Source organism: Euwallacea fornicatus, chromosome 25 (genome assembly GCF_040115645.1).
Source record: "Euwallacea fornicatus isolate EFF26 chromosome 25, ASM4011564v1, whole genome shotgun sequence".
In the NCBI taxonomy this organism is placed as follows: domain Eukaryota; kingdom Metazoa; phylum Arthropoda; class Insecta; order Coleoptera; family Curculionidae; genus Euwallacea; species Euwallacea fornicatus.
In genome coordinates this window covers 4721-546307 of record NC_089565.1, presented here as the reverse complement: position 1 = coordinate 546307, position 541587 = coordinate 4721, and the positions used below count along the sequence as shown (strand labels likewise).

The 541587-nt window shown below is 34.8% G+C and overlaps 16 protein-coding genes and 3 long non-coding RNA genes across 40 annotated transcripts; 9 read left to right on the top strand and 10 right to left on the bottom strand.

The window, feature by feature from the left end:
- Window positions 1-23706: 23706 nt before the first annotated feature.
- On the bottom strand, window positions 23707-26699 carry LOC136346967 (uncharacterized). Its single transcript, XR_010733392.1, has 2 exons — window positions 26526-26699; window positions 23707-23865 (listed from the first exon to the last, which is right to left on the bottom strand). It is a non-coding gene; the product is annotated as an uncharacterized lncRNA (long non-coding RNA).
- A 24941-nt stretch (window positions 26700-51640) lies between these two features.
- On the bottom strand, window positions 51641-55666 carry LOC136346964 (succinate dehydrogenase cytochrome b560 subunit, mitochondrial-like). The gene is made up of 3 exons (XM_066296555.1): window positions 55507-55666; window positions 55219-55445; window positions 51641-52088 (listed from the first exon to the last, which is right to left on the bottom strand). The coding sequence occupies exons 1-3, from the start codon at window positions 55521-55523 to the stop codon at window positions 51799-51801; spliced, it is 534 nt and encodes a 177-aa protein (XP_066152652.1). The 5' UTR covers window positions 55524-55666; the 3' UTR covers window positions 51641-51798.
- Window positions 55667-55924: 258 nt separating this feature from the next.
- On the top strand, window positions 55925-71698 carry LBR (lamin B receptor). Its single transcript, XM_066296511.1, has 7 exons — window positions 55925-56059; window positions 60542-60863; window positions 61235-61377; window positions 61456-62241; window positions 63874-64072; window positions 64733-64942; window positions 69833-71698. Exons 2-7 carry the CDS (start codon window positions 60557-60559, stop codon window positions 70108-70110), a joined length of 1923 nt encoding a protein of 640 aa, XP_066152608.1. The 5' UTR covers window positions 55925-56059; window positions 60542-60556; the 3' UTR covers window positions 70111-71698.
- Window positions 71699-97264: 25566 nt separating this feature from the next.
- On the bottom strand, window positions 97265-132253 carry Ltn1 (E3 ubiquitin-protein ligase listerin). 2 transcript variants are annotated; one of them, XR_010733390.1, is made up of 19 exons: window positions 132026-132253; window positions 131098-131295; window positions 128547-128813; window positions 124213-124677; window positions 122875-123065; window positions 122078-122822; window positions 119458-119662; window positions 118883-119400; window positions 117945-118241; window positions 117096-117466; window positions 115410-115581; window positions 115181-115346; window positions 114779-115127; window positions 114153-114296; window positions 112946-113300; window positions 110294-110482; window positions 102255-102422; window positions 102077-102191; window positions 97265-101125 (listed from the first exon to the last, which is right to left on the bottom strand). XR_010733390.1 is itself a non-coding variant. In XM_066296502.1 (18 exons), the coding sequence occupies exons 1-18, from the start codon at window positions 132062-132064 to the stop codon at window positions 102132-102134; spliced, it is 4899 nt and encodes a 1632-aa protein (XP_066152599.1). In that variant the 5' UTR covers window positions 132065-132253; the 3' UTR covers window positions 97265-102131. The 2 variants fall into 2 exon arrangements, 1 of the variants encoding a protein (XP_066152599.1); XM_066296502.1 differs by having other exon boundaries at window positions 97265-102191.
- Window positions 132254-134010: 1757 nt separating this feature from the next.
- Window positions 134011-183141, top strand: Dora (Dorado). Of its 2 annotated transcripts, none has more exons than XM_066296499.1 (30): window positions 134011-134252; window positions 137888-138006; window positions 138067-138218; window positions 138280-138436; window positions 141512-141782; window positions 142327-142454; window positions 142554-142943; window positions 145642-145846; window positions 145905-146177; window positions 146395-146610; window positions 146673-146893; window positions 147206-147341; window positions 147917-148097; window positions 148971-149339; window positions 149501-149590; window positions 149654-149858; window positions 150344-150534; window positions 150597-150720; window positions 158705-158802; window positions 160110-160289; window positions 161303-161427; window positions 163118-163300; window positions 163360-163483; window positions 163541-163620; window positions 164272-164356; window positions 164946-165112; window positions 167653-168172; window positions 168225-168409; window positions 168463-168602; window positions 170473-183141. In XM_066296499.1, the coding sequence occupies exons 3-30, from the start codon at window positions 138107-138109 to the stop codon at window positions 170537-170539; spliced, it is 5223 nt and encodes a 1740-aa protein (XP_066152596.1). In that variant the 5' UTR covers window positions 134011-134252; window positions 137888-138006; window positions 138067-138106; the 3' UTR covers window positions 170540-183141. The 2 variants fall into 2 exon arrangements, with proteins under 2 accessions (XP_066152596.1, XP_066152595.1); XM_066296498.1 differs by having other exon boundaries at window positions 134012-134252; window positions 164272-164368.
- Window positions 183142-191897: 8756 nt separating this feature from the next.
- LOC136346957 (C-type mannose receptor 2-like) lies at window positions 191898-299304 on the top strand. Of its 2 annotated transcripts, XM_066296535.1 has the most exons (6): window positions 191898-192103; window positions 265051-265211; window positions 281919-282131; window positions 288040-288208; window positions 288266-288666; window positions 295034-299304. In XM_066296535.1, exons 2-6 carry the CDS (start codon window positions 265160-265162, stop codon window positions 295174-295176), a joined length of 978 nt encoding a protein of 325 aa, XP_066152632.1. In that variant the 5' UTR covers window positions 191898-192103; window positions 265051-265159; the 3' UTR covers window positions 295177-299304. The 2 variants fall into 2 exon arrangements, with proteins under 2 accessions (XP_066152632.1, XP_066152633.1); XM_066296536.1 differs by lacking the exon at window positions 265051-265211 and having other exon boundaries at window positions 191899-192103.
- On the bottom strand, window positions 219177-220508 carry LOC136346974 (uncharacterized). Its single transcript, XR_010733404.1, has 3 exons — window positions 220308-220508; window positions 219917-220048; window positions 219177-219862 (listed from the first exon to the last, which is right to left on the bottom strand). It is a non-coding gene; the product is annotated as an uncharacterized lncRNA (long non-coding RNA).
- LOC136346883 (paired box protein Pax-2a-like) lies at window positions 231012-231597 on the top strand. The gene is made up of 2 exons (XM_066296399.1): window positions 231012-231513; window positions 231587-231597. The coding sequence occupies exons 1-2, from the start codon at window positions 231012-231014 to the stop codon at window positions 231595-231597; spliced, it is 513 nt and encodes a 170-aa protein (XP_066152496.1).
- Window positions 237353-238784, top strand: LOC136346952 (histone-lysine N-methyltransferase SETMAR-like). Its single transcript, XM_066296531.1, has one exon. It carries the CDS (start codon window positions 237353-237355, stop codon window positions 238508-238510), a length of 1158 nt encoding a protein of 385 aa, XP_066152628.1. The 3' UTR covers window positions 238511-238784.
- Window positions 296088-297223, bottom strand: LOC136346882 (uncharacterized). The gene is made up of 3 exons (XM_066296397.1): window positions 296986-297223; window positions 296325-296916; window positions 296088-296115 (listed from the first exon to the last, which is right to left on the bottom strand). Exons 1-3 carry the CDS (start codon window positions 297221-297223, stop codon window positions 296088-296090), a joined length of 858 nt encoding a protein of 285 aa, XP_066152494.1.
- Window positions 299305-306180: 6876 nt separating the features above from the next.
- Window positions 306181-373129, bottom strand: LOC136346945 (acetylcholine receptor subunit alpha-like). 14 transcript variants are annotated; one of them, XM_066296514.1, is made up of 13 exons: window positions 372957-373129; window positions 341317-341385; window positions 336701-336840; window positions 332058-332102; window positions 320014-320123; window positions 312922-313102; window positions 312749-312864; window positions 312524-312692; window positions 312333-312469; window positions 312125-312271; window positions 306784-306930; window positions 306525-306732; window positions 306181-306418 (listed from the first exon to the last, which is right to left on the bottom strand). In XM_066296514.1, the coding sequence occupies exons 2-13, from the start codon at window positions 341360-341362 to the stop codon at window positions 306221-306223; spliced, it is 1644 nt and encodes a 547-aa protein (XP_066152611.1). In that variant the 5' UTR covers window positions 341363-341385; window positions 372957-373129; the 3' UTR covers window positions 306181-306220. The 14 variants fall into 14 exon arrangements, with proteins under 14 accessions (XP_066152611.1, XP_066152609.1, XP_066152610.1 ...); XM_066296512.1 differs by having other exon boundaries at window positions 341317-341411; window positions 372972-373129; XM_066296513.1 differs by having other exon boundaries at window positions 372972-373129.
- LOC136346975 (uncharacterized) lies at window positions 342322-343916 on the top strand. The gene is made up of 2 exons (XR_010733405.1): window positions 342322-342407; window positions 343467-343916. It is a non-coding gene; the product is annotated as an uncharacterized lncRNA (long non-coding RNA).
- An 18928-nt stretch (window positions 373130-392057) lies between the features above and the next one.
- Window positions 392058-400986, bottom strand: LOC136346962 (ras-like GTP-binding protein RhoL). Of its 2 annotated transcripts, XM_066296551.1 has the most exons (6): window positions 400855-400976; window positions 400728-400786; window positions 400461-400638; window positions 392608-392722; window positions 392397-392514; window positions 392058-392342 (listed from the first exon to the last, which is right to left on the bottom strand). In XM_066296551.1, the coding sequence occupies exons 3-6, from the start codon at window positions 400607-400609 to the stop codon at window positions 392134-392136; spliced, it is 591 nt and encodes a 196-aa protein (XP_066152648.1). In that variant the 5' UTR covers window positions 400610-400638; window positions 400728-400786; window positions 400855-400976; the 3' UTR covers window positions 392058-392133. The 2 variants fall into 2 exon arrangements, with proteins under 2 accessions (XP_066152648.1, XP_066152647.1); XM_066296550.1 differs by lacking the exon at window positions 400728-400786 and having other exon boundaries at window positions 400855-400986.
- Window positions 400987-438902: 37916 nt separating this feature from the next.
- CycK (cyclin K) lies at window positions 438903-442413 on the bottom strand. Its single transcript, XM_066296530.1, has 4 exons — window positions 442275-442413; window positions 440540-440799; window positions 440026-440370; window positions 438903-439472 (listed from the first exon to the last, which is right to left on the bottom strand). The coding sequence occupies exons 1-4, from the start codon at window positions 442369-442371 to the stop codon at window positions 438963-438965; spliced, it is 1212 nt and encodes a 403-aa protein (XP_066152627.1). The 5' UTR covers window positions 442372-442413; the 3' UTR covers window positions 438903-438962.
- On the top strand, window positions 442303-448017 carry LOC136346958 (non-structural maintenance of chromosomes element 4 homolog A-like). 5 transcript variants are annotated; one of them, XM_066296540.1, is made up of 6 exons: window positions 442303-442419; window positions 444079-444236; window positions 444317-444546; window positions 445411-445822; window positions 446478-446593; window positions 447884-448017. In XM_066296540.1, the coding sequence occupies exons 2-6, from the start codon at window positions 444131-444133 to the stop codon at window positions 447932-447934; spliced, it is 915 nt and encodes a 304-aa protein (XP_066152637.1). In that variant the 5' UTR covers window positions 442303-442419; window positions 444079-444130; the 3' UTR covers window positions 447935-448017. The 5 variants fall into 5 exon arrangements, with proteins under 5 accessions (XP_066152637.1, XP_066152639.1, XP_066152638.1 ...); XM_066296542.1 differs by lacking the exon at window positions 442303-442419 and adding an exon at window positions 443310-443494 and having other exon boundaries at window positions 444123-444236; XM_066296541.1 differs by lacking the exon at window positions 442303-442419 and adding an exon at window positions 443310-443494.
- Window positions 448018-449197: 1180 nt separating this feature from the next.
- LOC136346956 (dnaJ homolog subfamily C member 25 homolog) lies at window positions 449198-450526 on the bottom strand. Its single transcript, XM_066296534.1, has one exon. It carries the CDS (start codon window positions 450256-450258, stop codon window positions 449251-449253), a length of 1008 nt encoding a protein of 335 aa, XP_066152631.1. The 5' UTR covers window positions 450259-450526; the 3' UTR covers window positions 449198-449250.
- Window positions 450527-450839: 313 nt separating this feature from the next.
- On the top strand, window positions 450840-461881 carry eIF2Bbeta (eukaryotic translation initiation factor 2B subunit beta). The gene is made up of 8 exons (XM_066296533.1): window positions 450840-451089; window positions 454496-454582; window positions 455347-455476; window positions 456514-456653; window positions 456732-456888; window positions 460316-460510; window positions 460564-460760; window positions 461753-461881. Exons 1-8 carry the CDS (start codon window positions 451025-451027, stop codon window positions 461823-461825), a joined length of 1044 nt encoding a protein of 347 aa, XP_066152630.1. The 5' UTR covers window positions 450840-451024; the 3' UTR covers window positions 461826-461881.
- A 963-nt stretch (window positions 461882-462844) lies between these two features.
- mago (mago, exon junction complex subunit) lies at window positions 462845-463524 on the bottom strand. Its single transcript, XM_066296557.1, has one exon. It carries the CDS (start codon window positions 463397-463399, stop codon window positions 462959-462961), a length of 441 nt encoding a protein of 146 aa, XP_066152654.1. The 5' UTR covers window positions 463400-463524; the 3' UTR covers window positions 462845-462958.
- A 33736-nt stretch (window positions 463525-497260) lies between these two features.
- LOC136346880 (uncharacterized) lies at window positions 497261-502168 on the top strand. Its single transcript, XM_066296394.1, has 2 exons — window positions 497261-499164; window positions 499303-502168. The coding sequence occupies exons 1-2, from the start codon at window positions 497261-497263 to the stop codon at window positions 502166-502168; spliced, it is 4770 nt and encodes a 1589-aa protein (XP_066152491.1).
- The last annotated feature ends 39419 nt before the right edge of the window (window positions 502169-541587 follow it).

Sequence of the window (541587 nt, the reverse complement as noted above, 5' to 3'; positions counted from 1 at the left end):
TTAACACTTGCATTAGTTACTGATTACAGGGGATCTGTGGCCATGAAGTTACTACCTACAAATAACAATGAAAAACTCACTTGTGCGGTCCTTCAGAAGATCATTAACAAAGATAGAGAAGCTCAAGTAATACCCTGCTATTGTGTAGCCAATTTAAGTAAGATTTGTATGTAGCAGGTTGGTAACTCCCTCGATTATATAAAAGGTGTTCCGTCTGGTGGTCCTTTTTCGAACTATCAATTTTAGGTATGTCAGATTTACAAATTTTCATATCCATGGCAGATGTGAACTGTCAAAAGTATGCCATTTGTAGATATGGTTTCGCTTACAACACAACAACGCATTTTAGTTATCCAAATTTATTACGAAAATGGTCGTTCAAAAAAAAATACGTTTCGCAAATTACGTGAAAGTTTCGGTCGACATGTACGTCCAACTGAACGTGCTATTGGAAAAATTGTTGCTAATTTTGAAGAAACTGGTTCAGTGGAGGGTCGCAGAGCATACCAACATGCTCGTCCAGCTCGTAGTCGAGATGTTGTGGCCACAGTGAGTGAAAGTGTTCGTGATCAACCATCAACATCGATCCGACATCGCTCCCAAGAATTAGGCCTCAGGCCAACAACATTATGGGGAATTTTGCATGTTGATCTTCATTTGCATCCATACAAAATTCCATTAACGCAAGAATTAAAAGCAGCTGACCACTTACAGCGGTGCGTTTTTGTTAATTGGATGCTGGAAAGAATCGATGGATTTTCAGCAAAAATAATCTTTTCCGACGAAGCACATTTTTATCTTTCTGGCCACGTTAATAAACAAAACTGTAGGTTATGGGGAGCTGAAAATCCTCATGAATATCATCAACAGCCTATGCATGCCGAAAAAGTGACTGTGTGGTGTGGCCTATGGTCTGGCGAAGTTTTTTTTGAAGATCGTGAAGAAAAAGCCGTAACTGTCAACGGAGATTGTTATCGTGGCATGATATCGGAATTTTTATGGCCAGAAATTGATCGGATGGGTGCCACTGATCTTTGGTTTCAGCAGGACGGAGCAACAGCGCACACATCTCGCCAAACAATCCACTTATTGCATGAAAAATTTCCGGACCGCATAATTTCGCGAAATTCGGACGTCAATTGGCCCCCGAGATCGTGCGATTTGACTCCATTGGACTTCTTCCTATGGGGTTTTCTGAAAAGTAAAGTGTACGCCAATGCTCCCCAAACAATTCAAGATCTCAAGCGCAATATTCGAACCGCAAATTACGGCCATAGACCCGTTAATTCTGCAAAAAGTCATTGAAAATTTTGATTTTCGGATGATGTCCTGTAAACGGAGCCGTGGTGGCCATATGTGCGATGTCGTGTTCCATACATAAAATGACAAAGAACAACCTACAACTTTCAATAAAATGTTTTGATTTTTCCTCTTAAAAAATGCGTTTTCTTTTACAATTAAAAAAGGACCAACAGATGGAACACCCTTTATAAGTCATTTAAGTACTCTTCAATATACTTAGTTCCTGGTAAGACGAAATCATGATTACTGCCGCCAGTCTAAGTGATTGGAAATATGGGTAAACCACAGGTTGGGTTTAGAGTAATTTCACAGATTAAATCAATAGATAAAAATCAACAGATCTAGTGTCAAGAAATCATCTCTTCTGTATAAAGCGTACCAAAGGGCTGTGTTCACTGACTGGATATACAGTTTGAAGTAGGAGTTCATAAAATTTTCAGCCTGTCTAGGCCCCAGAAATGATAAGGATAGAAATCTGGAAGTATGGTTTTTCCTCTATTACTATGTTGATTGGCAAGTGGTTAGAGGATCTGTTGAAATAAATAATATTCCAAATGCTATTTCAATAGTCGTTCGCCTTCGTTTTTAGTTTATGAAGACAGCAAGCGATATACCGAGAGTCTATAATGTAAACAGTCAATTTATGCTTATATAAGACGATAATCGTCGTTTAAAAAAAGGGAGTAAGTTAGTCGCCCTCGTGCCTCTCGAGATTTCGGTCGTTGTCTCTTCCTTTACCATTCATTAATTACATCTTTTATTTGTTACTATTCAACTGCGTTTTATTAAAATCCACTGGCAAACCCAACAGGATCAACACTTTTTGGAAAATAGTGAAAAGGGAAACTATTACACATACAGCTTGGGAAGAATAGTTTGAAATATGAAAAATCGATATTTATCTCCGTTTCTAAACTCAATTCAGACTTTTGGGAAAATTGCTAAGTTCTTTGACAACAATGGCTGAAAGGCGAATCATAAAATCGAGTAGAGTTCTCCACTAGATTCAAGGACCCGGGCTGTATGGTTTATTGCCCACACTTAGAGAACCCAGAACCTTCCCAAATACTCGACTCCAATGGGTGATAAGTGAAAGCCAACATCTGGTGGTTGCAACCAATTAAAATAAAAGACCAAATGCCAGCAACTAAGGGTCTACAAGGGTAAGGACCATGAAGATGTAAAACTTGGGTTATCTGGGCAGTTCCCAAAAACCAACCAAACAGAGCAGTTCAAAAAGATAACCCACCATAAACACTTGCATACATTGACAAAAATCGAAAGTGGTCCTTCGAATACTTTACAACCCCAGGAACCAACCGCGGAAGCAGAACCCACTAATTGGCATCAATGTCCCATAGATTTACATAATCTACATATTGTGGCACTCCGCTTACCGATGCGTACTGCACCATCTACAAAAAATAATCATTATTTTGCTATTTATCATCTCTGAGCGAAGTACTATACGACTTACAGTGGTTGACAAAGGTACTGAGACAACAAACATTTTTTAAACTGTTTAAGCATTTTTCAGAGAGATGCAATGGCGCTTTTTAGTTCAAAGTTAGGTGGTAAAATGTGATGTCCCCTTAGACTACGCCTATGCATTACGCTGCCTTAGTAAATTGCCCTGGGAGGACCATATGTTGGGAACCCATTATTTTTCTATAAGGGATCCCTTACATAAAGAACCTTTCACTCCTTACCCCTTATCAAGTCAAAAGTCAAAGTACGTACAAATTTGGCTAAAAAATCAGTACAGCTGCAATTCCCCGTATATTTTCATTTTGCCATTCTTTTAAAACATTAAGGTTTAAAGATTTACCATATGGACTGCCCTGCTAATGGCCGAAACTCAGAGTACGCCTATGAATACCGACCCCTACATGCTGGTACTGAAAATTTCCCGAAGCTGGTAACAGGAGGTTGGAGTCAGTCAGATTATAGATACATAGAGCCCATGCGGCACTAAAAGTCTCTTCCAGCATTCTCTTTCGAACAACTACTTCATGTCAAAAATCATTCATTCTTTAAATTTGTTAACGATTAAGGTGTGTGTGTGTGTGTGTGTGTCAAAATCAGAGCAATGAAGATCTACTAAAAGTGTTTCCGAGTTTTGTTTCGCGAAGTTCCATTACAAAAGTGTTATCGGATGAAGCCAGGGAGGTAATCGCAAATGTTATTTTTTTATGCAAAAGGAAGCAGCAGAAAACAGTCCTTTTAAGGATTTTCAAAATGTTCAGGAACGTGCAGCCCTAGCGCCGGGAGAGAGCATGGCTTCTATAAGAGGAATTGCTAGGCAAATGAAAGATATAGAAGAAGGCGCTTCTAATAGGTGTACAAAGAGAAACTGCAAACTTTACTGGATGAAAATCCATGCCAAACTGAAAAACAGCTTGCAGAGCAGTTAGGAGTAACTCAACAAGCAGTTTCAGTTCGATTGCATGGAATGGGAAAAATTCAAAAAGCAGGAAAATGGGTTCCTCATGAGCTGACCGAAGACAATAAAAATCGAAGAGTTGACATCTGCATGAACTTGCTTTCTCGGTATAAAAGAAAGAATTTTCTGCATAATATTATTACGGGAGATGAAAAGTGGATTTTGCATGACAATCCTAAGCGCAGAAAAACATGGGTTGACCCAGGCCAGCCATCCACATCAGTTGGAAAACCAAACATTCATGCCCAGAAAATCTTACGGTGTGTCTGGTGGGATTTTAAAGGAATCATTTACTATGAGCTTCTGGAACCCGGTCAAACTGTTACAGCTAACCGTTATCAGGCCCAAATGATCAAATTAAGCGATGCTCTGGAGGAAAAAAGACCATTTACGGGTCAAGGAAGTCGGAAAGTGATATTGCTGCATGATAATGCTCGTCCGCATACAGCTAAACCGACCCAGGAACTCATCTTCTCGTTAGGCTGGGAAATGCTCCAGCATGCGCCGTATTCTCCAGACTTGGTTCCTTCCGACTTCCACTTGTTCAGATCCATGCAGTCTCATTTAGCTGACCAACGATTCTTTAACGTTGAAGATATTTGAAAATGGCTCGATAACTATTTTTCGTCGAAACCACTAAGCTTCTATCACGAGGGCATCCATCATCTACCCAGTAAATGGCAAAGACCATAGACAGTTATGGAAATTATTTTGATTACTAATATTTTCAATAACTATGTTTTTAATGAAGCTTAATTTCACCAAAAAATGCTCAGTTTCTTTTTGTACACCTATTACATCGTTTTCGACGCTTAACATGAAACGACTAAAAACAATCCCCTGAATCTAATTTAGACGATGGTGATACAACAGTACTTCCTTGTTATATAATACAATTTTATGTTACTGAAAAGCGAGTTCCAACTCTTCGCCGTACTCATAATAAATTTGTACAATTATATAGATTCTCGAGAAACATCAAGAAATGTTATACGGAATATAGGATTCCATTGGAGAACAACAAAAACGAATCGTAAAATTTTCATGGAAAAACCAGACATACGGGCACTTCGAATAAATTTTCTTAGAAATATCAAACGTTACCGAACAGAACATCGACCTATAATTTACATGGATGAAACATATATTCATTCCTTACACATTCATGAAAAAAGTTGGAGTGACAATTCCAATAAGTGTTCCTAAAAACCTATTTCAAAAGGTCGAAGGATGATAATTGCGCGCGCAGGTGGCGAAACGGGCTTTGTGAAGAACGCTTATTTAAAATTTAAATCTGATAACAAGTCAGGCGATTATCATGACGAAATTAATTATACCAATTACAAAAAATGGCTCCAAGAAAAACTAATTTAAATCTACCAAGAAATAGTGTCCTGGTTATTGACAATGCTCCTTATCACAACGTTCAAACTAATAAATGTCCCTCCACAACTTCGAGAAAAAATTTAATGGCGGAGTGGCTCAGAGAGAGAAATATGCCTTTTACACATGATATGATAAGGCAGAGCTCTACAGTTTAGTAAAATTGCATAAACTTCAATATAAAACGTACGAGATAGACCAATTAATGGCTCAGGCAGACCATTTCGTCTTACGACTTCCTCCCTATCATCCAGACTTAAATCCCATGGAGTTAGTTTGGGCGTCTTTGAAACAGTATGTGGCTGATAAAAATGTGACTTTTAACTTTAAAGATGGTGATAGATTATGCGACAAATTTTTTTCTTAATTTTTCGAAAAAGAGTGGAAAAAACGATATCAACACGCAAAGAACATTGAAATTTTTAATATGGAAAAAGATCCAAATGTAGATTTGGTGGTAGAGAATTTAATAATAAATTTAGGTAGTGATAGAAGCGATGAAATTGGCAACATAGACACTACTACTAGTGAAGAAAGCAATCCTGACACTGAAGATGACTTTTAGACAATTTTTTTTTCATAAATTTTAAAATTATTAATATGAACCCAATTTAACTGGACTATAAGATAAAAGTAGGTCAAAGAAAAACTTATTTGGAATTTACCACCCACTAATGTCCTGGGTCCGGACAATGCACCATAACGTTCAGATTCATAAATAACTCCTACGAAGAGAAATATGTCAAAAATCTCATCTATTTCAAAAATTATAATTAATATTAAACGTTCAGTACTTTTGGTAGCACTGTACTATAAGTTCTCTGTCTAGCCTTTATGCATCTCGTAAATTTCTCATATATCAAGCTATTCTTGCCAAACTGCACATAGTCATTTTACAGACATCCTATATAAAACAGGAAGGTGGTAATATAACAAAATTCTAAAATAACTTTAGTATTCATCGAATTAGATCTTCAGTAGTTTTAATAATTTTTTTTTTTGATTTTGCGAATCTTACTAATTCCTGGTTTTATTAAGACCTTCCAGAAATGCGAACTCTTAAAATTGAGCAAAGATTATGACATGTTTATGCCTTTTTTGCCACCACTCTATCTTTGTCCAATTTTAGCAATTCACATGTGAAATGTTGATACCAAACTACGAAAATTTCAGCTTTGAATTGCAACCATTTGGCTTCATATCAGATAGAAAAATTTATGAAATATTTGAGTTGAACCATATTTTTTACACATAAATATTTAACAGAAAAGCTTCGTGCTCTCAATTAATATTTACGTGGATTAACGCACGAGAGAAACAGGGATAAACGTAATGTGTTACGCACGAAATTACGCTGTAGAAGCAGGTCCGTGGATGAAGGCACTACTGGATTAGTCAGGTCTCAAGCTTATAAATTGCTCAAACATAAGGATAATATGCAATCAAATAATAAACTTATCTAAGACAATTCTGCTAATTAACGTTTCATTATTGGCACTTTTCTTTTCAGTTGAGTCAATTTCTGGCGCAGGGAAAACTATCATGGACATCACTTGTAGGGATTGAGTTTTCCAAAAAGTCTTCGTTTATTCACCAAGTCGCTACTACAAGTTTACAAATACCGGAAGTTCATATGACTCCACAACGTTCAAAATCTTTAAAAGGGTCCAAAAATAAAAAGGAGGTTGAATTTCAGGTACTTTTTCAATCAAATATCTACAACGACGAACTAATACGCCTCGATACCTCTACGGCAGAGTTTTGTTTATATACAGCTTACCTCTGAAATAGTGTTTGTTCAAAGTGAACATAGCAAAATTTAAACAATATACCGGTGTTTCCCGAAAATAATTCATACAAAACATGATTTTTAAATAAAAAATTTAATTTTTCATGACATTCATATTGTTAATTATTACAATATTAAAAATGTCTCATGGGAACGGTCACCCTCTTTGGTGATAAACTCTTGTATTTATTGCTTTAGGCAGGGGAGATTGTTTCTGTTTATGGCTAGGTCCTAAGTTATGTTCTTTTTAGCTTCATATACATACATAGACCTATTCTCTTCGTGTATAGTTGTTCATAAAGTGTCTAAGAAGTTCGGTAACCATCACTACCCTTTAGTTTCTCCCCCCTTCATTTAATTGCAACTCTTATACTTTTATAATCTTTTCGTGTGTTACTCTAATCACCATTTCCCTGCACAGTTAATCTCACAACACATAACCTGGTATTTTTTAAAGAGAAGTTGTGTCACTAGTTTTTAAATACGAATACGGATTCATCCATGTTATTGGTAATGGAAAATAGTGAATATCTATGCTGTTTATTGATCACCAACCAAATCTTGTCCCCCGTAATGTCCACATTAACGACAATATTTTCGTACTGCCGAATTTTTTGAAGAGACCATAGATAGCGCTACTAACCGTCAAAGAAAAGTGAAATTGAAGATCTCAGGTAAGGCAATCCTCAACTCAAAAACCAATTGAAAATCAAATTTTTCTGTCGAGTCCTGAATTTAACATTTGCATTAGTTACTGATTACAGGGGATCTGTGGCCATGAAGTTACTACCTACAAATAACAATGAAAAACTCACTCGTGCGGTTCTTCAGAAGACCATTAACAAAGATAGAGAAGCTGAAGTAATACCCTGCTATTGTGTGTAACTAACTTTGGCAAGATTTTGAATTGAGAAAGTTAGTACCTCGCTCTTATTATATCTAAATCGTTCTAGTACTTTTCAATACACGTAGTTCCTGGTACGATGAAAATGTACGTAAAATACTAGATACAAATATCCGTAATTGGCTCAAGAGAGCCGCAAGAATTATAAAAATCTATTTTTTGATGGTAAACTGGTCAATATTCTAGACTTTATTAATCAGATATATTTTGCATATAAAGGAGGAGTTTACTAGAAAACTCTTGATGGCGGAGCATTAAAGCTCAAAGAAGATACACTTTTACTATGGTAATTGCGTTATTGCTGTCACGCACATTAACGTAATTACATTATTGCTATGGTAACGCTTGTCCCAACTCACAGAAATTATTAGAAGATACTCGATTTGATAACAATACAAAAACAAAGTAACAAATTCTTAGTCCGATTGTTCATTAAAATTGCAGAAATGTGAATGCGTAAATCCAAAAAAAAAACAAACGAAGAATTCGATAACGTTTTCACTAGAGTTTTTTACAATAAAGTTGCAGAGTCACTTTTTCTTAAGCAGAAGTTCAGTGGTGGTCGGTCAGGACAACTATAGCGTAAAATTCCTTTCACAAAGTGTCCCAGGGACAAGTGTCCACCCTGGATATCTTTTCTGTTGCTTGCAAAAGAAAAAATCACGAAAACACGTCAACTTTGATAGAGAGGGGGACAGCTTTTGGTGGAAAAATTGTTTTCGAGGTGTCGCCACCGCTCTACCCCTAGAAACCGTCCCTTTGAAATTTTCAAACTCGAAGAGAAGTTGTGTCGGACCTCGTTTGAAAAGTAATTTTATTCTCTACATAATCAAGCTTTTATTTTTCATTTTTGCACATCAGCCTTGTAGAAATTGAACGAAAACCAAATAACCCGAATTTAACCATGAATGTCGGAATGGAAATAAGTGTACATGTAGACTTAAAATGTCTCGAGGTTCCAAAGGTACCAATAACAATTCCTATCGTTTCAATGAAAATTGATAAACCCTAATTTTTTTTGAGGAACAATTTATTGATATTTTCCTCTGCACTTACTGGTTTTGGTACTTCGTGGCAAGACATCACTTTGGAATTTGTTGAATTTTTAATTTGATTAAAATGGTTTGCGCATTATAAAATATAATCGAAATTATCGGTCTGTATTACAAAAACAATAATTCTGCAAGAGCGGTAGCTCGTGTCTTCAAATTTAAATCATCCTTACAAAAAGGGATGTGACCCTTACGTATTTCAGTTCCTTATGATATTCAGTGAGGTTAGTTCGGTTCAAAATAAAAACACAAAGTTGACCGCCCCATAGGAAGTGATAACGGCCAAATCGTGATTCGGGAACATGTTCAAATTAACAACAGAACGACTGTATGAACGATTGCTGAAAAATCCGGTGTTTCAAAAAATACTGTTCCCAGAATGTCTGAAAACAGTTCAGATTTTTCTGGGAATTCCGAATTTCTGCAATAAAGGATTTTAAGGGCTAATATCCTTGGAACCAGTATTCTCGCGGTATTATTAAGGCCTAAAATTCAAAGGGTAGTGGCGTACAGTTTACTACTAGATAATAAAAGTATCTGGAATTTCCCGAGACGTCTTAAACTCGTACGATATCGGACGCACATGGGCCATTGTCCAAGGTCCAACATCTGGGGTTGCAAAAACTACATATGGTAACCGTAATTCAGAGACCAACAAAGAACTGGTTTTCGATTCCCATGTAATCCAAATTTTTGGTCCCTAAAATAAATGGAAGAACATGAATAGGACTGACCGACGATGGAATTTTCCAACCACTTTGTTGGACCACGGTTCAACCCCCTCCTGCAGGGGTGACCGAGATCTGCCGACAAAGGAGAACGAGAAAAAGGAAGAAAGGTTCAGTCCCACCGGTGCTTTCTCAGAAGAATCATCTGCAACCAAACCGCGCATCGCTCAGGGCAGGGACAGTGTACCATCATCATAACAGTGCATATACAAGCAGGGTGTGGGTTCATGATTCAATGGATTTAATTAATACCTCTTGCAACCCTACAAAACTAGTTATTCTTGGAACCACCAATGACTAGTTATTCTTGGAACCACCAATGACTAGTTATTCTTGGAACTACCAATGACTAGTTATTCTTGGAACCACCAATGACTAGTTATTCTTGGAACTACCAATGACTAGTTATTCTTGGAACCACCAATGACTAGTTATTTTTAAACCATTAACTAAGTACCGTCTCCTACAACCTGTATTGCATGGAACTACTAGTGATATTAGTTACGCAATAAAGCATTAAAACAACCAAACACGAGTGCTTAAAACCAGTTTCTCTCGGTCTGAAAAAGAAAAAATTGAGAGTGGTCCTTCGGTTTAAACTAAAATTGAACCAGCTGCGGAAGCACATACCACTAACTTACAACAGTGTCCTGGAGAGATACAACAGCTTCTCAAATCATAATGGAATATCAAATGGTGAGACTTTGAGTAAAAAGATACAACAGTTGTTAATTAAAAAATTAATAATGAGTGACATCGCCTCGTATGGCAATGCAAGCACGTACTCTTCGCGGCATGCTTTGCATCAAATGATTAATATCCTCCTGGGGTATTTCATTCCATGCTACCTCAAGATGATGTCGTAAGGTCATCCACATTGTTTGAAGGCCTCGATAAATTTCGAATACGGCGACTCATCATGTCCCAAAGATGTTCAATGGACGTTAGATCCGGTGACCGTGCAGGCCAAGGCAGTATTTCCAATTGTGCTTCTTCTAGGTATTGTCGAGTAATATTCGCACTATGTGGTCTTGCATTATCCTGTTGGAAAATGCCATTTGGTAAAGTTTGCATGAAGGGTACTAATACTGGCCTCAGAACATTGTTAATGTAGCGACGTGCGTTTGGGGTGCTTGGAATGAACACAAGAGAAGATCTACGACCAACACATATCGCACCCCAGATCATAACACCAGGTGTTAAAGCTGTGTGGCGCCTTTCACAAAATTGCAAATTTCTTCTTTCACCTCAGTATTGTGTGACATTTCTACGACCATCATTGATCCATAAACAAAATCGAGACTCGTCACTGAAGACGATATTGTTCCACTCATCACTCCAATTAACTCGTTCTTGACACCAGGCCAATCTGAAAGCTTGGTGTTGGGCGGTTAGTGGTAGTCGTAGATTTGGGCGGTATGAATGCAGGCCAAAAGACGAAATTCTTCTGTAAACTGTTGCCATCGACACCCGACGATTTAGAGCTCCCATCCAATCTACTGCGACAGACGTTGTTTGAAATCGATCACCAATGGCCATCCGTCTAAGAAGTCGATCTTCACGTGCATTGCTGCTACGGGGAAGACGTCCTGCTGGACGATGTTGCTGAACCCTTTCTTCAGACCATGAAGACCATATTCTCGCAATCGTGGTGCGGTTCCGATTCATTCTTCGGGCAATCTCACGAAAAGGAAGTCCACCCTCCTTCATGCCGATAATTCGCCCTCTATCGAAATCCGAAACGTGGAAAAAATTTCGACGCTGTCTCACTGGGGGCATTTTGAGATGTCTTGTTCACAGTTCAACAACAAAATAAACTGACATTTTCATGTAAATATTATTTTATTTATTTACAACTGAATAAAAAATCTAAAAGGTCAATGACAAAAAAACCACTAGAATTCTGTCTTTTTTACTGAAAGTCTGATCATTTGATATTCCATTATGAAGCATTATTTTGCCAAAATTACAAGACTTAATTATAAGTATTACTGGGTGGTGCATTTCACGTGAAAGTGAGTGTATTTACGAAATTTGCAACAAAACATTTAAAACTCAGACGACAAATCAAAAGTGTTAAATGTTATTTTTTACAGCAACAATTGTGCGGGTCAAAACAAAAACCGATTTATCATGTGCTTACATATCTGTGCGGTTTTAGTTTTAAACTCTGTACAATTTACAACTCACAAGTTTTTGATATCTAACCACTCGCCAAATGAAGGCGATCATGTGCGTGCTGTTATAGAAAAAGCAGTTGCCAAAACCCGAAAATCCAGATCCATCTATGTGCCTGAACAGAATGCGCCAATAATCAGGCAGACGAAAAAGAAGGGAAACAATTTTTCTGCAAATGAAATGTGTCACAAAGATATCTTTGACCTCGAGGATCTTTCTTCTCAGCTTGGCATGAAAAATGTTGTCAAAAATTAAAATCGTAAAGCAGATGAAATTAGTGAATTAAAAATGTTTATGGTAAAGAAAGACCCATCCGGGACACTACTTTAGAACACCTCATACGAAGAAAAAAAACATTTACAAATCATCATTTTAAAGTGAAACGCCAAAAACCAGATTTTTCGTCCCTGAGGTTAAAAAATGTTTAGAAGGGAAAAGCACTTTTTACAGAAAATTAAAAACAATCATTATTAACCTGGAAAACGGCTAATTCTATTATATTACTTAGATTTCTGTAGAAGACTATAGATTTTGTACCTACAATTTTTCTGATCTCATCTCTAAATTTAAACATTTTTATTTGCTCAATTAAAATTAAAACAAATAAAAGTTTATTTTCGACCATAAATTATGAGATAATTTTATTTTATGTTAAAAGTTTTAATTAAAAACTTTGAAGAAATTTTAGGAAAAACTGATACAAATGCTAATTACAAGTAAAGAGATGGGGAAAGATGCTCTGTCTCTATTACATTTAAATTAAAAATATTTTGTAATGTAAGTGATATGATAGCTATTTCGAGGTTATAAAAGACTTTACTCCTTATTATTTATGATAACAAAATTATAATTAAAAATAAAACATTTCAATTTGAAAACCTTGCTCCTGCAAATTAATAATTTTTGACTGGTGACACTGTTCTTCCCAACCGACGATATGTATATAAAATTTATCAAGAGATCCTCGTAATTTTAAGACGTGAGGCTATGTAGAAAAATAACATACAGTGTGAACCATTTGTTTTAGGGTCATTCTGGAAAAAAAAATTATTGATTGCGAGATTTAGCCTGGATTTTTTTAAAATTATAGAGCTCTGTAAACTGCACATTTTTAGCAAAAATGGCCGGTTTGGTATAAAATTTAAGGCCTAATATGACAGTTGCTAGAAGCAACATTTTAATAAACATATTAATGATTTTTTGGAAAAACTCTGTGCACACCACTGGATTGACCACCTCTCAAAACGGGCATGTACAAAACTTTATCGAAAAATTTTAAGTAATAACGATTTTGTAGAAGAATTACTTTATCACGCTTTCCATAAATGATAAATAGATTTAAATCATCTTCGTATGATAAATTTAGTATTGCCATAATTAATAATTTAATTAAAAAACTGTAAAAAGTTGGTAAATGTTTCCATAGAAACTTTATCACCGATCTGGTATGAAATCTATTAAGGTATTATAGTAGGAAATAAGTTCTCTTAAAAAAAAATCGAAACGGTTGATTTTAGATATATGTAGGTATTAATACACAAAGTGATAGTTATTTAATAAGATGGCGTTAAGAAAAATGGAGGTTCCCATTTAAAAAACCCAAGTTTTTAATGATTTGTGATTCTCAACTTTAAGAATTATTTATGACCACCCTGTATGTCATTTCGCGAGTTTTACTGCATACGCGGCTAAAGTTGTGTTTTATTAACAACTCCTCAAAGAATTGCAGCGATATAACTTTCTCTTTTTTCATAATATCGCCTAATGAATCAATGACTGCAACTGTCACATTTTATCTTTACGTATAAATATCTCCAGGACGGATAAGAATAAGCGTAAAACGTTTCATATAAAAGGTGTTCAGAATTCACCGTAGAGTACAAAAACGCAATAAAATATAGGGCGTTCCATTTAAAATAAGCGAGACGATATCTACTTCCGGTATAACCGGAAGTGTCATCTTGAAAATATTTTTAGCGCATGTCCCCCAACGACTTAGATATATTCCCATATTTTCAAATTTTTCCAAATTATGATTTGCCCGTATTCAATCAAGGGACTTCCCAGAGGACCACCCTGTATATGGACCCTCGATTCTATTTTGAAGAGTCAAATATACTTGACGAAATACAAAAATCCGCTGCACGGTTAGAACAAGTTCTGTATTGTGTAAAATTTCTGGTTTTTTGTTTTTTTTTTTCAAAATCATCTGTGGTCTGCGTACAATTTGATCAAACAACAAGATCCTGAGAAAAATTTAAGTCCTCTCAAATTTCCTCTTCAACCAGTTATGCAGAAGGATTAGCAGATAAAAAATTAGAGCAAAACTTACGGTTAAAAAAATTCATAATTAAAAAAATAGCTACAAAAAAGCTTGCGTGAAAAGCTCACAAGATTTGCAGAGGAAAGTCAGATGAAAATGGATTGTAATATCCTTAATGATTACCGCCAAAAATACAGAAAAATCGACAGAGGTTTGTTGTGATTGTAAGAAGTGGTTTTGGCAGTCCCTGCAACACAAGTCACTGTAGAGAGGTCGCTCACAACCACTTTGACCAAATTAAGAACAAAATTGTTAAAAAAAAATTGGAACAATATATTAATAACAAAATTAAATTTTAACTTGTTAGATAATGTTGAACTAGAATAAACTCACATATTTCATATAAAATATTTGTTTTTTAAAAATCCGAATTTCATCCGTAAATCAAATCAAATTAAACCTTAAAAGCGCAGGCGACCACTAATTTTTGATGCACAAGCGCACTTGCTCAGGACTTGAGCTAATTTTTCCATGTGCGGGAGTGTGCGCACTTAACCTGCTGACGAGTAGTGATCAACGAACTCATGAGCGTGTGCGTTTCTCAATGAGCAAGTTAACACCGCACGCTGGTGAGTGACTTCCGAGCGTTCGTTTCCAACCCCTGTTTATATCCATACAATGTACGAAGAGTACAACACCTGCGGCGGGAAGATTAGGCTTACATAAGGAATTTTGTGGCTAAATCAATAATAATAATGTTGTTGTTTCAAGTATTCTTTTTACGGACGAAAGAACATTCACCCGTGACGACGTTAATAATACATGTAATTGTCATGTATGGTCAGACGAAAATCTCCACACAACAATCGAAAGTAATTTTCAATATGAGCTTTCAATAAAGTGTGGCGTGGTATGATTAAAAGTTATTTAATTAGCCCCTTTATTTTGGAGAATCGCCTCACAGGAGAAAACTACTTGAATTTAATTCAAAATTATTTATAGCGACTTCTAGATGTTCTTTTAAATATTCAAAGTCAAATGTACTATCAGTAAAATTGATCTTTTACGCATTCCTTTCGAAATGTTAAGCAACATTTAAACTAAACACCCCCAGGGCGTTAGATTGTTCGAGATGGTCCTATTACAAGTAGTTGGCCTCCAGGATTTCCAGATCTCACACCATTGGACTACTGTTTGAAAGGCCGGTTTAAAATGATATGCACGGAGTAAAAATGGATACTCGAGATACATTAAAAATGCTGCAGATGATATTAAAAAAGAGACATGAAACGATGAGGAACGCAATGAATGCTCTTCATAGCCGAAGAAAAAGTGTTTAAGTCAATGGCAGTATTTTTGAATGTTTATTTATACAATACTACGATAACCGAACTGTTAATTTATAAATTTTTTTATGAAATTAATGAATTTTTTGAATTTTATGTTTTAAATTTTATTTACGCTATAACTTACAAACAAGTAAGAATCTGTTAACAACCTTTAAGTTGTTTTACATTTACTTTTCATACCCAATGCACTCCTCATATTTGGCACGATCCTCCCAACTCACCCTGTATAGTAAGAATTACTATCTAACTCAAGCACTCAGTGGACACGGAAGGTTCCAGATCTACACTCATCATATACGAAAAAAATTGGTCCGAATTAGAGTCGAAGAGACCACAAAGCACTGTATTTTTCAATGCACGTTTTTGAATAATAAAGAGAAAAGTTAAACGATTGCATAACCAACCTGACTTCAACAACTCTTATAAACGGAATATTGGAAAGCAAAACGAAATGAGATCGTTACACTAATGCCTTTTCTGCTATGGCAAAAGACAAGGAACTAATGGAGCGTACCACTACTCAAGAAAGACAAAAAAACGAAAACGTAATAACCCAATAAAAAAAAAGGATATGCCACATTATACAGGGGAAATAAACGCTTGTCCCCTAAAAAGTGACAATAACGATTGGTTTTACAGAGTTATAAAGAACAGAATATTAACGCCTTGACACTGCCGATACGTTATTCTCCAAGGATAATTCCGAATCATTGAAGGTGGGTTCCTAGGTATCTGAGGTTTTTTAGTGGGTAGGCGCTTCGACGAAACCCACATTACTCAACAGTCAGAACAATATATCCAGCTGTGTTTTTGCAGATTTGCCTCTTGAAAAAAACAAGAAAGTACTTTTGAGGAAATTACGAGGATCTCAAAGAACCTTTGAGGATTACTAACATTAAACAGCCGATTCACCAGAAGGTTCGCCGCAAGGATGTTGAGAGATAATACGCTAACAAAATGATCTTTCCGTTCTTACCATTTTATTGTAAGTAGCAAAATTGACTGAAATGTAAAATTTAGCCAAGATCTTTGCAAGAAAATTTGGAAAATATTTGGAAACTTTTAAGATAGTTTAATACACTTTCCACCTCAAAAACCAATAATACTTGAAACGTGCTGCACTTGATTTCCCGCCCAAAGTAAAGGATTACTTATGAAACCAATCATGTCACTTTGCAATACAATTTCTGGTTATAGTTAACACCAGTTACAAAAGGAATTTAGATGAAAATATAAAACACCTTTACGTATATTGGTGTCAATTCATATTTTGATGGCACACCCATTAAGTTCGCTCTTCAAAATTTTGACCCTATAAAAAAGTCGTTAGATTCCTGAAAACTCAGTGTTACCGGGTATGTCAAAACACAGACTAGAAGAAAAAAACGAAATTTGACTATATATTTATATAGCTACCGATATTGAAAACGTGGAAAAAACATGTACAGTTACTCAGAAAATTGAGGGTACGCGATCATTCGCTAGAAAATTTTCTTATTCTCATTCTCATAATAAATATTTTCGCCAAATATTTTCAAGCAACTATTATTTCGTCCAAAACAACAATTTTTCAAATAAAGAAAAAAAATAAAAATAATAAATTGGAGTCAATAGGGCAAGATAGTTCAAACATGCTTGAATATTCTCACCCAAAATTGAGCGTACAGAACCAAACAACAACAAAAAATTTTAGAATGACAAAAAAACTGTTGAAAATGCTGGTGATAAACGATTTTGATTTATCAGTGCCCCATAGACGATTCAGTTTCGGCACACTTGTTAAAAGCCTAAAAAGGATTTTCAAGATGAAAACTCAGCGACGTGAAACTGGTGCAACCGGAAGGAAAATAATTGTGAAAATTTCTTCACAAGGAAAAAGTATGCGAGAAATCGGTACAATTGTAAGCAGAACGCATTCCACAATTCAGAAAATTATAAATAAATTGCTATACGAAGGAACACTCAAAAATAATATTGGAAGAGGAAGAAAGAGAATTCTTAGTGCTGAGGATGAACGTTTTATTGTCCGTCAAATTAAAGAGGATCCCAAACAGAGCGTTCCTAAATTGACTGCAGAGCTGAGCTCAAGGATTGGACAATCAGTATCCACAGAAACAGTTCGCAGGGTACTTAGGAAAAATAATTATAATGGACGAGTAGCTCGGAAGAAACCATACATAGATACATATCTAAAGTAAATAGAATTAAACGACTAAATTTTACTCGGGAATACATTAATAACACACTGGATTTTTGGAAACAAGTTATTTTCTCAGACGAAACCAAAATAAACCTTTTTAGATCGGATGGAAAACAAATTGTGTGGAGAAAACCGAATACAGAACTAAAAATGAAAAACACAGTTGCAAGTGTTAAGCACGGTGGATAATCTATGATGTTGTGGGGGTGTATCTCATCCAGCTTTACCGGAAAATTGCACTTCATGGACGGAATAATGGATAGACGTGTTTATATATTAGATGTATACCTATGACTCCGCGTTTTTATTTCTAGTTCTATTTTCTTTGAAAAAATATTTTTTTATTTAAGGAATTTTATTTCATTTTTTGCTCCATATTACCAGCTTTCTATTTATATATGATAGTTGCTATATGACCTTTTAAAACTTTTCAATTAAGGTTTAAATATGTCCAATTTTGTGCCGAATAAACATCATTTGCGGGAAGCTTTGCTCTTCCTTTTCCATCTTAAGAAAAACGCCACTGCCGCTCACCAAATGCTCGTTGAGGCTTATGGCAATGATGCTGCATCTATAAGAACTTACCAACAATGGTTTCAGCGCTTCAAATCAGGTGATTTCGACCTCAACGACAAGGAGCATGGTAAGCCATCGAAAAAATCTGAAGACAAAGAACTGCAGGCTTTATTGGACGAAGACGCCGCGCAAACGCAAGAACAGTTCGCATCTTCCCTTAACGTCACGTAGAAAACGCTTTCGGTTCCTCTTCACGCTATGGGAAAAATTCAAAAGGAAGGAAAATGGATGCCTTATGAATTGACGGAAAGGAACAAAGAGCAATGAAAAACGACGTGTGAGATCTTGCTTGAACGTTTTCAAAGAAAGTCTTTTCTACATCGTATCGTGATCGGAGATGAAAAATGGCTTTGCTTCGACAATCCAAAGAGGAAAAATCATGGGTGGGCCCGGGTGAGCCAACAACTTCGACCGCAAAGCCAAATATCCACGGGAAGAAGGTATTGCTCTGCATTTGGTGGGACCAGCGCAGCATACTGTATTACGAGCTTCTCCAACCTGGCGAAACAGTCACTGCCAATCATTACGTCCAACAACTAGTGCAGTTGCGTAATCAACTCGCAGTAAAGAGGCCAGAATGGGCGGATCGACACGACAAAGTCATACTGCTTCATGACAACGCAAGGCCTCATGTCGCTCAACCATTCAAGAACACCTTGAAGGATTTCAAATAGGAAGTCTTACCGCAGCCACCATACTCGCCAGATATCACCCCGTCGGATTATCACCTTTTCCGTTCAATGGCTCACGGTTTGGCAGAGCAGCGCTTCCAGAATCGCCAAGAAGTCCAAGAATGACTTGATGAATGGATCGCTTCAAAACCGACGAATTTTTTTTACGATGGAATCCATAAACTGCCTAATCTCTGGGAAAATGTTGTCATTAACGATGGAAATTATTTTTAATAAACATTGTTAATAAATTTATAGTTTCAAGCAGTTGAAAATCCGTAAAAAACGCGGAGTCATAGGTATACACCTAATAAATATGTATACCGAGAGAAAATTTGGGAGACTTAGTTGAAAAAATGAACGTGCCAAGGGATTATTATTTTCAACAAGATAATGACACGAAACATACGGCGTTAATAGTTCGCGAATAGGCTATTATACAGGGTGTTTCAGAAACTCGTTGCCAAACTTTAGGAGGTTACAAGGGGTGATAAGTTAAGTCAGTTTGCCTTATAAACATATATCTGGAAATGAGTCGTTAAGGGACTAGACAAAAAATTGTTAAAAACGTTAAAGAATGAATATGTTTTCGTATTTACGACTTTTTGCATTTTTGTCTTCTATGGTAATTATTGGAAAGGAAAAACAATAAAATATTACGAGAATCGTTCAATATTGCGGCCACCGACTTGCTTACATGCAGTCGTACGCCGAACCACTGGAAAAAAAACCATGTGGATCTCTCAGATGAAAGTGACTTGCAGCCATCACTATTCCAAGCAATTCTTCTTCTGTTACAAGTGTTTCATAAACTAGTGATTTGAGGTAACTCCAAAAAAAAAATCAAAAGGTATTAGATCTGACCTCCGGGCCGGCCAGTTAAGAGGTCGACTCCGTCTAATCTAACTCTCAGAAAATTGTAAGTTTAAGTGGTCCCACACGTTGCAATTAAAATTTGCCGGAGATCCGCCATGCTGTGACCACATTCTTTGGCGGATATTCAACGGAATGCTTTCGAGCAACTCACGAAGTACGGTCCAATAACTCTTATTGGCATAATTTCCTATTATGCCCACCCACATGTTGGTAGAAAACTGATGTTGGTTGGACTTCTTAAATGTTCTATGAGGATTTTGGTCGCTCTAAATATGACTATTACGGCTATTAAAGTAACCTTCTATAAACAAATCAATGCAATATGAAACTATAAGCATTGTTTAACATTTTAACAATTTTTTGTCTTGTATCTTTACGACTCATTTCTGGATATACATATATGCAAAATTACGTTATTATCCATATCTTAGACATACTAGGAAAAAGTTGAAACTTGGACATCGTACTAAAGTGGAGGTGATCTATTGATTAATAATATTTTCATGACAGTACCACTTCCGGTTATATCGAAAATGAATGTCAACTCGCTCATTTTAAATGGAATATCCTATATATTATAACCAATTTCGATTTTGTGGAACATCACGAATATTTTTCGTGCATAGTGTTCTATACCTAATTTCTACGGTTTTCGAGATATTTAGAATTTTCCAAAAAAATTTTGAGTTTCAGCCATGAATGTATTTTCTAATAATTCAAAAATGGCTAAGTATTTTGCAATTAAATTCTGCGCTATTGTACAAAATGCTTTACAATCGTTGAATCAATGAGTTAAATCAAGTTTTTTCATACAGGGTATTCAAAAAGAGAGTTCAAAATTATCATTCATGAATTGTAAAACTCACATTTTTTAAATAGGAACCCTCCTATTTTTTCAACAAATACATATTTAACACCAAAAATAAGTACTATTTTCAATTCAATTGTCTATATCTAAATCTAATCTTTTACATTTTATTTATTAAAAAAAAACACTTGCCAATGTTCAGTACTTAACAACTTATTTTTAAATAACGTCTAGAGTTACTAGGTGTAGACAGTGCAGAATTTAATTGCAAAATACTTAGCCATTTTTGAATTATTAGAAAATACATTCATGGCTGAAACTCAAAATTTTTTGGAAAATTCTAAATATCTCGGAAACCGTAGAAATTAGGTATAGAACACTATGCACGAAAAATATTCGTGATGTTCCACAAAATCGAAATTGGTTATAATATATAGGGTATTCCATTTAAAATGAGCGAGTTAACATTCATTTCCGATATAACCGGAAGTGGTATTTTCATGAAAATATTTTTAATCAATAGATCACCTCCACTTTAGTATGATGCCCAAGTTTTGACTTTCTCTTAGTCATAGTTTCCAAGATACGGATAGTGGCTCAATTCGTTTGACACCATGTAGTGGAAACTTTCATAATTCTATCTACGTGTTTCTGCGCCTAAAGAAGGCTCTAAAACAGTTTTTTGTGTTTGTCTAACTTTTAATATGAGGGCACACACCCTTTCTTCGGCAGTTACAGTGAGTCAAATTAATATTGGGACACCAATTTGTAAAATAAAAACGCTTCTGTAAATTGGATCAAACAATTTCATTGGGGCCCTTCTTTATGGATATTAGTAGAATATAGTTCTTCAAACATATTAGTTATAAAAAATGCATGGAACAAGAAATAAACTGCGATTGCGCAAATTAAAAAACAACATCTCGACTTTTACATGCAAAATTAATATTGGGACAGCACGCATATTGTCACGTAAACATACTAAAAAAGACAAACAGATACGAATATGGGTAATGTAAATAACAGTTTTCTCCTAAGTAGAAAAATATAATTTTATGAGTTTGAATGTTATTGCATATTATAAAATTTGAGCAATATGTCGCGAAGAGGTCAAAATACTTCTGATTCATAGCGTCAGTCAGTTATATACCATAATTCAAAAGGAAAATCGTGTCGTAAAACATCGAAGTTGTTTAATATCCCGAAAACCACTCTTTGGAACATTTTACAACGTTTTGAGAACGGAGATAGGATTGATTGAAAAAAGCAGAAAGGCCAACCCGAAAAGCTATCGGTGTATGAGAAGATATTCATTATCCGTGAGGTAGAAGAAAATCCCAAAATAAGCGCCCCTAAACTAGTGACTCTACTTCTGCACAGAACAGGAAATAGAGTCTCCGCTCACACTATTCGCAATTTAATAAAAAAACAGCAGATACCATTCTCGAACAGTTAGAAATAAACCCTTTACAAGTAAGGAGAATCAAAAAGTGTCTAGATTTCGCAGAAAAATATCTTATCAAGAAGTTGGTGGGAACACGTTATTTTTTCTGACGAGTCGAAATATAACGTTTTTGGGATCAACGGTAAAGGAAAAGTATGGAGAAAACCCAATACGGAGCTGTAACGTAAAAATATAAATACCACAATCAAACACAGAGGAAGGCATATTATGGTTTGGGGGTGTTTTTCGGCACAAGGCAAAGGTTCTTTAGTGTTCACAGAAGGGAACATGAATGCAGATCACTATATACAGATTTTACGAGAAAAATTTGGCATCCGCAACACACTCCAGTACTACCAAGATAATGACTCCAAGCATAAAGCTTGCAAAACGAAAGGACGATTATTATACAACTGTCCTAAGGTACTGAAAACTCCTCCCCCGACTGCAACGATATACAAAAATTTATGGGCGTACCTCGACCAACGAATACGTAAGCACTCAATATCTAGTAAATCTGAACTGAAACTACGTTTACAAGAAGAATGGCAAAAAATACCTGTAGAATATTCCCGAAAATTGAATTCGTCTATGCCTCGAAGACTGGCTGCCGCCATTACTGCCAAAGGACTTCATACTAAATATTAGCAATATTTCTTTTATGTCCTTTTTATGGAAGTGCTATCCCAATATTAATTTTGCCTTGAAAACTTGAGATATTTTTAAAATTTTGCTCAATCACAGTTTATCTCTTGTACCATACATTTTTTTATTACTAACATATTTGTAAAAGTATATTTCACTCATGTGTATGAAGAATAATGTAAATAAAGTTATTTGTCCCAATTTATAGAAGCATTTTCATTTTATCAACTGGTGTCCCAATATTAATTTGACTACCTGTAGCTAGCACCATCGGTCTCCAAAGGGAGTCAGCGTCTGCTTTGTCTCATCATTGAGTTTAACACGTATATTATTGTTGGATACTAATAAACCTTAGCTATAGTTAGAAACCTTGTTGGTTATTTTTTGCAGTAAACAATATCTCTAAGACTGTGAACCAAGTGCTGTACAAACGTGATTGTTCAGCCCACAGGTAGGTTGGCGACCATTTTGCAAATCCCAGAATTCCGGTAATGTATGCAAAATATAATTCTTTTGGTTTTTCTACAGGAATAACATCACTTGTGGTTCTACAAAAAGGACAACTACATTTTGACCTTCCTAGACGGGTTGTACACGCTTCTGGTCACTTCCCACCGGAAGTAGATTATCAGGCTTTTAGGAATTAATGTCCTTCGAAAAATAGTTAATAACTCGAATAATTTATGGAAATAGCGTTTAAGACATCCATAGTTTGAAATAAGTATAACCTGCTACTTCTTCATTTTCCTCAATTAGACTTCTCTTCACTAACTTCAGGGTTGACAGAAACATTTCTTCGTTCACTCCCAGTGTCAACTTCCGCAAAGCTACTCAGTTCACCTCGCATTCCATTGACACTTCTGGAATGACACAAATCTCGCATCGAATCCATTTAGCTGATATTTTCCTGTCTAATTCACTCCTAATCCATTAGGCTTGGTCTTATATGTAGTTAAGTACTCTTGGAACGATTGATTTGCTGATCATCAAGTCGGCACTTCCCAGTTAATATAAAATACACACTTTACTAAAACTTCTATAAAAATTTGTTTTCAATTCAAAACTCTAACCAACATTGATAATTAAAACAACCAACAAATATATTTTCTTTATTCGCAGTTTATCAAAACACAACCATTTTAAGGTTTTTTAAATTACAAAATCCTTAAAACTCTTGGAAAATCTATTGTCTGTCATATCCATTCCTATGCTAGCTGCACGCTCCTCGTTTGTGAATGACAGAAGGGATCGTCACTATAAATATAAAAAGAACTACATTAACGTGACAATAACAACTTTTATCACAACAAAACAAGTCCCGAAATAAGATCTCTTTCTGAATGTTGCTCTTTGATAATCAAAGTCGACACACAACTTTCAATGTATTTAATACGAAATTATTAGAGTGTTGTTGATTGGCTGCAAGCGAATTTACCTAGAAACGTTGAAATACAGCTCGTATATTCGTCAGATTCTTTGTTTCCATGGAAACGAATATCACAATTTAACAATAGACTGGTACAGTGAAGGTATAAAGTATGTAAGATTTACAATGTATAATTTCAGGTTTCAATTGAAAAATGAACACTTGAACAACTTTTTAGGACGATTCTTCTTACATAAAATTTAAACAAAGCAGATGTCTCGGAGCTGTCTGTTCAAATAATAGTAGCAGAACCGATTTTTGCCGCATCTGAACGCATCAACAATGTTGAAATTATCGCATAGAACATATAATTCCAAAATTCATGTCTCTATAGTTGTAATCAACCAATCAAAATTCTAAAAAAAATAGTTTTTTCAATAAAATATTAAAAAATTAACGAACATAACGTGAATTAAGTTACTTCTTTTACAATTAAGGTTTTTTCAAAAGAATTTAAATGCAACTTTATTGTTTTACAAGAAATATCATAAAACTGATCAGACTTGCATCATAACTGTTCAACAGAATATTATGAGAAAAATGATGATCTTAATCAGTCTAGGGGTGGTTTTATACAGTTATCATATCAATGGGTTTTTAATGAGGTCCAATTTAGAGTCTAGAATGTAATTAGATAAGCTAATGTGGGCTACATGACTCATGATCAAACCAACATAGCGCTAATTAACATCTGCTCATGCGCACGACTTCTAAAACACAGAACCATTAGCACTTCCGCGCCACAACACTTTTCTTTTCAAGACTGATCCCAACAAAAATTGAAACGTTTGATTGGTATGAGTAGGAATTGTTTATGCTGACTGATAGGAGAAGCAACATTGGAATTATACTAAACCAACCAAAAAGTGCAACTTTTACTGCCTAAACTGTAAAAAACCTTTTTTTTAATTTACCTGCTTAAGTAATTTACACATAAACTAAGACAAGAAAATACTAGACCTGTCACTGTCAATATCTCAATAGACAATGAAGCAATAAAGGATGCATATACTGTGAGTTCTGGTAACAGCAAAAATTTCTGTGTTATATGCCACGTGACGACATGTGAGTACTCGTTGCTAGTAATTAAAGGACGTATACCAAAACTTACTATGACGACTCCATTTTCCTTCCTCAAGCTTTCCTTATACCGTACGGTCTAAATTTACCCCCCCCCCCCCAAACTTTTTTAAGATTTTTTTCCGTTGAAAAGCAGTATTAAATAAGGCAAAAATACTGATTTTATAGCCACCGAAAACGTATAAAATACATTGGAAAAGGTTTCTTTCCACAACTTTTTATGTTTACAGATACATATTCTTTATATTGTCCTGAAAATGTGAGGAACCTCACTTAACCCCTCACTTGTTGCTCATAGTGCAATAATTGATGGGTTAAGTAAATAATAACATACTCTTAAGCATCATGATAACTTTGGTGAAAATTGATTAATTGTTCCATATTAAAACACCTCAAAAATAATTAAAGATCCCTTGAAGTACTTCAAAATATTTTCAAAAAAAACTCAAAAGAACTATAAAATGACTAAAAAACAGGTTTTCATTTGTTTTGTTGAAAAATGTTTTTGTCATAAATAAATTTAATATTGCATGAGTCAAAAAAGAGAAACAAATACTATTTAATTTAAATTAAATTAAAAAAAAAAAATTAAAATATACATGAATCCCATTTAAAAAAAACTTTACTTAAAAGCTTGAAAATTAATAACTTTTCAGAAAATCTAACTATGTAACTGGATTCTATAGCAAAACTTTCGTAAAAAAACCGCTTTTTGATTCTCATTAGATTAAATCATAGTTGAACTAGAAAGAAGCCCTGTAAATTCTCAATTTTCATGAACCCCCCATATTCATACTAGGAACAACTGGGAATAAACTGATCTTTTCTGGACGAAGGTCAAAAATCGAGGGTTTAACATCTATCTTGCTCTTTTTTTTATCTACTCCTTGCTCTCTGCCCAGCAAAGGTAATGAAAAATGGGTAACCTACACATTTTCGTCTTGTTTAGTCCTTTCCTTAGGCAAAAGACTCGTTAATTTATCGGTAAGTAGTTTCACGTATATCAGAAGTGTTTGAAGATCGATTGGAAACTGGATGTTTATCAACTTCTCCTTTGAGTATTTCTAGAAAAACTGGTATCTAAAAGTGCTATATCTGATTTTGTGCCCGAGTTTTTCTGACCAAAGGTTTTTTTCAGAAAAATCTCTCGTAAAACGTGGGTTAGCTGACTTACAAATGAACTGTATAGCGTGTTTCAAATTTTGGTTTTGAATTATATACCTGAGTGTCATGAGAGTGCTCACAGAACTGATGGAAGTAACCAAAGGAATTTTCAGAAATCGACAAAATTACTAGATATTATTGAAGAAAAGATCCTGAATATTGAGTAATACTGAAATATTGTATATGAAGTTAATTTTAATTTAATTTATTAGGGTAATATGTATATTAATTTAAGTTATCTCACCTTATACTACGGATAACCAACACGTGCCACCACATCTCATTTCAGATTAATTCCGGTTATGGTTTCTCGTTTTCTTCCGTTTCGAGTGGAGTTTCGATCTCGTCGCTTCGACGTCGAGTCTTTTATCGAATCGACTTCTTTGTCGTCACTCGATAGTGCGTGGCGATTCATTCTGACGCGTGTCGTCGTCGTTTTTTGCGGCGTTAGCAATATTCACACCATTTTGCATCGCGGTGACGCTGCATTATCAAATATTAGTAATATAGTTTTTTACTAATGTATAGTCTCATTTTTTTTCGGATAATGTTTTAGAAGAAATTAATATAATAATATAATAATAAGAGAAAAAAAAATAAAAGAGAGAAATCTAATCAAAATCAACTGAAACTTTTCGTCGCTCTTGTAGCAGATTTCTTGCACATCACATAAAATTATAAAAAAAACAAGAATGTACCTAGCTGAATGAGTTTCAGGATTCAGTATAAGCAACCCCTTTATTTATACAGACTGTTTCAAACCTTTGGGATCAAACTGCTAAGGATTGTTCAGTGCAATAATAGAAGACATTGGAGCATAGGAACTCATGTTCGGAAATGTCTTCCTAAAGCTCTACAATCTTATGATGCTTTAGGACACATACGTGTAAAAATGTGTTTTATCAAGTTTTAGCACATTTTATTTTGATTTGTTTGGGCAAAATAACATTATACAATAGTAATAGCTGAAAAAGTCATCCTTGAATTTTATTAGTTCGGACGAGATTTGATTGACAGAGGTAATACAGTTCCGTGGCCCCCTAGGTCACCAAATCTAACACCTCCAGACATGTTTTTGCGGAGTCATTTGAAGTCTCTGGTTTATGGAAAGCCACCGGAAATAGCAAAATCTGATTGCATGAATCACTGCTGTATTTGAAACCGTTCAAAACGATTATCCAATTTTTAGCCAAGTCCGTAAAAAACGTATTTATCGTATTAAACAGACACAAGTTCAAGTGCAACATTTTAAACAATTACTATAGTGTTATTTTGTATGAACAAATTAAAATAAAAAATACTAAAACTCGATAAAGGCATTTTGGCACATAATTGTCTTAACGCATCATAAAATTTTAGCGCTTCAAGGAGACATTTGCGGACACGGGTTTTTATACTCAAATGTCTTCTATTATTGTACTGAACAATTCCCAGAAGTTTGATTCCGTGGTTCTGAAACACCCTGTATACAGGGTGTTCTTAAATATAATGTATATGCGAAAAGGGGTAATTATTTAGTTTATTTCATGACGAAAACCTCATGTAAATATAGGGTCGCAAACGCTTTGTTACCGGTCTACGGGATATTCAAATTTCAAAAATTGTTCAGTTTTTTCTTAATAGCTCTCGCAGTTTTTGAAATATTTAGCTAAAATTTGGAATATAGTTTATGCCGTACTACTTCACTGGACATATTAAATAGTTTTAATAATTTACAGGGCGATATTTTTTTAGGGGTCATGCCCCCTTTTCTCCCCCTAAACATTATCGTAATGCGTCACTGCTAGAATCTCAGATATCAAATGAACTTATTATTTTGTTTAGAAACTTTTTGGTTTCTTGTGGGGTTTTTTTGTATTCATGTCGGTTATCAAGGAAAAAAATGAAACACGATTTTCTGCAATTAACTACATGAAATTTATTTTTTTTTAATAATTTTTTTTTTAATGTAGGAGACACTGACTCTATTTGGCTAATCTTTTGTAATTAATTATTAATCCTGGCAGTTCGCGTTTGAAATCTGAATTTTAATTTAAAAGTTTAAGTGGAAGTATCAACTAAAATTTTAAAACCGAGATAACCCTAAATAATATACTAAATAGTAATAATATAATAAAAACCTCAAAAAGGAAACTATATACAGTAACTGTTAAAAATGACCTCCTCCAACCTTTACACATGCGTGCGCTCTTTTTCTCACTGATGTTAGTACTTTTTCTAATACCCCCGTAGTATTTTTTTACGACTTCAAATGTGTCTAATATCCGATTTCGTAACTCATCAACGGTATTCGCTTATCTTATGTACACTAAAGATTTTAATTGCCTCCATAGGAAAAAATCTAGGCTATTTAAATCAGGGAACCTAGGAAGCCATAACTGAGATCCACCTTGTTCTATCCATTTGCTCTCATACATTTAATTCAAGTACCGCCGTGCCAAAAAAAATGTGCTAGGGCAGCATCCTGTATATACCACATTTCATTTTTCAGCAAAAGAGACAATTCTTTGAGTAACAAAGGCAACTCTTGTTGCAAAAATTGCCCATATGAGTTACCAGTAAGACAGTCAGGTAAGAAGGAAGAATTAATCAGACAATGCTCAATCATTCCACTTCATACATTTGATAAAAACTGCTCTTGAAAACTCATTTTTACAATTTGATGGGAATTTTCTTTCACCCATATGTGGTTGTTACGGCAATTTGGGTCCGTTTCTGGTGTCCAACCATGGAGATCTCAATTAATATATAAAAGACACGAAGTCTGTTAAATTTGGGTCGAAAGAACACCATTTAAAATTCAAGAATATATCCTTTTTGACATTTTAAAAATTTCGATGACTTTCGGAGGTATTCGAAACAACTTTAAATTTTGAAAAACACTTTGTCTATTTTCTCAGCTTATTTCGAGAGTTAATTTAAAATGATTGGCATTTCATCATTATAATTCTTCATCTTCCCTAACTTGTCGATATCATATTTGAAATCCGACGTCCCAACTTGTAACCATCATCATCAATTCTATATTTTTCGCATTTCGTATTTCTCAATTCCGATCTTTGTTCTGCTTAGCATGCTGTATCGCATTTTAAGGTTCAGTTTTGAAATATCAAAAATTCTATATTTGCAAAGAATACCTTGGAAAGAACAAAATACAAAACAAATAAATAAAATAAATTATAAGGGGTGTTCGAACAGTTTACCCTGCACCCATAGTCTTTTTCAGAATGAGCGCTGTTACAAGCAGAAATAAATCTGCATTCAAAAACAGGGAAATTCAAAAAAGCTCAAATAAAAAAAATAAAACTCAGGATAGTTCTCAAAAATCTAAACTTCGAATTTCAATTATGACATCGCCACGTTGGAAAACAGCAAAAGTTAGAATTATCAACTGTTAATAATCTTGAATTACCTCGTTAAATTACCTAAAAAAAAATAAAGATTTTTTCGAAAATTTGAGTTTCTTTGATATACCAATAATCATCGTAATTTTTCCAATTGTGAAATGGCATATTCTTGAAGCCCAAGTTGTGCCAGTTACTCTAATTTCACTGACCTCGCATTTTTTATGGTTACGGAGATCTGCATGGTTCATTTCTAGAACGAACGACCTGTATATGTTCGAGATACATACAAAACTGTTCGCGCCGATTAAAAAAAAAGAACTTTGCTGTGTATATTTTTTCAAACCCTATAATTTCCATTACATTTGAAGAGTAAATGCTTAATATCGAAGCGTGAACGTGAAAGTGTTCTTCGGAAGACATTTCCCTTATGTTGAATGTAGGGATCAAAACAAATTCACCGGTAACAAACACATTTGTCATTTTTCACAACATTTCATACTTATTATGAAGTGGCTATTATTCATTTTCCTTTTTAGTAACTTTAGAAGTACAGTAAAAATCGCTTATAACAAACTTCAAAGCACCGACGATTTTGTTCCTTATAACCTACATATTGTAGCTATAATGAACAATTCATGAACGAAACATCTTTATTTATTACAAAAATCACATTTAATAGATAACATAGGACTAGGGCCATTAATGGGGATATTATTCGCTCTCTGATGCCTCAACCACTTTAAAAGAGCTTCATCTAAATCGATATGGGCTGTATTACTAATTTTCTTTATTTTCTCAATTTTAATAGGTGTTTAGGTTAATAACGACGATTTTGGTGAGAGATTGTGTTACTGATTCATTTGTTAATATAAATTTGCGATGTCGATTGCTTCTTGAAAGGTAAACATACCGTATTCAAAACTGGCTCGCTATTAATTGCCATTGTGCAATATACATAGTTTTCACAATTTGAATGGCGACTTTTGTACCAGGAAAGACTTTTGCGAAGAAGTTTAATAACTTTTTTAATTTGAAAAAAAACGGCTGCCAAAATTTATCGATGGTTACCTGAAGCATATGGGAAACATGCTCCATACCAAAAAAGTTGTGAACGATGGTTTAACCGTTTTAAAAATATCGATTTTGATATAAAAGACAAGGAACGACCAGGAAATCTTAAGAAGTTGGAAGATGCAGACTTGTGAAAATCATTGAACGAAGTCTCCACCCAAACGTTGAAACAGTTGGGAGAAAACTTGAATGCGGCCCAATTCAACGTTTCCGACCGTATGTAATATGCATTTGGGAAAATTCAGAAATAAGGAAAATGGGTGCCATATAAATGAAAAAAACGAGACACTGAAAAACGAAAAATCATTTGTGAAGTTTTGCTTGCCAGGCAGAAACGAAAGAAGTTTTTACATCGAGTTGCACAGGTGGTGAGAAGTGAATTTATTTTGACAACCAACAACGCAAAAAATCATGGGTGGATCCAGGCCAACCATCACCATCACCACTAGTACGCAATATCCACGGAAAGATCTTACTGTGTGTTTGGTGGGATAATAGGGGAGTTGTGTTTTATAAATTGCTGAAATAATTACTGGCGATCGATAACGAAAACTGTTGGTAAAATTAACCCGGGCGTCGAAGGAAAAAGGACAAGAATACGTCCAAAGATACGATAGAGTTATTTCCCAACAGGAAAATGCTCAGCTTCACGTTGAATAATTGATAACAAAATATTTGGTAAACGTTAAATAGGACGTTCTACTCTACCCGCCAAACTCGCCAGATTTAGTCCCTTCAGACTATCATTTATTCCGATCCGTGCACACGCACTTTTAGAACAACACTTTCAATCTTACGAAGAAATACAAATTTGGCTTGATAATTGATTAGCGCCGAAAAATAAAAAATTCTTTTGGCACGGATCCACTCTTTGACGGCAAGATGGGAAAAAGCCATTGTTAACGATGGTCAATATTTCGATTATTAACATAATTGAATTTGTTATAGAAATAAACGTTTAAATTTTGTAAAATAATCGACATTATTAACCGAAACACCTATTATTAAACTGATCAATAATCTCTTCCCGGTTCTTCAAAATGCCCGCAATGGTTGAACGGCAAAGTTTTTAATTCACTTGCTAAATTCACACATTTTCACCCGCCTCAATGCGGCAAATAACGACGAATTTTTCCTCAACAGTGACGATTGATTCGGCATATTATAACAAGGAAGAAAGACAAGATACAGTTAACTTTACTAAGTGTCCTGCAACGGTAATTCCTACTTTGTTTAGATTTTTTTAATCATTAAAAACATTCGTTAAAGCCGACAAAATAAACCAATTCTCGACCTGTACAAAGCATAGTTCATTATAACAGGTAGCAAAGTACTCGCCGCCCCAAGAAATGTGTTCATTATAATCGATTTGTTCAATAGTCGATAGTTCGTAATATGTAGCTGATATCAACGTTAAATTGCCATAGCGTTTCAAGGGACCTGAGACTTTGTTCATTATAACCGGTGTCGCTATAAACGATTTCTACCGTATATTGAAAATTCCAAAAACTTAAATAATGATCTGATAAACTTAACAAATAAAAAATTCAATTTAAACTAAAATTGAAGCTACACGGTACCTACTCTAGATGAGCGATATAACGCGAACAAATCCTAATATGAAGCGCCAATGCTCATGGGCGACGCATCAGAATGAGTCCCAAGCGCTCTATCGACGCAATAGGTCTCAAGGTTAACGATCGATTTGGGTCGAATCGAAGTCGAATGGTCGAAAAGAAAAACGAATACTACTAAGATCAGGAAAAAATAAAACCTGATAACGGTAAAAAACAAAAAAAATGGGGCCGTACCATGCTGACCGGCGTGTAGCGGAAGTATTGATGTTGGTTTGCTATACATGTATGAATATGTGAGGCAAAGTACAATAAATTGATTTGTAAAATGAAGTTGAAATCATGATCAATTCATGATAGAGTCCGGATAAATTTCTTAACATAAGGAATAAACAACATTACATTTATACTTCAGTATAAGTTGCGTATTTGGGATTTTTTAAAGTTGAGCTAGTCTTTTCCCTAAAGTTCCTGAAGCTTGCCCCAGTAATATTAGTAATCTCATATTACTCAGCTATATGCTCTTTAGACGAGAGGTATCGGGCCACCTCAGAGTTCACTTATGATTGAACTAAACCAGGTACTACCAGGTGTCTTTTCCAAAAAAAAAAAAAATTGTGTCGTTTAGGGTCAATAAAGCTGAGAATAAAGTCGCATTTACAATGGTTATTTACAATTACTACTCACTGGACTGATTGAGTAAGTTGGTACTTATTAAATGTTAAGGAGTACCAAGGGGTGAATTGCTGATTTTTTTGGACGTCACAATATCTTGGAACTATGGTCAAATAACTTAAAATAGCTTGGAAGTATATCATAATTTAAAATAAATTAAATTCATCTAATGAACTGAACGCCACAAATTAAACTGCTCACAAGAATACTCTTAATGGCATATTTTCAGTCTTTTTCAGGAACTCACTTTCAGAAATTTCTTGGTTAATTTTTATGAACAAACAATATGAATTTTTCTAGAATTTTTGGGCTTTGGATTTCTATAGTTAGTTAATATATATTTGTAATTGATTATTTATTAGAAAAATCATATAATGTTAAATATAGGAGTAACTAATACTTTAAGATATGAGGATCAAAATAAATTAGTTTTCATTGGTTTTGTTATTTGCTAATGTACCAAAAACAGCCATTTTATATTAGAACTTCAGGTGTGCCAATACTTTTGTCCCTCACTGTACGTGCAGAAAAAAGTTTTACTTTTCACCTCACGAATTCTCGGTATAAAACCACTTTACCACACACCGGTAAAAAAAACTCAAAACCGCAATAAATCATTATGTTCACTGATTTATATAAAAAAACATTACTTAATTTATATCAACTTGAGTAGTTTAGTTTGTTTTAATTTACCATTTAGTCAAGTGATAATATGAAAAAGGTGCGGAGGTGTCTTTTGCCTTTTGCCCTTACTCGCGTGGATCTCTAGTTACTATGGTCAATAGCCACCACAGTTTAGGAATATTTTAAACAGAATTGTTAAATAATGAAACAAAGTTAAGACCAAAAAACAAGCGTCTAACACTTTATCTGGATATACCTAAAGAAAAAAAAAACAAATAATTGAGGTTAACGGTTTTATATTCATAAATTTTGACGATATTCATCAATTATTTCTGGAAAAATGGACTGAAGTATTGACAAAGCTATCATAATTTTATGGAAATTATAAAGCAGCATGATTTAGATTAAATTAGGTATTCGAAACTTTACACTTTAGCTAATATAATGAGAGTAAGGAAACATCCCGGTGATAATGATGGAAAGAGGTAATTCAAATTTCTCAAATGCCTTTATGTATTCCTCGTTTTTTTTTTAGAATCATCCTTAAATTTTATGTACAAATTTCTGTTGCTGGACAAATATTATAGACCAGTTATTAACACCCTGGCAATTCTAGCTGTTGGTTCATTATTACTACTACAAACTTGTTATTTTTTAACAAACTCAGAGAGTATCTCCGTCCTGAAATATTTTACCTCTTATACTGGATTGTTTTACGTAAGATTATTAGTACATGAAAAATACAGTTTACACGTATAAAATATAGTAAGTACATGATTTTACTACTTTTAAATTGTTACATCTTAGGCACTCACCACAAACATATTATATCCGATTATGGTAAGATTTTACATGCCGAGGGTCAAAGCTTTTTCTATGAAAAAGAGAAAATATGTTACAAAGTTCAAAACTACGTACCTGGATTTTATTCAATTACTTCTTATCACCTCTTCTTGTATAACCGCTTCCACCACTGTTTACATGTTGTCCCAGCTTGAAGACGAATCTAACCCAACATGGCTCGTTCTGAATTACTACGTTTCTTTAGGTGAAGAAAACTATGGACTTTTCATGAAATATACCTATGATATTCTTTTAGATGAAGATTTCTACGTGGCAATAAACTGGATCATCTTCATACTTTTCCTAACACTGTCCTACCCATCTTCGGCCATATGTTTCTACTTCATGTATTTAATATCTTACATGGATCTCCAACTTCTGCTCTTAACAGATGATGTCAATCGCCTCAAGAAAAGGAATATCACGAAGTCTGGGTTAACCACAAAGAGCCTGAAATCAATAGTGAGGAGGCATTTGCAAATTATTAAGTAAAATTTAAACTGTAAACTTTTTCGAAAACTTCCAATTGTTTTATAGGTATAACCAGAACGTATTGAAATCAAACGAAATTACCCATATGATGTGTGTGGTTAATGGAGTTATGGTCAATTGCTGGTCACTTTTTACATTGCTACAGGTTTAATATTATACATAATTATTATACAAAGTGGCCCAACGAAAAATTTATACCTCGATTTTCAGTATTTAAAATGAAAATGTATAGAAACACTCGAACCCGTCTATTCTTTATTTGAGGGGGTCAGTTTTTTATTGTATATTCAACTCTTCAATTTCAACCCTCGAACAGTCACTATCATTATCCCCGTTAATACCGCAAAGTGTTAAAATCTGTGGGGAAAAATATTAGCTCTATGGTTAATTTATCGCATTGAGAGCTGCAATCTTCAAAATGAAGGTAAAGAAACCTTTAAAAGTGAGGAATCACTGAATCGTCTTAACGGAGGTAAGTTTTTCCCTTCAAATTTGAAAGAATTTACGTTTCTTTACTTGTATTTTTTTTCCTTAAAAGTATGTGGGTAAATGAAAAAAAGTGTTCACAATAGTGTTCTGATAAATTTATTAAATGCTGGAGATAATTACCATTTACCTCCATACTACAAAATAAATTTTGTTAAAAGCATTGTCTGGCATTATTTAACATTTCGAGTGCCATTTGGTGGCATTTACGAATTAGACGATTAAATGTAAAACTCACCTACGTCGAAACAATTCAGTGATGCCCCACTTTTAAAGGTCCTCCTTCTCTTATTTTGAAGTCTGCAGTTCTTATTGTTAAAATTGATTACTGACCAAAAGCTTTTTCCCCACAGCCAATTGTCATATCAACGAGGATAACGACAGTAATTGCTAACTTGAAAGTTATGACCAGGGCACAAATACCTTTAATATGATATATCCCTCGATGTCCTTCCTCATTAAAAAAATTGATGGTGAGTGTCACCCCTGTTCACATATTGAAGTTGAAGAATTGTATATGCAAAAAAAAATTGTCTCATTCAAATAAAAAATTAACGGGTTCAAGCGTATTTACACATCTTCATTTTAAATCCTGATAATCGAGGTTTGAACTTTTCGTTGAGCACCCTGTACACAGGGTGTACCAGATCAAAGTGCAAATATTTTAACCATAGTTTCTACTAATGAAATTAACAAACACTTGTTCAAAAGTCTGCCGTTTAAGTTCAAGGGCTCTTTGAGTATGGGGCCCCATTTTGATAAAATAATTTATGTAGGAAAAGCCCTTCAAACGGATTGTTATGAAATTTGGTGTGCAAACGTTTTTCGATCGTAGCAATTCACAAATAAAATTATGCCAATATCAACTAATGCCATAACATAGATATAAGGGCCGGACTATGAATATAGGATATTTATTTAACCGTTAAATATTTCGTTCAAGTGATTACATTACTTGATTATACGTTTCATTTAAAAACTTTTTTGTCTTTTCGAGATTTTTCGCAGAATGCGTCGTGTTCTTATAGTAATTATTTTAAAGCAATATTTACTTATCTTCCTCGGATTAGACCGTGTTTGCCTAAAGTTATTTATTAAATTGTTTGAAACAAAATAACAAATAATGAAATTGTACGCTATAAAAATTGCTCAAAGTGACCACGAGTTCCTGGACTTCCTTTAAATGATAAGGATGATACTTTTCTTGACGTAACACTCTTTGAATACTACTTTTTGGGATCATTAAGTCATGCTCAGCATTTCTGAAACTACTAATTTTATTATCCTTAAAGTAATTGATTGTTTCTTGCTCATTATCTACCCCATAATGCTTATTATTACGATTTTCTCCTCGTTGAGGAGCGAAACTACCAAATTCGCTCATTCTAATATGAACGTTTGTAAACGTTCTTCTATTTGGAAGTCGTCGATTAGGAAATCGCTGATGGCAGAGAACTCTAGCTCTATGAGCATTTTGTCTGCATTCACCATAAATCAAATGAATATCAGCATAATCGGGATTGCTAAACGGGAGAGCCATCATAAGACAAATAAAAATTAATTTTTGTGTTATTTTATAATTAAATACGGCAATAATGGCATTAACAACGACTAATACCTACTGCTAGTTGAATACAATATGCCAGAAAATGACAATCAGAATGATTTTTTTAACAGGGAGAATGATGTGGCTATTCGAGCCATGGCCTATTTAATAACAACAAATTCTTGCAATAAAAACGCCTAAAATTTGGAATTGCCATTACGAGAAAACAATGCATTCTGAGAAAAATTTCCAAGAGGCAAACAAGTTTCTAAATGAAAGGTATAATCAAGTAATGTAATCACTTGATCGAAATATTTAACGTTGAATAAATACGGCCCCTTTACTCATAGTCCGGCCCTTATATCTATGTTATGGCATTGGTTGGCATTGGCATGGTTTTATTTGTGAATTGCTGCGATCGAAAAATGTTTGTACACCAAATTTCATAACAATCCATTGAAGGGCTCTTCCAACATAAATTATTTTATCCAAATATGGTCCCATATTCAAAAAGTCCTAGAACTTAAACGACAGAATTTTAGACAAAACGAAAAAATACGTGTTTGCTAATTTCATTAGTGGAAACCATGGTTAAAATATTTCCACCTCGATCTGATACACCTTGTATACAAAAGCTCTCTAGTGAAAGTCAGTTATACTTTTTTTCAGCAAGGTGTTGACAAAACAAATGGAGTGATGCTTATGGGTACTTTCTTCCTATATAGTTACTGTCTCAACTATGTGGCTCAAAATTATGTTAATGATGTATGTAGTACTAAATGTATAGTTTTAAGCGATAATAAGTAATTTCTAAATTTGAGACTTTGGATTTTGTCAACGCCGTCTATGGATTGAGATGGTATGAATGGGATAGAGAGTGCAAAAAATTTTATCTCATAATGGTGACCAATATATCAAAGGAATTTGAGGTGCCGATTGGCTTATTGGGCCATGTGGGTAACGACTTATTAAAAAAGGTAGTTGAAGTTAATAGGTTTTTTGCTTGATTGAAGCAATTCAATTTCACAATATTAATTTCAGGTTTTGCGCTTTACTTACACCATGAAATGTGTTCTGTGTTCTGTTAGAAAATGAAGCTTCGCTCACTACGTCTTTAGAAAAATGAAAACAAACTGTTTTAGAAAAGTTAGAGATGTCAGGATATTGTGGATAATGTTTGGATCCAGTTCTGGTTTTAGAACTGGAATTATTCTTTTTTGTAATTGTTATCAAAATATAAGTAAATCAATCGCACCTATAGCTATTGCTGCACGATGTGGTTGAGCATTATTCTCCAAAAATTGGAAGTTTTCTTCTATAGCAGCTTGAAACAGAGGCAGAATGTTGTTGACGATGTCCTCTTCATAAATTTGTGCATTCATTTTTCTTTCACTTACGTACAACTCACTTTTCTCACCGTGGCAAATTCCGTCCCAGGCCACTATTGTGCCTCCTTTAAAAGCATTTACTTCTTGTACAGTTCTTAAGTTTTTGCGAGCTACAGAGTTTATCAAGACACGAACAAGGCGACTATCAAAGTAACAAAGTGTTTATGATGAATTATAAATAAACTAGTAAGTGCCGAAACGGTTATCAGCAATTTCATCATTTCATGGGAAGCTATGCAGTTATCTGAACACACTTATTATAATTTGCAGGCCATCAGTTGGCTAAACACATATTATGAAGGTGATATCATTTCGTAAGTGTCTGTGAGTAGCTTTGCAGGAGTTGATACTTACAATTATAGTAAACGAAGAGATATGCAAATACTGAAGTTTGCGAAGAGAAGTCTAGATAAGAAAACTAAGTAGAAGGAAATTGTCATACATCGAAACCTGGATATCTTAAATTCCCAAATTTGCATTGTAGTGATTTCATTGATAAATGCTAAACATTTTTCATTAGTGATAGATATTAAATTTGCTATATAGCTCCTCCAAATCGATCAATTCAGTCACCATTAGATTTATTTACTATAGCAACGGAGCAAATAATGAAATTTAATGCATTTTTTTATTGTAACTTTATCCAGGTTACAGAAACTACTATTAAAATTTAACAGATTGTTTGAAGACACACGCAAGACTGATGTTATCCAATGACATCAATAAACAGGCAATAACTACAAAAAAAGTTCTTATACTTGGACTCACCCTTGTAAAACTAGAGCTATGAAATATGGGTCCTTGGGCTTCACTTAATCCTTGCAGTTAATTTCTGAAATCCCAATTCCCAATCCCCTATTTCTGATAATTAACATATCATTTAACCCCAACTTGTTTACAAAACTTATGCATATTGCTATGTAACTCCTTCGTCCATATGTCAGTGGTCAGCTAAGCTATTCCCAGATATTAAATCTTTATCAAATCGTTAGCAACGACTTCCCTGAGAAAGTGGTGCCTTACATCAATGTGTTTTGTCCTCTTCAGGAAAATAGGATACGCTGACAATTTTGGATAGCTGTGATTATCATTGTACAGTGTGATATTCTTATCATAATTCACTCGTTCCTTTATCACATTTTTTAAAGGTGTTGCTTCTTTGGAGCTTCACTTAGAGCCATACATTCAGCTACAGTGCTTGATAAAGCAATGGTCTTCTGCTTGTTACTTTCGCATAGTACTGTAGCTCCAGAGATATTAAAAACAAACCCTGCGAAAGATTTTCTATCTCGCTTATCGCTGACCCAGTACTCTTCCAAATCACAACCTTGGTTCCTAAACTTCAAAGAGTAATTCTTTGTGCCTTTTAAGTAGCATAGCACACTCTTAGCACATTTCTATTGATAATACAGGTTTATATGGTTTAGAACCAATAGTTGTTTCTAAAGTAATTTAGACGTTAAATCTGAATTTTCTAATTATTCTTTGAAATTGACTCGAATTTCAGAGGTTTTTAAGAAATTTATTTTTTACTATTTCTAACAAATGCATTCAATTAAAAATTGTAAATTAAAAAAAAAAAGGTAGTTGAACTGAGCTGCTTGTACTGTTTCGGATCTGTATCACGTATAAGAGTCTAGCAGCAGTCGCTCAGTATGCCTTCATTCCAAAATCCTTCGTATCTTCTTTCGATTTTTGCCATGCCATGCCGTAGTGTACTCGCTCTTCTTGCTCATAGTTTGTGACACTTAAGTTTTCAGAAAAGAATCCTGAGGGGAATGCACAAAATGAATTTCAGAAACATTCGAACTCCAATTCTATGGTAATTTTGCAACAAATCATCGACTATTTAGTTAAAAGCTGGGAATTTGTAGTTCCCAAGAAAATTCTTAACAATCCTTTGAAATTATGCCTATACTACTGTAGGTTTTTATTTCGTTAGTGTAGGGTACAATTTAAAGCTATGTTTATGAGGGTGGATGCGGCTTTTGTCTTCACTTTGACGTCGAATCGAACATCACTAGGAATCGGAGTTGGAATAAAATAGGAATTCCTCGTCTTCGGAAAAATTTGAAATATTAAACCCTAAGGGGCGTACCCTGGTTGGGGGTGCCATCGACACCACGTGTACTACCCGTCGCCTTGGATCGTTGTGCTGAAGCTAATAAGAAGTCCTTCAACGGCGGTAATTGTATCTACATCATCAGAGCCGACAAAGCTTATCATCAGTAATACCGATGCAGACAAAGTCTTCCGCGGGGAACTCCCATGCCGACAAAGCAACTCGGTGGGAATTCTCACGCACCAACTAAAGTCTACCATGGGCATGCCAAAGGGGTGCATCATCTCCTTAACAATAACTTAACCTTAACTCTATTTACAATCTACCATCTTTCCGATAGAGTCTCGACTTAATTAGAATATACAATGCAATACAAATAAAAACTATGTACAGGGTAGTTGATTTGACTACTAGATCCTACACTACTGCTTCATGGGTTGTTAAACAGTTTGTAAACTATTTATCCACTATTAATTTTTAAATATGAGATTTAATAAATATCACTTCTTTAACTTTTACGTATGACAATTTGGTAACCAACTCATTTAAACATTGAAAACCCGATCCTTCACAGTTGACTACTTTGACAAAATACTTGATTAGACCAAGTTTGATGAAGCAATTGACCATACGAAGGGACAGATGGTCCTGCAATGTTACATAGATCAACATGATTCACGTGCCAAACTAAAAACAAAGCGTGCTGAACAGAATCAATTAATTGATGTATCAAGTCATGCCAATTTGAAAACTAGAACTAATCACGATAAACAATTTGCATATTTGGATTCGGCACATTAAATAACAGCAAAAATTTTTCTTATCTGCTCAGGTCCAAAAGTTGACCGGAATTTGTCAACTTGTATAATCAGTGCGGCACTTATTGATCTGACTTAGAAAACTAGCAGAAAATACAATTTCGGGGAGTATCAATACGGCCAAATACATCAGATTACCAATCAGTCGTCGATATGGTTGATTGTTATCACACACCTCCAATAAATGGGCATTTTCATCAAAAGTGTCACTGCATTTTTGCATTCGCCCATTTAAAATTTTATCAATAATCGTTCAATGTATTGTTCTCAATCTATTCTGATTTCATTATTATCTCTACTTATTCTAACTCCCAATCAGTTCCTGGCTTCACCAACACCTTCAATTTTAAATTCGGCATTTAAATGAACTTTTTAACTATTGTTATTTCTAGAATGATAAAAAAAAATCATTTACATACAAGGTAACTATTGTGTATACCCCGTTAACTTTCTTTATACATGTAAGGTTCGTGGTTGGAAGGTGGAAAAAAACGATACAAGTTCTCGAAGCATTTCTTTATTCCCCGTAATCCAAAAACAGAATCCTCGATACAACCTGGTACCGACACCCAGAAGACATCCCCTCTTCGTGAGAGAACCGATAGGATATAAGGGCTGTCCACCCTTTTTCTCACGGGTATCAAACTCTTAAACTTTTTTCTTACATACGCTAAAGGAACTTATAAACAACCCTCTCGTCCCACGCTAATCTTGGAAAGAACTTAGCACCAAAAGCCTGTACCAATTTTAGATAATGCCGATTAATGATCTTAACATAAATAAGAAATGCGCGGGCGATTCATAACAGCCCTTTCACCATTTTCTCACACTTATCTTAGGAGGAATTTAGAGCCAAAACCCCGTGATATTTTCAAATAATTGATTAATAGTCCTAACATAGACAAGGAATGCTCACATGTATTTATATTGAATTTTCGACGGGACTTTATAAATTGGACGTTTAATCATGATCTCGTATTAAGCATGTTAGTATTAAACGAGTTCTATTGTATAATAAATAAGAAATTAAATAACAAAAATAATAAACAAAATTTCTTGTACATCTCGTCATGCTGTTTATTGGTAAAAGTAGTTAGAATAATTTCATTTAATGAAAAAGTTGATATTCTGTGAATATCAGGGTTTTGCCAGGGTAATTGTGTCAAAAGTGCAGAAACATACCGAAGATTTCCTATTTGTGTTAGTTCAATCGTCAAGTATTCGTTAAACTTGAACAATAAACTACAGAAATTGATTATCTTTATCCAAACAATGTAATAATGTAAGTCGCGTTGACGGGGTGAACGCACGTAATGAGAAACGCATTTTAGACTGTGTTGAAAATTACCCCAACCTAGTACCCTAAGTATATCCTAGCAATCTAATATACCACAGCCCAGATATTACAGGGAGATTACGAATCTCCACATTAATCATGAATATTCGGATCAAAATCCACATGTTACTATAAATCTAATATCAAGCATATGTACATATGTCAGGAAATTGTTTTTAAGGGTAATGAAAGAGGGTGGAATAAAGCACAAGTCTTAGCGATATTTCTTTACTTCCCTAAGATCGGGGGTCGAATGCCCCCCCACACAATGTATCCGAGTCACCCTGGGTGCGCCTGTTCTTTGTCACCAGAACCGGCACCCAAACCTCCACATTCTTTCCACACCCGCATCTCTGAATCACTCCCTTCACACTTCCATATGTTTTTGGCGAGATTGTAAACAGGCTCTATTCATCTTTTATCACCGATAATCTATTTAATTATTACAAGCTAAGTCCATTTCTAAAATGTGATAAGACACTAACAAGTGTTCGTAATATTGTCCTTATACCTAAGGCCAGGTTATAGCACTATCTTTATGAGACAACATGTATTTTCACACTCACATTAGGCGAATCAATAAACACCCTCGTATCACTTTCTTCATAAAAGCTCACATATATGTCGGATCATCATTAGGAAGATTTTCCATGATGATATAAAGTGTTTTGTTCACTTTTAATAGCAATAGAAAAAAAGCAAAACCAACGAATTCGCTACCACACGAGCGCTTCTCGTCCCTTCCAAACCTTATCTGCCTATCACTTTTCGTTCTCGACTTTTCCAGATCTCGCGAGTCCTTCAAATCCGAGGGATAAAGTACCTGCTAGTCTCTGTTTCCCACGAAAACTCGCACATTTTCGTCCTTGGTGGTAGCGACCTCGTTCGATAGTGCTTTTTCTTAAGATGGCCCTGTTGGTCTGCCCTTCGTCATATTATCAGCTCTTAATGTTACACTTTATAACTTAAGGACGAATTAATCTACGACATATACCAAAGTTCCGTTTCTTAATCGTTTATTTTTATTATTACTGTACGCAAAAGAAGATTGTAAGCATAAGTGTCCGAATATTTTAAGGAGTCACTGAATATCGTTTTTCGCCTTAGTTCAGCTTCTAGAATATTAGGAACCTATATTCCATTCGTTAGATCAAACGAGTCTATCGTATGATCTTATTTACCCTCTACAGTCTTGAATAATCGGATTCAAATCCACGTGCTACTATAAAAACAGTCATTTACCTAGCAACTACGAGAAGTGACACTTTACCAGACGCTGATAACAGTAGAATGAATAATGCTAAACCAAGATCGATCGGCAAGCAAGTGTGGTAAAAAAGCCTCCGTACGCGTTAGGAACGACATTTTTTTCTATGTGATCAATTACATATTATGCTGTCAGTACACTCTCGCCACAATGTCTCGGCGGGACCTCTCGGTAAACCTAAACCAGGCGAGAGTGTGCGAGTGGTTTACTCGAGCGTTTGCAGCACACTCTCGAGTTCGTCTACGCTCGGGTTCTTTGACTCGTGCCAAAAAAACCGACTTCCGATGGAGCGTTCACGAGGCGAGTCGAGCGCCTCTAATACATTCTCGCTCACGGTTTCGCTCGCATCACCTCGACGAGAGTGAACTGGCAACACTAGAGTGTGGTACATTATTTACGCACATACGTGCGGTAAGAAGTTTTACTTTTAAAGTATTAAATAATGAAGTAAAATTAAAATAAAAAAAACGTCTAACACTTTATCAGGATACACCTAAAGAAGAAAAAATAATTAATTGAGAATAGCGATTTTATATTCATACATTTTGACGATATTCATAAATTATTTCTGAAAAAATGGACTGGAATATTGAAAAACTATCACAATTTTATAGACATTATAAAGCAGAACGATTTAAATTAAATTAGGTATTAGAAACTTTACACTTCAGGTAATATAATGCTAGTAAAGAAACATCTCGCTGATGATGGAAAGAGGTAATTCAAATTTCTCAAATGTCTTTGTGAATTCCTCGTTTTTTTTTTAGAATTATCCTTAAGTTTTATGTACAAATTTCTGTTGCTGGATAAATACTACAGACCAGTTATTAGCATCTTGACCATTCTAGTCATTGGCCCGATACTACTACTGCAAACTTACTATTTCCTGACAAATTTAGGGGGTCTCTCCTTCAAATATTCTGCCTACTATACTGGATTGTTTTACGTAAGATTATTAGTACATGAAAAATACAGTGTGTATAAAGTATAGTAAGTACATGATTTTGCTACTTTAAAATTTTTACATCTTAGGCATTCACAACAAACATATTATATCCGATTATAATAAAATGTTACATGCCCTGGGTCAAATCTTTTTCTATGAAAAAGAGAAAATATGTTACAAAATTCAAAACTACGTACTTGGGTTTTATTCAATTACTTCTTATCAGTATTACATGTGTAACAGCATCCACCACTGTTTACACGTTGTCCCAGCTTGAAGACGAATCTAACCCAACATGGCTCGTTCTGAATTACTACGTTTCTTTAGGTGAAGAAAACTATGGGCTTTTCATGAGATATGCCCATGATATTCTTTTAGATGACCGTATCTACGTGGCAATAAACTGGATCATCTTCATACTTTTCCTAACACTGTCCTACCCATCTTCGGCCATATGTTTCCACTTCATTTACTCAATATCTCACATGGATCTCCAACTTCTGCTCTTAACAGATGATGTCAATCGCCTCAAGAAAAGGAATACCACGAAGTCTGGGTTAATCACAAAGAGCCTGAAATCAATAGTGAGGAGGCATTTGCAAATGATGAAGTAAAATTTGAACTGTTTGTAAAATTTTTCGAAAACTTCAAATTGTTCTCTAGATATAACCGAAGCATATTGAAAGCGAATGAAATTCTCAATATGATCTATGTGATCAATGGAGTTATAGTCAACTGCTGGTCACTTTTTACATTACTCAAGGTTTAATATTATATATTTTATACAGGGTGGCCCAACGAATATTTTATACCTCGCCTTGCAGTATCTAAAAGGCAAATGTGTAGAAACGCTCGGACCCGTCGATTTTTTATTCAAGTGGACCATTTTTTATTGTATTTTCAATCCTTTAACTTCAACCCCTGAGTAGGGGTGACAGTAACCCCTAAAGTATTTAATGGGAAGAGGAGTCAAGTGATACCTCGTATCATAAATAGTTATACTTTGATTATAAACTTCAAATATGAAATCACTATTATTATCCCCGTTAATATGGCAAAGTGTCAAAATCTGTGGGAAAAAAATATTAGCTCTATGGTTAATTTATCGCAGGGAGAGCTGTTATCTTCAAAATGAAGGTAAAGAAACCTTTAAAAGTGAGGAATTACTGAATTATTTTAACGGAGGTGAGTTTTTCTCTTCAAATTTGAAAGACTTTACGTTTCTTTACTTGTATTTTTTTTCTTAAAAGTATGTAGGTAAATGAAAAAGTGTTCACAATAGTTTTCTGATAAATTTATTAAATGCTGGAGATAATTACCATTTACCTCCATACTACAAAATAAATTTTGTTAAAAGCATTGTCTGGCATTATTTAACATTTCGAGTGCCATTTGGTGGCATTTACGAATTAGACGATTAAATGTAAAACTCACCTACGTCGAAACAATTCAGTGATGCCCCACTTTTAAAGGTCCTCCTTCTCTCATTTTGAAGTCTGCAGCTCTTATTGTTAAATTGATTACTGACCAAAAGCTTTTTCCCCACAGCCAATTGTCATATGAACGGGGATAACGGTAGGAACTTTAAATTTGGCAGTTATAGGCAGGACATAACTATCTTTCAAATGACTGATATCCCTGTACTGAGGTTAAAATTGAAGGGTTGAAAATACTATATAAAATTGTCCCATTCGAATCAAAAGTCGACGGGTTCGAACGTTTTTATACATTTTCGTTCCAAATCCTGAAAAACGAGTTGCGAAACTTTCGTTGGTCCACCCTGTATATTCAAAAGCTGTCTAGTAAAAATAAGTTATGATACTTTGTTTCAGCAAGGTGTCGACGAAATTAATGGAGCGATGCTTTTGGTCACTTTCTCGCTGTATAATTGCTGTCTCAACTATGTAATACAAAATTATGTTAATGATGTATGTAGTACTAAATGTATAGTTTTAAGCGATAATAAGTAATTTCTAAATTTGAGAGTTTGAATTTTATCAACGCCGTCTATGGATTGAGATGGTATGAATGGAATGGAAAGTGCCAGAAGTTTTATCTCATAATGGTGACCAATATATCAAAGGAATTTAAAGTGCCAGTTAGCTTACTGGGTTATGGGGGTAACGAACTACTAAAAAATGTAATTGAAGTTAATGGTTTCTCAGTTTAATTAAAACAATTCGATTTTAGATTTTTCGCCTTACCTACACAATAAAATGCGTCCTGTCTTCTGTAAAAAAGTGAAGCTTCACTTAGCACATCCTTACGAAGGTAGAAATAAACTGCTCCAGAAAAGTTAGGGGTATTAGAATATTGTGACTTGTACTTAGAGCCAGCAACAGGAATTATTTTCTTTGTAATCCTTGTCAAAATATAAGTGAATCGATCGCAAGTATAACGATTGCTGTACGAGCATTATCGTGCAAAAATTTTAATCGTAGTCTTTGTACTTGTTGGCGAAAGCAAGTTATTTTTGACGATTCGTTCCAGAAATGAACGGTTTTCTTCTAGGCATTCTGCCATTGTATCCAGTCGATCGCAATACTCTTCGCACATTTTCTGGATGTACATTCTTTCCAGTAATTGCTGACAGCTCATTGGCCAAAACAGGAGCACTTGTTTTCGGATTATTTTTGATTTTTTTAATAAGAGTCCGTTCTTCTCGTAAAGTTAGCACTTTTCTTAGGCCTGTTCTTGGTTTGTTAAACATATTTCCCGATTTTCTATATTTTTTAACAATGTGCTGCACAGCAGACCGGCTTTTACTAATAATTCTACCAATTTCTGAAAATGATTTTCTATCTCTATGAAGCTTAATTATTAAATTTCGAATTTCTTGCGAACACTTTTGTCCCTTTCGACCCATTTTTACTAAATACTCGAAGGTTTCGACTATAGAAATATTTGTCAAGAACAATATTAAAAAAAAAATTGTGCCTTTTCTATAAAAAAAAACTAAAAATGTAAAATGGAATGTGGTGTACGAATACTTTTGTGAGCTCTTTAAAACTGAATTTTTCTTACATTTTTTGAACTGCTTTCTTTGTTGATGTTTAAATTATTGCAGAGGTGTTTTACATTTGGATTGTTTTATATGTTGCATCGCTTATTTTTTTGATTACATTGGTATATCTCCATTATATCGGAAAATTAGTGGATGTGCGAATACTTTTGTGAGTGGTTGTATATCTTATAAGACGTATAAAAGGTGAGTGTAAGTTGCCAAAATGAAATTAGATTCTCGAAAAATTACGTTAAGTTTGATAAAAAAAAACTAATGTCCGCAAATTTGTAATTTTCGAGATACCTACAAGGTATTAAAGGTTTAATAAAAAATTCTTCTTATCCAATTGTACGATTTATATAAAATTTTATGAGTATTAACTATTACCAAAGACGCTTCATTTACAGAGTAAGTTTCATCTAAGATCCACCATTGACGTGCCCACCAATACTAATCTTGGTTTGAAAGAAAAGAATACACTGATTTATTAATCAAACTGGAGATGGTTGTACTTCCAATATGAATAATTGATGTTTAGATCAGCAATTGTAATCATAGAGGTTCGGTTCGCAACCGTAGTTGTTAGTTATATTTTTTTATATTTTTAACATACAATATAGAATTTTTCAAATATTTAAATTTTAATCCCGTAACAATGTACCCTTATATTACGCTTATGTACCTCAACATATTTTGGTAATATACCCGCCACGGCTAGATTTTAGTACCCACTCTCCTCAAACTGGAGTTGCCTTGTAAAATAAACCATTCACCTCTTTTCTTGGAAGGAACTATAGTTAATGTAAAACCACATTTCGTTTCATAGGATCAATCTGGCTGTTCATCTAATTGTTACGCTTTGCCATATTGAACGCAATGTCGCTCATATCTGGATGATATAGCGTTTCAAGTCACCTAATATAACACCCCTTGATTTTTGTTTGTGAGGTAACTTAAAATCAAAAATTTATCTAAATCGACCAGATTCTTTGGGGTAATTAAGAAGACTGATAGTGGAAAAGTATCGCCAATCACCCCTGAACTTCTTAGAAATGTTCGAAGAAATATGGAACAACTTGTAGGGAGGTGAGAAGACATAATTTTATACATTTAATTACTTAATTTTATTTAATTGTTTAAATGGGTACTTGAGACGTTATTTTTTTCAGAACTGGTGGTTAAAAATTAAAAAATTGGGTATTGCATTAAAAAGAATTTTATTACTTATAAAATGAGGGGCCACTCGACTCATGGTCCCATTTAAAATCCGCGTTATCATGTGTCTCTCTCGAAAACGTAATCGGCATGTCTTGGTATTTTACGATATTTTCACAATTATCAAAAATAGCCGTGATGGAAAGATTTCGTTGGAACACCCTATAAATAATAAATTAACCAATAATTACCTCTTAGCTCTGTAAGTTAGCTCTTAGTTTTAGTACTTGCGGACGTTGAGAAATTTGTGTACTTCCTCATCTTGTAAAGATTTTAGAAAATGCCATACAAGACAGGACTAACCGATTGACTTCTGGACTGATTCTACTGGACATAGAACGAGCATTCGACATGGTACAATGAGCTTATCTACAGTAGCGGACAAAAGGTTTAGAAACTTTTTTATTTTTTGCAGTTCATTCGAGTATATCTTTTCAGGAATCCCTCGTATGCATAAAATTTTTGTTTGTGACAAACAGAAATCTTCTATTTATTTGTTTTTTGTACATACATTCCTCAATTTGTTTAAATACAAAACGTTGTAAATAGAAATTTCTAAACTTTTGTCCGCCACTGTATATACTGAAGATTTTAGGTATATGGGCAGCATTAATTGGAAGATTTAGAAGTTGGCGTTTTCTTGAAAGTCTAGGGTAACTTGGTTGGAATTAGAAAGACCTGCTTTTTTAGGAAACAAATGGCAAGAAACATTTGACCTCTTCTTGGTCGTTTCCGTGTGGGGAAAGTAGCAGGGAGAGAAAAGTAAGAGTTGTGTCACTCCGAGATATTCCTGTTAAAGAACGGGACGAACTAGAAGAATGACTGAAGAGGCCACATCATCTTTAAACTAAGTGCAAAGATGAGGTTGCAAAAAGGGGGTGGGGCAGTCGATCAGCGATGCAAAAAAAAATTCTAGCTCTGATACGAGAGTAGAACTCAAAAGAAATAAGAAAGGTAAAATAAAACAAACGCTTTTTTTGTTGCCGAATTAAAATTCGTTAAAGGTACTAAGTAGTAAAAAAATTTTGAAACCAACACCGAAACCTTCATCGCCACCAACGTTTTGTCTCGCGGGACAACGAAAGCTATTACTGGAATCCCTAGGTTTTCAATGGGTAGGCCCAGTAAAAAAATCCTACAATATCTAGTCGACAAGACAACAGGCTGGGTATTTTTTGAAGATTTTTCTTGAGAAATAAACGTATATCGTCAGGAATGCGTGAACTTATATACAATTACTGCAGACATCGGACAGTCGTCGCCAAAGTGGGTGACGTCTATTTTGCTTCCAGAAGCCCAGAGGCTAGAATGCTAGAAGGAGCTATTCTATCATCACACTTGCACATGAATGCTATTTTTAGAACTGTTAGGACTACGCTTGCAGCTGACATTGGTGACACAGCCATTTTATCCAAACACCTGAATAAAGCGTTTGTTATCAGAAATCTATAACAAGTGTTAGACAACCTACAGGAGTGGCTGGTAACTTGGTGAATTATAGTATTATATACTATAATTCGCTATAAACCCGACTAATCACCAGGTAATCCTGCTAGAGAGACATTTCGATGACACACCAGATCCTTTAGAGACCCATAGCATTGAAGTGCCGTGGCACGGTCCAACCTCTGGGATTAAAACTGAATAAAGGACAGACCTGAGATCCCCATGTAAGAGCTACTGCTACTAAGGCCAGCAGGGCTACGGCTTCGCTATATTCCATGCCCAACAGAAGAAGCCACATGTCCGTCGATGGAGAACTGGCACTCAAAGTCTATTATGCGACCGATCCTCACGCACGGATCAGCTGCTCAAGGACATGTCTTGGAATTTCCTCGACGAACAGTATCGACTGAAAGCATTTAACTCCGACTGGTGATGAATGTTCCAATGTAAAGTAACAACGAGGAAATTCATTTCAATTTATATTGCCAGTCAATGCGCGACTTCATGAGAATCCAAGTAGACAAAATTTATAAAAGGACTGAAGCACTTCGAAATCAGTTACTCAAGGCACTGGTGAATTACACACAATGCAGTCCTAAATAACTGAAACTTGCAAGAGGTCACGGCATCAACTATCGAATTCATAGTCGCGAATGCACCTGAATGGTAATATCCTCCTAGAGAAATAAAAACATCGAAAGGAAACGGCGGAGGGGGCACTGTAGATGACTGCCGAAGAGAAATTAATGATTCCTAGGCACCGGGCCCAAAATCCTCAACACTCAGGGTTTGTTAATGGGGAGAAACTCCACATATCGGCTGGAAAGAAACTTTTCTACCCTTTATATTCGAAAATGGTATATTTTTATCCGTGGGTCTATTAGTATTTTTAAAATTGTTTTGTAGAGCACTATCGCTTTTTCAAATATCTCTATATGTTACATCCTGTATATAATAAAAGGATATCCCCAGAGTCATGCATGATGCTGTATTGCCAAAGGTAAATTTTCGTTACTAGTGGTTAAATAAAGATTTGATTTGATTCTGATTAGAACGTTTCTTCGCTCGAATTTGTTATTATCATAAAAGTAGGTAAAAAAATCAAATCAAAATTTAAGGCACTTCGTAGTTCTCGCAGTTTTAAAAATGACAATTTGGACACCCTGTGCATACAGTGAAAACTAGATCCTGTCTTATAACTAATTGATAAAAGTCAATATAAAAACCAATAATTTTATTTTAGTTCATCACAAAAAAATTTAATACATCTCTTCAACAAGATAACGTAAATAATTCTGAAGAGTGAATCATTGTAGCCATAAAGTACAACGAAAAATAATTTATGTACAAACATACCTCATAAAAATACTGGAAAATTTAAGACATTCCAGAAAGAATGGCGGCACTCACAATCGCAACTGCTAACACGGTCCATCCAGTAATGTAAACTTCTCTTATCGTCAGGAATCTTCCGGTGTCCCACAGTAAGTGCCTAATTCCGTTCCAAAAGTGGTATGTGAGGGGAAAAGCCAACAAAAACTTTAGTCCATAAATAGAACCAGCCCCAATTTCTGCTGATTTCAGTTTTTCAATATAAAATTCCAACGGGAACTCAAGATAAATAGCTGCGGCGCTTAAGGCAACTGTGTATGCAGTTAAAATTAATCCTATATAAAAAAAAACTATTTGTACAAAAACTAATGATAATATAATTAATAGGCATTTTACGGGGCCACCATTGACCTAAATCAGATTATAGGTATTCCTAATAATAAATGATACAGGGCGTCCTATTTAAAGTTGTGATTGAAGATTACTCAAAAACGGTACGTTGTATGAAGAATAGTTTCAAACTACAGTTGTCTGGTGAAGAGGGAGACATGTCATGGAGATAGTGACTTTTAGCCAAAACGGCATTTTAAGGTCATTTCAAGGGCAACTTTTTCCCAAATGGCAACCCCGTATTTCTGGTACCTATACTTGTAGACCATCAAAAAATGAATATTTTTTATTTGAACAATTTTTTTATTAGACGTTTTGCTGCAGTTATCTTTGAGTTTTTTCCAATTTTTAAGAAAAGTGTTGCTATAAATATTCTGCTTAACACGCATAATAATTCTTCTATCTATAAAAAGTTATTTTTATGGAAAAAATCTTAAATTTCTTCTTGTTACAGCCTACCTTGTTTATAATAAGGTCTACAGGAAATCGATCATCTTTTTTCCACAATGAATCTGATTTTTTGTGTGAAATGATACAAAAATTGTTCTTTTCATTACGAAATTCAATAATTGAAAGGGATCGCTACACTTTGGATAAAAAATTAGAAATGGTTTTTATTTATGAAGGGACTGAAAGAACGCTCCCCAAATGCAACACTTGAAGGCAATCAAATAGCAGCTTTTGCAGTAGTTGCCTTCGATCCTAATGCAAGTTATCGTTAAATTGCTGCTGACTCGAAAATATCAAAGACAAGTGATAAAAAAATTTTGAAGTTGAATAAATACCATCCTTACCACATTTCTTTACATCACGAATTTCATAGAACTGATTTTGAAAACCGAGTCAATTTCTTTAATTTGACAAGGCAGCAATTAAATCAAAATACAAATTTCTTCTCCAACGTTTTGTTTTCGGACGAATCCACATTCACAAACCATGGTTCAGTGAATCGCCATAATCTGCATTTTTGGCGTGCTGTAAACCCACATTGGCTTAGAGAAGTTGTAGATCAAAGACCATGCTCAGTGAATGTATTTTGCGGTATTATTGGGGAATACTTAATTAGATCTAGTTTCATTGAAGGAAACTTGAATGGAGAAATGTTAAGCAATTTGTTGCGTAATAAATTTTTTCAAATTGTTAGAAAACGTTCCACTTACTATTAGACAGGTGATGTGGTATCAACATGACGGCTGTCCAGGCCATTTTCGTAGAATGTCTCGTGAGGTTCTCAATGAAATGTATCTAGATCAATGGATTGGACAGGACGGTCCAGTGACTTGACTTCCTAGGTCGCCTGATCTTACTTCATCAGATTTTTTAAAAGACAAAGTTTATGCAGACGACATGAAAAGGAGAGTTGAAAATGCGTGCCAATTGATAAACAGAGAAATATTGCGCAAAGTAAACAATACTTTTCGAATAAGAGTTGAGACGTGTTTGGAGTAGAATGGACATTTTTTAAAACATTTGCTTCCATAAGTTTCTCAAATCAGGATTTCAAATAAATTTGCAAAATTAAAAAATATATATTTTTTATATGAAGAATGTGCATTGAGTAACTTTTCTAGAAAAAAAAATGTAATAATTTTTACTATCTCAAAAATTGGACAAAAATCAATGATAACTCTGCAACAAAACGTCTAATAAAAAAATTGTTTGAATAAAAGATATAGATTTTTTGAAGATCTACAAGGACCTGTAAAAAAAATATGGGGATGTCATTTAGAAAAATTTGCCGATGAAATGATATTTTAGCCAAAAGTCACTATCTTCATGACATATCCCTCTTTTTACCAGATAACTTATATTTGAACCTTTTTTTCGTACAACGTACCATTTTTAAATAATCTTCAATTACAGCTTTAAAGGAGACACCTTGTATAATATTATAGATTATAAAAAATCAGTTCTTTGTAAGCTGTCATTACTACCATACCAGACCCATACTGTTACACCTCATCATAGTACCAGAAATAAAAAGAATTTTTAAATAATACTAAGCTTAGTTATATAAACACCACATATGCCAACAAATTTTCAGTTGCGATTTTACTCAGTATATCTTTCAGGAGTCTTAATCGTACCTAAATCACAGTTATGACTAATGATTTTATAGAGAATTAAATCTTATTCTTCACATGCATATAAGATATTTCATTTGTTCACCCACTACACAATTTGCTCCAATTTTACTAGGTGGGAATTGCAAATAAGATATTGATTAAAATGTGATCCTCACACCATTATCTCCAAAAGGTCACTTGAACTTTTATTTCAATAAATCAAATTTTTAAATTTTAGCACTGGCTGTCAATAAACAGTACAAAATATTTGTTATAAAACTGGGAAAAATTGGAAAGTATATCATTCACTAAAGCAAATAAAATTTCATATTTTCTATAGTAAAAAGACATACTAGAACTTTTGACGATGACATTCCACAAATGGTATTTTTTAATTATCTTGGATGCTCTTCAAGTAGTGTAGAATTTAGGTGGGTTTGATTGAATGTGTGCAATTTGTTTGTTTGGAGCATTACTGGATATTTTGGTAACAAGAAGCACTTGTCTTGACATTTCTACATAAAATCATATAGGCTAAGAGACAGAGGATACACTATTTCTAAGAAAACGGCAAGTTTATAACCCAATGCATGCTGGCCTTTGGATTTGATTTTCTAAAATGCAGAGTTAACATCTCTCTGAAATGTTATTTTTGCATTACAATTTTATATAGGTTCTCAAATGTTTTGGTATTTAATTCATGTACCTTCTGAGATATTTAAAAAAAAAACATTAATGGTGCAGCATTTTTAAAAGGTTCTAGCTTACCTAAAATTTATTTTGAGACTCATGTTCATTGCAACTTTCATACTTATTTTAACCTACGAAATTGTCCCCTAAGATATATGTATGCTATTCTTAGATAACTTGTATAATAGCCCATTTTAAAGACTAAGAGATATTTTTATAGGTAGTCTTAAGTAAATTTAATAGGCACAGTAGATTTAGGCCAATGGAATGGAACCAATGAAGGCGTTATACCATTTCCCCATATTTTTGTACAACTAACCTGTAAATCTATGGGAAATAGACATCATTGCAGTTAATTGGGGTTTATAAATTGTGAGATGAGGCGACTGAGGTCTATTGAACCTAGCATTACGATCATCGTGGGATTCATTTAGCGGGGCCACAGCTGGTGTGCATTTTATGGTAACCGGTCTTACATAATTTAACACTCTATTGCTGTCTTGCAATAGGAGCCTGTGCCCCTGTCCCAGTCTATTTCCAGCTAGCCTGTAATAGGAGTTATATAACAATTTTTTTTAATTAAAGGTCCTTTGCAAATTTATAATACCTGAAAATTAAAGACATCTTAATAGTTACAATTCTCTACAATTAAAATTAAGCCAAAAAAATATAATATCGCTTAATATTCCAAAAAACCCGGAGCAAAATCAGAATTTAAGTAGATGGAGAGGACAGGCGACAGATGAGGTGATATGTGACAAGGAACAAGTTCGCAATCCAATATCAAACCAACATTTTTCTAAGTTTAACAACTTCAGTGATACCTCTTTGTCCTTATCTCGAACATAGGGATTGGCAAAGATGAAAAGATGCTCCAATTACCTCAACAGGAAATACGTTCGATTTGTTGTGTACTAGAAAAAATTTAATTGGTCAAAATTGAAACAAGCCTACACTTTCAGCCAATCAGGACATCATGACGCCACGCCAATTGACGCCTTTCATACGTCTAGCGTCGCTATAGCGTCTGTTTTGTATTTTGTTTGTTTATTTAAGTAAAACGAGGTAGCGTCGCTTCTTCGCGTTGATCTTTTTAAAGATAATTTTAGAGGATTCTTTAATTATTAGTGTTTTTGGTGGTGAATTTTGTACTTACTTAGGTAAGAGATTTTTTTTTAACTTTTTTCAAACGTTTCCATGAATAATTTCTCATTAACTTAATTCTTGTAATTATTTTAATTTACTTTGAAAACCCCTGCTGAACTCTTCTAAAAATTGTTACATATATAATTTTTGATAAGGATTTCCTATGATTTGTTTAATTACATATTTTCGGTCGTATTCCTACCTATTCATTATTTGTTAAAATGAGTTTTTAGGCAAATTGCCAACATGTTATTTAAGTTTTGGAATAAACAACATTCACATTTGTAGTATAAGAGGTCAATTTTATTTAATTACTTCTTATCTTATTTTTTATTACATAAATATTTATATTAGGTGCTACAAAATTTGTCAGCTGTGATATGAGCAATCTCCTGGATTTATGCAGGTTACAAATTAATCTTGTACTAAGTTCTATAAAAATTTTAGCCCTTCAGGCCCAACCCTAAGGAGATACTCTGAAAACGGCTCTAACATTCAAAATATTTTCTAAAATAGTAATTATTTAATTTGATAGATTTTAATATAGATTTATTAAAAAACCTCTCATATTAATTTGTTATATTTAACAGGATAACACCCTTCTTTTCGTCCTGTACAATGAAAAAATTACCTTGTTTTCATTCAAATAGACAGACCCTTGTTCTTAAGAACAAAAAATTATCATGGTTTTACATAGTAGATTTTTAAAATAGCTGCTTAAATACCCTAATTGGGGTAATTCCTGAAAAGATGGCCTCATGGAAGGTGCCATCTTTCCAAATTTAAGGTTGTCAGAAACTAATAGAAACATGGCAACCTTACATATGTAAATACAGGGTGACGTCTTTTTGATAGATTTATAGGGTGTACCCAAAGAGTAATAGATAAATGAAACCTGATTGTACATTCTTGGATTCCATTTCCAGGTGAAATAAAATGCAGCACTACCATAAATATGAGACAACTGCAAATAAATCAGTTTGGTATATGAACACGGGTTTCAAAAATTGTATCAATTGTACAGGGTAGGCAAATTTCGGTACTTATATAAAGAATCTTGGTAACTATAGAAGGTAGAAGAAAATGAAAAGTGTATGGTCAATATTTTTTGTGGTAGAGAAGTTTAGTAGAGTGATTATAAATTTTTGAACACTTGTTTTACTACCTTGTTAGAAAATTTTTTTAAGCAGAGTAAAATGATATTAAGGGCATTGTGATAATTCAATCAATTTTTAAACATAATATAAAGTTGTATTTTTAAAAACATAAATAGTAATTGATTTAAGCATGAATGGAAAGAGCATTCTTTCTTTTTAAAATAAACAATGATATGTTTAAATTACTTAATAAAAGTTTTTTACAACAGGTATAGAGATATACCTCTTTGTTTGATCATGAAACATTTGATATGTCAAGATCTTCATATATTGAAGATGGTTTGAAGATATTCAATATAGTAAGTTTTCAGTCTTTAATTGTTTTAAATACTTCATGATTAGCTAGGCTTTCTTCCAATCTCAAGAAACTGGCTTGTTTTCTTCGAGAATGCTGATAGAAATATTGTTAAGAGGCAATCTTGGAGTTATTACATTAAATAAAATATTTCAACGTAAATTATTTATTTAGTGTTTGGAAGATATGTAAGACTAAATAATAACACTAAATAATCAATATATATTTTTGGCGATTTTTTAATTAATTAAATAACAAAACGCGTTTTAAATACGTAAACCGCTATGTTATGGTATACTAAAAAATTTAGTCTTGTAGAAATAAGCAACTTTGGTCTGCACTAGTTCCAATGTGTCATATTTCATTTTGAAGTGAAAATAATCTTCCTAATGACGTCTAAACCAATAAAAATTAATAATTAAAAACGTATAACTTTATGTTATAAGTGAAAAACTGAGTGAATTATAAAAATTTCCTTAGCGTTGTGAAAATCTATTCAAAAAAATATTATAATAATGTTCTAATTATATTTATGTGAATAATATAACAATTAAATCACAAGAATTTATTGAAAATCATCCAAATTCAATTTTTTCTTCTAACTTGAAAATGAAAATTGAGAAATTTTTAATCTTTAAATTAAATACAGGGAGTGTCTAAATGGTCGGTACAAACTGAAACCTCAAAGTCGATGTACACTTCGACAAAAAATTAACGTACCACCGAAAAGTAATCAAAAGTTTCAAGTAATTTTTTTCCAAAATTACTTGTCCACTTTGGACAATTTTTTTTAATGATAGTTCGTCTTTTTAAGAATGTTGGTGATTCTTTTTATTAATACCGAGTGTAGCAATTATGGCGTGTTTCTTCTATAAAATTTGTAACATCCTATAGAGTTCAGTAGTTACATTATCAAGTTATAATTGAAATCACACTTCAGCGTTATCTTTTTTTAACATTTCTATTTTTGATTTACTCCATTAGCTTTTCTATTACACGAGAAATATCATTTTATAGCATAACATGATTTTATTGATTTTAATTAGTATTATAAATATAAAAGTAAATAGTAGGCCAACGAAAACCAAAAAAACGGTAGTCATTGTTAAATACAGATGCAATATTAGTCATGTTTTTTCTTGTACGTTTTTTTATGAATCAATATACAACGTGAAACACAAAATATTACTAACGAAAAATATACCCAAATGCTAATAATGTTTGAGAAAGCGTGGAGTTCCCAAAAAATTGGTGAAAGATTTAATGTAGATCACATACCTATTTTATGAACCATATAAAGATATATAAGAGACTGAAAGTTATACTCGTAGTTCGAGACAAGGAGGGAATCGAATAACAATTTCGATTCAAGATCGATTTTTAAGACTATCAGCATTAAGACAACGTTTATATAACAGTTGGAACCCTTCAAACTCAGCTTTGAGATGCTAATGGCTTACACATTTGTACAGAAAAAGTGTCAGAAATTAAGGAATTTGAAACATAGAATTGCAGCGTGAGGTCCAGTTTTAACTAGAGGTTCGTCTGAGAGCAAGGTTAAATTTTGCCAGAGAGTATTGTAATTGGTTAGAGGCTCAATGGCAGCAGGTATTATTTACGGGTAAATCCCGATTTTGTGTATACAACAATGACGGACATATTCATTTATGTCCACATCCTAACGAACGGTATACTCAATGTAATTTCTCACATACCACAGTATTTAGAAGAGGATGTCTGATGATCTGAGAAGGCATTTTTTTAACTTCTCGAAACGAATTTGTTATCATAAATGACTTACGGCTGAAAAGTACATAGTGCAGGTTTTAGACCAATAGGTACTGCCGTTTGCGTCATATATAAAGCAAGGATTTTTGTTGATGCAAGATAAGGCCAGGCCTCATGTAGTTACAAATGATATAAAAGAAGTCAGTATTGCTACCATGGCATGGCCAACTCGGAGTCGAAATTTAAATCCCATAGAGAATGTCTGGGATATTCTCGGGAGGAGATTACAAGAGGAACGTAACTTACATACTTTAGAAGACGTACGGCAAAGACTAATTCAAATATGGGAAGAACTGGACCAAAATGACATTAGGTCTCATATTTTACGTATGAGCTGTCGTTGTGAAGAAGTTATTTGAGCCAGAGTTAGAAATATTCATAACTAAGATTTTCGTTTAATTTGTTTCTTTGCACTTTGTTCTATTTCTTTTTGTTATTTTCAGTTATTAATTTTCAAATTTTCAATAAAATCATGTTATGCTATAAAATTGGGTTTCTTGTGTAATAGGAAAAATAATGGAGTAAATTTTACAAAAATGTTTAAAAAAAGGCAAGGCTAAAGTGTGATTTGAATTGTAACTGCTTAACTCTATACAGAGTTACAAATTTTATGGACAAAACATGCTATAATTGCTACACCCGGTATTGATAAAAAAAAATCGCTTTCTATGTGCATATAGTTAATACACCTACGTTTTAAAACAGGCAACTTGTCATTTTAAAAAAATCGTCCAAATTGGACAAGTAGTTCTGAAAAAAAATTACTTGCGATTTTTGGTTACTTTTTGGGGAAGTACATATATTATGATTTAATCCAATTTGCCTAATAAGTAACCTTAGAGAGACATATTGATAAGTTTTACCCAATTATGTGTTGTTAACGCATAAATCTATCTATCTCCCACAACAAATTTATTTTTGTAATCGTAATCTGTTTTGACTTTTATTGAATTTTGACTCCTTTCTTATTCTGTACAATGTAAAATACTTAGATTCATCATATTATTATTTGATGTCTCTATGTATAATTCCACAACTATCACAGCACTTTGAGGATTTATTGCACATTGATTGTCAGTAGTTTATTTTCTATCCGACACAGGCGTTCTTGCAATGATTTCTAATCCAATAATTTGAAACATTCATGGTTCGTGCATGCGTATTGGAAATAGTTTTGAAAAAAAATCTTTAAAATTTCTCGAATCATCAAACAGTTTAGATTTCAGTGCAAATCATCATTTAGTTTTGTGTTACAGGTACTTACCAAAATAATGGCACCACCTAAAAAAATGGCGACTCCAAAGTCGGCACCAGGAAAAGTTCCCCTAAAGAATGAACCCGAGATTATTTCCAAAGTATCACGAAGCCCTGGTAGATCCAAAAGTCCAGGTAGACCTAAAAGTACCAGCAAAACGCGAAGGGAACCCAAGTCTGAAAGGAGTGTCCGTATGAAAAAAAGGGAGCTCTCCAAATCTCCTGCTCGATCTGAAAAGAGAGCCGGACATTTGACACCCACTCGACGAAGTCCCATTAAAAAGTCATCGTCCCAGTCGTTTAAGGAGAAAGAAAAGTCTAAAGGTAAACGAAAAATTGAGTAATACATAACACTGCAAGAGTCCTTTTTCTCTTAAGTTTGTACTAAGTATAAAATTAACGCTGTCTCCAAATTTAACATTTTTATTTAACAGTTCAATTTCCCGATCACTTTGCTGCAAAAAAACTTTATTTTGTCGTACTCGAAATTGGTTACAGATTTCCATTTTAAAATAAATCAGATTCATAGAATCTTAGCAAAACTAGAACTCCATGAAATTGTAGTTATATTTTACATCACCTTCATATTCTGATCTAAAGAGACGAATCGCATTAAATCATTCAAGAATAAGGTCACACCTTATTTTTGTTTTAAAATAATTTAATATAACATAATTTGTATAATTTTCTTTCAGAGAGTTCTATCCCCATTCTAAACAAAAAGAAAAAATATTTTGAAGTCGATACAGATTCGGATTCTTCCGATGAAAAAGTCGAAAGAGAAGAAAAACCTAAAGCAGCGGTTAAGGGTAGAGCTAGAATTGATTTCGTAGAAAAGGTATGTAATAAAATCATAAAGCATATTATATATTTACAAAAAAACGGACTCGAAAGTTGTATTTCATATTATTTACAGGTTGAAATTGACAAGGAGCCAATTCAAATAGTAACTCCTCAATTGGTCAAGAGGGTCACACGTTTGCAACAAAAGGAAATCGAAAGGATTGTCCATTTGAAACATTTCGAACCTGTATATAATAAGCGTTCCGGATTTTCGGATGAAGATGAGTTCGTGAAGGAACCGCCAGAATCGGCAAAAACCAGCAAAAGTGTGTTTTCTAAATTCGCCGAAGGCGTTGGAATTGCTCTCATATTATTTCTCTTTCCTGCCCTTGGATTTTATTTGTACAGCACATGCGAACCAAATAATTGTTCATTCAAACTACTTCCTGCAAAACCGTATAAATTTTTGAGTACCTCCGTGTACTTTGATGTAAAGGCTGCACTAGCTTTCCTTTGTTACATATTGCTGTTGGCTATTTTGGACGTTTTACCGTTTAGCGGTTGGAAAGTAACAGCTTTGCCGGACAAACATGGAAAATTTGTCTATGTTATTAATGGCCTCTTCAGTGCAGTCGTAGTGTTTTCACTTAGTGCCGTGTTAGAGTATTTCGACATTCAAGTTTTTAGATTTGTCTTAGTGCATGAATTTCATCTCTTCATCTCTGCTTTCATAATTGGAGTTTCTATAAGCGTCTTTGTTTATATTCGAAGCTTTTACGCGCCCATCAGTGCGCTCAATCCTCAGATCATCGACAAGAATAAGATACGCAATTTCGTCATTGGAAGGGAGCTTCATCCCAGAATTTTCAACATAACTGATTTAAAAATGTTTGTCAACAAGTACGTGCTAATTTCTAAGGTGAGTTCAATTTCAGTGTTTTTGTCCAGGTGGTGTATTATTTGTATTATGTGTAGTTAATAGTTTGTTTCTTGCTTTGGAAAGAAAAATTAGCAAGGAGTTTTAGTAACATTTTAACGAGAGTTCCATTGAAAGTTGAAATCAATGTTAAAATCCTCTAATGGGCAACCAATATTTCTTATAGGCAGTGAATTACAAGTTCTTTGACAAAACTCAAAAGACAAACGTGATAAATTTAACATTTTTATGGCAAAAAGGGGTTACATTTAAGATGGATTTATGCTTATCTCATCTATAATTTATGACCATGCTGGAAACTTTAACTAAGTCTTAAAAATTCTATACGCTCCGCAAGTGTTCTATCTCTTCGAAAGAGTCAAAATAAAAAATTATAACTAAATTTAAAGAAAAATCTGTTTTTTTGCTGCTCAAAGCGCAAAAATCACGTAACAATGAAGCTCATGAAGATTAATGCGAATAAGCCTAGGACAATTATTAGAATCAGACAATTTAAACGCAAGAAATACAATAATGAACCATATTTTAATGTATTTTAATATTCTATACCTCATCTAAAATTTTCGTTTTAACCGGCGCACAAATAAAAAGGCCATAAAGGTGAACCATCTCTTAAAGGGACCCAGTACATCTATTTCATTTTCCTGTTATTCGATGAGGTTATTATGAAAATTTTAGTACAAGGAATGTGAAATTTATATTATTAAACATATATTTATACAGAGTGTTCAAGAAATCTATAATATCCTTTGGAGGGTGGATAGACCAACACAAAATAAGTCGATTTAACTAAACTTACCTTAGTTTAAAAGTTGATAATAATCGAGATACAGGGTGTGAAAGGAGAAAAAATTAGTCACATTTTCTGTAATACTTTTCCACGAAATTTTCTTAATATGATAAATTCAAATTTATCGATTATTTCGGTGTATCTTCTAGAAGAAGCCACAAGCGATTATTAGGATTCATTTAAATCGCCAAAACTTGTTTGTGTTATGGTGTATGTCATTTTCGGACTTGATAAATCTTTTCGCTCACCTTTTTTGCTTAAAAAAGGTATACCCTATTGAAGTCGCTAGAAAAAAAGGTTTCAGACAAAAAAAGCATCTAAAGCTTACGATTCATGTAAATTTATTGTTCATTAATTTTTAAATAATTATGAATACAAATGAAACATTTGTTACTTTGAAATGGACGGTATTTATTTAACACTAAATGAAAATAAAATATGCCTAAATTGCTTGTCATTCAGTGGGATGCAAGCGCCGATAATATAATAATGATGATAATAATAGTAATAATAATAATAAAATAATAATAATAATAATAATAATAGTCGATAAATTTGAATGTATTAGCTCGAGAAATTCCTAAATACAAAATTTCGTGAAATTAGTTCGAAATAATGGACATGTATTAAAGAAAATATGATTAATATTTTTCATCTTTGACACCCTCTATCTCGGTTATTATCAACATTTGAACTAAGGCAAGTTTAGTTAAATCAACTCATTTTGAATTGGCCTCTCCATTCTTCAAGGGATATCGTTGACTTGCAGGATATTCTGTATATTTGATTATACGCACATATTTTGAGCAGTTCATTTATTTCAGTTGATTCTCACTGCCGCTTACTTATATGAAATCTTTGAGGTGACTAAAAGTTCCGAGGCTTCTAATGAATCATTAATCGACCACTTACTTCGTATTCAGCCGACGTTAGTGGTTTATTCTTTCCTGCAAATCATACGTTTACTCGACAGATTATTCTATGAAAGAGCTTGGGTCACGTCAAAAACAATCCAACAGGAAGGTGCGTAAGACAATATTTTTTTTATATCATTTGTAGGAAGTTCTTTGAACTACATATGTGTCATTGTTGCTATCTTCGACTTTGTGTATAATTCATAATGTACAGTGCCAATAGCCCTATCCCCGTCACTAACATTAACTCGATTTAATATAAGATAGTTCTGGCTAACTAACATTTGTATGAGATGCACTTGAAAAAGAAAGGTGGCTCGCATTTTTCATTTTCCAACCATTTAGACGCGTTCGGATTATTTCATCCTAATGCGACACCCTGCACATTTAAAATCGAACCAGTTATATGTACATAGCGTTACAATTTTTCTAAACAATTGGGAATGTTGTGTTACTTCCTGTTCAGCTGGAAGTCCCTTTAAGCTTGTATTTTTTAACATTTTTTTCAAAAAATCGAAATATTTTTTTAATATTCAGGAGTTATTAGCAACTAAATTCCAGAAATTTAATTTTTTTATATATAAAAAATATTTTTATTGGAAACGGGATGTCTTATTGACCGATCGAAAATAAGCATTTATTCACATTTCGGCACTAAACGTTTTAAAATAATTTCAAAACATTAAAAAAAAGTGTTTTCTGGCTTCACTGTATGTGGTTTCATAACAAACTTTTAAACTAAATTATAATCATAAAACTTGTTTTGTAGGGCTTGGATACACCGTTACAGTCAACTGCTTCCTTTGTCCCTTCATTCAGTTGTTTGTAATGAAGTTCATCGTGAAGTACAACGTACAGTTTCCGTATTGGCAGCTAGCAGTGATTACTGTACTTTTCCTCATTGGACATTTTATAGCTCGCATAAGCAATAATATAAAGGATGGTTTTAGGAAAAACCCATATAACCCATCATTTTCTAGTAAGTACTGAAATTTCTTATTTTCTGTCATTTCACAAATGTCCAAATATATAAAGTGTTAATTAGAAATTTCCCCCCCCCCCCAATCTCGTATCCGGATATATATTTTTTTTTATCGCCGTTTTAGTTATCAAGGAGTGAACTAATTTGTACGTAGAATGATTGTCTTAACCCTCTACCGCACAAAGCCACCCTCTCAACTATCTTAAATGGTAAAGGGTGTTAAGTGATACATCATTTTAAAGGGCTTTTCATTCTCCACATTTTGGTATCTCATTTGTTATATTTGAATGTTACGTCATCAAATTAGGAGTCCTTCAAACTTGTCTCATGATTAATAAATTACTATAATAAATCAATTTACTAATCTATTGACGTATTGTTAGTTAAGACAAACATCAAAAGAAGAGATGCAGTAATAACTGAAGCAAATATTATTAATTTAATACATTTTTTCGATCATCGAAGACACATTTACAGTGATACAAAAAATTTGTACAATCTTCTAATATTATACAGGGTGTCCCAAAAATAAGTTCCGTAATTTGAATCAATAATAGATCTCGTATAAAGCAACATTTTTTTCAAGTACATTTTTTGCGTAAGAGGTATAGTTCTCCGGTTCAATTCATTAAAAGATTTATTACAATTCCGTTACCCGCCTATGGCATCTAAAATTGTTTATCCTCTTTCGAATCCTTCGCATAGATACCTACGATATTTTTTTCCTGCCTTCTGATGTGCATGTCTTTTTTTTTGCGAAAAAGTCATTAAAAGCATACAACTAAGTAGGAGGAGTTATTGAGGCTTTACGTTATTTAGTGTTAAAATAATTTAAATTTTTGACTTACCTACAAAAAAGGTTACACTAAGTGTTCAAACTGTCTTCCATTATTGTTGGAAATTATGAGTATATTTAGTGGAAATTGGGATTAACAAAAGAAGAATGCACTAACCGACCGACTTTACTTATAAACGGCAGAATCACTACTGCAGTATGAGCATCGTGAAAGATTACAAGAAATATTTCCCTTTTTATATACACCTGAATCAGCTTGGTGCGTACACAATGTGAGTCAACAATGCCGAAATTATTATTTATCTATTACTATTTAGATTCGAGTTTTGTATATTGATTTTTAATTTAACAAATCCAACAATTATTCTCAAATCATAATTGTATTCGGCGTTGAAAATTTTCTTTTACCCTCAGTAATGTTTCCCTTTCATTTCGAATCATTCTGGCGGTATTTTCAATGCGTCCTCGTAGTTCCTCAGTTGTATAAACTGGAGTAAAATACTCTATCTGTTTCATATGGCCCCATAAATAAAAATCGCAAGGATTTAACTTTGGAGATCGAACGGGCCATGCAACAGAACCATTTCAATCAATCCACCTACTGGGAAAGTGCTCATTTAACCATTCTCGTACAATTCTGGCGTTGTGGCAAAGAGCACCATGAAAATACTAAATGTTTTCACGAATTTCCAGCGAAACATCTTCCAATAAACGATTTAACTCATTACTTAAAAACTGTAAATAACTTCTACCATCTAATCGATCTGGTAAAAAGTAAAGGCCGTTGAGCCGACCGTTTATTATTCCAGCCCATGCATTTATTGAAAATCTCTTGAAAATTGCGAGGCCTTATACCATGGGGATTTTCATCTGTCAAAATGTGAGTGTTGTGTATATTAAATACTCCTTCCTTGGTGAATCCCGTTTCATCGGTGGCTAATACATAGCTAACAAAGTTGGATCCCTTCTTAGTTTTCTTAAAACCCAGTTGCAGAAATGCTGTCGATGATGATAACCCTGCGGTTGTAAACACTGAACTTTTGTATATGGTACAGGTATAATTGTTGTAGTTTTAAAGTCGTCCAAACTGAACTTTTTGACACATTGTCCTCTATTGCCTGTCTACGAGTGTTACTTCCAGGATTATTTCCAACACTTTCCAAAATTTCATTTTCAACATTTGCAAAACGATTAGGCCGTGTTCTGCCGCAGTTCTTGATTTGCACTTGCAAAAGTTCTACTATTTCGATGTCATTAAATAACACGAACTAACGTGCGCCTATTGGGTGTATCCCGATCCGGGAGACGATGTGTATAAATCCAACGAGGTCGATTAAAATTTCCACTTTCTTCCCCATAAGCTAACACAATATCAGTGTATTAATTATTTCACACGAAAATTTCTCAATACTTTCGAACGCGAACACAATAATAGAAACGACACGTATCAATCGTAAACAATAAAGCCTTGCGGTGCATCGAGCTTGACTCACGGTTAGTAAAAAAACTTTACGATAAGGAAACATCAATAAAATATTCAGTGTGTATTTGGATTTTTTTTAATTCATAAGCAGTGCCATGGTGTGGTTTTAATAGGTAAAAAAAACCGAAAATAAATGTAACAAAAAAAAACTTATTTGACAAAAGTTATTACTATTGATGAGTTCTGTTACCTGTTGAAATTATGGTACTTATTTCTGGGACACCTTGTATATAATTTAGTTTTACAGAGCGAGTAAACTAGCATTACGTCAAAAATTATGCAATAAATATATTTTTTTCAATCGTATGTGTCAAAAATATCAAACCCTAACGAATTTTATCACAATACAGTCTCCGTACGATTTTAAAACGAAAAATTATTAACTATAATAATTTAATAGAAATGAAACAACTACTATTTTGTCGGGTTTACTTTGACTCTGATGATCAATTGCAACCTACGAGGTATTCTATTTACTAGATTTTTAGTCACTGTTGGCGGTGTTTGATTCCACTCTTGTAGTAATATTCTTTTTTAGGCCCTCTTTATTATTATAGAGTACAATCTAATTCTATGCTCAAATTCTTCCTATAAATTTTCTATAAAACTTAAGTCCGATGATTAGGACAGGTGGGGAAATGTACTTTTAATATTGCTGTCACCGCCCTGTTAAAAACACAGTATATTTTGGGTCGTTGTCATGCGTAAAAGTAAACGATCTGTTGAGATCCAAATTTTCAGAACAACTCAGGAGATTTGGCTTTAAAATATTCCAATATACTTAAACTTCAATTATTGTATCGACAAATATCAAATTAGCCGACACACAGCCCCACACCGTAGCGCTCCCTTCTCTGTGTTTAATAGTTGTAGATAAATTTTTATTTTCAACTCTGAATTTGGTTTATTTATATCAAACCTTTTGTTTAATATTTAATCCGTGCGTATTGAACTTACTTTCGTCGCCAGGTATGACATGGTCCCAAAAGTTCTGAACTCAGACTTGATATTCCTGAACATAGTTCAACCTTTTGGCTTTATTAATTTTGGATATAAACAGCTTTTTGGGGATATTTAAAGCATTATAATTGTGTTTTCCTAAAACTGTTCGAACACATTTAGCACTGCATGTCAGATGTAAAAATTTGTTTAAATCTTTAGCAATTTGTGTTGCTGTAGTTTTGGAATTTTTTCTTATTTCTAGAAGAATGAACCGTTTATGTTGATTATTAATAATCTTTGGACGTCCAGTTTTTGCTGTTCTATTAATACTGTCTGTATCTACGCATCGAAGCATTTTTGGGATATAGTTTATATAACATAATTACCTTTATTTTAGCTGTAGAATACGCTCCCGAAGTTGTGTACCGTACTTAGGAAACACCCTGTATATTCCACATAATAAAACGCTGTGTGAGTTCAAGTAGCAAATTTGGAGAATCCTGCTAACCATTGCGAATTTTTGTTCTCTGCATATTTTTCAATAAATTCTGAAGAGGGTAAAGCACATTTTTCAGCTTAACGGCAACCAATGTTGTGGTCCAATCCTGTAGTAAAAGGTTGAAAACCAAAGAACATTTCAACAAGTGGTAAAACACTGAAACGCAAAACTTATTGGGGCGATTTTCGGTAATTTCATCCATAATCAATGTGCAGAGTAAGTGAACCTTTTCTCATCCGTTTCGACATTTGCTAAAATACTCGTTAAAGAGATGTTTGATTTCGGATTTCTTGATGGGACATTAATAAATTCTTACTTTTTGGCTTGCCAGGTTTTAATAACACTAGAGAAAACGGATTTAAAATCATTTTTCCCCTCTTTACACCAAAGGTAGATCAAATATCGAAAATATTTAAAATCCAACCAACGACGGCATTTTTAATAAATGGGGGCATAAGTAGACATGTTTGCCGAAACTGCACTTTGATGTTAAGTAATTAAATTGGTGGATGAGTACCCTGTAGACGATTTTGAGAGCTTATGACTGGCAGTAAAGGTGGCCGGAGGTAAAATGTTGTTATGGGCCATCTGTTGCACAGAAAGCGAGATAACTAATTTCATTAGATCATTGGACAACATTTTTAAAGCCTGCCATTGTACAATTGTATTATGAGTGAATGCGTGTTAGGAGCACCATTTCCACTTTATTAGATTTGGTTGGATTCTTTAGATAGATTTTATAACTGATCCGGATATTCTCATTCGAGTCTTATTGGTACCAGTAGTATTAACGGTGATAAGTGTGCCTATTGAAAACTAAATTTTCTTTTTAATGTAAAACAGAAACTAACAGGATTAAACTGAACCAACAATTTCGAAGATTATTAAAAAGTGCAATGGAAATGTGCTTTTAATTTTTACCTCTTGACACAACTCGGTAATAAAGTACTTTTTTCCAAATTGCAGAGAAACCAAAAATAATTTTGTAGATTTCTTTGCACCATAAGGCTACTCCTTAAGCTGCGTAACTTTTTTTCTATTTAACCAGGTCTATATCCATTGCTTGCAAAATCCCCATGCTGGACATTATTATCTTGGATGCTCTCTAAAGACCTATTTATCTAACTGTAAAAACCTGAATTAAATCAATTACACTTTCTTTTTCAGAACTCGAAACCATCCCCACCAATCAAGGCAAGAAGTTGCTAACATCAGGACTTTGGGGCTTTGTAAGACATCCGAACTACCTGGGCGATATTTTATGCGAGCTGGTTACAATTCCTTTTGTTTTATGCACCCCGGCAGTTATTTTACAATATATCAACATTTTATTCCTTATACATCGCGCTCATGAAGACAATGGATACTGCAAACAAAAATACGGAGTCTCATGGGACCGCTACTGTAATCGAGTACGGTATCTTCTGGTACCCAAAGTGTTTTAAACCTTTCCATCCACGCTCAATATGCACTCCCAAACTGTGACATATACTGCGACATTGTCGGGAAGTGTCAGGTGACTGTAATTTTTTAGTAGTATGTGACGTCAAACATTATTTGGAGGAAACTATTAGTGTTGCAATGTTTTAGAGTGTTGTTTTGCAATGTTTTAAAGTGGTTGACGATGATTTAAAAAATATCTGTGTACAAGCAAGGCATAAGTGACTAATGGAGAAGGTTATTCGATTGATACTCGATAAACTTTAGGAACAGGTTAGTTCAGTTTAGTTGTAATAGAGTAGGTAACATCAAAGAGACTTTATCTGGAAGTTTCTTTGACACAGAATATGCAGGAAATATTCTGGATTCTGATTTAATATATCCTTGGGAAAAAAGCCGGATGACAAAGTGACCTGTACGTTGTTGATTTCAAATCTAAATCTCAAATAGAGCGAAATGCTTTTCATTTTTCTTTAACTTATACAGGGTGTCCGGAAATAACGTTGAAATATTTTAGGAGGTGATCCTAGAAGTTAAAATAATAAAAAAAAGTTCTTATAAACATATCCCAAAAAATATTTCTTAAAGGAGCTAGAACCCTTAAAGGAGGACCTCTGAATATGTTTTTTTTCGCAATATTTTCAATTTTTTTAATTGTTTTAACCTCTGGAATAATGTCTTAAAATATTTCAATGTTATTTCCAGACACCCTGTATGTAGTTAGTAAAAAAGTCTGAGTACACAATGCTCTTAATTTATTTTACTACATTAAATAATAGATTAGGACCATAATTACCATAGGATTTTGCGGTTTTACAAAATTTTAACAAAAAGTACATAAGTACAGCTTTTTGTAAAAAAATATAAAAATTTATGATAAAAATTCGTAAACAATTCATTTTTATGAACCAAAAAAGTCTGTGTACACTTGATCTCTCAATAATTGCGATATTATTATTAATTACATTCATTAAATCAATGATCTGTTGGACCTCCCTTGTTTCTAATCACTTCTCGTAGGTGATTGATCGTCACTGAAACCAACTTTTCAGTGACATCAGGCTCAATATTTTGCAATTCATATTGGAATGCTTCTTTAAGTTGTGATTTATTTTTTATTGTCTTTTTCTTCAGTCTTCCCCTTAACTTACAAATGTTCAACAAAGTTAATGTCTAGTGATGTGGAATAGAGTTTTAAGTTGTCTACGCGTATTATGATGTAGCCACTCTTCGGCTTTGCGCCTTCAATGTTTAGACTCATTGTTGTATTGGAAGACAAATGACCCTCCAATACCAAAACTTTTAACACTTAATTTTAGATTTTCTTTTAATATGTCTATGCAAATACAGTATTGACCAAAATTATCGAAAAATTTTACATAGTAAAGTTCCTTTGCTAGAACTCCCACATACCAGGTGCGCGAGGTTTTTTTGATCAATGAAACATGGAAAATATTAAGAGAAACACAAAAAATGGTTTATTCAAAGTATTGTCCTTCTCTATCTACACATTTTTGCCATATCTCTGGCAATACATAAATACCTCAACGATAAAATGATGTGTCTTTAGACTGAAACCATTCGTCCAACCAATTTTGCACTTCCTCGAAATTGCCCAAGTGTAGCCTCCTTGCCCAGCCATGGGCTATCGATCGGAACAAGTGAATATCAGAAGGTGCCAGGTCTGACGAATATGGCGGCTGCGGTAGCAGATCCCATTTCAACGTTTTGATGGTGTCCTGGACGATAGAAGTGCAACGGCTTCGAGCGTTGTCGTACTACAATATCACTCGTTCGTGTCCCGTGTTCCATTCTGGCCGTTTCTCGAACAATATATGGGTTCTCAAAATATATCCATTTCTCGTCTCCAGTAACAATTTGGTGCAGGAAGCTTTCTTTTATGCCGTAAAAGCAAAATTTCGGGAGTGGTTCTCCGATTTTCCATCTATCTCTCAGTCAATTCATGCGGCACCCATTTTCCCTCTTTTTGAATTTTTCGCAGAGCATGCAAACATTTGGAAATACCTTGGCAGGTCATGTTTAATGCTTTCGCAAGTTAATCTTGTGTTTGCGTATCGTCTTCATCCAATAACGCTTACAGACCTGCGTCTTCAATTGATTTTGGTCTTCCGGAGCGTTTCTTGTCGTCGATGTCGAAATCGCCACTTCTGAAGCACTTAAACCAATCTTCACAAGTAGTTTTCGATGGTGCATGTTGATCGTAGGCCTCCTCAAGCAAATGACGTGCTTCAGCTGTATTTTTTTTTCAAATTAAAGCAAAGAAGCGAAGCCTCCCGCAAATGTAGTTTATTTGGCACACAACTCGACATTTTTGTTATTAGAAAAAATTACTTTGCGTTGCGATAAATGTTGGTATTCCAACTGATTGTTGATAACAACTGTCTTAAGCTATAAACAAAATACAATTTCTGATATACGAGCCCTAATAACTATATGTTTGGACAAATATATTCTTGATATTAAAATGCCTATAATTTCCGACAAAAACATTTATTTCGACTTACCTATCTACAGGGTGTCCTCGAATTACGTGGCCAAAATAATACCGCAGATTGTTTGAGTGAAAATAAGTCGATTTAACTAAACTTCCCTCAGTCCAAAAGTTGATAATTATGGAGCTACAGGGTGTTAAAGTTGAAAAAAAAATCACATTTTCTTTAATATCTTTCGATTTCTTTGAGTTAATTTCACGAAATTTCATATTTGAGGGTGTTTTAGGATACGAAATTCAAATTTATTAACGATTTAGTTGTTTCTTCTAGGGGGCGCCACAAGCGACCATTAGGACACATTTAAATCTCTGTAACTTTTTCGTGCCACGGTGTATATTATTTTGGTATTTAAAAACCTTTTTCCCTACCTTTTATACTTAGAAAAGGTATACTTTATTGACGTCGCTAGAAGCAACGGTTTTGGAGAAAAATGCATCTAAGCCTGATGATGCATGCAAATTACCTTAAAATTATTTTCCGTAAAAAAAAATTAAGTTTTTCAAAAATAATTATTAGTAAAGGTATAACAATAAGTTTTCAAAATCAGATATTATTAAATAGAAAACAAAAATAATAATTAACAAAGAAACAACAACAAGCGAGAATAACACTTACTAATTAATTAAATTAACTTATGTAAATTGTTGGTTTAATTTTTTTTCATTTAATCTGCTATCATAACAAATGTTCAAAGTGTTTACCATTTTCCTGTATGCATAAGTTCATCCTTTTTAAGAAATTACATTGTACTCTAAACAATATTTCAGGGGTATTCTTCAATAATTCCACTTCATGAATCATTCTTGCCTCCAATTCTTGTCGCGTATGAACTGGAGATGCATAAACTTTTGATTTCAAGGCACTCCATAAAAAAAATCACAGGGTGTCAAGTCTGGTGATTGAGCCGGCCAATTCACAGGTGCATCACCTCCTCTTCCAATCCAACGTTGTGGGTATTCCTCATTTAAATGTTGCCTTACATTTAAAGTAAAATGAGGAGGTGCGCCATCATGCATAAACCACAGATCACGACGAAGGAGTAAAGGCAAATCTTCTAATAAGATAGGTAGAGTTTGTACTAAAAAGTTCAAGTAGTTATCACCATTCAGCGTATCTGGCATTACAAAGGGACCAACAATAAAATGATCTACTATTCCAGCCCAGACATTTACTTTAAATCGATGCTGATAATGAGTCACTGTTGTCTCGTGAGGATTTTCATAAGCATAAACATGTTCATTATGCATATTAAAAATACCGTATCTAGTAAAAACAGCTTCATCTGCGAACAAAATTTTCTTACTAAAATTTGGATTTTCGATTCTTTCAATATTAACAAAAGTTTTCCGATTTGGAATTCTACGGAAAGGATATTTTTCCTTGTAAACTCGTACACTTTTTTGACTATTACAACGGCAAAGTCCATAAACTAACAGCATATCCACCATTTCAGAATAAGTGAATTTATTGGCCATACTTATGGATATTTACAGGAACAAGAAGCGAAACTGACAAGAAAAACTGACATTTGAGAAACAAATTCAAGTGTTAAAATGTCAATTAAAAACAGCCAACTGAGTTATTTACTTAAAAGCGCCAACGCAAATATGCAGCGCATTAGAATTATGCGTTTTTCTCCAAAACCGTTGCTTCTAGCGACGTCAATAAAGTATACCTTTTCTAAGTATAAAAGGTAGGGAAAAAGGTTTTTAAATACCAAAATAATATACACCGTGGCACGAAAAAGTTACAGAGATTTAAATGTGTCCTAATGGTCGCTTGTGGCGCCCCCTAGAAGAAACAACTAAATCGTTAATAAATTTGAATTTCGTATCCTAAAACACCCTCAAATATGAAATTTCGTGAAATTAACTCAAAGAAATCGAAAGATATTAAAGAAAATGTGATTTTTTTTTCAACTTTAACACCCTGTAGCTCCATAATTATCAACTTTTGGACTGAGGGAAGTTTAGTTAAATCGACTTATTTTCACTCAAACAATCTGCGGTATTATTTTGGCCACGTAATTCGAGGACACCCTGTATTTAAAGGTTTAACAAGAAACTATTGAAAATATTAACAATAGAAATGAACGTGAGCAAAAATGGTTGACAACTAAATGTTCAAATAACGGGAAAAATTATTTAATTAACAAGGTGTTACATCGCCTTTTGCCTTTATTACTGCCTTTATCCTAGCCGGCATAGAATTTACCAAGTTTTGGCATGTATCTACTGGAAAAAAGTCCCAAATTTCTGCGTTTTTTCTCTTTAAATCCTTTGCTGTTCGTTTAGAATGGTCCCTTAAAATTTGTTTCATTTTGTGCCACAAAAATTCTATGACATTCAGGTCAGGACTGCTTGACTGCCAAGATAATACATTAAAATTGTTGTTCCCGAACCAACTTTTCATCGATTTATCCAGATGGCACGACGCACTATCCTGGTGAAAGATAAACCCTCGATTCGGAAATTCGTATGCTATGGTAGGAAGGGGTTCATATTGAAGAATTTCCTGATATTTTATGGCATTGACGGTGCCATTTACTACTTGATACCTTCCCACGCCCTTTGCTGACATGCAACATGCAGCCCCATATCTTAACGCGCAGTGGAAATTTTACTATCCTTTTTATATTTGTCCTTGTGGGACGCTTCTTTTTTCGATCTAATGATCCTTTTCCGAAAATCACCAATACATACATCAAAACAGGACACATCGCTAAAAATGACTTTCGACCAGTCTTCTACAGTCCAATTGACTTTTGTTTTAACCCAAGTGAGTTGCTCTTTTTTGCTTTTCACTAAGCAATGGTTTCTCTTTTGCCTAAAATGCTCTAGCTTAATTTAACGATAATTTAAATTGTACCCTGTAAAAACCTAATCCAGATTTATGAATTCACTTCCTACAACATTCCCTAGATACATTCAAACCTGCTTTGGCGTTCTACAATGCTCTTACTGCTCTTCGACCATTTTTACAAGCTCTTACAAGCGTTCTTTGGTTAGCATTTATTACAATTCGTGGCCTTCCGGTACTTTAACCTTTAATTGTGATGCTACTGGTTTCTCGATAGTGCTTTGAAATATTACTATCAGTAGATTTTGATAAATCCAGTTCACTGGCAATTTGGATGACTCTTGTTCCCGTATAATATTTCTTTATTATAAGTTGTCTTAATTAGGCATTAATAGCTTTTCCGCGACCCATTTTTAGTGCAACAGACACTGGTAACTGACAATGACGTAAACGAAACATAGCAATTCTTCTTCCGATGAGTATTCAGTAAATAGTACATAAATAAACAAAATTCCGAACTTTTAATTGTCAACCATTTTTGCTCCCATTCAATTCTATTGTTAATATTTTCAATAGTTTTTTGATAAATCTTTATATACAGTGTGACCCAGATAAGAACGGGACACCCCTGTAAAATTTTTATTTGTGGTTCGATTATGATTATTTTTTTTATATGTTGTAAAGCATCAAAAACTAGTTTGTGAGAAGTTCGTGTTGTGCTCACTTAAAATCCAAGGCCCACTTTGCTTCTTTTTCATGCCGAAAATTCAAAAAAAGACATTAAAGATTTTTTTATTTTAAACTTAACTATAATAATATCTTTAAAATATTTCAAAATGGTTGTATCTCAAATTTCGTTGAAAAATATTGATTAATAAAAAAGTTATTGAATAATTAAATTTGATCCACTTTAGCGCAGGAAATCCCTGTAAAATATTCAATCATTTAATGTGGAAAAAATTATGACAAAAAGATATTTATTTGATTTTAAAAAACGTTTGCTTTGATTAAGCCACCGTTCAACTGGATACATTTCTCGTATCTTCTTCTAGTATTCCGCATTACTTTCCTAAGAGATAGGGGAGTTATGTCTTCACAGGCGCGTCTCACCCTTATGCACAGTTCTTCTCTATTTCCGAGGTGGTTTTCATATACTTTGTGCCCAAGAATACCCCACAAAAAAAAAACTAATGGGGTCAGATCGGGCGATCTGGGTGGCCATTGTATTAATGGACTATTCCGCCCAATCCATTGGTTAGGAAAGTTTGTATTCAACCATTCCCGAACAATTCTCGCGTTATGAATAGGACTTCCATCAAGTTGAAAATACATGTTATGTGCGTGTAATAGTGGAAGATCATCAATCGTATCGATTAATTAATTTTTTAATAGTTGTATAAAACTTGCAGAATTCATATTTCCTTCAAGAAAAAATAGACCGATAATTTTGTCGAGGATTATTCTGCACTAAACATTTACGTTTTTGGGAATATTGACTTTTACAATTAATAATCTAGCGTGGATTTTGGCGACACCAAAATCTACAATTCTGTGAGGAAACTATCCCGTTAGTAGTAAATGTAGCTTCGTCATTAACCCTAGAATACTAATGTGATTTTATCACACGTTAATACTAATGTGTCGTAAATTTTACGACTTTTCCTAGAAATACGAAAAACTCATAAAAAAAAATTTTTTTAAATTGAAACAAAAGTTAACCTATACTCTTTGGTCCCTAAGGAATATAATTTCATGTTTGGTGTTTAATCACTTTTAATCCTGTAAGCATTCCGTGCAAGATTTCCCGCGGTGTTCGCCGCACATAGCATGTTTGCAATGAGTGCAGTAAATGGTCGTCATTCGCCTTAACCTGCTGGGACAATAGTAACATAAGGTACGTTTGCCTTCTACTTGAGTGGCGTTGTCAAATCTTTTTTCGATTTTGAGGATTTCTTGAATAGTTTGTCGAAGTTTGCGGCGTAAAGTTGTACCACTTAGTCGATGTTCCATCCAAGGCCTGGCAAGCTGGTGAGCTAGGTGAATCATAAATTGATATCGACGAAGGGGTTTTTCACCATTTTTCAAATTGTTACAACAATATAATACATACGAATTGACACAGGTTGTGTTTACCATTCCGTAAAAAATGCGTAGTGGCCACCGTCTAGTTTTCCTGCTACAAGACATGTTTGAACACATTTGATCAAATGTGTCCACACCGGACTTTGTCTCATTATAATTCAAGATTATTATTGGTTTATTATTTATTTCCGAAATTTCTGCCCCTTCGTGCATAGTGGAAAGCAGTAATACTAGCTTATTTTTTTTAGGCATATACGACAATAAAGTTTTACTTTTGTCAAAACAAAACATTGAGGATTGAGGCTTTCTTTTTGCAAGTTCAAGCATTTCGGGTGGGATTATACTAATTTTTGTCTTTTCGTAAATATTTTACGCAAATACTAATCACTCGTAAATTTTACGACGCTCACACTATTAGACGCATGAAACAATTAGCCAGCAAGATACCGTTTCATCGACGTTTAGCTTCGCAATAATCAGGAAGGTACTGATAAGTAGGCGACACAGGATCAAACGGAACCTTACGAATTCGGACTAAGAAAACCGAGCGTCGTAAAATTTACGATACATTAGTATTCTAGGGTTAAAGAGAATACGTTTTAGGAAATTGGTATCATGATACTCCCCTTGCGTCCACAAACAAAATTCCAACCTTCTGTTCTGGTCTCCTTCTTCTAAAGTATGTAGAAATTTTAGTTTATACGGCTTAATTTTATTCTTTTTAAGGCATCTTCGAGTATTTTCCCTGGGTACATTTAAATGCAAACTTGCTGTTCTTAATGTAGCATATGGGTTGTCAGTAAAATAATTTAAAATTGCGATTTCTGTATCATTTTGATTTCTATTTCCCGGACGTTTGGCTTTTAGTAAATATCTGTCAACGGCTCCAGTTTCATTAAATGTACGATTTATTCGATTCACTGTACTTTTAGTAATAGGACGTCGATTAGGATATTTTATGTTGAATATTCTAGTTACTTCCCGCACACTTCGGTCATTACCACCAGAAAAACGCACTATTTCAATTTTTTCCCTTAAATTTAATTGATTATTCATATTTGAACTATTTCTTCAATCAAAAAGAGGAGAGATTTCTCAGTCAACTTGACCAAAAATCTTTATTAATAAAGATGTGGACGATTCAGTAAATTTAAAATTTGATTGTTCAATAACTTGTTTATAAATCAATATTTTTCAACGAAATTGGAGATACAACTATTTTGAAATATTCTAAAGATATTATTATAGTTAAGTTTAACTAAAAAAAATCTCTGATGTCTTTTCTTGAATTTTCGGCATGAAAAAGAAGCAAAGTGGCTCTTGAATTTTAAGTGAGCACAATAAGAACTTCTCACAAACTAGAGTTTTTGATGCTTTACAACATATAAAAAAATAATCAAAATTGGACCACAAATAAAAATTTTACAGGGATATCCCGCTCTTATCTGGGTCACACTGTATATAGGTAAATCTAAATAAATATTTTCCGAGTGTCCTTTATTAATTAAAACTTTTAAACTTGTTTTAGTCGGAAGCTTTTGGAACTTTAATATCAAGAATATGTTTGTCCGAACATATACAGTGGGTCACAAAAATATTCGGACACCTACTGAAATTCATTTATTATTGACTATACACTGATTATAGACAAACAAAAATATACAGAAAAATAAATTTATTACCAATGATGAAATTAAACCTTACAAACTAATATTTCTTAAATTCATAAACAATATTCGTTGTAGAATTGCCAAAATAATAACAAACCCGTTCAAATAACATTTTAAATCAACTCACAAAAATGTTCGGACACTGGATTCAGCAAAAAAAAACATCGTAATAGTTATAATTTTTATAATTATTAATATTTGTTATGGCCTCCTTTTTGCTTGCGAACACTATGTAATCTGCAGTGGCTCAAAGTGAAAATGATACACCTGCACGGAAATCGTTATCTATTAGCAAATTGTTATTTACTAAACAATAATCTAAAGTGTAAGAGTTTTAATACATTAAGCTACATCTGTTCTACAATATGCACAAGTAAAAACAAAAAAAATAATTCTTACATAGGAGAAAAAATAAATAAATTCCACTTACGTTCAAAACGCATTTCAAAATTAAAATGATACACGTCTTTTTTACCAGTTTTACTAATAAATTAATATCTGGTTGGTAGGCCTTTAGATAAGATTACTCATCGAAGACGATTGGGGATGGATTATACTAACTTTTTTGTGAAATTGGGGGAAATTTTCTCCCATTCTTCAAGAAGAGCGCGCTTTAATTGGCCTTTATTAGAAATTACATGTTTCCTAATTTCTACTTCCAATTTAGACCACAGATTTTCAATAGCATTAAGGTCGGGTGATTGTGGTGGTGTTTTTCTAACGTGTGGACAGTTATATAATAGCCACTCTTTCACAATTTGGACGCTGTGCTTCGGATCGTTATCCTGATAGAATTGTTGGAAATGCCTAATTTTTCTACGCTGCATTGCAAATTTTGCCGTAGTATTTGCATATACCCGTTCTTGTCCATAATGCCATCTATAAAATGCAGTTTGCCCGTTCCAGCACTGGACATACAGCCCCAAACCATCACACTTCCTCCGCCGTGTTTAACAGTGGCTCTTAAATTGGCCTTTTTTAGGGCTTCATTGGGCTTTCTCCATATACAGTGGGTCAAAAAAGTATTCGTACACCTCGCAAATTAGCACAATTATCAAGATATCTTTAATAGGTTTAAGAACAAACAAAATTAAATTGTAACATAACATAACACCTTTATTGTACAATTTCGGAAACTCAACATAAGTTTGTAATTCTACATAGTTTTAATAATAAATAATTAAAATCAAAATAAGCGCACCAAAAAGGTATTCGTACACTATTATTAACCTTATTAGATCCGTATTTACAAAGTCTTTTTTGAGCATTTTAATATTTCGTTGGAAAACCTTTTGATTTGATTACAGCTTGCAAACGGCGGGACATGGAGTTTATTAAGTTATCTGTAATATCTGGTGATATGTTCTGCCATTCTTCTTTAAGGATTGCTTCTAACTGATTTTTATTTTGTATCTCGTGTTTTCTAATTTGTTTATCCAGATGTTCTCATAAGTTCTCAATAGGATTGAGGTCTGGAGATTGTGGTGGCGTTTTTAATTGATGGGGGACACGATATAACAACCATTCTCTTATCAGTTTTGAGGAATGTTTAGGATCGTTGTCCTGTTGAAAGTAATAATCTCCAGCTAATCCCAATTTTGCAGCACTCTCTTCCAGATTCACCTCTAAAATGTCTCTATACATGAACCTATCCATTATTCCTTGGATAAAATGTAGGTTGCCCACCCCACTTGCAGCCATACAACCCCACAATAAAACACTTCCACCTCCATATTTAACTGTAGGGCGAAGATTGCGTGGATTCAATCTTTCCCCTGATTTTTTTCATACAAAAATTAGCTCCATCTGAACCAAAAAGGTTCAGGTTAGTTAAATTCACTCTCGTCTGAGAAAATTACTTTATGCCAAAAGTCTAATAGTTTGTTCACATGAGATTTTGCGAACTCTAATCTAAGTTTTCGGTTCTTACTTATCCATGGCTTCTTCGCAGGTCTTCTACCATAGAATCAATTTTTTCTCGGGTGAATTCTAATAGTCTCAGGATTAATCCGCTTTCTCGTAGCAGTTTCCAAATTGGTAGTTATTTTTGGAGCACTCATATTAGAATTCTTTTTAATTTGTCTCAGAATAAAATTCTCATTACGCTTTGTAATTTTGCAAGGACGTCCTGATCGTGCCCTATTTTGAATCGATTCTGTAGTTTTCTACTTTTTTAATATGTAAGCAACAGTACTTGGCGGTTTATCAATAATACTTACAATTTTTCTGACAAATTTTCCTTCATTGTAATGACGAACTATCAAGTTTTTGATGTCCATACTTAACTTGCTGCCCTTTCGACCCATCAGTGAATTTGAACGTTCACCTTACTCTCATAAATATTTACTAAGCCAAATTCACTCTCCTTTATACAAAGGACATAACACAAATGCGTATTTTGCTACAAAATATCAACAATCTGGTTGTGTACGAATACTTTTTTGGTGCGCTTATTTTGATTTTAATTATTTATTATTAAAATTATGTAGAATTACAAACTTATGTTGAGTTTCCGAAATTGTACAATAAAGGTGTTATGTTACAATTTAATTTTGTTTGTTCTCAAACCTATTAAAGATATCTTGATAATTGCGCTAATTTGAGAGGTGTATGAATACTTTTTTGACCTACTGCATATCCACGTCCATCCGACCCAAAGAGATTGAATTTACTTTCATCTGTGAACAAAGTTCGTTTCCAAAACTCTTCTTCCTTATCCAAATGCTCCTTGGCAAAGTTCACTCAAATCTTTTGGTTTTTAGGACTAATGAAAGGCTTTCTTCGGGCTACTCGACCATGAAATAGATTTTTTCTTAAAACTATTCGAATGGTTTCTGGATTTACTGATTTTTGTAAATGCTTTTCAACTTCAACGGCCAGTTTGGGGGCACTTATACAGGGATTTTTTTTCATATATCTTACCATCCACCGTTCATCAGCATCGGTGAAAATTTTTCTTGACGTTTTTCTGACTTTATTCTTGACGCTTCTCTCGCGTTTAAATCTTTCTATGATATGTTGAATTGTTGAGGCACTCTTTTGTAAAATTTCAGCAATTGCCCTAATGGACTTGCCTTTTTTATGGTGCATCATCACTAATTCGCGCTCTTTGACTGTTCTATGTCTATCCATGGTGTTTTTGAACTAAATTCTAACAAATATCTATATAATTCAATAAGGTTTGTTTACCCTTTGCAATTTTGATAATTTTTTTGCATACACAAATGTTCTTTAATCAAAATATTGACCTGTATCATTTTAATTTTGAGATTCGTTTTGAACGCAATGGAATTTATTTATTTTTTCTCCTATGTAAGGATTGTTTTTTTTTTATTTACTTGTGCATATTGTAGAACAGATGTAGCTTAATATATTAATACTATTGTATTTCAGATCATTGTTCAATGAAAGAAGTTTACTGATAACCAATCATTTTCTTGCAGCTGTATCATTTTTACTTTGAGCCACTGTATGTATACCTAAACGCCATAGACGTTGAAAGTGTATAGAACACAAATGCACTGTTAATGCCATCTCTTGGCAAAATTGACATTATTGACTGAAACACCTATTAATACAAATTTTTTAGGTCAAAAGATAATCTAACACTCAAGATAAATCGAAATGCCACTTCTTTCAGGAAGCAACAAGTTTGGTTTAAGAAGTGTCTACAATAGTGAACACAGACTTTTTTGCCCACGATCTATTGATTATTTACTTTAGCACAAAAATTAGGTCATAAAAACAATTCTGTTGGTAGATATTACTTTAAGTGTTCATTTTAATGAAATCTTAACAAATATTTTCAGTGTAGGCCACTCAATGCTCGATAAAACGATAAAGAAAGCCTTTGAAATAGATGTATTTAGACTTTCTTTACTACCTCTATACTATCGGAGAAAAGGAAAGCAACAATTTATAAAAAATATAAAACCCCGCATGTATCTCATTTCTTTCAAATATGAAAACAAGTAAATTTGCTATTTAATTTGGTATTCTAATTAAATTGGAAAAAAAACAGTTTTATCAGCATCTACATATAGTAATTTAGGTTTTTGAATAATTTCTGTACTGAAATGAAGCAAAACGATAGGCGATATAAGTAAAGCAATTTTTACGAAAATAATGTTTTATTTATTTTAATAATTGATGTGATATTCATTATTGGCTATAATTCTTTGAAGTCCACGCGGCATTGATGAAATTGAATTTTCGGTGGTAGTAATCGACATATTCGTTCATATTTCATTTATTTTATTTACCAAAAACCATTTCTTTTGGGGACCTTGTTTAGTCCAAATCCGACGTTTTACCTTTTCCCCTAGGTTGTAGATGGAATTAAGATCCGATATTTGAGCTGGCCACTGTAGAATCTGGACATTGTAGTCGTAAAGCCACTTCTGAACAAAGTAAGATGAATGTTTTGGATTATTGTCCTGTTGAAACCGCATGTTAGCTACAGTAGCCAGAGACAAACTTTCTGTCATTGATACGACATTCTGCTGGAAAATCTCTAAATATCTTTCACCAATAAATCCGTCCGTCAAAATTTACAAATACAGTGGGTCAAAAAAGTATTCGTACACAATCCTTTTCTGTAGTTTTAAATATAATTATTGTTTAATGTAAATTTCCTTATACATACTAATATAACACATAACAAACATTTTTAATTAGGTAACAAAGAAAAGTACTAACGCAACGAAGAATATTTAACAAATAGGCCGATTTTGTAGGCACAAAAAGTATTCGTACACCGTATCGCATGTCACATTTGAAAAGAGTGAAAAGACTAACACTTTCTATGCATTCACTATTGCCTGGAGTCTTCTGGGCATTGATTCAACTCATTTTCGGGTCACTTCAGGGCTAATTTGTTGCCAACATTCTTGTAGTTTCGTGATTAACTGTGGACGAGATCGAATTTCATCCCTCTTTAATTGTGATTCCAAATAAGCCCACAAATTTTCGATCGGGTTTACGTCCGGTGACTGGGGAGGAGGAGGAAATAACTGTCGTGCATTATACAACAACCATTCCTTGGTTACTCTGGTAGTGTGTTTGGGATCATTGTCTTGTTGAAGCAAATATGAATCCCGTATTCCCAATTTGGTTGCACTTCGGTTCAAATTGCCTCTCCACACACTTCGCAGCATTCATGATACCATCGATGATGACAAGTTCGCCAACTCCCGCAGCACTCATGCATCCCCACATTAGGACGCCGTCTCCTCTATGTTTGATAGTTGGAATAAGATTCTTCGGATCTAATTCTTTATTAGGTTTTCGCCATACAAAATTCCTTCCTTCTGATCCGAATATATTAAATTTGCTTTCGTCTGAGAATATTACGTTCTCCCAAAACGATAAAGGCTTATTTGCACGTGTCTTAGCAAAATCTAGACGTTTTTTTCTATTAATTTCACTTATGAACGGCTTTTTTCGAGCAGTTCTTCCTTCGAACTCAAATTCGTGAAGTCGATTTCTCACAGTTTGAGCACAGACAGTTTTGCCAAAATCTGTTTCAATGTGTTTTGCAATCTCCGGAGCACTGGTTTTAGGTTTTTTTTCACAAGTTTAAGGATACTGCGGGTTTCTCGTGCGGTTAGTTTCTTTGGACGACCACTACGCTTAATATTACCTGTCGAGTCCTTTTTGAATTTTGAAACAATGTACTGGACAGTTGTATGAGAGATTTTAAGTATCTGCCCAATGCGTCGATAACTTAAATTTTGCTTAAATAATGTTACAATTCGGTCTTTTTCAACATCAGTTAATTCTTTGGATTTTCGCTCCATTTTCCTGGACGTGCCGACTATTTCTGATAAAATTTCGAATAAAGTGATAAACATATTTGTGTTTGTATAAACCAACATCAACAACATGTACAAACATGTTTACATTCTTTAGGAAACAATATCTCAAAGAAAGAAAGTAGGTGTACGAATGCTTTTTTGTCCTTCTAAAATCATTTTTTATTTAGTAAACTGAAACCGAAGGAATGTGTTTAGTATTTTATAGTTTAGATTAAATTTTAATACCATATTATTTTTATTCTAATGAGCTTGGATTGTAATAAATCCAGCTACATAACAGAATTCATTAAAAATATTGGGTGTACGAATACTTTTTTGACCCACTGTATATCATATCTGTTAAGAATTTCAAGCCATAGGTTAAAGCCTTATTTGACTCGAAGTCTTAATTTTCTGTTCATTCGTGGATTTTCGTTAGTCCTATACATGTTGTTTTTCCTGTTCAATATTCGACAATCGAAGAATACAATTTCTATACGGTCTAAGGGCCAGAAATTATGAAAAGAGTTATTCAATAAAACTGAATATCATTCTAATTGGACAAATACCATCGAAAAAATAAGTTATTCTTAAAAATAATAATTTTTTTTTGAAATGTGGTAAAAGATCTATGTGTCAAAAATATTTTATTTTTCAACGATCCACGTTTTCCCTCGATTTTCTTGGGCCACGCCTTATAAATTGGTTTCAGGAATCAAATTTTCATAATAACCACGATGTGCTAAAGGAATTAAATCTAACATACATTTCAAATTATTTAATTTTTCTTGTGTGATACGATTTTTGCATTCCAACGAGATAGTCTCGAATTTGAAAGCGACAAACTATTTTTCTTTCTTCAAAACATTAAAGGTTTTCCACGAGGCTATATCACTGGAACTTTTGCGAATGGATACCGAGAAAAGGTTACCCTTTGAAATTCTCACCCAGTATGTTTGGGAAATATTTGCGTATGCATTGGCGAAATGGTGCCAGTCCTTACAGTCGTTTCTTTCCATATGTACAACAGTATATGGGCTTTTGTAGGAACTTTCTTTGATCATTTTTTCAACATTTTCTGGGATTTATATTTTATAGCTTTGTTAATATGTTCCGCTTCTCTATCTGGGCAAAACATCGATCAAATGGAAGATACAGTGGCACAAAAAAGTCTCCATACGGTTAGTTATCACACAAACTTGTGGAGTTTTAGAGGCAAGGTAAATAATTTATTATCAAAATATACAGTATCGGACAAAATTAGAGCAACTTTAGAAATTTAATTTTAAATTGACATTGTTTCTTTAAAAATAAGATTTGTTATTATCAGTAATATGTTTACAGCCTATTATAATTTACACCTGAGACTGAATGTTTAAAAAGCACATTTTAGAGGAGAAGGAAAAAGAAAACCTTTTACCACCACAATTGGAGCGAGAAAATTAAAACGACTTAAAAATTATTTGAATGAATATTATATTTAGAACAATTTTTTGTGTATTACCATTAATATTTAGTCCAATACCCCTTGTTTTGAAGAACTAGCTCACGCCTTTTTGGCATTGAAGAAATTAAATTTGAAATGATATCAGGATCAATAGACTTCCAGGCGTTGTCTATTTCTTCAAATAAATTATCCCGATTGGTAATATTTTTTCCTCGGATTTTGTTATCTATGATTTCCCGAAGGTTCTCAATGGGATTTAAATCCGGAGATTGGGCTGGCCATTTCATCGCCTCGACTTTCTTCTCCACGAACCAATTTTTTATTATTTTCGCAGTATGCTTAGGATCGTCGTCGTGCTGGTAGACAAACTTAAGGGGCATTTCCCATTCGACATATGGATACATAACATTCTCTAGTATATAATGATACCTAATTCTATCCATTTTGTCCTTAATCCTATAAAGTGGACCAGTTCCGTAAGCAGAGAAACGACTCCAAACCATAATATTTCCTCCTCCGTGTTTAATGGTAGTTTTTACGTACTTTGGATTAAGTCTTTGGCCATTTGGGCGACGTCCCCATTGAGCTCCATCACTTCCATAGATGCAAAACTTGGATTCATCGGAAAATAATACTTTCTTCCACCGTTGAGGAGTCCAATCTCGGTGGTAGGTGGCGAACAACATCCTGGCCTCTTTATTTTTTAGTGAAAGATGTGGTTTTTTGGCAGGTTTCCTTCCTTTTAAACCATGTTCTGTCAATCGACGTTGAACTGTTCTGGAAGAAACACCAACTTCTCCTGCTTGTGCAATAATCTGGCGAGCTGACACTTCAGGATTTTTTTTACTTAGCCTTATAAGACTCCTGTCTAACTTCTCTGTCGTTTTTCTTTACCGACCACCTCGTTTTAAATTCGTTACGTCACCACGGTCAGTGAATCTCCTGATAGTTTTTGATACAACATCTTTTTTTATGCCAAAAACTTCCGATATAAGTTTTTGCGATTTCCCACTCTTATCTGCACTAATAATTTTTTGTTTTAGATGAACTGAATAGTGAACACCACGAGGCATAATCGTAGATGTTCGTTGTTTAAAAGACCACAGGAAAGTCAGAAATACAAAATATTTAAACATTGGTTGCTCTTATTTTGTCGCAAACAATTTTAGATCAAAACTATTTTTTTATTTTTTCATTCCCAATAACAATTTAAACTATTTATAACAAATGTATTTTACACTAACTGCCTTAAGCTGAATATTTATGATAAAATATTTCATGATTTTTTAGAGAACTTAAATTTAAAAAAATATTTCTAAAGTTGCTCTAATTTTGTCCGATACTGTATAACAGTCTATGAAAAGGGACATTTCTCGGTCCATCAACAATGATAGTCAAGAAATTAGTCAAATAAATTCCAATTTTAGACGAACTTTTCTTAACATTGGACATATTTTTGTACAAAAAAGTCTCCGTACAATTTCATATGACTAAACTAATTTTAACTAAATTTAATTAAATTATTGGAACAATAAATGTTTACTATTTTGTCGGGTTTCCTTTAGACTTTAACACTGCGCATGTAATCGTAGATTCATAGAATTAACTGAGTTTGATGGTACACTAGGTTGTATTTTCGACCATTCTTTTAATAATGCTTCTTTTAAGTCATTTTTATGAGTAATTGTAGGTGAACTTATTTTTCGCTCTAAGTGGTCCCACAGATGCTCAATCAGATTTAGATCCGGCGATTGGGGTGGGTGATTTAGAGAGTACTCTTAACGTTATACAGGGTTATTCACGCTATACGACGCGGAATATTGTGGCCAAAATACGAGGCTTTCAAAAGGTTTCACTTTTGGGCTATATGGGGATCTATTATGGCTACTTTTTTAAATTATTTTCATATTATACAGGGTGTCCCAAAAGCCCTAAAAGTATTAAAGTTGTGTTTTTTTAAATGGAACCCTCTGTACATTATTGCATTTTTGGATTCTCCTATCAAAATAAGTGTCTGTTTTAATAAGGTTTACTATACCTAAAACTTAAGGTTTTTTAAATAAGTTTTGTAAGAGCGTAAAATTCTAAAAGAATATTGAGGATCTTGTCTGGATCTTGAAAAAAAACAATTGCAAAAATGATGCCTCCTTCCAGTGTCGCCATCTTTAATACCTTTGCTAAAATGTTCTAGGTATGGTTTAAATTTATTCTTCGTTAGAGTCCGATGAGTAAGTGATCTAGGTATACCTATGTTATGTTCAATTTGACGCAGTGAGATGCGGGGGTTTTTAACACTTCCAACAATATAATTTTCTAAATTTTTATTAATCCTACGTCTTTTGGTGTTCTTCTTAAACAATTCATACTCAAGTAGAGTCGCTTTAAGCCAATTAAATATTGCGCGCCCAGATTGACATCTCTCTTAATACCTCATAACATATATTTTAAGCTCTACCTGCATTTCTTTTACTTAAAATAAACCAGTGATTCATCTTCAGCTTTTCTCGATTTGAAAAACATTCCGTATTTTTTGTTTCTTAAAAAGTTTTACCCAGTTGAAAGTGTAAGACATTCAAATTCGAACAAAAAAAATTGATCTTAAATGCAAGAATAGTGAAGAATTGATGTATAATATAAAATCGAACCATTGGTTATATGACAGTTTTTATTGGAAACGAGTCATGTAATCGCCCTTTGAAATATTTTCCTCTCGTCGTAGAATATATTGTATACAGGGTGCCCCATTTAAAGCTATAATTGAAGATTATTTAAAAACGATACGTTGTATGAAAAAAAGTTTAAAATAAAAGTTATCCGGTAAAGAGGGGGATATGTCATAAATATAGTGACTTAATCAAAACGTCATTTTAAGGTCATTTCAAGGACAACTTTTTCCCAAATGGCAATCCCGTATTTTTGTTATATATCCTCGTAGACCATTAAAAAATCAATATCTTTTATTTGAACAATTTTTTTATTAGACATTTTGCTGCCTAGTTATCCTTGATTTTTGTCCAATTTTTGATATTGTTAAAATTTTTGCATTTTTTTTTCTAGAAAAGTTTTTGCAATGCGTATTCTGGTTAAAACTCATAACAATCTGTTGGGTATATGGGTTGTAGAAAAGAAAAGTTTTATATTTTATTATTATATTCGTATATTATATCTTAAGACCACTCGGAAAGCAAGCCTAGGCAAGACTGAAAAACATAATATCGTGTTTCTTGTTCCTGAGAGTAACCCTTATCACCTAATAGATATATATAACAAAAGGCACCCTAAAGCCATCAATACCATACTTAAGTTTCACACATGGTATGTGTTATTCTCCAGAAATGTATATGCAATAATGAAAGAAGAAACAACGATGTGCCATTAATAGTTTAGGGTCGAAACTCAGGGTTTGGGTGTCCATAATTCAACACAATCCTATCTAATAAAAAAAAATTATTTCTGTGAAAAAAAAATTAATTTAAAATCCTGATTTGAGAAACTTATGGAAGCAAATGTTAAAAAAAGTGTCCTTCCTACTCCAAACACGTCTTAACTCTTACTTGAAAAGTATTGTTTACTTTGCGCAATATTTCTCTGTTTATCAATTGGCACGCATTTTCAACTCTCCTTTTCATGTCGTCTGCATAAACTTTGTCTTTTAAAAAATCTGATGAAGTAAGATCAGGCGACCTAGGAAGTCAAGTCACTGGACCGTCCTGTCCAATCCATTGATCTAGATACATTTCATTGAGAACCTCACGAGACATTCTATGAAAATGGCCTGGACAGCCGTCATGTTGATACCACATCACCTGTCTAATAGTAAGTGGAACGTTTTCTAACAATTTGAAAAAATTTATTACGCAACAAATTGCTTAACATTTCTCCATTCAAGTTTCCTTCAATGAAACTAGATCTAATTAAGTATTCCCCAATAATACCGCAAAATACATTCACTGAGCATGGTCTTTGATCTACAACTTCTCTAAGCCAATGTGGGTTTACAGCACGCCAAAAATGCAGATTATGGCGATTCACTGAACCATGGTTTGTGAATGTGGATTCGTCCGAAAACAAAACGTTGGAGAAGAAATTTGTATTTTGATTTAATTGCTGCCTTGTCAAATTAAAGAAATTGACTCGGTTTTCAAAATCAGTTCTATGAAATTCGTGATGTAAAGAAATGTGGTAAGGATGGTATTTATTCAACTTCAAAATTTTTTTATCACTTGTCTTTGATATTTTCGAGTCAGCAGCAATTTAACGATAACTTGCATTAGGATCGAAGGCAACTACTGCAAAAGCTGCTATTTGATTGCCTTCAAGTGTTGCATTTGGGGAGCGTTCTTTCAGTCCCTTCATAAATAAAAACCATTTCTAATTTTTTATCCAAAGTGTAGCGATCCCTTTCAATTATTGAATTTCGTAATGAAAAGAACAATTTTTGTATCATTTCACACAAAAAATCAGATTCATTGTGGAAAAAAGATGATCGATTTCCTGTAGACCTTATTATAAACAAGGTAGGCTGTAACAAGAAGAAATTTAAGATTTTTTCCATAAAAATAACTTTTTATAGATAGAAGAATTATTATGCGTGTTAAGCAGAATATTTATAGCAAAACTTTTCTTAAAAATTGGAAAAAACTCAAAGATAACTGCAGCAAAACGTTTAATAAAAAAATTGTTCAAATAAAAAATATTCATTTTTTGATGGTCTACAAGTATAGGTACCAGAAATACGGGGTGGCCATTTGGGAAAAAGTTGCCCTTGAAATAACCTTAAAATGCCGTTTTGGCTAAAAGTCACTATCTCCATGACATGTCTCCCTCTTCACCAGACAACTGTAGTTTGAAACTATTCTTCATACAACGTACCGTTTTTGAGTAATTTTCAATCACGGTTTTAAATGGGACACCCTATATATACATAAAAGTATCTACAATATTTTCATCTTTTTCAAACTGCAATTCTACTAATGCAATAAATACAGCATGTTTAATTAAAAATTGGATGTACCTGCTTTTTTAAAATGTTGCTGGCTATTGTTTAACGTTTAAAATTCTAGAATTTTTAGATATACTAGAAGCAAAATATTCATTGACTGAAATATGGTGACCTAAACTAATCTAAACCTTTCGAAGCAACATACTGTTTTGGTAAACAGAAAAAACTATGCACGCTCTGTAGAAAATAATTAAAAATTTAAATAATATTAATCTAACAACAATTTCTATCTTTAACTGAATATTTTCTTTTTTTTTTCGTATATGACCCTTGGTATTGTAGTACACGCGTGTAAAAAGTTATCTTTGTCCATGTTATTGCATTCCGTATCGAATCAAACAATCCAGTAAAAACCGCCATAATGTCTAAAGCCACCACGTAGAGGACACTGAAATTCGTTTCTAGCATAAACGTAAATGTACAATGTAAAATTTGAGTTACGGATACACAAGTTAATTTTGCGTGTCAACAATTAATGGCTGAATTATTATACAATAAAGTAATTTCGATAAACGACAATTGTCCGTGCCACACCCAGCCTCAATTGTAATGTTGCTATGCAAATTATATGGAAAAGTTTGACGACGTACTAACAATTAGCCCCTAAAGTAGGCAAATTAATCATATCAATCTTAAGACTTCCGCATGTAGAGATTAAAATTTTGTATAACTTTGATTATGTTTTCGATGTAGTTCGAAATCTTTGTTTTTTTACTGTGTAATACACGTATTTAGAATTATGGTTATTTAGAAATAGTACATAGAGAGCTCAATTTATAATAACGCAAATATAGATGTAGCGACAAGCTTTTTTTGTTAATAAAATAATTTTGTCTGTAAATAGCGTCAAAACCAAATAATATATTTTTTTACTTTCGTATTGAAAAACTCAGATATTATATGCTATTTTTTATATTCTCGAAAGTCTTGCCACATTTGTAATTCACAGAATTCTTCCTCATGTTTATCTTAGACGCTAACTCTCGCATTTTAATAAGAGAGCGACAACAAACATTAATCTCGCTTTTATGTTGCTAAGTCTATAAAATTAAATTTTGTAAATAACTGGATTCTCCATTTTATACAAAAAAATAAAATAAAAACATACGTAAGCAGCCACTTTTAGGAATTTTGAATATGCGAAACTAGTGTAGGGTCACTTTGAGCTACGAGGACTTTGGTATGCAGTGGAGAACCTTATTCTAAATCTAGCATATTTAAAAATATCACCATGCACAGTTACTTACAAAATTGAGCGTACATATGGTAAAATGCTACAATTCTTGAAATAATCATCTGAGATCAACAAATTTAGGCGTTTTTATTGTCAACATTGATTTATATTTTATTTTAGATCATAAAAGTTAACAAAACATTTCAATATTTTTCAAAATAGAGAATTAATACACCAAATTCTAATTATAAATTCTTAAACTGTGACACAAAATTGAGCGTGCAGCATATTAATAAACACGCAATATAGTTGAAAATATACGTTAAGTTCAACTTTAATATTTCGTGGAGTTTCCCTGGGAGTCGATACTGACCTGAAGTCGTCGTGGCATTGATTGGATTCATTTCATTGTATAATTAGGTGCCATTTCCTCCCATGCAACAAGAATGATCTTTTTAAATTCCTTTTTATTTTTGTTTTTTTTTCGATAGGGTTTATGTCAGGATTCTGTGGGGGAATTTTCAGCACATTATACAGGGTGTCTCAGGAACATTTTATCAAACTTTAGGAGGTTATAAAGGGTGATAAGTTAAGTAATTTTGCATATTTATCCAGAAATGAGTCGTAAAGATACAAGACAAAAAATTGTTAAAATGTTAAACAATGCTCATAGTTTCATATTGCATTGATTTGTTTATAGAAGGTTACTTTAATAGCCGTAATAGTCATATTTAGAGCGACCAAAATCCTCATAGAACATTTAAGAAGTCCAACCAACATCAGTTTTCTACCAACATGTGGATGGGCATAATAGGAAATTATGCCAACAAGAGTTATTGGACCGTACTTCGTGAGTTGCTCGAAAGCGTTCCGTTAAATATGAAATCCTTAAGATTTAGGACAAGTAAACCTTAATGAAACTTACATTTATTTTTCTCAAAAAATCTAAAACGATATTAATATATGGGGTGTCCTATTTAAAAAAACATAACTTTGATATTTTTCATTTATTTAGAACACCCTGTATAAAACGAAAACAATTTTAGAATGTACCCATAATCGAGTTCTATATAACGCAAAAAAAGAAATTCGAAATATTAAATTGTTTAGCCGTAATCTTCCGAGACCGCACTAAATGACCACCCTGTATATTTCATTTATGATTTCATGAACAGGAGGTATGAAATTTTAAGTTAGTATTGTTGTCGAAAACTTTCTGACTTCTTTTTTGATCAAGTTCTCTATGTCTTGGGGGGATTTATGTAATTCCCCTGGACAATGTAGTAGTTAGTGGGTTCTGCTTCCGCGGCTGGTTTTAAACCTTTTGTTTCCGAAGGACCACTCTCGTTTTTGTCAGACCGAAAGAAACTGAGTTAAACTGAATTGCTTGATTGACTTTTTGAATTTATATATTAACAAAGTTCTTAGTTTAAAGGTGTTGACAAGTGATTGGTGTCTGATGATTTCAAGGGCAAATTTTGACCTTTTCCGAATTGTTAATCTCTGATGAGGTCTAGTGTGAACTGACTAAAAAGTGGGTGGAAGCCTCAACAGTCAGTTCCCACTACCCTTCCTTTGTCACACGGTAATGATCCTTTATTGAATTACTGGAATTGGACGTCCTCCGCGGTACCAGGGATTGGTCCTTTGGTTGCCTCTAGTCGGTTTTTTTTAAATCACCAGGGTTTACAACCTTTTCTACGACTATGGCTAATTGCAACCAACATCACAGATGTACTGCAGTGGGATTCTTGGTAAATCTTTACAGTGCAAATCCCTTTTCTATCGGCAATAAACTACTTGAAGGGACACCATTATGGGAAAGTTTCCAGGGTTATGATACCCTTTCGTTATAGTTTATTGCCGACATTTGGCATTCCCGAAAAAGTCTGATTGTTTTCAGACACTCTATAAAAGAGGAAATGTATTTTTCATTCCGTCGGGGTGTATTTGCATAATGAAACTGCTACCCTGAATTCGCACCTTTTTCAAATTTTATTAAATCTGGAATCATGCGTATCGTTTTCAAGACCGATCAGCAGTACCTTTACGAAGGGCAGATCGTACCGATATCACATTGTAAATGATTTACTCGAATGTTACCGAGTTCTAAAACAATAAACCGCACGCATTAAGTTATAGGACACTAACTGCATACTCTAAGTTACTTGTGGTTATAATGCATTTTCTTTGAATAAATAGGTTACGTGCTAGATCTCAGGGAATTCTTTTACCGATGTTTGCTTCGTATCGATGTAGTTTATTGTTAACAAATATATTTTTCTTTTTTTTAAAACACTTACTTGTTCACAAAAGAGCTTAACTAGCGCGGTGATAAACAAGATATTTGTAATGCGCGTTGCACTAACAATAATCGAAAAAATCGGTTTCTTTTGTTCTAAAGATTCTAAAGATTCGCGAGGTACCCCGTTAGTAGCCACCATTTCGTGGATGTAGTATTGGGTGGGTATTTAAGTGGATGTTGCTGAGGTGATTCTGGCTCACGCGTTTGGTGCTCGGGGGTGAGTTATGATTGTTGTTTCCTGTGGTTTACAGTTAAGTTTTGTCACCTCAGTGAGAACGACGTAATTAGAATTTTAATTGAAAGTCTAAGAATAATATCGCAACACGAACTCTTTCAAAAATGTTCAGTTTGTTTTTCAAGCATTAAATTTTTTTTGTGTTTCAGGTTTGAATTGAGTATGCCCCTGGTTCAAGTTGAAATTAATTCGAAACTATAGCTGTTTCAAAGATATTTTTTAATAGTTTCTGGACTTAATAACGAATTATTCTCGAAAATTAATATTGATTTTCTTCCGGAATGATGCAGTTTTTCTTTCACGAATTAAAACTGATTTTTTTATGCTTTAGGTTTCACGTGTTGTTTAGGCCAGAGGCTTTTAGTCACTGCCTAACAGAATCGACTGCCTCACCAGGCACCCGAAGAGGTATCTCCTATTTTGCTGGTGTGAGTTATTGATTCGAAGGACCAGACGCTGATGCGTCAATTGATTGTAAACGGGGTTCAAGGGTTCGGGGAAGACAAACTCCGTAGCACGAATTAAGTAATTTACTTTACACTACAGATATCACTCTAAGTTACACTACGATTTACAACTTTATATACACTTTTTATATATATATTTTACAGAGTCGTTATTGGGTTGCCTGAAATCTGAGAATGATACGTATAAAGGTTGAAGGGTGACTTGTAAAAGAGTTACAGAGTAGAGATTGAGCTAATGTTGTGAGAGAGGTTTGATAGGGTTCCGAGCTCAGGGATCGAGAAGTGTCCAAGAAACGGGAGAGAGGGAGAGTGAGAGAGAGTTTGCGAGTACTGTCTTGGAGAGAATGTTTTTTGGGACTCCTAGATTTTTTGCATCCCAGGGATGGTGGGGTTGGAGGGAGATCACCACGATAAGATCTTGACCAATCCCGACTGACACCGCCCCCTAGTTCTTGTGGAAAGTTTTTTTCCTAAGAGTCTCCACGGTCAAAGCCCAGATGTGGCTCTCTGGTTCCCTTGACAGATTTATCTGGTGCCCCCCATAAATCGGGACAGCGATAGTTCAAGGAACCAGTGCCATCACGGTGGCCGAGTTTAAGCACGTGAGGGTAAGTGCTGCATCGCGGGGTGCAATGCAGCAGATCTATTAGGGATTGTTCCAACGTCTTTAGGGCCTAATTGGTGCCCAGCGATAACGCTGATTTATGTTGGGGTTTTTCCCAACACGTGTGTACGAGTCTGTTTAAAGTTGAAATTAATTGAAATCTCAAACTGTTTTAGAAATTTTCAGAAATTTTTTCGGGAATTATTATTTATTTATTTTGTTTCAGATTTCAACTGTGTGGTAAGTCTAAAAGATATGTGTAACTCACATTAGAATTAGGATTTCTAGCATTAATACTTCCGCGGACGTTGCGCACCTGCCTTGCGTACCACAAATAAAAATAATCTAATTTTTTTACTGAATTGCGTGTGCCATTTTTAAAATTACTGCTACTAGCTACATACGAATTGTAGCAATAACTTTTAAATAATTTGAATATGTACCGATCAACATCGACCAGTATCACAGGTGGATAAATATTATTTTCCATGCAAGGTAATATAACAATTTATCGAAACGCAACAAAAATTAATATTCTACATAGATATTTCTTTTGAAGAACTGAGAAAATTTATAAAATTCATAAACATTTGCTCGAGTGATTAATGCATCTTCTGTTTCGACAGTCATCTCAACAAACAAGAAGTTAATATGTAAGTAAATTCGTTTATTGCAGCAGTCAAATGTAACAAATGAGGTATCAAAATGTTCACAAACATCATTTCGAAATGAAAAGTATTTTGGAATGATGTGTCACTTAACCTCGATTTACCATATAAAATATTTGAGAGACTGATTCTGCAAGGTAAAATGTTGAAAGAAACACAGTGAATTTTACATGAAATTTGTGTTCCCTTGATAAGAAAATCGAGGCAGTAAGGGCATGAAATTTTCAAATTGACGCTCTGTAAACAAAAGTAAATTATAATTATCCACCAATCTCATATAACTTGACTTATCACGATTTCTTCTATGGCCTACTTACGTACCGAGTTTCATCCGGGTCAGAATTTAAAAGGTTATTGAATTCGATCATCAATACTAGTAGAGATTAATTAAAAAACTATTACAAAATATATTATTTATTTAAACAAAAAAGTACAACAATAAACGTGAAATTTATAGTGTGGCTGCTGGCTAAAAGATATTTTTACGTAAAGTATTTCAGAAAAACTTCAAGCTAACACTAATTTATTATTTATAATATGTATAAAAAAATTGCAATGCATTTATTGCAGCGTACGCTACAACTTGCTTTACAAAACTGTTATATTCTTGACACCAAACAATCCAAAAAATGCCCAAAACAAAATAAAACATCCAGAGCGAAAACCAGAGAAGTTCGTTTTGAAATCGTTATATTGCCACAAGGACTTCAACATTTTGAATCCTATGCGAGCCGCTGCTAAAATTCTCATAAAATTTATATCAACCGTAATCAAAACGGCATGTGAAAGGAAAAAGATAATTTATTTACCTTGTACCTATAAATTTGAATTAAATTGTTAACCTATTACCCTGTTCTGATACTCATTTTGTTGCAAAATTTTTGATAAATACTCAATAATAAATACTTGCTTTTCCAGCAAATAGAATAAAGTAAAATACTGAATTTACAAACATGTTATTATTACCTCACCTTTGTTGCATGCAAAAATAGAAGAAATTTATTAAATGTACAGTATAAATTCGTATTTGCAAGTATAAACAAAAAATTAACAAGTTCGATTGTAAAAAAATTAAGTTAGAAATGATTATTTTTAAAACTAATAAATTGATAATCTAAATACTTCTTACTCTATAAACGCGTAATGGAATCCGCATAAAAATTTTATTATATAATATTAGATATATCATACTGCAAGAACTTCTACGAGCTATACCGGGTGATTTACATCACTGTTTAATTAGAAACTTTTGGACTCGTAGCTATTTATATTTTTTCATATTTTTTGGTTAAACTAATACAGATACACTCTATTTTTTAAAAATATTTTTAAAGTCACACTACTTCCGATTACATCTGAAGTCAATGTCAATTTTCTTATTTCAAATGGAACAATTGGTGTATTATTGCATTTTTGAAATCTAGGAATTAACCTGATTAAATTCTTATTAGATATCTCTATTCCTCAAATTAACCGTTTAGAAGATATTTTTATTCAAAAGAATTTTTTTTCTAAAGCACAATGTCTTCAAAATATGAAGCTGGACTTATGAAAATTTCTTGACATGTCAATCAGACATGGTAGATTAGTTAGAAGTTAACTAGAAAAGTTTCTATAAATATTATACAGGGTCCCCAAAAAATAATGTAAAATTTTCAAAATTACAAGCAAAAAAGCCCCTTATTTTGATAATAACACTCCGTATATTTTAACATGTCTAGAATCTAAATGTAATTCTGAATCGATTTTTATTAAGTGTCCCTATACCTAAAATTAACGCTTCTGCTATAATTTGCGATTTTTTAACATTAGACAATAATAATTCGAAATATCTTATTCGGCTTTCGAAAGAATATGGCGGCTTCTTGCTAAAACACATTAAATGTAATTATCAGTTTAATAAATTTGTTCAGCAGTTTAGAATCATTAAATTTAAAAATAATTACTCAATGAGTAATATTTTAAATTTATTCTTTATTTACGGAGAGTGTAACAAAGTTTTGGAGGAAATTTGCTGTGCGTATTTAACAAAAGACATCCGCATCTTCCGAAAATCACGAAGAACAAAGTTAGGAAATTGAAATTACATTTTTAAGACATGGAAAATTGCAACTAAAAATTCTTATTCTAGACCATTGGTTTAGGACATTTTAATGCAAATCCAAATTTTTCTCTTCAAACTGCTTCTAATGATTTAGGTTGGTACTCTTATTGATATTGATGATTGTAATTGTTTATCTCCAATTAACAATTTTTACAGATTTATCATATTCATCAATCTAGAGGATTCTAAAGATACATAAAATGCATCCTTATTCCTATAACATTTTACAGGCTTTTAGACATGAAGACAAAGTTAAAAGAATAGAATATGGTGAATTGGTGCTTGTTCATATTCAGGCAGGTCCCTCAATTTTATTAAATATAATATAGACAGATGAAGCAAAATTCACAAAAGGGGGGCTTATAAACAGAAGAAATCTTCATTATTGAATAAAAGAAAATCCTTGAATATTCAAAGAGGCCCGTCATCAAGATATTTTATTTATGACGAAATCTTAAACACTAAGATATTTAGATAACATTTAAACTTTTAACAACTTTTAAAAGGTATTGTCTCCAACTTTTTGGACACTTTATCTCTTAATATTCTGTAGACTATTTAATGCCAAATGGACAGTGCAATACCATTCTTTCCATGAAATTTATGAAGAGATGAATCAGACATTTGAAGACTGGTGAATCGGACAAAACGGACCATGGAAATAGCCGCCAAGATCACCCGACTTGACGCCCCTAAATTTCTTTTCATGGGGTCATGTAAAATCTGACGTTTATGAAGTTTCCATAGAAAGCAAAGCACATATTTGTGATTGAATTTGAGTAGTTTTTGAAGAATTTTACCCCGTTACAATTAATAAAGTGACTCAACATAAAATTAAAAAACTCATTTTTAAGTATTAAGAAGTTAATAGGGGTCACATAGAAAATTTGTATTAATTAAATTTTATTCCAATTTAAAATTTGACTCGAATTTCCTAAATTCGCGGTGTTTTTGTTACATTTTCCATGAATAAAGAATACATTTAAAATATGTATTACTATTATATAATAATTATTAAAGTTATTGATTTTAAACTGCTAAACAAATTTATTAAACTGACAATTACATTTAATGCGTTTTAGTAATAAACAGCCATATTCATTTCAAAGCAATCTGAGAAATTTCAAATTATTATTGTCTAATATCAAAAATCCAAAATTATAGCAAAAGCGTTAGTTTTATGTATAGTGACACTTAATAGAAATCGATTCAGAACTACATTTAGATCCTAAACATGTAAAAATATACGAAGAATGCCATTGATTTAAAATAAATTATTGTTTCGCTTTCAAAGTTCACTAAACTTGACATTATTTTTTGGAGATCCTGTATAAAATTTGTAAAAACTTTTCTAGTTAACCTAATTTACCATGTCAGGTTAACATGTCAATAAATTTTCATAACGCCAGCTTCAATAATAGCTGAGAATTTTACATTTTGAAGAAATGCCTTTTGGAATTATTTTTCTTTAAAATCAAAATATCTTCGAAACGATTATGTTTAGAATAGGAATATCTGATAAGAGTTTAGTCAGATTAATTCCTATGATCCAAATATGCAAAATTATACCAGTTGTTCCATTTGAAGTAAGGTAGTTGACCTTAACTTTCGGTATAATCGGAAATACTATGGCCTTCAAAATATTTAACAAAATAGAGTATCTATATTAGTTTAATCGCAAAATATAAAAAATTTAAAATGATTACAAGCCTAAAAGTTTCTAATGAAACAGTTACGTGAATCACTCTGTATAATAATTATGTACCAAAAAACAATGTCGCTTCTGTTTTCCTCCACCAATCCAAATCCTTCAAGAGTAAAAATCAGAATTTGAAACGGCCATAAAAAGTGAACTATCTCTTGATTATTGTAAAAGAGACAAAAGCAATCGTTTTTAATAACATATGAGAAACATAATTATTTTTGATTATAAAAAATCAAGAAATTGCAATTAATGTAGAGACACGATATTAAGGAGGGAAATACATATAGAAAAAAACTTTTTAAATCATTTTTTTCTTTCTGCGAAAACTGCGAAACTGTTTCGGTTCTTCTTCTGTATTATTTCTTGCTAAAAGTGCTATGGCATCAGATCAGCCGGAGCGTGGAAGTAGTGGAACCGTTTGAACCGGAAGAATACAACCATCCATCTCCTCTTCAGCAAGATATGTAAATTAACATTTTAACGATATATAAAGACTTGTCAAGAAAAGATTTGCTTGAAAGGTATTTAGAAAACTATTCGCAAAACGTCAATGAAAGTTTGAACCCTTAAATTTGGCGTTTCTTTCTTTAAAACTTTAAACGGGTTTTTCTCGAAATCCGAAATTTCGCGCGCGATACACGATAACTCGAAAAACTACTTGGCCAATTTCGTTCAAAATTTTGATAAAATTGTCTCATTGGTCTTCGCATGAACTTCTTGAATATTTCTTGTTTAAGGACTTAAAAAAATGATCAACAATAATTTCTTAAGAAAATATGACCTTTTTTTTAAACATTGCCTTTTTGGAATTTTCGGAATATTCAGAATTTTTAGGTTCATACAAAGTGTATTTCCATAAATTAATGATTTTTTTTTTTGGTATTTCTGCTACAGATGATTTTTGCCGACCTCCAGAGCGTACCGTAGATTTTTGAAACATATATTTTCAGTCGCCATTGTTTTATCATGAATGAGAACATATTAAAAAAAGTACTTTATAGTTATTTTAGCCAAACAATAACTACACAAAATTTCAAATCAGACGCAGTAATTTCCGAGAAAAAATTCTTAAAAACCGAATGTTCTATATGTATTTCCACTTTTAAAGATAAAAAATATATATAATAAGAAATTCTGTGAAACTTCAACTATCCTTGCCTCAAAAAAAGGTTTGGGATCTCTGGTCCCCATTTATTGATTCATAGAGCATAGCGTGCCCAGTTATATAGAAGGCGGTTATATTAGCTTTGTCGAAATACTTGCCATTTTCAAATCTTCCTTAATTCAATTATATGTTTAGAAAATATCTTAAAAGTTCACATTTCAAATTCTCCAGATAGACCTTTAATTCTTTAATTCATTAAATAATTTTGCAAAACAAAAATAAACACTCGAGCATACCATTTAACCAGCGGATATCAACCATAAGTTCCATTTAAACTTTGTGTGACAAAGTCTAGAACAAATTCCGACATATCGGACAACTGCTTTTATTGCTGGTGCTGAACCATTTGAACTGAAACAAATAAAAATATTGTTAATAATTTTCATCTAATATAGGTGTATCACTAAATCTTACCAAACATGGTGAGTGAAATTTCTTTTTACAAGTTCGGCAACTAACTTTGGGCAACTGATAGGACCCGGAATGTAACACTGCATAGCATATGCAACACTCCTCGATACCATCAAACTTTCTATCTAAATATGCATTCCAAAGAGAAAGTCCATCCCATAACTTCCCATTCTAAAATTTGAACAAAACCTAACTTTCATTTGTTTCATTTTAATTATTTTTCTTACATGTCTGTTAAGGGTGTTCCTTCGATAAATGAAACACGACAAAGACAATTTGTTTTATGTAAAAATGGACTGTATTGACTATGCACTTATCTTAAAAGAATGTAAGAATCTTGGTCTAAGTAACGAAGAATAGGGAGAATGCTTATTGGGCGGGTACACGATATGATGCGGATCACATCCCGTCACCGACGTAGCTTTCACCCGACGAGACCACAGGAAGAGCAGAAAAAAAAAAGAGGGCGAAAATTGCTCCGATTATCCCTTAAGTACTAACCCCGAAGAATTCCAACCAGGGGCGCACCACCACCAAGAACCATTATAAGCTATGGCTACAACGAATCCCATAACTCGTGGCCATCTGGGGAATATCTATACTAATCGCTTTTCTGGGAATATTGCGGGTCCAACAAATTGACCATCAAAGCAATAGTCCCTATAGAGAAAGATTCTTCGACTAGTAGCACATTCCCCAACCAAAGCGTATCCTTAGCTTTGGCCTGATGGGCCATGTGGTCTGGCACCCAGATGGTATTCTCCGAATAAGTATCGCAGTACATAGGCGTAACTTAAGGGAGTAAATGACAGTATACAATAAACCTAACATTAACAACAATAAAAAATAAATAGAAAACAAAAAACCAATAACTTAGAGTCCCTAACATGCCCCCGGCCTTGAAGCGCTTGCAGCGTCTTCAATGACAGTGTTCGTCGGCAGGGGACATATCTTGCTAAAAGAGCGCTTCAACAAACCACTAGAAGTTCTCAAAGTAGCCACACGATTCACTCCATCCTGGCCAGGGTGTACTGCAACTACTCGTCCCATGCGCCATTTGGAGGGAGGAAGGTTGTCCTCCTTGACAAGCACAAGTACCCCTTCCTGGACGTCCTGCTGACGTGCCTTCCACTTGACCCTCTGCTGCAGTTCGCTGACATATTCCTTGCTCCAACGCGTCCAAAAGTGCTGCTTGATTTGTTGGATCCTTTGGAATACCGACAACCGATTTGCAGGAATATGCTGTAGGTCTGGGTCGGGCAACTCCGTGAGACTTCTTCCGATCAGGAAGTGAGCGGGTGACAAGGGAGTTAAATCATTGGGATCTTGTGACAAGGGAGATAAAGGACGGGAATTAAGTATTGACTCAATTTGTGCTAGTAGCGTAATGAGATGTTCGAAGGTCAAGTTGGCATTTCCCGCTACTCGTTTTAGGTGGTGCTTTACCGACTTGACACCCGCCTCCCAAAGACCTCCAAAATGAGGCGATTGGGGGGGTATAAAGTGCCATTGCACCCCCTCCTGGGCATATGAATTGGCCAGTTTACTCGATTCTTTAATCAAGAAATGGCCGAGTTCTGCCAATTCTCGATTGGCGCCGACGAAATTCGTGCCGTTATCCGAGTAAACGTGGCTAGGTCGACCACGCCGAGCAACAAACCGACGAAAAGCAAGCAGGAACGACTCGCTGCTTAGATCGGACACCAATTCCAAGTGTAAAGCCTTCGTCGCAAAGCATATAAATACGCTTACATAGCACTTAGACAACCTTGCGCCGCGACCCCTTTTTTCCCGTATATTGAGTGGACCCATGTAGTCCACTCCCACAAATGCAAATACGCTCCCACCAGTTAAGCGACTTGGCGGGAGGTCACCCATAAGAGGCGCCAAATACTGAGGGTTGAATCGCGAGCAGGTAACGCAATTCCTTACAATGGCCCTAATCAAATTGCGCGCCGCGACAACCCAGTATTTTTCTCTTAGGGATGCGAGCAATAGCTGAGGGCCGGCATGCATCAATCTCCTATGCTCATGTTCGCACAACATCCGCGTCAAACGATGTTTTGGAGACAAAAGCATAGGATGTTTCTTATTGAATTGATAAGCCGAGTTTCGCAACCTTCCCCCTACCCTCATTATGCCCTCACCATCTAGAAAGGGACTCAAACTTAACAACTTATCCTTAGGGTGCAAGGCGACACCCCTGCTGAGGCAATCGAGCTCGACTGGAAAGCTACTTCTTTGCGCAGTCTTGACCAACATTTTGATTGCCTCATTTAATTCCGAACTAGATAATGGCGTGCTGACGATGACCCCTTTCGATAACCTTAATCGACAATTGCCAACGAATCGAAGGACGTATGCTACGATGCGACTCAATCGATTGAAGTCAGAGTAGCGCTCGAAGAAATAGTCCCCTATGGCGACAAAAACAACAACTCTCTTTGGAACGCGGACCTCGGGCACCTCCTTAGGTCCTTCAGACACACTAGGCCAATGACTTTCCCTGGACTGAAGAAAGGAAGGGCCATACCACCAAAGACTAGACTCCATGAGTTCACTGGGAAAGACCCCCCTCGATACCAAGTCGGCCGGGTTTTCCCTAGTGGGGACGTGACGCCACTCACAATCCATTGTAAGCGTTTGGATTTGTGCTATCCGCGCGCTTACGAAGACCTTTAGGTTGCTGGGAGACATTTTTAGCCAACTCAAGACGATGGTTGAGTCTGACCAGCACACCTGCCTAACAAATTGCAATCTAGAGGCCGCCCTTACCTTGCTTATAAGTTTGGCCATGACCAATGCACCGCATAGCTCCAAACGAGGGATAGTCAGGGATTTCAAAGGACTCACCCTGCTTTTGGCGCATAATAACCTCACGGTTATATCGCCGTTTCGATCGATCGATCTGACGTAGACGGCTCCACCATAAGCGTCCTCACTAGCGTCAGAAAAACCGTGCAACTCATGGCACAAAGCATCCACGCATGCAATGTGGCGATCAATGTGAGTTCCATTGAGATTCGGCAACTCACTTCGGAATTTTGTCCAGGCTGTATGCAAATGGGCAGGGACTGATTCATCCCACGACAACCCTTCTTGCCAAAGCCTTTGGATTAGGATTTTTGCGATGATTACAGCCGGACATAGAAGACCCAAGGGGTCGAAGACTTGCGATATACCTGACAAGATGGTGCGCTTTGTCACTTTCACGTTCGTGTCAAAGGCCTGAATTTTGTACGACAAAACGTCTGACGAACAATGCCAAGTTAAACCCAAAATCTTAGCCCTTTCGTCCCCGTGAAAATCTAGCACCTGAAAATCCTCGTTTCCTTGACTCACCGCACGCAATATAGCGGGTTCGTTGGAAAGCCATTTCCGCAATTTGAAACCACCCCCTGCCAATGCAGCGGAAACTCTATGACACATTCTAATTCCTTCCTCAACCGAATTTATTGAGTGAAGGAAGTCGTCAACATAGAATGACGATTTTATCACCGAGGCTACATCAAGTTCACTCTCCTGTGCTACTTGATGTAGACACCTTACGGCTAAAAAGCTGGCACTAGCTTGCCCGTATGTGACGGTGTTCAATTCAAAAACCTCGATAGGATCTGAGGGCGATTCCCTCCAAAATATCCGTTGCAAAGACCGTTGTTTAGGCTCCACAAATACTTGCCTATACATCTTGGCGATATCCGCCGAAACCACAAATCGGAACTCGCGAAAACGAATCAAAATATCAAATAAGTCCGATTGGATCACGGGACCGACCATTTGCAAATCGTTCAGGGATTTCCCTGTTGAAGATGGCATACTACAATCAAATACGACCCTCAATTTAGTGGTGCAACTTTCTGTTTTAATAACAGGGTGATGAGGCATATAGTAGGAGACGCGATCATCCTCATCAAGCACCCTAGTCATGTGCCCAAGACTCGAATATTCCCGCATGAAACTGCAATATTCTTCCCTCAAAGCTGAATCCCGGCTGAGCTTACGTTCTAGCGAAAGGAACCTATGGAGAGCTTTCGTCTTTGAATTCCCCAAGTCAGCGACGGGATGCTTTAAAGGGATGGCAACCATGAAACGGCCGTCGACCGAACGCCTATGCGTTCTTTGAAAATGCTCCTCACATTCGAGCTCCTCAGCCGACCAGGCCTTGGTCTCAGAGAAATTATCTTCGACCTCCCAAAATTTTTTCAAATCAAAGTCAATGTTTGAGCCACTTGGCCGCGAATTTGTACTCAAATTGCAAATGGAGTTGATGCTACCGGGATTCGCCATTGATCCGGAGACAATCCATCCGAATCTGGTTTTCTGCAAGATGGGATTGTGCGGTCCAAGACTAATTTGACCGACACACAACAACCCATAAAACAATTCGCTGCCAATCAGAAGATCTATAGGGCCAGGTTTGCTAAATTCCGGATCTGCCAACGTGATGTTGGATGGAATATTTAGCCGACTAATATTCACAGGAGCACCAGGAATGAAGCCGGTGATCCTGGGCAAAACTAAACACTTTAAGGAAGACTTATAGCCACTGTGTCGCGCACACACCTCGATGTGGCAACAGTGTTTCACCTCTGACGCCTTAGATCCCAATCCCCCGACTATTACTTCGAAATCGTCCAATTTTGTCTTCAGCCTCTTGCATAATGAAGAGGTAATGAAGTTTGACTGACTTCCCGAATCTAAAAGTGCGCGCACCTTTAAGCGCTTACCCTCGGCACTGACAACGTCAACTAGAACGGTGGATAGGAAGACATGATTATCCGAACTAAGTGAAGACAACGAAACCTGATGCTCCAAACTCTCCACTGGTTTGGGGGCATCGTCTTGCACCCTGACGGGTTCAAAGTGCAACAAGGTGTGGTGTTTAGCCGGGCACTTGCTGCAATTTCTCAAGCGACAATCCTTTACAGAGTGACCCGGCTTCAAGCAATTGAAACACACCTTGAGTTGCTTGACCTTGCCGAATCGTTCGTTGGGGGACATAGCCAAAAAACTTGGGCACTTAACTAATGAGTGTTTGGCTTTACACACTCCACAAGAAATATCGCTCCCAACGAAGGTTTTGGCGCTCGTCTTATTAGGTTTGAGTCCTACATTTCGTTCTGGTTTACTATTATTGCCCCTCTGACGATCGATAGCTTCGAGCATGTCCGCCCTGGCGCTCAAAAACTCTCTCAAAGAGTCCCATGAGGGGACATCTTTGTGGGTGCTCTTCGCCTCCTCCCATTGCCTTTCCGTCACGGGGTCCAGCTTTGTGCTTATGAGGTAGGCTACCAGAACACCCCAATTTTCGGGTTTTTGACCCAGAGCAGTCAGCGCAATTAAGCTCTTACTCACGCTGTCAATTAAACTCCTCAATTTAGGAGCCGATTCTCTATGCATCGATTCCACTTCAACTAGAGTTTTCAAATGGATGTGCACGAGCACCCGCTTATTATCATATCGCTCACTCAAGGTTGTCCAGGCGATATCATAGTTGCCCTCTGATAATTCAAGAGTTCCCAAAACCCGAGACGCTGCGTCACGCAGCGACGCCCGCAAGTAATGAAACTTTTGAATGCGACTCAGCCTATCGTTGTTATGTATTAGACTAAGGTATAGATCTCTGAACCCAAGCCAATCTTTGAAATCGCCAGAGAAAGTTGGCAATGAGATGACCGGCAATTTGATATTGTCTAAAGGGCTGGGAGATTCCGCCCCCTGCGAGGTGCCGCCTGCAGTGGACGCATCAACCCTATTGAATTTTTGCAGTAAACCCTTTCCTTTGGCCTTAAGTTCAAAGTATCTATTCTCAAAGTCGTCCCGCTCAGCTAATTCGTCGTCGTAATCGTCAGCATGCAGCTCCAACTCACTTTGGATAGTTCCAAACCTCTCGAAAGTACCTTCCAATTTGTCGAGTCTCTCAATTATCTGCCCTATTTTTTCGGCACCTAGACCGCTACTTACATCTAACCTTTCGAGAAATTTGCTGAACATAGTGAGTTGGGCTTTGCACGTTCTCCTAGCCACGTTTAACCCTTTTAGCTCCCCAGCAGATGCCATGATCACAAAATCTCGATACACGCGTCTACCAGGTACGATCTGCTCTAATGCAGGAGCTCACAACAACGGCACGCAATTTGTAGCCACGCCAAGCTTTGTAATATGCGGCTACAAGTCACCGTGTGCGCAAAGGTAAAGGTTAAGCAGTACGGCACACAATTTGTAACCACGCCAAGTCTATATAGAATATGCGGTTACAAAACGCCAACTTTACGATACGAATGATCTAATCACTAGCAAATAGCACAAACGAAAGCAATACGGTTCAAAGGCAATAGGACAAGGACTTACCCACTTCCCAAACAAAGCTCCCTGGCTTCCACGATGATCCGGAATCACCAATCTTTCTTCTTACTTAGCCCCAGACGAACAGCGATTTTGTTTGTTGTTCTGGCACGTGAAGCAACTTCTATCACGCCTACAGAGCAACTTCTCGGTTTTGCACGCGAACAACTTCTATCGCGACACAAACACCGACCGAATGATTTTCCACAAGCCCGAATCCGGCTCGAAGGACCAAAATGTTAAGGGTGTTCCTTCGATAAATGAAACACGACAAAGACAATTTGTTTTATGTAAAAATGGACTGTATTGACTATGCACTTATCTTAAAAGAATGTAAGAATCTTGGTCTAAGTAACGAAGAATAGGGAGAATGCTTATTGGGCGGGTACACGATATGATGCGGATCACATCCCGTCACCGACGTAGCTTTCACCCGACGAGACCACAGGAAGAGCAGAAAAAAAAAGAGGGCGAAAATTGCTCCGATTATCCCTTAAGTACTAACCCCGAAGAATTCCAACCAGGGGCGCACCACCACCAAGAACCATTATAAGCTATGGCTACAACGAATCCCATAACTCGTGGCCATCTGGGGAATATCTATACTAATCGCTTTTCTGGGAATATTGCGGGTCCAACAAATTGACCATCAAAGCAATAGTCCCTATAGAGAAAGATTCTTCGACTAGTAGCACATTCCCCAACCAAAGCGTATCCTTAGCTTTGGCCTGATGGGCCATGTGGTCTGGCACCCAGATGGTATTCTCCGAATAAGTATCGCAGTACATAGGCGTAACTTAAGGGAGTAAATGACAGTATACAATAAACCTAACATTAACAACAATAAAAAATAAATAGAAAACAAAAAACCAATAACTTAGAGTCCCTAACAATGTCTCAAGTACGAAAAAACAAAAATTGTCCGTAATTTTTACATGTAACGTCAACGTTTTATGCAATATATACAGTCAACGAACTACGGCTTATTATAGATACTGTAACTTTTAGAACAGCCCTAACCCGGCTTTATACAATAGGCAATGGATTTGGCTTTGACGCCAGCTCCGACCGTATTTGTAGCATAGCTTAACAGTCGAAATTATAATCTCGAAGTCGGATTTGGTGGTGTGATGTAGGCTATGTTTGATTATTTACCCATTATGCCTACAACTTTTCGGGATTAGCCGAAGGAGGATATCTTTCTATTTTTGTTTGTCGAGAATATTTTAAATTCCTTTTCGAAACGAAAATTGAATTTAGCTAGAAAAGTATATATTCATATTTGACATTTCTTCAAAAATCAAAACGCCATCCCGTGTCGTTAACGATTGATTCTATTGGACGACGATGCCATGCTACAGTTTTGCTACAAGTACCAACGTCGAAACAATACAGTTGGTTTATCTTCAACGACGGCTGTAATTAGTTAAAAATAGATATAGAATATGCTTCTCATATAATAAAAATATAAAATATGTAGAATCGCGAACCAAATCCAAAAATTTTATAATATCCTTGTTATCTTATTTGAAATAAGAAAGTGTTCATATTTGGAAAAAAAAAGAGTAACTGTTAAGTCAGCCCTTGATTTTCGACTTTTTTCTCCAAAATTAAATTTTATTAAATATTAAATTTTGTAGTGTTCTAAGAAAATAATCAGGTGTAATACAGAATATTTTTCTAAGTTTAAACCTTACCTGATGAAGAACGCATTTCTTGAATTGAAGCAACCATTGCTTTTGAGTAGACCCACTTAGTTGTCGATTACATGCAATTTCAGGACTCCCTAGCGGATAGTTTAATGGTAAACTTATCGCCAACTCCATTTGAATCTCGTCCACTGTATATATAGCTTGAATCTCCCTTACACTAGGCAATATTTTTACCTATAAATATAATACAATGTGAAATAAGAACCCTTCTAGACAAAAGCATAAAAATGTAATACAGCAGATTCTGGTTATAGAGAAACTCAATTTGACACAACGAAAAATTTTCAATAAGACCAATGTAAGTTTACACTGTTATAACGAACTTTTTAACAGCATTCGTAAAACAGTAGGCGCTGTATCGACATCTAGTGAAGAGAATTAGAACTTTATTTGTATTGTACTTGTCTTGTTCATTACAGATAGCCACAGGCACATTTCGGTAATTTCCCGACATATGCCTTATATCGCTTACCCCGCATTTAATCTTTCAGATCATATTTCTGATTATACGAGTTGAATTTCGTTAGTGCGGGAGTGTTGAAAATGGACAAACAAAAACGTAAAGCACATCTTTAAAAGAGAAATATAAAATAATACAAAAAAATTACAAATGGTGTCAAACAAAGTGATATTTGTGAAAATATGGAACTTTTAAAATAAACAGTTGGTTCTATTTGGAAACAACGTGATGTGATTACATTGTCCATCGCCAAAATGGATCCTAAGCTCCAGAAACTAAAAAAATATCGTCATGAGGAAGTGGATAAGGGTCTGCTATTGTGGTTTAATGAAAAAAGACATGAAAATGTGACTATAACAGGTCATGTTCTTCAGGAAAAAGCCAATAAAATGGAGCAGCAAATCGAAACTAGTAATTTTTCATGTTCCAAAAGTTGGATAGAACGATTTAAGAAACGTCATGGTGTTACCGTTGGTAAAATTGTTGGAGAATCTGCTGCAGTTAACATGAATGTAGTTAGTGAATGGTTAATTGATGTGCGGCCAAACATTCAACGAGGCTATGAATCAGATGATATATTTAATGCCGATGAAAGAGGCCTCTTTTTCAAATTAACTCCTGACAAAACCTTGAGGTTTGTGGGTGAATCATGGTCTGGTGGAAAATTATCGAAAGATCAAATTACCATTCTAGTAACCGCAAATATGTCTGGAACCGAAAAAAGGAAATTATTTATTATTGGTAAAACCGCTAGACTTAGATGTTTTAAAAACAAACAATTACCCATAAAATATAAGTTCAACGGTAAAGCCTCGATGACATAAGAAATTTTTGCTAATGAACTTCAAGAATGGGATAACGAACTAAACTGAAACAATAGAAAAATTGTGCTACTAGTTGGTAACTGCCCAGTTCACTCTAAGGTAGATCTCAGATTCCTAAAATTGGTTTTTATGCCGCCCAATACAAGTTCAAAACTTCAGCCAATGGACCAGGGGGTTATTCATTCATTGAAAAGTTATTATAGAAAAATTCTCTTGATGAAATTAATCGAAGCAATGGATGATGGTAGAAAGGTTTCAGTCAATCTAGATCTAGATCTTCTAGATGCTGTGAATTTTATTCATATAGCTTGGCAGCAAGTCACTGCTAAAACCACATCCAATTGTTTTAAGCATGGCGGATTTTGTAAAAATGAAAGTGAATTTGAAGCAGATGATCATCTTCCACTTTCGAAATGGTTAGAGAAGCACGCAGACGATCCCGATTATGTTCTCGATAGTGAAGTACAACACTCACTAGAAAGTGAAAAATTTGAAAATTTCAATTTTGAAGAATATATAAAAATTGATAATGGCATAGTAGCCAGAGAAATTTTGACTAATGAAAAAATTATGGAATTACTTTCTTCAGAGCAAATTCTAAGTGATGTAGAAGAAACTATTAACGATTCTGATGAAGATACTATCTATTCTATTCCTTCTCTTCGTGAAACGGTCCAAAAAATGTCAGAAATTAAGTTTTCTAGAATCTCAATTTATTCCATAAGAAATATGGAATAATTTTTGCAATGTTTAAAATTGTTTAACTAAAGATTAATGTTTATGAGTTAAGTTTATTTAAAGAATAAAAGATTCAAATTTGTAGCTTTTTTTTGTTAACCGGGTACAACGAACGCCAATAGTTGCATTTTTTTGGTTATAACCGAAATCTACTGTATTTGTTTTCGCTGATATTTCAAGATTACTTCTAAGCTCCAGCTATTTTTTTTTAGATTTAATACCAACTTTTCAAGTAGAGTGACAGAAATTGATGAGATTATTTTCTGCCGCAACAGCGACTAATATGGCTGATATTAGCTAAAAACTTATTTTGTCTTATAAAAAACGTTTTTTTAGGAAAAACCCATATTGTGTACCTATTAAGAAATATAATATACTCTCCGCCGACGATGCAAACTGAAAAAACAGCAGAAGCCAAAAATAAATTAATCGCACGGGGTGTGGTAATATACCATTTACCGTACTCAAATCAATGCGGTAAATACTAACATTCCAATTGTAGATACAATTACTTAATTATCAACGAATCTTAATGGGCGTTATAAAAATATCAACGGATATTGATCAATTATATAAAAATATTTTAAACTAAGGAAAATATTAAAATACACAAACCTTCAAATTTTTGAAACTACTTTGATGTTTTACCACATTGTTCAATTCCATTTTACATAAAATTGGCGAAACGTGCAACACTGTGATTTTTTCCACTATCTGCGATGTTCTGACGTCTAGAACTGTCCACCATTGTCTTATTAAAGCGGGGAATTGCTCGAGAGATGATTTAAACAGGTAGCAAGCGAAATGCTCGATGGTGACGCTTCCACAAAATCCACCGAAACCCACCATACTCAGTGGATTATCTAGAAAGTTGTTTGTATTTGTGTCGCTACTCTCTTCTTTTAGAAGAGACCCCACTGGTATCAGTTTGAAAAGATTTGCTAGAAGTTCGTGAAGAAGGGAACCACTTCTGAAATATATATATTCTTATTTGTTTACTTACCATATTTTTTTTTGCGTTAATATTTTATTAAAGTTTAAATGTGATCTGTCATTTTATTGCATTAACCAAGAAAATATTATTCAAAATTTGCTTTCTATTCAATATAAACACATACATATACAGTGTGGTAACCTTAACTAGAATAAATTCGATATCTACATGGCAAGTAGATGTAATGGCGATAGCTACATGACATACTTTAGAAAATGTGAGAGATAAGTTTTACTACCGTGTAGGGGTGCGCCAAGAAGTCAACAGTGAATATTTTGAGCAATGCTAAATTTAAGGAAATAATAATTTGTTTGTTTAAAATTTTGTTTATTTTTAGTATTATTTTGCTCTATGATGAAAAATAATGTTAAATAAAATCAGGCTGAAAAGATCTTTAAAATGACGTGTCACTTGAACCTCCTTTCTATTTAAACTTTTAAGAATAAGTATCACTAAAAAGTGTATTGGGTAAAATAAAAATCAACAAATTTAAGCAATTTTGCTAAAAATCAAATGCTTTGTAGATACCGAATTTATTCAAATTAAAGTTACCACACTGTATATGTATATAGGTTTTTTTTTGTCTCACGGGCTCAACAAAAAATCGGATAAATAATGAGAAAATAATAAATAAAATTAAAGGAGAAGTTATGAAGTTTATACAAATACAGGGAGTTCACTAAATTTAAGTACAAGCTCTTCGCGTAATACTGCAAGATTTAAAAAAATAATAATTTAATACGAATATGTTGCAGACTTTTTCTAAAGATGATCTTAGTGGACAATGTACATTTCAACTACATTTAGAAAAGATAAAAAAAAACTTACTTTAGCCAATCAGAGTACTGGAACCTTAATTCTGGTGATGCAATATCAAAAAAGTTTACCATAACATCCCATAGTAACAAATAGGCAAATGTATAGGTAAAAGAGTCATATGACGTTTCAACTGTACAGCTCTTTTCGCCAATTCTAAAAACGATTAATTTTTTAATAACAATTTTGATTATACTACAAATTTTTGTAGAATTATAGGGATCGTGGGAAAAATGAGGTATTTTTTGATATTCAAAAAAAGCGCTTTTAAAAGGTAATTATTTAAAAAACCTCAAGTAAGCATTGACATATCAGAGGTGGGTAAATTAATTTGTTAACTAATGTCAATATCAGATATTCAATGATAACAGCAAATAACTAATGACTCAACGCCCTTCGCTTATGGTTAACAAATTTATGCAAGTTTTTTTTCAATTATCATCTGTTGGAATCATGCAATAATTAATATTAACATTCATTTCTCGTCGCCTAGAAGATTTAGTATATAGAAAAAATTATTAATCAAGAACAATATAATTAATCTTATATTTTCAACCATTTCCCAGAACTTTGTATATCTAGAATCTTTAGTGCAGTTTTTTTATAGTTGGAGTTATGGAAAAGTCAGGAATACTTACCTAAAATCAATTAACATGCTGTTAACAATATCCTGAAGTTCGACAAGTTTTTCTTTAAACTGCTCAAATATCAAGCCTTTTTTATGCAGTGCACTGCTGTTAATGGCTTTTTCATCAATTTTTATTAAGCCAGGTACCAAGACTAGCAATAGTTTATAACCCCACATTTGTAAAACCGTCCTGGAGTTGGTTAACAGCAAATTTGAAGTTTTCAAAAACCCAGTCCATTTGGGTAAAATTTGATTTTCCTTGAAAATCAAGTCATGCTTTAGATAATCGGTTATCTCGCCGAAACTTTGCAAAAACGGAAGGTTCAATAGATTGTCTTGATTTGAATGGTTAAAATAATCTAGAAACCAAATCTTAATAAAAAGTGGGCACTTACGAAATACTAATACTTACCTGCGAAGAAGAGCCAAATCTGCGCTAATTGTGAGTGGACATTTTCAACAATAATATCTTCCCACTCTTCAACATAATTAGATTCTGACTTTTCCGATTTTAACTTCTTAATTTTTTCACAGGTTTTAATAAATAATTCACCTATTGCTACAACTAAACGTTGGTACTATAAAATAAATAAATCATGCCAGTAATTCTTTATTTTTGTCAACTACCCTCCAAAACTCACCTGATACTCATTTACCAAAGAACTGGCATATTTCAAGCAGTTGCTACTCCAGGCATCCATTGACAATACTATTAAATCCCAATATTTAGTGGTTAATTCGCAATTTTCCATTAGGTATGTACATTTCTCCACCACGTCGATGACTTGATTAGTTTCTTGCCATGAAAGTTTACTAAAACAGATAATATTTTTATACAGGATGTTCCAAAATGAATTCTTCATCTACCAAGGGAAGATTTAGGCTGCTATGACCAAAAAATTTTGGAATTTGCCTCCTTAGTCATTTGAAATTTCGAAATGAGGTTTACAAACATCCAAGTAAAAATAGATCATTAATTTAAATCAGGTCACTCTTGATGACGACAAAATACGGATGACCGTTCGCGTTTACGGATCTTAAATGATGAAATAAAACAATAAGCTATATAGAACACAATTTCATTCGCTTATCGCAGGCACGATTTGAACAAAACCGCGAACATCTGTCTTTTAAATTTAAATTTAATATTAATTTCATGGTTTGAGAAAATACATAAATTTTGAAGCTTAGCATGCTCATAATTTCTTAAAGGAACTTTTTTCAAAATTTTCGCATAAGAAAATTTCTATTGATTTTTGATCATAAGATTCTATATCAAATTGATTTGGCAGCACACTGTATAAAATAGACATATATTTGTAATAAAATTTATCATTATCAAAAAAGGACCGAAGTTTAAAAATCGCTAAGTCTTTTCAAATAGGCATAAATGATAAAAAGTTCTTTAATTATATAACATTCTTAATAACTCAAAACCTGCCAACCAATTGGAAATTTGATATATATTTTACTTCTTAGGACCTACATCTTTTGATATGCTAACTAATTACGACAACACGCAGGGTGTTATTTTTTTTTAGGGGTGTTCTAGGAACTATATTACTCGCTTTTGTATTCAGCATCAACTATTTTACAATTTTTTTTGCGTTACATATACGGTTTCTTCTAAACGTCGGAATTTCTTGTTCAATTTAGAAAAATTTTCGCTTCTTGCCTTGTTTCCGTATCAATAATCGTTTTCCGTGGCCAAAAAATGAGAAAAATTACCCTGCTTTTACCATAATTTATTATAAAAGGTAAGTCCTTTCATACTAGCAAGTCTATGGCATTTGATGGAGAGCCTTTTTCTTAGTAAAGTATGTCCTATAAGCCTATGAAAGAAAAGTTTTTAAATAGTGTGTCAAAATTTATTTCGTTTTTTTTTTAGATATTTTCCATAAAATTTCGATAGTTTGTGGAAACAAACACTAAAAGTTTGCGTTTGTCCAAATATGAAAAAATAAAGTATACGAAATTTTATTGATTAGGTTATCAGGCTTGAAAATCTATGGCATTACGCTTAATAGATATTTAGACTTCAGTTCTCCTTGCATATTATAAAAATTCTTAAAAAACATTTAAATATTTTTTACGGCCTTATTACTAATGATTTTGAAAATCTTGAGATTTTATTGTTTTCAACAAGAAAATTTTGTTTTTACGAAATCCCCTGATTTCATTTAATATAAATTTTTGAGACATTTTTAAAAGTAGACAAGAAAGCATTCACTTCTAAATATAACGCAGTATGCTTAATTTAGATACTAACATGACGTTCTAACATTTGGAAAGACAAAGGCTTCTCAAAAATAAAATAATAGGCTCACCTATTTTTATACAAGAACTGGTCCATATTACTTTGACGAAGTTTCTCAATGTGCTGAATGAATCGCCCGGGCACATTAATACTGGGGGTCTCGTCATTACCAAAAATCTGCCGTAGGTAAAACAATCCTTCCAAATTTGGGGATTCAGTCTCAGACAGAGATTTGAACTCCCTTATGCACTCATCACTTTTTTCGAAATTTACATAATAGGTGTGGGCTGATTTGCTCCAAAACCAGCCACTGGAAAGAGCTAAACTCTTTAAATGTTCTTTTATGTTCAATTGGTCACTGCACCCAAATACCTTAATAATATCCCTAATACAGGTTTCTGAATAATTATGGTAGTATGTAATTTCGCTATAGAACTTTATCTGCAATACAGAAAAATGAGTAAGAAAAAGCGTTAAATACGTAAATTAAATTATAAAATTTGAATTACTAAAAACTTAACTTGCATAAAAAGTTTAGGTTATATCATGCGCCACCCCCTTAACAGAAAACCAACTTTTTGTTTTTAGGGACTCTGCCTAATGTGGACTCACAATAAATGGATGTAATAAAGATACCAGTTTGGAAGATTTGAAACTCTGTGAAGTCGACAAAATTGTAAAATTTTATTATTAAGAGGGTGACAGATTAAGTTACATTTCCACTAACCTTATCAGTAATTCAATAACAACTATCCATAAAGATAATTTCTTAATCGTTTATAAGAAACTCGCTTCTATGATAATGTTATAAATAATCTCGGTTAAGGTGAATGTTAAATAAAGTTGAATTATATTTAACTTGAACCTCCCCAAAATCAGTAAGCAAATTAAGTAAAAATAGGATGTCAAATATACGTACACTATTAAAATGACTCAAAAACGAAGTATTGACTGTATAGGAATAAATCATTTTCACTAATACTTCTTCAGGTTTCTCCAACATTGTTATTATTCTAGGACTATCACAATTTTCATTTCTCAATATAGCTTTAGGAAATATATTATCTTCATTTTGATGGTCTAGCGAAATCGTCATAATTTCAAATACAATGAAACTGCATACGAAATAACTAAGAATTTCGTCATTATCCATGGATTCTTCAATATTAATTGTAAACAAGGGGCTCTGAATTGCCCCTTTGACGTATTCGGCCATCTAAAAATTAATAAAGCTAATTATTACCAAACGTTGTAATTATCTTATTTACAATATATCACAAGTTAATGAGCACATTGGAGTCTATAAACCAAAGATTGAAAGCAATATTGTACTATCAAGTTTTTCCATAAAGTTAAAGTAATCTAAATTCGAGTGAGAAAAACAAATAGCGTTATTTTACCAAAACTAGCACTGATTTTTGCCATAAAAAAACATAATTTAAGTTCACAACTTATATTTATCCAAACAATGAAATTAAATATGTCATAAGAAAACAATCTCTAGATATGCATAGTAAAGTCCAAGAAGCTTCAAAATAATATCAAGTTTATTATTTAAAGCACAGTTTAGTTTTTGTATCTTCCTAATTTTCCTATTCCAATTAAATCAAAATCCTCATGCACTTCAAGTTTAAAATTTTTTATATATTGCTTTTCCTGATATCATTTTCTGAGAAATTGGAAACAAATACAAAGACAAATATCTGGCTATATTTGTAATCATTGATGAAACTATTTGTTATAAGTTGTGTAAATTCAGAAAAAAATTTAAATTATCTAATGTTCCATCTTCTAGAATATTTAGTGACATATAATATTTAAATTTAACAATACAGCTAATTATTACTGGTTACTTACCTGACAAAGTTTAATGACCTTATCACAGGAAACATCCATCTTGTTATTTAAAAACTCCACAATCCAGGTAAGCAACCATGGACGTCCATCATACACCACCTCAATTATATTCCAAATTTGCTGTTTTAGTCTTTCAAAACGTGCTTTATTCCTGGTTGTTATAACCACTGTAAACTCTTCCTTCGTTAGCCCCAAAAACTTGTCAAGTAGAGATTTACTATCAGCGTCGTTCAAATTTCTTAGAAGAATTTTCAATGAATTTTTCCACGTAGAATTCACTTCTTCAAATAGGATTTCTGTTAATTGGCCGTCAAGTAATTGACAAGATAAGTTAAACAAAGTAAAAAGTAAAGTGTCTCCGTAAGCTAAAAGTCGACTCGGTGTATAAATCAGTTTGCACATGTCAACGGCGAGTTTGCAAGTGGAATTTAACACGCCTTTCTCCTGCTTCTCGAGTAAAATTATAGTGGCCATTTTATCAATTACCTTGTCAAGAAGTTCTCTTCCGATGAGGAGACCTAAAGAATAGCAAATGAACATGAAAAGGACCTTTAAAAAAATCCTTACGAACATACTCTCTCGAGAAGTTTCCTTTAGGGCAGCTTCTAAGATGCTACTTTGCTCCGAAGAACATTTTCCGGAAGAATAACTATCAACAATAGAAACAAAAAAATTTCCGATTGCGGGCCCCTTAAGCCAGTCTTGAACAATTCTGTTAGTAACATGGGGATCTGAGAGTGCCTTAGATACCGACCAAGCGATACATTCAGGATTATTAACCTAAATTGAAGAGCATCGTTTTGATTATTAATATTTAGCAATAAATTGGTGTCAAAATTAGTTCCACTTCAACTTTTATATAATTTCAATTAATAACGTACTGTTTTTTTCTACAAAACAGTGAAAGAGAAATACAAAAATTCAATTCGAATTATCTTGAGTTAATCAGTCTTAATTATATACACAAACCCTCACACATGTGAATTTCATGTTACAAATAAAATTTGTAGAAATTATATAAAAGAAAAGCGTAATTTTCAAGTGAAGCTTTTGGCGAATCCTAGGAATATACGGCAGGTCAACAAAATATTCATACATCCATTGGGATGATATATATCTCTCTGTCTTTCCAATAATTTTCAGAAATCAAAAACATACAAGGGGCAGTTATATAATAGTTATAATAAGGTACTCTCTACAATTAAATAGAAGTCAAGAAAATATATGTATTGCAAATATAAAATAAACAATACAAAATTTTCGCACTAAAAAAAACTAGTACGGCTTCAAAAAAATTGGCCCTTTTGATGATATTCATACATTTTTGATAAAATATTGAAACCGGACAAAAATTCGTCACCCGGATAATCCACTGTACAACTCTTCCAACGAAGCGCTATACGAAAAAACTAACATGACAAAAATTTCAGACAGACTTACAAATACAAAAAAAGTGGAAAGACAAAGAGAAAAACTGGGTCATCGTTGTTAGACTGTGCATTGACCGACAGACTAGAAACTCACGTTACCTCACACCGGACACAACTCTGATTGAACACTACCAAGACATAGACTAGATGTGAGATGTTTGATGTGCCTGATATGCTTACACTTTTGTTCAGTGCTGTGAAGGTTGGATGTTGGTTGGTCTACTGGGTGTGATTGGTACTGGTGGTTTTGGGGTGATTGTTGTGGATGATACTGTTTTTGAGACTACGATTACTATCATTATAACACTTGTAAACACCAACATGGGCAGAAAGGCCACGTTATCCGATAGCCTCTTCTTATTTAAGAAGGAATTATATTGTTTATTTATTTTTATCGAAACCGGTCAGTTTGGTTAAATATCTAAAAAAGTTTTAAAACCTTTTTGTGATTGTAAAATTCATAACGGATCGAAAAGGTAAAGAATTGAGCATATACATGAAGAAACTTATTGTACGCCATCATCAGCAGGATCAATCCATACGAAAAATAGCCAAAACTATGGACCAACCGATCAGTACTGTACAATATTCTATAAATAAATAGAAAAGTACAGGCTAAGTTCAAAACCAAACATGTTCAGGGCGCCTTCAAAAGTAACGAAGTGAAATGAAAATTTCATTATAAAACAAATTATGAAAAAGCCACATGTGAGTGTTCCTTTTTTGGCTGTCGAATCAGAATCTGCCACTAGACAACGCATTCATCCAGATACCATTAGGGTTTATGTGAGAATAAATCCTTTTCATGGCAAAAAAACCGGCAAAAAAAACATGGATTGATGAGAAGCATCGTAAACTAAGAATGGAGTTTGCAAGTACCCCGCTTAAACCGGCCGATAGAATTTTAGCATAAAGTTATATTTTCGAATCCGATGGAGCCAAATTTGTATGGAGGCGGAAACGTCTTAGTCTAGGATTGTATGGCCGCGAGTAGGGTGAGGAACCTTTATTTTATTGAAGGAAAGACGGATAGATTTATGTATAGGGACATATTAAGTGAAAATTTACACGCTAGCGCTGAAAACTTTGGAGTAACTGACAATTATTACTGTCAACGAGATAATGATCCGAAGCGCACTTCCAAGATAAAACGCGAATGGCTGTTGTATGTTTTCTACCAGCTTAAAACACCTTCACACAGTCACCGAAGAGAAATCCTATCGAATATTTATGGGATCGTCTCGATAGGCAAATTTGAAAAAGGCAAATTCAAAACAAAATTCAGCTTCAGGGCGCGCTAAAGGATGAAGGGCAAAATATTTTTTTAAATATCATTAATAACTTAGTCAACTCCATGCCTCAACGACTACAGGCGCAGTTATCGAAGCTAAGAAGTACCTGACGAAATATTAAAATGGTCATCTATCACAGTAATATTAAAAAAATAATAAAAATCAATTAGGTGTACAAATACTTTTGTAGTGCGGGAATTTTGAATTATTGTTTATTTTACATTTACAATAATTATTATTTACTTCTATTATTTGTAAAGAATACTTTATTATACCTATTATTATAATTGATCCTTGTATGTTTTTAATTTTTCAAAATTATTGGAAAAACAGAGAGAAATATAGCATCCCAATGGGTGTAGGAATACTTTTTTGACCTACTGTGCATACACAACAAAGTTGGACCTTTTCTGACATGCAATGTATAATTTTTTACTTTGATTAGTAATTAACATTATAGAAAAAAAACTCACCTTCAAAAGATCATCTAAAACCGATTGCTGATCAGTACCATCCAATTCTTCTAATAAAAGAAACACCAAATCCAACACATTCTTTCCAAACATGGCTTCACAAAAAAGCCATTTTTTGAACCACTTTTCATAAATATACATTAATTTTGGCTTTATTGTTTCGTTTGGCAGATGGTATAATAAGCTCTCAAATGACTCTTCTTTATCAAAACTTCTCAGTAACAAATATAGTGACTCAAATAAATCGCTAGAGTACGATTGCTCGATAAATTGAATGTGCTGTTTCCAAACCAACAAGGTAAAGTTGTGGATCACTTCTCCATAGAATTCGGGGTTTGTATGATTACTCGAAGACTGGCAACTCCTCAAATTTAATAACAAGTCCACTTCCTTCATGGATACTTGGTAGATATCAGAATAATTTGAGGGATTATTAAGTGCCTTGTCAAAAGTCTCCCCCAAACATTTAAGGAAATATTCGATTAGTAAGTGTGTTTCATTGATGTTATTTTTCAATAGACCCGCAAGCAAACTGGAAACTTGGATAAAAATAACTTTGCATGATGCGAAACTGGCTTCCTTAGTTATACACCATTCAAGTAAACTACAAAACTGCGTTATTAATGTGTTACACAGCTCTGAATTTGTTGCATTTCGCGTCAGCAGAAGCTGCAAACATTCTATGTACGCCTGTGAAATTGCATTGGATTCTTGGGTATTGCTAATAGTTTGTTTAAGCTTGAGTCTAAAAGAAAAATTAATTTGATAAGAATAAAACAAGGGAAATTACGTCTCACCCTGATCCCATATGATCAAAAAAATTTAGGTAGAATTGGTGCATCTTCCTTTCCTCAAAAGAAGGCAAATTAGCTATCAATGGAAGCAGATTTGGATAAATAATTGAAGCATTGCCACCGCCCGCTTGCTTAAGCGTATTTAATAATTTTGGCACAAATAATTGATCGATATTTATGAACACCCAATATTCCTAAAATATATTAAATATAAAAGTTATTTAGCAGTTAGGTTCCACTATGCCGGGTGACATAGGAGATATATGGCAGTCTCATATTTTTTTACCGTTTTTTTTATATATGGTATCAAAGAAGAGGCCGAAAACATAATAATTTGTTCTTGTTAAAATCCAGAAATGAGCCAAAAGACTTACTTCTAATGTCCCATTTTAACAATACTGACTTTCATTCTTATTGACACATTTATATGGTAGTTAGGTCGTGCTCTCTGTTAAAATATTTTTTAATTCTTAATAATCGAGCGTGCCAAACAATATAAATTCTTCAAGTAAATAGAATTAACAGTTTTCGAGGCAGCAAAAAAAATCCATAATAGGGTCTCAAACTTAAGTTAACAGCAGTTCTTTCAAAATCTTATCGAGATTAGAAAGGTTTTAAACTGTTAGATAGTTTAAATACCTTTTACAGTTTAAATAAATTATAAGATAGAAGCAGAGGTTGAACATAAATTTAAACATTCAGATTTTCAACCATTTTCGAAATGTCTATGGCCGGAGGTCCGTATACCTCCAAAAAGTTTCAAAAAAGGTACAAACTATTATATGGCTTCAGTGTTGCCTGATATAGTATTCTAAGCTTCAAAAGAGTGAATCTTGGCCATGGAAATGTGACATATTTCCCACTATAAGCTTAAATGAATGTTATTAAAACATGGTACTAGCCGGATATGTGAAATACTGTAGGATTGTTCAAGAGGTCTGATTTTTCTACGAATTTCGAAACTTTTCTGTGCATCGAGACTTCAACCTAATGATTACCGTTAGTAACATAATCAACTATTAAAAGATATTAAGCTGCTTTCAAAAACTAATAATATACAAAGTATTTGCTCTTCAAAAAAAGTACACTCGGCTTTATAGAAGATCCCTTTATAAAATATATATAATTTTTAATTTTAATTTACTAAATTTCTACAGCCTTTGCATTTAATTTTTTTTTCGAAAATTTGCTAAATACATATAAAAATGTGGGAAATATTATATCCGGCTATGCATACAGAATACGGTGATTTTTATTAAAGTGAACAGTATTATTTTAGCTATTCAATTTTCACGGCCAAATCGTTTTTTAGCTTTGGATTTGAAATAAAATTATACTTACAGGGTTTGACGAGACAAGAAGAAGGCATTCCCAAACATTGGGCAGAACCGTTATTTCTTGATCTCCCAAATTATTAAGTATAGTGGAGAATGTTTGGGTTTCTTTGCCGGTCAATAAATGACGGGCCCTTTGCAAAATTACTGACAGTACTTGGAACCAGGACGATCTAATCAAGGCAACTTTGTTAAGTGCTAGCTTCCAAAACTTTTTATTGGATACGATTTGGATGTTTAAATCTATTGATTCGGCAATATTTTCTTCTGGGACATCTTTTAAATACATTGCATACCCTTGCAGACACGATATCACGACTCTTTCATATCTAGCTTCGGCTTCTTGAAGTGACAATTGGCTAGATGAAACTGTTTGCGCAGATTGAACTACTAAGTTGTCATGTATGTAATTGATAATTTCTTGTTGGCAAAACGTGATTGCTTCTTTAAACTTCAATGGTGAAAATGAGTCCTGAAAATAAAAAATATACAAGGTGTGTACTAAATGATGGCATTAATTTTAACGTCCTTGTCACATTTTATGAAAAAAACCTTAACAAATGTATATCCTATCTTGCTTCGTTTTCGTGTTATAGAGCGTGAAAGTTCTTTTTTTCGGTATTTCATAAATATTTTCAGACGTAAGAGCAATATCTCGATGAAATTCAGTATTCAGGAGTTTTCCGAGACGAGAAATTTAAATATGACATAGATTTTACCGCAATACATAAAGGACATCACCTGCAATAATGTTATTGTGTTAAATTTGCCTTAACGCTTTTAGGACCCTTTATTTTGACTTCTAATAGATTACACCTTGAACTCATGTCTATTTTAAAGAAAAAAGGTATACTTGGTCGAAAACTTTCAGAGCAATGGTTTTCGAGATATCGACGATTAAAAATTTCTTTGCATATCATTTCATCAAAATATTAATTTATTAATAAACATGTAATAATAGCCTCTTACATATTGCGGAAAACCGACATTATATTCCATCACATTTGAATATCTCGGTTCAGAAACCCCCTGAAAACTGAATTTTATCGATATAGTACCATTGCGTTCGAAAATATTTATGAAAAACAAAAAAAAAAACAAATTTTGACATTCTATATCACAAAAACGAAGCAAGATAGGGCATACGTTTATTATGACTTTTTTTCATAAAATGTGACAAGGAATCACCCCTTGAAATTAATGTCATCATATAATATACATCCTATATATAGTATACAGGGTGTCCAAAATTCGACTCCCAACATAAAGACCTTGAAGATCACAATAATTAGAGAATCAGTTAACGAAAAGCAAAGTTGAGTTTTCCAATGGTGGTTTATATCCATTTTTATCAATTTTCAAGGAGGCTTAAACATTGGTTTATACAAGCATTCCATTTTTTTACGCTACACCTGTCCTCTGTACACTCCGGAGGAGTCCCCATTATTATCTAGAAACATTTTTGAATCTGGTACATACTATTTGTTGCAGATTTTGTGTGCGGCAGTTATTTATATTACATGGTCAATAATCAAAAAGTAACGTATGAAGATAAAATTTTATGTATCAATAATAAAATAAATTATTTTGAACTCAAATACATTGTTTAGGTATCGGCGTGTACAATTCAATACTTTTCATTATCAGTACTAAAATCCTTGCGTAAAATAATAGAAATTTTAAAAGTGTTGATGACGTTTCGGCAAATTTTCATGAGCGTTCAAGCAAAAAAGACTCAGAGGCACAAGTTTCTACTTATTGGAATCACCATGGTGTCTACAAATTAGCTGTAAGAAATATCACGATGCATACAGTTTGGTAACTTTAAACGGAATAAATTTAGTACCCACATAACGTTTGATTTTTAGCAAGATTGGTTAAACACGTCAATTTTCATTTTACCGATATACTTTTTGGTAATATTCTGATGCTACAAATGTCAACTCCTTAGTTAGGGTGACAGTTACCCTTAAAAGTTTAAATGGAAAGGAGATTCCAGTGATACATCATTTTAAAGATCTTTTCGATCTCAGTTTATCTGACATATTACTTTTCATCATAGAGCAAAATAACACTAAAAATAAATCGTTTTCATACTTTAATGTTATTTACTTGTAATTTTTTGACGAATTATGTATTTCTGAAATAATCTGAGTATTTCTTCAATGCAAAATTTACTTCTTTTCGTTCATTTAATACAGAAAAGGAGTACTTCATGTAAGTTTTAAAATTACAAATATTAACTTACTTAACTGAATTTCATAAAATCAAAATTTTAATAATGATTGGGTACGGGGACAAAGTCCGAACATAAAATAAGGTTGTTCAATTATTTCGACAGACGTATTCTGATTTTCCACCCATTAATCAAGACACTATAAGTAAAATTGAAAAAAAAATTTAGAGATCATAGTTATGTGAGAAATACCCGAAGAAACAAACTGCAAAAAATTGATATGTATACAAAAATTAACACACTCCTGGCATTAGAAGAAAACCCGATTATACCAACTCAGTAGATAGCTCGTGAAAATGTAATCATTAATATATTCGTTTTGAAAATATTGAAACATGCAAATGTTCGGCCTTATAAAATGCAAATACATCAAGAATTGGTTGATGACAAGATAGATCGACGAACTGAAGTTTGTGAAAGGATTGTGAGTGCTGTTCAACAATTCGAAATATCTATGAAACGAATTTTGTTAACTGATAAGGTAACTTTTACGTTAAATGGATATATCAATAAACAAAATTGTCGATATTGATCTGCAGTAAATCGTTATTGGATGAGAGGTCATACGCAGTACCCTGTGAAAATAAATGTTTGGACAAGTACCATAGGGAACTGAATATTAGAACCAATATATTTCGATAAAAATTTAAATAGCCAACGATATTTAGAAATCCTTGAAAACGAACTAGTTCGTACATTATTTACTTTGCTTTATAGTGAAGTAAATCCAGATATCCGGACGAACGGATTTGGTTACAACAAAATGGAGCACCACCATATTTTGCTCGGAATATTCTTTTATACCTAGATTGAACTTTTTCAAACCAATGGATAGAAAGAAGAGGTTGAATAAAATGGCTACCGAAATTTCTCGATCTCACTCCTCTTGATTTTTTTTCAGGGAGATACCTAAAATCAAAGGTTTACAATTCGAAACCACATGATATTGACAAACTCAAAGAACGTATAAGACAAGAAATTAGGCAAATCACTCTAAATACTTTAGAAAATTTGAAAGACAAGATTTATCACCGTGTAGGGGTGTGCCAATGAGCCAAGGTTGAACATTTTGAACAGTTAATAAGATAAAGGAAATAATAATTTAATCGTTTAAAATTTTATTTATATTTAGAATAATTTTGTTTTATGATTAAGAGTAATATGTAAGTTAAAGTCAAGTTAAAAATATCTTTAAAATGATGTTTCACTTGAACTTCCTTTCCATTTAAAATTTGAAGAGTAACTGTTACTCTAGCTAAGGAGTTGATATTTGTAGCGTCATAATACTACCAAAAAGTTTACTGGAGAAAATTAAAAATTTATGTCTTTAATCAATTTTGTTAAAAATCAAATGCCATTTAGATACCGAATTTATTCCAGTTAGTTACCACACGATATGTCCTATGTGGGCATATCTTATGGATATGTGGACTATGTTTCATGATGCCTCTGTACCTAAAGTAATAAACACTCTTGAAGTAGTTGGCCTACCTATTTTTCAACGACAAACTTTTAATATTACTTCCACTTCATTGTAATGACATTATTAATATATTTTTGACGGCTCCGGTCTATTCAGCTTTAATTGGTATTTAACTATAGGGTATTTTGACGTTTGTGCTTGATATTTTCGTAGCTTGTTTTACATTTTTAACATACAGTAATAACGTTAAAAATCCCATTTTATTTTTTATTTTTAAATTGAAATTTAGTTAAAGAAATAGCATATTTCAAAACCAAATGCTATTTGCGTAAGATTTTCAATTACCTGTACCTATATCTGTAATAATCAACTGCCATATATGTATGAAAAAGACACAAAATAAGTTTAGTCACAAATTTCCAATTAGTAATTTTATTACTTGCTTCGTATTTATTTTGCCGATTTGTGAACAAACGATAAAAATTCTGGATTTAAATGAAATAAGGTAATACTGCAATCAATATTAAATTCTAAATGTCGAGCTATGATTCATTTGGTCTTCCTGCCCTGACGAGTGTATTAAAGGCTGTTTGCCCGATGCCACAAGATTAAGTTGGAACAAGCACATAACGCTCCTATATGTAAGCAGTAATCAATAACTATACGAATATCCATAACTTACTTGGAATGCCTTAATGGCAGCAGTTGCGGCGGGAGGATAGTTGTCATACTGAGATGTGAACCATGGAGCCATTAATTGTTTCAAATACGGCGCAATTTCTCGTTTGACTTTTTGCACGATGACAGAATGCGCAATTTGTGTAGCTTCTCTTATTCTGTTATCAGGATGTATCACCAGTACACCATAAAACCTTGGCCAAATTGAAAGGAGAGATTTAATGGTGGAGAGCTCCGAATTTTCTAATAGTTCTGTAAATTCTTGCAAACCCTGAAAAAACAAATGAGCCTGTAGAAAAATAAATTGCTACACGTTGCCAAGACAATACCAATGAACATTTTTTCCTTTCATTTACTACTTTTTCTACACTAAAGGTTATAGATATTTCGACTAAATTTATTTGAAGAAAAAGCATTATAGAAAAAAAAGAGGAAAATAGCCGAGAAATGAACTGATGAATTTTGGTCCAGAAAAGATTTATGATTTTATTATTTACGTTTTTAGGTCAAGATTTACCGTTTTTAAATTGGACTAAGAGCATAATGAATCAGTTTATGGCAGCAAAACGGTCCCATAAGAACTGTTTATAATTAAATCGATAAAAAAATAGCTGTATAGACATTTGAGAAGTACAGAATGTTGTGTAACGATGGAGATTCTGCAGGACGAGGGAAGCAAGATCTCGCAATATTACTCGAACTATACAATATCACCTTTACTAATGAATTTGAAACATAATTTTTTTCTCATTTTTCGGTCATTGTACTAGTTAATCTTTTTGTTAACTTAGTTGCGAAATGAAGATACCTCCTGGGGTTAAGAAATCACTATGGTGTAGCGTCTTTTTGACGTGTCTATAGAGTATTATGAATCCATCCAGCTATAATTTGATAGTAAATTCTCAGGTTGAAATTTTACAAGAAATTTTTTGGTACCATTGTTTCATGGCTACGTCGATTCGTTGTTGACATAGTGGGAGATTTTGAACAAAACTATTACATTAACTATAAAATTAGACAATATATATTGCTAGTATACTATTGCTAGTTGCGTTCATACGTAAGAGCAAATTGTTTTATACTTTAAAGTCCGCCAAGTTCGTAGCCAGCTTAGAAGAAATTAAATTTTGTCGTAGATTAAATGAGATATTGTAACTAATAATTGAATGCAAAGATGGAAAAATAAAAAACTTAAAATCATTTTCCCAAACGACGTCCATCTGGCCATTCAATTTTTCTTCTTTACTCATGCTAAATTCGTCTAGGTCTTAGTTTTCAAAATACCCACACTTGCAGACCAAATTTGCACCATACGGTATAAAGCATTTATGGAAATATGTCTAATGAGAAACAAAATTGGTGGAAACCTTTCTTATAAATTTTTAAACTATACTACAACCTTAACACTGCAAATAATTAATAACAAGTATATAAAATTAAGAAATGAAATAACAAAACTAATACTAACTAAAAACGAATGAAAATTATAAAAGTGTAAAATAAAATTTACCACAAACGTTTTCATGATATTACATGTATTGAAACGAAAGCCGCGTATTGTTCAACAAGTGACGAAAATGCATTTTCCGTAACTGAGAAAATAGTTTACCAAACGAGAATACGCTGAGCTTTGTTATATTCCTAATTACAGAAAATGATCGTCGAGGAGTGGAACACTATATTTTTTTCTCGTCAACGCTTGATGCGAATGGTAATTAACTTATGGAACAATTTAATTATTATTAACACAGTGCACATTTTTGTTAGAAGCAGCTAATTCTATATAAAATCAAGAAAACAGTCAATAATTAACTTCCAACGATACTTCTATGAATGGAAGGCTATGTTCACGCTCAACCCTTTAACTTTTTTGTTTAGAGACAAAAATTAATGTTAGAATACTGGTTTTATACAAACAAAACTGGTGTTTTTGGTTAAAGTAAAATATGCTAAAAGCCGTCTTTCCTTACATTGTGGTAGAGAAAATACTTTTTAGTTTCGTTTTTTAATTCACTTCATATTTTTTCCTTGTTTTTTAATAAAGTTTGGGACTAATAGAAACCATAAGACCCCAACCATCTGTCTTTAAATCAAAACTAACAAAAAAATATAAACTCTCTTGGAACAAATATAAAAAATATTACTTTTCATATGACACAAATTATAATAGTTGTTATTTATTTATTTTCAATTCAAATGCTTGTAGATATCATGAAAAGATTTTGTAACATAAAAAACTTAGAAAAACGATTCTGGTTGATGATAAGTAATTTTTGGCTTGGAAATGAGCCTTGTTCATTTGTAACTAGAATGTCGTGTAATCATTAAAAAACCTCAATTACATAAACTCATTAAATATGATGTATAAGGGGTTAAATTGCTTAGAATAGGAGACATAATAATGCCATTAGTGGACATTGAAGAGTAACATTATTTTACTCCGAAATGTAATTTCAAATGTAATTTTGGAAGTAAAGATCATGCATCTTTGTGAAGAAAAATAAATCGATATTTAATACATTCATTTGCATTTATCGACTGTTAATATTGTTTACCTTTAACTTAGTTGTGGCATCCTTCTTAGAAACCTTTTTCAATACAAGCTGGAAGTTACTGTCAATTGTCTTATCAAGTTCATCTACTGGGATGAAAGCCAATGTGGATAATGGGCTCATTTTATTACCCCCAGAAAAGCCTGAAAACTGAGGCAGAGAAGAGTGAAGCATGGCTGCACTTCTCCCACTGTTTGATGGCTGAAATAATCAGAAAACTAATATTGAACTGAAGTATTCAATAAAAATAAATCTAGTCAAAAAAATTCATTAGTCATTTTCTTCTCATCTGACCATGAAGTTACAATATATTGCTCCCACACAATGTCACTGTGCTAAACCAATTTAAAAAATGCTTATTTTGACTTATACAGCTTATTAAAAAAGCAAAAAAAAAACTTCTAGTGCTATAATAATAAATGAAGTGTCAAGTGCATTGAAAATGTTATGTTAATTTTAAGGCAATATGCATGAATACAATTTGAGATAAACAAAGAATGAACGTGTATTGTATATGAATGCTTTGTTCCAATCCAGATTGTTTATTTTTTATCCAAATACGTGCATAGTAGTGTAAAATTATCTGGAATTTTCAATACCAAAGTTACATTTAGGAGGGCAGTTTAAGAGACAAATAAAAAAACCACACTGCTTATGTATGTGAAATTTGAATTGGTCCAATTCTACAGAATATTGCAATATCTAAAGTGGTAAAGAAATCTGTTAAAACTCTTGAGCAATACTTCTATTCACAATGTCTTGCTATAATTAACATTAATTACAGCCAAAATTGCAAACTGTAGACTCAAGACCAGGCTGAGCCTCAATCCATCGAATCCTGAACTCTTATAAATCTTTATAAAAGATATGGAAGATCTTGTATCGAATAATCTTTTGCAGTATTTTGGCACAAGTTGCAAAACACACTCACCCTGACATTATTCCTCGTTCTATTTTGCTTCCCTCCCATAACTAGCTTTGAATAATAATAAATATTTTGATATCAACAGTCTGGAACGATAAACTATTGCGATAAACCACAACCACCACAACTGACCACTACCAAGGACGTGGACGCACTACCTACTATTATATTAATTTTTTATTTTTAAATTTTAATTTTGACTTTAACTTCAACAAGCAACAATTCATCCATCCATCATGTGTTACTGTCAAGTACCGTGAACCGTGTTCGCTCAGAATACTGCTCAAAGAACGAAACACGTTATGGGGAACCAGTTACTTGCGGTACGTTATAAGAACAGTTTTTATTAACGAAACGGAACTGTTTCTTGACAATGCAAGGTGGGTGTTAACAGGATCTACTATGCAACCTGCATAAAATACATATAATACTGTTTCAGGTAAAAAGGGTGAGAAATTACATAGGACACCTAAGGGGAACATGTTTAAATACACTTCACTTGGATCACTGTGATCCATTGTTTAACTTTACAAAAAAATTTTCTACATATTTTAATGGTTCTAAACGTTTTTAGTAAATTTTATAATGTATTACCACATAAATTTACTAAAATATGTGAAGTCGTGCAGTATTTGGTGAATATTTTTGAGATTATAGTAATTCTATGACGACAATAATTGATCGACATTTTTTTTGGGATTGCACCACGCGTCATGATTAAATTTGAAGCGCCGCACGGACCGTCATCGCGATGTCATCGCTGTTGCCGTCGTTTGCACATCTCTGGTATTTATCGTCGAGTCAGGACTGCACAAAACGGCGGATTTCACTATTTGCGACAATGGGGAATTTGCGGAAAAAGCTAAAAAAACACGATTTTCTTGGTGATAAAAGGATAAATGCAAACCGGTAAATGCCAAATTTTTGAGCTGCATACCGTTATGACGTCCCCCACTGAGAGAGCATTTAGTGCTTTTATGAGTATTTTGATTTTTTTTGACATTTTTCCACAGCATTTTTTCATTTGTTTTTTGTAAAATTTGATATTGCTAACTGGATGACAATATTTGAGAATTTTGTATTATATAAATGGAACTTATTTTCTGTGTGGATCTACCTATCAACTCATTCTCTCGATCGCGAATATCCTCCAAGAAGTGACAAAGTCGATGCCGAATACCGCACTATCCTTAAAAAATTAAACAAATATGAAATTAAGAAATTGCCTATTCGTGGACCGAGTCTTCCCTGATAAATTACTATTTCAAATTAGCATCCATCAGGGCAGTAGTCTTGTGCTATTTCTTTTGGCAGTCTTTCTGAACGATCTCCCCACAATCACGATCTCTTCAAATTGTAAAAAAAATTACTATGTGAATAATGAGTTTGATGCATACTGGACGCGCAGATTTACCAGAGGAGTTAAGTTAGGACCATTTTAATCAATTGAAAAGATGGTTCTCACAAAATAAATAGGTTCTGAATGTATATAAGATTGAGTGCATTTACTTTAAAACTACTGCATCTCAACTGTCATTAGTAAAAAGTGTCAAAATCGAGGAATAAGATTTACCTATCAGGGACTCCATAAGCCTTGGAATTGCAGTAGGATGACACTTGTCATGCAGTTCACACATTCAGAATTGTTGTATGAGATTACTATCTGCATGTCATGTCCTGAGAGTGCTGGCTAAACACTGTGGTTCTGACACACTGAAAGTAGTTTACTGTGAGTATTATTTCTTGAAGAGTCATAATTAAATGGCGCTCTTTAACCAATTCTATATTAAAAGATTTGTATGATTTTCGTGCCATTGGAAACAGGTAATTATACGAGGATTCCTAACAATTTTATAACATGTAAATAGAATAATTTTTTTGTAGACTTTCTTATTAAATTGGTCCCTAAAATATGGATGCCCTCAAAGAAGTGACAACGTTTGAAACCGATACCATTTACGTGGCAACATTGCTTCCAGGTCAATTTTTTTTCTCTTGACAGCAGTTGGACTGTCGCCATGTTTGTTGTCTTTTAACGAAAGGACGGGTTGTTCTTTAAAAATAAACCCTTTTTGTACAAATTTTAAGTGAAAGTTGGCAAACTGTATTGTTCTTTGGGTTTAGTTAGTAATTGTCTTAACTATGTTTCGTGAAAGGGCTCGTTGGAGCCCGATTTAACTGTCCAAATTGACTTTGTGTTCCTGTTCCTTTGTCCTGATTGAGGGGTTGTTAGGTAGGTATTTATAATCCTTAAATTTATCATTTTCGTTTATGGCCTTCTTGTGAAAGGTTAATGCTTTCAATTAATCTTACTCGCATTACGGGATGATCAGAAAATTAAAAATAAGTAAAAAGGAATTCTCTTTGTAGACCTATTTTTATTTGACCAGCTTTACATTTAGGTACCTGGGTGCCTTGTTACATTGCTATTTAAGCTTTGGTTAAAACTTTTGCTCAAGTATATCTAAATTAGCAATTTGCCAAGGAAAAATAGTTGAATATTTTTTTGTGATAGGCAACAAGCTTGTCATAATTTGATGCCTATACATAATTAGTTTCTCTTCTACCCAAATTTCATTGATCTTGGATTTTTTGAATTTCAAATAAACTATTTTATGCAGGAGACAAAAAATAGGTTTTCTTCTATTCTTAATCAGTATTACTATCTTACATCACAAAAAAATTCTGAGAGCCATTGAGCATTGCTTCTAATAAAGCTTTAGCCCAATGTAACTTCAGCCTCTATTTCATCTATAAAATATTAATTAAAAGTCTACTCAATAGGGTATTCAATAGTTGCTGATATTTTGCTTACATTGAAACAAGGAAATCATAAAAAAAAAATCCATACATTTTTAGTTTAGTGATGAAAAGAAAGGCATGATTGGTGCTCTAGCAATAAGCATGTCCAAAGCTTTGTTATTTGTCAATGGTGAGGCAGATAAATAAATAGTTCACAGGTAATAATCTGAAATTAAAAATAATTGGACTACAAAATCCATTTTAATTGTTTTCAACCATAATCTGGACAGAGTAAGAGAAATATTTTATGTGCATATCAGAGGAACCTCCATTTCAATTGTAAATGTAAGTTTTTTAGGATTACAGTATGACCACCTTCTAAGTTTTGAATCATATATAGAGCATTTGCATAAAAAAGAAGTACCTAACCACCTTCTCTTGTCTCATTTGATAACTAACAAATGTAGGTTCTTTTAATATCTTGAAATTGTATTGCCAGAGTGCAGCCAGTATTGTTATTTATAAGTGACTTTCTGGAGCTTTTCTACCCTACCAACATGAGTATATCAAATTCATTATCCATCTAATCTCTGAAGGCAATTGAGATTTAACTAATTTTAAAATAGTTTTTTGGTGATCTTGTAAATGCAAAATAAGCTAACTTTTTCCTATTTATCTGATGAAATATCCTCATGCTGTTCATTCTATGTAAGACACCCTGTACTCCCATAGTATAAATTTTAAAAGTTGATTTATTACAAACAAAACCATTTAATATTAATTTGAGTGAAGTATGTTACTGTGTGGGAATAATGCTTTTGATTATGTACTGCTGAAATGTGATGGTATTGAGTGCCAAGCAAGAAAACATTTTGTGTGGCATCTTCAAATTTTGAAAATATGTCTTTATTTATCAAATTAATTTGAATGTATAGAAATGCATGTTTTGGAAAAATGCCATTTACATACCAAGTTTTTATATTACATATAATAAATGAATGGACATTTTGAACATTGGATGAAATTTATAGTTTAGCAACCTCATTCACAAACAGATTGTTGATATAGTATTGAAACTAAGGATTAACTGCAATGTGACACATTGTATCTCACTTGACATTAATTTGATTGAATAGATTATCAGAAATCACTTATTTGTCATGGCCAATGCTTATTTTCCAGACATTAGGTTCCCTTAGATATTAATGTTTTACAATGAACACCAGAATTATTTAATCAATATTAAAAAATGAAGAAAACAAATATTTAGATTTTAAATGAAGGTGATTCGGAATAATTATATCATACAGGGTTTTTCAATTTTATTTGTTGTCCCCACCCTACAGCTTTATTGGTAAGTCATAGAAAACTAAAAAAACATCACCAACCTTGCTCTTTTTTTAATAAAACATCTTCTATACTAATTCTAAAATAAAAAATTTCTTTTTCTAATTTCAAAGAAATGTAGTTTATTTGTTTGCTTGAGTCATCTTTGAAAGAGAGTCAATATAAAAGAAATTATTTTAAAGAAATTTAAATAAAATATATTTATATTTTAATTAACTTAAGTATAACATTGTTTTTTCTTGTACTTCTATTCCTAGAAACTGCTAAGTGATGGTTTATTTTGTAAGACTAGAAAAGAAACAGCTGGAGGAAATTTTGCTTGTAAAGTTTCTTCTTCATTTCACAATTTCTTGCTGAATTGATCAATCTGACTAGTGAAAATTAGACGCTTTACCTCAGTCTTCCTTTGAAACAAAAGCTAAGTTTTGAAGGGGGTCTAAATAAGGTTTAGTCCTATTTTTCCCTCCATTGTTTCAAAGTTCATAATTTACACATGAGAATGTACATCCTTCTTAACTGTTTTATTTGAAGACTTACAAAAATGTGTTGAATACAAAAATTTTTAAAAATGAATGAAAATATTACCTGTTAGGAATTGATGTAGTATATGCATTAATCCTGATAAATCTTTAGCCATTTTGTTTATCTTAATTAATATTTACCATTTATGTTACAAAAAGAGATAGTTAGAGACTGACGGCCCATTAAGTCACAAAAAGACTCTCATGTCATAAATAAAAAGAAATTGCTTTAGGTATTTGATGTGACTGCACTGTTTTATGTATAATCTTACAACTTAGTTTTGATGATCTTGCCTTATTTCCAATAGTGGTAAGATAGAGTGCCCCCTAATATTACACAATTTAATTATTATAATAACTAAATAAATACTGCATTGTTTCATATAAGATGAGTTATTTTAATAGCTAGGAAAGGGACCTCCAAAAATAAAAGAGTTACAAAGTCAGTTAAATAGGAAAGAAAGAATTAGAACCTATTTTGTTTATTTGAATTTAAGTTAAAATAATACATTTCCCATCTATAACAATTTTGACGTAACATAACTACAGTAAAGTCCCCCAGGTTCCTCTTAGATAATGGAAAATGCTAACGTTATTTACCTTTCTGTATTTTATTGTGAAAGTGCGCACGTGTAGATATTAAGTAACGGAACGATATTTTTCTGAAGATTTGCCTGAGTACTTTTGATTATAGTCATACAGTGCATTTGTTTAACATGAAACTAGTATTTAACATGTTAAAATTTTAATATTATGTTCAGTTTGATTCTATTAAGGCCAAATTGTAAAATTCTGTTTTCTTATAGCTTTGAGCTCATTTTTTGTTCGCTGATCTTGTTAGAGTTAACATTATGTTACCTATTTGACCCTTATAACTTGCATATATGAAAATCGGCACATGTAAAATTTGAAGTCTTAGCTTACTTATTTTATCACCACTTTTTTAATATGCCAATCAGTAGTACTTTGATACCTATGTTGTGTTTTTTTTATTTTAATCTAAATAACAAAAAATAAATTTATATGGTAGTTTTTTGGCACACCATATGCTTGGTGGTCAGATCTCGATGTAAGTAGTCAGCAATGTTAATTTTTCCATTTTTCTCTTCAGATCTCTAGATTGATCCCAAAAATTGACGTAACAAGCAGCAGCCAACTGTCAGTTTTAAATCTGATTTACTCTCTTCATTGATAATTTCCAACATTCTTTTATTAACTATTGAAAATAACCCATTCTCTATATTGTTCTTTTTTTCAGTCTAGGAAAAAATCATTCAGACTGGCGAGACGGGGTGCCCAAGGTGGCCCCCAGGCCCAACCGGACCTGGAGGATGATATAGAATGGGAAGAAAGAGGAGAGAATATTGTTGGAGACCGGTATGTGGAAATTTGTAAAAAGATGACAGATTTTTAGTTATAAGTAATGCGACATTACAGGCTCAGCTTTGATGATTCGGACCGTTTTGAAGAAGATTCAATGTGCAGTTGGAGCTCGGAGCCAGAAAGTGTGTGTAATAATTGGCGAGGATGGAAAAGGCCGTCAAATGGACAAAGTGGGTTTTATGGTAGTGGGAAAAAAAATTCGGAGGGTAAGTATTATTTTTGGTTGATATTTACGAGTTCAGTAATGTGACTTTTTGGGCATTCCAGAAGAACAACCGGTTCCTTCTCTAACTGAATTTGCTGCCAAATGTGTAGCATCTCATATACCATTTGAGCTAGTGGAACATGTTTATCCCCCAGTGCCTGAGCAACTTCAACTAAGAATAGCCTTTTGGAGTTTTCCTGACAATGAGGAAGATATAAGGTTAGTTTGGTAAACTGTGTTTATGCGCTCTTATAAATAGCGATGCCAAAAACCTTAACTAGAATGGAGACTCGAGTTGAGAATATGTTGTGGAACAGATCAATTCCGTTGTTAATAGCTTATCCTGCTTTCATTAGATATGTAAATTTTTGAATTACTTTTTTAATAATTTTTTTTGTTATTGCTTTTAAAAATATGTATGCTTTGTTTTAAATGGTTTAATTACCATAATATTTAAAACTTGCAGAGCTGGATAATTTCAAGTATTCCCCATTAAAATTATGATAGATTTTCAGTTTAAGATAACGCAAATTGGAATGTCAGAAATTACTTAATACACAAAGTTAATTATACAGTATTGGCCAAAATACTTGGTACTTTTTTCACCCTGCAAAAATAAAAAAACTTCGCATAAATCAAAATAAAAGTTATTGTACTTTTAATCTATATTAAACATACATTTCATTTATAACAAAAATAAAAACTCTTTACAAAAAAGGTCAATAATATTGTAAAAAATTCGAAAATACCTGGACAAAATGGTTGGAACTTAAAACATCTGGTAGGAAACCTGTGTCAAATTTGAAGTATTTGTAATTTTAGTATTTTGTGTGATGTTCTTTTACTCTTACTACTCCTGCCATTCTCCTAGGCATTGATTCGATTAGTTCTTCTATTAATCGACGGTCCACATTATGCCAAACTTGTAAGAACCTTTCAAAAAGTTCGTTTCCATTTCTAATGGCCTCTCCTGTTCTGAACCTACGATCTACGAGGTCCCATAAATTTTCTATCGGATTTAAATCCGGACTTTGGGCTGGCCACTTCATGGTAGTAACTTTTTCCCGCTCTAACCACTCTTACAAGTTTGGCAGAATGCTTAGGATCATTGTCCTGTTGAAAAATGAAATTAACTGGCATTGCTTCAAATGCATAGGGTCCCATTATATCCTGTAATATGTCATGATACATAAATCGATCCATTTTGCTACAAATGCGATGAATGGGGCCCATGCCATGCCAACAAAAACATCCCAAACTAGCACATTACCGCCACCATGCTTGACAGTAGACTTAATATATTTTTTATTGAGTCTCTGGCCCTTTGGACGTCTTACATGGACAATATCATCACTGGAAATCAGGTTTTATTTCGATTCATAATTGAAAAGAACTTTTTTCCAATCTTGTACTGCCCAGTGAATATGCTCGAGTGCAAATTGTAACCGTGCTTTGAAGTTCTTCGTCCGTAACAATTGTTTCTTAGCTGGACGATAGGATTTTAGGCCATTTTGTACTAACCTTCTTCTAATAGTTCTCGATGATATTACAGGATTTCCATCGGCCATAATTTTTTGCAAGATTTTTGAGGATGACTGGAACGAATCACTATTTGCAAAGTTCATAATTTTTTTATCCAGTCTTGCAGTTGTGTTTTTAGGTCTGCCTGAACTTTTCCCGGGATGACATCATCATTTACTTGAAATTGTTTGATAATTTGGGACACAGTATTTTTTCGGAGGTTTAATCTCGTGGAAATATCTTTTTGTTTAATACCTTGTTTATAAAAATCAATAATTATTTTTCTGAGATCAACCGAATAAGCTTTGCCTTTTGTCATTATAATTGATTCAGATATCAAACTGAACTGACCAAGAAAATAAATTAAATATGCAAAATATGCCCTTTAAATCCAATAAGAAAAAAGTTCCAACTATTTTGTCCAACATAATACGATTTTTTTTTCTATAAAAGAATGCAAGCTAGAAATGTTTACTATCATTTTGTTGTTGAACGATATTAAGGCATATTGGTCATGTTGAATTTGTTCACATTAGAACAGAGCTATTTTAGTAATAGAGAAATTTTGGAAGTTCCAAGTATTTTGGCCAATACTGTATATAAGATGATAAGAAAATGCAGATTTTTATACATTTCTCGGAGTTTTTGAAATTCAATTCTGATTAAGTAAAACAAAAATAATGATATTGCAAAAGTAGTAAACACGAATATGCAAAATTTCATATTTTAATTAGAAATTTTATTAACTTTAAAAATGGTTTTGAGTAAGGAAGTAATCACACAATTTTAACACAATTTAACTGACCTTGCATTTCTTACGGTTTTCGAAGTCTTAATGGACACCCTCAAATTTAGAATATCCTGTAGACCGATAAGGTATTATTTTCTTATGTGATTAAGGTAAATTGAGGCAAAATGCAAAAGTAGTGATACTTCATCTTCGTTTGTTTTCGATATAGTGAGATTTTTGAAGATTGTCCCTTTTCAATTCTGGTTTGCTTTTTGACTATTAATTAAATTAAAGAAAGATTGAAAATGATCTCTGATAATTTTTTGCCTATAGAGCCAATAGAATTAACGTTTTACGCTATCTTAGACTTGATAGCAGAAACTTGGCATCACGGCATGTTAAGTGAAAATTTTCATACATTTTTTTTTCAATAAATTTAAATACTTAATCTTCCAAGATCAAAAAGATATTTATTATTGAGCTCAGAAAAACCAAAATACGTTTTTTATTCATCTTTTATAATTGTGGTGAAAGCGCAAACAAATACAATTTTGAGGACTTTCAAAATAAGGTTTAAACTGTAATTGCGTACGTTACGGTAATACAACACCGTAAAGGAATTCTTAGCATATGGTACATAAAGTATTTCCAATAAATCCTACTATGCCGTACCGTATAGATTAAATTAGAACGAAATTTCCTAATTTTCATAGATTTGAACTTATGAAAAACTGATGAACTGGTGCAAAAAACTGTATAACTTTATAATAACATACGCATTTTTAAAATTCTGTTACCTAGTAACCTTTCACACATAAATATGGGTTATTAGAACGTTGTAATTGCACACTATTTTCAGTGAAGACTTAAGTTAGAAGTTAAGACTACTTGAAAATAACATTCATTTTTTAGTAAGAACTCGAACGAAAACCCTTGTTAACGTCTTGGTGACAAATCTGTCGCTGTTTTCAAAACCTAACAAAAAATAATTGTTTTTTTATCATTTATTTTATTTTTTCTAATAAAAATATTACCATTTTTAGACTTTATTCATGTTTGGCCAACGGTTCAGCAGAGGAATTCTTAAGAGGGGAAAACTTGCATAGAACCCACATGGTCAAAGATCCATTGCAAATAGGTTTTCATCTGTCTGCAAGTGTACAGCAGGCCAGATATAATAATACGACGGCTCCAACCCATAATGTTGCTGTTACATTTGATCGGCGAAAAATATCGTCATGCAATTGCACATGTCAGTCGCAAGCGTATTGGTGTTCTCATATTGTTGCTGTGTGTCTCACGCGAATCCATTGGGTAAGTTAAAGATTTTTTTATCAAGAGAATTCATCAAGTTTGTTATTAAATAATGTTATTTCAATGAATTTTATTGTAAACTTTAAAATTATTCCCTAATTTAAGATATTTTTTTCATATGAACTAGGTTATATTACTGATTTTGCAAGAAATGATCTTTGACATTTAATTTATTTTGTCTAATTGTCAAAATAATGAAAAACGACTAAATAAATAAACGAAAGCCGCTTAATGACATTACCGCGGTGGTGCAGAAATAACAGTAACTACTAAATGCAGGGGATTGTAAATTATCAGCAATTTTACAGAAACAGGATGCAATATCAATAAGTTTAAATGTCTGTTTATGCTTTTGATTTCTTTATACAATAGTAATATTAGAAGAAAATCATGTATGAAATTCATTAGGAAGTATTATTTGATGTAATACAAAAATCCTTCAAACTTTTTTTGATTGGATTTGATTAATCTTTTTGAATTCTCACTTTGTTGTATAGAAAGGTCTTATATAGAAAAAGATTTAGGAAGTATTTTCTTTTTCCAGCCACATTTGGTAACCTTGCGCGCACCAGTGTCCGAGTCTCTTTCAAGGTTACATCGTGAACAACTTCAAAAGTTTGCCCAATATTTAATTAGCGAACTACCTCAGCAGATTTTGCCGACCGCTCAACGGTACGTTAACGGAATATTATTTCGGTTTAATTGAAATATACAGGGCGTTAAAAAATTATTGTAAACTTCTATAGCATTAAAAATTTTCTTTGTTTCTAGATTGTTAGACGAATTACTCGGTTCTCAACCGTCAGCAATAAATTCAGTATGTGGGGCTCCGGACCCAACAGCTGGTGCATCAGCGATGGACCAGACTTCGTGGTATCTGGATGAGAAGACATTACACGACAACATAAAAAAAATTCTAATCAAATTTTGCGTACCTGCTCCAATGGTTTTTAGCGACGTAAATTATCTGAGCACGGTCGCTCCACCCGCGGCGGCCGAATGGACGTCACTGTTGCGCCCTCTCAGGGGCAGGGAACCCGAAGGAATGTGGAATCTACTTAGTATAGTTCGGGAAATGTTCAAGAGAAATGACAGAAACGCAGTTCCTCTTCTTGAGATTATTACTGAGGAATGCATGGCTTGCGAACAGATTCTGATTTGGTAAGTTTTCCTTGTGTAACTTTGTAAATTAGTCAAAGGTAACCTCTCCGATTCCACTTAAGAAAATCCAATAAACCAATTTTCAGATTTTGAGTTAAAAAATGTTATCAAAATTCGTTTGGTATGTGTCGCTTTTCCAGTTGTTTATTTCGAATGATAATATTATTCTCCTTTTTTTAACGGACCTTGTCGTTTTGTCGAGTTTGGAAAGTTTTTAGCACTTACAATGTGCTTTGATATTATTTGACAACTAAATTATAACTTTACAGAGTAAAAAAAACATTAAATTATTTCTTTGAAGCTAATATTTAATTTTATTGATACATGAAATGCAAGAACATGAATTAATAGTTTTGTTTGTTTGATTATTGTGAGAAAACTATAGTTGGCATATAGTGCTCAATAGTATTTTAATGGCGTGTAACAAAAGATGTCCTTTGGAAAAAGTGTTTTCCAATGTTTACTAACTCAAAAAGTGTACTGGTATAGTCCTTATTTATGGTTTCGCTAACGGTAATGCTTTTAAAGCTGTTAGAGAATATGAGTGTTTATTCCCAGAATGGTACATTCCGAATAACAAAACATTTGTTATATTTTCCTTGGCTCAATGGTAGTTGTTTGCGAATTTTATTGAATGCGAAATCTTGAGGAAAAGATTATCAGAAAAGGGAGGTTAATAGCAATTGCTTGTTTTTATTTTATTATTTAATGAAGGTTTTTAGTCTAACTGATTTTTTTATTTTTCAAGGGAATAGTTCTAAAAATGAAAATTGTTTTTCTATTATGTATAGAACATTACTTTTAGTTAAAATTAAAATTTAGAATGTTAAATAAGAACTCCCGTTCGTTGGTTGGTTGATGACGTTTCCCAGCAGTCCAAAAAGATAGATTATATGACATGTAACTTTTAAGATGGTAACATGCTCATCAGTCAAAGATTCACCATGCCAAAAAGTTTATTTTATGATATGATGTGATGTGATGTGATAAAATGAACCTTATGAAGGAATATACAGTAGTGGTCAAAATTATAGCAACTTTAAAATTTCAAATAATTTAGACTTAACGGCCTAAATTCAAAATTGATTTTGAAAATATGATTCTACAATGACTGTTGATGATAGAAGTATATAACAATTAAATAAAAATAAAAAAATTATTCATTTTGAACTGGACAAAAATATAGCAAGTTTTCCAAAATAATTATAAAAAGTAATAAAACTTCAACAAATTACAAAAGATTTGTTCAATAATTAATATTTTGTATTATACCTTTGCTGCTGAATAACTTCTGTACATCTTCATGGCATTGAATTTATTAAATTGTTAATGTAATTGTTATCAATACTCTTCCAGACTTCTTGAAGTGCCTGAAATAATTCTTGTAAATTGGAATATGTATTATTTCGAACTTTATTATCCACATATTCCCACAAATTTTCTATGGGATTGAGATCGGGAGATTGCGATGACCAAGCAAGAACTTCTATCCTTTCCTCTCTAAACCATTCTGAAACAAGTTTCGATTTATGTTTGGGGTCATTATCTTGTTGAAAAATGCTTCTTAGTGGCATGGTTTCTTCAAGATATGGTTGTAGATGATTCCTGAGGATATCTCGGTACATGGAACGATCCATACGACCTTCTATTTTGTGAAGCGGACCCATACCAAAACCAGAGAAACAACCCTAAACCATAATCGAACCTCCTCCATGTTTTACGGTTGGTAAAACAAACTTTTTTGCAACCTTACGCCTTTGGGTCGTCTAACGTATAATGGGCCATCACTTTTAAATAAGTTAAATTTGGATTCATCGCTGAAAACTACCAATTTTCACTGTTCAGATGTCCTGTGTTGGTAATTTTGCGCAAATTGAAGTCGGGCTTTCACGTTCTTCTTAGACAGCAATGGTTTTTTCGCTGGTCGCCTATCAAATAATCCTTTTTCCACTAATTTTCTTCTTATGGTCTTGGAATTGATATGAGCTAGACCCGTTTCCTCTAAATATGATTTTATATGAGTGGATGATAGAAATGGATTTTTTTGACACTTTCGAATTATCCATTTATCAGTTCTTTTTGTAGTTTTTCTTGTGGGTCCTGAATTTTTTACAGCTGCTTCACTTCCTGTTTGTCTGAATTTGTAAATAATTCGAGATACAATTGACTTATGCACATCCAAACTCTACAATTTCGCTTTGCCGTTCGCCACTTTTATACCGCTCAATGATAATTTTCCTGATCTCTAATGAGATTGTTTTACTTCGACCCATAATGAAAATTGTCGATTTAATTTAGAATATAAAACGTCTTTAAACACATAAGTCTGTAAATCAAGTGAAATTTTAAAATTCCAAGAGTTGCTATATTTTTGTTCGGTATTGAAAAAATATGTTTTGATAGTTTCTTATAGAAATTGTTGATATTTTATTTGGATGCATTTTAAACATCAACGGTTGTGGAAGATAAATAATATAAAAACGTATATTGGGTTTAGCCGAATAGTTACATTTTATTTTAAATTTTTAAAAGTTGCTATAATTATAACCACTACTGTACATCAAATCCGAAATAACTTTGTTTCGATTTGAAATTGCGATGAAAACTAGAATAGAAAATTTAGTAGTGTAAAATTAGTAATATGAGCTCATTTTAAACATGCAAACTTATTATTTATTATTTGCTTTGGTTTCTCTAGGTGGTTCAATACCAAAGTGGCTTTATTGAGTGGAAGCTCTGGACATGGCGGTACCGGAGGTGGTAAACATAATAACATCAACAGCAACACCCACGCATCGCAACATGCAGGGTCATCTTTGTGTGATGAAATTGTGGTTTTGTGGAGGCTAGCCGCTTTAAACCCTGGATTAGCTCCCGCAGAACGAGATATGTTGCATAACCAAGTAAATCGCTAATTTCCAATAATCATTCTATTTCTTATGCATTTTTATTTTCTTCTAGTTTACCACCTGGCATCTGAAGATATTAGAAAAAGTTTCCAAGTGTCGCAATTCGACGAATTCGTCGGCATCGAATTATTACAAGAATTCCAGCAGCTTAAAGATAGATTTGGAAATATTTACGGGATTTAAGCCGGCAATTGAGGCTTGTTATTTGGATTGGGACGATTACCCTATGCCAGGAATAACATATACGCCAGACATCAATCCTATGTATCACTGCCCGTTTACCTGTTTCAGACACGGACCTGATAGTGCGAGAGGAGAAAGTCAGGTATTATTCTGTTATTTCGTTCCTCACATTTTTAAGAAAAATTGTTTCCAACTATAATAGAACACAAATTTTTTGGAAATTAAGCGACAGTATGAAATCAAATTATATAGAATATGTAATGCTTGTTTAACTTTATATCTTGATATTTTTATTTGTGATACCACTGAATTAATTTGTATGATTGACTGTGAGGAATTAAAACTTTGCATTTTTTTAGGTCGCTCAAGTAAATTCTTCAAACGCCGTTTTAATGACCCTGTCGCATCACCACGCTCATCACAGGCATCATTACCATTCGTTTAGAAACCACAGATTCGGTTACGTCAATGTAATGTCTCTAAATCCGGTGGAATACCCTCCACATCCCCATATAAGTCAATTAAACGATCGAGATGGGAATAGATCGAGTGTGAGCAGTGAAGGATTTTGTGAGGTAAGGTTAAAAGTGAATGAAAAATCTATTTTTCTTACTTGAAAACATTGCTTTTTCTTCAGGTTGATGATGACATAAACATCCTTCGAGTGCAAACCTACAATGATTCGGATTTTCAAGAAGGAGGTGGCAGCGATTCTTCGAGCACCAGTGGCAGTAGTCGAGACAGTAACACGCCTGTGACAAGACCGGAGTGTACTTTGGATAATTCTGGTGTTACTTTGCTCATCAAGGACAATGATGATTTGAACGCGAGCACTTCTGGAGCAGCATCTGGAAAATGGTACGTACAGTATGGGCAAATTTTAATGTTTATATAGAAAGTAGGAAAAAACAAATTATCAAAAATTGACGTTTTTGGGTCTTTGATCGATTGGAGGGAGACGTAACGTTTATTTGTTCTTCTACTAACAAGAGTTAGGTTTTGGCTATTTTCGGTAAACCCTCTTTAGTTATTATCTCATTTAATAGTTTTGTTATTCAATCAGTTTTAAAGTTAAAAAATAAAGTTGTATTTTTTTAAATGGAAGTCGTAGAAAATTAAGACCTTACTAAAGCTCTTGAATTTATGTTTTGTTTTTCGTTTTAATTTAAGGGCTACATATGACATACCCCCGTCCACAGACACTGAAGAGGAGTCCAGAATTCAGTCAAAAGATGAATCAGGAAGCTCTTCTGAGTCTCCAAACTCTAGCGATGAATACAGCATGTATTTCTATAACACTAAAGAGGTAAGAACCATGCTCTTTGCAAGAAGTGTTCAAGACTGTGTAAATCTTAATATAAGATTGAATAAAGTTTGATACTGAATTTTAATGTTTGGTTATGGTTCTATCAGCAAATTAACACAATAAATGATTAAACTGGTACTATGTCTTGTCCCAAGGTTGAAATGTTCGCGGAAGTATTACTATATGGCATAGAATTTTGTGTAAAGGTAAATGACTTTTAAGTACAATTAATTATTGGAGGAACCTCAAAACAAATATTTTAGAAATTATCATACTAAAAAATTTGAATTTTCCGTTTCAAAATATATTTTTACTTATTCCTATTGTGTTTTGTACTTTTTTTTTGTTTAAATGAATTATTATTGATAACTTGTAGGTTTCATGATAAATTACTAGAGTAAAATTTATATTATTTACGACCTTTGAAAAGGTTGTTGGAAAGCAAAATATATGTGTTTCTTGGAAATTGTCCTTGATAACTCCAAGTCCGCACTATGCAAATGTTCAGGGTAAAACTATATTTGCCAATAGAAAAACGCTATTAGTTGGAGGGTGAAAATGTGTTTCTCTTATAGGATAATGGGTCATCGGATAAAACTGACCTGGGTACTAGTCATGCGGCAATTGATACATCATACAACAAAACCGACGACGTTTTCTCTGAAATCCGGAAATGTAATGATCCGTGGGACGTGCTTTTCGCTCGCGCTGAGGGTTTACACGCCCACGGCCACAGTAAAGAAGCATGCATATTGGGTAAGTTGGTTTTTTTTAGAAAATATTACAGTTTTTTTTATTTTACATAACAATTTCCAAATGTTTGTTTAATTAAAAAGCAGAATGACATGAAACATTAACAATAAACACTTAAAAAATATCATAAACGCAAATGTATTTGGCTCTCGTAAACAAAAAATCCATGTTATGTATGACTGGAACAGTCATTTTAAATGTAGGTCGATATTTTTTGTTAATAAACTTGCTGCGAAATAATAACAATCAAAACGAATCGAATTGATCTGATGTCAGTCAGTAGGTATGCAGAGTTTCCCACAAGTATTGAGTAGAAGCTATTAGACATTTCACTAAAATCAATATGCTGATGTTCAATTTCGAAATGTTTCCTTATTGATAATATCATTAATTTAGATTTTTTATTAATTTCTAGTTTTAATTTTCTTCTGTATATCTGGTTAACTTCGCAAGTGGAGTGCAAAATATTAAGGGACTGCACGTCTATATTAAGATGATATTAAGCTATTTTATTATATTTTCTACATTAAGAATTCCATTGTCTTATAGATAAAAATGTCAATTAAGTGAGAATTTTAGTTATTTCTGCAATAAATAATAATTTACGAGATATTTAACTTTGAAATAATGGACCTTTTCCACTTTTTCTCATATTTTAGTCGTGTTAAAACTATTAATTAATCTGAAAATAGCAAGAAATTATGCATAAAATTCCGGACTTATTTGCACCTACGAATTTAATTTGTTAATACTAATCGAGGAAAAAATGGTCACATAGTAGGAACAAAAAAAATAATTATTTACTGCTTTGCAATTGAATAAAATTACGGGAAATATAGAAATTATATAGCAAGTACAAGACAATATAAACTTCAGGTGTTAAGCTGGCGGAAGAACTATTGGCAAATCCACCTAATCTAATGATAGAAGTGCCTCAAATTCCGAAAAAGAAAGGCAAGAAACCTCTCTTAAATCCCGCCACCCATCAGCTGAGCGTTTTAGCTTCAGCTACACTTTCCAAAGGAGCTTTTCTCTGTTCGGTATTGTCTGAGAATCCTGAACATTTTCATTTGGCCTTCCGAGTGGGAATGTTTGGTTTGGAGATGGCCAGACCGCCTGCCAGCACAAAGCCGTTGGAAGTGAAGCTGGCTAATCAAGAAACAGACTTGGTGAATTTGTTAAAACGGCTGCCTTTAGGACATAAGGAGCTTCAAATTTTGAGAAAGCGAGCTGAACACATTAAGGGTAAGTTAGATACTAATTTTAATTTATAGATCGTTTAGTATATCTACATTTACATAGATTAAATGCCAACATTTAAAACGAAGCGAAGGGGGGTGCCTTTTAATATTATTTGTTTTGGAAAATACTATATCTAAATGCAACGTTTTCCCTTTTATTTTTAGAAGGTACCTTAAAATCCAGAGGCGAAGCGATGTTGCCGACTATGTTGGCAAGTTTTATTTTTGATGCTTTAGTTATACCGTCCGTTGTAGGTATGTCACTAGATCAAATGATACAAATGATAGAGATAACTAAACCCGTATGTTAATTCCTAGGACGGGACCGATCGAAAATAATCACTTTGCGGCTGCCAACTGACGAGATATTGGCATTTGAAGCAGCGGTAGTAGCACTGGGACTTAAGGCCAACGTTTCGGAAGCTGATCATCCTTTGTTATGCGAAGGAACAAGGCGGCAAAGGGGCGAATTAGCTATAGCCCTATTAACCTTTTATAAAGACGACTGCTACAAGATTTGTAGGTAAGACTAATATTAAAAAGGCCGCCTTGAATCAATTATAAGGACTTATAAGACCACGAACGTATTTTCATCATCCCAGAACGACGTAACCGTTAGGCGTAAACCTGATTCTGTGTTTATGAAGATTGTTACGATCAGTTTACGTATGTACCCAAGGGATGTACACGTATAAATCCGATGATATTGTTGCGATATCTAAAATAAATACTAATACCGTCAAAAGAAAATGCAGAATTATATAAGCTACAAAAAAGATTGGTCCTGAATTGTCAGTCAAAAAAGTTGTCTATTTTTGAACAAAGTGTACATACACTGTGTATGTTGAACAGTCAATTTTCTATTATTTATTATAGGATTTACGATTGCTTCTATATCTCAAAGGATATACTAATCGAAATGATAAAGTGCACCTAGTTAATAATAACTATACTATACCAAAACTAAAAAATACGATTTCGCATTCACAAAGAATAATATGTTTGTAGAATTATGGATAAGTTACTGGATCGCGAAGTCCATCAACTCCTAAAAACGCCGTTGATTAGTTCATATTTTACGAACAACCCGCCCATTCGAAGTCAGTACAACCAACCTAGAAGAGAAGACTGTGATAACACTATAGCGCCCATTAGTCCGTTTATTCCTGCGGGGACTGAGGTGGTTTCCACAGAATGTAGTAAGCGGATAATGTTGAAATGTCAAATCGAGTAGATTTCATCATCTCATTTGGTCTTACAGATAATGGAAGCAGACCTCACAGTTCAACAAGTGCCGAAGTGGAACAAGCTGTTGGTAATTTGACTATTAGTGGGCAGCCGAACCAAATTGCTCAAGGTGCTGTATCCCGGAACAAAGAAGGAAGGTGAGTGGCACAATGGAATATTCATATTATAATAAATGTAGTATTGTGCTAATAATAGGAATAATTTTTTTATAAAACTCATTGAGCTTTTTTCAACCCTTTACCTTACAGGGCTATCTTTTCAAATATCTTAAATGGTAAAGGCGATTAAGTGAAAAATCATTTTAAAGGGCTTTCATTCTATATTTTGGTTCTTCATTAGTCATATTATACGAATACTTCGTTATCAAGTTAGGTGCTTTTCAAACACGTCTTATGATTAGTCAAGACGACCATTGAAAGAAAAGATGCATTAATTACTGAAGCAAATATTTATCGCTCTAATAAATACTCTCGGTCCTTAAAAACAGCATGTATAGTGGTGGTCATATAAACAAAAACGTTTTCAAAAACTGGATAACTGTTTTACAATAATCGAAATAAAAAAAGTTGTGTTTCTAAATTAATTGTATTTAAATAAGTAATCATTTTGTATAATTATTTCTAATATTAATAAAAACAAGATACGGTAGAACCAAATAAACAAAATTCCAATGGTCAAATAAATAGTAACGTTTTCAAACCAAATTTTTATTAGTTCTGTGTATTAAGTTTCATTCTTGTAAGTTAAATTGAGTAGAGAATAGGTAAATTTAGTAGAAAACAACATAGCACCCCTGGTTTCTGAAAGGTGATTATATCTTTAATGAATAAAAATTGGTTTTATCAAAAAATTGCTGAGTATTTGGACTACTTAAAAATTAAAGTCTTCAACGCAGTTCACAGTTTTAAATTACACCAAACGGTAGAAAATCCTATCAGAAAACGAAGACAACGTAAAACATCAATCACATTAGATTGAAGAATTATAATACTAACAAAACACAATCCCAAACTAACTTCTATACAACTCCAAAGGGAATTGTCCAACCAAGAAATGCCTAGAGTTTCGATTCGGAAAATTAGAATGTGCTTAAATAAGCATACTTTATTTGGAAGAGTTGCAAAGAGAAAACCCACAACGTTAAAAAAAATAGAACTGCCCGTTTTGAATATGTGAACTGCCATATTACATGGACGTCACAGTAGAAGCATATTCTATGGCCTGATGAAACTAAAATTAACAGATTAACATCTGATAGTCGAGTTTATGTTAGAATACCTCTTAACTCGAAGTTTGATCCCAAGTACACCACAATTACCATTAAACGTGCTGGGGTAATATCAAGCTACGGGAGTATATGTCATAGCATGACATAGGACCAATAGTTAAGATAGATCGTTTTTAAAACATGCACAAATATTTAGATGTACTGCGAAATGTATGCTGTTCTACGCAGAGGAAAATCTACCTGTTATCTGTAAATTTTAACATGATAACGATTCGAAGCATACAACAAAAATAGTGAAAAACTAGTTAACAACATTACATCAAATAGCTGTTCTTAAGTGGTCTGCCTGCAGTCCTGATTTAAATCACATCGAAAATTTGTGGTGAGATGTAAAACAGACCACCATAAATAAAAATTTACTAAACTTAAATGATTTGTACCAACAAATCTAAACAACTTGGTATGCAATACCAACAGAAAAATGTCACAAACTAATTAAGTCTTTGCCTCAACAATGCTGTGAAGTTATTAAAAATAAAGGGTACCCAACAAAATATTAAATTGTATTGAAGTTTTTTTTGTATTATTTGATAAATTTTTGATATTTAAATAAATATCATCTAATATTGTCAAACAAATATCAAAAAAATATTATAAAAATCGTTATTTAAAAGATTCTGGAGTTTACATGTTTTATTGGTGACAGTCTTCTTATTTATGTGTCCATAGGAAATTTGTTTAAGTGGTCGTAAGCTATGTAATTGTTATAAACATTAGACAAAATTAATACAAAATGATATGTTAATTAAATAAAATAATTTATTAACATAGTTTATCTTTTTTCGTTTATTTAAAAAAAGTTATGCATTTTTTAAAAACATTTTTGTTTATATGGGCACCACTGTACGTAGTACATGAATGTTTTTATTGTTTATTTTTGTTTCTAATGTTATGCCGTTTTGATAAATTTTCGTACTATCTTGCATGAAAATATTATTTACTTACCTGTGGGAATGTTCGATGTTAATAAGTACTCAAATCAGTTAAAATTTATTGCGATATGTTGTGTGTTATTATGAGTAATTTTAAAAATGGTATACGCAATTCACCAAAGAAGTGAAAATATTTTTATTTAGGGGAAGCAAGAAGAATAGTGAAAGTTTTTAATACTGTTCATATGAGTTACATTAAAAGTATTCTACTTCGAATGCGAGTCACATATGTGTTTAGGTCTCATCACACAATTGAGACCTGAAGCATAAAAAAAACAATGTTAATTCTGAAATAAAAAGTTCTGAAAACCTTTGAAACAGTTCGTGAACGAGTTTCGAATTAATTTCAACTTAAAGCAGAGACGTATACGTAACGTATAGTTGTAATCTGAAACATAAAAAAAAACATATTAATTTCTGAACAAAATTAATTTTACTTCCGCAAAGCAATTCAATTTTACTTCCTGAACAAAAATTCAATATTAATACCTGAAAAAAATTTTCAAAACAGCTTCAGTTTCAAATTAGTTTTGACTTAAACCAGAGGCGTATACAGTTGAAGTCTGAAACACAAAAAAATTAAAACCTTAGAAACAGCTGAAGTTGCGATATCATTCTTTGACCACATCCAGAGATGATCTTAAGTGTCTTCCAGGAGAGCCAAATTTGCAAATAATTTTGACTTTGAACTAAAATTATGTTGTTTTTATTGAACTGATAAAATGTAACAGTAAACCATAAAAAACAACTATCAGAACTTAACCCCGAGCACCAAAAACTTTAGTCAGAATCACAACAGAAATACCACTTTCACACACTGAGTCATTGATGCACTAACAGGGTACCTCACGAGCCTTTAAAACAAAAGAAGACCAGATAGTTCCGATTATTAATGCAGCGCGTATTACGAACATCTTATTCATCAACGTGTTAACACTTGAGTGAATCATCTACGAAGTGATATCAGTACAACCTTTCTTTTATAAAAGCACAATTTATCGATTTTAGAGACGATACATGCGATGTTTTCGGATTTAGTAAAATCGGATAAAAGTTGCGAATTGATGAAAACAATTTCATTATACAAATATATCCCATCGGAATAAAAAATTGATTTCCTTTGTGAAGAGAATTTGATCAAAAAAAAGTGAGAGGTTTTTCGAAAACAATACTAATTTTGAATGCCATATGTTGTGTTGATAATTGATAGGCATTGTAATAAAGTTAAAGCCACTAGCAACTATCATTTTGTCTCAGTCTATTAAAACTTAACATCTTAGAGGGCTTATTAATATACAGGGCGTCCATTTAACAGCCACTCGGACCCTCATGAGTTTATTTGTGATTTCATAAAAATATCAATTATGGGAGTGTATATGAGGTTAATGAAGATACATTTTAAAATTAGCGGCAACTCTACAGGGTATCCCAAAAAAGCGGGGCAACATAAAGTTTTTTTTTAATGAAACTCTGCGAATGTTTTCCACGTGATAGATTTCTCTCTTAAACCTATGTTAGTTCCTAGATTTTGTCCCCTTGGATGCATTGACTCAGAGCTATGATGTTTTAAAAGGAATTGTAGATATTTGAAGTTCCTAAGAAAAAAAATTTATAACGCAGTTATCTTAAGTTAGATTTTGATTATTTCAGGATAAATTTTCACGTAAAATCCCCTTAGCATATACTAATAGTCATCTAGTCAAAAATACACATAGGGTATTCATGAAAAGAACTTTAATTTTTATCTTTTCAACTTCAATTTTATTTATTTTTTTCAAATAGGATAGTGTGTTTTTTATAACCTAGAATAAAAGAACTTTCAATTTTCTTCATTTTGGTATAAAATAATGTCATATTTGTCTAAAGTGTTAATGGAATTATTACTTATTCCAGGAAAATCTGCATTTAGGATTAGGTGTCTGAGTGTTTAACATGCATTGCCATGGTTTTGATGTTTTTTTTATTTTAAGTTTTGGCAGCTCATGTACGGTTTTTTGATCCTTTGAAACCTGTTTATTTTAAAACTGGCTATCGAGATGAAATATACTCAGCAATAACTTATATAATGAACTGTATGATTTATATAATTGGTTCGTGTGATAGAAATTGTTTATTAGCATCTCGAGCTTAGTGCAACTATTTCTTAAAAGAGGAGATTTTGATATATGGAGTCTAGAAAGCTTAAAAGAGCATTTTGAACGGACGTGAAGTGTTAATTATGAAAAGAAAAGTCGAAATAAGAGGTTCTCGCTAAAAGAAAATTAACTGCAAAATCACTTTATCAGTAACAAAAAATCTAACGTTAGCATAAAATGTTTTCCATAATTTTTCAAAAATGCTGCAACTCATAAGAAAAAAATCTTTTGGCATTGGAAAGCATTTCAACAGTAATGTTCCAAAATGATTCTCGAATCCTTAATTTCATATCTTCACGCATTGTTAGTACTGTTCTGTAAACATTTGACTTCACTGTGCGCCAGAAAAAATAGTTGAAAGGGACTAAGTCGGGACTCTTTGGTGGCCATGCACCTGGGCCTAACAGAATTTCATAATGTCATTATCATTATCCTAAGCCTCTATTACAAACCTTGCCTAGGAATCCAATCAATTTTTCAGGAAAAGTAATCGAAAGGTGTTCTCTACACGTAAATTAAAATGAGATGGAGCCCCATCTAACTGAAATCATATTTCATCTTTTATGTGTTCCGAAATGTGATCTAATAGAGGCGGTAGATTTTAATTTTTAAAAATTTAGGAAAACATCTCCAGTTACTTGTTCTTCAAAGAAATATGGTCTAACAACATGATTGCCGATTATGCCTGCCCAAACATTTAAACTCCGATTCTGTTGAAAATAATTGATTTAATTAACCCGAGGATTTTCTGTTCCATAATAGTGACAGTTGTGCCTATTAATAAATCCATTCCAATGAAAGGTGCACTCATCAGTAAAAAAATTAATTTTAAATAATCCTCCCTGTTTTTTTGTTGCTGCGTCAACTGGCAACAATGAATTCTAGTAATAAAGTCAGCATCAAATAATTATTGACGTAATTGGAAATGATATAGATGGAACTTATTATTCTTCAAACATTTTGTCACTGATGATTTTCCTATTTACAGTTCCTGGCTAATTTCTCTTACGCTAATATTTGAGTTTTCTACTACTGATAAAGTGATGTCCAGTTCATTTTCTTTTAATAAGACCCTCTTGTTTCGACTTTTCTTTTTATAATTAACACTTTCTGCCCGTTCAAAATACTTCTTTAGATTTTCTAAGCTCCTTAAATCAGAATGTTCTCTATTAGGAAATAGTTGCGCGTAAACCCGAGATGCTAATAAAAAATTTGCATCACACCCACGCTAAACACTCAAACATTTAGCTATAAATGCAGTTTTTACTGGAATAATTAATAATTCCGTTAACACTTAAGATAAATATGACATAAGTTTATACCAAAATGAAAACAATTGAATGTTTTTTCGTCTTATCTCATAAAAAACACACCATCCTATTTGAAAAAATCAAGAAAATTGGAGTTGAAAAGGTGAAAATTAAAGTTGTTACCATGGATACCCTGTATGCATTTTTGGCTAAATTAGTACTAATATTTGCTAAAGGGATCTTATGTGAGAACCCATCCTGAAATTATTAAAATCTAACTTACGGTAACTGCGATATTAATTTTTTATGAGGCACTGTAAATGTCTAAAATTTCTTTTAAAACTTCATAGTTCCGAGTCAATGTATCTGAGGATACAAAAATCTAATAGCTAACACAGATTTAAGAGACGATTCTATCACGTGGAAAAAATGAGAATGGTCCTTTAAAAAAAAATCAGTTCATGGAGCCACGCTTTTTTGGGGCACCTTGTAGGGTTGTCGCTAATTTGACAATGTACCTTCATTAGCGACATATACATCTCCATAATTGATTTTTGAATGAAATCAGAAATAAATTCATAGGGGAATCCGAGGGGCTGTTAAATGAACACCCTGTATAGTATGCCATCTAATAAATTTAATTCTCTTATGTACAATAGCTATATGTATTGCGTTGCGATCATAAAGAAACAATGTTGTCCATCAAATTGTCCAGAATTCGTATTTTTTTTAAATTAATAACACGTTTCTGGATGATGTAACTAACATTTCTGTAAAATTTTGAAAATCATTAAAGTTGCTTCTTGAAGAGCCAAAATGGATAAATAATTTCGGCTCAAATCAGAGGCGTGCACAGTTGGCACTTAAAACATAAAAACATTAAACTTATTTTCCAAAAATGCAATAAAAAATCTTGAGCTTATGTTAACCGTGGATACCACAATTGAGGTCGACGTGCATTGGAAAGGCATTTTTTTAACCTTCATTTTCGGTACAAAAAAATTACAAATATTAGGGACTAAAATGATGCTGTATCTTGAAAAATGAAAAAGATATTGCTTAACAATTTTTATTTAGAGCTAATGTGATGATTAGTTTATGCCATATTTTGAGTATCTTTTTTGTCGTGCTACCTCTTGGCTGAATCATCTAAGAATACATATCAGTACGAAAATGTACAAACAAATTTACAATCTGTCTTGTGCAAAAGAACGACCTATAAGACAAATGATAACAACAATACAACGACCTCTAAACGTTCAAATAATTTCATTTTTTTTTGCGCGCATACAGCTCATCAGTGTAATCATGGAAACTATGCGAAACTAAAAAATATACAGCGTGTATATACTTGAGGAAGGACATATAAACAGTGGTAAAAACAACTTAGAGTGGTTACCAATACCGAAAATAAAATTAAATGAGCTTAAATTAGGTACAATGATCAAACACCCATCACTTACCAGAAATAAATCTTTTGGAATTATGATCCGTTTGGAATCCTGTTAATAAGAACTGTCATTCCTCATTCATTAAGAAAAAAGATTTCAGTTGCTTTTTATTTTTGACATGGCATTACATTGCCCAATTTTACATTTGCCTATGTTTTTTTTTTCTTTTTAATCGCCAAAATTTTCATTTCGATTCAATATGAACTCCCTTTAAGTACGCCACTTAACGATTGGTCGGCTTCAGAGACAGAACATAACCCAGACGATCTGCCTTGAAATGTCAAATGAAATCGAATTTTAAAAGTGCGATTTTTACCCATTTTCACCCGAGCACAATCTAAGCAAAATAACCTCAAAACTCATCAAAATAGTATTCCATTATAAGCAAAAGTAAACAATTAAAAATATTCATGTTTTACATAGATGGTTTTTTTCAAGGACCGAGGAAATTTATTAGATGGATAAACATTTGCATTAATGATTAGTACAATTATTTTTATAGTAATCTTGACCAACAATAAGTCGTTAAGTTAGTAAATTGATTTATTGCAACAATTTCCTAATTATAACACATGTTTGAAAGACGCCTAACTTGATAACACAACAATCGAATGTAACAAATGAGGTACCAAACTACAGGTAATGAAATCCCTTTAAAATGATGTATCATTGATCTCCCCATTCTCCATTTAAGATATATAGGTGGGTAACTCTGCGGAGTAAAAAATTGAAAACGGCGCAGTTAATTCTACATAAAAATTGTTTCCCCTCGATAGCAAAATCGATGTGTTTCTGCCATTAAAAAAAATTATCCCGTTTCGAGATAATAGGGGTGGGATGCTTTCAAATTAAAACCCTCTATAGGTATCTCTTGTATTGTAAAATAATACACCCCGGTTAGCTATTTGTGTGAGATTCCTTTGTTTTCACGGTCGACCGCTTCAAACTTGAATAAAAAAATGCGTTTCTCTATAATATTGAAACTATATTATTATCTGTAATGTAATTTGATGGCATTGTTTGAATTCCTCTGATTTTAAACTTTTGCGTTCTATTACTTTTTAGATATAAGAAAAGGGCATATCCGTCAATTCCCAATCAACCTTCGGAAGCAGGAGCTCACTTCATGTTTGAACTAGCCAAGACAGTCTTGACCAAGGCTGGTAAGTTCCATAGAATAAAATGTCATAATATTATTTTCTTTGTTATCTGTTTAATAGGGTTTTAACCGATAACGGTTTTTGAGACTTAATATCTGTCATAATTTCAAAGCTGTAGACTCTTTTTCCAAAAATATGCCTATTTTAAACCCCCTAAATATTTTTTTACTCTTTATTAAAAAAAATTATAACATTTTAAATAGCACATTCTTTACTAGATTATTCAATAGTTATCTTTTAGAAACTTCACTGCATTCGATCAAAAAGAACTATCGAATTGTCTAATAGTATACAGGGTGTCTTATTCAAAAATTTAATAATCTTTTTCAATAACTTCGAAAATATTGCTATATATAAAATTAAATTTATATTGTTAAAGTCAAAGTAGAAAGATAATTTTGAACAGGAAAAGATTTACAAACATATTTTAAAAATAATGCTTAATAAAGTCGTTATTAGTAGGAAATGAGAAAAATATTCCCAAAGATCTTAAACCACTTGTATAACTTGACATGTTTTGTAATAAAAAAATAGTATTAAGATAATTCTAATTTTAGTTTCTTGTAATATTTATAAGTTTAATTCTGGATTTATTTAATTACAAAGTAAAAAAACATAGTAGAATTGCATCAATAATTTTCGGCATTTAAACGAAAATTTCATGAATTAAATATCTGCGATGCACTTGCAAAATTTTCTATTAGATATTAACAGTTTCATCGCGATAAAATTTGCTGACGATAATTTTATCACATTCATTCGTGTCTCTTTGTGTATTATTGTGGTTACAATTTTTACTTAATAAAATACCTAATTTTTACTATAGAACGGGCGGTGAATGAAATTCTCTAACTTAAATTATCTTTTTTGTGTATAACGTTTTTCTAATTATATTGCTGGCTATTATCTATTCAAACTGTGCCTTTACACAGGGAAAAAAAAACCTATCTGGTAAATGTGGACTTCTAAAACGGAGTTGTTAACAGAGCATCTTCTGGCGATACAACGGTTACCCTATATTAGTCTATATAGCTATCTTAATTTTTTTTTTTTCAACTGGTGAATCTTATTTTTCTTTTAATATCTCAAGTCTAATATGGTCTCTGAGGAAATCTGCAATCTAAAACTTTTTAAAACCACTTATCGTGTACATCAAAATCCCCGATTTTAAAAAAAGCTGTGGAATATGTATTGCATGAAAGTTTCTTTCGGTGTTCAAAATTGACAGGCAAAAACAGCGACTATTTTTTATTTTCTACATTTTGCTGACACATTCATTACACATTTTTAATTTATTATCATTATATCAGGAGGCACCAGCAGTACTTCGCTATTTACCCAACCGTCAACCACCCAGAGCCACCACGGACCGCATAGGGCATTGCACATGTGCGCCTTTCAGTTGGGTTTGTATGCTCTGGGCTTGCATAACTGTGTCAGTCCAAACTGGCTTAGCCGGACTTATAGTTCGCATGTATCATGGATAACAGGTTAGTCGATTTTATGGAAATAATAAATAAGCAATCAGTTTTTTTTTTACATTTTATTGTATATATCGTATGCAAATCCACTCTCCTACTGATGACTTGTTCAACTAAAAATTATATTTATAAATCATATCTAAAGTATGTTAGTACAAGGTAGAATTAATGTAATGATTCCCCGTTTTCTCTAAAATTGTCTTTTGTCACGATACCGTTGTTGATTTTTAACATAATTAGGTAAAAGGCACTTAATAGCTGAAAGAAAAGCTAATGGAACAAAAACTAAAAACCATTAAGAAAATATATTTATTCTAATCCGTGAAGAACTTTGCGAATTTCTTCTTGAATCAATTCACGGTGAAGTTGTCAGTCGAAAATGGATTTTATGTACGTTAACGAATTAATTCATGAAGCGACTTCATAGAGCAATTCATGACAAATTTGTTAGTGAAATACCGGCTTTAGTTGTTTCCTCAGAAAATCTTTCAAAAAGATAGTTTTTCTCTGGCTTACTACAGGTTTATGGTAACGATATGGTCAATATCTCGTTCCTTTAATAATATTTTTATTTTTTTAGTCGTCTTGTCACGTATTTTGAAGGAAGGTTCTTTGAGGAAATTATCAAAGTTCACGTGAATATTACATTAGTTATATTAAGTACAGGTTTCAGTGTTGTCAAAATTTTTAAATATTTTTCAGGATGTATAGTTTAGTTTTGTTTAAAATTACTTTGGGCTACGACAGACACCACAACGAATTTAACACTTACAATTTGCATTTTATGTGTGTTGTGGCCTCATGAAGTAAACCTGAAAAAGATGCAGGTGTTTGGCACTTAATATTTAAGTTTATTCGAGTTACAAATAATCTGTGTCACCCCAAAGTGTATAATTATTGATTATATTAAACGGGAGCAATATTTCATAATTTCATTGCTATTTGAGAGGACAATATACACCGCATGAACTTAGTTACCTAATTTAAATCAATTTCTTTTTTAATTCTACTGTATTTATTAGGCCAAGCCATGGAGATCGGTGCCGCAGCAATATCATTTTTAATCGATACATGGGAAGGCCATTTAACGCCCCCAGAAGCAGCCAGCATCGCTGATCGTGCTTCAAGAGGTTGCGATATCAACATGGTAATGTCACTTTAACGTTTTTTGCTTTAGTTTCATATGGAAACGATAGCTGTTTTGAAATTAGTATCTACAGCTGCCAGCAACGTTTCACATATCGCTACATTTTACGAATTATAATTAATTTCATGCAATGACAGAAACCTTAATGTCATTTATATGTTGTTGAAACCTACAAAAAGGTGGGCTCATGGAACGCATGGCGGATAGATGTGTTTCCCTGTATAAATAATAAACCGTGTCGGGATGGTCGAATTTGTCAAATAACTCAAGTTAGGAATTTAGCAAATTTTATAGAAAACGGCATACGACGTCATTTTTTTCATCAACATACATTAGGATAATATTTTCTAAAAAAATCAATCATCAAAATGGATTTGAACGGGAAATTGCTAGTGTTCTGAATGCAAACACGTTTCAGAAAATGAAAAATACTGAATGTTCTATAACATGTTTCTATCTCGGAGCTTAGAGTAGGACAACAATACACTGATCTAGTAGTAGATCTAAGTATCTCACAGTGAAATCGAACTTTGCTCTGCTCTGTTGATTTTATTTATACATGGCTGCGTACAATAAAATCGCGTTTATGTCTGTAAAAATAATTTTAAAAAGTTTTAACCTTATTCATTGGTCTCGCTCGTTATTTATGATATATACAAGGGAAATCATATCTTTTCCATAGCGATCTGAGATATTTTCATAGGTCAGTTGGAATAGTATACAGGATTATTCAAATCCCTTTTATATTGTAAACAAATGGACACAGAAAAAAGGTTTATATAAAAGTGTTGTGGTACCAAACTTATTTTTACAAGTACTTTGAAGCGTATAAAGGAGTTCAGAATAAAGTTATGTAAGTCAAGTCAATTTTTGTGGAATAACGTACTTTTTCATTTGATTTCAATTTTGGGTAAAATTCTAAAGGTCTCTTCTTCAATGCCAGACTAAAATTGCATGTGAAGTAATTTAAAGTCAATGGTAACCATCAGTCAAAGTGTCTGTTTTTGTTTGTTTTTTTCATTTTGCAATTGCAAAGATTTTTCACGTAGGTATTCTTGCTTCTACCGTCGATTAAGTTTTAATTTAACTTTGAAAGCTTCATCTGCCCGGTAGTTGTTAATAAACAGGTGTAGTTTCTCAAGGACGAGTTTTATAGATTTACCTAAAACAAATTTGGAAGCTTTATCGCGAGGTCAACTAATCAGAAACGTTCCACCATTTGAATATGAGAACGCAACAAAAGTAGTAATGTTTATTAGTAATTATAAGTCACAATGGAAATTATTTGCAATGAAAACTGATTGGCCGAGATAATTTTATTAGATTTGTCCAATACATGTTTCCAAATGTGTTGGATGGCCATTTTTCATTGTAAGTGTATTTCAGTAATCGTTCAGTTCAGAAAAGGGTTTTTCGAATACTGTCCTCAACTTTTGTAATATAAATATTGACAGTGATGGGAAATAGTGCTGTAGTAAGTACAGGCTATGTTCTCATAAAATTACCCTGTATACTTAAAATAAGCAGGAAAAAGTACCGTGTTTAAGGCTACAAAACTTTGACATTTCTCTTTGGATTCGATGTCTTTAATAGAATTAATCACTATCAGGTAATTTTCAATCAATCAGATCGATTTACAATAATTCTCACCCATCAAATTGGTTTTATACTAATACAACTTAATTTTTAGGTTAGCGCGGCAGCAAATTTGGCTTTATCGGTGTTACCTCATTCCCATGCTCTTAACCCGAACGAAATTCAAAGAGCTATTTTGCAGTGTAAAGAGCAAAGTGATGATATGTTAGAACATGCTTGTCTGACAGTTGAAAGTGCTGCTAAGGGTGGAGGAGTATATCCCGAAGTACTCTTTCAAGTAATATATTCCACATTAGCGTTGCATTTACAATTACTCTCAACCAATTTAATTAACAGGTGGCGAAGTATTGGTATGAACTGTACATTAGGCACACGCCGGGAGGCGAACAACTTATCGATAATGACGTTCCGCCCCATGATCCTCTTATAGATCCACACGCCCAGTTAGTAGCATTGATCGGTATAGCTTTGCCATGGGATGTTTTAGTTTGTGAGTTAAAAAGTTTTTCATCTTCAGAACAACCCGTTGTTGCTCCTCCAGAACCACCTCCGCCCAGTACGCCAGTTGTAGTTACTACTGCCCCGCCTCCATATCAAGTAAGCACTATTCCATATAACTAAACCTGTATATAAGTTAAGAAGCAGAACTTATGCTATACTTACCCCGAGAAGTGTTATAAACTTAAATAAAAACCGACCTTTTCTTTCTTTCTGTATATTAGCGACTTGTTGGCAACTTCTTAAATACTACAGATATTGTAGTAACCTTCGAAATTGTGCTTACCAGCTAAAAAATTTATATCAAAATCAGCCTGCAAATAAAAAAAGTTGTGATACATCAGAGTTTTTATAACATTTGAATGGACAAATTTTTATGTCACTGAGTTTATTATTAGTTTGTGGGATGTGCGATTTGAGCTAAATTTTGTTCAGACAAAGCAATATTTATTGACAAAGCAACGGAAGAAATTGCTACATTTGCTTCAACGAAGAATTTGAGGCTCAACGTGATCCGGAGCGCATCGTTATTCGAGGGAATAAAATACTTTGTCCTCCAGAGTTGTGCATCTCATTTTTTCTTGGGCCAATGTTGTGTTTTATTTTTAAAAAAAGTAACAGGTATTTGTTTATGAAAGAGCAAAAATACTATTTTGTTCTTTCAAATGAGAGATACTACTTTTTCTATTAATTAATTTTTATTAAGGTCGTAGAAAAAATAATTACAAACTGCAATTATTGATTTTACAGCACGGGGCTCCCCCGGTCGGAATGTATGTCAGTCATTACAACTTTGTGCCTGCGCATTCTGCTGGAGCACCTGTGGGATACGCCGGTATGTTGCCAGGTATAGTTAAAACAATTTATATATTAATAATACCCCTCTTTTCCTAAAAAATCCTATTTAACTACATTTTATTTTCGTCCAAAATAAAAATTTATTACCAACATTCGACGTGAAGTTACTCACTTTCAATTTTTCTCCTATATTTATTCGGCAAAATTTTTTTAATTATTTGTGAAATAACACAATAACAAAGCAAATAAATACTTACACGCATTATATATTTTGTAGAAAATAAGTTTGTTAAAGCATCGTTGATTGGATTTGGTTCAATTATCATGTAAATTTCAAGAATAAAATATCGTGCATTAAAGTAGTATTAACGCACGCCATAAGCGCTCATCATCTATGGGACGATTCTGCATTATTCCCAAATATAAATCCAAGGATTGGTCAGGTTTTGTGCACTACCTGTCAATTATCTGTTAATATTTTTCTATCGTATTATTGTGACGGTGCATTATATGATGGCACAAATTCATCACACTCTTACTTACTTTCATTTTGCACTATTTCCAAGATTCAATTCTGAGCTATTTTGTAAAATTTTGCACAGTTAATATATTTAATACTTTTTAAGCTGGCCCTCTTCAACCGATTGCTGCTGCGACTCCGCACGTACACGTGCAATATCAATTCCCTTATCCTCCGCCACCGCCGCCTGGAGCACAACAAGTACCACCTTTTCCGCCACCGCTAGCTCCTCCAACATATGCGACGCTTCCTCCACCATCGACTACTCAACAGGTTTGTATTTTTTTAATGTTTCAGAAACACTTAACAAAATGTTTATTGGTACGAAGAATTCTGTGATAAATCGGGTTTGAACTTTGCAAACTTATTTATGTTAATCATACAGGGTGTCCCATTTAAAGCTGTAGTTAAGAATAACTCAAAAACGGTTCGTTGTATGAAAAAAAGTTTTAAATAAGTTGTCCGGTAAAGAAGGGAATATGTCATGCAGATAATGGCTTTTAGCCAAAACGTCATTTTAAAATAATTTCAAGGGCATCTTTTTTCCAATTGGCAACCCCGTGTTTTTTTGCAGATCCTTGTAGATCTTCAAAAAATGAATATATTTTATTTGAACAAATTTTTTTATTAGACGTTTTGTTGCAGTTATCTCTGATTTTTGTCCAATTTTTGAGATTGTCAAAATGATTGCATTTTTTTTTCTAAAAAAGTTTTGCGATGCATATTCTGTTTAACACTCATAACAATCCTTCTATCTAATTAAAAAAAAAATATTTATATGAAAAAAATATATTTTCTTAAATTACCTCTTGTTAGTCTATTTTATAACAAGATCTACACGAAATCGATATTCTTTTTTTGACAATCAATCTAATTGTTTTGTACGAAATTATTCAAAAATTATTCTTTATATTTCAAAATCCAAAAATTGAAATGAATCTCTACATCTTGGATGAAAAATTAGAAATGGTTTTTATTTATGGAGAAACTAGAAGAAATGTTAGTCGAATAGTAAAATTTTATGCTGAAAAATTTCCAAATGAAAGTCTCCCCTGTCGAGAGACTTTCAACAGTCATTAAAAAATTCACAAAAACGAAAACGTTGGAAACAAAAAAACCGCAACAGCTCCGGAAGTGCAACATATGAAGGCAAAATCAAATAACAGTTTTTGAAGCTTTTGCCTTCGATCCCCATGAAAATTGTTGTCAAATTGCTGCCGACTCAGGAATATCAAAGACAAATGTTTAAAGAATTTTGAATGTGAGTAAATGCCATCCTTACCACATTTCTTTATATCAGGAACTCCATGAAACTGAGTTTGAAAATCGAGTAAATTTTTATAATTGGACAAGGCAGCAATTAAATCAAAATGCAAATTTCTTGTCCAACGTTTTGTTTTCGGATCAATCCACATTCAAAAATCATGGTGCAGTGAATCGCCATAATCTGCATTTTTGGTGTGCTGTAAACCCACATTGGCTTAGAGAAGTTGTAGATCAAAGACCATGCTCAGTGAATGTATTTTGCGGTATTATTGGGGAATACTTAATTAGACCTAGTTTCATTGAAGGAAACTTGAATGGAGAAATGTTACGCAATTTTTTGCATAATAATCTTCCGAAAATTGTTAGAAAACGTTCTACTTGCCGTTAGACGGGTGATGTGGTATCAGCATGACCGCTGTCAAACCCATTTTTCTAGAATGTCTCGTAAGGTTCTGGATGAAATGTATCCAGATCCATGGATTGGACAGGGCGGTCCAGTGACTTGGCGACTTGGCCTGATTTGAAGGACAAAGTTTGTGAAGAAATAACAACTGCAGATGACACGAAAAGGAGAATTGAAAATGCATGTCAATTAATAAGTTTCTCAAATCAAAATTTTAAATTAACTTGCAAAATAAAAAAAAAAAATTTTCATGAAAAATGTGCATTGAATAACTTCTACAAAAAAAATTCAATTATTTCGACTATCTCAAAATTTTGCACAAAAATAAATCGCTACAGAAAACCGCCTAATAGCAAAAACTGTTGAAATAAAAGATATTTAGTGTTCGAAGGTCTACAAAGATCTGCAAAAAATATGAGGTCATTTGTTGTCATTGAATCAATTGTCATTTGAAAAAAAAGTTGCAGTTGAGATGACCTTAAAATGACGTTTTGGCTAAAAGTTATTATCTTCATGATATGTCCTCCTCCTTATCGGACAAACTTTTTTATACAACGTACTGTTTTTGAGGAATCTTCAATCACAGCTTTAAATAGGATACTCTGTATAAACATGTTAGATTTCAAATATTAACGTGATCTTTTGAAAATCATTGAATCAATGGTTTTTGGCTTTTTTATACAATTCCCCTGACTAACATTAAAAAAAACCCAGGTTAGTTTCCCGAATTTTTTTTCCAATTGCGTCCTCTTTTACATAAAATCTACATATACAGAGCAATCAATCTGACAGTTTGATCTTAAGTACATATAGAAATAGAACATCTCGTATATTTCTAGTTTTTTAATCCATTAGAAAATTTTGACTATATTTTGAAAACATTCAAAATTCCATTTATAAGTATTCCAGGTTCAAATATTGATGTTTTACAGTTAACATTTTCCTCATACATTTATTCCTTATTTACTATTGACATAATAAGATTGTTGAAATGAATCGAACATGCCAACATTGCCATGAGTCGAACATATACCGGAATAATCTGGCAAAAGTGTAGTAGATTAACTTATTCACTTAATATTTTAATTTTGTAAGTGCCAGAAACATTTTTCCCAATTTAAATACGTTCTTGTATTCTGCGCAGGTGCCGTTTTCAAATACACCTCCTGCAACTGCTCCTTACACTATGCAGACTCCGCCGCAATATGTCGCCCCTCCACCTCAATATGTCAATCCGACAGTCCCCAGTCAAATTCCGCAACCTCAAGCAGCTGTATATTCAAGTCCTCCACCGCCTGGAGCTGCCCCGCCGCCACCCACATCTCACGCCCCTCACTTACAATATTTCGGCGCGCCTGCACCTATGGCCATTGGACAACCACCTCCTCAAGCTCCGAGGCCCGTTCCGCAGCACATGTACCCGCAACCACATCCAGTTGGAGTGGCACCTCATCCGCCCCAAGCGGCATTTATACGGCCCCATCGGCCGCAGCAACTAAATCAGATACAGTTGCGTTACTTATTGACAGCTTATCGGGTCGGCATGTTAGCGTTGGACACTTTGGCTAGACGAGTCCACGATGACAGGCCACAGGCTAAATATGCGAGAAATCCTCCCTACGGCGAAGACGTTAAATGGCTGTTGAGGATATCGAAGAATTTGAGTAAGATTGTCTTCGAAAGAGATGTCGGCTATTTATTCATTGGTATGTTTAGGTACTCACCATTTGCATCATTTTTGCGTCTGCGTGGTGAACTCAATAGTTAGTCCGTTTGTGTTGCATGACGTGGCCATTGAAGCAGCGCAGCACTTGTCCCGTAATAATCCCGGCCTGGTCATGCAGCACTTGCGCACGGCATTGTTGCCTTTGGTTAACAAGTGTCAACAAATGTATATACAGGTAATAACTTGTGGAGATTTTATTTGGCTGATCTCATAAAGTTTTGTCCATAGTGTATGCACCAGAAGTTGTACCATTTGACCACAGCAGACTACGAAGATTTCGTAAGTATCGTTTTGGCTGCCAGAGCTGCCTTCCAAATTACGCCAGAAGGGAACGTGCAGTTCAAAGAGTGGTTGTCCTCAATAAGACGGTAAGTTGCCACATAACACCATTGAAAATATTTCTTTGACAATTCCATTCATGTGGGAAACTTGATATTTCAACATGCGATACTGATATCTTATTGTTACGCTGTGATTATTATCAATCACTCTTATAACATACCAACGAGCAAATATTTTAATCTTGTTACACTGAGACTTTAAAGATTTTATTCAAAAAATGTAATTAAAAATTATCAAACGAAAACACAGTGTGTCAAAGAATGCAATATTTTGTCGAGTACAATAATAGTGGAAAACCGTAAAGTAATTATGACTGCTATATCCAAAGATAGTATGGCTTTGGATAGCAATAACTAAATGAAAATTATTGGTCAAATTTTTGAAAGGTATTTAGTTAGTTTGTTTTTGTGAGATTGTTCATTGAAGAAATTGATTATTATGTGTTTTCGAGAACATCAAATATAGAATGCTATCGAATTGAAAATGTAACTGTATTCCATTGACAACTACACGATGATAAACTGCAAAGTAGCTATTTACAATAAACTTTGATTTTTTAAAGCAGAATGTGATTACCGAATACCTTGTATTGTATATACAGGGTGTTTCCTAACTACGTGTAAAAAATTTAAAGGCGTAATCCTCGACTGATTTGGAGTCAAAAATGTCTAATAAACATATGTCCGCAAATGCCTTGTTTCCAAGATACAGGGTGTTGAAATGTGACAAGAAAAAGAGATTTTATTTCCAAAATGACTCAATTTGGGTGTTTGAATTTTAGAAAAGACAATTTTTTGGAGGAATGCTTTAATGATTAATTATAAGAATTGCTGAAAATTACTACCATTACTCATAATAATTACTCATCATTAAGGTTTCGTGGTTGGGAGCTTGGTGGTTTGGAAACCTTTCCATGTAAATGCGCCTCGCTGCCAAACACTTACCATCAGCAAGGCCGTAAACAAAAACCATATTGGCCATTTCTTGATTAGTGTAATTAGGCATTTGAAAAATTTTCAAAACTGAGGTATAATCTGATTTTTGGGACACAGAATTAAATTCTTTCACTTTAGAGAGTAAAACACCAAAATAACACTGACTATCTTGTTTATAGTAGTGGAAGTAGCAAAAAAAACTAACAATAAACAAGTTGGTAAATACCACCAAACCTTTAGAAACCTTTAAAACCTTTTTCAACGTCTTTCAGTCAACACCCTGTATCTTGGAAACAAGGCATTTGCGAACATATGTTTATTAGACATTTTTGACTCAAAATCAGTCGAGGATTACGCCTTTAAATTTTTTACACGTAGTTAGGAAACACCCTGTATAAGGTGTAGGTGTTGTTTTTCTTTAGATTCTAGTGAACGATGATATGAAGTAAGTCAAAATATTGGATTTTAGGATAACGATTCATGGTTAAAACAACATATAATTTTTTCTTATTTTGTTTAGAAATGGCATTTTACACACAAATAGGGGTTAATGAAGCGGTGAAATTGCATACTGTTCTCAGTTAAAACTAAAAGCGAATAACATTCGTGCTTTACTGAGGGCTTGAATGAAAACCCTTGTTAACATTTCGGTGACGAATTTGTTATCGTCTTCAGAACTTAGAAAAAAATTGTTATACAAACGAAATTAACCGAATTAAAGTTTATCGATTACCAAGATTTAAAATGCTTGAAACAGTATATAAATTCTCCATTTTAGTTGATGAGGATTGGAAGCTTTTAACATGAGTTGTTGGAAAAAAGCTACTACTATGGAGATACCGAGACGAAACAATTATTTTTCATAATACACCTTCTAGTGTTGCATTCTTGAAATGTCAAACATAATTGATAAATGAAAAAAAAAGATAAAAAAATCACCCTTTCTCATTTTACGTTTTAGGTCCAAATCTTGTAAAAAAGATCTTTGGCAGCAGATCAACCAAGCTCTCCAAGCGAATTCCAAATGACAAAGGCCTGATCTCGTGCCCCAGATTAGTTGCACATTTCGGCGACTTTCTCTCACGGACACAGATAGCATAGACGTAACTATACAACAGGCGTCCACCCTCCGCCCAGTGGTGTTGACCACTTATCCTGATCTCGAAAATGCCGTTGTTCCCGGTCAATCTGTTCTCGACACTAATCCGCACCCGTTACAAGCGAACGTGTTGCCTGAAGGAGGAGGTCCGCAAATGATCGGCTCTCCCGCCATTTTCCCGCATCTGGTCGATAACGGCGATCCCCCTCCTACGGCTTTAATGGTCCCGGTGAATTTCGAGAACTGTCCTCCCCCTGCACTTCGGATTCTCCCTCCACGGTTTTTGCCAGAAATGGAGCACCATCCGAGTCAAGGGTATAATGTGCCGTGTATTTTAACCCCCCAAAGTCATCCTTTGGCTATCCGACCTCCCAATGGCGCTGAAGGTGCCGCAGCGTATATCCTGCCTGCACACGTAGTATCGGAAAAGTTACAAACCGAAAGCGCGTTGACTCCAGCCGAATATCAAAATATCGTGTACAGAGGGAGAAAGGTAGGCGAGGAAATCCAAGAAGTCGACCCTAGGTTTAGTTCTAGATTTGTTCGTTTGGATTTACCGAGTGGATCGGGTTTAAGGGGGAGCACGTTCAGAAATAACCGAGAAGGTAGCAAAGACTCGAAGAGCGGATTTCCGGACAGCTGATTCGACTGATACGGAACTATCTACGAAAAGCAATATTTGCTACGTATAAGATTTTTAAAATTAATTAGTGCTTATTTTAAGGTTGTAATTTGGACTCTACGACCATTTTTGTTTATGTCCCAGTTTATTAAAATTGTAGTGTAGGAAGTTTTCGTTCAATTTTATAAAGCAAACTAACCAAGCATATACATAGTGTCTTTTCATGCATTATTACTGTTATCTCCATAACGACTTGCATACAAGGTAATTTAAATTATGACGGTTTCCTTCTGTGTGGGTTACTATTGACTCTGGAACAACGTTGTCACATTTTTGTTTCATACCAGAATATCAAAGTTTGATTAATACTTGTTTTGTTAAATTTACTAGTAGAAAGGAGGTAATCATAAATTTTTGCTGGTAGTTTGATCTCGAAAAATATGACAATTCATGTTAATTTCTCAAGCGGTGAGTTCTCCTTTCAAGCCATTCAAGTTAGCTGATCTAAATTGACGCCAGTATTTATTTAACAAATTTACAATTCACCCCGCCGCAACCGCAGATCACCTCTACCTGATACAGATAGAGGTGAGAAATTGGTTGTATCGCTTTACCGTACTGGTTCCCATATTTTTAAAATTGAACTCTGGAATTATATTTCTAACTATGTTTGCCAGATTAATTGCCTATATTTATGTCGGTTTTTTCTCTCGCTATATATGTAATCTTAAAAACTGCGCTGTCCGTATATATTCCTAAAAACCGACATATCGCAAATGCCCTCCGAATTTGGGTGCTGCAGAATAAATTATTTAAAAATCCTTACAAAAGAATTCTTCTTTAGCAAGTTGTGAATTTTCCATACCATTCAAAGAACAACATTCCATGCGAAAACCCACGTTGGGATATCAAAATATAGCAGAACTTAGGCAGGTTTTACTACTGACCTTGTACCAGAAAAGTAACAGTGTATGATTAGATTACCATTCCCTATATTGGCTATATAGGCTGCCCCATGATTAGTTATACATAACTGAATTACAGAGGCCTTATGAAAAAATATTAAGATTTAACCGAATTTAGTTAAAGCGTAAAGTTGGTAATTATCGAAATAAAAAGTGGCAAAGTTAAACATTATTTTTACACGTGTAAATGATTCTGGAACAAAACTAGCACATGGGACTAAATGTAATATTGGATATTTTCTTGGGGTTAAAAATTGAACTTTAATTTAATTTTCGATGTCAAGTGTTTGATTTGTATTGAAACTTTGATTAAAATTTCAATTTTCCACTTTAAGAAAATGCCGAGTATGAAATTTAGTTTAGGTTAATTATGTTCAATAATTATTTTAAAAAGTCTAAAAATAATTGTTAAGTTTTATCATCCTGTATTTTGGTTCTTTTTTACTTTTGGATACAAATATGATTAATTACATTTTAATTTACACATTTACGTTACCTCTTAATATTCTTACATGAGGAATCTGTAGTTTTGCTATGTACCATTAATTAAGGAACAACCTGTATATTAAATTGTTAATCATGAAACATAAACTCATAAGTAGCATCCTACTTTGTCACATTCCTATCCGTGCTCCTGCCTGCCTATCTTGCAAAACTAAGAGACCATTTACTGCGCTAGTGGTCGTATAGTTCAGATAACCAACAATTTAGCTTAGAAATTGTTAATTTTAACTGAATTTCTTCGCTAAATAAGGAATCCTTAGACAGTAATTGAGTAACATTAGTGTCCATGAGAAACATAAGTTAGTACATAAGTAGTTCAATTTTATTTCGATAGCACTGATGCAATTATGGGTACCGAGTGGATTTTTTGCGCGTGAATATCCGATATACGGTTTGAAGATGGTGTCTAATATCACTATTACATTTCACTGATGACAATCGAAAGGTTAACATGAAAAACTCAATAGGTAAGAATTAATTGTAATAATTAATATTGTGCCAGTTGAACCTCAGGCTACAGATATACATGGCGTTTCAGGTTATAATGCACAAACTTTAATCACACATTTTCCGTCCGAAAGTAACTCAAGAGTGTTATATAAGCTATATTTCAAAAGTGTTTCATGAAGGAAATCCATAGTTAAATTTTATAAGTAAAGAATGGCATAAGGCTGAGAGCTTTGTAAAAGAGTCGTACACCAAGAAAGGCGTGTCGCACAAAAAAGATATGAAGAAAGCTTTTTTTATTGAAAAATTATGAGTGAATTACAAAATAGTTTTTACTTTCCGAAAACACTACCGGTATATCTTTTTTTCTTTAAAAAAATCAATGTCCTGCAAGTATGCGAACCCGTGAAATTAATAAATATTAATTTTTCTTGCAAAACCTACATCTTTAGTTATCGATAGTCAAAGCATTTCAAAACGTTTCGAATAGATATATGATTTGATTTTTTCTACATAAAACAATCTATAACACCCCGTATTTCCATAATTAAGCATTTTTGGAACATAGCTTATATAGCAAACAATGGTTATTTTCGGATATGAAATACATAATTGAAAATCGTGCATTAAAATCCGAGACATACTGTATAAATATCATATGTATGTGTGTGAGACATGTAGGTGTCATCTGAACTTAGTGCCGAGAAATCTGAAAGCCTACAATATTGAATAGAGTCATACAGAAAAGTATTGTTTAATTTCAATCAAATTTGAATGTTTGTGGTTTCTTGTAGCATATATACAGTGTATTTTGGTAAATTTAAAAATATAATTAAAAGTTAAACAATTCTTATATTTCTATGGATTATAAGTAGCAGGTACTCCATATGTAAGACACTTTTACTATATTTTTGTTCAAGAAATAATTAAGTAGTAATATTTGAGTACTCAGAGAGAATAGTATGTGGTGAATGTGGCAATATGGTGATTTTGCCGTATTAAAACGGGTCTTGCGAGTTTTTTATTGCTTTAAAATCTTAACAAATAATTTTGTTATCATCCTCATTTTTCGAAAAACTGGGAAAAATGTGTACTTTTGTAAGGGGCGTTTCAAACCCGTTCTGTAGCTATTGGCGGAACTAACTGGCGGCTGCTAGAATGTAAAATGTCTGACTGCAAAAATAAAAAAGCTGCTTCTATTCTCTGTATGGAATATAAAATGTTTTTTTTTTATTTCGCAGCCGAAATGACTACTTTACGGTACTGTTTTGACGTTAATGAAATGAAAATCCTTTCCATACCATTCTTTGCATTTTGCTGTTTCATGATAGCGTGTATTTTCATGTAGTAATGCACACTTCCGAAATAAACATTGGATGAAACGAACGATACTGTAACATTTTAATATAACAGTTTTATAACGTTAATGCTATATTGGATAAATCCCGGAAAAAAGCATCAACAACATAAAAAAAATTGACATTTCACGGTTACTTAAGTAGCTTTGCTACGGCTGTGTATTAGGAACAAAACTTTTCATTGTTTTTTGAGCTAAATTTTAAGCTAAATACATAAATTAATATTCATAAAATGCAAAGAAAAGAAATAAATAAACGTAGAAATGTTCCAATAGAGTGATTAAAGAAAAAAGAACAGAATTGTGTTTTTGTCTTATATCAGAGATGGTTCAAGATGGTCCAGTTGTGACAATTTACTTTCCATATTGCCTGAATTTTTTACAGTCCTTTAGTTATTCTTATCATCTGTGTGTGTTCGAATAGTAATTAGTTAAGTGGATTGTGTAGCGGGTTATCCGGATATTGATATTCTAATTTATTATTATAAATTTGTAACTCAATCATGAAAATATAATAATATGAAATGCACGCTAGATAAGGCTCAATGTCGTACACGGCCAATTGCAGACTTGGACTGGTAAGCCTTATAAGACTTATATTTTAAAACAATAAAGTAATTGCTAGAAAATTACTAGGGAAAAACGATCAAAGTCACATTTTCATATTTGGAAAAGTGTATTTTTTTAATATTGCAAAAATTTGCACTTTTTTATTTAAAGTAATTGAAAGTGGCCAATAATGATGTAATTTTGAAAATCGAAATACAGAGTGAAATAAAAAATGAAATCAACCGGAAGTCCGTTTTTTATAAACCGATGCAAGTTCGCAGGATTCAAAGTTCAATTTCCTAAATCGTAAATGCAACTAGTAAACAATGCTTATGTATTGTTCTTCTAAAAAGAAATAGTTTTGTTAGTTTCGGATTGTTTAACTTACTTTTTTATTGATTATATAGTCATTGCAAGGTACTACCTTTCATAGTTATTCATGTTGAAAGTGTTTCATTTCTAAGAAGTAAGAATCAAAATGTGATGTCTCTCACCACATCCACATCATCTATGATATATGAGCTTGTTAAATAATAATAAATGGATAAGGCAAATTAGTGGAATAATATCCTTCAGGTATGGCTTCGGATGAGCACTAGCACTCTTTAATGCTAATTGCTGTAACTAGACCACTATAGACTTTGATCGATTTTCTTTAAATTCAAAGTGTATCATTATATTTATTGCAAGTTTTAGAGAAATTAATCAATATTGTTATCAATATTTTATATATACATATATTAGGGAACCAGGGAGAGTAAATGTGACCGGAAAACTCCAATTAAAATTTTTTGTTTACTTATAGTTTTCAGTTGTAGTCTTTACATGCTATCTTACTATCTATTCGGGATTTTTTTAGACAATACTTTGTCTCTACGTAATTTTAACTATTGTTATTTGACAAATCATAATTTAGGACCGTCAACTCAATAAGGATATTTATATGTTACTCCCACTTATTGAAAATCTTTGCACTGTAATGCAACTGCTTTTCCTCTGTAAAAATTAAGCACCGTAGCGGTTTCAAAATTTGTCAAATCAGTGAAGTTATAGAAATTGAGCTATTGCCAAATTTTAATAGGCATGTGCTGAGTTTCTCTGATTGGTTAAGTGAATGATTAAGTTTAGAAAATTTTCTGCATCATAAGAGATGCAGGACGGTTCAATTAAGGCCAATATGCGCAAAATAATGTTCATTTTGAATCTGTTTGAATATTGGCGAAATACCGAATACTTCCGGAGATTGCAACGAAAGGCAGAATGTTTTAAACTTCGTTTTTCTCGAGTAGTATAAGAAGTGCTTCTCGCAGAAAGATGAAACTAAGACGTTGTTGGGGCACTTTTTTTATAAGGAATCTAAATACGATGTAAAATTTTTGCTAACACGCAAGATGTAAGTGTTACAGAAGAAAATATTTTATTTCTTACGAGAACAATGGAATTTTTTCGGATTTTTTTATCAATTTTGGGTTCTAACATTGCAACAGTAAGTTTTATGATTTAGGTGAAAGTGATTTTTTTTTCATTAAAAAAACAAAAAAAATGCTGAAATTTGTTGTGGAGATAATTATAAAAAGTAAAATCATAGAAACGATCTGTTGTTTGATGTCAATTTGCAAATTTCCTTAAATTCACAGTTTGTTTGAAGAAATTTGGATTGATATTTAAAATGACCTAACGGTACTTCTAAAAAATGATTGTGCAGAGGTAAGGCTGGTCTAGATTTCTAATTACGGTTTAAAAAATATAATTCCTTGAAAAAGAATGAGCACTTCCCCAGAATTAACTTTTTATGTTTTGCACAAAATTTGTAATTTTTTCAATTTTTGACCACAAAAATTGAAAATCCATATGCTGGACTGGGGGTAGGGTTAATCCTTATAATCAAACGTAATAAAAAGGGATCGTTAAAAAGATACTTCCAGTAGGGGTTAGGATAGGCAGCAACTGTAGCTTTGAAAGTGTAGGTTACTTCACATACACTAAGTACTATTTACCACGTTACAAGCAGAGAGATCTACTTAAACCGTATTTGGCGAAAAACTTTGAAATAAGATTTTAATATTTATTTTTAGTGCATTAACTGAGAGTTGAAATTTCTTAGCTTTATCGTACAGGCATACTTGTTACAATTTTACCAACACTTTCGTTTACCTCTAAATATTAAAGTTAACGTAAAAACCAAAAATTAAACTGAAATGTACGCGTAAAAAAGTTCTCTGATATGTTGGGCATATATGACCACTTTCATTGTTTTGAGACTGGAAACAAACGTTTTTCATAAGTGTAAGTATCAGGAGATATTTTGGTCGACACCTACTAAAGCGTAGAAAAAAAACAAAAAAATGGTGCCGGTTCGATAAAAAGAATCGATTTAATCCAGGAATTCGTGTATTCACTTAGCATTATTCGCATGAAATGGTCAATAGAAAAGTATAAAATTTTTTTGAGTTTATTCATGTATTTCCTGGCATTGCATTAATGCAAGTAATTTTGTTATTGTCCCCTGGGACTGTCGTACCAGACACTTTCCAGACTACAGGGGTAAACGCCGAATGTCACTTCTTTAACAGACGAAAATGGGAGTCTCTCAGTGATGTAGGAACATTTAATCCTCAATTAGATGAAGGAATTTTGCTACACACGCGACACATCACCTGCGCACCACGTGCTATTTCAAAAATGACCAATGCGTTAATTCCGAAGTTTGGTTATTTTGAGAATACGCAAACTGTTACGTGAAATTTGGGTAATTAGCAAATTTCATATCTATTTAGAATGGTAAATGTGGAGAAATATCTGATATAAAATCCTCAAAATGAAAAACGAGGAAATTACAAACATTAATCAAACCAAGACGCGACTCCATGCGAAATTCTCTTGGAAGTACGTCTAATAAGTAATAAGTGTAAATCAATGTTTGTTAAAGCAATAATTCATTTTTCTTAGCAGTGTTCCCTCTCGTGTTCGGATGTTTTGGAAAAGCCTTTTCACAGTGACGAACAGTGAGAAAGCGTTGGAGAAAACTGAAATATATGTCGAAACATCGGTAGTCCACCAACTTGGCTCTCAAATTTGTCCAATACATTGTTACTAATTGTACTTGTGATGACTTTCATATGCAAGCAGAATTTAGGGAGCTCAGTCACAAAAAAGCAGCCAGGTTAAAAAGAACTAAAGACGTGTTTCACAACTGTTGGTGTGAAGAGATGACATGAAGCAAGGTATGATAGATTTTTTTCTCTATTTTTTTCATTTTCACAGAGGTGTAATTTAAAGTAGAGATAGTAATAGTATGAGTTACCCATGGGGCAAATTGCAACATTAATGCTAAACATCATATTAGTACTTACTACTTGACAATAAGTTAATCAAGAAATTCATGAGAAGGAACCCCTCACTTTTAGGCCCAAGTAGCCTCATAAGTCAACAATGGATTTAACTAGAAGAACAGTTTTAAAAATGTTTGGAACAAAAAAGTTTTCTTAATCAAAACCGGTGACCAAATAGGTTTGATTTTATAACTCAATTAATAAATGAGGTCAATAACATAAATGGTTGATGTAGTTTTACTAACACGGACGCAACTTTTTCTTCCGATTTGTTCATAGTATAGCAAAAAAAAGTCACGTGTGAAATTCAGTTAGGAAAATGGTATTTTGTATAATTAGTGACATATTGCGCGACCTCATTTCAATCGTTCCGTAAAACAACCCTTGTTACACAAAACGTTTCTTCACTTGTTACATAATAGCCCGTGCTGTCTCAATGTTCCTCAATGGGACATCTTTATGCCTGTATGGAACACAGATACCATCTTCAAACGGGGCGCTTTGAATGCTTATAGTCATAAGTTTCGTATCTACAATATTAAGGAGCATTTGAATTAAAAACATTAATTGCAGTAAAATGACTTTACTAATTTGCAGGTATTCACCCAGCAGTAATTCTCGCTGGTTTTTGATATTGCGCAACTCGTACCCTTTGTTGTTATTCGCCTGACATTAATGCATTATTATGATTCGCCGTTTTTCACCTTAATTACTAAACCTAATGACTACAGAATGGTACTTTTTCCAAAAGACAAATACGAGTCGAAATCACTAATTTTTCGGATGACTGCAATTTTAGCATTTTTACATCAGAACTTTAATTAAATTCACAACTTTAGCGTATAATATACTAGTATACACCCCGGCTGTGAATGACACCTTCACGTCTCAAATACCTTAATGCTAAGTGGTACATATTTTAAACCTGACGTCCGGGTCATTATAATGTACTAAATAACCTTGATGTATAATGTACTATTATTTAGCACATTAACGCATTTCAATGACATCCTAATGTTTGGTCGAACTTATTAAGATTACAAAAAATCCTTAAAACAAGAAATGTTAATTTTTCTGCTCATCGTGAATTGGAATATCATGATATTTGAAATAATTGATGTTGTTGCTAATATTGCAAAATCAGCTGAGGCAAATCTAAGATGAAAATAGTAAATGGCCTTAGAATAGTTTTTTCGTGACGCCCATTGGGATACGATTAGAAGTTACGAAGAGATGAAAAATGTAAATATGAGGGACAAAACCTTGACCGGCGATAATTGTCGAAAGCAATTATGTTGAAAAAATACTTAAATCAAAGAAACGGTGGTTTGCGAGATAGTTACGCAAGATAGAACTCAGCAGTAGGCACAAATGCCTCTCTTGAATATTACCGACAGTGAATACAAAGGTCCGGTTGTGATTTTACCATGATAAAGATTATCAAAGACCCGAAAATGAGCTCGCAGTACTTCCAGTCGTGTGAATTAAATAAAGTTTTTGAAAGTTTTCAATATTTCGACCAAAAAAAAGTCAAATTGCTACCGATCACCGATGCTCAGAAAGTGGGGGAAAATTTTCTATGAGAAATTGACTACGGTGATGTGTGATTTTTATTGGTCCAAAACGTCGAAAACCGTCAAAAATCAGTCTTAATACATATATAAGTAGGTGTTTTGGGGCTTTTTTGAATTTTTCAGTTATCTTTAACTTTACCGGTAACATTAGACAGATGCCTCCCTGACTCCCGAGTTCGCTCTTGCTTAAACGTCTCGTGAAGAACTCAATTGCTCTTTGCATTTCTGATTCTTCTGTAACTTCTACTGATAACTCAATAGATTGGTGAAGAAAATAAAGTAACTTGCTACCCTCTGTTTAAATTTTCGGAAGACATGGTAATGAATTACATTTTTAATTTTTTTATCCTGTCCAATGGGAAGAGTCGATGTTGTAATATTGGAAACGACATCACCGGCTTCAAATGTAATAAAATCTGAGGTAATGATGAATTGAAGCAATTAACAATTTGAATTTTAATTTATTGCATATAAATATGCTTGTCCGAACATTCAGTTCTAAGCGAAATGTGCTAAATTTTGTAGCTGCAGCAGATTAGACATAGTCAAAACTGGTATCACATGACAGTTTAAAACAAATTATACAACGACAATATTAAAGAAGAAGAGAAAAAAACAATAAAAAAGAAATCATTTATCGATAAAAAAATTATACAAGAAGTCCGGAAATAACTGTCCTGAAATATTTTAGGTGATTCTAGAGGTTAAAACAATAAAAAAAGTTCTTATAAACATGCCGCAAAATTGTTTCTTAAAAGGGCTAAAACCCTTTAAAGGAGGACCCCTGAAGATGTATTTTTCGCAATATTTTCAAAACGACTTGTGTTAAAATCATGAAATTCGGTATTCTTTAATAAGTTGGAATGGGAATACTTTCTTTGTTTTAATGATTGCAAATTTCAATTAGGGGTGTCACACACCGGAGGTCTTCTACGTAAATCTTGTTTGTGACAATTCTTTATTTTTGAAATCAAATTACTGATACGCAAAGATTTTGCAGTAAAAAAGGTTCTCTTTTTTCATCTCGTTTGGATAGTGTTTTCCAGAAAAATTGATTTTTATAAATCTGCATGCGATTACAGAGACGTAGAAATGTACCTTAACAAACATAGTAGGCATCCTTGTAATAAAAATATTTTTTTATTAACCAGCAATTACAAGACAAATATTAGTAATTATTACTCATGACAAATGTTGAAAATGGCCTCTGTTCATCTCAATACATCTTATTCTTTTTTTCATAGAAAATCGTACATTTCTATGTTATTGTAATGGCGCATTTATTTTATAAAAATCCATTTTTCTGGACAATGGTCTCTCCTAAGGAGATGAAATAAGAGGACCTTTTTTACTGAAAAATATTTGCGAATCGGTAATTTGATTTTAAAAATAAATAATTGTCACAGACAAGATTTATGTAGAAGACCCCCTGTATGTGACGACCCTGACTAAAATTTGCAATTATTAACACAGAGGAAGTTTTCCCATTTCAACTTATTAAAATATTCCGAATTTCATAATTTTAACACAAACCGTTTCGAAAATATTGCGAAAAAAACATCTTCAGAGGTTCTCCTTTAAAGGGTTCTAGCCCCTTTAAGAAGCATTTTTAGGGGTATATTTATAAGAACTTTATTTATTATTTTAACTTCTAGAATCACCTCCTAAAATATTTCAACGTTATTTCCGGACACCCTGTATATCGTCCGAATATTTAGTGGTTAAGGACTCGTAAAGTTAAGTGACTCATTATTGTTATCAACAATGATGTGGGTGTATTAAATTACTGTCAGGGTGTTAGTCAGGGTGGTTTCTAATTAAAGTGGCGTCAAGGGCTTCATTCATTTCTTTCATTCCGCTACTTATTGTTAATACCATTGATCGGATGTAGGTAGTCAGTGCATTGTTGAGGCGCTGAGTTCTGAATAGAGTCCTGTGGCGACTCCATGTAAAGGATACTGGTACTGCATCGATTTAAATTACGTATGTTACGGATTAATCATTTCCCCAAGTTTAATGTTTTAGAGAAATAGTAAGTGTCCTGTGCAGTCAGAGTATTTGAAGGCAGGTGTGCATTACGTACTGTTTGACATTAAAGCATTAAATTTGCTCTCGAGTGTAGACTATTCTGTGGTTATGTTTCAATGTGAAGGGTGTAAGCTAAGAAAGGAAAATGTTAAAAAAGTGTTAATTTTCAAATAAAAAAGCACGCAGATATTCCCTTTTTCTAGCCCATGCATTGTAATGTTTTGACTGAAAGTATCTTCGGACAATTCTCAATTTTCACCCGTTCAATTACTGCAAAATGTAGTTTCTAAAGTGACACTTTAGATCCCTCTTGGAGATTCTTGTGGCTTAATTGGCTCAAATACGAAACGAAAAAAGAAAAAAACATTTCCCCTTCGTAGTCTGTACCCTTATGTGTTGTGTTTCAATTGCAAGACTTAAGACAAGAAATGTCCCCGATGACTGTTTTATTTATTTATTACTTTAGGATAAACACTAGTCTAGAGTTATGTGTATTTCATTGCGACTTTTATTGGATAAGGTGTGGTCTACCTGCTTTTAGTTAGTATACGTTTTCTTGGTTCATGTGGCTCAAAAAAATCGAAAATTGATCGCTCATTATCAATTTCCCGGGGATATTTGCGTCGCCAATTAACAAAGGGTGATCTCAAGTCTATAAGTTGTTTTACAAGCTTTAGCAGTTGGTTTTGGCAGCGACCCCCTATTTAGATCTAATTAAAAGTATCGCTGCAATTTCTGATAGCACGTTGGTATAACGAACAATGTGTTTTCAAAAGTTGTTCGTCTCGTATAAAAAGAAAACATTGTGCCTTGAAATTCCTTACTACTTCATTAGTCAGATATCTTGTATCTACCGCTCGTTTAAATAATCATCGGGTGATTCGTTGACGAAACCAATTCGACCCCTTTCTTTTCTTCAACCTCTCGCTTTGGTAACAACTATGAAGTTAAGCAAATATATTTGTGAATATATAATCGTGCTAGTTTTAGTTATTTCATATATTTTTTATACACTGACGTGCATGAATGTCTCTACAATCGCTTAGTTTATGCGTACGGACTATTGTAGCGTTACAATATTACATACTTCATATTGTTACTGTCCATTATTGTATTCTTAAAATTCATAAATAAAACAATTTTTCTTATCACATTTTTCTTGTTTTCAATACCAGTAATGAACATCAAACACACAAGCAGTGTTGTTGACGAGGCACGGAAAGAACCTAAACAAGCCTGTACCAGGTCTGTAAATATGAAACCGGAATCTTTTAATAAAAAGTATAACTTATGTAATGGAACTCGCGAAACAAAACTCGGGAACACTTTAGTAGATTTTATTCCACTCGTTATGACACACACAACCCTGAATCGTTTCAAAACTGAAGATCTTGGACTTTAACTGGCATTTCAATGGAGAGAGTCAAGAGTTAAGGATGCGGGATTTCACAAGATTCCGGGAATGTCGAGCTATTTCATTCGTATCGTCATAATTAAAAAAAATGGGGGTTGTTACAAGCTTCGGGGTATCTTAAGTACTCAAAAAAAATGGGGGCCAGTACCCATAGGCGTGCTCCGGTTTTAGGCAATAAGCAAGATAACCCACAGATGGTAACTTTCCAAATTCTTAACCCGTAAAGTCGAGACAATGGTAAGAAAGGATAATTTACGAGGGTGTTGCAGCTGTAGTCTGATTTTAGCAAAATGTGGATACTTTAGACTTTTGTCTTGACGAGGAAGAGGAGTGAAAGTTTTTATAAAGGGTAACCCTTATTGGAAGATAATGGGTTCCCGACATATGACCATCCTGGAAATACCACTAAGGTAGTGAAAATTCATAGGCGTAGCCTAAAGGTACATTACACTTAGCTGCGCAATAATTATAAAAAATACACTGACTTCCAAAAAAACCGCAACACCAAGAAGAACGCATTGTATGTATTTGAAATTTTGGTATGATTTTAGACTTGTAAAGAGAAAAAAACGATACAAATTTCAAGTTCGCATTTTAATGCGATATGAAGTTTTTCTTTACTTTTTTATCTGTGACGATCGTTCTTTTTGCAAATTTTTTTACAGGCGGATAGCAATAAAGGTAGTATTGTTAGTACCATATTGAATGTGTGGTAGTGCAAAATGCCTCGTGTACGCCAAAATGCAGTTTATCGGCAGTTAACCCCCCTTGAAAGGGGGAGAATTGTTGGTATGCATGAGGCAGGTTTACCTTTCTGCGAAATTGCACGTAGATTGGATCGAAACGCATCAACAGTGCTAAGAGCTTGGAGAGATTGGTCTAACGAAGGGTCAGTAAATCGTCATCGTGGTAGTGGCTGTCCAAGAATGACGAACCAACGCGAAGACCGGCGACTTCGTCGTTCAGCGACAGGCGCCCCGTTTGAAACAATTCCGTCTCTTGGTGCTAACTGGGTAGCCACCCTAAATCGAAGGGTCTCCCTTAGTACGATGTATCGTGGAATTCGAAGTTTTGGACTAAATTCATATCGTCCTATGCTTCGGCTTCCATTATCACGAAACCACAGGGTGGCCCGACTGGAGTGGTGTCGTCTGAGAGTACAATGGGTGGATGAGTGGAGAAGAATCGTGTTCAGTGATGAGAGCCAATTTTGTTTATGGCGATCTGATGGACGGTTACGTGTTAGAAGGAGCAGAGAAGAGCGATTAAATTTGGACTTTTCGGAAAGGCGTCATTCTGGTTTAACATCAGGTGTCATGGTTTGCGGTGCCATCCAGTATGGTAGTCGGTCTCCTCTTGTTTTCATTTATGATAGATTAAATGCTCAGAGGTACATTAATAGTGTCTTAGAACCGGTTCTTGTACCATACATGCACGACCAACCTAGAAGCAAATTTCAACAGGATAATGCGCGACCACATGTAGCCAACGATACTTTGAGGTATTTGGAAGCTGAAAATTTGGATACTTTGCCTTGGCCAGCTCGGTTTCCAGATTTGTCCCCAATAGAGCATGAATGGGATATAATGGGTCGGAGACTTCAACGTTTAGCTCGCCCTCCAGAGACCATAGATAAACTCCGCGAGCAGATGCAGATTGCCTGGGATACAATATCACAGGAAGATATTGACAATTTAATTTTAAGCATGCCACGTCGCTTACAGGAATATATTAATTTAAGAGGAGATACCACCCATTATTAAATTATTATTAAATTTTTTCACTAATTCACAATAATTTTCTTTTGATATTTTGATCGTTTTTATCTATTACTCGACCCAGCGTAATGACAGAATTCCGAACGTGTACGATGTGTTCTTCTTGGTGTTGCGGTTTTTTTGAAAGTCAGTGTGTTTTATTCGAAATATTTCCCATCGTTACATATACATTTTTCCCATCTCTCTGGCAATTTGTGGATGCCACGCTAAAAGAACTGTTGTTCTTTTGAGGCAAACCGTTCATCGAGCCATTTTTGAACTGTTTCGTAAGAGGTGAAGTGCCATTCTGCAAGAGCGTGTCCCATCGATGCAAATAAGTGATAATCGGATGGTGCTAAGTCGGGTGAATAAGCCGCATGCGATGGTACTTCCCGATGAAACGTCCCAATCGTTTCCTTCACCAGTTTTGCAGTGTATGATGGTGCATTATCATGAAGCAATATCACCTTGTGTTGCCGTTCTTGATATTCTGGTCGTCTTTCACGCAAAGCTCGATGCAAGTCTATCATTTGTTGTTGATAACGCTCAGTATTAACTGTTTCTCCAGGTTTTAGCAGCTCATAATAAATTACGCCTTTTTGATCCCATCAAGCACAGAGCATTGTTTTTCGTCCATATCGATTTGGTCTTGCTGACGATTCTGATGGTTCGCCTGGAGTTACCCATGATTTTTTACGTTTGGGATTCTTAAAATAGATCAATTTTTCGTCACCAGTCACAATTCGATGAAGAAATGACTTTCTGTTATACCTGATAAGCAACAATTGGCAAGTGGTTTTTCGATTTTCTTGCTTTCTTTCATTGAGTTCATGTGGAACCCATTTTCCGATCTTCTGAATTTTTCCCATGGCTTTCAAACGAATGGAAATGGCTTCTCGTGTCACATTTAATTGGTTCGCTAATTGTTGTTGCGTTTGAGTATCGTCCTCATCTAACAAAGCTGGTTTTCCACGCTCTTCGTTATTGACGTCAAAATTGCCACTTTTGAATTTTTTAAACCACTCACAGCACTGTGATTTTCCAAGGGCATGTTCACCGTAAGCTTCAACAAGCATGCGATGTGAATTTGCAGCCGTTTTTTTCAAGTGGTAACAGAAAATCAATGCTGTCGGCAAATCGTAATTTGTAGGCACAAAATTCGACATACTCAAAGTTATTGCAAACTGTACTGCAGTATTGAACCTGTATTGTTATGATTTGAAAATCATTCTCAGATGTAAATAAGAGATATAGTACCCTAATAACACGATAAGATAGTACCTATATTGACCACTAGGGATATTTGGAGGCAAATTCCGGTTTCATATTTAGAGACCTGGTACATGCGACATTCGGATGTTTTATGGTCTGAATTAACCCAAAACTCAAACATTTCGTCTATTCAAGGAATTCCCCTAAATTATTGTACAGTTTTTTAAGACCCAAAAGACCATAGTGAAACTGTACGTCTTTTAAGCATAAATAACGGCTAAAGAAAGGACAAACACAGACTTAAAGATTTTAAAATTAAGAGTGGGTACAGAGCCAAGAAAACGAATGAATGATTTTGACTTAAATGACGAATTTGACGGCCATTAGGCAACCGAAAAGTGACCAAAAACAATTAGAAATGAAATACTCTACTGGGTGATTCAAGAAGGTCGCTGGCTTTTATAACCTTTTTTTGTTTTTCAACTTAGAAAGTTGAAATTTGGAGGGAAGCAATACGAGAAAAAAGCCGATTGATTAACATTAATGGCGTTTATCTAGCACTTGTGGTTTAACAGGAAATTTACTCAATTTTCGATTTTTAACTGTAATGCCCTACAAATTTTTATTTTTTTGGAATCTACAGGTTATTTTTAGTCTAAAAATATATATTTTTTTTGTGTTTTTTTTTCATGTCCAGCTATGCCGCTGAGGCATACGTATTAGGCATAATTTTTGGCTTGAATTGTGAGGAAAAATACTAATTTGTGTATTTTTTCTTTTGTAAATAATTTAAATGCCGAAAAATAGTTTTTCTCATCTCCCGTTTTTCATATGGCAATATGGTGGCTTATTGCGATTTCCTAAAAGACTACTTTTTCCTGAATTCCTTTTTGATTCCAAACACAACGTATGTTCATTTAGAAATGAACCGTTAATTCATTAAAAACTTTCAAATTTAGAAAAAAATAGTTCCAAATGACAGAACTAAAGAGAAAACTATTTCTACTTGTAGAAATGTTTTATTAAATTATATAAAAGCACAAGTTCACGCCACTCCTAATGATAGGGAAGAATTAAAAGAAAAAGTTCGTAGGGCGACAAATAATATTGTCCCAAATCAATTGGACAACCTTATGAGGAAAACAGTTTAGAATGCTTTTGGTTGCAGAGAACAAGATGGTCGTTCTCAATATTTCCATTAATTACGTGTTGATACCATAAGAATACAGAAGTTTTTCTAAACTTGAGGCCCTGATGAATATCGAATCTTACATTCTAGAGATATCTCACGAATTGATGTACACTATTGCTCATATGTACAACAACTTTTCAAATTCGATTTTTGTTTCCATACCAGCATCAAATTGATGAGATCTTTTGCAATAGTTGTTAATTAAAATTAAAAATAAATTCATTAAAGGTGAGATATTTTTAAGTGCAAATAAAAAAAATATTCCAAAATATAAGGGCCAAAGGTAAAGCACCTAAAACATTTGTTATAATTTAACTTACAATTAAATATTTTAATTAGTATCCAGTAGCGTATCTTTTATTTTTTATTATTTCCAAACATCTGTTGTTTATGGACTTTAATAGTTTGTCAATATATTCTTGAGATATTGAATTCCAAGTACTTTGAATTGCTTTGAATAATTCTACTAGATTTGTTTTTTTTTATGAATTCTTCTGTCAATTTCATCCCAAAGATTCTCTATCAGATTCATCTCAGGACTTTGGGCCGGTCAAACTATAAAATTGAAGTTATGTATGTGCATTTAACCACTCTTTAATCATTTTAGCAGTGTGTTTGGGGTCGTTGTCGTTTTGAAACGTCCACCGCAAACTTATATTTCCTTCTTTGCAGGGAAGCATGTGATGTTCCAACATATCTTGATAAACATATCGATTCACATTGCCGTCAATTTTTACTAATGAACCTATGTCAAACCCTCCAAACCATAATACCGCCACCGCCATGTTCGACCGTCGGTTTTGCACATTTCGGATTAAATCTTTCATTGATTCGCCTCCTTACCCAACCAATTCCACCCGATTTGAACAGTTTCAATGGATTTTCATCAGAGAAAAGGACAGTTTTCCATTTTTCATATGACCAGTTAGCACGCTCTCTCGCAAACCTTAATCTGGCCTTTTTATTTTTTTTTATATGAAAGGTTTTTTTGTTGGTTCTCTACCATATAAACCAGCTTCCCTTACTCTTCGTTTTATAATACTCACTGATACAGGAACGTCTAACTCTTGTTGTATGCTACTTGCACTCTTAATCGGATCCCTAATGGATACCATTTTAATTTTTCTCTCCATCACTTTATCAGTTTTTCGTTTTCTGCCACACTTCGGAAGTTCATCTAAGGTTCCTCTATTTTTATAAGTAAAAATAACCCTCTATCCTACTGATTTATTTAAAATTAAATCTCTTGCAATTTTACACTGCTTTTCACCGTTTTCCAATTTTTCTCAAATATTTTGTTTTAACTCAAGTGATAAATGAACACCACGTTGCATCTTGAAAATGTTCACTAAATATTGTTGACTGCAGGGTCGATACCATGCAACAGAATATTTATTTTGTTTATTTAAACAACTTGGTTGCTCTATTTGTGAACCATGCAAAAAATTAAAAAATCAGAAAAAAGGACATAAACAAAATATACTGAAAACATGTTTCTCGCTTTACGATGTTTGACCAAACGTCAAACACATTTTATTAATACTGAAGAAATATTTTATTTACGGACACATTTATTTTAAATTTTTATTTAGTTACTCTACATATAACCAATAGTGTACATACTTGGATTTACTTCTACCATGAATGAAATATCAATTTCTTTGCCTTACTGATAATAAAGTTTTCTTCTTCATTAGAATTTCCCGTTTTCATTTTATTTACTAATTTTTTAAAATAATGGCGGCCTAAATGATTTCTAAATGGAAACCATGCGCCGCATAAAGTCATGCAGCATGGAAGGGCGTTGAGGACGTTCTTCAAATACTAATAAGACTTAATTTTTTTCACAAAAAAAATAATTAAAGACATATTTTTAGCCTAGAAAGGACCTCTAGATTCCAAAAAAAGTGAAGAAGTATAGGGCATTGCATTTGAAAATGGAAAGTTGAGGCCAATTTCGGTTAAAACGGAAGTGCTAGATAAATGTCATTAATGTCAATCAATCGGCTTTATTCGCATATAGCTTTCCTCCAAATTTCAATTTTCTAAGTTTAAAAAGAAAAAAAAAGCATAAATACGAACTATATTTTTGAATCACCGGGTATAGTACTAATTTAAAATATTGCGGCAAATCTGTATTAGAATTTGTCGCCATTTTGGTGACGTCGATAGTGCCATATTTTCCAAAAAAAAAGAACAGAACAACTTCATCTAGGTCATTAGTTTTCGGGCTCAGAAATCTAAAAGCAAAGATGGAGTTCGGTTAATTTACGCACAGTCGCCCAGTTATACAGAGTGTCGCAAGCAAATGTGTCTCGCTTTTCGTTAATATTTTTTTTCAAAAAAATTTTGCGGTGCATTTAGCTGTTTTTGGTTTAGTCGGAAATCACACTGTATTTTTCAATTTTTGTATTGGACACCCTAGATATATTAGGGTCCGACCGTAATTTCTATTTCTTACAGATGGCATATTTAATGTTCAGAAATAGGGAAACTAGCAATCCCCATCGTGGAAACTTGACCAGTGTTACAGTGTAAGACGTAGTTTTTCATTTTTCTTCATTAAATACATTTTTTTCAGTCGTAATACGTTAATTAAATAACATAAGGTGGGGCAGCTGGTTAGATAGTCGACAGTGATTCAATGGTGAAAAACTTGTCGGTTATAATCGTTTGTTCAGGCTGAACCTGAAATTGGCAATAGGATCAAAGACATTGCACTGTCTTAATCGGAGTTTTTAGTGTATCGGGTGGAGAGAAGGAAGATTTCACTTCCTATAAATAAATTCTTCAATTAGTGATTCTTTTGTACTTCGTGATGGTCAAAGATGTCCACTGTCCCGAGCGATCCATCGTTGTGAAATCATATTCTAGAACTTCCTTATACGTATCGGTTAATGAGCAGCAGTACCATCTTGTATAAACCGAAACATTATCTTAAGCCCAAAAGAACATCTTCCAAGTACAGAAGTAAGTTGTTTTTTACGAAGCTTAGATATCGTTTCTCGTGCAGTCTTACCTGAAGTTTTCTGTGTTGGAAAAATGACTGTTTTTTCAATTAAATATACTTCTCATTATCAGCGTGCATTAAAAGAAACTATATTTCTCATCTTAATATTTGTGAAGAGTTCAGAGTATGAAAATTCGTAAAAATAGTGAATTTATCAGTAATGATAAAAAAGTTAATTTTTGTACCGATTTCTTTACTGATTTTTTCATTTACACACAGGGACGACACCGCAGTCCTTAGCAATTTCATCACATCATTAATTCATACCAGATGATATATCTTTTGAGCTAATTTTTCCGGATTTCTTGAAAACTGCTTGATCAGAGTTAACCAAATTGGGTATCATTTTAACGAGAATCGAACGACCTCTCAAACAAGGTACTACTCGACCCTACTTTCCATTTAAGATTTTAGAGGTTTAACTCACCCCGGCTAGCTAGCTGATGTGAAAGGAGCCAGTATACGTTTATAATGCGCCCCCCTCGGATTTAAAGTTAACGTGACGGAGCGTTTTTTAAATTTAAATTTCTAAATACGCGAAAATGCCTCCGTTTCGTTTTCGATGCGCCACCCCGTATAACTTGGGCATTCAATAATCAAATTTAGGTGGCAATTGGAATCAGGAGAAAACCTGGATAACTGCCTTGTAGCTCAGATTCCAATCCGTTTCTGAGTTGGGAAAACTCCGCCTCCTTTGTTCTGATTGACCAATCAGAACGCTGATTAGGTAAGTTTCCACGAATTTGGGGTTTTAGTCTAAATGATTTAAAAAGTAAACCTTAAAAGGTTTTTCCAATTAACATTTTACACACGGACTCTGCGAAGGACAGAGTCATCTATAAGTGGCCAGAGAATGTTACTATAAGGGTGCATGTGTGTATTTCTACCCAGTTTCTCACGGTCACACCAGAACAACCCTTAGTTGAGCGAATTGTAAATTTTCATCTTTTAGTTATCTATTATAGTATAGACCTAAACGTAAGTAAAACATGACGAGTTGGGTGGGTATCAAACACTAAAGATCGTTGTAAAGATAAATCGAATGTTGCAGAATCGTACCATATTTTTTCTCTTAATAGAAGGGGACATGGCCGCACAGAGGAGAGAAAGGGATTATTTGTGGACCCTCTATTATATCTAAAACTTATAATTATCAACGGCGACAGATACTTTAGTTCTACTTTAAAAGGGGGCCCCCTGACAAGAAACCCGAAACGAACAGGTGAGAATACCGATATTTTCGGAACAAACTAGGAAGATCTTCAAAAAATTTCAGATTGAGTACTTCTTTGTGATGTTAACAATGTAAGTATTCGGCTTATCTGAAGCCGGACCCGGACAGTCTGAGACGACTGCCGGGCCTGTAATGTGAGTGTGGTAAACAAGCTGCATTCGGTTATGTGCTTTCGTTGATGTCGGTTTTGTAATTTGTGTCTGTGCCTGTAGTTGAGAGGTACCGGCGAATTCTACGATCGAGATTACCAACAATTTTTCATTTAATTACGAATGGATTGACTTCTTATAAGTTCAGTAAGTATTGGCGCAGATTTTGAAACGTAAACGAGTTTTTTCCTAATTTTAATAAGCATAATATTTTCTTAAATGAAATGTTAAATCGAACATATAAGTGACACCTGAATGGAACCTTTAACAAGATCTAACTTGATATTACCATAAAATAAGTATAGGCTTGCTCCTTATATTTTTTTAAATTTTATTTAATTTTAATTTTAATTGAATTTAATTTATTTATATTTATACTGTAGGTAGTGGGTTATTTTACCCAGGGAGGGCCCTAAATAACCCAATTTAAGTTTCCTTTCTGAACTTTTAGATGTACGGTTAGAAAAAAAAACAGGAGAATTGGAAGCTGTCGAAACCGCCATAACTTTTTTTTACGGTTAAACATGTAGTATATTGTTACATGGAGGGAAAAAAAAATTCGACGATGTACAGGGCGATCCATGTAGCTCAGAAATGCCATAATGCATCCGGCTCTATAAAAGTTTTTCAGGTTTTCTTTTTCAATTATCTGTCCATGCTTCAAATTCGGTTAAGAAAAGGTGGGAAATTTTGCCACTTCTTTAATCCAAAGAGATTTGAAAGACCGGAAGGTCTGCATCGACCCATGCAATAAATTTCCGGTATTACTGGGGTGTTTTCGACGTCGAAAATTGACAGTCATTAAATGAGTAGAAGCAAAAAACAATTTATACAGGGTGAGTAGAGAGGATCGAGCCAAACTTCAGGAGCGTGTTGTACATAAAAAATAAATGTAAAAAAACTCAAATGTTGTTATCCGATTTTCGTTTGTTTACAAGTTATAGCGTAAATAAAATTTTTTAACTAGGATTTTATTTACCATAAACGTACCTGGACGTTGGATTGGTCGTGGTGGCCCTATTAGTTGGCCTCCAAGGTCTCCAGACCTCACACCACTAGACTATTGTTTGTGGGGTTGGTTTAAAACTGAAGTGTACAGAGTAAAAGTGGACACTCAAGATGCACTAATTCAACGCATTAGAAATGCTGCAGCTGCCATTAAAGAAAGACATGAAACAATCAGGAGCGCAACGAATGCTCTTCATAGACGAAGCCGAAAATGTTTAGAAGTTAATGGAAATATTTTTGAACATTTACTATGATATCCAAACGTTAATTTATGGAATTTTTTATGAAATTTATACATTTTTAAAATTTTATGTTTTAATTTTATTTACGCTATAACTTGTAAACAAACAAAAATCGGATAACAACATTTTAGATTTTTAACATTTCTTTTTCATGTACAACACGCTCCTGAAGTTTGGCACGATCCTCCCGACTCACCCTGTATATACAACATGCAGTATCGGACAAAATGAAATTGACCACCAGTAAATGTATATATTTTTATGTTAATCCAAAAACTGTTCAAAATAATAATTTAATTAAAAAAAGTTAATCATTTTTATTATTAAAAAAAACTATAAATTCTCAAAATCAATTAAAATACATTAACAAAAAGGGAAATTCAAAACTCAACAACAATAGAATGCGACATAATTAAATTGAACGTTATAATAAAATAGAACTGCCATGAATTTGTTGCTAATTGATCAATAATATTTCGTCCAATATCCTTTATTATCTATGACACTACGGCATCTTTTTGGCATGGATTCTATCAAATTTTAAATAATTGTAGGATCAAGAGATTTCCAAATTTTTTCCACTTTTTTGAAAAGGTTTTTTCCATTGCTGAATTTTTTGGTTCGTATATTTTCTCTACAATTTCCCAAAGGTTCTCAATCGGATTGAGATCCGGCGACTAAGCTGGCCACTGCGGAACATTAATTTTTTTTATCATTCACTCACAGTTTTAAGATCCTTGAAGTGTGTTTGGGATCGTTATCATGCCGAAAAATGTATGATAATGGAATTTCCCAATCGGCATGCGGTTAAATCACTGTTTTCGATATATTACAGTACATGAAACGATTCATTTTCCCAATAATTCTACGTATGGGACCCATACCCCAACCAGATTACCTGCGGAGTCGAAGACACAGCAGAGCACTGCATTTTCCACTGCTCCATTTTCGAACGTGAACGCGCTAACTCCAAAAAATTTCATTGAGGCAATGCTCGAATCAAAAGAAAAATGGAATAAATGCAGCCATATCATGTCTGAAATGGTTAGGGAAAAAAAGAGGATGGAACTCACCTCCCCTGTAACCTGATCCTTTGTAGATAATCGGAAAAAAGTATAGATCCAAAGGAAAAAAAGAGTGAAGATATTTATCCCCCCCTCTTTTTTCTTTTTTACAACTTCGAAATAATAGCTTCAAAAGGATTATTTCCAAATCACAGCGAACTACGTCTGCACACAAATTCTTCAAATAATAGGGCATTGATTTGCGAATTTTTCCTGATATTAATAGAAGAATTTGCAAACATAAGCAGGGGAGAGTCAAATGAAATCGCTTTTCTTTGGTTTTCGTTTTCACTTCATCTAATACAAGCATTAACATACTGAGTCGGAAAAAAAATCGAAACATGACACCTCCGCAGTCATCGACGTTGTATCCCTCGGAACGGTTCCGGGTCGGCGTAGGATACGCGGAAATCGAGGTTTTTTATTAGGTAGGCGCAGTAGGCGAATCCCACACTATCCAGCCGTCGGGTCAACAAGGTGGATGTTTTTTGAAGATTTTTCCTCGAAAAAAAATGTCCCAACCAGAGAAAGCGCCCCAAACCATTATGTTTCCACCTCCACGCTTCCCGGACTTGGGAACGTATCTAGAATCGAGCCTTCTCCCAATTGGACGATGAACATATAGAGATCCTTCAGTACCAATTAAATTGATCTTGCTCTCATCACTAAACAGCACTGTTTTCCAGTCCTTTTGTAGACCAATAAAGATGAAGCATTGCAAACATTAGTCTAGCGTCCTTGTTTTTCTTTGATAGAAGTGGTTTTCGCGCTGGTCGATGGGCACGAAGTCCAAATTCTACCAGACGTCTCTGGGCCATTCGTGAAGACAAGTCAGTATCACTTAATTTAGCACATATATTAGCTGCGGACATCCAAGGGTTTTTCTTGATTAACGTTTTTATTTTTCTATCAAGTCTCACAGAACTTTTTCGACGTCTACTCTCCCCCCTTTAAATTAGTCACAGTCCTTCGAAGATGGTTTTTTTTCTTGTAAAGGATGCTACTTGTTTTGATAAATTAAAATGCTCACATATCAACTTTTGTGAACGTTCCTTTTCATAAGCATCAATAACTTTTTCTGTAAAATCACTGGGCAATGTCTTCCGGATGGCATTTTGCACATCAAATATTATAAATCAACCTTGCCACTTTCAACCCCTTGGCGGAGGAAGGTGCAACCCTTAAACCCTAAATGGAATGCCTTATTTTAAAGATCATCGAAATTTCTTTTCAACTTTTTCAAGTTTTTTTGAATTTGATGCAGTAGTTTTCGAGAAATAACGTTATAAATATTGAAGAAAACAACATTGAAAAGATTATAGTGTTTTTTCAATTCGTAACTTACATTAAAAGAAATTGTGGGAAAAACGAAACTTTTCCTGGTAGATGGATTGGCCGAAGAGAACCAGTGGTGTGGCCCGCAAGATCACCAGATTTAAGTTCGCTAGATTTTTTTCTATGAAGTGACTAAAGGGTAAAATTTATAAAACTCAGCCAGAGTCTCTAAATTATTCACGTCAACAAATCATTAATGAATGTTGCAAGATTAGACCTAAAATGCTTCAAAATGTCCGAGATCGTTTTGAACAAAACCTTTATTTCTGTATGGAAGCAGGAGGGCAACATTTTGAACATTTGTTAAATTAGAAAGTCAATAAAATTGTAAATAAATGTTTTAAATCACTCGTCTATTGTAAAGTTACTACTATCAGAAACTTAAATCTGTGCTTAGAAAGAATGGTTTTTCCCACATTTTTTTTAATGTAAGTTACGAATTGAAAAAACACTATTACTTGTTCAATGTTGGCTTCTTCAACATTTATAACGTGATTTCTAAAAAACTATTGGATCAAATTCAAAAAACCTGATAGTGTTCAAAAGAGATTTCGATGATCTTAAGAATGAGGCATCACTTGACCCCTAATCCCATTTAAGGTTTAAGGGTTGCACCTTCCCCCGCCAAGGGTTTCAAAGTGGCAAGGTTGACAATGGTCGCAAATATTTACCCCTCGAAATAAAAATCGACGGTTCTCGGCGATTTTCTTTTTTTTGAGTGGTAAATAGGAGAAATTGGCCTTGTTTCGTTTTCATTGACCCACCTTGTATATAACTTTTTTAATTTTTAGTTTACTTTTCACTATTAGCAAAAAATGATTTAAGTCAATTTAATTTTGTCCGATACTGTATCTCAAATATTGGAACTTGCCTGCTAGATACCCGGGTGTTGTCTTTCCTGTAATAAAGTCCCAACCACACCGGGCAGTGCGCCGAGGATATGGCGAAACTCTCGTGTTTATTCTCTAGTTTTTCAGGTGTAATCTTATTTCTCTAATGTGCAGAATTACTTGAACAAATCAAAATACGTAAAGCTGAGGTGTACTTTGCTGAAAAAAAAAATGGAGATTAAATTGCCTAATTAAATCCCACAGTGTGCCTTCTTCGTTTGTAAAACTCTCAAAAAACGGAAAAATACTAGACAGCTGCACACAACTTGACGCGTTAGCAAAGGTCTTCAGTCGATTTCCACTAAGGTTCCAACCGTATTCTCAACTTTTTCAATAAAATTCCGAAAACAATACCAGTCACGGCCATGTGATAGGCAAAGAGCTAATGATAGAACATAAGCAAACCATAAACGTCAGACTTAACAATACCTACATTCGCGTCATTTACAACATGACTCGCAATCGCGGCTTTGCTCGGAGTTTACCGTAGTTGAACTGTTCTTAAAGGACTGAAGAATTGGCACAAGATCTAATTGTTAAGGTTTCAGGTTAAGAAAAGTCACAAACATTAGAAATCACCGTGTATACAACACCCTGTATATGTTTATTTTAATCTAAGCCCACAAATGTTTCATTTCCTAGATACGAGACGTTGAAATACAATATAAACATAATTTTTGGTAAAATTGTCCTGCATGCTACCATCTTCGTGAAGTCAAAATTTGTTGAGTTTTTTTAACCACCAGTTTTAAAACTGCAACAATATTCAAAAATTTGCTCAAATCATATTGAGTCTTTCATGTGGTGTCAAGGGTGGTCGATCTCATTGCTGATATCGTGCTCTCTTCTAACTTTCGTCCAAGCTCTTCTCCATGCTAAAGAGTAATGCACGAATGCATAGTTTGTTTACCTTAATGTTTAGTTCCTGACGTCCCATCTAATGCCCTTGACATGAAATCTTAAATACATACGAATACGTTTTTACTGGGTGAGAATCTGAGTAAGCTGGTTGACCTGGATTTTATACATTTTTCACAATTTTATTGCTTGCATTATTTTGTGTGTTTATTGTTTCACTCCGTGCCTCGACACCGTTAAGGATTTAAATATTTGTTCTAAACGCGGTACTTAAGTAGCCAATTTGTTGTTGCAAATTTCCTGTTAAAATTTAAAATATCCGTTTGGCAATTCTGTCAATTTTTCTATTAATATTAATTAAAAAAAAACGATTAATGATAAAAAATTACTATTTTTAATCATCTACTGGGCGACTCAGACATTGCTAACCGGGCGGTTACTCCAGTTCAAAAAAATGTAATTTTGAAATTTTAGGAGTTAAAATATTAATAATTTTAAGTCTATAACTTACACCTATGGATTGCAATAACGTACGTTCAGGTCTTATTTTCTTCTAAGAATGCATTAGAATTCTGATACATTGGCCCCATGTATCAAACATACTGTCAAATCACCTAAGCTGCATTCAGGTTAGTTCAAATTAACGTTGAAGTCTAGCTCGTGTTCAAGGGCTTATAGCTCAAATTTTTCGAAAAAATCACCCAGTATATTATCTGATTTTTGAATTCTACAATTAATTACGAACGTTTTGAATAGCAATATGGTACAACTCGCTCTATACAAACACTCAACAAAAACAGTTAATCTTTCTTTCGATATTTTTCTTCTGTGTAATGTTCGTCTTTGAATTTCAAACATTTATCTGGGGTTATTTGGAAAAATAAACCCATTTCATCACCGTTAAAATTGTCGCATTTATTGTATTTTTGCCATAAATTAGGCCACATACTATTGATCCAGTCACTAGTAACTTCACTAAATACACTTGCTGACGTATTTTTCCATATGGTTGAAACTGTCGAACTCATCAATTTATATTGAGAACAAATGGCAGCATTTGTAGAGCCATTTTGTAATTTATGAATAATCTCTAGTTTTTTTTATCTAACGTTAACGGTTTACGTTCAACTTTTTCCATAGTTTTTGCTCAAAATTTTAACACGCCCTGATCAACAGTTACAATATGTCCTTGTATGAATATTTCGAATATCAATTGAAAAATGAAAACTAAATGCAATTTCACCGCCTAACGACGACTTTTTTTTAATTTTCGGCTATATAGACATCTTTTTTCGGCACAATGATGGTTTCTTTTAACTTTGATCTTTTATGCTGACGGCTCGTTTGATCTTTGGTAACCGAGCTGGCTTGTTATATCCGAATATTTATGTATATTTTTCCATATTAGGACTTAAAAATGTGCTCGTTTTAAACGGTACATCTTTATAAACAAACACAAATATACAGTGTGACCCATTTGTTTTGTGGTCGGTCTGTAAAAAGTTTATTAATTGTGCGATTTAGCTCGGATTTTTTTTTAGTTATAGAGCTTGATAAATTGCACATTATTGTCAAAAATGGCCTGGTTGACATAAAATTCAAGGCATTCTATGACAGTTTCTAACAGCAAAATTTTAATAAATCATATTAGCGATTTTTATAGAAAAAATCTGCGCACACCACTGGATTGACTACCCCGAAAAACGGGCTTGTACAAAATTTTAGTGAAAAATTTTGAATAATAATGATTTTCTAGAAGAATTAAAAATAAACACTAGATACTTACTTTTAAAAATTTATAGTTTATAATTGCTTAGCTATGGTCTTAGGCGTATACAGAACAAATAAAAAAAAATGAAAGTTACATCACAAGAAACAATTAAAGTTTTGTAACTTCTACCAAGCGATCATTTTCTCCATTGAACTTGTCATTCCTTTTGCGTAAGTTCAAAATTACATTTTGTACTTGCTGTGGACTAATTTTCACATACGTACAGATTATTCTAACTCGTAGTTCTTGCCAATTTTAGAGTTTTAACTTACACACTTTTCCTTTAAGTAAATTCCAAAAAAAAATCTAACGGGATTAACTCCGGAAATCTCGGTGGCCACTCACGAAAAGGACTGTTCCGCCCTACCCAACAGTTTTCGAAATTTTCATTTAGCCAATTTCTTATCAAACGAGAATTATGAATAGGACTACCGTTTAATTTTATTAAATTTTTAATTGTTCTACAAAATCGTTACTACTTAAAATTTTTCGATAAAATTTTGTACAGGCTCGTTTTGAGAGGTGGTCAATCCAGTGGCTTACACAGTTTTTCTAAAAAAATCGCTAATGTGATTTATTAAAATTTTGCTGCTGGAAACTGCCATAGTATGCCTTGAATTTTATGTCAACCAGGCCATTTTTGCTGAAAATGTGCAGTTTCTGAAGCTCTATAATTAAAGAAAAATCCGGGCTAAACCACACAATTAATAAACTTTTTACAGAATGACCCCAAAACAAATGGGTCACACTGTATATGTATTTATATTGAACTTTTGACGGGTCTTTATAAATTTGTTGTTATAACCATGCTCTCGTACTAAACGTGTTCGGATTAAACGAGTTCTACTGTTGTTATATTTCTTATAGAGAAAAATCCACTAATCTCAGAATATATGAAACTTTATATTTTAAATTAGTCTTGAAATCCAGCTCGTGTTCACTCCACATCGGTTTTTATGAAGTAAAATACTTGTATATGCCCTTTCTTGGTAGTGACCTAATTCTATGACCATTACCTAAGGCATGCTGGAATATACTAGACTTACGAAACTCTCTGATTTTAATATGCTTGTAGTGTTCTTTAATTTTCTTTTGAAAATATGCAAGTTTTATCAATGTCAAATTTCTAACACTCGCAAGGAATTTTATAGATAGAGAACTGAAGTCAGCATAAATTTGTTAGAAATTGAAGGACAAATTTTTCATGACAACGCTGGAACGTGAAATATTGTTTTCTGTTATGCATTTTTGACGTAACAAACTTGTATACAGGGTTATCTATGTTGTATATCTATTAATGTACATTTTCATTTTTTTCCTTATAGCACCCCATGTATACTATAACGTTTCTGAGTTCTTTGTGAAATCCTGAACGTATTTCATATAACATACCCATGTCTAAACTTACCAGTTATTGAAATATTTACGCAATATGGCAATTATAGTGACCTGCTAGACCGCCTAACCTCATTCCTATGGACTTTTTTATGGGATTATCTGAAATATAGGGTGTATTTAAAAAAAAACCAACAATATTGAAAAGCTAAAAAACAAATTTACTCGAAAACCTTAACGAATACCCCCTCATATGATAAAAAGAAGTTTTTGAGGAATTTGAATTGCGGCTCGCCCACTGCCAGGTGAGTTCAGGTTAGAATTAGATCAACCGGGTAGAGTTCGAACATTTAATACATTAAATTATAGTAGTTTATATCGTCATTTTTTAAGTATTAATAGTTCTACCGTCATTTCTATTTTTTGTATATTTGTTTCGAAAACTGTTGAATTTAGACATGGACATGTTACAGGAAATATGTTCAGAATTTTTCAAAAAACTCAAAAACATTATAATATACATGGGGTTCCATAGAAAAAAATTAAAAATAATATTTTTATATACAGGGTGTTAATTGAATGCGTGCGTTTATTTCAAGAAATAAATCTTGACTGATTTTATTTCAAAAAGTTCCTATTAATGTAGATCCACGACGTCTTCGTGTGAGAACTGGAGGGTGTTGAAATTTCATTTTTAATTTGGTTTTGTTTTTTTAATATTTTCGCACAGGGATGTACTAATCGGACAAAATTTGGCAAACGGGTTTTTTTTATGACGCAAAATTCAAAAATTATCTTCATTTTTTTTATTAATGATAGAGGGCACCACATATAGGTGTCCATCACATTTTAATTAGCCTTAATTTTTTTGTGCTACGCTGTATAACACTTTTGTATTAATAAACTTATCGTATATTTACTGCTATTAAAAAAAGGTACTCTTGGAAAATTTCTGTAGAAATAACCGTTTTGGAGTTAAACGGTATTTGCAATTAATATGACTCGGGTATAAATGAATAAATAACAATTATTGACATTATCAAAATTAATTAAATTATTATAATAGATGTTAAATACAGCCACCTCTAACTTTTACACATTTACAATTTTGTCCAATTATTACATTTCTTTCCAAAAATATTAAAAAAAATAAATAAAAAATGAAATTTCGACATCCCCTAGTTCTTAAACGAAGTCATTGAGAACCTAAATCCATAGGAACGTTTTGTGATAAATCAGTTGAAGATTAATGTTTTGAATTACGTGAAAAAATGTACAACAAAAAACTATATTTGACGTGTTCCAGTATTTTCATGAGAAATATTTCGTTCAATTTTTAACGAATTTATGCGAAACTTCTGGTCCTCCATGTATATTCACTTTCACATGAAATGCACCACCCAGTAATACCAATAATTAAGTCTTGTAATTTTGGCAAAATAATGCTTCATAATGGAGTATCAAATGATCAGACTTTCAGTAAAAAAGACAGAATTCTAGTGTTTTTTTTGTCATTGACCTTTTAGATTTTTTATTCAATCGTAAATAAATAAAATAATATTTACATGGAAATGTCAGTTTATTTTGTTGTTGAACTGTGAACAAGACATCTCAAAATGCCCCCAGTGAGACAGCGTCGAAATTTTTCCCACGTTTCGGATCTCGATAGAGGGCGAATTATCGGCATGAAGGAGGGTGGACTTTCTCTTCGTGAGAATGCCCGAAGAATGAATCGGAACCGCACCACGATTGCGAGAATATGGTCTTCATGGTCTGAAGAAAGGGTTCAGCAACATCGTCCAGCAGGACGTCCTCCCCGTAGCAGCAGTGCACGTGAAGATCGACTTCTTAGACGGATGGCCATTGGTGATCGATTTCAAACGTCTGTCGCAGTAGATTGGATGGGAGCTCTAAATTGTCGGGTGTCGATGGCAACAGTTTACAGAAGAATTTCGTCTTTTGGCCTGCATTCATACCGCCCAAATCTACGACTGCCACTAACCGCCCAACACCAAGCTTCCAGATTGGCCTGGTGTCACGAACGAGTTGATTGGAGTCATGAGTGGAACAATATCGTCTTCAGTGACGAGTCGCGATTTTGTTTATGGATCGATGATGATCATAGAAATGTCACAGAATACCGAGGTGAAATAAGAAATTTGCAATTTTGTGAAAGGCGACACACAGCTTTAACACCTGGTGTTGTGGTCTGGAGTGCGATATGTGTTGGTCAAAGATCTTCTCTTGTGTTCATTCCCAGCATCCCAAACGCACGTCGCTACATTAACAATGTTCTGAGGCCAGTATCAGTACCCTTCATGCAAATTTTACCAAATGGCATTTTCCAACAGGATAATGCAAGACCACATAGTGCGAATATTACTCGACAATACCTGGAAGAAGCACAATTGGAAATACTGCCTTGGCCTGCACGGTCACCGGATCTAACGTCCATTGAACATCTTTGGGACATGATGAGTCGCCGTATTCGAAATTTACCGAGGCCTTCAAACAATGTGGATGACCTTACGACATCATCTTGAGGTAGCATGGAATGAAATACCCCAGGAGGATATTAATCATTTGATGCAAAGCATGCCGCGAAGAGTACGTGCTTGCATTGCCGTACGAGGCGATGTCACTCATTATTAATTTTTTAATTAACAAATGTTGTAACTTTTTACTCAAAGTCTGATCATTTGACGCTTTATTATGAAGCATTATTTTGCCAAAGTTACAAGACTTAATTATAAGTATTACTGGGTGGTACATTTCATGTGAAAGTGAGTGTATATCACATTTTTGTGAGTAGATTTTTGTTTTGTGATTTTGTGTTCGTAACGTTTTAATGTAGTGTTTTCTGTCCTGAAAACTATTCCAACAGTGAATGATGAATCATCAATCAGTGAATCATCACGGGTCGTTGGAAGTTGCGGACATATTTGGGGTACTACTTTTTAGAAACGCGCTATATGTATGACATCGCAGATTTATTTATTCGAAAACGCATAGATATCCGAAACCCTACAAACTAATATTATTTTCTGTTTATTAATGAATCCTTGGTAACTTTTTATAGTGGAATACCGTTAAATCGTTAAGTCATAGTTTATTGCACAGGATTCCTGCAAAACAATATATTATACTGCTTTGAAGTTTATGATTAACGAAACCACTACTGATTAAGTTTAATGGGTAAATCATAGTTTTCAATAGATGATGTAAAAAAATTAAATTACTAATTGATTCTCATACAAGAAAAACTTACAATATTTAATGTGCTTTATGTTGTTCTAATTGCTCAAAAATGCAAATGCCTACATACTTACATAACAGCTACTCATACATGCGTCTATCATATTACTATCAGATCAGATTCCACGAACAGTGCAGAAATCTTTGGGTCGGAAGTAAAATGGACTCCAACCTAATAAATAATACACTGCTCAACAACTGAAGTGGTATTTTTCTGAAAATTGTAATGAACACTTTGGCCTCCCAGCTCGTTTGACAAATTGCATTGAACATGTTTTGGCCAAAATTTCTAGATCTTTAAACTCGCTCCAACAGTCCTGCAAATTCTAAAAAACACGGCCAATGCATTACAAACAATTTAGACTGCCAGACCTCAAAAATATACAGTGGAGGACAAAAGATTAGAAACTTTTTCATTTTTCAATTAGTTGAAAGAAGCGGCAAGTTATTATGATACCTTTGATGTACAATGGTAACCTTTCAGAAGGTTGACCGTTTGATATACTTAATTATTAAATTTAATATACAGGGTTCGCCAATACTCCGGCTTTGGTTCCTGGTGTCTTTGTATAAATATCAATATAAAATGTTTAATACAGTACTAATTTATATCGGAAAGCTGCATGATTTAATAATATTTTTGTTTATACAAAGTGTTCCGTTTTCGCTGGGCAGCATAAAGTTATAATTTTTTAAATAGCAACCCATAATTTTTTTTATGCCGTTTGATGAAACCTTAATGTAGAAGGAAAATGCATGAAACATTTTTTAAACTGGTTGCGGCGTTGCCATATTAGAAGGTAGTGAAAGGTAATATGACAACTAAATGAAGTAAGTAATTTACACTTTTGTTAAATAGAAGCAAAGCCTACTAGAATAAATCTGTTAGATTATGATAATGCCTGTTGCAATTTGATTGAAATTTTGTAAATATCTCCATAACTGTAAATGTTAGATGAAAAGATGTTATTGCAAATTAATAGAGAATTAAAAACTACATTAGAAAGACTTGAAAAAAATCATGGCTACCATTTAACAAAAAACGAGTTTCAGCAATTTGTAAAATTTACAAATTAGCGCTCTTATACAAAAAAAGTATGGTGCATTAAAAAAATGTTTTCAAGTTTTTAAGCACCTCTGACTTTCATTTACTACTTTACAACAACAAATTTCAAAAAACACAAGTTTTGTGATAATTTTTTTTGATGCTGCAATTTTTTTTTCAATTCTCTAATATGGCAACATCGCAACCATTTTAAAAAATGTTTAATGCATTTTCCTTCTAAATTAAGGTTTCATCAAATGGCATAAAAAAATTATGGGTTGCTATTTAAAAAATTATAACTTTATGCTGCCCAGCGAAAATGGAACACTCTGTATAAACAAAAATATTATTAAATCATGCAGCTTTCCGATATAAATTAGTACCGTACTAAACAGTTCATATTGATATTTGTACAAAGACACCAGGAACCAAGGCCGGAGTAATGGTGAACCCTGTATAAAGAAATAGAGGAATATTTAATTTTTGAAACGGACAAGAGTTTAAAAACTGCTATTTACAAAATGATTCTGTTATAAAAAAAAGTAAAAATTAATATTTGGTTCCACATATTTTTGCATTAATTACTGCTTGACATTTTCTGAGCATCGAATCTACAAGTTTGGCCCACGTTTCTTCGGGAATGTTTCTCCACTCGTCCATTATGGTATCAAGAGGTTCAGTTCAATTTCAAATATTTTTCAATCGAATTCGACGATCTAGTATTTCTCACAAGTGCTCAATAGGATTTAAGTCTGGCGATTGTGATGGCCAATCAATTAAATCCACCTTCTTTGTTGATAATCAATTTTCGATAAGCTTCGAAGTATGCTTGGGATCATCATCTTGTTGGAATCTCCAACGAAGAGGCATTTCATGTTCCGCAAAAAGCAACGTTTAGTTCTCCAATATGTCCCGATATTGGAATTTGTCCATTCTTCTTTTGACCTTAATAATTGATTTAGTACCAGACCGACTAAAACACCCTCAGACAGTAACGCTGCCACCTCCATGTTTCACAGTCGATACTTGGTACTTTACGTTGCATCTTTTGCCGCCATGTGGTCGTCTTACGTGGTGTATCCGATCTGATCCAAATATTTGAAATTGACTTTCATCACTCCAAAGGACAGTGCGCCATTTTTCACAAGTCCACTTCACGTGGTCCTGAGCAAAACGAAGACGAGCCTCGATATTCTTCTGTGATAGAAGGGGTTGCTTTACAGCAACCCTTCCGAATACACCAACAGCACATAGTCGACGTCTTACGTGGATCTTTTTCTGATTTTTTTTTAATGATTTTATCAACAGCAGCGAAAGTTTTTGCGGTCGTCCTGTACTTTTCCCTGCTACAAGACTTTTATTACCACTACGATAAGCAAGATATAATCTTTGAGATGACACTTTTGCAAATTTTGAGACTTTTTGAAATATGAAATTGTTGTTCACCACTTTCACATAATCGGACAATTTTTCGTTTCAAATCCCGAGATATGCATTTAGCTTTACCCATATTTATAGTGCAATAATAATTCTCTCACAACTTGTGAAAAACTTTGCAATAACTGAAGATAAACAAAAAGTTTCTAAACTTTTGTCGGAGAAAAAAATTGTTTTTGCCTATTAAACAAATTAAGGAACAATAAACAAATAAATAGAAGATTTCTGTTCGTCATAAACAAAAATTTTATGCATACGAGGGATCCCTGAATAGACATACTCGAATGAACTACAGAAAATAAAAAAAGTTTCTAAATTTTTGTCCGCTATTGTATAAGTAATTTGATTGGGAGCCTTCGAAATAGTCAGAGCCCTCAAAAGAAGTAGGAAAGGTTATACACACTATTAAGATTTTCAAAAGAAAGGGACAATTTCGGTCATCAGGAACTTTAAATTTTGCAATTTTTCACAGATTTATAATTTATAATTTTATAAATATTTTATCGTGTTTAACATCTTTTTTAATCCTCTATTTTCGTTGTATTCTAAAATCCGTTTGTAAAGTATAATTCTTTCCAATTGATTTCGTATTTGATTTACTGAAGAAGTAATATTCTGAAATGTCCGCTTCAATTTTTGAGAAACGTATATACAGTGGTGGAAAAAAGTATAGAAACTTTAATATATTAACATTTTTCTATAATATATTTAATTGAAATTGAAGCCTTTAATGTCTAAAAGGTAAATAAGTCTACATAAACAAATATGAAATTCCATTCTAAAAATAATTTTATTATTGTCAATATTTTTAACAAAAACAAAAATGTGCTGGAAAAAAGTATGGAAACTATTCATAAACGGGTTTATTTTTCTCTTAATTGTGTACGATCTTCCAAAAGTACGGTTTATTTCAATTGAATCTTGTTTCAACAATGCCCAAAAGAGCATATTTCTCGTTTGACTTGAAACAAAAAGTTGTAGATTTATATCGAATGAAAAAGAAGAAAAGTGAAATTGCAAGATCTCTTCTGATTAGTAAAAGTGCTGTGACGAAGATAATAGCGAAATTTAAGAAGCAGGGCAGTGTAGAAAACTTGCCCAAGACTGGTCGTCCCCGTAAAATCATCCCAGAAATTGATAAAGCAGTATTAAGAATTTCAAGACAAGATCCAAGAAAATCCGCTAGACAAATTACTACAGAAATTTCGGAACAGTTTGATATTCAAGTAACCAGCAGAACAATACAAAATAGATTAATTAGTGGAGGATTTCATGGACGTTTTGCAGTAAAAAAACCATTATTATCCAACAAGAATCGAAAAGCTCGAAGGTTGTTGGCGAGGAATCATCTGCATTGGAGCAACCACCAATGGAATACGGTCCTTTGGAGCGATGAGAGCAAGTTCTGCTTATTCGAATCTGATGGAAGACAATATGTAAGGCGTCCCACAGATGCTAGATTTAAAGCAAAATATCAAATTCCCACCGTGAATCATGGAGGTGGTAATGTCCAAGTTTGAAGTTGTTTTTCGAGATCTGGCGTTGGACCGACCGTTCTAATTCAAGGGTGTATGGATCGATTTCAATATAAAAACATTCTACAGAACAAAATGTTACCGTTTGCAGAAGAAGAAATGCCGAGTAGATGGGTTTTTCAGCAGGACAATGATCCCAAGCATTCTGCAAAGATAGTAAAAAACTGGTTTTTGCAGAAAAATATTACCAAACTTGAAAGGCCATCTCAGTCTCCAGATCTGAACCCAATTGAACATTTTTGTAATATTTTGGATCAACGGATTCGAACCCATTCAAATATTAAAAATTTGAAAGAATTCTTCGAAATAATTAAATTGGAATGGTCTAAAATACCAAACGAGACGCTTCGAAAATTAATAGATTCTATGCCAAGCAGTTTTAGATGCTAATGGTTACTCTACAAAATGTTAATAACTTTTTTGCTGTAAATGTGTTCTTAAAACTTAAAAGTTTCCATACTTTTTTCCATGTAAATTTTGAATTTATTTTCTACAGGGCGTACTTGCGAATGAAAATTTTAATTTTATTGTTTAAATAAATGAGCAATATATTTAGTTTATATTTCAAGTAATGGTTCTTGCCTATATTCCTTAATGTCTAATTTAAATGCAAAATTCAAAAGTTTCCATACTTTTTTTCACCACTGTATGTATGTACATATCAAGTAAAATTTAACTTAATTTTCAGCATTGGTATTATAGCGCTCCTTGTGTACCTACCGCTTAAAAATGCGGCTCGATATCGTATCACTTGATTATTAACCGTTAATTTGGGTCATAATCATAAACATGAATGCTTTCACAAGTGGCCGAAGATGTACAGGATGGTCCACGTAAGATGGTTTACTACCTTATATCAAAAACCGTACGCTCTAGAAAAAAAAAAAGTTTTATACAGCGTGTTTGGTTTACCGATACACATCCGAAAGAGGGTGGTAGGTAAAATGATCGTGAACGTATTTGACCATATACAGTATACAACAGTTCTATTCGTACGCATGCATTTCTTGACTTAAAAAGGCGATATCTGTGTTACGCTTCAATAAAAAATATATTCATTTTTTCACAGTAAACAATAACTCTTGTTTAAACAATTATGTAACAATTTTTTTTTCTAGAATATATAACATTAATAATTCGTTAATTTAACAAAAACATTCACTTTTCATACAACACTTCTGTTCGTACACTTTAATTTAAATACACCAATAAACAATAGTTTTCATTTGAATAAATAAATTAATATTTTGTGGAAGAGCCTTTCGCTTTAATTACCGCTTGACACGGTTTTTTCATTGACGATGCTAATTTTTTATATACAGGGTGTCCCACAAGTGTTTCATTATATTTCAGTGGGTAATAGTACATTGAAAAATAATATGACTCCCTATATAAACCATATTCCAATAATGCTTCATTAAGAAGATACAGGGTGTTAAACTTTACTTAAAAAATCTAACTTTTATTGATATATTCAAAACCGTTTGAGATATGTAAGTGAAATTTGGCATGTTTGGAGAGTTAATGTAGACGCATTTATTTATGCAAAAGGTCTATTTTTCGTTTCACCAGTGACGTGCGTACGGACACCTCTCAGCACATTTTTAAAGAAAAATATGGTGCGCCACTGCTTTTTATCAAAGTAAAAATTATTTTTAGAAGTTTAATTTCGTTTAGAAGAAAAATGCTCACTTGACTCTTTTTCGTCCGACGTATCGTTTGCCAGTAAAAAATTGAATACCGTCTATATGCACGATATTCTCTAAATGGTTTTAATAATATTAAGTTTGTTTTAAATATTATTAATTTGCTATAACATTATAGAAATTGTTCAAATTGGTGGCCATTTTGTTCAATACATAATTGAGCTCGCCTGTTCATTGATACTCTGATACGTTGAAATATTCCATGTGTGTTTTAAGTTTAACACCCTGTATCTTCTTAATGAAGCATTGTTTTATATAGGGAGTCATATTATTTTTTAATGTACTATTACCCACTGAAATATAATGAAACACTTGTGGGACACCCTGTATACAGTAGTGGCCATAAGTGTGGAAACTTTAAATATTCCTACAGATTTTCTTTCTGTGTTACTTTTATAAGATTGTCTTCATAGTATTGTTAGATAAGAATGTACGCTATCAAAATGTACAATAGGGGACGCTCTGAGATATTCTCAAAAAATAATCAACAGGAATGAAAATTTTAAGGTGGACAAAAGTATGGAAACCTATACATTTTATTTAAATAACTAAAGCAAAATAACATTTATTTCGATTTTTATTTAATATTTGGTGGCATAGCCATTTGCTTTAATAACAGCACGACACTTCTCGTTCATAGAACAAACTAGTTTTTTACATGTTTCCACGGAAATTAATTTCCACTCTCGCTCTATAATACTAAACAAATGATTGACATTGTGAATTTTTTCTTTTCTAATTTGTCTTCCCAGATGTTCCCAAGGATGTTCGATCGGATTCAGGTCCGGACTGTGGGAAGGCCATTCCATTTTCGGCACACAGTTTACTTCAAACCAATTTTTAACGAGCTTAGATGTGTGCTTTGGGTCGTTATCTTGTTGCAAACTCCAAGATAACGGCATTTCCCACTCAGCAAACAGAAGCATATGGTTTATCAATTTATCTTTATAAGCGAATCGGTCCATAATGCCGTTTATTTTGATTAATGGACCAACGCCAGACGCCGAAAAACATCCCCACACCATGACGCTTCCACCACCGTGTTTCACAGTCGGCAACTGGTATTTAGGGTTGAATCTTTCATTCTTGGGACGTCTAACGTATCGAATACCATCACTTCCGAACAGCTGAAATTTGCTTTCATCGCTCCACAAGATGGTTTTCCATTTTTCTGGCGACCAGTGGATGTGCTCCCAAGCGAATGAAAGTCGCACCTTCCTATTTTTTTTTTTTTTTTTTTTGAAATAAGCGGTTTCTTTACACGAACCCTACCAAATAAACCTTCATTCACTAAAATTATCCGCACTGTTCTATTTGGAACCACGATGTTTTGTTCTTCGGCAAGGCGCCTTGAAATATCCACTGAAGTCAACTGTGGGTTTTTCTCCGACATCCTTTTTATTAATTTTACGGTACTTTTGGAATATTTTTTGGGCCTACCCGGTCGTGGAGCATTGCTTGTTCTTTGACGTTCATGGAAGCGTTTTAATATTTTGGAGATAGTGCCTTTGGGGATATTTAAAGTACTAGAAATATCCCCCTGCCTGTTCCCATTTCTATATAGTTCAACAATACGCTGTTTTACTTCTTCAGACAAATGGCGTTTTGGCATTGTTACTACTATGAACTTTATCAGATAACATGCAAAATTCTATAAATTTATCAATTATTTGCGATTTTTATCAACACATGAAAAAAGTTTGCATACTTTTGTCCGCAGCAAATTTATTTTTTTATCTGCATTCTAAAGGCAATACCAATAAATACCAATATACCGAGGATATCGATAAAGTAAAAATTGTCGAATCTATTGTATATGTTCGATTTCAATTTATACCCGGTGGTTAAGAAAAAATGCAATATTAAAGAAGTTTCCATACTTATGGCCACTACTGTATTTGGACTTATTCTTTCCCATTCTTGAAGAATAATTTGTCTCAGTTCTGATTTTGAAGAAATTTCAATTTTTCTAATGTTTCTTTTCAAAATGGCCCATAAATGCTCAATGGGATTTAAGCCGGCCGATTATGGAGGTGTTTGAAGCAATTTTTGGAACGTTCCAAATTAACCATTCTTTATTGAGCAGAGTCGTATGTTTCGGGTCGTTGTCGTGTTGGAATCTATGGACCCTGGGCATACCTAATTTTTCGGCACTTTGCTTGACGTTTCTTTTCAAAATTTCGTTGTAACCGTGTTGGTCCATAGTATTTTCAATAAAGTCAACAGATCCAACTCCTCTTGATGACATACATCTCCAAATCATTAAAGATCCACCACCATATTTAACAGTTGGAAGTGTATTGCGTGGATTATTGTCTTCATTGGCCTTTCTCCACACTCTGTGGATTCCATCGGACCCAAAAAGATTGATTTTGGTTTCATCGGACCAAATGACACTGTCCCAAAACCCTTCGTCTTTGTCTATATGCTCTTTAGCGAATAGAAGACGTTTACGGCGGTTTACCTTATTGACATAGGGTCTTTTCCTGGGTACTTTACCATGGTATCCGTTTTTCCATAGTACTTGACGAATTGTTTGAAGACATACAAGCTTTCCTGTTATATCTTGAAGGATCAGACGAATTGTTGGTACACTTCAATTCTTTAATTTCTTTAATAATTATCTTTTCTTCTCTTTCGCTTAATTTCCTTTATCTCGGTTTTTTGGGGACATTTTTAATGGATTCTTGAGTTTTAAATTTATTAATAATATATTGAATTGTTGAGTGCGATTTGTTGGTCATTTCGCCAATTTTTCTCAAACTATAGCCTCTTAAGCCATATTTATGATAGAATTTTTTAAATCTGTACTTAACCGTACTCGTTTCAACATTTTCTAAATAACTAATAAAAGAAACATCAAATATGTAAGTAAATGTAACATTTACCTCCCTTTCTAATCAACTGTACGAACAGAAGTGTTGCACGTAGTAAATACATTTTTGTAAATTTAATTAATTATTTATGGTAGACTAGAAGATAAAAATTCATGAACATTATATAATTGTTCACAACATATTTATTGATAACAATAATGAAATAAATATTGCTAAAAATAAATTTAAAAGCATTTAGAGAATCTTTTACATTAAAAATGCAGGTGTACGAATAGAACTGTTGTATACTGTATACTATTATACAAAGTGTTACACATTTCCAGATAACATCGTGAATAAAAGTTATTAAGTTCTTCATGAATTTTTATTTTTTAATATTTTCAATGTTAGAGCGTGGCCCAGAACATCGTGCACGTACGCGTAATATGGGTAGTTAAGAGCTCTATTCAATTTAGACACTTACTATACGATTATTTTTTATGTCAGCCACAGGAATTTTAATAGAAAATATTTAGCAGTGTTTTCTCATTTTTCCCCTCAAAGGGATATCGACAAAAATTACAGATAAAAACATAAACTGTGTCTTCATCTGGTGGAGCGTAGGTACAATGAAAACGTTCATCTTGCCACATTCGTCGAGGATAATAACTTGCAACAAAACTATTCTCTTCCAGATTTAAACTTACGAGAGTCTCGATTTGCATTGCGCTATCGGTTTCAGCCACCAACGCTGTGACTGAGACCAATACAGTTTCGGACTTGGTCGTAAACTAAAACTTGTAGTTCTAATTTCAGGTTCAGTTTTATACCAGATCGCGACCGAAACTAATTTCGCGGTCTCAAAAAGCTCTAAGCTGTGAACCGTGCAGCATTGGAAAAAAAGACAAAGACAGCAAACTGCTAAAGAGAGTGATGCCGAAGATTTTTTTTTGCTTTTGGATTTTTTTGATTTACCTAAAAATTTAGGAATATACCTCTCCAATGTGAACTGATATAACTTCTCCTGGCATACCATATATTGCCTCATTTTTAAATTACTAACACCAACAATTATCACCGTAATTATCATCATCTTAAAATAAACAAAACTCTGATGAATTGCGGTTACCAGGTTAATCAGTTTACAAGTTCGTTAGATCTAACCGTAAACAATCTTGGAGGTATGTTCCAATTTTCCATATGAGTTAAATTGAAGTATCTTTGGATAAAGCTTCAGGAGGATTCTAACACAAAAAAATCGCCCGGGGAATTCCCGGGAATGTACGACATAAATGGAACTGTATACACGAAATGTTTTCCCCTAGAGTTCAATTTTCGTAATGGTATGGATAAGCATTTCTTTAGAAATACATAAAGAAATTCTCATAATTCGCAGTGGTAATTTAAATGCTGATTCAACAAGGTTTGCAAGAACACTCAGTGCAATTTGCTCCATTTGTCGGTGAAAGTTATTACTATTATTTTAAAAGCCATATACAGTGTGTTTCAGAACTATGGGATCAAAGTTCTAGTAACGGTTTAGGGCAACAATACGAAGCATCTGAATATAAGAACCCGCGTCCGCAAATGTCTCCCTAAGGCGTGACGGCCTTATGATGCGTTAAGACAGTTATGCGCCAAAATGTTTTTATCGAGTTTTAGTACGCTTCATTTTAATTTATTTGCACAAAATAACTTTACAGTAAATATTCAAAATGCCGTTCTTGAACTTCATTCCACATGTTTAAACGACGTACGTAGTTTCTGCTAATGTGGCTAAAAACTTGATAATCGTTTTGAACGACTTCAAATGTAGCATTCATTTGTGCAATCAGGCCTTGCTCTCTTTCCACTGGTGTTTCATAAAGCAGAGACTCTGCATGTTCCCCTAGAAAGAAATCTAAAAGTGTTAGATCTGGTGACCTAGGGGGCTACAAAACTGTATTACCTCTGTCAATCAAATGTCGTCCGAATTAATGAAGTTCAAGTACGCCATTTTGAACAATTTTTGTAGTGTTTTTTGTACACACAAATTAAAAGGAGACGTACTAAAAGTCCATGAAAACATTCTTGCACATACTTGTCGTAAAACATCATAAGGGCGTAGCGCCTTAGGTAGACATTTGCGGACGCGGCTTCTTTTATCTCAGATATTTCTATAGTAGCACTGAGCATTCCATAGAAGTTTGATCCCATAGTTCTTGAACGTCCTGTATATGTTAGATCCAGTTTCATTGAACAAAACATAATATGCTTTAAGAAGAGTTGTTATGATGTTTTGCGCAGTCGTAAAAATGTTAATTTTTTTTAGTGTTTTTCGTTGAAATATTTTATTTGATTTCCGTGAAATTTCATTCAATTTATTAGGATTTTTGTTTACGTTTATAATTAACCATTTATGTACAGTGGTGGCCATAGAAATAGGACCACTACTGGTTCAGTTCAAAAATGGAAAAAAGTCTATTGAGACTTATTCTACCTCGTTCGAACTGGGATCCTAAATTTCTACAATGTTGGTAACTGTGTCTGACAGCAAAAATCAGGGGAATTACCTTACACTAGAATTGTACTTGCCCTGTTTCTTTCAGACAATTAAAGTTAAGGTGGTCATAATAATAGAACTAGTGCATTAAAAGCTTGCTATTTTTTTATAACTTTCATAATTCTTCATTAAATAGGAAAGAAATTGAAAGGTCAGTTTAATTAATTATTTCGAAGCATTTTGATGCATTTTAATGATTAATAAACAAACAAATGGGACGTGAAAATCACCATTCTTTAGCCGCAAGAATTCAGATACGGACACTTAGAGATGAACGCAATTATCTTCGTGAAATCTCTTGCAAAAATAAGAAGATCGAAAATCTTGATGATAAATTCTCTCAAATACACGGAACAACAGGAAAATTGTGGTCGTAAGAGGAAAACAATGGTTCTTACTGACTGCCAAATAAAGCGAGAAACCCAAAAGACCTTTTGTGAACTCCAAATAAATTCAAAAGGACCTAAAATTGGAAATAAGTTCCAGAACTATCCGAAGACGGTTACAGGAAGTTCATTTAGAAGGTAGAATGGCTTGAAAGGTACCGTTGCTATCAAAAATAAACAAATTAAAAAGCATAGAATTTGGGAAGAATCATCTTCGTTTCGAAAATGAAGATGATAATATAAAAATGTGGAAAAATATCCTTTTTTCGGATGAAACAAAAATTAATTTGTTTGATTCGGATGATCGACAGTGTGTAAGACCAGCAAAACAGGAATTGCTTCCAAAACGTACTTTGAAAATCATTAAACATGAAGATGACAACATAAAATTGTGGGGCTGCTTCTCTTGGTTCCGGGTTGGTCCCATTTATTGAATAAAAGGGGTCCTGAACCAAGAAGAATATTTTAAAATAATGAAAGATGTCACGTTGTCGTATGCTTCGGGAGAAATGTCATTAATTTGGAAATATCAACAAGATAATGATCCGAAACATACGGCTAGGCGAGTTAAACAATGTTTTCACAATGAATCAATTCCGGTTGTACCGTGGCCTTTACGGTCATCCGATCTGAACCCTATTGAAAATCTTTGGATATATCTTAAGGTTGCTGTGAGACGTCATCAGATTAATAATTGGGAAGAACTGTGGTCCATAGTCCAAATGGAATGGGAAGCAATTTCTGTTGAGTTCTGCCAGAGCTTAATAAGGTCAATGCCTAAAAGATTAAAGGCATTGATTGCTCAAAATGGAGAAGCAACCAAGCATTAGACGTTAGACAATATTCGGTTTATAGTTTTGTTCTTTTTCTTTTTTTTGATAATGTTCCAACATTCCTATTTTTATGGTCACATGTTCATTTTGTTTTCATTATTTCCATCGAGGAAATTTATTTATTTTTCGTTAAAATATGTTTTTGTTGATTGTTTTTATTAATACTAAATGTGTTACATATATTTTTTATTTTAATTTTTTATCTCTCGAATGATAGAAATGAAAAATTGAAATTTTTGAAGTGGTCCCATTTCTATGGCCACCACTGTAAATCGATTTTATGATATTTAAACATTTTTTTTGTGAAAGTCTATTGCCCAACAGTTTAATATTACCAAATGCAATTTTGATTATGGGAGCTAAACGAAGTAAAATAATTTCTCTTTCTTTTAAATTCTCTTATTATACAGCTCTTTGAAGTCTTGCGTGTAATACCATGGTAAACCGAAGAAGCCTTATGCCTCCAAGGTTCACCAAAGCTTTCCTTAAAGTTAAAATTATATGCTATTACGAAGATTTACAAACCTGAATTCAGACTATTGGCGCTTTAACCTTGGCCATAGTTGTTTTTCTTGGTTCATCATACTGCACAAAAGTCTGGCGGAAAACTATAGAAAAAAGGGGCAAACCTACGGTTAAAAAAATGCCATAGGTCATATTTCTTTTTCCGTATGTAGAAATATATCTTGTGGAGAGATCAAGATAAATAAACCAGGTGTTTTACCGTTAAGACGATAATAACGAGTACCTTACAACACGGATTGTCTTGAAAACGAGGGCAGAGAGGATGCAATTGCCGAACCCGGTGTATATTTGATATGTCAACCGTTCTTCTCACTTGATCTGAAGTGATCGGTTGAAGACATTACTTCATTGATGATATTTTTAAATGAAAACCTCAAATTTTGACTCTGAGGCCTTAAAAAGCGTGATGTTTTATTTCACGCCAGACAATGGTACATGTAGTCATTAAAGCTGTAGGCTGAAATTTTGTAGTTTATCTGTTTTAATACAATATTTTGTATGCCGAACACCACCTGAACTAAACTGTTTGTTAACTTAGACTCTGTCGAGTTGACATCTACAAATTATATTGGGAAAGCCAGTCAGGTGCTACTTAACTGCAAACTGCATCATTTCCACTCTTCCCGAAAGTATCTTTCCCACACTTGACAGCTTGTCCGAACTCCACTTAGCGTCCTTCGTGCCATGGCAAACGCGTCCGGGAAAGTATTATTTACAGCACTTGTTAGGAAAGTTTCATTTTTAAATCAAAATTTCTGTTTTAAAGAGTAACACTACGACAAATAAAACATTTTAATTACTCTCAAACTTGATGGCACTACATCTATTTAATGAAAATGGAAAGTAATATGAAAAAATTAAATTGTGAGTCTTTAATGTGGTTGGATGAGCGCTAATTCGACCTGAAGAAGTTCAATTCAAAGATGTCGGAATAACGAGTAATGACGTCATCAATGATATTTTCCCACACAAATTTTGTGAAAGGAATTATTTCTTATGTGTTATCGTTCACAGTGGAAAGTAGCTCAAGTAGTAATGATTCCTAAGCCAGGAAAGCCACCAGAAATAGCATCCTCATACCGAGCTATTAGTCTATTGCCAACTCTCTCTAAAATATTTGAAAATCGCTTGTTAAAAAGATTGAAACCTGAGCTGCACAGAATTAACCCAATTCCTGATCACCAGTTTGGTTTTTGCGATAAACATTCTACAATACGGTAAATATACAGAGTGGTAGACAAGATAAATGAATGCCTGGAAAGCAAATCATACTGCTGCGGAGTCTTTGTGGATCTGAAGCAGGCTTTTGACAAAGTTTGGCATGAGGGACTCCTACATAAAATTAAGTCCAATCTACTTCAGTACTTTCTCGTCCTGAGGTCATACTTGAGCAATTGGTTGTTTCAAGTGAGAGTGGACGATTAACTGTCAAATCTTCTAAGCATTGAAGCCGGGGTTCCTCAAAGATTAGTTATTGGATCGACTTTATACAACTTGTACACTGCTGATATCCCTGATAACCAAAAAATTCTAATCTCAACTTTTGCCGATGATACCGCTCCGTTGGCTGTGGACAATGATTGCCTGCAAGCTGCAGCCACCATGCAAGAGGCACTGAGTAACCTGGATGAATGGCTTTCTAAATGAAGAACAGCGGTAAACCACCAGAAGTATGTAAATGTTACCTAAACACTGAGGAAAAACATTTGCCCAGCAGTCACGTTTAATGGAGTCCCTGTTCCTCAGCTTGAATCTGGGAAATATCTGGGAATGCATCTCGACCGTCGTATGATCTGGAGACAACACATCCTGACAAAGACAGAAGAGTTAAACCTCAAAATAAAAAAAATGTGCTGCTTGCTGGGTCATAAATCGCAGCTCAGTCTGGAAAATAGAGTTTTGCTATGCAAAGTTATCATCAAACTGGTCTGGACTTATGGGATTCAACTGTGGGGTAATGCCAGCAATACTAACATAGACATACTGCAACGATTTCAATCTAAAACACTAAGAATAATCTCCAAGGGTTCATGGTTCGTTAGCAACAAGACCATACATAAGGATCTCAAAATCCCTCGAGTTCGTGATGAAATATTCAGGCTTTCACTTAAACATAGGGACCGAACAAAAAATCATATTAACACACTAGTGACCAATTTGTTCAATAAGCCGCCCATAAGGCGGCTAAAACGTTTCAAGCCAATCGACCTGCCACTAAGATTTGCTTGATTGCAGCAGAGGTCCGGGGTCAGCATATATAGAATATCATCTATCTCTATAATCTTGTATACTTTGGGTGTGGTTGTGGAATTAACGTAGTCTACTAGCGTAGTAGATCAACTCGTAATGCTGAATTCTGCTCATGACTACACTGTCAATGCTTTACAGTTAGGAAACTTAATTATTGTAACACAATGTTGCAGATTGTAAAGAGTGATTAAATATAGAGAAAAAAAAATGTGTTATCGTTCAAAAGTTGTAAGCGAAAACGTCTTATGAATTATCGCAAAAATATTTAATTTTACTATAAGAACTAAACAAGCAACAATGTATTAGTTTTATGAAAGTAAATAGTATAAAAAAGCAAAAGAAATATTATACAAGGTGTCTGTAAAAGGTCTGTACAAAGTCCTACCACATATTCCTGGGGTGAGAACATGTTGATTTAACTTAATTTGTCTAATACAAAAATGGACGGTTTCCCAAATACAGGGCGTCAAAGTTAAGATTAAAAAATCGAAAAAAATTAATTACTTCGTTGGTAATGTTGCTAACTACACAAAATATCGTATGGGGGGGTTTTTAGGGGTGAGAAATCAGAATCCGTTTACATTTTCAATGCACAATGTAGAGGGCGTTGTCAGCGCTCGACGAACCCTCTTTAAAAGAGTATAACTTTTTTATCACCCGGAATAAAATTTATTTATGACTAAATTTATGTTTTACTACGTGTTTTAGGTCTCTTGGTAGAAGTCTCTAGAAGCACTCTTTATTGAGATATTCGATTTTTAAAGTTTACCGCATCTCCAGTGCAGTAACTATTCGTACAGTTGAATATCTCGTAAACTCTTTGAAAATGCAATTTTAACTAATGAATTGTGCACTTCATAAGTAATTGTATTTTTTTTAATTGTTCCCTTTTATTAAATGTTCGAAGTGATCTCCGTTAACATCCCTACAAAAATTAATTCGACATAAAAAGTTAAAATGGACCCTCGCCATCAGTTCCTCGTCGTTTCTTAAATTCTCCATTGAATTTTGAATTCGTCTCCACAAATTCTCTTCGTTATTTACGTTGAGTATATCATGGAATTTAGAAACCCCTGTAAAAAATAATCAAGTGGAGTTAAATCAGGGGAGCGTGGTGGCCAGATTACCGGAGCATCATTTCCTCTAGCGATCAATCTGTGTGGGTACTGCTGATTCAAGTAGTTGCGAACATCAATACTAAAATGTGGCGGAGCACCGTCGTGCAGAAACCACATGTCTTGCCGAAGTTGGTAGATTGTCTAATAAATTTGGAATTACATTTTGAATATGTTCCAATTAATCTTGATCGTTTAAGGGAGGAGGCAAAATCACTCGACCGATAATAAAATTATTAATTATTCCTGCCCACACATTAACTCTAAATTCACGTTGATAATGCGTAATTTTAGTAGCTAAGTAATAAATAAACTAATAGCATATCAGTCATTTCTACATATGTGTAAGCTTCGGCCATTTTAAAACACAAAATTGCACAAAATTTGAAAATTTACTACTAACCTTGACACGTTTTAACTATCGTAGATATCGATATACTACTACCGTATGTACCTGCTTTATACGAGCAAGTACGATTTTATCGTCAAAAAAATACTTCAAATACCTCAAGAACTCCGATTTTAACTTTTTACGTCGAATTAATCTTTGTGGGGATGTTAACGGAGATCACTTCGAACATTTAATAAAAGGGAACAATAAAAAAAATACAATTACTTATGAAGTACACGATTTATTAGTTAAAATTGCATTTTCAAATAGTTTACGAGATATTGAACTGTATGAATAGTTACTGCACTAGAGATGCGGCAAACTTTAAAAATCGAATATCTCAAGAAATAGTGGTTGTAGAGACTTCTACCAAAAGACCTAAAACACGTAGTAAAACACAAATTTAGTCATAAATAAATTTTATACCGGGTGATAAAAAACTTATATTCTTTTAAACAGGGTTCATCGAGCGCTGACAACGCTCTCTATATTGTGCATCGAAAATGTAAACGGATTCTGATTTCTCACCCCCAAAAACCCCCCGATACGACAATTTGTGTAAGTAGCAGCATTACCAACGAAATAATAAATTTTTTTTAGATTTTTTAATCTTAACGTTGACGCCCTGTATTTGGAAAACCGTCCACTTTTATACTAGACAAATTAGGTTAAATCAACATGTTCTCACCCCAGGAATATGTAGTAGGACTTTGTACAGACCTTTTACAGACCCCCTGTAATCAATTTAACATATTTTCAATACGACTTCCCATCTCTACATGGCACATTTGAAGTTTTCACCTAATTTCCATCTCAGAAGCACTTTTGAATACTTCTTATTACGTCAACTCATTGCAAGCAATTCTTATTTTCGTCTTTAAATATCCTAATCTCCTTAAATGGCCTTTGTAAATTTTATTTTTGATAAATCCTCACTAGAAAAAGTCAATGGGAGCTAAGTCAGAGGACTTTCCTAGCCACTGCATAGGTGCGTTAATACCAATTTAGTTTATTCCGAATGTGATATTTAGGTATTGTTGCACAATACGAGATGTAACGAACGAGATATAAGAATAAATCATGGCTGGTGGGATATTTCTGGATATACAATGTATCTCTTAACATAGTGCCATAAATTCAACGACGTATTCTAAGTCCCAAAATATAACGAAAACTTCACATAAATATAATATATTGAATCGTTTTCGATATACAGGATGTAGACGGTTTTTTCCTCAGGATGTTTTTTTTTTATTAATATTTTCAAACGTTTCGAGATCAATAAATGAAATCGCGTACTTTATTATAAATTTTTGGATCTTTTCTGAATCTTACTAAAGAGATTTCAAAATTTTTCCAAAGACGAGTAATACAAGGGGGTAGTGCTTGAAAGGTACCTGAACTTTTTTGTGATTTACTTTATTGACGATTTTATAGGAAAAATATTAATTTCGAAGACTTTTACACAAAAATTCATCATCTTTCGGGACCTAGAACATGATTAAATCTATGCCACAATGTTCAGAGACACCTTCTACTTTTGCGATAATTGCTAAAACGTTTTTGCTTAAGGCCTTAAGAATTTTATGCTTAAAAGACATAAGAAAAAATTATTAAATAAAAGTTATGTGAAAAAATAGAATCAACATAATTGTGTCAGAATGTGAGTATATTTCTGGGAAAAATATCATTGATGACGTCATAACTCGTTCCTCCGACATTTTAGAAACGATCTTCTTAAAGTCGACCTAGAGGTCATCCAATCACATTGAAGACCCTTAATTTAAGCTGTTCATATTACTTTCCCTTTTCATAAAAAGGTATGCGGCGCTGAATATGAAACACTGTACGGAGACCAATTGTGTAGTTAATTTTTGTCTCACTCTGTATCTGATCGCACGTGCGCCAGCAAATGCTATCAACGTCATAATGCAGCCTATCCTCTTCTGAGCGTATATTTTTTCAGTCTGCTCTTTGTCTGCATTATTAAACGAAATACATAATTTAATGTCAAACCGGACCAGTTTACAAGAAACAGATATGAAGTTGCATGAGGCGCAATTGACCATGGAGAATACAAGAGGAGCGTCGAATGGGCACGACACCGTCAATGTTGATGAGCTGTAATCCAGTCATTATTGATGGACTGCAATAATCTTTATAGTGAGGTACATTAAGATACAAGTTTTATAAGACAGCATATTGGCGAACAAATCCGGGTTTGTAGGGCGTGAGGCAACGAGGTGGCAATGGGTGAGTGCGCCAATGGAATAAAAAACGTGTATCATATATCATTAGTATGAGGTGAATAATCGTGGTAAAAATTGGAAAATAATTATATAGGGTGTTGTTGGATGAGTGTCCAATATTTCACAGAGCGATTTTATATATAGTTTTAAGATTTAAAGTTCTTATAAACACATGTCCCAGTTCGCTTAGTTTTCAAAATGTGGGTTGTCAAAGTTGAACAAATAAATCACATATTCTTTAATAAATTTCGACCACTTCCAGCTAATTTTACTAAATTCCATGTACCGAAGTGTTTTGGGATGAGACATTCCAAATTTATCAATAATTTAGTTGTATCTTCTAGAGAGCACCACAAGCGACCATTAGGACACATTTAGTTTTTGTCCGATACGTTTAGGAAATAAAATAATAAATATAAAAAATAGGCTTTAATTAAATAAAAGTTGAAAAAAATCGGCACTTATAAATTTTACCTACATATAAATTTAAACAAAAATTATTGTAATTATTTGTCTTCAAGAAATAGAAAATTTTATTAATTCAGAAACTAACCAACATACTTTTTACATGCGGACTTGCTAATGAGAATTCGTATGAGGCCAAATGATTCTGTGAAGAACGATATCCGATCGAACAATTCTCACCTCAAAAACATTTTGAAAAATCTACATTCGCCCAAACGGAACAGGAAATTTTAAGAAATCCAGTCAGCTTTTGGGAATACATTTAATCAAACTTATATGGAATCACCCAGTATTTTACAAAAAGGTGTTTTTACTGATTTGTTTTTGCATTCAAATAAAAAAAAATGTTTTATTTATTAATAAACAATGTTTAGTTCAATAACATATTAATGTTGGCACATCGGCAGTATGGACTTTATTAATTTAGAAGTCACGTCTCAGGTGTTCTCATTTGAATTTTTTGCTTTAAACTGCCTTAAAATGCCTTTTGTGGGATTATCTAATGTACAGAGAGGAAGAATAATTGCCTTAGTGGAGCTGGGTATGCCTCAAAGAACTGTTGCCCGTACAGTGGGGGTTTCGCAAGGGATTGCTTCAAAAACTGCTACTTGGAATTAGGAACGTTGCAAAACAGGCCAAGAAGAAGCCGCCAAGATGTCACTACAGATCGACAAGACTGATTTTTGGTGCAAATAGCTAGAGGAAATTCAACGGTTACAATTCCCGAGCTTCAAAGGCAAATTCTACAAGCAACAGAGATACGCGTTTCTGTGGAAACAATTAGAAAATGATTTCGAGCTACAAAATTATTTAGTCGAAGGCCACTAAAAGTCCCCGAATTGACGGGACAACATAAACGCGATAGATTCAATTGGTGTTTGCAGCACCAAAATTGGACAATGGACGAATGGCAAAACGTCCTGTTTTCAAACGAAACCAGGATTGGTCTTAGATCTGATGATCGGCGATTTCATGTTTGAAGAGGCCATGGAAGGCAAGCCAGGCTTCAAACTGCCCGATCTGTCACGAAATATAAAGGGAGAACAGTAATGTTTTGGGGCGGCATTATGATAGGAGAAAAAACTTCCTTAATTCTCATTCGACCCACCTTAACTGGACAGAGGTACGTAGATTTGGTGCTCCAACCAATAATAACAATTTGGAGAGATGTTGTTGGAGAGAATTTTTTATCTATGCACAATGTCCCATCGCATACCAGTAGAGTTACGAAAAGTACCTTAGAAACGGGGGGTATCAGAGTTTTAACAGGGCCTGCTTATTCTCCAGACCTGAATCCCGTTGAACATTTATGAGACATGATTAAAAGAAAAGTTAGATCTTGTCAGCGCAATCTGGGAAATACAGAACAACTGATAGAAGTAATTCTTGAAGAATGGAGAAATCATTCTCAAGAAAAAAAATTAACAACCTTTTAATACGCATGCCCCGTCACATTCGTTCTTGCATTGGAGTTGGGGGTGTAAATATAGATTACTAAAACACCCAAAAAGTCGATAATTTCATGTATAATTTAAATTTCTTATAAATCTCGCCTTTACGAAATGAGAGTCCTTTAGTTTATTTTCGTTATTACATACAGAATTGTTTTTTTTTCCTTTGAATTCTTGCAATGTAAATATTTTTTCAATCTAACCTTTAAATTTTTAGCACACAATTTCCACCAAAAATCATTTTTTTGCAAAATACTGGATGATTCCATATAAGTTCGATTGAGTGTACATCGAATGGTAGGGACACCCAAAATTGAGGAAACGGTTCTTAGTCAAGTTGAGGAACATCTGGAAAAAATCACCATAGAAGTAGCGTCAACCTCGAATATTTCCTTTTTTCTGATATAAAAAATTCTCACTGACAATATGTTATATCCATACTACATTCAAAAAGAGCAAACACTTCTGCCTCGCGACTTCGTTTTGTGTATTAACTGTTGTGTGTGGTTTTATCCAAAAACTTATTCAAGACCTTTACTTGGCACTAAATCGTGTTTACCCATGAAGCAAATTTTTCACTCAGTGTTATGCGCAAGTACCACAACAACCATTTATGGTCCCAAAGAAAATTCAAATGCACTCGAAAAATAACATTGTCAAGAACATTTCCCCGCAAACGTCTGGGCCGGACTCCCTGGGGATTATTTGTTATGTCCATTTTTCCTCAATGCAAAACTCAATGGAGAAAATTTTTGTTGCAGCAGAAAAATCTGCCGGTAAGACTTGAAGATGTACTGATTTCACTTAGAAGAGCATTGTGGTTCTTACATGATGCTGGACCGAAAATTTTTAAACTAAAATTTAAAAAAATGGATGAATCGGCCGTGAAAGACCGCAACCGTGGCCGCCTAAAGCGCCGAATCTTAACAGTGTTTTTTTTGGGGGAGGGGGGATACCTCTAGAGATTTTAGTGTGCCAACTACTCGTTTAAAATGAACAAGATCTCAGAAATTGGATACCAAAATTATATCTAACGATCCGAAATTCTCTTGAATTTTTTTTGGAATTGCAAGATATGTTCGAGTCCAAAAGACTTAGTTTCAACTCTATAAAAATTGCTCCTCTTCGATTAAAAAAAAAAATCTATGCGTTCCGGCGTTTTTTTGAACAATTTATCCCATTTCGAGATAATGGGGGTGAGAAGTTTTCAAGTTGACACCCTTCATGTTCCACAGTTCCTCTGTCGCGAGGTCCACTTCAACTACGAGTGGCCTTTAAAATGGACATATATAACTGGACATAACTTGTTTTGCTAGTGAAATTTTAACCAGCAGATGTAACAACCTATTTTAAAAGCAATAACAAACCGAATGGGTATATTTAGGAACTGCATATCAGATATTGCCAACGGTTTAATGTCAATGGCTTCCTGAGCCTAAAAATTTATGGATTCTCTCTAGTTACCGGTTTTTGTCTCAGTAAGCTTATTATAACGAAAACATCCTGCATACGTCTTGATTCACGCTGTGCAATGCTAAATACACATTCATTACATCTAAGTTTGCTTATTTTTCTGTCAATCACAAATTTCATTCTGATTTGTAGACCTGCCTCCGCTCCTAAGGTCGTTACCAGTGCGTAACAGCATACGTGTATGTTTATTTTGGTTTACATTACGTAATGTTGTCGTGAGTAAACGATAAAAAGGTCAGATGTTACAAATCCCTTTCGGAGTCATTTTTCACATGCATAAGTGCGAGTGCTTGTATATACCTACATACAGTTCTTGAGCATGGGGCAATATTCACCATGTAGGTAACATGCCGAAAATGGTCGTAGTGGGTATGTCATGGAACATGGTGTTGAATAAAATGTGCTCAAATGATAAGGTTTGGAAATCTACATACAGTGAGTCTCATGAGAATATTCCTACCCTATTGATTCCAGATTTAAAAATAAAAATACTTTTTTATAAGTAATTTTCAACAATTTTTTTTTTAGTAGAAATGTTTTATGGGCGTGTAAAAAGCCCAATTCCTATAAACTTTATTGAAGATAAACAGTATTATTAACAAAACATAATTTTAAGTATAATAAGTAGCAAAATCACACCCACGAGAGTATTCGTACCTACTAAAACTATACTAAAAGATCAGTTTATTCTCTATTATTTAATATTTTGTTGGACCTCCCCGGGATTTTATAATACTTTTAAGCCGATTAGGCATACTACTAACTAATTTTTTCGTATACGTTGGTTCAATTTTATTCCAAATATCCAAAAGTTTTACTTTTAATGTTTTTTTGCTATCAATTTCGTAGTTTTTTAATCTTCTTTTCATTTCTGACCATAAACGTTCTATAGGTTTGATATCGGGACTTTGGGGTGGTGTTGCCAAGGTATGTGGCATATTATATAAGATCCATTCTTTCACAATATGAGCCGTGTGTTTTGGATCATTATCTTTTTTTTTTTTTTTTTTTCTATTGCAATCTGATCTATTGAACAGATCAATAAGCAATTTTATACTAACTTAAATTACTAGGTGATGATTAAAACTAAGGCCTTACTTACTAGTTTACCTTAAGATCTAATAAGTTTACTACACTAAACTTAGCATGTAGTACAATACTGTACAATAATCTGTTTTTCACTATTATTATTTCACTAAGTCGAAAGGTTTGGTTCTTTTGAGTCTTTTTACTATATTTGTGTTGTCTAAGAGCTGGATGGCTTCGACATTCACATGGTTAAGTAACCTTTGTTCGTGGTTACTGGCAACTTTGGTGATGGTTTGATCAACAGTTTCCATTTGAAGGTCCCGATGGATGTCTCTGTTTCGACAATACCAAGGTGCATCAACTATGTTCCTTAGTGCTTTGTTCTGAAATCGTTGGATCACTTGTATGTTGCTCTTGCTGGCACAACCCCAGAGTTGAATACCGTAGGTCCAAACGGGTTTCAGTGCATCATTATCTTGCTGGAAATAATAATTATGTTGTAACTCTAATTTTGTAGCACTTGATGCCAAGTGATTCCGTAAAATATTTAGGTAATATGTTTTGTCCATGATTCCTTCAATAAAAACCAAATCGCCAACACCATTTGCGGACATACAACCCCACACCATGACGGAACCACCTCCATGCTTTACGGTTCCTTTTAAATTTTTTAATTCGTACTCTGAATTTGATTTTCTCCACGCCATTGTTCGTCCATCTGAATTGAACAAATTGAATTTACTTTCGTCAGTGAAAATTACTTGTTCCCAAAAATTAATATCTTTGTCGACATATTTTTTTGCAAATTCTAAACGTTTCATTCGTTTCTTTTTATTAATAAATGGCTTCTTTCTGGCAAGTCTCCCATTGTAGACGTTCCTTCTCAAAATTCTTCTACATGTTTCTGCTGATACTTCTTTTTTGAAGTATTTTAAGACGAATGCTGCTAACTTGGGTCCACTAATTTGTGGATTCTTCTTTATTTCCTTAATAACTGCTTCTTCCTCGTAACGAGTAAGTTTCTTCGGGCCTTCTTTATATTGTTTATTGCAAATATCTCCACTTGACTTAATGTTTTTTATAACATATTGTACCGTAGATTTACTTCTGCCCACTAAATTTGCAATTTCTAAATAACTTTTACTTTCAGTGTGTCATTTAAGAATTAACTTCCTATCGCTTAATGAAACTTCACTACTTTTTCTCCCCATTTTTGCTAGTATCTCCTAAAGACTAACAAATCGATATGTCTACAGTACGCGACAATAAAATAGCACACAGTGAAATTTATGTCAAAAGTCATTTGTAATGCATTTTATTTAATAATTTTTTGTTAACTTATGTAATACATAACAAAGGAGAATGATTGCTTTACAATTTTTATGGAAAAGAGGTATTAATAAATAATACAATCAAAATCGTGAAAAGTTAACGCGACAAAATAATAGCACATTTTGGTTTGATTTATCTCTGCGGTGATTCAGCGAATAGTAATTTGAAGTATTTATGCTTAATCCTTTTTTATGAAGGATGAAACTCATACGCAATATAAATAAACACAAATACCATTCAATTTTCGAAGTCATGGGGCGAGGTACAAAGTTAAATGAGAGTGAAATCGCTAAGATTCTATGCCTATGGAAAGAAAAATATTCCATATTAAGAATTGCCAAAATTGTGGGTAGAAGCCGCAAAGTAATATATAATTTAATTAAAAATCCCAGTAATTATGGCAAAAAAAAGGTAAGGGCAGACCACCATCTTTAACAGACCGTGAAAAACGTGCTATTTTGAGAGCAGCATCAAACTCTTTTGCTACGGCCAGAGAAATAGCTGATTCAGTGGGCATAAATACTAATATCATAAACGTACAACGTGTACTTCAACATTCCTCAATCATGCAACATCAAAAACTTAAAAAGAAGCCACCCCTATCTTCAAGGCACAAAGAGGTTCGTTTGCAGTGTGCGACAAAACATCTGAAATCTATAAAAAAATTAAAATATGTTATATTTAGTGATGAAAAAAAATTTAATCTTGATGGACCAGATGGGTGGAATCATTACTATCATGATTTGAGAAAGGAGGAAGTTTATTTAAGTCGTCGGCAAATGGGTGGAGGCAGCCTTATGATTTGGGCTGGTATCGGGTATAGAGGAAAGACTGAATTGAATTTTATTAAAGGACGGTTAAATAGTCGTGAGTACATAAAATTAATTGATACACAACTTAAAAAGTACGCTACACAAATATCAGGAGAAAATTTTATTTTCCAACAAGACAACGCAGCTGTACACACCGCAAAGTGCGTTAAAGAGTATTTTGAAACGAATAATATTACTATTTTGGAATGGCCAGCAAGATCACCCGATTTGAGTATAATCAAAAATTGTTGGGGTAAACTTGCAAGAGCTATGTACAAAAATGGCAGACAATTTAATAATGCAGAAGATTTAAAAAATTGTATTATTTATGAATGGAATAAGATTCCTAGAAAATATATTAAAAAATTATTCAAATCAATACCAGATCGTCTTATAGAGATGATAAAAAATAAAGGTGGTAGTACAAAGTACTAACTTAAAAATGTATTAAGTTTTGTAATTAAATAATTGTAATATTAGTTATTTTTGAAGAATGTGCTATTATTTTGTCGCGTTAACTTTTCACGATTATGATTGTATTATTTATTAATACCTCTTTTCCATAAAAATTGTAAAGCAATCATTCTCCTTTGTTATGTATTACATAAGTTAACAAAAAATTATTAAATAAAATGCATTACAAATGACTTTTGACATAAATTTCACTGTGTGCTATTTTATTGTCGCGTACTGTATATTGGTAATCGTTTGTATTATGCCGCAAACAAATTAAGACAGGGTAAATTTCTTATCATCTTGATTTAACCCATAACAGAACAGTTGCAGTACGAATACTCTTGTGAGTCTCATTTTATTCTTATTTCCTTAAAATTACATTTTCGCTATATAAACATTTGAATTTGCAAGAAAGTACATATGAGTTTAAAAGCCCTTTAATTGGTAAGTAGGTTTGTGATGGTACCAGTTTCACATAGTTCATTGTAAATTAATAACAGTAATTTAAAATAGAGAAGCAATAGAGTACGAATACTCATGAGATTAACTGTACAGTGACGGCTACGGAATTAGGAACGACATGCAGCATTGGAACGTTACATACAGTGGTGGCCATAAGTATGGAAACTTTTTTACTATCGCTTTTATTTAAAATGAACGATTATAATTTGAAATTGTAAATATAAAATAGATTCTATTTTTAACACTTTATCAACATCCATGGTATATTGGTATTTATTGGAATTTGATTTGGAGTAAATACGAAATAAAAAAAAAACTACGGACAATTGAATGGAAACTATACTGGCGAGCATAAAATTCGGGTCACTTCGAAATTTTCAAATGTAAATGTATTGAAAGAGAAGTGATATTTTTCGCTGGCATACCGGCATTGTTTCATGAAATTTCGAATCATTGGGAAAATGTTTACGGTTCTGCATGGTTCTACCATGAAAAAAAAAAGATTGATAAAATACCTTCAATATCTATGCATCCTCTTTATCAGTTCCATTCAATTGTTGTTCACTTTGGGCGAATTGGTTAAAGGTGTTCTCTTTAACTTCAAGTTGCGCTAACAGTAGAAAGGCAAAAAGAGGGGGAAATACGCGATATTAATGTCATTATGAGTTTTTTTTCGGTAGCACAAAATTGTGTTCAAAAATGTTACAGTGCTTGGGTAATGGACACCTGTACAATACATCGGTTATTTGGGTACAGGATCGTGTTTTTTTTACCATTTACCCTTAACAAGGTTAAAGAACCGCAGAATCGATAAAGGCTATCCTTTTTTATTTTTTTGGAAGTTAGGAAGGCAAAAATTTCGAAAATACTAAAGTGACCCGAATTTTATGCTCGCCAGTGTATTTGCATTTTTTGATAAAACGAATCAAATAAAAGCAAAATTTATCGAATTTACACAGTAAACAGTAGAATTCAATAAAAGTGACAATGCCAAAACGTCATTTATCTGAAGGATTAAAACAGCGAGTTGTACAGTTGTTTAAGCAGGGGCACAAGCAGCGTGATATTGCTAGTCCTTTAAATATACCCAAAGGAACAATATCGAAAATATCGAAACGTTTTCATGAACGTGGTACAATAGAGAGATTTTCAAGACCAGGTAGGCCCAAAAAGTTTCCAAAACGCGCTCAAGAATTAATACGAAGGATGTCGAAAAAAAATCCACTATTGACTTCAACGGATATTTCAAGACTTCTTGCTGAAGAACACAACAGAGTGGTATCGAGTCGCACGGTGCGAAGATTCTTGGTAGCTGGAGGTTTGTTTGGAAGGATTGCTGTTAAAAAACCACTAATTTCCAAAAGAAATAGAAAAGCGCGTCTTGCATTTGCTTGGCAACATACACTTGTGGATAAAAGTTTGGAAACCCCGATAAAGATGTTGGTAAATGTCAATTATTCATTTAATAACTTGAGAATATTGCCAATAAGTATTTTTCAATTCTTTATTGTTTAATCACCAATACGAAAATATGAGACTCGCATCGACAAATTTGTTTATAGCTAAGAAATAATAAACAATTCAAAAAAATGCATTTTTATCGCAGGACAAAAGTTGGGAAACCTTACACAAAATCTCTTTGAATTGTTTTAAATGCCATTTTTTTAATTTAATAATTTGTTGCATATCCTTTTGCCTGAATAACTGCAGCACATCTAAAATTCATCGAATCTACTAACTTTTCACAAACGTTAACTGGAATGCGTTCCCACTCACACTTTAATGTATTCCACAAATCTTCCTTATTCGATATGGCACGATCACAAATTTTGCGTTTTAAGTAATCCCATAGATGTTCTATGAGATTTAAATCAGGCGACTTGCTCGGCCACTTTAATTGGGTGACTTCATTTGCTTCCAACAATTGTTTAATGTGTTTAGAAGCATGCTTAGGGTCATTATCCTGTTGGAACTACCATCTTAATGGCATGTTCCATTCAGCATAAGGAAGCATATGGTTCTGTAAGATACTCCCATAAGAGAAGCGGTCCATTTTGTCCATAATTCTTACTAATGGGCCAACCCCAGAGCGAGAAAAACATCCCCAAACCATAATGTTTCCTCCTCCATGCTTTACTGTTGGCAACTGGTACTTTTTATCGAACCTTTTTCCGACAGGGCGTCTTACATATCCTTTCCCATCATTACCAAACAAGTTAAATTTACTTTCATCACTCCACAATACACAATTCCACTTTTGAATAGACCACGTAATATATTCTTTAGCGAACGATAGACGGTCGTTCTTATTTTTTTTTTATATAAGTGGTTTTTTAACAGGTCTTCTTCCAAAAAGTCCCATTTCCCTCAGTCGACGTTGGACATTTTTTATGGACAAATTATGAATGTTGGACAGTATTAGTTCTTGATGGATGTAATTGGCGGTCTTACGTGGGTTTGCTTGCGCGATTCTCTTAATAATTCTATCCACGTGAGCATTAGTAGATCTTGGTCTTCCACATCTAGGGCGATCCACAGTTGTTCCTAATCTTCTAGATTTAGAAATTACTTTAGAAATTGTTCCTTTCGGAAGCTGCACAATCTTCGATATTTCTCTATAACTTCTTCCACATTCTTTTAATTTCACTATTTGCTCTCTAATGGTAATTGGGATTTCGTTCGTTCTTGCCATTTCTAAGGTGTTCAATCTTATACTGATAAAACTAACTGCTTAAAATATTCAAATATTTCCGAACTAAGATAAGGTTTCCAAACTTTTGTCCTGCGATAAAAATGCATTTTTTTGAATTGTTTATTATTTCTTAGCTATAAACAAATTTGTCGATGCGAGTCTCATATTTTCGTATTGGTGATTAAACAATAAAGAATTGAAAAATGCTTATTGGCAATATTCTCAAGTTATTAAATGAATAATTGACATTTACCAACATCTTTATCGGGGTTTCCAAACTTTTGTCCACAAGTGTATCAACCGGTCACAGGAAAAATGGAATAAATCTTGTGGAGCGAAGAAAGTAAATTTCAGTTATTTGGTAGTGATGATATTCGATACGTAAGACGTCCTAAGACTGCAAGATTCGATTCTAAATATCAATTGCCTACTGTAAAACATGGCGGTGGAAGTGTTATGGTGTGGGGGTGTTTTTCTGTGTCTAGGGTTGGGCCATTAATTAAAATTGAAGGGACTATGGACCGATTCGTGTACAAGGACATCTTAGCGAACCATATTGCTTCCTTATGCAGAATGGGAAATGCCCTTGTCTTGGAGTTTTCCAATCCAAGACAATGACCCCAAGCACGCATCACAACTGGTTAAAAATTGGTTTGAAGAAAATTGTGTCGCGAAAATGGAATGGGCGTGGCACAGTCCAGATCTTAACCCGATCGAACATCTTTGGGAACACCTTGGAAGGCAAATTCGGAGAGAAAAAATTCATAGTTTACCACATTTTTTCGAGGTTTTGGAAAGAGAATGGAAATTAATTCCTGTGGAAGTTTGCAGAAAACTGGTGTATTCTATGAACCATCGGTGTCGTGCAGTAATTAAAGGAAAAGGATTTGCCACAAAATATTGACACAATTTTGAAACAAAGGATATATTTTACAAGTTACTGAAAATACATTATTGGTTTCCATACTTTTGTTCGCAGTTTTTTTTAAATTTCATATTTACTCCAAATCAAATTCCAATAAATACCAATATACCATGGATGTTGATAAAGTATTAAAAATAGAATATATTTTACATTTACAGTTTCAAATTATAATCGTTCATTTTAAATAAAAGCGATATTAAAAAAGTATCCATACTTATGGCCACTACTGTACATTGTATAGAAAAATAGAAAATACAATATTTTGGAAGTAAACTTTAAAAAAATCACAATTATTTTAACGACTTTTATTAGATCATAACAGAAGCCGATCATCAAAATTTTAAGAAAATTACAGTAATCGGAACTAAAAAAAAAATTATAAAAGAGTAAACAAATTCCTCAGACAGGCATACAATTAAAAACAAACAAAGAATGTATTTAAACAAATAACCATATTAAACAAATAAACAAACAAATATTAAAATAACTAGCAACGAGTCGGGTATCTTATATACAGTGAAGTGCAAAAGTATTGGCGCACTAGAAATTCAAATATAAAATGACTGATTTTGGTACATTAGCAAATAACAAAACCAATGAAAACTAACTTATTTTAATCCCCATGTCTTAAAGTATTAGTTACTCCTACACTTAACATTATATGGTTTTTCTAACAAATAATAATTTGTAAATATACAGGGTGTCCCAGAATGAGAGGCTCAACGCGTAACCACATATTCCTTGGTCAAAAATATATCGATTCATAGTGATATACTTATAGACGAAATTGTCTCCTGGAGATACATGCTCTTGAAGTCTCACTTTTTTTAAGTTTTGCAGATAAGTCGAAAACGGCTAGATGGATTGCTTCGAAATTTGGTGTATAATCTTTCTGCTTGTCGGGGCACATTCGACGGGACTTACTATGGTAAAACCACCAGGGGTAGCGGTCAGTTGCTACTAGGTCGAATGTTAAATACACCAGAACTTTTTTTATTCGTTCATGCAGACGATTGGTTTTATTTTTAATGAAATTCCTGGTCAGTTACGCAACTTTTTTATCTCTTATTGAATTTTGATTTGGAGCCTCCATTAGACGAAAAAAAATTAAAATTGTTGATAATGTCAGTCAATGCATACCCTTCAGAAGGAAATAAAAGCATGTATTTCAATAAACAATTAATTTAATAAGTGCTCAACGTGACCACCCCGTTCTCGAATACAGAGATTCACGCGTCGAAGAAAATTTAATTTGAATGTTCCCAATATCATTGGATCATTGCGCATTCCATCAGCTGCTTGCAAAATTCTATTTCTTAGGTGGTCTTCAATTTGAATAGGAACAGCATATACACGAGATTTTAACGTACCCCAAATGGAAAACTCACAGGGAGTTAGATCTGGAGATCTAGGAGGCCATTGAAGAGAGGCATCATTTCCTTCATTAGTTTTTTTTCGTCTAATGGAGGCTCTAAATCAAAATTCAATAAGAGATAAAAAAAGTTGCGTAACTGACCAGGAATTTCATTAAAAATAAAACCAATCGTCTGCATGAACGAATAAAAAAAGTTCTGGTGTATTTAACATTCGACCTAGTAGCAACTGACCGCTACCCCTGGTGGTTTTATCATAATAAGTCCCGTCGAATGTGTCCCGAGAAGCAGAAAGATTATACACCAAATTTCGTAGCAATCCATCTAGCCGTTTTCGACTTATCTGCAAAACTTAAAAAAAGTCAGACTTCAAGAGCATGTATCTCCAGAAGGAGACAATTTCGTCTATAAGTATATCACTATGAATCGATATATTTTTGACCAAGGAATATGTGGTTACTCGTTGACCCTCTCATTCTGGGACACCCTGTATATTTGCAAATTATTATTTGTTAGAAAAACCATATAATGTTAAGTGTAGGAGTAACTAATACTTTAAGACATGGGGATTAAAATAAGTTAGTTTTCATTGGTTTTGTTATTTGCTAATGTACCAAAATCGGTCATTTTCTATTTGAACTTCTGGTGTGCCAATACTTTTGTCCCTCACTGTACATATGTTCGATTTCGGAGATAATAAAAGGTATAACTTAAAGCAATTTGATTTTATTAAACCGAAATATTAATTTATATACATTAGATAGGTTATCTAATCGTGTGTGTATTATACTTGATAATCTTTTAGATTGAAAAAATATTCAACTCGAAAAAATACAGAATGTCACACTGCTAGGTATGTATGTACAGTCAGTCACTGGAGTATTCGTAGCTCATTAATTGTCGGATATTCGTTTATTAATTATTAATAGAACAACTTATCAACAGGAATGTGTAATAGAATTACTGCCCTTTCGGCTCATCTAAATTTTATTGCCAATAAATATATCAATATTACAAAAATATTAGGTACTTGAATAAGTTCTCACTGGTTTTTCGTGAAAATGACTACTTTATTGAGAAAAATTGGAAAGCAACTCATCAATCAAAGTATTTTCCGTCACCAGCCACCACTTTTTCCCATCTTTCTGGCAGCATACGAATTCCTTCTTGGAAAAACGAAACGTCTTTTGAAGCTATCCAAGAATCAAGCCATTTTTTGACATCTTCATATGAATTAAACTGCTGTTCAGCTAGTTCATATGCCATGAATTTGAATAAGTGGTAGTTGGACGGAGCAATATCTGGTGAATACGGCGGGTGTGGTAGGATGTCCCATTTGAGCGTTTCCAAGAATGTTTTGACAGATTTTGCAACGTGTGGACGAGCGTTATCATGCTGTAAAATCACCTTATCATGTCTCTCCTCGTATTGCGGCCGTTTTTCCTTTAATGCTCGGCTTAAACGCTTCAATTGTAACTTGTAACGATCTCTCTTGATAGTCTCGTTGGGTTTGAGCAGCTCATAATACACCACGCCCAGCTGATCCCACCAAATACAGAACAAGAGTTTGGAACTATGGATATTCGGTTTTTCCTTTGATGTCGAAGCAGGGACGGAATTATCCAACGGTGTTTCGTAGTGTATCCACTTTTCATCACCAGTTACGATACGATGCAAGAAGCCTTTTCTTTTCTGCCTTTTGAGCAGTTCTTCACATGCAAACAAGCGCCGCTCGACGTCTCGCTGCTTCAATTCGTACGGTATCCAATTTCCTTTTTTTAGGATCATTCCTAATGCCTTTAAACGATTGGAAATTGTTATGTTATCAACTCCTAATGATTCTGCAAGAACAGCTTGTGTTTGACATGGATCTTCATCAAGCAAGAGCTCCAATTTTCGGTCTTTATACTGTTTCAGTGCGCCAGAGCGTGCTTTATCTTCAATATCAAAATCATTGTTTTCGAAGCGTTTAAACCATTTTCTGCATGTTGTTTCTGTCAGAGCATGGTCACCGTAGGTCTCCACAAGAAGTCTATGAGCTTTAGCAGCAGTTTTTTCTTGCAAAAAGTAGTGCAATAAAATTCCCCGCAAATAAACTTTTGTTGGTACAAAACTCGACATTTTTAGAATTAAGAAAAAAACGTTGTTTACACTATGGCGAACTAATAGACGCTGAAGTTCAACCTTACTGATAGTGCTTCCTTGTAGATTTGTTATCATCTAAAATTAAAAACACCTAAATTTGATAATGGTATCTGAGACGGAACAGCGAGAACTTATTCAAGTACCTAATATTATTTTATTAGGTCGTATAGTATGAAATGAGTAGATTCTCGAAATGCCACATTCAACTGCGAATAACTTCACTCTAAATCTATATTTGGACTTGACTTTTTTATGTGGAAAAGGCACATTCTTCCTCTTTCGATCAGAGTTTAAAGTGTTAAAAATTATTGAAAACTTTTATTTTTATAAAAATTTTTGTGCAGCCATGCAAAATAGTGAAATTCGCGTGTTAATGAAATATGAGTTACACCATGGAACCACAACAGCTCAGACGGCTCGCAATATTAATGATGTGTTTGGTACTGAAGTCGCTTCACAGCAAACAGTATCTCGTTGGTTCATGAAATTTCGTTCTGGCAATTTTGACCTAACAAATGAACCACGTGGACGACCTGAAACTCAAGTGGATAACGATCATCTGAAAGCCGTGGTGGAAGCGAATCCACGTCAAAGTGCGTTCGAATTTTCGTTAATATTCAGTGTAACCAAAAAAACAATATTGACTCATTTGGCTGAAATTGGTGAGGTGAAAAAGCTGGACAAGTGGATACCGCAGGAGTTGAGAGACATACAGAAAGAACGACGTCTCGAAGCTTGTGTTTCTTTGTTGTGCCGGTATAATAACGATCCATTTTTGAATCGGATTGTTACTTGTGATGAGAAATGGACCAGACGTTCATCGCAGTGGTTGGATCAAGATGAACCACCAAAACATTGTGCGAAAAAAAATCTTCATCAAAAGAAGCTTATGGTGTCCGTTTGGTGGTCCAACGCAGGTGTCATCCATCACAGTTTCATGAAACCTGGTGAATCGATTACGGCTGATGTCTACTGCCGACAACTGACCGAAATGATGAGGCAACTGACGGTTAAGCAGCCAAGATTAGTCAATCGAAGCGCACCGCTATTGTTGCACGACAACGCTCGGCCACACACCGCACAAGTCACCTTGGCCAAGTTACAGAAGTTGGAATTGGAAACTCTTGGTCATCCACCGTATTCACCCGACTTAGCACCCACTGATTACCACTTCTTTCAAAATTTGGATAACTTCTTGGTAGGGAAAACATTCAACTCCGACGAGGCTGTCAAAGCTGCCTTCCACGAGTTTATCCACTCCCGGCCTGCAGGCTTTTACAGCAGGGGAATCAATGAACTTCCCGTTGAATGGCAGAAGTGTATTGATAATGGTGGTGCATATTTCGATTGACAATAAAAACATTTCATATGAAAAAGAAATGACTAAAGTTTCAATTCAATTCTACTCATTTCATACTACACGACCTAATATAATAACAAGTAACGAAATCGGGCTCACAAGGGTATTCGCACGTAAGCAAATTGCAATTGTTTTTCAAGTGTAAGTAGCCAGGAATGAAACTTGTCTTAACTTGTTCAATGTAGTACGAAACATGACACGTGCAGACACATCGCATTGTAGTTATTTATTAATTGCTAATAAAAATGGGCCGAAAAAGCAGTGAAGTTTCAGTAAGTGATGGGAAACTGATGTTCAAGTGGTATCAGGAAGGTAAAAGTTACCTAAAAATCGCAAAATTGGTGAGCAGTAGTAAATCGACGGTGAAATACGTCATAAAGAACATTAAAACAACTGGAAATCTTCTAAATGAACAACGCAAGGGTGGTCCTACAATGCTTACTCCGTACGAGGAAAAATCAGTTCTTAGAGAAATAAAGAAGAATCCGCATATAAGTGGTCCAAAGTTGGCAGCATTCGTATTAACAAATTTTACTTAAAAAAAAGTGTCTGCAAAAACTTGCAGAAGAATTTTAAGAAAAAACGACCTTAATGGTAGAGTTGCTAGGAGAAAACCATTTATTAATAAAAAAAAATCGAACAAAGCGATTAAAATTCACAAAAGAATATGTGGACCTGGATGTAGACTTTTGGGAACGAGTAATATTTACTGAAGAAAGCAAATTTAATTTGGTTAATTCAGGTGGACCCATAACGGTATGGAGGAAATCAAATACGGAGTATCAATTAAAAAATTGAAAAGGTACAGTTAGGCACGGAGGTGGTTCCGTCATGGCATGGGGCTGTACGTCAGCAAACGGTGTGGGCAATTTAGTATTCATAGACGGAATTATGAACGAAACTAGTCACTTGAATATTTTACTAAACAATTTGTTATCAAGTGCATTGAAGTTGGGGTTGGAAAAGAATTTTTATTTCCAACATGATAACGACCCGAAACACACAGCTTATATCTTGAAGCAATGGGTCTTATACAGGGTATTCGGAAATAACATTGAAATATTTTAGGAGGGGATTCTAGAGGTTAAAATAATATAAAAAGTTCTTATAAACATACCCCAAAAAATGTTTCTTAAAGGTGCTAGAACCCTTTAAAGGAGGACTTCTGAAGACGTTTTTTTCGCAATATTAATAATTCATAAACGAATATCCAACAACTAATGAGATATGAACACTCCTTGGACTGAATATACAGGGTGTCCCACAAGTGTTTCATTATATTTCAGTGGGTAATAGTACATTGAAAAATAATATGACTCCCTATATAAACCATATTCCAATAATGTTTCATTAAGAAGATACAGGGTGTTAAACTTAAAACACACCTGGAATATTTCAACGTATCAGAGTATCAATGAACAGGGGAGCTCAATTATGTATTGAACAAAATGGCCACCAATTTGAACAATTTCTATAATGTTATAGCAAATAAATAATATTTAAAACAAACTTAATATTATTAAAACCATTTAGAGAATATCGTGCATATAGACGGTATTCAATTTTTTACTGGCAAACGATACGTCGGACGAAAAAGAGTCAAGTGAGCATTTTTCTTCTAAACGAAATTAAACTTCTAAAAATAATTTTTATTTTGATAAAAAGCAGTGGCGCACCATATTTTTCTTTAAAAATGTGCTGAGAGGTGTCCGTACGCACGTCACTGGTGAAACGAAAAATAGCCTTTTTGCATAAATAAATGCCTCTACATTAACTCTCAAAACATGCCAAATTTCACTTACATATCTCAAACGGTTTTGAATATATCAATAAAAGTTAGATTTTTTAAGTAAAGTTTAACACCCTGTATCTTCTTAATGAAGCATTATTGGAATATGGTTTATATAGGGAGTTATATTATTTTTCAATGTACTATTACCCACTGAAATATAATGAAACACTTGTGGGACACCCTGTATATTCTTGTCGAGTTCCCCAAATCAAGTGCAGACAAAAATATAAACCAAACAAATCGGTTTATCTTTAGATGCCGCACGAAGACTATTTGAACCTAAAAAATTATCATCGAATATAGAATTCCAACAACATATTCATATTTCTGTACTTCCAAACAACGATTTAGTATTGACGTCATTAGTGCCTGCTAAAATTCCTTAAGAATACAGGGTGGTCTTCCGGGAAGTCCCTCGATCGATTACGAGAAAACCATAATTTGGAAAACTGAAAATGGAGGGGATACACCTAAATCATTGGGGGACACGCGTTAAAAATATTTTCAAGATGGCGGCACTTCCGGTTATACCGGAAATAAATGTCGACTCGCTTATTTCAAACGGAACGCCCTATGTTTTATTGCGTTTTTGGACTCTACGATGAATTCTGAACACCTTCTATATCAAACGTTTTACGGTTATTCTTAACCGTTCTGGAGATATTCACACTTAAAGATGAAATTTGACAGTTGCAGTCATCAATTCGTTTGGCGACGTTATGCAAAAGGGAAAGTTACATCGCTGCAATTTTTTGAGGAATTGCTAATAAAGCACAACTTTAGCCGCGTATGCAGTAAAACTCGCGAAATAACATACAGGGTGGTCATAAATAATTCTAATAAAGTTGACAATCACGAATCATTCAAACTTGTGTTTTTTAAATAGGACCCCCCTTTTTCTTAACGCCATCATGTTAAATAACTGTCACTTTGTGTATTAATAACTACACATATCTAAAGTCGACCATTTCCACACTTGCTTAACAGCGTCAAATAACTGGAATATTTTTCGTGTTTTGATGTCTCAAAGCCTTTTTTACATCGTTCCACAAATTTTTTATCGGATCAAGATCCGGTTTACAGGAGGTCCACTTCATCCATCACACATCTGATCCAATTTAATTTATATTTATTTGATCGGACCAAAGAACGTACTTACATATATCCACTGGGACGAGGCCCATGTCTTATGGTCCTTAGCAAACTGTATTCTAACCGTAATTTTTTTTTTATATTATCGGTTTTTTACGTCCAGCTCGTCTATGTAAATTAGCTTTCTTCAGACAAGGTATCATGGTTCGAGCGAATAACATTGAGTTTTTTTTATTTCGCATTCTTTTGAAAAATCCTTCTCTGGGTATCAACCGTCGCCATCGTGAGATTTCGACGAGAACATTTCTCAAATTCCTTATCTGTCTCAGGATCGGATTTTCGAGATTTTTTTTGTGTGGTGGGTTTTGTATAGGTTAATTTTCCTTAATATCGTCAATCGCACAAAAACCTATTGTTTTACAGGGTGTCAACCTCATTAGAGTACTCTTATACGACATTTCCGAGCGCCTCAAATTAATAATGAATTCTTTAAGTTGTGGTGTCCAGTTTTTGATTTTTGTATCATTTTCTAGATTTCATCAGTTCTCGAAATCTAATTTTTATAAAAACTTTCACAAATGATCACCAATAAACATGGTAAACTGGCTATTTAATAGCGTTCTTGATTTAGTATCTGCTCTCTATCGGTACTTGAAATGCACAGATTAGTTTATTACTTTTATAAAACGTGGGGATCCCTTAACTTTTTATGATATGAAAACTTCGGGATTCCCACAAATACTTTAAGAAGATAGACTCTTGCAATTCTGTCAGATTTTCCTAATACGAGATGTTTCAGGATAGCATTTCATAAATTTAAGGGGTGATTCTATAAGTGATTTTGAGAAAAAAAAGTTTATATGAATCTAGGTCTGCTTTCGCTTTCTGTCTGAAATACAGGGTGTCAAGATTTGCTATATTTTTTTGTTTTTTTTTTAACACAAAACTTGGAGCGCGTAAGTTAAGTGTATAAACACATTTTTTAAGAGAAGAACAAATTTTTAAATGCAAGCAGTGGCACCCCAAGGTCATGATTCTGATTATTATTTGTGAAAAATATGTTACGCCGCTGCGTTAAAAAAAATTAAAAATTGTTTTCTTAATTCTAGTTTCTTTGTTAAAAAAATAGTCCCTTAATTTTTTTTTTCATTTTCATTTTCGTTCATTTTATTCACATCGCATTTTCTGACGTCCATAGGAAATTAAGGAAAACTGGTATTTTTAACCCTAACAACTATTTAAAAAGTGTCCCTCAGACTGTCCGACCTCCAGAAATCGAAGAATCTGTTATAAATTTAGTAGAAGAAAATTCTGAACTAAGCACTAGAAAAATTGGAAATCAATTGAATATTTCGCACGTTCTGGTTTGGAGAATTCTACACGATCTTTTATTGTACCCGTATCATATTCAGGATGTCCAAGCGTTACTTCTTCAGGATTTTGCTTGGAGAACCGGTTTCTGCCAATGGTTTTTTACAAAAGATTGCGCTAAATCTTCTGTTCAGTAGTAATATAATGTTTACGGACGAAGCTAGCTTTTCAAGAAATTTTATAAGAAATTTTCACAATAATCGCTACTGGGCCGAGGAAAACCAAATTGAAGAATCTCGCCATCGAGTCCAATTTTCAGTTAATGTTTGGGTTGGAATAATTGCTAATTACTCGACTGGACTATTTTTTCTATCAAATAGATTAAACGGCAATACTTATCATCAATTTCTAGAAGAAAACTTGCCCTTTTTACTTGAAGAAGTTCCCCTTTTAACGAGAAACAGAATGTGGTTCATACATGTCGATACACCACCTCATTTCAGTGTTGAAGCAAGAAAACATTTAAATCGTTCATTTCACAACCGGTGGGGATAAGTCGTGGTGGACCACAACCATGGCCTCCTCGGTCTCCTGATTTAAACAGTTTAGATTTTTTCCTAAGGAATCATTTTAAAACTCTGGTTTACAACACTCCAGTTGACAGTGTAGACGATCTAAGAAATCGCATAATAGCTGCTTGTAACATTATTAGAAACACTCCGAGAATTTTTCAGAGTGCGCGATAATATGAGAAAAAGGGCTGAGGCATGTATCCTTGCAGGTGGAGGACATTTTCAGTAACTTATTTTTTTTTCTTTTGTCTAAATGGTGGTTATAAATTGCTACAAATTAAGTATTATTATATATAATAATATATAAATATACAATATAAATAAATATATATACAGGGTGTTTCCTAAGTACGGTACATAACCTTCAGGAGCATGTTCTACAGCTAAAATAAAGGTAATTTTGTTATATAAACTATATCCCAAAAATGCTTAGTTGCGGAAATACAGGGTGTGAAAATTTCTTTAAAAAATTACAATCTTTTAAATATTTCCGAAACTACTTGAGACATTTTAATGAAATTTGAATAAAACAGGCAAGTACACAACAAAAATATTGATCTTTATTCAAGTATTTCTTCTCTTAAGAATAATAAAAAAGAATGAAAAAAATTAGCTACAATGTTTTTTATTTATTTACTCGAAAACGGTGCGTCCTACGAAGAAAAGTCAAGAGAACTTTTTTCTTCCAAATCGAACACATAATTAAAAAGGAACAAAATATTGGAAAATAACAGTGGCGTACCAATTTTTTTTAATATCCAGCAGTTATCCTGCCCGCACGCCACTGGTTACACAACGACCACTGTTTTTAGCGTAAAATACGCACCGTTGCTAACTTTCAAACCCTGCGAAATTTCATTAAAACGTCTCAAGTAGTTTCGGAAATATTTAAAAAATTGTAATTTTTTAACGAAATTTTCAGATCCTGTATTTCCGCAACGAAGCATTTTTGGGATATAGTTTATATAACAAAATTACCTTTATTTTAACTGTAGAATACGCTCTCGAAGTTATGGTTCGTACTTAGGAAACACCTTGTATAAATAAAAATATACAATTTGGTCGTTATTGTAACATACAATGTTAACAAATTCGTTTGTTGTTTCAAAATGCTTCATGTCACGAAAAAAATTTAAGAGACCATCTTTTTAATAAAAACAACTAGAATTAAGAAAACAATTTTTATTTTTTTTAAAGCAGAGGCGTAACATATTTTTCACAAAAAATAATCAGGGTTATGACCTTGGGGGTGCCCCTGCTTGCATTGAAAAATTCGTTTTTCTTTTAAAAGATGTGTTTCTACGTTTAAATTACGCCCACCAAGTTTGATAAAAATATTTACTGCAGGTCCGGACATATTAAAAAAAAAACAAAAAAATATAGCAGATTTTGACACCTTGTATTTCAGACAAAACGCGAAAGCGGACCTATGTTCATATAAAGTTTTTTTTTCTCAAAATCACTCATAGAATCATCCTTTAAATTTATGAAATGCTATCCTGAAACACCCTGAATATTCAAATTTCTATAAAATAAGTAGGCATTTTTGATTACATATATTGCCGCCACTGTGCATAGACAGTAGACTGCTAATTCTGATATTGCCAGAGATATTGACCAATTAATTATCATTCCAAACAACTGGTAATATTGAATGAATCAGGATGACCAATAAGTGCGCATTTGATGCTTAAAGTATAAAGTAACACATTGACTACTTAGGTATTAAAAGTGAATCGATGCAGTCTGTTTTATGTCAATAGTCACTTTATTATTGTAAATTTTTCCATAAATTGTTTTTTTTGCAAATTGCCTGAAAACGGATCAGTCGGTCTCAGTTAAAGAAGAAATCATTTGTTTTACCAAGTTGAAGTAGAATGAATAAAGTTACAATAGTCAATTTCACCCTAGAAAGAAAAAGCTTTTTTAAAGGCTTTTTTTACATTTTTTATTTTGTAATAACAGTTATTGAACAAAACATCATATTTAAGGAATTTTAGGGATGACAAAACGCCAATCCTTAATTTCAAAGCCCATAAAATTAATAATCAAATTCCTTCTCCGGAATAAATTTAAAAATTATGACATATGTTTTCCAAACCAAACAACGCTCTGATTGTCTATAAATTATAATCTAAATGTGAGACATCATGACCGTCGTGGCCAAACACGTGTGACATAAACAGCACTAGTGAAAAATCTACAATTCTTTTAGTGCAATATTTAACGCACTGAAATGTATTTACAGAAAGAACTACTTCTTGTGTTCTCACGGTTATTGAAATTATTATTAGATTTTTGATTTGCTATTGGCTCATTGTGGAACTGAACAAAATTTGGTTTTTATGTATGTAATAAGTTATTTCCTAATGGATCCTTAGTTTTGACTTTCACCAGTTTCGGGCTATTGGGACTCATCAGATGGCCGTACTCTAGTAATACCGAGTAAAGACGCCGCGAGATGGCGCATCGTTGGTCTCTAGTTCTAAAAAATAGTGAAACTTTTAATGGATTTTAGAAATGCGCGCTTTTTAAGATGGCTTACCGCTTATCACGGTTCAAGAAATACAGGGTGTCCTCGGATAGCTAAAGCGACCCTTGTAAAAAGAGAAAGTCCCTAGATTTAAATGATCATTTTTTTATATTATATTTCGCTGTTCGAATAAAGTGTAAAAGAACCGAATGTCTTACTGGCCCAAATAACAACACGGTTACCAAAAGACTATTTTTAGTTGTTACAGTAACAATAAACTTGAATATTATTAGCCATTAAAATGTTACATGGGAGAGCCCCTGTGCGATGTATTAGACGCCATGTCCATTAAAAACTCTCTGATTAGGTGCCGAGGTTCTTGTGTAATTTATTGGTTTATTTAGATCATCTAATGATATCATTGTTTTTGCATGAAACATCGTTAATTTATTCTAAGTTGCCTAACGAAGCAGCGTTACTACATGCAGTGACTCACAGTCAAAATAATTGCAGCTAATTTTTACCGATTATTTTGTTTTAATTTTTTTAATATAAACATTTATTCCTGTTTTATTGCATTATTTTATTTTTAATTAATACAAGATTAACTAGTCGCATAAAGATTTATTTTAGCTTGTGCGGTTTTCCTGCAAACGTAATTTCGTTCAAAAAAAAAAATGATGATCACAATCAAAATGGTGCATAAAGAAAAATTATCAAAAACATAATTACTATTACGAACCAATATCGAGTAGCTCCACCTTTAGCTTTAATTACTTTGTTTAAAAAAATCTGGATCTAGTTTGGCCCATTCTTCTGATGGAGCTCTCTTCAGGTCATGTTTGTTGGAAATATGATGAGTTTATTCCAGACACTTTCAATTATGTTCAAATCTGGTGATTGAGCAGGAGTCTTTATAACTGATGGACGATGATAAAGTAGCTATTCCTTCACAATTTTTGAGGAATGCTCTTAGGATCATTGTCTTGATAGAATTTAAAATTACCACTTAAGTCCAATTTTTCGGCACTGGCTTCAAAATTTCTTTTCGAAATGTCTAAATACATAAATCTGTCCATGTTTCTTTCGATGAAATGTAAGTTCCCGATCCCAGAGGCAGCTACACATCCCCATACCAACACGTTTCCTCCTCCATGCTTTACGGTGTTTTTGAAATATTGAAGTAATAACTCTTCATTTGATTTTCTTCGAAGATGTATTCTTCCGTCACTGCCAAACAAGTTATATTTCCTTTCGTCAGTAAAATTTACAGTTTTCCAAAATTTTAAATCCTGCTTTAAATGCTCTCTAGCAAACAGTAACCTCGACTTCTTACTTTTCGGACTGATGTACGGTTTTTTCCTAGCAATTCTGCCCTGAAGACCTTTGGCACGTAAACATCTTTGCATCACTCCAACACATACTTTCTAATTTAAGTATTTCTCCGCCAAATCAGTCGATTTTCGTGCACTTAGTTTGGAGTTTTCTTTCATCTTTCTATAAATCCATCGCTCGTCGTGTTGATTAAAAATTTTTCGGCTGCTTTTACGAGGTTTGCTGATAATACGACCCTCCTTTGTACATCGTTCTATTATGTGTTGAACCGTCGAATAGCTCAAATTAAGAATTTCCGCAATTTTTCATTGTCTTGTGCCTTTTTGAAAGTGCAAGATTACTGCCTCTCTTTATCTCCTTGGATGTATAGCGACCCATTGCACTTTTAAAATGCATACTGTTGCAGAATTTACATTGGACTAAATGCAACTTGCTACAAACGAGAACCATCGGAATGTTACTAGTAGACATATTTTTTTATCTATACTCGGTTAATGCATCATTTTTATCGTGACGCGCTGTCATAAAAAAATGTATTTTAAAAATCTGGGTTAGTTTAATAAATTATTATTTCACATCCCAGAGAATAGTTTTTTATGTACAGTTACACAGAAAACTGAGCGTACATATGGTAAAATGTTATAATTCTTGAAATAATCATCTGAGATTAACAAATTTAGGCGTTTTTATTGTCAAAATTGATTTATATTTTACTTTCGATCATTAAAGGTAACAAAATATTTCAATGTTTTTCAAAATAGAGAATTAATACACCAAATTGTAATTACAAATTCTTAAATTGTGATACAAAATTGCGCGTGCTGCATATTAACAAACACGCAATATAGTTGAAAATATACTTAAAGTTCAACTTTAATATTTCGTGGAGTTTCCCTGGAAGTCTATACTGACCAGAAGTCGTCGTGGCATTGATTGGATTCATTTTATTATATAATTAGGTGCCATTTTCTCCCATACAGCAAGAATTATCTTTTTAAATTCCTCTTTATTTTTGTTTTTTTTTTTTCGATAGGGTTTATGTCAGGACTCTGTGGGGGAACTATTAACGCCGTACGTTCCGAGTCATTATCTTGTTGAAAATAATAATCCCTTGGCACGTTCATTTTTTCAGCTGAGGCTCTCAAATTTTCCCTCGATATACAGGGTGTTACAAATTAGTAGGCCAATCCGCTAACCACAGATTCTTTAAGCGAAATAAGTCGACTTTCCTTATGCGACTTTTTTCTTTGGCGTTTTATATTCACTATACAGAGTGTTAAAGTTATTAAAACATTAGTTTTTTTTTTCGGTAGTTCATATCGTATTTTAATGAAATTTTGTAGTGATGCACAGTTCGATGAGGCGTTATTTTTCTATAATTTAGGTAAAAAAAATTTAAACCGGAGAAGGGAAATTGTGGGTCACGGACGCGTCCCCCCCCACCAAACCTTTTTTTGCGCGCCAACGGTGAACGTGTTTAATTTTTTAAACTTTATCTTAATTTTTTCATTCTTGTAAAATTTTGATTTACCGCTTACTTTAGAAGATATTCCAGTATATTGCCTCTCAATACATGGTACCCATTTTTCATTTATGTATATCAGGAACGTATCGATCATTTATTCCGGTACAAAATAGACGTTGCGTTACTATTGAAAAATCTAGTTGATATCTGTGATGATGCGTCAGGTTACAAAGGCAAATGGCTAATCGGGAAGGATTTTTATCATTTTCGGAAATGACTGATATGGTCTTAGTAATGGGTATGTAGCCAACACAATAATAAAATAAAATTAGCAATAGTAATAATTTTTGATATCGTGGTAAATGATTTTTCATTTATAGGAAAATGCAGTTCTAATGCTAGTTTAGCGGCTAGATGATATGAAGATACATTTCCTAATCGGTACCATCCAAAAAGAAAGTTCTTCTCCAATTTAGTTAATCGTTTGAGAGAATCGGGAAAACTTAAGCAACAGAGAACATGGCAATATCGACGACCTCGAAAGCTACAACCAAATCAAGAACATATTCTTCAAATAGCGGAAGCAAACCCGGGCAAAAGTACTAGACTAATGGCTACAGAAATAAATGGAATGAACGAAAATGCACACGTTAACTTTGTTGATGTCTATAGAGTTTTAAGACAAAATTTATTATACCCATATCATGTTCAGAAAGTCCATGCGCTTCTACCACCAGGCTTTTTAGCAAGAGTTACTTTTTGTAATTGGCTTTGCCAGCAGAATAACCATGACGTTAGGTTTCTTAGATTTATTTTATTTTCGGATGAAGCCACATTTACGCGTAATAGATTTACGAATATGCACAATACCCACGTATGGGCAGAAGATAATCCAAAAATTATTGTAGAGAGAAATCATCAAGTAAATTTTCGTTTAAATATCTGGGCAGGAATAGTTGACAATTTTCTCTTACAGTTAGGTGCAGAACTGAGTCAATACTTAGAAAATTCGTATTAATGGTGGCATAAACAAAATATCTAACAAGTATTCAAAGGAAGGCTTTTATTTTCAAAAAGTACATTAACATTAACATTAAAACCATACAAAACATTTGCCGAAAATAAATGGGGTACATCAAATAATCCTAAATAACATTGGTTCAGTTTTGCTCCACTAATATTAACATTGAACACTTTGGTCGACATTGACACTAATATTTGGACCAGAGACCTTTAGCTTTTTTAACAGCTAGTAGACGTCTTGGCATGCTTTTTGTTAGTGTTTCACAGAAATCAGGTGGAATTTGGTCCCATACTTCTTCTATTCTCTCCCATAAAACTTTAAGTGAAGATGGTGGCGAATCGTAGTCGTTGACCAGATGATATTTCACGTAAGCCCATAGATTCTCAATGGGATTTAGGTCGGGACTTTGTACCGGCCACTGCAAAACCTGAAATTTTTGGGTACCCAACCATTCCTTCACAGATTTTGCGGTATGCTTAGGGTCGTTGTTTTGTTGGAAAATTACTTTGCTAGTGGGATAAGGCATATTATTAACAGTATCTATTAGGTGATCATTTAAAATGGCTTTATAGATGTGCTGGTTCATTATACCATCTATTTTCTTTAATGGTCCAACCCCATATCCCGACATACAGCCCCAAGCTTTAATATTTCCTCCCCCATGTTTCACCGTCAGAATGAAATCTTTTAGTTTCATGGATTCTCCCTCTCGTTTCCAGCTCCAATGTCAACCATCTGTTGCATATCTGTTAACTTTAGTTTCATCAGACCAAATAACCTTCATCCAATCCTTCTCGGTCCATGCCTCATATCTTTTTACAAAATCTAGTCGTGCCCTAATATTCTTCTTAGAAAGTAGGGGTTTCTTCTTCTTCTCCACAGCAACAAATTTGGACTGATGTAAAGCTCGTTGGACTGTCCATTTGCTCACCGATTTCCCAGTATCCCCTCGCAGCAACACGGCTGCTTTGGAGGCCGAAGAGGCTCCACCACTGCCCAAATATCTAATTACTCTTCTAGTATCTTGCGCAGACATCTTTTTTGGTTGGCCACCTTTATTTATTTTTAAGGAAATTTTGCACTTATTTTTTACCCTTTGTACTGGGGATTGACTTATATTTAATTGAAATGCGATTTCCCGTGTGGATCTTCCATCAATCAGTGATTTTTCAATTAATTTTCTTTGAAACTTTGAAATCGGCTTCATTGTTTAAAGATTTTGAATTATGATGTTCATTAACGGAGGATATGCGATTAAATGGTTCGTACTCGTCTATATTAGCTGTTAAAAAAGCTAAAGGTCTCTGGACCAAATATTAGTGTCAATGTCGACCAAAGTGTTCAATGTTAATATTAGTGGAGCAAAACTGAACCAATGTTATTTAGGATTATTTGATGTACCCCATTTATTTTCGGCAAATGTTTTGTATGGTTTTAATGTTAATGTTAATGTACTTTTTGAAAATAAAAGCCTTCCTTTGAATACTTGTTTGATATTTTGTTTATGCCACCCTTAATACGAATTTTCTAAGTATTGACTCAGTTCTGCACCTAACTGTAGGTCCGGTTTTCATGCACTGTCCTCTGTTGCTTAAGTTTTCCCGATTCCCTCAAACGATTAACTAAATTGGAGAAGAACTTTCTTTTTGGATGGTACCGATTAGGAAATGTATCTTCATATCATCTAGCCGCTAAACTAGCATTAGAACTGCATTTTCCTATAAATGAAAAATCGTTTACCACGATATCAAAAATTATTACTATTGCTAATTTTATTTTATTATTGTGTTGGCTACATACCCATTACTAAGACCATATCAGTCATTTCCGAAAATGATAAAAATCCTTCCCGATTAGCCATTTGCTTTTGTAACGTTAGTATAAATGTAAGAATATAAATTTATTTTCAAGTGTCTGAAAACAATCAGACTTTTTCGGGAATGCCAAATGTCGGCAATAAACTACAACGAAAGGGTATCATAACCCTGGAAACTTTCCCATAATGGTGTCCCTTCAAGTAGCTTATTGCCGATAGAAAATGGATTTGCACTGTAAAGATATACCAAGAATCCCACTGCAGTACATCTGTGATGTTGGTTGCAATTAGCCATAGTCGTAGAAAAGGTTGTAAACCCTGGTGATTTAAAAAAAACCGACTAGAGGCAACCAAAGGACCAATCCCTGGTACCGCGGAGGACGTCCAATTCCAGTAATTCAATAAAGGGTCGTTTCCGTGGGACCAGGGAAGGGTAGTGGGAACTGACTGTTGAGGCTTCCACCCATTTTTTAATCAGTTCACACTAGACCTCATGAGACTAGCAAGTCGAAAAACGTCAAAACTTGCCCTTGAAATCATTGGGCACTAATCACTTGTTAACACCTTTAAGCTAAGAACTTTGTTAATATACAAATTAAAAAAGTCAATCAAGCAACTCAGTTCAACTCAGTTTCTTTCGGTCTGACAAAAACGAGAGTGGTCCTTCGGAAACAAAAGGTTTAGAACCAGCCGCGGAAGCAGAACCCACTAACTACTACATTGTCCAGGGGAATTACATAAATCCCCCCGAGACATCAAAAAAGATTAAAAGTTACTCTGGATATTGTTTAACTGTTAAGTAACCTGACGCATCATCACAGATTTCTACTAGATTATTCAATAGTAACGCAACGTCCATTTTGTACCGGAATAAATGATCGATACGTTCCTGATATACATAAATGAAAAATGGGTACCATGTATTGAGAGGCAATATACTGGAATATCTTCTAAAGTAAGCGGTAAATCAAAATTTTACAAGAATGAAAAAATTAAGATAGTTTAAAAAATTAAACACGTTCACCGTTGGCGCGCGCAAAAAAAAGTTTGGGGGGGGGACGCGTCCGTGACCCCCAATTTCCCTTCTCCGGTTTAAATTTTTTTAACCTAAATTATAGGAAAATAACGCCTCATCGAACTGTGCATCACTACAAAATTTCATTAAAATACGATATGAAGTACCGAAAAAAAAACTAATTTTTTAATAACTTTAACACTCTGTATAGTGAGTATAAAACGTCAAAGAAAAAAGTCGCATAAGGAAAGTCGACTTATTTTCGCTCAAAGAATCTGTGGTTAGCGGATTGGCCTACTAATTTGTAACACCCTGCATTTACATAAACACGTCTATCCATTATTCCGTCCATGAAGTGCAATTTTCCGGTAAAGCTGGATGAGATACACCCCCACAACATCATAGATTATCCACCGTGCTTAACACTTGCAACTGTGTTTTTCATTTTTAGTTCTGTATTCGGTTTTCTCCACACAATTTGTTTTCCATCCGATCTAAAAAGGTTTATTTTGGTTTCGTCAGAGATAATAACTCGTTTCCAAAAATCCAGTGGCTTATCAATGTATTATCAAGCAAAATTTAATCGATTAATTCTATTTACTTTAGATATGTATGAATGTATGGTTTTTTCCGAGCTACTCGACCATTATAATTATTTTTCCTAAGTATCATGCGAACTGTTTCTGTGGATACTGATTGTCCAATCCTTGAGCTCAGCTCTGCAGTCAATTTAGGAACGCTCTGTTTGGGATCCTCTTTAATTTGACGGACAATAAAACGTTCATCCTCAGCACTAAGAATTCTCTTTCTTCCTCTTCCAGTATTATTTTTGAGTGTTCCTTCGTATAGAAATTTATTTACAATTTTCTGAATTGTGGAATGCGTTCTGCTTACAATTGTACCGATTTCTCGCATACTTTTTCCTTGTGAAGAAATTTTCACAATTATTTTCCTTCCGGTTGCACCAGTTTCACGTCGCTGAGCTTTCATCTTGAAGATTCTTTTTAGGCTTTTAACAACTGTGCCGATACTGAATCGCCTATGGGGCACTAATAAATCCAAATCGTTTATCACCAACATTTCCATCAATTTTTTTGTCATCGTCAAATTTTTTGTTGTTGCTTGGTTGGGTACGCTCAATTTTGTGAGTAATTGTAGCTTTTATTTGCCATTAGACTTACGTTATAAAAAGTACATCGTAATAGCAAACTTGGAAAATTTAGGCATGCACCATTTTGACTGCGACCCCACTGTATACTTTCGATTTGAGAAAATCTCTAGGAATGCTTTTTGCTGAAAATCGCACATATTGGATTTTTCCTTCCGAAAACGCACGCTTTGTATTGAAGGATATGGTTTAATGTTCCATACAAAGACTCACAGGACGCTATTTGCAGCTGAAAAAAAAACCTTTTTCGTGCAAACACCGTTTTCCCGCGTAATGTACCTCAGTATCGATTTTTTTACGTTTAATTTGTGCAAAAATAATTTGTTTACGTTGAAAAACTTCTTTGGAGGTTTAAAAATCTATATGTAGATTGGAGTATATTTGCAAAAACAGATGGGAATCTGCGTACGAGTATTTGTGGTCATAATTTAATCAAACTATATTATTCGAATAATTTGTAATTTGTATTGCTTGGTAAATGATATAGCATGAGATTTGGAAATTTTACGGTTTATTAAGTGCTAAAAACTGGTTTTAGTGGCCTACATTTGCCGCCAAGCAGTATGTACTTGCCTTAAAAAAATCATTTTTAGATATTTTTGTAAGCTTTTAAGCCTTAATTGAATATTAGCTTAAACTATATTTCAGTTATGGCAAGTTTCTCATAGGAATTCTCCCACGAGCAATGTCGTTACTCCACGTAAAAGACATACACTATCGCTCATATGTAGAGTAACTAAATAAAATTAAAAGTATGTCGGTAAATAAAATATTTCTTCAGTATCAATAAAATGTGTTTGACGTTCGGTCAAACTTTGTAGTTTTCAGTATATTTTGTTTATGTTTTTTTTTTTTTTTTTAATTTCTTGCATGGTCCACAAATAGAGCAACCAACTTGTTTATTTAATCTATTGCGCGGTATCGACCCTGCAGTCAACAATATTTAGTGAACATTTTCAAGATGCGACGTGGTGTTCATTTATCACTTGAGTTAAAACAAAATATTTGAGAAAAATTGGAAAACGGTGAAAAGCAGTGTAAAATTGCAAGAGATTTAATTTTAAATAAATCAGTAGGATAGAGGGTTATTTTTACTTATAAAAATAGAGGAACCTTAGATGAACTTCCGAAGTGTGGCAGAAAACGAAAAACTGATAAAGTGATGGAGAGAAAAATTTAAAAATGGTATCCATTCGGGATCCGATTAAGAGTGCAAGTAGCATGCAACAAGAGTTAGACGTTCCTGTATCAGAGAGTATCATAAAACGAAGAGTAAGGGAAGCTGGTTTATATGGTAGAGAACCAACAAAAAAACCTTTCATATCAAAAAAAATAAAAAGGCCAGATTAAGGTTTGCGAGAGAGCATGTTAACTGGTCATATGAAAAATGGAAAACTGTCCTTTTCTCTGATGAAAATCCATTGAAACTGTTCAAATCGGGTGGAATTGGTTGGGTAAGAAGGTCAATTAATGAAAGATTTAATCCGAAGTGTGCAAAACCAACGGTCGAACATGGCGGTGGCTGAATTATGGTTTGGAGGTGTCTTGGAGAGTTTGGCATAGGTTCATTAGTAAAAATTGACGGCATTGTGAATCGATATGTTTATCAAGATATGTTGGAACATCACATGCTTCCCTGCAAAAAAGGAAATATAAGTTTGCGGTGGACGTTTCAACACAATGACCCCAAACACACCGCTAAATTGATTAAAAAGTGGTTAAGTGCACAAACGTCAATGTTATGATTTGGCCTGCCCAAAGTCTCACATGAATCCGATAGAGAACTTTTCGGATGAAAATGACAAAAGAATTCGTAAAAAAAAATAACAAATCTAGTAGAATTGTTCAAAGAAGTTTAAAGTACTTGGAATTCAATATCTCAAGAATATATTGACAAACTATTAAAGTCCATGAACGCAGATGTTTGGAAATAATAAAAAATAAACGATACGCTACTGGATACAAATTAAAATGTTTAATTGTAAGTTGAATTATAAGAAATGTTTTAGTTGCCCTATTTTTAGCCCTTACATTTTGGAATATTTTTTAATTTTTACTTAAAAAAATCTCACCTTTAATGCATTTATTTTTAATTTTAATTAACAACTATTGCAAAAGATCTCATCAATTTGATGCTGGTATGGAAACAAAAATCGAATTTAAAAAGTTGCTCTACATACAAGCGATAGTGTACATATTTGTATAGAAACATGACTTAAACTCGACCCCCCCCCTCCTAACTATTTTATGAAAACGAATAGTAATACATATAATATTAGGTGTATACCTATGACTCCGCGTTTTTTTACGCATTTTCAACTGCTTGAAACTGTATACATTTATTAACAATGTTTATTAAAAATAATTTCTATCGTTAATGACAACATTTTCCCAGAGATTAGGCAGTTTATGGATTCCATAGTAAAAAAAATTCGTCAGTTTTGAAGCGATCCATTCATCAAGCCATTCTTGGACCTCTTGGCGATTCTGGAAGCGCTGCTCTGCCAAACCGTGAACCATTGAACGGAAAAGGTGATAATCCGACGGGGTGATATCTGGCGAGTATGGCGGGTGCGGTAAGACTTCCCATTTGAAATCCTTCAAGGTGTTCTTGACTGGTTGAGCAACATGAGACCTTGCGTTGTCATGAAGCAGTATGACTTTGTCGTGTCGATCCGCCCATTCTGGCCTCTTTACTGCGAGTTGATTACGCAACTGCACTAGTTGTTTGACGTCACGATTGGTAGTGACTGTTTCGCCAGGTTGGAGAAGCTCGTAATACGGTATGCTGCGCTGGTCCCACCAAATGCTGAGCAATACCTTCTTGCCGTGGATATTTGGCTTTGCGGTCGAAGTTGTTGGCTCATCCGGGCTCACCCATGATTTTTTTCCTCTTTGGATTGTCGAAGTAAAGCCATTTTTCATCTCCGGTCACGATACGATGTAGAAAAGACTTTCTTTGAAAACGTTCAAGCAAGATCTCAAACGTCGTTTTTCGTTGCTCTTTGTTCCTTTCCGTCAATTCATAAGGCATCCATTTTCCTTCCTTTTGAATTTTTCCCATAGAGTGAAGACGAACCGAAAGTGTTTTCTGCGTGACGTTAAGGGAAGGTGCGAGCTGTTCTTGCATTTGCGCGGAGTCTTCGTCCAACAAAGCCTGCAGTTCTTCCTCTTGAAATTTTTTCGATGGCTTACCATGCTCCTTGTCGTTGAGGTCGAAATCACCTGATTTGAAGCGCTGAAACCATTGTTGGCAAGTTCTTATAGATGCAGCATCATTGCCATAAGCCTCAACGAGCATTTGGTGAGCGGCAGTGACGTTTTTCTTAAGATGGAAAAGGAAGAGCAAAGCTTCCCGCAAATGATGTTTATTCGGCACAAAATTGGACATATTTAAACCTTAATTGAAAAGTTTTAAAAGGTCATATAGCAATTATCATATATGTATAAATAGAATGCTGGTAATACGGAGCAAAAAATGAAATAAAATTCTTTAAATAAAAAAATATTTTTTCAAAGAAAATAGAACTAGAAATAAAAACGCGGAGTCATAGGTATACATCTAATAAATTTAAACTATGACAAACCTACATCTCCAATGCGGTCGGACGATCTCCAATTCAACTCCAAAGAGGTAATTTCTTCATTTCTAAAATATCGGAGTAACAAGTCGTGATGTCATTAATGATATTTTTCTAGCTATACTAAACTAGTACTAAATTATATTGACTTTAGTGCTCTATATATCTTTTATTAAATAAATTTTTCATCGCGTGTTATCATTTAAAAGTTATTAGCGATAATGTGTTAGGAATTATTGCAAAAATATATCCAGAAATATTAAACTAGCTTTGATTTATTCTTATATCTATTTTGTTAAATATCGTATTGTGCAACAATACCTAAATAACAAGTTCGGACAAAACTCCATTGCATTAACGGGCCTGTGCAGTGACCAGCAAACACTCCTGATTTAACTCCCATGGATTTTTCTTGTGGAGATTCCTTAAAAACAAACTTTATAAAGTCCTTCAAGGAATTTGGAAAAGTTAAAAAATAAAGTACTAACTACTTGCAAAAAGTTGTTGAAAGAAATATTAAGAAATGCTCTTGAGATGGAAGGTGTATGAAGATTTCAAATGTGCCTTGAGGCAGAGGGAAATTATTTTGAAAAAATGTTAGATGAAATATAGTACTTGTTTTGTATCTATTTATTATTTAGTTTTATAAAATTTAAGTTGTTATTGTAAAATTAAATATTTTTGCAATCATTCCTAAGACGTTGTTACTAGTAATTTTTAAACAATAACAAAAAATAATTTCTTTCGTAAAAGTTATGTGAAAAAATAGAATCAATATCATTTTTTTCAGAATTCGGGTATGTTTCTAGAAAAAATATAATTAATGACATCATAAATCGTTATTTTCGAAATGAACTTCTTCAGGTCGAAATGAAAGTCATCCTACCCCATTAAATATCTATGATTAAAATTTTTCATATTACTTTCCGTTTCTACAAAATAGGAATAGGGACATTGAGTTTGAGGTACCCTCCACATTCAAACTAGCAAATGACCAATGACGGTTAAAGACATACAGTGTGACCCATTTGTTTTGGAGTCATTCTGTAAAAAGTTTATTAATGGTGCGATTTGGCCTGAATTTTTTTTTTTATTTTAGAGATTGATAAACTGCACATTTTTATCAAAAATTGCCTGGCTGATATAAAATTGAAGACCTACTATGACAGTTTCTAGGAGCAAAAATTTTAATAAATCGTATTAACTATTTGTTTAGAAAAATTCTCTGCACGTCACTGGATTGACCACCCCTTAAAACGGACTTGTACAAAATTTTAATGTAAAATTTTGAGTAGTAACGATTTTGTAGAAAAATTAAAAATGCACAATAGGTACTTACTTATTTTCAAAAATTGATAATTTATAACTACTTAGCTATGATCTTAGGAGTATACAGAACAATTAAAAAAAAAATGAAAATTACATCACAAGAAACAATTAAATTTTTGTAACTTCTATCAAGGTAGCATTTTTCCAATGAACTTGTCATTCCTTTTGCGTATGTTCAAAATTACATTTTGTATTTGCTATAGAGTAATTTTTTTGTGTACAGATTATTCTAACTCGTAGTTTTTGTAAATTTTGGGGTCTTGACTTATACATTTTTTCTTTAAGTAAATAACAAAGAAAAAAATCTAACGGGGTTAAGTCCGGGGATCTCGGCGGCCACGCAGCTTCTGCTGCCGAGCGCACGTTGTAGCCAACAAAACGAATAATTTCTGTTTTTCCTGTTACACTTATATTTTCTATAATTATAATAATTAATAATTAATTTCTATTAAGTACAAATAAATTTGAATATCGATGTAGACTTCATTTCTTTGACAGTTAAACACTTCACTTGTTCTCCATAGCCGACTATGAATTTTTGAAAAGAAATAAGTACGGAGAGTGCATTTTTAATTTTTCTACAAAATCGTTAATACTTAAAATTTTTCGATAAAATTTTATACAGGCCCGTTTTGAGGGGTGGTCAATGCAGTGGCGTGCACAGATTTTTCTTAAAAGATCGCTACTATAATTTATTAAAATTTTGCTCCTAGAAACTGTTATACTAGGCCTTGAATTTTATATCGACCAAACCATTTTTGCTGACAATGTACAGTTTATCACGCTCTAAAATTTAAAAAAATCCGGGCTAAATCGCACAATTAATAAACTTTTTACAGATTGACCCCAAAACAAGTGAGTCACGCTGTATGCATATAGAATGAAAAACGTCTTGATGTTGATGTTGAATCTACTACAGATACTATACAAATAGAGTTTATTTAGTAAAAAAGAGATAGAATGGTATAATTTAAGAAAAAATTCAATCATGAACTGCTTCATAGTTTTTAAATTCGACAGTTAGACGGCAATACATAAAGATGATCAACAAAGGTGTCAAATATGCAGCAATGCTGATATAATTGCTGCATATATTGAATACATTTTCTTCAAATAATGAGCAGGTGCGTGTTATTGAATTTATTGCTTTACAATTATGCTTGTGAAGTGGGGGCATAACACAATTTGTATAGCGGATATTATTAACTTTTCCGGGCGCCTATAACAGGATTAAACAACAATTTTTAATATTAAAATACAATTTTTTGAATAAATTTTTTTGTTTTTTTTTTTGTATAAATCCAACCCGTAAATTTTGATAAATTACTTTGACTCTGCCTACAGAAAACATGAGTTTTGCGTTAAAAAAGGCATAAATGTTATTTTTTTGCAAAACATTTGCTTTAACTTTGAATAGTGGAAAAATAAATGAAACATGCAAATTTACTACTTTCTCAAAACAAAATTCCTCTTTTATTGTTAATGGCGATTTTATCAGGATTTAAATGGCAAATTTATGTAATAAAAACCAAAAGAGTTCATTGAATAAGTTTTTTTTTTCATTTTTGAGTATGAAAATTTTAAAGTAAAATAATTCAGTTTATGTTTGCGAAAAACAAATTAGTGTGGATGTAACTGATGTTTTATCGCAGATTCTCCAAGGATAAAAGAATCGTGATCGACCGTTCGAAATTCGTTTCTGGAGCAAGCAAAATTATTAAATAGTATAAAATATGTGTTTTTAGTTAAATGACTGAAAAAAAAAATTGTAAGAGGTCGTTGAAAAGGTACTTTCGAGGCCATTTCGATCTTGACTGGAAAAACATACTTTAAAATTTAACAAACCAAAATTGGTGCTAATTGCAGCCAATTACAGAACGACATATGCTCGACATTTTATATGGCAAAACTTTGGGACCTTCATGTTGTAATGAGATTTCCAATTTCAAATCTCCGTTTGCAATAACAACTGGGACCGGAATTAAAACGGCACTTGTCAGTACTAATTCAGTACCCCATAAGGAAATGTATGGAAACCCGTAGGACTTAAATCTGATTTATTGTGTTTTATGTCCGTTTCAAAATCGGTCTATATGAATTAATATTTTAAGAAATATACTATTTCTGATTTATGATTCGATTTGCAGCAAATTACTAAGAGTTTGACGGTATGAGATTTTATTAGAGGAATCTATTCACTGCAAAATGTGTAAATGAAAGGTGTGTTTATTACCGTATTTGGTAAACTTGAATGTAGGATTGAAATTTATTTCAGTCTGAAAACGCATGATGAATAGCAAGTTGAATTGAGGAAACTATAATTTCGCTAATACACCTTTGCATTTTCTATACGGGATAATGCATTATAAATTTAAACTACCAGTTTCCAGCACTTGCAAGTAATTTAATGACTGAAGCGACAAAAAGCCACATAATAGTCGAGCGTTTTGCAATAAACATTGAAATTCAAAGAAACACATAAAATTCTCTCTATATTTCATTACAATTGGATATTTTTAGTCATATGTAATATAAATCCGCATAAAAAATAATGCCGTCATCAGACAAATTTAAATCAAGTTATTAAAACGTGCGGTTAGCTGAAAATATGTAGTTAAAGCCTCTTTACTACTCAGGGAATTAGAGATAAATTATATTCCAAGACCGTCAAGTTTTGGCAAATATTGCTTGACAAATGATCAAGACTAAATAATTCGACTATAAATTTCCAAGACCGCGAAGCGGGTGATTTTTGATTAAGAACCGAAATCACCGGCCTGATATCAAAAATCTGCGAAAAATGCACCGTTGAAGATTTTGCGTAATAGAACGTGAAAGTTGAAGGGTATATGTCACAGTTATTTCTCGAAAAATAACTGTTAATGTAACCATAAAAAATATATTGTTTTATGCAACGAGTAGCATTCTGCAAGACGAGCAAAGCCAGTGTCCTCATTATACAGAGTGTTGTTCAAATACATGGTCAAGCTTCAGGGGGTGATTCTTTGAGTGATTTTAAGACGAAGAGTTTATAGACATAGGTCCGATAATACTTCGTTTTCAAGATGCAGGGTATTAGACTTAAACAAAAAAAATGTACACAGGGTGTTTCAGAATTATGGTGGCAAATCGACAGAGGCAACAGATTATTGAAAATAAATATAGTTCACTTAATAAAAGATTGTCTTAAGACCCGTCATTTCTGAGATACAGGGTATTAAAATTCTACTTTTTTTTCTTTCTTTTTTTGGTTAATTTTAAAGCTTCTGAGGCTATTGAAATGAAAATTGGTGTATCTTTGTTTCATAATCCGATAAATTTGTTGGGCATAATTAAAATTTTATACATAATAGAGGTCGCTAGTTATATGTGCATCATTACATATTTACATCCAAAACTTTTTTACATTTAAATTTACCGGTAAAAGAGTTCAAGAATATTAAAGAACTGTTAATTCTGGATAAAAAAATTACTCTTAGTAAAATTCTCTAAAGTGAACAGTTGTCCAGAAAAATGACAATTATTGCCATATCGACTTTAAACGCTTTTTTTTAAGTCTGAGGTTTTCTATCATTACTTTTAATACTATCTAATTACAAAGAAATAAAAACTAATACTACAATAAATGGTCAAAGTGATGACCGCGTTGGTCAATACATAAATTGCTCCGTCTTAGTAAGTTTTGTCGTACCCTTTGGAAAATTTCTGGGGTATTCCGAACCCCATCAAAAGCATTGATAATTCTTTCACTTAATTCTTCAACATTTATTACTGGTTTCGTGTACACTAAACCCTTCACATGACCTCAAAGAAAATAATCCAGGGAGGTCAAATCAGGAGAACGAGTAGGCCATGCCACTGGACCAAACCTACCTGTCCAGCGTCTTCCATAAACCTCATTAATCTTTTATTAAGTAAACTATATTTATTTTTCGATAATCTGTTACCTCTTACGATTTGTCATGATAATTATGAAACACCCTGTATATTAAAAGAAAACTCTTAAATAACAAAAATACGTAAACTAATATGACTTCGAAAATTGGTGAAAGTTTTTAATGTTCAACAAAGGATTTTGAAGATAGACATTTTTTTTCTTGTTTTGCTAGTGCGCAGAAGTAACGTCGGTAATGAAAAAAAATCAAACAAGAAAACTATTTTATTTAAACTACACATAAACAAATGGCACGCATTTTTCTTTTGTAAAAAATATTCAACAAACAACAACATGAAATTTATAATACTTGCTGAATGAATGTTTTTCTTCAACTTCAATCCAAACATTAGCTCGTCTTAACGTGCATTACCGAACCTGTTGAAATGTTGCCGGGGAATATCTTATCTGATTACATGAATCCCGTATGTGTTGGATCAATCCTTTTTCAGTGTTAACCGGAGTTCTATAAATGAAAGACCTTACATACCTCCAAAAAAAAAGGCTAACGGATTTAAGTCAGGTGACCTGAGTGGCCACGACTGTGCTTCATGCGAAAAAAATATAAACGCTTTAAAAAAATCAGTAGCACTTAAATAACAATAATAACCACAAATTACTCTGCCAAATTTCAACAAAGTCGGCAAAAGCATTATTCAAATTTTTGCAAAAAGATGATTTTTTGAGAAAAGTTTGGCACCGTGTATCTCGAAAACGAAATATTACAGGATCTATGGTTATATAAACTTTTTGTTTTAAAATCCCTTAAAGAATCATTCCTTGAAGTTTGGCCACGTACTCAAATAACATTTTGTGGATTATGTGACAAAATAATCGCATTTCCCACGAAGAGTGTAAACCAAATTAGCAAGCAATTGAAAATCTTAAATTTATACGTAATTGACATAATGCTAGATATCAGTATCAAACACATGATAAATAAGTGTAAACGGTTTCATGGCTAATTGTCTTAAAATAGCAATACCGGATAAAAAGACGGTAAGCCCGCCATATTGAAAAATAACTGTCGAATTATTGGTATCATTTTAAAGCTGTAAAAATATGTTTTTAAATAAACAATAACCTCCAATGCTTTTCACTAAAAAAATATATATATACAGGGTGAGTCGGGAGGATCATGCCAAACTTCAGGAACGTGTTGTACATGAAAAATAAATGTAAAAAAACTCAAATGTTGTTATCCGATTTTCGTTTGTTTACAAGTTATAGCGTAAATAAAATTAAAACATAAAATTTAAAAAAATTATAAATTTCATAAGATTCCATAAATTAATACATTGGATTGGTCGTGGTGGCCCTATTAGTTGGCCTCCAAGGTCTCCAGACCTCACACCACTAGACTATTGTTTGTGGGGTTGGTTTAAAACTGAAGTGTACAGAGTAAAAGTGGACACTAAAGATGCACTAATTCAACGCATTAGAAATGCTGCAGCTGCTATTGAAGAAAGACATGAAACAATCAGGAGCGCAACGAATGCTCTTCATAGACGAAGCCGAAAATGTTTAGAAGTTAATGGCAATATTTTTGAACATTTACTATGATATCCAAACGTTCATTTATGGAATTTCTTATGAAATTTATAAATTTTTTAAATTTTATGTTTTAATTTTATTTACGCTATAACTTGTAAACAAACGAAAATCGGATAACAACATTTGAGTTTTTTTACATTTATTTTTCATGTACAACACACTCCTGAAGTTTGGCACAATCCTCCCGACTCACCCTGTATATGATATACATCAGAAATGACTGATGACAAAAAAATCTGATTAATTTATCTTTTTTAGGAAAAAATTTCCTACAATATTCGTATTTACATAATTTCTCTAAAATCAATGATTACCCAGCTAGATCGATTAAAAGAAATCTCTAAAGTTTTGTTTCTGCTAATTATCTAGTAAGTTACTGACTTCTTCAAAGAAACCAAAAATTTCTCTAAATTTGTGCCCTAAAGCTGAAATTTTTTCACCACTGAAATCATAACCCTGTTAGTTTCCAAGATTTCTTCACTAACCGTCGAAAAAAAAATCACCCGGTAAGGTAACCATTGTCGTAACTGGTCCTATTTGCTGAGAATCAAAATTTAAATATTCGAATTCGTTATATTGCCCTGTACATATAGGGCGTTTCAGGAGGAGATCTACAAACTTCAACATATTATTCTACATTTAATTCTAAGCAAAAAAGTTCCTATAAACAGATGTCCGAAAAGGCTTTCCTATATACAGATAGACATATTTAGATATATACCTTGGATAGACCCTGTAAAACAGTGTCCGACTAAACTAGGCGAGGTATGGGAGTTGAAGGTTGCTAAGCGACATGCAACTAAGATATTTTCAAGATGGCGACAGTTCCGGTTAGACCGGAAGTGCATGCCATCTTTCTTGTTCTAAATGGCCTATATATTTTCGCATTTTTTAATTTATTTCATAATTCTAAGAATACTTGATATATCAGATGTTTCATGTCAGTTGTCATATTTAGCTAAATTTTCAGATTTCTCTAAATTGTAGTTTTCCCGCATCGGATCGAGGTCTTAACTTGCCAATCTTATTGGGACACCGTGTACCCTATATCTATAATACATTTATTTTAGATCTTCTCAACGATCGAAAATGAACGAGAACTCTATGGCATCAAACTTGTCCTACTTCACTTGTTGAAACAGCCACAACACGGAAAGTCTCACTCACCCACTGTTAACCATGAAAAATAGTGCGATTTGCAATCTTGTGTGCCTTCTAAGTATTGTTGCAGGTTAGTACCTACTTTAAGGGCTTATCTATAGAAGATTTATACTGCATGACGTACAAAATAGAACACCCAGTAATTCTGAATTAATTTTAAAAATTTTTAAAGCGCGTGTTTGTTTATACAGAGTAACAATTTGAAAACCTACGAAAGCTAAATCGATCAAATAATTTTTGTTATGTAGAGATAGAATCCGAATGCTGTATTAAGTAACTTGTCCTAATTTGCTCCTTCAGCTCTACTCATCTCAACCAAATTATTCTAAATAACGACACATTTTTAGGCATTTTTTGATTAAATTTAGATTTCTAAGGGACCATTGAAAAGCATTAGTTAAGAGCTTTAAGATACGACCCCACATGCAGAGATTGTCATCTAGAGTGATTTAGTTGGAGTTGTTGGAGAAAGGATAGGTTCAGAACCAAATGATTACTGCATGAAGGTTTTAAAGCATATTTAATCGTGTTTCAGCGCATTCGGTAATATACAGGGTGCAACTTAAGCGATGTAGTTAATTTTAAGGGGATTCCTTATCATATTTTAGAAAAAAAATTTCATATAGACACATGTCCTAACTTGCATCATTTTCGAGATACAGGGCGTCAAAAAGATTTCTGCCGATTTTGATGAAACTCGGCATGTCTGTTAGCATTAATAAGGGGCTGCTTTTGATGTAATTACATTTTAAACAATGATTCCAGTGGCGTCGCAAATAGTTATCTGATTGATATTTATGGTGTGATTATTGGACGACACCGTTTTTTCTGAATTTGATGTTTGCATCAAACTAAACAATTAAAAATACAACTTTCTTGTCCTTTGACGTTTTTTTTTTGTAATTCGCTTAATTTTTGGCATTTTTAAGATTTAAGATGAAAACAGGTTTGAATAATTAGTAAAAACTCGATTTTTTAATAAAACTTTGACACCCTGTATTTCGAAACTGATGCAAGTTAGGACACATGGGTATTGGAATATTTTTTCATAAAATATGACGAGGAATCGCCCCTTAAACTTAATGACATCACTTAAGTTACTCCCTGCACAAGTTAAGTGAGAATAGTGTACAATTTCACCTCTACTTGTGTGTAAAGCCACAATTTCAAATAAAATAAAATTTAGAAAAGCAGGTGCTCTCATAGAAACGTGGGATAACTCATTTAATTTACAAAATAGACATAAAATTTACTTTTTTACGTACACAACTGACCATGATTTGAGCAACTGTACTGTTCACGTTCAACTGGGAAATTGTATATTAATTCAACGTGAAACCCGTATACTGAAACTTGAATTGTTGTCAGCCATCATTGCGTTCCTGTGTTTTTCAACAAAAATGTTAACATAAGCAATTACGTTGAATGTTTCTATGTTTTTTGACATTTCCATGGTAGCTGTCAATTTCTTTGACATTTTCATGGTATCTGTCAATTTCTTTGACATTTTCATAGTATCTGTCAATTTCTTTGACATTTTCATAGTAGCTGTCAATTTCTTTGACATTTTTTCGATATTTTTATAGAAACTTTCAAACTGCCTGATGCTTTTTTTTCTCGAACATTCAAAGGCGGTAAACAAATGAATGTTTATTACTGTTGATTTAACTTATTACTGACTAGGCCGATAAATTTTACACACTAGCGCATTGCATGGAAATAAAAGGTACTATTAAGTTGGGCTTGATATCAAATGTCCATCACTTATAGATTAGGTTTTCTGTGGCTGTTAATATCAAGTACAGGCCGGCTGACATGACAATGCGGTTAAAACAGCGAGTAATAATCGAATTTTTAACAACTGAAAATGTTAATTCTACATACAGTCAGTGCTGAAAGTATTCTTACAGCAGATAATATTATATAAAACGAAGTGTTTCGATGTTATTAAACATTTTTTTCCAAAAAACACTCTCGGGAAGGAAAATGAGTGATTAATAAAACACAGCACAAGTTGTTAATACAAGCTGGAGCGGTATTTTTATTTTGTATTGCATGGGCAAGGTCTATGCAAAGACCCCTTTCCTATGTGGTGCTGTATCTCCCATTTCCCCCCTTTTCTTTGTTTATTTTATCTAGTCATATATATTCTTCATGAGTCCAAACGTTTACTTCATAAAGTCAAACCTAATATTATTCTTTATACCTTTTTGGATATGGACCGGTGAGATACATAAATCTAATAAACACAAATAATCATAAGTGTTCTTTCGTATGTTTAACATACATTTTTAACGAAAAATAATAAGTTAATAATATTTATTACTAAATTATTAATATAAATAACTAAATGAACTAGAAGAGGAACACAAAAGTATTCGAACAGACCTAAAATAATAACAAAATGAGGGAAATAGTAACAATAAATGTTATTTCAATAACGTATTGGGTTTCCTTTCGACTTCATTGTTGCTTCCAGTGATGAATGAATTTTGATGTAAATTTTGTTTGGTATTTTGTCCCATTCTTCTTGAAGTGCAACCTTTAACTCTTCTCTTGATAAAATAACGTGATTCCTAATTTTTTTTCGAAATAGTCTCAAAGATGTTCAATTGGGTTAATGTCCGGTGAGTGTGGAGGTGGTTTTAAATATTTCGGGGTATTGTACAAGATCCAGAGCCTGGTGTTAAGAGCTGTATGTTTGGGATCGCTATCTTGGCTAAATATCAAATAATCCCTAATCCCCACTATAGTTGCACTAGCATGGAGGTGGGATTTAAAAATGTTTATATACAGTGGCGGACAAAAGTGTAGCAACTTTTTAATTTTTCAAATAGTTGAAACAGCGGCAAGTTATTGTGATACCTTTGATATACAATGTAACCTTTCAGAAGGTTGATTGTTTGATATATTTAATTATTAATTTAATTTAATATATAAAGAAATAGTTAAAAGAACATTTTATTTTTGGAACGGACAAAAGTTTGAAAACTTCTATTTACAAAAGAAGTCTTTTACGAAAAAAAGTAAAAATTTATATTTGGTTCCATATATTTTCCATTAATTACTGCTTGATATCTTCTGGGCATCGAATCTACAAGTTTGACACACGTTTCTTCAGGAGACATGTGTCTCCACTCGTCCAGTATGGTATCAAGAGGTTCAGCTCTATTTCGAATATTTTTCAATCGAATAAGACGATTTCCCACAAGTGCTCAATAGGATTTAAATCTGGTGATTGTGATGGCCAGTCAATTAAATCCATCTTCTTTGTTCATAACCAATTTTTGACAAGCTTCAAAGTATTCTTGGGATTATCATCTTGTTGGAATCTCCAACGAAGAGGCATTTCATATTCCGCAAAAGGCAACGTTTAATTCTCCAAGATGTTCCGATATTGGAATTTGCCAATTCTTCCTTTGACCTCAACAATTGATCCAGTACCAGATCGACTAAAGCAGCCTCAGACCGTAATGCTGCCACCTCCATGTTTCACCGTCGGTTTTTGGTAGTTTGCGTTGTATCTTTTGCCGCCTTGTGGTCGTCTTACGTGGTGTATCCGATCTGATCCAAATATTTGAAATTGACTTTCATCACTCCAAAGGACAGTGCGCCATTTTTCACAAATCCACCCCATGTGGTCCTGAGCAAAACGAAGACGAGCCTCGATATTCTTCTTTGATAGAAGGGGTTGCTCCACAGCAACCCTTCCGAATAAACCAACAGCACATAGTCGACGTCTTACGTGGATCTTTTTCTGAATTTTTTTTAATGACTTTATCAACAACAGCAAAAGTTTTTCGTGGTCGTCCTGTACTTTTCCCTGTTACAAGACTTTTATTACCACTAAGATAAGCTGATATAATCTTTGAGATGACACTTTTGCAAATTTTGAGACTTTTTGAAATATGAAATTGTTGTTCACCACTTTCGCATAATTGGACAATTTTTCGTTTCAAATCCCGAGATATGCATTTAGCTTTACCCATATTTATAGTGCAATAATAATTCTCTCACAACTTGTGCAAAACTTTGCAATAACTGAAGATAAACAAAAAGTTTCTAAACTTTTGTCCGAGCAAAAAATTGTTTTTGCTTTTTAAACACATTAAGGAACAATAAACAAATAAATAGAAGATTTCTGTTCGTCATAAACAAAAATTTTATGCATACGAGGGATTCCTGAAAAGACATACTTTAATGAATTACAAAAAATATAGAAGTTTCTAAACTCTTGCCCGCTACTGTACATATTTTGCTTCATTATTCCATCGATAAAATAGAGTGATCCTACTCCTGAAGCACTCATACAGCCCCATTATAAAATATCTTTTATGAGCTACTCTGAAATGATACCGGTTATTTCTTAAATAATTTCTTATAGTACTGGCTGAGACGTCGTTATTATTTTAAATTTTTAGTTCTGCAGCAATTTTTTTTGCACTAATTCGTGGGTTTTCTTTCACTTTTCTTATGATTAGACGCTCTAAGTTATCATTTATTTTTCTCGGACGTCCTGAACTTCGTCGATTTTTAAAGTTTTTTCGCAGGCAATACCTGTCTATTATGCTTTGGATAGTAGACCTCGCTCTACTTACCATTTTACTAGTTTCTGCAGTTTTTTTGCACTCATTAAGTAGTTTAAGAATTATTCGTTACAATTCTTCTGATGTTTCTCTAGCTTTACGTCCCATGATCTCAATTATCACCAAAAATTGAATGTCATCACCCTGAACTAACCTGAACTAACTACCTCTTTTAATTATTTAATAAGCTTTCTGGGATAGATCACGTCTGAACTGTAGTTTAATGTATAAAATACAGAAGGGTACTAGTAGATTTTGCAAGTCCGTTCCTGTTCATTTTTTTTGTTTATGTTGTTACTCTCGTACCGCGTAAATTTTTTTTTTCTTCTTTGGTAAAAAATATATTTTAAAAAGGTCAAAAAGCATTTACGCCCAATATGAGGTTGTATAAAATGTGTAATAACATCGAAACACCACGTTTTAACTAATATTATCTCTGCACTGACTGCATGTTTTTCTTAATTTAAAAACGGTTTACTGTGATGATTCTGTTGATAGAAGTACTGCGAATAGGTGGGTATTGAAATTTCGCAAATTTGGTGCTGGTAAAGCGGCAATTGTGCATGTACCTCGAATTGGACGGCCAGTTTCTGCAACAGACGACATATATCAAAATCAGGTGGAAGATTTGATTCAAGGTGACTGGCGACTTGCCCAACAACAAATTGCCATCTTTTTAAGAATTTCTAAAAAATTAGTGGGTACCACGCAAACTGACAGAGGAACACAAACAGCGTCGTGTCACCTATTGTCAGCAGCTTTTGCATCATCATCATGATGAAGGAAATTATTTCCCTTTCGATGTTGTCTATAGAAACGAGACTTGGGTACGTCATTGCGACCCTGAAGAAAAAAGACAAAACTTAGAATACATACATTACACTTCACCAAGGCCCAAAAAGACCAAAACCCAAGCATTGACGAAGATACTTTTTTGACGGTATTTCGGGATGCCAAGCACGTTTACGTGACTGAATATCACGAACATGGGCAAACTGTCAATACTGACCGATATACTGAAATGTTAAAACATCTTAGAAAATGATTATGTCGCGTCCGAAAGACCACAATGCCTATAATCCCGCGACCGATAATGCACGACCTCACACATCTCATGCCATCGGAAAGGCTCTCGACAAATTGCAATTTAAGTCTATTTCACATCCATCATATTGTCCGGATTCGGCTGCGTGTGACTTCCACTTTTTCCCTCATCTCAAGAGGCATCAAGGGTAACCATTATACCATCGACGATGAGGTGAAGGACGCTGTGACTACATGGATCCGCGAAAGACGACCATAATTCTACAGGGACGGACCGCAAAAACTTGTTACGCGTTGAGAGAAATCTCTACGTGTAATGGAAATTATGATTAAATATAAATATGGCGTTTTGCAGCTGAAGAATTGTGGTTTTATTAATTTTTCATTTCATTCGAATATCTCGTTTCATTTTCATGCTATACAGGGTGTTTCCTAATTACGGTACATAACTTCGGGAGTGTATTCTACAGCTAAAATAAAGGTAATTTTGTTATATAAACTATATCCCAAAAATGCTTCGTTGCAGAAATACAGGGTGTGAAAATTTTATTGTCTGAAATTTAATGTCTCACACACAGATAAATAAACGGTGTTGGTGACTAGTAAAATGTCGACAATTTTGCTACCAAACAGGCAAGTACACAACAGAAAAATTTATATCTTCATACAAGTATTTCTTCTTTTAAGAATAATAAAAAAAAATGAAAAAATTTAGCAACAATGTTTCTTTATTTGTTTACTCGAAAACGATGCGTCCTACGAAAAGAAGTCAAGAGACCTTTTTTCTTCCAAATCGAACACATAGTTAAAAAAGGAACAAAATATTGGAAAATAACAGTGGCGTACCACATTTTTCTTTTAAAATATCCAGAAATTATCTTGCCCGCACGCCACTGATTACACAACGGCCACTGTTTTTAGCGTAAAATACGCACCGTTGCTAACTCTCAAACCCTGCAAAATTTCATAAAAATGTCTCAAGTAGTTTCGGAAATATTTAAAAGATTGTAATTTTTTAAAGAAATTTTCAGACCCTGTATTTCCGCAACGAAGCATTTTTGGAATATAGTTTATATAACAAAATTATCTTTATTTTAGCTGTAGAATACGCCTCCGAAGTTATATACCATACTTACATATACACATATACAGGGGGGAAACACCCTGTATATGTGTATGCAAAAATTATCAGCCGATTCTGGTAATTCCTCAAAGAATGGATTCCCCTTCCGTATTAAAGAAATTGATTTTAAGGGATTTTTTTATATATTTTTTTGTTCTTTAATTATAGCTATTGTAAGCTTTCGAATTGTCACTCTGTACGAATACTGAAAGCTTCCAGGTTTTTAACCATATTCACACATTTATTTTGAAAATTTTTAATCTGAGGTATTTCATTGCCACACAGCACCCTTAAAAGAACTTCTCTTATTCGTTCAATAAGTCTACTCGTATAGCCAGAAGGCAAGAAAACTTTTATCAAATTGGTGAGTTCGAACGAGCCGAATTATCTTTTCTCTTATAAATCGAGAAACCGATTTATAACAGGCTGATTTATCTCTTAGACAAATTGCTATTATGACGGCTTAAAGTTTAAAGACGATAATGAGTTGTAGTCGGGCATGGTTCCAGGAAAGCCGAACACAAAGGAAAGATGCGGGACATCACCGAAGAACCATCAAATGTCAAGCTCGCGGCCCACGACTTTGGGCTTTAATAAACTGATTCGCTTCTACCAGAGCGATTGCACATCAGTGCATTAAGGGACCTATTTAAATATGAATATTTACCGCCAGATAAAAACTTTTAAATTTATTTCATTCCGCCTCCATCTTGTCCTACCTCTGACCTCTGAACGTTGGTGAAATCGACTGGAAGAACTGGTGTAGAAAGTGACTATGAAGTGGCATTTGAAAGGAGATACCGGTAATCCTCAGTAATGAAATTTTGATTTTCCAGAGAACCAGTGAGAAAGCAACAAGGCAAAAGATCCAATTCTCAATTTTTAATATAGAAACGTGTGCACCAAACCGTTAGAGATAGGTGAGGGCAAATGTTGCTCATGGTAGCACATCACCTTAGATCTTCATCAGAGGCAATATGTCTGCCCAGCGTTCTATTCGGGACCTATATCTTCCATCTTATCTCAGATGACGACTGTCCCTAATCTACTTTTGAACTGGACAGTACACGGTTATATATTACACAATGAAAGCGATTAGTTATCTTTGCTTCTCAGATCTTCAGATCTTTCACCCATGAAACGCGTTTGAGAGATTTTAAGCTGAAAACTGCAATATTTACTGCCCATCGCCTACAAACCTTAGTGGCCCTTTATTATGTTGGACAAATAGCTTGAAATAAAATCCTTCAGGACATGAATCATCGTATTAATTGAATGTCTAGAGGCGTTTGAAAGTGAATGTGAAGCCCAGGATGGCCGCTTCGTAATTTTTTGTGGGTATTCCACGCTCGAATTTCTTTAATTTCGTACTTATGTGGATTCTTATTGCTCTTTAAAATACATCTTGGGACAATAAAATGCTCATTTTCGTCAGATAATCTTTCATTTAACGATCTATTTATTTATTCTCAAAAACTATCTAATTTATAATGAAGTCAATTGTGTGAAATTAATTAAACACCTCAAGCGCAGATACAAAGCTTCACGCGTTGTTACGTTTCTATTGTATTCTGCCTCATCATGGCTCTCTAAAAATTGGTATTTCAATGCCTTAACTAACATTTAGAATAAAGGCAGCCACCTAAAACACCTCCGCAATGTAAAGAGACACTTTGACCGATGGTTACCATTCACTACAAACCATTTCACATTCTGTTTAGCAGTACATCGAAGAGCTTGTCCTAAATGATTCGCCTTAATCGAGACCAAAATATACAGTAGCGGACAAAAGTTTAGAATCTTTTTTATTTTTCGTAATTCATTTCAGTATGTATTTTCAGGGATCCCACGAATGCATAAAATTTTTGTTTATGGCGAACAGAAATCTTCTATTTATTTGTTTATTGTTCCTTAATTTGTTTAAAAAGCAAAAACAATTTTTTGCTCGGACAAAAGTTTAGAAACTTTTTTTTTATCTTCAGTTATTGCAAAGTTTTGCACAAGTTGTAAGAGAATTATTATTGCACTATAAATATGGGTAAAGCTAAATGCATATCTCGGGATTTGAAACGAAAAATTGTCCGATTATGTGAAAGTGGTGAAAAACAAGTTCATATTTCAAAAAGTCTCAAAATTTGCAAAAGTGTCATCTCAAAGATTATATCAGCTTATCTTAGTGGTAATAAAAGTCTTGTAACAGGGAAAAGTACAGGACGACCACGAAAAACTTTTGCTGTTGTTGATAAAGTCATTAAAAAAAATTCAGAAAAAGATCCACCTAAGACGTCGACTATGTGCTGTTGGTTTATTCGGAAGGGTTGCTGTGGAGCAACCCCTTCTATCAAAGAAGAATATCGAGGCTCGTCTTCGTTTTGCTCAGGACCACATGGGGTGGATTTGTGAAAAATGGCGCACTGTCCTTTGGAGTGATGAAAGTCAATTTCAAATATTTGGATCAGATCGGATACACCACGTAAGACGACCACAAGGCGGCAAAAGATGCAACGCAAAATACCAAGTATCGACTGTGAAACATGGAGGTGGCAGCGTTACGGTCTGAGGGTGGTTTAGTCGATCTGGTACTGAATCAATTATTGAGGTCAAAGGAAGAATGGGCAAATTCCAATATCGGAACATCTTGGAGAATTAAACGTTGCTTTTTGCGGAATATGAAATGCCTCTTCGTTGGAGATTCCAACAAGATGATAATCCCAAGAATACTTCGAAGCTTGTCAAAAATTGATTATCAACAAAGAAGGTGGATTTAATTGACTGGCCATCACAATCACCAGATTTAAATCCTATTGAGCACTTGTGGGAAATACTATAATCGTCTTATTCGATTGAAAAATATTCGAAATAGAACTGAACCTCTTGATATCATAATGGACGAGCGGAAAAACATTCCCGAAGAAACGTGGGCCAAATTGTAGATTCGATGCCCAGAAGATGTCAAACAGTAATTAATGCAAAGTATATGGAACTAAATATTAATTTTTATTTTTTTTCGTAACAGAATTTTTTCGTAAATAGAAATTTCTAAGCTTTTGTCGTCCGTCCTGTACATAGGTCGAAAGTTCGTTAACTGGAGGATTACTTTTATTCTCCTAATTGGACTAACTTCTTAACTACAAATATCTGAAAACTACTATTTTTTATTCAACTGAAGCAAAATTTACCATTTTCACATTTTACTCGGCGGGTGGGGAGCATCAATGAGTTTCTTTACAAAATACCTTTTTGATCATTACTACAAATTATTTAGCTTATTATACAGAGCGTTGCCATTCTTTTAACCTTCGGTCAGGTACCGGCCAAGAGCTTTAACAAATGCATTAGCGTTACAAATCCGGACGATAAACTTAATATTTATGTGACATTGGCTCCACCTGAATCTGACCATAATCTTTGTTTTTTGTTAAGGTAAATTTAAACGGATTCTTCAAATCACAGGTATAAATAGCGGTGGCGAATTAACGATCTTGAAAACAATAAGTTTTTCCATATCGGATTAGTTAGACAGGGTGCGTCAGAAATAAGGAGTCGAATTTTTAGCTCTTATTCCTCAAGGTGTGTCATTTAAAAGGGCAACAGCGAAAGAATAATTTTTCTTTTACTCGATTTAAATGATCACATTTGTTGGGAAAACACCCAACATCTTCACCCACTAATAAATTTCTTTTTATGTTGCCAACGTGAACCCTTATTAATCACCCTTAAGGGCAGTATTTACATCAGTCAACTGCATACACATTCCACACTCTTTCCACGCTCATAACTCTTTTCACCCATCATTTTTCTCACACCTTTATGGCACCGTATGATAAGCAATTCTTAGTCCTCAGCACCAATAATTCACATTAATTGGTATGACTATGAGGTGGTCAAAATATAAATGGATATCATGAGGTTCACATTCGGTGGGAAAAATTGAGATTTGGATCAGTCTCATAGAATCTCTCATACAAAACGCAACGCCTCTTCAACATCTCTCCTATTCTCTTTTTAACTCCTACAGTCTTAGTAGGATCCCTATACTGCGCTCAATTCACATCTCAGTTGCTCTGTTCAAGGAAAAGCTCCCAATCGCAAAAGTTTCTTAACTTTCAGTGATCGCTTGTGTTTTTCTAGTTTGCTCTAATTGTACAATTTGTTATGACATTTGTCACTGGTAAAGTAACATTAAAAATTTAGTGAGACAAATACAAGGGTGATGTTACCAAGTGTGTTTTGTTCTACATTGGTTTAGCGCCAAATAACCTGTGGTCCTTCGAACAAAATAAAAAGTTACGCAAAACAGATACAGTCCCCCTTGGCACTGTCAACCAACTGTGCCCCCCTTGTGTCTGGGGTGAGACAGCAAAGAATACCACGAACTTGCCCCTTTCAACATTCATTCTTTTATATCGAAGACTATCTGGGAGAGTAAATTGTAAGGAAAAAACCATAAAATCATGGTTCACATTTTTACCGAATAGTTTCATTAATAAACTTTTTGTTGTAAACCCTCCAAACCCTACAAAGCCCAAAGTTAAGTTAAATTGCCCAAAAACGCGATTTTAGCCCCGTTTGTACTTTTTTTGTAATGCATTATGATTATGCTTTGAGTTACGGCTTTCCTTATAGCCCAAAAAGACGTAGATTGCCGCTTGTAATATATGTTCTATACAGGGTGTCTACTAAATGATGGCATTCATTTCAAGGGGTGATTTCTTGTCACGTTCTATGGAAAAAAGTTCTAATAAACGTATGTCCTATCTTGTTTCGTTTTCTTGATACAGAGTGTCAAATTTGTTTTCGGATTTTCATAAATATTTTCGGACATAAAAGCAATGTCGCAATGAAATTCAGTATTCAGGGGTTTTGCAAGGCGAGAAATTCAAATATGATATCGGTTTTACCGCAATATTTAGGGGGCTATTATGAAATGATTATTTATAAATTAATGTTTTGGTGATATGATAGGCAAAGAAATTTTTTAGCGTCAATATCTCGGAAACCATTGCGCTGAGAGTTTTTAATCAAGTAGAACTTTTTTGTTTAGAATTTACGGGGGAACAAAACGTAATCTATTAGAAGTCAAAATACAGAGTCCTAAAAACGTTAGGACAAATTTAACACAGGAACACTACTGCAGGTGGCGCCCTCTACATATTGCGGTGAAACCGATATTACATTTGAATTTCTCCTGTAGGAAAACCTTTGAATATACGAATTTCATCGATGTATTACTCTTAAATCTGAAAATATTTATTAAAAACCGAAGAAATAATAAAACATTAACGCTTTGTATTACGAAAAAGAAGCTAGATAGGACATACGTTTATTGGAACTTTTTTCATAAAAAGTGACAAGAAATCACCGCTTGAAATGAATGCCATCATTTAGTAGACACCCTGTATAATTAAATTTAAAAACCATGTTGGCCTTTCCATTATAATTATCAACTATTATTATATGATTATTTTTCACTAAAACCTTAATTTATTATAATTTTATTTAACATTTTTTTTAACTAAATATTCTAATTAAATTCTTGCTACGATTATGTGATTTTCTCGTCGGAATTTAGCACACTAAACAGCTGTGGGAAAAGTAGGTAGCAGCCTTCAAAAGTCATCGAGAGTTCAAGTAAAAATAGAAAAAGGATGTTAGGCAATCTGGCTGTTTCTACTTACTGGCTTCATCAAGCATGTGTGTAAATAACGTAGAACCATAATTCTGCCCATGTCTTAAGACATCTGTGCGTGCGAATGTGGCCTGTAAATGATGGAAAGAAAAACTAGAAATCTCATGTAATAATTATCCCAGCCTTTTGTGGAAACTTAAAAAGTTTCTTAAATTTCGTGAAAACTTTCCGGATCTTTATATAACACGTTCGTCATGGATTCCTGCTGTGGTTTACTTAAACAAAAATATACATCCCTGGCTGTCAACCAAGTTTCTAAAAAATGAGCCGAAGATTGAACTACAGAAATGAAATTGACTTGAAATTTCACTCAAAATGAAATAGGTATCGCTATAAAAGTGAAAAAGTAAAGAAGTAAACTAAACCAGAGACAGATCTCTTGGAGAATCAAAAAAACTTGACTTAATAGCTGCCTGTGCATATACAGGAAATTTGTCGTAGAAAATAAACAATGATTTATTTTGACAAATGAATTATACAGGGTATCATAAGATATTTTGTGATGTTGTAAAAAACAAATGTAATGAAGCGTCAATGATGCTGCCATGACTCACCATGGATGGAGTTGGTTGAACTGTAGAGATTAATGGTTTTTAATCATGTGTTTATAAATTGATGTGAAATTACTATATTCTTATAAATCAGTGAACAAAAATGAAAAAAATTACGAACGTGTTTCAAAATGAAATGAAGAAGGTAAAAAAATGCACATAATTGGAAATGGAAGTTTCTCGTGATTGAAATACCGTATTAGCGCATATGCTCATCAAGATAATGCAATTATTAAACCTATTAATGGCGTTTTTAAATTTTTATTAATTAAATGTTACGTTTTAAAATCTGTTGACATTCTGAAAAAACATTTCACCTTTTTAGGAAATGCGATCACATTTTCTAACACGGTTAAGAAATTCATCATAATTCCCCAATACTTAAAATTATTTACCTAATCATCAAAATACCTTTAATCAGATATTTCTCTCATTTTTAGTAAAAATTTTCAAAATTGAAAACAATCTGGTATTTAACAATTGGAAGAAAGACGATCTTGTTTTTCATAGATAACCGTTCGTTAAAGAAAACAGTTTTTCCTAACTAATTAAATAAATAGCTACTATACAGGGTGTCCAACGAATATGGGCTATTATCCGTATCTTGGAAACTATGACTAGGAAAAGTTGAAACTTGGGCATCATACTAAAGTAGAGGTGATCTACTGATTAAAAATATTTTCACGAAAGTATCACTTCCGGTCATACCGGAAATGAATGACAACTCGTTTATTTTAAATGGAACACCCTATATATTATAACAAATTTTGATTCTGTGGAACATTATGAATATCTTTCGTGTATAATGTTCTGTATCTATGTCTAAATCTAACCGTTTTTATTTTATAAAAAAAAACACTTTTCAATATTTAGTACTTGACAATTTATTTTAAATAAAGTCTAGAGTTACTAGGTGGCGCAACAATCGCCAAAAATAGACTTCTTTCTTCAGTAAGATGGTTTGACAGATACGCTTGTTTGAAAATGATCTATTATACGTTTGAGGAGTTTTTGTGATGGCTTAGGTTTTTATGGATATCGAATATTAAATGTATGACACATTGTGGTTAATACTTTGTTACATTCACCATAAATAATAAACCTATTGAGATAATTTTTGTTTCAATAATTTACGAGTGCCGCCATGCTTAAATTCAGGCAAGCAGCACCATCTAGTAACTCTAGACGTTATTAAAAATAAATTTTTAAATATTGAACATTGAAAAGTTTTTTTTTAATAAAATGAAAAAGGTTAGATTTATATATAGACAATTGAATTGAAAGTAGTAAAATATAGGGAGTTCCTATTCAAAAAATTTGAGTTTTTACAATTCTTGATTGATAATTTTGGACTCTCTTTTTAAATACCCTGTATAAAAAACCTGATTTCACTCACTGCTCCAAGGACTATTAAGTATTTTGTATAATAGTGCAGAATTTCATTGCAAAATACTTAGCCATTTTCTAATTATTAAAAAATACATTTATTAAAAATTACATTTTTTTTGTAAAGTTCTAAATATCTCAAAAACCATAAAAAATAGATATAAAACACTATACCCGAAAATTATTCATAATGTTCCACAGAATAGAAATTTGTTATAATATATAGGGTGTGCCTATTTAAAATAAGCGAGTTGACATTCATTTCCGATATAATCGGGAGTGGTATTTTCATGAAAATATTTTTAATCAATAGATCACCTCCACTTTAGTATGATGCTCAGGTTTCAATTTTTTCCTAGTCACAATTTTCAAGATACGGCTAGTGGCCCATATTCGTTGGTCACCCTGTATAAACAAATTGATTTTCTAGTGTAAAAAATAGATTCTATATTGCTTTTGACATTAAAGTTAAGAAAAAGGTACCCGCAATTTTTTTTTCCCAGTATACAGTAGTTCAACAAGACATGCCATGAAAAGTAAGTTTTTCTTTATTAGACTCCTCGTATATTTGAATTTCTTGTAAAATTTTGCCGTTGATGATCTATTTTTTTTTTATTTTCTGCAGTGTTGTCAAATTATTAAAAAAATATATTCACATTTGCGGAAATAGAAGGTCCTATAAAATTAGCAGTAACGGTCTATAAAAGATAAAATAAAGGTATTTGAGACCAGAACGGATAATAACTCACTTTACTGCTTTAAAACTCGATTGTGAGCTAAGATTTAAACAAAACACATACTTTAAGCTCAACACTGCCACAGTGATTATATTTTCTGTTCGTTTTGTATTTTTTTCATTTCGGTATAACTTTGATAAGGAAATTCATTATCGCATTAGACAAAATATAGTTTTATGGTCTTAAGTATAGATAAATATAATATTATACGCAAAAAAACTATCCTCAAAACTAGTGGAAATGTCGAAACCTCGTCGAGGTTTTAGGGCCTTTAAATCTTCAAATTTCGAAAAAATATTCCGTAAAATCTTAGAAATGTGAAAACCCTATCTAGGGACAATTCAGATAATCTCTAGGCAACGTTTAAATATGAAAAATTACTATTTCCCCATTTGTAGACTATTCAACACCGTATTTATTTGCTGTTGTACAACAAACTGTATATGGAACGCTGTGTGTGGTGTGGAACAACCAAATCGAATATATTTGACATCTGGATATTTCGATATATGCGAAAAAAAATACCGAGCCATGTCAATTTTACATTTTGAGATTATATCTTGCAAGGTAAACATTTAATGCCTAAATTCAACCCCCTTTGGGTGACAGTTACAAGCCCTAAATTTTAAATTGGAAGTATGGATTTGTGATACCTCATTTGAAAGGTCTTTTTACTCTCTATCCAAAATTGTTATAGTTTTAAACTTCATTGCAAAGAACAAAATGAAAAAATAAATTTATTTAATTGACAAAATTCTCTACAACAAACTAAAAACATAATGATTAACTCCATTTTGTTATTGATAATATAATAAAATTACAAAACAAATCGTTGTCGATATAACTCGACTTAAATTGTCCAAATCGGAGGATAAGGAGGGGAGGATCGCTAGATTAACTAGGACAAGCATCTGATCTTACTTCTCTTTCAACATTCTACTACATTCTTCCTATGAGGACATGTTAAGAGTATGACGTATAAAACTAAACCACGCTATCTAACTGATTTAACAAGAAGAATAATGCTTGTGATTAGATGGATTAAGACCCAGATGTTGGTTAATGTTAGAAGACATTTTTATTTACGATTAAGATACTGACAGGGGGTTAGAGGGTTGCATTTTAAATACCCAATAGTCCATTCAGATTGATTTGTTTTGTTATTTTATTACATTATTCATACTGAAAAGGTATTAATTATTAACTTTGTTGCTTGTTGTAGAAAATGTTGTCAATTACATGAATTTTTTTCCCATTATTTGTTGCAATAAAGTTTAACATCCTAGCAGTTCTAAATACATAACGAAAACACTTTTCAATCGAGATATTACAAACCCATACTTCCAATTTAAAAATTTGAGGGATGCAATTATCACCCAAAGGGGGCTGAAATTAGGGATGAAATTTTTACACTGCAGGATGTAATTTCAGAATCGAAAATTCACGTGTTTCAGTATTTTTTGGCATATGTCGGAATATGCAGATATTAAATTTGTTCCATTTGGCTGTTCCACACTGTATGACTATTTTATAACATAATTTAAAATCACGGTTTAAGCGTAGGTTTTAAGACATACGATAAGATGGTGTTAGCCATTTTCAGACCTCTCCCTTATGGCACAGCGGACTGTCAAGTAAATTTATATAACTTAATTTTCAAGGTGCCGCATTCAAAAAGCAATCAACAAAAGGGATATACGCATGTCCGCCAAACTTCCTTAGATTAAGTCACAGATGCTACTACTTCAGCACAGAAAAAGCCACTTGGCAGGAGGCCTTCTTCCAGTGCCATTCAATGAACAGCAACTTAGCTATCATTAGGAACAGCAACCAGGATAAAGTCATAAAAAGAGCTTTAAGTAGAAAAACTATTGGTAAGTAGGTGTTATTTGATATTTTTAGTTTTCTGAGATATTGTGAAACTAATTTTTGCGTTAAGCACTCGTGAGTTTTGATCTTTTGCAGGTATATGATGCTTTTGCCAGATGACAAGGGTTTCATGCCTGCAGGCAAAATTTATCCAATAAAACATTAGATATTGTATATGATAAATATACAATGAGTTTTTGTTTTCTCCCATTTACAATGCAATGTTATCTTTATATACAGGGTGTCCAACGAATATGGACCACTATCTGTATTTTGAAAATTATGACTAGAAAGAAGTTGAAACTTAGGCGTCATACTAAAGTGGAGGTAATCTATTGATAAAAAATATTTTCATGAAAATACCACTTCCGATTATACCGGAAATTGAATGTCGACTCACTTATTTTAAATGGAACGCCCTATATATTATAACAAATTTCGATTCTGGGAAACATTATGAATAATTTTCGGGTATAGTGTTTTATATCTATTTTTTACAGTTTTTGAGATATTTAGAATTATCCAAAAAAAATAGAATTTCAACCATAAATGTATTTTTTAATAATTAGAAAATGGCTGAGTATTTTGCAATGAAATTCTGCGCAATTATACAAAATGCTTTATAGTCCTTGGATCAGTGAGTTAAATCAAGTTTTTTCATACAGGGTATTCAAAAAGAGAGTCCAAAATTATCAATCAAGAATTGTAAAAACTCAAATTTTTTGAATAGGAACTCCCTATATTTTTAACGAATATATAGTTAACACTAAGAATAAGTACTACTTTCAATTCATTTGTCTATATCTAAATCTACCCTTTTTCATTTCATTAAAAAAACACTTTTCAATGTTCAATACTTAAAAATTTATTTTTAATAACATCTAGAGTTACTAGATGGTGTTGCTCGCCAGAATTTAAGTATGGCGGCACTCGTAAATTATTCAAACGAAGATTATTTCAATACGTTTATTATTTATGGTGAATGTAACGAAGTATTAATCAGAACATGTCGTACATTTGGTATTCGATATCCAGAAAAACCGAAGCCATCACGAAAACTCCTCAAATGCATAATAGATCATTTTCAAACGAGCGTATCTGTCAAACCATCTTACAGAAGAAAGAAGCCTATTTTTGGCGACTGTTGCGCCACCTAGTAACTCTAGGCGTTATTTAAGTAAATTGTTAAGTACTAAATATTGAAACGTGTTTTTTTTTAATAAAATAAAAACGGTTAGATTTAGACATACAATCACTCAATAAAGTATCCGTACAGCCGGAAAACAATTCTGTAAACCGTAACTTTTGACTGATTTTGTTCAAATTTTGTATAATGAAAATTCAAACCGAAACTCAATTTGCGTAATTGAGCAACTTTTGAAAATTTAACTTTTAGAGTGCTTTCCAGCGTTTAAAAAAAACTCCGTTTTGAAAACTTCTTGTGCGGTAGAAATTTTTCAATGTGGTTTTAACATTCTTGCAGAGAGGATTTTTCTTCATATATCCTGAAAATTTGATCAAAATCGAACCGCAAATAAGGGAGTTGCAGCTTTTTAAAGTCGTCAAAAATGTCAAAGTTTCGTCATTTTGCGCGAAAATCGTCACTCTTTGGCGTTTTTGAAAGGCTGCAACTTCCTTATTTGTTGTTCGATTTTGATCAAATTTTCAGGATATATGAAGAAAAATCCCCTCTACAAGAATGTTAAAACCACATTGAAAAATTTCACCGACCTCGTATCTCCTCAAATAACCGAGATCCCCATGGTTGAGTTCGTAAAATCGACACCCTGTATACATACAGATAAATAGATTTCGACGAAACAAAAAAGCGAAAATCAGCTGCCAAAAGTTAAAACAAAAAACATTGAAACCATGGCAATACATGCTAAACACTCAGACACTGAGGTATGAATATGAATTTTCCTGCAATAATTAGTAATTCCATAAACTTAAAAACGTCCAAAATAAATATGACATTATTCTATGCCAAAACGAAGAATAATGAATTTTCCTTCGTTCTACTTCATAAAAAATATATCGTCCTATTTGAAAAAATTAAGAAAATTGAAGTTCAATAGGTGAAAATTAAACTTGTTATTGTGGACACCCTGTATGTATTTTTGGTTAAATGAGTATTAGTATCTGCTAAAGGGATCTTACGTGAGAATTCATACTGAAATTATCAAAATCTAACTTAAGGTGACTACAATATTAATTTTTTTTATTAGGCACTCCAAGTATCTAAAGTTTCTTTTAAAACGTCATAGATCCGAGTCACTGCATACGAGGGTAACAAAAATTTAGGAACTAACACAGGTTGAAAAGAGGATTCTATCACGTGATAAAAATGCGGATAGTCCCATTACAAAAAAATAACACTATGCCATTCTGCTTTTTTGGGAGACCCTGTAGGGTTGTTGCTAATTTTAAAATGGACCTTCATTACCTCATAGACATACCTATAATTGATATTTGTATTAAATCAACGAATAATTGAAAATAAATAAAGTCATAAGAGTCTTAGGGGTTGTTAAATGGACATCTTTTATATGTTATGCCCGTGTTCAGGGTTGCCACCCCGTATGTTCAGTTTTAAATTTTGACATTTTAAATTAAATTTTCACTTTTGATTGCGAGTGTTGACCAACGCGGCGAGATAAGCTTAACACTGAACATAAGGAGAAACGCATTGTACAGGGTGTTTGATAGACGGTTTGACAAATTTTGTTGAGTGACGGGGAAAGTCGTTTGGAACAGATTCAACGCAATTTATTTCTATACAGGGTGATTCATTGGGAATGGGACATGGCGAAACCTGAGATAGGGGACATCAAAATATGACGATTGGACGCAACATGCCTTATATCAATGTTGCGCGTTTCAGAGTTACAGGGTGTTAAAAGTTAAAATTTTATTTTAAAATTCCTTAATAATTTTTTGTGTTTTCATAGCATCAACACCAAAATCGGTGTACTTAGGTTTTGTAAGATGCCAAATAAGGATTTTGATTTAATTTTTACGAAATTTCTAGAGAGCGCTAGTTACAAAACAAGTACAAGTAACAAAAAAATCATACCCCGAAAACCATAATATTTTTTATAGAAAAAAATTAGATTTCAATGGTTTCATCAAATGACTTCCCATGTAACAAAAAAAAATCTATCATACATTATATATGTATATACAGGGTGTTTCAGCATAATATGTAATAAATTTAAGGGGTGATTCTATGAGCAATTTTGAGAAAAAAAGTATATATAAACATAGGTTCGTTTTCGCTTTCTGTCTGAAATACATGGTGTTAAAATTAGCTATATTTAAAAAAAAAAATTTTTATAATAAGTCCGGACCTGTATTAAATTTTTTTATCAAATTTAGTGGGCGTGAGTTAGGTGTAGAAACATATCTTTTAAGAGAGAAACGAATATTTAAATGCAAACAGTGACGCCCGCAAGGTCATGGCCCTGATTAATTTTGTGAAAAATATGTTACACCGCTGATTTTTCAAAAAATTAATATCGTTTTCTCAATTTTAGTTATTTTTATTAAAAAAATATTCTCTTAAATTTTTTTCATAACATCAAGCGTTTTCAAACAACAAAGGGAGTAGTTAACATTGTATGTTATAATAACGACCAAATTAGTTATAATAATACTTAATGTGTAGCAATGTATAACGACCATTTAGACAAGCAAAAATTAAGTAGGTTGCCGAAAACGTCCTCCATTGAGAAAATGATTTAAATTTTTTGAAAAAGCAGTGGCGTAACATATTTTTCACAAAAAATAATCAGGGTCATAGCCTTGGAGCGCCTCTGCTTGTATTTAAAAATTCGTTTTTCTCTTGAAAGATATGTTTCTACATTTATCTTACGTCCACCAAGTTTGATAAAAATATTTAATTCAGGTCCGGACTTGTTAAAAAAAACAAAAAAATATAGCAAATTTTAACACTCTGTATTTTAAACATAAAACGAAAATGGACCTATGTTCATATAAACTTTTTTTCTCAAAATCTCTCATAGGATCACCCCTTAAATGTATCACATATTATTCTGAAATACCCTGTATATATAGAATTGAAAACTCTACTGTATGGCCGGAGAAAATATTACTCTTTCAATTGAAAACAACCCCGATTTGGCTTTAAAAATTTAACTACATGTCCGAGATGGTCAGTTCATATTTCAATTTCTGCAGACATGCAGTTGAATTTTCATGACTACATATCGGTGTTTGTTAATGAATGCGCGTCAGCTGAGAGTTTTATTCACATGGTTTTTTGTTGATTTGCATATAGACATTACAATTATGTTTTTAAGAATCTTGTTGGGTCTGATTTTACAGGCTTCTTCGGATTCGACGATCATCATTGGGATCTCAATAACCATAAGAGATACGAGTTCAGTTAAATTAGGGCCAAATTGCACAATTTGGAGCTCAATAATATGCTTTTTAAAAATTTCAAAAAAATTCAGTTACTTCTGGAGGTATACGGAATAAACAAAATTTTTAAAAAAAGCTTCTTTTCTTTACTGCAGTTATTTGAAGAGATATAATAATTAAAAATGAATGAAACATTACAATTGTCACTGTTTCTCTTCTACAAAGTGCTGATATCATATTGGAAATCTGACGTTTAGATTTCCTTTAATCATCATCAACTTTTCAAAAGCACTCTTAGCAAAATCAATTATTTTAATACTTTGATCAATGTGAAATACTGAATCTTAACACGTAACACATCGTCGTACTCAGAAAAAATAACTGAATTTAAAAATGTAAAAATCCAAAATATCTCAATATCTCCCATAAAGAAAAATCAGGTTGATGATGATTGCAGGAAATCTAAACGTCGAATTTCAAATATGATATCAGCACTTAGTAGACCAAAAAAAGTGGCAATTATGATGTCACATTCGTTTTTAATTATCTTTTCAAATAACTTCGATAAAAAAAGTTTTTTCAAAATTTCGTTTTTTTTTTATGGACATCTCCGGAAGTAATCGGAATTTTTCAAAATTTGGAAAGGCATGTTTTATTGAGTTTTAAATTGCGCAACTTTGCCCCAATTTAACCGACCTCATATCTCTTATCGTTAGTGAGATTCCAATGATGAGCGTCAAATTTGAATAGTCCTGTATAGGACGTTCAGAACTATGAAATCAAACTTCTAGAAATTTTCTACAGCAACAATAGAAGATGTCTCAGTATAAGAATCTGTGTCCTCACATGTCTTCTCTAAGGTGCAATAGCCTTATAATACTTTGAGACAGTTAGGAGGAAAAATGTTTTCGTCAAATTTTAGTACGTTTCTTTTTAATTTATTTGTATAAAAAAACACTAAAGTAATTCATTGTTCAGACTATAGATCTTCATTGCACCTTTATAACCGACGTGCATGGTTTCTGCCGACTTGACTAAAAATTTGATAATCGTTTCGAATCACTTCAAAAGTCGTAGTGATTCGTGCAATCAGGTCTTGCTCAGTTTCCACTTGTGTTTCATAGGCAGCAACTTTACATGTTCCCTCAGAAAGAAATCTAAAGGTGTTAAATCGTATAACCTAGGGGGCCACGGATGTGCAGGCGCACCATCATGTTGCAGCCATATTCGCTGTACAACGTTTAATAGGAGGTTTTCGGAAAGTTCCGATTTAAAAAAAATTAAATAATCCAATAAAATATCTTTTTGCACATAACTGTTTTAAATTATCATAAGGTTCTAGCATCATAGAGCGATATTTGCTGGTTTTTACCCTCCGATATTTTTTATTGTTGCACTGAACAAAATCTAGAACTTTCATCTCATGATTTTGAAATACCCCGTATATCAGCTTAAAATAATTTGTATCATTGTTGGATAATTTAAGTATACTAATAAATCATTCTAATATGAAAAAAAATCTTTAAGATCCGGTCGAAAGATGGTTGGGCGGTTTCTTTGACTGGCATCGAAAACAATGGAAATGGGCGGCCTCAGGGAAGCCCTTGAGCTACAAAGGCTTCGATAGATTCGTAAATCAGGATGAAAAGGACCTACAGTGGAGTTGCATTGTAATCGATCCAGTTTTAGAGTATCGGTAAATGTTCACATCACATATATTATTAAATAGATTTTAAAAGTTTATACTTGCTAGGTGGAATACACGCAGTTGCCTGGAAGAAAAACATTACATATGCCAAAAGAAAACCTCCACAGCAGCTAGTAATATGTCGAAAAACAAGCTGCATCACCAATACAATACGAAAAACCTAAACGAAATTCCTGTACCGGGTACCTCCAGTACTCTTGTTCCACTTAAAACCAGCCAGAAAATACAACACGCCTCAGATCCTTTTCACGTGCACATTTACCCTCTGACAGAGGGTAATCAAGCAGGATTCAGTTACAAGAAAAAGAAACGGGCGAATCGGAAAAAGAAGAAAAACTTACACTCCTCACCAATATCGCAGTTTTCTAATGGTACCTTACATGAGAATAATGTATCAGCTTTAGTGGCTCAAAGTGATCAGCCTTATAGAAGAAGGAGGATCAAAGGTATGATTTTAATTTATCCTAAAAAGGTTTAATTTTATTAGGGTTGTATGGTGCAAAGGAAAAGCATCTCCAACAGCGAGTCGGGATTTTTTTATAAGTTCGAATTGATTGAAAAAAATATGTATTTTATGTGTGTGAAAAATAGTTAAAGCTCCGAATTGTTAGTGTTTAGGCAGAAGTAGGTACACTCCAGTAAAATACCAAAATGGAAATTTGCAATCAAACCTGCACGAACATTTCCTTGAATTTTGCAAGTAGATGGAAAAAGAGGTTGGCCATAAATATTTACGAAATAAAGCAGTCAATCGTGGAAATTAAGCAAAAAATGAGATTCGGTTTTGAAATGTAAGTAAAAGTCTGTATGTGAAAGAAACAAACAGAAAACTTCCTCATTATTTTTGGAAAAAGTGAGTGAGTCTAAAAGTGAGTGAGTTCTAAAATCACTTTTTGCAAGTGAAAAAGTATCTCACCGGTGCCCCTTCCCTAACTAAATTTTAAAGGAATTGATAATATGCACATAGGTACCTACCAAGTGTTTTTATAATAAGAATTATAGGTTCAGACATTACAGGTCATTTTCTACCCAGAAATTACAGGTGGCGTTTTTCAACTAACACCCTCTATAACAGAAATGCACTTTTGAGACGAAAGGGAATTTATATTTTTTTGCTTGCTTTTAGATTCTAGAAATCGACATGACTTCTTTTCGACAGAGATAAACCAGAATCGACCTGAATCATCTTCAATAACTATTGTCCTGGTAAAACACCTCATCTACTTACATACAAACTCAGGCAGGAAAGCAGCAACAAACTTGGACGAGTTGCCTTGAAAGTGCTGAAGCATACTAGTAAACAAGATAGACACTGTCTACCCAAAATTTGTCAGCACCCGCTCAGATAATCAAACATTTAAATATGCTCAGGGACATTAGAAGTGTTACACCCAGTAGGATTTTTTGGAATTAAGGTTTTTGCAATGGGGTAGTCTTACATCCAGAATGAAACGATAAACTTTGCAAGAAGTGTCATTAACTTATAACCCGAAAAAAAAATTAATAATGTGTTTGGCAACCTAGTAGATGAATACCCTTCTGCACACGCCTAGGCATTGACAAAATTAGGTGATCGATGCCTGCTTGCGGCACCTCGTTCCAGGCAACTTGAACTTCGTGAATAAACTCTGCCAGAGTCTGTGGAGGATAGGGCAAAGTGGGTAGTCTTTTTCCTATCATATTCCACACATGTTCGATGGGGTTTAAATCCGGCGAACGGGATGGCCACGGCAAAACATTAACGTCAGATTTTGGAGAAAGTCCATAATTCAATGGGCAATATGGGGATGTGCGTTGTCTTTCTGAAAAAGGACGTGTGGACTACCATCTAGATAAGGCAGTAAAGTGGGTTGTCGGACGTTATCTACATAACGCGCAGCGGTTAAATTGCCTCGAGTAAACACAAGAATTGATTGGCTACCATAGGCAATAGCTCCCCTAAACCATTACTCCAACAGTCCTATGTACTTGTCTCTCAACTGCGTATTCAACATCACGACGCTCTCCAAGACGGCGTCTTATCCTTATAGGGCCATCATTCATGCCTAAACAGAATCTCGATTTGTCGTTGAATACGGCATTATGCCATTCTTTCTTCCAATGCTGCTGTTAAAAGTAGCGCTAATCAAGGACAGTATAAAAGTCCAAAGGCTCGAATGCGACGATGTAGAATTTGCATACCAACAGGCTTACCTTCTTCTCCAAACCATCGGCTACCAAGTTGGCGTGTAGTAGCAAAGCGGTCTCGCAGAGCTAGTTGTCTGAAGCGATGATTTTGACACTCTGTAGTAAGACTCGGTTGACCAGTTGGTCTTCTACGTGTTCCTCTACCTTCTTCTGCCCACACCCGACACACGCCCATTACCGTAATTACAATGGTGTTAACACGGCGAGCAATTTCGCGATAACACAATCCAACATGTCGATGGGCAACAATTCTACCCCTGTCCAAATCACTATGATGGTGATATTGTTGATGTGTTCGGACCCTGAGCATTTTGCACAAATAGGCAGAAACATGAGAACTAAAAATGTTTGTACCAAACAGGTCGCATGAACCGTTGTCTTCAAGAAAAAGTAAGAAATAATTTTTTTTTCAAAGGTTTTAAAGATAAAATGTTGAGCATGGCATCGTGGCCTGCCTTCTATATAGTAATTTTGTTGCCAAAATATTAATTCCAAAAAATTATTCCTACTGGGTGTAACAATTCTAATCGCACTGAGTATACTTTGACAAATGGTTGATACACACTAGCTACCTACATTGAAATGTATGTAATTAAATTGAGGTATAACTCTAAATCATATTTTGCTATTTCCATTTTGGTAGTTAGCCCCCCTGTTAAATAATGGCGTTGCAGTTATTCATGATTTCATAATCTACAGGGTGTTCTATGACCAGAAGAAAATATTGCAAGAGATAATTATATAGCTTATTTCCAATAAGAAAATGTGATATAACTAATGATACGATCTTCAACTCTATCAGAGATACCATTGTGTAAGATTACACTAAATATTCTTGGCTTGCAGACAATTTGTTGATTGTCAAAAATTTAACCGTACTACATATTAAACGTAAATAACATAAATCGAGTTTAACTAATTAATATGTTTAATGCAAAAACGGTTCCAAATGTCCCACCACCTTTCGAATAGATAATGTATTTAGTGGAGAAATCAAATTAAAAGCAAGGCCAATTTTCCATAGTTTTTCTCACTTTTCTTGTATTCCCTTGATCAATTATTTGGAGTTGATAGATTGCAAATCAACTTGAGATTCCAGATGACCTCAAATGTAAAAATCCAGAGATGTGAGGTCTGGGCTTCGCGCAGGTCAGAAGGAAACGAGGAAATTGGTCAGTTCCCCTCAAAGTTCGGCAAACTCTCAAAAATGTTCCATTATTGAGAGCTTGTCGTTCTGGAATTCTACGTTGACATGATCTAATAGCTACAAGCGCGTTGTCATTAGCAAAATCATACATAAAAACTACGTTCGCATATTTTTTATTAGTAAACATTGTAAATAAAATGTGCTCACTTTACCGCTCTTACTGTTTAACTTTGGTGAATTAGAGATAACGCATGTTTACTTTTCCTTTTTTTAAAACAGATATGCAACAATTTCATTAAAAATAACAATATAATAGGTGTTTCGGTTAATAATGACGATTTTGGTGAGAGGTTGTGTTACTGGTTCATTTGTTAATATAAATTTGCGATGTCGATTGCGTCTTGAAAGGTAAACATGCCGCATTCAAAGCTGGTTCGCTATTAATTGCTATTGTGCAATAAACATAGTTTTCATAGTTTTGAATATGGCGACTTTTGTACCAGGAAAGACTTTTGCGGAGAAGTTTAATAACCTTTTTAATTTGAAAAAAACGGCTGCCGAAAGTTATCGATGGTTACTTGAAGCATATGGGAAACATGCTCTATTCCAAAAAAGTTGTGAACGATGGTTTAACCGTTTTAAAATTATCGATTTTAATGTAAAAGACAAGGAACGACCAGGAAAGCTTACGAAGTTGGAAGATGCAGATTTGCGAGAATCATTGAACGAAGTCTTCACTCAAACGTTGAAACAGTTGGGAGAAACCTTGAATGCGGCCCTATTCAACGTTTCCGACCGTATATAATATGCCGTGGGAAAAATTCAGAAATAAGAAAAATGGGTGTCATATAAATGAAAAAAACGAGACACTAAAAAACGAAAAATCATTTGTGAAGTTTTGCTTGCCAGGCAGAAACGAAAGAAGTTTTTACATCGAGTTGCACAGGCGATGAGAAGTGAATTTATTTTGACAACCAACAACGCAAAAAATCATGGGTGGATCCAGGCCAACCATCAACATCACAACCAGTACGTAATATCCACGGAAAGAAGATCTTACTGTGTGTTTGGTGGGATAATAGAGGAGTTGTGTTTTATGAATTACCGAAACGTGGTGAAACAATTACTGGCGATCGATAACGAAAACTATTGGTAAAATTAACCCGAGCATCGAAGGAAAAAGGACAAGAATACGTTCAAAGATAGGATAGAGTTATTTCCCAACAGGATAATGCTCAGCTTCATGTTGAAAAATTGGCAATAAAATATTTGGTAGACGTTAAATGGGTCGTCCTACTTCACCCGCCAAACTCGCCAGATTTAGCCCCTTCAGACTACCATTTATTCCGATCCGTGCACACGCACTTTTAGAACAACACTTTCAATCTTACGAAGAGATACAAATTTGGCTTGATAATTGATTGCCGCCAAAAAACAAAAAAATCTTTTGACCCGGATCCACTCTTTGACGGCAAGATGGGAAAGAGCTATTGCTAATGATGGCCAATATTTTAATTATTAACATAATTAAATTTGTTATAAAAATAAACGTTTAATTTTGCAAAATAATCGACATTATTAACCGAAACACTTTTTACGGGGTATTCTCAAAGTTGAGTCATTTATTTTAACAGCTGGTAGAACTCGTAAAGAGGAGCCGGCTTATCAAAAATTGTTTATATAAAAGTTGCATAATGAAGCAATTATTAAAAATGATTTAGAAATATTGAAATTTAAAAACTTTAATAAAAATCTGATTTTTTGGTCGTTTTCGGCTATTGCGTTTTAAATAAATTTTAGTAATAAACAATTGTTTGTTTACTACTGACACTGGGTACGTCTACTTTTTTTGGTTTTTCGGTTTTTAATGAATTTTTCGATTTGGCCAGTACTAAATAAATTCGTACAGCAGTTCGTGTATCATTTTTAATTTGTGGGTGTTTTGTGCAATAAAAATGGCACACATTTTTCAAAACAAGGAACTAGTTGACATAATATTAACTTACGGGGTGTGCCAATAAAATGCAGCCGCAGCATGTCGCTTGTACGCGGAAAGACTTCGTGACACGGGGTATTTAAAGGAACAACGGGGAGGTCACGTTGGAGGACCTCCTTCACGAGATGTGGTAGAGATTGAGGATAACACTTTAGAAATTATTGGAAACGACCCAACAACGAGCACTAGGCCCACAGCAGTTCAAGTAGGAGTTGCTCATAGTAAAGTCTGGAAAATTATAAGACAAAAACAGTTTTATTCCTACAATTATCAATGGCACAAGCGTTACAACCCGAAAATTGTCCTAAAAGAGTCGACTTTTGTCAGTGGATTTTACACGAGTGCAGCATAAATGAAAATTTTACCAAATTAATTTTGGCTACCGACGAGGCTACGTTTTCAAGAAATGTTGTGAATAATTTCCACAACCACCATGTATGGGCAGTAGAAAATCCGCATGCTGTGAAATGAAATGATTTTCAACACAGATTTTGGATAAATGTTTGGACTGACGTAGCAAATGACATGCTTATTGGACTTTACTTTTTACTTAATGGGCTGACAGGGGAACATCATTTAGACTTTCTTCAAAACAATCTGCCAGACTTATTAGAAGATCTTCCTTTAAATGTGAGAGAGAATATGTGGTTTCTATATGAAGGAGCTCCACCACATTTCATACGAGAAGTTCGTGAACACTTAAACAATGAGTTTCCTAATAGGACGGAATGGACCCAATTCTTGGCCTGCACGTTCCCCAGATCTAACGCCCTGCGATTTTCTTCCATGGGGCTATTTAAAACAGTTAGTTTATCACGGTGGAGAAGTAAATAATGTGGAAGAACTACAACACTCCATTGGAAATGCTTGTGATGTTATTCGGGATTTTATTTTTGATGCATGTAGTCACTCATGAGTACGCCGAGTAAGGCTTTGCATTAACCGGACATACAGCCTGTCCGGTTTTCGTTGGACAGCGGCTGTATCTCGATAAGTAGAGCAAGTAGCAACTTCGGACAAAAAAATTTATTACTAATGTGACTATGAGAAATCTCTGGAAAATATTTTCAGCTTCAATTCAGTTATTTATCAATAAGTCAAAAACGATGTAACATTATTCAACTCTCTTATTCTGCCATTTTTATATAAACAATTTTTGGTAAATCGACTTTTCTTTACGAGTTCTACCAGCTGTTAAAATAAATGACTCACTTTTGAGAACACCCTGTATGTGAAATGTGAATATCTTTGAAACAGCTGAAAATCAGATCAATAATTACATGAAATTTTTTTTTTTTAAGTGAGTCAGATAATCATTCTTTGAAATATTTTCTTCTCATCATATGACATCTTGTATATGGATCGCCCTGGAAAAGGCTAATCTCGGGTCTCGCAACTTAACCAGTTTTTTTTTTATTAAATAAAGAATTTGTCCCGATCTTTTAAGTAATTATATATAGTAATTTATCTGTTTTTGTTGCAGTGAGACAAGACGAAGAAAACAAACAAAACTTTAAAATGTACTACACAACTTACAAAGAAGGCGGACATGCACATCCGTTGCATCCAAATACAATTGTGGAAGAATACAATATTGTAAAATCCGTCGAAAGTTCAAGAAAATAATATTGAACATTTTTGTTAATAGTGCTGCTATTGTAAGTTTTCAGTGTGAAAAATTGACTTAATAACTTTTCAACCCACAATATTTATTTAAACGCTCTTTGTAAAGACATGAGGTCGATGAAGGTCCGCCTCATCAACCTATGGAGGTAATGATATTTTTCATGTGTGTGTAACTTTTGTTTTGTGAATAAAAATTGCTTTTTGAACACTAAAATTTGTAAGTAAGTGAATGAGTGATATAATTTAATATATTGGTATAATCTCGTTGTTAAAAATTAAGAATAATGTTAATTAACTGCTCACAAAATGGTCAAAACGGCGTATGTTCGGTCATTTTTGAGAACTCCTTTTTCAGAAATATCATTGCCGATTTTCGTGAACAAAAAGGATTTTCACAGTCCGTTTCCTATGGCCATTGTCGAGAGCTCGTCTTAAATAACAAACTCGGAATAAAGCAAAAATACTATGAATAACTTTTAACCAATTTTCAGCACGTGTATTTCATAATTACGGTTATTCCAGAATTGTTTACAACGACAGTTCAGGTTACAGCTCAATTCCTGGTGAATTTTCAGCATACAACAATATCTTTTCAAAGTAACAGTACCGTAAACGGTTCTTGCTCTGATCATTCTGATTTTTTAATATGTTATTCTAAAGGTTATTTTGAACAACTTTTCTAAAGGGATAAGGGCGCGCAAATGCCTCTTTCACACTTTTTTTTAGGTTGAACATTTTTCCAAATTCAACTGTCTTACGGGATCGTGGAGCGAATAAGGGTGCTGGGTGGGGTAAACTGCTTCACTATGGGTATGTAATATTTTGTTGTTGCTTTAAAGATCTGAAACGTTGTTGATAATTACCTTACTCAGCACTCTAATTCACTCTATGAATCCCGAAAGACACTTTACTTAATCGACTAAAATACTAGCGTGGCCCCTGCGCAAGAAAGATACACAAAAATTTTACAATTTTATTTTAATTGCAATCGCAATTGAAAAAAAATATAAATTCTGATCAAAATAAGTAAATGAAAAACATATTGCTTGATAAGAATTGAAACTAAATGAAATAAATTTCCTTTACTGAGGTGATCCGAACTAACCTGAACTAAATGAAATAAATTTCCTTACTGAGGTGGATGTAACTTTGCAATTTCAATAGAGAAATAATGAATGTCGCTTAATAAAGGAAATGACCGTTTAAACAAAAATTCTGCTAGATATCCAACAAAATAGGGCTCTTTTCTTCCATATCTGGGAATTCCACCACGGATATCTCTCCATATACGCTCTACATTCTGAGTGTGAATTTGCGGATCATTAGAATCAACATACTGAAGGGAGTGATTAATTTGCAAGTGCTGATATTCTTCATTTTTTAAAACATCATATGCTCTCCAACAATCCGATACAATAGTGGTTCCAGGATGTATCCATTCTTTAATAATTTGGAGCAAAGTTTGTGAGGTCCTATTTTCAACTGGAACTAGAAAAACTCTCTTAGTATCTCTCTCGAACCCACCAGAGATCAATTTTCCTTGAATCCTGCGTCCTCTATTGAATTTTCGCTTCCCAAACTTTGCTTCATCTATTTCCACAATTTTTCCAACTCCACCAATTTTTTCTGAATTTTTAAGTACCCACTGAATACACAGTTCTCTGCAATATGATGACCACTTTACAACAGTATTGGAATTGCATTTAAGCTCTTTCATTGTAAATTGTTGTCGAGGAAATCCTAATCGTAACCACAAAACAGTGAAATTTCATTATATTTTCCAACGATAATTTCGACATTTGAAACCACGTTCCTCTTTTTGCATTTTTTTTAAGGCACACTTCTTAACTTTTTTACTTTTCTTGTATTTTCGGCCACAAGTAAACAATAAACTATTTATGTTAATTTCTAATCGATTTTTACAAGTTTTGCAATAGCTATATTTCACTAACAGTCCGTGATTTATTAAAAAATCCACGAATTGCCTTCTATCACTTAACATTACGATAAAATCTTTTAACGATAATTCACAACCGTTACAAACCATCTTTCCCTTCAAACTAGTCCAAAATATCAAAACAAATATCGAAACAAAACGTTTTTATGTGAGACGTGAATGCTGGTAGAATCAAGCAATGTTGTCGAATTGATAAATTCAAAAATGATTATTTGGATGAAAAATGGAAATGTGTTACCTTACCTTACCTTACCTTACCTCACCTTACCTTATCTTATCTTACCTTACCTTACCCCACCCAGCACCCCTATTCGCTTCAAGATCCCGTAAGACAGTTGGATTTGGAAAAATGTTCAACCTAAAAAAAAGTGTGAAAGAGGCATTTGCGCGCCCTTGTCCCTTTAGAAAAGTTGTTCAAAATGACCTTTAGAATAACATATTAAAAAATCAGAATGATCGGAGCAAGAACCGTTTACGGTATAATTACCCTTTTCAATATTATACGGGATAAAAAAATAAAATATATGTTAAATAAAATGCTCTTAAATCAAAAAAATATCAAATTTGTAAATGGACCCATAACTTTTCTTATAAACCACAAATGAAAAAAACTCTCAAATAGTACTGAGATATCACAAAGTGTTCCTAAATGATGTTGCAATAAAAGCTCTATTTTTAATCTGCGAATTTCTAGAAACGCCATCAATGTAGATGTTGCGGTTATGCACTACATTTTTTGTTTTGAACTACTTTAACTACCTGATTTCAATGTAAACCAGTCTATACCACTGTTTCGAAAAGAAACGTTTTTGACCCATAATTTATTTTATTCAAATAGGGTGCGGCACTTTCCAGGTAGAAGGGGTAACTAGAGAAATAACAATAACTTTTTAAAAGCGTCCTGTAAGTTTTTGAATTGCAGGAAAAGACGAAAATGCGCTGTAGATGTCCCGAGGTATCGACCAAAACCACTAAATGGCGTTATCACGAAAGTGTTGAAATACCCGTACCAAATGAAGTAACTTACCATTTTTGCACCGCACTTTTCTTCACCCTTTACCGTTCATCGATGATTCTAGAAGAAACGAATTTTTAGAATCTTTTTCGTTGATGAAAGTTGGTGAGGGCGTTTCGAAAATACGAACTGTGTAAAACTACTGAAAAATGCTCCATTTTGACTATTTTTGTGAATACTTTACTATATTTTTTCTAATCTTTACAAATAATAAACTACTAGATTTCGTGCTCTAAACCGATTTTTAATCGGGTTCAATTTCGTAACTAGTTGTATAACTAAAGCAGGTATGTAACTTTACGTAACAATTAACTAATGGGACCAGTAACATTGATAGATATAGTCCTACAAAGATATACTCATTACTTGAATGTGTTAAATGTGTTAAAATTTATAAATAATTGTTACGAATATGAATATTCAAATTCTTGACTTTTTCACCTGGTAGCAAATTTAAAAACTGATGTAATGAAACGTGTATCATATATGGAAATATTCTTTGTAGCTCGTCCCGAGAATTTCATCACTTGTTATACAAAACCATACTTTTCCTAACTTAAATTACATAAATTTACATAAATACGTGTTATAAAATAATTGAGATTGAGGTTTATAATTTAATTTCTCAACTATTTGCAATAAAATCCAATGGAAAAAAAACTTGATTTTTTTTTGCGATGTTTACACATAAATTTCGTAAAATTTAGTGCTCGCCGTTTATCGAAATTTGCCCATTGTAAAATAGCCTTTAGGTGACAACCAGAGGAATGATTTTAGGTTGTATCTACCCCTTTGGAGTTTTATTTTCCATCGGGACCAAACCCCAAAAATAATGCAAATTATTAAATTGTATCTTTTATGTACACATTTTTCCCTTATTTTGGTTAGTTGACTTTCTCAAATCTGTGAGTACGAGGGAACTAATTTAGTATACACTCAATCAAACTTAAATGGAATTATCCAGTATTTTGCAAAGTAATGACTTTATATGGAAATTATGTGCTAGAAATTGAAAGATTAAATTAAAAAATATTTATATTGCAAGAATTGAAAGAAAAAAAATTCTCTATGTAATAATGAAAATAAACTAAAGAGCTTCCATTTTGTACAAGCAAGATTTATAAGAAATTAAAATTATAAATGAAATTATAGGCTTTTTGAGTGTTTTAGTAATCTGTATTTCCACCCCTAACTCCAATACAAGAACGAATGCGACGAGGCATGCGTATTAAAAAGTAGTAATTTTTTTTCATGAGGAAGATTTCTCTATTCTTCAAGAACTACTTGTATCAGTTGTTTTGTATTTCCTAGATTGCGCTGACAATCCCTAACTTTTCTTTTAATCATGTCACGTAAATTTTCTACAGGAATCAGGTCTGGAAAATAAGCAGGCCCCCTTAAAACTTTGATACTCTTCGTTTCCAAGGTATTTTTCGTGACTCCAGTGGTATTCGGTGGGGCATTGTGGTGCATAAATAAAAAATTCTCTCCAACAGCACCTCTCCAAATTGTTATTATTGGTTGGAGCACCAAATCTACGTACCTCTGTCCAGTTAAGGTGGGTCGAATGAGAATTAAGGAAGTTTTTTCTCCTATCATAATGCCGCCCCAAAACATTACTGTTCTCCCTTTATATTTCGTGACAGATCGGGCAGTTTGAAGCCTGGCTTGCCTTCCATGGCCTCTTCAAACATGAAATCGCCGATCATCAGATCTAAGACCAATCCTGGTTTTGTCTGGAAACAGGACGTTTTGCCATTCGTCCATTGTCCAATTTTGGTGCTGCAAACACCAATTGAATCTATCGCGTTTATGTTGTCCCGTCAATTCGGGGACTTTTAGTGGCCTTCGACTAAATAGTTCTGTAGCTCGAAGTCTTTTTCTAATTGTTTTCACAGAAATGCGTATCTCTGTCGCTTGTAGAATTTGCCTTTGAAGCTCGGGAATTGTTACCGTTGAATTTCCTCTAGCTATTTGCACCAAAAATCAGTCTTGTCGATCTGTAGTGACATCTTGGCGACTTCTTCTTGGCCTGTTTTGCAACGTTCCTAATTCCAAGTAGCAGTTTTTGAAGCAATCCCTTGCGAAACCCCTACTGTACGGGCAACAGTTCTTTGAGGCATACCCAGCTCCACTAAGGCAATTATTCTTCCTCTCTGTAGATCAGATAATCCCACAAAAGGCATTTTAAGGCAGTTTAAAGCAAAAAATTCAAATGAGCACACCTGAGACGTGACTTCTAAATTAATAAAGTCCATACTGCCGATGTACTAACATTAATATGTTATTGAACTAAACGTTGTTTATAAATAAATAGAAATTTTGTTTTATTTGAATGCAAAAACAAATCAGTAAAAACACCTTTCTGTAAAATACTGGGTGATTCCATATAAGTTTGATTGAGTGTATATTGTAGCATAACAAGTTAAAAACGGGATTAAATACAATCCAATGTCCTAGCGTGAAAATTTGCAAAGTCAATCAGTCATCGATAATTTAATCATGACACAACTAGTTTCCTTTTGATTTTTCTTTTGGATCAAAATCCATTGATTTTAAGTGTCGATGAGATTGAAACTGTTCATCAATGTGTTCATCCTATTTTAAGTTGGCAGGTGGATTCTTTTAATGGTATCGCTCTGATTTCCACACGAGCTGCTCAAGCAACATCTGATGTGTCATTACAGTTACAGTGGTGGCCAAAGAAATGGGACCACTACTGGTTTAGTTCAAAAATGGAAAAAAGTCTATTGAAACTTATTCTACCTCGTTCGAACTGGGGTCCTAAATATCTACAATGTTGGTAACTGTATCTGAAAGCAGAAATCGGGGGAATTACCTTACACTAGAATTGTACTTCCCTGTTTTGTTCAGACAGTTAAAGTTAAGGTAGTCATAATAATAGAACTAGTGCATTAAAAGCTCGCTATTTTTTTATAACTTTCATAATCCTTCATTTAATAAGAAAGAAATTGAAAGGTAAGTCTAATTAATCATTTCGAAGTATTTTGATGCAATTTAATAATGAATAAACAAACAAATGGGACGTGAAAATCACCATTCTTTAGCCGAAAGAATTTAGATACGTACACTCAGATGAACGCAATTCTCTTCGTGTAATCTCTCGAAAAATAGGAAGATTGATAATCTTGATGATAAATTCTCTCAAATACACGGAACACCAGGAAAATCGTGGACGTAAGAGGAAAACAATGGTTCTTACTGATTGCCAAATAAAGCGAGAAACCCAAAAGACCTTTTGTGAACTCCAAATAAATTCAAAAGGACCTAAAATTGGAAATAAGTTCCAGAACTATCCGAAGACGGTTACAGGAAGTTCATTTACACGGTAGAGTGGCTTGAAAGGTACCGTTGCTATCAAAAATAAACAAATTAAAAAGGATAGAATTTGGGAAGAGTCATCTTCGTTTCGAAAATTAAGATGATTATATAAAAATGTGGAAAAATGTCTTTTTTTCGGATGAATCGAAAATTAATTTGTTTGGTTCCGATGGTCGACGGTATGTAAGAAGACCAGCAAAACAGGAATTGCTTCCAAAACATATTTTGAAGAAAACCATTAAACATGGAGGTGGCAACATAAACTTATGGGGTTGTCTCTCTAGGTTCGGTGGTGGTCCCATTTATTGGATAAAAGGAATTGAAGATCAAGAAGAATACCTTAAAATAATGACAGATGCTATGCTGCCGTATGCTTCGGAAGAAATGCCATTAATTTGAAAATATCAACAAGATAATGATCCGACACATATGACTAGGCGAGTTAAACAATGTTTTCACAATGAATCGATTCTGGTTGTGCCGTGGCCTTCTCAGTCACCCGATCTGAACCCTATTCAAAAATCTTTGGGTATATTTTAAGGTTGCTGTGAGGCGTCATCAGATCAAAAATAGGGGAGATCTGTGATCAGTATGATAGCCTACTTTCTATACAGGGTGTCCCAGAAATAAGTGCCATAATTTGAATCAGTAATAAAACTCGTAAAAAGCAACATTTTTTTCAAGTACATTTTTTGCGCAAGGAGTATAGTTTTCCAGTTCAATTAATTAAAAGATTTATTACAATTCTGTTACTCGCTTATGGCATCTAAAATTGTTTATCCTCTTTCGGATCCTTCGCATAGATACCTACGATATTTTTTTCCTGCCTTCTGATGTGCATGTCTATTTTTTGCGAAAAAGTCATTAAAAGCATACAACTAAGTAGGAGGAGTTATTGAGGCTTTACGTTATTTAGTGTTAAAATAATTTAAATTTTTGACTTACCTACAAAAAAGGTTACACTAAGTGTTCAAACTGTCTTCCATTATTGTTGGAAATTATGAGTATATTTAGTGGAAATTGGGATTAACAAAAGAAGAATGCACTAACCGACCGACTTTACTTATAAACGGCAGAATCACTACTGCAGTACGAGCATCGTGAAAGATTACAAGAAATATTTCCCTTTTTACATACACCTGAATCAGCTTGGTGCGTACACAATGTGAGTCAACAATGCCGAAATTATTATTTAGATTCGAGTTTTGTACATTGATTTTTAATTTAACAAATCCAACAATTATTCTCAAATCATAATTGTATTCGGCGTTGAAAATTTTCTTTTACCCTCAGTAATGTTTCCCTATCATTTCGAATCATTCTGGCGGCATTTTCAACGCGTCCTCATAGTTCCTCAATTGTATCAACTGGAGTAAAATACACTATCTGTTTCATATGGCCCCATAAATAAAAATCGCAAGGATTTAAATCTGGGGATCGAGCGGGCCACGCAACCCTACCTACTGGGAAGGTGCCCATTTAACCATTTTCATACAATTCAAGCGTTATGGCAAAGAACACCATCGTGAAAATACCAAATGTTTCCACGAATTTCCAGCGAAACATCTTCCAATAGACGATTTAGCTCGTTATTTAAAAACTGTAAATAACTTCTGCCATCTAATCGATCTGGTAAAAAATAAGGGCCGATGAGCCGACCGTTTATTATTCCAGCCCATGCATTTATTGAAAATTTCTCTTGAAAATTGCGAGGCCTTATACCATTGGGATTTTCTTCTGTCAAAATGTGAGTGTTGTGCATATTAAATACTCTTTCCCTGGTGAATCTCGCTTCATCAGTGGCTAATACATACAGTTGGGAGGTAAATTATTCGTCCACCCAGAATAAAATTAAAAACCAATGGATGAAATCTAAACTACTTTTCTTTTATTTCAGTTTTGTTACAAAAAGTAACAAATGTTATTCATGTGCAAATATAATACTAAAATATTCAACGTAAATAATCATGTTACAAAAACATCAATAATCAAACATACATACGTTCTTCAGAACCAATGGGCGAAAAATTATTCGTCCATTTGAAAAAAATATATAAATTTTCGTTTAGCATTCCAATTCCGAGATAAAAATTTTTAGGAATTTATTATTCACATTTTCAATGTTAGTTTGAGATCATTTGCAGTAAAGAACACCAATAAATTTTAAAATGGGCTGCAAATCCACAAAGATGCCTCAAAAAATAAGAGAATTGATTATTAAATATTTTAAAGAAGGAAAATCGTAAAGAAATATAGCGAAAATTGTGAGTAGAAGCCGATCTACGATTCAATATATTATAAAAAATTTAATACAACCCATACAACAAAAGATTTGCCGGGGAGAGGGAGGAAAAGTAAACTGACACGTCGAGAGAAATCGGGCAATATTAAGGAGAGTTCAAGAAAATCCACGAATTGCTGCAACTGAAATAGTGAAAAGTGCAGCCAGTGATCACCACAAAGTTTTCCATAAAATGACAATACGAAACTTTTTAAGGAGCGAAGGCGTACGGGCACGAATTGGTCGGAAAAACCATTAGTAAGTAAGAAGAATAAGATAAAACGTTTAGAGAGTGCTCAAAGGCATTTGGACAAAAATATTGAGCTGTTTGGAAAATCCAAAAAGGTACTTTTGTATAGAAAGCGAGGAGAAGCATGGAATCCAAAAAAACTTAATCCCGGCTGTGAAGCATGGAGGAGGTTCTGTTCCAATTTGGGGATGTATGTCGTGGCATGGAGTGGGACAATTAAATTTTATTGATGGAATAATGTATCGCTTTGTTTACATAAACACTTTAAAAAGAAATTTAATAGAGAGTACAAAGAAAATGGGAATTAAAAAGAAATTCATATTTTAGCAAGACAACGATCCAAAACACACAGCTCGTGTCGTTAAAGAGGGGATACCTCCCCAATCCCCAGATGTGAACCCGATTGAACATTTATGGTCGGAACTAAAAGAAAGAATAGAAAAACAACACATTTCGAACTAAGAGTAGTTGTTGGAGAAATTCCAACATAAAGATCGCTCTCACGCAAGGCCCTAACATCTGGGAAATAATAATAATAGATAGAAAACAGAACCCAAACCTCAATATACCAGTAGGTGCCAAACCATGGGTACCGCGCTAATTACCATTCATTTGGTTTACTTCCGTCCTGATTTATGAAGTGCGAATCGCAAAATAAAGAGCCGCAGTAAATTAGGATGGAATGTCGCAACAAACTCGTAAATGGACAAGAACCAGAGGGTGTCGGCGATAAGGCAATGGTGGGAAAGCATCAAGGTGGTGATTTTCCCATGAAATCGTGGGAAAAAACCAGACTCGGAGACCTGCATTTATCGGGATGGAGCACGACTCCTCTTGGAGCAAGAACCAGAACCGTTTCTCACCTCGTCGCGTTGACAGCAACTTCTCTCTTCTCTCAATCTCATAAGTTGGACCACAGAACTTTACGAACTTCTCACGCTCTCATCGCAATAGAAATCTATACATGGGCATTATTATTAATAGTTTAATCACCACTCAATCCTGTATTTCAACTAGTTTGTGATTAAATTTAGTGTGGTTCGTGTAACAGGGTTTCTGTACCTTCTCAAAGCTTTGGAACTCCATTATTTTATCGAGTCCTTTGTACTAGCACTTTGTTCTCTAGTGATACTTGAGAGCGGTATCCCAGTAGCCAGGTAAGTTTTTTTGTTTTGAGATTTAGTTGAGTTCTTTTGGTCTTGATGTGCTTCTTCCAGGTTAGCCTCCTATCGAAGTGCATTCCTGGGTATTTCACTGATTCTGCCTGGGGAATTTCCACGTTGTTTATTTTCACTGGCGGGCAGGTATTTCTTCTTAAGCTGAAGGTGATGTGGGTGAACTTGTCTTCATTAATCTTTATCTTCCACTTAGTTAGCCAGGATTCTAGTTGTGAAAGATAGTCTTGTATGAGGTCAGTAGCGATTTGCGGGTCAGGACTGCCAACCAGAAACGCAGTATCGTCTGCAAATGTTGATAACATACCATGTTGGCTGTATACTGTATCTGCTGTATATAGGGTGTACAAGAATGGATCCAGGACTGAACCTTGGGGAACCCCTGCAAGTAGGTCATATAAGGTCGACCAGGCGTCTTCGACTTGGACATAAAATTTGCGATTATTCAAGTAGGAGTTAAGTATGTTAAAGTATTTTGGTATGGACTTCTTGATCTTGTATACCAGGCCCTTGTGCCACTCTTTATCAAATGCCTTCTTAATATCTAAAAAGATACCTGAGCAATATTCCTTATTTTGAAGTGCCTCGTAAATTTTGTGTGTCACTCTATGGACTTGTTCTATGGTTGCATGTCCTTCCCCGAATCCGAATTGGTGATCGGGAATGATAATGATCTCCTGGCTCTCAGTTAGATCCGCTTTGATTCTGCGAAGCAGTAGCCTTACAAATGACTTCGACAGCACTGGCAAGAGACTAATGGGGCGATAAGAGGTAACTTCTTCGGTTGGTTTTCCCGATTTCAGAATTGTTATAATTTGTGCTATTTTCCATTGAGTAGGGTAGTAACTGGCCCTAAGGATGCAGTTAAATAATTGACATATATAAATAATCGCTTTTCCTTTGAGGGTTTTCAGCATTAATGTCAAGAAATGTAAAATATTTTCAGCACGTGGACCAATTGTCGTTCCAAATATATGAAATAAATACTCTTATTGGATAATATTGTTTTCTATTAAATAAAGTGCTACAAAGTGGAAGAAATATACGGTTTTACTGTGGAAGAGGCAATTTCCGATATGTGTACGTCAATCGGTCGCCTGTCATCGTACAATGTTGGAGCTTGTAAAATAATTCCAGCTGTTCCGACTACAACTGCTAAAGTGAAAATCCAAAGGAACAATCGGTCTAAAACCATAGCGACGTACTTCCAATCTTCTTTCACCTAGAAAAAGATTTCCATTCAGTCGATAATCGATCACGGTCAAAACATCAATATTCCATTAAATTTTACACATATCATCCCCAATATAAATTTAAATAAAATATACCCTTGTGGAGTCTTGTTCCCTTTTAATGTGGCTGGCAATGAACTTGACTCCGTCCATGGCTTTGTGAAATTCTGGACATTGGTGCCAAGCCAAATCTGCCAGGAGAGGGTCGATAAAGGCTTCATATTCGCCATCCACGGACATTCGAATAATTGGCGAGGTGGTTCCGTGAATGCGACAAGCCAACAACCTCGCCGATTCTATTTCCCTGCAAATATTCCATAGAATAACTCAAAAATAAGCTTTGAGCACTACCAACCTATTCATCAACGTATCGCAAATACTGGTGGTGGAAGTCAGCTCTTGGTATTCTTGGTGTATTACCCCGGAACCGTGACAGAATCTAGAGCCTCTTAACCCGTTGCAACCCTGAATTAGCGCTGCATGAGGGTCGAACGGGTTGTACCTAAAAGTTAAAAAATAATTGATTTTGAAGAAAAACAAATATACAGGGTTTGAAAAAAGTATTGCAACACGTTTATAACTATCACAAACCCGTTTTTTGCTAAATTCTTATCTATTAGTAATCTTATTTTGAAAATGTGACATTTCATACTTTATTTTCAATGTTCAAATGTTTCATCCCTATCCAGCTACTCCTTTTTATTTTGAAACGGAAAGGTACCTAGTGTGTTATAAACGAAAGGTAATTGCATTAGGGATACAACGGTGCACTCAGAACTAAAATTAGATCTACAGTTTACTTAAAAAATAACATTGGATTAGACCAAATAAATGAACTCACTATTACATCAGACAAAATTGAATGTCCCACAATAAATGCTCAAATGGGGCTCCAGTAACAATGTGGCAATGACTCAGTCGTTTCGCAAACTCTCTTATGCAATTATCCAGTGTTGCTCTTGTTATCTAATCCTGTTTGAATTCTAAAACCTACGTCATCCAAATTTTGTGGACTATTTTTGTAAACGGAGCCGTTTAAGTGTCCCCACAAAAAGTCGAGTGGCATAAGATCTGGAGATCACGGCGGGCATTCAATTGCCACAGCACAAGTTCATCTTTTAGAGAGACCCTCATCAAAAGACTTTCTCAGAGTTATGGCATAGCGTGGTGGTGTTCCATGTTATTGAAGCCATATATTATTGTTTCGCATTTTCTCCAGGAAAAACTGCGGCGATTAATAGAACCATTTTGTTTTGTAATCAGTGCAAATATAAAACGTTGCTTAAGTTCCCCTCTATGAAAAATAGACCGATGGATCAATGACCGATTGTACCCATTCATACATTAAGTTTTTACGGATATCATTTATTCAGAGTTTGCATCCAATACAGATTGTCTGTAGACCACTAGCGACATTATGTCGATGAATGTATCCATTTAAGCAAAACGTTGCTTCATCTAAAAATGAAATTCTCGAAAAGAATTTATTATCCTGAATGCCTATTTCTTGCAATAATTCACAAAATTCCATCATGCCAGAAAAATCTCCAGGCGTCAATTCGTGGAAAAGGGAAATTTACTTCAAAGATTGTTAACTGATTTTGCAGATATATTACATTAATCGGCAAGTTTGCTGGTAGACTGTGTGAGATTTTCATCCATAGACAAAAGAGTATCTAATGCTTTATCACCACCAGTTGCTGTTCGAGATCTTCCACATTCTGAAGCAACTTTCAAACGTTCAGTTTGTTCAAAATTTTTATTAATCCGACAAATTACACTTCTATCCGTCTGGATATTTCTCATTAAATATAAGACACACCTCTTTGTAAGTTCTTTAGCGATCTACATAACCCAAAAAGATTAAAATTCCAATTCTTTGCTTCTCAGATAAACGATCCGTTTTTTTGATAATCGAATTGTGATAGATGCCTAACATCTGAGTTAACTATAGTTAGTGACATTAGAAGTGTTACACCCAGTAGGAATCATGTTTTGGAATTAATATTTTGGCAACGAAATAACTATATAGAAAGCGAGCCACGATGCCATACTCAACATTTTATCTTTAAAACCTTTGGAAAAAAAATTAATTTCTTAGTTTCAAATATTTTTAGTTCTCATGTTTTTGCCTATTTATGCAAAATGCCCAGGGTCCGAACACATCAACAATATCACCATCATAGTGATTTGGACAGGGGTAGAATTGTTGCCCATCGATATGTTGGTTTGTCTTATCGCGAAATTGCTCGCAGTGTTAACACCGTTGTAATTACGGTAATGGGCGTGTGTCGGGTGTGGGCAGAAGAAGGTAGAGGAACACGTAGAAGACCAACTGGTCAATCGAGACTTACTACAGAGCATCAAAATCGGCGCTTCAAACAACTAGCTCTGCGAAACCGATTTGCAACCACTCCCCAACTTGGTAACTGTCGTCGAAGAAGCTGTTGCACCTCTCCAGGACACAGTTGTAAGTTAGTGGTATCTGCTTCCGCAGCTGATTCAATTTTAGTTTAAAACGATGGACCACCCTCAATTTTTTCTTTTTCAGACCGAGAGAAACTGGTTTTAAGCACTCGTGTTTGGTTGTTTTAATGCTTTATTGCGTAACTAATATCATTAGTACTTCCATGCAATACAGGTTGCAGGAGATGGTACTTAGCTAATGGTTTAAAAAATAACTAGCCATTGGTGGTTTCAAGAACAACTAGTTTTGTAGAGTTGCGAGAGGTAGTAATTGAGTCCCTTGAATCATGAACCCACACCCTGCTTGTATATGCACTGTTAACGATGATGGTACACTGTACGTGCCCTAAGGGATGCGCGAGTTGCTTGCAGATGATTCTTCTGAGAAAGCACTGGTAGGACTGAGCCTTTCTTTCTTTTTTTCGTTCCCCTTTGTCGCTAGATCTCGGTCACCCCTGCAGGAGGGAGTTGAACCGTGGTTCAACAAAGTGATTGGAAAATTCCATCTTCGGTCAGACCAATTTATGTCCTTCCATTTATTTTAGGGACCATAAATTTGGGTTACATGGAAATCAGGAACCAGATCTTTGTTGGTCTCTGATTTGCGGTTACCATATGTAGTTCTTGCAACCCCAGATGTTGGACCTTGGACAATGGCCCATGTGCGTCTGATATTGTACGAGTTTAAGACTACTCGGGAAATTCCAGATACTTTTATTATCTAGTAGTAAACTGTACGCCACTACCCTTTGAATTTTTGGCCTTGATAATACAGCGAGAATTCTGGTTCCCAGGGTATTAACCCTTAAAATCCTTTATTGCAAGAAATCCGGAATTCCCAGAAAAGTCTGAACTATTTTCAGACAGTAAGCAATGGTTTGGAGAAGAAGGTAGACCAAGTAGTATGCGAACTCTATTTCGTCGCATTCGAGCCTTTGGACTGTTGTCATACCCTCTTCGATTAGTGCTACCTTTAACAGCAGCACACCGTCGTCAACGTTTGGACTGGCGCAGAGAACGGCAAAATTGGGAGACAGAATGGCATAATGTCGTATTCAGCGACGAATCGCTATTCTGTTTAGGCATGAATGATGGCCCTATAAGGGTAAGACGCCGTCTTCACAAAAAACTAAGAAATGAAACTTTTTTTTGCAAAAGCTGTTAAAGGTAAAATGTTGAGCATGGTATCATTGCCTGCATTCTATACAGGATGTCCAACGAATATGGGCCACTATCCGTATCTTGGAAACTATGACTAGGAAAAAGTATAAACTTGGGCATCATACTAAAGTGGAGGTGATCTATTGATTAAAAATATTTTCACGAAAATATCACTTCCAATTATATCGGAAATGAATGTCAACTCGCTTATTTTAAATGGAACACCCTATATATTATAACAAATTTCGATTCTATGGAACATTATAAATATTTTTTGGGTATAGTGTTTTATACCTAATTTTTATGATTTTGGAGATATTTAGAATTTTTCCAAAAAAAATTAGAGTTTCAGACATAAATATATTTTTTAACAATTAGAAAATGGCTGAGTATTTTGCAATGAAATTCTGCGCAATTATACAAAATGCTTTATAGTCCTTGGATCAGTGAGTTAAATCAAGTTTTTTCATACAGGGTATTCTAAAAGAGAATCCAAAATTATCATTCAAGAATTGTAAAAAACTCAAATTTTAAGTAACATCTATAGCTACTAGGTGGCGCTGCTCCCCAGAATTTAAATACGGTGCTACTCGTAATTATTTAAACGAAGATCATTTCAATATGTTCATTAGTTACGGTGAATGTAAAAAAGTATTAACCAGAACATGTCGTACATTTGGTATTCGATATCCAGAAAAACCGAAGCCATCACGAAAACTCCTCAAACGCATAATAAATCATTTTCAAACAAGCGGATCTGTCAAACGATCTGACAGAAGAAAGATGCCTGTTTTTGGTGACTGTTGCGCCACCTAGTAACTCTAGACGTTATTTAAAATAAATTGTTTAGTATTGAACATTGAAAAGTGTTTATTTTTTAATAAAATGAAAATGGTTAGATTTAGATATAGAAAATTGAATTGAAAGTAGTACTTATGTTTGGTGCTAAATATGTATTCGTTAAAAAAATGGAGAGTTCCTATTTAAAAAATTTGAGTTTTTTACAATTCTTGAATGATCATTTTGGACTCTCTTTTTGGATACCCTGTATAAAAAAAATTGATTTAACTCACTGAGCCGAGGACTGCAAAGAATTTTGTATAATAGCGCAAAATTTCATTGCAAAATACTTAGCCATTTTCGAATTGTCAGAAAATACATTCGTGGCTGAAACTAAATTTTTTTGGGAAATTCTAAATATCTCGAAAACCATAAAAACTAGGTATAGAACATTATATACGAAAAATATTCGTAATGTTCCACAGAATCGAAATTTGTTATAATATATAGGAAATTCCATATAAAATAAGCGAGTTGACCTTCATTTTCGGTATAACCGGAAGTGGTATTTTCATAAAAATATTTTTAGTCAATAGATTATCTTCGTTTTAGTATAATGTCCAAGTTTCAACTTGTTCCTAGTCATAATTTACAAGATACAGTTAGTGGCCCATATTCGTTGGACACCCTGTATAGTCATGTTGATTCCAAAATATGAATTCCAAAAAATTATTTCTACTGGGTGTAACACTTCTAATGTCATTGAGTATAACTAACTAACTAACTAACTACACAACAGAAATTAACTACAACAATTAACTACTAAGGACTTCTATAAAAACCAAAATATTTTGTATCTAAAAAGGTTTTACTTTGACAACATTTAGTGAATTCTGTCTTATTGTTATTTTTCTTTTTTTACCAAACGAAATAAGTATAAATTGTCTATTTAAGAAGCAAAGATTACGACTTTCTACCTTTTTAGGATATGGCCTTTTTTGTGATTTTTCTAAAGGTAAATCCAATTGTAGTTCTGAATATTAGGCTATATTCCTTATTGAATTATCTTTCATTTGATATGCTACAATGGGCATTTTTCCATTTGAAACTAAAAAGATAGCGGAGATAGCTGGATAGGGGTGAAAATTTTGAACATCGAAAATAATGCATTAAATGCCTCTTTTTTTAAATAAAATTCTACGTGTTTAAGCATTTTTTTTAATATCGGGTTTGTGAAAGTTACAAACGTGCTGCAATGCTTTTTACAAGCGCTGAATTTAAGAACAAACCCTCGGCGATCCAACATATAATGCGGCCTCCTCATCATTAGAAGCCGAGGAAGAATGTGTATGAAAACCCGCTTTACCCAAGGTGCCATTACATGCGTTTGGGGACATCGAAAGTGTACATTTAACACTATAACTGTAACGCATATGCTTAAAAAAAAAAAAGAATTTTCATTATACATGTTGCATCACACTTTGCTGAAATACTAACCTAAAGGTATCTAAAATCATTGTAAATAGCACAAATTTTCCTAAAAGTGGTACCACTAAGGACGTTGGAGGAATAATTTCAGCCAGCAGGAGGAAGAATACAGTCAGTGACAATAAAATTGAGATAGAAAGGCTAACCTGAAAGAAATAAGTTAAAATTTAAAGTGTTGAGTTAGTATAGTTCCGAGCAACCTTTTCTCCGCTATCAGAAGGCAAGTAGAAAACTAGTATTGTGAGGAACGATATACCCATGCAAGGAATAATCAGGTTAACCGTATAAAACAACGTTTTACGTCTCATAGTGATATTAAAGGTGATATCCAAATACGGTTCATCACAGCAAGTGTAGAACTTTTCACTTCTACAATTATTAACCGTTTTTTGATCTGTAAGACAGCAGTCCATCGATGCGCTTACCTGATTGCTGGGACTTCCAAAATGTCCCATTCAACTGAGGTATAGAATTCAGTAAGATCTATCCCAATTTCTACAGTTGTCGATCCCTTTGATTCATCTATGTGTCGAAGGTCGACCTAGAAATAATACGTTCATAACCATGGACCGTGGCGATACCTGAAAAATCGGTTTACTTGAAAACCGTCGTAGGTCCAAGAACCAAATTTCATTACGCAGGTTTGTTCATCGAATGGAAAATATTCTACGTCAATCTCGCAAGAAGATTTATAAATGGCCGGTGGCTTCCATTCCACTCTCCCTGTGTAATTCAATGTTGCCTTTGTAGCTAAAGTCATTTCGAAATTTCCATCAGCGCTGCACATAAGAGAAAGTAGATGGATTTTTAGATTAATGAAATCTCAGGAAGTCCCAACAAAATAGTATTAGTTAGGGGATTTACCTAAGTTTCATCCCCACGGGCGCCATCAAGCGCTATTGGAGAACATACAACACCCGACTAAGTAAGTGTCCTCATGGAAAAGGCAGGCAATTACCAAAATTTAGTGATGCAAAGTAGTAATGGGTGAAATCGGTCATTATTGTATATTGTACAAAATGCTTTTCAGTCATCGGATTAGTGAGTTAAATCAAGTTTTTTTATACAGGGTATTCAAAAAGACAGTCCAAAATTATTATTTCTTCTGATATTAGAGGTAAAACCAAAAGTTTTATAGGTATAAGAGTTAAAGGAAAAAAGAGATCACATACAGGGTGATTGACTATGCAACCAATACCGAACAGCTGCTTGTAGAGGACCTAAAAATGTATCCATTTTTTATATGAAGTTTTTTTTTTAATAAACAGTTGCTGAGATATCTGCTTCAGGAAATGAATAAATTTTGAAAAAATGCTGCATTTTAGGAAAGCCTTAACCTAGAATAACCAAATTTGATAAATATTTTTGTTTTATTGATGTTTTTATTTTTTTAAAATTTAAAGTCTCTAAAAGCTCAATAAGGAGTGGTTTAGGGGTGGATCACCCTTAAAATTATATGATTTTTTTTAAAACCCTAATCTAATTAAAAACTAACGTTTAGCAATATGATCGTAAATTTAATTTTTTATCTTTTTGTAGTCTTACATACAGTGACTTTCAAAAAAACCGCAACACTAAAAAGAACACATCGTTCACGTTTGAAATTCTAGCATTACGTTGGGTCGGGTAATAGATAAAAACGATCAAAATATCAAAAGAAAATTATTGTGAATAAGTGAAAAAAATTAATAATAATTTAATAATGGGTGGTATCTCCTCTTAAATTAATACATTCCTGTAAACGACGTGGCATGCTTAAAATTAAATTGTCAATATCTTCTTGTGATATTGTAACCCAGGCAATCTGCACCTGCTCGCGGAGTTCATCTATGGTCTCTGGAGGGCGAGCTAAACGTTGAAGTCTCCGACCCATTATATCCCATTCATGCTCTATTGGGGACAAATCTGGAAACCGAGCTGATCAAGGCAAAGTATCCAAATTTTCAGCTTCCAAATACCTCAAAGTATCGTTGGCTGCATGTGGTCGCACATTATCCTGCTGAAATGTGCTTCCAGGATGGTCGTGCATGTATAGTACAAGAACCGGTTCTAAGACACTATTAATGTACCTCTGAGCATTTAATCTATCATAAATGAAAACAAGAGGAGACCGACTACCATACTGGATGGCGCCCCAAACCATAACACCTGGTGTTAAACCAGAATGATGCCTTTCCTAAAAGTCCAAATTTAATCGCTCTCCTCTGCGTCTTCTAACACGTAACCGTCCATCAGATCGCCATAAACAAAATCGACTCTCATCACTGAACACGATTCTTCTCCACTCATCCACCCATTGTACTCTCAAACGACACCACTCCAGTCGGGTCACCCTGTGGTTTCGTGATAATGGAAGCCGACCCATAGGACGATATGAATTTAGTCCAAAACTTGGAATTCTGCGATACATGGTACTAAGGGAGACCCTTCGATTTAGGGTGGCTACCTAGTCAGCACCAAGAGACGGAATTGTTTCAAACGGGGCGTCTGTCGCTGAACGACGAAGTCGCCGGTCTTCGCGTCATTCTTGGACGGCCACTACCACGATGACGATTTACTGACCTTTCGTTAGACCAATCTCTCCAAGCTCTTAGCACTGTTGATGCATTTCGATCCAATCTACGTGCAATTTCGCAGAAAGGTAAACCTGCCTCATGCATACTAACAATTCTCCCCCTTTCAAGGGGGGTTAACTGCCGATAAACTGCATTTTGGCGTACACGAGGCATTTTGCACTACCACATATTCAATATGGTACTAACAATACTACCTTTATCGCTATCCGCCTGTAAAAAAAATTGCAAAAAGAATGATCGTCACAGATAAAAAAGTAAAGAAAAACTTCATTTCGCATTAAAATACGAACTTGAAATTTTTATCATTTTTTTTCTCTTTACAAGTCTAAAATCATTCCAAAATTTCAAATATATACAATGCGTTCTTCTAGGTGTTGCGGTTTTTTTGAAAGTCAGTGTACACAGTACATTTTTCAAGAAATCGTTCGTTATTGAGATTTTTTTTGACTTGATGTCAAAACCAATCAATTCGAGCAAAAGGAAATTATGCATCTTAAGGGCTAAAAGGTCGTGCTCTAACTTCTCTTTAATTTTTTCTGTTGCTAAGATCCGACTGTTTTCAAATCTCACATTATTCAAGTTTTTGTAGTTTACAAATTTTTCGTGTATTTCATTTTTGTTTGTAGTAATTTTGTAGTCGAAATATTATTATTATTCGTTTTATTTATTATTTTTTTTATTTTTTTTGTCAGGTGCTGGATTGGAGGTCATTTTCAGTATCCCCTAAAATGCGCTCTTCATTTCGTACATTAACTGCATTAGCGCGTTTTCCAGCGTTATTTATGAAGACAGAATCCGTTTCTCGAGTTTTTCATTTAACATTAGCAAATATTTAACAATGTGGGATAATGTGATTAGAAAATTTTCTTCGCTGTTCTTCTTCATTTCTTCGGCCATTATTTTGGCAGAACCATCATATTACTATAATAGCATAACGAGTTCATGAAATGTGAATTTTTCGGCTATTTTGAATACAAAATTTTTCAAAACAAAAAAAAGGTGCATGAAAATTTTGTAAACTGCATATACTTGAACGAGGTCAAATTTGACAACAGACGTATCGTACTTACGTTATGAAGTCTTCAAGGCACATAATTTCTTTTTGGTCGCAATGATTGGATTTAAAACAAAATCATAAAATATTTTTTTCCTCGATAACAAATTATTTCTCGGAAAGGGCATAAGACTGCAAAAATATATAAAATTAAATTTACTATCAAATTGGTTAACCTTAATTGTTAATTAAATTTTTATTAGTTGTTAGATTAAAAATTGTTAATTAGATTAAAAAAATTCATATAATTTTAAGGGTAACTCACGCTTAAATCGCTGCTTATTGAGCTTTCAGCCACTTCAAATTTTTACCAAATAAAGACAAAACAAAACATTTTCCAAATTCGACCATTTTAGATTAAAGCTTTCCCGAAATACACAATTCAAAAACATGTTCATTCATCTACTTTAATCGATATTTCAGCAACCGTAGGCATCATCAGAAACAAACTATATTTGATAAAACCACATGTTTTGAGATCCTCTACACGCACCTGTTCTGTAACGGTTACGTTGTGAACCACCCTGTATTAAAATTATTGAAAAAATTCGGGGTGTCACAAAGTGTGAAAATGTTCGATACTCTGTATTCTTTGGTCGTGGTCGTACTTTACAAAGTATTGATAATGGAGTAAAGTAGTTCTTTCTTTCAAATTTTAGTTTCTCAGCATCCATTAAATAACAAAATTTTGAAATTTTCACAATAGTAAAATTTCAAGTACATGCAAGAAAAATACCATAGTTACCAATGTTCAAAATCAGCATCTAATTTTAAACAATTATAATCTTTTTGGGAAGGACACAATCTCCATTTGTTATGTTATATACCGGATGTCTCATAAAATACGGGAAAAGCTATAAACTCACTTATTTGTGAACAAAGGAAAAAAATTATATTGTTCAGACTACTACATAACGTCTTATGCTTAAATATCAACTTTGGAATGTTAAATAGACACTGTATTTGATATATTTTTTTATAGAAAGTATTTTTCTGAATTTCTTGTTGTATAAAAAGGAAATATTAGAATAATTTTTTACTGAAAAAATGTGAATAATTTGATGAAAAATTTGAAAAATATGTCATAATAACTGTTCAAAATGGATGTTGTTATTTCTGTTTACGGCGCAGTACAGGAGATCTATTATTATTAATGTTGCTATTAACGACAATTATCAAGGATTGATATCAGTTGAAAATACTAAAAAGTGAACAGGTAATTTACAGATCTACTTGAACCATATTTCAAAAGTAATAAGAACTCTGGCAAAGCAGCACTGGCAAGCAGTAAGCAGTCTCTGTTCTATCCGTTTTCCTAATAGAGAAGTTCTAAATAGCAATAAATTTAAACGTATAGAAGACAACTTAGGACACTGTGGATCTTTTAAAAAGCTGAGAAAATCATTGCAAGACTTTTGACGGGTATAATGATGATAATAATACTAATAATAACAATATCAATTTTGAACTCTTATTATGAAATATTGTTCAAAATTTTCTGTTTTTTCAACTAAAAATAATTTTAACATTAATTTGTCATACATCATCACATTCAGAAACATACTTCCTATAAAAAATGCAGAAAAAATATCAAGTTGTTTAAAATTCTGAAGTTGACTCCTGAATCACATGAAGCTGAGCTTAAAAAATCTATTTTGACGTTATTTAGTGGTCTGAACAATATCATTTTATTTGGTTTTTAGTGTATCAAAATCCATTCATAAATAACTGAATTATAGCTTGGCGCGTTTTCTATGAAACAGTCGGTATATATAAGAAATGTATGAAGAACGTATATGTATAAAAATATGTTAATCTTATGGTAAAGTAAACAATCAAAATTGATTAAGATCGATACAATTGTTTTCCCCAAGGTAAGTTAAAAAAAGTTCTACAATAATGAAAAAAGTATTTTCTACGCTAATGTAGAAAACGGCAGTTTTCACACTGCACACAGAAAATTTTCTACACTCAAATCCATGAAGAAAAGTAACTTTCCTGCACACGAGTGAAGTATACAGGGTGTCCCAAATTAAAGTGCACATATTTTAACCATGGTTTCTACTAATGAAATTAACAAACAAATATTTTTTTTCTAAAAGTCTGTCGTTTAAGTTTTAGGGCTCTTTGAATATGGGACCCCATTTGAATAAAATAATTTATGTTGGAAGAGCCCTTCAACGGATTGTTATGAAATTTGGTGTACAAACATTTTTCGATCGTAGCAATTCACAAATGAAGAAACGAAATATACAGCTTTGCCGTAACATAAATATAAGGGCCGGACTATGAATATAGGAGCCCGTATTTATTTAACGGTTAAATATTTTGATCAAGTGATTACATTACTTGATTATAATTTTCATTTAGAAACTTTTTCGTCTCTTGGAGATTCTTTGCAGAATGTGTCGTTTTCTCGTAGTAATATTTTAAAAGTAATTCTTACTTATCTTCCTCGGATTAGACCGTGTCTGCCTAAAGTTATTTATTGAATTATTTGAAACAAAATAATAAAGAAGATTGAAATTTTACACTACAAAAATTGTTCAAAATGCCCACGAGTTCTGGACTTTCTTTAAATGATAAGGATGATAATTTTTTTGACATAACACTCTTTGAATACTATTTTTTGGGATCATTAAGTCATGCTCAGCATTCCTTAAACTACTAATTTTATTATCCTCAAAATAATTGATTATTTCTTGCTCTTTAACTACCCCATATTGCTTATCATTATGATTTCCTCCTCGTTGAGGAGCGAAACTACCAAATTCCCTCAACCTGATATGAACATTTGTAAACGTTCTTGAATTTGGAAGTCGTTGATTAGGAAATCGCTGATGGTAGATAACTGTAGCTCTATGAGCATTTTATCTGTACTCACCATAAATCAAATAAATATCAGCATATTCGGAATTGCTAAACGGAAGAGCCATCATAAAATAAATGAAAATTAATTTTTATGTAATTTTACAATTAAATATGGCAATAATAGCATTAAAAACAACTAATACCTCTGCTAGTTGAACACAATATGCCAGAATATGACAATTAAAATTATTTTTTTGACAGGGAGAATGATGTGGCTATTCGAGCCATGGCCTATTTAATAACAACAAATTCCTGCAATAAAAAGACGTAAAATTTGAAATTGCTACTACGAGAAAACGACACATTCTGCAAAGAATCTCCAAGAGACGAAAACGTTTCTAAATGAAAAGTATAATCAAGTAATGTAATCACTTGATCGAAATATTTAACGGTTAAATAAATACGGGCCTCTAAACCCATAGTCCGGCCCTTATTTCTATATTATGGCATTGGTTGGCATTGGTATGGTTTTATTTGAGAATTGCTACGATCGAAAAATGTTTGTAAACCAAATTTCATAACAATCCGTTGAAGGACTTTTCCAATATAAATTATTTTATCCAAATGGGGTCCCATATTCAAAGAGCCCCAAAACTTAAACGACAGACTTTTAGACGAAAAGAAAAAATACGCGTTCGTTAATTTCATTAGTAGAAGCCATGGTTAAAATATTTGCATTTTGATCTGGGACACCCTGTATAGTTTCTACCGATTATCCTACTAATTTTTATAAATCGCAAATAAAATCGTTTTTTTGCGAATATACATAATGAAAGTCGTAGTTTAACAAAAAAAACTAATAAAATTCTATGACTTTTTAAAAAAACGTAGATAAAATAAATTTTGTCGATTTCTTTGAGTCAATCTAGCCAGGTTATGATTGGTTCTAGGGACAATGGAAAAACTCAAAAACAAAAATTACACTTTGCCAGTTTTTGAGATCCTTTCATTAAACGTCGAAAAACACTCTGTATAGTTCTAAAACCGCGGTCACCGATTTGCTTAAAGTTTTAAAGTTCTTGTGAATTAGATTTGAAATAATGAAACACCTCTCGTTGAAACGATATTCAAAGGCTCAATCATTCATTCAAACTCTCATGATTAATTTTACAATAGTGTAACAATAATATTAAAAATTTAACGTTAATCATCATCAGCACCTAGTGCTTTTTGGTATTCGGGTACTTACTTGTTATACAGGACTATATCAGGTCTCCAAATATTGTCGGAGGGCACATGTAGCATATCAACGTTTCCGTAGTCTCTTGGATTCCACTTGAGTTTGTAATCATACCATGACTGCAATCGGCATGAAAATTACCAATTTTTTTTCTGCAATCAACCATAAAACATACTTTTGCTCTTCCAAAATAGAGCGCTAAGTAGGTACCTACTAATTTTACAAAAAAAAAATGCATTTTTACAATTTCGAAGCTATGTGACGCTGGTTAAATAAATGTAACAGCGACTTTTCATATACTTTTGTTCGATGCGTTCAACCCTTTTTCTTATATATTTTAGGGGGTAAAAGAAAGTATTTTAATTAAAAGCGAAGTCAGAAAGGCGGTGATTTGGATTTTTACCCACAAAAGATGGATCATAGCAATGACGTGAAACGTACTATACTGGGTGTCAATTTGAAAACTTCCCTTCCTCATTATCTCGGAACAGTATAGATTTCTAAAAAACTCCTCGGTTTTCTTGTCGGAAAGAAAAATGTGTAATTCGCTTTACCTCCTTCAACCCTCTAGCCCGTAAAGTCACCGTCTCAAATACACTGCTCCAAGAAATTAACGCACCACTTAATAATTATGGAAATATTTGATAATTTGAGGTCCGAAAAAAAAATTCTTAGATGGCTCTTTGTATGTTAGTTTCCATGACTATAAACATTTTTTTATTTATGCGAACCATAAGTTGGCTATTCAATTTTTTTGTTTAGTATTGATAAAATTCTTTGCCTTTAAAACGAATTGTATCTCAAATATTGGTTTGAATTTTGACGGTGTGGTGTAAAATGTACGCAAATTTTATAGTACCCCCTTAGAATTGTACACTCCCCGCCAGAAAGATAGCCCAGGTGTGCTATCTTTAATTTTTCACCAACGCATGTAAAGTTTTGAATTTGCGACGAATAATATGAAACCTTATCAGCTCAGAATGTGCGGTTCGTTGAGATAGTTAAAAATATTAAAAGATGTAGCGGGCAAAAAAAAATGTGTTTTAATTTGAAGTACGAAATGATAGCACATTCCGTTAATACATTTCGAAATTCCTCAGTATTTCATTATCTGCCAACGAGGAACGAATACATCGTGATATTGTATAAATTTATTAAAAAAAAAAAATTAAACGAGTCAGAAAAGAAGCAAATATTTGAATTAAAACAACAAATTTTATCAGTATCGAAAATATCGAAAGTAATAAAACGAAGTCGTAAAGTAATACATAATTTTTTTATAAAATGTTGAAGAATATGGGAAAAAGAAAAGTACTGGTCGGTCGTCATCGTTACTTGATTGTGATAAACGAGCAATTTTGCGTGTAGCTTCTAACTCGCAATTAACAACGAAGCAAATAATGGAAAAATCTGGTGTTGGTGCTAGTGTTTCAAGTGTTCGTCGAGTTCTACTATCCTGCAAAAAAATTAAGAGACTAAAATTGAAAAAAAAAACCTCCATTGACAATGAAACACAAAGCAGAACGTTTGAGCTTTGCGAAAGAGAGAGTGCATTGGGAAAAAAATGGAGGAAAATACTATTTTCGGACGAAAAAAAATTAAATCTCAATGGCCCTGATGGGTTCCAATACAATTTCCATGACTTAAGAAAAGAGACGTTGTCAGCAATTTGACGACAAATGGGAGGAGGCAGTGTAATGGTTTGGGCTGGCATCGGTTATTTCGGCAAGACAAGTATCAAATTCATTAATGGGAGAATGAATAGTGTCCAATACATAAATTTAATAAAAGAACAAATAAATAATCATGCAGAACGCATTTCTGGACCTGATTACATCTTTCAACAGGATAATGCAGCTATACATACATCAAAATTGGTTCAATCATATTAGGAGTTGGAATTAATTCGTAGCGTTTTATTTAAGAAAAAAATTTATTGATTTTAAATGAAAAAAAATATATATTAATTAAAGTATTGTCCATCGCTTTTTACTACTTTTGACCATCTTTCGGGTAGGGCACGAATACCGCGTCGGAAGAACGCGTTGTCTTTAGATGCAATCCATGAATCGACCCATTTTTGACAATCTTCGTAAGAAGTGAACTTCTGCTCAGACAGACTATGAGCCATCGAACGAAACAAATAATAATCAGATGGAGCAACATCTGGGGAATACGGCGGGTGGGGCAGGATTTCCCATTTAAGTCTTTCCAGGTATGTTTGTACCGGTTTTCCGACGTGCGCACGAGGATTGTCGTGTAGCAAAATGACTTTGTCGTGTCTTTTGGAGTATTCCGGCCGTTTTTCTTTCAATGCACGGCTCAATCGCATCAGTTGTAGACGCTAGCGGTCTCCAGTTATGGTTTCATTCGGTTTCAACAGTTCATAATAAATCACACCCCTCTGATCCCACCAAATACAGAGCAGAAGCTTAGACCCATGGATATTCGGCTTTTCCACTGATGTTGACGGTTGACCGGGCTTAACCCATGACTTTCTGCGCTTCGGATTGTCGTAACGGATCCATTTTTCATCACCAGGGACAATCCGATGCAAAAAACCTTTTCTTTTTTCCCGTTGAAGCAGCAGTTCACACGTCAAATAACGGCTCTCAATGTCCCTTGGTTTCAATTCATATGAAACCCAATGTCCTTCCTTTTGGATCAAACCCTAAGTTTTAAGACGTTTTTCTACCGTTGATAAGTTAACTCCCAATGATGTAGACAATTCTTGAAGTGTTTGACATGGGTCTTTGTTGAACAATGCCTCCAAAGCATTGTCTTCAAATTTTTTTAGCTGACCAGATCGCTCCTTGTCAACCAAATCGAAATCACCAGCTTTAAAACGTGCAAACCACTTCCGGCACGTTTGTTCAGCTAGAGCATGTTTATCATATACTTCCACTAAAATACGATGAGCTTCAGCAGCACTTTTGTTCATATTAAAGTAATGAAGTAAAATTCCCCGCAAAAACCCTTTATTCGGCACAAATTGTGACATATTCAATAAATTATAAAATGTCGTTATTTATTATTCAAAAAGTGGACATGCAAAGCAAATGACCTCTAATGACCGCTGTTTCACGATAAGTATATTATTGTAGATAACAACGAAATACTGTACTGTCTATGCCATCTCTTGTAAAACGCTACGAATTAATTCTAACTCCTAATATTTTAACTAAAATAATATTTCTGTTTTACCGTGGCCTGCACGCTCACCAGACCTTAATATAATTGAAAATTGTTGGGCAGAACTTGCCCGTGCCGTGTACAGCAATGGAAAGCAATATCAAAACATACAAGAATTAAAAAATGCGATTTTACGTGAATGGAATACGTTAAATCAAAATTATATCCAAAAATTATATAAATCGGTACCAAATCGTATGATAAAAATTATAGAAAGCAAAGGGGGATGCACACATTACTAAAGAATTATTATATACAGGGTGTCCCACAAGTGTTTCATTATATTTCAGTGGGTAATAGTACATTGAAAAATAATATGAGTCCCTATATAAACCATATTCCAATAATGCTTCATTAAGAAGATACAGGGTGTTAAACTTTTCTTAAAAAATCTAACTTTTATTGAAATATTCAAAACAGTTTGAGATATGTAAGTGAAATTTGGCATGTTTTGAGAGTTAATGTAGACGCATTTATTTATGCAAAAGGGCTATTTTTCGTTTCTCCAGTGACGTGCGTACGGACACCTCTCAGCACATTTTTAAAGAAAAACATGGTGCGCCACTGCTTTTTATCAAAATAAAAATTATTTTTAGAAGTTTAATTTCATTTAGAAGAAAAATGCTCACTTGACTCTTTTTCGTCCGACGCATCGTTTGCCAGTAAAAAATTGAATACCGTCTATATGCACGATATTCTCTAATGGCCGCCTGCACACAAATTCAAAACACACCTGGAATATTTCAACGTATCAGAGTATCAATGAACAGGCGAGCTCAATTATGTATTGAACAAAATGGCCATCAATTTGAACAATTTCTATAATGTTATAGCAAATTAATAATATTTAAAACAAACTTAATATTATTAAAACCATTTAGAGAATATCGTGCATATAGACGGTATTCAATTTTTTACTGGCAAACGATACGTCGGACGAAAAAGAGTTAAGTGAGCATTTTTCTTCTAAATGAAATTAAACTTCTAAAAATAATTTTTATTTTGATAAAAAGCAGTGGCGCACCATGTTTTTCTTTAAAAATGTGCTGAGAGGTGTCCGTACGCACGTCACTGGTGAAACGAAAAATAGTCCTTTTGCATAAATAAATGCGTCTACATTAACTCTCAAAACATGCCAAATTTCACTTACATATCTCAAACGGTTTTGAATATATCAATAAAATTTAGATTTTTTAAGTAAAGTTTAACACCCTGTATCTTCTTAATGAAGCATTATTGGAATATAGTTTATATAGGGAGTCATATTATTTTTCAATGTACTATTACCCACTGAAATATAATGAAACACTTGTGAGACACCCTGTATACATATATATGTATATATTAAATTATTATTAATTAAGATTTATGTTGATTACTACATATTATCTTGTAGATGTGCTATCATTTCGTACTTCAAATTAAAACAAAAATTTTTTTTGCCCGCTACATCTTTTAATATTTTTAACTATTCTCAACGAACCGCACATTCTGAGCTGATAAGGTTTCATATTATTCGTCGCAAATTCAAAACTTTACATGTGTAAAATTACTTAGGTAATTTTTGGAATTAATTATATGCTGCTTCTTTCTCTACGGTAAAAATATATTTTATAACGTAACACGCACAACTTCTGTGTTGGAGACCAGCAGCAGAAAGAAGAGAGCGATTTTACATTTTTCCAATCTTAAATACTAACATATGATTTGATAGACATAGGCGTACCCTGTCCTGGATTCACCTGCTAACGCAAAACCACACAACTAGCTAATTCTAATACCAACAATAACTTAAGATAGCAGTGCGCCAAAGAAAAATCGGCACTTATCCCTGCCTTATCGTAATCACATGGACTAGAAATCCATTGCCGACAAAGGCGTTTGTGGGCAATTTTGATGCCGCCAAATCAGGATAGCGAGTTCTGGCATACCCGATAGCATGCTACCAGAGGCGTACCAGAAAGGGTACATTTTACCCTCGCCCAGCCCATAACACTCAATTAAAAACCATCTTTACGTTAAATTTCGAACAACATGCGTTGGTGAAAAATTAAAGATATCACACCTGGGCTATCTTTCTGGCGAGGAGTGTATCATGCAACGGCAATCCAGAAATTTGACACCTGCTGAATGTGCCCAAGCGGTCGCACTGCATGAAGAAGGATGGGGTCATCGGCGAATAGGAGAAAGATTTGGTGTGTCCCATACATCCGTATCGCGTATGATTGACCGCTACAGAGAAACGGGTGACCATGCCAGAAGAGCAGGACAAGGCAGAAACCGCGTCACGGCTTCTCGTAAAGATCGTTTTTTAAGGCTTTCCGTGCTTAGGCGAAGGTTTGTGACAACAAGATTGCTACAACCCCAGCTTGAAAATGCACACAACCATCGAATAAGTTTGGAAATAATTCGGTAACGTCTTCTGGAAGCAAACTTGCGTCCTCGTACTCCAGCCTGAGGTCCAGCGTTAACTGTGGATCACCGCAGAGCCCGATTACGGTTTGCAACAAATCATGTGCATTGGGAAGATGCTGATTGGGAACGAGTTCTTTGGACAGATGAGTCGCGATTTTAGAAGACCAAATGAAAGATATACCCAATGTAATAGGTGTACAAAAAGAAACTGAGTAATGAAGTTATATGCAATAAAAAAACATACTTAGACACGTTCAATTCGCCTGCAAATGTAAGCAGGTGTTGTTTATTTATGACTTTTTATATGATAAAAGTTTCAGTTGCTTAGGGGCTGTAGTTCAGTGCACAAAACGTAAATAGAGACATGGACATTTCCAAGCAATATTTGAGAATATCAATGTTGTTCTGTTTTAAACTGAAAAAAAAAATGCTGCTGAAACAACAGAAATGGTTAATTCGGCTTGGAGAGATAATTCTGTTGGTGCTTCAACTGTTAGGAGATGGTTTTAAGAAGTTTGGTGAGGAAAATTTTTGTCTTGAGGACGATCCACGTGCGGGTGTTGAAAAAAAGATTCAAGACGAAGAACTGCAAACTTTACTGGATGAAAATCCATGCCAAACTGAAAAACAGCTTGCAGAGCAGTTAGGAGTAACTCAACAAGTAGTTTTAGTTCGATTGCATGGAATGGGAAAAATTAAAAAAGCAGAAAAATGGGTTCCTCATGAGCTAACCGAAGACAATAAAAATTGAAGAGTTGACATCTGCATGAACTTGCCTTCTCGGTATAAAAGAAATAATTTTCTGCATAATATTATTACGGGAGATGAAAAGTGGATTTTGTATGACAATCCTAAGCGCAGAAAAACGTGGGTTGACCCAGGCCAACCATCCACATCAGTTGCAAAACCAAACATTCATGCCAAGAAAATCTTACTGTGTGTCTGGTGGGATTGTAAAGGAGTCGTTTACTATGAGTTTCTGGAACCCGGTCAAACTGTTACAGCTGACCGTTATCAGGCCTAAATGATTAAATTAAGCGATGCTCTGGAGGAAAAAAGACCATTTACGGGCCAAGGGAGTGGGAAAGTGATATTGTTGCATGATAATGCTCGTCCGCATACAGCTAAACCGACCCAGGAACTCATCTTTTTGTTAGGCTGGGAAATACTCCAGCATGCGGCGTATTCTCCAGACTTGGCTCCTTCCGACTTCCACTTGTTCAGATCCATGCAGTCTCATTTAAATGACCAACGATTCTTTAATGTTGAAGATATTCGAAAATGGCTCTATAACTATTTTTCGTCGAAACCACTAAGCTTCTATCATGAGGGCATCCATCATCTACCCAGTAAATAGCAAAGACCATAGACAGTTATGGAAATTATTTTGATTACTAATATTTTCAATAACTATGTTTTTAATGAAGCTTAATTTTACCAAAAAATGCTCAGTTTCTTTTTGTATCCCTATTAACATGGTGAACACAACGTTGTTCGGTGGAGGATCAGTCATGGTGTGGGGTGGAATTTCTTTGACAGCACGCACTGACTTAGTAGTGTTAAACAACGGAACTTTGAATGCTGATCGGTACATTTCGAACATCCTAGAAGAATTTGCTCCTTACAATGGTCACAATTTCTTGTTTATGCAAGATAATGCTAGGCCCCACACGGCTCGAGTCGTTCGTGACTACCTATTGGATGTTGGTATTGAGACTATGGTTTGGCCAGCTCGAAGTCCCGACCTCAATCCAATAGAACAAGTCTGGAACATACTGGGACGACAACTGCGGAGTCATCCTAACCAGCTTAACAACTTAGAAGACCTCGGGCGCCTTCTCATTGAAATATGGAACAACCTGGATCAAGACACTATCCGCAACCCGGTTCTAAGCATGAATCGTCGTTGTCAGGACACGATTAGAAGCAGAGGTGAAAATACTCGCTATTAAATTTGCAAGATTTTACATAAGCTTTAGGGCTTATGTAAATTTAATAAGTCACTTGTTTCTTTCACAGTATTATTAATGACAAATTTTACTGATTCACGGTTTAGTTGACGTTATGTACAAGAAAAAATCGGTTATTTAAAAGCATTTTGATTGACGTTAAAAAAGAAAAATGTTTCATTCCTTAATTCAGGTAATTAAAAATAAAAATTAGAAATTACGTAGTGGTGCATTAATTTCTTGGAGCAGTGTATCGTAAATGCTAAAGGGGGTTAAGTTATACATAATTTTAAAGGGTTTTTCATTCTATATATTTTTATACATTCGACTGCTATCAAGTTACGCGTCTTTCAAACGCGTCTTATGATTAAAAAATAGATGTAATAAATCAATTTACTATCCAAAGAAGAGATACATTAATCACTGAAGGAAATGAGTATCAGTTTGATGAATTTCCTTAGTCGTCGAAAAGAAAATCTAATTCGGAAATGATTTTTTTATTGTTTATTTTTGTTTTGCAATGGAATTCCGTTCGATAAGTTTAATCATTGTCTTACTTGAATTGTGCTCAGATTAAATCGAAACAAAAATTTCAGCGATTGAAAAGAAAAGTCATAGGCGGACGTGAAAAGGGGCAGCATAGTGCGTGCTGGGCCAAAAATGAATAGTAACTGAAATATTTCTTCTTAATGTCTGAGAAACGATAGTTTTTGCTCAAAAAATCCAAAAACGGATCATAATTCCAGAAGATTTATTTGCAGAAAGAGGTCGGTGTTTTGTCATTGTACTTAATTTAACCCCGTTCAATTTTATTTTTTGTTCGTGACCACTTTATAGTAAATAGTTTTTGTCACTGTTTACACAGGGTGGAGCACCGAAAACGAGACAAAGGAATTTTCGCGTATTCAGAAATTTAAATTTAAAAAACGCTCGGACACGTTAACTCTATATCCGAGGGGGACATATAACCGTATACTCGCTCCTTTCACATCAACCCCCTAGCCGGGGTGAGTTGAACCCCTAAAATCTTAAACGGAAAGTAGGGTCAAGTAGTACCTTGTTTGAAAAGTCGTTCGATTCTCGTTAAAATGATGCCCAATTTGGCTAACTCTGATTAAGCAGTTTTCAAGAAATCCGGAAAAATTAACTCAAAAGATGTATAATCTGGTATGAATTAATGATGTGATGAAATTGCTAAGGACTGTGGTAAAAATAACATTAAGGCATTTTTTTAAGGTTCCTGAATTCTGGTAATTTCAACCATTTGCGGGGAGCGCAGTAGCCCTTCTTTTTTGACTTGGCTGTAAAAGTAGACGATAGAAATAATGCATTGTTATCGTATTTGGAATATTTTGGCACAAAATAAAAATAAAAACTTATTTGGGCCTGATTGTTAGTAGTAACCAGTAATTCGTGAACAGTTTTGAATATTCTCGTGCAGAAAATTTATTTTAGGATAAATTTATTTTAATTCCGTTTACGTTTCGCAAATCAAAAATAATTTATCCGTTTGCAGAGAGAGTAGAAATCATTCAATTATTTTATGAAAATCATCAGTGTGCTAATCGGACCGCCCAACTATTCAGCCAGAATCATGAAGACAATCAAGTGCAAAGAAAGTGAATTTTAAAATTAGTTCATAAATTTTGTCAGGCCGGCTCTGTAACTAATAAAAAAAGAAATTATGGAAATCCTTCCAGAAATGAAACAATCGATGTTGCGGTTTTAGAACATGTTCATCTGGATCCTACACTGAGTACTCGTCAATTAAATACGGTAACTGGAGTCAGTCGACCTAATTTTCTAAGAATATTAAAGGCCCATCATTTTTATCCGTATAAAATCCACTTACTACAAGATTTGAATAAAGATGAATTTAACCCCCGTTTGCATTTTTGCGAAACTATAAGTGAACGAGCAATTGGAAATTTCAATTATCTATTCAATATCTGTTTTTCTGATGAATGTTCTTGTTTTGTAAACGGTACAGTGAATCGTCATAACTGTCGAAATTGATCAGATGAAAATTTCAGGATTTTTCATAAAGTCCATATTCAATATCCACAAAAATTAAATATTTGAGCTGGCATCTTTGGCAATCATCTTGTTGGTCCTTTTTTCTTACATGGAAATCTCACTAATGACATGTACTTATAATTGTTACAAGATGTAATTGATCCTGCATTAATAGAATTATTAGAAAATGATGAAAATTACGTTGAGGACCAGTTGATATTCCAGCAGGAGGGTGCCCCTCCCCATTGTGCATTACGTGTCAGAGAATATTTAAATGAACAGTTCCCAGATCATTTGATTGGAACAAGAAGCGATATTGAATGGCCCCCATGATTACCAGATTTACCACCTTTGGATTTTTTCCTTTGAAGTCACTTAAAAAGCAAGATTTATACAACCCAACCAGACCCTTTAAAAAACCTTCGTCAAAGGATAATAAATCAATGCCGTCAAATAACACCTCAAATGGTCCAAAATGTGCGACAGCGATTTGAGCAAAACTGGTATTACTGTCTGGAAACTGGTGATCGTCACTTCGAACACTTAATTAACTAATACGTAAATAAACAAAAATTGCTAAACACCTTAATGTTATCTTTAACACAGCACTTAGGAATTTCATCACATCATTAATTCATACCAGATGATACATATTTTGAGCTAATTTTTTCAAATTTCTTGAAAACTGCTTAATCAGAGTTAACCAAATTGGGTATCATATTAACGAGAATCGAACGACCTTTCAAACAAGATATTACTCGACCATACTTTCCATTTAAGATTTTAGAGGTTTAACTCACCCCGGCTAGGGGGTTGGTATGAAAGGACCGAGTATTCGTTTATAATGAGTCCCCCTCAGATATAAAGTTGACGTATTCTAGCGTTTTTTAAATTTAAATTTCTGAATACGCGAAAATGCCTCTGTTTCCGTTTCGATGAGCCACACTGTATATGACATTTTGTAATTACTTACTAAAATAATATTGAAAAATACTATAATCTGTGCGTATTCTTAGTAATAATAGCGTATTATGCACCAAAGTTGTGGAGTACACTATTATGACTCAAACCTCATGTTTCAAGCCGTAAATTCGGAATTTTGAGGAATCTAAGACTAGAGGGTCATAAGATCAACTACGGTGCAGATACGATATTTGCCACAACTAGTATTAACGAGATATAATAAAACCATAATAAACGTGCCTAAATTAAGCATAAATTAAATCTGAAACAAAAAAGGATAACGCGTTTTGAATCATAACATTAACAATGCCAACATCAACTTTTTCCAGGGCAACTACAGAGTGATCCAATTTTATCCAGCCAGATTTAAAATTTAGATTCTACTAATCAAAATAAATTAAATTCTAGAAACTATAGTTCGATTCTTTGTCAATTCGGACATACTGATGTTAAAAAAGTGTCTAAGTTGTTCATGCTACAATTGTTTTTAAGTAGTTGCAAATAATATTTTTGTTTATTTCTAAACACATTTTTTTTTTCGTTAATGTGTTTTAGTGAGTGAAATATAATAATAAAATTGAAACGGCCTACTAGGTCTCCAGACCTTACCCCACTTCACTTCTCTTTGTGGGGAACTTTAAAACTCTGATTTACAGAAATCCTCCTGGAACAAGAGAAGAGCTGATTGCTTAAGTTGGAGCTTGGTGTCAATTAATAATATAATGCCAGATAACAGCTACAACTCTTTTGACACTTCAAAAATGTCAAATTTCTGTAGCACACAATAGAGACATTTATAAAGCGTTTCTTTTGTAGTTTAAGGTTACACAAAGGGCAAAATAAAAATATTAAAAATCGACGAAATTGACGAAAAAAATTACGTATTTTGAAATAAGCAAAAATCTTATTTGAAACTTCTTAAAAATAGTTGCAACGTGCACATTGTTTAAATATCAATATCTGGAAATTGATGAAACAATGAACTAAACCTTATAAAATTTAATTTGTTTACTTTGATTAGCAAAATCTAAATGTTAATTTGACTGAATAGAACTGTGCTACTGTATATAAATAAGACAGTAATGGGGATGAAGATGACGACATTGGCCGATTAGCCTCCTAGGTAAATAACGAGCTAAAAACATTTCATTATGAGTCTATTATTCAATTGTTTTTAGACAGGAAAACGTACGTTACAGTCATTCAACAAATCCGATAATACTATCTTTTTAAAGCTAATAGCGAAAAAACTTAGCTTTTTGCGAATTGGAATTGTTGGTGCAGAAGTGCAGAAGATGGATAGAAATATGGAACGAGATTTAAAGTAATCTAACCGGACTTGTAAACCGTGGTTAACCTATTGTTGATTGGTGTTAATACCGAACTAATTGTTTTTTAAGCGACCAATATGACAAATGCAAAACTCTGAGTGCAGCTTAAAATAAGTAGGTACCTACGTGAAGAAAAAACAGAAATAAATTATAATAGGCCGCAAGCAAAAGGAACACAATTGCTTACCTGTTCAACCCAAACATTTGTGGTCATAATTTGATTCTTCAAATTCTGGAAAAAAAATATTACCTAGGTACCAGTTGAGTCACTAAGAAGTATCACCCGCTGTGCCTCAGAAACCACTATTCATTGAGCACTGAGCAAAAAATTAAATAGATCGTGAGGAGATCAAAATAGTAGTTCATGTAATAATAACCTAATGTACGGTTTTATCCAACTCATAAAATCATGGGTATACAGGGTGTCTGTAAAAGGTCTGTACACAATCCTACCACATTCCTGGGGTTGGAACATGATGATTTAACCTAATTTGTCTAATCCAAAAGTGGACGGTTTTCGAAATTCAGGACGTCAAAGATTAAAAAATCGAAAAGAATAAATTACTTCGTTGTAATGCTGCTATCTACACAAAATGTCGTATCAGGGGGTTTTTAGGGGTGATAAATCAGAATCCGTTTACATTTTCGATGCATAATGAAGAGGGCGTTGTCAGCGCTCGATGAATCCTCTTTAAAAGGTCATAACTTTTTTATCATCCGGTATAAAATTTATGTATAACTAAGTTTGTGTTTTTCGACGTATTTTAAGGAAAAAGGTCTCGTGATAGAAACCTCTAGAAGCATTCTTTCTTGAGATATTCGGTTTTTAAAATTTGCCGCATCTCTAGTGCAGTAACTATTCGTACAGTTGAATATCTCGTAAACTCTTTGAAAATGCAATTTTAACTAATAAATCGTGTACTTCATGGGTAATTGTATTTTTTTAACTGTTCGTTTTTATTAAATGCTCGAAGTGATCTCTGTTAACATCCCTACAAAGATTAATTCGACATAAAAAGTTAAAATGGGCATTTTTGAGGTATTTAAAGTATTTATTATTGATAAAATCGCATTTGCTCGAATAAAGCAGGTACGTACAGTAGCAGTATGTTGATATCTACGAAAGTCAAAACGTGTCAAGATTGTTAATAAATTGTCTAATTTTGTGCAATTTAATGTTTTAAAATGGCGGAAGCTTACACATATGTTGAAATGACTGATATGCTATTAGTTTATTTATTACTTAGCTACTAAAATTACGCATTATCAACGTGAATTTAGAGTTAATGTGTGGGCAGGAATAATTAATAATTTTATTATCGGTCGAGTGATTTTGCCTCCTCCCTTAAACGATCAAGATTAATTGGAACATATTCAAAATGTAATTCCAAATTTATTAGACAATCTACCGACTTCGGCAAGACATGTGGTTTCTGCACGACGGTGCTCCCCCACATTTTAGCATTGATGTTCGCAACTATTTGAATCAGCAATACCCACACAGATGGATCGGTAGCGGAAATGATGCTCCGGTAATCTGGCCACCACGCTCCCCCGATTTAACTCCACTTAATTATTTTTTACGGGGGACTCTAAACTCCATGGTACACTCAATGCTCGTAAATAAAGAAGAGGATTTGTGGAGACGAATTCAAAATTCAGTGGATATTTTAAGAAACGACGAGGAACTGATGGCGAGGGTCCATTTTAACTTTTTATGTCGAATTAATCTTTGTAGGGATGTTAACGGAGATCACTTCGAACATTTAATAAAAGCGAACAATAAAAAAAATACAATTACTTATGAAGTACACGATTTATTAGTTAAAATTGCATTTTCAAATAGTTACTGCATTAGAGATGCGGCAAACTTTAAAAATTGAATATCTCAAGAAATAGTGCTTGTAGAGACTTTTACGAAGAGACCTAAAACACGTAGGAAAACACAAACTTAGTTACAATTAAATTTTATACCGGGTGATAAAAAAATTATACCCTTTTAAAGAGGATTCATCGAGCGTTGACAACGCCCTCTACATTGTGCATCGAAAATGTAAACGGATTCTCATTTTTCACCCCTAAAAACCCCCCGGTACGACATTTTGTGTAGTTAGCAGCATTACCAACGAAGTAATTAATTTTTTTCGATTTTTTAATCTTAACTTTGACGTCCTGTATTTGGAAAACCGTTCATTTTTGTATTAGACACATTAGGTTAAATCAACATGTTCTCACCCCAGGAATATGTGGTAGGATTTTGTACAAACCTTTTACAGACACCCTGTATTTTGCACTTATTACATGCCTAACTATTAATTATTTCAATCAAGGTAACAAAGACTTACTGGCACTTTGATTTGTAAAATCTGGACCTTTAAGGTAGGGAAAATACAAGTGAACAAAAATGATTAAAATTTAAACCCCAGTTTCTCTAAAATCAAATAACCTGTGAACACGTGATTTTAAAAAGACTCAACTCTTGAAATTAAGGTAATAATTTGTCTAACATCGTGTATTAACATATAACACACAAGTAAAAATAAAATGTTTATGTATGTATTTATTGCGTTATTTTGTTTTTGAATAAGCCATAGGAAAAATCACCTAATAAAAATCAAAAATGAATAAATAAAAATAAATTCAGTTGACTTTTTAAGTACCGGAGTGTAAAAGTGACCATTTTACGCCCGCTAATGAGGAAATCCAGACCTACAAGAACAATTTTGATTTGCACTAAATCGTTTCAAATTCCCTACAATCAACTATGTCGGGATACAACCTTTGAAGATCATTTTTTAAGGCTCCACCAGTACAGATTTCTCAACTTACTTAAGCTTATAACATTTAACAATGATTGAAATTCTGTAATTATCTGCATTAAGTCCAAAATCAATTTCTGTTTTATGAAAGATTTTAGCATGTATTAAAAAGCAGCCCCTGCTATACTATACAGGGCGTTACGTTGAACTCTACATACTTCTACCATGGAACAATATTACTAAGAGAAATATCAAATGAGAAGTTGCTTACATTTTTTATTGTTATTACATGGAAAATTTTACACATTTTGTCGAAAAATAGCTTTGGTTATAACGTTGTAAAACTATTTTTTTAATTATTTTTAATGAAAGAGTGCACTGTTGTATATAAGAAAAATAATGTATTTATTGTTTGTTTTAAAAAAAAGCCTGGTCCATTTTTAAAAATTTTAATAGGTTTTTCCAGACCAAAAAAATCACTATACAGGGTGTTCCAAATCCGATGAGCTATTATTGTTATTTCTTAAACGGTAAGAGTTTCAGGGTCGGCTAAATTAGAAAAAATGTACCAAATTTCAATCTCTTCTAAGACCTGTAAACGATGTTGCCAAATGATTTTTAGTTTGTAAGTTATTATGACAAAACTAAAATTCGGTCAAATTTAATTTTCTAAATGAATTGAAAACTTAAGGTTTTTTATTAAAACGTTTAATACAAAAACTTCATAGTTTTCTTATGTTTACAAACCAGTAAATAAAAAAATTTTAAATGTTGCTTAATTTTTGAGATAATGGCAACAACTTGAGTTTTTTAAATACGGACCTGTAAATTTTTTGGTCATTTTTAACAGTTCTTAGTAACCCCTTTACAATAATGTACCACAAAATAGAATTTTTTTATTTTTTACTTAACAAAAAAAATAGTTTTCTATTTTTCTCTCAATAAGCTAGGCCGGTCCTGGAGTTTTAAGTAAATGTCGTTGCGTTAGATTTTTGATCAGTTGGAAGCTGAATCATTGGATTGGGAATAACGGTCCCATTAACTGGCCAGCACGGTCCCCAAATATAACCACTATGGATTTCTCCATATGGGGTTATATGAAAGATCAGGTCTATCAAACACCCCGGAATGTGGAGAAACTTACACAAAAAATTCAAACTGCTTGTCAAAAATTAACCCCACGTTTGTTAAAAGGTATTAGAAAAAAAGTTATAAAAAATGTCTTCGTAATAACGGAGGTCATTTTGAACACTTATAATTAGTAAAAATTATAATGATAATGACTTGATTGTATCATATTAGTTCTCCATTTGTTTATTAAGAGTTTTTTAATTTCATTTTAAATTAAGAGTTGAATTATTACTTTTGTTACCGTCGAGAAATTTATAAATCTATAGCTAGATTGACAATTTATTTGCCTGTATAACTTTTTTGAGACATAATAATTGCATTTTTTACTTAACACTCCAGGACCGGCCTAGATTATTGAGAGAAAAATAGAAAACTATTTTTTTTAAAGTTAAACATAAAAAAAATCTATCTTGTGGTACATTATAGTAAAGGAGTTGCTAAGAACTTTTAAAAATGGCCAAAAAATTTACAGATCCGTATTTAAAAAAACTTAAGTTGGTGTCATTATCTCAAAAACTATGCAAAATTTAAAATTTTGAAATTTACTGGTTTGTAGACATAAGAAAACTATGAAGTTTTTGCATCAAACGTTTTCATGAAAAACCTTTAATTTTCGATTTATTTAGAAAATAAAATTTGACCGAATTTTAGTTTTTTACAATAACTCACAAACCTAAAATCATTTGACAACATTGTTTACAGTTCTTAGAAGAGTATGAAATTTGATACTTTTTTAAAATTTAACCGACACTGTAACTCTTACCATTTAAGAAATAGCAATGATAACACATCGGATTTGGAACACCCTGTATACACGAATTTTCGAACAAGTGCTATGCACATTTGGTAAACGTTAGATAGATTAACAATTATACCTAATCAACAAATTTGTCACATTTTTCATAACGTTGTAAAAAAACGAAGTATATGAAAAACTTACCACATCGATCAACTGAGACAGCTTAAGCTTGATTTTGACGGATAACGCATCGCTTACATTAACTACAGGTCTGACTAGCTTATTGTAATTTGAAAGTAAGTCATCGTATAGTCGCTTTGCATGTGGATTTCCAGAAATTCCTAAAATTGGATAAGCAGTATAAGAACCTATCAATTAGGATTGAGTGAGGATAAAGTGAATATACGGGGTGTCAGATTGCAAAAATTTAATTTGTATGTCCTAACTCTTTTGTTTTATGTCGAAACATATTTTTAACAGAAAAATTTAAATTCTATGGGAAGACTTCGATACACGATATAGAATATTATTTTATTTTCCTTTCAAATAGACACAGAGTGACTCAAAAAAAGGGGTTCAGCTGTACACCGGAAGTACCTTCTTTATTCGAGACTGCTTTAGTTTTAAACTCAAAAAGACTTCCGAAACTTTTAGTAATAAAAATTTTGTTTTACCTCGAACAATTTTTGCAATAATCGACCGTTCCGTTGCAAATAAAGATGGAGAAGAGCATTATCCCTTAATATTTTTTTAACAATGGCAAATGACAGTTTAAAAAAAATATTTAATACAAATGGAAATCTCGCATTAAAACAAATTTGCGTAACCGAGAAAAATTTTAAAAAGATTTTAGTGGATATGAGTAACCATGAGGGGAGTGCCAAGGAAGTTAAAATGGGAATTCAGGAAGAGATAGCGATCAACGTTGGGATAATGGGACCGAGAACAAAAAATATGGTGATATTTGTCAGGGGGATGGACATGACAACAGCGAAAGAAGAAGTTCAGAGGACAATAATGAACAAAATTCAAAGGAATGGAAGAAGGGGAAATTTCAATGGGGAATATGAGAGAGAACCGGGGAGATGCGATGGCAGTGACGCTGCTGGTGGCTGAAAAGTGGGGAAGGGAATTATTGAAGGAGCCGCGCCTTAGGGTGGAATTCTCGGTGTGTGGCATGGAGGAGAAGGTGAGAGTGGTAAGATGCTCAAAATGCTGGGGATTTGACCACAAAGCTAAGGAATGCACAGGTTTGGACAGGAGTGGAAACTGCTATGCATGTGGAAGAATAGGACATAAAAGGGCAGTATGCAACAAGGCTGAGGAGTGTGTTAACTTCGGAAGTAAGGAACATAGGAGTGGATCAGGGAGGTGCGAAGTGTTTAGGAGTACACTGAACAGGGCCAAGAAGATGCAAGAAGGAAGAGAAAGGACAAGCCGCCTCCGGGAAGAGGGGGCAAAGCCTAAGTACATACCCCCTCCCTCTGAAGTAATGCCTAACGGCGGTTCCGGGGGGGAATCAGGTGAAGAGGGGAGGTTTTTAGTGGGTAGGCGCCCACCACTGCCCACAGGTCACCAGGCAGTGGTGCCTATGAAGGCTTCTGTTCCCTATGCAAAAAAAAAACGAGAAAAATTTAGTGTCGTGAGTGCTGAAAACTGAAAATCTTTAAGTTTCAGATTTAAATATTAATAGATTTTTAGAGATAGAAAGCTTTACTGTAGAGGTCTAAATATTATATACCCACAAAGTCTGGACACTGACGAATACCACTTTAATTTGCAGACGGTAAATTTTATACAACGTACGTGCTGTAACAGACTAAAATACTTTACCGAACTTTATCATTGGTTTACAGGAAAATCGCTTTAAGTTTCGCCACTATATCGAATTGAGTTCTGTCGTGCAATTAGAAAGCCAAGATTTTACACGTTTTTATAAGTAATTGTATGTAAATGTCCTTTTTAAGGTTAAATCTTAAATTTTGGCTTTTATTTCTTGTTAAAACGATATGCGAAAATTGTCACAAAAAATGAAACTAAGCTAATGAATAGAGAGCACCCCCACGTATAAAAAAAATGTACATGTGCAAAACTAAAGATTCAGCCCTCTCTTGACAAATTATGATGGAGATGTGGAAATCATTTCGAACAAAAGTTCTCTCAGAAGCTCTCTCTCTCTCTTCTCTCTTTTTTCAAGCGTTGAGGTGTTAGGCACAGCTGAGAACTCTGGGTTAGTGAAATTATTTTTAGAAAATAGAATGCCTTGCTTTTTTTCATCCTCCAAATTTTTCGAACGAATCGACTGTAAAAATCACCCTGTATAACGAGCCATTTCTTAATTTTATAAATGAAGATAACATTTTTTGTATTCGAAAAGAGTATAAAACTGGAAAGCCTTCATTTCGTAGGCGAGTTAATAAATGTGACCATCAAAAACAAGGATTGTTTTAAATAATTGTGGCTACAAATACAGGTCATATTTAAAAGTCATTAGGAAATTTTTTTTTGTATAAGTTATACCATACAGGGTGGGGCACTAAGAGCGCCTCGGGGTATTACGTCTTTATTAATAATTTGATCAAAAATTGTTTTTAGAGGTGTATATACGACCTTACAAAGTACATTTTAAAAATATTTTCATTTATACAGGGTGTATATAAAAAAAAGTACATCTCCAATATATGTTTTTTTTAATGGAACACACCATATTTTATTACATATTTGGAATTATAAGAAGAAAATAGTACAAGTTTGTATAACACACATTGGGTTTAAAACAATCGTTTCTCGAGAAATTTTAGAAAATATTAAAATGCAAGAGTTAAGAAAAAATTTTTTTGCTAGGTGAAATGAGTTACTTGGCTATTATTTTTTTACTATTATTTCTTCAGTACAAACTAATCTTCAAACTATAATGAATTATTTACTAAACTGACATACAGGGTAAGCAAAAAGAGTGGTCAAATTTTGCTCCCTTGTAATTTAGCATAACTTTCTTAATTCAAATAATGGAATATATACATTTTTATGTATTACTTAGAATCACTAATTAATTCCCTTTCAAATGATACTATAGTGTTCTATACCTATCTTTTACCGTTTTCCCATAATATGAAATTTTATCTAATTTTCAATAATAACATTAAATAATACAAATTATGCCTTGGATTGGTTGCTATGGTTATTAAAGAAAGTTAAAGAAAGCTAATTATAGAGGACGAATTTTAAAAGTATTTATTAAAGTTTAACAGATTCCCAAAAAAATTTAAAATTTACAGTAAATATTCGAAATGATGGCCATCATTTTCAATACATAATTGAATACGTTTTTGAAAAGAAAATTTCACTTTTGATAACATGTCTGGTGTTATTTCTTTGAATGCATTTTGAATTGGAATTTTCATGTCCTTCTTTGTTGTTGGTGGTAATTTGTACACTACATCTTTAATGTAGCCATCATTTCGAACATTTACTGCATATTTTAAATTTTTTTGGGAATCTGTTAAACTGTAATAAATACTTTTAAAATTCGTCCTGTATAATTAGCTTTCTTTAATAACTATAGCAACCAATCCAAGGCATAATTTCTATTATTTAATGTTATTATTGAAAATTAAATAAAATTTCATATTATGGGAAAACGGTAAAAGATAGGTATAAAACACTATAGTATCAATTGAAAGGGAATTAATTAGTGATTCTAAGCAATACATAAAAATGTATATATTCCATTTGAAATAAGAAAGTTATGCTAAATTATAAGGGAATAAAATTTGACCATTCTTTTTGCTTACCCTGTATATCAGTTTAGTAAATAATTCAATATAGTTTGATGATTAGTTTGTACTTAAGAAGTAATAGTAAAAAAATAATAGTTAAGTAACTCATTTCACCTAGCAAAAAAAAAATTTCTTAACTCTTGCATTTTTATATTTTCTAAAATTTCTCGAGAAGCAATTGTTTTAGACCCAATGTGTGTTATACAAACTTGTACTATTCTATTCTTATAATTCCAAATATGTAATAAAATATAGGGTGTTCCATTAAAAAAAACATATGATTAAGATGTATCTTTTTTTATATACACCCTGTATAAATGAAAATATTTTTAAAATGTATCTTGTAAGGTCGTATATACACTTCTAAAAACAATTTTCGATCAAATTATTAATAAAGACGTAATACCCCGTGGCGCTCTTGGTGCCCCACCCTGTATATGAGTGATACCGTACGGCTCTAAGTTGTAACACCCACGTTACTGTTTTGACAAATTTTTTATGCTAAAGCAGCAGTAAATAAGAAAAAAAAACTATCTTTTGACTTTTGTTTCTTTTTTTAAATGAGGCTTACGTGTATGTTAGCATAAAATAGTCGACTTTTAAAAATTGAAACATGTGTCAAACGACACCTTAAATTAAAGGTTTTTTAGAACTACATTTAATGGTGTATTGCCCTTAAAAAATCTATCGATTAGCTTTTGAGAAATACAGGTATAAATTTGATATGAAATACAATACAAACTAAATTAGATAGTACATAAAGAATGAAAAATCTTGTTGGTAGATAGGAAATTGGTTGGTTTTGGATTTTGTGCTCAGAAAAAGAATAAAAAGATAAATAAAAATAACCTAACACTGTTGGTAGTGGTTGGGTGTACAACTTATGGCAGTACAGTGTTTTAAGATTTTGCTTTGCTCGTCCATAAAATGCATATCACTCGTTAGTTAAAATTATACATTTCATTACTAATTAAATAAAAAGTTACTCTTCTTCTTGTTTTAGTTATGCTGACAGAAAAACAAATGAATCATAGTTACCTAAAAAAAGTTGCATCATAGCAAATACCCATAATGGAATTTTCATCTTTGGTCATTCGAGGTGGTGTCCTAGAAGTAAACGTATAGTTTCAACTCTAAAAGAAGGGTATTCATATTTTTAATATACAGGGTGTTCCAGAACGATGGTCAAATCTTTTAACAGAGTATTCTACCATTTTAGAGGGGGATCTTTGCGTGAAATTTTTCAATTTGGGCCTTTCCTGTCCAAATATTCGGGTCTCAAAATGGCGGAAAATAATCGTTTTTTCTTATTTCTTAAAAATAATTACAATTAGAAATTTCGATTTTAATACACATTATCAGCTAGTCAAACCTTATTTTGTAGTGGTGTTATTCTTTGACTCATATGTCTGGAGGGTGGGAATTAACAACTTCTAATTTTGTTTTAGTTAGAACTTTTTCCTACAATAGCCGATTTCAACAAAACTACGTTTTTAAATACTAAACACAATTAAATTTTTTTTTTCACTCTTGTCATTTCTTCATACAACCAACGGTTTGCGTAAAATAATAATAATAGTTTTCTCACCCTATTAAGCTCGTAATCACACCACTAACCATGGATTAAGAGCAAATATTGAGAAATAAATAGTTTAATTAATTATTAACAATATGAACAAACAAAATATAATAAAAATAAATTTGTCTAATCCCATAAATAAAAAAAATTTACAAGTGTTCAAAATGGTCCCCGGCGCATTCTTGACATACCAGGTCTACCGGTATGAAATTAGCGCTATTTTGTGAAAATAAAACATCAATTTTAACAAGGAAAGAAAAAAAAATATATTCAAAATATTGACCATTGCTTTCTACACATTTTGATCACCTTTCTGGCAATTTATGGATACCACGCCAATAGAAATGTGCCTCTTTGGCATCAAACCAATTAGACACCCAATTTTCTACTTCTTCGTAGGAATCGAAGTGCTGCTCAGCCAATGCGTGTCCCATCGATGAAAACAAATGGTAGTCCGAAGGAGCCAAGTCTGGTGAATACGGCGGATGGTGTAGCAACTCCCAGCCAAGTGTTTTGATGGTATCCTGAACCGGTGTTGCTTTGTGTGCAGGTGCGTTGTCATGGAGCAAAATTACCTTCTCGTGTCTTCTGGCCCATTCTGATCGTTTTTCGATCAATGCATTGTTTAAATGAATCAATTGTTGTCGGTATCGAACAGTGTTAACGGTTTCACCAGGTTTTAAAAGCTCGTGGTGCACCACACCTTTCTGATCCCACCAAACACACAGCATTGCCTTCTTGCCGAATCGATCAGGTTTTGCAGTCGATGTTGATGGTTGTCCCGAATCGACCCGTGATTTTTTCCGTTCAGGATTTTGAAAATAAATCCATTTTTCATCTCCAGTAACAATTTAATGCAAAACTGATTTTCTTTCGTGCCTTTGAAGCAAAATTTCACAGGCGTTTTTTCGGTTCTCCATCTGTCTTTCATTCAATTGATGCCACGCCCATTTTCCACACTTTTGGATCTTTCCCATAGCTTTTAAACCATCAGTTATTGTTCGTTGTGCAATATTTAACATTTATGTCATTTGCTTTTAATTTAAAGTGTCATCTTCATCCAATATTGATTGCAGTTCGGCGTCTTCAAACTTTTTGGTGGTCTTCCACGTTCTTCATTTTGCACATCAAAATTGTTATTTCTGAATCGTTGAAACCATCTTTGGCATGCTGCTTCTGATGAAGCATAATCACCATATGCCTCGACAAGCATTCGATGAGACTCTTCAGCATTTTTCTTCAAATGAAAGCAAAAATTTAATGCTTTCCGCAAATCATCATTTTGTGGTACAAAATTCGACATTTTTGGCACAATGAAATAATTTATTGTTATTTGTTCAAGGATTTGATTTGTACTAAATATGTTTGTCAGTTTGCATACCAACAAAAAAAAAAAGATTTGTTTACAACAAATGCCCTATATCGAGACATTTATATCCTGACGCTCACTTCATACCGGTATACCTAGTAATTGCAGTCTTTTAATGAAATTAAAATTTACAGACCGTAGAGTGTGCACAGACACTTCTATTTCTTTGCAAGCATTAAACATTATTTCTTACAGTTTTTGTGCCGTGTTAACTTCTCTTGCACAAATTAAGTTTTTCAGGTGGCCTCATAAATAGAAATCGAGAGCATTTAAGTCAGGAGATCTGGGAGGCCATTGTATGGATGCATCCTGTCCTCTCCCAATCCAACGGCCTGGGAAATTTTCGTTAAGTCACCGCCGAACAACCAAAGAAAAATAGACAGGAGTTCCGTCTTGCATGTACCAGACCTTTGGTCTTTGTTATAGAGGCAGATCTTCTAACTACTCCAAAAGGTTATTTTCGAGAAAGTGCAAATATTCAGCTCCTCCTAAACGCCTAAGCAAGATGAAAGGTTCTTTCAAAGACTTTCCCAGGATGCCAGCCCAAACAAGTAGGAAAAAAGTATGTTGATATTTTACAGTCATGACACTATTGGGATTTTCATAGGACCATTCATGTATGTTATGATAATTAAGAATAGCGTGTCATGTAAGTAAAGTTTCATCAGTAAACAGTATTTGTTGTGTAAACTGGGGGTTTCTAAAACGTCTGTGAAGTATTTCTGTGCAAAATCTTATGCGAAGATCATAATCTGTGGGTAAAAATTCTTGAACCTTTTTAAAACGGTAAGAATGCAATCCGTTTGTAGACAGTATTCTCCAGGTATTGGTTGTAGGTATATTGAAATACCTACATGCTTCTCTGACACTTCTTCCAGGATCGGCTTCAAAGAAATTCGAAACTGCTTGTTGCTGAACACCGATTACATTTCTCTTTCCTGCATTTCCATGCTGTGTTTGCTCCTGCGTCGGGAGCTGAGACGTTGATTCAAACGTGGTCTAATTCTTGTTCCGTTTGTATAACGATGGACTGGATGGTTGCGAAGGACCACTCTGAGTCCGCGGTCTCAGAGACACCGTATTGATGCGAATGACGGAAACAAACCGTTCTTATCGTAACAAAGGTTTATTCTTCACTTATAATTTCGAGCAATTTAGCAACGGGAGAAATAACGAGTAACAACTTGCCGTGATAATTAGTTATTATACCAACTACCCGTGAGCAGGTTCCGTGAGTACAGTATTTGCGTGCGTGTAAAGCGGGGAGTCGAGCGTTGAGGGAGGTACACAAGAAGAGGAGGAATTTCCTCCTTGCAACCTTAAATACTAATGCCAATGGTAAGCGGACATTGGCGTACTAGCCTGGGAGATCATTATCTGTACTTTTCCTATGTCGAGCTCCCAGGCGTAGCTAACTTTTATAGTATAATGGATGCCTTTATTAGAGGGCGATCATTACCCCAATTCGGAGACGTGCCTAAATTCTAGTCTGCACAAAAGGCCGGAGAGAAAGTATATAACACAACTATTTCTTCGTCTAAAATTTGCACCAACATCCGGTCGTACAAACCAAACGACTAAAGAGTAAATATTGTACATGAGCGTAGCCTAGAGGTTCCTTACATACTAATCCTGATTTAATTCTAAATACGGCCTGTCCGGTTTTCGTTGGACAGCGGTTGTATCTCGATAAGTAGAGCAAGTAGAAACTTCGAACAAAAAAATTTATGACTAATGTGACTACGAGAAATCTCTGGAAAATATTTTCAGCTTCGTGAAATCGCCGTAAGGGGGCGTAGTAGGGACGGTAGTTCCTTAAAATCGACAAATCTATACTAAGTCACTAGTTAAGTAGCACATTTTAATTTACTATCAATAAGATTACATCATTTTGAAACTTTTTTGTTCGACACATAATTTCATAACTTACATAATAAAAGTGGGGGAAGCCGATGAATCATTTTAAGTTCAAACTATCATATCTCTGTTTCTAATTATACGATTTCAGTGATTCTGTACTTCATTGTGAGGGAATTATAAGCCGATTTAATATCCACATTGACCAAAAATCCATAGTCCAGAACAAAATCTCTAGAGGGCATTCTTTCAGGTAATAGCGGTTTTCTTCATTTTTCTTTAATAAATCAAATGGAACTATACTATTTTCATAAGCCCATCTTGTAAAGCTTTAAAAAACCTACAGTTTTCCCGAAAGTCGCATTTCAATATTCTTTTTCGTTTTTGACTTATTGATAAATAACTGATTTAAAAATTTTTTTTATTTAATTAAAGTGCCTCGACTACTGTGGCCATTGGCACCTACATCAATACTCTATACACAAACTTAAGGAAGAACAAACTACAAGTCATGTACATCATAAGGTATTATATATGTTTAGCGATTTCAGAAAGTTGATCACATTTTTTTGTCCTTTCTCTGTAGCAAGTAGCTCTCGTAAATCAGGTTTGATCTGGTACGTGGCCCTGTTGTTGATGTGTAGAGGACAGTCTATCAGGATGTGCTTAACGGTTTGGACACAGTTGCAAGTTACGCATTGGGGAGGTGCTCCGTTTTCTATCGAGTAACCGTGGGTCAATTTAGTGTGTACAATTCTCAGTCTTTTAATTTTTATGGAATCATTCCTTGGCAATGTTAATCTATTTTGTATTGTAATTGTTGGTTCGATTTGTGACAATTTATTGTTTGATTGACTCCAGTGGACTTGCCGTTTGTTTTTAATTTTTTGTTTGAAGTAATATTCAACATCTTTAGCAAGTTTAATTTCTTCTTTGGGAAGGTCCGAGTTGCCAGCTTCTTTTGCTTTTAGATCTGCAATCTCGTTTCCTAATATGCCAATGTGAGATGGAATCCAAATTAAATGTGTAGTACTATTATTTGAAGCCAGTAAATAACTGAATTGAAATGAATTTTTCGGGAAAAGTGTAGGTTTTTTAAAGCTTTACAAGATGGGCTTATGAAAATAGTATAGTTCCATTTGATTTATTAAAGAAAAATGAAGAAAACCGCTATTACCTGAAAGAATTCCCTCTAGCGATTTTGTTCTGGACTATGGATTTTTGGTCAATGTGGATATTAAATCGGCTTATAATTCCCTCACAATGGAGTACAGAATTACTGAAATCGGATAATTAGAAACAGAGATATGATTGTTTGAACTTAAAATGATTCATCGGCTTCCCCCACTTTTATTATGTAAGTTATGAAATTATGTGTCGAACAAAAAAGTTTCAGAATGATGTAATCTTATTGATAGTAAATTAAAATGTGCTACTTAACTAGTGACTTAGTATAGATTTGTCGATTTTAAGGAAATACCGTCCCTACTACGCCCCCTTACGGCGATTTCACGAAGCTGAAAATATTTTCCAGAGATTTCTCATAGTCACATTAGTAATAAAATTTTTTGTCCGAAGTTGGTACTTGCTCTACTTATTGATATACAGCCACTGTCCAACGAAAACCGGACAGGCTGTATATACAACTAATTATTCAAAAACGATCAACGACTATCCAGTCCTCTACACAAGCCTTAACAGCTGACCATGTAAAGAACCTGTGGCTCGTAATTTTAAATGAATACGAACAAAAGTTAGATTACTACGCACTTAAAAAGGCTTAATAGGATATGAAAAACTATTATTATTTTCTTACGCGAACTGTTGGTTGTATGAAAAAATGAGAAGAGTGAAAAACAATTAAATTTTGTTTAGTATTTAAAAACGAAATTTTGTTGAAATCGGCTATTGTAGGAAAAAGTTCTGAAGAAAACAAAATTAGGGGTTGCTAATTTCCACCCTCCAGAAACATGAGTCAAAGAATAGACACCGCTACAAAATGTCGTTTGACTAGCTGATAATGTGTAGCAAAATTGAAATTTTTAAGTGTAACCATTTTTAATAAATAAAAAAAATGATTATTTTCTGCCATTTTGAGGCTCCAATATTTGGACAGGAAGGGCCCAAATTAAAAAATTTAATACAAAAATCCCCCTCTAAAATAGCTGGTAGAATACCTTGTTTAAAGGTTCGACCATCATTCCGGAACACCCTGTAGTTCTTTTTAAGTCAGCCCATAATTATTTTAAAAAATAGAAAATAGCCAGTTTGCATTTCGCTGCTTATAGAATTTTAAAAAATGGTCAAAAAATGATTTAATATAAAAGAAAAAAGTTTCAATATAAAATTTCGACTTTTGTAGTAAACATTTTGTTTATTGTGTTATCAAGTGCGCTCATTATTACTGATTTCACAAAGATAAGGCTTTTTGGAGTTACCTCGCTAATTGGTTTCTCCCATACAAATTATTTCTATTTCATAAAGATAGTGTGTAACACAAATAAAAAATATTAATTTCACACATTTTACCTTTTAAATTTAAGGTTATTTGTTTATTTACACACGATCGATAAGGAAAGTAAATAGCTAATTCGATGACGTAAAAACTATTAAGAAATAATATCACAAAACTTTATTTTTTGGAAATCAGCGAGAAGTTGTTTTATTAATTAATAATATACAGAGTGTCTCTAAAAGGTGCAGAAAAAATGCTGCCACAAGTTCCTGAGACTAAAATATGACGATCTAAACCAACTTAACTTAGTCCAAAAGTGGATGATTTCGGAGATACAGAGTGTGAAAAGTTCAATTTGATTTCAGTTTTTCATATAATATTTTTTTTAATAACTGGTGTATTATCATAATCGGGGACGCCACCCACGGTATTTTGCACATATTTAAAACAAAATAACTCTTTTGGGCCACACTGTATTTTACGTCTAAATAAAATTTCTTATTCTCCAACGTCTTTTGCCTAAAAAAGTCATACCTGGTCAGAGTTGATTTGAGCAATCGTTTGTGAGATATCTGGATTTAAAAAATTAATTTCGTGTATGGCCAGGCCTAAATTAATTGTAATAATTGAACACAATTTGAAGCGATAATTAACTTAATCTTTTACACAAACTCACCATTGTATCGCATTGCCACGAGAGTAACAATAAAAATTACTAAAACAAGTAAATGTGTTGTTAACTTTATTCTCTAGTAAAAACAGTCAATAAAATATTAATCAATGAAAAGTTCGTTAATAATAAACGCTTTTAACAAATGTTCAAAATGACCTCCATTGTCGTGTATACAAAGATTAATACATCGTAAAAAATTAAATTGAACTCTTTGGAACATTTCATCGTCAGTTCTCCAAGCATCAATTCCAGTTTCAATACGTCTCCTTAATTCATCTTCTGTATCTACCGGCCTAGAATACACAGGGGTTTTCAAGTTCCTCATAAAAAAAAAATCAATCGGGGTCAAGTCAGGAGATCGAGCTGGCCAATTTGCAGGTGCATCATTGCCTCTAGCTATCCATCTATTTCGATATTGTTTGTTCAAATAATTACGTACATTTAACATGAAATGTGGAGGAGCACCGTCATACATAAACCATATTCTTCTGTGAAGTTCCAAAGACAGGGGATCTAATAAGTCCGGTAATTCGTTTTGTAGGTGTTCCAAATAATTTTCACCATTTAGTCGAGGTGGTAAAATGACAGGACCAATTATGAAAGTATCCATGATTCCTGTCCACACACTAATCTTAAACTCATACTGATGATGGGTTACTTTAGTCGCATGAGGATTTTCTTCAGCATAGACATTGTTAATTATGCACATTAGTTGTATCACTTCGCGTGTACAGGCTTCATGTGTGAATAAAATTCTTCGTATAAAATTCATAACTTGATTTCTGTATTCTTGGACAAACCGGCAAAAAGCTAGGCGTGGTTCACAATCATGGGGTAAAAGATGTTGTACCCCTCGCACATGAAATGAGTGCAGTAGTTGTTCTCTGGTTATCCTGTTAACAGTATCTTTGCTTACCCCTAGCTCTAAGCCCAATCGTCTGCTGCAGAGTTTTGGACTTTCTTCGATCTGGTTCACAATATCTTCCTCAACCTCTGGAGTTCTTACCATAATTAATAGAAACTGGTGCAGATCTGTCCGTTTCACGAAGACGTCTTTCAACTGCCGCGGAAGTTTTATGGTTTGGTAAACGACGATTCGGAAATCTTTCATTGTGTACTCTGGAAGATTGTAAACCTTTTCCTTGGCAATATCCAAAAACCAATAACATATCGGTCATTTCTTCGTTGGTATACCGTACACCCATGATGAAAATTAAATTCGCAAATTGTTTGACAATTCATCGGTGCTTGCTAATTTTCTTTCACGATTTTTCAGTACTATTTGTAATTTAAAACATAAATACCGGAAAAAAAAGCAACGATGTACAGTTATATGATCATCCTACTTGAATTATTATTTTACTATCCCATTAAGCTTAGTATCATAACAAACAAAGTTCCGAATCAGCATTTAATTACAATAAATAAGATATGCACATTGTCTATGAAGTAGTAGTATTCAAGCTCTTCCTGTTGCGAAACGACCGTTTGTACTTATTTTTTCCATAATAAAGTATTTTATTTTTAAAAATAGAATTTTTTGGAAATTAAGTAAAATTGGCGCAGTCGGTAGGATTAGTATCTATTGGTGGGCATGAAAGAGCGTGGGCGTTGCTGTTTTGGGTTCACTTTCTATAATGGACTGTGTACTCATATTCCTAGAGTTTCAGTCTCCACCGGACTAGCTTCGAATTTGGCTCTTTGATGAAAAACAGCTACTGTAAAGGCTTGTGGTCAGTTACTATGAAGAATTTTGTCCCAAATAAGTAAAGGCGGAAATATTTAATGGCCCAGACAATTGCCAAAAGTTCTTTCTCTATAGTCGAGTAATTACTCTCTGCTGCGTTTAGGGTTCTGCTGGCGAAATCAATGGATAGGTCAGAGCCAATAGCTCCTTGTGAAACCACAGCACCAATAGAGTAATTTGATGCGTCTGTTGCTAATACGAAAGGTTTTGAGAAATCCGGATGTTGGAAGATCGGTTGATTCACCAGTATGTTTTTGCAAAGATTAGAAGCATTTATGAACGTTTTATCATCAACAATTTTAACATTTTTCTTCAAGCAATTAGTTAATGGTTTAGTGATATGAGCAAAATTTCTTATGAATTTTCGATAATAACCAACTAAGCCCAGGAAAGATTTAATTTCCTTAGGAGTTTTGGATATTTTGAAGTTTTTTTATCGCGTCAATCTGTTTAGAGTTAGGTTTGATACCGTCTGGGGTAATTACATGGCCTAAAAATTCGACAGTCTTGTTTAAAAATTCTAATTTATCCAACTGTATTTTCATATTGAATTTTATAAATCTTTCGAAAACTAATTTCAAGGAGTTAAGCTCTTCCTGTTGCGAAACGACCGTTTGTACTTATTTTTTCCATAATAAAGTATTTTATATTTAAAAATAGAATTTTTTGGAAATAAAATAAAATTGTACCGAAAACATCAACAACAATACCATTCACAATCAGAGACTTTTCAGGAGTTTCACGAATTTCATCAACCAAAAGATGGGCCATAATTAATCTTATTCTGAACAAAATTAATGATAATTTAAAATGTTAAATCCAGATATCTCACAAACAGTTGCTCAAATTAACTCTTACCAGGTATACCTTTTTTAGGTAAAAGACGGTGGAGAATAAGAAATTTTATTTAGAAGTGAAACACGGTGTGGCTCAAAAGAGTTATTTCGTTTTATATGTGAGCAAAGTACCGCGGGTGGCGCCCCCTACATTTTACAATGAAAATGAAAGCAGATTTCAAATTGTCACCCCAAAAACCCGCCCTAGCCGAATATTGTGATAATACACCAGTTATTAAAAAAAATATTTGTGAAAAACTGAAACCAAATTGAACTTTTGACACTCTGTATCTCCGAAACCACTTTTGGACTGAGGTAAGTTGGGTTAGATCATCATATTTTAGTCTCAGGAATTTGTAGGAGCATTTTTTCCGCATTTTTTAGAGACCCTGTACTACAGTGTTCCAATACAAAAATCAATATTTTATATCATAGCTCTATTATTTTGCATTAAATCATCGTCTTAAAAGCAATTTTAACTAACATAATACGTATAAAATTGCAATTTTCAACGTTTTTAAATAAATACGGTGGTTAAGTAATACCACAAATAAGATCAGATAAATAAGACAAAAACTGTCATTTTTTTGTGACCATTGAAATTATCATTAGATTCATAACATAAATATAAATATTTTTCGATTACTGACCTGGATTTTTCACCTGTTTTGAAAGCCTTTTTTATTTGCCCTGTAATACTGTATTATTCTGATGCTATTTCTAGACGTTTGATTCTTATATTATTAAAATAGAAAATTATAACTATTTGGTTATTTCAATAAACTTTATGAAACTCTTCTGGATTTCTTTCTGGATAAAGATGGCGGATGCTGCAAATGTGTGCCATTCTGCGTTAAAATGTATGTGAAGTTTAAAATATTACCAAATGGAGAACATATGCGCATATTAATACTAGTCGTTTATCGAACAAGTTTATTAATTACTGCCACTAATAATCGGGATTGTAAGTCATGAGCATAGCGAATGTTATTTTCTACTTTTCTAGCAACTTTTTCTCTCGTACCAATACGATGTACATTCGGACCCAAAAACGTTCACAGCCTAGCTGAACGTTTCAAAACCTCATATTTGAAGTTTAAAAGTTAAAAAATACTAAAAGATTTTTTTATTATGATGCATGAAATCATATACAATAAATGCACATACTAAGTGACATTGAAACCCGAACACCCGGTAAATAAGTTCCAATTTTGATAATATTTTGTACAAACACCGGAGGGGTCAAAGTAAGTAAATGATTAAAGCACTAAGTAAATTGGATAATCTTAATCCATTAACTGGGGATTTTATAATTATTAATGTGTTGATGCGCCAGGACTTCTGATACATTCATTAATGCACGCAGGCGTATTCCTGATAAGGTAGTTAATATCTTCCTGGGGTATTTCATTCCAGGACACTCTCCTGTCATGTCGAAGGATTGCAAGAGTTTAAGAGGGAGGCGATAAAGTTCGCAATTTCTTACCGATGTCCCACACGAGTTCGATTGGAGACAAATCTGGAGATTTTGGAGGCTAAAGAAGCAGTTCAATCTGAGCTTGTTAAAAGTACTCCAACGCTATGTGTCGTCGGGCATTATCCTGTTAAAAGATAGAATTTTATAGTTCTTGAGTATGGAACCAGATAAAATTTCACTATCTCTCGGATGTACTGGTGTCTTGTCATATTGCGTCTAATAAAGACTCAGGGTGACCTAGACCTACAGGCCCCGCCGCTTTCCAACCCTTGCCTGGCCGTTATCCATGTCCAAACAGAACCTGGATTTGTCGCTGAAGACTATTGCGTCGTATCCTTCTCTCCTGGCTAATCGTTGTTTACTCTATACATATCGCTTTGTTTGTGCTCCCGGGGTTAAAGGTAAGACAAATCGTGATCGACATGAACATGTACCAAAGCTTATGATTCATGGATATAAATTTCGCATTCCAATTACTCTGCCGTAATCTGCAAACCACCGATTGGTACTTGCTCTGATGGTAAAGAATCGATCCCATATACCCGACAATCTTAGGGAACGATCTTGAAGTGGTGTCATTCTGCGAACTCGTCTGGCAGTTGTGGCATCTAAAGTTAGTCTTTCTATATATATACAGGGTGTCTCTAAAAGGTTTTTACAACACTCTACCATAGGTAACTGAGATTAAAATATAACAATTTGACCATATTTGCCTTAGTTCAAAAATTGATAATAACCGAGCTACAGGGTGGCAGAGTTGAAATGTAGATTTAATATTTAGTCATAATTCTTAAACGGCAGGAGGAAAACTCATAAAATTTTCTATAAGGAGGTTTTTCGACATGAGGAATTCATATCTGCGAACAAAATTTATGTAAATCATAGAGGGAGGCACATACGCATTAGGTACCTGTTTAGGTCCTTAAAGCTTTTTTGTCTGTAACGGTAAACCGCTTTTGGATGAAAAAACGTATTTGCGCGGTGTTTTTGCTTAAAAAAGGTCTTTTCGAGAGAAACGCTTCTAAAGTTAATGCAAAAGAATGTAATTATTTTAATGAATATTTTTTAAATTTTAATTTGTTAATGTTAAAAAATGCTGTAAAAAATTACTTAAGTAACTGTTCAAAATGTCTACCATTTACACGCGTACATGATTAATGCGACGAATAAAATTAAAGTGTATTTTGTGCATTATTTCGTTATTACCCCGAAGATAATTTACTAAATTTTGAATTCGTTGTCAAAGTTCTTCTTGAGTAGTAACAGGTGTTCGGTACACCACGGACTTACGATGTCCCCACAAAAAAAATCTAATGGATTTAAATCCGGGGAACGTGGTGGCCAGTATACGGGAGTGTCATTACCTCTATCAATCCATTTATTTGGATACTGCTGATTCAAATAATTCCTGACGACTAATGCGAAACGAGGTAGAGCGCCATCATGCATAAACCACATTCTGTCTCTTTGTTGCAGAGGAACATCTTCCAGCAAACCTGGTAGTGTATTTTGTAGATGTCGTAAATAAATTTCTCTGATTAATCGCTGAGGAAGAATAACTGGACCAATGATAACATTATCAAGTATTCAAGCCCCAACGTGAATTCTAAATTCCTCTTAAAAATGCACAGTTCTGATGGCGTGTGAGTTTTCATCCGCATACACATTTTCGTTGTAGCAGTTGGTAATTCCCTCCCTTCTGAAACCAGCTTCGTTAGAAAACAAAACATTTCTTCCAAAATTAACGTCAGCCTCCCTTGGTAACATGACAAACTGGCAGAAATGTAAACGATATTCCAGATCCTGTGGTAGAAGATCTTGTACTGGTGTTTTGTGGTATGGGTATAGCAATTGTTCTGTAAGCACTCGATGAACAACATCTTTAGAAAATGCTAGTTCTCTCCCGATTTGCCTAGTACTGAGTTCTGGATCTTTTCCCACACGTTCTAAGATTTGTTCTTCAACTTCAGGAGCTCTTACACAACGCTGTCATCCACTATCTGCTGTTTGAGATGCAAAGCGGCCACTCTCTCTAAGGCGTCTCTCTACAGCAGCAAAAGTTGGATGACTTGGAACTCTACGATGAGAGAATCTTTTAGAATAAGCTAGAACGCATTCTCGACCATTTCCTTGACAGAATCCAAATACCAATACTATATCGGTGTATTCTGCATTGGTATAGTGCACCGCCATAATGTAAATAAAAATCAAAATTTATTTTTACCACTAAACTTAAAAGCGCAAAATGAAAAGTCTTACAAAAATACTTTATCACTTTAGGGAAGATCAATTCGACTGCAACAACAATAATAATTCTTCCGTAGCAACTAAAAATAGACTTGAAGAGATTGAGATTGGAAAAAGTATGCATTTTTTGCATTTACTTTAGAAGCATTTCTATCAAAAATGGTTGTAGTTAGCGATTTGATTAAGTTATACCTTTTTTGTGCAAAAACACCGCACAAATACGTTTTTTCACCCAAAAGTGGTTTACCGTTACAAAAAAAAAGCTTTAAGGACCTAAACAGGTACCTAATGCGTATGTGTCGCCCTCTACGATTTACATAAATTTTGTTTACATATATGAATTCCTCATATCGAAAAACTCCTTTGTAAAAAATTTCATGAGTTTTCCTCCTGCCGTTTAAGAATTATGACTAAAAATTAAATCTTACATTTCAACTTTGCCACCCTGTAGCTCGGTTATTATCAATTTTTGGACTAAGGCAAATTTGGTTAAATCGTTATATTTTGATCTCAGCTACCTATGGTAGAGCGGTGTAAAGGCCTTTTAGAGACGCCCTGTATAACTCATCTTTATTCCCAAAGGAACGGGCTATAGACCATTTGGTCTTTCTGCCCCTGTTATACAATTATTCTATTTTGCTAACACATTTCACTAGAACGAGAAAAATGATGGAAAACATAAAAATACAAAGATCAAAAGGAAAACTCAAAAAATATAGAAAAGCGCTGCTGCCAATAGCATTCTAGTAAGGGTTTTAACGGAAGACGGAATAATGCTTATTTCATCTGTCCTGCCGGACAAAGTGGGTTCAGTATTGTCCAATTGCGTGGGTTGTCTTTCCATTTGGCCTGCAGCTGTAATAATCTTTCAGTTATTCTTGTCATGTACGTACGTTCATACAGCAGTTGGTTTGATGGGTTGTGTAGTGGGTTTCCAGGGTATCTGATCTTCGTGATCAGTCTAAGTGCAATCTGTTCTGTTGTTTGCATGTATCGTTTGGTCTTATTTGTTGCATTGGCCCTCAACTCGTGACCATAGTCCAGTAATGGTCTGCATATAGCTTTGTATATTTTGGTGGCATTCTCTGGACTGATTCTCTTGTCTTTGTATGTCAGCGACCGAAAATGTTTCGCCCTTCTGAGAATTTCTGTTCTCATGTTCTGTACATGTTTAGTGAACAATAGTTTTTTGCCGATTGTTACTCTAAGGTATTTTACGTCATTGCTTGGCTCCGTCATGTGACCGCCTAACGTTATTGTAGGTGAGTTTGGTGAGTTAATCTGATGATTCAAAAGTAGCAGTTGGTTTTTGTTGACATTTGGTTTTAGTCTCCATCTGTATAACCATTTCATGGTGTCGTTCACTAGTTTCTGAAGTTTTCCGACTGCTTTCTCTGTCGTTTTGTCGTGTACCACAAGGGCTGTGTCATCGGCGTATTGTAGTATGTACGCTCTGTGGTCTATATGTCTTTTGTCATCTAAATAATAAATAATAATAAATTAATAAAATAATAGTAATAACAATAAATTTTAATTGTATATGTCAAGGCAGTATATTAAATAAGTTCTCGCTGTTTTTTCGTGAAAATGACTACTTTATTGAGAAAAATTGGAAAGGAACTCATCATTCAAAGTATTGTCCATCACGAGCCACCATCTTTTTCCCAGCACACTAATTTCACGTCGGAAAAACGAAAAGTCTTTTGAAGCTATCCAAGAATGAAGCCATTTTTTGCTATCTTCATAAGAATGAAAGTGCTGTTCAGCTAGGCCATGTGCCATGCAGCGGAATAAGCGGTAGTCGGACGGAGCAATATCTGGTGAATACGGCGGGTGTGGTAGGATGTCCCATTTGAGCGTTTCCATGTATGTTTTGACAGATTCTGCAAAGTGTGGCCGAGCGTTATCATGCTGTAAAATCACCTTATTGTGTCTGTCCTCGCATTGCGGCCGTTTTTGTTTTAATGTTCGGCTTAAACGCATCAATTGTAACCTATAACGATCTCCCATGATAGTCTCGTTGGGTTTGAGCAGCTGATAATACACCACGCCCAGCTGATCCCACCAAATACAGAGCAAGAGTTTGGAACTATGGATATTCGGTTTTTCCTTTGATGTCGAAGCAGGGACGGAATTATCCAACGGTGTTTCGTAGTGTATCCACTTTTCATCACCAGTTACGATACGATGCAAGAAATCTTTTCTTTTCCGCCTTTTGAGCAGTTCTTCATATGCAAACAAGCGCCGCTCGACGTCTCGCTGCTTCAATTCGTACGGTACCCAATTTCCTTCTTTTTGGATCATTCCTTATGCCTTTAACAGCGTGGAAATGGTTGTGTTATCAACTCCTAATGATTCTGCAAGAACAGCTTGTGTTTGACATGAATCTTCATCAAGTAAGAGCTCCAATTTTCGGTCTTTAAACCATTTCTGAGCGCCAGAGCGTGCTTTATCTTCAACATTAAAATCATAATTTTTGAAGCGTCTAAACTAATTTCTGCATGTTGTTTCTTGGCAGAAACTGGCAAAATGGTCTGGCGACCATGGTCGCCGTAGGTCTCCACAAGAATTCTATGAGCTTCAGCAGCAGTTTTTTTTCGCAAAAAGTAGTGCAATAAAATTAATTCCACGCAAATACACTTCTGTTGATACAAAACTCGACATTTATAGAATTAAGAAAAAAGCGTTGTTTACACTATGGCGAACTAACAAACGCTGAAGTTCAACCTTACTGATAGTACTTCCTTGTAAATGCGTTATCATTTAAAATTAAAAACACCTAATTTTGATAATGGTATCTGCGACGAAACAGCGAGAACTTATTCAAGTACCTAACACATTATACAGGGTGGGGCACCAAGAGCGACTCGGAGTATTACGTCCTTATTAATAATTTGATCGAAAATTGTTTTTAGAGGTGTATGTAGGACCTTACAAGATACATTTTAAAAATATTTTCATTTATACAGGGTGTATATAAAAAAGATACATCTCAAACATATGTTTTTTTTAATGGAACACCCTATATTTTATTACATATTTGGAATTATAAGAATAAAATAGTACAAGTTTGTATAACACACATTGGGTCTAAAACAATTGCTTCTCGAGAAATTTTAGAAAATATAAAAATGCAAAAGTTAAGAAATTTTTTTTTTGCTAGGTGAAATGAGTTACTTAACTATTATTTTTTTACTATTACTTCTTAAGTACAAACTAATCATCAAACTATATTGAATTATTTACTAAACTGATATACAGGGTAAGCAAAAAGAATGGTCAAATTTTATTCCCTTATAATTTAGCATAACTTTCTTATTTCAAATGGAATATATACATTTTTATGTATTGCTTAGAATCACTAATTAATTCCCTTTCAATTGATACTATAGTGTTTTATACCTATCTTTTACCGTTTTCCCATAATATGAAATTTTATTTAATTTTCAATAATAACATTAAATAATAGAAATTATGCCTTGGATTGGTTGCTATAGTTATTAAAGAAAGCTAATTATACAGGACGAATTTTAAAAGTATTTATTACAGTTTAACAGATTCCCAAAAAAATTTAAAATATGCAGTAAATGTTCGAAATGATGGCTACATTAAAGATGTAGTGTACAAATTATCACCAACAACAAAGGAGGACATGAAAATTCGAATTCAAAATGCATTCAAAGAAATAACACCAGACATGTTATCAAAAGTGAAATTTTCTTTTCAAAAACGTATTCAATTATGTATTGAAAATGATGGCCATCATTTCGAATATTTACTGTAAATTTTAAATTTTTTTGGGAATCTGTTAAACTTTAATAAATACTTTTAAAATTCGTCCTCTATAATTAGCTTTCTTTAACTTTCTTTAATAACCATAGCAACCAATCCAAGGCATAATTTGTATTATTTAATGTTATTATTGAAAATTAAATAAAATTTCATATTATGGGAAAACGGTAAAAGATAGGTATAGAACACTATAGTATCAATTGAAAGGGAATTAATTAGTGATTCTAAGTAATACATAAAAATGTATATATTCCATTATTTGAAATAAAAAAGTTATGCTAAATTATAAGGGAATAAAATTTGACCATTCTTTTTGCTTACCCTGTATATCAGTTTAGTAAATAATTTATTCTAGTTTGATGATTAGTTTGTACTTAAGAAGTAATAGTAAAAAAATAATAGCTAAGTAACTCATTTCACCTAACAAAAAAAAATTTTCTTAACTCTTGCATTTTAATATTTTCTAAAATTTCTCGAGAAACGATTGTTTTAAACCCAATGTGTGTTATACAAACTTGTACTATTTTCTTCTTATAATTCCAAATATGTACTAAAATACAGGGTGTTCTATTAAAAAAACATATGTTTGAGATGTATCTTTTTTTATATACACCCTGTATAAATGAAAATATTTTTAAAATGTACCTTGTAAGGTCCTACATACACCTCTAAAAACAATTTTCGATCAAATTATTATTAAGGAAGTAATACTCCGAGGCGCTCTTGGTGCCCCACCCTGTATAGGAATGGTGAGAGCGGCGATCCCTGGGGTCCTTGTTCGGGGTAACTTTTCTATATTTCGTAAAAATAAAAAAAATCTATACATGCAAACCGTCAAAACTGAAAATGTAATCGTATCTTTTTATGGCATCATAAATGCACAAAATGGGTATATTTTTTGTGGCTGTTCAGGTTTCGATGTCGCTTACTATGTATTTGATATATAATAAATAATCGGAACAGCAAAAAACTCCTTAAATAATGAACAAATTTGTCCTGATATTATTCCAAAATATTCCTAAATATTGGAACGATTTTATCGTTATTGTATGTTTAAGCAAAATCCAAATAATATTGAGTACTTTGGATGTCCTTCATTTCGTTCAATGCTGCCTTATTAGTAATTTCGTATTTTCCGATCTGCGTTTCCAGAAAATGCCATACTTTTTCAACAGGGTTGAGATCGGGGAGCTACGCCGGAGTTTTCATCGCTTTTGAGCATTTAAAGATTGGCCATTCTGTTACTTTCCTTGCATTATGTTTGGGATCGTTATCCTGATGAAGTTGAAATTCGTTTTAAGTGTTCATGTTCTCGACACTGGATCGAGGGGTTTGTTTTAAAAGATTTAACAGTTTATCTATATTTTGGGAACTTGTTTCACTTTTAACTGCAAAAGACATGGGTTTCTTACATTCAACACATTTAAGCGACCTGTTTATGGAACAAAATTGAATGTGTCTTCATTTTTATATTATGATATAATATCTCCAACTGTACACTTGCTTAATTTCAGTATGGAAGCAATTTTACTGTACGAGCGACCTTTTTCACAATCGAATACCATTAATTTTCTTAACTTCACACGTGTGTTTTTTTAACCATGAGTCCTATTATAACAATTTTAAGCCGTACTAAGCACAGAAGTGTAAATAAATATACAGTCAGTCACATAAGTCTACATACACCTAGCAAATTCGTATTATTTCATAGTTAGAATCATGATTCAAAAAATATTTTTAAATATACTGAAATCCTCTCATAAATCATTATTATTAGTAATTAAAAATTTGGGTTTCGATTTATAGGTTGGAAGAAAAAAATTAAAATCAAAATTTCCGATCTCACAAAAGTGAGCATACAGCAGATAAATTTTATTATACTTAAAGAAAACAAAAAATTAATATTTTGTTGGTCCACCTTCTACATCTACAACTGCTTGCAATCTTCTGGGCATAGATGAAACCAAATTTCTTGTGACATCTGAGGTAATTTCACCCCAAGCCGAAGTTAATGCTCTTTTTAGTGATCCTTTCCCTGAAACTTCGTAATTTCGCACCCCTCGCTCTAATTCGTCCCATAGGTGTTCCATAGAGTTCATGTCTGGCGACTGCGGAGGAGAATGAAGTTGCTTGGGCACGTTGTAAAGGAGCCATTCTTTGACAACCAGGACGGTATGTTTGAGATCGTTGTCTTGTTGGAATATCCATTGGTTTCCTAATCCCGAATGTTCACCTGATGGTAATAAATTATCACGGAAAATTTGGAGATACTTCCGATGACCCATTACACCTTCAATCAAAACCAAATTTCCCACATCAGCCGCAGACATTGAGCCCCATACCATTATATTGCCTCCGCCATGCTTGACTGTGGGTACCAAGTTTTCGGGTTTCAGCTCTTCATTAGCTTTTCGCCATATTTCTCCTTTACCATCGGAACCAAAAATATTGTACTTACTTTCATCAGTAAACAAGACCGAACTCCAAAACTGAAGACCCTTTTCTAAATACTTTTTTGCAAATTCTAGGCGTTTTCTTCTATTTTGCTGTGAGATTAGGGGCTTTTTCCTAGGAACCCTCCCATGAAATCCCTTTGATCTCAGAACTCTTCTTATAGTTTCGGCACTGACACGTTTACTAGTTTCTCTTCGAACTTGATCAGCCAATTTCGGAGCACTAATTTTCGGGTTTAATGCAACTTTTCTAATAATAATACGAATTTCGCGGAGGCTCATTTTTTTAGGGCTTCCAGATCGGGGTTTATTATTAGTTGAATTTAATAAATTAAAGTTTTTTATGATAGTGTGCACTGTAGAACGAGCTAACTTGACAATTTTCGCTATGTCACCATAAGATTTTCCTTCGTTTCGTAATGAAACTATTAATTCTCTAATTATTTTTTTGCAATTTCTCTTCGCATTATGATGCTAGAGATTCAAAATTCGATTTAATGTGTTTTATTGAAAATTTTACACTAGACTAAAATATTATGTGTGCATATTTTTGCGATGAAATCTATGAAGCCCAAAAAAAATTTTAATATTTGTGGTATTTTTACCTGTATGTTCACTTTTGTGAGATCGGAAATTTTGATTTTAATTTTTTTTCTTCCAACCTATTAATCGAAACCCAAATTTTTAATTATCAATAATAATCATTTATGAGAGGATTTCAATATATTTAAAAATATTTTTTGGATCATGATTCTAACTATGAAATAATACGAATTTGCTAGGTGTACGTAGACTTATGTGACTGACTGTATGTCGGATCATCATTAGAGAGATTTTCCATGATGATATAAAGTATTTGTTTTCTTTTAATAGCAAGAACAGAAAGGGCAAAACCAACGAATTCGCTTCCACACGAGCGCTTCTCATCCTTTCCAAACATTATTTGCTTGTCCCTTCTTGGTCTCGACTCTTTCCAGATCTCGTGAGTCCTTCAAATCCGAGCGATAAAGGACCTGCTAGTCTCTGTTTCCCAAGAAAAGCTCGCACACATGGCCTCTCGATGGCGCCCTTGGTGGTAGCGACCTCGTTCAACAGTGCTTTGTCTTAAGATGGCCCTGTCAGCCTGCCCTTCGTCTTATTATCAGCTCTCAATGTTACACTTTATAACTTAAGGACCAATAAATCTCCGACGTGTACGTAAAAGGAGGCACCCCAGCTGCAGGTGTCATTATTAGAGAGCTTAAATTGGATCGTCCGACTATTTTTGGCTCTTCGTAACCATTTTTTTTTGTTGTTCGATGTTTTTCAGATATCAGAAATATGCCTTTATTGTAAACGATATTATAAATCATTATAAAAAATCAGTTTTTATTTTTCAACATTTAACTCTAAAATATCATGTTTTACAAACGTTTAACTAGCGTTCGAATATTTTTGAGCCTGACTATACGTTAGAAAATGTTGAAGTCTTGTTACAAATATACTGAATGATTTTTACTTCATTAGATCATTTTTTTTATCCCTCCTATTTTAACATGAACGAAAAACATGATTTAGACCACGGTTATAGTAGACGTGTTTTCTGAAGAACTATCGTTTTGCGGAATACGACTGAAGACGCACAAGTAGTCAGATTATACAGGGTTATTCAGATTTGACGCTCATCATTGAGATGTCGGTAACTATAAGAGATATGAGATCGATTAAATTGGGGCAAAGATGTGCAATTTAGAGCTCAATAAAGCGCCTTTTTAAATTTTGAAAAATTTCGATTACTTCCGGAGATATCAGTAAAAAACGATATTTTGAAAAAATGTTTTTTTTTTCTGGACTCATTTGAAGAGGTAATTGAATATGGCTGGCACATTTTTGTAGTCACTTTTTCTTCTCGACAACATGACAGTGTCAAATTTGGAATCCGACGTTTCGATTTTCAAGACTCATTATCAACTTTATTTTTTCTTATGGGCGCCATCTTGGATTTTCACATTTTTGGATTAAGATTTTTTTTCCAATTACGATGATGTTAATATTATTCGGATTTGCCGTTTGATAGAATTATCACAAGTCCTGTTTTTGCAAAGAGTACTTTAGAAATAACATACATACTTTTGTTCTGATAATTTTTAACATAATTTCATTTTAATAAGAGATGATCAAAGGTTTCGCCATCCACTTCTAAGCACAGCCGGACACGTCTTTTTAGGTTGTGAATTGATCTTAAAACATCTCGTCTCCTTATTTTGATCCTCAAAGTGGTTATGATATTTCTTCGCAACTCATTACTATCAGTGGGTACAGATTTATAAACAAGGTCTTTCATAGTTCCCTATAAATAAAAATCTAATGGAGAAAGATCCGCTGAGCGCGCCGGCCAATGTATGTCTCCATTATTTGAGATGATTCTCCCCGGAAATAGTTCTTGCAAATAATCCGTAACACGTGACATATCATCGTAACCGGAAAAAAAATCTGAATCCAAAAATGTGAAAATCCAAGAAGGCGCCCATAAGAAAAAAAAAGTTGATGATGGTTTCGGAAAATCAAAACGTCGAATTCCCAATTTGACACTGTCACGTTGTCGAGGAAAAAAAGTGACTACGAAAATGTGCCAGCCATTTTCAATTATCTCTTCAAATGTGTCCCGAAAAAAATAAAAAGCTTTTTTAGAAATTTCGTATTTTCCCGTATATTTCCGGAGTAATGGAAATTTTATAATTCTTCAAACGGCATCTTACAAAGCTCGAAAATGTGCAACTTTGCCCTAATTTAAGTGACCTCGTATCTCTTACAGTTACTGAGATCCCAATGATGAGCGTCGAATCTGAATAATCGTGTATACACTGCCGCTCATAAATAAAGTAACTTTTTAAATTCGATTTTTTTTATAACAACATGACTTTGATATAATTTATTAATTATTAATTACAATTAAAAATAAATATATTAACGTTAAGGTTTTTTTGTTAAATAGTTTTAAACTGTAAATAGAAAAAATATGGATTAAAAGTAGGGCAACTACAACATTTTATTATATTTGCCCTTACAATTAAATCTTTTATTTAGTGTCTAGTAACATATCCCTTACTGATATTTATCCCAACATCTGTTGTTCATAGACTTTAATAATTTTTCAATATAATCTTCTAATATTCAGTTTCAATTATTTTAAACTTCTTTAAACAAATCTATTATTTTGTCATCCTTTTTTCATGATTTCTTCTATGAATTTCTCCTCTAAGGTTCTCTATGTGGTTCAGATCGGGGCTTTGAGCTAGGCCAGATCATCACGTCAACGTTATGTATGGTTAAACACTATTTAATTCATCGGGAAATATGTGTCGAGTGCCCAACAAGTCCCGTCTGATTTGAACAGTTGAAATCGACTTTAATCTGAGAAAAGGAGAATTTGCTATTTTTCATATGAACCATTTCAATGAAACAAACAATGATTCAAACAAAACAACGAAAAAATTATTTCGCAAAACGCAATCTACAGGGTGTCCTCGAATTACGTGGCCAAAATAATACCGCAGATTGTTTGAGTGAAAATAAGTCGATTTAACTAAACTTCCCTCAGTCCAAAAGTTGATAATTATGGAGCTACAGGGTGTTAAAGTTGAAAAAAAAAATCACATTTTCTTTAATATCTTTCGATTTCTTTGAGTTAATTTCACGAAATTTCATATTTGAGAATGTTTTAGGATACGAAATTCAAATTTATTAACGATTTAGTTGTTTCTTCTAGGGGGCGCCACAAGCGACCATTAGGACACATTTAAATCTCTGTAACTTTTTCGTGCCACGGTGTATATTATTTTGGTATTTAAAAACCTTTTTCCCTACCTTTTATACTTAGAAAAGGTATACTTTATTGACGTCGCTAGAAGCAACGGTTTTGGAGAAAAATGAATCTAAGCCTGATGATGCATGCAAATTACCTTAAAATTATTTTCCGTTAAAAAAAATTAAGTTTTTCAAAAATAATTATTAGTAAAGGTATAACAATAAGTTTTCAAAATCAGATATTATTAAATAGAAAACAAAAATAATAATTAACAAAGAAACAACAACAAGCGAGAATAACACTTAATAATTAATTAAATTAACTTATGTAAATTGTTGGTTTAATTTTTTTTCATTTAATCTGCTATCATAACAAATGTTCAAAGTGTTTACCATTTTCCTGTATGCATAAGTTCATCCTTTTTAAGAAATTACATTGTACTCTAAACAATATTTCAGGGGTATTCTTCAATAATTCCACTTCATGAATTATTCTTGCCTCCAATTCTTGTCGCGTATGAACTGGAGATGCATAAACTTTTGATTTCAAGGCACCCCATAAAAAAAATCACAGGGTGTCAAGTCTGGTAATCGAGCCGGCCAATTCACAGGTGCATCACCTCCTCTTCCAATCCAACGTTGTGGGTATTCCTCATTTAAATGTTGCCTTACATTTAAAGTAAAATGAGGAGGTGCGCCATCATGCATAATCCAAAGATCACGACGAAGGAGTAAAGGAAAATCTTCTAATAAGATAGGTAGAGTTTGTACTAAAAAGTTCAAGTAGTTATCACCATTCAGCGTATCTGGCATTACAAAGGGACCAACAATAAAATTATCTACTATTCCAGCCCAGACATTTACTTTAAATCGATGCTGATAATGAGTCACTGTTGTCTCGTGAGGATTTTCATAAGCATAAACATGTTCATTATGCATATTAAAAATACCGTATTTAGTAAAAACAGCTTCATCTGCGAACAAAATTTTCTTACTAAAATTTGGATTTTCGATTCTTTTGTGGATTATAAACCGACAAAAATTTAAACGTTGAGCAGAATCCACGGGCAATTGTAGGTCTTGAACTTTTTGAATATGATAGAGGTGCAACAATTGTTCTTGAAAAACTTTATGAACTAGTGATTTCGAAACTCCCAATTGCAGTCCTACACCTCGTGTACTGGCCTTTGGATTTCTTTGAACAGCATCCAAAACCTCTTCTTCCAATTCTACTGTACTTATTGTTCGTCCGCGTCCAGAATCTGCATGCCCAGGTTCAAACTTGCCATTTTCGTGGAGACGCCTTTCAATATTAACAAAAGTTTTCCGATTTGGAATTCTACGGAAAGGATATTTTTCCTTGTAAACTCGTACACTTTTTTGACTATTACAACGGCAAAGTCCATAAACTAACAGCATATCCACCATTTCAGAACAAGTGAATTTATTGGCCATACTTATGGATATTTACAGGAACAAGAAGCGAAACTGACAAGAAAAACTGACATTTGAGAAACAAATTCAAGTGTTAAAATGTCAATTAAAAACATAGCCAACTGAGTTATTTACTTAAAAGCGCCAACGCAAATATGCAGCGCATTAGAATTATGCGTTTTTCTCCAAAACCGTTGCTTCTAGCGACGTCAATAAAGTATACCTTTTCTAAGTATAAAAGGTAGGGAAAAAGGTTTTTAAATACCAAAATAATATACACCGTGGCACGAAAAAGTTACAGAGATTTAAATGTGTCCTAATGGTCGCTTGTGGCGCCCCCTAGAAGAAACAACTAAATCGTTAATAAATTTGAATTTCGTATCCTAAAACACCCTCAAATATGAAATTTCGTGAAATTAACTCAAAGAAATCGAAAGATATTAAAGAAAATGTGATTTTTTTTTTCAACTTTAACACCCTGTAGCTCCATAATTATCAACTTTTGGACTGAGGGAAGTTTAGTTAAATCGACTTATTTTCACTCAAACAATCTGCGGTATTATTTTGGCCACGTAATTCGAGGACACCCTGTATTTGATGAATTCTAAAAAAATTTCTTTTTGGAAACATATTTATTCGAAATTTTTAATTAGTTGCTCTACATATCAACAATATACTGTATCTACAGTGTGGCCCATTTGTTTTGGGGTCAGTCTGTAAAAAGTTTATTGATTGAGCGATTTAGCTGGAATTTTTTTTATTATAGAGCTTGATAAGCTACACATTTTCAGCAAAAATGGCCTGGTTGACATGAAAATCAAGGTCTACTATGACAGTTTCTAGGAGAAAAATTTTAATAAATCATATGAGCGATTTTTTAAGAAAAGGTCTGCACGCCACTGGATTGGTCGTCCCTCAAAACAGGCTTGTACAACATTTTAATGAAAAATTTTGAGTAATAACGATTTTGTAGAAGAATTACAAATGCACCGTCGATGTCTATTTATTTTCAAAAATTCATAGTCGGCTATGGAGAACAAGTGAAGTGTTTAACTGTTAAACAAATGAAGTCTACATCGATGTTAGAATTTGCTTGAACTTAATAGAAATTAAATTATTAATCATTATAATTATGGAAAATTTAAGTGTAAGAGAAGAAATGGAAATTGTTCGTCTTGTTGGCGGCAACGTGCGCTCGGTAGCAGAAGTTGCGGCAGAATGCAGAAATCAACAGAGTCAGACATCCAGATAGACCGGTAAGTCGAAGTAACGAGGCAAAATGGACGTCATGGACTTTTTCTTCAAATATCAACCAAATTTTGCAATATTTTAACGACGATCCCCGAAATAGTATTAGAATGACCAGTTTGGACTTTAATATATCCAGAGAAAGTACAAGATTTAAGTAAGTAGCCAGTGTGCATTTTTTATTCTTCTACGAAATCGTTATTACTAAAAATCGTTCATTAACATTTTGTATAAGCCCGTTTTGAAGAGTGGTCAATCCAGTGGCGTGCACGGATTTTTTCTAAAAAAATGGCAAATATGATTTTTTAAATTTTGCTCTTAGAAACTGTCATATTAGGTCTTGAATTTATATCAATCAAGCCATTTTTACTGAAAATGTACAGTTTATCGAACTCTCTAATTAAAAAAAAAAAAAATCCGGACTAAATCACACAATCAATGAACTTTTCACAGACCGACCCCAAAAACGAATCATACTGTACAATACTTGCAGTTGTGTTACCTACGAATAATTAATCACAATACTCACGAACATTGGTTTTTTGACTTGTTCGTCAGAAGTACTGAAGGCAAATATATAGTCGAAAACTCATAACGCTTGTCTATGAAAAGAGATGTTGGTGAGATATGGAAAATAAACAATATCATAACAGGGATATATCACGTGGGAGAAAATTAACGAGAAAATTCTTTTGGTGATCTCTATTCTCTAAAATTTCATTGCGTACAAATATTTTCTCGAATTCTTTCTGGAATGTAAAAGAATGTTTCTTACGTCATTGTAAAATATTCGCGAATTTTATAAAATCCCTCAATCTTCAAATAACACGTGAAAAAAATTCTTCACTTACTTAGCTTGATACAGACATTTTATTCTGACACACTGATCTGCGCTTTCTAGTTAGTAAAATTTTAAGCAAATTATTATCTAATGAAAAAATGGTAATTATTAACTACATCAATTTTCTGATAGAAAAACTATTTCGAATAATAAATAAATAAATAATAAAATAAAATTAAAAAAAAACAATCAATTTATCATAGTCATTTGAGAAACTGGATTCATCTGATAAGTTATCTACTATAAACACAACGTTCTGACGAACATCATTTGGACATATTCGTCAGAACGACGATAGTTCGTCGGAAGACGCATTCGCTGCAACCATAGCCTTAACGATATAAACTTGTTTAAACTTGACCGTTTTCAGTATACAGGGTTATTCAGATTCGATGCTCATCGTTGGGATCTCAGTAACCATAAGAGATACGAGATCGATTGAATTAGGGTAAAGTTGCGCAATTTGAAGCTCAATAAAATGCCTTTTTAAAAGTTGAAAAATTCCGATTACTTCCGAAAATATCCGTAAAAATACGAAATAAAAAAAAAATATTTTTTTCTATACTAAGGTTATTTGAAGAGATAATGCACAAGTTAATGTGACAATCAATATTATTAATAGCTCGACTGATGTCGCGTCACCTTAATGTTACAAATGCCTTGATAATTGTTGCTCGCAATATTTTGATTTGAGACATTGATTGCACACACCAGATATGCTCATTGTTTCCATTAAACATTCCACAATTGATGAAGTTGCTTTCGTCAGTCCAAATTATGAAGTTTAGAAAATTTACGTTCAAATTAATTTGTTGTTTAAGCCAATTACGCCAAAACAATAGTCATACAAAATTCCGAAGTAATAATCTATGAGAAACAAATATTTTGCAGGGCTTCTAGTTATTTCTATTTAATATTTTTCTGCACATGTTGTAACTTGTGCATTGAACAAGGATGAGAAATTTTTGAACATTTGTTGCGAATTTTTATTTATCTATATTTTTTAAATTCATTTTTAAGCAATCAATAGGTGTTTCGGTTAATGATGTCAATTTTCCTAAGAGATTGCGTTTCTAATTCATTTGTTAACATAAACTAGCGATATCGATAACGTTTTGAGAGGTAAACATGCCGCATTCAAAGCCGGATCGCTATTAATTGTCACTGTGCAATAAAGATAGTTTTCACAGCTTTGGATGTAACGACTTTCGTGTTAGGTAAAGACGTTTTGCAGGGGAGTTTAACAACCTTCTTTCATTTGAAAAAAAACAGCTGCCGAAAGTTGTCGATGGTTACTTGAAGCGTACGGTGAACACCCTCTATCACAAAAAAGTTGTGAACGATGATTTAACCGCATTAAAAGTGACGATTTTGATATAAAAAACGAGGATCGACCAGGACAGCCTAAGAAATTTCAAGACGCTGATTTGCAAGAATTATTGTACGAGGATCCCACTAAAACGTTGGAACAATTGGGAGAAACCTTGAATGCCGCCCAATCCACCCTTTTCGAACGTCTACATGCACTGGAAAAAGTTCGGAAGGAAGGAAAATGGGTGCCATACAAGTATATATTGAAAGGCGAAAAACCATTTGTGAAGTTTTGCTTGCCAGGTAGAAACGAAAGGGTTTTTTACATCGAGTTATCACAAGTGATGAAAAATAGATTTATTTTTGACAACGCAAAACTGAAAATATCATGGATAGATCCAGGCCAACCATCGACATCACAATCAATACACAATATCCATAGAAAGAAGGTTTTACTTTGTATTGAGTAGGATAATAAGGGAATTGTTTCACGAATTGCTGAAACGGTTACTAGCGATCGATACCGAAAACAATAGATAAAATGAAACCGAGGAAAAAAGACCGGAATATGCCCAAAGACACGATAGAGTTATTTTTCAACAGGATAATGCTCGGCCTCATGTTGAAAAGTCGGCAAAAACATATTTGAAAAACATTAAATGGGACGTCCTGCTCCCACCCGCCATACTTCCCGGATTTAGCCCCTTCGGACAATCATTTATTCGGCTCAATGTAACACGCACTTTCAAAGCAGCACCTCCAATCTCACGGAAAAATAAAAATTTAGCTTGATAATTGGTTGGCCTCCAAAACCAAAAAATGCTTTTGGCACGGAGTCGACTTTTTGACGGAAAGATGGGAAAAAGTCGTTACTAACGACGACCAATATTTTGACTATTAAAATAATTGAATTTGTTATAGAAATAAACGTTCAAATTTTGTATAATAATCGACATTATTAACCGAAACACTTATTAAACATCAGAAAACATTTATGTGTGATACATCATTTCATTAAAATCAATTTTTTGAATACTTTGAGCAAAGTGAAATACTGAACATTAAAGCATGATACGACGTAATAATCAAAAAAATAAACTGAATTCAAAAATGTAAAAATCCAAGATGGCGCTCATTAGAAAAAACAAATTTGATGATGATTGCAGGAAACTTAAACCTCAAATTGAAAATATGATAACATCACTTTGTAGACGAGAAAAAGTGACAATGGTGATGTGACATTCGTTTTTAATTATCTCTTCAAATAATCTCAGTAAAGAAAAGAAGCTTTTTTTCAAAATTTCGTTTGTTCCGGATACCTCGGAAAGTAATTGAAATTTTTCAAATTTTGAAAAAGCATTTTATTGAGCTCCAAATTACATGACTTTGCCCAACTTTAATCTATCTCTTACCTTTTATGGTTACTGAGATCCCAATGATGAGCGTCGAATCTAAATAACCCTGTATACAGGGTGTCCCAAATAAAGTGAGTTCAATGATTATGTAAGCGATAAGAGATACAAGGTGACTCAAATTAGAAAAAAGAAGCGCATTTTTGTGCCCATTCAAAACATGTTCCAAATTTAAAAATATGCACAGGAGTTGTCAAAACATGAGCAAAAAACTGAAAACTGCGATTTTCGAAAATCATAAATTATGAGTACACTGTTTGAGTAAATTGTACCAAATTTGGCAGTTCTTTATTATCGACAACTGCCAATTGAATGGCGTTTTCAGAATTTTTTCAGGCCTTCTAGATTTCGAGAAATTATATTCAACTTTGTTATTTCTTATGGTCGCCATATTGGATTTTGGTGCCATCGAATAGACAATAAAAAAAGTTTTTTAACCATGTATCACAAAGGTGCCCTTGGACCTGCCAAAGTAAGAAAAATAAATAAACACATTTTTCACCTTAGTAGCCTTAGAAACAAGTACTTTAGTGTTGCTATGGATACTTTCGTTACATACAACGAATGTCAACAAAAAGTCTTCACTATTGTTGTATTTGAGGTCAATTTTTATTTTTTCTATTTCATTTTTATCAGTTTTACTCTTTCATTTGGCAGAAATTTTCAAGTAATAAAATTATGGAACGGTTTTCAAATCAAGAAAAGCTGCAGATTAATAACTGTTACATTTTAAGTGGAAGAAATGTAGGTAGAGCTCAAAATATGTATCTCCAGAGGTATCCAGAGAGGCGTCAACCTGGGCACGCAATATTTAATAGGCTTAGAGTGAATCTACTTAAGTATGGATCATTTGAAAAGAAAACCAGAACACGCAGGGTTAACGAAGATGTTGAAAATGATGTTGTTGGAAGTGTTGTTGAAAACCCTCGCATCTCACTGCGTCAAATAGAATATAATATTGATATACCTAGATCAACTGCTTATCGGGTCCTGAAGAAAAATAAATTTGAATAAAATTGACCTCAAATACAGCAATAGTGAAGACTTTTTGTTGACATTCGTTGTATGTAACGAAAGTATCCATAGCAACACTAAAGTACTTGTTTCTAAGCCTACTAAGGTGAAAAATGTTTTTATTTATTTTTCTTACTTTGGCAGGTCCAAGGGCACCTTTGTGATACATGGTTAAAAAACTTTTTTTATTGTCTATTCGATGGCACCAAAATCCAATATGGCGACCATAAGAAATAACAAAGTTGAATATAATTTCTCGAAATCTAGAAGGCCTGAAAAAATTCTGAAAACGCCATTCAATTGGCAGTTGTCGATAATAAAGAACTGCCAAATTTGGTATAATTTACTCAAACAGTGTACTCATAATTTATGATTTTCGAAAATCGCAGTTTTCAGTTTTTTGCTCATATTTTATCAACTTTGTGCATATTTTTAAATTTAGAACATTTTCTGAATGGGCACAAAAATGCGCTTCTTTTTCCCAATTTGAGTCACCTTGTATCTCTTACCACTACCATAATCCCCATGGAACTCACTTTATTTGGGACACCCTGTATACGTTAATGGAGCGTTCTTGTAAGAAAAACTAGGGATTACGATTACGCGCTAATTATTACTTTGTTTCATTGATTCATTGAGTTTCATATTTCGCTTTATCCATTTAGTTTTAGGTATTCCAGTATGGTATAAAAAAGGCCAACAACAAAATCCGACAGGGTGTTCTGGTTATTTTTGTTCGTTATATTAAATATCTATTTGTGGATGAGTCTCGTGCTCGGAACATGCCGATCCTTGAAATCTCGACTCGATATTAAAAAGAAATCTGGCAAAGAAATATAGAAATGCGGGTAATAGCACAGAATTTTGATTTCTGTTAACAGGGCCGTTTTACGTTACGATTATTTGCTACTAAAATGGAAATCGAAGCTTTGCAGTCGAAATAACCCTATCGAGATTTCAAAAATCAGAGTGCAGTCATATTTAATAATTTAACACACAACTTGATATTTTATTAAATAGGTGCTAATGCATGCTTAAGCATAATTTATTTATAAAAAAATGGCTCTGAAGTATGTACAACAACATTGTGTCATGCTTGTGCACTCACAGACTTACGAATAAAACTCTATATCTATCCAATACCTACGCATTAGGAACTCACTTCTACAAGCATGCTGCTTACTTAACGTATCACCTCAATTTCCTTATTAGAGAGATTAAATATTAGTTAATACATAATTGTTATTAGGAACAAAGGAGCGTAATTTGTAAACAATAATGCCTGAAACCACACGAGACTGTGGCCCAAATTTCCAGATATTCGTTCATCCTGCCAGTTCTTCTTATTAAGTCCATGTGCGCAACTCACTACGCAGGGCATTGGGATGAGGGCAATCCAGTTTAGCTCGTAAAGCTGAATGAGAAACATGATTAAATGTGACGATGGAGGAGCTGAAGGGCCTTTTTCGATGGTCGCTTGACAGGCCATTGAAAGGTGTTTCCTGATTTAGTTTGGTGAAAATAAAACGAGAAGATGATTTTGTTTTTTGCCGGCTTTGAAGCTGAAGCTTCTTAGAGTGACGTTGTGACATCTAGGGGCGCGTCACTTAGCTTTAATCGCCAATAAGCTTGGAAACGAAACACGCACAGTTCGGAGCGGCTGAAAGAATTTGGGAAAAAACCTCTCGGAGACCTCAAACTTATTTGGGAAGAGGAAACATTTTAGGTTAATTCGTCATACAGGGTGACGCATCAAAAACGAAACGGAGGCATTTCCGCGCATTTAGAAATTTAAATTTAAAAAACGCTCGGACGCGTCGACTTTGTATCCGAGGGGGACACATTGTAAACGTATACTTGCTCCTTTCACATCAGCTAGCTAGCCGGGGTGAGTTAAACCCCTAAAATCTTAAATGAAAAGTAGGGTCGAGTAGTACCTTGTTTGAAAGGTCTTACCATTCTTGTTAAAATGATACCCTATTTGATCAACTTTGATTAAGCGATTTTCAAGAAATCCGGAAAAATTAGCTCAAAAGATGTATCATCTGGTATGAATTGATGATGTGATGAAATTGCTAAGGACTGTGGTAAAAATAAAATTAAGGCGTTTAGCAATTTTTGTTTATCTACGTATTAGTTAATTAAGTGTTCGAAGTGACGATCACCAGTTTCCAGACAGTAATACCAGTTTTGCTCAAATCGCTGTCGCACATTTTGGACCATTTGAGGTGTTATTTGACGGCATTGATTTATTATCCTTTGACGAAGGTTTTTTAAAGGGTCTGGTTGGGTTGTATAAATCTTGTTTTTTAAGTGACTTCAAAGGAAAAAATCCAAAGGTGGTAAATCTGGTAATCATGGGGGCCATTCAATATCGCTTCTTGTTCCAATCAAATGATCTGGAAACTGTTCATTTAAATACTCTCTGACACGTAATGCACAATGGGGAGGGGCACCATCCTGCTGGAATATCAACTGGCCCTCAATGTAATTTTCATCATTTTCTAATAATTCTATTAATGCAGGTTCAATTACATCTTGTAACAATTGTAAGTACATGTCATTAGTGAGATTTCCATGTAAGAAGAAAGGACCGACAAGATGATTGCCAAAGATGCCAGCTAAAACATTTAATTTTTGTGGATATTGAATATGCACCTCATGAAAAATCCTAAAATTTTCATCTGATCAATTTCGACAGTTATGACGATTCACTGTACCGTTTACAAAACAAGAACATTCATCAGAAAAACAGATATTGAATAGATAATTGAAATTTCCAATTGCTCGTTCACTTATAGTTTTGCAAAATTGCACACGGGGGTTAAAATCATCTTCATTCAAATATTGAAATAAGTGGATCTTATACGGATGGAAATGATGGGCCTTTAATATTCTTTGAACAGTAGGTCGATTGACTCCAGTTACAGTATCCAATTGACGAGTACTCAGTGTAGGATCCAGATGAACAGGTTCTAAAACCGCAACATCGATTGTTTCATTTTTGGGAGAGTTTCCATTATTTCTTTTTTTATTAGCCACAGAGCCGGTCTGACAAAATTTATGAACTAATTCCAAAATGCGTTTTCTTTGCACTTGATTGTCTTCATGATTCTGGCTGAATAGTTGGGCGGTACGATTAGCACACTGATGATTTTCATAAAATAATTGAATGATTTCTACTCTTTCTGCAATCGGATGAATTATTTTTGATTTGCGAAACGTAAACGGAATTAAAATAAATTTATCCTAAAATAAATTTTCTGTACAAGAATATTCAAAACTGATCACGAATTACTGGTTACTACTAACAATCAGGGCCAAATAAATGTTTATTTTTATTTTGTGCAAAAATATTCCAAACATGATAACAATGCATTATCTCTCTTGTCTACCTTTACAGCCAAGTCAAAAAAGAAGGGTCGCTGCGCTCCCCCCAAGTGGTTGAAATTATCAGAATTCATGAATCTTAAAAAAATGCTTTAATGTAATTTTTACCACAGTCCTTAGCAATTTCTTACATCATGAATTCATACCAGATGATACATCTTTTGAGTTAATTTTTCCAGACTTCTTAAAAATTGCTTAATCAAAGTTAACTAAATTGGGTATCATTTTAACGAGAATGGAAAGACCTTTCAAACAAGGTACTACTCGACCCTACTTTCCGTTTAAGATTTTAGGGATTTAACTCACCCCGGCTAGGGATGTGAAAGGAGCGAGTAAACGTTTATAATGTGCCCCCCTCGGATATAAAGTTGACGTATCCGAGCGTTTTTTAAATTTAAATTTCTAAATGCGCGAAAATACCTCCGTTTCGTTTTCTATGCGCCACCCTGTACGAGCATTCAAGTAATTTTAAAACAATATAAATTTTATTCATTCAAAATACATCTAATGCAACAACTTGATGAGGACAATTTTGATCAGCTCTTGCAATTTTGTGAAAGTATGTCAGAGCGAATTGTTCCTTTTTAATATGTATGTTTCTCAGATGAATGCTCTTTCTTCTCGAACGATACTGTAGATCGACATAACTACCATTACCGGTCTGATGAGGATCCTGCAACTCTTCACAAGGTCCATACCAAATGTTATTAAAAATATTATGTGTGGACGGAAATATTTCATGATCGTAGGATAGGGCCGGATTTTCCACCTGGCATTTTGATGGGAGAAGAGCATATTGAGTTATTGAAAAACATCATTTATCTGGCATTAATAAAGACAATTGCAAATGACGACCAATGAGAGGAAAACCATTTAGTATTCCAGCAAGACGGTGCGACACCTCATTGTGCATTGACCGTTCGTCAGTATTTACATCAAACGTTCATGGGCAATTGATTGGAAGGAGAGAGTCCTCGAAGTGCCCTCCGCGATCTCCCAACTTAACTCTATTGAATTTACTTTATTATTATGAAGATACTTAAAAAATTCAATTTATGTCACCAAATCAACGTCTTTGGAAGGCTAACACAGGGGATCATTAGCATCAACGAATGCAATCAAATCATCCCACAGATGCTTCAAAATGTTCAACGGTTGTTTTAACAAAATCTTTTTTGTTGTATGAAAGTCGGAGGTAGACATTTTGAGGATTTACTTAATCGACTCATAGTAACTTTTATTTAAAAAACATAAAACATAATATCTATTGTTGATTTAGATATTTTTTGTTGTCGTAGCAATGTGAAACAGGTAAAATAATTCAACGTGAATAGCAGAATTTGCACATTTTGGGAAGCCGCCATTTTGGTTGTGTTGAGAGAAGAGACTTGAAACTCAGAGGTTATAAAGAATATTAAATTACCTTCAAAATGAGGTGTCACTCGACCCCGTTTCCGTTTAAGATTTTGGGAACGAACACCCTCACGTTTAAGAGGTCGCAGATAAAAGGGTCCGAAATAAGTTTTATGCATTCTAGCATTTTTTCGTAAATTCACTTAATTCTTCAGAACTGCGCGTGTTCCCTTTTCAAACGGCCATCCTGTATGCAGAAAGAAAAACGGGCAATATACTTTTATCTTGGTGGTGTAAATCCATCCAATGTATGGTGGTAAAAGATCGAAAATCAATTATCAGAAATTTTGACAACTCCATTAGGCATAGCAACAAGCAGAAAATGGTGCAAACAATTATTGAAATCAGCCTTGTAGCTTCAAAATTCTCAGTAAACTACAGAGTGTTCCATAATTAGTTCTTAAATAGGGTAATCTACGTGCAAAAATAATATCGAATTGATAGATAAACATATGTCCCCCCTTGGAGGGGGTGTCGATGAGATCCTTTTGGTTAAATAATTCCTCAGTTACAGGATCCAGCAACGAGATTGAACTATTTTAAACAGCTTTCTGTGAGAAACTAAATGTGGCGATTCAAACAACAGGTGCTGAAACATGGACCTTATTGTTGACAATTCTGTACTCATTGTAAATTATATCCTTAACATGTCCGATACGCTAATTGACACACATTTACAGCCACTTACGAAAATTTTCCAATAAGTTCTGAAGGAAATCTTGGTAAATTTCGTTTACCGCTTCTCAAATCGAATTTTTTAAGTTTTACATTGTCTGCGGACCGGTAGTGTATACTTTTGGTTTTTTGATCATTTTTAAACAAGAAAAAAAATTTAAGTTAATAAACTAGCAACAACAAAACAAACTTAACAAACGTCACTATGTAAATTTTTCAAAATGTCTTTCATCAACACAAATACAAGCTCTGACTCTTTTGAGGAAGTTAAAGTGCACTTTTTCTGTACTTCTCTCATTTTGTTTTATCTCCGAAGACACAACTTCAATTCTTTGTCTCGAAAATTTTCATTAGATATTGCTCCACTGTACACTTCCTCTATTATATTACCTCATACAAAAAAATGCAAAATGGTCAGAAACGAACAACATGACGGAATACCAAGAGACTGAGATTAAGAATAGAAAATAATAAAAACACATAGTACACTAGACATCCGAAACCTTAACTCAATGGCAGATGGACAGTGTACCCTATTTCATACTTTATAATTTTTCTCGAAAACGGTGCATGTCATCAATTTTAAAACAAAGTACCTTTTTTGTATATTTTTAAACAAACTTTAAGAAAAACTAATCAAATATTCATTTTGTTCATATAGAAAAAAAAACTTAGAAAACAAATCTCTAGGACCTCACTTATTTGAAAAAATACATTTATGTACTTCATGGGTAACCCTGTATAGACGTGCGTTAGGTCAAAAAATGTGTAAACAAATTTAAACAACATAATTTGAAAAATTAGTGTATTATCACAATATTCGGCTAGGGAGGGAGTTGGGGGGGGGGGGATTGAAATCTGTTTTAATTTTCATTGTAAAATGTAGGGGGCGCGTGTAGTTGCTCAAATCAACTCTTACCAGGTGTACCGTTTTTAGATAAAAGACATTGGAGAATAAGAAATTTAATTTAAAAGTAAAATACACTGTGGCTCGAAAGAGTTATTTCGTTTTAAATTTGTACAAAGTACCGCGAGTAGCACCCCCTACATTTTACAATGAAAACGAAAGTAGATTTCAATTTGTTCCCCCCCCCCCCCCCCTTCTCCCCCTAGCCGAATATTGTAATAGTATACCAGTTATTAAATAACCATATTTTTGAAAAGCTGAAACCAAATTGAACTTCTGACACTCTATATTTCCGAAATCATCCACTTTTGGACTGAGGTAAGTTAGGTTAGATCATCATATTGTAGCCTCAGGAATTTGCGGTAGCATTTTTTCCGCACCTTTTAGAGACACCTTGTAGAACTTCCGGAATAAAATCATATAATCTACCTGTTACATTAATTTGAATCTATAATTTAGAAACAGTCTGTATATGCTTATTTACCAATTTGATATTATTTTTGCCGTTAGCTTACACTGTTTAAGGCTCGGCACCTGATTATTGGAGACTCTGTATAATTAATACAATGTGTGCCAGAAAACCTCAAAATAAAAAATGTTTTTCCCATTCGACTGCTGGTCATCTCGGCAAAAGATAGTAATTGGAATCAATCCATATGCTAACTGAACTGAAACGGTCGCTATTGCTTGGGCAAAAGTCTAAACGAAACAGGTTATCCTCCAGTTGAGTTAAATCTATATCATCCACCTGCAGCTGATTTGATAGTGCGGAATAACGATCAAACAGCGATGACACGCTTAGACCGATCGTGCCGCGTTGTGCCGCGCCGCGCCGTTAAAATCTGATACACGGCATGTTGGATTTGAACGATAATCTGAGCTGAAGCGGCCCAAACTGCACGATTCTGCAACAAGGGCGAACACGATCCGCAAAGTGTCGGTACATCAAAGAAAAACGTTTGCTTGTGTTCGTTTCTTTTGTGCGAAATTGTACGTACAGTATCTAACAATCTTGTTCGTACACATGGATTTATAAAGGAAAACAGCAATTTTTGGTGTCAAAAAATTATTTATTTTACTGTTTTTTTTATTATTAACAACAAATGTATTTTGAATATGCGTGCTTATGTACAAAGCTTTCAAAGAATAAATAACAAAACTAATCAATAAATTTAACAAAAATACTTCATTTTCATACAACATTTTTGTTCGTACACTCGTTTTTAATAGCACGTACTCTAATCTATTATAAATGACTTTTTTTTCATACCGCACAGGTGAGTAATATTTTATTGCACACTGTCAATTCGTTTACTGGTTTCATCAGTTTCATACAATATGCCCAAACGAAAACAACGAGGTTATGAATTAAAAGAATCTATTGCCTAAAACACATTCTACAATCCAATATACATGGTGTCCGGATACTTCGTGTACAACGCTCTATCAGATATAGTACAACTCATAATAAGTCGATTTAACTAGATTTGCCTTAGTACAAAAATTTGATAATAACGGAGCTACAGGGTGTCAAAGTTGAAAAAGGAAATCAGATTTTCTTTACTATCTTTTGACTTCTTCAAATTAATTGCACGAAATTTTGTATTCAGAGGTTTTTTGGGATGAGAAATTCAAAGTTATAAACGATTTTGATGTATCTTCTAGAGGGCACCACAAGCGACCATTAGGACACTTTTAAACCGTCAAAACTTTTTTCTGCCACAGTGTATGTCAATTTCGAATAGAAAAATCTTTTATCGTATCTTTTCTGCTTAAAAAAGGTATACTTGTTAGATGTCGCTAAAGCCAACTGTTTAAAAGATATTTGCAATTTTATTAATAGATGCAACATTTATTTCAAAGCATTTTATTACAAAAATTTCATAGCAAATGCTCGAAATGCGCACCATTTTCTTGCATAGACAAATTAATTCTTTTCAAAAAAATTAAAGTGCATTCTCTGCATAACTTCTGGCCTATTTCTCACATCGTTAACTGCATTGAAAATTCTATTATATAACTCTTGAATATGATCAATCGATGTCGATTAAACTTTTGATTTCAAAAAACCCCACAAAAAAAGTCACATGGCGTCAAGTCTGGAGATCGTGGAGGCCATTGTTCTGGAGCGTCATTTCCCCTTCAAATTCATCTCCCAGGAAATGCATTATTTAAATATTGTCTAATATTGAGGGTATAATGTGGAGGCGCCTCATCTTGCATGAGCCACATGCCATCACGAATTAATAACGGTATGTTCTTCAACAAGTCCGGTAAAGTTTCTTGAAGAAAGTGTAAATAACTTTGTCCATTTAATCGATTTGGCATCACAACAGGCCCGAGAATAATATTGCCTGTTATTCCGGTCCATACATTAACTTTGAATGTATGTTGATGATGAACTACTTTGAGGGCGTGCGGATTTTCATTATTATAAACATGTTCATTGTGAACGTTAGTTATGCCAGATCTAGTAAAGCAAGCTTCGTCGGTGAAGAGAATTTTTTTACTGAAGTTCGGATTATGGACCTGCAGATTTTGAATAAAATGACAAAAAGCTAAACGACTTCCAAGATCCATCGGTAAAAGATCTTGTACTTTTTGGATATGGAAAGGGTATAATAATTGTTCTTTCAAAACTTCGTGAATTGTACTTTTGGGAACTGCTAAGTTGTCTTATAAACGTCTGGTACTAATTCTCGGATCTTCTTCGACTCTATTTAAAATAGCTTCTTCATTACCTATTGTCCTAGTTGTCCGGATTCGACTTCAGGGAAACAACAAAAAACCTAAGTTACAATACAAATAAAATGGTGCGCATTTCGAGCATTTCCTATGAAATTTTTGTAATAAAATGCTTTGAAATAAAAGTTGCATCTATTAATAAAATTGCAAATATCTTTTAAACAGTTGGCTTTAGCGACATTTAACAAATATACCTTTTTTAAGCAGAAAAGATAGGATAAAATAGTTTTCTATTCGAAATTGACATACACTGTGGCAAAAAAATGTTTTGACGGTTTAAAAGTGTCCTAATAGTCGCTTGTGGTGCCCTCTAGAAGATACATCAAAATCGTTTATAAATTTGAATTTCTCATCCCAAAAAACCCCTAAATACAAAATTTCGTGCAATTAATTTGAAGAAGTCAAAAGATATTAAAGAAAATCTGATTTCCTTTTTCAACTTTGACACCCTGTAGCTCCGTTATTATTAACTTTTGTACTAAGGCAAATCTAGTTAAATCGACTTATTATGAGTTGTACTATATCTGATAGAGCGTTGTACACGGAGTATCCGGACACCCTGTATTATAAATAAATTTAAAAACGGAGGCACTATTTCCAATTTTTCAAGAAGAGCGGAAAAAAGAAGTTAAATGATAGAGATGAACGTATGATAGTAAAGAAAATGAAGGAAAACTCAAAGTTAAGCGTGCCATAAATTCGACTAATCATCGAAAATGCAATAGGGAAAACGTATTTCTGATCAAACGATCTGTCGTGTGTTATGGAAATATGGTTATCATGGTAGAATCCCATGGCAGAAACCGTATATTAGCAAAGAAAATCGCCGTAAGAGACTTTTATTTCCGACGAAACATGAATAAGATCAAAAGGTTTGGGATACCACAATTTGGTCGGATGAGACAAAAATTTATCTTTTCAATTCAGATGGCATTCATAGAGTGAAAAAAATTGAATGAATATAATAATTTTCCTAATACACTTCCAAATGTAAAACATAGAGGTAGATTCCTAGTGATTTGAGGCTGCATGTCCTCAAATGGAGTTGAAAATATCCATTTTATAGATGATATTATGGATAAACATGATTATAATGATATTCTAAAAAAGAACGTAAATGAAAGTGTACACAAATTAGGTATGCCAAATGTTTATTGATTTTAAGAGGGCAACGATCTTACGCACACGGCTTTAATCAACAAAGAATGACTAATTTGAAATGTTCCAAAAAACATCTCCAAAATCAGCAGACTTAAACCCGATTGAACATTTGTGAGCAATTAAAAAATATATACAGTTGTGGTCAAAATAATAAGAGTGGTAGTGTTGAATTTCAATATATTATCGCCAAATATTTAATAAATAAATTACATACTTTGTAATGTATCACCAATATAGAGTAACGTGTACTCATGAAAAAAAATGTATAAAAAATAAAAATTCTTCAAAACCACAAACTTTACAATATTTATTAAAAAAATATATTAAATTTTTCTTGGCCAATAAAATAAGAGTATACACTTCTTTTGAGAAAAAAAATTGTAAACATGAACTTTCAACAAAAAAAAAACAAATATACTTTAGTATTTCGTAACGTGTCCCTTTTGCTTAATTAGGGCGGTGCATCGCTTGGGCATAGAATCAATTAGCTTTTGACAAAGCTCTACCGGTGTGGCGTACCAGATTTTTTGAACCTCTTCCCACAAAAGCCTTTTATTCGAAGCTTTTTTATCTGCAAGTTGTTCTTTTAAAAACTTCCATAGGTTTTCAATTGGATTCATGTCAGGTGATTGCGACGGCCAGGGCAACACTTCAATTTTATTTGTTACGAACCACTGTTTCACAACTTTGGCGGTATGTTTCGGGTCGTTATCGCGTTGATAGATCCAATTTAGGGGCACATTAATTTCGGCGTAGGGAAGCATAACAGTTTCCAGTATATCCATATAAATTTCTTTAGTTATGTTTTCTTTAATCAGATATAGCGGACCTACACCATCATAAGAAAAGCGGCCCCACAATTTGATGTTTCCTCCACCATGTTTCACAGTTGGTAAGGTGTTCCGAGAATTTAGTTCTTCATTTTTACATTGTCTAACACACCGTTTTCCATCGGATCCAAACAAATTTATTTTGGTTTCATCACTAAATAAAATGTTTTTCCAGTTACGATTGTAATTCTCATTTAAGTTGGATTTAGCAAATTCTAATCTTTGCTTGATGTTCTTCTTGCTCAAATGCGGAACTTTTCTTGTCACTCTCCCATGAAGATTCATCTCTTGTAAGCGTCTTCTTACAGTTCTTGTACTGATTGGTAGGTCCAGATCTCGTTTAATGCCAAAAGATATAGAAAAAGGATTCTTTACTGCTTTTCTTACAATTCTTCTATCCATAGATTTGCTGGTTTTTCTTGGACGGCCTCTAGTCTCTGTTGGTATTTCAGTTAATTTTTGATCCCTCAAAACTTTGGCGATAACACTTTCGGATCGCTTAATTACATCAGCAATGAATTTGTAAGTTTTGTTCTCACTTCTCAGTTGCAAAATTATACGCCTTTCTTCAGTACTACAGTGCTTTGCACGACCCATGATGATACTCAAAACTATACTAACGGTTAATAGATAAACGAAGAATTGTAAACAAATAAGATTTACGAAAAATTAATCAACATTCGACTAAAATAAAAATTAAAAACAGAACACTCTAATTTTATTGGCCAAGAAAAATTTAATATTTTTTTTGATAAATATTGTAAAGTTTGTGGTTTTGAATAATTTTTATTTTTTATACATTTTTTTTCATGAGTACACGTTACTCTATATTGGTGATACATTACAAAGTATGTAATTTATTAATTAAATATTTGGCGATAATATATTGAAATTCAACACTACCACTCTTATTATTTTGACCACAACTGTATATAAGAAAACATAAAATTTCGTTAAAAACAAAATTTAAAACATTATAACAGAAGAAAAAAAAATCAGTCCTGAAAAATGTAAAAAATTAGTGTATTCTATGAATAGAAGATGTCAAGCGGTAATTACAACAAAGGTCTACGCGACAAAGTTTTTATCAGTTACTGTTTAATTGAAAATATTGTTTAGTTTTATATATAAATTTAAGTGTATGAACAGAAATGTTGTATGAAAATGAGGTATTTTCGTTAAACTTTTTGATTAGTTTTGTTATTTATTCTTTGAAAGCTTCGTACGTAAATACAAACAGAGTATTAAAAAAAAATTGTAAAAAATTTAAAGAGGTAATAGTATGGACCAAAATAACCAAAAAAGTCTTAGTAAACATGGGTCAGAAAAGTAACAGTTTCAGAGATATGGAAGGATATCTTTTTTGAAAGACTTATTTCTAATTACTTATTATTTATTTATTATCTACAAATAACAAAAAAAGCCTCTAATAAAAACAAAAAAATGCAGTTACATAAGGTGTTCAAAGTGCCCTCCTGCCACTCCCAAGCAAGCTCGACATCTTTGTCTGAAGGATATTTGAATCCTTTCTAAAACCCCTTCGATGGGTCGGATTTGTTGGCATTTTTTATTAATCCGTAGCTGCAGCTCCTCGAGGCTATTTATAGGAGTACCATAGACCAATGTTTTAAAATATCCCAAAAAAAAAAAAAAATCTAGAAGGTTGCAATCAGGCGATCTTGCAGGACATAATACAGGTCCGCCCCTTCCTACCTATCTACGTGGAAAAGTTTGGTCTAAATGCTCTCTAACGGCAAACGAAAAATGAGCTGGAGAACCATCATGCTGAAACCACATTTGTTGTCTTTGGTCTAAAGGAATGTCGTCAAAGAGATCACCCATTGTGTTTTGCATAAAGTTTAAGTAAGCAGCGTCCGTTAATCGGTTTGGTAAAACAGGACCTAGAAACCTGTCTCCTACAGTGCCCATCCAAATATTCAATGAAAAACGGGTCTGATGTCCACATTCCATTAGAGTATGGGGATTTTTGTCGGCCCAAATATGTGTATTGTAAAAATTAACAACCCTATTTCGTGTGAATTCGGCCTCATCAGTAAAAATAATGTTAGCGAGAAAATGGGGATTATCAGCATCACTGCGTAGAAACCAGCGGCAAAAAACCAAACATGCTTAATGATCAAGTGGATTTAAGGCCTGTACTCGTTGTACATGGTATGGATAAAGCAGCTTCTCGTGGAGGGTTTTCCAAACAAGAGGAACACTGATTCCTACCGCAGCTGATATTCTTCGCACGCTCGTCCCTGGATTATGCTCTATCCGTGCCAAAATTTCTTCTTCTAGTCTAGAAGTAGATACTGACCTTGATCTTCTGGATAAATAGCAGTGTTTGTTCAATGAACCGATATCACGCAATCTTTGATGAATTGTTCCAAAGATACAATATCAAGGAATCTGGCGATTTGGATGAGCTTCAGCATAAAGACGTCGCGCTTTGGTGGCAACGCCCTTAGCACGACCAAACATGAAATGCGTGTCGGCTAATTCTGCGTTAGAGTAAACAGCCAGAGCAAACGAAAACTTGGACACAGACAACTATCAAATACTTTATGTTTATACCATGATAAGAAAATGCAAGTTTTTGAAATATTAAAAAAATGAGTAAAAAAAAGAATAATTCTTGTTTGTTTATAAATAACTAAGTTTTTCAAAAAAGAATAACCTTTCATATCTCCGAAACCGTTACTTAGCCCATCCATGTTTGCTAAGACTTTTTTGCTTATTTTGGTCCATACTATTACCTGTTTATATATTTTACAATCTTTTTTTAACACCCTGTATATTCAAAATACATTTGTTGTTAATAATAATAAAAAAACAGTAAAATAAATAATTTTTTGACAGTGAAATCGAGTATTTTCTTTAACAAATCCATGTGTACGAACAAGATTGTCAGATACTGTATACAGGGTGTTCCAGGAACATGTTTCCAAACTTTAGGAGGTTATACAGGGTGGTAAGTTAAGTCATTTTGCCTTATAAACATATATCCGGAAATGAGTAGTAGAGGCAGAAAACAAAAAAAAAATTTAAATGTTAAACGATGCTCATGGTTTCCATTTCATTGATTTGTTTATAGAAGGTTACTTTAATAGCCGTAATAGTCATATTTAGAGCGACCAAAATCGACATGTGGGATCACTTAAACTTACAATTTTCTGAGAATTAGATTGCACGGGGACGATCTGTTAACTGGCCGGCCCGGAGTCCAGATCTAATACCTCTCGATTTTTTTTTAGAGATACCTCAAATTACTAGTTCATAAAACACTTGTAACAATAGAAGGAGAGTTGGTTGAAAAAGTGATGGCTGCAAGTCACTTTATTCTAAAAGATCCACATGTTCTTTTTCGAGTAGTTCGGCATACGACCGCATGTCAGCAAGTTGGAGGGCGCAATTTTGAACAATTCTCGTAATAATTTATTGTTTTTGTGTTCTAATAATTACCATAGAAGACAAAAATGCAAAAAGTCGTAAATACAAAAACATATGCATCCTTTAAAGTTTTTAACATTTTTTTTTCTAGTGCCTTAACGACTCGTTTCCAGATATATATTTATAAGGCAAAATGACTTAACTTATCGCCCTTTATAACCTCCTAAAGTTTGGCAACATGTTTCTGAAACACCCTGTATAAGATATCCACACGGTTTTGAGCTGAGTGACTTTTCATTTTAATCAAAAAAAGTCTCCAACTCGACAGAATGAATTTTTTCTTTAAAGCATTTTGCTGCGAGCTGCGATGATGCCAATAGTGGTTAAATAGTCTTACGTCACCGGTGGCAGAGTATGTGCATTCCGAATTTCCCACTTACCACGGAAACAGGTTAATTGAATCATAAACTCATTAAAAAAACTTAAAATTGATCACCCCAATGAGGCTGTAAGCGCACCAGAGATTATAAGCAAAAATAGCTGCAATTTGAGCAACTTGACAAAACTGAAAACCACAACTCTAAGGAGGGCTATTGTATGTTTATTAGTATACTATAACAAATCCTTGACTTTGTAATAATAACGTATTAGAACCACGCCAGTGGAATACAATTTTTGTTGTACGTTTGTATGTACAACAACATTTGCACGTAATGATCGGACTGAAATATTTTTACAAAATGTGAATACATGCTTGTAAAGATTATCGAGATATTTTAAGACGCCTTGCTCTCTGTGTGGAAACACCTTTACATACAGGGTGTCCAACGAATATTGACCACTGTCCGTATCTTGGAAACGATGACTAATAGAAGTTGAAACTTGGGCATCATACTAAAATGGAGGGGATCTATTGATTAAAAACATTTTCATGACAATACCACTTCCGGTTATACCGGAAATAAATGTCAACTCGTTTATTTAAAATGGAACACCCTATACAGGGTGATTCTAGATAAGTGGGACAAGCAAATATCTTGAAATTGGGAAGATCTACAAAAAAAATGTTCAAAGTCTTCTTTATTTTCAGGGCCTCAACTTTTTGTAATGACAATATTTTTTTCAAGGTCACCTTCATCTGTCTTTTGGGGTCAACTTCATTTCTTCAAATGTAACACCCAATTTTTTTTTAAACATTTGAATTCTTTGTTGGCAGTAAAAATGTTTTTACTTGAAATATTTTTTGCTAAAAGTAACGAAATTCATAATAATAAGAGACACAAAATTAAAAACATTTCATTAAACTTTATTAATTTGTTTTAACACTTTTATTAATTTTGTAGTAAATTTTAATTTATTATAACAAAAATCAGTCCAACAGATGTTCGAAATGGTTCCCCTGCTGTTCAAGGCACTTAACAATTCTGTTTTGAAATGATTGGTATTTTCCAGCATTTCAGTTGTAATGTTTCGACAAGCGTTTTTGATCCGAATTTTCATGTCTTCGGAAGTATTTGGTACTCGACTATAAACTACTTGTTTTAAATGATCCCACAAAAAAAAATCTGGAAAAGTCAAATCCGGTGATCGGGCTGGTCAGTTAACTTCACTACCACTCCCAATCCATCTTTGAGGGAAATGTTTATTTAAAACTTCTCTGACATTCCTAGCATAATGTGCGGGGCAACCATTATGTTAAAACCACATTGTCAACCTTTGCTCTAAATTAACTGTTTTTAACTGTTAATTTAACTGTTTTAACAAAAATTTTATAAAATTGGACTTCTAGCGTTCGCGGGATAAGAGTTTGGTATTATTATGAATTTTATTACTTTTAGCAAAAAATGTTTCAAGTAAAAACATTTTTACTGCCAACAAAGAATTCGAATCTCCAAAAAAATTGGATGTTACATTTGAAAAAATGAAGTTGTCGCCAAAAGGCAGGTGAAGGTGACCTTGAAAAAAATTGACATTATAAAAAGTTGAAGTCCCGAAAATAAAGAAGACTTTGAATATTTTTTTTGTAGTTCTTCCCGATTTCAAGATATTTGCTTGTCCCATTTATCTAGAATCACCCTGTATATTATAGCAAATTTAGATTCTGTGGAACATTATGAATATTTTTCGTGTATAGTGTTCTATATCTAAATCTAACCGTTTTCATTTTATTTAAAAAAACAAAAACTTTTCATTATTCAGTACTTAACAATTTATTTTAAATAAAGTCTAGAGTTACTAGGTGGCGCTGCTCGCCAGAATTTAAGTATGGCGGTTCTCGTAAATTATTCAAACGAAGATTATCTCAATAGATTTATTATTTATGGTGAATGTAACAAAGTATTAACCAGAACATGTCATACATTTGGTATTGAATATCCAGAAAAACCGAAGCCATCACGAAAACTCCTCAAACGTATAATAGATCATTTTTAAATGCGCAGATCTGTCAAAACATCTTACAGAAGAAAAAAGGCTATTGTTGACGATTGTTGCGCCACCTAGTAACTCTGGACGTTATTTAAAATAAATTGTTAAGTACCGAACATTGAAAAGTGTTTTTTTTTAATAACATGAAAACGGTTAGTTTCAGATATAGATATAGAACACTATACACAAAAAATATTCATAATGTTCCATAGAATCAAAATTTTTTATAATATATAGGGTGTTTCATTTAAAATGAGCGACTTGATATTCATTTCTGGTATGAGCGGAAGTGGTATTTTCATGAAAATAATTTTAATCAATAGATCACCTCCACTTTAGTATAATGCCCAATTTTCAATAATTTCCTAGTCATTGTTTCCAAGATACGGATTGTGGCCTATATTCGTTGGACACCCTGTATACGAAATTAAAAAAAAATTAAACACTAAGCCCTACGTTTATTTTCACATTATATTGAATGCCAGATTTTTATGTGATTTTTCAATCACTACTATATATTTTTTTCGCATTCTCGTGTTTTTTTTTTAATTTCATGTTCCTTTGTTTTTCACTTATTGCGAGTAAAATCGCCTTGTAAGTCATCGTCTGATAACATTATACGATTAATTTGTATATAAGTCGGAACACGCCTATTGGTCTGTTGGTTGACATAGGTGCCCAGTAATCATACAGGTACCTACAGAGGCTGTTATTCCGATAGCAGAGATGTGTAAAAAGAAAAATGTGAAAAAATACCACATTACATTCATTTTTTTAAACTTGATTCATATATAGGGTAATTTATTGGGAATGGGATATGGCAAAACCCAAGGTAGAGGACACCAAAGTATCACAATTGAACCGAATATATTAAGTCTACCGGAAAGTTCTGTCCGATTATGAAGAAAAAGAAAATTATGCAATTTGTGATGCATCCAACAATATTTATTAGACGATATAATTTCCATTATTGTTTATGAGTTCTTGCCAGAGGGATGGCAATTTGTAAACCCCATTTTTGAAAAAAGCCTCGTCTTTGAAGACAAAAAACTCAAAAAGCGCTGTTTTGACATCTTTTTTATTTTTGAACTATTTTCCCGCCAAAAAAATTTGCGAAGAGAGGAACAAGTGAAAATCAGAGGGTGCAAGGTCTGGGGAGTATGGTGGATACGAGAGAATTTCCCAGCCTAGCTCCGCGATTTTCTGGTGAGTCGCTAAAGCTGTACGTGGTTTGATATTCTCGTGATGCAATATGACTTGCTTCCTGTTAAACATCTCCATCATCCATAGTTTCTTGGGGTGCTTTCTTTAACTCATCCATTTGCCAACAGTATTTCTCTGAATTGAGCTTTTCGTTGGGTTTTAAAAGCTTGTAATGGATTGGTCCGTGGATGTCCCACCGTGTACACAGCTTTCTCTTTTCAAGGTTCAATCCAAGTTTAGGAGTGGAGGGGGTAAGTTGTCCGGGATTAAGGTACGCTCTTTTCCTTACAATGTTTTTATACATAATCCACTTTTCATCACCAGTTATCATACGGTCCAAGAAAGGTGCACTTTTGTTCCGAGCAAGCAGAGATGTGCATATGACGATGTGAGCATGCAAATTTTTGTCACTTAACTCATGAGGAATTCATCTGGAATATTTATAGATCAATTCTAGCTTCCGAATATGGTCCGAAATGGTTTGTTGAGCTGAGTTAAGTTTCTCCGCGGTCTCCGATGTTGTTAGAAAAAGATCTTGGCGTATCCTGTTTTTACAATATCGTCATCAATCAGAGATGGCCACCTAGAGTGTGCCTTATCACTAAAATCGAAATCACCTGCTTCAAATTCTTCGAACCATCTCCTATATGTTCTTTCTGAACCAGCATCTTCTTCAAAAACTTTCACTAAATTTCAACATGTTTCGGTAGCATCTCTACCCTGTTAGAACTCACACAACATACAGCGCCTCAAATGAACTTTATTAGTACCCATGTTTCACGATCGCATCTAACTTCATAATGATATGAGATATCTTCACTGTAGTTAATTTCGAAGAAACATGTACATACATGCAGTTATAAAAAAACACGGCCATATATGGCTCAAAAGAGTATGCGCATACATGTTAAAACCTGAGACGAAATTATCAGAGAGAACTTTCCGGTAGGGCTAATACTTCACACCAATGTTGCGTGTTCCAGAATTACAAGGTGTTAAAGGTGAAAATTTAGTTTTAATAGTCTTTGATGACTTTTTGTGTTTTCGAAGCATCAATACCAAAATTTTTATGTTTAAGTTTTCTAAGATGACAAGTAAGAATTTTGATCTAATCTTTTGTAGATCCTCGAAGGTGCTAGTTAGAACCCACCGCGTCGGTATATTAGGTCATATTTTTTTACGAGTGCAATTAAAGTCAAATTTTATTAAGTATAATAAAACAGTGTCTAATTTTATTTAAGAGAGATATTTTCGTTTAATTTCGATATCTCTGTCCGTTTTTTACCCATAAACCAATTCGTGTCGTACCATTTCAAATCCTCAAAAACGATGGTGACCATGGGTCGCTCGCATGGCAGCGCATTACTTAGTTGTTGTTACTTTATCTTGTTAAAGCAATGAGACTATTTTCTTGCCAGTGATTCATTTTAAGAAAAAATTTGTGATTTAAAAGTAGCGGTGCCAAGGCATAATGACTTTTCCTTTAGTGAGATGCGCCATATGATTTGCGTTTTTGCTTAAATGAATTTTGTTATAAAACTTATTTTTCATTTGTTAATGACTTCTCATTTTTTTAACGATTGAAAGATTGATTTTTTTAATTAATTAAGAATTTGAAATGGTAAAACAGGAATTAGCTTATGGGTAAAAATCTCGTAAATGAAAAGAGGTACCGGAATTAACAAATATTACCTTTTTGAGTAAAAATTAACCCTCTTTCGTTTCATAACACTGAATAAATGTTGACCTTAGTCGCACTCATAAAAAATGATCAAATATACCGAGCGGTGGATTGTAACTAGCGTCCTGTATGAGCTAAAATAAAGCTGAAATTAGGGAAAAATTCCTACTTGGCATTTTACAAACCCGAATTAGACCAATTTTTGCCGTTGATGCTATAAAAACACAAAAAGTTATTAAGAAACTTAAAAATATAATTTCAACCTTTAACACGCTTCAGTTCTAAAACACACAACATTGGTGTAACGCATGTTGTCTCCAATCACCATATTTTGGTGCCCCCTAACTCGGATTTTGTTGTGTCCCAATTCCAATGAATCATCCTGTATAATTCATGGATACTTTAAATAACATTGTTGCAAAATTCAAAAATCAGGTAGGTGTAATAAGCGGTGCTACAGACAATCTGTCCATTGGGTCATATCACTAAATCTAGAATATCATAATAAACAACATGACGTTCTTGAAGTTCGCTGAACCTGATTCCTACGCTGAAGCACAGCCATTAATGCCATCTGGAAAGCAGCATCGATGTTCCACTGATTCTTAGCTGAAGTTTCAATGAAGCCAGCGGCACCAATATCTTTGGCCAGTGCCTCTCCTTCTTCTGTTGTCACCTTTCTTTTAGCGAGCAAATCGATTTTCGTCGCTAAAGTGAGGTGACTAATATTTTAAGATAAACCATCTAATGCAAAATTCTTACCAACTAAGATGATTTTTGCGGATGAGCGACACTTCTTCAATTCCGGCGCCCATGTTAGTGAGACGTTCTCGAAAGAGCTTCTTTCGGCTATTGAGTAACAAAGAAGGAATACGTCTGCCTGAAATTTCAATATTAGTGCTCAATTACTTCTCATAATTTAAAGACAGACGGTGGCAAAACGCTGATTTTTAATTAAATTAACGATGCTTACGAATCTATATGCTAGTCTTCTCAACTTGTCAAACTCCTCTTGACCAGCAGTGTCGGAGAGAATAATCGTATACGGTTCATAATTTATAGGTATGGTCATAGAATATTCATCAAATCTAAAAACGTTTTAAACTACTTAGGTTCAATCCTTAGATTCTCAGTTAGCATTATTTTGCCATAAACTCCTGGATGGATTTGAGTAACCCATCTTGCATTCATCACTCGTATTACGGGTATTACTATACACAGTAACAGCCACGCAACCTGTTCATTAGAAAAATTCTGATTCCCCACTATTGTATCCCAATGAAATCCAGTTTCAGGCTAGAATCGACCATTTAGAATCGAAAAACCATATTTCCAAAATTACGGCATTTCTGATTATACCAGAAGTAGCTACTAACCTCGTTATTTTCAACGAAACCCCCCAATTTTCTTGTCATTTTGGGATTCATCATTAAAGTTTGTCCAGTTAAATTCAGCTTATACCTTGCGATTCTAAATTGTCTCACACTGTTAACTTATTATACAGGGTGCGCTAACTAAAACGAAACAGAGCTGTTTTCTCGGTTGATAAAAGAGTTATGCAAAAAATGCTCGCACACGTTAACTTTAATGTAGAGGGGGAAGATTTTTTATTAGATATTTACGGTGATTGCCTTCACCCCCTGAGCAGGGGATGAACCACCCCTAAAATTTTAAATGGGAAGGGAGGTCGAGCGATACATCAAATTAAAGGCTTTTTGAAGGTCTTTATGGTGATACAAAAATTTCTTACTTTGAAGCAGCCGCTGATGAGTAAATCAATTATTTCTTCATGAACCAAAATTTATGCTAAAATCATGGATTTTGTTAGGTAATAATCATATGTTTTATGAATCAAGAAATAGAAATTAAATGCTATGATCAAATTAACATTTTCCCTTTTTATCTGTTGAAGTGAGGTGCGATCTAATCATTTTTGAGAAGGAATTCAAAATGGATAAAATTTAATGTTTTTTGCTATACTAAAAATAAAATCATTGTTTAACACGTTTTTGCCTGGAAGTATCGAAAACGTCGGCTATTAAACCCATTCGGTTTGTGAGTCTCAAGTAACCTGGTAATTTATCGCTTGTGTTAATTGTTAAAAATGGTTTATCCCACTGCAGAGAAAATTGAAATTATTGAATTATTTTTCGTAAATGGAAAATGTGCGAACCAAGCAGCCAATGTTTCCACCAACGTTATGGGGAGGAGTATGTAAGTCGAAAGTATGTGCTGGAATTAGTACAGAAGCTTAGAGAAACTGGTTAAATGCTTAACGTAAAAACAAATCGTAGACGCCCGGTAAGAAATGAAGGGATGGAGATAGGGGTTTTAGGACAAATGGTTTTAAAACCAACAACTAGTAGAAGACAATTGTCAACTACCACTGGAATAAGTGCAACCAGCATTCGCAGAATTTTAAAGTCATATAAATTTCACCCCTATAAAATTAAACTTGTCCAAGAATCAAATAAGGACGATTTTGACCTTCGACTACAGTTTTGTGAGCTCATAAGTCAAAGAGCCGCTGAAAACCACAATTTTATTTTCAACATCTGCTCTTTGGATGAAGCAAGTTGTTCTTTAAATGGCATTGTTAATCGTCACAACTGAAGATATTAGTCAGACATTAATCCAAATATCTTCCACGAAGCCCACACACAACACCCTCAAAAATTAAACGTTTGAACAGGTATTTTTGGAGACCACATTATGGAACCATATTTTATTCCCGGAAATCTGACCGACGAGATTTATCTTCAGTTACTGGAAGGCTTTGCTTATCCCCAACTGGTAGATCTTGTGGAAAATAATCCGAATTATTCAGAAAACTTATTGACATTTCACCAAGATGGTGCACCACCTAACTAGGTTCGGCACTTTCTAAATGAAAATTTTCCTGGTCATTGGATTGGTAGAAGGGGCCCAATTCAATGGCCTGCGAGGTCTCCAGATTTGACTCCATTAGATTTTTTCTCATGGGGTCATCTCAAGTCCAAAATGTATTCCACTCCTCCAGGGATATTAGAAATTTTGCGAGAACGTATTGTTAATGAATGCCGCTAAATCACCCCCGAATTACTCCAGAAGGTACGACAGCGACTCGAAACAAACTTGTTTTATTATCAGGAAGTTAACGGACAACATTTTGAACAATTGATTTAGGTGCTCTTGTGTTTTGTATTTGTAATGCTCATGAAAAAATGATCGATTCACTCATCAGCGGCTGCTTCAAAGTAAGAAATTTTTGTGTTGCCATAAAGATCTTCAAAAATCCTTTAATTTGATGTATCACTTGACCCCCCTTCCCATTTGAAACTTTAGAGATGGTTTATCCCCTGCTCAAGGGGTGAAGGCAATCACCGTAAATATCTAATAAAAAATCTTCCCCCTCCACACTAAAGTTAACGTGTGCGAGCATTTTTGCATAATCTTTATCAACCGAGAATACAACTCTGTTTCGTTTTAATTGGCGCACCCTGCGCATTTTTTAATGTTTCTTACGTCACCAGTAGCTAAAAATGGCGAATTTTTTAAAATTGAAACATAGGTCAAGTGACACCTTAAATTGGAGGTTTGTCAAAGCCGCATTCAATGCTGTATAGCAATTCAAAATCTATCAATTAGTTTTTGAGAAAAACAGCTATAAACTTGATAAAAAAGCAATATAAATTCAGGTAAATAGTTCGTAGCAAGTGAAAAACGTTGTTTGTTGATAGTGAATTGATGTGTTTTCGATTTGTTACTCACAATTTGTGGTTTAAAAGAGAAATAAGTAAAAATAATCAAAAACTGTTTGTGAGCACAAAATCGAAAAAAAAGCGATTTCCTATCAACAAGCAAGTTTTTATATTTCTACGCTCTATTCAATTGAGTTTATATTGCATTTTTTGTCAAATGTATAGTTGTTTTTCCTAAAAATTAATTTATAGGTTTTGCATCCCATTACACTATTTAGTGCAATTTTGAATTACCTTTAATTTGAGATATCACTCGACTCATGTTCCTATTTTTAAAAATCTGCTATTTCACACTACCGGTAATGTAAGCAACATTAAAAAAAATAATCAAATGTCAAAAAATAGTATTTTTTGTCCTATTTCGTATTGCTTTTGATTTTTTAAAAAATAATAATTTGTTATTGGGTTGTTCGATAATTAATGTCGTTTTATTCTCATAGATGGCTTAATTTATACATATCGAGTAATAGTGATCTCGTCGCTTATATTATTATATGCCATTTTAAAGGTTATGTTTTAGACTTTTTTCGATCGAAAATTGAACGTGATCAGTAAACAAGAAGTTGTTTAAAATTTAAGTTGAAGATGGACAGTCAAAGTGAGCATTATCGATACATTTTATTATTTCACTTTCGAAAGGGCAAAAATTCAGTACAAGCTCAGAAGAAATTGTGTGAAGTTTATGGTGAGAACTGCCTTACTGAACGCCAGTGCCAGCGTTGGTTTTCTCGCTTTCGTTCTGGAAATTTTAATGTCCAAGATGCAGCACACACTGGACACCCAATCACCATTGATACCGATAAAATAAAGGCCTTAATCGAAGCTAATCGGCGTATGACAACTCGAGAGTTAGCAGAAAAGTTGAACATATCGAATTCAACCGTTTCTCTGCATTTAAATAAGCTTGGGTACGTTAGCAAATTGGATGCTTGGGTTCTTCACGAATTGAAGGAAATTCACCTTACCCAACGCATTGACATATGCGATTCTTTGCTGAATCGTAACCAAAACGACCCACTTCTAAAAAAAGTCATAACGGGTGATGAAAAATGGTTTGTCTACGAGAACGTAGTACGAAAACGATCATGGACCAGACAAGATAAACCTACGCAATCGACGTCCAAAGCCAATATTCATCAAAAGAAGATTTTGCTATCTGTGTGGGGGATAACAAGGGTATTTTTTATTTTGAATTGCTTTCGAGAAACCAAACTATTAATTCGAATGTTTACTGTCGTCAGCTATGGAAATTGAACGAAGAAATCAAAAGAAAACGTCCTGAACTCGCCAATCGCAAAGGGGTACTGTTCCATCATGATAACCCTAGACCCCATACGTCTTTAATAACGCGTCAAAAATTATTGGAACTAATTTGGGAACTGATACCTCATCCACCATATAGCCCTGACTTGGCGCCATCAGATTATTGTTTGTTTCGTTCTCTTCAAAATCATTTGAATGGTAAAAATTTCAATTCTGATCAAGCCGTTAAAATGTGTTAAATCAATTTTTTACTTCTAAAAATCAAGGCTTTTTTGAACGCGGAATTTTCCAACTTGCCGAAAGATGGCAAAAGGTCATCCACCAAGGTGGCCACTACATCATTGATTAATATTTATTATTAATATAAGTATATTCACTTTGAAAAAAACATAAAAAAATACGACATTAATTATCGAACAACCCAATAGAAAGCTAACAAGGGAGTGGGTACAATTTAGAGCCGCACGTATAAAGTGTCTTATGTTTAAAATGTACTATTTCCGAGTTACATGGAAGATTTTTGACAACTGTAAGACCCCAAGGAAATCAGTATTGGGCACTAACCTCTGCGAATTTTTAAGTCGATGTTCTAGGACTCAAAGAGGACTCAATAAGCAATATTTTAATGTATTTCAACCTCACTAAAAGTCTTCCACAACCCTCGAAATACGCTTTCGAACTTGTATAACTTCAAAACTTAATCACTCGCCTATTTAAAACTTTTTCTCACAACTAATTATGTACACCGAAAGACAGCTTATTTGGTCCTCTATGAGCCCCAAAACGGCGATTCTAAAATACGCAGTGGTTAACACACAATACCGATTTCCGTGGGATCTTCCATCTGTTAACATTGTCAAGTTTTCTGATATAATACTCAATTCTTGGTATAAGGCAATTCACACAAACTGGCCTTAAAATTTAACTAGAAATCTGAAAATGAAAAAAAATTAGGGGATTAATTTAAAATAACCAAGTTGGTAGCTGCTTAGAAGTGCCGCCATTTCGAAAATAATTCATATACAGGGTGTCCCAGAATAAGGGGGTCAACGCTTAAGCATACATTCCGTGATAAAATATATATCGATTCATGATGATATACTTACAGTTAGGTGCAGAACTGAGTCAATACTTAGAAAATTCGTATTAATGGTGGCATAAACAAAATATCTAACAAGTATTCAAAGGAAGGCTTTTATTTTCAAAAAGTACATTAACATTAACATTAAAACCATACAAAACATTTGCCGAAAATAAATGGGGTACATCAAATAATCCTAAATAACATTGGTTCAGTTTTGCTCCACTAATATTAACATTGAACACTTTGGTCGACATTGACACTAATATTTGGTCCAGAGACCTTTAGCTTTTTTAACAGCTAGTAGACGTCTTGGCATGCTTTTTGTTAGTGTTTCACAGAAATCAGGTGGAATTTGGTCCCATACTTCTTCTATTCTCTCCCATAAAACTTTAAGTGAAGATATGGTGGCGAATCGTAGTCGTTGACCAGATGATATTTCACGTAAGCCCATAGATTCTCAATGGGATTTAGGTCGGGACTTTGTGCCGGCCACTGCAAAACCTTAAATTTTTGGGTACCCAACCATTCCTTCGCAGATTTTGCGGTATGCTTGGGGTCGTTGTCTTGTTGGAAAATTACTTTGCTAGTGGGATAAGGCATATTATTAACAGTATCTATTAGGTGATCATTTAAAATGGCTTTATAGATGTGCTGGTTCATTATCCCATTTATTTTCTTCAATGGTCCAACCCCATATCCCGACGTACAGCCCCAAGCTTTAATATTTCCTCCCCCATGTTTCACCGTCAGAATGAAATCTTTTAGTTTCATGGATTCTCCCTCTCGTTTCCAGCTCCAATGTCGACCATCTGTTGCATATCTGTTAACTTTAGTTTCATCAGACCAAATAATCTTCATCCAATCCTTCTCGGTTTATGCCTCATATCTTTTTACAAAATCTAGTCGTGCCCTAATATTCTTCTTAGAAAGTAGGGATTTCTTCTTCTTCTCCACAGCAACAAATTTGGACTGATGTAAAGCTCGTTGGACTGTCCATTTGCTCACCGATTTCCCAGTATCCCCTCGCAGCAACACGGCTGCTTTGGAGGCCGAAGAGGCTCCACCACTGCCCAAATATCTAATTACTCTTCTAGTATCTTGCGCAGACATCTTTTTTGGTTGGCCACCTTTATTTATTTTGAAGGAAATTTTGCACTTATTTTTTACCCTTTGTACTGTGGATTGACTTATATTTAATTGAAATGCGATTTCCCGTGTGGATCTTCCATCAATCAGTGATTTTTCAATTAATTTTCTTTGAAACTTTGAAATCGGCTTCATTGTTTAAAGATTTTGAATTATGATGTTCATTAACGGAAGATATGCGATTAAATGGTTCGTACTCGCCTATATTAGCTGTTAAAAAAACTAAAGGTCTCTGGACCAAATATTAGTGTCAATGTCGACCAAAGTGTTCAATGTTAATATTAGTGGAGCAAAACTGAACCAATGTTACTTAGGATTATTTGATGTACCCCATTTATTTTCGGCAAATGTTTTGTATGGTTTTAATGTTAATGTTAATGTACTTTTTGAAAATAAAAGCCTTCCTTTGAATACTTGTTAGATATTTTGTTTATGCCACCATTAATACGAATTTTCTAAGTATTGACTGTATATACGAAATTGTCTCCTTCTGGAGATACATGCTCTTAAAGTCTCACTTTTTTTAAGTTTTGCAGATAAGTCGAAAACGGCTAGATGGATTGCTACGAAATTTGGGGTATAATCTTTCTGGTTCTCGGAGCACATTCGATGGGGCTTATTATGGTAAAACCACCAGGGATAGTGGTCAATTGCTATAAGGTCGAATGTTAAATACACCAGAACTTTTTTATTCGTTCATGCAGACGGTTGTTTTTTTTAATGAAATTCCCCGTTAGTTACGCAACTTTATTATCTTTTATTGAATTCTGATTTGGAGCCTCCATTAGACGAAAAAAAATTAAAATTGTTGATAATGTCAGTCAATGCATACCCTTCAGAAGGAAATAAAAGCATGCATTTCAATAAACAATTAATTTAATAAGTGCTCAACGTGACCACCCCGTTCTCGAATACAGAGATTCACGCGTCGAAAAAAAAATTAAATTTAAATCTTCCCAACATCATTGGATCATTGCGCATTCCATCAGCTGCTTGCAAAATTCTATTTCTTATGGTGGTCTTAGGTGGTCTTCAATTTGAATAGGAACAGCATATGCACAAGATTTTAGCGTACCACAAATGGAAAAGTCGCAGGGAGTTAGATCTGGAGATCTAGGTGGCCATTGAAGAGGGGCATTATTTCCTCCATTAATTTTTTTTCGTCTAATGGAAGCTCCAAATCAAAATTCAATAAGAGATAAAAAAAAGTTGCGTAACTGACCGGGAATTTCATTAAAAAAAAACAACAAAAAAGTGAAACTTTAAGAGCTTGTATCTCCAAAAAGGAGACAATTTCGTCTATAAGTATATCACCATGAATTGATATATTTTTGACCAAGGAACATCTGGTTAAGCGTTGACCCCTTCATTCTGGGACATCCTGTATAATAATATAATTAATAAATTTTACTTGGATTCTAAATGGCCGATTCTAGTATGAAATCAAATTTCATTAGGCCACGATAGTGGGAAGAAAAATTTTTGTAATGAACAGGTTGGATGGCTAACCCCACATAACGTATCAGTAAACCTCCCAAGTCAATCTGATTGAAGACACATGCAATGTTACATAATAATCCTTCCGGTTCTTACATCGTCGGTATATATCTGTCGTCAAATTTTTTGTCTTTATATACAATAAGAAGACATGTTTTCCCTGTGTCCCCGTCTCCTACTACGGTGATCCTTATTATCCTATCTGAAGCGGATTTACCCTTTCCCCTTTGCGATTTTCTTGACATTTTCACATCATCTCTGGCTCCCAATTTTTCTAAAAAACAAATGGTTTTGCAAGAAAGGATCTTTTTAATAAAATTAAAAATAGCCAATAATTTTAAAAGATGATAATTTTTTACACACCTAATTAGCGAGAACATACTAACACGCCAATAATGATGTCACTTATTTGTTATTTCCTACTGTTTTACGACTCTTGTCACTTAAATGATTTTTGCGAACGTTTTCAAGTATTTAAAACAATACTTACTTTCAATAGAACCTAATTATGTTCTTCCGCAACAGTACCTCCAGCCAACACGCCTGTACACTTTGGCTTAAAAGTAAAAATTGCTATTAATTTTAACTAAAATAATTCACATTTTAGACGTGCCAACAGCTGTAATCTATCACCTTACCAGATAAGATAACTGCTCCATTGATAAGTCGCTTCTCCGAAATTCCATTACAAAATAGTAGCGTGGGTACGACCATTAACCAACGTACAGGCGTTTATATGTAGAGATATTCCCAAAATTGATGAAAACCTTAGCGACTGATAATCCCTTGTCATGACTTTAATTGCGATTAACAGGCTCTATTAACTAGAATTTAATTTTGTAAACAAAATCAGTGAAAGCAAGTAGCTTCATTTCATAACTTTGCTTTCAAATGTATCATTAACGATGGTTCCTCTCCTACAGATAAAAGGTGAAACCTGCATATATTCAAGTTTATGCTATTTTCTTGCGATATCTTTACCGCAAGTGCCCGTTTAACTGTTGAACGATAAACAGGTTTTCGAGCGGTCTGTTAGTGTAAACAAAAATAAAAGTAAAGTGATAAGGATATAATTTTATTGGTGAATCGTGAACGCAAAGAAAAATAATTATTTATTATTCAATGGATTACAATCTGAATATGTTGAGTTAATTCGGTCACCACATCAGCTTAAGAACTAACTAGAGAAAAACCATGCTCGTTTGAGCCCCTCCTTATGCCCCGAAAATACCATCGTTAACCAAACCAATAAATCTGTTGGTCTATGTTATGATTGTAACTAATAAGCTCATATAAAATCCGAATCTCTTCCGGCATCCTTAACATTAGCCTAAGACAATTTATGGTCTTCTAAACGAAACATTCAGTCATAGAGTTATTTATATGTTTACACCTTTAAAGCAATAAGCCTTTATGGGGTGGTCATATAACTATATCATATTCGGCGAGTGATGTCCGGCAATCTACCAAGGTTGTTTAAGATATCGTGCGACAAGGTGTCGAAATGAATCAGCAAGGCCAACTACTAGGCAATCCTAATGAAGTAGTGTTGATGCAGCAGAACACCCCTTTATTTAGAGAGAATTGTACAAGATCGCAAAATGAACAAACGTTATATAGGGTGTCTCTAAAAGATCTGTACAAAATTCTACCACAGGTTTCTGAGGTCAAAACATGACGATTTAACCCAATTTACCTTAGTCCAAAAGTGGACGGTTTTCGAAATACAGGGCGTCAAAGTGAAAACAAAAAAAAGCAAAAAAATTAATTTCTTGGTTGGTAATGCTGCTATCTACACAAAATGTCGTATCGGGCGGTTTTTGGGGATAAGAAATCGGAATCCGTTTACATTTTCGATGCACAATGTAGAGGGCGTTGTCAGAGCTCGATGAACCCTCTTTAAAAGGACATAACTTTTTCATCACCCGGTATAAAATTTATTTATGACTAAACTTGTGTTTTCCTACATTTTCTAAGGAAAAAAGGTCTCTTGTTAAAAATCTCTACGAGGCTTCCTTCTTGAGATATTTGAAGCTCAAAGTTCGCTGCATATCTTGAACAATAATTTTAAATTTTGTGCAAGTTCAATTTTTAAAATGACCGAAGTTTACACAAATGTAGAAATGACAGATATGTTATTAGTTTATGGATTTTGTCAAGGAAATGGTCGCGAAAGGGTTAGGGTGTACAACGAAAGGTTTCCAAATCGACGCATACCAAACCACCAAACATTTGGTGCCATCGAGAGGTGACTTCGCGAAACCGGCAGCTTTATTCCTGTAACTGCTAATTATGGACGGGAACGTAGACAAGGATTCCTGAAATTGAAGAAGAAATTTTAGATCAAGTCAATGAAAATCCAAAATGAAGCACCAGACGCTTAGGTTTAGAAATAGGAGTATCGAAAGATGTTGTTAATAGAACTTTAAAAGAACAACTGCTTTATCCATACCATATCCAACAGGTACAAGACCTTTTGCCTCCGGATCTTAATCTACGATTGGTCTTCTACCGATTTATCCATGAGCAGAGAGAATACAACATAAATTTTGTTACTAATATTTTATTTACGGATGAAGCTTGTTTTTCGAAAAGTGGAATTACTAATTTACACAATGAACATGTTTATGCTGATGAGAATCCGCATGCTACGAAAGTGGTACATTATCAACATGAATTTAAGATTAATGTGTGGGCAGGAATAATTGACAATTTTATTATTGGTCCTGTCATTTTGCCGCCCCGATTAAGTGGTGAAAGTTATTTGGAACATATTCAAAATACAATGCCAGAATTATTGGAAGATCTTCCTTTACAACTTCGGCAAGATATGTGGTTTATGCACAACGGTGCTTCGCCACATTTTACTATAAATGTGCGCAACTATTTAAATCAACAGTACCCACGAAGATGGATAGGTAGAGGAAATGATGCTCCGGTACCATGGCCACCGCGCTCACCGGATTTAACTCCGATGGATTATTTTTTATGGGGGACTCTAAAGTCCATGGTATACTTCACGGCCATAAATAGTGAAGAGGAACTATGGGGACGAATTCAAAATGCAGTAAACATTTTAAAAAACGACGAAGAATTGATGAATAGAATACATTTTAATTTCTTGCGTCGGATTAATCTTTGTATGCAAGTCAATGGTGGTCATTTCGAACATCTACCAAAAGTATAATTTTTTCGTGTTTATGTTTGGTATCTATGTTTTCAAGTAATTTGTAATTTATTTTTAAGTTTTGATTTTTTTTGATCCAACTGTAAGAATAAATATGTAGTACATTAAAATTATTGTTCAAGACATGCAGCGAACTTTAAGCTTCAAATATCTCAAGAAGAAAGCCTCGTAGAGATTTTTAACAAGAGACCTTTTTTCCTTAAAAAATGTAGGAAAACACAAGTTTAGTCATAAATAAATTTTATACCGGGTGATGAAAAAGTTATGCCCTTTTAAAGAGGGTTCATCGAGCTCTGACAACGCCCTCTACATTGTGCATCGAAAATGTAAACGGATTCCGATTTCTTATCCCCAAAAACCGCCCGATACGACATTTTGTGTAGATAGCAGCATTACCAACCAAGAAATTATTTTTTTTTCCTTTTTTTTGTTTTCACTTTGACGCCCTGTATTTCGAAAACCGTCCACTTTTGGACTAAGGTAAATTGGGTTAAATCGTCATGTTTTGACCTCAGAATTCTGTGGTAGAATCTTGTACAGACATTTTAGAGACACCCTGTATAACGCTTGGAAAAGAGAGGAATGCGAGAAGAATAACCTCGCTGTTAAATTGAACAATGTTCAAATACAGCTAGAACATCTGCAAAAGTTATATACGGAATTATAAAATGAATGTCACAAAAACACGACACAAACACAAAGTTCAACATCTAACGTAAAAGAACAAAAGAAATTTCAGTATCATACAGATGAGGAAGAACTAGCAAGAGAGACGGAGTGGATAAGAACAAAGAATGGGAAAAAAAGAAAAATGGATAAATCACTCACCCCTCGGCAATCAACTCCAAAAGCTTTTCAAATAAACCAAAAGCAACCAAGAACTAAAAAAATACCGCAACCTCCACCAATAATAGTGGAAGGAGTAAAAAATTTTAATACACTTCACGAACTCATAACTGACATGATGACTGGATTTCAAATTAAAATTATCAGTGATAAAGACATTAAAATTAACGTCAAAGATGACGAACAATATAAAGCCCTCATTAAGACTTTATGTGAGAAAGGATATTCATGGCACTCCTATGAAAATAAACAAAATCGATCAATTAAAGTAATGGCAGTTAATCTCCATCATTCTTGCTTTCCCGAAGAAATAGTAAAGGATATGAGAGGAAGGGGTTACAAATTACTGGAAGCTACTAAAAAGCTGAAGTATAAAACAAAACAGCCATTGAACATGTTCATGCTATTATTCAGAAATGACGAGGATGTCAATAAAGTCTTTGGCATTACGGACATCATGGGAATAAGAGTGCAAATCCAGCCAATCCGTGAATCCAAATTAGTGCCTCAATGTAAACATTGTCAAGGTTATGGACGTACCCAGAGATACTGCGCCAAAGAATCTACAGTAATGGACAAAAGTATATAGACAAACCGGAAATTTCTTAAATAAAAGGTTTTTCTTAATTCATATATTAACAAAACATTGTTTTTTCTTAAAGTTCATCCTAATATTTCGTGGAATACCCATTATTGGAAATTACCACTTGGCATCGTCTAGGCATTGACTCCAAAAGTTTGTTTATGTAGTTCACATCGATATTTTTCCATGTTTCCTCCAACTGTGTATAAAGTTCATTCTTATTGGGGCAATGTTTGCTTCCAACCAGTCTTTTAAGATGCTACCACATATTCTCAATCGGATTTAAATCCGGAGACTGCGATGGCCATTGTAAAATGCGAATTTTTTCATCTAACAAGTATTGTTTTGCCAACCTAGAAGTGTGTTTCGGGTCATTATCTTGTTGGAAGGTGGATCGTAGAGGCATATAATCTTCCATATAAGGTAACAAGACATCTTTTAGTATATCCCTATACATAAATCTATCCATGATGCCCTCAATGCGATGCAACGGACCCATCCCAAATCCCGAAAAACATCCCCACACCATAACAGACCCACCTCCATGCTTAACAGTGGACAACATGTATGTCAGAAAATTGTTTTAAGGGTAATGAAGGAGGGTGGAATAAAGCACAAGTCTTGGCAGTACTTCTTTACTTCCCTGAGATCGAGGGTCGAATGCCCCCCCACACAATGTATCTGAGTCACCCTGGGTACACCTGTTCTTTTTCACCAGAACCGGCACCCAGACCTCCACATTCTTCCCACGCTCGCATCCCTGAATCACTCCCTTCACACTTCCATATATTTTTGGCGAGATTATAAACAGGCCCTATTCATCTTTTATCACCGATAATCTATTTAACTATTACAAGCTAAGTCCATTTCTAAAATGTGATAAGACACTAACAAGTGTTCATAACATTGTCCTTATACCTAAGGCCAGGTTATAGCACTATCTTTATGAGACATGTTTTTTCACACTCACATTAGACGAATCAATAAACACCCTTGTATCACTTTCTTCATAAAAGCTCACATGTATTTGGGATCCATTCTCTTGCCACATGGACGCCGCACATAATTGATCCCTTCAGTTCCATGCAAATTAAACTTGGATTCATCGGAAAAGCACACTCTTTTCCAATCGTGGAAGGTCCAGTACAGATGATTGTGTGCAGATTCGAGTCGGACCTTCCGGTTCTTCTTACTAAGCAATGGCTTTTTGATGGGATGACGTGCAAATAAATTAGGATCGTTCAACCTTCGTTTTATGGTCTTAGTTGAAACACTGGGTACGCCTTCAGCGGTAAATTCATTTTTAATTTGCCTTGGTGTTTTAAATGGATCTTTTGAAGAAATTATTTTAATCAGACGAATGGTCCTAGGTTGAAGGTTCCTAGGTCGACCAGTTCGAGGAGCGACTTCTACGGATCACTTTTGTTTAAATTTATTGATAATTGCCCAAACTGTCTTTCGCTTCAAGTTTAAGCTTTTTGCGATGTCTATTTGTCGCAAACCATTGTTAGACAGCTCTATAATTTTTGTTCTGATTTCAAAAGGCACTTGAGAACCGCGGGGCATTGTGGAACTTAACTTTTTGAAAAATTGAGACAATTTTAATATTGTTTATTCAACAAATAAACGACTTGAACTGCCAGTCTATATACTTTTGTCCAAGCAAAAAACCATATTATTGTATTAAATGTTTATTGCTATACAAAAAAATATAAACATTCTGAAAGTATTATTAGTTTTACCTGCCCATATTATTTACCAAATAAGGAAGGTAAAATTAAATTATCTAGTAAATATTTATAAAGAGTTTCATTTGTCTATATACTTTTGTCCATTACTGTAGATGCGTGAAATGTACTGGAAGACATAGTACAGCGGAATGCAACAAACCAAAGGAAGCAACTCCAAAATGCGTCCATTGCGGAGAAGGACATCCAGCCAGCTATCGGGGATGTATAATAGCCAAAGAAATGCAGAAAATCAAGGACAAACAGCCCAAGAAAACGAGCCTACCTAAGCAGCCCCAAAGACCAGTTCTGGCTAAAACACCACATGCTGCTCCAATACAGAAAGGTAACGAGATTGTAAGTAAAACTTACAGTCAAGCAGTAGCGGGGAAAGTAAATAAAAGTAATGAGAAAAAACAAATGAAGCCAATCCATCCATCGACAAGATGCTCCAACAAATATTGGAGAAGTTGAATAAAATGGGTGGACGAATTTCCAGATTAGAATGTCGTGCACAAGGAGCGATTCCTAAAACTAAAAATGGCTAATGAATTAAGAATATTAGAATGGAATGCCAATGGGTTGCTGCAACATCAATCAGAGTTGCAAACAATCCTAAACATAGAAAAAATTGATGCATGTCTCATATCTGAAACTCATTTCACCAAAGAGTCATACATAAAATTCAAAGGTTTTAGAAATTATCATACAATCCACCCGGATAACAGAGCTAAGGGAGGAAGCGTGATCATCATAAGGGAATCCATCTTACACCATCAAGAAATGGGTTACCAAACAGCAGAAATACAAGCCACGTCTGACAGTATCAGTATAAAAACATTTAAAGTAATAATCACGGCATTATACTCTCCGCCGAGACACAATATAAAGAAGGAGCAATATGTAGACTTTTTAAATAGTCAAGGAAATAGATTCATAATAGGAGGTGACTTCAACGCAAAGCATAAACACTGGGGATCTAGATTGAATACAGCTAAAGGTAAGGAACTTTTAGCAGCATCTAATCAGCTTGAATGCGAAATATTATCAACTAGGAAGCCAACGTATTGGCCTACTGATCCTCATAAAATTCCTGATGTCATAGATTTCTTTGTAATCAGGAATATCTCAACAAATTATATCCAAATTGAAGAAGCATGGGATATGGACTCAGATCATTCACCAATACTTCTTACATTAAGTGACAATGTAATACAAAAAGAAAATCAACCAAGACTGACCAACAAGAGAACAGATTGGGAAAGCTTCAAAACTCAACTCGAGGGACAAATTAAGCTATCAGTTGCATTAATAACAGAAAAACAGAAGAAGTTGATGTTTTTAATAAAAATATTCAACAAGCAGCATAGGACAATACTCCTGTGCATAATCACAGAAGAAAAGGTAATAATTACCCAAAAGAAATTAGAAATCTTATCACCGAGAAAAGAAAACTCAGACGGAAATGGCAACAGACCAGAATACCAACTTATAAAACAACTCTGAATAATGCAACTCAGCAACGTATCAAAAATGAAGCAATTGGGGACTACCTGAGTAAGTTAACTAATGATAACAAGACCGACTACTCACTTTGGAAGGCCACTAAGTGATTAAAGCGACCTATTATGCATAGTCCTCCGATCCGAAATACGCATGGAAGCTGGGCCCGGAGCAACACCCAAAAAGCTACTAGGTTTGCAGAACATCTTGAGAGCATTTTTCAACCAAATGATGGAGAAGAAAAAGACTGGACGACACCAGAACAAGAAAATATTATCAACAAACCCACTTCACGGAAGGAAGTCTCAGATGAAATTAAAACAAATATTAACCCGAAAAAAGCCCCTGGTTTTGACCTTATCACTGGTGAAGTACTGAAACAACTGCCCAGGAAAGCTGTAATAAAACTTTCCAAACTTATTAACGCATCCTTCAGGTGGAAGTACGTTCCTGAGATGTGGAAAGTAGCAGAAGTCATCATGATTCCCAAACCAGGTAAACCTCCTAATGACGTAGCATCGTATAGACCTACATACAGAAGTGGCCAAAATTAGAGCGACTTTAGTATAAATAAACAATTATATTACTTTATTAAATCTACTGCTTATCGAAAGGCTTCTAGAACGTAAATAAAAAGTTCTCCCAATGGTCGTCCTATATATTTTTAATATAAGCATAACAAATAATAATTTTCTAATTTTTTTTTAAATCGGTTGGACAAAATTAAAGCGACTCTACAAATAATTCATAATTAGTGGTTGATTTTTCAAAGATATTGATCCTACTTTATTAGTATTTCGTCCAACAACCCTTATTGGCAATAACTTCCCCACATCTTTCAGGCATTGATCGAATTAAATTATCAATTGTCTCTTGTTTGACATGTTGCCATGTTTGGACGATCTCTTGGTATAATAACGCCCTGTTCGAAAAATTGTTGGTTCCAATTTGCCTTGCCACAATCTCCCATAAATTCTCTATGGGATTTAAGTCGGGAGATTGTGGTGGCCATTTCAGAACCATAATTTTTTCGCTCATCAGCCACTGCTTCACCAGTTTGGAAGAGTGTTTGGGGTCGTTGTCATGTTGGAAAATGAATTTCAGGGGCATTTCCCATTCAGCATAGGGTTTCATTGTATTTTCAAGGATGTTTAAATAGACGCACCGGTCCATGGTTCCCTCAATTTGTGTAATTGGACCCATTCCATAGAACGAAAAGCAACCCCACACCATGACGCTACCGCCTTCATGTTTAACAGTGGTTGAAACATATTTTGGGTCCAGTCTTTTGCCTTTGGGTCTGTGTACGTAATTTGCCCCGTCACTTCCAAATAAATTAAATTTCGATTCGTCACTAAGCACCCGTTTCCAATTATTAAATGTCCAATTAAGGTGTCGCGTCGCAAATAACATCCTTGCGTCCCTATTTTTTTTTTATAAAAATGCTTTTTTCGCTGGTCTTCTTCCTGGAAGTCCAGCTTCGACCAATCTACGTCTTATCATTCTCGAAGACACTTCTACGTCTCCTAGGTCTGCTAGAATACTAGTTGAGGATTTCTTTGGTTCTTTTTGGATTAGTCTTTTAATGCGCCGTTCCAGTTTTTTATCGGTTTTCCTAGGTCGACCTCCTCGTTTTAAATTAACTACCTTTCCACGAATATTGTAAATTTTAACGATTTTGGAAACTACTTGTTTAGAAACGTTAAATTGGTCACTGTTTGTTTTTTGTGAACGGCCACTTTTGTATGCTCGAATGATCTTTTCCTTCTATTTTAAAAACTTAAATTAAATGCACTCAAGACATTGACACTCTTTAATAACGTATCTGTTGATAAATGAAGGAAGTCGTTCTAATTTTGTCCAGAAAATATTTAAGGAATTTCACAAAAAATTATTTGGTACTCTTGCAATAAACAAATATGGGGACTAATGCTAAAAAACTTTCTTGGTATGTTTCATAGAGACGTATGATAGGCACTGAATTTAGTAAACAAGTATATTTGTTTATTTATTGGGAAATAAAAAAAGTCGCTTTAATTTTGTCCACTACTGTATATCGTTGCTACCGGTCATCTCTAAAGTATATGAAAAAATACTCCTCAAAAGACTAAAACCCATAATAGAAGAAAAGAACTTGATACCTTCTCATCAATTTGGATTTAGAGAAAGTCAATCCACAATTGACCAAATACATAGAATTACAAATGTCATCGAAAAATCACTAGAAGAAAGAAAAGTCTGTTCCATCGCCTTCCTCGACATTGCACAGGCCTTCGATAAAGTATGGCACGAAGGATTGTTCCATAAATTGAACCAGTTTCTTCCACAACATTCACAGCTTCTGCAATCTTATTTATCGAGAAGATATTTCCGAATCAAACAAGAAGATACCTATTCAGAACTAAAGGAAATCCGAGCAGGGGTACCACAAGGAGTATGCTGGGTCCAGTACTCTACCTATTATATACTAGTGATATCCCAAGTCTTGAACAAGAAACAATAGCAACATTCGCTGATGACATCGCAGTCATTGCTGTCGGAAGAGATCATGAAGAGGCTGCTAAAAAAACTCCAAACCTCTATAAATAAAATTGATATCTGGACTAAAACCTGGCGAATCAAGTTAAATGAAAACAAGTCTGTACATGTAGACTTTACCTATAAACAAAAGCAACATCTACCCATCTGGATCAACGATATCCAGATTCCCCATGCTGACTCAGCTTTTTTTTTCTTTTTTTTTTATAGAGGAGAGAACCCTTCAAAAGGTACCCGGTCTGATGTTCTGGCGACCGGGTTATGTGGGATTCGTCCCTAAGTGGGACGCCTACCCACTAAAACCCTCCTCTCTTCACTCTGAGTCCCCCCCGGAACCGCCGCTAGGCATTACTTCAGGGGGGGGGGGTATTTTAATTGTCTACCCCACTCCTCCAGGAGGCGTGGTAGCCAAACTCCTCCTCCTTTCTTCCTCCTTGGCTTTCCAAAGGGCCCTCCTGACCACATCACACCTTCCTGACCCTGTTCTATGTCCCTTCTTCCCACAATTCATACACCTCTCCTCCGCCTTACAATCACGGCTTCCATGTCCCTCCTCCCCGCACGCGAAGCAACACTTCGTCCTGTCCACTCCCGTGCAATCCCTTGCTAAATGATCCAGTCCCCAGCACCTAAAACACCTTCCTATCTCTACCCTCTTTTCCATCCTGCACCTACAAAGTCCTATCCGGATATATGGTTCCTCCAACAGTTTTTTCCCTAAATCTTCTCCCAGCGTAACCGTTACTGCCTGTGTGTCTCCCCAATTCTTCCTCATATCTCCCACCATTATTTCTTCCTCCCTTGCCTCAGGTACCCTGTCATTCATCGCCTCCATCACCTTATCTCTTGTCGTCGCCGCATCCATACCCCTCACATGCAACACCATTCTCCCTGTACCTGGTCCCACCATTCTCACTCTGGCACTCGTCCTCCCCTTCATCGTCAACTTGAGAATTCGTGCGCTCTCCTCCGCCCGTCCCATCATCATTAATAAATCTCCGTCTCTAGTCGTCCGTAAACCTTGTATATCACCACATTCCTCGCAGTCATCCAGCATCCTCTTGACCCCCTTCACCATATCTATTACTTTCTCACCTTTTTCTTTCTCCACTATCAGTGCATATGTCTCCCTTTTTTTGTTTTCAGTCCCCATTTTAGCCATTTTCCTTGTATAAATTATAATTTCTGTTTCTGTCCCATAAAAAATTCCCTCAACCATTATTCTATATCTTTTTATTTCCATTCCTTCCACTTCATGCAGTATAAGCTTTTTGTCCTTCTCCTTCTCTGTCTCCGCTCGTAGTTCCACCATTCTGTCAAATAGATCTTCCTCTCTTCCGTCAAATTGTAATTTTATTATTTTCTGATTATTTTCTGGCTTCACCTCATCTTTTGTTTTAATTTTTTGTGTCTATTCAACCACCCCAAACTTTTCTTTTATTTTATTCAGTACCGGAAATCGTCCATAATATTCTCCTTGAATTCCCCCTCCCATTTTAATATCCTTTGGCCCCACTATCACTATCTTCGTCCCTTCCTCCTCTGAGACCGCTGGATTCCCTACTCTAAGACATGTTTTTTCATAATTTTCCTCGCTCCATTTTTTGTCTACCAGTTCCAAGTACTCCTCAAAGTTTTTAGCCCTTTCCATTTTTATTTCCCCTGTTTGAATAGCTATTTCTTTTCCTTTACCTTTTTGTTTGTCTGTTTGTTTCTGTGTCAATGAATATTTTTTTCTATTTTTTCAAATCTGTTTTCATTTAGAAATTCCTTAATGATATTTTGATTTATGTTACTTACTTGTCTTTCTAGTTTACCGGTTAATTCCTTAATTTCCTTTTTTGTGTTGTTTTCTATGTGTTTTCTCAAATTTCCAACCATTCCTGTAATCGCCCTAATGGCCTCCGTCAAAATAAAAACTTCGGGGCTTTCCCTCCTTTTATACAGTGTGTCCCTACCTTCTTCCTCCTCCCTGTTCCTTTTCCTATCATCCTCACTCCTGGTTCTCCTACTTCTTTCCTGTATTCTTCTTTTAACCCTATCCGCTACAGTCTCTAACCTCCCTCTTTCCGCTCTCACCGATTTTCCCTCTGTCTCATCCCAGACCAGATCGATGGAGTGCCTCCTCTCCCCCATTCCTTCTTCTAAACACGTTAAGTAGGTCTGGCCCCCCCCAGAATCCATGGGGCCTGCGCCGGCCACCGGGGCTTGCACCCGGTCGGAGCCGGCAGCGGGACTATCACCCGCCTGGGGTACTTTGTTTTTCAACACACTCATTGTACCTCATTTTTGTGTCTTTCTTAGTCAGTCTCCCTCTCCCCCGTCACCCCAGCAAGAATCCTGCCGAGGAGACCGAGGAGAAGGAGACGTGAAGCCCCCCCACCACGACAAGGTGGAGACACCGCGGGGGGGATGCTGACTCAGCTAAATACCTGGGAACGACATTAGACGCGAAACTCCGCTGGAAAGTTCATGTCAAAAAGAAACGTGAGGAACTGGACATCAAACTAAAAAAAATGTACTGGCTCCTAGGACGAAATTCCAAGTTATCTATATACAACAAACTGTTATTATACAAACAAATACTAAAACCTGTTTGGACCTATGGTATTCAACTTGGGGGTTGTGCCAGAAAGAACAACATACAAGTGATCCAATAATTTCAGAACAAAGCACTAAGGAACATCGTGGATGCACCTTGGTACTGTCGAAACAAAGACATCCATCGGGACCTTCAAATGGAGACTGTTGATCAAACCATCACCAAAGTAGCCAGTAGCTACGAACAAAGGTTACTTAATCATGTGAATGTCGAGGCCATCCAGGTCTTAGACCACACAAACATAGTAAAAAGACTCAAGAGAACCAAGCCTTTCGAGTTAGTGAAATAGTGATAGTGAAAAGCAGATAATTGTGCGGTATTTGTGCTACATGCTGAGTTTAGTGTAGTAAACTTATTAGATCTTAAGGCAAACTAGTAAGTAAGACCTTAGTTTCAATCATGACGTAATAATTTAAGTTAGAACAAAATTGCTCATTGATCTATTTAAAAGATCAGATTGTAATAGTTTTAAAGGATCTTATAAAGAGTATCTTTTAATAAAAAAAAATAAATAAATAATCTTTACCGCAGAGAAAATTAACAAAACTTATTCATACAGGGTGAGTCATGAGGAGCTGCATATACAGTAATGGTCAAAATAATAAAAGTGTAAAACGTTACTGGAAATTTATAATGATTTTATTTGGTCTAATTGTATTAATTCATATATAGGGTGGGCCAATGAACACGAAACAAGGCCGATTTCTCGTATTTATCGCAAAAAAAAATCGTTGGGACCCGTCGATTTTTATTTCGAGGGGGAAATCTTTTGTTATCATTGTCAACCTTGCCACTTTCAACCCCTTGGTGGAGGAAGGTGCAACCCTTAAACCTTAAATGGGATTAGGGGTCAAGTGATGCCTCATTTTAAAGATCATCGAAATCTCTTTTGAATGCTGTCAAGCTGTTTGAATTTGATCCAATAGTTTTTTAGAAATCACGTTATAAATGTTGAAGAAGCCAACATTGAAAAAATAATAGTGTTTTTTCAATTCGTAACTTACTTTAAAAAAATTGTGGAAAAAACCATTCTTTCTAAGCACAGATTTAAGATTCCGATAGTAGTAATTTTACAATAGGAGAATGATTCAAAACATTTATCTACAATTTTACTGACTTTTTAATTTAACAAATGTTCACAATGTTGCCCTCTTGCTTCCATACAGAAATAGAGATTTTATTCAAAACGATCTCGGACGTTTTGAAGCATTTCAGGTGCAATCTGGTGACATTCGTCAATGATTCGTTGACGTAAACAATTTAGAGACTCTGGCTGAGTTTTATAAATTTAACCCTTTAAGCCACCCCATAGAAAAAAATCTAGTGGACTTAAATCTGGTGATCTTGCGGGCCACTCCACTGGTCCTCTTCGGCCAATCCATCTACCAGGAAAAGTTTCATTTAAGCACTGACAAACAGCAAAGGAATAGTCAGGAGGTGGTTTATCTTATTGAAATGTCAATTCATTCTCATTGTAACGGTCGTTATGTTCAATAATTTGTGTCAATGCGGAATCGGTAGTATCTTCTAGCAATTGCAAGTACATGTCTCTTGTTAGATTTCCTGGTAAAAGAAAAGGGCCGACGACACAATCGCCATAAATTTCAACCCAGATGTTTATTTTCTGGGGATGTGGAGTGTGAACTACACGGAACAAATGTGGGTTTTTATCGAACCAATACCGACAGTTACGACGATTAACAGTACCGCTCAGAAAAAATGAACACTCATCTGAGAAGCAAATGTTGAATAAGAAATTCGGGTTATTCGTTATCCATTCACTTAATTCTTGGGGAAAATTAATTTTATAGGGGTGAAATTTATAATCCTTCAAAATTCTTCGGATGCTCGCACGGGAGATGCCAGAAACTGCTTGTAATTGCCTGATACTTGACGTAGGGTAAACATTAACGGGGCCCAAAACAGCAACTTTCATTGCTTCGTTTCCCATTATTTTGTTTGCAGCGACTCGTTTCTGATTTGTTATCGATCCTATTTCCTTAAGTTTGACTACTAGTTCAATCACGAACTTCCGGTTAACATGCTTATCTCGATGTAGATCATTAAATAACTGCACTGTAACATTAGCACACTTACCGTTTTCATAATAATGTTCAATGGTCGATACTCGTTCCGTAGTCGAATAAACCATTTTGAACAAAAAAAAAATTACTTTTAAGTCGAAATAGTCAAAGACAAAATTGTATGAGGTACTTAATGCAAATAAAGTGAAGATAAATTATTCATCATGTCCACGTCCAAAGGGAGGTAAAAAATTACTTCGTATATTTTGTTAGAAATATGGATTTCCATAATAGGAATAACTACTAAAATTTCACTGATAAAATTGTAAACAAGGCACTTGTGAATGATAATGATTTTAAGGCTTTAACGTATAAAATAAATATTTGTTTAAAAAATATCAAAATAAATTGTAGATGCATTTTATTAAGTAATAAAAAAACTAACATTAAATGCTTCTTTGCATCGAGTGGGTTCAAGAGTAATTAAAAAAAAAGCGTTACATTCATTTATTGGCCGATTTCTTACTAACGTGACTTCTCGAAAATTACTGCATCAAATTCAAAAAACGTTACAGCGTTGAAAAGTGATTTCGATGATCTTTAAAATGAGACATCACTTGACCCCTAATCCCATTTAAGGTTTAAGGGTTGCATCTTCCCACGTCAAGTGGTTGAAAGTGGCAAGGTTGACAATGGTCGCAAAAGATTTTCCCCTCGAAATAAAAATCGACGGGTCTCAGCGATTTTTCTTTTTTGAGTGGTAAATATGATAAATCGGCCTTGTTTCGTTTTCATTGGCCCACCCTGTATATGATATTTCCACTAATACCACATCTTGTCCTTTACAAGTTGAATATAATACCAGAGACCTATTTGTTTATTTTATCTTATCTGCTTAATATTTCTGGCTGATGGCGAACATTTTGCTGGTCAAAAAAATAAGAATGATTTTTTATTTTTTTGCTGCATGTTCAAATTCTTTTGGTTAATTTTTGTACAGTTACTCACAAAAGTGACCGTACATTACTTAAAAATAAATAAACTCCCAAAAAAAAATATATTACCACACGATTTTTTTTGGTTTAACGTAGGTACAGTATTGGACAAAATTAGAGCAACTTTAGAAATTTAATTTTAAGTTGACATTGTTTCTTTAAAAATAAAATTTGTTATTATCAGTAATATGTTTACAGCCCATTATAATTTACACCTGAGACTGAATGTTTAAAAAGCACATTTTAGAGGAGAAGGAAAAAGAAAACCTTTTACCACCACAATTGGAGCGAGAAAATTAAAACGACTTAAAAATTATTTGAATGAATATTATATTTAGAACAAATTTTTGTGTATTACCATTAATATTTAGTCCAATACCCCTTGTTTTGAAGAACTAGCTCACACCTTTTTGGCATTGAAGAAATTAAATTTGAAATGATGTCAGGATCAATAGACTTCCAGGCGTTCTCTATTTCTTCAAATAAATTATCCTGATTGGTAATATTTTTTCCTCGAATTTTGTTATCTATGATCTCCCGAAGGTTCTCAATGGGATTTAAATCCGGAGATTGGGCTGGCCATTTCATCGCCTCGACTTTCTTCTCCACGAACCAAGCTCTTACTATTTTCGCAGTATGCTTAGGATCGTTGTGCTGGTAGACAAACTTAAGGGACATTTCCCATTCGGCATATAGATACATAACATTCTCTAGTATATAATGATACTTAAATCTATCCATTTTGTCCTTAATCCTATAAATTGGACCAGTTCCGTTATCAGAGAAACGACCCCAAACCATAACATTTCATCCTCCGTGTTTAATGGTAGTTTTTACGTACTTTGGATTAAGTCTTTGGCCATTTGGGCGACGTACCCATTGAGGAGTCCAATCTCGGTGGTAGGTGGCGAACAACATCCTGGCCTCTCTATTTTTTAGTGAAAGATGTGGTTTTTTGGCAGGTTTTCTTTCTTTTAAACCATGTTCTGTCAATCGACGTTGAATTGTTCTGGAAGAAACACCAACTTCTCCTGCTTGTGCAATAATCTGGCGAGCTGACACTTCAGGATTTTTTTTACTTAGCCTTATAAGACTCCTGTCTAACTTCTCTGTCGTTTTTCTTTACCGACCACCTCGTTTTAAATTCGTTACGTCACCACGGTCAGTGAATCTCCTGATAGTTTTTGATACAACATCTTTTTTTATGCCAAAAACTTCTGATATAAGTTTTTGCGATTTCCCACTCTTATCTGCATGTAAGATTTACGGTTCAAGGGTGAAGAGGAAAACACAATCTTCAGAGCACTTCTTTATTCTCCGTGAACCAAAAATGGAATCCCGATACAACCCGGTATCCATACACAGAACACATCCCCTCTTTTCGAGAGAACCGATAAGATGGAAGGGCTGTCCACTCTTTTCCCACGGGTACCAAACCCCTAAACGTCATTCTCACCTATGCCAAAGGAATTTATAAACAACCCACTCTTCCCACGCTAATCCGGGGAAGTTTGGTACCAAAAGCTTGTACCACTTTCAGATAATGCCAATTAATGGTCTTAACATAAACAAGAAATGCGAAGAGATTCGTGACAGCCCTTTTACCATTTTCTCGCACTTATCTTGGGAGGAATTTAGAGCCAGATGATATTTTCGGATAATTGATTAATTGTTTCAACATGGACAAAGAATGCTCACATGCACTAATAATTTTTTGTTTTAGATCAACTGAATAGTGAACACCACGAGGCATAATCGTAGATGTTCGTTGTTTAAAAGACCACAGGAAAGTCAGAAATACAAAATATTTAAACATTGCTTGCTCTTATTTTGTCGCAAACAATTTTAGATCAAAACAATTTTTTTATTTTTTTATTCCCAATAACAATTTAAACTATTTATAGCAAATGTATTTTACACTAACTACCTTAAGCTGAATATTTACGATAAAATATTTCATGATTTTTTAGAGAACTTAAATTTAGAAGAATATTTCAAAAGTTGCTCTAATTTTGTCCGATACTGTATATTCATAATATATGATACTATTATACAATTTCAAAAAAGAAATATGACAAAACTAATTAAAACTTAAAGAATAATAATTAACAAGGAAGAAATGACTGGAAATCTAGTCACAAAATTAACCGTACAAAAGATATTTTGCCCTTTTAAACCTCTAATAAACTTATCAAAACAACTAATTAAATTTAGATGTTTAAAAAATTTACATTTAGTAGCACCTCCCTTATCTTCAATCACAGCTTTCAAGCGATTTGGCATCGATTCTACCAGTTTCCTGGTCACATTGGGAGAAACGTTATGCCACGAAGTGACCACACCATTACTAAGGTCTTTTAAATTGCTATACCTCGACTTTTTAACATCATGTTTTAAAATATCCCATAGATTTTCTACGGGATTTAGGTCAGGTGATTGAGGAGGGGAATTTAACAGTCTTGGGACATTATACATCAACCAATGCTTCACTATATTAGCCGTAAGCTTTGGATCATTGTCCTGCTGAAAGTAAAAGTTTAGGCATTTCAAATTTTTCGGAAGGAGATTTCAAGTTCGTTTTCAGAATGTCAAGGTAAACATTTTTGTCCATAATTCCTTTAATTTCATGTAGGTTTCCTACACCATTAGCTCCAATAGCACCCCCGAACATTAAAGATGTCCTCCTTCATGTCTCACCGTTTTAACAATATTCTTTTCATGTAGTTGAGTATTCGATTTCCTCCAATCAATTTGTCCTCAGTGAGATCCGAAAAGGTTTATTTTAGTTTCATCCGAGAAGATCACATTATTCCAAAATTCAACAGGCTCTTTTACGTGTTCTTTGGCAAATTCAAGGTGTTTCTGTTCATTAGCTTTCGAAATGAACGGTTTCTTCTGTGCAGTTCTACCATTACAGTGGGTCAAAAAAGTATTCGTACACAATGCTTTTCTGTAGTTTTAAATATAATTATTGTTTAATGTAAATTTCCTTATACACACTAATATAATATCACATAACAAACGTTTTTAATTAGGTAACAAAGAAAAGTACTAACGCAACGAAGAATATTTAACAAATAGGCCGATTTTGTAGGCACAAAAAGTATTCGTACACCGTATCGCATGTCACATTCGAAAAGAGTGAAAAGACTAACACTTTCTATGCATTCACTATTGCCTGGAGTCTTCTGGGCATTGATTCAACTCATTTTCGGGTCACTTCAGGGCTAATTTGTTGCCAACATTCTTGTAGTTTCGTGATTAACTGTGGACGAGATCGAATTTCATCCCTCTTTAATTGTGATTCCAAATAAGCCCACAAATTTTCGATCGGGTTTACGTCCGGTGACTGGGGGGGAGGAGGAAATAACTGTCGTGCATTATATTAAATCGTGTAGTATGAAATGAGTAGAATTGAATTGAAACTTTAGTCATTTTTTTTTCATATGAAATGTTTTTATTGTCAATCGAAATATGCACCACCATTATCAATACACTTCTGCCATTTAACGGGAAGTTCATTGATTCCCCTGCTGTAAAAGCCTGCAGGCCAGGAGTGGATAAACTCGTGGAAGGCAGCTTTGACAGCCTCGTCGGAGTTGAATGTTTTCCCTATCAAGAAGTTATCCAAATTTTGAAAGAAGTGGTAATCAGTGGGTGCTAAGTCGGGTGAATACGGTGGATGACCAAGAGTTTCCAATTCCAACTCCTGTAGCTTGGCCAAGGTGACTTGTGCGGTGTGTGGCCGAGCGTTGTCGTGCAACAATAGCGGTGCGCTTCGATTGACTAATCTTGGCTGCTTAACCGTCAGTTGCCTCATCATTTCGGTCAGTTGTCGGCAGTAGACATCAGCCGTAATCGATTCACCAGGTTTCACGAAACTGTGAGTGGATGACACCTGCGTTGGACCACCAAACGGGTACCATAAGCTTCTTTTGATGAAGATTTTTTTTCGCACAATGTTTTGGTGGTTCATCTTGATCCAATCACTGCGATGAACGTCTGGTCCATTTCTCATCACAAGTAACAATCCGATTCAAAAATGAATCGTTATTATACCGGCACGACAAAGAAACACAAGCTTCGAGACGTCGTTCTTTCTGTATGTCTCTCAACTCCTGCGGTATCCAATTGTCCAGCTTTTTCACCTCACCAATTTCAGCCAAATGAGTGAATATTGTTTTTTTGGTTACACTGAATATTAACGAAAATTCGAACGCACTTTGACGTGGATTCGCTTCCACCACGGCTTTCAGATGATCATTATTCACTTGAGTTTCAGGTCGTCCATGTGGTTCATTTGTTAGGTCAAAATTGCCAGAACGAAATTTCATGAACCAACGAGATACTGTTTGCTGTAAAGTGACTTCAGTACCAAACACATCATTAATATTGCGAGCCGTCTGAGCTGTTGTGGTTCCACGGTGGAACTCATATTTCATTAACACACGAATTTCACTATTTTACATGGCCGCACAAAATTTTTTATAAAAATTAAAGTTTTCAATAATTTTTAACACTTTAAACTCCGATCGAAAGAGGAAGAATGTGCCTTTTCCACATAAAAAAGTCAAGTCCAAATATAGATTTAGAGTGAAGTTATTCGCAGTTGAATGTGGCATTTCGAGAATCTACTCATTTCATACTACACGACCTAATACAACAACCATTCCTTGGTTACTCTGGTAGTGTGTTTGGGATCATTGTCTTGTTGAAGCAAATATGAATCCCGTATTCCCAATTTGGTTGCACTTCGGTTCAAATTGCCTCAGAGTGTCTCCACATACAGTGGCGGCAAAAAGCATTTGCACACCGGGATTTTCGCGATTTCTAAGTTTATTGTTGTAAATAAAAAAAAACACTTTACATATAAAGAGTATATTAAATAATTATATGGTCTCTGTCAACCATAAGTTTATACAAATTGAATATCAGTGGGAAAGAAAAGAAATGATTAAAACCGCTTGGAATAAAGTATTTGCACACTGCAACTGCTCGGATTTCTTTATCTGTTTATTGGTGTATTAAAAATGTCTTTTTTTCCATCGATATCACTAAAATATTTCTCGATGTTTCAAATAACTTATAGGTAGTTTTAAAAATAATTCAGTTCGCAAACATGGTGAAAACAAGAGAACTAAGTGCTGGTACAAGAGCAAACGTGATTTTACTTAGAAATCAGGGAAATACTTATCGGAAAATTGCTGACTACCTTCAGTTAAACTTTTCCACTGTCCGATACATTATCAAAAGATATGAGGAGCGAGATACAACCGAAAATAAGATTCACAAAGGGCGTCCACGGAAGCTTAATTTGAGAACACAGAGGAAAATAAAAAATGAAGCTCTCAAAAATCCTACCATAAGCGCATCAACCTTAGCAAATATGGTCCAAACTAGTACTGGAGTCCAGGTTAGTGAAAGAACCATAAGAAATTCTTTGAATTCGGAAGGCCTCTATGGTAGAGTTTCTCAGAGAAAACCATACAGTCAGTCATAAAAGTATTCGTACACCCACTAAATTTCCCAAAAAAACAAAGAAATACTAATGTAAAAAAAAAGGGCTACATATGAGATACCTTAAATGTATTTATTTTCAATAATTAAAATAAAAATTAAAAAATCAATGCGGCAAAAAATAAATTAAAATGTACTTTTAAGTGATCTCGAAAGTATTCGTACAGCGCGTCCCATTGGTTATTTTTCGGGTTTTGGGTAATGAACTAATATTTTGTAGGTCCTCCTCCGACTAAAATTACAGCATTTAGCCTTCTAGGCATTGAATTCACTAAATTTACAGTGACTTCGGGTGTAATTTTGTCCCATTGTTCTTGTAAAACTATTTTTAATGTTTCTTGACTTGTAATTTCTTTTCAAACATCAGGATGTCGAATTTTTCTTTCCAGTTCATCCCAAAGATGTTCAATGGGGTTTAGATCAGGCGACTGAGGTGGATGATCAAGAAGTTTCGGCACATTGTAGGCTAACCACATCTTTACGTTATGAGCGGTGTGTTTTGGATCATTGTCCTGTTGTAAAATCAAATTTTGAAGTCCCAGTTTTTCCACACATAATGGTATATTATCACGCAAAATGTTCATATATTGATACTGATCTATTTTGCCTTCAATAAATGCCAAACTTCCAACCCCAGCCGCTGACATTCCTCCCAAACCATAACTCTGCCAGCGCCGTGCTTAATGGTAGAACATAGATTTTTGGCCTCCAATGGTGTGTTTTTCTGACGCCAAATTTTACCTTTCCCATCTGATCCATACAAGTTAAACCTGCTTTCGTCGGTATAAAGAATCCTTTTCCAAAACCTTTCGTCCTCGTCTTTATATTTATTCGCGAAAGCGAGTCGTTTCTGCCGATTAGCGTTAGAAATAAACGATTCCTTTCTGGGCATTCTTCCGTGAAATCCTGCTGATCGTAGAACCCTTCGGACATTTTCTGGATGCACATTTTTACCACTCATATTTGATAGTTCACTAGCCAAAATTGGAGCACTTGACTTCGGGTTTTTTCTGATTTTTTGAATAAGAAAACGCTCTTCGCGCAAATTTAAAACTCTTTTTCTTCCAGATCTTGGCTTTTTATACACATTTCCCGATTCTTTGTAGTTCTTCACAATATACTGTAACGTAAATCAACTTCTATTAACGATTTTACTAGTTTCGGAATAGGATTTTCTCTCTTTATGAAGTTTAATAATAAAATTTCGAATATCTTGAGAACACTCTTGTCCTTTACGCCCCATTTTTACTAAATGCTTCAAATGTGTATTCAACAATTTTGATATCGTAGAAACTACTATAAACAACAATAAGAAAAAATTGTTATCGCTAATTTTTTTGTAAAACCCGAAAAATAACCAATGGGACGCGCTGTACGAATACTTTCGTGATCACTTAAAAGTACATTTTAATTTATTTTTAGTCGCATTGATTTTTTAATTTTTATTTTAATTATTGAAAATAAATACATTTAAGGTATCTCATATGTAGCCCTTTTTTTTTACATTAGTATTTCTTTGTTTTTTGGGAAATTTAGTGGGTGTACGAATACTTTTATGACTGACTGTACATCAGTGAAGCAAACCGGAAAAAGCGCCTGGACTTTGCAAAGGAATATATCAGCAAGCCGATAACTTTTTGGGAAAATGTCATCTTTTCAGACGAGAGCAAGTTCAATTTGTTTGGTTCAGATGGTAGGAAAACAATCTGACGAAAACGCAATGAAGAATTAAAGAAACAAAATGTTCGAGTTTCAGTGAAACATGGTGGTGGACATATTATGGTGTGGGGCTGTGTTTCATACCATGGGGTGGGTATGCTTGTTCCAATAGAAGGGAATTTAAATGCGACAAGTTACATCAACATACTCCGAAGTAACTTAAGGCAAAGTGCTATCAAAATGGGCATTGAAAATAAATATATATTCCAACAGGACAATGATCCAAAACATACTGCCAAAAAAACCAAGGAATGGCTATTATGTAATGTTGGCAGACAATTGCATACACCATCACAATCTCCTGACATTAATATACAGTGGATCACAAAAATATTCGGACACCTACTAGAATTCATTAATTATAGGATTTAATAGACTGTGTACTGAACGGGGAAGAAAAATTGAATTGCCAATAAATAGATTCAATCTTACATACTAATATTTAATAAATTCATAATCAAAAAGCATATACAACAAGAGAAATAATAACAAATCTGTTTAAATAACATTTTTATCAAATCACAAAAATATTCGGACGCCGATTTAAACATGACAAAAAACGGTAATTGTTGCAATTATTCTAAAAATTAATATTTCGTGTGACTTCCTTTTTGGTTCCGAACCCTTTCCAATCAGCGTGGCATGGAAGAAATTAATTTTTTTATAAATTGTGTATCAATTTTAAACCATCCCACAAAATACTGACTTATAACATGAAAATTTGGTTTAATGTGAAATTTGCTATTTAAATGTCCCATCAAATATCATAAACTTTAGAATAATTTTTTGTTTTGCATTTGTATTAGGTTCTTTTTTGTTTATATTTTTCGTATTGGCAAAATAAATCAGGAGACAAACAGTCACAATTGATAAATTAATATAAATTTGGAAATATTGAAAATTTAAAAGTGTACTGTTTATATGACCGCGACTGTATACACTGAAAACAGTAAAACATGGCGGCAGAAATATTAAAATGTGAAGTTGTTTTTCCTATAATGGAGTGAATCCATTATATTGGATTAAAGACACCATGGCCAAAGAAATTTACTTGAAAATATTAGAAAAGATCATGCTTCTATGAATATGGAATGAATATGCCTTTAAAATAGATCTATCAGCAAGGTAACGACCCGAAACGTACTGCTAAAGTAGTGAAACAGTGGTTCCTGAGAAGCAAAATTGAAGTGTTGCCATGGCCCTCGCAATTTCCGGATTTGAATCCGATAGAAAACCTTTGGAAGTATCTAAAAAACAGGCTTGCTAACAAAAAAACGTCAAGCAAAAAGGTCTTGTGGGAAGAAGCTACGAAAATTTGGTATTTTATATCCGTTAAAATTTGTCAAAAATTAATAGACTCTATGCCAACGAGATGCACAGCCGTCATTAACCCTTCGTTTCACGAGTAAGGCCTATCAGCCCAAGCAAAAATTAAATTTAACTGGAAGTCTGAAATTATTTTCATTAAATTGTTCATGTTCTATGTATCTTTTATTTGCCGTGTGATGTAAGTTTACTGAAATTTTTGTAAAAAAGATCAATCGATTTTTGAGTTATTGCATTGTATGTTCCCACAGGCCTCACCCGTGCAAAGCGATAAGTTTTTTATGGGAACATGTTCAAAAGTTATAAAAGTTAAGTGGGGACTTCCTACAATACGTGATTTATGTTCGGTGAATCCCAGAATCAACGGGGAAGAAGTTATACGTCATAAATTTATTTACATAGTCGCATGCTAATGGCCGTTATAACTGTGATAATTTAAATTGATGTTCAGTATCTATGAAAACCAGTATTTTAAATTAATGATATAGTAAAATTTATAAGTCATGTGTAAATATTTGTTTTAATTTTAGTGTGTGAGACAAGTATTTTAAGTTTCACTATAATAAAATTTGGTAAAAAAAGCTATATTCCAGTATGAAAATGGATGCGTGTGAACGAGAGCTCCAATGATTGACAGAGCTTTATGAGACTGTTGTTGTGGAGGAACCGTCCCCCCCTTAAAAAAAAACCGTTTGCCATCCAAAACAATAAAAGAGGTATCGCCCAGGGTTTTCCCTAATTTCTCGTACTGCTAGGTTAAGACTTTGTAAATATACACTGACTTTCAAAAAAACCGCAATACCAAGAAGAACGCATTGTATGTATTTGAAATTTTGGTATGATTTTTTGGACTTGTAAAGAGAAAAAAATGATAAAAATTTCAAGTTCGTATTTTAATGCGATATGAAGTTTTTCTTTACTTTTTTATCTGTGACGATCGATCTTTTTGCAAATTTTTTTACAGGCGGATAGCGATAAAGGTAGTATTGTTAGTACCATATTGAATGTGTGGCAGTGCAAAGTGCCTCGTGTACTCCAAAATGCAGTTTATCGGGAGTTAACTCCCTTTGAAAGGGGAAGAATTGTTGGTATGCATGAAGCAGGTTTACCTTTCCGCGAAATTGCACGTAGATTGGATCGAATCGCATCAACAGTGCTAAGAGCTTGAAGAGATTGGTCTAACGAAGGGTCAGTAAATCGTCATCGTGGTAGTGACCGTCCAAGAATGATGCGAAGACCGGCGACTTCGTCGTTCAGCGACAGACGCCCCGTTTGAAACAATTCCGTCTCTTGGTGCTAACTGGGTAGCCACCCTAAATCGAAGGATCTTCCTTAGTACGATGTATCGCAGAATTCGAAGTTTTGGACTAAATTCATATCATCCTATGCGTCGGCTTCCATTATCACGAAACCACAGGGTGGCCCGACTGGAGTGGTGTCGTCTGAGAGTGCAATGGGTGGATGAGTGGAGAAGAATCGTGTTCAGTGATGAGAGCCGATTTTGTTTATGGCGATCAGATGGACGGTTACGTGGTAGAAGGCGCAGAGGAGAGCGATTAAATTTGGACTTTTTGGAAAGGCGTCATTCTGGTTTAACACCAGGTGTCATGGTTTGGGGTGCCATCCAGTATGGTAGTCGGTCTCCTTTTGTTTTCATTTATGATAAATTAAATGCTCAGAAGTACATTAATAGTGTCTTAGAACTGATTCTTGTACCATACATGCACGACCATCCTGGAAGCACATTTCAACAGGATAATGCGCGACCACATGTAGCCAACCATACTTTGAGGTATTTGAAAGCTGAAAATTTGGATACTTTGAGGTATTTGAAAGCTGAAAATTTGGATACTTTGCCTTGGCCAGCTCGGTCTCCAGATTTGTCTCCAATAGAGCATGTATGGGATATAATCGGTCGGAAACCTCAACGTTTAGCTCGCCCTCCAGAGACCATAGATGAACTCCGCGAGCAGGTGCAGATTGCCTGGGTTACAATACCACAGGAAGATATTGACAATTTAATATTAAGCATGCCACGTCGCTTACAGGAATGTATTAATTTAAGAGGAGATATCACCCATTATTAAATTATTATTAAATTTGTTCACTTATTCACAATAATTTTCTTTTAATGTTTTGATCGTTTTTATCTATTACCCGACCCAACGTAATGCTAGAATTTCAAACGTGAACGATGTGTTCTTCTTGGTGTTGCGGTTTTTTTGAAAGTCAGTGTAGATTATCAGTGATAAAAAAAGACGAGGACTTGTTTATAATCTTGCCAAAAACATATGGAAGTGTGAAGAGAATGATTCAGGGATGCGAGTGTGGGAAGAATGTAGAGGTTTTGGTGCCTGTTCTTGAGATGAAAAATAGGTGTACCCGGGGTGACTCTGATACATTGTATGGGGTGGCATTTGATCCCCGATCTTAGGGAAGTAAAGAAGTACTGCAGAGACTTGTGCTTTATTCCACCCAACTCCACTACCAAAAATACAATTTTCTGACATATATGCTTATTTATCACAATCCTAACATAGACGAAAAGATTCTTTGCTTTTGCTAACGATAGCATATGTTATGGTGGGTTTCCGAAAATGATACAACCGTACTTCGATGAACACAGCTTTATTCCTCTCGGATCGGGAATTAAATGTTCCACCATACCAAAAATGCAGCGGAGTCATCCCCGAGTGTATCCGCTTATCTTCCCTAGAAATTAACATAAACATTCCACATTCTTCTCACGCTTGCAACCCTCCATTATTTCTTTCACACTTTTTATTTGCGAGGAGGTAGGAATCTTCTTAAAACACCCGGCTTGGTCATCAACCAGGTAATGTGGGATTCAACCGGTCATTACGTCGGCCACCTACCCACTAAAACAACCTCCCCTCTTTTGCCCAGAAACTACCTTTTGATATTGCTTTGAGACACGGAGATTCACACACATCACGTCACAAAATAATAATATATATACATTTATCTACGAAGACGACCACGGATCCTCACACCGATTTTCCTCCTTTCATTCTCATACTCTATCTTCATGTTCACTATCGCTTCCATCATTCTTTCAAACGTGCCCGGTAAATATCTGCGCCAACACATACCCACTCTTTGTCCATTCACTCATGCACCACTGCTTCACGCTGGGGATGAACACTTTCGCCCGTCCATCGTACCTCTCTCATTCCTTCTGCCACTTGTCCAAAGCCCACTCCCTGATCACTCCCTTATACACCTATCCTTCCTCCCACATTCTACACCTCTCCAGCACTCACAATCTCACTGGCGGTATCTTGAGTAGGGCTAACACCACCGCAACTGGCGCCGTTCTGTAAGCACTTGACACCCTTAAAGCTAATGACCGATTGGCCCGCTCCAGAATGCCGTAGTACTTTTTGTTCGTCAGTTCAGCTTGCAGACTGGAGCCGCGTACAGCAGGGCTGACGATACCGCCATCACCATCAGCCTCCTCCTTTCATACGATAGGCCATTCGTTCTCAGCAGGATTTCTTCCCGCTTTTGGACGATCCTGCCCACCTTTTCCACTGTTCTTTGGGTGTGCTCGCCGAAGCGAGCGTCTTTTCCGAACCATACTCCCAAGTACTTAACGCATTCTTTGCATTCGTACATCACTTCGTTCACTCTCACGCTAATGTTCCTCACTTCCCTCCTTCTGGCCAGGAGCACGATCTCCGTCTTGTCCGTCGCCATGCGCAATCCCATAGCGCGAAAAATGTTGAACACCAGTTCCATGTCCTGTCTGGTACTCCCCTCCAGGATTTCCCCATCCCAAGCCTCAACCATCAGCGCCAGGTCGTCCGCGCACACCACCGGAAAGATGCATTTTAGATAACCCGCAGTTAGAATCTCAACATAGTATAGGTTCCACAAGACGGGGTCCAGGACAAACCCCTGAGGAACGTCACACGTCATTTCTCGAACCTCCCCGTTAGGCAACACCAAAAAGCACTCTTGCAGGTACGACTGGACGATATCGACCAAGTACCTGCTCACCGGGGACCTCCTCAACACATTCATGATGAGATCCCACGGAGCCGAATTGAAAGCATTCTTGACATCTATCGTTACCATAACGCAGAAGCCCGCGTTTACATAACTTTTCCTCCTGATACTCTCCACAATCCGCATTATGGCCCACATGGCATCCATGGTACTCCTATCCTTCACGAACCCATACTCTTTTTTTTATATAGAGGAGGGAAACCTTCAAAAGGTATCCGGTCTGATGTTTTAGCAACCGGGTTATGCGGGATTCGTCCCTGAGCGGGACGCCTACCCACTAAAATCCTCCTCTCTTCATCCTGGATCCCCGCTGGGACCACCGTTAGGCATTACTTCAGGGGAGATGGCATCTCCTTCGGCGTTGCGGCCCCTTGCCCAGGGGGAGGGAGAGAGAGAACACCTTCCCTATGGAGGGCACCGGTGCCCACTCCTGTGTCTCTCTTAGTCAGCTCCCTGCCAGTCTGCTGACTGGCATGCTCCGGCCATTGTCATTGGCGTTATGCTGACACCGAGGCTCCGGACCCGGTCTGGTATTAGAGACGCTCAAGCCCTCCCCACCTCGCCAAGGTGGAGATACACGTGGGGGGGGGGGGTCACGAACCCATACTGTCTCTCGATTACAATATCATGCTGCTCCGCCTTTTTCAGCAATCTGGTCTTGACCACCTTCTCCGCCACCTTCCCGAGTCCGTCGACCAGGCAGATGGACCGATACGCGGTGTCCGCCCCAGGGTCCCGCTTTGGCTTCTCCACCAGTACTAGTCGGGTTCTCTTTCACGCCTCAGGGTAAACACCCGAGGTTAAGATGCGATTAACACAACCCACCATACCCTGGGGCACTGCCCAAGATACAGCTTCAATACCTCGTTCGGTAACCCGTCCCGTCCTGGAGACTTTCGGCTCTTGAGACTCCCGACCGCCTGCAAGATCTTCTCCGTCATGACGTCTGGCACGGCGTCAGCCCCCCAATCTCGTCCTCTCCCATCCGACTCGAGGTATCCTCAGAAAGAGCTCGTCCACCTACCGTATCATTTCTGATTCCGGCAAGGGTCTCGTGCGCAGACGGCCAAGTTTCCCGGCCACAATCTTGTAACCGAGTCTTCAGACGTTCGTCTTCAACTTCGCACACAGTCCCTTAAACGCGTTCCCCTTTGAGTTCCTGATGGTCTCCTTGAGAACTCTTTTCGCATCCTTATACTCATTCCCCGCATTCGTTTCTCCCTCTTCAGTCCCCCTTCTACTCTTCACTCTCATCTACTTTCTCCTTGCGTTGACGCATTCTCTCCTCTTGTCCCCAATTGATTCATTCCATCAATACACCACACGCTTACCCCTACCATTACCGAATTTTTTCCTCAAACACTCATCACATACTTTGCTTATCTCCTGGATAATATCCTCGGGATCGTCAGCAACACCTGTATCCACACATTCCACCACATACTTCCGCATTTTCTCCATTCCACGTTCCATTCCAACATTCTTCTACCTAACATCATCCACCTTCCCATTCCCGACGGGCATGCTACCTTTCATATTAAGTTGGAAAGTGACATACCTGTGTCCACTACCAATCTCTTTATCAGTCTCAACCCTCCATTCTTTCACCATATTTATCACTTTCACTCCTGCCGTAGTCACGTCAATCAATAACCACTCCCGTCGATTCTCGAACGTCCACTCTCCCCCATTGTTAATGGAGGTGAGTTCCGCCGGGCCCAGGAACTCCTCCAGGACCCGTCCGTAAGCATTCACCACCCTAGAGCCGAACCGGGTACTCTTGGCGTTCTGGTCCCCAGCTATGAGGACCCTCCTGCCGTCCCGCCCCCTAACATACCCCTCCAACCAGCCAAGCCACGCCGCGAGGTTCGCGGTGCTTCTGTTTAGAGGAAAGTACGCGAAGACGAGGGTTACCCCGTCCAACTCCACAGCAACAAACCCACGGCCCCGGTGAAAGAACCGTACCTACACTCCAGGCGCAATCCAAAAGAAGGCGCAGTCCCCCCTGTACCGGACTAAGCCCCCAGCCACCTATTCGGCTCTTGGCCATACACGACGTCTATCCCCCGACTCTTTGATCATCTGGAACATGAGGTCCGTCGCAAGACGGTCCCTGTTCAGGTTGATCTGCAGACAAAAGAGTTGTTTGCTCGACGGCGTCATGACTCCTTGTATTCCACATACTTACACACACTCACACTCCCGGCTACTCGAAATTCTCCCTCGTGGTCTCCTCTCTTCTGGAAGTTCCAGGAACCGCAGGTCACTCTCGCCGTTGCTACCCACTCCCCCCTCCATTGGCACCTACTTCGGGGTGAAAACCATCACAGACTCCGCCCCCCTATCCTTGAGGGTGGGAGGCTCCCCAAGACTGGCGCCTCTCCATCTTTCAGGGTCGGAGTTGTTGTTACCGCCTTCCTACTCCCCGCCCTCTTCTTCCGGTGTCCCAATGCGGTCACCGTCAGTCCCACCTCCGTCCCTCCCGGTTTCTGAGGTTCTGCCACCATCACCCGGGGTTTTCCAGCCCCGGTCCCGCGATCCCGCACCCAGGACCCCCGACACTGTGTTCGGCCGTGTGGTATAGTGGGCAGAACCGTTCCTCCCGACACCCACAAGCCCGATGCCCCTTCTTCCCACACGTCGTGCAGAGCCGGGATCGGTCCTCTCCTTTGCACTCCTCCGCCCTATGGCCCAAACCCAAACATCTGAAGCAGTGACCGGTTTCCCGGCGCTTCCGCAAACGGCACCTGGAGATACCCACCTTTACCTCGGAGAGACGTCGCAACCCTTCTGCAGTTTCCCTTCCTCCACTCAGAGAGTGGCGGATTGACAGCTTCCGAAGCTAGGTCAGAACCCCACCAGACGAACCTGGTGCCGTTCCAACACAGCCGCAGTGGCCAACATCTCCACCACCTCTTCCGCTGTGGTTACCCAATGCAGTCCCTGCATCGTGAAGGTGACCTGCCTTCCAGTCCCTCCCCTCACTCTGCCCGCTCCCAGCTCCCTGGTTAAAAGCTCTCTCAGTCTTTCTCCCTTTCCTGCACCTTTCGGCATCGTCAACAAGACCTCTCCCTGTCTTGTTTCCCTAATGGTACCTATGCCTGCCCCTGCTCCCCCCTATGCCACCTCCTGGCGCACTCTCTTAAGCGCGTCCAGGCAAGTGCTCCCTTGCTGCTTGAAGACGAAGATGAGGTTCTCACCCCCCGTCCTCCACTCTCCTCCTTCTTGGATCCCTTGCCCGAGAGGGCGCCTCATCTTGACTTCCGTGCTTTCTGCTGCCAGTTCTCCCAGCTTACGGACCACCCAGGGGTCAGTTCCTAGGACGATAGATATCGCTACCCTCGTCTTCCCCTCTCCCCGCATTGTCCGCACCAGCCTTCTGCCAACGGGTCTCCATGGGCCATCTCCGTCAACGAGAACATGCCCGGCTTCCAGCGTTCTTGGACGACCGCAAGGAGCTCACCCGAGTCCATCAAGCACCGAACACGCTCCCTCTGCTCGGCTACCCTTCGCTCTTCTTGCGTCTCAGTCTGCGTCCCACCCGAAGCTGTCTCCACCACCGTCCTCCTCTGCTGTTCAAGGTTCAGTATTAATTCCCTCAACTCCTGCCGTTCCTTCTAAACCTCCTCCAGGTCCAGCCTCACGCTCATAAGTGCTCCCCTCAGATACGAGAGAGGGCCAAGCACGTCCTCCTTTCGCCTATAACCCGCCCGGAGCACCCGCTCGATCTCTTCGATCTGCTAGCATACCTCCTTCACCGGTCCCATTGTTCCATGAGTGGGGGGGGGGGGGGGTCCTCCTCCCTTCACATCCTCTTTTCCTGTTCGACGGGGGTAGTCGTATGGGGTAACCACTCCATCAAGAAGGCTGAGTGAAACTTCTCCCTCTCGACTCGACACACCGCTCCAGCAGTCCCTCATACCCTGCCAGTGATTTCCATTCACTCACCTCTTCCTTTGTCTCCTCCTCCTTCCCCTTCCCCTTCGGTCCCTGGAGTGGTGTACGCTGTATCTTGCAGCTCCTCGCAAACACCTCCTCCCTTCCAAACCCGCCCGAGTCCTGCGGGTTTTCCCGCAAGCTGCCTCTACGAGATCCGACCACCGACACTGACTTTTTCTTCCCAGTAGTTCTTGCTGGTAAGGTGACCTGGAGTCCACCGCCCTCACCAGTAGGTTACAGCGGCTGTTTCACGACCATCACAGGGGCCTGTGCCGTCACCTCTCCCGCCGTCCACTGGGGGTCCGAAGTCCCCTGAGGAGGTAACCTTATTTCTTTGTCCTTGCGATTCATCATCCTAAAAAATGTGTCCCTCTTGGTCCACTCCCCATCTCGGATACACCAGTAAACCCGATGACTCCGTGACCCAGAGCGTTCAGCCCTTCCACCACAGCAAGGTGGGGACATGTTAGCAGGGATTTCTTTCAAACCTGCGTTAATGCAAACTGATAAGTAAATATGCCGTCACTTTCTCGTCTTAGTAGTACAAAAGTACAATAATTGCTATTGGTAGGTAATAGTTCTAACACATATTTTTTATATAAAGAGGAAATCCAATTAGTATAGGCACTTCTTGAGTCCTGAATTGTTGCCGGATTCACTTAAAATGTATAGATCGTAATTCGTTTCATAATAGATTATTTTTGATATAAATAATTATTTTTTATTACGTTCACGATCTATCCTTAAAATCATACCGAAAATACTTATGTAAGTACTATGGCTGTAAGGGAAATTGCGCACATTCTCAACCTAACGATACTGAACTAACTTCCCTATATCCATACAACTTTTTTTATATTTCCAATTTAAACACACATCAAGGAGTTTTCGTACTGTCTAAAATAACGTTAACGTTTACGGACATTACTACTCCAATCACGCTAAGGTTATTGAGCTAAAATCCGCTTTGTTACACTATTTACATGTCAGAAAATTGTTTTAAGGGTAATGAAGGAGGGTGGAATAAAGCACAAGTCTTGGCAGTACTTCTTTACTTCCCTGAGATCGGGGGTCGAATGCCCCCCCACACAATATATTCGAGTTACCCTGGGTGCTCCTGTTCTTTTTTACGAAAACCGGCACCTAGACTTCCACATTCTTCCCACGCTCGCATCCCTGAATCACTCCCTTTACACTTCCATATGTTTTTGGCGAGATTATAAACAGGCCCTATTCATCTTTTATCACCGATAATCTATTTCAACTAGTACGAGCTTAGTCCATTTCCAAAATGTGATAAGACTCTAACAGTTGTTCGTAACATTGTCCTTATACCTAAGGCCAGGTTATAGCACTATCTTTATGAGACAACATGTTTTTTCACACTCACATTAGACGAATCAATAAACACCCTCGTATCACTTTCTTCATAAAAGCTCACATACATATAACTATGTTTTTTTTATAAAACACCTTACTATACAGGATGTTAAAAAAAGGTGGAAAATAGTTAAATAATTAATGATATAGGCCAAACAAAAAACAAAAAAAAATCTTGGTAAACTTGGGTCTGCAAAATAACGGTTTTGGAGACATGGAAGGTTATCCCTTTTTTGAATCATTTATTATTTGCAATTATTAATTATTTATTTATTATGCATAAACAAAGAAAAGAAATTTCGAGCAAAAACAAAAAATAAAGTTTTATAACATGTTTAAAATCTCTTTCCTTTTCGAGGCAGATACGACAGCTTTATCTGAAAAATTTTTGAACTCTTTCTAAAACGCCCTCATTGACTTGGATTTGTTGGCTTTTTCTATTAATTCGTGATTTCAGTTCTTTGGGGCTATTTACAGGAATACCATGGACTAATATTTTCAAATATCGCCAAAAAAAGAAATCTAGAGAATTTAAATCGGGTGATCTTGCAGGTCACAATACAAGTCCGCCTCTGTTTACTCATCTACATCGAAAATTTTGGTGTAAATGCTCTCAAATGGCAAATAAAAAATGAGTTGGAACATCGTCATATTGAAACCACCTTTTTTGATTTCGTTTTAAAGGAATGTCGTCCAAAAAATCGCTCATTGTGTTCTGCAGAAAGTTTAGGTAAGCAACGTCTGTTAATCAGTTTGGTAAAATACCGGGACATAGAAATATGTCGCTTAAAATACCGATGCAAAGTTTTAATTAAAAATGTATTTGATTTCCAGATTCCATTAAAGCATAGGAATTTTTGTGTGTCCACGCATGCGTATTGTGAAAATGAACAACTCCATTTCAGATGAATCCGATTTCTTCCGTAAAAAGAATATTGGTAAGAAAATAGGGGTCTTCAGCATCATTATGTAGAAACTAGAGAAAAAAACCATACGCGTTTAATCATCAAGTGGTTCTAAGGCATGTACTCGCTGTACATGATAGGGACGAGGCAGTTGCTAGTACAGAATTCCCCAAACAAGAGGAGCATTACTCTTACCGCGTCTGATATTCTCCGCACACTCTAGAGTCTCTGGATTATGTCCTATCCGTATTAGAATTTCTTCTTCTGCTCTAGGAGTAAATTCTTCCAAATATACTATATAAAGGAATCTAGCAATTTAAAGCTTCATACATGAAATTAACCAATGTTTCAAAATTTCTACCAAGAAATCATATATACTAACTGGCGGTGGAATACCAAGAGGCCATAAAGCAGCAACTAGAGAAAAGATGACGAGAGGCGAAAACCACATATATAATGGAGATGAAGGAGGAGATGCTGAGGATTAAGAGAGAGCAAAAAATACGAGTGGTAGCGCAAGCTTGAGGAGAATATAATTCTGCAAGAATAAAAGAACGCGAAGGTGTTCCGAGAGGCCGCGGAGGTCGCAAAAAAGAAACTATGTTAGAGAAAGTGAGTGCCAAGATAATGAAGTACGACAATTTGCAAAACTGCAAGAATAAAACTAAAAATATTGTTAAAAAGGAGGAAGTCTTAAACTCCCCCAAATAATAAATTTTATTGAATAATATTTAAAAATTGTCTTTCAGGAGAGTGGGTATTAGTAAGGATATGAACAAGCTCAGATAGAAGTTTAAGTCCAATACACAATTCCGCAAAAGATATCAGAAGAGAACACAATAACAATAAATTCACCTGCTCCTTTCATCCGCCCTCCCTAGAATTGTTTCAAAATCTCTAATACGCCCTACTAATCCCCACCGGTTCATTCACCTGATATTCCTTCACAATACTTATTTCCCTACCCCAACCCGACTCCCTCAGACCCCAACACTGAATAGTTACTCTCACTAGATACCGCAGTAATATTCAGAAATACTACAGCATCACTTACATTGAGTTCTCTTTCCTATAATCACCCCTAAAAACCTCTGAATCTATATTGGACGAAAAATGCCCAATTTGGAGATAATTTACGAAAATAACTGCATAAGGAGTAGCAATGAGAACATGGAAGAAATACCCCCAATGGAAAGCTAAAAGACCTCTAACTTGCTACTACAACCAGAGAGAGAAGAATTTATTGTACCTAAATAGAATATTGAGGCAGCCCTGTGAAGTATATAATGAATATGAGGCTCTTCTGGACCAGATGGTAGGCTCAAGAGAAGAAAATGTTTAATGGATCAGAGCGAAAGTGGGTTTAGAGAACTATATGAATAAACTCTACATGGAGTGCGATTGTGGCTTCAGATGCTGCATAAACCGGGGACGTTTCATGGATATATTACAAATCGAGGACAGTGACCACATTAACAGTGCTGTCGAGAGGGACGTTGTAGGCAGATTGTCAACTCTATAAACTGGTTGATTATTGGAACAAGAGAAATACGACGCAAGTCGTAGAACCCCCTTTTGAACCCAACCATTTGTATCTCTCTCTCCCTTTAAATTTTTAACAAATTATTATTTTCTTGAAATTTTAAAGCAGCATTACATACGAAAAAATACTATTAACATTTGTTTTTTTATTCTAAATGTTCTTTACGTCGCTGGTAGGGCAAAAAGTTTGATTTTTTTAAATTAAAGCATAGATCGAGTGACACTTCAGATTAAAGGTGTTTCAAAATTACATTTAATGGTGTAATACTATTTAAAATCTATGGATAATTTTTTGACAAAGAGCTATAAATAGAAAAAATGCAATACAAATTCAGTTTAATAATACGTAAACAATAAAAAGAATGTTTGTTAATAGGAAATTAATTGAATTAATCGTTCAAAATAAACACCATTCGACTCCCGACAAAAATATAATCTGACAACTTCCCGTCTTACATTAACGAAGGTTTGTGAGCTAATTGATCTGTAAATTTTTGTAATTCAACGTCGTAATTCATTGTAGTAACAAAAACCGTCGATTTAATGTAGTCTTCATAAAAAAAATGTCCAGGGAAGTTAAATAATGAGATCTTGGAGGTTATTGAATTGGATTACTTCGTCCAAATCACCTTTCAATAAAAGGTTCATTCCGAAAAATATGTACAGCAAGAACAGAGTGAAGACGAACACCATCTTGTCAAAATATAATTACATCAGTTTCGTTAAACTTGTGGAGATTAATTTCCACAATTTCAATAATTAGAGCAGTAATCAGATTATGCAAGAGATTCAAGTACAAGTTTCGAACGAGAGTCTCTTCGAAGAATAATGTATGTAAATTCTACAATATAGTTTTCTACAATCCCTACCCACACGTTTAACTTTTGCAAATGTTGTGTATGTTCCTCGTAAAATAAATGGGGATTCATGCCACTCCAATACCGAATATTTTGTATTTATACTCTTCCATTTATAAAAAAAAATGTACATTTATTAGAAAAACTTGTTTTGGACAAAGCGATTATTCTGATTTATACTCTCAACTATTAATTCACAAAAGTGAATAAATTTATCAGGCTTGTCTTCTGCCAACTCATGTAAAATTTTAGTTTTGCAGGGATGGATTTTCATTTCAACACTCTTTTTACTGTATCAGGCACTAAACCATAAATGCAGGTTGTTCTAAAATAAATAATAATTCAATTAATATTTAAGATAAAATAAAAATTTATATCAAAATGAAGAAAACTGATTTTTTTTTCGTCATTCACCCTAAAAACATACAATCCTATTTAGAAAACTTAAAAAAATTGAAGTTGAAAAAGTGGAAATTTAATTATTATTGTAAATAACCTGTATTAAGGTGATCATATATGAGATTTCATGCTAAAATTGACAAAATATAACTTAAGCTAACTGCGATATTAATTTTTTTATGAGGCACTGCGAATATCGAATTTTCTTTAAAATGTCATAGTTTAAAGTAATTGCATACCAGGAGAAACAAATTTAGGACCTAATATAGACTCAAGAAAGAATTTTATGACGTGAAAAAAGAGCCTCACAAAAAATACGCTATATGACTCTCCGCCTTTTTGGGACATCCTGTAGGATTGTCACTAGTTTCAAAATTCACCTGCGCTAGCCTCATATACATACCCATATTTTATTTCTATACGAAATCACAAATAAATTTATAGAAGTCCGACGTACTGTTAAACGGGCATCCTGTATATATGTATAAATACATACATATCGTATGTCTTTTTATTAATCTTTTTGTATAGGACATATAGGAAGAATAAGATCAAGTTTCAAGATGAATATACACATTCAGTAATTCAATAAAAATAGGTAACTAGGTTAAGATCGAAATAAAGTATCCATTGGTCCTCTTGACACTGGCCTAATTTAAAAACGCGGTTTATTGATGTGATAATATTTTTTTAAGTGAATTTGTAGTACCGTTAAGCTTATAAAGTTTTGTAGTTATTTTGACTGAACTGAAAATTATGTTAAGGCCACATAAATAAAAATTAAGTTTAAAATTATTAGTATCACAGTCCATGGTTACCGTGCATGTGCGCATACAATTTATGCAGTACTCTGGTTCTTTACATTCCTACACTTTTACTTTAACGTGTTTGGCACACAACTGAAACAAATATTAATATCCAATTAAATATGTATTAAAAAAAAGTAAATTACACCCATAACTTGCAATGAGCTAAAATTAAGGGGGCGGATAAAAAGGAGGTCTATGCGGTGGGGGTTGACTGGGAGGTGGCAGCCCGTTACTATAAAACGAAGGCGGAGGTCCGCTTGGTGGAGGAAGGACGGGAGTAAACGGGGGAGGATGACTGTAAGGTGCGAAAACACTGGGAGGAGGGCCACCCATCAGCGGCGGAGGCCCAGGTGGTGGACCAGTCAATGGTGGTGGCGTATTAACGGGATGCGTGGCAAAGGACACCGGAGCTGGAGCGAATGTAGTTAAAGGTGGAGGAGCATGAGTGAATGTTTGATACGGAAATTGCGGCACATCCGAAGGTGGAGGAATGCGCGTATTTAATGGTGGAGGAGCAGATGGTACAGGAGTTTCTGGAGATTTCTGCGTATGCTTTTCGCTTCCATTGGATTGACGACCAGTTGACTGTGGTGGCGGAGATGGAGGCCTACTGCCAGGTTTTGGTGGTGGGCTTTGAGAAGGTGACTTTGTCGCAGGTTGTGAATACAGATCCAACACCTGAAAATAGTATTAAAGGAACCACTTCAAAAGACGGGTACTTAGTTCTTTTTTGCGATTACAACATCGATTTAAAATTGAACCTATATTACATGAATAACTATTAGTTTCGTTGGTTTTTAGAGATATTTTGCCGCTCAGAAAGTTGTGATTCTATGAACGCCTAAAAAACTTTGTACAGAGTAAACAAAAAGACTATTCCTAAAGAACATTACACAAGGTAAATAAACCTTCTGAACTATGAAATAAAAAATGTTGAAAGCATTTATTTCCTCTTCAGTTCTAATATCCTGTTGTTACAAATGGCATGGAAGTACAGTGTTCCTAAGTCATCTCTAGAAGACTTTATTTCAAAAACTGAGGTTTCTTAAAATAAAGGGTGACATATTAAAAATGTTTTAATAGCTAATTATGTAACCAGAAAAGGAGTGCAAATTTTAGTGTGACATTGCAAGACACACTTTATATTTGTTAAAAAATTACCCGTTTATCATTTTAGCACTTTATTGGAAACTAGCCATCTATAAATTAGTACCATGTTAGCCAAACTCACTTGATGACAAATATCTTCTAATAAATCCATTGTAACATCTTCCACAAACATATCCCACCACCGCAAATGTTTTGTCGTCCTTCCCACCCAATCGACAACTTCAAATTTACTTAGTTTTCCTGCTAAATACATTAAAGCTACTGCTATAATCTCTGGTTCCCATTGCAGTGAAAGTGTGGTGCAAAGACTGTCATTAACAAATGTCCAAGCCATCTGTACCATTTTCTGTAATTTGGGTTTATCTCCTTTTAAGCATTTTGCATACTTCAAGAGAAACTGATATGGATGCTCCACTTGCAAGTCAAATTTTATAGTCTGGAGTAAAATTCTTTCTAACGTCATGACCTATAAATATGTTTTAATTTTCAAACCATAACAGGCTGTATTTCAGTAATAAGTTAACTGAGCTTTTTTCAAATATAGCTTTTACATTGAATTACTACTAATTTTGCAGGTAGGATATGTAGTTAAACTCTTGCTTTAAAAAAAAACGGATATTGCACACTAAACTTACCTCTTCCTTTGGATCATTTCCAAAAATGGTAAATTTTTGGTCAGTTAGAAAATTTCTTGCAATTTTTATTATATCTTTGCATTTTTTCGGAGTTTCTTCCACTTTGCCTGCCAAGAAAAGACAGCAACAGGCAGTCACATATCTAGGAAACTGCTGAAATGAATGGAACATGTAGAACCTGTGGAAATATACAACTCCTGTAGCAGTAGTATTGTAACCGAGATCCATTTTCATTCCAGTGTCTATTATAAATCGTGCACCTAAAATTCAAAGAAGATTTACAATAAAAAAATTATTACACACAATAAAACGGTAGTATTTTTGACTGCAGTTCTTTACTTATTTGCTTGAAATGTTAACTAATACTGCAACAAGCAAATAATGAAAATGTTTTATATGATCATTCATAGCATAGTTCCACAGACACAAAGGGCAATTACTGGAAACTGATACAAGTGGCAAATACTTGAAAATAGTAGAAGCCCAACCCAACTTAGTCTATTCTAATCTAATCTAGCTTGAAAAGTGACATAAATATTATGATATAATGCAGAAAAATAACAATAAAAATAATGAATGAACAGTCTTAACCAGGAAAAAAAATCAAAATGATTCATTTAATTCTACACTGAGGGATATAGTAAACTTATGACTAGCATTCCAAACATATCATGGTCAATATCTATGTTTGGATTAAATCTGTCTATATGGTTATGCATATATTAAGATACTTTTACCATGTTCTATCATATTGTTTTGCTATTACACCAGCTACTAGTCAATTAAGATTGCTTTTGCATGCAAAGCAAAAAATAACTAAATATATAGGTGTAAACATGTCAAAAATTGGTTTAGCTAGCACACTGGTAATTGTAAATTGATTAAAATTGTTGTAAACTTTAGATACTTAAAATAATCTCTTTATTTTCCTAATAGGGTTTCTTCAGATTTGTAGAAATATTATTATACTAATTAAATGTATCACCGTTAAAAAAAATTAGAAATTCAACAGACCTTATATGGTTTGTTTCTACAGGTTTTAAAGAAGATATTTATATTTGACATGGTAGCACCTATTTACTACGAACATCAATGGAACATTTCAAGAATGTATGTTCTAAAAAGGGTTAAGAAAAAATGTTTATTGTCAACCGCTCAGTCTACCATGTGTCAAAAATTTCTGAAGAAAACATTATTTTTGATTATTCTTGAATCTGATGGAAATACAATTAATCAACTACATTAATAAATCAACATTTCTGGTGAAAGCCAGAGCCTTGTGAACCTAAAATTTGATATCTAAAAAATCTCTCTTTTAGTTAATTAGAGAAAATAACTTAAAAAATCGTGATAATTCATCTAGGAGTAAAATGCCTAAAAAGAAATGGCATACATATAAACACTAAAGATTGTGCTTGTGATTGATAAGTATTGCAAAATACCCTAACATTAAAGTAAGTTAAGAATATCATTTTTCAAACATCCAACTAAAAAAATAAATTAATAAAACTGACGGGCAAAAAAAATTTCAAAGTCCCCTTTATCATAGAGGTGTGTAGAAGTTTCATGCTTTTCTCAATATTCATAGTTTTTGACATATCCCACAGAGGTTTTTTAAATGAACTCCACAAAATGCAATTTTTCGTAATTTAAATGAGAGCATAATGCGAGCTGTTTTAGAGATGAAATAAAAACAGGAATCCTGTATATGACAGACTTAAAAGCACAGACTAACCTTCTTTTCTGTAGCGCATTTCCGATTTGTAGTCAAGTCCTGCAGCAATTGAGGGGGTATTTCTCAGTTCTTTTTTATCATAGTACCATCCGGGCATTTTGAATTTTAGGAATCAACCTCGTCTGTTGTAGAAAGATTATCACAGGTAAGGGAGCAATCAAAAATGGTACGGTGTTATTCTTTAGCAACTATGTAATATAATTTCTAAAATAAATAATCTGAAAGGGTATAACGTCTAAAAGTTCACGTCAACTGTCAAATTATTTGAAACCATCATGGCGGTATTGAGTTGCAATGAAGCAAAGCAAGGCAACAGCGCACCAACCTCTTCTTTAAATGCATAAATGAATAACATAAATTAAGGAATCTTTTGTTTCATCTGAATTACCACAGTTACATACGTTGTAAAGTAGTATGTATGGCGACATCAATCTCATAAATAAATACAGTACCCACACACCTTAGCAATCACATAGAATGCATTAAAACAATGAAAAGTTACACTTCAAACTATCCAAGACAGAGTATTTTCAAAAAAGATTTCGTCCCGAGTTGGACCTATACAGCCAGGGTCCCCTCTTTGTTTCTTAATGGCTGGGACATCCCGGTCGGACTAGGGCGTCAGATTTCACCGATAAAATTGGGCGATTGGATATTCCCCGGGCACATCTGGGTTTCTCGTGAATAGTTAGGGAGTTGCAGCATCAAGAAAGTTAAAGCGAGTTTACCTCAAACTTGTTTTATTTTAAATAATTGCATGAGAACTTTGATCAATAACCCAAATTTGAAGATAAATTCAAATGTCTATCACATATTATTACTTCCAAGAAAGTAAACGAAAAGTATTGCCGTACCAATTTAGGATTAATGCGCAAATATTAAGATCGCCTAAAATCTAAGGAGAAAATGGTGTCCATTGCACACAGGAAGAGACGCTGTTGCCATTACAATTTTATTCGGAATCAAGACTTGTAGGTAGTAGGTAGGAATCCGTTAAATTTATTTATATTTTGTATTTATGTTTATTATTTTTAAACGTATTCGCATTTATTTCCTTGTGTTATCCTTTTCAATTGATTTAATTACTGTTTTATTGTATCTACATTTCAGAAAATATATTTAGATTTTGACTGCCATACCTATTAAATTTCACCAATCTATATTTTTTTAATAAGTATTGGGTACTCCGGTTTTCCCCTTGTAAATAATAGGATAATAAGGTATCAACTTAATAGTACTTTAATATTAACTCTGGGAATAAGCAGCAATGAAATAAAAACGATTCTAGAGCTTTGCATTGAACTCATTGAGTTAATGTGTATTTTAGATGTAAATATTTGTTTGCAAAGCATTAAAATATTGTTTTTATTTCAAAACTGATCAGAACAGCTTTCTGTCAACATGTGATATCAGATCATAAATGTAATCTCTACATCTTTTGCTACATTCTACATTTGGAGCTATTCTATATAATTTAAAGTGTTTGCTGAAATTAGTTTATCTACACTCAAAAAACTTTTATCTGAATTTATTTTTTCAGTATCCATTCATATATATTCCAAAGGAAGGGTGTTGCTTTTTTGATTAACTTTATATTTTCTATATATATTCACTTGAAAAATTTGCTAAATAAACAGCTTGGTTCCAACCGAAAAGAAAACAAATATCATACCATCAAAAAAATAAAACAAGGAACAAGCAGTAGCAACAGAAATATGTGCAAATGGTAGCTAGTATACTGTACAAAAAAGTGTTTCGACTATCCAGAATTGGTTTACCATAGTGAGAACCTATGCCTTCACAGAAAACTAAAAACTTACCAAATTAAAAAGACACACACCATAACAGGTACAAATATGGAAATAGAAGATCAGGAAAACAGTAGTACTGCATCTTCGAGAAAAACACCACAACAAAGAAAAGCAGTTTATCGAAAGCTACTAAATGAAGTGGAAGACATTCGTAAGTCTACTTTATGTTAGTGTAGTAGTATGAAGTTTCCATAAGTTCTAAATGATTCAATAGAAACAATAATTTCTTAGAGGAAGTTGATCAACTCAGTCTGGACACTGTAAACAAACTTGATGAAATTTTGCAAGAAGTACATGCTCTTGACCATGAAATTCAAATAGAAGAGAGAGTTGGAAATGCTGATGAAACATTGTTGGATTTTATGGTATTGTCTTCAGCTAGTAAACTGTTACATAAATATGTGGAAAGATTAGATGTTTACACTTCCACATATGAACCAGGAAATTTTGCCCAAAATGTGGTAAGTTAAAATCAAGGACTTAACAAAATAGAATTGTCACCATCATGGTGAAAGACATAACCTTGATTCCCTTTAGCTCATTTACCCCCATATCCTTAGTTGATCTCAAGCCAAACTTAATGCAGTGTGGCTTAAATTGACAATTCTATACAGAAATGGAGAGCAGAAAGTTATTTATTAAACTGGTTTTTATACTTATTGTCAAATTTGGTATTTGGATTTACATTGTTAAACTAATACACAAATGTAAAAGTTGCTTTATCATAATTCAAATTATACAGAAGCCATAACAGTAAAAGAAGCAAAAAAAGCTGTATTTCAAACGTCGATATACAAAAGAACACAGTACCGCGGAAATCTAAAATAAGAATTGCGCAAGTAGCAGATCGACCGCACAAATTTAATATACCTCCAACAAAGACCAATGACGTGAGCAGAGTCAATTCGGCTTGCCTTTCTACTTTAATGCTTAAATTTGTATCGATTTCACTGTCTTCGCGGTTTTTGTCGAAGTCGTATGAAATTTTGTGCGATCCTTCTCCCACTTAAACAATAACTGTTTCCATTTAAACTTGTTATATCTGTATACGATTTTTTTCACTACTTAACTTGATAAAATTATAATAAACTTATGTAAATGAAAAAGGATAAATCAAATCAGCAACACAGAAATGCAATGCATGTTGAATTTAATCATCATTTATGATGAGGTTTGCTAGATAATTAATGAGCTATATACTTGTCATTATTAACCTGTTTTTGAAACAACACGAGAAACTTACTTAAAAGTAATTCAATACACTGAATAATGGTGTTTTTTAAAGCTAGTAGTGAAAAAAGTATAGTATGTTATTTTTGTCTTAGGTGTCCTATATTAGCACAGAAGATGACCAAAATCCAACCGATATAACTTTGTTATTAAATAAAGCGAGAAAAGTAATCCCAAAAGTGCCAGAATATAGGTATGTGTATGGGACTTATGATATAAATAACCTTCCTATCCCCAAACAAAAGAAGGAACGGCAGAAAATCGTTAAAGAAAAATTGATCAAGAAAGAGCCTGAAAAGGTGACCAATTTGGATCAAAATGAGGAAAGTATAGAACAGACAGTAAAAATGTTATATGAAATACTTGAAGATGCCTATACTCGTAACCAAAGGAGATCTATTAACTACTATGACTATATTATAGATACAACAAGTTATTCATCCACTATAGAAAATATGTTTCATTTTTCATTTTTAATCCGGGATGGTAGAGCACAATTAGAGTTGGGTAAGTAATATTAGAAAGTAAATAACTCTTTAAATTAAGAGTGTCTAGATTTGTAAATGTTATAAATTTAATTTATGACAATAAATGCAATTGTGAGCCAAAATATATAGTCGCCAAAATGTTTATATTAATTTTTGATACTTCATTTACTCATTTCAAATACACCCTGTGAAATTAATATTGTTAAGTAATATTATATATAACCAGTTGGGAAATGCATAATTTTTCATAACGAGTAAGATATTAGAGAAAGCGCGAAATTGGGTTTACCAATATAACACAAGTTACTTAAAGTAGCATTTCCTTACTAGTCTCAAATACAATTTTTGTCATTTGAGTATGGTATAAAGTACTTTTAAGAAAATGGCAAGGATTTGAATATATTTAACAAAATTTAAGCTGCGCCTTGCAATCATTAGTTGTGATAGGTTACATATGTTAACCGAGTTATGAATTAAGTACTACTTGCCTATTGAAGATACCTGCTTTCGTTATGTAAGGAGTTACAAAATGAAACTTGTTTATCATTTTTGATTAAGAAAACCGTCTCTTCTCAAAAGTACAAAAATTTAGGTTATATATATCTAAAGATTTTCAATCTCAAGTCCCATTCTTGCTAGATAAAGAATAACAATTTAGAGTGTATGTTTTTTAGATAACAAGGGTACTCCTCTAATAAAGCCAATTAAGAAAAAAGTTTTGACGGAGTTTAGGGCGGATGGTGGAAAGAACGCGCAAATTATTGTATGTATTACCATGGATATTTGGGAGGTAATGACAGCTTTGTAATAAAAATAGGAAGTCGATTCCGGATTGTTAAAAATATGTGCAAGGAGTGTGAATCAGTATACTGTACATATTTCTGACAGTCAATCTAGTTAATTCCATAAAGCTTGTATAACAAATTTAAACTACACCGTTTAAAATTGACATTGGATTATTTTTGATTACTGTAGAAAACATCATTAGAAAATACTTTAAAAATGCTCTGTTGAACTTTTGATGCTCAAACCAAAATAGCTTAAAAAAGCCAAATTTCAGGTGTACACGGTTTTTTAATTTTCTTTTCTATTTTGAATTTCTTTTGGTCATTGATGTTAGAAATATACATAAGTATGTTAACACAGGCAAATTTTTTATAGCGTATATCGATTCTACAACGCAGAAAGTTTCGTTAAATTAATTACCTTCTCAAATAAATGAACTAGAATGTCGGTCATATAGTCTTATAGTTATTTTCTTGGTTTTCATAGCTTTCTCTAGAACGTTGAGGTAACTATTTAATATTTAAGTCGAGAGGTTTTAAATTATGATTGAAGCCGGCCTTAACCTTCAGATTATGGAAAATACTGATCTGCAAGTATGCCCGGAGTGTAGCAGCTCATGTGACGATATAGAGCATCGAAAATATAAAAATGTTTTCCTGTTAGCTTTCAAGACAAGTTCTTTTTCGTTTCATCAAAATTATACAAATCAAGATATAATGAACTGTTTGACTTTCGAAAGCTTCTGAGCAAATCTTAGTAACTCATTCGTTTCTAGGAAGCTGTCAAATATTTTTATCTTAAAATCCACCTGCAGTTAAAATGAAGATTTGGATAAATTAGAGAGTGGAATATATGTCAAATCCAAAACGTAAACTATAGTATAAGGGTGTAGAGTGATGTCACGATAAGATGAGACACCCTGTCGAGACATTTAATTGATCTGGGATGAAAACTCTAAATAGCCAAGATAAATTCATCTAGAATGAAAACAACAGAATTATTAGAATTGGCAACAGGCAAAAAAGCTATTACATAGTAAAGTTTCAAAATTTTAATGATTCAAATTTAACCTCGAGGACTGTAGATTAACTGTAAATTGAATGAGTAACCAATAAAGTATTACAGCAAATAAGTAAAACCTGTAGTTAGAAACTAGAAAGTGGGGAAAATCGATTATCTTTTCTCTTAAAATTTAGCGAAACTTAAAACGAAAAACGTCTGATATGGCTATTAATTTTAAATCGTAACATACCTTTCACTTAGATAAATACTTATATAATGGTTTTATTTTTAGCGATACGAGAAAGAAGGCTTAATTCAACACAGGAAGAAAAGAGGAAACTAATGCTGCGTTTTATGTACTATCTATAAAATTGTGATTGAAATTCTAAAGAATTTTATTAAATCACGTTTTACCTGTAAATAAAACTGTTGTTTTATATTTTTTTTCATGTCCTCCTTCAATTATCTTCCCTGCAGAGAAACCTACTCTAAAAAAGAAAAAGTTAATAGAATTGCACGTTTTTTATTTATCAAGAAAGTAAAACCTAAAATTTGTTAATTTCAAGAATTATTTAAATATATTGAATGCTGATTACTTAATTCAATAAGGTTTTGAAAAAAAAGTATTATATGACTTTCCTTTTTTAGTTGTTAATTTAGTAAGAAAAAGTAAGCTGACCAGGCATATGGGGCAACTTGACATCGGCGAAACTTGATACTAATAATACTCCTGAATTGGCTGAATTGTGCATATTTCTTGCAATTTTACTAAATCCATACCTATTGCTGATTATGAGATTCCGATCTTAATTTTTTTTTTACGCAATAAATATGAAATTAATTAATCTAGTTTCACGCATTGTATACAGGGTTTTCCAAAATGTTGTATAGTGAATTTTATTCTTATATAAAAAAAAATTATGTCCATAAATGTAGATGCGCAAAATGGTTTATTGCCATAATGCTTGTCAGGCATGTATTTTATGTTTATTACTTATTCTTAAGTATATGTGTACAATATACATGTCAAATGGATTAACAGTTTATAGATTCATATTTGTTTTGGGGTATAAAATGTTCAAAAAATTAAATGGATGCCTGGCCCAATTCTTTGCAGATTACCAGCACAAGCTGTTAAGTCTTGTTTATACCTTTAAAAATAATATTATGCACCCCAGATGTAAACTAAATATTTTAAAATTCAGGATTTGCAAAAAAAATATATTTGAAGTATTATTTTTAGTGAAGTTTTTCCTAATTTTTTCATATAGAACTAGAATTTTTTAAAGACCATTTTGTAACACAGTCCAGTGATTTTTTAACAATTTTTTTTATCCTTCCAAGATAAAGAGCACATGTCTAAGATATATGCTGTTTTTAATTCCTTCAATATTCCAATAATCTTAATTAAAAAACAGAAGCAGAAGTTAATAAAGAAATTTTTGGTACTAATTTGTAAAAACTGAAGATATTGAAAAACTTGGTGAAACTGACCTAAAGCATCAAAAAGTATGTCTGAAAATACCTCAATACACCAAAATACCTGAACAATCTACCTTCTGACTTTCCTCAATGTAATTCAGTATGTGGAAAAGAAAACAACAAATATCACCAAAAGTTTAGGTGAAATATATTTGAGGCCCCAATAACATAAGAAAATTAAGAGTCATCAAAAGTCATCCTTCCAACCCCATGGTTTTTCAAATACCGTCTATATTGTTTATACCTATTGTTTTCTGCTAACTGTTTTTTGGTTAGTTCTTCTTGTTCTGCAAACCACTCCTGAAATTTTTCCTTAATCCATAATTCTTTACTCAGAAACTCCTGTTTCTTTTCGTCTTCTTGAGAGTCAAACTGATGTTGCCCCATTTTCAAGTACTTTCGAATGATATGCAATTTTTCTTCCTCAGTATATGGGTGCTTCATTATGGTATGTCTCCAAATCCACGAAATATACCAATAAATGTATTTAATTATTGTGTATGGTAGAATGATTAACTGGATCCAAATTACATCAGCAACTTTAGGTTTGGCATAAGCCCCTTTAATGTCCATTTTATCTTCTATAACTTTTTTAATGATTTGCTCTACTTCATCTTTTGGCACTTTTTGCTTCTTGCCACTACGCTTTGTGCCATCAGGCAAGAGTCCTTCTTGTTTGGCAATGTCTTGTGCTTTATTCCTATACTTTGGAACAGTACTAAAGTATGTAATTGCACTGTCATATCTTTGCCAGGCAGAATAATACTGTACAATTGATATGATTGAAATGGTAACTATAAGGACTATTCTTACATCTACTTTTGGAGCAACTCGCCGTCTATAATATCTGTAGTAATGTGCATAGTATTCATCAGGATTATCCAACATGTAATCATAATCTGCTCTGCTCTCTTCATCTTTCAAGATTTCATATGCATTTGCTAAGGACTTGAATAGTTCCTCTGCATTCTGCTTTGCTTCTTTATCTCGGTGCAAGTCAGGATGGTATTGCCTAGCTAACCGTCTGTAACTTTTTGCAATTTCATTTTTGGTTGCGTCTCTAGTTAATTGAAGGATATCATAGCAATTTTCTCGTCCGCAATAAATACCTTCAAGAAGTGTTCCCTCTGCTGAATACAACAAACACAATGTTAACAAGAAAGACGAGTCAATCTGAAGGAACATTTTTTTTAACAACAATAATAATTTTTTGGTTACTTTTAGAGTTTTTTGAGGTTTTCTTATTTTGCACCAGTTTGAAGAACTATTTTCCGACGCACAGAACACAACCACATTGTTATAACTGTATCGATACTTGGTTTTCCATACTTGTAATGTTTTGGACTACGTGTCGACCGCGCTTGCAAAACGAAACTTTTTAGCTGTAAATTAAGAAATTCAATTTTCGTAACATCAACATTCCACCTCCATTTGAGTGCTTTGTATTTATTTTCATCACGTCAATGTTGTCAACGTCAATCCGTAAGCCAATCGACAATCACTACAGAAGGACAGGCAACAGCAACACGCCTTTATTCGGATTTCGCGAACTATTTGTAGCCCGATTCATTCCTATTAGCCAATTTTTAACCAGTTGGATAAATAAACAACCAAAGTAGGAGTTAAAAATTTTTTATTATACATTTTTGTATTTTTGTTTTCTTTTAAGAAATTAAAAAAAAATGGATTTCGACGTTGTCACATTTCCAATTTCGCGGCATGCTTGAATGTATCGGCAATTAAGTGACATAAATAGTAGAAATTTACCCGAAACCTCACATTTTTTCATTATTTTTGTGTTTTCAGTATTTTGTAATTTGTAGTTTTAATAATTTGTGTTTTAGTTAACTTTTTGTAATAAACGAAATTCAAATATCTGAACATTGAAGAATAATCACGTTTTAATATTATTTATTAATAAAGTTATAGAGTTGCACATATTGAATATAAAATGGGATCCCAAGATTTTCAAGACCTGGCAGATGTAATAAAACTAATCAGTGATATAAAACATAGGTAAGGAAATATTTCACTTGGACCTACGCAGAAAACACTGATTTGGACAGAGCAAATTGCATATATGCAGATCCTATGAATTTGTTATGCCATGGAAATTAGTGTTTTCTTTAGAATTTGATTCATTGTATGGTTTGTTGTGTTGATTGTTGAAATGTTTAGGTCTATATGAAGCTTTAGCTGCTACCAGATACAAACAAGTGTAATTTCACCCAGACTATTATCTTATGTAAATTCTTGGCATTTATTTCTTATGAAAAATTCAGTATGTTCCGCAACAACAATTACATATTTCTTCCAGAGGTAATCACACAACAAGATAAAGAAAACTTTATATGAATTTTGTATAAACTTTATAGTGATACTCATGAATCTTCAGAAAGATTAGTTGAAAGATGTTGCAGATATTTTGGAAATTTCTAGAAATTTTAGTGAACACAGTAAAACCCTTAAAAGAATTAGACAGGGTTATTCAGTTTCGACACTCATCATTGGGATCTCAGTAATCATAAGAAATATGATGTCAGTTAAATTGTGACAAAGTTGTACAATTTGTAGCTTAATAAAATTCTTTTGCAAAATTTGAAAAATTCCAATTACTTCCAGAGATATCTGCAAAAAAAATGAAATTTGGAAAAACATTTCTTTTCTTTACTGAGATTATTTGAAGAGATAATTAAAAAGAATGACACATTATAATTGCCATTTTTTCTCTTATACAAAAGTGATGATATCATATTTAAAATCTGACATTTAGATTTCCTGCAACCATCTTCGACTTAATTTTTTTTATGGGAGCCATCCTGGATTTTTACATTTTTAGATTCAGTTATTTTTTCTGAGTACAATGACATATCACATGTTATGATACGGTATTTCAGTTCGATCAAAATATTAAAATAATTGATTTTGTTAATAATACTTTGGAATATAAGAGAAACAAGTATACTTTGGAAACAATGACACAAAAATAATTTATATGTTAGTTATCCGAGATTCTTGAACTGCTATTTCCATAAATTTTGATTTATTTATATCTTTTAAGTTCATTTTTAAGTAAATGAATTTCAAAAAACATTTTTGATGTGTGACACATCATTTTCTTAAATTCAAGTTTTCCAAAATACTCTTAACAAAATCAATTTTTGAATACTTTGATCAAAATGAAATACTAACCCTTAACATGTGATACATTGTCGTACTCAGAAAAAATAACTGAATTTAAAAATGTAAAAATTCAAGATGACGCCCATAAGAACAAACTAAATTGATGATGGTTGCAGGAAATCTAAACATCAGATTTCAAATATGATACCACCTCTTTATAGAAGAGAAAAAATGGCAATCATGACGTGTCTTTTGTTTTGAATTATTTCTTCAAATAATCTCAGTAAAGAAAAGAAACTTTTTTTTCCAAATTTCGTTATTTACGGATATCTTTAGAAGTAATTGGAAAGTTTCAAATTTTAGAAAGACATTTTATTGACCTCCAAATAGCAAAACTTTGCCTCAATTTAACCTACTTCATATCTCTTATAGTTACTGAGATTGCAATGATGAATGTCGAATTTGAATAACCCTGTATACAATACAATATATTATAATAAATATATACAGGTCATGGAAATTTGACACTCTGCTTCCAGATTATATTTAGGATGTTAACAAAACAAATAAAAGCAAAAAAATAATAGAAATAATCGTTTTTGTCTTTTTTGCATAGTTTAAATAACTCAGTTGCTCTACTAACTTTTCAAGCCACTCCACACACTAACATCTGACAACTCATAAATAGAGTCTGGTTTACTTATCTATATAGCCAATATATTCTTGTTCAGTTTCTTCAGAAATATGTGCAGTATACTGGCCGGAACCCTTTGTATACATTTCTAATTGGTTCTGACAATACGAAATTTGTTTTTTACCCTGTTGAACCGAAGTTTAAGAATATCTGTTACAAATATCGCTATATACAAACCACACACATAAGTGTCTGGGAAAATTGTAAAATCTTATTACAATTCAACCTTTTTAAAATGAATTATTGATTCTCTTTCAACGTCGCTAGGTTATTGTTTTTTAAAAGTATCTAAAAACAATAGGTCTCATAACATTCTACAGGGTGTCCTCGAATTACGTGGCCAAAATAATACCGCAGATTGTTTGAGTGAAAATAAGTCGATTTAACTAAACTTCCCTCAGTCCAAAAGTTGATAATTATGGAGCTACAGGGTGTTAAAGTTGAAAAAAAAATTACATTTTCTTTAATATCTTTCGATTTCTTTGAGTTAATTTCACGAAATTTCATATTTGAGGGTGTTTTAGGATACGAAATTCAAATTTATTAACGATTTAGTTGTTTCTTCTAGGGGGCACCACAAGCGACCATTAGGACACATTTAAATCTCTGTAACTTTTTCGTGCCACGGTGTATATTATTTTGGTATTTAAAAACCTTTTTCCCTACTTTTTATACTTAGAAAAGGTATACTTTATTGACGTCGCTAGAAGCAACGGTTTTGGAGAAAAACGCATAATTCTAATGCGCTGCATATTTGCGTTAGCGCTTTTAAGTAAATAACTCAGTTGGCTATGTTTTTAATTGACATTTTAACACTTGAATTTGTTTCTCAAATGTCAGTTTTTTTATTTAGCCCTCAGTTTTTCTTGTCAGTTTCGCTTCTTGTTCCTGTAAATATCCATAAGTATGGCCAATAATAATTTAATTAATTAGTAAGTGTTATTCTCGCTTGTTGTTGTTTCTTTGTTAATTATTATTTTTGTTTTCTATTTAATAATATCTGATTTTGAAAACTTATTGTTATACCTTTACTAATCATTATTTTTGAAAAACTTAATTTTTTTTAACGGAAAATAATTTTAAGGTAATTTGCATGCATCATCAGGCTTAGATGCATTTTTCTCCAAAACCGTTGCTTCTAGCGACGTCAATAAAGTATACCTTTTCTAAGTATAAAAGGTAGGGAAAAAGGTTTTTAAATACCAAAATAATATACACCGTGGCACGAAAAAGTTACAGAGATTTAAATGTGTCCTAATGGTCGCTTGTGGCGCCCCCTAGAAGAAACAACTAAATCGTTAATAAATTTGAATTTCGTATCCTAAAACACCCTCAAATATGAAATTTCGTGAAATTAACTCAAAGAAATCGAAAGATATTAAAAAAAATGTGATTTTTTTTTCCAACTTTAACACCCTGTAGCTCCATAATTATCAACTTTTGGACTGAGGGAAGTTTAGTTAAATCGACTTATTTTCACTCAAACAATCTGCGGTATTATTTTGGCCACGTAATTCGAGGACACTCTGTATATATGTGACTCATGTATATTTCAATTGGTTGTTTTGTTTTATTTGTAAATGTTTTTTTTTTCTGTTATTTCAGGAACATATTTAGCTCTCATGATATAGCTCTAAGAACAGAAATACTGTTAGAGAATCTAATTTCACATGGATGTTGGTCAAGTGCGTCGTAAGTTACATATGTGTTATATTTATATATTTTAAGATTTTTTATTCTCAAGAGTAGAATGTTTAGGACTTTGAAAGTTTTTAAAAATAATGATAGAGTGGAAAAGATCTACTCTCCTGATATGAGAGACACTGAATTCAAAGTATGCAAATGGTGAGAATGCAGAAGTGAAAGAGGCCTTTAGAATGGGAAAATGTAGTTTTTCTAAGTGAGATGAAACGGAGCTTGATGAAATATTTTATGTACGGTCTCTTTCTAAAGTCCTGAGACGCTCAAATATTTCAAGCATAGCTTTAGAAAAAATTACCAAATTTTCTACAGAACAGTGTGAAGTGGGACATTTTTCAGCCTATTTCTGACATTAATTATTCGGAACCAAAATTGCTTTATTTATTTTAAAAAAATAACAATAGTAACTCTAAACTTCCCTTGGCATTGAGGCATCTGAATCAATGTTTTCTTTAGTGAATATTTCTTTAGAAACTGAAAGTATCCTAGGATGTTTAATCTATAATAAAGGTGTTAACTACATAACATCAAAAATTATTGAACTGGCTTTCATATTTAAAATTTTGAGTTCCCATTGTGTGTGTTTTGTAAATATTTTTGTATATAAAATATTGCATATTATATATGCAATTGTAAAGGATTTTTAATCCATTTTTGGTTATAGAGTATATTCTCGACGACTGACGATTTTTTTTTGGAACATACTATATCATATGTGTTTTTTATGGCTATTATTTCCCAAAAATAATTTTTAGGGAACTAATGGAATTAATTATAAGAAGAATTAAATGTATCTCACAAAGTTTGCCAATAGAAGCGACAGCAACAAATATTATGAGGCACATTCTGAAAGTAATAAGGGAAGAATTTGAGGTTGCTTCAAAGGTATGCCTGATATCCAGGGTATATGGAAAATGGCGCCAACGCCTACAGTACATTATTGGGATTACGCTGTAAGGCCCACGAAAATAGTTAAAATAATCTGTCTATACTGTCATTAATTGTTGTGCAATTTGTAACATACCTATTCGTAATTTACCCCTCATTTTTAGCTATTTGAACTAATCTTTATCGCAAGAATACCAAAATTTGTTAGGTTACCTTTGATAAATATTAACAAAAACAGAAAACTTAGGTGGCTGAATGATCATGCAGATGCACCCTTAAGGTACTATACCTAATATTGAAGACTGTGAAATTCTCAGAATACGAATCGAATTTGTTATTTAGTCGTTACGTCAGAATCAACACGATACGAAATTACCTGAATTGTCAGAATCTTTATTTTTATCTCAGCTCATATAAGAAAAAAAAACATTTTCTTATATGAGCTATAATATATATTTTGTTAAATTTTGTATGTCCTTGTTTTTCTTAAGTTCAAGAAAAATATATCCCTGAGCCTTAACACCTTATTACCAATTTCGCTCCGAAAGTATCATTTGCTGATTGGTTCTGCGTCTTCTATATCTCAGTCCGAATATCAATATATGGTTACATCTTCATGCGCTGGTGTCATATTGCCAATAATGCCACTACTTTTATAACATTCGGCCATTCTAAAAAAATGTTTATGCACCCATTAACCTGCTCACTCCTGAGCTGTCTTTAATTGTTTTTGGCCCCTCATAACTCCCTCAATATATTTAATGCGTTTATGTTACACAACATGCCACACACTATAAAAACTATCATATAAGATTCACTTTATGCCTTAAACCACTCCATTACAAAGTATACCGTAATATAAATTTAAACTTACCTCTTCTCATCCTGCTCACGAATTGAGGTTGTCCAAATGTCAAATACTTTTCTTGAGACCTCAAACGATTGTGAGAAACTTAGGCGCCATTTTATAATATACGTTCTGTAGATACTAGGTTTTTGCTATATTTTCGTATATAAAACAATCTATTTAATAGAAAAAGGGCGAACCACATTCGCTGCACCAATTGGTAACAGGGGCTTCTTCGAATGTTCTAGACTATACCGAGAGTTTATCAAGCCTTAAGGAAGCTTTGTTAGATCATTTATCTGAATATAAAACTGAATTAGAAACGAGGTGAGTATTTTGAAGAAAGAAATTTTGTCATAAGGTTCTCCAAAAAATGTATATTATCAATTTTGAGCTACTTTGCAGTGCGGAAAATATTGCAGCCCAAGCATCAGAACATATTCACAGCAACGAAACTATTCTCACTTTTGGAACGTCGAAGACCGTTAAAATGTTTTTAAAGTCTGCCTCAAAGAAGAGGTCATTTAACGTAATCGTAGTAGAAGGCGCTCCTTTATACCTGGTAAGTAGGTTACGTTAATACCGAGCAGTTTTTCGAAATTTGCCTACTATTGCTCTCTGCGACACAGTGAGCCTTACAAAGCTGGTTAAATAAAATAAAACTTGCTTCTTGTGGAACTCATTGAAGAAACCCTATTGGAACTGCCAATGTTTATATAGTCTGAGTTATTTGGTAATAGAAAAATTTTAATTAATTAATTAATTAATAATAATCTTTATTTCCTAGGAAATAGGCTATCAACCGTTAGGTTTTTCTGTCCAAGTTTACATTTTTGTATGTATGTGTAGAAAGAAAAAAAAAACTCTTAGTTTGTGTTTTGTTAGTAGGGAGTCTTGTTGATGTCAGGTTTGTTTTAAGATTTCATATAGCGTATGGGACGGGAATAGGAATTGGGAAGTGGTTTTTTGTCTCGTCAGGCATAGTGCGTCTAGTATTGCCCTATTATTAAGGTTGTTTGCTCATTTGGGTTGTAGTTGTAGGAGTCTGTCTGTGATTTTAGTTAAGTTCCTTCGTTCGTATAGAAGTTGATTGGGCGGATTGTGTAGTGGGTTTACCGGATGTGGTATTTTTGTAATTGTCCTTATTGCGATTTGTTCCGTTATTTGTATGTGTTGTTTGGTTTTGGTCGTTGCGTTGGCTCTTAGGATGTGTCCGTATTCTAGCAGGGGTCGGCAAATGGATTTGTATATTATTGTTGCTGTTTTTGTGCTAATTCCCTTGTTTTTGTATGTTAGTGACCTAAAGTGTTTTGCTCTTCTCTTAACCTCTGTTCTAGTATTGTTTAGGTGTTTTGTAAACTTCGTCTTGTTATCTATAGTAATTCCTAGATATTTAATGTCGTTTGTGGGTTTTGTTAGTTGACCGTCCGCCATGATCTTCGGTGAGTTGGTTTTAATTTTGTGATTTGATAGTAGAAGTTGGTTTTTGTTGGCGTTCGGTGTTTGTAGAACCACTTCATTGTGGAATCTGTCAGTAGTTGTAGTCTATCTGTCGCTTTTTTTGTGTTTTTGTCATGTACAATGATTGCTGTGTCGTCTGCGTATTGTAGTATGTAGGCCGTTTTGTCTATTTCTCCTTTGTTTTGTAAATTGTGGTTGTATATGTCGTGGCAATATACATTATACAGTAGCGGGGAGAGTGGAGAGCCCTGTGGGAGACCTTGTTCCTGAGAAAAAAGGGAGGAGCAAGTCTGGTTTATTTTTACTTGTAATTGTCTGTTTTCTAGTAGTGTTTTGATTATGTGTAGTAGATAGTCGGGAGTTTGTATTTGGTGAAGTTTGTGTAATAGTCCCCTGTGCCAGACACTGTCAAAGGCTTTGTTGATGTCCACGAATAGACTGGCAGTTTTCCCGCCGTCTAGATGAGTCGATTGATTGTTGTTAGTCAGTACGAAGAGTGGATGTATCGTAGAGTGTTTGGGTTTGAAGCCAAACTGGTATTTTGGTATGTGATGTCCAATTGCTTCTTGTAACCTTTTCTTAATGATTAGTTCAGAGTTTTGATATCACTGGTAATAACGTAATTGGTCTGTAGTTTTTTGGTGTGTGCTGGTCCGCGCCAGTTTTTGGGATGGGTATTATGATGCCTGTTTTCCATGAGTCCGATATGTCTTTATTTGTGATGCATTTATTAAATCGGTGCTTGATGATGTTGTGGGTTTCCGGGGTTAATTGTTTAAGTGTGTCACTTTCGATGTTGTCTTTTCTTGGGGCCGTATTTTTGAGGTTTGTGAGCGCCTCGTAATATTCTTCGTCTGTGATTTCTGTGAATGCGTGCGTAGATGAGTGGGTAAAGTAGTTGTCGTGCCATTGATTTATAAAATCCCAATGATTTTTATCGAATTTTGAGTTTGTCGAGGTTTTGAAGGCCTCTTCAAAGTGTCTGGCAAAGGCGTCCGCTATTTCTTGGTCTGTCTGAAGCTCTTTTCCGTGTTCCGTAAGTGTGTTAGTTCTGCCTGTTTTTTTGTATTGGGTTAGTTTTTTTTTATTTTTGTCCAGCATGATTTCCCGTGGTCGTTTTCTATTTCTCTGTATGTTTCCATCCATTTTTCCTGCCTATATTCATATACCATCCGTTTGATGTTTTTGTTAAGACTGTTAAGTTGTTTTTTTGTTTCATTGTTTTGAGTGTTAGTGTAGAGTCTGTACAGTTCTCGTTTATGTTTTATTAGTCTTAATATGTATTTCGGTAGGGTATGTTGGTAGAATGTGAAAAATTTTAATTTTTAATATTTCGAAAATTCCGTTTATGATAAAAAAAAGAAAGTTGCACAGATTTTTAGTATTTGTAAACCAGCATGATTGGCCAATTTTTCAATCATGCCAGTTGCGTTATTATACGATTTTTAATAAATGGGATTGATACCAACTCAAGCACATTGAATACAAACCTAGAATATTTATTTCATATTTTGCAAGTGATTTTTATTCCTGAAAAATCAAGGTGTCATTTGCGTTCATTTATTTCAACCCAAAAAAAATCATCATCAGAGTTTCACTGTATAAACTGTAGAAACTAAACATACTTCACTCACACACTTAAATTTAAAAAATCACTTATTAGTTTACTATATGAAGTATATTCCAATAATACGTGTAATATGTCAAAGGCGCAGATTTGTTTAAGATTTTACTTTAGAACTGCATCAATTTTCAAAATATTGATTTAAAATTTTCAACATGCGCTCATTTTTGCCACATGATCAGATTCTACAAATTGTTCTTACATTATTCTTGGGTTTGGATCATGAAATTATCTTTTTAAATACATTCGTTAAATTTAATTATTTTGGTTCTACCATAATTATTTTATTTTCGACAGACTCGCACTCGTGAAATTTAAATTGAAAAAGGCCCTCATACATTCGATCACCTGTTTACCTTAAATTTTGATTTGTATTGTGCATTTGTATATACTAAAAAAATATTGGTAATATAATTTTTCGATTATTGCTTTTTTTGCAATGATATATTTTCATCTTACTAATAATGTTGAATTTGTGTTCTTTAAATTGAGAACATGTTCATCTATCTTACCAATATTATTTCTTATTAATACATATATGGAATTTTTTCTTATTCCCACAGAAAAAATGTATTTTTAAAAATTGTGCCACAGTTTTTTTATTGTTGACAAGGTAGCAGCTACAAGTGAAAAAATTTGCATTTTATTTGATATTAAGTTGTTTGTCACTTGTAATTATTATTGCCTTTGCATAGTTCCTATTAGATAACCATATACTGGATATATTACTAGTAATAAATGGTAGAGTACCGACCGTTCCATTAATGAGGTCTCTCGTCTTTACCTACAAAACTATTAAATTTATAGATTGAGGTCTTACTACAGGTAACAAATACCCTTGCCCAATACACCATGTTTAATTCCTATTAAAACTCCCTATATGAGCAATATTGCAATTTTCCAGGGTCACTCCTTGGCTGTTAGCTTGGCAAAAAGTAATATTCAAACGACCGTAATACCAGATTCGGCAGTTTTTGGCATGATGTCCAGAGTGAATAAAGTAATCCTTGGAACCCATACAGTCTTGGCTAATGGTGGCCTAAGAGCGGCGAGTGGAATTCATGTTGTCGCATTAGCGGCCAAACATTACTCAATTCCGGTAGTTTTACACTAGTTCATTCTTAACTATGTATACTGATCAAGTTTATTCAGGTTATGGTTTTATCCCATATGTATAAATTTACCCCAGTCTATTTGGGTTCAAATGATCACGAAGCGTTTAATGCGACTGCCTCCCCAGCAAGCCTTATTCCGTATTCTTCAGGTCAAGTACTTAATAAAGCTGAAGTCGCCAATACAGTGTTCGATTATGTGCCTCCCGAGTTGATTACCCTATTTATCACACATCAGTAAGAAGTTTAATATTAAATAAGGGTCTTGCACAACATTCAGTAATAGTGTTTTCTGTGTGTTTTGTGTAATATTTCAAATTTGAGAATATTTCTTTTTTACTGTGCGTTATTAATATTCTATAATCGTTTATAAATTTCAGTTATTCTTATATATTTGGTGAGCATACATTTTCCTTTCCAATGATGTAATATAAGCTGGTATTTGAATTAAAAGTGATGTTAAAATACGCTTTTGGAAAATATGTCACCAAAACGAGAATAAATTTTCTTTACAATAATAAGGGGTATTAAATTGTGGAAGAATAATACACCTATTGTTCTGTACGGATCATACAGATAATACTTTAATACATTCCTTTGAATTGTCTTTTGGACCGCATCTTTAACTAAAGTTTTCATTTTCAATAAGAATTTAATAGTATTTAATGGTAATTTAGAGGTAGAGGTATTTGTTTTATTGGGCAAATAAACAAAAATATTGAGGGTGTACATATCACATTCACAAAAGATATTTGTCGAATTTGATTCTCTTTAAGGAATCTTTGAAAATACTTGCACATAAAATGCGTAGGACCTCGAATTTGAATGGTTTTGTATTTCGTTATAGGTCGGTACCAAGTTACTATTTCTATCTTATTTTGTTTTAAATATTAGCAATTTCAAAATTGCTAGCATATTTTTTTTATAGTTAAGCGGAGTAGTTGTTCGGTTCGTAATTCCCGTATATCCCAAGATATATGTAGCCAAAAGGAGACTTTAATGGTGAAATTTGAGAGCTCTAATATCATTTTATGGAGAAATGGGCCATTTGTTGAAAGATATAATAAAGTAAACGTTAAATATGGAAAAAGAGCATTATTTTTATATAAAAGGATAGCATCTATTTGTTATTTTACCCTGTTATAACACTGAAAACATTGTAATTTTGGAAATAGTGCAAGACCTTTATTTGTCATTGTTTTCAACATTGTGCCTTCATATTTTTTTAGAGGTGGGAATTCGCCGTCATATGTATACCGTCTTCTATCTGAAGTGTACCATCCTGATGACTATGACATCTAAGAAATATAGATATTGTATATGTGCTTAAAAAATTATTAAAAATGATTTTTGTAAAATACTGTGTTTAATAATTAAACTTCACACATGCTCCATATTGTAAATAATATAATATGTATTGTTGTACAGAGTGGCTCTGTTGCATTGGTTCCCCTTTGTTTCATCAGTTTTCTGTATAAAAAAAAAGTAATTCTATCAATATCTACAAATCTAAATGATATACCAAAACCTAAGGACACCAATAGATTATGTACAAAATCACTCTAAAAGGGATATTTTGAATTTTCTATTAACTAATAGTTTCATTTAAGTACATGGAATATGGGAAAAAATGGTGACAATCTGATTCTCTTTGGCCCATTAGACTAAATTCAAAAATCAAATTTGCAGTACCTGACTTACTTTTTTCTATTTTTGATCATTTGTCTGGTACCCCCAGATATATAAACACTACAGCCGAATCGACAGCAAAACACTGGCTCCTGTTTCTAACAGGTTACCAAGATGCATTTCAAACAGTAATTGGAAACAGCACAGCCTTGGATATATGCCCTTCCTGGATTCAAGGGTAAAAGTAATAAATAAAACAGTATTTTATTATACGAGTGATACTTTTGTGAGACAGAAAAGCTTTAAAGGTTCATTTAAGCAAATATTACACAATAGTTAAGTACATGCATCATATAAATTGTAAAAAAATTTAACAGCCACCAAGAATTAATGAGTTTAGATGTCATTATGCAGTTTTGATAATAATATTAAAATGGCCAAAAATTGGATTTGCATTCCTTCTCAAATATCTCGTTCAATTGATTTTGGTAAACACCATGTACGTTGTCTCACTATAACATAACTTTTTCCTAATTTAATTAATTTTGTATACATTTTATTATGGTGACTTTCAACCTTTGCATGCTGTGCATTGTTATTTGAGACATGCTGTACATCTGTGAAATTGTATACAAAATAATAACTTTTTGAAAACTGCCATTGGTAAGATCTGGATAGAATTAAAATCAATACCAAATTGTATAGATATATTTTGTCAAGACCTTTCATACAAACAGACAATTAAATTCAAATTGAAAATCAAACAGAACTTAAAATATATTGTTCGTCGAAAATATGGATACAAATTATATGGGCTTGATCTTAAAATGCATACCAATCAATGAAAATACCAGACACTTTAAGTCTTGCACAAGATAGTAAAAGCAACGTAATCCTTCTGGATCTTTGGATTGACTCACATCTACCAAAGATCCTGTTTTGGATGTAGTAAATGAGATGTGTTCATCATTAATCACTATCTCCAACTCTTGTCTTCCAATGCGATCAGGCTGGGGCCACAGAGCATCGTCCTCCTGCATTATTTCTGAATCAACAATGATTCGTTTCAGCTCTTCCATAACACACTGATGCACATACACTTCTTTACGGATCATTGTGTCGTTCTTGTAATTTGAATTGTTGGCGTACCGGAGTTTTCCATCAGGTCGGAACTCGAATTCTAAAAACTCGTGCCCAAATTTTCCTTTATGACCTACGTAGTATCTTATATAGAAGTCCGCTGACATGATGTTTTTTTTATACTATTTAAAGGTAAAATAGAAAATTGAAATATTCAAAAAACTGACGCTCGGCGTCTTTAAGAACAGGATGGATGTTGGATGATGTTTTATTGATTGAGGATACAATTTGAGGTTAGAATCGTGGTGTTTGATAGTTTGCCGTTGACAACTGACATGGGGAATGTTCGGAGTGCACGTTGTAGCGTCGCACTCTTGCCAGCACATTATCAATCTTGAAAAATTGCCGCATTTTATTGCAACCTTCCGGTATATAGGGTGACTTTTAACCTATACGCATAAACTTATGTAAAATAATTAAACTTTAACCGCCTTTCTTTTAGGAAGCCAAAACATATGCTAAATTTCCTTAATAGTTCTTTTACTGTGGTACCCACAATGGCGAACCCTGTGCAGGGTGAGGGGTAGTGAGTCCCGATACGACCTAAAGAAAGCACTCCCGAGACGGGTGATAGCACATGAAAGTATTGTATTGTTCTGTGATAACCGTGTAAACCCTGAATTATTGAAGGGTTCTTAATTGACTTCTACTAAGAAGTCCTGTGTGTGAGAACAGTGACAACAGGAGCAGGTATGTTGTTCGCCTAGGCTCATTGTTTACTAATGATAATATACACTTGGTGTATAACAGTTATAATTCGTCAAAAAATACATAAAATGGCATATTGACTTTGAAGAAACGCAATTTATTAAAACTGTTCACAGTAAGACGGACCAATTGGTTCTACATCATTAGAATAAAAACCCGAGCTCGCAGGCTTGTCCTAATAAACATAAAGTCAAATGAAATAAACAAGGGTTCAGACACTTGGAGGAACAATGCCTATTTTGTCTAAACAAAATTATGTCATTCACTATTATCACACGTCACACCTCCCTTTCCACAAGATAGATCCCTATTACGGGGAATAGGTTCTTGTTATTCCAAAGTTCACTAGAGTGACTAGTTCCTGCTATGAGTTGCAATTTCGAATGTACTGACCATCGGATCTTCATTGTACTGATGAACTGCTTTTGCTTTGGGTCCCAGGTACTTGGACGTTGTGATAGTAGTCCACGACTATTGTCATCAGAACTAGCACAATGTGAGTTGCCTGACACATACCATACAAACTGTCTACTTTTAATGGATGTAATCATTCTTTGTCCATGTTGAAACAATTAATCAATTATCTGAAAATATCATGGGGTTCCAGCTCTAAATTCCTCTTAAGATAAGTGCGAGAAAATGGTAAAAGGGCTGTCATGAATCTCTTCGCATTTCTTGTTTATGTTAAGATTGTTAATTGGCATTATCTGAAAGTGGTACAGGCTTTTGGTACCAAACTCTTCCCCAGATTAGCGTGGGAAGAGAGGGTTGTTTATAAATTCCTTTAGCGTAGGTGAGAATGACTTTTAGGGGTTTGGTACCCGTGGGAAAAAGGGTGGACAGCCCTTCCATGTTATCGGTTCTCTCTCGAAGAGGAGATGTGTTGTATGTATGAATACCGGGTTGTATCGGGATTCCATTTTTGGTTCACGGAGAATAAAGAAGTGCTCTAAGAATTGTGTTTTTCTTTCCGCCCTTGAACCGTGAATCTTTCATCAGAAGTGGGATTCCATCCCGATTGGTGCCTCAGTTGTGTTCGGATTGGTGTTTTATTTGTGTGTCGATAACGCGAAGTAATTACCTGAAAGGTTTCTTTTTCTACAATCCGCGAGTGTGACAAAAACGAGAACATGGAAGCTTTGGTCTAAGTTCTGACTGATACTCTCCAACAAATGAGGGAAAGTACCATGCAAGCAAACTCTTCGAGAAGTGCTATCATCTCAATCGAAATACCAGTGTTTAATCCAACGAGCGACGATTTGGGGGCAGCAAAATGGGTAATCGAAAAACTTAAATACACCTTCAATTGGATCAATTTCGAGACGCTACCGCGAGCAGTTAGTGAATTGATGGGCGACGCTAGGGAATGGTTCAACGTCTTGCAGCTTTCCGAGAAAACATGGGAAAACTTTAAGGCTGAGTTGTCGGATCTCTACCCACCGAAGAACAACCTAAGTGAGCGGTTTCGCCAGGCTAGCAGATACTCCAGCAATGACGCCAAAGAGTACTGTGAGTATGCTAGAAAGAAAATTTACTTGCTTAAATCTTTGAACTTTAATTTATCTGAGGCTCAGTTAGTAGAACTTGTAATAGGCGATGTTAGAGACCCAACGGTACGAACTGCATTGTTTAATAGCGGAGTCACTGCAGTGGCTGCGTTGATGTTTCTTTTGAATAACTTCAAAATGGCCAATAGTAGTAGGCAGGTTGCATCAATGCGAACGAAACGTGGGTACCCGTTCGGGAATGAAGGCGACTCTAAATCCTGTTCCTTCTGTAAAACTTCGGGACACTTAGCTGGTAATTGTCCAAATTCAGGGAAAGAATCAGGGTCGGAGACAAAACCTACCCGCGTAACCTGTAGTTTCTGTCGCAAACAAGGTCATGACGAATCAAAATGTTTAAAAAAAAACAAGAAGTCGAGAGAATCTGATAATAAAGTAGCAAATATTAATTTCTTCACTGTCAAACTAAGTAACGATTTTTGTACAAAGTTTATAATTCAGGGTAAGGAAGTCAGCTGCTTGATTGATACCGGGGCCGAGTGTAGTTTAATTCGGGAAAGCGTTGCTAGGGGACTCAGCTGTAATTTGATTCCTAGTTTCTTGTTATTGAAAGGAGTCGGAGGTAAGATGGTTCCGACCAATTGTGAAACGTATATGATGATAGAACATGAAGGAACGGCCTTTCGGCTACTTTTTCGCGTGGTCGAAGATACGGTCATGGATTTCGATGTTATTTTGGGTCAAAATTTATTTGAGCATAAGGGTATTCAAATTATGACTGATTCGGAGGGCACCCGAGTTCGTTTGACCTGCGAAAATAGCAAAGAGGTAGGAAGAATTAATCCTGTTTCGCTGGCCGATGAACTCATCGTAACCACACTTATGGGGAAAGATCTCGACTCACTAAGAGCCATTTTATTTAAGTATAGGGCTCACATCACTACAGGGAATGCGGTAACTAAAATCAGTACGGGAGAACTCGAAATAAAATTGAAGAGTGACAAAATAATCCGGTATAACCCATACCGGATGGCCTTGTGCGATCGCGAAAAACTCAAAGAAATTACCGAAGACTTGCTAAAAAATCAAATCATTAGGGAAAGTAGCTCTCCTTACGCCAGTTCCGTAATTTTGGTTCACAAAAAAGATGATTCGAGTAGATTGTGCGTCGACTATCGCGCACTGAATCAAATAACCGTAAATGACCGTTTCTCCTTACCGCGTATTGATGATCAAATTGACCAGTTGGGAAAAACCAAATATTTTACGACCCTTGACATGGCTTCGGGGTTCCATCAGATTCCAGTGTCGGAAAGTTACATTGACAAAACAGCGTTTGTCACACCTGACGGTCAGTTTGAATACTTAAGAGTCCCTTTCGGGTTGTCAAACGCGCCGGCTGTGTTCCAAAGAGTAATATGCAAAGCTCTAGGTAGACTAAAAGACAAGGACGCCTTGGTTTACATGGACGATGTGTTAATTCCATCAAATACGATCGACGAGGGGTTAGAAAGGCTAGATCGCGTTCTACAGGCACTGTCCGCCGCTGGATTCTCCCTAAATATCCAGAAACCTAAATTCTTCCAAAAGGAAATATTGTATCTAAGACAAGTCATATCAGAAACCGGAGTAAAACCGGGACCAGAAAAAGTAGAGGCCTTACTCAGGGCGCCTACACCAAGGAATGTCAAGCAGGTTCGCCAATTCATGGGGTTAGCAAGCTACTTTCGGAAATATATTCCAGAGTTCGCGACTCTTTTACTAGCTATTTTCGACCCAAATCTAGAAACCGCCCGTGCGGGGTTGCTAGTCCTCCATCGGGCGCCTCCCCAGGTGGCGGATAGGGGAATGCCTCCCAGATATGGATGGTACCGGTAAAAACAAATAACCGGGGCGGACCAAAACTAGCAAAAGAAAACAAGAGAAAACTATGAATAAGGGTAAAGATAAAAATTTAAAAGTACAGTTACAGGGGAAGTCGGAAGCCCCACTACCTACTGGAGAGTTGCTGTCGAATCAGGGCACCTCCGGTTGAATTGCTACTGTTAAGACGTAGGCCCATTTAGATAATAAGTAGATTAATTTGTATTTTAAGACCTTAAGTAACGCCCCTGTCCCGCAAATTATTTCCCAGCATTCTTTAATAAACAAACCACCTCAAGAAGTGAAAGGGCCGTTTAGTGCGGGGGGAGATACGTTCGTTCCCTTTTGCGACACTAAAAATTGGGATATATCTACGATAAGTTAAGAAAGCATATCGTATATCCTAATAGAAGTGCGTCGTAAAAGTACGCGACTAACGGTCACATTTCTTGAAAATAGGTACCAGATGTGAGAAAGTTGGGTCGGGAAGGCAGCACGCCTCTGCCTGGAGGTTCTGGCATTTTGGTACTTAAGATCTGGGAAGGAAGATTGCGGGGCTTTTTCTTTTTGACAAGTGTTCCTATCCGAAAGACTTAGGCAATTATTTTTCCGAGAAGTTTATTCAAAAAAAGATCAATATAGACATTCGAATGTACACGCAGGGACTTAACTGAACCACAAAATTGATACAGTGGCTCGTTGTCAGTTAGTCCTAACTCGTCTGGTGCAAAATTAGTTAGCAGTAAGTTCAATAAATCGTTGTTATTGTTAAACGGGGTGTTAATTAATTGAAACCAGAAAACAGTGTCCCTGATACTGTAAGTTTAGGGTGGTCCTTCAAACGTAACGATCCAGTCAACGTTCATCGTGAGTTTTACGTCAAGGATCAATAAACAGCTACTGAAACAAACAGATCATCTGCGGTGATATCCAGGCCCGGAAAAATCTGCAAACTATTGGAAATTATGAAATAACAAGGAAGGAGGGATTTATATTTACCGAACCAAGCGTGGTAAGTATTATTAAAGGAGTGGTTAGAAAATCAGGGACAACAGAAATCGACAGGATAAAAAATAGTTTTGGAAGGCAAAGGGCAATGAGCATACAAGAAATTAAAAAGAGACAAATTGTTGAACTGGACATGAGTGCAACTACCTCAAATGAATTTGAAAATGAGCTATTAGTATATAAGAAGAAAGAAAACCTAGATGCATTTATACTAATGGAGGCACTAGAATCAACGAAAAAACTAGTAAAAGAGTTGGAAAAATTTATAGAACGGAACACAAAAAGAGAGATAAAGGATATAGCTTCTAAACTGAAAGCACAAATGACAGCAATAAGCAGTAAAAATGTTGTAAAATGGCTTGAAAAAAATAAATATGATAAATATGAGAAACTAGTTTTCGATGCAGACACAATGACAATAAATCCGAACACGATAGAGATTGGAACACAGACTATGATGAAAGGAGAATTACAAAGCATTGAAAGAACAGATAGATATGAAGATTTCTTGAAAGAAATGGATAAAATCTGAGGGGAAGAAATATACAAAAATACTTTAGTCAAGGAGGGAAACCCAATGGAGGCTGAATGTGGAACGGTGAAAGTAGTAATGGTGAGGGACATAGACAGAGAATGGACAACGGAAATCCTGAGACAATATAAAACACAACACCCAGAAATAAGACTTATCAAGGAAGAAATAAGCATAATTAAACAAATTTATGAAATTCAAGGGAAAAGAAATCAGATTGTCAATAAAATAATTAAAATAACATACAGAAATACTAGAGAAGACCTCTTTAATAAAACATGCAAAGTAAAAGAAAATAGTGAAAGGGGGGAATGCTTGATATTCCATGAGATACAAAATATAGATGTAGAAGATCTTAGAAAAATGATTGAAATAATAATACATGGAACTGGAATAACAGCAGAAATATATAGAGAAAAACAAATGACGAATAAACAAAAGGAAAAGAAGACATATGCGTTAATTGTGAAAACAAAGGGAAAAGACTACCAGAAAACTATGGAGGCTGTTAAAGAGAAACTAAAAAATAAAGAAAACAGAGCTATAATAGGAATAAGGAAAACCAGAAATGAAAACGTGCTAATAACAATGGAAAGAGACGACGATGAGAGAAAAAAATAGAAGGCGCTTTAAATGAAACAGAAGAAGGAAAAATAAAAATATTGAGAAAAAAATACAACACAAGCAATACATATTAAAGGTATGGACACCTTCACAACACAAGAAGATGTAAAAAGGGCAATAAGTAAGGAAATACAAGATATAGAGGAGAATGACATCAGAATGAGTGCATTAAGACCTATGATAAATGGAATACAGGTAGTAACAGTATTTACAACAAAAGAAATAGCAGAGAAACTACAAGTACTCAAGCATATTAAAATAGGAATGGTAAGAGCAGGAATTTATAAGAGAATAGAAATAAAAAAATGTAATAGATTTTGGAAGTATGACCACTTAGAGAAAGATTGCAAAGACAAAGATAGAAAAAATTGCTGTTATAAATGTGGGAGGAGTGACCATTTGGTAAAAAATTGTGAAAATGGGGAGTATTGTCCACTATGCGAAAAATTTGGACATAGAGCGGGAAATGGGAAATGTTGGTTATTTAGGGAAACGTTAGAAAGGCCAGAAAGGCAGTGAAAGAAAAACAAGAACAGAGGGAAAGACAATGAGGAAAAGTGGAAGGCGAAAGAAAGGAAAAAACAGGAAAGTAGGTAAAAGACAACATGCTAAAAATATTACAAATAAACACAAACTGTAATAAAGTTGCACAGGATCTGGCAGAAAATACTGTCATTGAAAATAGAGTAGACATTATATTAATATCGGAGCCACATATTAAAACAGTAAAAAATAACCCAAATTGGTATGTAGGGAAAATGACTAAAACAGCAATAAAAATATTAAATAAAGAATTGATAATTAAAGGGAAGTGGGAACGAGAAGGATATGTATGGGTAAAATTGAATATGGGTTATGTGGTTGGGTGCTACAAAACACCGAACTGTTCAATTAAAGAATATGAAAAATACCTGACAGAAATGCAAATGGAAGTTGGAAGTTGGGCTGATTACAAAATAGTGGGAGGAGATTTCAATACCAAAAATAAAATTTGGGGATCAGCACGTACGGATGAGAGAGGGAAGATACTGCTGGATTGGGCAATGGCGATAGGTCTTACACCAATAAATAAAGGAGGGACACCTACTTGGACAAGGGAGATATGGAATCAGTGATCGATGTCACATTTACAGGAGAAAACATGGTATCGTTCATGAAATGGAGAGTTATGGAAGAGGAATCATTAAGCGACCATAGATATATAAGTTGTGAATACAAAAAAGAACAAAACGTCTCGAAAACAATAACAGAACCTTCTATAAAATACAATGCTATAAATATAAAAAAAATTATAAGAGAATTTAAAAAAATCAATGAAAAGAATATAAAAACACTAGAAAATCTAGTTGAAATGATACAGAACATAAGCGTAGAAAGTATACCAAAATATAAAAACAAAACAACATGAAAGCCAAAATATTGGTGGAATGAGGACATCAAAAAACAAAGAAAAACATACCTGGCCATCAGAAGAAAAATAGTGCGAACAAGGAGGTATCGAGAACTGAAGAGTGAAGAACTAGAAAAATTGAAAGAAAAGTATAAAGTAGAAAGGAAACTATTAAAAAATGCCATACAAAGATTGAAAGAAAGAAAGTGGAAAGAAATATGTGATGAATTAGAAAATGACCTGTGGGGAATGGGCTACCAAATTGTAATGAAAAAGCTACCAAAAACAAAAATTAAATTAGAACCAAATTTTAGAGAGGAAATTATTGATCACCTGTTTCCGAAAGAATCAAAACAAAATTTTGAAAAGAAAAGAACTGTAAAAGAAACACCTAAACCATTTAGTATAGAAGAGATCGATAAAACACTAATGCAAATGAAAAACAAAAAAGTTCCAGGAATAGATTGTACTACAACGGAAATATTGAAAATAGTCGGAAAAAATAGGATGGACATACTAGAAAAAATAATGAATGGGGTAATGAAAAAAACTGAGTTCTGTGAAGAATGGAAAAAAGCAAGATTAGTACTGATCCCAAAACCTGGGAGGCCCGTTGACAATCCCGGAAGCTATAGACCACTATGTATTATAAACACACTAGGAAAACTGTATGAAAAATTAATCGCTGAAAGACTAGTTAAGGAACTGGAAGGAAAAATGGCCATATCGGAACACCAATACGGCTTTCTCAAGGGCAAGGTAACAATTACAGCATTAGAAAAAATAATGGGAATAGCAGAAAGGGGAAGAAAAAAACCCAAAAAATATAGAAAGTTTGTTTTACTAACTTCTATAGATATAAGAAATGCATTTAACTCGACATCTTGGAAAGTGATCATTGAAAAACTGGAAGAAGTTGGTATTTCTGAATATCTGGTAAACCTGATTAAGGCGTATTTGACGAATAGAAGCATTATATATGGAGAAGGGAAAAACAAAAAAGGAAAGATGCTTTCATGTGGGGTGCCTCAAGGCTCAGTACTTGGACCACACCTATGGAATATTGTATTCAATGGCGTCCTAAACCTTGCTCTGCCATATGGAGTAGAAACTGTCGCTTATGCTGATGACTTAGCTATAATTACAGTGGCAAAAAGTGAAACTGAATTAAAAGAGAATACTGAAAAAACAATAGAGTTGGTGAAAAGTTGGATGATTGAGAACAAATTAGAGATGGAGCCAAAAAAAACAGAAACAATACTACTGATAGGAAGGAAAAAAGCAAAAAAAATTGATTTAACATACGATGGACATATAATTGAACCTGCACAGAAAATAAAATATTTAGGAGTAACCTTAGACCAAAAAATTAATTTTAATGCACATTTAAATGTAGTAATTGAAAAGGCGGAGAAATCTATTACAGCTTTGAAACGAATAATGCCAAGAATTGGTGGTATAAAGGACGTAAAAATGGCAGATGTTAGCAAGGGTAACTGAATCAATAGTCTTGTATGCGGCTCCAATCTGGAAAAATGCATTGAAGCGGGAAACAACAAAAAAAAAACTTTAGACGCTGTAACGCAAAATGGCCCTTGCAGTTATCAGAGGTTACAGGACTGCTTCAATATCATCGTTACAGGTGCTAAGTGAGCAAATACCTCTGGATCTTTTAGCTATCGAAAGGGGAAAAACATGGAAAAAAAACAAAGAAGAAAAACAGAAAGAAAGAGAAGAAACGATGGAGAAAGGGCAACAAAGATGGACGGAAATAGAAAGTGAATGGACCAAGAGAGTAATACCAAATATAAAAATGTGGACAGAGAGGCGATATGGAGAAAATGGTTTTCACTTGACACAATTCCTGACAGGGCATGGGTGCTTTCGAGCATACTTAAAAAAAATTGGGAAAATAGATAACGAAAAGTGTATATACTGCAAAGAAGAAAAGGATGATGTGGAGCATACTTTCTTTACATGTTTGGAATGGCGAGAGAAAAGGGAGGAACTATACGAAAAAATGGGACTGAAACTGACACCTGTTAACATAGTGAGAAAGATGATGGAAAGTAAAGATAATTTCGAGTTGATTGTGAAGTACATAGATGAAGTATTACATAAGAAAGAGCAGGACGAGCGAAATGAACAAAAGAGGACATAAATAGATATGGAATGAAGTGAAGAAGGAGAGTGAGAAGAAATGAAAAGGAAATGGAAGAAAAGTTACGGTAAATACCCCCCCCCCCCCTGAAGTAATGCTCAACGGAGGTTCCGGGAGGATCTAGGGTGAAGAGGGGAGGTTTTTAGTGGGTAGGCGCCCCATTCTGACGTGAATCCCACATAACCACTGCCGACAGAACATCAGGAAGTGGTACCTATGAAGGTTCTCCTTCCCTATACAAAAAAAAAATAATCTAGAAACCGAACTGCATATGGACGTCAGTTCATTGGGGTTCGGGGCAATACTCCTTCAAAAACATCCAAATAAAACTACAAGGGTAGTTTCGTATTTTTCCAAGCACACCACAGATGCCGAAAGCCGATACCATTCGTATGAATTGGAAACTCTGGCAGTATACATAGCCATCAAACATTTCAGGGTATATTTACTCGGTATTAACTTTAAACTGGTAACCGATTGTAACGCCTTAAAACTAACCCAAAACAAAAATAATTTGGTCCCGCGGGTTGCCCGCTAGTGGTTGCACTTACAATCATTCAACTTCACAATCGAATACCGTAAAGGAAGATACATTCAGCACGTGGATTACTTAAGCCGAAATCCAATAGAGAAACCCAAGGCATTGCGAATAAACATCATTACCACTGAAACTGGCTAAAAGTTAGTCAAAAGAAGGACCCAGCCGCACGAGAAATCAAAACTAAATTAAAACAAGGAAAACTAACACATGAGTACTTTTGTCAGAACGACATTTTGTTCCGAAAAATCAACCCAGGGCAAAATCCCCCCATCTACCGTGCTTACGTCCAGAAAGGCAGCCAATTTGGTCTGTTAAGACTATTTCATGATGAACAGAACCATATCGGAACAGATAAAACGTTCGCGATGATAAACCACTATTTTTGGTTTCCAAAAATGGCCCGATTTGTCAGAAAACATTGCAACTATTGTTTAACCTGCATAGCGAGCAAAAAGCACACTGGTTCAAAACAAGGAACCCTGCATCCTATTAGAAAGGTACCAGTCCCATTTCATACCCTACACGCCGATTGTGTCGGCCCATTTCCCGAAACTAAAGAAGGATTTAAACATCTTTTAATCTTGGTAGATTTTTTGACTAAGTTTGCTTTTCTAATCCCCATAAAATCCCTAAATGTAAGGGAAATCTGTGACAACTTAAGAATTTACTTAAATATCTTAGGGAACACAAAATGGTTCATTTCCGATCGTGGAACAAATTTTACGGACAAAATAGTTAAAAAATACCTGTCAGATCTAAACATTGAGCATCACTGTGTAGCAAAAAGCGCCCCTAGAGGTAATGGCCAAGTCGAGAGGTATGTCTCGACTGTACTAGACTTATTGAGAACAACAATTAGAGATACAGTCAGTCACAAAAGTCTACATACAGCACCATAATTGGTTATAAGTAATAAATGATTAAGTATTATACAACTTCTTTGTTTAATTACGTTTAATGTACCCTTAGGTTACGCCTATGAATTTTCACTACCTTAGTGGTATGTCCAGGATGGTCATATGTTGGGAACCCATTATCTTTCAATAAGGGTTACCCTTCATAAAGACTTTCACTCCTCTTCCTCGTCAAGACAAAAGTCTAAAGTATACACATTTTACTAAAATCAGATTACAGCTGCAACACCCTCGTAAATTATCCTTCCTTACCATTGTCTTGACTTTACGGGTGAAGAATTTGGAAAGTTACCATCTATGGGTTATCTTGCTTATTGCCTAAAACCGGAGCACGCCTATGGGTACTGGCCCCCATTTTTTTTGAGTACTTAAGATACCCCGAAGCTTGTAACAACCCCCATTTTTAATTATGACGATACGAATTATATACAGTTAGGTACAGAACTGAGACAATACTTAGAAAATTCGTATTAATGGTGGCATAAACAAAATATCTAACAAGTATTCAAAGGAAGGCTTTTATTTTCAAAAAGTACATTAACATTAACATTAAAACCATACAAAACATTTGCCGAAAATAAATGGGGTACATCAAATAATCCTAAATAACATTGGTTCAGTTTTGCTCCACTAATATTAACATTGAACACTTTGGTCGACATTGACACTAATATTTGGTTCAGAGACCTTTAGCTTTTTTAACAGCTAATATAGGCGAGTACGAACCATTTAATCGCATATCCTCCGTTAATGGACATCATAATTCAAAATCTTTAAACAATGAAGCCGATTTCAAAGTTTCAAAGAAAATTAATTGAAAAATCACTGATTGATGGAAGATCCACACGGGAAATCGCATTTCAATTAAATATAAGTCAATCCACAGTACAAAGTGTAAAAAATAAGTGCAAAATTTCCTTAAAAATAAATAAAGGTGGCCAACCAAAAAAGATGTCTGCGCAAGATACTAGAAGAGTAATTAGATATTTGGGCAGTGGTGGAGCCTCTTCGGCCTCCAAAGCAGCCGTGTTGCTGCGAGGGGATACTGGGAAATCGGTGAGCAAATGGACAGTCCAACGAGCTTTACATCAGTCCAAATTTGTTGCTGTGGAGAAGAAGAAGAAACCCCTACTTTCTAAGAAGAATATTAGGGCACGACTAGATTTTGTAAAAAGATATGAGGCATAAACCGAGAAGGATTGGATGAAGGTTATTTGGTCTGATGAAACTAAAGTTAACAGATATGCAACAGATGGTCGACATTGGAGCTGGAAACGAGAGGAAGAATCCATGAAACTAAAAGATTTCATTCTGACGGTGAAACATGAGGGAGGAAATATTAAAGCTTGGGGCTGTATGTCGGGATATGGGGTTGGACCATTGAAGAAAATAAATGGGATAATGAACCAGCACATCTATAAAGCCATTTTAAATGATCACCTAATAGATACTGTTAATAATATGCCTTATCCCACTAGCAAAGTAATTTTCCAACAAAACAACGACCCCAAGCATACCGCAAAATCTGTGAAGGAATGGTTGGGTACCCAAAAATTTCAGGTTTTGCAGTGGCCGGCACAAAGTCCCGACCTAAATCCCATTGAGAATCTATGGGCTTACGTGAAATATCATCTGGTCAACGACTACGATTCGCCACCATATCTTCACTTAAAGTTTTATGGGAGAGAATAGAAGAAGTATGGGACCAAATTCCACCTGATTTCTGTGAAACACTAACAAAAAGCATGCCAAGACGTCTACTAGCTGTTAAAAAAGCTAAAGGTCTCTGAACCAAATATTAGTGCCAATATCGACCAAAGTGTTCAATGTTAATATTAGTGGAGCAAAACTGAACCAATGTTATTTAGGATTATTTGATGTACCCCATTTATTTTCGGCAAATGTTTTGTATGGTTTTAATGTTAATATTAATGTACTTTTTGAAAATAAAAGCTTTCCTTTGAATACTTGTTAGATATTTTGTTTATGCCACCATTAATACGAATTTTCTAAGTATTGTCTCAGTTCTGCACCTAACTGTAGCTCGATGCTCCCGGAATCTTTTATATATCCCGCATCCTTAACTCTTGACTCTCTCCATTGAAATGCCAGTTAAAGTCCAAGATCTTCAGTTTTGAAACGGTTCAGGGTTGTGTGTGTCATAACGAGTGGAATAAAATCTACTAAAGTGTTCCCGAGTTTTGTTTCGCGAGTTCCATTACATATATTTTTTTTTTTATTTATTTTAAGTTGCAATCTGTCACAATAACACAACAAGGACATTCAGCAACTGAATTTATGTAGTATCGAAGCTTTTAGGGGTGGCTGTCTTTACAGTCAGGCCTGTGATTTATTGAACCTGTCAGTTAGCTCCAACGGGTTGAATCTACGCAATCTTGAGGAATATGTTGAAGAATCCAAGAGGTTCATGGCCAGATGATTGGGATGGGTGGCTAGGCGGGATAGATATCTAGCGGAACGGCTCTGGATCACTTCTCTGACAGTTTCCACGTTGAGGTCGTCATGTAACGTGGCGTTTCTGACATACCATGGAGCTCCTGCTAGCGTGCGTAGAGTTTTTGATTGGAACCGTTGAATAATGTCCACGTTTGAATTGCTGGCTGTTCCCCAGAGTTCAATTCCATATGTCCAGATAGGTCGGATTATACATTTGTAAACAAGAACTTTGCTGTTTAGGCTCAACTGGGAGTGAAATCCTATTAGCCAGGCCAGGCTTTTAGTGGTGATGTTAAGTTGGGATCTTTTGGCCAGGATATGTTTTTTCCAGGTCAGTCTACGGTCTAGGTGGATGCCCAGGTATTTTACGTTATCCGCTTGGGGGATCTGTTGATTAAAGATTGTCACTTGTGAGCATGAACCTCGCCCTAGAGAAAATGTGACGTGGACCGACTTTGTTTGATTTATTCGGATTTTCCATTTAGTTAGCCATTTTTCTAGTTCATGCAGGTAATTCTGTGTGCTCTGGGTTGCAATCTGTGGGTCTTCATCACACGTTAGATGAGCTGTATCGTCGGCAAAAGTTGCTAACATGTCCTCATTGCTTTGTACCGCATCCGCTGTATATAGAGAATACAGGAATGGTCCCAAGACAGAGCCCTGTGGAACTCCGGCCTCGATGTCACAGAAGCGAGAGTCACAGTCACCAACCCTCACATAAAACTGGCGGCTATTTAAGTAGGATTTTATTATTAAGAAGAATTTTGGTGCGAGCTTCTTTATTTTATATAGCAACCCCGTGTGCCATACTTTGTCGAAGGCTTGACTAACATCAAGGAACACACCAGAGCAGACAAGTTTTAGCTGAAGGGCTTCCTGGATTTTGTGAGATACCCGATGAACCTGTTCGATCGTAGAGTGCCTCCCTCGAAACCCGAATTGATGATCTGGGATGATCTCTTCGGGCAATTCATTTTTGATTCTTTTTAGAAGAAGTCTTTCAAACACTTTAGACAGCACAGGTAGTAGGCTGATTGGCCGATACGAAGTGGCTAGGTCAGGTGGTTTATCTGGTTTCTGTATCATTAGTATTTGAGATATCTTCCATTGAGAAGGATAACAGTTTGTTCTCAAGATGCAATTAAATGACTGGGTTATATATATTATGGCCGTTCTCTTGAGTGCTTTGAGGACTTTCGGCGTTATCCAGTCGTAGCCCGGTGCTTTTTTGCTGTTTAAGCTGTTAATGGTGTTCCGAATTTCTGCTGGGGTGATGCATAGGATGGGAGAGTCCATTGGCAGTGGGCTGTCAAGAAAGTTAGTGATTTCAGCCAGTAGTTCGGTTTCATTTTCCGAAGTCATATCGTTTGGTTTGAAGGTATTGTTCAGATTAGAAGCAAATATCTCAGCTTTGTCTTCATTTTTCCTGGCCCACCCAATGTGTGATCTAATTGGGGGATTATGTTGCTTTGGCTGTTTCAGATATTTGGTTACCTTCCATAGAGAATAGTTGGTTAGATGTGTAGGAGTGAGATTTCGAAGTCGATGTTGCAGGGTCTCATTTCTTCGATCTTCCAGTAGCTGTTTCAGAAGTTTCCCCAGCTTGTTTAATTTCATTTTATCTTCAGGACAGTGGGTTTCCTGCCACTTTCTTCGAGCCCTTCTTTTGTCTCTAATCAGTAGCATTATTTCTCTGGGATAATTAGTTCTATCACGATGGAGTTGCTTGGTGGAGGTCGGAGTAGCTCTAGGCGCTGCGTCATGAATTAATCTCGTTAGCTCTTCGATGGCGTAATCTATGTCGCTTTGGGATTTAAGCGGGACTTGAAGGTTTATGTTTTTATCGAGGTGTGTGCCTAGAAAGTTCCAGTCCGTGTGAGTGTTGCACAGTCTTGAATCCTGTGGTTTGAAGATTACTTCAGAGCTGACGGTGAGGATGACCGGAGTATGATCAGAGTTTAAGTCCCAGCTAGATTGAACCGAAGTATAGTTGCTGGAAATGCCTTTAGTGATGAAAAAGTCCAAGAGGTCCGGGATTTTGTTGATGTCTGTAGGCCAGTATGTTGGGTCGCCTGTACTTAATGTGGAACAATTGTTTTTCTCTATACATTTGAGCAAAGTCCTTCCCCTGGGAGTAATAAGTCGCGAGCCCCATCTTGTGTGTTTTGCATTGTAGTCTCCACCAGAAATATATCTATGTTCTAGTGAGTTTAGATATTCTTCGAAAGTTTCCGTTGGTATATTATGGCGAGGTGGGCAGTAAACCACTGACACTGCCAATGGACTGTTTACCATTTTAATGCACAAGCTGGTTGCCTGAAGGCAATCTTTTTCTACTTTCGCCAATTCGTGATGAGTTATACCAGATTTTATAATAATAGCTGTACCTCCATGGGCTGTTCCATCCGGGTGTTTCGTATCATAAATTCTATATCCAGGAATGTTGAAATAAGTTCGGCCCGTGAAGTGGGTTTCGGATACTAGGAGGATGTCGATGTCATTTGTTTTGATAAAGAGTTCTACTTCCTGGCGGTGTTGAGCCAGGCCGTTTGAGTTCCATAATGCTAATTTGATTGTGTTGTTGAATTTTAATGGAGTTTGCTTATTAGGGTGGTTAGGAATGTGATGAGGGAAGTCATTTGTTCTGATTGTTTTGTTAAGATTTTTTCTAATCTTTGGAACGCTTGTTCCATGGATGAAAAAGGTTGGTTAGCTTGCTCGTTGGGATGATATGTAGGAGGTGAGTTGGCTTGAGGATTATTTCTTGCAATGTCTGCGTATGAGATGTTTTCCGATGCTCGACGGTATCGTCTTTGGGGAGGTTCGTGGTTCTCACTATCAATTATGGGTTGAGCTTGTTGTAGGTTTTTCTTGCTTATTATTTGTTGATAAACTTGGCATCCCTTGTAGTTCGCAGGGTGATTGCCATTACATAGTGTGCAGGTTGGAGGAGAATTTGCTTCTTTAGTGCATTTAGAAGATTCATGATTGCCTGGGCATTTGACACACCGGAACGGTTTAGTGCAGTAATTCATGCATTGGATTACTGTTTTTGGTTTTCTAGGTGGTTCAATATTTATTATGGCTTGCTGGAGACGAGTAATTTTGTAGATGTCTTTGTTGTTAGTCTGTGGATTCAAGTCCACATAGAACAGAGGCAGGCGCCGCTTAGATTTCTTCTCCTGGATATTCGTAACGCTCCTGACGTTGTGTCCTAGTTCCTCGAGCTCTGTTTTGATGTCCTCTTCCGCGGCACTGGGATGAATATTTCTGACAACAACTCGGAATGCCCTTTCCTCTTTAAGTTGGTATGTGTGGTACCTTGTTTCCGTTGTTTTAAGGAGATGAATGATTTTCCTATACGCTTCGATGGTGTTTGGAGAGATACGGATTTGGTGGTTGCTTGCCGATTTGTATGAGAAACAGTTTGAAATCCCTATTTCGTTAAATTTGGTTAGCAGAGCTTTTATATCTTTGATTTCGGGGACATAGATTGGAGGAGGCTTTTTGATTTTTTCTGGTGCGGGTCCATTGTTACCTGATGGTACAAGGTCATCCTCCACTAGTAGAGATGAGAATCTGTTTCCGCTGCAGAGGTTTTCCTCTTCAGGGCTTGTGGTTTGTCTAGATCTTTTGTTTGGCCTTGTTACGGTCTGCCATTGATTTTCCTGGGATTGGGTGTTTCTTGTCAGAGTAAGAGGAGGAACTCTATTCTGATGTTGCGAGGATGATTTGGAGGTGCTTGGTAGAGGCTGACAATGTTCCGATTCCATGATGGAAGGTGGATTTCATGCACAATAGTCTGCGGCCTTAAAGCCGCAGAGCTCTAAATAAGAACAGTAAGAAATTATGTGTATCAGGTGGTCCGGTCGACAGTTGATATTTTCAAACAGAAAAATTGTTAGAATAGTTTTGATGGGAGTGGAATTTGTTTACTATTTCGGTATTTTCACTGATAGGCACGTCCGATCTCTCGCACATCTTTTTTTTTTATTTTTTTTATTTTTTTTTTATTTACAATCTGTCGAGGCGGACATTCGGTAAATTTGGTAAAAAGACAGTGCACAGGTGTCAAATATTTTCACATTAGAAAATATCTGATATTCGCTGCATTAAGCTATTATATGTACAATGTTAAAACTATCACTATCTTACTGAAATCGCTCGCTCAGGTCTAGAGGGTGGGCTCGTTTGAGTCGCCTAGGGATGTCCTCGTTGTTTAATAGGTCTCTGGCTAACTGGTTTGGATGAATACTCAGACGATGCTGATACCTTTGCGAAAATCTGGTTATTTCTTCACGAATGGTTTGAACTTTCAAGTCAGTGTGAATGACGTCGTTTCTTATGTACCACGGAGCTTGACAGACAAGTCTGAGGGTCTTTGATTGGAATCTCTGTAGAATTTCCAGGTTGGAGTTACTCGCAGAGCCCCAGAGCTGTAGGCCATAGGTCCATACGGGTTTCAGGATAATCTTGTATATCAGGAGTTTGTTTTCCCGGGATAAGGCCGATCTTGTTCCCATCAGCCAGGATATATTTTTCAGCTTGAGGTTTAGCTCAGTTCTTTTTGTTTTAATGTGTTTATTCCATGTGAGTCTGCGGTCCAGATGTATCCCTAGAAACTTAGAGTGCTCCCTTTGGGGAATTAGTTTACCATTTAGAGTAATTTGGGGACTCGCTGTTCTTTTTAGGGTAAACGTTGTGTGAGACGACTTGGCTTCGTTAATTTTTATTCTCCAGGCGTTGAGCCAACATTCAAGCTTTTTGAGTCCGTTTTGCAGAGTGTGGCTTGCTCTATCCGCATCGCTGTCAGATACTAGCAGAGCTGTATCATCCGCATATGTGGTGACCATGATGTTGTTGCTCACAGGGATGTCAGCTGTGTACAAAGTGTACATTATTGGCCCTAATACCGATCCCTGTGGCACATCTGCTTTGATTACGGAGAAGTTAGATAGAGTTTCGCCTACTTTTACGCGGAAGAACCGGTTGTCCAAGTATGATTTTAATAGGACATAGAATTCGGGAAGGTTTTTCTTTAGTTTGTAAAGGAGCCCAACGTGCCACACCTTGTCAAAGGCCTGGCTCACGTCCAGGAAGACAGCGGAGCACACATTTTTCTTTTCTAAGCTTTCCCTTATTTTGTGTACTACCCTATGAACTTGTTCAATTGTTGAGTGGCGTTGCCGAGAAGCCGAATTGGTGTTCTGGTATAAGGCCTCTTGATGCTATGAGTTTGTTTATTCTGGTGAGCAGTAGTTTCTCGAATAGTTTAGAGATGGTAGACAGCAGGCTTATAGGTCTGTAGGAAGTTGTCAGATCAGCCGGTTTACCAGGTTTGTGGATCATGATAATTTCTGAATATTTCCATTGGTTAGGATAGGTGGCGAGTCCTAGTATTCTATTGAATAATGTAGTTAGAAAGTTTAGCGCCTTCCTTTCCAGGTTCTTCAAAATTTCAGCTGTGATTAGATCGTAACCTGGCGCCTTACCGTTGGAAAGATTTTTTATTTCTCTTGTAACTTCTGAAGGAGAGAAGTGTTTCGTGGGGCGCATCAAGGGCAGTGGGCTATTTAGGATGGCGTGAAGTTCCTTCTCGAGTTTTTTGTTTGCTGACGGTGAGTTAGGTTGGAATATGTTCGATAAGTGTTCTGCAAACGTATCAGCCTTTGCCTGGTCACTTCTGGTCCAGCCGGTGGGGCATCTGATTGGGCCGTTGTGCATTTGGGGCCTTTTAAAAGTTTTTGTGGCCTTCCATAAAGAGAAGTCTGTACATGATGACGCGGATAGGTGTGTCAAGTAGTCTTTGAATGTTTCGTTTTTCTGGGTGATGAGAAGGTTTTTTAAGTTTTTCGTGGCCTGGTTGAATTTCCTTTTATCATCTGGATTGTGAGTTATTTGTCGTATTTTCCTTAGTTTTCTTTTGGTCGATATTAGTTTCATTACTTCTTGAGGGTAGGTGTTTGAGTTGGAGTGTTCATATTCCGATGTTGTTGCGGGGGTGGATACTGAGGCAGCTTCTTGGATGAGTCCCGTAAAGTATTCTACCGCATTATCTATTTCTTGCTGTGTTTTAAGACTTAGCTTGAGTTGTATATTATCTTCAACGTGTGTGGTGAATTTTGTCCAGTCCGTTTTGTTGTTACATAGGTACACTTTTGATTTTCTGAGAATGACTTTGGATGATAATGTTAGAGAGAGACCGGGGAGTGGTCGGAGGATAAATCTAGCACTGATTCGACGTGAGAGTAGTTATTGGAGATGCCTGAGGTGATGAAGAAGTCTAGTAGGTCCGGTATCTTATTGGGGTCCGTGGGCCAATAAGTGGGTTCCCCCGTAGATAATGTTTCGAAGTTGGCGTTTTTGATGTAGGTTAAAACAGCACGTCCCCTTGTGGTTATGAGTCTTGAGCCCCACATTGTGTGTTTGGCGTTGAAGTCGCCCCCCACTATGAATTTATTACCCAAGATGTTGAAAAGTGTACTTAATTTTGTTTGTGTTAGTGTGTGTTTTGGAGGGCAGTACACCGCGGACACTATAATGGATCCGTTGTGGGTGTTGATTTTTACATTTGTGGCTTGAATATAATCTTCCTTTAGTTTCTCTAGTTCGTTGTGATTGACTCTGCTTTTAATTATCACGGCGAAGCCGCCGTGAGCCGTGCCATCAGGATGTTTCGTGTCGTAGATCGTGTAGCCTTGGATTTTAAAATAGGATCTGGAGGTGAAATGTGTTTCGGATATGAGCATGACGTCTACGTTATTTGCCTTCATGAACACTTCAATCTCTTGACGATGTTGGACTAGTCCGTTGGTATTCCATAGTACAATCTTTAGAGTGTTAATTGGCATTTTTTGATAACTAGGAAATTAGTGTTGTTAAGAGATTTATTAGTGTGGACAGTTGTTGTGCTTGTTGTGCTATTAAATTTTCCAGTTTTGAGAATGAGTGGTCTGTTGTTGCGTGGGTGGGGTTGAAGTTTATTTGTTGGGGACCTGCACTATCTGCTCTTGCTGCCTGAGCAAAGGTATATGATGGGGTTACTGGTCTGTGGGTTGATTGGGGTTTGTCAATGGCTGGTTGCGAAGACTGGATGCCAGTTTGAGGTGCTTTTATTGCTTTACCCCTTAGTGTTGATGATTTTGTCATTTTTTTACGTTGGATTTCTTTATATATTTCGCACCCTTTATAGTTCGCTGGGTGTGCGCCCCCGCAAAGTGCACAGACTGCTGGGCTGTTCTTGCTTTTCTTGCACACCGAGGATTCGTGTGGTTGGTCACATTTAACACATCGAAAGGGCCTGTAGCAATACGATTTGGTGTGGCCGTATCGCTGGCATCTCGTGCACTGGACTATGGTACGCGATTTTCTGGGTGGTTCCACTATGACTGAAGCGCTCATCAGGAATTGAATCTTGTATATTTCGTGGTTATTCGACTTTGGCTCCAGGTCTATGAAATATAGGGGTTCACGATTTTTTGTTTCCCTGTTTAGTATGTTGGAGATATTCCTAACTTTGTGTCCAAGTGTCTCTAGTTCGTGTTTGATGTCTTCCTCGGAAGTTGTTGGGTGTAGATTTCTTATCACCACCCTATAGGCTCTCTCTTGTTTTAGTTGATATGTATGGAAGGTGAAATTTCCTTCTTTCAAGTAGTTTATAAGCCTTCTGTAATTTTCAATTGTGTCACACATTAGTCTTATCTCAGAGTTACTGAAGGACTTGTATTTGATGCCTGGGATTAGACCGATGTCACTGAGGTCTTTTAATAGTTTGTTTATGTCGCTAATGTCTGGTATGAATACCGGTGGTGGCTTGGCGGTTTCTTTGTCAGCGGTGTTTAGCTGAGCGTTTTCAATTTCGGTGTCCATTTCGTCGTTGGCTAGTACTGAGAATCTATTTCTTTGGGCCGGTTGCAGATCTTCTGCGGTGGGGCTCGGCGTTTGTCGGGGCCGTTTTTTGCCCGGTTTCGTGACGGTTTGCCAGTTTCTGGTATTGGGATTCCTCGTGACGATTAATGGAGTTAATGGTTTGGCTGGGGGTCTAACTTCCCTATTTGGAGAATCTTGGCTCAGTGAGCCGTATTCATTAACCATTATTTCTGGTTCTATGTGGGGAATGGAATCCATGTTATTATTTACCTTTTTGGTTCGAACGTGAATTGTTGTCGGCTTCGTTTTCACTGCTACGGAATCCGATTCCGCAGTTTAGTTTTAGATAAAAATAGGCTCTTTATTTTTTCGCTTTTATCAACACTAGAATTTCGCACTTCCTATCACTACGGCTGTTGATAGCCTTCCAATTTTAAATATGGAGAAAAGTTTATTGAAAGTTATTCTATCTCGTTCGAAATAGGGTTCTAAATTTCTACAAGGTTGGTAATTATGTGTGTCAATAGAAACCAGGGGAATTACCTTATACTGGAATTGTACTTCCCCTGTTTCGTTCAGACAGTCAAAACTAAGGTGGTCATAATAATAGGACCAGTGTATTAAAAGCTCGTTATTTTTTTAATAACTTTCATAATTCCTCATTCATTAGAATAGCAATTGAAAGGTAAGTCTAATTAATTATTTCGAAGCATTTTGATGCATTTTAATAATTAATATACAAACAGATGGGGCGTAAAAACCACTGTTCTTTAACTGAAAGAATTAGAATACAAACACTTAGAGAAGAGGGCAATACCTTGCGTCAAATTTCTCAAAAATTAGGAAGATCGAAAACGTTAATAATAAATGCTCTTAAACACGAGGAACAACAAGAAAATCGCGGTCGTAAGAGGAAAACAACCATTTTGACCACCGCCGAATAAAGCGAAAATCCCAAAAAAACCCTTTTTTAAGTTCTAAAGAACTTCAAAAGGACCTAAAACTGGAAATAAGTTCCAGAACTATCCGAAGACGATTGCAGGAAGTTCATTTACATGGCCGAGTGGCTCGAAAGGTACCGTTGTTATCAAAAACAAACAAATTAAAAAGAATAAAATGTGCGAAAAATCATCTTCGCTTTGAAAACGAAGATGACAACATAAAATTGTGGAAAAATGTTCTTTTTTCGGATGAAACAAAAATTAATTTGTTTGGTTCGGATGGTCGACGGTACGTGAGGCGACCACCAAAACAGGAATTGCTTCCAAAACATACTCTAAAAACCCTTAAACATGGAGGTGGTAATATAAAATTGTGGGGTTGCTTCTCTTGGTTCGGTGTTGATCCTATTTATTGGATAAAAGGAATCCTGAACCAAAAGGAATACCTTAAAATAATGAAAAATGTTATGCTATCATATGCTTCGGAAGAAATACCATTAATTTGGAAATATCAACAAGATAATGATCCGAAACATACGGCTAGGCGAGTGAAACAATTTTTTCAAAATGAATCAATTTCTGTTGTGCCATGGCCTTCACAATCGCCGAATCTGAATCCCATCGAAAATCTTTGGGTACACCTTAAGGCTGCTGTGAGGAGTCATCAGGTCAAAAATAAAGAAGAACTGTGGTCCGTAGTCCAACGGGAATGGGAAGCTATTCCTGTTGAGCTCTGCCAGCGTTTAATAAGATCAATGCCTAAAAGATTAAAGGCAGTGATTGCCCAAAAGGGAGAAGTAACGAAATATTAAACATTAGACCATATTCAATTGCTAATTTCGTTTTTTTTCCTTTTTTTTTGATAATGTTTTACCGGTCTTATTTTTATGACCACATATTTATTTTGTTTTTATTGTCTTATTGAAGACTTTTATTTATTTTTTGTTAAATTATATTTTTGTATATTGTTTTCTTTATTATTAAATGTATTCTAGTTTTTTGTTCTAATTTTTTATCTCTTTACTGATAAAAATAAAAAATTGAAATTTTTGAAGTGGTCCTATTTTTATGGTCACCAGTGTATATGCACCCATATTATTCTGAAAATATTCATTATTATTAACTCTATATCGTTTTTGTACAAATACAAGTTTTTTCATTTCAAAGTATTATTGGGGTAGACAATGTTAAAGAAAAATCCTTCGTAACGTTTTAATAAGAAGTTTATGAGACTAGTGTATGGTATCAAAGCTTAGAAATGACTGTCTGTATTATTACTAAAAAGGAAAAGAACAATTTTAAGGATGGATCGCGATCGCAATGAAAAAAAATAATTATTTATAAAAAAAATAATTTATTATTTAACAGGTTACGATCTGAACACACTAACCAATTCGACTCTCCCAGACTTAAGAACTAACTATAATCTTTCGATCCCTTCCTTATACCAAAAAATACAATCATTAAGAAATCTGTTGTTTATGTTATGTTATGACTTCAATTAATTAGCACATAGGAGATTTGAGACTCTTCCGGCATCCTGAATGTTAGCCTAAGCCAAATTATGATTTCCTAAACATAACGTTCGCCTATAGAATTATATGTTTACGTCTATAAGGCAATAAGAGTTATGGGGTGGTCATATTACTTTACCACTCGTAAATAGCCATATAATTGAACCAAAACAAAAATAATTAGCTTAATGCTGATTAAGCAAACATACAAATCTATCCTTTGAATGATGCGTTCAGCAGTAAAACGATATTGGTCTTAAAACTAACATTAAAGATGCCGAAAGGGATTCAAATTTTATATATGGTTATCTTTTATAATCCTAACAGACAATAATATTATTTATACCATATACAACAAAGCACCAAGGCTACTATTTTGGAAACGTAAATGGACTGTAAATAAGGTTCGTTGGCGGGTTTTCTCGGTTTTAGGTGCCAAGTACCCTTTTTAGAAATCTGAAAAAAATTGACTTGGTGCTTCGAAATGTCCTCTACGCGGTGTAAAATTATGATTGGTGTACCAGACCAATAAGTAGACTAAAGTAATAAAAAACCTCTATTTTTTCAGTCCTTTGCCCTTACTTGAAAGATCTGAAAAAAAATGGTAACATGGACAGAAGGTATGTTAGAAACATATATTTGAATCCAGGTTGTACGATAAGCGGTTTCAGAGATATCGCAATTGAAAATTTTTGCTTTTAACCACTTCTCAACCTCAAACGGTGAGGCCTAAGGGATTGAAATTTTGGCAGATAGGTTTTCGTAAACATAAAAAATTTTGGTGAAAAATTCAATATGATATTTCATGGGGCACATTTTACGTACAAATTCTTACACGCCCTATCAAATCTATTAGATAATAATATAATCCGCCCTTCCTTTTCTCCGTGGAATTCTCCCGTGTGGATTGTCCTTAAAAAACAAAATAATTCTGCTCAGACTAAATGGAGGCTAGTAATAGATTACCGTGAGCTTAATATAATCACAAAAGTCGATAGATTTTCTATTCCTCGAATAGACGAAATTTTTGACTTGAAAAAGCAAAATACTTCACCGTTTTCGATCTAGCCTCTGACTTCCAACAGATAGAGATGGAAAAAATAGACATAGAGAAAACAGCCTTCAGCACTAGTACCAGACATTTTGAGTTTTTGCGCATGCCCTTTGGGTTAAAGAACTCACCATCTACATTTTAAAGGGTAATGAACTACGTTTTTCGGGGCCTAATTAATGAGGAGACCCTAATATACACTGGCCCGCAATAGTCTTGGTACCCTTCTATCAAACGTATATTATTGCCTATTTCTTTTTAACAACTAGTATAATTTTTATTTACACTTTACATATTAATTCATACACTTCTGCTACATTAAATAATATAACTAATTAAAGATATAATTATCGGCATGTTAAGAAAAAAATACATTTTTGTCCGGCGGGCAAAATACAACCTCGCAAAAGTCTTGGTACGCGTTAAATTATGTTAATTTTAATTTTAATTTTTGACGATATTGCAAAAAAAAGAAAGAACAGCCAAGGTAGGTCTAAATATGTACATAGTATATTGAAATCAAATTTGTCATCAATTTAAATTTACTTCTATTAACTTTAAAATGGCACGAACAGAATTAAATATTAGTGAATGCAAAATTGCAATAAATTTGCATAAAGAAGGAAAATCCTATACTGAAATTGGAAATATTTTGAAAAGAAGTAAATCCACAATTCAAAAAGTTATTAATCGACATAATACTGAAGGAAGAATTCAAAATAAACTTCGAAGTTAACGCAACGAGAGGAAAGATGGATACTCATGGAAGTCAAAAAGAATTCCAAACAAAGTGCTCCAAAAATTGCTGCTGAGTTACAGCAACAATATGGAAAGATAGTGCATGAAGACACAATTCGTCGAGTATTACATCGAGGTGGTTTTAAAAGTTGTACCCCTCGCAAGAAACCATATGTTAGTAAGCAGAAAAGGTTGAACAGATTGAAATTTGCTCAGGAGTACAAAAATTCATCTCCTGAGTTCAGGGATAAAGTGATTTGGTCAGACAAAAGTCGATTTAATGTTTTTGGATCTGATGGATGCATAAAAGTATGGCGTAAGTCAAATACGGTATTGAGTCCAAGCAACACTATTAAAACCGTGAAACATGGAGGTGGCGGTATCATGGTTTGGGGTTGTATAGCAGCTGGAGTGGGTAATATTTATATAATAGAGGGAATCATGGATCATAAAGTGTGTCTCAACATTTTAGAGACAAATTTAAAGCAAAGTGCCCAAAAGTTAGGGATTGCTGAGGTTGTTTACTTCCAGCAAGACAACAACTCCAAACATAAGGCCTACAATGTAAGTCAATGGCTCATATATAATACCCCTCATTTGTTGGAAACACCTCCTCAGAGTTCAGATTTAAACCCGATTGAACATTTATGGAGTGTTTTAGAGTCTAAAATTCGTCAGCACCATATTCAAAATAAAGAATGTCTAAAACGGATTATTTTGGAGGAATGGCCTAAGATAACCGCTGATGTAACAAAAAAAACTTGTTCATTCAATGCCAAATAGGCTATTACAAGGTATAAAATTAAAGGGGTACCCAACAGGGTACTAATAATTATTTGTACCATAAATATAATTTTATTCTGTTATAGGTACCAAGACTTTGGCGAGGTTGTGTTTTACCCGCCGGACGAAAATGTATTTATTTCTTAACATGCCGATAATTATATTTTTAATTAGTTATATTATTTAATGTAGTAGAAGTGTATGAATTAATATGTAAAGTGTAAATAAAAATTATACTAGTTGTTAAAAAGAAATAGGCAATAATATACGTTTGATAGAAGGGTACCAAGACTATTGCGGGCCAGTGTATATGGACGACATTTTAATTTTCAGTAACTCGCTTCAAGAACACTATCCAAAACTATCCCGAATATTTGATAAACTCCGAAAATCGAACCTGAGAATAGAGTCAAGTAAATGCTATTTTTTGCAAAAAGAAGTAAATTTTCTAGGACATGTGTTGACCGAATTAGGAATTACACCAGATCCAGAGAAATTGAAAGCAATAACTAAGTTCCCAGAACCTCGAAACGAGAAAGAATTAAAATTATTTCTCGGGTCGTTCGAGTACTATCGAAAATTCGTACCTGATTTCGCTAAAATTACGAAACCCCTTACGGCTCTTTTAAAAAATAATATAATTTTTGACTTTAATTCCGAATGCCAAAATTACATTGAAAAATGTAAAATTATTAGGTCGTGTAGTATGAAATGAGTAGATTCTCGAAGTGCCACATTCAACTGCGAATAACTTCACTCTAAATCTATATTTGGACTTGACTTTTTTATGTGGAAAAGGCACATTCTTCCTCTTTCGATCAGAGTTTAAAGTGTTAAAAATTATTGTAAACTTTTATTTTTATAAAAATTTTTGTGCAGCCATGCAAAATAGTGAAATTCGTGTGTTAATGAAATATGAGTTCCACCGTGGAACCACAACAGCTCAGACGGCTCGCAATATTAATGATGTGTTTGGTACTGATGTCACTTCACAGTAAACAGTATCTTGTTGATTCATGAAATTTCGTTCTGGCAATTTTGACCTAACAAATGAACCACGTGGATGACCTTAAACTCAAGTGGATAACGATAATCTGAAAGCCGTGGTGGAAGCGAATCCACGTCAAAGTGCGTTCGAATTTTCGTTAATATTCAGTGTAACCAAAAAAACAATATTCACTCATTTGGCTGAAATTGGTAAGGTGAAGAAGCTGGACAAATGGGTACCGCATGAGTTGAGCGACATACAGAAAGAACGACGTCTCGCAGCTTGCGTTTCTTTGTTGTGCCGGTATAATAACGATTCATTTTTGAATCGGATTGTTACTTGTGATGAGAAATGGATCTTATATGACAATACCAGACGTTCATCGCAGTGGTTGGATCAAGATGAACCACCAAAACATTGTGCGAAAAAAAATCTTCATCAAAAGAAGCTTATGGTACCCGTTTGGTGGTCTAACGCAGGTGTCATCCACTCACAGTTTCGTGAAACCTGGTGAATCGATTACTGCTGATGTCTACTGCCGACAACTGACCGAAATGATGAGGCAACTGACGGTTAAGCAGTCAAGATTAGTCAATCGAAGCGCACCGCTATTGTTGCACGACAACGCTCGGCCACACACCGCACAATTCCCCTCGGCCAAGCTACAGGAGTTGGAATTGGAAAATCTTCGTCATCCACCGTAATCACCCGACTTAGCACCCACTGATTAAAACTTCTTTCAAAATATGGATAACTTCTTGGTAGGGAAAACATTCAACTTCAACGAGGCTGTCAAAGCTGCCTTCCAAAAGTTTATCGACTCCCGGCCTGCAGGCTTTTACAGCAGGGGAATCAATGAACTTCCCGTTAAATGGCAGAAGTGTATTGATAATGGTGGTGCATATTTCGATTGACAATAAAAACATTTCATATGAAAAAAAAATGACTAAAATTTCAATTCAATTCTACTCATTTCATACTACACGACCTAATATTATTTCATCTGACAGTGTTTTAACTTACCCCGACTTTACTAAACAATTTACCCTAACTTGCGATGCTTCTAATTTCGCGATTGGAGCTGTATTGAGCCAAGAAGAGAGACCGATTGCTTTTGCGTCTCGAACACTGAATGAGTCTGAAGGTAAATATGCCACCATCGAGAAGGAGTTGCTATCAATAGTGTATGCCACAAACTTTTTTCGACCATACCTGTTCGGGAATAAATTTACCATCCATACAGATCATATACCACTTGTTTGATTAATGAGTCTGAAAGATCCGAACTCTAAACTCACTCGATGGAGGATAAAACTTAGTGAATTTGATTTTGAAATTAAATTTATTCCTGGAAAAGACAATAACGTGGCAGACACATTGTCCCGAATTAAAATTAACACAATTGGATTAAAACCATACCGAGAATTTATAGAAACATATGACAAGTTAGACTTGACAAAAATTCAATATTTAAATGATAAACTGTTTTTCCATAAGCACAAAGACATGTTAATGTTTTTTGACGACGAAGATAATAGACCCCTTCGCGATCTACAGATCGTAAAATATAAGTTCAAAATTGATGAATTTAAGTTGAATAGAGGTAATGATACGTTTTCTGCTCAAGTAAATGGTCAAACTTTAACACTGATTAAATACAATGACTCTAGTCTAGAAATTTTGTTCGAACATTTAGCGGTTTTAAAACTAACTAGTAAACAATATTACACAAATACCTCAAACTCGGAAATTCTCAAAATCTTAACCTACACCTGTCCATGCGTAACTTTTACTATATGCTTGAATATTGTAAAATACCCGGCTGAAGATGAAATTGGAAACATTTTTGAAACAGTTCATACGGAATATTCCAATTATCACAAAGGTCTCCAAGAAACATATAATCAAATTCGTAAACTATTCTATTGGAAAAGTATGATAAATGACATCACAACGTTCATAAAATATTGCGAAATATGCCAACGATCTAAAATACATGGACGCAATAATAAATACCCCCTCAACATCGCAAAGTCACCCTACAGACCTTTTGACAAAATTTTTCTCGACTTGTAAATTATTGATAAAACCTTTATCTTAACTGTTATTGATAACTTAACGAAATATGCCCAAGCTTATCTGTTAAAGAATAAAACCGCAAAAACGATTGTAAATAAATATTTAATTAAAAACTCTTATACAACATTATCAAATTCCTAAAGAACTTTATGTCGATAACGGACCTGAATTTATGAACAAACAGTTAAGGGATTTTTGCGCCAAGTTCCACATAAATTTGAACGTGTGCTCCGTCGAACACTCCCAGTCAGCTGGAATCATTGAGAGGTTGCATGGTACAACTACAGACATTATTCGTTGTTACCTAAATGAAAATCCAGGTAATAAACTAAGTGACGCGTTTCTTGTTGCTATCAATGCATATAACAACTCTAAACAAGTTTCATTGGATCTATCTCCTAAAGAGGTATTATTCCCTCATTTCTATATTCTCGATCCTTTGCAGTCTAAGCAGATCGCAGAGCAACAGATTGAAAACATACGGTTAAAACAAAACGCGTTAAGACAAAAAAACCAAAATGCGTGAAGATAAGGAGCTGCCTAAGCGTAACTATCTCGTTTATCATATTGGTCAGTTGGTACTCTTAAGAAGGAAAGCCAATTCCGTTAAATTGGAAGAATATTCTGGCCCATTCAAAATATTTCAAATAAATAATAAAAATAGAATATTCTCTCTACAGCAGAACTCAAAAATTTCGAAATTTCATTTTGATCAAATAAAACCATTTTTCAGTAAGTCTGATTCATAAAATTTAGTATCCATTAAAAGTAAACAGTTTGTATGGTATGTGTCAGGCGGCTCACATTATGCTAGGTCTGATGACTGTTTAGGCCAGGGGCTTTAGTCACTGCCTAACAGAATCGACTGCCTCACAAGGCACCCGAAGAGGTATCTCCTATTTTGCTGGTGTGAGTTGTTGTGATTCGAAGGACCAGACGCTGATGCGTCAATTGATGTAAACGGGGTTCAAGGGTTCGGGGAAGACAAAGTCCGTAGCACGAATTAAGTAATTTACTTTACACTACAGATATCACTTTAATTTACACTACGGATTTACAACTTTATATACACTTTAATTATACAGAGTCGGTACTAGGTTGCCCGAGATCTGAGAAAGATACGTATAAAGTTTGAAGGGTGACTTGTAAAAGAGTTACTGAGCAGAGATTGAGCTAATGTTGTGAGAGAGGTTTGATAGTGTTCCGCGTTCAGGGATCGAGAGAGAGAGAGAGAGAGAGAGAGAGAGAGAGAGAGAGTACTGTCTTGGAGAGAATCTTTTTTGGGACTCCTAGATTTTTTGCGTCCCAGGGATGGTGGGGCTGGAGGGAGGTCACCACGATAAGATCTTGACCAATCCCAACCGACACCGCCCCCTAGTTCTGTGGAAATGTTTTTCCCAAGAATCTCCACGGTCAAAGCCCAGATGTGGTTCTCTGGTTCCCTTGACAGATTTATTTGGTGCCCCCCATAAATCGGGACAGCGATAAATCAAGGAACCAGTGCCATCACGGGTTTAAGCACGTGAGGGTAAGTGCTGCATCGCAGGGTGCAATGCAGCACATGTATGTTGGGATTGTTCCAACGTCTTTAGGGCCTAATTGGAGCCCAGCGATATCACTGATTTATGTTGGGTTTTTTCCCAACAGATGACAATGGTCGTGCACTGCTATTACAATGTCCAAGTACCTGGGACCCGAAGCAAAAGCAGTTCACCATTACAATGAAGATCCGATGATCAGTACATTCGAAATTGCAACTCATAGCAGGACCTGGTCACTCTAGTGAACTTTGAAATAACAAGAACCTATTCCCCGTAATAAGTGTCCCTCTTGTGGAAAGGAAGGTGTGACGTGTGATAATAGTGAATGATATAATTTTGTCTAGAGAAAATGGGCATCGTTCCTCCAATTGTCCGAACCCTTGTTTATTTCATTTTACTTTATTTTTATTAGGGCGAGCCTGCGAGCTCGGATTTTGATTCTAATGATGTAGAACCAATTGGTCCGTCTTACTGTAAACAGTTTTAATAAATTGCGTTTCTTCAAAGTCAATATACACCGGGTCAAAAAAGTGTTTGCACCCTCCTATTATTTTCAATATACAACGAGAAATAAAACTTGCAGTCATTTTAATGATTTTAATATATGTAGTATTACAAAATAAAACTTTAACAAAAAAATCTTTCTTCTATATTAACTCATACATGTTATAAAAAATAAAAACACAAAAATCTAATTCAAATAAGTATTTGCACATTATCAAACTATTAGAAAAAAGCATGTTAACTTAATAAAAAATTATCTCTAATATTTAGTATGCATTCCGTTTGAATCATCATCAATCATCAATAATGGCCTTTAGTCTTCTGGTCATTGAATCAATGAGAGTTTGAATGTATTCTAAAGGGATTTTGGATCACTCTTCGAACAAAGCTGTTTTCAGGTTTTCTTTGTTCGAAATGTGCCGTTTTCGAATTTTCAGATCAAGGGTATTCCACAAATTTTCAATAGGGTTCACATCAGGAGACTGTGGTGGAGTAATAAGTCTATGAGGGACATCGTACAACAACCACTCCTTCGTCAAATTGGCTGAATGCTTCGGGTCATTATCTTGTTGGAAGAAAAAAATATTTTCCAGATTTAATTTACAGCACTTGGTCTTAAATTATGGTGCAATATGTCAATGTAAGTCCTGGCTGTCATTATCCCATTAATAAATGCCAGATTTCCTACCCCATTGTACCCCATACATCCCCAAACTAATACGCTTCCTCCCCCATCTTTCACCGTAGGTTTAAAATTTTCTGGCTTCAGCTCTGTGTTTGGTTTTCTCCACACAAACCATTTCCCATCTGAACCGAAAAGACAAAACTTACTTTCGTCAAAGAAAATTACGTTTCTCCACCACTCCAAAGGCTTGTCCATGTAATCTTTGGCAAACTATAAATGTTTCTGACGATTCTTCTCGGAGATGAACGGTTTTTTCCTTGCTGCTCTTCCAAAAATGTTTGCTCCATGTAGAATGTTTCTTATGGTTTGGGGATGAACATTTGTTCCTGATGTTGTTGCGATATCAGTTGCCGATGTTTGAGCGCTAGTAAATGGATCTTTTTGAACTTCTCTAATTGTTAGGGACTCTAAGTTATTGGTTTTTTGTTTTCTATTTATTTTTTATTGTTGTTAATGTTAGGTTTATTGTATACTGTCATTTACTCCCTTAAGTTACGCCTATGTACTGCGATACTTATTCGGAGAATACCATCTGGGTGCCAGACCACATGGCCCATCAGGCCAAAGCTAAGGATACGCTTTGGTTGGGGAATGTGCTACTAGTCGAAGAAGCTTTCTCTATAGGGACTATTGCTTTGATGGTCAATTTGTTGGACCCGCAATATTCCCAGAAAAGCGATTAGTATAGATATTCCCCAGATGGCCACGAGTTATGGGATTCGTTGTAGCCATAGCTTATAATGGTTCTTGGTGGTGGTGCGCCCCTGGTTGGAATTCTTCGGGGTTAGTACTTAAGGGATAATCGGAGCAATTTTCGCTCTCTTTTTTTCTGCTCTTCCTGTGGTATTGTCGGGTGAAAGCTACGTCGGTGACGGGATGTGATCCGCATCATATCGTGTAACCCGCCCAATAAGCATTCTCCCTATTCTTCGTTACTTAGACCAAGATTCTTACATTCTTTTGAGATAAGTGCATAGTTAATACAGTCCATTTTTACATAAAACAAATTGTCTTTGTCGTGTTTCATTTATCGAAGGAACACCCTTAACATTTTGGTCCTTCGAGCCGGATTCGGGCTTGTGGAAAATCATTCGGTCGGTGTTTGTGTCGCGATAGAAGTTGTTCGCGTGTAAAACAGGGAAGTTGCTCTGTAGGCGTGATAGAAGTTGCTTCACGTGCCAGAACAACAAACAAAATCGCTGTTCGTCTGGGGCTAAGTAAGAAGAAAGCTTGGTGATTCCGGATCATCGTGGAAGCCAGGGAGCTTTGTTTGGGAAGTGGGTAAGTCCTTGTCCTATTGCCTTTGAACCGTATTGCTTTCGTTTGTGCTATTTGCTAGTGATTAGATCATTCGTATCGTAAAGTTGGCGTTTTGTAACCGCATATTCTATATAGACTTGGCGTGGTTACAAATTGTGTGCCGTACTGCTTAACCTTTACCTTTGCGCACACGGTGACTTGTAGCCGCATATTACAAAGCTTGGCGTGGCTACAAATTACGTGCCGTTGTTGTGAGCTCCTGCATTAGAGCAGATCGTAACTGGTAGACGCGTGTATTGAGATTTTGTGATCATGGCATCTGCTGGGAAGCTAAAAGGGTTAAACGTGGCTAGGAGAACGTGCAAAGCCCAACTCACTATGTTCAGCAAATTTCTCGAAAGGTTAGATGTAACTAGCGGTCTAGGTGCCGAAAAAATAGGGCAGATAATTGAGAGACTCGACAAATTGGAAGGTACTTTTGAGAGGTTTGGAACTATCCAAAGTGAGTTGGAGCTGCATGCTGACGATTACGACGACGAATTAGCTGAGCGGGACGACTTTGAGAATAGATACTTTGAACTTAAGGCCAAAGGAAAGGGTTTACTGCAAAAATTCAGTAGGGTTGATGCGTCCACTGCAGGCGGCACCTCGCAGGGGGCGGAATCTCCCAGCCCTTTAGACAATATCAAATTGCCGGTTATCTCATTGCCAACTTTCTCTGGCGATTTCAAAGATTGGCTTGGGTTCAGAGATCTATACCTTAGTCTAATACATAACAACGATAGGCTGAGTCGCATTCAAAAGTTTCATTACTTGCGGGCGTCGCTGCGTGACGCAGCGTCTCGGGTTTTGGGAACTCTTGAATTATCAGAGGGCAACTATGATATCGCCTGGACAACCTTGAGTGAGCGATATGATAATAAGCGGGTGCTCGTGCACATCCATTTGAAAACTCTAGTTGAAGTGGAATCGATGCATAGAGAATCGGCTCCTAAATTGAGGAGTTTAATTGACAGCGTGAGTAAGAGCTTAATTGCGCTGACCGCTCTGGGTCAAAAACCCGAAAATTGGGGTGTTCTGGTAGCCTACCTCATAAGCACAAAGCTGGACCCCGTGACGGAAAGGCAATGGGAGGAGGCGAAGAGCACCCACAAAGAGGTCCCCTCATGGGACTCTTTGAGAGAGTTTTTGAGCGCCAGGGCGGACATGCTCGCAGCTATCGATCGTCAGAGGGGCAATAATAGTAAACCAGAACGAAATGTAGGACTCAAACCTAATAAGACGAGCGCCAAAACCTTCGTTGGGAGCGATATTTCTTGTGGAGTGTGTAAAGCCAAACACTCATTAGTTAAGTGCCCAAGTTTTTTGGCTATGTCCCCCAACGAACGATTCGGCAAGGTCAAGCAACTCAAGGTGTGTTTCAATTGCTTGAAGCCTGGTCACTCTGTAAAGGATTGTCGCTTGAGAAATTGCAGCAAGTGCCCGGCTAAGCACCACACCTTGTTGCACTTTGAACCCGTCAGGGTGCAAGACGATGCCCCCAAACCAGTGGAGAGTTTGGAGCATCAGGTTTCGTTGTCTTCACTTAGTTCGGATAATCATGTCTTCCTATCCACAGTTCTAGTTGACGTTGTCAGTGCCGAGGGTAAGCGCTTAAAGGTGCGCGCACTTTTAGATTCGGGAAGTCAGTCAAACTTCATTACCTCTTCATTATGCAAGAGGCTGAAGACAAAATTGGGCGATTTCGAAGTAATAGTCGGGGGATTGGGATCTAAGGCGTCAGAGGTGAAACACTGTTGTCATATCGAGGTGTGTGCGCGACACAGTGGCTATAAGTCTTCCTTAAAGTGTTTAGTTTTGCCCAGGATCACCGGCTTCATTCCTGGTGCTCCTGTGAATATTAGTCGGCTAAATATTCCATCCAACATCACGTTGGCAGATCCGGAATTTAGCAAACCTGGCCCTATAGATCTTCTGATTGGCAGCGAATTGTTTTATGGGTTGTTGTGTGTCGGTCAAATTAGTCTTGGACCGCACAATCCCATCTTGCAGAAAACCAGATTCGGATGGATTGTCTCCGGATCAATGGCGAATCCCGGTAGCATCAACTCCATTTGCAATTTGAGTACAAATTCGCGGCCAAGTGGCTCAAACATTGACTTTGACTTGAAAAAATTTTGGGAGGTCGAAGATAATTTCTCTGAGACCAAGGCCTGGTAGGCTGAGGAGCTCGAATGTGAGGAGCATTTTCAAAGAACGCATAGGCGTTCGGTCGACGGCCGTTTCATGGTTGCCATCCCTTTTAAGCATCCCGTCGCTGACTTGGGGAATTCAAAGACGAAAGCTCTCCATAGGTTCCTTTCGCTAGAACGTAAGCTCAGCCGGGATTCAGCTTTGAGGGAAGAATATTGCAGTTTCATGCGGGAATATTCGAGTCTTGGGCACATGACTAGGGTGCTTGATGAGGATGATCGTGTCTCCTACTATATGCCTCATCACCCTGTTATTAAAACAGAAAGTTGCACCACTAAATTGAGGGTCGTATTTGATTGTAGTATGCCATCTTCAACAGGGAAATCCCTGAACGATTTGCAAATGGTCGGTCCCGTGATCCAATCGGACTTATTTGATATTTTGATTCGTTTTCGCGAGTTCCGATTTGTGGTTTCGGCGGATATCGCCAAGATGTATAGGCAAGTATTTGTGGAGCCTAAACAACGGTCTTTGCAACGGATATTTTGGAGGGAATCGCCCTCAGATCCTATCGAGGTTTTTGAATTGAACACCGTCACATATGGGCAAGCTAGTGCCAGCTTTTTAGCCGTAAGGTGTCTACATCAAGTAGCACAGGAGAGTGAACTTGATGTAGCCTCGGTGATAAAATCGTCATTCTATGTTGACGACTTCCTTCACTCAATAAATTCGGTTGAGGAAGGAATTAGAATGTGTCATAGAGTTTCCGCTGCATTGGCAGGGGGTGGTTTCAAATTGCGGAAATGGCTTTCCAACGAACCCGCTATATTGCGTGCGGTGAGTCAAGGAAATGAGGATTTTCAGGTGCTAGATTTTCACGGGGACGAAAGGGCTAAGATTTTGGGTTTAACCTTGCATTGTTCGTCAGACGTTTTGTCGTACAAAATTCAGGCCTTTGACACGAACGTGAAAGTGACAAAGCGCACCATCTTGTCAGGTATATCGCAAGTCTTCGACCCCTTGGGTCTTCTATGTCCGGCTGTAATCATCGCAAAAATCCTAATTCAAAGGCTTTGGCAAGAAGGGTTGTCGTGGGATGAGTCAGTCCCTGCCCATTTGCATACAGCCTGGACAAAATTCCGAAGTGAGTTGCCGAATCTCAATGGAACTCACATTGATCGCCACATTGCATGCGTGGATGCTTTGTGCCATGAGTTGCACGGTTTTTCTGACGCTAGTGAGGACGCTTATGGTGGAGCCGTCTACGTCAGATCGATCGATCGAAACGGCGATATAACCGTGAGGTTATTATGCGCCAAAAGCAGGGTGAGTCCTTTGAAATCCCTGACTATCCCTCGTTTGGAGCTATGCGGTGCATTGGTCATGGCCAAACTTATAAGCAAGGTAAGGGCGGCCTCTAGATTGCAATTTGTTAGGCAGGTGTGCTGGTCAGACTCAACCATCGTCTTGAGTTGGCTAAAAATGTCTCCCAGCAACCTAAAGGTCTTCGTAAGCGCGCAGATATCACAAATCCAAACGCTTACAATGGATTGTGAGTGGCGTCACGTCCCCACTAGGGAAAACCCGGCCGACTTGGTATCGAGGGGGGTCTTTCCCAGTGAACTCATGGAGTCTAGTCTTTGGTGGTATGGCCCTTCCTTATTTCAGTCCAGGGAAAGTCATTGGCCTAGTGTGTCTGAAGGACCTAAGGAGGTGCCCGAGGTCCGCGTTCCAAAGAGAGTTGTTGTTTTTGTCGCCATAGGGGACTATTTCTTCGAGCGCTACTCTGACTTCAATCGATTGAGTCGCATCGTAGCATACGTCCTTCGATTCGTTGGCAATTGTCGATTAAGGTTATCGAAAGGGTTCATCGTCAGCACCCCATTATCTAGTTCGGAATTAAATGAGGCAATCAAAATGTTGGTCAAGACTGCGCAAAGAAGTAGCTTTCCAGTCGAGCTCGATTGCCTCAGCAGGGGTGTCGCCTTGCACCCTAAGGATAAGTTGTTAAGTTTGAGTCCCTTTCTAGATGGTGAGGGCATAATGAGGGTAGGGGGAAGGTTGCGAAACTCGGCTTATCAATTCAATAAGAAACACCCTATGCTTTTGTCTCCAAAACATCGTTTGACGCGGATGTTGTGCGAACATGAGCATAGGAGATTGATGCATGCCGGCCCTCAGCTATTGCTCGCATCCCTAAGAGAAAAATACTGGGTTGTCGCGGCGCGCAATTTGATTAAGGCTATTGTAAGGAATTGCGTTACCTGCTCGCGATTCAACCCTCAGTATTTGGCGCCTCTTATGGGTGACCTCCCGCCAAGTCGCTTAACTGGTGGGAGCGTATTTGCATTTGTGGGAGTGGACTACATGAGTCCACTCAATATACGGGACAAAAGGGGTCGCGGCGCAAGGTTGTCTAAGTGCTATGTAAGCGTATTTATATGCTTTGCGACGAAGGCTTTACACTTGGAATTGGTGTCCGATCTTAGCAGCGAATCGTTCCTGCTTGCTTTTCGTCGGTTCGTTGCTCGGCGTGGTCGACCTAGCCACGTTTACTCGGATAACGGCACGAATTTCGTCGGCGCCAATCGAGAATTGGCAGAACTCGGCCATTTCTTGATTAAAGAATCGAGTAAACTGGCCAATTCATATGCCCAGGAGGGGTTGCAATGGCACTTTATACCCCCCCAATCGCCTCATTTTGGAGGTCTTTGGGAGGCGGGTGTCAAGTCGGTAAAGCACCACCTAAAACGAGTAGCGGAAAATGCCAACTTGACCTTCGAACATCTCATTACGCTACTAGCACAAATTGAGTCAATACTTAATTCCCGTCCTTTATCTCCCTTGTCACAAGATCCCAATGATTTAACTCCCTTGTCACCCGCTCTGTTTAGAATCCCAGGGGTTCTGTTAGATTCGAAACTCCCGCGCCCCGGCGTCAACCTGACTTACGTCGGTTCCGGCGCTGCCAGCGCTGGAGCGGAAAATAACGGAACTTCGGGAAAAAGGGGGAATACCATAAGATAGATAGACAGTAGAGGTCTTGCAACTCTATGTTAGTTATTAAGCTGGTCTTCTAAAGAAAATGTGTTCGAAGTGAAAATACCCCGCGGGACTTTTAGATAAACAGAATCCAACCCCAAATACAGTCCACTCCCCAACATTTGGTCCATATCGAGCTGGATGTCACTGGATGAAAAAGCTGACACGTTTTTTCTACCACCCGATCGAAATCCACATCGAGCTTGTTGTGTCTACCTCCCAAGCAAGTCAGTAGTATTGCGATATTGCTGAATCCAAGGATTGGAGCATCCCGAGAAACAAGGAAATCTTGTTCGGAGTAGTTGAACCACAGGACGTAACGTAAGAATAGATTAGAACTTGAGTAGTGTGGCTGCGGTCGCGTGAAAAGAGAGGAAAAACAAAGAATACTCCTTTATCCTCAGCCCCAATAATTCGAGCCAGTTTTAATATTGAACTGCACCTCCTAATCTATAAATCCGACACACTAAGTGCCATATCCCAAGACATAGGATCATTTCGATTTAATATCGCAAAAAATTGATTTTGATAAGCCTCATTAATGTTTATGTCTTTTGTTTCATAGGGTATTTTGTATAATCGATCCCAACGTATCGAATTAAAATAATCGATACGCCATCATCCCACGTCGATACTCCAATTCAAGTCGATAACGTAAAGTCGATATCGAATTTTCGGCACCCCAAAAATCGATATTTAAAAATCGATTTACAACAAAAAATCAAGTTTTAATTTTGAAATCCTTTTTTGAATTTCGTTCAATTGCCTTTTGTTTACATTTTATATTTGATTGCATTGCCGCAATGGAAGATAGCATGGCAAAATTAGTGCGCAAGCGCGCTTCTGCCAAGGCGCGTATTACGACTTTCAGGAACTATGTTAAGAGTCTTGAAGAAGCCAAAGAGAAGAACGAGTTGACCGAACTAGACATTGCTGAGTTAGAACAACGCATTCATAGAATCGAAGAAGCCCTTTCAGATTTTAACATTGCTCAGAGTTCCATAGAGGAGCTGGCTAATGGGAAAGACTTAGAAAACATATTCAAAGAACGGGACGCCGTAGAATCCCGTTTCTATAAGGCATCCGCAGCCGCGCACTGTCTCATCGACAGATGCGTCAAAAAACCATTAAACGAAAGCGCTCCTTCGATTCATGGCACTGAGCATAGCTCTGTTCGCGAAGCAAAAGGCAAGGTCAAGGTTCCGAGTCTGCAGCTCCCCAAATTTGATGGGTCCTATGACAAATGGGCCATGTTCCATGACCATTTCGAAAAGGTTATCCATTTGAATGACTCCGTCGACGCGATCGAAAAGTTCCGATATCTCAGTATGTCTTTGATCGGAGAAGCCGCGACGGCCATTGCAGGTTTAGACATATCCGCGAAAAATTATGAGGAGGCTTGGGATTTGCTCAAAAGGCAATACGAGGACAAGCCTTTCATGATCCACAAGCATGTTGAGGGAATTTTAGACTTCCCAAAAATTGTAAAATGTAATCATCCTGCTTTGAACTCCCTTTATCGAAATGTAAGCGTTCATTTGCGTGCTTTAAAGGCTCTCGGTCAACCAGTCGAAACTTGGAATAGCCTTCTTATCGAAATCGTTCTTCGAAAACTCGATTCATTAACCAAGGCAGAGTGGGAAAAAGAGCGTGTCGACTCAAACGACCCACCCGAGAATGACGACTTGCTCGATTTCCTCCAAAAGCAATGCAAACTTCTAGCCCGCAAAGCCGCGGACTCGGAGAAACCCGCGCAGGTAAATGTCCATGGCTTATCCTCGGGCAAGCCATCGTCCAAAAGGACAACATTTTCTCATGCTGCCGCGCAAGGTTCGGTGTGTCCCCTGTGCAAAGAGCATCACTTACTATATGTGTGTCCGGCGCTTTTGCAAATGCCCGTCCCCGCTCGCATCGATAAAATGAAAGAGTTACATCGATGTTTAAATTGTTTCCGTCCTGGGCATTCTTCCTATGAATGCAAATCCTCATATAAGTGCAAAAAGTGCAAAAAATCCCATAACACGTTGCTTCATCTCCCCAAGATCGCCTCCGCGGAGCGTGATAATCCAATAGCTGAAGCGCCTGCCCAAACAGCTCTCCCTGTGAGCGTCAATCTTTGCCGAACTGATTCTAGTATCACTCGTATCTTGCCAACCGCGGTCGTCCAGGTGCAATCCCCTTCAGGTTCCTTCCAAGATTGCGTAGCCTTATTGGATTCCGGTTCGCAGTCGAATTTTCTGTCAAAAGTCGCGTGTGAGAAATTACAATTGCCCGTGACCCCCACTAATATTCGGGTCATCGGTATAAATCAATGCAAGTCCAATGTCTCCGAAACAACCCAAGCTTGCATTCAGTCCAAGCACACCAGCTTCAAGTCAAGCTTGACATTCTTTGTGTCCGAAAGGATCACTAGCAATATCCCAGCCGGACCCATGGATCTGAAAGGTTTTGACCTCCCCAAAAACATTCGACTTGCCGATCCCAACTTTCAGAAACCCAAACCAATTGATATGATTATCGGCGTTGATTTGTTTTGGGACCTATTTTGCAAGGAACTCCAAAAATATCCGTACTTGCATAAAACAAAATTGGGTTATGTTATCTCCGGAAGGTTTCCATCCATAAATCCAGTAGGGAATTCTACCCTTTGCAACCTCGCTACAATTTCCAACCCCAGGGACACCAACTTGAATCTTGTTCTAAAAAATTTTTGGGAAGTTGAGGAATGTCCACAATTCCTAGCCCTTTCCAGCGAAGAGCGTGCGTGCGAAAAAATATTTTCGGAAACCATCCGAAAGGATGAAAATGGTCGGTTCATTGTTACAATCCCGTTCAAAGGGTCTCTAGATTCCCTAGGAGAATCCTTTGAACAAGCCGAACGACGATTTTTCGCCATGGAAAGAAAATTCGCACGCAATCCCGCGTTAAAGGACATGTACGTCAAATTCATGCAAGACTATCTCAATTTTGGTCACATGACCAAAGTGGTCGATGAAGTTCAACCTCCGAAGCACGTTTACTATTTGCCTCATCATGGGGTCCTGAAAAAGGACAGCATGACTACCAAGCTCCGCGTAGTCTTTGATGGATCCGCGGTTACATCTACTGGCATTTCTATTAATGATGTACACATGACTGGGCCAACGATTCAGCCAGAACTATTTTCCACAATGCTGAGGTTCAGAATTTACCCCTATGTGGTAGGAGCTGATGTTTCCATGATGTATCGACAGATCCTCGTTGAACCCCAGCAGCGTTCGTTCCAAAGAATCCTTTGGAGAGCGGATCCAACCCAGCCAGTTGAAAGGTATGAGTTAAGTACAGTAACGTATGGGCTAGCCTCGAGTTCGTTCCTTGCGATTCGCTGCCTTTTTCAGGTAGCTGATGAAGTTCAAGAATCGCACCCGGAAGCTGCTGAAGCTATTCGAACTTCCTTTTACGTCGATGATTTTCTATATGGAGCCAATTCAATCCCTAAGGCCGTCCAAATTTGCGCAGACGTGTCTCAAATCCTATCATCAGTTGGTTTTCCGCTTCGAAAATGGATTTCGAATGATCCGCGGATCATCGAACAATCAACGATCTTTGATGCCGAGCTACCTTGCCATACCATTGATCTGGGCGCAAACAAGACCGTGAAAACTCTAGGCTTATCGTGGAATAGCCAAGATGATAATTTAACTTACAACTTGGCAGAGCAGCCCGCTGTCAAGGAGTACACTAAACGCGCGATGCTTTCAATCATCGCTAAAATCTTTGATCCGCTCGGCATTCTGGGTCCGTGTACCGTCAATGCAAAGACCCTGCTTCAGCAATTGTGGCGAAAAGAGATCGACTGGGACGAAAAGTTGCCTCCAGATGTATCAGTTCCGTGGCATACCTTTATTCAGGAGGTACCTGAAATTAATCGTATTGCAGTCCCTCGATTCGTCAGCAGCGTCGACTCCTCCGTGTTCGAAATTCACGCATTTTCCGACGCAAGTGAAAAGGCGTATGGAGCCGCAATCTATATACGTTCTATCAATATTCAAGGGGCCTTTGTCTCTCGCTTGCTTTGCGCAAAATCCAGGGTGGCTCCAGTAACCTCCCTCACGATTCCAAGATTAGAGCTCTGCGCAGCTCAGCTCTCTGCAAGATTGATGAATGCAGTCGTCAAGTCCATCAACCTCCCAATCACCGGTAAGTTTTACTGGTGTGATTCCACTATTGTCCTTGCTTGGATAAGGTTTGAGCCCTCGAGTCTTAAGACTTTCGTCCGCCATCGAGTTGCAGAGATACAGTCTCTGTCGTCCCCAGCGGAATGGCACCATGTGGTGTCTCAAGAGAATCTCGCCGATTTGCTATCGCGAGGTGTGAGTCCCCGCGCATTAAAGGACTCGACTCAGTGGTGGACGGGACCATCCTGGCTAGCCTCTCCCAATCTCAAATTCTCAGAAGCAGGTCGGCCCAATTCCAGCGAATTGGAGATGAAGGTCCCCCAAACCGTCTCAGTATCAGTGCAAGAGCACTCTGCTATTATACCCTTCGAGCGTTTTTCATCCCTTCCCAGGTTGAGACGTGTCATGGCTTATGTCTGGCGGTTTATCAATCACACAAGATACGCGAAAAACGTGGGTGCGTCGCTGCTTCCTAGCATCGAGGAAACATACGAAGCCATGCATCACTTGATTCGAGTCACTCAGGCTCAATGTTTTCAAAGGGAAATCGAGGTCCTGTCCAAAAACCAGCGTATGCCTTCGAAGAGCCCTTTGAGTAACCTCAATCCCTTTATGGACCCAAGGGGAGTGCTCCGAGTCGGCGGGAGATTGGAAAATTCCAATTTTGATTTCGATAAGCGCCATCCCCAGATTCTTCCAGCTAAACACCCTCTCACCCAGTTGATTTTCATCGAAGAGCACAAGCGCCTCCTTCATGCGGGTCCGCAAACGCTTTTAGCAAATATTCGCGAAAAATACTGGGCGTTAGGTGGTAGAAATCTTGCTAGGAAAGTTGTACGTAATTGCGTGCCGTGCTTCAAAGCAAATCCCAAGTCAGTGCCCCCTCTAATGGGGCACTTGCCCTACGATCGAGTCACTCCAAATGCTGCCTTTTCCATCACCGGCGTTGATTACGCCGGCCCCTTCAATATAAAGGACCGGAAGGGCCGTGGGTGCGGCACCTCAAAATGCTATGTGGCAATATTCATATGCTTCGCTAGCAGAGCCATCCATCTCGAATTAGTGTCCGATTTAACTACCGAGTCGTTCATAATGTCCTTAAGGCGTTTTGCCTCCCGATGGGGCATGCCTAGCGTGATAAGGTCCGATAATGGTACCAACTTTGTGGGTGCAAACTCGGAGCTTCGGGAACTCGGGCAGTTCCTTGAAAACGAAGAGTCTCACTTGACCTGCGCCTTGGCGAAAGCGCAATTCAACTGGAAATTCATTCCAGCTTACTCCCCCCATTTCGGTGGCCTCTGGGAGGCAGGGGTGAAATCAGCAAAATACCACTTGAAAAGAGTAGCGGGTAATGCTTTATTAACTTTTGAAGAATTGTACACTCTATTGGCTCAAATAGCTGCCATCCTGAATTCCCGCCCCCTCACTCCTCTTTCCGTTGACTCTCTCGATTTACCGCCACTGACACCCTCTCATCTTCTGATCGGGCGGTCACTTACGGCCGTTCCAGACCCGAGCCTCCTCCATCTGCCAGAAGGACGTCTCTCCCGTCACCAGCGGATCCAACAGATCCAGCAAAATTTCTGGACCCGCTGGTCCAAAGAATACATCTCCGAACTTCAGGGGCGAGTCAAATGGAGGCGGGAAGGACACAATGTTCGCGAAGGCACCTTAGTTTTGATCAAAGAGGATCATTCACCACCCATGCAGTGGCAGCTGGGTATCATATCCGAACTGCACCCAGGCAAAGATGGCGTCGTACGGGTAGTCATGCTGCGCATCAAAAAGGGGACGATCCGACGAGCAGTGGCGCGCCTATGCCCGTTCCCCTCTCAGGCCGAAGAGGATTCGTGAGGCCTCTCCCCAATTTATCCAAATATTCTTAGAATGCCCTACGCGCCTTTGTCTTTAATTTAAATGTTAAAATTTGTAGGTATCTTAAGTCTAGTTTAAGTGATTTGTTAGACTTTAGTCGAATTACGTGGTTTCCTTTGGTTGAAAGCCATCCTTTCAACGGGCGGGAGTATGTTTAGAATCCCAGGGGTTCTGTTAGATTCGAAACTCCCGCGCCCCGGCGTCAACCTGACTTACGTCGGTTCCGGCGCTGCCAGCGCTGGAGCGGAAAATAACGGAACTTCGGGAAAAAGGGGGAATACCATAAGATAGATAGACAGTAGAGGTCTTGCAACTCTATGTTAGTTATTAAGCTGGTCTTCTAAAGAAAATGTGTTCGAAGTGAAAATACCCCGCGGGACTTTTAGATAAACAGAGTCCAACCCCAAATACAGTCCACTCCCCAACACGCTCACTTCCTGATTGGAAGAAGTCTCACGGAGTTGCCCGACCCAGACCTGCAGCATATTCCTGCAAATCGGTTGTCGGTATTCCAAAGGATCCAACAAATCAAGCAGCACTTTTGGACGCGTTGGAGCAAGGAATATGTCAGCGAACTGCAGCAGAGGGTCAAGTGGAAGGCACGTCAGCAGGACGTCCAGGAAGGGGTACTTGTGCTTGTCAAGGATGACAACCTTCCTCCCTCCAAATGGCGCATGGGACGAGTAGTTGCAGTACACCCTGGCCAGGATGGAGTGAATCGTGTGGCTACTTTGAGAACTTCTAGTGGTTTGGTGAAACGCTCTTTTAGCAAGATATATCCCCTGCCGACGAACACTGTCATTGAAGACGCTGCAAGCGCTTCAAGGCCGGGGGCATGTTAGGGACTCTAAGTTATTGGTTTTTGTTTTCTATTTATTTTTTATTGTTGTTAATGTTAGGTTTATTGTGTACTGTCATTTACTCCCTTAAGTTACGCCTATGTACTGCGATACTTATTCGGAGAATACCATCTGGGTGCCAGACCACATGGCCCATCAGGCCAAAGCTAAGGATACGCTTTGGTTGGGGAATGTGCTACTAGTCGAAGAAGCTTTCTCTAAGGGACTATTGCTTTGATGGTCAATTTGTTGGACCCGCAATATTCCCAGAAAAGCGATTAGTATAGATATTCCCCAGATGGCCACGAGTTATGGGATTCGTTGTAGCCATAGCTTATAATGGTTCTTGGTGGTGGTGCGCCCCTGGTTGGAATTCTTCGGGGTCAGTACTTAAGGGATAATCGGAGCAATTTTCGCTCTCTTTTTTTCTGCTCTTCCTGTGGTATTGTCGGGTGAAAGCTACGTCGGTGACGGGATGTGATCCGCATCATATCGTGTAACCCGCCCAATAAGCATTCTCCCTATTCTTCGTTACTTAGACCAAGATTCTTACATTCTTTTGAGATAAGTGCATAGTTAATACAGTCCATTTTTACATAAAACAAATTGTCTTTGTCGTGTTTCATTTATCGAAGGAACACCCTTAACACTAATTACAAATCATTTTTCTCGCACGTTCAGTTTGTTCGGTTTTCCAGAACGGGGTTTATTTTGTATGTTTCCCGTTTCTTCATACCTTTTTATTACATAACGAACTACCGAAAATGACACATTATCACTGTTGGCTATTGTTCTATAACTTTTACCACTCTCATGAAGTCAAATTATTCTTGTACGTTTGGATATATCAATTTCACCTTTTTTCGGACTCATCTTTCGACCGATCAAGTTTAAATTAAACAAATTTCTCCAAAATATCAATAACATTGAAACTTTAATAAAAAAACAAAACATCCAATCCATACAAAAAATAAGTTGATACGATTTTGCAAATAAACATTAGTGTGCAAATACTTATTTGGTATGCATTTTGAACAGTTTTGTTTATAACATTATAGGAATGCAATTACACTGACTTCCAAAAAAATCGCAACACCAAGAAGAACACATGGTACACGTTTGAAATTCTGGCATTACGTTGGGTCGGATAATAGATAAGAACGATCAAAATATCAAAAGAAAATTATTGTGAATAAGTGAAAAAATTTAATAATAATTTAATAATGGGTGGTATCTCCTCTTAAATTAATACATTCCTGTGAGCGACGTGGCATGCTTAATATTAAATTGTCAATATCTTCCTGTGGTATTGTATCCAAGGCACTCTGCACCTGCTCTCGGAGTTCATCTATGGTCTTTGGAGGGCGAGCTAAACGTTGAAGTCTCCGACCCATTATATCCCATACATGCTCTATTGGAGACAAATCTGGAGACCGAGCTGGCCAAGGCAAAGTATCCAAATTTTCAGCTTTCAAATACCTCAAAGTATCCAAATTTTCAGCTTTCAAATACCTCAAAGTATGGTTGGCTACATGTGGTCGCGCATTATCCTGTTGAAATGTGCTTCCAGGATGGTCGTGCATGTATGGTACAAGAATCAGTTCTAAGACACTATTAATGTACCTCTGAGCATTTAATCTATCATAAATGAAAACAAGAGGAGACGGACTACCATACTAGATGGCACCCCAAACCATGATACCTGGTGTTAAACCAGAATGACGCCTTTCCAAAAAATCAAAATTTAATCGCTCTCCTTTGCGCCTTCTAACACGTAACCGTCCATCTGATCGCCATAAACAAAATCGGCTCTCATCACTGAACACGATTCTTCTCCACTCATCCACCCATTGCACTCTCAGACGACACCACTCCAGTCGAGCCACACTGTGGTTTCGTGATAATGGAAGCCGACGCATAGGACGATATGAATTTAGTCCAAAACTTCGAATTCTGCGATACATCGTACTAAGGGAGACCCTTCGATTTAGGGTGGCTACCCAGTTAGTATCAAGAAACGGAATTGTTTCAAATGGGGCGTCTGTCGCTGAACGACGAAGTCGCCGATCTTCGCGTTGGTTCGTCATTCTTGGACAGCCACTACCACGATGACAATTTACTGACCCTTCGTTAGATCAATCTCTCCAAGCTCTTAGCACTCTTGATGCGTTTCGATCCAATCTACGTGCAATTTCGCGGAAAGGTAAACCTGCCTCACGCATACCAACAATTTTTCTCCTTTCAAGGGGAGTTAACTGCCGATAAACTGCATTTTGGCGCGCACGAGGCATTTTGCTCTACTACACATTTAATATGGTACTAACAATAATACCTTTATCATTATCCGCCTGTAAAGAAATTTGCAAAAAAAACGATCGTCACACCCACAAACACCTTATTCCCTTACCCCCTGCATTAGTCCCGCTTACACAACACCTAGTTTAAGAAAAATTGCAAATAGTGAGACCCTAAAATGAAATGTATACACTCAAGGGCAGAAAGACCAAAAGGTTGATAGCCCATTTCGTCAGAAGAAGGCTTGCCGAGAAATTGAAAATGACTGTGGTCGAACTTACTGGACGGAAATTAAAAAGTTATCGAAGTACAAGAAAACAAACATTACAGGCGCAATTAACATAAACGGGAAAGATCTGCAGGCCGACAAGGACAAGGCCGAGGCATTTGCCAAGCGCTACCAGAAAGTGTTTACGATAGCCCAAGACGCTAAATTTGATGCACAAAACTGGATGGCGGTAAATCAATGGTATGTCAACTACTTTGGCAACTACGACAGCAGGAACTGGACATACGAAAAAATTAGCACCTTTGAGTTTGACGAGGCACTGATTAAATTAAAAAATACCGCACCAGGAAAGGACAATATTAGAGCTAACATACTTAAAAATTTATCCGCCGTCTCCCACAAAATTATCACAGACCAAATGAATGAATGCATTAAAAAAAACATAATACCGCAGGCATGGAAGACCGGCATAGTAATTCCAATACCTAAAAATAGAACTGACAATACTAAAATGGAGAACTATAGACCTATTACGCTGCAGCCCACCATTAGCAAACTTTTCGAACAAATAATTAAAAACAGACTCCAAAAATTAACAAAAAAGCATATACCAGATTACCAGTTCGGATTTAAAGTAAAAAGCTCAACGACACATCCACTATACACTCTGGTAAACAACATACAAACTACACATTTACAGAACGGTCGATCAGCAGTACTACTTTTGGACATAAATAAAGCCTACGACTCGGTGTGGCATGCGGGACTGCTGTTCAAGCTATTTTGCATGGGTATTCCCGAGTACATGATGCATACCATAAGAAACTTACTTCATGACCGAGAAATTGAAGTACGAATTAAGCAAACCCTTTCTTCTCCTTTCTCTCCGCGGCAGGGCCTACCACAGGGATCCCCCCTCTCCCCCTTGCTCTATGGTGTGTATTGCTACGACATCAATAACCACAGTATACTGCAACCGGGTCTCCTTGACAGGAAATCATACATTTTGCAGTACGCCGACGATGCAGCTCTGGTCACCCATGACAAAAATACAAGTGGAGCCGTGAAGACATTACAAACGCTGACAGACCAAACAATGACCTGGCTGTATAAATGGAGACTAAAACCAAACGCTAACAAAAATCAGCTACTAATACCTCACCACCAAATCAAACACAACTCCCCTACAATTACAGCGGACGAACAGGTGGCGAGGCCCAGTCTGAGCGTGAAGTACCTGGGAGTGCATTTGGACAATAAACTAAAATTTACAAAACATGAGCAGCTCATGAGAACAGAAATGATGAAACGAGCTAAGCACTTCCGAGTGCTTACGTACAAGGACGTGGGGGTGAGTACGAGAACAGCAACTCACATATATAAAACTATTTGTCGACCATTACTAGACTACAGCTGTATCCTACTTGCAAACGCAACAGAAAAAACTAAACGATACATACAAACTACTGAACAAATAGTTCTAAGGACAATCACTAGAATCAGACATCCCACTAATCCTCTACACAATCCCAGTACGTGTTTACTCTACGAACGAGTTGGAATACAGAAAATTACGGACAGAATGCAGTCAACACAGCAAAAATGGATCGACAACGAGGAGAACTGGAAAATGTTAAAACTTCTATGTTTGACAAGGCTGACGCACGAATCACAATACAGACACCCTAAGCGGACGTTACTGGAAACTTGTGTCGAGAGACGGAATAACTTAGGATAAATTAGCCGTAGTGTGAATGGACATATGTATGTAAGATTAACGGTTCAAGGGTGAAGAGGAAAAAACACAATTTTCAGAGCACTTCTTTATTTTCCGTGAACCAAAAATGGAATCCCGATACAACCCGGTATCCATACACAGAACACATCCCCTCTTTTCAAGAGAACCGATAAGATGGAAGGGCTGTGCACTCTTTTCCCACGGGTACCAAACCCCTAAACGTCATTCTCACCTATGCCAAAGGAATTTATAAACAACCCACTCTTCCCACGCTAATCCGGGGAAGTTTGGTACCAAAGGCCTGTACCACTTTCAGATAATGCCAATTAATGGTCTTAACATAAACAAGAAATGCGAAGAGATTCGTGACAGCCCTTTTACCATTTTCTCGCACTTATCTTGGGAGGAATTTAGAGCCAGAACCCCATGATATTTTCGGATAATTGATTAATTGTTTCAACATGGACAAAGAATGCTCACATGTATTATATTGTGTTATAGCATAGGGCTGAAGGACCATGAAGGTCAATGGCCGGTTCTATGGTATATTATAGGTATATTATAGAATAAAGACTGTATATATATATATATATATATATATACAAAAACCATTCTTAATATTTTGTTGGTCCTCCTTTGGCCTCAATAACTGCCTTTAGCCTATTCTTCATTGAAAAAACCAAATTTCTAGTAAACCTATTGAAATATCATTCCACTCTTGCGATAGAGCATCTCTTAAATTCCGTTTGTTGTGAATTCTCCTTTTCCTTATGCGTCGCTCCAGTTCATCCCATAAATGTTCAATGGGGCTCAAGTTCGGAGATTGGGGTGGTGAATGGAGTTGTTTTGGGATATTATAAATTAACCATTCTTTTATAATGGCAGATGTATGCTTCGGATCGTTGTCCTGTTGGAAGCACCATCCGCTCGAAAGGCCCAGTTTTTCCGCAGACTGTTTCAAATTGTTTTTGAGTACGTTCAAAAAAACAAATCGATCCATTGTTGTATCTACAAACACCAAATTACCCACCCCACTAGCAGACATACACCTCCAAACCATCATGGACGCTCCTCCGTGTTTCACGGTAGGAATAATATTTTTAGGATTTAGCTCTTCATTTACTTTTCTCCAGACTCTTTGTTTTCCATCACTACCAAATAAATTAAATTTGCTCTCATCACTAAATACGACAGAACTCCAAAAATCATTCGTTTTATCAATGTGACGATGAGCAAAGTGAAGCCGCTTTTGTTTATTGGTATCTGTTATAAAGGGTTTTTTCCTGGGAACTCTACTATGAAAACCCTTGTTGCGAAGAACTGTCCTTACTGTTTCTGAATGAACATGTATTTTATGATCGTTTTCCAATGTATTTCGAATTTCCACTGCTGTTCTTCTGGGGTTTTTTGTAACTAAACGGTCAATGGAGCGCTTAGTGCGGGGAGTTATTTTTGGCGGAGGGCCACTTCGAGGTCTACTATGAAGTGAATTGGTGGTTGAAAAATTTTCTAAAACTCTTTGAATACTAGATTTGGCCCGTCCAACAATTTTGGCAATACTGTTTAATGAATTTCCTTCATTCCTCAATCTAATAATTTGTTCACGCAATTCAATGCTAATCTTTTTACTTTTTGGCGCCATATCGATCAATTATTCTGTCTAATTAGTGAGAAACCTGTGCACAAGCTGGTCAGATTACAACTATTGCAGAAACCAGACGTTAACTTGCAGCAACATGTCAGATCTTAGAGGAATATCGCAAAATCTATTGCCCGTACGCATACAGTGACTCCCGAAAATATTCGGACATCTACACTTAACGTTTTCTTTTATATATTATTATAATGTAAATAACCAATTATGAACTAGGACGTTGGAATATATTTGGTATCAGCTTTTTCTTGCAATCAATGTAAAAATATATTTAATATTAACCAACAATACTAGAAAATCAAACAAAAGTTACAAAATTCCACATTTTTGGCATCACAAAAATTTTCGGACAGTAGAGTTTTGAGCACGTTAAGAACAAAATATAAGTTATTTATATTTAAACACGAGCAATATATAATATTTTGTGTGTCCTCCTTTATTGTCTATAACGGCTTGAAGCCGTCTAGGCATAGACAAAACAATTTTTTTTAATTAAATTAAGGTCAATTTTGCGCCACTCCTCCAGTAACACTCTTTTTAGCTCATTTTTATTTGATATTGAATGTGATCTTACTTGCAAATCCAACTGATGCCATACATTTTCAATTGGATTAAGATCCAGAGACTGAGCTGGGGTTTTAAGGACCTTTGGACAGTTATAGAGCATCCACTCCTTTACAACCATTGCGTTGTGTTTGGGATTATTGTCTTGATAGTACTTAAAGCTTTCTTGAATACCCATATCAGTAGCATTTTTTAACAAATTATTTTTTTAAATGTTTAAATAAACCATTTTGTCCATTATCCCATCAATGAAAACTAATTCCCCAACCCCTTTGGACGAAATGCAGCCCCACACCATCACTGATCCGCCACCGTGTTTTATAGTAGGACGTAAATTGCTACTTTTAAGTTCTTCATTGAGTCTCCTCCATATCATTTGTCGTCCATCCGACCCGAATATATTGAAATTTGATTCATCCGCAAATATTACATCGTCCCAATAGTTTTTATGTTTTAAAATCATCTCCGATGCAAATTCTTTTCTAAACTTCTTATTTTTGCAATTAAGCCATGGCTTTTTTCTAGGTACTCGACCATTACAACCATTTGCTCTTATACATCTTCGTATAGTTTCTGGAGACACCTTTTTACCAGTTTGATTTTCTAGAGATACTGTCAGTTTAGGGGCGCTAATTCTGGGATTTTCCTTAATTGTCTTCATGATGTATCGCTCCTCTCGGTCATTTATTAATTTTGGACGGCCAGTTTGTTTGATAGAAAGAATTCTGTCTTCAACTTTATACCGGTGAATAATGTCTGCAACGGTACTTTTGCTCAAATTAAGCTTTTCTCCAATTTTTCTGTACGACAACTTCTTCTCATTATTAAAAATTACCAATTTCCGTAAATCGAAACTGATATTGGCTTTATTTTTTACTCTACCCATTTTTACGGCTTAAAAATACAAATAGGCCTTGTGGATAACTTTAATGAGCAAAATTAAACACTATTTAAATATTAGACCCAACACAACATACTCTTTTCTAGATAAAACTACGAGTTACTATGAATGTCCGAATATTTTTGTTTAGGTTGTTTTTGTTATGTTGATAAGATATTCAACTTTTTTATATCTTGATAAGGAATTACAAATTTTGTTTTTCAATGTTAATAAATAAAAAGCAATACCAGCACATATTCCAAAGAGTATCTTCATAATTACTTATTTTAAGATGTTTATACACACATATAGAGTACATGAATAAGTGTCCGAATATTTTCGGGAGTCACTATACCTTTTTGTCCTGCAATTATGAGTTTTTTTAATTTATTAAAAGATAATTTTTTTTAAATGTTTTGTTAATAATAACATTTAATATATTTTTGGGCATAAATAATTTTTCGAAAAGATGTTTTTCCTTCTCTGATCCGTTTTGTCCAAACAGCCATTTATGATGGGGGTACGCATACTTTTCTGTGGCACTGAATATCATACAAATATGACAACTACTGCCAACAAGCACACACACACCACCCGGATCACCAGGCTCTCATAACTGCAGTACCGTCCATCCATAGGTGCACACAATATTCACGGTTGTTGTTCAAACATAACAAAAATCATTCTTCCCAATAAAATGCCTTCAGAAATAAATCATAAGAATCAGATGAGTGAGCTCTTTAAGATGACTCATACGGCTTGGTTGTATCTTGGTGAGTTTTCTAGATACAGAGATATTTATATGCTCAAACACAAATCTTTTGTGACTTTTCAAACTTTTAACCTCAATAATTTTGGAAAATGAATTCCAAATGTCTTCAAAAATGACTCAGAATATCACCTCGACGAGTTCTTTAAGATGACATACATGGCATGAATGTATCTTCTGGAGTTTCCGAGATAAAGAATCATTTATGTGCTCAAACACAAATATTTTGTGACTCTTCAAACTTTGAACTTCATAACTTTGGCAAATTTGGACCAAATTTCATCAACAATGACTCAAACGAATAATCTCGACGAGCTCTTTAAGATGGCAAACTCGGCTTGATTGTATCTTGGTGAGTTTTCCAGGTTAATAGTTATTTATGTGCTGCCAGGCAAGAATGATGTATTTTAAATGCCATCGATAGAGATAACAGTTTGAGTACCTGTAGAGTGAGTTGACAAATCAATAAACCAAAAACAGTTACTTGAAATTGTTAAAAAAAACTACAGAGGATTTCATTTACATCTGGTTCAAGCTTTGCACCATGGATATGAAGATCGGTGTGTGGCATTTTGTAGATGACTCTATAGCAAGTCATAAGAAGACACAGATTCTTGTTCTAAAATAATATGGACGGACGAGTTATGTTTAATACGAAGAGGTCTGGTAAATGATCATAATTTGCACATACTCTCTGCAGATAATCCTCATGTTTATCATGATTTGCATAGGTGACCTGTAGAGAATTCTCACGCTATTCGGCTACGTAACTTTCAAGAAGAATTTAGTGTAAATGCTTGGATGAGTGTTGTGCAAAATATTTCTCTGGAACCATATTTTCTTCCAGATAGAATTACTGGTGCGATATTTCTAGAATTTGTTTGTCATAATTACGCAAATGTTGTTGAAAATATCCCTGTGCCTTTAAGAGCAGACATTGATTTCCAACTATTTAAGTTCCCGGAGCGTTATTCCAGAGACGTAAGGAACTGGCTGGACACAAATTTTAATAATAAATGGATTGAACATGGTGATCTTGAGGCGTGGCCTGCTCGTTCGCCGGATATGGCACCTCTAGATTTCTTTGTTTGGTGTTACATGAAAACCGCAGTTTACGAAACTGCCGTATATTCTCGAGAAGAATTAATTCAGAGAGTTAAAAGTGCTGTCGGGATCATCACACCAGTTCATCTTGAAGATGTAACGCAGACGATTATTCAAAGAGACCAATTCTGTATTGAACAGAATGGTGGGCATTTTTGACAACTTTTGTGAGAATGACCCTCTTTATTCTCTAGTTAAAACGTTGAAATGGCCTTTATTTTCTTGCTTTGAAAACGTCGTACAAAAAAGAGTCAAGAAACCTTTTCTCTGTCTTATTGAACGAGAAATTCAAAAATAATGTATAACTTAAGAGGTGGCGTACCATTTTTTAGTTTACAAATACCAAGCGGTTTACCCGTTCGCACGTCACTGGTAGAACTAAAAACAATATTTTTATCGTAAAATACTCTACTTTCAAACTTTACAGAATCTCATTAAAATATCTCAAGCGGTTTCGGAGATATTCAAGAATTTTTGATTTTCTAATAAAACTTTAACATCCTGTACTTTAGCAACGAAGCATTTTTCGCATATAATTCATATAACAAACTACACTTATTTTTCAACGTAGAATACACGGTAGAATTTACTTCCTTTACAACTGGGACAGCCTGTATAATGCTCTTCTACGGTCAAATACTCCATCGTGGAGCAGCATTGACGACAGTATGCGTAAAAGTAAATGTTTTAGTTGTTTACGTTATTGTTTATTTATCGCGTTTCGTTGCCATAGAATTTTTTCGTCCCGTAGCAATTTGCAAAAGGTGAAGGTTGTCATTTAAGGCATAAATTGAATTTCTTTAATTACAGTCTTTTCTGACATTAATCCAAAAAAAATGTTTCGTGTAAATTCTCCTCCTTAAATTTAAAGGTCGGAGGTTCGGCGGATCTCATCCGGTGAGTCGGCCTCCCGGCCGGCATCGAGTTTATTCACTAACTAAATAGACATAGAGTTCGCACCGAAGTTGGGGTTTACCCCTTGAAGTACTCGATCGTACTTTCTCTGGACATTAGAACGTAACTTCAAAACTGGATCAAAAAATGTTGCTACTGAACTTTGAAAAATGTTAAAATCTGACTTTCGAACATTACGAAATTACGATGGAAAAAGGGCTAGAGACACCAACTGAAACTCAAAATCAAACTAAAAGTTCAATTAGGTAGCAGAAGTGGCCAGAAATAGCTGGAACGTTCTGTATGAGAGGGGCCCTCCCAGAGGTTTGGCAGATTTAAACGTTTTTTTGGAAACTGTTTTTTGGACAAAAGAAGTTCTTTGTTGGGGGAGGATTTTTAGAACCAATTGAAGCATCTGATGGTGGTTTTTCTCCCCTTGCTCTAGAATAGTTTTTTCCCAAATTTGGAATTTAAAACCTCACCAATTGATATCTATTCATGTTCTATGAATACGAGGCCAATTAAACACGTATGACATAAAAATGTATTATGTGACAACAATTATTCCAGTAATTTCATAGACAAACATTTTCGCATTAGGGACAGCCGGTAACGAGACAAAATCAGACGCTTCGAAAATCAAATAGGGCAAAAAATCCACTACATTCCAAACTCACGAGCGCAAATCACAAAGCGAAAATGACCATACCAAAAATATAACACATAAAATTCCCCGAAAATATGAGAATTACATATACAAGCTGGCCGCTTAGGGAGCAGAAGTCCAATATCTCAGCAATGCGCGATTTAAAAGAAGAATTTCGTAGAGAAATATTTAGTTTGTAAAAGGTCCTCATTAATTTTTTTTTATCTGCAGGGTTTGCCAGAAAAATGTGTCAAAACAAATTAGATTTTCTTTTTCATTGAAACCCCTGAATTTTCTGCAGTTTTAGGATTCCCCTCATCTCCAGATTCAGCCAAATTTTTAAAAATGTATAATTTCAAAATTACTCGGGAAAATTTGAAAATTTTGACAGCTGCAAGGTCCCGCCAAAACGGGCGCTGCGCCCTGATTGCAGCGAACTTCGAAATCGCTCTCCCGGAGCTCCCACGGCACTTAATAAGCTCCTTTTTGACGCATTTGAGTTTGAGAAAAACTCTTCTAAAACTATCGAAACACGCCCCTGAAGCTGCGTGATTTCAAACGTCAAAAACTCGCTTATTTAGAACGGAACGCATCGCTTTTCTCAACGGTATCGCCCTCAGAATTAAAAAGCTACAACTTTTGTTCACGTTACCTTATCGCTATAATGAAGTTTTTTTAATTGATTTTGGAGTTAAAAATTTCAGAAAGTAATAGGGACATTTTTGCCCTCAGCGAAATGCCTTCTTGGGCCCTACTACGAGAGGGCTCGAAGTCCAGAGAGAAAGCGCTCGTGGGAAAAAAACCATTTTTCTTTGCAATATCTCCAAAGATCACACTTCAGTTGAGGTCAGTTTTAAGTAAAATATCGGCTTTCCGACGAGCCATATCTAGAGCATTAAAACTCCACTGAATGAGGGATATTATCGGTGAGCACATGAGAAAATCTTGTGTTAAAACTTTTCAGTTCTCCCTCGTATCTTCACCGGCTAAAGAACAACAGCGAAATTTTTGGAAATTTGAATTTCGGAATTTCCCGGGCAAATGGACACAACCCATAACATAATTACGTGTGATTTTGTATTATCATTAACTTCATGTAATTTGTGACAAGGGTGCCTCATATATCGGAGATAGGTAGGAGTTTTCTGAAGAATCTCGACCGTTAATAGCAAAATGACCAAACTAATGATTTTATGGTAGTGTTGCCAGATCTAGAAAGTGTCACGGGAACAGAAGAGTTTTAAATGAAAGTTTTGAGAAAAATTGAGTTCACTGATGATTTTTAAAGAAAACTGCCGAAGACGTTCGTGTCACTCTGTGAATTAAGTAGTAACAATCAGTTTACTTTTTTACTTTTTCTTAGTTTGCCGTTGTGAGGAGTGCCCGAAGTCAGACGTCATAAAAAATAATTTCGGAGATTTCTCTGAACACGGGCGCGCCCCCATAGACGGCGCCCGGGGGATTTTTTGCGATGATGTCCAAATGGCCTGGATCGCAGTAAAAATCTCCCTCTTTTCTTGGTCGCTACTGAAGATGCATCCTTCGTCGAAAGTTAAAATTCACCCCGTTCGATAATTGCGTGTTTTTTTTTAATGGTGCATTTATTCTTGCTGTGGTTCCACAAATCTTCCTCAGTTGCAATTAAATACACAAATACCTTTAAAGTCCCTCCGGAGGAAAAGTCACATTTATTCAAATCTGGTCGTCCCGGTGGCCAATAGCGCTGCAGTCGGTTTGGTAAAGTAACTGGCCCAATCAAATGCCGTTCCACAACACGTGCCCCCACATTCACTCTAAACTTTTTTTGGAAATGATAAATTATTGTTAAATTTCCAATTTTCTTCAAAATATTAACAATTTATTTTTATTCGATTTGATTTTTTGGCATTGAATCAAAAATTTAACATTTTTTTAATAACGATCAAATTTCTCCAAAAACGGACAAGTGCACAGAAAGATGTAAAATGAAATTTGCTCTCATGTTGTTAATCCTTGGTTATACAGGGTGTTTCCGAAGCTAGTACGGGGGCGCATTCTGTCTCTGAAATAAAGCAAATTTTGTTACATATACTGTCCCAAAAATGCATCGCTACGAATCTACAGGGTGTGCAAGTTTCATTAAAAAATTATGTGGTACGCCAATGTTCTTTTTCAATATTTAATTAAATTATTTTTTCGATTTAGAACGTAAACGATTTTTTTTTACGTTTTTCCGTAGGACACACCGTATTCGATGGAAAAAAATTAAAGACATTGAAGTGTGCCATAACGTAACTTCTATTCATGAATGAATAGCGAGCCATTTTTATTTATTTTTATTTTTTAACGACAAATAACAATTATGAAAAGAGTCATTTCTAACACAGAATCAAAGCAAATGTCGAAAGTGACAATCATCTCCTGAAAAAACACACGATTCCAATCGTCTCATCATGAATTGTCTCACTCGTTCAAAAACTCCTAGAGCATTTTTTATGACATTTCAACTTTGGATTAGTCAATTTATTAAGTCATTTTCATCGAACACAGGTGTCCGATACACTTATGATTTGAGGCGACCCCATAAATAAAAGTCTGAAGGGTTTGTATCCGGACTGCGACCTGGCCAAGCTTGGGGACCTCCGCATCCAATCTTACTAGTAAAATGTCATCAATTCAAATGTTAAAACAATTCAATAAGTAAAAAAAAAACTTTTTCGCTTCCAAATCGAAAAAAAAGAAAGAAATATTGAAAAATGACATTGGCGTACCACGTAATTTTTTATTCAAACTTACACACCTTGTATTTCTGTAACGAAGCATTTTTGGGGATATAGTTTATATAACAAAATAACCTTTATTTTAGTGAAAGAATACGCTCCCGAAGTTACGTACCATACTTAGGAAATATTCCATATATTAGATCAGGTTAAAAAAAAATGCATACAGGTTGGCCCATATGTATGGAGTAATATTGATATCTTTTGAAATATTAGAGATAGAAAAAGAACGTTTAAATGAAAGTTTTGGGCTAATTCTTTCGCATATAATGACGACCTTGAAACTTTTCTATATCTCAGAGTCTCACGTCTGGGATGTCTAAATTTTTTCTTTCAAATGGCAATTTATGACTTTTTGTCCTTTTTGGAATGGGCCTCTTTTTTTACATACCACTCCGTAAATTGTTGGGTGGTTGCATGGGGAAAATTTTGAAAAAAAAGCTTGTAACATTAAAATTCATTATTTTACGTGCGTCTAAGGCCGTGGGTTTCATTTTTTGCTGGGTATTGAAAAATTGTTTGTGTTTATTGGTAAAGTTTAGTCAAAGTTGTACAAAATCGTATATTTAACCGAAAAAGAATGTGTCGATGTTTTAATAATGGTTGATTTTGGAGATAGAAGAATATCCCCAATAGGAAGTGTGATCCTAACCGAGCACCTGTTACCCAATCAGGTGGGTCTAAAGTAATAAAAAATACAAGGAGACAGGCAGTGTTTGAGATAAACTTCAGACAGCTCGATTAAAATCAGCGACTGATGGTAACGAAGTCTTAGAGTTGCAATTAGAAGTTCAAGACAACCTAACAGTATCTACCAGAAAACTGGAAACGATCTATAACGTCTTTCAGACTTCAGTTTGTAGATTCCTAAAATTGGAGAAATTTCATCCGTACGAAGCACAAGTGTTGCAAGAACTTTCCGAAGATGATTTTGACAGGAGGCTACAGTTTTGTGAAACTATGAGCAGTTTATGTCAACAAAAACCACATTTTTGCCCAAAATTTTGCTTCCTGGTGAGGCGACTCTTATGCTGAACACGCTTACTATCATGACTGAATTTTATTTCAAAATTTTCCCCATGCAACCCCCCCATATTTTTATATAGTGGTATGTGGAAAGGGACGCCCATTCCAAAAAAGGACGAAAAGTCGTAGATTGCCATTTGGAAAAAAAAGTTAGACATTCTGGACGTGAGATATAAAAAAATTTCAAGATCATCATTGTATGTGAGAAAATTAGCCCAAAAAAACTTTTATTTAAACGTTTTTTTTCTATCTCTAATTTTTTAAAAAGACATAAACGTTGTTCCATACATATCCGCCACCCTGTATAATTTTAAGATGGCCCATTTAACCCCCCCTCCCTCCCCCAATTAGGCGTTTAGCCACCTCAAATTTTGCACCAACAGAAACATCAATAAATCAAAAAACACTTTCCAAATTTGGTTGTTCCATTCTCTCCAGAAATGCGGAATAGTTCCAAATTCTGTTTTCCAAAATTTTCAAATTTTCTTATTTATCATCTGAAACTGATGCTGAGCGACTCAGAAAAACTTCTTATAAAAAATTCACATGCTATGGGCACCTGCGTGCGCGTCTTTTTTGCGTTGATTGCGTTGCGGATTACCTCGTAGAGCATTGGAGTGCCGTAGAACTTCGTTGGCACTTAGACCTCAGAGACGGGGATTATTTTTGTCGGGCTGCTGCAACGAACGGAAATTTAATCGCATTTGCCCTTTCAGCTACGGCACCGTCATTAGTGTAGGCGTGCGGGTCACCAGGGACTGTTCCACTTCCACCACCATGGTAGCGCAGTACTTCAAGAGAAGGAGGGAGTTCGTCGAAGTCTTTGTGGTCTCTGGGACCGGAATTGTGATGGCACTGATGATGGTGTTGATTAAACTAATAGTTAGGTAAGTCGGTTTTAAAATTTTCCCAATAAATATTACAATTTTCTCCAGAAACTTGGAAGGGATTTGAACTAAAGTTCTGACCTCATTTATTTTTCATGATCTTCGTATCCAACTCGCACGCGTTTCCGTTTAATTAAACACTTGGGCTCAGATTCAACTAGAAGCGATTTGTTTCTATCGCAAATTTATGTGATGATTATGAGGGCGAATTAAATTTTGGGGGTCACTCTTTCCCTCCTAGCGTTCAGGACGTTTAAAATTTGAATATCTCCTATTTAAGGCCATATAGAGACAGTTCGAAACGATTCGCGTGGTCCCACTGCGACGCTAAATATTCCTTTTTTCGTACTACATCATTATTTTAGCTCAATGGGTTGGAGACTGGGGCTGCAAGGAGTTACGGGGACGTTATCAATAACGTTTATCCTGGGAACGTTCTACAGATCAGCATCGCTATATCATCCTGCACATTCAAAATCAAAAGAGGAAAATCAGAGTGAAGAACCGGGTGGACGATAAACCCCCGTTTTTCGTCCTGACTGCGTTCGGATCCTTTTATTTTCAACGGCCATCCACTCATTCGGGACAAATACCCCTCTGTTTTATTTGGCCTATCAGGCGAAAGTGGAGGGTAAGTTACATCGTCCTAGATTTATAATGCTCAAAAATAGGTAAACTAAGTTTGGAATTTGCATAATTGACAAGCTGATGCTCCTATAGTTCAGAAGCTTTTGAAACTTAACTGGAAAGCACTAAGGCAATTCCTGAACTGAATATGAAATTAGGGGTAGCATGGGGACGCAGCTTCCATATGTATACGTGAAAACAAAATGTTTATCCGGAAAATAAACTCGAAATTTTCATGAAGAACTTCGGAATTGAATTGAGGGGCACTGGACGTACGGGGTGAGTCATGGACAGTGGATCGGACGTCGACCTGGATTCTTCGTTCAAAAATGGCGTTAGTTTGCTATCGAAAGCCGCAAATGCCTCATTGTGGAATCACAGGGGGGTATTTAAAGTAATTCGAATAACTCATTAATTAATTAATTTCCAAAAATAATGGAGATATCTAGATGGCATTTTGCTCTTTTTAATAGCTGATCATGAAGATTTTTTTTAATGTATAACCAATCATTTCAGTTTCACCAGTGGCGCGACTATGGGTGCATCCAGTCAGAAATTTATCGAAAAAAATGGTACATCCCTGGTTTTTCTTCACAAAAAAAAATATTTTTAGAACTCCCCATTAATTTGGAAGAAAAGCGCCCTCTTAATAGTTTTTTCTTAAACGCAAAGTTTTCGAGTAAAAAAAAATTATAGTGCACTTTGCTAATTAATTTAAAAAATATCATGATTAACTTATGGCAATTCTATGGCAACAGATTGCTAACTAAAGTTCAACAACAAATAAACATACAACTCCAAATAATAAATAATAAGTCGAACACTAAAACAAATAGACTAATTGGATTGAAAATCCCCGTGACAAGAAATCTAGTGTGTTCAAATCGGGACTTCTTGCCGGCCATCGTACCGGACCAATCCATCTCTCATTCAAGCGATCGCTTAACCAATCGATGCCTGCTCTGCCACTGTGTAGAGCTGCACCATCATTGTGAAAAACATCTGTTCCCTGGTTTTTGATGGACAATCTTCGAGTTAAACAAACAATCGATTTTCGAGAAAATTTAGAGAAGTATCTACATCAGCACGACTTCAAAGTTTTTCCAACTCAAGTGTTGCTTCGTCGCAGGCCCCCTCCGGAAAATGTATTGCGAACCGTTGCTGGAATCTTCCGCTTCTCGTTCCGTTAGGATTGTTCAATGAGTAATAGTGGTAATTTGGAAAATTTCAAATTTCATGTTTACTAAAGATGGATTGGTCGGTCTCAAAAATTTTTACTTTGGTCTAATCTTAAGACGCGGTGCAATTAGACGAGTTCTGCCAGCGAGATTGTCTAAAACTGAATCGACCACAGAAACCTCGTCCTGAATGGCATATTCTGCATGTGGCGCTTCAGCTTTTTGGACCCTTGGAAGGCCAATTTCATAAGGGCATTGGAAGGTTTTTCTAAATACCCAATAGCTCGGAATTTTCCTTTCAGCACATCTCCTCTGATATGCCCTTGTGGCTGCTCTGGTGGTTTTATTGCCAAATTTATATACGAAAACTAAGTCTGCTGTTTCTCTTGGAGTAAAGTCAACCATACATACAGATTTATTAATATCTATTTTCCTGCCTGTTTATTGTTATTATTATTTTGTTATTTGTTAAATTAAATACGTGAAACACCTAAGAGGGATGTTGAAACAACAACGTGCTTTAAAGTAACAAATATTCATGTAGAAAATGACCGATTGTCCAATTTTCAAAACTGACCATGCACATACACTAATTTTTATTATTTTACTCGAAAAATGGCCATTTGAAAAAAATATATCACGAGAGCGCTTCTCTTCCACATCAAAAAGAGAGCTCTGAAAATAATTTATATGTTAAAAAAAAACAGCAGCGTACCATTTTTTTCGATAAAATTCTGCTAAGTTGTCCCCGAGCGCACGCCACTGGTGAAACTAAAATGATTGATTATACATTTAAAAAAATCATCATAGTTAACTGTTAAAGAGTGCAAAATGTCACATAAATATTCCAATAATTTTTGAAGATACTAATTAATTTGGGTTTTTTAAATGAATCTTTAACACCATGTATTTTCATAACGAGGCATTGCCAGATTATGGTTTCAGCAACAAACCAACACCATTTTCAAACAAAAAATTCAGTCTTGAAGTTTAGTCCAGTCATTATGACTCACCCTGTCGATTGTCCGCAGTTGCCTCCTGTAAAGCGATCATTTATTGTTTTTTTTGTTTTTTTGTTTTGTGCCCGAGGAGGTAGAAATCTTCAAAAAGACACCCGATCGCTCGGGGTCGGGTAGTGTGGGATTCGAGCCTGAGCCCGCCTACCCACTAAAACCACCCCCTCTCTTCTTATGGCCCCGGTATCGCCTGGTAGGCATTTCTTCGGGGCGCCAAGTCGTAAGAGCTACTCGCTATGCGTCCGTCCTTCTTCTTCTGTACCGTTCCCTCACAATCTTCTTTCGCATGATCTTCTTGACCATGCACTCAAACGCTCTCCACTTACATTCACTCTCTACGAGTTCAGCGCCGATCGTTCCTCGGTCCAGGTTGAGCCCCGCCCCCCTGGCCTCAGTCCGATCGGTCTCCCACTCCGGACATCCCCAGATTGTGTGGTCTGGGGAGTCCGCAACTCCTGGCTCCTCGCAGAACCAGCAGCCGTCACTCTCTCCAACCTTTATTTTGTGCAAGTATTTCCCGAACACTCCGTGTCCGGTAAACACCTGCGTTAGTTCGTACCCGGTCTTCGTCCATTCGCATTCGACCCATCGTCTAATGCTCGGAACGAAGACCTTCATCCATCCATCATACACACCCCACTCACTCTCCCACTCACTCATCACCTTCTCTGCGGCCTCCCTCCTAAAATCTTTACCTTTCTCCCACACCATTCTCTTTTCTTCCACTTGTAGTCTGATGGGAGGAATCTTGGCCAGTGCCAAGACCGCTGCGCACGGGACCGTTCTGTACGCACAGGCCACCCTGATCGCGAGCCTTCTGTTTGCCCGCTCCAGGACGGCCCTACACATCTTGGTCCTCAACACTTTGTGCCACACCGGCACAGCATACAGAAGCGCCGACGACGCCGCCATGACCATCACCCTTCTCCTCTCAAATCCCATGCCGTTGACTCTGGGTAGGATGCCCTCCAGCTTTTGGATTATTCCTCCCACTTTGTCCGCGGTCCTTCGAGCGTGTTCGGCGAACCTCGCGTCTTTGCCGAACCACACCCCCAGATATTTAATGCTTGTAGTCGTCTCGTACCTGAAACGATCTGCAACTAAACTCATATTAGTGAGCTTACGTCTCCCAGCGAGTAGCACCATTTCGGTCTTCTCGGACGCCATACAGAGCCCTTTAGCTCTGAACGTGTCAATGACTATCTCCATGGCTTCCTTGGTCCTCAACTCCAGTGTGTTTCTGCACCCGGCAGTAACCACCAGCACCAGATCATCCGCGTACGCCCCTGGTGTGACGCCCCTCGGATAATCCAGCTTCAGCAGCTCGTCGTAATAGAGGTTCCACAATACGGGGCCTAACACCGACCCCTGCGGGACTCCACACGACATTTCCCTTATATCTCCGTTAGGAAGCTGTACCGTCCTTTCGTCCAGGTACGATTGCACCACACTTACAACATAACTGCTAACCTGGGACCTCTTAAGTGTTTCAACTATGAGATCCCATGGCGCAGAATTGAACACATTCTTAACGTCAATCGTTACCATCACACACAATCCTGCATGAGTGGTTCTCGTCTCCTTAATCCTCTCCACTACCTTCATTACGGCCCGCATTGCGTCGATAGTGCTCCTACCCTTCACGAAACCGAACTGGTTTCGATAAAGCATTCCACGCTCAATGGCCTCCGCCATCAGCCTGGTCTTGATCACTTTCTCCGCGACCTTCCCGAGCCCGTCGATGAGACAGATGGGACGATACGACGCCTCCACTGCCGGGTTTTTCTTCGGCTTCTCCGCCAGAACTAACCGGGCCCTCTTCCATATTTTCGGGAATTGCCCTGTCACCAAGATGTTCGTGACACAGTCTGCCATCCCTTGGGGCTTAATCCCAAGGTAGGTCTTAATGACCTCATTGGGAATTCCGTCCAACTCTGGGGCCTTTCGGCTCCCAAGTTCCCTGGCCGCCTGTCGAATCTCCTCTGCCGAAACCCGTTCCACGTCCTCGGCACCTACAACAATTCTGTCCCATCTTACTTTGTCTTTTCTCGGGAAGAGTTCGTCCACGCGCTGTAGCATGTCGGTCTCCGCCAAGTGGCTCGGTTTCAGATGCCCGAGCTTCTCTGCCACAATTCTGTAGCCGAGACCCCAGACGTTCGTCTCCAAGTCATCGCACAGCTTTTTCCATGCGTTCCTCTTGGCATTCCGAATGGAATCCTTGAGGATCTTCTTGGCTCTTCCATATTCGTCTTCTGCTGCACTTCTCTCCTCGTTCGTTTCTCTGGCTCCCTTTATCCTCGTCATTCTTCGTCTGGCCTGCAAACATTCCTTCCTGTGCGTACCTACTGTTTCGTTCCACCAGTAGACTGCCTTTTTGCCCCCTGTTTTTGCACTCTTCTTCAGTAGGCACTGGTCGCAGGCTTCCCCAATTTCCTCGACTATTTGGTCAGGTTCGGTTCCGCCCCTCCCTAAAACACGCTTGTTAACGTATTTATTCAACTTACCAATTCCTTTCTCGGTCACGACCCATCCTTTCTTATTTCTCTCATCTTTCACTCCCAGAGTTTCGGTTCCATTCCCTACAATTCTGTAGGTTATGTACCTGTGTCCACTTCCACTCAGCACGTCCCGCTCGACCTGCCATTGACTCACCATGCGCGCTACGATAGCGCCACTCATGGTAACGTCTATGACAGATCTTCCATTCTTGTTGCCGAACGTCCACTCTCCCCCGTTGTTGTGTGGGGTGAGTTCTCTCGCTTCAACGAACTCCTCCAGGACTCTCCCGTAGGCATTCTTGACGCCAGAACCAAATATCTGGCATTTCGCATTGAAATCCCCAGCTATGAGGACTCTCCTGCCGTCCATGCCTCCTACAAAATTATCTAACCGATTAATCATGGCCTCGAACGCACCTGTGGTCTTATTCAGCGAGAAGTATACCGAGACCAGCGTAAATCGGCCCAGTTTCACCGCCACGAACCCCCGGTCCCTGTGGATCGACTTCGCCCTCAATGAAGCCTTATTAGACATGTTAAAGAGCTGGTTGAGGTGATTCTGTGGTCAAATTTTGAAGGTATTTAAAGCTCATTTGCAGAAGTTACGGAGGTTCAAAGCATGAAAAGTCACGAAAGATGTGTGTTTGAGCACATAAATTACTCGACTTCTAAAAAACTCACCAATACATAATGTAGCCTAATTAGTCATGTTAAAGAGCTTCACGAGGTGATTTTGTGGTCAAATTTTGAAGGTATTTTGAACTCATTTCCCGAAGTTACGGAGGTTCAAATCTTAAAAAGTTACGAAAGATGTGTGTTTGAGCACATAAATTACTCGTTTTCTTGAAAACTCACCAAGACAGAATGAAGCCTTATGAGTTATGTTAAAGAGCTCCACGAGGTGATTTTGTGGTCAAATTTTGAAGGTATTTGGAGCTCATTTGCCGAAGTTACGGAGGTTCAAATCTTGAAAAGTCACGAAAGATGTGTGTCTGAGCACATAAATTACTCGTTTTCTTGAAAACTCACCAAAACAGCATGAAGCCTTTTGAGTCATGATGAAGAGCTCCACGAGGTGATTTTGCGGTCAAATTTTGAAGGTATTTGGAGCTCATTTGCCGAAGTTACGGAGGTTCAAATCTTGAAAAGTCACGAAAGATGTGTGTCTGAGCACATAAATTACTCGTTTTCTTGAAAACTCACCAAAACAGCATGAAGCCTTATTAGTCATGATGAAGAGCTCAACGAGGTGATTCTGCGGTCAAATTTTGAAGGTATTTGGAACTCATTTCCCGAAGTTACGGAGGTTCAAATCTTGAAAAGTCACGAAAGATGTGTGTTTGAGCACATAAATTACTCGTTTTCTTGAAAACTCACCAAAACAGCATGAAGCCTTATTAGTCATGATGAAGAGCTCAACGAGGTGATTCTGCGGTCAAATTTTGAAGGTATTTCGAACTCATTTGCCGAAGTTACGGAGGTTCAAATCTTGAAAAGTCACGAAAGATGTGTGTTTGAGCACATAAATTACTCGTTTTCTTGAAAACTCACCAAAACAGCATGAAGCCTTATGAGTCATGATGAAGAGCTCAACGAGGTAATTCTGCGGTCAAATTTTGAAGGTATTTCGAACTCATTTGCCGAAGTTACGGAGGTTCAAATCTTGGAAAGTCACAAAAGATGTGTGTTTGAGCACATAAATTACTCGTTTTCTTGAAAACTCACCAAAACAGCATGAAGCCTTATGAGTCATGATGAAGAGCTCCACGAGGTGATTTTATGGTCAAATTGTGAAGTTATTTGGAACTCATTTGCCGAAGTTACGGAGGTTCAAAGCTTGAAAAGTCACGAAAGATGTGTGTCTGAGCACATAAATTACTCGTTTTCTAGAAAACTCACCAAAACAGCATGAAGCCTTATGAGTCATGATGAAGAGCTCAACGAGGTGATTCTGCGGTCAAATTTTGAAGTTATTTGGAACTCATTTGCCGAAGTTACGGAGGTTCAAATCTTGAAAAGTCACGAAAGATGTGTGTTTGGCCACATAAATTACTCGTTTTCTAGAAAACTCACCAAAACAGCATGAAGCCTTATAAGTCATGATGAAGAGCTCCACGAGGTGATTTTGTGGTCAAATTTTGAAGTTATTTGGAACTCATTTGCCGAAGTTACGGAGGTTCAAATCTTGAAAAGTCACGAAAGATGTGTGTTTGAGCACATAAATTACTCGTTTTCCAGAAAACTCACCAAAACAGAACGAAGCCTTATGAGTCATGATGAAGAGCTCAACGAGGTGATTCTGCGGTCAAATTTTGAAGTTATTTGGAACTCATTTGCCGAAGATACGGAGGTTCAAATCTTGAAAAGTCACGAAAGATGTGTGTTTGAGCACATAAATTACTCGTTTTCTAGAAAACTCACCAAAACAGCATGAAGCCTTATGAGTCATGATGAAGAGCTCAATGAGGTGATTCTGCGGTCAAATTTTGAAGTTATTTGGAACTCATTTGCCGAAGTTACGGAGGTTCAAATCTTGAAAAGTCACGAAAGATGTGTGTTTGAGCACATAAATTACTCTTTTTCTAGAAAACTCACCAAAACAGCATGAAGCCTTATGAGTCATAATGAAGAGCTCAACGAGGTGATTTTGTGGTCAAATTTTGAAGGTATTTGGAGCTCATTTGCCGAAGTTACGGAGGTTCAAATCTTGAAAAGTCACGAAAGATGTGTGTTTGAGCACATAAATTACTCGTTTTCCAGAAAACTCAACAAGATACAATGAAGCCTTATGAGTCATGATGAAGAGCTCAACGAGGTGCTTCTGCGGTCCAATTTTGAAGTTATTTGGAACTCATTTGCCGAAGTTACGGAGGTTCAAATCTTGAAAAGTCACGAAAGATGTGTGTTTGAGCACATAAATTACTCGTTTTCTAGAAAACTCACCAAAACAGAACGAAGCCTTATGAGTCATGATGAAGAGCTCAACGAGGTGATTCTGCGGTCAAATTTTGAAGTTATTTGGAACTCATTTGCCGAAGTTACGGAGGTTCAAATCTTGAAAAGTCACGAAAGATGTGTGTTTGAGCACATAAATTACTCGTTTTCTTGAAAACTCACCAAAACAGCATGAAGCCTTATAAGTCATGATGAAGAGCTCCACGAGGTGATTTTGTGGTCAAATTTTGAAGGTATTTCGAACTCATTTGCCGATGTTACGGAGGTTCAAATCTTGAAAAGTCACGAAAGATGTGTGTTTGAGCACATAAATTACTCGTTTTCTAGAAAACTCACCAAAACAGCATGAAGCCTTATGAGTCATGATGAAGAGCTCAACGAGGTGATTCTGCGGTCAAATTTTGAAGTTATTTGGAACTCATTTGCCGAAGTTACGGAGGTTCAAATCTTGAAAAGTCACGAAAGATGTGTGTTTGGCCACATAAATTACTCGTTTTCTTGAAAACTCACCAAAACAGAACGAAGCCTTATGAGTCATGATGAAGAGCTCAACGAGGTGATTCTGCGGTCAAATTTTGAAGTTATTTGGAACTCATTTGCCGAAGATACGGAGGTTCAAATCTTGAAAAGTCACGAAAGATGTGTGTTTGAGCACATAAATTACTCGTTTTCTAGAAAACTCACCAAAACAGAATGAAGCCTTATGAGTCATGATGAAGAGCTCAACGAGGTGATTCTGCGGTCAAATTTTGAAGTTATTTGGAACTCATTTGCCGAAGATACGGAGGTTCAAATCTTGAAAAGTCACGAAAGATGTGTGTTTGAGCACATAAATTACTCGTTTTCTAGAAAACTCACCAAAACAGCATGAAGCCTTATGAGTCATGATGAAGAGCTCCACGAGGTGATTCTGCGGTCAAATTTTGAAGTTATTTGGAACTCATTTGCCGAAGTTACGGAGGTTCAAATCTTGAAAAGTCACGAAAGATGTGTGTTTGAGCACATAAATTACTCGTTTTCTAGAAAACTCACCAAAACAGAATGAAGCCTTATGAGTCATGATGAAGAGCTCAACGAGGTGATTCTGCGGTCAAATTTTGAAGTTATTTGGAACTCATTTGCCGAAGATACGGAGGTTCAAATCTTGAAAAGTCACGAAAGATGTGTGTTTGAGCACATAAATTACTCGTTTTCTAGAAAACTCACCAAAACAGAATGAAGCCTTATGAGTCATGATGAAGAGCTCAACGAGGTGATTCTGCGGTCAAATTTTGAAGTTATTTGGAACTCATTTGCCGAAGATACGGAGGTTCAAATCTTGAAAAGTCACGAAAGATGTGTGTTTGAGCACATAAATTACTCGTTTTCTAGAAAACTCACCAAAACAGAATGAAGCCTTATGAGTCATGATGAAGAGCTCAACGAGGTGATTCTGCGGTCAAATTTTGAAGTTATTTGGAACTCATTTGCCGAAGATACGGAGGTTCAAATCTTGAAAAGTCACGAAAGATGTGTGTTTGAGCACATAAATTACTCGTTTTCTAGAAAACTCACCAAAACAGAATGAAGCCTTATGAGTCATGATGAAGAGCTCAACGAGGTGATTCTGCGGTCAAATTTTGAAGTTATTTGGAACTCATTTGCCGAAGATACGGAGGTTCAAATCTTGAAAAGTCACGAAAGATGTGTGTTTGAGCACATAAATTACTCGTTTTCTAGAAAACTCACCAAAACAGCATGAAGCCTTATGAGTCATGATGAAGAGCTCCACGAGGTGATTCTGCGGTCAAATTTTGAAGTTATTTGGAACTCATTTGCCGAAGTTACGGAGGTTCAAATCTTGAAAAGTCACGAAAGATGTGTGTTTGAGCACATAAATTACTCGTTTTCTTGAAAACTCACCAAAACAGCATGAAGCCTTATGAGTCATGATGAAGAGCTCAACGAGGTGATTCTGCGGTCAAATTTTGAAGTTATTTGGAACTCATTTGCCGAAGTTACGGAGGTTCAAATCTTGAAAAGTCACGAAAGATGTGTGTTTGAGCACATAAATTACTCGTTTTCTTGAAAAGTCACGAAAGATGTGTGTTTGAGCACATAAATTACTCGTTTTCTTGAAAACTCACCAAAACAGCATGAAGCCTTATAAGTCATGATGAAGAGCTCCACGAGGTGATTTTGTGGTCAAATTTTGAAGTTATTTGGAACTCATTTGCCGAAGTTACGGAGGTTCAAATCTTGAAAAGTCACGAAAGATGTGTGTTTGAGCACATAAATTACTCGTTTTCTTGAAAACTCACCAAAACAGAACGAAGCCTTATGAGTCATGATGAAGAGCTCAACGAGGTGATTCTGCGGTCAAATTTTGAAGGTATTTCAAACTCATTTGCCGAAGATACGGAGGTTCAAATCTTGAAAAGTCACGAAAGATGTGTGTTTGAGCACATAAATTACTCGTTTTCTTGAAAACTCACCAAAACAGAATGAAGCCTTATGAGTCATGATGAAGAGCTCCACGAGGTGATTCTGCGGTCAAGTTTTGAAGTTATTTGGAACTCATTTGCCGAAGTTACGGAGGTTCAAATCTTGAAAAGTCACGAAAGATGTGTGTTTGAGCACATAAATTACTCGGTTTCTTGAAAACTCACCAAAACAGAATGAAGCCTTATGAGTCATGATGAAGAGCTCAACGAGGTGCTTCTGCGGTCAAATTTTGAAGTTATTTGGAACTCATTTGCCGAAGTTACGGAGGTTCAAATCTTGAAAAGTCACGAAAGATGTGTGTTTGAGCACATAAATTACTCGTTTTCTAGAAAACTCACCAAAACAGAACGAAGCCTTATGAGTCATGATGAAGAGCTCAACGAGGTGATTCTGCGGTCAAATTTTGAAGTTATTTGGAACTCATTTGCCGAAGTTACGGAGGTTCAAATCTTGAAAAGTCACGAAAGATGTGTGTTTGAGCACATAAATTACTCGTTTTCTTGAAAACTCACCAAAACAGCATGAAGCCTTATTAGTCATGATGAAGAGCTCAACGAGGTGATTCTGCGGTCAAATTTTGAAGGTATTTGGAACTCATTTCCCGAAGTTACGGAGGTTCAAATCTTGAAAAGTCACGAAAGATGTGTGTTTGAGCACATAAATTACTCGTTTTCTTGAAAACTCACCAAAACAGCATGAAGCCTTATTAGTCATGATGAAGAGCTCAACGAGGTGATTCTGCGGTCAAATTTTGAAGGTATTTCGAACTCATTTGCCGAAGTTACGGAGGTTCAAATCTTGAAAAGTCACGAAAGATGTGTGTTTGAGCACATAAATTACTCGTTTTCTTGAAAACTCACCAAAACAGCATGAAGCCTTATGAGTCATGATGAAGAGCTCAACGAGGTAATTCTGCGGTCAAATTTTGAAGGTATTTCGAACTCATTTGCCGAAGTTACGGAGGTTCAAATCTTGGAAAGTCACAAAAGATGTGTGTTTGAGCACATAAATTACTCGTTTTCTTGAAAACTCACCAAAACAGCATGAAGCCTTATGAGTCATGATGAAGAGCTCCACGAGGTGATTTTATGGTCAAATTGTGAAGTTATTTGGAACTCATTTGCCGAAGTTACGGAGGTTCAAAGCTTGAAAAGTCACGAAAGATGTGTGTCTGAGCACATAAATTACTCGTTTTCTAGAAAACTCACCAAAACAGCATGAAGCCTTATGAGTCATGATGAAGAGCTCAACGAGGTGATTCTGCGGTCAAATTTTGAAGTTATTTGGAACTCATTTGCCGAAGTTACGGAGGTTCAAATCTTGAAAAGTCACGAAAGATGTGTGTTTGGCCACATAAATTACTCGTTTTCTAGAAAACTCACCAAAACAGCATGAAGCCTTATAAGTCATGATGAAGAGCTCCACGAGGTGATTTTGTGGTCAAATTTTGAAGTTATTTGGAACTCATTTGCCGAAGTTACGGAGGTTCAAATCTTGAAAAGTCACGAAAGATGTGTGTTTGAGCACATAAATTACTCGTTTTCCAGAAAACTCACCAAAACAGAACGAAGCCTTATGAGTCATGATGAAGAGCTCAACGAGGTGATTCTGCGGTCAAATTTTGAAGTTATTTGGAACTCATTTGCCGAAGATACGGAGGTTCAAATCTTGAAAAGTCACGAAAGATGTGTGTTTGAGCACATAAATTACTCGTTTTCTAGAAAACTCACCAAAACAGCATGAAGCCTTATGAGTCATGATGAAGAGCTCAATGAGGTGATTCTGCGGTCAAATTTTGAAGTTATTTGGAACTCATTTGCCGAAGTTACGGAGGTTCAAATCTTGAAAAGTCACGAAAGATGTGTGTTTGAGCACATAAATTACTCTTTTTCTAGAAAACTCACCAAAACAGCATGAAGCCTTATGAGTCATAATGAAGAGCTCAACGAGGTGATTTTGTGGTCAAATTTTGAAGGTATTTGGAGCTCATTTGCCGAAGTTACGGAGGTTCAAATCTTGAAAAGTCACGAAAGATGTGTGTTTGAGCACATAAATTACTCGTTTTCCAGAAAACTCAACAAGATACAATGAAGCCTTATGAGTCATGATGAAGAGCTCAACGAGGTGCTTCTGCGGTCCAATTTTGAAGTTATTTGGAACTCATTTGCCGAAGTTACGGAGGTTCAAATCTTGAAAAGTCACGAAAGATGTGTGTTTGAGCACATAAATTACTCGTTTTCTAGAAAACTCACCAAAACAGAACGAAGCCTTATGAGTCATGATGAAGAGCTCAACGAGGTGATTCTGCGGTCAAATTTTGAAGTTATTTGGAACTCATTTGCCGAAGTTACGGAGGTTCAAATCTTGAAAAGTCACGAAAGATGTGTGTTTGAGCACATAAATTACTCGTTTTCTTGAAAACTCACCAAAACAGCATGAAGCCTTATAAGTCATGATGAAGAGCTCCACGAGGTGATTTTGTGGTCAAATTTTGAAGGTATTTCGAACTCATTTGCCGATGTTACGGAGGTTCAAATCTTGAAAAGTCACGAAAGATGTGTGTTTGAGCACATAAATTACTCGTTTTCTAGAAAACTCACCAAAACAGCATGAAGCCTTATGAGTCATGATGAAGAGCTCAACGAGGTGATTCTGCGGTCAAATTTTGAAGTTATTTGGAACTCATTTGCCGAAGTTACGGAGGTTCAAATCTTGAAAAGTCACGAAAGATGTGTGTTTGGCCACATAAATTACTCGTTTTCTTGAAAACTCACCAAAACAGAACGAAGCCTTATGAGTCATGATGAAGAGCTCAACGAGGTGATTCTGCGGTCAAATTTTGAAGTTATTTGGAACTCATTTGCCGAAGATACGGAGGTTCAAATCTTGAAAAGTCACGAAAGATGTGTGTTTGAGCACATAAATTACTCGTTTTCTAGAAAACTCACCAAAACAGAATGAAGCCTTATGAGTCATGATGAAGAGCTCAACGAGGTGATTCTGCGGTCAAATTTTGAAGTTATTTGGAACTCATTTGCCGAAGATACGGAGGTTCAAATCTTGAAAAGTCACGAAAGATGTGTGTTTGAGCACATAAATTACTCGTTTTCTAGAAAACTCACCAAAACAGCATGAAGCCTTATGAGTCATGATGAAGAGCTCCACGAGGTGATTCTGCGGTCAAATTTTGAAGTTATTTGGAACTCATTTGCCGAAGTTACGGAGGTTCAAATCTTGAAAAGTCACGAAAGATGTGTGTTTGAGCACATAAATTACTCGTTTTCTAGAAAACTCACCAAAACAGAATGAAGCCTTATGAGTCATGATGAAGAGCTCAACGAGGTGATTCTGCGGTCAAATTTTGAAGTTATTTGGAACTCATTTGCCGAAGATACGGAGGTTCAAATCTTGAAAAGTCACGAAAGATGTGTGTTTGAGCACATAAATTACTCGTTTTCTAGAAAACTCACCAAAACAGAATGAAGCCTTATGAGTCATGATGAAGAGCTCAACGAGGTGATTCTGCGGTCAAATTTTGAAGTTATTTGGAACTCATTTGCCGAAGATACGGAGGTTCAAATCTTGAAAAGTCACGAAAGATGTGTGTTTGAGCACATAAATTACTCGTTTTCTAGAAAACTCACCAAAACAGAATGAAGCCTTATGAGTCATGATGAAGAGCTCAACGAGGTGATTCTGCGGTCAAATTTTGAAGTTATTTGGAACTCATTTGCCGAAGATACGGAGGTTCAAATCTTGAAAAGTCACGAAAGATGTGTGTTTGAGCACATAAATTACTCGTTTTCTAGAAAACTCACCAAAACAGAATGAAGCCTTATGAGTCATGATGAAGAGCTCAACGAGGTGATTCTGCGGTCAAATTTTGAAGTTATTTGGAACTCATTTGCCGAAGATACGGAGGTTCAAATCTTGAAAAGTCACGAAAGATGTGTGTTTGAGCACATAAATTACTCGTTTTCTAGAAAACTCACCAAAACAGCATGAAGCCTTATGAGTCATGATGAAGAGCTCCACGAGGTGATTCTGCGGTCAAATTTTGAAGTTATTTGGAACTCATTTGCCGAAGTTACGGAGGTTCAAATCTTGAAAAGTCACGAAAGATGTGTGTTTGAGCACATAAATTACTCGTTTTCTTGAAAACTCACCAAAACAGCATGAAGCCTTATGAGTCATGATGAAGAGCTCAACGAGGTGATTCTGCGGTCAAATTTTGAAGTTATTTGGAACTCATTTGCCGAAGTTACGGAGGTTCAAATCTTGAAAAGTCACGAAAGATGTGTGTTTGAGCACATAAATTACTCGTTTTCTTGAAAAGTCACGAAAGATGTGTGTTTGAGCACATAAATTACTCGTTTTCTTGAAAACTCACCAAAACAGCATGAAGCCTTATAAGTCATGATGAAGAGCTCCACGAGGTGATTTTGTGGTCAAATTTTGAAGTTATTTGGAACTCATTTGCCGAAGTTACGGAGGTTCAAATCTTGAAAAGTCACGAAAGATGTGTGTTTGAGCACATAAATTACTCGTTTTCTTGAAAACTCACCAAAACAGAACGAAGCCTTATGAGTCATGATGAAGAGCTCAACGAGGTGATTCTGCGGTCAAATTTTGAAGGTATTTCAAACTCATTTGCCGAAGATACGGAGGTTCAAATCTTGAAAAGTCACGAAAGATGTGTGTTTGAGCACATAAATTACTCGTTTTCTTGAAAACTCACCAAAACAGAATGAAGCCTTATGAGTCATGATGAAGAGCTCCACGAGGTGATTCTGCGGTCAAGTTTTGAAGTTATTTGGAACTCATTTGCCGAAGTTACGGAGGTTCAAATCTTGAAAAGTCACGAAAGATGTGTGTTTGAGCACATAAATTACTCGGTTTCTTGAAAACTCACCAAAACAGAATGAAGCCTTATGAGTCATGATGAAGAGCTCAACGAGGTGCTTCTGCGGTCAAATTTTGAAGTTATTTGGAACTCATTTGCCGAAGTTACGGAGGTTCAAATCTTGAAAAGTCACGAAAGATGTGTGTTTGAGCACATAAATTACTCGTTTTCTTGAAAACTCACCAAAACAGAAGGAAGCCTTATGAGTCATGATGAAGAGCTCAACGAGGTGATTCTGCGGTCAAATTTTGAAGGTATTTCGAACTCATTTGCCGAAGTTACGGAGGTTCAAATCTTGAAAAGTCACGAAAGATGTGTGTTTGAGCACATAAATTACTCGTTTTCTTGAAAACTCACCAAAACAGCATGAAGCCTTATGAGTCATAATGAAGAGCTCAACGAGGTGATTTTGTGGTCAAATTTTGAAGGTATTTGGAGCTCATTTGCCGAAGCTACGGAGGTTCAAATTTTGAAAAGTCACGAAAGATGTGTGTTTGAGCACATAAATTACTCGTTTTCTTGAAAACTCACCAAAACAGAATGAAGCCTTATGAGTCATGATGAAGAGCTCAACGAGGTGCTTCTGCGGTCAAATTTTGAAGTTATTTGGAACTCATTTGCCGAAGTTACGGAGGTTCAAATCTTGAAAAGTCACGAAAGATGTGTGTTTGAGCACATAAATTACTCGTTTTCTTGAAAACTCACCAAAACAGAAGGAAGCCTTATGAGTCATGATGAAGAGCTCAACGAGGTGATTCTGCGGTCAAATTTTGAAGGTATTTCGAACTCATTTGCCGATGTTACGGAGGTTCAAATCTTGAAAAGTCACGAAAGATGTGTGTTTGAGCACATAAATTACTCGTTTTCTAGAAAACTCACCAAAACAGAATGAAGCCTTATGAGTCATGATGAAGAGCTCAACGAGGTGCTTCTGCGGTCACATTTTGAAGTTATTTGGAACTCATTTGCCGAAGTTACGGAGGTTCAAATCTTGAAAAGTCACGAAAGATGTGTGTTTGGCCACATAAATTACTCGTTTTCTTGAAAACTCACCAAAACAGAACGAAGCCTTATGAGTCATGATGAAGAGCTCAACGAGGTGATTCTGCGGTCAAATTTTGAAGGTATTTCGAACTCATTTGCCGAAGTTACGGAGGTTCAAATCTTGAAAAGTCACGAAAGATGTGTGTTTGAGCACATAAATTACTCGTTTTCTTGAAAACTCACCAAAACAGATTGAAGCCTTATGAGTCATGATGAGGAGCTCAACGAGGTGATTTTGTGGTCAAATTTTGAAGGTATTTGGAGCTCATTTGCCGAAGTTACGGAGGTTCAAATCTTGAAAAGTCACGAAAGATGTGTGTTTGGCCACATAAATTACTCGTTTTCCAAAAAACTCACCAAAACAGAATGAAGCCTTATGAGTC

Bases quoted from the DNA above. Each gene is read 5' to 3' on its own strand.
- LOC136346964 (XM_066296555.1), bottom strand. The intron at 52,089-55,218 runs GTTAGTTGTACA...TTTTTTATATAG, and splicing joins TATTTCCCATAGATTTACAG to GATTAATTTTAACTGCATAC.
- LBR (XM_066296511.1), top strand. From the start codon at position 60,557: ATGGCACCACCTAAAAAAATGGCGACTCCAAAGTCGGCACCAGGAAAA. The intron at 61,378-61,455 runs GTATGTAATAAA...TATTATTTACAG, and splicing joins GAATTGATTTCGTAGAAAAG to GTTGAAATTGACAAGGAGCC. The intron at 64,943-69,832 runs GTAAGTACTGAA...TTTCTTTTTCAG, and splicing joins ATATAACCCATCATTTTCTA to AACTCGAAACCATCCCCACC.
- Ltn1 (XM_066296502.1), bottom strand. From the start codon at position 132,064: ATGGGAGGGAAGCAAAATAGAACGAGGAATAATGTCAGG. The intron at 124,678-128,546 runs GTAAGTTATGGA...TTTTATTTTCAG, and splicing joins CTGCCATTAAGGCATTCCAA to GACTCATTTTCACCATTGAA. The intron at 117,467-117,944 runs GTACGTATATTT...TCTGTATTGCAG, and splicing joins TTTTGAGTCATTTTAATAGT to ATAAAGTTCTATAGCGAAAT.
- Dora (XM_066296498.1), top strand. From the start codon at position 138,107: ATGTGCAGTTGGAGCTCGGAGCCAGAAAGTGTGTGTAATAATTGGCGA. The intron at 164,369-164,945 runs GTATAGTTAAAA...ATACTTTTTAAG, and splicing joins ATACGCCGGTATGTTGCCAG to CTGGCCCTCTTCAACCGATT. The intron at 165,113-167,652 runs GTTTGTATTTTT...TATTCTGCGCAG, and splicing joins CACCATCGACTACTCAACAG to GTGCCGTTTTCAAATACACC.
- LOC136346883 (XM_066296399.1), top strand. From the start codon at position 231,012: ATGCCAAAACGTCATTTATCTGAAGGATTAAAACAGCGAGTTGTACAG.
- LOC136346952 (XM_066296531.1), top strand. From the start codon at position 237,353: ATGCCACATTCAACTGCGAATAACTTCACTCTAAATCTATATTTGGAC.
- LOC136346957 (XM_066296535.1), top strand. From the start codon at position 265,160: ATGAAAAATAGTGCGATTTGCAATCTTGTGTGCCTTCTAAGTATTGTT. The intron at 265,212-281,918 runs GTTAGTACCTAC...TTAATTTTCAAG, and splicing joins CCTTCTAAGTATTGTTGCAG to GTGCCGCATTCAAAAAGCAA. The intron at 288,209-288,265 runs GTAAATGTTCAC...TATACTTGCTAG, and splicing joins GATCCAGTTTTAGAGTATCG to GTGGAATACACGCAGTTGCC.
- LOC136346882 (XM_066296397.1), bottom strand. From the start codon at position 297,223: ATGGTTTGTAACGGTTGTGAATTATCGTTAAAAGATTTTATCGTAATG. The intron at 296,917-296,985 runs GTGGTTTCAAAT...GGTTACGATTAG, and splicing joins AAAAATGCAAAAAGAGGAAC to GATTTCCTCGACAACAATTT. The intron at 296,116-296,324 runs GTTACATCCACC...TTTCTTGCGCAG, and splicing joins TTCTCTATTGAAATTGCAAA to GGGCCACGCTAGTATTTTAG.
- LOC136346945 (XM_066296514.1), bottom strand. From the start codon at position 341,362: ATGAAAATTCCATTATGGGTATTTGCTATGATGCAACTTTTTTTAG. The intron at 306,931-312,124 runs GTTTGTTCTTAA...TTTAACTTTTAG, and splicing joins TATATGTTGGATCGCCGAGG to GTACAACCCGTTCGACCCTC. The intron at 306,419-306,524 runs GTATATTTTATT...ATCTTTTTCTAG, and splicing joins GGGAACAAGACTCCACAAGG to GTGAAAGAAGATTGGAAGTA.
- LOC136346962 (XM_066296550.1), bottom strand. From the start codon at position 400,609: ATGTCAAGAAAATCGCAAAGGGGAAAGGGTAAATCCGCTTCAGATAGG. The intron at 392,515-392,607 runs GTAAGCATCGTT...TTGAAATTTCAG, and splicing joins GAAGACTAGCATATAGATTC to GCAGACGTATTCCTTCTTTG. The intron at 392,343-392,396 runs GTAAGAATTTTG...ACCTCACTTTAG, and splicing joins CGCAAAAATCATCTTAGTTG to CGACGAAAATCGATTTGCTC.
- CycK (XM_066296530.1), bottom strand. From the start codon at position 442,371: ATGCCCGGATGGTACTATGATAAAAAAGAACTGAGAAATACCCCCTCA. The intron at 440,800-442,274 runs GTTAGTCTGTGC...TTTGAATTTTAG, and splicing joins AATGCGCTACAGAAAAGAAG to GTGCACGATTTATAATAGAC. The intron at 440,371-440,539 runs GTAAGTTTAGTG...ACATATTTATAG, and splicing joins GAAATGATCCAAAGGAAGAG to GTCATGACGTTAGAAAGAAT.
- LOC136346958 (XM_066296540.1), top strand. From the start codon at position 444,131: ATGGAAATAGAAGATCAGGAAAACAGTAGTACTGCATCTTCGAGAAAA. The intron at 444,237-444,316 runs GTAAGTCTACTT...ATAATTTCTTAG, and splicing joins AAATGAAGTGGAAGACATTC to AGGAAGTTGATCAACTCAGT. The intron at 444,547-445,410 runs GTAAGTTAAAAT...TTTTTGTCTTAG, and splicing joins GAAATTTTGCCCAAAATGTG to GTGTCCTATATTAGCACAGA.
- LOC136346956 (XM_066296534.1), bottom strand. From the start codon at position 450,258: ATGTTCCTTCAGATTGACTCGTCTTTCTTGTTAACATTGTGTTTGTTG.
- eIF2Bbeta (XM_066296533.1), top strand. From the start codon at position 451,025: ATGGGATCCCAAGATTTTCAAGACCTGGCAGATGTAATAAAACTAATC. The intron at 455,477-456,513 runs GTATGCCTGATA...TCTATTTAATAG, and splicing joins AATTTGAGGTTGCTTCAAAG to AAAAAGGGCGAACCACATTC. The intron at 456,889-460,315 runs GTAAGTAGGTTA...GCAATTTTCCAG, and splicing joins AAGGCGCTCCTTTATACCTG to GGTCACTCCTTGGCTGTTAG.
- mago (XM_066296557.1), bottom strand. From the start codon at position 463,399: ATGTCAGCGGACTTCTATATAAGATACTACGTAGGTCATAAAGGAAAA.
- LOC136346880 (XM_066296394.1), top strand. From the start codon at position 497,261: ATGGCATCTGCTGGGAAGCTAAAAGGGTTAAACGTGGCTAGGAGAACG. The intron at 499,165-499,302 runs GTAGGCTGAGGA...AGCTCTCCATAG, and splicing joins TTCTCTGAGACCAAGGCCTG to GTTCCTTTCGCTAGAACGTA.